The sequence below is a fragment of the Camponotus floridanus genome, unplaced genomic scaffold (assembly GCF_003227725.1).
Source record: "Camponotus floridanus strain SB8 unplaced genomic scaffold, Cflo_v7.5 scaffold76, whole genome shotgun sequence".
NCBI lineage: Eukaryota > Metazoa > Arthropoda > Insecta > Hymenoptera > Formicidae > Camponotus > Camponotus floridanus.
In genome coordinates, this window is record NW_020229845.1 from 14,043 (window position 1) to 556,637 (window position 542,595).

Consider the following 542,595-nt stretch of genomic DNA (forward strand, 5'->3'; position numbering starts at 1 on the left):
ACAAAATTGAAAAAATGCACATAATACATATCACAAAATTTACAAAATTAATATATATATCCAATAAATACTCGTTGTCTGTTAGACATTTTATTTTAAAATTATTCTAGAATTCAATAGTCTGTTTTTGATACTAAAGTTAATAAATACGAAAAATTTTTATTTCCAAATTTCGTAGTTTCAATTACCTTTTTAATTATTATAATGCGTAACATAAAAATGATTAAATAATGTATGTGATTTGATATTAAGCCAACAATGCAATATTAATTTCTCACTCGCGAAATTTAATACTTGCTCTTTCGATAATGCAAAATCGCAATTTGACAAAATTATTTAGAAGTTCGGGATTTTGTCAATTAAATATATTCGTGAATTTGCGAATTAAAATTAAATATTTGTTAAATAAATGAATAATATTTGTTAAATAAATGTATAATTAATATTACAAACATCGCGTTTTTTTCGTCTTTTTAGTTTGAGGCGCGATTGCTATCTTATTGTCTTTCGTGTAAATACTAACGCGGTTTGTGCTATCGAAAAAATGGTCTTTATTGCAGAAATATAATTTCTCGTCGGTTTTTGAACAATTAATCTACAACGAATTCAATGCCTCGTTGAAAATTAGGAGTTTCGCTGCAGAGCTGGAATTAAACCCAGGTTTTTTCGACAGTTCCTGAAAGCAATGGTTTTAACAATGAGTTAACGACAGATTTTTTTAAAGTCGATTCACGAAATTATAATTAAAATAATATACTTTGAACAAAGAATTTTTTCTTCTTTTATTAAATCTTCTTCTGTTATTATTATTCTTAATATTAATATCGGTTTAAAAATTTTTTTATTGCTTCGGAAAAGACTTATTGTTAGTAGTAAAGCATTGAGCATGGATGTAGCTATTATATAGAGATAAATATTAATTTACCAAATAGGTATATTTAAATTGTAATTTATTTGTTCGTCTCTGAACTTTTTTTAACAAAATATATGGTTACGAACGAATATGTTTTATTAATTGATTTTTAATTAACTTTACTTTTGATCTCTTTTGAGAGATCATTTCTAGGTGTTGGACATCCTACCATTTTAAGTCATTAATATTAATTTTTAAGTATAATTCGCTTGATATTTTATATAGAAAATTTGTTAGATATTTTACATGCAGGAAATATATGCGCAAAATGTGACACATTTGATAAAACTTTTCTTTTGTTAATATTATATCAATAATATTATATTAATACACACAGATATACATGAAATGTACAAGTACTAAAAAATTCGAGGCAAGTCGAATGGGTACCCTGATATCAGTAAGATATCGACATATTAATATATTATTAAATATATTATAGTAGAATTAATAATTTTTTATTTTACGTCGCGAAATATTTAAATACGAAATTATTCAAAATCTTGCTGTTATTGGGTTCGACTCGTCTCGAACAGTTGGTACCCGAAAATTATTGTACTCGTACATTTAACAAGCGATGAATGCGCATATGTTTCATGATTCTTAAACATACTCGTTTGTAACCATGCACAGTTCCATAAAAATAGTTATATTATAATAGTTTTATTATTTATTAATAAAAAGACATTTTTAAATAATGGAAGAACATTTTTTTGAGTAAATTTCGATCTTGTGAATGAAAGATGGTGATGATAATTGTCATTGATTCATTGAAATGGTAAAATCATTGCTATTGGGAGTAATCTGGAAGATCTGAGATTCGTTCCATTTTGCAGCGGAACTCTTGATATTTAACGATTCGTTTAATTTTCCTTCGCGAATCAATCTCGATAGAATTCTACATAAAACATACGTTAAAAAAAGTCGCTCTCTACATTTAATATTGTTCTTCTACCTGTCGAATATTAACTGACGATTGGGCAAAATTATTTTAATCTTTCGAATTGTTATCATCAGATTATCCGCGAGATATTTTCATCTTAATATATTTAATTGCAATTATTATTTTTTTACTTGATCGTTGGCTTATACAAAATTTTGCTTATTTTTTCACGTGGCAAACTTTCTTAAAAAATTAAAATGTATCAATATAAATACTTTTCTTTTTGTAATTAAAAGATATAATTGATGAGATATAAGATATAATTGATAAGATATAATAATTAATGAAGAAATATAATAGGTAATGTAAATGTATTGGCGATTTTTTCATCGCAACTTATTCATATTACGCAATCCTTAATAAGTTTTGTAATGAAAAATCGATAATTAATAAATATCACGAATAATTTGAATCGTCTGTTTGAAAATCATTTGATTTAATTTTGAATGAATGTTGTGTGCATTTCAGACATTTTCGTGTAATTTTATATCATAAGATATTTTGTACTAATTTATAAATATTATAATTATATTTATAAATTATATATTGTAATTATATTATATAAATATTATAAATTCTTATCATAAATATATTGTATATGTTGTAAATATTATTATATATTGTAATAATATTTTATAAACTATTTATGTTATACTTTATAGTTCAATTATTGTATATTTTATATTGAATAATTATATATTTATATAATTAATATATTATAATTATATGTAATTATATTATATAAGTATATTATCTTTTATAAAATATGTATGTTACTTTTTACAGTTCAATATTATTATTGTATATTGTATATTGTATATTTGTCTCTATTTTGTAAAATAATATTATATTTATTATATTTAAATAAAATAATTATAATAAAAATTTTACCTCTTCGATGGTATCTCCACCTTAACGAAGGCATTTGCCGGGTGAGGAGGTTTGAGTACTCTAATGATCCGGAGAGCTATGCCGGCAGTAATATAGGCCGATATTACAATCTGTTTTTATATTTAATCATCTTAAATATAATCTTAGATCGCATCTTAAAATTCTGTTCAGTCTCAATGAAATAACAAACATTTTCTAAATTTTACTTAAAACGATTTTAAATATAAGATTGTGTGAACACCGGCCTTAATTACTGGTAGGGTCACCCATGCCGGATAGGTCAAAGAGAAAGAGTTAGACTAAGAGAGATACCCCGTAATTATAATTATTATATTAATAATTATTAATTATTAATTATTAATATAATAATTATATTATAATACTTAGTTATAATATTTAATTATATTATGATACTTAGTTAATAATTATTATAGATAGAAAGTATCTTTTATTAAAGATATACAATGCGCTTTTGCAGGGAGCGTTCTCGAACCCTTTACATCTTAAACCCTCTAATTTTCCCGACCTGGCCGCTTTTGCGACCCATACATTCTAGAACCCCCTCCCTCCCCACGCACCCTTCCCCCTTCCTCCTCTTAAACAGGACCCTCCCCCCTAAATCCCTTCCTTCTCCCTCTCTGTATCTCCCTTCATTCCGTCCTGCTTCCTCTCGTTCTTTCCCCTTCCTTTCTCCTCCCTTTTGATGCTCCTTCATCCTTTCCTCCTTCCTGTCCTTCTCAGGGCCCTTCGTGCATCTTCCTCCTCCTTCCTCTACCCTCATGTGCTCTCTCCTTTACCGCTCTTTCCTGCAACATAATAGTTAATAATTATTATATATTTTGAATAAGATGGAAGAGAGTAAAAGAATGATAAAACCATAAGAAGAAAGAAACGCGAGTCCCTATGGTCTTGGGAATGCGACAGATCACAACACTGCAAAGATTTGAAGAAGATCGGATAAACATGCGTAGTAATTAAGAATAGCTTGCAATTAAATTGATTAATAGTAGTAGTACTTTATATAATTATGTTACACTTTATACTTTAGCACATTGTATTATATATACATATAAAGCATCAAGCATTAAATATTTTGCTGTTATGAAAACTATAATAAAATAATATAAAAAATTTACTATATAAAGTGCAATATTTGAAAGCATATCTGACGAAATACTGTTAAAGATCGATGATTTTACAAAATTTACCGTAATCACAAAACATTTATATATTTATGTGTGTGTGTGTGTGTGTGTGTGTGTGTGTGTGTGTGTGTGTGTGTATGTATGTATATGTGTATATATATATATATATATATATATATATATATATATACACATTTTGACAAATTCTGTTATATATAAAATGGATATCCACGCAAAAATTTAATAAATATCAATATATGTAATATATGTAATATATATATACATATATATATATGTAATATATATATAAAATATATATGTAATATATATAAATATATATATGTACACATAAGTATCCACTGGATGTTGTATGAATATTTTGTGGATAATGGCTTATACATCTTGTGGATATTTATGAAACTCGTTTGCCGAATATTTGGATATCTATAGCTATTTCTAATAACTGATTCTCATATGCTCGTGGATATCCTTAATGTGTATGAAAAATATTCAATGAATCTAATATCAATTATTTTCTGTATGGGTATACTTTCTTTCTTATAAAAATGTCCGTGTTAAGGGATCTTGGGTCGCTTCTTTGCTATCCCAATTCTTCAACTCATCTAGAATTTTTATTAGGAACGGATTGCCTCCTAAGCGATCAATCTCAGCTCTTACTTTCAACTCCAATTCTTCAAGTACGCTTCTTGTATACTTGAGAGAGCCAAATTTCTCTAACAATTTAATGCAATGACGTTTCATTTCGATATCTTTCGTTCGTTGTTTCAAAATATCTTTATCAGGCATTATTAAGGAAACATATATATATATATATATATATATATATATATATATATATATAATAAAATTATAAATAAAATTATGAAATATCTGAAAATTGTATATGTGTATGTATATGATGAGAAATGTAGGGCTGCTTACATTTCTTTAGTAAATGTGTTACTAGTGAGTTAATTAAAAAAATATAAACAAATAATATATAATAAAGGATACTCATTATTTGCGTATCATCAGGATTGGTTTTAAGCGCATGAATAACTGGAAAGCTGAATTTTCCTTCAGTCAAATCATCACAGTAACTATTTTCGGTATACTATAACAAAAAATATATTGATAATTCAATTTTTTCAGTTTATTTAAGTACGTATAATGTTGCAAATATATATATTATTACTCACATCACTGAGGCATAAATTACAATAATCGTCACGTATTTGATAGTATAAACTCAAAAGAGCTAACAGCGGCGATAAATCTTCTTCGTAAGTTGAGAACAAATTCATTAATCTTATTGGCAAGTTAAAGAGAAAACCAATCTCTGTAAAATTAATAGATATTTCATGTGTATATATATATATATATATATATATATATATATATACACCCAGTAAACACTAAGTAACAGTAATATAATTATTAGTTATAATTTCCCACTCAATAATATAATTGTTACAGTTATATAACATGTATAACTTGAAGTTTGCGTATATATACATATTATATATATATTATATATATATATATATATATATATATATATATATATAAAATTTTTTATATGTAATTTTTTTATTTCAAAGAAATATATATATGTGCACACACAAATATTAACATTTACTTTTTATTGCCATAGCCTTATAATCTTCCTCACTTGGACAAATGAAATTATCCCGCCAAAAAATATCTATTCCTTGACCTCTATGAAGTTCCAACAATTGTTCTATATATACTTTTGTTGCCTGAAAGAAAAACGTAGATAGTGCAATAATACAACACACAATTTTATCTAACATGCATTATGGAGCTTATCTTTTACAATTTTAACGACATTTAATGTGCTTTATATTAATTATGTTAAAATATCATAAAATGTTTATTTTTTTTTAACGATAAAACATTTATGTATGTTTTTCTTTTCAATCAATTCCTCGCAATAATTTTTATTTTTTCTATAACAAAATAATCTTTAATTTTTTTCGATTTATTTAAATATATAAATACCATATAATCCAAGGATAGTATTTAAATTTTGCATATTTTGATAATATTTAAACACTAATAGAAAATAAGATTTGTTACTTTCAATCTTGCTTTGTAAAGATAATGCGACTAAAATACTGTATACTTTATCTTTTTTATGTAAGTATAATGTGGCTACTTACTGCAGGATGTTGTAAATTAATAAGTCGTTCCACAGTAATAAACATTATATAAAAGGCTGCATTTAGTGAGTTAGCAACCCCAAAAACAGAATGAGTGACAGGAATACCTTTTCGTAAAATGGAATTATCTTGAATGTCATCAATTCTATAAAAAATAAAACAAATTATAATATTAAGAATGTATAGAAAATTGCACGTTTGATATATAAATTCAATTTTATCCATGTAATATAAAAAATGTAATATAAAATACACGTAGTATAGAATAATAATATAGAAATAATAATATAGAAATAAATGTAATGTAAAAATTATGTTGTGCTCGTCGATGCCATTTCTTACGAAAGACCAGTCAGAAGCCAGCATGTACTGCACGCGAATACTTCCACCGACTCTTATTTGATTAGCGAACGACACTTCAAGAGTCCTCCGAGGCAATCAGAATATTCTTACATATGTTTAGAATCTTCAGTACAATTTTTAAATCGATTCACTAAAGCGTTCACAAGTTATAAGGATTTTAATTTGCACTGAATTAGCATATGTTCTTATGGGAAACCACGTCGTATTATCACGTCGATTCAAATGATAAAAACATATGGGAATAATATTCAGAATTTGTTTAAAATTTGGAAAAGTGTAGTTTAGATACAAAGGAAATATTTGATCAAATAATATTATGCAAGTAACTGGTTAAAAACATATTAAATATAATTCAATGAAATTAGCCATGTATCTGTGACAAGGCGAAATTCTTTGCCAAAAGTTAATCATTTCGATTAACAAAATTCGGAATATTTCAGTAAAAACGCAATAAATATTAAAAAATACATCTCTGCACTGTAACTGAGATCAAATTGTAATATTCTATGCAATTTCTCATACTCAAAATACACCAAAAGCAGCAAGTCATGAAACGGCTTGTAGCCATTTTTCCATCGACTTAACAATATCAGTAAAAGATATCTATGACAAAAATATATTCAGTTTCAAGAATAGGTACTTTTAGACTTGGTGCTGTGTGAAATATTACAAAAATAATATCTTTTAATGAAAATTATATTAAACAACCATAAGAATTTAATATATATTGGAATAAAAAAACATGAAAGATTATGATGTAGCAAAATGCAAACTTACATAATGAGCGAGTTGTGAAGCATGATTACTATTTCTTCGATTGCTTTTATTCTGTCAGGCGATATTTTTAGCCAGTAATTAAAAGTCTAGATTAATTTTGCCATTATCTGCATTCCAGGAATTTGAAGATTGTATCTGATCGGTTCTAACAGTTTCTACAATAAATCATATAATTTTCTTAATCTTTTATGTCACCAAAATCTCTGTAGTCATCATAAATAAATGAAATATCTAAGAAAAAGAGAAAAATTAGAATGAAAGATAAATTCTTACATCATCTTCTTGTTTGTTGCCGCTCAGAGAATAATAAAACAAGTTGTTATTTGTATTTGTCATGTTTTCCAATTCTCAGCGATATCTTTCTCTCCCAAAACTGTAAGAATTTAAGGAGAAAAATATTTTTATATATGATCCAACGAGAAATGACTCGACAGATTAATTGATTCATTTTTTGATTAATTATCAATATAGAATGATTCGAATTCGGTTCAATATTGAATACTTCTTTCTCAATGCAGCTGTATTATTAGAGGCGAGAAAATATAAATTTTTTTCTTGTATTATACACATTAAAATAAGTTAATTTATCTACATTTCACTACTTATATGTTCAATATTGAATATTCGTAAAATATGTCGGTCTTGTAATCTTTTATTAGTAAATGTAACGGAAAAGGACTGAAAAAATATTTGTAAATATTTAATTGAAATAGATATAATCAAGAGTTAACTTATACGGTAAAATTAAAATTTGACAACTATTACATTTTTTATAAATCTAGTCTTACCAAATACTATGGAACATGAATAGTGAAATTTAGAAATATTAATTTATTTCGACATATAATGCAAAAAAAAGTTTATACTTCTCTTTTTTATTAAAATAAAAGTAAAAATTCAATTAAATATTGAAAGATATAACTATTTATTTTCCTTTGACATTTATAATATGAAAATTGTTTTAATTAACTTAAGACTAGACACATCACAGACGCAATTTTTAAAAATCACAATTAATCTTTATCAGTCAACTTAATCTTGTACGACATTTGTTTTAATTCAATCATATTTCAATTATAAACAAATAAAATTAGCGCAAAATATAAATTTTTTAACATTTTGTAAAAGATTTTTTGTAGGGACACTTAAACTCCGTTATTTATAAAACACCAATAATATAAATGATTTGCGTCGAAGAATTGTACAAGAATGCAATAATGTAAATGATTTGCATCGAAGAATTGTACAAGAATGCAATAATATAAATGATTTGCGTCGAAGAATTGTACAAGAATGCAGAGATATTCCTGTAGAAACTTTGAAAATATTCGTTCAGAATTTGAAAATCATTTATATTATTGTTTATAAAACAATAGAGGCCATTTTGAACATTTATTATAATAAATAACTAATAAATAAATTCTAATAAATAAATTCTCCAAAATTTATCTTTATATAACATAAAACGTAAAACATTTTTGGCATCTAAAGCTTCCAAGGGCGATTTCTCGAAAAATATTCACTTAAAAAAAAAGAAAGAATTGTATAAAAAATCAAAAAAGATTTTTAAAATGATCGTTATACTTGACTCTTATTGCTATTTAAGATTTTTGAAGAGATAGCTACTTTGACGAAGGGGATGACAAAATTTCATTATATTCAATGTATTTAAATGTCCCCTTCGAAAACAAAATTGACGTATTTGGCATTTTTCGCAAAAAATAGTCAATCATGAAATAAATGGGTGATAGGTTTTAAAATGGACACCCTACACACACACACACACACACACACACACACACACACACACACACACACACACTGCACGCACGTACGCACCCACGCACGCACGCACGCACGCACGCACGCACGCACGCACGCACGCACGCACGCACGCACATATATATATATATATATATATATATATATATATATATATCGATATAAAAATAGATGTTTATTCACTACAGCTGCAAAATTATTCTTATGTTCTAAAAATGCTTCCATAAATTCAATTGATCTTCTGTCTTGATAGGTAGAAATGGGAGATTTGTATTTGTGTTTTTGAGGTCTCTCTCTTTTCATTTGGAAGAAGAGACCTGTTGAATCTCCCTTGATTCATAATGATTGTAAAAACAAAAGAGAATAATGGTCCGTAAGATAACAATCAAATTTGATAAAAGAGAAAGGCTAAGGACTGTGGCATAAGTTGTTATTACGTAATTAAAATTAAAAGATATATTTAGGACAGAAAATTTATATATTCTTTAATAATTGATAATAGAAAAAAAGAGCATTATCCATCAAAAAAATAATATAAATACAAAAATATCGACAAACGTATGTTTCGATCCAATGCGGATCTTTTTCAATGTCTTAAAACGGATCGCATAAGTGAACGTGATTAGAACGTGAATATTGCGAAGGTGCGCGCAGTAAAAAATAATCAATAGGTCAAACAAACATATTAAAACGATCGACTATCTAATAAAACGCAAAGACAACAAAAAAATAATAACGGTCAAAAAATAAAAAGCGCTTATACAAAACGATAAAATAAAAATAAATAAAAAATATGTATATGCGCATCGCGATGACATATTCAAGCAAAAAGCGCAACGCTCACCTCGATATCAAAATCGTCCAAATAACACGAGGAATTAAGGAAATACTTTACCTTATTAAAACAAAGAGAAGTCCGAATTATAAAAAGTTGTCCATATTGTTGAGAGTCGTTGTAATAAGAATATGATAGTCCTAATGCGATGAAAACGTGAAAACCACTCAAACATCTAAATCTTCAAGATGCCGAAAAAAATTGATAACGAGGTGGAAGCGTAAAGAGTGCAAAGACAAGAGAAAAAGCCATGTATAAAAAGAAAATAGTATGATCTTGACCAATAATGTAATATCTCGACCTTCGTTGTGATCATACTTTTTTTTTAACGCGCCTTTGCAATGTTTGCGTTTTAATCACGTTATGCAATCCGTTTCAAGACATTGAAAAAGATCCGCATTAGATCGAAACATACGTATGTCGATATTATTTTTTCGACGGATAATATTATTTTTTTTGCTATCAATTATTAAAGAATATATAAATTTTCCATCCTAAATTTATGTTCTAATTTTAATTACGTAATAACAACCTATGCCACGGTCCTTAGCTTTTCTCTTTTATCAAATTTCATAATGATTGTATCTGTCTTTTTATTAATTTCTTCTAGTTGAACATATATATTCTTTTACATAATTTTTCTACTATCTTATCATTTTCATCAAAATATAAAAAAAATAAATATATATGTTCGCGGAGCGACTGCGGATTACCGCGACAGCGGAGAAAATTTGAGAGAGCGTTATAGAATAGGACACGACAATTTTGTTATAGCTACAGAGACTCTACACGACACGTATTTTTTTGTATTTTTTCTGATTTTTTATTTTACCACACAATTAAATAAAATTATATTTACAAAAAATGTACAAAGTTTCAGGAACTGAAATGGCGAAGATGTCGAGGTAAGTCCGCAGATGAATATAGCGGCGTAACTTTGCGACATATATTTTTACTAATAAGAACAGAAGCAGTTTTAAGAGCGGTTTTACTAAGAGCAGTTTTACTAAAAGCGATTTTACTTGCGGAAAATTCTGTGAATTTCTAAGTGCGAACTACGAAGTGCGCACGTGCGGCGTAATTTTGCGACATATATCTTTACTAATAAGAACGAGCAGTTTTAAGAGCGGTTTTACTAAGAGCAGTTTTATTAAAAGCGGTCTTACTTGCGGAAAATTCTGTGATTCTTGCTAAGTGCGAACTACGAAGTGCCCACGTGCGGTGCCTGTTTTATAGCGAGCGTGACAAGCGTTCACTCAAAAAAATGTTTCGTTAATGTAAATAGATTTCTGGATGTCGCAATCAAAATTTATCGCTATTTTTTGTATCTGATAAAATATTGTTTGTTACAGCTAGAATTTATAGCAGTAACATTCTAGCAATATCTGCTAAAAAATTTAGGATTATATATTCATTTGTTTTTGCTACTAGTATTTTTTGTGTACTACAGCCAAACTTTATAACAAGTATGGATTGATCATAACATGGATAGACGCCACAGAAAAACTTTCTTTCTAAATTTCACAAACAGTTCAGATATAAATTCTGTCTCTGTCATTTAGATTGATTACGTGCAACATATATACGATATTACAATATTTGCTAATCGTTTATCTGCCTCAGTTAATTTTTCACATCTAGAAAATTTTTGCTATAGTTGCAAGATCATTTTTTTGAGTATTTCATAAGGCCGCAGCACACACTTTGGCATAAGCGCATAACCATAAGCATAAGGAAATTGATTGGTCCCCAAGTATATGCATAAGAAAATGAATCAATCAATTTTCTTATGCTTATGGTTATGCACTTATGCAAAAGTGTGTGCTGCGACCTTTAGGCGATGAAAAAATGGGAAATAACGAAAACGGTCGAGTTTTTCTGATAGATCGAAAATTCGAGAAGATTCTCGATGCCCGTTAAATTCGAATTCTCGAATTAGCGAATATTATTTGAAAATTTATGCGTATTTTAAACCGGGATAATTTTTATGTTTTTCGAACAATATCTTTTTTTAAAATTATATATTATTCAATTTGTTTATAGAGTTTTATCACCTTTTACCACTTTTTCATATGATTTGTCGAAGAATTTTTGACTGGGGAAGTAAAAAGAATACGTTGATGAAATCTAACTTAAAAAGAAGTAGCTTGTTTGCGTAGGAGTCGTGAAATATTATAAGGAAACTTTCGTGAAATATTATAAGGAAACTTGAAACGTACTGCATAATATCTCTCAGTGGCGTAGCTATAATATTGGGGGCCTCTGGGCAAAAATTGAATGGTACCATTCGCAGAAATTTAAGGCAAGATTGGTTGTTGATTCAGTTATCTAAGTAATCGATATTTACTTATTTATTAATAAATTAATATTTCATTAATTTATTTATCAATTTATTTATTCAAGCATGTTAGTTAATTATTCAATGAGAATATAAAAAACAATTACATGATAATTTACAATTATATGATAATTTTTTCTTAATGGAAAGCTACGACACGATTTATATTATGAAAATGTCTTTCATTTTTACGTCCGAGTCATCGTTGTTGTGTAGCGTTTACATTATAAACAAATATATCTCCAATAAAATGTAAAATCATAAATATTTTACAATTAAATATTAAATCTGTATTTGATTACGATCCGGGCACGCCAAATTTTCATAACTTCCCAGTAAGCAAGAAACATTTGATCAACATTCTAAAATGTTGATTTTATATAAATTTTCTAAATATTATGATATAATGTTTTATAAATATTTTAAAAATATTTTAATAAATGTATTAATAACATTTAAAAAAATATTTTAATTTATGTTTTATAAATATTTTAAAAATATTAAGATAAAAATATTAGGAATGGGTGGCGCAGAGTAATAAATATAAAAACAAATACACAAAAAGGCAAGTAAGGCCACCGGCGTTAGAAGTTGACGCAATAAAAGGAAAATGAATGATAAACACGTGTTAAATTACAATCATGTTAATTTAAAAATATTATTTAATAACATCCTTCTCAAAATATTAATAAAATATTTTAGAAACATTAGTCAAAATGTTTCTTAAATGTTATTAATACGTTTATTAGAATATTTTAAAAATATTTTTAAAATATTCTAATAAACATATTAATAACATTTAAAAAATATTTTAATTTACGTTTTATAAATATTTTAAAAATGTTATTTAATAACATCCCTCTTAAAATATTAATAAAATATTTTAGAAACATTAGTCAAAATGTTTTTTATATGTTATTAATATGTTTATTATAAATAAAAATATAACATCCAATTACAAGTTCGTTCGCGTCGTATTATTTATTTCATACATATCTTTAGACTATTTTTTTTTCATAATATATCTTAATTTTTCTCTCGTGATGGGCATGACGACACCTAATATGTTACTGAGAAGCAACATTCGGTGAGATATGCGTATACACTCTATTGCGTATGCGTGAGAGATTTATTTTTTTGTTCTTTGACTTCGGAATTTTGACTTCGTGCCGGCTGCCAGCGTGCCATGTGCTCTTACACGATCTCGCATAATAAGTAAGTTACAGTGTTTTTGCGAGTTAGTGCTGCACGAAAAAAAAGGAAAGTGTTTCTTCCAGTGTGTTATAATATCTTGTAAGTTATTTTTAAAGATATGTCTAAATATTCGTTCTCAGATTTTTCAGTGAAAGTTCTAAAAGTCTTAAATTAATGTTAGAATTAATATTATTGTGATATTAATATTAAGTTATGTAGATGTTGATACTAATGTTATTTTATTATTGATTTAATTTTATGAGAAACATTCTCTCTCTCTATCCGATTTACACATTAAAATATTAAAATTCAACAAATTAATAAATTGATAAAGAATTCCCAGTAAGCAATTCTTTATCAATTTATTAATTTGTTGAATTTTAATATTTTAATGTGTAAATCGGATAGAGAGAGATAGTATTAATATATTTAAAATCAACACTAAATGAAGATCAGGATTCTTTTAATTTTTAAAACATTTTTTATATAATGTATATAATTAAAAAAAACGTTTTACGCAAGTTTTAAATCGTACAATCTTTAAATCGAAGTAACCCAGTAAGCAAAAAATTATTACCACAACGTTATTATAATGATATTCACTAACATAGTAATGTTGTCAAGTATGGAGTTTTTAACAATGTATGCAACATCATTATGAATAAACTTTGACACCGATTTAGAGGTTTCGGTAATGTTGAAATAACATTTTCTATGTCATTATAGTAATATTGTATTAATGTTGTTTTAACATTCTGATAATGTTTCTTATAAAATTAAATCAATAATAAAATAACATTAGTATCAACATCTACATAACTTAATATTAATATCCCAATAATATTAATTCTAACATTAATTTAAGACTTTTAGAACTTTCACTGAAAAATCTGAGAATGAATATTTAGACATATCTTTAAAAATAACTTACAAGATATTATAACACACTGGAAGAAACATTTTCCTCTTCTTTCGTGCAGCACTATACTCGCAAAAACACTGTAACTTACTTATTATGCGAGATCATGTAAGAGCACGTGGCACCCTGGCAGCCGAAGTCAAAGTTCCGAAGTCAAAGAACAAAATAATAAATCACGCATACGCAATAGAGTGTATACGCATATCTCACCGAATGTTGCTTCTCAGTAACATATTAGGTGTCATGCCCGTCACGAGAAAAAAATTAAGATATATTATGAAAAAAAAAATAGTTTAAAGATATGTATGAAATAAATAATACGACGCGAACGAACTTGTAATTGGATGTTATATTTTTATTTATAATAAAATATTAATAACATATATATAAAAAACATTTTGACTAATGTTTCTAAAATATTTTATTAATATTTTAAGAGGGATGTTATTAAATAACATTTTTAAAATATTTATAAAACATAAATTAAAATATTTTTAAATGTTATTAATATGTTTATTAGAATATTTTAAAAATATTTTTAAAATATTCTAATAAACGTATTAATAATATTTAAGAAACATTTTGACTAATATTTCTAAAATATTTTATTAATATTTTGAGAAGGATGTTATTAAATAATATTTTTAAAATATTTATAAAACATTATATCATAATATTTAGAAAATTTATATAAAATCAACATTTTAGAATGTTGATCAAATGTTTCTTGCTTACTGGGATTAATGATTAATTTGACAAATTCTATACATGTGTTAATAATTAAATTTTTAAATAATTAAAAAAATAATTGATAAATATCAGAAATCAATTTACTGTTAATTAAGAAGATTTATAGAAATACGGTTAAAAATGTTTTTATCCCATAGCAGGCATTTTGTGTTTTGTAAATAAAAAGATATAAATATGGCAATGAATATAGAAAAATATTTATTTCATCTTTAAATATTACAGTATCTTTCGCGATTGAATAATTTATTTACTATCAATTTACATACATAAGTATCTTGTTATACAGCACTGGTGCTACCGGCATTTCGTACACATAACACGGAACAAAACCAGAAATTGTGCACATTATATATTATCCTTTGAGAACATTCATGAACATTGACTTTGTAGTTCATGTCTACGTTTTCAATGTCCATAGAGGGAGTATCGCTTTCAGGGATCATCTAAAAGCAGACCATGACATCTCTCAGTCTTATCTCTGATTCTGACTGGATCATGCTGCTGGACCTTCGTCACACATTTTCCCGCGGATTTCATTACGATCGTGTGGTGCTGCTAAGTGTAGTCGAAGTTAATTTCTATCGTATAAATTGATTATTTTTTTATCAATGTTCCTTCGAAATATATTTATTTCGTTTGTGTAACAACATATTGTCCATACAACCGACTAAATTATTCGTGTTTGCTCTATGTACGTAAATATATACAATTTATTCCAGTTTTTGTTTAGGTTATGATAAAGAGACTGACAGATCTACATCTTTGTCTATAACTTTTTAAGAATATTCTAAGTGTAAATATATCGTGATGTTATGATATTAACAAGATAAATTCACAATTTAATTGCCTTTTACAAGTATGTGTGTTGTGATCATTTCCATATTTCAACATTTCTATTGAACAAGAATTTAGAACAGATTATATATGTATATATTTTTTATCTCAGATTTAAAGAAATAAAAGATGGATATTTCATTGGAGGATGATGATTGTGCAGTAGAAGCAGTTATACCTGCAAAGAAAAAGAAAATGAAACAAGGTTTCTTATACTATATTATAAATTGCAAAGTTTACATGATATGAAGAAATAGAAACCATAAAATATAAAATTTTATTATATATACAAATTTTAGTTTCTGTTTCTTTGTAATGTAATATGTATGCATAGAAAGTTACATATTATATATATATAATGGTAATATTTAGTAAATGTTTAACTAATGATTTATTCTTTCAGCACAACTGCCATTTCAAATATCAAGTTCCTCTAAATCACCAGATAGTACAAACAATATGTCTAACAAGAAGAAGAGAAAAGTAATATCGCCAATGGGATCTAAAAATTCTAAAATAATAAAACTTACAATAAAAGAAAATTCTGTCCCAAATGTTTTTGAAGATGAAAGAGAAAACATAGAAGAGAAAAAACTAAATAGTAGTGATGAGATTGAAATAATAATACCAGATGAAGAGAAAAAAAACTTGGAACAGAGTGATCAAAATGAAAAAAAAGTAGAAAGTGACACCACACCTAAAAAGAATTTAGGAATGAATAAAAAATTGAATAGATCTCAACAAAGACCTGGTGCCTTAACCAAATTTCTTAAAAAGCTAGACAAGGAAACAGAAAATGATTTACATGAATTGAAAGATAAACAAAATTGCCAAGATATCTTTGTACATAAAGATGAAAATGAAATCTGTTTGAATGAAAGTTCAATCACACAAACAAATGTTTCATTGGAAAATTCACCTCAAGAAAACAAACAATTAAAAGATGTCAAGCTTGTTAATGAAAGCACAGATTCTCTCTGTCAGAAATCAGACTGTGATGTTACTATTTTATCTTCGGATGAAGATCTAAGCGAATTAGACAAATCAACATTAAGTGGAAATGAAGTGGAAATAATAACTAGCAAATCAGTAACTCCTGTCACTCCAAAAACCAACAAAGTTGCAAACAAGAAAACTATAAAGCTAACACCAAAACAATTAGAAAAAAGAGAAGAAATTGCTAGAAGAAAAGAAGAAAAATTAAGATTAAAGAAGGTATATATGTATGATATATGATATATGATAAATGAATATGATATAGGAATATATGATATTCTATTTTTTATTTTTTAGGAAAAAGATAAGAAGCGGGAGGAAGAAAAAGAACAGAAAAAAAAAGAAAAAGAATTGAAGGAGCTTAAGAAACAAATGGAAATTGAGTACGCATATTTAATTGTATCTTAAAATTTTACTTTATTACATTTTAATTAAAATTTTATTAAAAGTATCAATTATTTCTAGACAAAAACAAAAAGAAAAGGAAGCAAAAGAAGAAGAACGGAGAAAACGAGAAGAAGCTAAGGAAGAAGAGAAAAGAAGGAAAGAAGAGGAAAAGTTGGAAGCTGAACGCAAAAAGCAAAAGGCAGCTTCAAATTTTGCTAGTTTTTTTGTTTCTAAGAAACAAGAAATTAAATTGGAGGAAGAGAGTGTTATTGAAGTAAAAAATTTTATGCCTTTTGAAATAAAGGCTGATATGAGAATTGCGCCAGTCTGTCGAAGAAAATTGACTGAAGAAGAAAAATCGTTATTAGATAGAAAGTGCAACTTAGACGTACAAAAGTCTGAACTATATCTCGAAGATATTAAAAAAGGAAGGATTATACCTTGTACTTCCTCTAAAACGTGGCCACTCGAAGCGAAGGATGAAGATATCATTATATTAGGTAAAAATTATATTTGTACATAAGTTTTTTATATGCTAATGTTTTAAATGTAATTAATTATTTATGCAGACGAAGACAATGATGGCAGCTCCAACATAATAAACAACACGCATAAATTGGAAAAGCATCGAGCGAAATTGTTGCAGTTCAGCGAAAATCGCCGTCCTCCATATTGGGGTACATGGCGAAAACGAAGTAGTGTTCTAAATTCTCGGCGACCGTTTGCAAAAGAGAAGGTAAGAATTAATTAGTACATGTTCCCTTATAAATGAATTAGTTAAGTATTGAGCTGACTTATATTTTAAAACAATTATTGAATGATTTACTTAGTAAAGCAACTAATACAAATAGCTGATTTTAATAATCACAATTGCATAGATTTGTGTTACTTTTAACAAATGGTATTTTGAAGAATATAGGATTTATATCAAAAATAAGGCACACAAATGTATTTTCATAGAATTTATTATTACTTTATGTATCGTCGATAAAAAACTTTCACAATAACTTTAACTGCCATTAATAGGACTGATTGGATTAAGTTGAACTGATCTCTCTTTGAATTTAATAACTTTTTTAGTTTATCTCTTGTTTTCGTCAAAATGATTTTAAACAGATTAAATATCTTTTATTTTTTTGAAATTGTAAAAAATATATCGAAAATCCAAGCAATATTAGCCATCGAAAAAGGCCAAAAATTATTAGTTTACATTATTTATTTGGCAAATTATTTCTACATTAGCTATTTTTAAAGAAACATTTTAAGTACTTGTCAATTTATATAGAAACTATAGCGTAGAACTTTACTTCGTCGATGACGATAAGCTTTGGCTGACTTTCTCAATTAGGAAAAAATCTAGAAAACGCAAACAATTTTAGATTAATCTGTCGATAAAACGTTCGTCTTGGCGCCGCGTAATCCCCTAGCACCATGGAACAAGGGATAGGCGTTTTTCCGATGCACTTTACGATGTTTGGCTAGATGATCGCTGCGTGCGAATCTCTTCGAGCACATTTCGCAAGGATACGGTTTAACGCCCGAGTGCGATCGTCGATGCCTCGCTAGCTCGTCCGATCGACTAAAACGCCATCCGCAACCAGTCCAGGTGCATGCAAACGGTTTCTCGCCAGTATGTCGTCGTAAATGAGCTTTCAAGTGAGAAGCTTTGGCATAGACCTGAAAAAATGTGTTAAAATGTTACAAATATATTATAAATATTATTATAAATTATTATTATATACAGGGTGTCCCATTTTAATGCCCCACCCCAAATAACTTTCTTATTTTTAATTTTAGAAAAAGATGTTTCAGACAAAAGTTGTATGGTTTCGAGGGGGACATAAGATGGTACCATTAATTTGATCTTGAAGAGTCACATGAAGGTTACGTGAAGATCATTTTCAATTTCTTAAATGGAACACCCTATATATTTTTGCATATTCTTGTAGCTTATCTCAAGAGCTTTCCAAAACACTATAAATAAACATTTTTTCATCAAGTACTTTTCGAATTATGAGGCTTGAAGTAATTTCCTAATTTTACATAAACCATAAAATATCTTGTAAAATATTCATTTTTCGATTATCTTACCTTAATATTTTTATGTACAAAATAATGAGAGGAATCAATTGGTGTAAAGAAAACATACAGTTGTTTTTAAGAAAAAATATGGAATTGTTAATTGCAAATTACATATTTTTTTCTTAAAAACAACTGTATGTTTTCTTTGCACCAATGGATTTCTCTCATTATTTTGTACATAAAAGTATTAAGGTAAGATAATCAAAAAATGAATATTTTACAAGATATTTTATGGTTTATGTAAAATTAAGAAATGATTTCAAGCCTCATTACTCGAAACGTACTTGATGAAAAAATGTTTATTTATAGTGTTTTGGAAAGCTCTCGAGATAAGCTACAAGAATATGCAAAAATATATAGGGTGTTCCATTTAAGAAATTGAAAATGATCTTCACGTAACCTTCATGTGACTCTTCAAGATCAAATTAATGGTACCATCTTATGTCCCCCTCGAAACCATACAACTTTTGTCTGAAACATCTTTTTCTAAAATTAAAAATAAGAAAGTTATTTGGGGTGGGGCATTAAAATGGGACACCCTGTATATAGGATACTCGCGCTCAAAATACTCGAGGTAATAGGGATGCATTTTTTTCATTGGAAATTAATCCTTTCTTAAGTGAAAATCATTTAAAAATTTAACTAAACCATAACTGTTGTAACCATAACTAAATCTTTTTAGACAAAAACTAATTATAAATTCTAAAAAATTTCAATTAATTCATACAGTTGAACTCTTTTTCTAAAAAGAAATACATTTTGATTACAATATATGTTAAATATTATTATATCTAAAAAATTATCTGACTATTAGGATATAATTAATTATAATTAATACTCGCGTCTATATAAAATACTCGAAGTAATAAAAATTCTTTCTTAATTGAAAGTCTTTTCTTAAATAACAATTATAATTGTGAACTATAAGGAGTTTCAATTAAGCCATAATTGCTTTTAATTAAAATTATAATTATTAATAATATTATTTAACTTAAATTATAATTTTCTAAAAAATACGGGAGTTTCACACGAGAGTTAATCTTTTATAGATAAATAATTATGAATCATAATTATGAAAAAAATTTTAATTAAACCAATTGAGCTCTTTCTAAAAAATATTTCGACTAGTATTTTAAATGTTATTATATAAGATATTCGCGCTCAAAATACTCGAGATAGTAAGGATGCATTTTTAAATGAAGAGTTACTCTTTTCTTAAAATAAAAACCATAATTGTAGACTATAAAGAGTTTTAATTAAATTGCACAATTGCTTTTAACTAAATCATAATTTTCTAAAAAAAATACTAATATTTTAAGAATTAATCTCTTTTTAGATAAAAAGAGATTAATTCTTAAATATTATGAATCATAAAAAATTTTAATTGAACTTGGATTATAATCTTTTTCTTAAAAATATCCCGACTATCATGTTGGAATTGATTTGGTGTAAGAGTCAATAAAAAATCAGTGTCATATCAAAAAGACTTACCTTTACACAGCCTTGATAAGTACATGGAAAGCATCGATCTTCAGCTGCATTTGCTAAGCTACGATTAGTATAATCGTGCGTTGCTAATGCGGCAGTAGCTGCTGATGGAATTAAAGGATCGTCGTCTAACTGATTATTATTATAATCTGCAATTGCAGGATATTAATCGATCTTTACAAACGATTATTGAAACAATGATATATTTTAAATATATGCAATATTGATCGTTAATGTCAATTACTAATTAATTATTTTTAAGAAACATGCGCGCGATATTATTCAAAAATATAATGTGGATTGCTTTCTTTTATACATTAGACAATAATATTAAAAAAATTTTCCATATTTTTAGTGACATCAATAATTTAGAATCTTTCGAAATGATTGCAATGAGGGATAATATTGTTCTAGTAATAGCGTACCTATTGTATTTGTTCCAAATTCATTCTCTAATGCTCGTAAATCGATTCCGAGCACTAGCAATGGTTCTTCGTATTGTGGTATCTGTTGCGAATTTGGTAAAGGCGGTAAATGCAGAAATCCTTCGCACCCTGCAGTACACAATGGTGTTCTTTCTGGGAGACCAAAATCCCAGCTCCTCTCTAGACACCAATCTAATTCTGAGTCCAATTCGCTCAATTCGTTTAAACAACCTACAATTATTTGATATGTATATTTTAAGAAAAATTCTATAATTTATAATTATAAAATGCAACACTCTCTCTTTTTCTATTGCTATTTAAAATTTAAAATGTTTTTAAAGGATATATTTAGGGATTATATTTTTTAAAGGATATATTAAAAGATTATATTTTTTTAAATATATCCTTTCATAAAATAATATATTGCCTATCATTATATATGTATAAATTAATAATAATAAATATAATAATAATGATAGACAATATTTCATGAAAGGATATATTTAAAAAAATATAATCTGCAATTGCAAGCATATATATATATATATATATATATATATATATATATGCTGTTATATATTTATATATAAATGAAAGAGGAGAAAATGCATACCTGATGATGTAGGTGTATTGATAGTCGACCAGTCATTCCAAGATGATTGCAAAGAGCAAGTTAAGTCAGTATAACAATCTACTGGATTTGTTGCGTTCAACTGATCACTATTGTGTATCTCAAAATCATTGTCAAACAGAGTACACGATATTTCGTAATCGCTAGGTAGATTTATCTTCACCGGTGAGAATAACTGTTTTTCGACGGTATTCATCGTCAATCCCAGAGAGGGGAATAGTAGTTCATCCGTCATCTGAAACAAATATCAACAGATGTTTTTTTTCCTTTTCTCTTAATGCGCACTTTAAGATTCTGCATTTGTATCCTCACATCTTCGTTAATGAGATAATTTCGTAAGTAATGTAGGTAAACTATAACTCTATTATTATGCGTATGATTTTTCATTCTTAAACGTGCAAGAATTATGTAAGCTTCAATTTTTGTATGATGCGATATAATGCAAAAATAGATACATGTGATGAAGTATTGATAATATATTATTATCGAATACAAAGTACATATTGCGTAGATATTAAATATTGCATTGCAATATATATTATGTTTAATATACTCACATCGAACGTCGTAGCTTCTTCAATCATATTAAAAAATTTATCGAATATAAAATTCAAAATCGATTTATGTGCTTCTTAATTGGCGACAATAAATTTTCGAAATAAGAGTTTCTCATCCGAAGTTTACATGATTGCTCTAAAGATCGGACTCAGACTCAGTGTTTTCCGATCATGATACAATTATCTATATTAATCACTACATGACGATTTGTATAAAACTAAGCAAACTTCAGTTATTCTTTGCGTTATATTTGAACGTCAAGCTAAAATTCGTTCATATTAGTTAATCATAATGTTATGTGATTTTTAGTTTTCTCGATGGAAGAAAAAAAGAAGTGTTCATAATAATATCCTGAGTGTTACATCAAAATTTGATAACATATTTCTCATTTATATTTCTCTTTTTATTATAGATGAGATTGAAAAAGAAAGAGAGAGAGGTTTCGCGATCTAAAAATTTAAATTAATGATAAAATAATCCGATTTTGTTATGACGAGACACTCTCGAAACCTCGCGTAACGATGGGGAAAGGAAAACGCACGATGAGAAACGTCGATCCGCGTGTCACGATCAGTCGGGGGTCGTGCCGAGACTGCAACTGGTGGTCGAACCCTCGAAATGAGAAGACATCGAGCGTGTGATGAGAGAGAGAGAGAAAGATTATGATTCCCTCGAGATAAGGATGCTAGCTGGTGCCACCCGGTGCCGTCACCACGTCGATCCCCAGGGAATCGCGATCGCACGCGTGCGATCCAGAACACCGAGAGAGGAGCGCCGTCACTGCCATCCTCAACGGCGACTCGTCGTCGGTTTATCTTTCCCCGGTTCGCATAATCGGTAGAGATGGGATTAAGTATTTCGCGATGATCGCAAAATTCTCAAATAATTGCCACTGCTAAAGTTTCGCCCAGACTTGACGATACGAAATATCATTCATCATTTTTGAGGATTTTCTGTCGAAACTGAGATAGGTAAGGTCGAAGGACAAAAATAACAAAATTTTAAACAGGAAAAATTTATCTAGTCCAAAAGGTTTTCTAAAAGGCAACTTAGAAGGTCTTATCTCATGACCTGAGTAGAAATTCGAGTAGTTTTGAGAACTCTTTTAGGCCTACTAGACATAGTGAGTGTAATCACTGCTGTTGTTATTTTACCAAAATCATAATACTTCTCATTTGAACATTATTTCGGTTTGATTTCTTCTATTGATTTCTGGATATTGAAATATATTAACTTGAAACTCTTCATCTATTCATTCCAAAAATATTATTTTTTATAAAGTAACTTTTAATAAAGTAACTTTTTGCGTGCGAATGATATGAAACGAAATAAAATAGTACCGAAACTAATTCGGATTCGTGATCGACACATATTGAACTTGATCCCATCCCTACTGATGGAGCAATTAACCCGCTTATTTACGGTCTCCCGGGATGCGAATTAATCGCGACGCCAGTTATCGCCGATTTTGTCGAACGAATCGTCACTCGAGTTGTCGAAAGAAAGAGAGAGACCATCCTCTCTTCGTCTTCGGGGATGTCTCGAGGATGTCGTCGCGCTGTCGTGCATGTGGCCCCAGATATATTGTCAATTTCGATTCGTGATGTAATCCGAGAAGCGGCCTGCTAGATCCACTTTGGTCGATTGTATATCTCGGAAGGATATCTCGAAATATTGTCATTCTAGATACGTTGAGGAAACTTTTAATTTTAGATGATAAGTAATTATTATAAAAATTCGCATAAATTTTAGAAGTACACATTCTATGTGCATTTTTAAGTATCCATTTTTACACTTTCCCGGAAACTTCTGGAGATTTGAATATCACAAACATTTCAAAGAGATCTCTATTTGCCAGTGTTTATTATTACAACATTACAGAAAATATAATTTTAAAAATTTTAGAATTTTTCAAATCTCTCTCTAATAGCATAAACATCCGGTAGAACATTTTTCTTATAAATTGAAACAAATCTCTTATTGTCCTGTCTGTTTGTTTTTTTATGTGAAAATTTCATTGGATTCAAGAATCATTGAAGACTTTATAATGTAATGACAATGAAAATCTTATAATGTAATGACAATGAAATTTATAGTACAGTCGTTTTTACAGTTGTTTTCCGATTGCAAAATATCAATCCGCGAGCCACTGACCCGAAACAGATTGGAATTTTTTTTCGAATTACATAGTCGAGAAGAAGAAAAAGCACATAACACATTTCGGGCGATTAATGTGTCGACGATTTTGTATGCAATGTGTTGTTTTGATGGCTTTGACCTAGAGTACGACCCGATAAAGGTGTCTCATCCGAGCCGTTGCCATTAGGAGTTTGATTGCTCGTTTATCGGTGTGAAGTTGACCTTAGATATAACGTAGCATACATGTATATACATATATATATTGTCATTTATTTAAAGATTCAAGATTTTATTCATGATTGATCAAAAATTAATAGGTGAGATTAAAATATTAATATCGAGGATATAAAATTCTTCGAAAAATTCGATAGTTTTCATTTATTTCCTCGATTTATTCTTTGATTCGATCTAAGACGTGACTTCATCGAAGTCGTTGATCATTCGATGAGAAACGGTGAAAAATATACAGAGTGTCCTATTTTAATTGGACAAATATTCCAAACAAATATCTTATAAGTGATATATTATCGTGGAAAATGTTTCAACAAAATTTATTTAGCTCGAAGAAGGTAAAAGATAAAGATATTAGTTTAATCTTGGATGTACGTTCTAAGATTATGTAAAGATCAATCTAGTTTTTAAATAAAGTTCTAATTTTTATTCATATAAATCGATTCCTTCAAATATTCGGTATAAATATTATAAGAGTAGGACTAGAAATGAAATAATTTACGAGATATTTCATACTTTAATTTGACATAATTTTACACAGACTATTTTACATGAAATATCTTATAAAATATTCATTTTTTATCTTACGTCAATACTTTTATGCACAAAATAATGAGAGACATCAGTTAGTGTAAAGGAAATACACAATTGTTTTTAAGAAAAAGTATGAATTTGCAATGAGTAGTTGCATATATTTTCTTAAAAACAACTATATGTTTTCTTTACACTAACTAAATTTTTTCATTATTATTTATAAAAGTTTATTTAGAAATTTGTTATAGTTTATGTCAAATTAGAAAATAAAAAATATTTCGTAAACAATTCAATTTTTCGTCAGCCTATAAATCTTATGACTTTTTACTGAATATTGCGAAGAATCAATTTATATAAACAAAGTAAGTTGGTTACATTTAAAAAACTAGATTAATTATATCTTAAAAAACTAAAACATGACTTTAGCATCTGCACTCAAAGTTAAATTCTAATCTCTTTTTTCTCTTTTCCAGTTAAACAAATTTTATCTAAAACATTTTCCACAATAATGTGTTATTTATAAGATATTTGCGTGAGCTAATTAAAGTGAGACATTCTGTATATATAATGGATCTTTATGCAGATAATTTGAAATGCTTTTTCAGATTTTAGTGGCAAATCTGACAAATAGGAATTTAAGAGAGATGGTGGAAAATAATCCAATTTACATCCATTATTACAAATTGCTATGGTGGGGTTACAATCATTTATGCTCCTTTTTCGAGGATATAAAGGCCATAGTTGATGAAAGTAGATGGAGCATACTTGAAATATTAAATAGTGCAAACATTTTAAGAATTAAACATCCTCGCATCGATGTATCTTTTATGTCAATTTCAAGATTATATCGAATAATGTTAATGATATTTTTTTACGAAATTTGACATTGGATTTATATATAATTGTTTTATAATTAAATTATGTGGGAAGAAGTAGAAAAATATTTATCGTTGTACGGATGATAAAAATATTAAATATTACGTGAGAGAAAGAGTATGTGTTTGTATAGAGAACATCTCAAAAATTATAAATTATAATGAAAAAATGAAGACGTCAACATTTTATACAAACTTGATAGTTAAATGATAGGCTGTGTCGCTTTTATTTTCATAAGAATTCGGAGCCTATTCAGCTCTAAATTGAGAGAAGCGGCGCTAAAAGGTATAGTTATCGTGGTGTACGATGTGTAATGAAAAACAGACCACGGCTTAGCGGTGACATCGTGATCAATCGGTGGCTCGTTTATCTGGCGGATTTATTTTATTATCTGGCGGATGCGCGAGCGATCCGATATATCATCGCGAGTGCTCTGATGCACTTGCGTGTTTTGAGAAAAAAAGGAGCAAAAAATTATTCTATTTTCTGGAAAGAAATTTTTATACATATCTATTTTAAAGTAACGTTATTATATGTTACGTGTAATTTTAAAATAGTTCGTAACAATAAAAGCGGATCAAATTATACGTAAGCCAAAGAAATGTCTACAGAATTTTCTTAAAAATTTCTTAATCATTTTGATTGATTATTAAAAACAGATATAATAAAAAATATGTAATATAATAATTAAATAATACAGTTTTTTTATACACATGACATCGAGTGTGTAAAGTATGTTATGTAAGAGTATATCTAATAAATATTTATAACAGTATATAATATACATTGAAATAGATAAAAAAAAAATACTTACTAAAAATATTATAATACTTAATCAAAATATTTATAACAGTATAATATACATTGAAATAGATAAAAAAATACTTAATTAAAAGTATTAAAGTGAAGGAAAAGATATTTTGGAGAGATGGAGATATCCGCAGTTATATACATATTGACATCTAATCCGCTGGCACGCGCGACTATCGGATTGATTTCGGATTTTATTGTGTCGAAAGAGCGATATCTCTCATTGACGTTTTCTCTCTCATTATATGCTACGTAATATTTCGCGAATACCGCGCTTTCATAACTCATATGCGTAGCTTTAACTCTTTCAATATGCGTCATATATCGGATATCAATTTTCATCGATTGCTAGCTGTATCGCGTTTACAAATTCTTGTCAGGCAGTTCTATTTATAATTCTCGCCGAAGGTTGGATGAAACTCGAAATAGCTATACTCTTTTGGTTGTCTATATTTACTTTGTTTAATATAATTTTTTTTTATTTTTTCAAATTTAATTATAAATTTGTTTTTAAGATCTTTTATTATTTTAGATATATATACACATACCTGTAGAGAGAGAGACAGAGAGAGATTTTATTTTTACGTATAAACATTATATATAATCTCTCTGAAAGGATTATATATTTATATTAAACTCCAAAAAAATAAATGCATACATTTTAAAATGACACAGTATTCTAACGTATATTTTAATTAAAGCATCAGTCGTAAATGACGATAGTCCGTTTCGTGCGAAATTTATGTGTTCGGAGATAACACACGTGTTTTATCTCATATACATTTTAAATTCTACGTCACTACGTAAAACACTGTTACGCGCGAATCATATCATGTGAAAAATTAAAAATTTAACTTGTTCGTATTAAGATAGCGGATTCTCATTTTTAATAAAAAATCTATTATTGTGCACCAGTTGGAGTTGAGATACTTTCCAACGATTGATTAAAATAGTTTCAAAAATAAATTTATGATATTCTCATATTTTTAAAGGATATGTAAATAAATATATTGATTAATTCTCAAATAATCAATACTATCTCTCTTTATATTTTTTTATCGTGCTTACATCGAGCCGCAATTTTACAAGCGTTTACTTTTGAATGCATATTTGAATATCGCAGCGGAATTGTAGGAGTTAATCACATTTTACAGTGATGACAGTTCACGAGAAGCAGCGGTCTTTGATGAGAGCGGGCTAACTCGGTAACGAAGCGCAGATCTAGCCGAATATCCGAGAAATAAATCAGTTCGATTGCCGGGCCTCCTAATCTACGGTGTACACCGATGAGAAGCACCGGTCGTAATCTTAATGGAGCATAAAACAGCCATTACAGATGGCCCGCCGGGTGACAACACGCTGTAAATAATCTACGACGCTTCAGCATCGCGCCCCCAGGCTGATAACTGCGCTTTTCTTCTTGAGCGTGTTGCATCCCTTCGATTTTATGTGTGCATGCGTGTGTGCGTGCCTTGGATACAAGAGATCTGTGTTTCGGTTTTTTCACTTTTGATCAGGTTCTGTTTCTATTTCTGTTTCTACTTTTTCACTTTTAATCAGGTTTCTACTTCTAATCAAGATAGTTGCTAAATTAATGCACTAAATTAATTCCCATAATTAAAAATAGTGCTAGTTGTAAAAATTATCTTGAAATGACGACAATTTTCGATCGATATTTTCCTCATAAAATTAGAAAATATCGATTATAAATTTAAAAACCATTGCAAAATAATAACATCTATTCTCACACAATTATTCTGATTAAAAATTCTTCACATACTTTATAATTTGTTTGCCTAACTTTGCTGAAGGCAGATCTTTACATAGAATTAAAATTTAATGTGATGTCATTCTTTTCACAGTTTTTAATTTTTAACGTTAGATATTTCCCAATAATTTCCTCGAATTTAAAATTTTCCTAAATTGGAATCAATTTTTTTTTTTTAGTTACTTGTAATTTGAAAAATTATTGATACCTTGAGATATTTTTACATAAAAAAAATACATCAACAATTTATAGTTGAAAGAAAGTACAGTTGAGATTTGGGACGTCTTGTATTCTTTGATAATAAATTACATGTTTCACGAGACGTCATACGTACCTTCGTATTGCTGCCAAAAGCTGCTTGAACGCACACTCTTCCTCCTTTTTTTTCTTTATTAGCGAAGAGTCGGCGATTGTTTTTGTGTTATTCGTGTTAGCGACGAGTGTATCAATCGCCCGCGAGATCACGTTTCTCCCGATAATAAATTAATGTCTCAAGAAGAATCTTGTAATTGATGCTCGCGTAGGGATGAAATCGACGTTGATTTATCGAACAAAGAATATCTCGCGCCGCGGCGCAAAGAGAAAAGGGGGAAAGAGAATTTATCGACTTTTCGGCGAAGAGGGAGAGGGCACACTTCCGCGATGCGTTTTATTAGTGTTGTCGAATTAATTGATTTCAATTATATGCCAAGGATTTATCGCGTTTCGTTGAAGCGTGGACCACGACTACTGTCATGCGAAAATAGTAATGCATGCGCGATAAGTATAAGTCGATACGTTCGATTCATCCCGTTTCAACTCCAAATGTCAAATCGCAAATATGTAAAAATAAAAAATATCGCAAAAATAGCTACTCGACAATGATAAGCTACTCGAGAATGTCACCATAAATGCAAAGAATAATAGCTACTTGGAACAAGCTACCAAGTTACGCATGAATAACAAAAACACGTCGAATATATGGGACTTTTGTTTAGAGAGTAAAGATATACATATCTTGAAATTATTTTGGACTTTTTAACACATGACACTTTACACTTTTTGACAATTCTTATTTTGAAAAAAAGAGCTTTATCCTTATCAGAATTTGTATTGACCTTTATCTTTATCTGATTCTTTGTATCCGATCGGTAGCTGCTGCTAAAAATAATTGAACGCGTTTATTGACACTTCATCAGTAGCATCACAGAAAGGAAAAAAAGATTCGGGAGACTTGAATACTACATTTTGATAGTGACCTACTACAGTTACTTCGTGACTAATTGTAAGAGAATCAGAAATGCAAAGTCCGGTATGTCGGAGATGCTGGTGGAAAGCCGAGATAACGCAAAAGGAAGTAGCTTATCGACGTCCTGCTTATTTGAGATTCTACGTGTTTAAAACTAAAATAAATCAGTCGTCGACAATATATAAAAAAACTACGATAGAAATGAAATCACTATTGACTCTGTCTGAATTAAAGCAAAAAAAAACGAAAACTCTTCTAAAATTATTTTCGAAAAGCGTTCATTTTAAAACATCTGATTTATAAATCTTTTGATTACCATTTGGTCGATTTACTATTTTTATATTATTATGTGGTATATATAAAATGGAAATGATTCTATATGAAAAAATAAATCGAAAAGTAGAGTAAAATATTTTTTATATGAAGTTTTATACTTGCAAGAATTAAAGATAATTTAAAATAGATTTGCCTAAATATTTGAAAAATAAACGGAAAAGATAATTCGTATATTTTATTAATGAATATACATTTTATTTTTTAGAATCTGTTTGATTATGAAATTGATTCCGACGATGAATGGGAAGAAGAAGAACCTGGCGAGTCTCTGAAAGGATCTGACGATGAGAAGGATGAAGAAAATCCGGAAGAAAACGAATACGATGTCGACAATGAGTTTATGGTGCCTCACGGGTAAGCCATACAAAATGATTTAAGTACAGAGATTATTAATTAAACATTAAATAAGATAGATTTTTAAAATGTTACTAATATTTCTTTTTCCTATGTCATAAATAATTTTAAATATATATAATTGAAATAATTTAAAAATAAAATAACAATCCTCAAATGTTTATTTATTGTCTATAAAGATATCATCTATAAAGAAATTATCTTAAAAAATTATCAAAAATGGATGTTGTAATTTTATAAAAAACATTTTTAAGAAATTAATCTATTAGAAAATTTGAATCATAGAAAGGATAATTTTATTATTTTTGAGAGCAAGTATTACTACTTTGCATTATTTTTACGAATATCTTTGCACATATTTATAAAAATTAAAAATATATTATTTTGTAATTTAGATACTTGTCCGATGGTGAAGCTCAGGCTGACGAGGAAGAAATGGAAGATATGGTAAATATATTATAATGAGATAAAACACTATTTTTTCATATATAAAAATTTTACTTTAAAATAGATATTACAGCGTAAAATGTTTGCTTTTGTTTGCAGTCGCCACAAACACAGAAGATGAAATTAAAGATATTAGGGGAACAATTCGAAGCCGAAAGAAATATAAAGACACACAAACTTAAACCGAAAATAATTGGATGCATCTGGCAAGGATCCGACAATTCTTTCCCGGAATTTGGTAAGAATATTATATATATATATATATATATATATATATATATATTTTTTTTTTTTTTTTCTTTTCTTATTTATTTTATTTAAATATATCATTTATAATCTTTATATATTTATTATCATAATTATTTTAAAATTTAAATTTGTTTTAGTCTCAGTGAAAATAAAAGAGTTTTTATTGGCACGACAAGCTTGGATCAACAATATACCGATAGTATTTCCATCATCGACATCTGAGGAAGACATCTCGGCTGGAACGGAATGCAAAACACCGACTCAACAATCTGTGAGAGGTCCAAAGAAAACAAAGTTTCCCGATGAAGCTTTGCCCGATTTAATCCGATTGTTGCACGGAAATACAAACGGCAGGCGTTTTCTCATGAAAGAATTTATGACATTCTGGAGCAAAAATGGCGGAAGTCAGCTTTCGAAAGTTAGCGTGTTATCAAAGATCAATGAAATTGCTAATAGGATTGCGTGTCCTGAAGAAGGACCGATGCATCTTAAATCTTGTTGGTATGTTTCCGAAGACATCCGGAAGCAGTATCTTCCTGATAACAAGTTGTCATTGCCGAATAGTTGGACATATATCTTAACGCCGAATCGAAAAGGCGATACGCAAGACGTTACAATCGACAAGACTGAAAAAGAGGAGAAAGAAAAGAAACATATACCACTCATTACTCAATTTACTAAGAAAATCACGCAAGAGGAAATGAAAAAACAATTGACAAAACCTGAGCAGGAAGAAATGAAAAAACAATTGTTAGTGAAACCCGACCAAATTCCAGTCTTGTCAAAATTACCTCCACTACAAAGACCACCTAAACGAGCGATTCTACTCTCTGTCGGTAGAGGAGAACAATTTCCGGAAAAATCTCGGGAGAATATGTTAGCTAAATTTATCGGTCTCAATAAAAGAAAAGAGGAGAAAGCATCGAGTAGCGAAAAAATGATTATCGACTCAGATGATGTCTTATTCGCGAAAAATATTGACACGCGCGAACAAGATGAATCGAAAGAGTGATAAAAGCGGATCTAAAAGATTTGAAGCGCATTGATGATTATCATCGATTATTGCGTAGAAAATAGATAATCGATTTGGAAAATAAAATGTAAATAACAAGGATGACAAATAATTATATAATTAGTCACAAACAAAAAATTTTGCTAATGTGAGTGATAACTTTTTCGATTAAAAGTAATGTGAAAAAAATAAAAAAGAGAACGCATCTATAGACATCTAGGCTTCTACAGACACATTTCATTTATTATTCTATTTGAAAAAAAAAAATTTATTTACTCGATCATCAATATATTAATAATATACTCAATTTATGAACTAATACTTCACATGTACAAAGCTTTAAAGAATTATTTTTTAACACAACATTATATGACTGGAGTATCACGTGATTGGAAACAGTATATGTTTTCGATATAAACTTACATATTACTTTAGAATAATTATGATGTTTTACAGATATATAAAGTTTTATTCATCTGACTATCTAGTTACTTAAATATTTTTTGACAAAATTTAGTTTTCTTCAAGAACAGTCATCAATTATGGAAAAAATCGTTCATAAAAAAGTTGTCATATTATATTTATAAGCTTTAACTGATGTTAAGAGAGAGATTTAATTTTACTACTTGTTTCTATTTAAGTTTCATGTGGTATAGCTCGTCTCCTTCTTAGAAATAATAGATTATATTAATTCGCGCGAAACTGCCAGATAATCATGTGGGTGCAACAATTTGCCCATATAAAACTTCCGTGCCTTCACTCTATGTGATATAAGATTTTTTATAATTAGATCTATTATGTTACAAAAAAAGATTGTAGTAGGAAAATATAAAAAATAGTTTTAAAAAATAAACTTATATCATTTTCTTTCTAATTTGAAATGCAACTGATTAATATATAATCTATTTTAAAGCGAATTCTGTTTATTTAAAACTTAATAATCTTTACATTCTTCTAAAATAATGCGACTGGAACATTGAAGCATGTACTTTAATTATCTAATTAAGATTAGTATTATATACTATGCAAATATTTACTGTGTACAACATATATCTGTCACTATCATACTTATAAAGTCTATCGCATTTTTGTGGCACCACACATTAACATTATTTGAATACATGACACTATAAATCTTGCCGCATAAATATTGAAATATGCAAAATTTCATCTAAGAGATAAATCGATTAAAATTATCGCAGAAATATAGATGCGCATAATAACATTCGATATTTATTATCTCTATTTCATATTTTATACTTTATATATTATCATATTTTATACTTTATATATCTATTTCATATTTTATACTTTATATATGCAATATTAAAAAAAGAAATAGATCTTTATGTTGAATTTGTTGCAGTCGAGAAAATCTTTCTCTTAATAAATTTTTCACATTATCAATCAAATCCAGATTAAGCATAAGCAGTCACAAATGAATATCAACGAACGAGCTAAACAAAGATATTATTAATTAAAAATACTTGTTATAAGGTTATTAAATAACTCTTTCTTACTGATATTTATTCTAAAATCGTAGAACTATAAATAATAATTGATAACTGAATTACTGAATAATTGATAAACCTCGCTTGATTGTACCTTACTAAAAGTTTATTAAGTTATTAGTTTATTATTGAATTTTTCATCCAATGTTATTCAGTTAAAAATTATAATGCAATCAATGATACGTGATCATAAAAATTTTCTGATTGATAATAGGATAAGATTCACTTTAATATTCTCGATCTATAACAAGATGATATTAGAATTATATATCCTTGTAAGTTGGAAACGTAGAAGTGATACATAAGCATTTATTCTTTGACGCATATCATACACAATTCTATTTTTTATCAAATCTATTGCGCGCGTGAGTTATAATATTCGCTGTAAATAAAATATATTATATTTTATATCTCAAAGGAAAGATTGTTTCCTTTTTTCAGGGACGCAAAACTGAAGTTCATCAGGTAAACTAGCGAAATTTCTGCGATCCAAAAGTTCGTTTTGCAAAAGAAAAAAGAGATTATTGTCGTAAAAACCGATCAGAAGATTTTCGAAGAAAAATCTGCGATCGTGTTTAATGCTTTATTGGAGTATCTTTTTTTTTCTCGCGAGATGAACTTCCATCGCGGAATCGGACAGGCGCCTCTCGATCGCGGACAGATTCGTTTCGGAAGCATCTCGAGGGCAGGTTTGCGATTCCGCTCGCGGCAAAAACTCGGAGAAGAAGAAAAAGTAATTTCGCCGTTCGGGAAAGCAAGTTTTACAGTCGGTAGTTCGGATCCTCGTACCTCCCGGGTGTACCGGTCCGCGGCATATGGCCGGAATAACGAAAGGGCGCTTCGCCGAGATTGCGGCAATTATCGAGTCACGTTACGAGATTCGTGCCGTTAAGACCCGCAGAAAATCTCCGAGGGAGCCCGCGAGAACCAGAGACCGAGGACTGCGTATAACGCTCGAGAAAGAGACCGAGTTTTATATGCGAATTACGCTAATTTGCCTGATTGCTTTGCGACAGGTGATTGCTTGGGCTCCTTGCGATGCAGGTATTGTGATTTGCCTAAAAAATGCGTCATCATCAAAGAGATCGTATATAAAGACTATCAAGACAATTAAGATTCGATTAGAGACACAAACGTGATCCAATAAAAACACCAATCTAATACGTATATAAAAGATGGATATAAGAGAAAAAGTGCAAAAATGTGAGCGGTGGGATGGTAGGCAACAAATTCCTACAGGAAAAAAAACAAGTCTTGTTTCTTGAAATTGAAATATGACATATATTAATGATATTATTCAAGGAAAGACTATTGCAAAAGCGTTTGATATGTATATGATAGTATATATTTATTTATTGTATATATGGCAAATTCCGTTCACTATACGCAAGTCCCGACGTATGAGAGTGCACGTATAATCTCATCAGGTTAATTAAAATTACAACTACTTCCATTCTCCACGATGTATAGGGTGAATCTGATAAAAAGTTCATCATATTTTTCTCAAAAATAGAGGTACACTCATTATCAAAATTTATTATTATTGGATAAATAAGGGAACATTTTATGGTAATTTTGAATAACTTTGAAGAACTTTTAATATGTTAATGATTTGTGATGAATATTTATTGTAATAAACAAATTTGTTTTAAATTTTCATTTTAACTTCTAATTATGTAAATATCACGACAATTTTTTGGAAAGATATTCCGACAAAAGTTATTAAGCTCATTGAATACTATTGATGAAATGGCTCCTTTCTATTTAAAAGAAAAAGAAATTTTTTAATTAATAATGTGGAAACCCAGGACACTCAAGATATTCCCCTTTGTCTTACAACTTATAATGGATATCTTCCTCTATCTTTAATTATTTTTGAGAAAAATGTGAACTTTTTAGACTCACCCTGTATATACGGAACTGCAACGTTGCCTCGCAAAAGTGCAATGCGTGCATTGTTCTCTCGCACGTGAATAACGTCTGTTAATTATTTGACAAAGTGGAAAAAATATCCATCAGTCGCGAAAAGAGAGAGAAAGAGAGACAAAGCGCACTTTACGGTGGAACCACCGAATACTTCTACATTTTTTTCTCTCTTTATGAATATTTTTTTCTCTCTTTATGAATATTTGTCTGCTTAATAACGCGCTTTTCCTTCTTCGTCTTTTTTCCTCACATTTTATTTTATTTTTTATGGAAAATCTTGAAAATTGCTGATCATATTTCATATTGTTAAGTCTCTCTGAATGTACTACTGAATGTACTGTTTTCGCCCTGTGAAAAGGGAGAGTGAAATAGAACAAAATAATATTTTATCCAAAATAATATAAAAATGTACAACAAATTCTATTATATAACAATGACAGGAATAGAGATCGAAAAATGTTAGAAAATATTTAAATGTCAAGGTATGAAAATTAGAATGAGGATTGAGAAAGAGAGAATATTTTTTTGAAAATTTCTCTTGTTCGAAATCTCATTATAATGACAAATACAGCGATAATAAAACATATGAAAATTATAGAGTAAAAATAAATATATTTACATATTGTTACGTGTATTAAGAATTTAATCTCCTCGGCGAAGCTTTAATTGTAGTTGATTTCGGAATAGCATTCGCATTAAATCGAGATTTGAATATCTTAATTATAATTATAAACAAATGTAATTACAGCATATAATAAATAAATAATATTAAATATAAGTAATATAATATATCTAACAATAAATAAGAGGGAAGAAAATTAGAAGAATGATAGTTATAATATAATTATCCGGATTTGGCAAGATTAGACTATACTGAGCCTAAACAAAATGAACAAAAAGATAATTCATTAAATTCACGATTTCTTGTGTACTCGATTATTCACAGTTTATTGCGTAAATTGATAAAAACAGAATATACAGCAAACACAGAATACACATGCAAATTTTTTAATCCGTTTGATTCGAATTTTTCCACAAATAATACATCCCGTTATGCTAGTAGAGAAAAAAAAACGCATTCCGGTCCACCTTCGACCCTCGCGATTTTGGTGCAAAAACTTTTTCTATTGCTCATGTTTTTCCGCTCCTGATATGCGATCTCGCGGATGGCGCGAGAGCAGCGAGAAGGGGAAGAGATGGGAAGCACAGAAGCAGAGAGCATGGAAGCAGGAATAAAGTGGAGTAGACCGGAATAGAGTACAAGGTGTATGCCTAGAAGGTATAGAGAGAAAATGGTAGCCAATGGCGCTGCCTCGGCGCGTCGTTGCTACAGTATTGAACGTCTCTTACGTGGGTCCAGATCTCGTCTTCTCTGTCTTCCTCTCTCTCTCTCTCTTTCTGTGTCCCTCCGTCCCTTTCTTCATCTCTCTCTCTTTTCTTCTCTCTCGCTCGTTTCTTGTTCGTCTCCTCTCTCTTTCTCTTTCTCTCTCTCTCTCTTTTCGAGTCCCGTCCTTCGTTTTCTCTTGGTCCTCGTCCTCTACTTCCTCCTCCCCCCGTCTCTCTGCCGTCTCTCTTTCCTAGCTCTCTCCTCTCTTTACCTTCCCTCTGTCTCTCATTCCGCGTCTCCTGCTGCTCCCTCTGTCCTTCTCTCGTCTTCCCTGCCTTTTACCTCCCTCGCTTATCCCTCTTTCTCTTTCTCTCTCTTTCATCCATCTTTCTCTCGTCTTCTCGTAACCCGACGATGTCCTCCCTCCACGATCTCGTTGTAGGGTGGAGACCCTCCCTGGTCCTCCCTACCTCTACCTCCTCTTCCTTCTCTGTACCAGTGCTTCTCTTCGGCCCTCATCTCACGAGGTGGCGGTGGGAGGAAGGGGTGGAGGAGGAGACCTCTCTCGGTAACCTCTCTCCATCAGAGCCGATCCGTGAGTCTGCTGCCGAGATCCGGAGTAGTGTGAGGTGGCCGCTTCTATATCCTCTCATTAATATCCGACCTTAGGAGGTCCAAGGTGGCCTGTATGGCCGTGGCGGCCCTCTCTGTCAGTTCAGATCTTCAGCGACAATCGTGCGCGATTGCTGCCGTCACGAGAAATAACGTGCCCGTTAGCACACGGAAACAATAATCGAAGCTTTCTTTCAAAGAACGTTCTATATTACTTTTGATGGTTCGTTCTCCGGAAGAGAAAGTTTTTCCGTCATCTCTTACTACTTACTACTTATAAAGTAAAATAAAATTACATGAATAAATTTAGAGATTACAGATTTATAATAAAATAAAATATCTTCTCCTAATATAAACATGTATAGTAATGATAAACTTCTATAATAATCATACACACACACACACACACAATTGTAATTTTAATAATACGTAGTCTGCGAGACTACCTGTATCTATTGATTATACACATTTCCTTTGCTTTTCATATTAAATAACGAAGATGATAATTTATTCCACAGCTGTCACTTGATAATACAAGTTTTGCGAATTTTCGCGAAATAACTTTGATCATTTCTGCGGCGGAATATCGATCAAATAGCGAATCGCGCCGCAATCGATATGATCGAGGCGCGAATCAATGCGAGTCAGAGAATGATTGCAGAAGAAGCGGAGGGAGAGGCACGCAAGCAATCGAGACAGGGGAGAGAAAAATGAAGAGAGACAGAGAGGTCAGAGGGGCAAGGTGGGATACTTAATTGAATATTCAGGGATACGCGCGATTGATGCGCGATGTCAGTAGCCATGGCGTAGAGTCATAGCATGCGGCGGTATAATCGACGTATTACGCTGAACCTTTACTGGCAATTATGTTAAGGTCGAAACGCGTATTCAAGGTGTACCTATCCGCGCCCTTTCGACCGGCACATACATTTAATGTCTATCTATCGCCGTTCATATTGCATAAGTTGCAGTAAATCCGCCCCAGTAAACATTATTATATATCAATATTAATTATTGTTGTATCAATATTATATTATTGTTGTATCAATATATATTAATTATTGTTTCACAATATTATAGAAACAATAAAACGAAATGTTACAAGTAATATACATAAGTATCGGTGGTCCGCTAATTTCGCATTTATAAGTGTAATATGTAATATAGCATATGTTATAATGTTACATTGTAGTCATACTCCATGGAATTGATTTATATGGAATATATTGATCATGTATAGTTAAATAAGTAAAATAAATTATATGTATTTAATTTATAAAATTTGGGATTTTTATATAGAAACTTCGATTTTTTGCTTCAAACAGACGATAAACTAAAAATAGACGAACTATTTCCCATTTATCTGCTTAATTTTAAATAATATTTTATTAGATTCAGAATATTTATTTAATATTCTGAATCTCTTATTAAAAGTGTATTAGATATTAAACTAACAAAGAGATATTTGGATCTTATGTTTAGTATCTTTATAAATTTTTGATAATGAAAAATTGAATATAAATTAATTAAGACTGAGCAATGTAGCGACAAGTGAAGGAACACGTTATAAGGAACAATAATATATATTATACTACAATAATATTCTGTTACATTGCTATTAAAATGCAAAATAATGTGTAAATTAGGTATAATATATTATGATTTTATATATATATATATATATATATATATATATATATATATATATATATATAGGTATATAGGTAACTTGCGTTTTATTATTTATTACTTTCATGTTATATTATTGCAATGTTTGCTGGGTGGTAATTGCATATCAATGATAAAGAAACAGAATTATTGTTATCTATAGCATTTTACTATGATTAAGTCTTGGAGGATTATCTCCTGCTCTCTCCCTTCCTTCGAATAAGAGACAAGGGGCTCTAACGCTGAGTGTCTTAATACATGTGTGCCCGATTTGATAAAGTGATTACGATACATCTCACGAGAAGAACGGAAGAACTCCTTCCAAATCGGAACTTTCAAGGATACGACGGCGGTTGTGGAAGTATGTGCGATGAGTCTTTCTTTTTTCGCGGAATAAAACTCTCGGGGGAGGAAGGAAGGGGGATATAGAGAGCGACCCGTAGAAGCGGACGGGTCCTCGCGCGCGCGGTCTGCAGCTGCTGGATCTTATGCTAATCCCACCCCCGGAGGCTAACCCCGGCGTGCGCATCCCATGAAAAAGTTGCTCGTTACACGTTCGCCCATAAATCTCCCTCCTAAGCTTAATCTGTCCGCCGCCGCCGCCGCCGCCACCAACCCCGCCAACCCGCGTCGCGGAAAACTCCTGCGAACCCGGGCGGCAGGTGTATACGTCTCGGCGCGCCCACGGATTTTCATAATTTTTTATCCTTCGGCGAGAGAATTTAAATCCCCGCCACCCCCGCTCAATGGAATGCAGCTTCTCGGACAAGAAATGATTGTGGCTGCGTAAAAATCGCGACGAAAGAAATTCCTTTCAAGGATAATGAATGGCGATTCCAAATCAAATTGTATCTCGATTTTTCCTCTAAAGAGATCTTGAAAAAGGATTTACGATGGAGAGGACAAAGATTATGGAGCTTCTGTTTATTATTATTCAATGTGATAAATATTGGTGGAAAAAACAATTGATGTACATGCCAATTTTACACTCTAATCCTCTAATGTTCTTTAATATCAGTTTTTTAAAAAAATATTTATCAAGTATACATGTGCAAAGTGTACAAGTTTCGGGAAGGTATATCAGATCCTTCGTTCAGGAATTTGCGTACGTACATATCGGCGCACACTAGGATCTCCGCTAAGGGAGGGAATACGCTCGCGATCTCCAAAGCCTTCGTGCCGTTCGCGAGTATGGAGTGGATTGGACACGCATAATGAGAGCTTCGCCCCCGAAAGGTTCGTGACGCTGTCGAGCGAGTATACCGAGATACGAGTAGGAGGGCAAAGAAAGAATTATAAGAGGTGGGCAGAATGCAACGTATAGCGTGAGAACTCCCGGTGAGCCCTCTCCTTTCTTTCTCTCTCTGTCTCTTTCTCTCCCTCTCTCCCTCTCTCCTCTCTTTCTCTCTCTGTCTCTTTCTCTCCCCCCCCCTCTCTCTCTCTCTCTCCCTATCTGCTCCCGGGTTTCCGAGATGCTCGCGTGAAATCCCAAATGTAGATATCTACTCCGTGAGAGGCGTTCGGGAAAAGGGCTCATTCGGTTCTCTCTAGGAAGAATATGTCGAACGGAGAGCGAGGAGGCAATTCTTCCAACTACCCTCTTGCTTCCCTTGCCTCACCAATCTCTTGTCAATCCCCGATTTTGCACGCCACCAAGGAATACACGTCATCGGCCCTGAAGTCGAGCATATCTTTCGAGCAATGCATCAAAAAATCCTGATCGGTTCCTTCGAGACATCTCCGTCGTATGTACACGGATTGGATGCATAGATTCTTTCGCGGGCAGTGTTTCATATTAAATTAACTTGATATTGAAAATTCAAGATAAATTAAATTTCATTAGTGCGAAGAGAAATAAAGACGCTTTGTTTTCCATTTCTGATAGACTAACTTAACGAATTAATCAATGAAATATGCGCATTAATATCAAAACAGTCATAAAAAAGTATCAAAATACAATATTATAATAAAATTGCATGTATATAACAAATTAAATCCATATGAAAGGTATCGCATTATTCATTAAAGACTGAATTATTTTCTCTCAAATAACATCATCAATTTTCTTATCCACCATAGTAAAGATTATAATGTGAAAATATATACGTATATATATTATACATAGATAAGAAGAGAGCAAGCAAGAATCTTTAGCTTGTATATTAACGTGTAATAATTAATTCGAAAATATATCGATGATCAATAATCGTAATCGTTCTATTCGCATAATCCAATAAAAAAATCTGAATTTGAGAAATTGTTGATCCATATCTCGGACATATCTCGTGACTTATTTTGATAGTATCTCGTATGATTTAAATTAAATAACTTACGTGGAGTTATTGATCAATAATCAACAATCATAGTCGTTCTCAATTCTCATAGTTCAATAAAAGATCGTTGTTTCGAGAGATTTATTATAATTTACATGACTCGTCTTACGATATATCGCTGGCATCCCGATTTTCTAAGTAACTTGAGCGGAGTCATCGAGAGAAAATAATTATATAATAATAAATATTAAATAATTATAGTCATTCGATTTTCAATCCACTAAAAAGCTTGGATTTCGAGTTGAGTCGCGAACCATCTCGCGTCTTGCTTCACTTTTTCGTCATTTCACCTTTGTAATTTTATTCAAACATCATAATTTTATTTAAAATGTAATATATACATATTATATAAAATACATACACATGTGCATGGTCGGTCATGTGGACGAGTTCGTGAATTTCCAGAACGACATATATACAATGCGGATAGAACGTGTGAGAAGTCTATGGGCGTGGGGGCCATTATGGAGATGGATCTTCCTTCGAATAAAGCTCGCAGGATGGGCACGGGGATAAGGGAGGAGAGACAGCAGGGAAGAAGGGAAGAGAGAGTAGTTTGAAGAGCCGCCACCGTGCTCGGAAGGAAAAGGGGCGGTGGGTGGTAGGAAAGAAGACGAGAGAGGAGCGCGACAGAGAGAAAGGAGAGAGGAGAAACGAAACGCGGGTAGGAAGGTGGTAGTAGTGCTAGTGGTGGCAGTCCCAGTGGGTAGTTCGTGGTAATATATCACCCTCTTGTCGTCCGTGAGACGCGAGTAAGCCTGTCGGCCAGTATCCACCCATCCCTTCCGCCCCCGGCGATGAGGCTCCTAAGGTGCGAGAGGGAATCGATATCCTAGATACGACGGACATTGCGCCGAGTGTATTCGAATGATTCTCTTGGTTTTCATCCCGTGAAAAGAAATCGGGATCGATATTCTCGAGAGTCTTGATTTTGATCCGCGGTATCGCCGGTATTTTTACCTCCTTTAAGAATTAAGTTAGTATATACTTTAAGAATTAAGTTAGTAAAAACTCTCACATAATTCCGATCTTTTCAATTATAAAGTCTCAACTATTTGTTTCTTCTTAGGCTAGTATTAAAAATATGAATTTAATATTTGGAAGATTAATAAAGATATTTTAAAACGAAATATTTTTCGATATACAATTGTGAGTTGAACTCGTTTCTAATTAAGTTTATATTCCTTTGTGAAATAATTGACAAGAAAAAAAAGATTTTATATATATATAAATTCAAATATTATATCAAAATTAGGAATTGTAGCTTTTTAAATTCCTAGCTTGTCATTGATACTCTTCTCTAATAGAGTTTTATAAATGTTATCAATTCTTTATAAAACGGTATCATATGATAATTTGCACGTGCAACAGTTAATAATCATCGATCAAATCTTTCAATAATTATTTTGTTGCTCATTGATAAGTTGTTAAAAAAAATCTCGAAAAACCACGTATCAACCCTTAGCTCTGCATCAAGCAGTGCAACCTCCGTACCCTCTTTTATCCTCCGGAACGTAACCGGAAATCCCTCGCGCCACCCGAGCGGCCTGATACTTTCACGAGCAACAACGCGGAGGCGGAGGCGGCGGCAGCGAACGCGGTTTAATCAAGGAAAGGAGACTGAGGTAGATGTAGGGGTGAGTGGATGGAGACGACGGCGGATGGAGGGACAAAGCACGAGGGGTTCCCGAAGGAGGAGCATAAGGAGAGGGTGAGGAGGGCGGTCGAGAGGTAAAGGAGGAGAAGGGAGCGAGGGAAGAGGAGGGTAGTGGCAGCAGGACCTGGGAGGGTGGCAGGATGCGGGTGGAAGGTAGAGGTTGTGGAACCGTGGATCGATGTGTCGCCCGTGTGTCCAGCGGGTCGCGAGCGCTTGCGCTTTGACGTCTTCTCTTTCTCCCTCTCTTTATCTTTCTCTCTCTCTCTCTCTCTCTCTCTCTCTCTCTCTCTCTCTCTCTCTCTCTCTATCTGTATATCTTTCTGCTCTATCCTCTCTCTTTCCTCCGTTTAGTGTCTGTTCGTGCCCCTGATTCGTCGAGAGCGCGGTGACAACTCCTCTCCGAGTTTGTCACTCGACGACCCTCGACTCCCCCGCACGTCTCTCCTATCCAAAGCCCCCATTCTTGTACCCTTCTCCGAACGCGGCCGCGCTATTGTTCCTTTCCCTCCGGCGCTGTGTCGCCAACGGGATCAAACGTTGGTCGTCGACTACGGGGACTCGCCGACGCTTCCCTCCGTAGCTTGCGACAGATTTCTCGAGCCGTTACCGCCCTTCATGGGTGGGGCTCTCGCTGAAAGCTTGTTTTTCTCTCATTTCATTAAGCTTTTTTCAGGTTGAATTTCAGAGTAGAAGAATAAAATAAAACAAAATAAAATGATAATACGAACATAGATCAAGCATAAGTCGAGTGAGATTAAATGTCAACGAGAGATTCATTTTATTGATACATTAAGGTATTTTATGTACAAATATGATATATATTTAAAATGATGAAAATATACAGTTGCTTATGCAAAAAAAATTTAATTTTTATTTAATTTTGATATTTACAATATATTCAACAATTAAAACAAAAATATTGTAAAAATAAATTATAAAATAAATTAAAATATTGTAAAAATAAGTGTATTAAAACTTATTATTTATAATATTTCATCATAATACAATCTTTTACATTTGATTAATTAATTTTCTTTGTTAAAAAAATTTATATTAGATATATTAAAATAATATTTTATATATGTAATAAGAAAGAAAAAAAGAGAAAGAAAGAGAAAATATTCAATAATTCAGTATATATTTTTCTCAACTAAATCTCTCTTTCTCTCTCTCTCTTCTCTGTCTCTCTCAAATGTATGAGATAAAAAGATAGAAACAAAACGAAAATAATTTATTTATATTAATTTTTTAATCAAATATATCGTGGCTTCTAATCGCTTTAATAATGTAATTAAAAAACATTCCATTTAATTTTTTTAATTAAAGAATTATCAAGTCCAAATCATGAAATATTTATTTCACTAAGTATGATATATACTGTGATTATATGTATGATACATACTGTGATTATATGTATAATTGTAATACATATTATTTCTCTGCGTTGCAATCATTCGATGACAGTCGTACAAAATGTCACCTGAGTTTTTAGCGAATCAGCTGACGTTCCACGTTAAGCACTTCCCCCGAATTAAGAGCGGAGACACGTGTATTGGATTTCCTCGCCATGCTGTACTTCCGTCCTTCTCGACTCGGAATGTCGTTGTCCTATGTCCCCACTACAAAGCAACACCGGCGACAGCCGGGATTGGCTGACAAGAGCGAGATTGGGGACAAGGGCGTGGTTGCTCTCCATTGCGTCTTTCGATAATTATACAACTCGAACTATTCGTACATGTTTGTTGCAGAAATAGCAAATTAAGATTTTTTTGTATTTAACATGTCATTAATTTTTAAGAAATTTATTTTCATAATTATAATTATTTTAATCAAGAATCTCATCTCTTATTTTACATTTCTCGTAATTATCGAAATATATCGATATTAATATCCAATGTACCTACAATAACTGTAGTGCGAGCGTATTTGTTTAAATTTTAGAAAAAAAACTTAATGTCGCTGACATTTGTTCCAGTACTTAAAAGTTAAATTCTTTCCATGTCGCTGTCACGATCGAGAACGTGAAATTCTTTCGATGCCAATGTTCTATTTGGAGCTGTTCCACCGTAATATAGGATAACCATTTTTCAAGAGTAAAGTAGTCGGCTTCTAACACGCCATTATGCATGCACATAAAGGAAATCGAGTTTACGACAGGATGAAACTTGAATTAGGTCGAACACGAGTACCGCCGCACGTCCTGGAGTTTACGTTATGTGAATTTAGAGATTGAAACATTCAGAGTACGCAACATTTTTTATTTTTTAAGCAGAAACGAATTAACTAATGGGTCAAATTTTTTAACTTCAATGTAAAACACACGCGTGAGGCAATTTACGCTCGAAATGTAAGATCGAGGTCGGATTGAAATTTTACGTCCTACATTTTTCGTGTTGCACGAAATTAAAGATCCTACTTTCAATAGACCCAACTTGCAGTCGTCTTGTTGTTTCCGATTTCGAAAGGGACGAGCATATTGCTCCAGACTTGCGTGCGTTAAATTGGCCATCCGTTGCTAATAGGCGTTGTTCGCCACAAACGCCTGCGTTTGCTTCTTTATTTATCATTCTACCCTTATTTAAGAGGATACTTTATTTATGTTGCAGAACTATATTAACGTGCCATCAATTTAATATATCATCTTACCTCGCAGCGAAAAGCAATATCGAATTTTCATTATTTGTTTTTACGATAAATAAACATAAAAATGATATTTGATCGCATTATAACAATTTGAAAATTTATTCGTCGAAATTTTGCTATATTACTTTTTTTAAATTTTATACAAATTACTGAAAACTTATCTTTTGATGCAGAAAATACTTAGATAATAGTAAAGATAATAATCCGTTTATACGAACACAAATGAATAATAAAAAATATAAAGAAGCATATAATTACTTTTTAAATTTTATACAAATTATTAGAAACTGTTTAGCTCTTGATATAGAAGATACTTAAAGATAATAATCCGTTTAACGAGCAGATAAATAAGAATACGAACAGATAAATAAATAATGAAAATTATAGAAGCAAACGGTTCTCACAAACTGCTGGAATTCTCGTCGATGAGAAGCTGGATCGGAATTTCGCGATTTACAGCGTGGAACCGAGAGACGTACTCGTCGTTCGTGGTCGCCTACAAGGGTCCGACTGGTACGCAAGATGAGAAGGGGAAACGAGACAGGGGGGCAGCAACGGGGGCGTGTTGAAAATGCTCTCACGGCAAGCGGGCGAGAGAACGAGCCAACGTGGGCCTTGCCGTGTCGCGGGATAATTGGGACACCGTGTATTATCGCTTGCGTGCCATATACGCGGTGCGCGGTGTGTGATTGGATAGGCGGAGATGGGTCGCGCGAGATAGCTGACCCTAACCAAGGTGGAAGACCGACTGCGGGGGTATATCTCGGAGGACCATCTTCTCCATCTGCAGCGGCGTTACCTATCTACGTCACGGTTGATGCATGGCGTAGGCGTTCCTGCGTTCGTACTCAGGGGTTCTCATTTAATTATCGACTAACCCCGTCGGCCTTTTCTCCCCCAGGCTCACACAGTGTGAAATTTGCCTCCGATCTAGGAGGACGAAAATATTCTCCATCTCGGGATCGCTATAAATATCTCGCATTTTTTCTATATTTTGAGGCCATTCGGCTCAAATGTGAAATTTGCGTTAGGATTCAGAAGGAGAAAAGTTTTAATTATTTTACGATTCTATTCTATTAATGTCACGATTATACACCGCGATTATTCGTCGATAAAAATCTCGTATTTCCGGCGCCATTTCTGTCGGCACGGGTCTCTGGAAGGTGTTAAATTGAATTTCTCGTCCAACGTTCTCTCCCTCTTCGAGCGAGATTAGACTGATCGAGTCTCTGCCGCGATATGTTAGATATATATGTCAAGTGAATTGGAATTGGAACTCGCTTGTTCTGCTTATCTATGCAGTTGCTTTGTCCGATCGATGACCAATATTGATCCAGAATAGCCGATGTCGTTGACTCGAATATCTAAAGCGAGAATATTATTTATGTATAAAATTCAGCTTTTCATTACCAAGCCATAGAATATTATTATAATTGTTCTATCTTTAATATAATTTTAATTTTGTAGATTATTTTATTTTTGGTGTCATTAATTATTATTTATTAGGTAATCAACCATAAATACTGCATCGATGATAATAATAATATTGATTCGATAACTGTATCGAATCCGGAAAGATAGGACTAAAGAAAAAGAGAAGAATTGGCCCTTGTAAAAATGTTTAGCGATTCATTTTCACAATTATTTTAATTCGCGGTTCTATTAAAAAGTATATTTTATTCACGATTATTAGCAATTTTTGAACAAGCAATTTTTATTAAAATATTATTGGAGTTATTTTGTTTATGTACACAATGTACAGCTTATAATAGGACTATCCTGATCCAGCAGCTATTAAAGAATAATTATTATTCCTACGGTTTATCTCGCCATACTTTCCTCGAGACAAGAGTTTTATTTTGGTTCGAATCCCCCTCCCGATTCTATTCATCCGCCGCTGTTGCACGCGGCCGATTATAAATCATGACGTTTGGCGGGGCCCTTTGACGACCGCGGCCGCGAGTACAATGTGGCGGTTCGTGGGCGCGTGTGAACACGCGCGTATGTGTGCGATCATCCCCCTCTGTGTCCGCAATGGTGGGTACGACGAGTCAGTCGTATACGCACGCATATACGACAGGCGGGGGTGGGCAGGGAGCGGGTGGCGAGATGAGAGTCCTCATTAACTGGTTATTAATAGCTCGGCCTGCTCATATTAATGACAGACGCATCTGCTTCTTATATATCTACCTGGCGTGTATATATACCGAGCCTCCCTTCTCTCGGCTCTCTGTTCCTCGCCTCTTCGTCAAACGGTCGACATTTTTAGCGTACTCCCTCTCTCCCTTTCTTTCTCTCTCTCGCGCGCGCGCGAGTTTTGATCGTCTATCTTGTTAAGTTGTAAGTTACAAACCGCCGGCGTGGATAATAATTATAAAGATACACCGTGTATAGTCTTCTCGGACCGATGTTCCTCGAACAAAGAAGACACAATGGCGACTTTGAAATTAAGGTGTTTTTCTGCAGGATGTAGACTGTAAATGCAGGCCAGCCTCCTCTTCCAATTCATCCTCCCATATGTAGTTCATCGCTATCGAGCGATTTAACGGTGCTAAATCACCCGTATATAACGGAATAGCAATTGCATAAGAATCTCAGATGTAGAAATATAATTAACGCAGCGAATGACGTTTATCGAGCGCTTCTCATCAGCATCGGATCGGCGCAAAATACGAATGACCCGATCTACTTTGCTCACTGATTCGAGCCTCCCAGGTCGATGTTATCAACTAGTCGTTATGTTCCTCGTTCTTCGGCAATCATCGGCCGATTAACGTCGCCGATGGGAAGATCGCAAGTGTACCTCCGTGGACCAATTTTAGTTTAATCATAATCGTTCTTTTATTTACTAAAGTTTTATTTTCTCATCTTTCTCCCTTTCTTTCTCTATCCATCTCTTTCGCCGAATCTGATTAGCTTCAGGCATTGACGAGTCACCGTCCGCTTCTGGTGGTGAACATGATAAATCGTGGTGTTCGCCAACGGGGCGATCCGGAGGCCAGTAGCCTCCCGATGTAGCTCGCGTTCCCCAATTTAAACGGTATTCAAGGCGACACAAAGAGCCCCGGTAGCTCATATGTCATCGCGCGAGAGCTCGCGACAGCTTGGCTTCGCCGCGTCTTTTGTCGGGACTTTCCAGCCACGGTCCACGGCGGATAGATCCGTGAACACCGTGGACATTTAAGCGCGCTGTGCTCGCCGTCAGACGAGGCGCAAAGGAGGCGCGAGCAAACGCTAATTGACGTTACTGACCCATCGCGTCGTGTGTGGTCGAGCTTTCTAAGTGTGTGTTGTTAACGAACACGCGTACCAAGAAAAATTTGTCGCGAGGCGATAGAAAATTCAAATTTTTATCGAGAATGCATTTTTTGGAATGTGCTTTGATAATGAGAATCTAAAATCAAGATTATATGAATTAGTGGCGGACTTTGTTCCAACTAGCAATGTTGAAAAGCCTGCCAAATGCTCGAGATTAATGACAGAAAACACACATGTATAAGAGGACTATTTGTCTCTCTTGATGTAATATATTGTTATATCCATTTCCAAGCGCGGATGGGGGCTCTAGATGACCGGTCATTTTAGCGCGACGTAACGCAACTCGGCGATATAACATTCGCTCCGGATGAGCACGATGGACGATCGCAGCTGCTGGCGAGGACGATATACAAAAGTCGGCAGCTAGTCGAATCTATGCAAGGGTTGTTATTATTTCGTACGGCCGCGCGAGTGAGGGAGGAGCGGGCCGAGAGAGCCAGAGGGATGCGCCACGTGTAATTTGACGTTTAGCGATTTAAACGTTTGTCTGTGATTACCGCGACACATCTATAATCTACACGCCCGCGGTCGGTCCCTGTCTTTGGGGGTACCCTATGCGTGTGCAACGCATGGCCAAAAGACGCAGCAGCTGCCTCATCGACCGGAGGTGAATCTCCCGGCGTGGCGGGCGGACTTTCTCTCTTTCTCCTCTCTCTCTCTCTCTCTCTCTTTCTCCATCTCTTTTTCTTCCATCCATTTTGTCGATCGCATCTTTTTTTCATCGGCAAGGCGCTCTCTACGCCTGGCAGTGTGCCGGAGCTATCGCCGATGCGAATCAGAAGTCTATTCGTAATGGGAGTAGCGTTTTGGTCGTGTTCGAGTGGTCCGCCAGACTCTCCTTCGGATAAAAATGGAAATCAAATTACTGGGCTAGATGCACAACCAAGTGAACGACCGGTTTCTCCAAGCGAATGACCACTGAATCTAAACTTATCTATCTGCGGATTTGTGTTACACATACGTGTAACACAAATCCGAATACTTGAACAATAAAGGTGATATTTTCCAAGGATTGTTCGCTTTCTTATGATTTAATGTTTAATACAATAATGTGCGATATTATGATAAATAAATATTGCAGATAATTTGTAACACTAAATAATATTGCAGATAGTCTAACACTTTGATTTGTTGTGCTCTATGCTATGAAAATTTATTAGAAAAATTCTTTTTCAGACGCGTATTAGTTATCACTTAATTAGTCTATCTAAGATTGATTTTTAAAAAAATATTTATATAAATATGAAATTTAGATTTTCTTATAATCACTGGATCATAATCACATAATCACATTCAGTTTATTTTACAGAATCATCTCTGAAAGAATGTGCGTCTAAACGTTTTCCAGTGCATTTTGTTGAAATCTCGCAAAGCTTCAAGTTCCACGAACAAGTATTAATCTTTATATTCATATCATGTCATGTCAGTAATCTTTTCCCATTCGTCGAAAAAATTAACGGGGCGTCTACAAATTTACTGCAAACCTTTCCTCATTTTACGGAAATTTTCTGGAGACGTTCGCATCTTCGAGGTAACAGCGACAAAAACACTCGGGCCCGTGAGAGACCTCGGCCGCTGTTGGTCCCGGCAGCGTCATTCCGTGCACTATGGTGCCGGATACTTGAAAGAGGAAGGAGGATGGGAGAGAGGGAGGAGGGCAGGAGACCCGGCTTTCTCGCGACCGTTGGCGTGATACCCTTTTTCGACAACGACCATTCTCGACCAGCCTCGGCTCGGTATCACACGCTTCCCTCTCCCCCTCAATACTTCTTACCTACCCACCTATCCCCCCAATCGCGCTACGCAGACCTGAGTTCGGCGTAAGTGCGAATTCTTTCTTTTTCTCTCGTTTCCTTTCGTTGGGCGGACGTGATTACTGGGAGAGGCCGAGGAGTTCTAAGCTGCTGCTCGTTTCTCCGGAGCACGGACATCTCTGCGGAGGAGGTGAAGGAAGAGAAGAAGAAGAAGAAGACGAAGAAGGAGAAGAGAAGGAGGAGGAGGAGGAGCGGGAGAAAGAAGGAAGAAATGGTTGCTGCGATGCTACAGGGAAAAGAGCGAGAAAGATGCGATCCCGAGTATGATGGAGGGATGGGGAACGGGAGAGAAGCGGCAGCGATCGGCGGAGGGTCGGGGGTGTACAAGAGCAGAGGTTACTTTTAATGTCTCGCGTCACGCAGCCCAAGGCACCGTGGAGCCTCGCCTCGCCTCGTCCTCCTTACTAATTTGGCGCCAATTTCCAGGCAACCTCCCGAGCAAAAACTAACCGAACCATATACCGCTCTCCGCTCCCTTCCTCCTCCCTCCCTCCCTTCCTCCCCCCTTCCCTCCTCTCGCGGTATACACGGTATACACGTGTACCGTGCACTTCGACGCGGGGCTCTGATTAAATGCTACTTCGCCGCGTTTCGAGTCGTTCCCTCTTCCTCTTTCCCTCTTTTCGAGCGCAGCCTCCCTCTCGCTCTCCCCTATCTCTCGAATGCGGCGCGGTTTCCCACACTGCACGGACGATGTGATACGAGACGGACGGTGGTTGCTCGTCGCGCAGCACGTGTGCGTGCCGGTTGAGGAACGACCGACGCGTATACGCGCGCGGATGATGCTCCTTTGCCTCCGTGCCGCTCTTTCCGACTCGGATCGCTATTTTTTTCCGCCGTCCTCGCGGGACGCGCGCGCCTGCCTTTCCCGGGAGTCAATGCACGAGATCGCAAGATTAAACGCGAATACCAGCGTTAAGCGATATCACGCATACGTGTAGAAATATCTTAACTATTGGGATGTGTATCTGTCTTCCGCGTAAAAGTAAAGAAAGCTGTAATATCATAAAATACCATAAAATTGCACCAATGGATGATAATTACTCTTTCAAAACTCTTTCTTTACCTCGTGTGTTCATATAAATATTCCTATTTGCTTAAAAATCTGCTTTTTTATAGAGTAATACGCTCCGGCAGGGAAAATATCCCTCATTACTTAGATATAATGAGCTTAGTAATATGTTATTGAAACGGAAATAGATAATCACAGGAAAACTACACACATAATTACTCTAAATGCAATTTTAAATTTAAAAGAATCAATAATTTTTGAAAAAAAATTGTAAAATTTATTGATAAGTATTTTTAGTCATTTTTCATTCCATAAAATTGAGTGTCATGTTTGTTCTCACTATATTTCTAAAGGTGTAATTTATAAAATATAACCAGTGACAGAACAGTGTACAAATATTTTTTCTATTCATATATATAAGAAAATACTTTTTTAAAAATACTTTAAAATTGCAGAAATGCAGAAATGCTCCATATAAGAGTAATATGAGTTCTACTTTCCTAGTTCTATTGTAGTATTTTTTTATTATTTATTTTGACTAAGTTATGGGCAAAACATATAAGAGAAAAACTACAAGGGTGCAATAGAATGAAGAGACTTTGCTAGAAGCAATGACGGAAGGCAAATCTAAGTATCTATTTTTTTGGAAAAAATAGAAAGAGATGCAATTCTTATAAATATTCAATATTTTTATTGAGATTTACTTATTTAAAATATGAACTTTATATATTTCACCGAATTTTATAATTTAAAAGAAACATTATTTTTGTTAATTACAGTTATCTAAGATGAAGTCCGAGGGAAAATGCTTTTTTCACTTAAAAAAAATTGATTTCATAATTAGAGTACTTCTATTAATCAAAAAATCAAAAGTGCAATTATTAATTATAATATTAATTATAATAATAATATCGTGCAATTATTAATTATAAAATTAATTATAATTATAATATTAATAGATCTTTGCAAATCAACTACCAATAAAATATATTCATCATAAATGTATTTTATATTGATTTAAATATAAGACATATTATACATACCGTTTTATGCTATACAAAATTGGAGAACTGTTATTTAAAATATTGCTTGAATGAAAAGTTACAGCTGATCAAAGTATCGTGCGTAAAAATGCTCAAAGGAATCGAGTGCATTTCTCTCCGTGCAAGGTGCATGATATTTCGTCACCGCTTTTCAGATTCCCACGTGAGTCGGTCTAAGCATCGGAAAGACGACGCTCGTTGTTCTTTGACATTCGTCGATAACGCCGATCGTACGCGGTCGTTGGGTTATGCAAATACAAATCTCAGCGGGCGTCACTTTAATGACGAAACGATGGCGTACGGCCAGCGCGAATGAAGCGAGTGGTCTCTTCGGTCGCGGATACGCGAGGATACGAGATCGGACAGTCTCAAGGTAGGCAGTCAGTCAGTCAGTCAGATTGCCGGTCAGAGAGGGCAGCCAGGACCAGGTCGAAGGGGAGGGAAAGAGAGAGAGCAAGGAAGGACGAAATGTTGAGGGAAAGAGAGGGAACCGAGAGTGAGCGAAGGGAGAACGCTTGGCAGGCATCCACGGGCAGTATATCACGTGGCAAGGATAAGTTTTTGATCGGGCCTCGCTATACAGGGATGACTCCCTGCTGGTTGACCTCATCACGCTACGCTATGGGGGTCTTTATAAACCACCATCGACTGCGCGTATCCTAATCACCTTTTGTCTTAAGCCTGCCAAACTCTTTCTTCGAGAGAGGGAGATCGGTGTGCTGACTCTTTTGTTGAAGAAATCAAATATCTGTCGTCGTCACCGATACACTCGAAGAAAATACCCTTCTTGGCGCACAAAAATGCAAAATTACATTCATAAATAGTAATTATAGAAATAAATATATAGCCACTTTTTATTTTTATATTATATGAAAAAATAGAATAATGTTTATAAGCTCAAAATTATTGCTTATATAACAAATTTTTGAAAAATATACATACATAAAAATCTTGTCAAGCATACGTATAAAAAATCTTTCAATCATACGATTGAAAAATATTATGCAGTAACAAATTTCATTAATTATTCCCAAGAAAGAAAATGATTCTTTCATTTTTTTGATAAACAAGTTATATTTCTAAAAAAAATTTTTTTAGATAAATATATCGACAATTTTTTTAAGTAAATTTATTTACGCTTAATTTATTCTAAAAGTGCGTATTTACGATTTCGGATCTCCGGTTCCTTCAGTAAAAAATTTTTAGTTATTTATTTCGTTTTGTTTCTCAAGCGCAGTTTTATTGAGCTGAATCGATAAAGCGATGAATACCTCGTTTCAATGGGAATAAATCCATCTTCCGTCAGAATCTTTTAAAACACAGTTAGATAATAAATATGAAGGATGTTGTCGGAGAATAGTTGTCACTAGTTGAATTGAACAAAGACAAGAGAGGCGCAACAGTTAAACAGGTAATTCTCCAAGTTGAATGCCTTCCACTTCATCGTTAGTAATATGTTGGACAAATGAATGAACGTTATGTCTTCTATCGCTTTCAAAAGATGTTACTTGCCATCAACATGTTGTATTATAGAACCATGGAAAGCACAGCTTTAATTAATTTTATGAAATTTTTTAACATATTATAACATTATATTATAGAAATTATCATTGATTTGCAATACACATTAAATTAATTACGTATTTTTAATTTAATAAGATTATTTTTAATGACGCAAAATTATTGTAAAATGCAATATTCAGTAATTAAATTTCATATCTGATACTAAAAAAATATATTTATCTGATTCGATCTTCTTTTTTATCATAAAAAAGAAAACGTTTATATAATGTAATGTTGAGCAACTGAATGTGTTGAGGTTTCGGGTTTTTATGTTGTTGCCTTCACAATAGAGAACAATGGAAACTTTTAACCCCATAGGAAATTAGTCTCGAATATTGCCGAGGGCAATAAGAAGTTTGTCGGTCGTTCAATCGCGGCAGCAGCGTTGAATAATATGCTATAAAAAATCCGAAAATATTTGTTGAGGAATTTAAAAAGTCAACACAAATTAACAACATGATTATAAGCAAGAAGTCGCATTATTTAAATTTATTAAATATCGAATATGTGATTTTGTTTTTGTGAGAAAGAGGAAGTTAAAGGAAGTAATAATCGACAATAATACATCCACCGAAATTACTTTATTATTTATAAACATATAGTGATAATTTTTTTTTAATTTTACTCTATAACAGTTACATTTATCGAGTTAGTCGACAATCATCATTACTGATTTAATTTGTTTGCGATATGTTTCTTTTTCAACTGTTGTCAACGCGATCATAAGTCCTTCTTGGTTATAATCAATTAATAATTTTTAATTATCATTTTTAATTATCATAATCGTCGCGAAAATTTCACGCAGATGAATCAAGTTGTTGGTTATTCACCCTGCTGGATACAAGGCAGTAGAATTGAAGAAATAATTTGGATCGGCAGGGACGTGCTTGCCTGGTGCACCGGTTTGTACATCGTATTTTTTCACGTCGTCGAGAAGCGGCAGACATTGCGTTGGTGCTGGAACAATGCGACCGGCGACGGTGTTCGTTGCATATCTAGTCATGTGTCCTCGCCAATTTTCGCCTTCTCTGAGAGATCGCTGAATCCGCGAATCTTTGTCCTCGCTTATCCTTCGATGACGAAGATCTGCGAATGCATTCAAGGATGCGAAAGCGGTTACTTGGAGATCGCGTTCACGTCTCGCGATCACCTCGTGTCGTTGGGCTCTTACCCGAACTTCCCGATGATCGTATGGTGCTGGAGAACAGGCGAGAAAATGGTGATTATGGATACGCCTATACGTGACGAAGTCGGTCAAATACTCAGAATAACTCCGGTAGGACGCACTATCATTGGTCAGATGGGAAAGACTTGCGGAAGATTGCTGACTTGGGAACTCGATGTTATCGGCAAGATTGTCATCCTGAAAGGCATGTGATTTTGCTTCCAGAACAATTTTCCAATCCTTTCAAGTATAATGGCACGACATATCTCGGTTGAAGATCTTAAAATATGTATATATTTCTTTGTGCAAAGATTACGAAGTCAAATTACCGGAGGAAGCTATGATCTTCGGCATCAGCTGGTGCCCCACGTCGAGTCATCCTTTACTGGCCATCACCGATGAAAATGGTCACATATATTTGAGCGACTACGACGGTACTAATGTTCGCCGCATCGTTGTTTCGCAACGCTGCGGAATTTGCATCGATACCGAGATACCGGCCGTGTGCTGGTTTCGCGAAGGGATTATCCTCAGGACGACCTTCTGTCAGATCCGCTATTTTAAGGAGGATCCGAAGATCAGCTCTTGGCGCAAGCAGTGGTACGTCAAATCGATTTACAAGCCGCATATACTGGTCGCGCATCCCTTCAGGAACGATTGGCTCTTCTATTATACTCTCGAGGGATACCTGATGCAGATAGTCCTCCCCGAGGACGAAGGCACCACGCCAACAATCTACAGATACTTATACCATGGCAGTAAATATCAATTTGTCGATTTCCTGTACCCTTGGTGTCATCATCTCGCGGTGACGGATGAACTCAAGGAGTTGACCATCCTCGAATGCTACAGTGGCAGTGAAGTCGCGAAAGTAGAGCTCGACATGGAAGGAGTTATATCCGCTCAAACGTCACATCCGAATGATCCAATGATCGCCGTTATCAGCGATCAAGGTGAAATGACGATCGTAGGTGTCACTAATCCGGAACAACCAACGATACTGACATATTTTCGTCTTCAGAGAAAATCCTTGGATCTCATAAAATTCTCTCTCTCTGGCAAGTAAGCTTAAAATATTATGAAATTAATTATTAAATCCAATTTTATAAAATTTGTAATATAAATTGTTAATATATGCTATTGTTAATAATATCAATAGATTTTAATCAAGAATTTTTTTCATTTTTATTTTATATCTTTACAAAATCTACAAGATGTATTAAATATATAATTTTAAACAAAAGCGAAATTTTAGACAAGAGCGTAATAATATTTTAATACACAAATCAAACTGAAAAACTAAAACTTTTCCCTATCTAATTTCTAATAAAAGTATGTAGATAAAAGATAAATAAAATTGCACCACGTGAGAATGTTCTTTGTGTATCAGTATCGTTCATTATATTTCACAACATGATTTTCTATTACGTAACTGTTAATTTTCCATGTTTCGTTCCCATAGGCAAAAGGGCACATATACACATACACAAACACAGCTGATAGACTCTCTTTTAAATATACCTCCGCCAAACGTATTTAGTTTCGAGCGTCGATAAACGCTCGTTATTTCAACGGATTATACACCTCTCACTGGTCGATTTATGTTGCCGGCAGATTCCTGATCGCCGCGCAAAAGGATACGGGCAATTGCTATTGCATAGACCTGCGGCGCGACAAGCCGTGGAGCGTGATCGCCCAGCTCCGGACGAGGAGGCGCCTCGTCGATCTGGTGCTGTACGACGACGAAGCACGTAGGAGCCTGAAAGTGTTCGCGCTCTACGTCAAGCATCAGCTGTGCTCCGCGGCGGGTCATCAATTTCTCGTGTACGATGTGTCGTACGACGTGTCGCAGGATCGCTTGATCGACGAAATTAGCGACATAGTAACACTACCAGCGCTCTTCTGCGAGTTGTCTCAAGCGCCCGGCAGTGGCCTATTGCTGATAGGCTCGCCTTATCTAGAACGGCAATTATGCGCGTTCAGATTGCAGCGCGACTTCACGATTGCGACTTTGACAGATGCGACATTCACGGGCCATCACGTGCGTCTCGCCCACGTGTTTACCGATCAATGTTGGATCGTCACGTGTGCCTACGACGGATTGGTCGTCGTCCGCGACAGAACGATACGTCAGATTGTCGCTGCGGTGCCGGCGCATCACAGACTCGATTCAGGTAGCCGAAGAGCGATCATCGATCACGACGGTGGCATGGTGATCGCTATTGGCCAGGATGGATCTTTAATCGCGGTGCGCATTCATCGTTTTAAAAATAAAAAGGTATGTGTTAATGCAACTGGCAATGTATGATTTTATTTTTGTTCTCTTTTAATTAATATTGCATTTAATTTAATTTCTCCCTCATGCTGGCTCTTATTTATGAAATGATGTTGACAATTTTTGTTTGTAGTATAGGAGAGCGAAGAGTTAGCTACGATTGAGACAAAAAGTACTTATCCGGTGAATCATGGATGGTACGAGGAGCAGAAGGAGAAGATACTATCCGATTACGCTTCTCTGGATCCGGCGATTCGTGCCTCGTTGACTCGTACCAGACAGGATTTCCCAGCAGCCGATGAGAGGAAATACGGATCCTGGGAGGAATGGCGAGAAGACGTGCAACTGGAGAAAGAGGCAAGATTCTACGCCACGGAGAAGGCTGCCATTATGAGGGATCTGGCAGCCTTGAAAGCCACCGTAAAACAGCTTCTCGACGCCAACGAGACTTGTCCAGAGATGGAGAGACTGCCAGTGTCCGCGTTCGATCTGAACAAGACGGATCGCGATCAGAAATTGAAGACAGCTAAGGACGAGCGTGAAGACGTTCGCATGGAGCTCGAACATCTCTGCGCTTCTACGAATCGTGTAGCCGATTGGATCAAGACGACTTTCTGGGATCCGCAAATCGTGCTCGGTCGCTCGATATTTTCCTTTCGCGGTGACACGGAAGTGACGAACTATCCGCTCGTCGAGGAAGATCCGTATTTCAAAGATCATCTACAATGGGCGCAGTTTGCCAGAGATTCGGTGCGTAGCATCGTGGACGATACTTTTCAGCCATGGCGCAATTACACGGACCATCAACTTCGCGCAGAATTGAGTAAACCCGTCAGAGTGTATCACGAAGACAAGAAACGCAGGATGGATGTGCTTCTTGAAGACGAGGAGCGCGAGACCGATCCTGAGGAGCTGGCAGAATTGCGGGCGGTCGAAGGTGAGATGATAATTTTCTTTGATGAATATCGCAACATTAAATCGATTACATTCTCGCCATTTATTAAAATCAATACTTTGTACGCCTAAACATTTTTATTAAATAATAACATTTTAATACTTTAATGATTCTCTATAATACATTTCTTTGCTTTACAGCCTCACTTTTTTAGAGGTAATAAAAAAATGTGCAAGGGGATGAAAGTAAAAAATTTAAATTGAACAGGTTAAGGATTTTGTTTTGCATGAAACTGCGAGACTTGTAATTTTCCATTTTATTCGATTAAGTCTCGCTAATCGCCTGGAACTCGTTCGCAGGCATGACGACGCATCGGTTCGTCGAGCAATCGCCTTACTATTACTCGCAGATGGAGTCTTACGGGTTCGCGCACGTGACGTTAGACGATCGTTATCTGATGCACGATTATAGCAAGCTCCGTGCCTACTTCAACGAGCTCTTCGACGACATGTACGCGGCGAAGGAGCGGGAAATGAGCGCAATACGGGAGAGGAACGAGAGGATACGTCATATAGACGCCGAGCTGAGGATAATGTTCGGTCAGAGCATGCTGCAGGTTTCTGTTGATCCGCAGTGGCATCCCAAGGTAAACACGAGATACGAACATTGCTTCTATCGGGTGTCCCAAAAGCCGCGATCTTAATTCCTGAAAGAATATAAGAGTCAATTTTCTTTTAAAGTTAGAGAAATTAAAGTGAATTCTCTCATAAGAAATTTATGTCCCTCCTCTTTCTTACAATTTGGAAAATAATGAATAAAAGTAGCAGAAGCATACTGTAATGTAAATAATTCTGTGAATAACAAAGAAATATTTCCTCGCAAAATTGCTAGTTTAAATGAATTTTTTGCAATTATAGACGTCATAATGTCTTGAAAATTATATATTAAATAAAAATATAAATATAAATTTATATTAAGTACATAAAGATTAAAATTAATCTATCTTCTGTTATAATACAATAAAAATAATTGCCCGACTATGATATTTTAACACTAATCATTTATAATACGCAAATACGATATCTATTAGGAGAAAGTAGAGAATATCATTCAAGTGCTTCCTGAAGAAGTCGAAGCAAGGCCGTATGTGTCACCATCGCAGCAGGAAATTCTGGACAGTCAGGCATTGGAAGTCGAACGAATCAGACAATTGTTGATGGCCGATGATTTTCGCGAACGCGCCCTGATGAAGATGATGGACGGCGTGCTGGAAATTCGTTGGGAGGAGATCATCAAAATAGATGTGCGTAAGCCCGCGTGCATGATGGAAAAACAGCCGCAGCAATATACACCTGACGATATTAAGGCCGTAAAGAAGTACGAAGCGGATGTAGAAGTTCTTCGACAAGAACGCGAACGTTACAAGAGGATGCTCGAGGCAGATTATGCTAAAATCAGTGGACTTCTGCAAGAAGGCATCGACAAGTTTGATGCTAAATTGAAAGATTTCTTTCAGGTCTCTTTTTCTCTCTCTCACTGATTCTGACATTTCATTGTCAATTCATCGATGACTGAATTAATTTTTTCTTTTACAATACATACTTTTATATTTATTAAATATTATTAAATATTATTATTTAATATTTTACAATACATATTTTTATATTTATTAAATATTACTTTATAGTTGAAGTTAACAATCGAAGCGGCGATGAATCAATTGAAGCTACGACATATTCGCGGACGTATGCGAAGTCTAGCGCGAGTCGAGGCTGTGCGAGAGGATGACAAGGTGAAACGAAAGATATCCGAGAAACGTCAATACGAGGTCGAGCTGAAGGAACACGTGTGGAAGTTGCATGACATTTACCAATACTTGCTCACGCAACACGACGCACTCTGCATTCGCGAGAAGGCGATGGCGAAGAAGCTACAATATGAATTCGCTGCGCTGTCAAAAGTCAACATGGAGCTTCTTGAACAACAGTACAAGCGAAGACCGAAGGTGTCCTTGAAGAACGTTGCTGCTCCTGATCTGCTCATCCTCGCGCAGCATCTTGTAGATCATACTCAGTCCGCTTATTTACCGATAGATTGCATAGATTATTCGAAGATTCTCGACAATCTCGACATGAGACCTGATGGATTACCACAATCGATCGACGCGAATCACTGGAATCACTTCACCCAATCGCGTCGCCAGAAAATTAACATAGAACTGAAGCTCAGAGCTCAGCAGCTGGAGATAGCCATGGTCGAGCAGACGATCGTGATATTCGAGCATAAGATCGATGCTTGCAAATCGAGCATGGACCTCCTCAGGACTCAATTGAAGAAGGCGAGGGACGAGCGGGTGATGCGCGAGCAAGATGCCGAGATACAACTGGTACTCAAGAGGGGTCAGGTGGAGCTAGAGCTGCAAGGTGAACGACGCGACACTGCGGATGCCATTTTAGTGCCGCGTAACGAGATCGAGCAAGTTAACGAGCACATTATCGCCGCGGGAGCACGCAAACTGAACGCTCTGAAGCGCACGATCGACTTCCGTCATGGGATATTGTCGGCCGAGTGGGAACATCGTTGCCTGAGAATGCGTTTCAAGGAATTAAAGGAAGATCTGCACTTTCTGAGGGACCTCACGGTCACTCGGGACATGCGAATGTACCTGAAGAGGAAGGCGAAGGGACTGCGCGAGGATAAAACTGCGGTGAGTCTCGAGACGGAAGTCGAGCTCGCGAAGAAATCTCTGGATAAAGCCTTGTCCAAGGAAATGGACAAGCTGGAAAATCTCCGACGGAAGATCGCTTGCGTGAAGAAAAAGAACGCCGAGCTCGACCGGACAATCGTGGAAATGAACGTGGCAAGATGGGATTTGGAGTATCAACGTGATGTCGCTGGAGAGACAAGACAATGCCAGCACATGGATCGGAAGATGCGCCTGTTTAAACAGCGATCCAATCTAATTAGGAAGCTTCAGGATAATTATGCCGAGCTGTTGGTGTTACAGATCGAGCGCGAATTATTGCAACTACGAACGTATCCAACATTGGAATGCTTCAAAATATTAGGTAATGAGGATAAAATATATTAATAATCTTTTGAGAAGACACGCTTCGAAAAAATGAAGAATTCAATTATCTAGGGTTTGCAGGGAAGAAAATAGAACTGCTTTCAAGATTCGTTTCTTTTAATATAACATATTACATATATCATTTTTCTGTTTCATCAAGATAATTATGGAAGAAGATATAAAAGAAACCTGAAACAATATTTTCCATGATACTCGCGGCCGTTCCTTAGGTATACATCGCATTATCTTAATCTTCGAGTAATTTAATTAAGTTTATAAATAATTGCGATGTGAGTCTGTGTGCGTACGCATCTCACACTCCCAGAAACTACGAAGGAGCTGACGCCACAGCCACGCCTGCATTTTTCGCGCGCATAAACTTAGCGTAATCTCGCGATCGCTAATTTCGCCATCACGAGGCGGCGGTGCCCGGGCCCTCCTAAACTTCGCTAAATCACGATCAACGTGGCCGATTTAATCGGCGACGTTTCACTTCGCCCGTCTCACAAAGGACAAGCGGCAATTTGCACCGCCGGCATAAATCACCCGGCGACCCGATCTCGATACATAATGGGTGCCGCTCTCGCGGTCTACGCTTTTTTTCATCATAAATAACAGTACTAATAGTACACCGGCGAGATGAATGATGCGGTGATCATGGCGATGGCGACGGCGACGGCGCAGGATCATCGGGTCGCCGCAAAGCGCGTACGAATCAATTTAATCTGGGAAATTCCCAGGTGGTCCCTTCGAGAGGAAAGGAAAGCTGGAGGAAAGGAGGAAGGAGAAAAAAGTGGAGACTCATTCCGCGACGATTAGATTCCGTCGTCGCCGCGGCTTTAGATCCGTCTCTTCAGGATCAGAATCGCCGCGTTAAAAGAGAGGGAACAGCCCACCGCGCGACAGTGTAAATATTTTCGACTTAATAGCGATATGATTTTTATTAATGGCGACAGTTTACACGTCCCGCGTGGTATTACGCGCCTTATTCTTCGGCGTCGTTTCCAACGCGCGCGAGAAGAGAGAACGATATCCGTGACAACTCGATCGATTAATCATCGAGTTCTGCCGGTGACGCCAACACAATACCGCCGTTGTCGTGCACGGTGCTGGAGCGCGACGCCTGTTGTAAGGCGTCCGACGAGGAATACATTGCCAGCTGATTTTGTATTCACGATAAAAATGGGAGAGTCTCGCGTTATTATATCCAAACAATTTTGCACACATTGTATTACAGTATTCATATTCAATCACGTTGTTGCTGGCAGCAATATTGCTTTGCTCCGATATATGTTTTATTATTTTTGTGTGGGTATGTATAATAATATTTGATGAAATATGTAAAACATTTACAATAAAAAACATCATGGTTCCGTGGGTAATAAAATTTAAGAGAAAAATATGTCTCACATTCGGATAATATATCGCATTGCAATATTTATATAATCGTTTATAACTTACATCTCAATATTATAGATTTCCAATATCTTATTTTATATAAAATTTAATTAATATTTTTAATTTATTCATAATATATATGAATAATTGTCATAAAATATATCATAAATTATAGGATTCCCCTTTTATAAATTAAATTTCTAGCAATGGATGTAGAACGTAAATAAGTTGATCTTATTGGACAAACTATTTTGAACAATTAATTTATGAATAGATCTCTTTGCAGGATTAATAAAAAAATTGTTTGCTCGTCTAAGATTTGTAGTGAAATTCTTTTAAAATAAATGGTAAAAACGCGCTCGCACGCGTGTTTACGCAACATCGCGCTACGCGTTACAGAATCCGGAATCCGCAACACCGCGGAAGAAAAACGGTCGTTATCGGGAGAGCCGGCCACTTCAATCAATGCAAATCAAATCGAGAGCCGCGCATTCGAAGCGCGTAGTCAAATCAACCGAATAAAAGCTTCATGAATGTAAAGGACCCTCTGAATGCGTACGCGGGCCAATCTGGTAATGCGTCTTTGCCTCCTCGCTCCTGTGTATCTCGTTCGGCGAACAAAAAAAAAAGAAAGAATATATCGACGTATTACGAAATGTCAGGTAATCCTGTATAATATCCTGTATAATCATATTGAATATTACTATACCAGGGAACACGAATGTGATAACGGATTGTACAGTATAAGTCATCTATCTTGAATATTTCTATTGCCAATTCGAGCGCAAAATTTTATTTTGTTGATTAATTTCGAAATAGAGGGTTATCTCTTTCTTTCTCTTTGAAAAACGATGCATTAAATTATATTAAACAACTGTTGTATATTTCGATATTTATTTTTATTTTTCTTATTTTCATTTATTAATTTGTTCATTTTTTATTTTGCTTTCTCATTTTTTCTTATTATTTAAGTACGTATTTTTAAATACGTATGATTAAATATTTTTCACAAGTAAAAACATGGCGCTTATCTAAAGAAATTATTATTAAAAATAACAAATTTTACGAGTCTTCTGTTTTCTGTTCCGAGCCAGGAACTTTACCTTTTTCCGGAGTTATGCCATGCAGCTCCGAGGCGTCGCGGGCAGATTTCCCGCAGGAATTCCTGGACTCAACCAGCTCGTAATAACCTTTTCGACACAGAGGTGCAATCAATTGTGTCGCAGAATGGATGGATGAATTTTCGGGTGCAATAAACACATACGTATAAGAAAAAAGTTTACTTATCAAGAAAAAAAAAGAAATGCATTGGATAGGAACTTAGAACCACTTATTTTGTTTATAAAGTAATTCACTGAGATAAACATAATATGTGCCGTTACATTTCACATACAATATTTGTGTCGTTGAATTTTTTTTACGATATATCTATAAAGAATCCTCTATAAAGAATCAATACCCTTCTCTTCTCGATACCGCAATTTTTCCCTTCTGAAAATGCTAGCTCCATCGCTGCTATAATTTCGTAAATTGTTTCGAACTCCTACTGAATAATAAAAGTTTATCAAACAGTAAATGTGTGAATCTAAATATTTAAATTTATAGGTTTCTCAACATAATAATTAAGTCTTACCATTAACAGATTTATGAAGGCTAAAACGCAACATAAAACACATCATATTTACTGGATAAAAAAGTGAATTATACCGAATATCTTTTCTTTATTCAAAATTTAAGTTTTCACATCAGTTAATTTAATTAAGGTTAATAAAAAATGGCAGAATGCGAACTAGTTCAGAGTTTCAGAGTATTATATCGATACCAAAATATTTACTTGATGTGCAATTATCATATTGAAAAAATTTTTCCAAATAGAGAAAGCTATTAAAAAATTATCAAATATATTATATCAATAATGTTACTTCGAATTTTAATATATTATTGTTTTGTAATTTTGTCATTGTATTATTTAATATTTAATTTATTGTTAATCAGGTTATATCTTATCTTTTATAAAAAGATTCTCATTCGATTTATCAGAAAATCTAAATAACTTGTCCCTGACTTTTTCTTCATATACTTTTATTATATTTTATCGGATTTGTTATCACATATACAATTATCATCATTATCCTTTGCAATCTGTCGATGCCACGGGGGATGCAACATCGATGCAATCACGAAGCATGAAGTAAACTCCCTCTCTTTCTCTCCCTTTTTCTTTTTCCTCATCGTTTCAATGCCGTATATGGCGAGGCGAACGCGAGACAGGCTCGTTGGCGCAATAAAAATTTGACACAATCGTCCACATCGCCGTGGAAGAAAAACGGTCGAACGGGCGGGCGCGGTGGTTGACGGAACGGGAGGGTTAACATCGGCTGACTTTACGACTCGCGCAGGGCGAAAGGGACGACAACGAAACTCGTTATTATCCCACCGTACTTCTTCGTGGCGTCCAAGAAGAAGACGGCCGCGGCTACGAGACGATGCCGTCTTGGGTCTCTCGGGCCCAACCGCGGCCGTTCCACGGGCCACTTTCCGATCATAAAAAGAGACAAAGATGCGTTCTTCTCTCTTGCCCCGCGCGCGAGAGGCAGTAAACTCTCATATTCGCAAAATAAAAAAGGCGCTTGGGAGCACTCGCGCCGAGGAAATTCTCTTGCTCGCTTCAAGAACCCATGCTCGATACATTGCGAATGCGGATCGATTCTATAAACGTTTCTACTCCAGTTCTACTCCAGTATCCGATCGTATACCGTATAATTGATGCTTATTATTTTTAATGTTTGTTTACTCGAATCTTGAACGATAACTAATCATGCGATAATATGAATAACACACATCTATTTTTATAACATTAATTAACATGTAAAATCTTCAAATTTATTTAATGTATTGATGTTTAACACAAATCTTAATGAAAAATATTAATTTTTAATGTAGAGTAAAACGATGTAATATACTTATGATGAAGATAAATATATTTCATTGATAATTGAAATTTACAAACAGTTACTAATATTACAGTTAATAATTTTTAATTAATGGACGCATTTTAATTATGAGAACAACTTTTTGAAAATATTAAAAAAGATGTTTTTCCCCGAAAAACTTTGGTGAAAAACACTTGCGATAATTATAATAAACAAAAAATAATTTTTTTTAATTATAAAATTCGACGAAATATAAAAATTTAATAAAATAGAAATAAATTTTAACTCAATAAGAATATCGTTCTCTATTTTTTCTTACGAAAGCATGAACTTCCTGAATTTATAGTACCTTGATCTTCATCATTGCTTCTAGCAATATCTCTTTGCTCACTTTCCGCTGTTGTAATTCTTCTTTTATATATTTTGTCCCTAGTCTGCTGGTGAAAAAAAAAATATTATAATAGGATGTAATTTTATGTGAGGCATTTTTACATTTTCAAAGAAAAATATATACATATCGAATAGAAAAAACATATATATATATATACATCTCACCAGTTATATTTTACAAGTTATATCGTCATAAATACAATGAGGAAACATATGTAAACATAATAATAATTATTTTTATAAAATTGTTAAATAATTAAAAATACTTATCAATAAGTTTTATAATTTTTTTCTTACAAAATTATTAATTTTGTAATTTTTTTAAGTGTGAAATCGCATTTAGAGCAGTTCTATGCGATTTCTTGTTGATTCTTTATTTATTGACTCCTGTTGCCGGATGTTTTACATCGATTTATTCTATATTGATAAAATAAATGTCAAAAGAAAGTTTCATCCGCTTTATTCCATTTCGAAAAAAAAAAACACGATATTCTAATGTCAAACTCATAAAATGCGGAAAGTTTTTATCGTATCGCACATTTTCTCCTAGCTTACTCTGAAGAAGCAGACGCATACTTGAGACCGAGAGAGTACTTTTGTTCCCGTCGGTCCCACGGGTGGACTCTGCCAAGACGTGACATTAATCCTCCGTAAGCTGGACGTTTCTACCGCGGCAGGATATTTGCGTATGCACCGAGTCGACGTGTGCGAAGTGGCGGCGAATCGGTTGGGACGCGTTAACATCACCCTTCGTCCGTTTTCGGCGGATTGGACTGAATACAGGTGACGTTCCATCCCGTCATGGTACCAATAGTTAACCAACAGAATTTGCGAGGCACGACCGCTTTTCGCCGACATACATTATCATTTTTAGAAACTTCGTTGTCGAATCAAACGAAAGATTGCCAATTTTATAAACGCAAATCCAAAAGGAATTTAATTGTCACTTATATGAAAATAAAAAAAGTAATATTAAAGCAATTAAAGTAATTTAAAATAATAAATTAAAATATAATTCTCTATAAATCTTTTAATATTGATAATTTTAATAACTTGTTTATAATGTTATAAATAGATTGATTTAAATCAATGAATAATGAGTTATATATCCGTTTTCCTGGACAAGCAAAATTAGGAGATGATTTCTCGAGCGTTTCTAGAAAAGTTGACTTTTTTGTTTCTTTAGTTACAATCTTTAAAACTTTTAAAAATTCTTCCTGGACAAGTTTTCTGGCATAACTTTCTGGAGGATCCGTTCGTGGGCGAGCTTTCGGCTCTTTCGGCGCCGGCCGCGGTGGAGACTTGAAATACGACCGGTGCTTATTATCATCTTTATTCTACTTTGTAGCTTGGGCGCGCGAGCGAACGAAGTAGTAGAAGGAGGCCTTGTCGGTCGGACTTTACGATTACGAGACTAATCTCGTTTTAATGACAGGGTCCCACGTGGCCGGCGAATAATGAAGTGTCAAATCGGCTGGGCGCGGTGGGCGTTGTTTTCCACTTTGGGTCCTCGGCTACATATATGCGGCGGTGGGGCCCCGGTAATGTATTCCGCGGGCAGATTTTAATTAGCAGCGGGAGGATCTCGCCCTTTACCACCAGCCCCACTATATCATTATGTTCTGAGACTCTCCCCCGTATTACCTGTTTCGGAAAACGTCCCGCCAGATGTTTCGCGGCCGTCACGCTCATCACGCCGAATTTTACGCCGGCTTTTTGGCTTTTGGAAATTCGGGAGGCGCCTTGTCTCTTTATGGCTTTCTGTGATATATATTGTTTTCGAGGTGGAAATGTTGAAGAAGCACATTATCTAGTGTCAGGAAAATTTTAGCGTATCTAATTCTAGCGGTTCTAAGAATAATTCGATTTTTATACGCGGCATTGTGTTTCCAATGACGGTTCTTGAAAATTTATTATATTGAAGATTTTTTAATTACTTAATACTTTAACAATTAATTCAATGTAATAACTAACTAATATAACTATTTGTCTAAATTATAAACAAGAGCGTGAAGAAAAATTAAAGTAAAGAAAAAAATATACAAATTAAATATACCTTTATTTTGTGTATATTCGTAAATAAAACCGTGTAATTATCAAAATCATTTTCCTGAGTGATCATCAAAATGTTTTAGCTGTCGTTTGCTGCTCGTTGTTAAAAATTTATTAACATTTAAATTATATTAGTTGTACATATAAATATTTAATTAAATACTTATATAAACGAAAGAACTTCGTTCCCCTGCATCAACATTTGGAGAAATTCTAACTTAATCCAAATCTAATTTTTATTAAAGAAACAGATAGATTTGAATTAAATTAAGATTTTAGCCGTAAAAACTCAAAAATATAAAATTGTTGTATACATTTTATTTTGGGTGAAAATAAATCGTCGTGGAGCGATAGAAAACCGCTGATTACTAGTGTAATGTAACGAAAACTTTTTTCCCACAGCGATTGATACAAAGTGGACAAACAACGAGTCCTTGCACGCCGTCCGTGCGATATTTACGATTGAGGGAGCATATCCTCGAGCGTAGTGCACAGAACAATGCGTCACGTGTAACATGCGATTGGTTGCACGCGACGAGCGCGGCGCAATTCTCCTTACTCGCTCGCGAAAATCACATGTGCACTGTCCGCCGATGCATAATGAGTTTGCATGCCAATACCGCAAGAAGCGAGCCTTGTCGATGTTGTGGCAACGCATACTCGGGCGCACGCCCGACGGATGATTCGTATGAAAATGTTCCTCTGCGCAAGGAGCCTGATTCTCTCACCCTCGCCCTCCCTCCTCCCCTCTTCCTCTCTTTGTTTCTCTCAGACCTGTCTTTTTCTCTTTCCCTGATTGGATACTAATGACCATTGCCACGTATCAGTAATTTCGTTTTTTCGCCGACGGTGATTCCGGGTCCAAATGATCCTGTTTTTGACTAATGCACGCTATTATGATGAACGAGGACGTCCACGCTGACGGGACTCGGAATGAGTGGAAAATGATGCGTTACGATCGAATGCATGTTGCACTCAAAAAAAATGATCCTACAATTACAGTAACAATTTTCCAGATGCGAAAAATTAATTGATAAATGATTAGCAAGTATTGTGATATTACGCATGTTTTGCATTTAATCAATCTAAATGACAAGAATAAAATTCATGTCTGAACTGCTAATAAAATTTAGAAAAAAAAGACTTTCTATGTCGCTTATCCATGTTAAGCCTAATCAATATTTGCTGTAAAGTGTCGGATTGAGGTATATACATAAATAGTTTCTTATAAACATCGCTAATTGTCATATCAAACTTTTGTTATTTATCTAATGCAGCTATTGATATTTGGCAATGGGATCTAAATTTGCCAAAAGATATTACTAGAATTTGCTGCTAGAAATATGTTATAAACATTATTCTATTACAAAAAAGATTGCAATAAATTTTTGTTGTAATAACTATCAATCTATCAGCAAAACATTTTTTTAAAGTATGAAATAATTAGCATAATAATTGCGAAAGCCTCGATGATACAATAATCGCATCGAATGTAATCGTGAAAACTAATTTAATAATCAACGATTTATTCTCAACGTGCATAGTTGTTATTTGAAAATCAATTCCGCCGATTTATCAACTTGTATATGTGTATAAAATTTTAAAAATCCGCATCTAAAGGTTTCGCTCGCAATAGATCCGGGCGGATACATATACAGTGTGCATAATTAAATCAAAGTCTCGTTACAAAAATGCATGAGAGTGACATGGAAAATAGGTGTGCCTAATAAAGCAGCCAATTACGCTCACGTCTATTGTTTTACCGTCGAAATTTCCATTCTCGGAGTACAGTCGCACGGACGGGGCACATTTTTTTTCAAGCAATTAGGAGCGCATCAAGCGACCGCCATAAATGCGCTAGGGACGGTCGAAACGAACACGCTCCGCGGTTTGCCCCGAACGACTTCCCATTCAATTAGCGCGAGCTTTCCAGCCACAGCCATGCTAGTGCACGCACTCATGATGACCCTTTCTGAGAGGAGACGAGTGCATATCATTGTACATTCACCTTTTAAATCGGCACAACGAGATTATTATAACCATTTCGGATAACGATATTACGATTACAATTTAACGACCAGTTAAATTGCCAGTATATTTAGCTATTAGGAATAATATTATTAATAATAATAATAGTAGTAATCTTTATTATGCAAGCAACATTGATAATTGTGAATTTAAAAAGAACGATTATTGCTCTAAATGCGCGCATGACAGCTGTCAGCTGATATAATGCCTCTAATGTATACTCTTTGAAACAGTGTATAATTATGTGAAAATGCATGTGCATGTATGAAAAGAGAGAGTGAACTGACAGTAAATATAAATATATTTATGTATATAAGCATGTAAGAGAATAATCAACGCGAAATAATCAAAAAATACCCGATATGTGAAATTAATATTGAGATAACCGATACAGTGGATAATCGAAAAATAATAAATAGGAGAGACAGATAATAATACGTATTCGTCATGTGAATTAAAATAATTCAAAGCAACTAGTACAGAGAATAAAAATTTTACAGCATTAAAGAAAAAAGCGTTGTAAAATTTTATAAAAAATGCGGACAAGTGTCTACAGTTTTGTTGCCCAAAATTTTCCCAACTCGGATGTCACATTTTTGTAAAATAAAATTAAAATAAAATTTATGATGCGTAGATTGCGAATATGCAAATTTCCAAATGGATCGAATTACCGTTTCATTTTTATCCTTAAAAAAATTATAATTTTTACTCTTATGCAAAATATTTATTTCCCCAGCCATTTTCTCTGGAACAGTAACTTATTCCATCTAAAAATTTCGTATGCATTATAAAGTTTACTTTAAGCCAAAAATGAAGTCATCTCGAGTTAAAAAAATTTGAGTTGTCCTCATTCCTTCTGTACTTTAATTACAACATTTTTAAATAAAACATACACATTGCGACTTCTTCAGTGAAAAAACATATCCCTGCCTCGTCTAATCTTTCATTAATATAAAAATATCCGTTAATAGAAAAACTCGTTCCACGTTAGATGGAAATTCGATTACGCGAGCGGACTCGTTCACCCGATATACGGTAAGGGTCGGCGAGTATACTCGTGCGTCACGATTCAAGACTGCCGATTGCCTTGAGAAAGAGAGCCGGGGAGATCGACGATCTTCCACCCCGTGGGCCCCTTTTTCCTATGTGGCCGCTTTTACCACTCTCTCTTTCTCTCTCTCTTTCACACATACACGCACACTTTCCTCTCTCTCTTTCGATCATCCCTCCTCCCTTATTCCTTAGCGCATTCGTACCGATCGTCTCGTTTCCACGCGAAATCTCGGCCGCCATTAATTCAGCGCCGGCCGACAGGTCACTCGAGTAGAACAGCCCATTACAGATATTACAAACTTGGCATAAGCTCTTTCCCTCTCTCTTTCCCATTTTCTTTCTCTCTCTTCCGTCGACTCGTATCAAATAATTATTATTGTTGTTTGCTTTGCGGCTCGTCCGCTGCCCTATTCCCCCGGCAATGCTTCAATCCCTTCCTCGCCGGATCCATCGCGCCTTTTCGCGATGGGTCGTCGAGGTGACCGGCAATTTGTTTCTAAATTTATTACCGATGACTGATATATAGGCGGGTAGCGTGCGCGAATGCCTTCTCCTCCTCCTCCCCCTTCTTTTCTTCCGTGCTGCGTCGGTGTGATATCGAATTGGAATCGGCTCTCGGGACCATTGGTCCCGGCCGCTCGCGGCTCTCGACTCTTGACGCGCGCGTTACGGAGAGCCGGCGAGAGCTCGATAAGGGTGCGAATGGGCTTCGGTACAGTCGTAATAAATATCGAAAGGGAGAAGAGAAAAGGTTTCGCGGCTGTAAGAGTCGCGGCGGATGAATCTTGTCGAGGAACAGGTCGACTCGACAAGATCCTCATCGTTGCGTTCGCAGCCGGATCTAGAAGCGTTCTTGAGCTGACCATCTTTCTTACTTTCTTAAGAATTTAAAATTCATCATAAAAATGAGATTGCAAATTGTGATATTTTTATTTGAAATGTTATAAATCCATTGAATAAAAAATATTTTGTAATTATATATAATAATTAGGGGAGACTTTAGTTGATTTCTTAGAAGGAAGATAAAAAAGAGAGATTGATAAAAAATATGCAGAAACGAGTTTTTATCTTTCAATCTTCGCATGATGACGTTTCCCTGAAAAACGATTCTCTGAAATTCTTCATATTAAAATTACCTAAATCGACGAGAAGAAAATAAGAAAAGACATCATCGCGACAGCGAAGTAATAAAAAAATGCGCGAAGAGAACTAGAACGGACGAGACCGGAAATCACCATTTTACAGTATAATCAACTAGCTGCTCGACTAGATCGAATTAGAGCGGTCTGCTACACGCATTTCACACGTGCTTCGACGAAAGCGAGGACCCACGGTTCTCACGTTTGCGTGCACCACGGAGAGGGGACGGTTTGCAAATAAGAATCGTACGAGGAGGGCGGCAGCCTGGGTCTCTCGAAACCACCTTAAATACAGGTCACGCGTGCTTCTCACCCGCTTTCTTTTTGCACCGCCGTCGTACTTACCTGCTGTCCGCATGTAAAAGTTAAAGATTCCGTGGACCGGCATTCAACCGCATGATTTGTTTCGTGTACGATAGAAATGACGTCAGTCGATCGGCGATATAGATAGGAATTTCTACATTGATCAAAATTCGAGAAGAAAAAAAAGTACATTAAAGTTGCACGAGCTAATAATTTGTTTTGTTTTGTCGAAATTCGAGACAAGATCAAAACAAAATTTTTATTCAGTAATCAAAATAATACCAAAACTAGGATCATCAAGATTGTATCAAAATCATTGGTATTTAAAATATGTATATTCATAAAAGATGATAAAAAAATCTATATTATACAAACTTAAAAAATTTTATTTTATAAATAAAAATTTTTGTATTAACAAATTTAGAAACAATTGATACAATAAATAAAAAAAATAATATAAAGTTCTATGATTGTATGTATGAGTAAGCTACGCTTGCATTTTGACATTATTATATCCAATTATTATTATAAAAATAATGAATATATAGTATCTTGGGAAGTAAACGGATGGCAAATATATTAATAATTTTCTTAAATTATTACATTATAAAAGTTATATATTAATTATATTAAATAGTTATTCAGTATTGAATAAAATCGAGACAAGACAATATATGTAAGACGAGATTTTTGTTATAAAAATTCAATCAAGACCAAGATAAAATTTAAATTTTTACAAATTTTCAATATTAATATTTTTACAAATTTTCAATATTAATACAATATTTTGTTAAACCTTGTGCAACCCTAAAATTTGATAATTTTCTGCCATTTAGAAAAAAATTTCTGAAAATTCTTTCATTTTAAATTACAAAAATTCCTTCGATTTTTTATCATATCTAAATTAACGAAAGAAACCCAAAATGAAGGATAACACGATAGATGGTATCTTTTTTTAGTAGCCTTTCGGAATGACTGTGTCATTCTCAGAATGCTTAAATTATTAAATGATACGTCTCATGAAGATCATCGGAAATAGTGCCTTGGTTTCGGTAGCTGTGTGGCAAGATGTTTGCATATACTGTATCGGTGTAACCCATCTCTTCGCATTTTTTTTTTTTTTTTTTTCGGAAAATTATGCTCGGGTTCCATGCAAATCTCGACGGTCGATGGGAATGACGGGCACGACGATGCAAATTCCTAATCACTATTTTCGCATGTTCGCCACGGTGTAGCTGAAAAATAAGAGCGCGATCGCCGGTTTCGGGCCAAGAAATGCGTGGTACCCGCCCTGAACCCGGCCAAATCACTCACGCGACCCTCGATCAACAGCAGCGTTAACGCTTCGTGCGTTTTGAGCGCACTCGCTTTTTTCCACCGTTCATTCGACGTCCATCGATCACAGCTAATTTCGGGTACACAGCGGCGCCCGTGCATGATGATGAGCCATACCTTCTGTGTTTTCATGATATACGTACGAGAAGTCGCTATCTCTTTCCTTCTCTCTCTTGCGTTTTGTATTTTTGACCGCAATTAGTGTCCCGTTGCAAAGAGAAGGTATATGTGATCTATCGTTCTCTTTTTTTTCGTATCCCGATCCTTATAAAGTAGCTTGAACGCTCAACGTCGAGGAGCGAAGTCTTTGTAATAGTCTTCGAAGACTGATAATTCAACGAATAAGAGACAAGTACAGATTTAATGCAAGAATAAGAAGCGTCACGAAAAATTGCAAATTATTCAAATATAATAATCAGGAATGTTAAAATCTTTATTTATTTCTAATCTCTGATCTGATTTGTTAATTTCGTTAAGAGCTTTCACAATATTCAACGCTATAAAGTGGATTAAATCCATAATTTATTAAGTTTGCTTACTTTAGAAACACATGGTTTTGTATCTCTAAAGTGAATTACAAATTACGGACTTTCTGCTTCGCATTTCTCGTAAGCTTGATCGATCGATATCGATGTCGCATTTACGCATCGTCCCTTCTGATCTTGGGGTTAGTTCCCGATCACGTCAGGATTCTAATTCGTCGATATCACAAAGCTAGTAAATCAGATCCATTTCTATAAATTTAATGATCTCGAAATGAAGCTTTCCTTTCAAGAAAAATACACATATTATATCACAAACATATGATCTCGAGAGCCTTCCTAATTTTTAGTGTTAACTTTGATCAATTTCCATAATATTGTTGCATTCAACGTATCATGTGTCTGTCGCAGACGTAATTGCGTTAATTTTCACTGAAGTAGGAAGCCGCTAAGATGTTGAAATGTCGATTCCTCCGAGCGATTGTATCTCACCTGTCCTTCGAAGACGAGATATGAGTCGCTTGGCATCTCGTCGAGGACGCACAAGTCTTTAAACTTCGCCGTTTGTGCTCTCGCTCGCTCGTCACTCAACCAGCGGTAAGTTTCTTCGTCAGCAGGGGCAGCAATTATATAGCAGTAAATATCGTAACGACTTTTCTCTCCGTACGTTCTGCCGCAAGGGCGGCCCAGAGTACGTTTAACGCGCAAAGACTACCACGAGACTAATTATATAATTGCCGAAGAATTACTTACCGAAGAGTCGCCTCGCGGACCATCATTCAGTGACATTCCCGTCGTTTTTACGAGGGCCTGAGTGGCAACTCGTCTCCAAGAACCGGGTTGTCTTTCTCAGTCTTCTTCCCCATCATTTGTTCTCTCCGTTTTCTGCCTTGAGTCTCTCTCTCTCTCTCGCGTGATATCTTGACGTTAGTTTCCTTTTACACTGGCACTTTTCTAATTTCGAAAATGGCGACGGTGGCAAAGCAACAAAGAGCGAGAGCGTGAGAATATCCGAGAACACTCATTTTCACCATCGAACGAAAGGGAAACGGATAAGCTATGATTCCACGATGCAGTCCGTCGCATGAAATCTCTTCGGATGAGATTCCATTTTCCTTTTCCGTACAAGGTTGTTCATTCGGCCGCGCAATTGCGGTCAGAAGCTGCGTGAAAACTACACCACGCACGATGCATTCTTCAAGCTCCACGTCAAGTTTCTTTTTGCGTTTTTGCGCGCCTTCCTTTGATCCAATCCAAGTATATACGTCAAGTGCGAACCGCTGTCTCGCAGTCTATCTTCCTGGATCTCTTCCGAGGCGATTGATTACGTTGTTACGCTTGGCTTGTTTATTGGTAGATGTAAAAGAGGAAAAAAGAGAATATAAGGAATATATCGGCAGAAATATTATTACATCAAGTAGTTATGTCTCTTGTATTGTAAAAAATCTCTTGTATATAAAAATTACAAACATCTCGTACTTATAAAATACAAAATAAACCTGATAGAATGAAATTGTGTAATACACATTTGCTTAAATCAGAACAAAATATATTTGTAATAAACAGATGTTATTGGTAGAAAAGTTTACAAAGATTTATTAAGATTATCATTATTAATCATCAATTATATTTCATAAGCTGCAGCTTCAAAAATATAGTGAAAAATATATATGAACATAATGATAGTTATTTTTATGAAATGAACAATATGATTAAAAATATTTATTAATATAAATATTTATTAATAAATTTTACAGTTTTTTTACTTAAGAATTATTATTAATTTTGTAATTTTTTAAATAATTTTTGTAATTTTAAATATAAAATTGCATTCAAAGCAATTCTGTTGCGGTTTCTCGGTTGATTGTCTTATACTATCATCTATCAACTGCGCTTCAATTGCACATATTTTTCTTGCTTATTACAGGCTATAATAATCCAGGCATATTTCTATCGACAAATTTTTTCTTACATTTTTTTCATTAGTGTTATTATTAAATTTACCATGATTTCACATCATCCGATTATAATTATTCTCTCTTCACTATAGCTCCTTCATTTTACGCGACATCGGTGTCTGATCCGGTTTCGCGCAAATTGAAAAAAAAAGAAGAGGAAATGCGATGTTCGATGCACGTAAACGGATTTAATCGTTTCTTCTATACACGCGTTTAAGATTCACCAAGACTCGCTGTCCCAAGCAAAGTCGCCACTTCTCGAAGTATCGCGTTAATCTCCATATCGCGTGCCGGAGTGTGCTTCCTTCTTGTACGCAAGAATACTATCATCTTGCGAAGGTGCGCACGAGACATCGATTTGATACGCGGAAGTACGGCGTGCCGTCACGATCGTGCCTCGAAGTACTTCGTCCTCTTCTGAAAAGAATCAGATTTCGACAAATGGATGAAGCAGAGTATTATTGGTCGCAATTTTTATCCCTTTACGCAGTGAACAACTCTGTTATATTTTAATGGAAATACCATTCTTCAGTAGAAAGCCTTTATAAATAAAAATAGAGAAAAATAATAAATTTTTTTTTATTAAAGACAAATCTCGTTTATTTGAATATTTTAGATTATTAAATCAATAATTACAATTTATATGATTATTTATCATTATGTTATATAAATTTATATTATTATTTAGTATTTATTATTTTTTATTTCTTAACAATTGATTTATGCAACTCAAAGAAATGATTCATATTATATTTCCTTTTTATGACAGTAAATAGAACTTAAAGTTTCTTTTTTTAAAGGGAATACTTTGCATATTTAGATAAGATCGAGTTTCTCTTTAAAGGACGCACCGCAATTTTACCGTCACACCCGTTGTAGCGCAGCTGATGCATTAGCACGATTATGGAACTCCAATTTGTTGCCGTTGCCGGATAGCGGCGTGTTATCGATACCGACGATCATGGTTTTGCCCGCTTTGCACGAAACTAAGATGCGGTTACGCCATTGAGATTATGATTATTGTCGTACACGATTTGTCATTCTGTCGCGATTGTCGTGATTTCTTATTCTTCTCAAAAGTCGCCACTATCAGATATTGCGATAAACTCACCACCTATTTTAGATATATGAGAGGGAATGGAAATACATACACACATCAGTTAAAAAATAATTTCTGATAATAAAAGTTTAAATTTTTCGAACGCAAATGGTTTTCAATCGCAAAATACGTATTATTTAACTTTCAAACTATTCGTTTAATTAAAAAACTTTTTCAACACGTTTTTAATATCATAATTTTAAAAATATTATCAATTAATTATTCTTTCATTATTCATATTATTCCTTAATATTACATATTATTTCTTAATATTTGTAAATGTCAATAATTTTAATTATTGTACGCGCAAAATATATTTTATTCTCAACAATTATATCAAATAATAAAAACTCTTAATTATATGTGCGCGTTTATTAAATAAATCGATTCTAATTTTTCTTTTCTTTTCCATAAAAAATTATTCTCGAATAAATAAATATGCAAACGTTCACTTTTTCTTATATGCAACCGCTGAATATTTTATCAAAATCATTTCGTCAAAACTCGATGGAATCAACAGCATCAAAGTCGATTACGCTAATGCACTTATTGTTAGCATTAGTCGCGCTACTATAAATACTAGTTCAACATTTTCATCATGCTTAAGATGTAGGCATCACGGTAAAGCCGTTTCTCAAGGTAGAATTTTTTAATAACAACATTGTGTCAGAGAGAACGATGACGCAACTTGTTTCTTGCTCTTGCTCGCTGCGCGAGAAGCCTAACGACTACATATTAATCGTAACAGTAATCTTTATCGTTATTACGGGATCGTTAACGCGCTTGCGGCCACGTATACGCAGACACGCACACACCGTGTATGCGTCATTACGCGGCCATCTGACCCGTTAACGCGCGAATGATGTAATTAATGCTAGTCAGCGGGGTTGTAACCGCGCGCGCGAGGCGCGTCTTCCGCTTTTTACGCAACTCGCGACTCGTCACGGACATGCAACTTTTTATCATCGAAGTCTCCTGCGTACATATACGTGTGCATGTAAAACCGACTGGGTAATCGTGACTGCGCGACATGATGGACGCTGGGAGAGAAACTCACATTTTCCGGGAGGAGACCGTAGTAATGAAAAAAAACTTGCTTTGAATTTTTACATCCGTATAATGCTCTTTTATGCTCGATTTATATTTTATTGAAAATTATACATGTTATGTCATTCATACTTTATCATAATTAAAAGAAAATGTTAAATATCCGAGAAGAAATTCAATCATTTTTTAGCTAGTAACTGACCAGGAATCCTAGTCACTAGCTGGTTTTTGGCCAATTTAACTAGCCAGAAACTAATAGATTTGGGCGACGCATGCTTCGTCAATAACTGGACAGTTAATCCAGTTAAGAAAATTAGTCAGTTCTTGACCAGTTTTTGAGTACAAGATTTTGACCAGTATCTAACTAGTTTCTGATAATTTTTTAATAAAAACCAATTTTTTATCGCTTTCTAATCAGTTTTTGCTTAGTTCTAATTATTTTTCTAAGTTCTAATTAATTTTCAATAATTTATATTAAAATTACAATCTTTAACTTTTTTATTTTATTTTATTTTTATTTTTATTTTGCTTTTTAGTATATAATATTTAAACACATTTTTTTACATAAGTTATACAATAGTTATATAATAGTTATCCTTGTCCCTTGCGATCTATATAATATAAAAAATATAAATATGTAATAAATATGTAATAAAATTAATATTTTGCTATCTATCGACATTATATGATCGCGTTTTTTGACATGTAACAAAAATATTAAATAAAAAATTAATTAATTAATATTTCTTATCCCTTTGAATTAAATGTTTAATATTAAATATTAAATTCAAAGAGTTAAGAAAATATTAGATACATAGACATTTTGGTTATTGGTATGATATCTTTTACAGACATTTTGTTTGTAATATGCCTGTATTTTACCTGTTTTTGCAGGTGTTTTTTCTTTTCTAAATAATACGAATGTATTTATCCGTTGAAATTTTATAATTAATATTCTTCGGCATGTAATAATGCTGAAGCATAAAATTCTATGCTTTCTTTATCACCTTCTTTATGAAGTAGTGGAATTATAATAATTTTACCATAAAAATTACGCGGATTATATAATCGCGAAATCGATATTATGGAAAAATAGCATTGGAAAATAATTGCAATTATGAATTTTTGGTGTAATACAGTTGCAGAGATATTTTTATCCAGTTTGCAGTATTCGTTCCCATTCTCAGAATCAGGTGATCGATTCGATATTCCCACATGTGCCAATGAATAGTGCTTCGTGACCAGCCTGTCCCCTTCACGAGGCGCGAATCTTTGTCGCAGAGACAGACACGAGAGAAGTGTTCCCTTCCTCCCCGACGTTCCCTTGGAGCAACAAAGGATCCTCTAGAAAGGAGTCGGAGCTCGCGGCATCGCGTGTCACCGCGCGACGATACCGCAAAGAAACTCCTCTCTTCTCCCGGGAATCTCTTACGTCGCGAGACGATCAGAGGACGCGGGGAGAACTTGTCGCGCTTGGCGACAAACAAAATCCGATATCCAGATGGTGGCCCAGTGGTTGCATCGCGTGCAGTGTCACTCCAACTGACGCATCAGGAGGAAGGTCGCACCAAGAGAAAAGTGGTTGCGGTCATCGTGTCTGGGAATCGATCTCCTTTCGTCAAATCTCGCACAGTTTTGATGTCGGAGTCTATACTGTAGATTCGAAAAGATCTAAATGTGGATCTAGCGAACACAATTAAAGCACAATGTGGAGATAACAGAGCGCGGTTAATAAAATTTCTGCTTAAAAAGAAAACTACTACAAATTGCTCAATTAATACGTCGGCAAGTTTTGACTCATTAATTCAGTTGAACCCTACATTCGATGGCATCAAAGATGGCATTTACGAAGGAATCTTGGTAATCTTGCGGAATGGCATTTGCATTCTGGTCAATGTTACTTTATCTAGATTGCAGGTACTCTCGAGATGATTATCTTGTTCACCAAGGTGTAAGTGGCATCAGACACACGAGTGCACGTCATTGTGATAAGATCATCGCTCGTGGTGTGACGCATGATTGGCTATTAAGATCGGCGACATAAGATTTCGATATCATCAACCGAGGTGCGAACATGTGACCGATGGCGCGATAAAGACCAACAATTTCGTTAACCAATTTTGAGATCGATTCTTCCTCTGTAAATACATGGTTTCACAAGAAGATAACTCGAAAATTAAGTTACAAAAATTTAAAACACATTGTAAAAGGAGAACACACTTTACATGTATTACATGGTATTATTTTTTACTCCTTTGAAAGATTAACGTACAAATATTCGCTTGGCTCTCATTTGTATTGCGATTTACATCGTCTCCACCTGATTAAATCAATAAGAAGTAACACTTTACGATCGATCCCGCGACGAGATAATTTTCCCTCTCCGTTCCAGTTGGTTGCACGAGATACCAAAATTAGTCTTGATATTGTCTTGTCTCGAATTTCAAGACAAGATCAAGATAAAATTTTTAATTATTAGTTACCAAGTCTAAGATTATTGATTTTTACAAAAAAATCATATGTATATTTGTAAATTATATATAAATCGCATTTGTATCCTGTATGTAATTGCCCTTTAAAAACGAATAAACTCACAAACACACATATGTACGCACGTGCGTACTGTTTGGAAAGTAACAGAATGATGACAAATAAAAATAGCAATTTTATCTTAAATTATATTATAAAGATTATGTTAAAATTATTTTAAACAATATTCAATTTCAGCAAAAATTAGATTTATATTTTGGATAAAGGTAGCATCGAGATAAGATAATACAGGACGAAGTTTTTGCTACAAAAATTTACACAAGATCACGAGATTTAAATTTCGAAAATTTCCAATACCAATATGCAATATATTTTCACGAATACGCCTTGTCTCGAGTCTTGTGCGATCCTAGTTCGTGGATTCGCTCGTTCTGCGCCGTAATTCCTGCTGGCCGGATCGGACTAGGACACGACATGTGCGGGACGCCAAAATTACCGTGGCGCGATCTTTATCGGCGGGACGGCCGAGAGCGAGAGATACGACGGACCGATATTCACGGTTCGGCATGGAAGCTCGCCCGTGGCGTCTGATTAAACGGCCGAGTGGCCGCGGCTCTAACGTGTGTTTAGAGCGCGCCGCGCCGCCCGGTATATACGGTATATACGGCGGTCGGAGCCGCGGTACCTGTTCGTACCATGGCGATTAGCTCGTATCGCTCTTCGATTAAGGAACGAGCGGCATCCGATATACCCCTATGCGCGTTCGATCGAACGTCGCGCCCCTCGTGCACGCGTGCCGGATGTTCGGCGTGCGATTGCCGGATTGGATGCTAGACGCACGAAATTCGCGACTCGCGCAGGTGTCCAGGACTCGGCGGAAAAAGTGCCTAAAAGTACCCTAGCCAATTCGCCCTGGCTAAGACTATACGAGCGCTGATGATACATTGGATGACTAAGAGGACTAATTTCCATGCGATGGGCAATCGCGTATATTTCCAGTGATTATGGGGAATATTGGCGTGACAATAATTGAGGCGTACACGACCGAATAACGATCTGTGTTGCATCAGGCGGGTTTTTAGAAAAAAAGAGGAGCTTGGAGAACTACAGACAGATTTCCAAACTCCTCTATTCTATAGCAAGTGTGAAAAGAGGGAGTTATACAAAAAAAATTTATTTATTAAAGTATATTTATTCCTTCACAAAATAATAAAATAATAAAATAAAAATATTTTTAATTATTAAAATGAGAAAATTATCGTTAAGCTAAAGAAAACTCTGTACAAAGTATCTATTATGCAATAATTTGTTTCTGCTTGTAGATTAAATGAAGATATGGAAAACATGATTTATATTAAATATTTAATTAAAATAGTAAGATTGTATAAGAAAGAAAACTTATAAGTATAGGGGAAGAGAAATAATCACAAGTATACAAATTGCATTGAGTGCAATTATTTTTCGGTTAATACGTTTCTCACGCGACCAAGTAAAAGTTTAATGGCTGACTAATACAGGAAAGTAGCTGGGTTTTATATACATATACATATATACTCAGCCTAAATAAATAAGCAAGTAAATTGAAATCTAACAAGAATAAAATACTTTGCTAGAGCTCTTACTTAATCAGCTGTATTAAAATTTATTATGCCGCGTTGCCCATCTGATTTCCATATTTTCATCCCTATTACAAATTTAACATAAAAAGTAAATTTAGAATTGTTTCTTTTTTTTGGAGGAAAAATTTGTAAAAATCGAAGCAGAAAAGAAATCTTGTAATGTTTTACTGATTAATGTTTTTTTTCGTGTAAAATAGACAAGTCTTAAAATCATCTGAGATCTTGTTTTATTAGATGTTTATCCGATCTGTGACAGTTTTGATATATTATAAGCGACGTAATTTATTTTATTGGGTTATCAATTTATTTTTGTTGCCTTTTAGTATATTTAGAAAAAATAATTTAGTTTAATTATATCATTGAGATATTAAAATTTTCAAAATTAAATTTTAATATAAAATAAATTAATATTAAGAAGAAAAAACAGATATTTCTTTACATGATTGTCAAGTATAAAGTCCGAAAACGCGTAATTATTAAATAATTATTATTCAATGCCAATAACTTTGTATCTTGAAAATAAAAATTAAAGTAATGATGAAAATATACATACAACTGGATCTCTATCCTATCCGTGTTTCGCAGAGATTCGCTGTCAAGAGCGTGATCAGCTGGCCCAAACGACCACGCGAGAGCAATGGTGAGGCCCTCGCAGTAGACGCAATGGATCGGGGATATACGATATGGACGGTAATGGACGGGGATACGCGGGGGAATCGATGGGCGAGTCGACGTTAACCGAGAAGAGACCCGCCTTCTCTCTCTACCGTTTTGTCCTTTTTGCCTTCCTTCTCCCTGTCTCCTCTGGCTTCCCTTCCCCCCCCCCCTCGTGACGAGCTCCCTGCGAGAGAGCGTGCACCTACCTCCACCTTCCCACCCTCGTTCTCCCACGCTGCACCTGTCGTGCGCACGAGAGCGTCGGGAGAGGTGGTAGAATAAAGCTCTAGCCGGGCGAGCGCACGTACTCGGTAAGGTCGAAGCTAAATCCATTTATCTCGCGTACATCGGTGTTACGTACACGTTTGCGAATAGGAAAAAAAAAATAGAGAAGGAGAAATATATAGTGCCAAACTCGCAGAGACACAGAAGAATTTTCTCTTGATGCTTTAAATTGTGCTTAAAAAAAAAGCTTTCCGAGAGATGAGACTTTTTTCAGACGGACAATGTTTCGTGAAATTGAATTAAAGCGCAAAGTGAATTAAACTTTACGTTACGTAAAGTAAAGGAGAAAATCAAGGACCTGTGAATTGTCTCGAATGGTTGCTGCAATAATCTGTAATGTTAATTATCATTCTCATTACTCGCCAGCTTTACGAATAATTTTATCGTAATTTTATCGCTATTACATAATTGAAACTACTACATTTTATTTTAAATATGCAACACTTTCGTAAATGAATAATTTAAAAGTGTAGATTTTTTACATTTTTTATTTTTGCATCGTGCATTATAAAAAAATATTACAAAATTACGTGAACAATAGTAAAGTTACACATTAAATCATGGAAATGTTATACATTTCTATTATTCATCGCGTAATTTTACACTTATTGTTCGTGTAATTTCATACTTTTTTTTACAATGTGATTCATGGAGATGCCGAACACCATTTGGAGTTTAGATGGGATTCGATTTCGCGTGCATCCGTTATTAATCCCCAGTTGGGGGATAGCGTAACTTGCGCGAGAATCGAAGGATCCCTAATCTAATCTGCCTGGCCGATTAAAGGCCGGGGTCCAAACGGGACGGCGATTCGAGCCCCCTTTTGCTCCGGAGGACGACAGGCCCGCTCGCTTACGTGTAATTAAGCGTTTCGTTCGGGTGGACCCGACTACGAGACACTTCTAATTACTGTGCTCTGCATTGTGTTGGTCCGTTGTTTTGCTTGTTGTTCGCGATGGTGGACTTACCGATGAGCAGTCTAAGCGGAAGATCCTTCAAATCGATCCATAAATGCATGTAACTATTTGTCAAAACTTTGCGACGCGAGTCACAACTAGCTATTTTCGTACGTGATAATTGCTTGTTCGACGATATAATTTGATAACAATTATTTTGGAAAAAGTTTTACTCTTTATAATTTGTAACATAATACTTTCTTTTCCTCCAAAGACTCCAAAGAGTATTCATTCAAAGTTGGAATGATGCCATCTTATGTTCTAAAAAAAATACAAGTTTTATTAGCAATAAAGTACACAAAAAAGTAAATTGCAATAAACGTCATGATATATATTTTTTTAAATTTTAAGTTAAAATTAAAATATTTCCGAATATCATTCCACTTTCTATAGTGTATACATAATTATTTCTCTATAATTATTTATAAATACATAATATAATATCAATTACATATATATATATATATATATATATATATGTACATATAATTAGCATCTATATCATATATTCATAATATATTCACATATAAATAAATAATTATAGAGAACCTATATTCACTTAGATCTCGAGTTCCATTACTGTAACGCGAGTGTAATTCTGCAGAGTCCAGGGTGAAAACAGGCCTTTTGTCAGAGAGATTCTCTTTTTCGTGATGCCCGCGAATTATATAGTAGGCGTGCACGTGCACGCCCGCGAGATCTTCTGATAAACGATCCGACATCGTTGGCAAAAGAAGGATCTTCTTTCCGTGAAAACGAGGTCGCCCCGCATTAGAGTGTAGACAGGGAGTGAGGTCTTTCTTTATATTTCATTTTTCCGTACGCGGATCTATCTATCTATATCGAAAGCTCGATGAAACGTTGCCCAATCTTCCATCAAGACGAAAAGAGATATGTGTATAAATCCTGACCTCGACACATTCTTTAGTCAAACATCCTCTTTTCATAAATGTTATATGCGTTTTAATCGAGGAGAAATATGTTAAATTTATACTTTTTTATAAATAAATAAAATGATTTATCAATTTATAAATAAATAAAAATATCTATAAATAAATAAAAGTCATGTATGAAATTATTAATAATAATATTTTAGTAATGAATTAATGTAATGATAATACAACTGCAGATGAATTATAAAATTGATAAGGGAAATTTTAAGGTAGATCTGTGGCTAACCAGTGCAATATAAAGAGGAAAGGAAAAACACATTCAATAAATTTAGTTTTGATAGGTATTTATTTTCATAATGATGAGTGTGTGTGTTCTTTATAATCGATCTATAATATACATCGTAGCATTCGGTTTATACATAATTACAATTGTAAATCTCGCTCGTCCTCTTAATGCGTAGTAATAGTGGATTCGTCGTGTGTCGCGGGAGAAAGGGAAACTTCGCTCGCTCTCTCGCGAAAATGTAAAACGAAGGTTCATATAGAAAAACGCGCACCACATACATACGCACGTTCCCGAAGAATAATCTCGCGCGCACCGGCACAAATTATACATTATTTATATCCGTAGATACGAAAATAATGAGTATATATGTACAACCAAAAAATTATATTAGGAGGAGCTCGCAAACTCCCGGTTCTTGACCGAATGACTCCGAGAAGAATTTTTTTTTTCCTCGACAACAGGAGCGAATCCTCGGGATTCGCCGATTGATTTTCCATGTGAAAACGACAAGGCGACTTTGCAAGTCTAGAGGAGGAAGTTTTACTCGCGGCAGTGCCCGCTACTGGCCGCTCTAGTGTGAATCAATGATTGTGTATCTGTATCTCTGTGTGTATGTGTGTGTGTGTTTATGTATGTGTCGTGTGAAGTTCCTAGGAAACAATAAATAAAATCTATCTATTCTCATTTATCTAGCGCGAAACGCCGTTGCTTTGATTTGCTGGTCGATCCACTGTACGTCCATCTATATCGAACGTCCCCTACCCTTCAGCCTTGGAGCTCTATGGAGGGTGTGCTCCCTCTCCTTAAAGTAAGATTGCATTTCTTTCTAGCTGCCGTCGTCGCGACATGATACACATCGCTTATCTCTCTTTCTCTCTCTTTCTCTCTTTTTTCTCCTCTTTATCCGATACACGCGTCCGGCTTCCTCTTTACATTTACAAAATTAATCGTTAACCATATCGCGTCGGATGCGTTGGTAGAGCTTAATCGATATAATACGCGTTTACATCGAAAGGTACTATGTTTTATATTTTATATACAGTGGTAGTAACTGATTACTGGTTAAATAGTGGCATTATTCGCTAAATGTATGTTATCACAACGATGATGAAATTAGCCCTTTGGAACCGCGCCTCCGAGTCCGCTTTACATTCTTCCCTTATTCCTTTTTTTTTGTGTCGGTTAATTCTTTTTTCTTATTTCCGATTAAATAATCTCGATAACGAGACTCGATTAAGTGACACTACCGTTGATCTCGATGAATAAGGGAAATTTAGCGGACGAGACGAAACACTTTGGCCGAACCGTTCGCCATGTTCGGTATCGCGCTCGTGAAAAAAATGACCGCCACGCACGAATATGAATATTTTCAAGATCAGGCAGTTTAATCGACCATTAAATTTTGAATTTATATGTCAGCCAGTCCCATTCTTTATGATTCTTCACAATGATACGAAGGAGATGTGGTACAAATATATTCGCGTGCTGTTTCATTGCTCGCTTTAGAATTATATCAAAAAAATCAGAAAACCCACAAAATTCTCATTCTTTTTTCTCTAAAGTTTCTAGATTTTATATTTTAATTAAATTAAAATACTTTTCTTGTAAATAGAAATATCAATTAATACTGCACAATACGATATTTGTTTTCTTAATAAAAATGAATGATTTTATATCTTTGTGTATGGCATTTTCAAATTTGTCATTAGTTTTCTTCAAAGATTTCAATTTTTTCTAAAAATTATCATGTATAAATTATCATTATTACGCATATTATTCGTCTGACTAAAAGAACTAAGATCCTCAAAAAAATGTCAATCAATGTAAAATTGTAAAATATAAAAAATTTATATATATAATTATAATTTTTATGTACATTGAACAAATAAATGTTGTGCAATATATAAATTTTGCATATTTTTTTATACAAATTTTCTATATATAGAGTATATAATATAAATAAAAATTTCATTCTATAAATAAATATCAAACTCTCTTTCTCGCTTTATAATAAACAGTAGAATATTTAAACAGCTTGTATAAAAAAATCTATGCCCTTTCAGATTAAAATCATTCAATTTTATTCAAAATGTAAGAGGAAATTTAAATATAATATAATTAAGTATTATGCAATAAAATCTGCTATAACACATTCCAGTTTAAATAAAATTCTACACAACAATTTAACGTTCTTCCTGAAAAATTGATGATTTACTGGACATGTGAGTTTTCCAAGATTTTCTTGATGCATCATTATTATTGTTGAATGTAGAATTTAAGATTGTCAAAGTATTAAAGTATTTTGTTAAGTATCAAAATATTTTGCGCAATGATTGATCAAGCGAAATTGATCGGCAGCGATTCAGCGCGCGATTTCTACCTTATCATTTCTGATAACGCGTGAAATAAAATTTCCAGTTTGACTAGATCAGGTCAATAATTATCCTGACGAATGAATCTGAGAAATTGAAAGAACTGGCAGGCAAATATTACCACGTTGGAACTGGCTCCATGGGCAGATCTTCGACCTTGATTAAAGGACTATCGTATCAGTCACGTCATGGTCGATCATCCCGTATGCACTCCGCTCGATATTGCACGTTATTATGCATGTCCGTGAACGTTTTGAATAACGTTCGTGAGGACCGCATCGTCTGCCGACCCTACGTAGAAACGAGATCATCGGTGATCGATCGATCGGATCGAATCGCCGTTAAGATTTTGGCATCACAGTAGGGAATAATAATCGTGTCCGCGACCGCAGAACGAGATCGGTCACGAGCCACTGCTGGTGGATAGGATCGGCAAATCGCGGTGGGCCTGGGGATCCCTGGAATGCGCGTCCCGCACAGCCCTGGAGCCAAAGACGCGCTCGCAGCCGGGTATAGTACATCTAGCCTCCTCTTTACGATCGTCCAAACCTGGCGAGGACATGGGCGAGGCGGACACATGCCTGTTGCCCTGTTCCTGGGTCAGTCTCGTTAGATGGTTCAAGTGCTGATGAGTGAGACCGTTCAGGCCGGCCAGGTGAGATGCGAAGGAGGAAAGACCCGGGAAGGTAGCGCCGAGGTGCGGTGGCAGCAACAGCGGATGCGGCGGTGGTATTCTAGCCGCCAAATCGATCGCGGACGGCAAACTAGGTGCTAAAGGGTATGCACCCAAGGCACCTATGCCGGCGTCGGCATAAAGTCTCGCCAGGAACTCGTTATGCAGCAACGGGTTCATCTGCGGGTCGTCGACGCGCGGTGATAGACTCGGCGGCAGACTGGACGAGAGCGGTGGACTCGACGAGGTCGACAGCAGTTTCCGGTGCAGGTTGAGATTCGCCGAATGGCGATCGCGAGATCGTTTCGAGGGGAAGGCTGCGTTACAACCGTCTACGCTGCAGCGATGCATCAGTTTGAGATGAACGTTTTGATAGTGGGTCTTGACCCCAAAGTGATTCTGAAAGACTTTGCCGCAAGCCGTACAACGGCGCGGATTCTCACGGTCGAGCGGCACCTCCTGGGTGCTGACGAAGCCGCCGTTCTCGTAGCGCGCGTACGTGATCAGGCTATTGTCCGTATCCATGGCCGCTGTGGAGGGTGAGGCGCTGGATGAACGAGAGCCATGTGAGGAGTTGTCCATGGTGGTCTCCTGGTGGATCGTGAGGCTGATAGGGCTGGTAGAGCCGCGGCCAGACCTCGAAGCCACCCGCTGCGTCTCGGCGTACGGCATCGCGCATCGACCCTGCGACAAGGACTCGAGTTGACGCAAAGTGTTGATCGAGGAGTCGTGGGAGAGGTCGTCGGCTGTCGTCGGACGGCTGTCGACCGAGCTCGGGGCACGGGGGGGATCATCGGGACGCTCACCTTCTTGATTGCGCAGCGCGTCGTCCGCATCCTCCTCCTCTTCCTCCTCATCTTCCTCGACCTCCTCCATGGGCTCATCATCGTCGTCCTCCTCGTCCTCCTGGTGCTCCACCTCGTTCACTGCTTTCTTCTCTTCCTGCGCAGACGTCTCGGCAGGTTCTTTCTTCGCGATTGACTCCTCTTTTCCCTTCGTTTCGTCGTTCTCTGCGCTCTGTTGCCGATCTTTCTGCTCGGACGATGTGGCGTCAGAATTCTTCACCGCAACTGCCGAAGTTGTCGTTGTCGTCGCTCCACTTGGCGTGCTCAACGAAGGTGCATTGTCGTTCTTTGGTTCCGGAGTGATCTGTCGTTTCGGCGATTTGATGCTACTCGCTCTCGAGCTCAAGTCTCGTGGCTCGTTTTGAAGTGGATCCTCCGCGTTGTCCTGGGAAGAGATAGTGTCGCGCCGATTATTAACGGACGCTGTCGTCTCGCGCTCTCTATTAGCGGCATCCGGCGAGCGCGAGTCCGATTCATGAAAACCGCCTCTGAGATTTCTCGGTGAGCCAGGAAGTATCTTCCGTTCTTCCGCCTCGAGCCTGGACATCGACATGTCTTCTGGTTGATTTTGAAACTCTGTCATCGGCGCCGGCGCAACGACGCTGTCCGACAGACAACGCCGTTGAATCCGCTGCTCCTCGTCGTTGGAAGAATCACCGTCCGTGGACGAGGAATGCACTTCTACCGGCACGGCACATCTCGTAGGATGCTGGGACTTTCTCTTGCGTACACCTCGGTTATGGAAGGAACTCGAGTTAAGTGAATGTTGGTTCACGGAGAAGGACTGCTGATCGACCGTGCCCATCGAGTCGTTGTCCTCATTACTATCCGGATTGCTAGCGAGATCCTCATCGGCAGTGTCGCCAAAGTAGAGTTTCGGCCGCTTCGCTAGACTGAAGTCGGCCGGCTGTTCGTCGTCGTCGACGCGAAGCGGCAATCTGGATGGCAGATTGCTAGTTTCATCCTCCGCGACCACAACGATACCGCCATCGTCGTCGTCCTCATCTTCCTCGCCTTCCGGTATCATGCCTGACGATGCCTGAGTGGACGGCGAGACTGTGCCGCCACTAGGATACGAACTTCGTGCCGGTGTCGTGGTCGTGGTGATCGCTGCGCTCGTGGACATCGCCACCGGCATGGTCGTCGAGGCCGTGGTGGTAGTCGATAGACTCGCGTTCACCGACATTCTCTGCTGCAGAGCCTCGTCATACGGTCTGCCCTGGCCCTGCGTAGACGACAGATCTAAGTGCTTGAAGTCCAACGCGCATAACGAGGCTGGGGAGCGAAGATCCGGTGGCGGCGTGAGCAACGGAAACGTGCCGAACGGCAAATGATTCAGTCCGGTGGCCGGTACGGGGAGTCCGACCTGCGGCGGCAACACCAGGGCGTGCGCCATGGAAGAGCGGCCGTCGTGCGGCGAGATCTTGCGACGTAAATGCGGCGAGTGCAGCTTCGGATTCGGATTGGCGCTGTGTCGATTGCGCGATCTGCGCGAGCTGAACATCATGCTGCAACCCTTGACGGTGCACTGATGCATCTCTCGCAGATGCACCGCGCTGAAGTGGATCTTCAGTGCGCCCTTGTCGCAGAAGGTCTTGAGGCAGACGTTGCACTGCACGCGTTTCTTGCCAGTCGTGGGATTGATGAAGGGCGTACCGAGATTCGGCGGTAAGTTCGCGGCGGTGCTCCACTGACTGCCCGGTCGTTTGCCCGGCGAATGCGGCTTCCTGCCAGGTATACCGGATGGCCTGCCCAATGGTCCGCCCTGAAGGGACAACGGCGGGTGTCGTTGATCGGAAGAAATGATGTGCTTCGACAAGGCGGAGTCTCGTCTACTCAGATTCAGCGCGCTGTCCGAATTCTCCTCGTCGTCGTCGTCCTCTTCCGAGCCGAACTCACTGCTCTTCTCACCACCGCTGTGCACGTCCGTGGGTACAGTTAATCCGATCCCTCCGGGCGATTTCCCCATCGGTGGTGGCGGGAAGTGCGTCGGGAAGCTCGGTGGTAGCGCGCCGGAAGAGACAGCGACCGAGAGCGGATGGCCGAAGGTCAACGCCGACGAGGAGACAGGCGCGACCGGCATGTGCGGCCTCTGCAGCTGCGACGCCGCGGACGAATGATGGGGCGGACTGTGAGGACTCTGCTGATTCCTCATGGACTTCCGATTTTGCAGAAGCTGCTCCGCGGACGGCGGTGGTGGCGGCAACGGCGGAAACGCCGGCAATCCGAGAGTGCCCAGTTTCCGAAAGTCGAACGGTTGCATGCTCTGCAGTCGATTCAGCGGCGATACCGTTAGATGCGAGTCCAGGGAACGCGGTGGTGAATTCGCTCTGCTGACGCCGCCGATTGGATTCGTCGAGTAGTGCTTCTGCGCCGTCGGCGACATCGAGGAGTGCGAGATCGACGACGGCGGCGGGGGTGGGGGCGGTGGTAGCGGGGGCGGCAGCCGGGAACCCGGCGGCGGTAGCCCGCAATGTAGCATATGCAACGGGGGTGGCAAGTGTGCTAGTGGCATCGTCGGCGGCGAAGGTCGTCTGCTCGGTGACATAGCATCCGTACCCGGCGTTCCGGCGGCCAGCAGCAGCTGCTGCACAAACGGACGCGTCTCGGCGAACCTGAGGAACTGCTGTAGAACCAGCGGCTCCTCCTCAGCCGAGCAGATACTCCATCGGTCCAGCACCGGGCCGTTCTGCGAGTCCTGCGAACAGAGGACGAAATGAAGTATCTCTCTTCGAACTTGAAGAGCCCTTCCGTCGACAGATTAAGTTATTCTTAATCTTATTTTCTAATCTTAATCTGTATTTTTTGAGGATAACTTCATTCAAAGTGCATATATTTTAATTAATTTTTCTTGAGTTTATCTGTTTTCATTATTGAATAAAAAGTTATATGTTTAATATATAAATTACTGAACAATAAACTTTTTATTTGAAAACAGATAAACCCAAGAAAAATTTAAAAAATATAAAGGTAATATATTTTTGACCGGTACTGTAAAATAAATTAAGATAAAATAATCAAATAAAAAAATCATTTATTTTCGAGGGAGGCATTAGATGATTGCGTTTGTGTAATGTTGGGTATGTCAAAGTCATGTCAAGGTTTCTTTCAAGAACTTTTTTCAAATAGGAACTCTAAATTTTTATCATATATTCTTGTGTAGCTGATGTCGACACGTTTTTAAAATGGTATGAATAAATTCTTTTTCTTAAAAACTTCCTGAATCATGCGAGTCTTCAAAATTACATTAGCGTTGACATTTATTCGCGGTGTAGATTGCGCGATCAGATTCATATGTTTCCATGTGTTTTTACGTGTATCGTGTACCATAGATACGTCTATAGACACTTCTATAGCGTGTACCTTTCTCTGTGTTGTACATCTTTCTAGCACCTGCTCAAACGGGATTTGCCTCGTATCGCTTTATCGTTACTTGAATTTATTTCAAGAAAACGAGCGGAGAAAGAGAGAGAGAAAATAACTATACCATATTATATAAAATAGCTCTATTATCTTATCAAAATTTAGAAAATCAAAGCTTGTAAAAAATATAAAAATTCCATTAAAAATCACTTTTGTTCTTGAAAATACTTGCATATTTATATATTTATTTTCTTGTTAATGATGAACGTTGTTGAAAAATTATAATTATTATACATTATTTTCTTTTTAAGGAAAAAATTACTGAATTGTAATTATTTTTTATATACATAAGATTTTCTAAGCAAAATCGCAACAATGTATTCTGATAATTTATCTTTTTCACGATGAAACAAAGGACAAGGGACTTTTTCGAAGCGGTTTCCTACAACGTTCATTACCTGTCTTGGTAAATTGCCGGTGTTGACGATTACACTGTTTAACCTATGCGGGAAATTGCGTAAATACGCAAATCACGCGGCAAAGAACGCGCGATATCGTCGATCGATTCGCATAATCGCCGGCGGTGGACAATGATTTATTCTTATTCGGCTGTAATTATATCATCACGAGAAAAATGCTTCTCGTATTGTCAACCGCAGAAGGTCAGGCGTCCCGTTTGCGGTCCGTTACTTTTGTGAAATGGAATGCGCAAAAACCGGCTGATAAATAAAAAGGATTGATTGATGATGCTTAATGTAGCGGGTAATTAGTTCTGCTTTGCCTGTTAGCAGCGAGATTGCATTTAAACGCGTTAAGGATTTAACCTTGCATCTCAACGGATGTATTGTATGTACATACTCGATCTGTCTTCCTCTCGTACCTGCTATTAACGATCCCCCTTTTTGCGATCGAATTTCAGCGATTTGTCATCGCGCTCTATTAAAAGACCCCATGTATTTACGGATGTTTTGTACCTATTTTCAAAATATTGAGAATTTAATGAAAATTGTACAGAATGTCCTTACATATGTTTTAGAATCTTCAGTACAATTTTTAAATCGATTCACTAAAGCGTTCACAAATTATAAGGATTTTAATTTGCATCAAATTAACATGTGTTCTTATGGGAAACGTATAACCACGTCGATTCAAATGACAAAAACACATGGAAATAATATTCAGAATTTGTTTCAGAATTTGTTCAAAATTTGCAAAAGTTTAGATACAGAAGAAATATTTGGTCAAATAATATTATACAAGTACTAACTGGTTAAAAAGATATTAAATATAATTTAATGAAGTTAGCCATGTATCTGTCACAGGCGAAATTCTCTGCCAAAAGTTAATCATTTCGATTAACAAAATTCGGAATATTTCAATAAAAACGCAATAAATATTAAAAAATACATCTCTGCGCTGTATTTAACATCAAATTGTAATATTATATATTCCAATTAGTAGTTAACATCAAATTGTAATATTATATATTCCACACAATTTCTCATACTCAAAATACACCAAAAGTGGATATTTATCAATATTGATTTTCAGCTACTTTTTGCTGGGATTGTACATACAAAACATCCTTAACAATACGAGAATAATTTGATCTCTCGACAAATTCCAATCAATCTCGAAATTCGTTTCTCTTTCGCTGGAAATAAGTTAACGGGAGTAGTCGCAAAAAAATAATACGTAATTATATATTAAAAACACGCATTACATTATAATTTTCGATTACTTTAGGAAATATTTTCAAGACCTAAGAGTCGTTTCCTTCTTGTTTAATTCTCTCTATTTCCTCCGGATGTTTCTTTGTCGTGATTTCGCTCCGCGATCATGTTACTTGACAAAAGTTAAACTTTTCGTCTTGGCCCCTCTCGGTGAGATACGTATCCTGCCGAGAGGAACGTAAATCTGGCGATACGCTTTCGACGTTTCACACGATTCCACGTCACGTATATCGCGCTCGTGTGGAGTCACGGCTTCTTATAAATTCGGGGTGGCCGCGTATATGGAGCGTGAGTCTCTCTCTCTTTCCCTCTCTTGCGCTCTCTTTTTGTGATTTGTATATTTATGCATTCCGACGAGTCTCGCGGACGTAACGCAGGACGCCCAGCGCCGCGACGCTTTTCGCGTCCCGTGTATATTTCTTCAAGCACGCGCACGCGCCACCGCGTATGCGTACATACGCACACGGCCGGAAATGTGTGCGCGAAATACACTCGCCGTGACGGCGGACACTCGTGACCGCCGCCACTCTGGATTCGATCGCGGGAACGACGTCGTTATTTCTCGCCCCGGGCTAACCGCAAAAATAAAGAATGTCAGACGAATGCTGGCGATCACGCCGCCAGATATAATAGGCGCTGCCACAAAGTTTTTGTTCTCTTTGATAGAATCGATTTCGGCGATGTCATGGTATATTCGGCAGTTCTCGGCAGATCTTACGGAGCTATTTGTGCGCCTTTTTTCATAAAATAAACAGTATACATATATGTAAAATAAGAAGAGAATGCGTCACTTGTATATAAAATATTCTATAATTTAGTACCATAGAAAGAAGATATGTAGTCCAAACTGATCGAAAAATCTTAAAAAGAGAAAGAGTAATTGTGATCATTGAGAAAGAGGATCAATTATAATTGCATAGGAAAAAAATTATAGTCCAGATTCCTATTTTTTTATATAGTTATTACTATTAGAATGTCAATAATAATAACTTTGCATAATATAATAATGATTTTTAATATAATTGCCAAAAATAATTATAATTTATCATAATTACAGCTATTTTTTTCTTCAATGATAGTATATACGTATATAACATTTATTATAGAATAGACATTTATTAAATATAAATTAACAATGCATGGGCTAAAAAATTTATTCTTTCTGTTTAATTATTATACATGCGTATTAACGAGATAATATATATTTTATGAAAATTAATTCAGTTTATCAAGACATATACGCATACGTGTTGAGTAAAAATCCGATTTTCGCAAAGATGCTAAACGACGTTTGTGGAGAAAATGGACGACATGGTATCCAAACACGAAGTTAATTGAAATCATATGGATAGAAAGACAATGAATAACGAATAACGACGTACCGTTATGTTGCAAAGTATAATTTTCCGATTTTTACTCCCGTCGATAATCAAACGTCAACGCGACAGCTGTGACGTCCCCGTATATTATTTCTCTTTTAGATCGCGCAGAGATTATCGTTTGATGATGCACGAGTAATGTCACACCGTTTCTTATGTGTCCACAAGTGCACGACGTCCTCTCTCCGGCTGCTTCCCGCGATAATGGGCTTGTCTCCGCGTACGATGCGTGCAATTTAAGGATTTTTACGCGCGTCGTGACACCAGGCACGCGGGAATTTATCATGCCTTTCTTTGCGCGCATTCATTTTCCTCCATCGATCATCGCGCGGCCAAGCTGTTGTACAAGTGCGTCGAAATCGGTATTATGTTTTATTGAAAGTTATGTAAATTACCCTCGAATAACTTTACATATAATATGAATTAAACATATATATATATATACAAGATTCGGCAAATAAATTCCAAATAATCATAATTTTTTTATTTGACGAGAGCTCCTAGTCATCCATCGAATTAAAAAAAGATACATCTTTTTGTGAGTAGTTTGACGTTTTTCTGTAATTTCTTTTGCATACCAATCGCAATAAAAATTTATAGGTACTTATCAAAATTATGCTAGGTATGATTCTTATACACCGGCAATCTTCTGTCGTGTTCTCCGTCGAGATATGATCTAAGAATTCGAAAAAAATAAAAAAAAATGTGTGTTATATTCCCGAGACTTTACACCGCGAGACGTCTATCATTTTCTACAGTAGCTGTCGATTCTCGAGAGGCAATCTCGAAGGCCGTGCGGATGCTTTTCCCATAGATACTTGACGAGAGATTCGACGGTGTGCGCGTCATCATTCACCCGCGGCCGTATTATACACACATGCGTGACGTTCAAGGGGGAGGGACGAAAAAAGGGTTCCGCGAAGCGCTTAAACGCGCTTCCCTCTCGTCCTTACGTGAAAGGGATCCAAACAGTCGTGTCTGAGAACGCAAGACTACCGTGTACCGTGGGACTCGAATTTTAATCCCGCACGCGAATGAGGCTCGTTCCGACAACGCTCGACTTCCCTCCCTCTCTCTCTCTCTCTCTTCTCCAAATTCCGCAACGTGGAATTTCACCGTTTTGTGTTGCTCCCGAGTGTCCGATGGGACGCGAGACGTGTGGGCGGTGTAAATTACGAAAAGAAGCTTTGACGCGCGCAAGGAACACTAAGAAGACGAGAAAGATTCTTATTACAGTGTACATACATCTGAAATATACATATGTGTAAATCTGACAGTTATCATAATATAATAATATATTATATAGACATAATATACTCTTTAAAATTAAGAGGATGTCTTCTCATATGTGCTATTTAACACTGAAAATTAACTTGTTTTATAGTTTTTTTTTGTTATAAAAATTATCCAGTCTACAACGGTAAAACTTTCAAAAATTACTTATATTTGTTAATTTCAATTTTGAATGTTGCTTTATCGAGTAATCGCAATTGCAGAAGTATGTTGCTTATTAATAACAATAAATATTTAAAACTTATTTTCAACATTTAGTAGGTTTAATATTTTATAGATTTTTTGATGATAAAAATTATTTAATCTACAACAGAATTTCCAAAATCCTGTTTTAAAATTTATATTTTTTTCATTTTAATCTGGATGGTGCTTACCGAGTTATCCCAATTACAAAAGTACGTTGTATTATTATTAATAATAAAAATTTAAAATCTATTTCTAATATTTAATTAATTAAAAAATTCTCATATCTCTTAACACACAATTTTTTTAAATCTTACTTTATAAAGTGACAGTAACACCGTGAGTGAATAGAATAGAATGCGTAATATACACGCATAATCAAAGTTCGCTTTGTCGTTTGGCGATGCCTTTAATTAAATTTCGGATAGATGTAATTAATTTAAATAATAGCATGTGTACACGTCTTTCAACGTTTCACATATATACGAAACGCGACGCAGGACCCTGGGAACTTTAGTGGCTGCTATCCAAGAATAAAGGAGGCGTCAAGAACAAGAAGCGTAGCATTACTGCGTTATTGCATAATGGATAATTACGAGAGCCGAAGACGTAAGATAAACCTCGTTTTACTCGCTCGCTCATTACGTTTCTCTTAATCCTCTATGTCTCGCGTATGTTTCGCATAATTCTTGCTTCGTTCACGCAATTCCCTGTATACTGTGTTTATTTTGTATCATTACTCATTAATTGATAATGGGGATCTCGCTCAGTCTAATAATTTAAAAATTTTGACAAAATTTTCAGACTAATTTACGTACATGTATAGATCGATTTCAAAAATATATTTTTTCATTTTAATTTTCAATGCTGTTTATCGAATCACCGTAATTGCAGAGAAAAGAGTTTCATGGTTTATTAATAATAAATATTAAAAATTTGTTTTCAATATTTAATTAATTCGAAAAAATTCTCAAATTGCTTAATATATAATTACATATTTTTTAAAATTTAAATTCGACTTTACACGCGATTATAACACTGAGCGAGTATAAAATGCGTAACATTCCCTAATTATACCCTTCTATCCAAAAAGTAATGACTTTGAAAAATAAATTATATACATTACCTTACTTTCGGATAAAAAATAATCAATTTGCGATTATGTTAATTTATCAAATATTAAACAAGAGTCATACGTAGGGAAAATACATGGCACGGCGCGCGTGTGACAGACCGTTCCAGTCCGTGGCGCCATCTGGCGGTGCGTGCGATTGCGGCGCGAAGTACGACGCAATTCAGTTTTCACCGCGAAAGAAGCGGCGATCGACGCGACGGAGTAAGCGGAGGTAAAGGAAGAGGAGGAGGAGGATCAGTGGCGGCGGCGGTGACGGCAGCAATGGCATCCGTGACTGGACACTGCATATGATTTCACGGTAAGTGGGCCCCTGTCTTATTCGTGGGTAGAAATCGTAAAGATCTCGCGTGGATATCCGCCGCTAAATTGGATTGCAGCTACCTGCGTCTATCCTCTGTCCTCCCGCTCTCTCGCTCGCGCTCTCTCTCTCTCCCTCTTTCTCTCTCTTTGAGTATTCTTCTCGCTCGCTTCTCCTCGCTCTTTGTCGCGGCCACCGCAACTGCGTCGTTTTATTTCGACTTTACTCACGCGCTCTCGTTAGTGTTGCGACGATCGTCCGGACGAGGAGAAACTGTCGGCGAAGTCGCCGTAAGATGCGACGAGCTCGGCCGCCGGCACGTCGTAAAATGTAATCTCGATGCAACATGAGTTTCACCGAGGTGACCGGGAAAATGGCGTCTTAAGCCCGCGACTACCTTGTACTCGCGCGCACTGGGGATTTTACTTTTGCCAGGTTTTTAGGGAAGAAAAACAGGCCTCTTTAAATGCCGCGTGAGATTTTACAGATCCTACTCGAATATACAAACATCATCAATTTATATTTATATATTTATATATTTTGTCTAAAAATAAAATGGTTTATTCCAAGCTAGGAGGTGTAAATTTCCTCTTTAATATTTTCAATATTTATCCTTGTAAATTTAATTTTCATTCTTTTTTTATTTTTACGTCATCTTTTTGTATTAGACAGATAAAGCTTGGAGGCATTTAAAATTCAGCGTAAAATATGTATAATGAGAATACATATTCTTATATTATTTCATCTTTGTCTTTTATGTATATGTACATGTGTGCGTAAACTAAAGTTAAAAAGAATTTCAAAAATACCGAGATTACGTCATATCCTGTCAAGATGATGATTTACAAGTATGATCTCGAAACTGTGCGATACGCAATACGTTGATCTATTTTCTACTTACGTCACTTTTGTTCGGAACCTCTCTCGTATATCATACACCGCATACGCAAGATTCGCGGACATATGTGATCTTCCGTTAAACAGCTGCTGAAATAAATATCTTCGCGTAGATATTAATCGTAACGCGTATATCTCTCGTATTGACAAAACTCCGAGCGAGGGATCGATCGCTAAATGTGCGTCGAAAATGAATACGTGACAAACCGAGAGACTGAGGGAGCTTCGAGAGAGAGAGAGAAAGAGGACTCGAATTCACGTTGTAAGTTATTCCGGCCGCGAGCGATGCGATGGCCGGCCGCAAACATCGAAGAATGAACTATGTGACTCTGATCGCTCGATCTTGTACATTTAACGCTGACATTATCGTCGGATAATTCGCACCGAGGCTCGCCTCCGGGCGATCGAGACATCCCGAAACGCATTCCGACGCGCGTGTGTGTGCGTATCCCCGGGTCTGAGGGACCCCGGACTCGGAGCGCCATGTGAGATTTACATTCGGAACACGTTTCCCGTCGTCACATCCCGTGGTCCATGAGAACACCTTGCTCGTTCCACTCTTATCGAGGCCCGAGACGTCGCGGCTAATCGCTGACGATTAGCAAGGGAGTAACGGTGCGCCGTTAATGTAATATTAACGCGATTGGAATTTTTTTTTGATACTTTGCACACACGCCTCGTTAATGTTACGTTTTTCAAGATTCATGCCGGCATCGGTGTCAGTTGGCTTCGGTAGGCGAGAAAGATACACGCCTATTAGGAGAGGCGCGTTTTAGAACTCGTTTTTAAAACTCATCATTTTTAAAGCGCCCGAGTCGAAATTTTGATCCTATGTTAAACCTTAAATTCTGCTATATTAATAGAAGCTAAGATAATAAAAAGAGGTCTAATCCAAACATAAAATTTATTTCTATGTTAAACATAAAAGTGTCTGAAATTTCTATTTCCAATTTAGCATTAAAACAGGTTCTTTTTAACTTAGGAAACACGGTAGATTCAAATCAAACTTCTATTGAAACTTTAATCATCATATAAGCATACGTTTCATATAAAATTATTAATAAAATAATAATAATAAATAAAAAGAAATACGTAAGATGCAAATTATCCCTAAAAATAACATCAAAATAACATCAAAACTTTGACTCGGGTGGACTAATTATAAAATACTAAAAAAGAATCTTCTTTCTTTAAATTATAGCCAGAGATATATTGCATATGTGTGACAGATGTGAGAGATGATATATAAATTTTGATTTATCGTGATTTTCCTTCTTGCACGATTTTCCTTGTTTCACACGATATTTATAATGACTGATCAACCTTTCATGCATTGCGTTCAATAATTCCGTCTTACTGTCAGAAATCAAAGTCTGCTTCGGTCTCGCACTCTGTAATTTTTTCTCGTATCTTCTTTCTTTTCCTCTTTTCCTCCTCCCTTCCCCCTTTCTCCTTGACTCTTCCTGTTTACCTTCCTCCCGTCGTCATCATCGTCATTCCACCTCGATCGTTTCGGTAGCCATGTAAATGGCATGTCGAAGTTTTAATTCGCCGATTGCGCGCGCCCGATTTTGCGTTTCCGCTCGAATGATCGATCCGCGACGGTCCCGAGCTGATCCCTCCTCCCCCTTCCCGATTCGCCTCTCTTTCTCTCTCTCTCTTTCTCAAATATTCCGAGATCGGTATCCTCGAATCGTCTCTGCTCGAGATGTTCTGTAATTTACGGTTTTGGCTCATGCTCCCATCGAGGTGGAGTAATGACAGGTCGATCGGCTCCGGGCTACCATCTTTACCGATTTCCGTTGCCCGGCCCTTGTCTGCTTTACGACGCTACTTTCGATATTACGATTCCCCGCGAATGCCTCGCGCGACGACGATCGATCCTGGGTCAGGCGATCTTGACGAGTTTCGAATTCTGGGAGACCATCCGGTGAAGGACTTGTTGCCGTCGTCCTTGACGCTTCTGCCTGAATCCAATCGACAGTCGGAGATGCTTTGAGACTGATTGTGAGATGTGTATTGCCCGGAAATATCTCCCAGCGTCTTCGTTTGTAGCAAGAATATCTAAATTTCTAATATGCAGGTGTGATATTTAGCAGCTAATTAATTTCAATCGTCGACAATTTGAAACCATCATCAATTCTTGCGTAAAAAGTTGCCAACGAGTTTTTGCTCCTTCAATAATATCGTTATCGTTATCATGTTAATTGTAAAATGCAACAGTAATTTCTCGTGTATACATTTCGAGGAGATGTCTCTAATAAATTCATGCGAAATATGCGATTTAAGAGAATTTTAACACATTTACGTTTCAACTTTAATTTTTACTAATCATAAAGTGTATCAGTTTTTACGACCCATCGTGAAAAACTTTCATTTTCTCTCAGATAATAACGCGATTTTCGTTGAACTTTCCTCGTGAAATTTCGATTAGAAATTACATTTTCGAGAAAGAGTATAGCTCTTGTCGTTGTTACTCCTCATCGAAAAAATTGTACATTTCGGGAAGATCAAAGCCTGCAGTATAAAAAATGACAAATATATTTAACATAATCATCGAAGAAATATGAATAATGGATAAATCGTCATTTGTCATCGCGTCCATCAAAAATCCCCGTCCGAAGAATCATCACCTCACATCGGCGATTCTCTCCCCGATACCGGGAGGGTCTCCCGGCCACCGGATCGGAGATCGTCCGAATCCTTTCGACTCGCTCGCCGACGCGCAACTCGGTCGTAAATCTTGCGCTGCCACGACGAGGCGCGGTCTCGCGTTCCTAAGTTGCCTCTTCCTCCATCGCGGTATCCGTCGTAAAACGGCAGAGAATCGTCGGTAGTTAGTCCCTGTAAAATCCTTGTTGATTCCGCCGGGTCGCTGCAACTGCTTCCGTTGCGTACTCGACGCGCAAAATTGGCCTCCGCCGCGCGAAACGCGCTCTCGTCGTTCGCCAACATTGTTCTCCCTCGCCGAGCTCTCTGATTTACCGTTTCCACATCCACGAAGACGATGTTCTCGATCGCGCTCCCTCGTGTAAGGTATTCCGAAGTATTCCGAGCCATAAAGTGACTTGGGGCGGCGAAAAATTTTGCTGGCGAACAGAAGATGCAAATTCGGAGCACGACTCGAGAGTTCCTGGTTACTCGTAGAAACGATACCTTTTGTCATCGATCAGGAAGTCTCATTATTTCAAGCGTACACTTCCTAGTGTCTTTTTTTTTAACGATGTCTGTTAACGCTATTGTATTATGTATCGCGCGAATAGTTTACATGCCGAGAGACAAATCTCGTGTGCTATGTACATCATGATTCAGAAATCGTACGATTCCGTGACGAGAGATATCCCGATAGTGAGCCCGCTCCCAGGAGACACTATTGCAATATAAATCATGATTCGGAAAGTCTTGCGACTCGAGTCATAAAGCAACGCTCGATCGCGAATAGCTGACATACCAAGATGCAAATCCGGAGCAGAACCGAGGTCTCGATTTCTCATAGATCGCTCTCCCAACGTGACACTTGTGCGCTATAGATCATGATTCAGGAAGTCTCGCGACTCGGGGAAGATATTCTGGTAACGAGCCGTAAAGTAGCGCTCGACCGCAACAAGTTCGCCAGATGTGAAAGAGAATGCAAATTCGAAGCGAGGCACAAAAATCTCGTTAATTTCCGGTGGATCATTTCTTCGGTGCGATCCACTTTCGAGCGTCGTAGACGGGTGATTAGGAATCATCGGCTCGGTGAAAATGCTTCCATAATGAATCATAAAGCAACGTTTGACGGCGAGAATGCTGTCAATGACTCGAGGAAATGCAAATTCTAAACGGATGCTCGTACTTTTCGACTTTCCTACCGCCTACTGCCATCATAGATGATTGGAATTTTGCTACTCGAGAATCGTGACATCTCTAATAAGCGGCCAACAGAGTTTGCAGTTGATTCATATCTCAATGGCGCTTGATATGTAAATGTTCGGTAAATATTGTCTATAGCTATTATGAAATTCCATAGAAAAATTCGCCTCTTTATTTTCCTCTTACGTGAGAAATATTAAAAGCCGAAGCACACGTTTTAATTCTTTTTATTAATAAAATATATTTCAATTATAATTATCTAGAAACTAAATATGAAATTATTTAAAGCGAATGATATACGTATGTAAACAAATATATATTTAATTTTTCGAGGAGAGAGCAAAATTTTGTTCACGTGTCAAGCGATGCTACATTAGTTTGATAGTAATTAGGAAAGTAGCCAGAAAATACTCTCTGTTAGAGCCGTGGCGTTAATCTAATCCCGAGTCAACTCTCATTCCTGAGAGTTAGAACTGTGTCATTCACGGCGCTTCAACTCCTTAAAGACGTAACGGATTACTATCGAAGCGTGTATTTCGACGTCCGTTCCGGATAATCGCGTGTCTTCGTCTCCGACTTGCTTATGGCGACGAAATACCTAAACGGCGGTACACAAACGGCCTCTCTGCGCGAGTAACACGGGAGAAGTACGCAGCTAATAGAGTTTCTCGAAGTGTATCGTCACGCGAGCTCTAACAAGCTTGAATTTCGGTTTAAATTTGTTCGTCGAAACGCGAAAGTAAACAAAACGATAGCACAACACGCGTACATGGCCCGCACGTGTCACCGGCGGCGCTTCCCCTCAATGACAATCCTCGTGTACGTTCCGAGAGGAATCTCCGAGGCTCTCTTTTTTCGCGCATCGCGTGCACGAACAGGACCAAGGTACGAGATAGTACGAGATGTCGCGCGCGTTTTTCTCTCACACCTCGCTGAAATTTATTCCGATTATAAATTCCGGCGCACGCGCTCTTCGTATTCCACGCCTTTGCGAAGCCGCTGCAACGGATAAGTGCATCGCGGTGCGTACGTACGTATATCTCTACGTATATCCGTCTCGTCCGAGAGAAACCGGTTTCCCGTACGTTTTAATTTCACGCCGACATCGGCGCAATTCAGTTTACACGGATACTCCCAGTTTCCTAACGCGTGCGTTCTCTCTCTCTTGCGAGATTAACGCACGACCGCGCGCGTTTTCGTATCCTCGCAGCGGACAAAGTATACTGCCATACGTGTCGCATGAAATCCCCGAAGATCGGGGGCTTTTACTACGGCAATCTTTTTCATACTCGACTGTCTCGACGCATCATCGATTCGCAATTATCTCCAAGCCGAGATCGAAATGTAAATAATTATCAGGTGATGTACAAATCGTGATCCCTGCCCGTTATTTCGAAATATATCGCCTTCATTTCGATGATTCATATATACCGATACACGACCTGTCACATTAATAAGGACAAAATGAATTTTTAAATAAAATATAAATAATATATTTTATTAATATATTTTATATATTGTTTCCACTTATCGAGATTAGGTAATAATCGCGAAAAAACCAAGTGCAACAAGTTATTTATTTTAAAGTATTTTGCCTTTACTTCGGTCGCGCATGTAAGGAGTCTATACGTATATAAATATATACGTGTATAATATTGTAGATCTTTTGTAAATTTAGTCTTTTTCCAAAGAGATTAAGCTTTTTATAAAAATCCGGCCAGATTCAATGCTTCGCGTGTGAATTGACTTTTTATAAAAAAGCTGATTTTATAATGAACCTCTGCGACATATACATGAGGATTATTTATTTTGATAGAATGTCAAGGTCGGTCGTTTACTATCTCGATAGAGATATATACGAGGAATTATGGCTTCGTTATTCGAAGTGTTATTCCTGTCTCTATGTTCATTCATAGATTGCGTTGCGCGAAATCGTTTATTTTATAAACAATTAAAATACCGGCAATTGTCCGTCAGATCAGACGCGGTAATGATCGTGACAGAGTATGATACGAGAAACTATTGACTTTGTCCAAGAATGTCATTTCTATTTTAATCACTCACAGATTGCGCGTTCGGAGTTACATGTCGTGATATACGAGAAAAATAAGCTTTTTATGGTATGAAAATGGTTGATAATTATATATTTTCATGTACGTCTCATCAGTGATCGGTCATTATCGCGATACATCATGTTTCCATTGATAATTTTATTCAAACTGTTCGTTTTTCTATCCATTTCCACAAATTGCATTTTAAACGTTTTTATAATTACAATTGCACGCGCGTTATCATTAACGTCACAATAATTGTTAAGAATAATTATTTAGCGTGATTTGTCAATTTGCTTAAGAATATTTTTAAACAATCGATTTTTTCGATTCTACGAAATTTTTTATTAATTTTCGCTCACAGTGACTCGAAATCAAGTGCTCGAATTATTTAAACGATAGGATTTTTAATAATGATAAGCCTCATCTCGATCGATTAATGACGTTATAATTTCACTACTTTTTTCACTCATCGACACACTATTAAAGAAGAACAGTCCATCGATATATTCTGGTTCACCACCGGTTGATCCAAGGAAGCACGATGATCCATGGTGAAATCGGCAGCAAAAGTAGATCGTATATTTGATTGCGATCAAGACACGTTATCGATGAAAAAAATTGTCGATTAAGAAATTGTCACTCGATCTGTCAAAAAGTCCAAATCTCGGATGTGACATTTGCGAAGATGCGCTACTAGTCTCAACACACATAATTAACACAATTTTTTAACGTTTATAAGAATGTCATATTAAAATATGTGTTGCCTTCAAATCATAATAATATTTTTCCATCCCAGAGCATCACTTTCGAGACACTTTGATATGTTCGATTGTATTCGATTTCTTTTTTCGATAAAGTCCTCGATATTGAAAAACTACCGCTTTGTTGACGAAGTGACGGGCTCCAAATCTGAATCATTTCTTTGATCCTCCTCGCGAGAGCAGGTCTTTTCTTTCTTCTCGACGACCTCCTTCATGCCTTCCGTCCTTTTCGATGTAGCGAATGTGTCCGACGGAGGATTATCATTGAGATTTACATGTTACTACGCAGGTACCTCACTTGACGCCGATATCTCGATCTTCCGACCTTTGACGTCGTTTGCACCACTTGCACTATCGTACGATACACTTTCGATGCACTGTTCGCCGTTTCTGCTCTCATGTTTTCGTCCTTGACGGTTTTTTGATGTCACAATATAACACGCAATTGTATATTTTATAACCGTAAGATTATTTTAAAGCATTTTAGACAGAAGCCTTTTATTTGATTAAATTGAGATTAATATCCAATTGACACTCGTATTTTATTTTATCAAGGTTTATCACCGCGTTCGCATGTATAGAGAATTTTTCATCTTTAGATATAATTGAAAATATAATCATTATATAATATATTTATAGCAGCGACAATTTAAAAGATCCATACTCGCGTTAGCTTTTGAGAAGATATTTTTCGATACGGACTTGGTCAGATTGCCGCGAACTGTCGGATGCCAAAGCATTCGGAGCATCTATTCACAGAAGATGTCATGAAAATAATGATCGTCTCTAACGGTCGCTGTCACATCTGGAGGTAATCCAAGTGTCAAAATCGCGCTTTCGTCACGGCCGTTCGTCTCGTTACGGAACGCAGCTGATCGTCGCGCGCGTAACGTCAACCGCGTGTCTCTCAGGTAAGCGTCCAAAGTACGATACGTCAAGTCCCAGTATCGTCGTCACGTGGTGCGCGATCGCGACGTATCGTAGATTCGCGTCCGATCCGACGTCTCCCCTCGACGTAGGGCTGTTTCACGCGGCTCGCGCACGCACAAACGTACGTCGAGTGTGTACATGCGTGTGTCTGTGTCTACGTCGAATAAATTCGACTGTCAACTCACCTGCAGTATGTATCCTCGCGTATAATCCTCGTGGGTCCAACCGAAGGCAGCTAGGATACGTGTCACTTGCGCGGGGGGCAACTGGTTGAACAACTGATCGAGCAAGATCTTAAGGCGTATCGGCAGTGCGCGCGAGCCGTAGAGTACGAGGGATGCGACGTCAAACGCGGCCGTCGGCTCGACAGTCTCTGAAGCCGGTGGCCTCTCCTCCTTCTCCGCGACTTCGCCACCACCACCGGCACAACCACCTCCACTAGCACCGCCGCCGTTACGGTCCCCACCAGGAGCACCGCTGCCACCACTACCACTGTCACTGCCTATCCCTCCTCCTGTGCTACCATCCGCGAGTATCGTCGTCGTCGTCGTCGTCGGCGGCGGCGTCGCCGTCGTCTCCGTCGTCGTCGTTGTCGTCGTCGTCGTCGTCGTCGTCGTCGTCGTCGTCGATGATGCCGGGTGCTTTACCCTCCCTACGACGCTTTTATCCTCCCTACCAGCGGATCGAGGGCCGGAGACGACATCCCCACCACCAGCACCGCCACCGAGCCGCTGTTGTTGCTGTTGAGCCTGCTGCTGCTGCTGCTGTTGGTGGTGAATGCTTGACAGTCGCGCCAGCGCTGAAATACAGGTAAGTGGAAAAGAGAGAGGTCAGAAAGGATTCTCTGATAGCGTGCACACGCGCGTGCGAGCGCGTGTGTCGGTGGTGAACGTGGACAAACGTCCTCTGTCCCCACTCTACCTTGTTCCCCCTCGCGCGCCCCACCAGGCTCCTAAGCTCCGGGTACTCCCACCCCCGCACACGCACAAACACACGTACACGCAAACACATCTTTCTCCGTCGCGTCTCTCCCTTTCCGGTCGACTATATCGTTCGATTTCTCTCTTTCTCTGTCGCCCGGTCGTCCCCTCGAGCGGACTCGCATGTCCCTCTTCCCCCGTTACTCTGTCCTTCTCTCTCTTTCTCTCTCTCCGATTCTGTCTCCGGCATCGTCGAGGCAACCTAGGGTCGCCGTGGCACCGAAGGTACTTACTTACCCCTACCCGTCCTCGCGACCGGACCTATCGTCCCCACTCTCGATCGACCCTACTACTAGCACTCTGCCGGCGTCATTCCTACTACTACCACTATCATCGTAATACTACTACCATTGCCGGCGCCGTCGCCGTCAGTCCGATACCACCACTAGAGCCGTGCCACTACTATGTATGCCGAGTATGTGAGGACGACTACGACGAGAGTCGCGCGGCTTATCCCCTCCATCCGGATTTTCTCATGAGACTCCGGCATCCATCAACCTGCTGCTGCCGCCGCCGTCGTAACGTCTCGACTCGTACGAGGACCATCCGCACGCTACCGTCGCAGAACGGCAAGGAGAGAACAATATTATTCGAAGGTACCCTCCTCTCGCACCGCGCAATTTCAATCGCTTAATTCCGCTGCGATCCTAGTGCGCTTCAGGATGTATATAAGGTAGTTTTCCCCCGAATTTCATAAAAAGGCGAAGAGCTGTATCGGTTACATCGGCTGATACTTTTTTCTTGTCATTAGCAAAATAATGAAGACAGAGGAAAGAATTTTTGCAGTTTTAAATCCATTTAGATGATTTGTATTTCGCGACAGAATTCCATGTCTTAGGATATATACGAAAAATATCTAATTACATGTGAAACATATTAAATGGAAGCTTGAATTTTTTCGCAAATTATTTAGTGAAATTTAGTTTCTGATACGAATATCATTGAAAGTAATACGATTTATATAGACGAGATAATAGGATTTCGTCATATAATGTTTACAGTGTATGTCTTTGTACAGATTTCAATTTTGATTCAATGTTTGACTTGTATGACAGTGAGATCAAAGCAAGGCACAACACACTTCTGAATATTATAGTATATATACAAATGTATATGTAATATAATACTACCTGTTCAAAATGTAATATAGATTACTTTGTGCAATGTTCAAATCATTCGATTCGAATTGGACTTTTGAGAAAAAAAATTAATATTATGAAGGAATTAGACAGTCATAAATGATCTTAATCTCGAATAAATTTAACTCGACTTATAAACTAATGTTATGTAACACAATTTTATCTTATTATTACTTATATCGAATAACACAGAATACGCGTATTAAATGCACAAATAAAAGAATATGCATATATTAAATGCAATTCGGGGGTTCGATTTTTTCAAAACAATAGAATATATTATCAATTCCATCGATTTCAACAAAATCATTATAACGCGATTATTTATCGGTGATCCGATTCTATTGGATCACGATTCCTTGCTGCGGTATCATTATCGAAAGAACGCGCGCGTGAGAGCAATCGTGATGTATATAGGATGCATTTTATATTAACTCTTTCTATCCCCTTTCACCCCCACCCTCTTGCCTTTAAATTAATAATCGTAGGCCACGTTACGAACGTGGCGCGAGATCGGGCGTGCGATAAATCGCGTATAATAAGTCTCGGATAAACGTATGACAAATCGACGTCGTATCGTATCGTCAGGAAATCGATAAGGTCGGAGATTTATTGTTACCTTGAGTGCGCAGCGTTCCCTAATGAAGCAAAAGCGGATCATCGCCTCCGCGTGCCCCGATATCGCGCGTTATTATAATAATCACGGTCGGGAATCGCGTTTAAAGAAAAAAAAAAAAAAAGAAAATCATCGACGCTTTCTTGGACGTCGACGAAGTTGTGTGCGCATCGCACGCTCCGTTGTGTGGATGGAAACACCCATCCACGGAGACCGCGCGGACGCTTTCCCTCTAGACCACGTCACGCTTTTCGCACCTGACGATTACTATCTCGGGACACGAAAGTTTATGGACCTCCTTACAGTCCCGCGGACTTAGCGCAGATCGTATCGCGAATCGCGTACAACGCGGTGTTTCGCACACGACGAAAATGTTAATCGTGTGTTAATACACCTTTCTTATCTATCTCCCTCCGTCGACCTGAGTCCGGCACTTGCCAATCGAAAGTGACGGTCAAGGAACTCGTCGCGAAATAAACGAACGATCGGAGATGAAGTGACGCAATTATTTTTTTCAAAGAGGATATTGCGATTGTTTGTTCTCTCTCAAGTCGGAATCGTAATGTTAACAGGTTGTATTAATGTAATAAAATCTACTTATTTTTAGGTTTGTGATTTAATTTGATCGATTAAAAAATCAATCTTTTCGTTATGAAAATTTAATAATCAACTATTTTCACGACTTATTAATTTTCAACCTTACGCTAATAATAACTCTAAATTCAAATTCTAGAAATAAAAAGATTGTCTTAAAATAAATAGAAGCTATATATACTATATTAATTTGTCTTATTACAAGTTTTATGATTCGGAAATATTCGAAGAGGAATTTGAAAGAGACAACTAAGATATTATATATAATTTCGCATTGTCGTGTTAATTGGAAAATCGGCCGGATCCATTACGTCATTGCTTTTTGTGCAACCGATAAGATTAAGGGAGCGTCGATCTTTACTCGTGAATGTCGTTATAGATGCCATATCGAGGGGAGACTCCCGACCGTCCTCGCGAGCGGTTTCAGCCCTCGCGGCAGGACTCAGCGTGGGATCAATAAAAATCACGGAGTCATCGCGATTGGGCGCCACTTGTCATTAATGACTATCCGATTTTTCGATTTAATTAAATGGCAATGACGATCTTGCCATCTAAATGTCGACCCCGTCTCGCGATTCAGGCACGCCACGACACATTTTGAATTAAAAATTGTGACATTACATAACGATAAAAAGACTGCACAAACAATCTTCTCACCGCTCCAAATATACATTGAAAATCGCTCACGTTCCGCTTTAAATAAAATCATTAATTAAAAACAGATCCGCGGTATAATCGATAATCCCTATTTTGCGCGCACAAGATACCGCAGGAACACACCGCTGCTGATTATAAACATACATAACCGCGCGGAGAAAATACGCGGCCGAGAATGTTGAATATAAAAACAAATCGCGTCAGTCGGTGGCGTACGAAATCGCATTTCCCGCGGCAGTGATAAACAAAATAGAATTATCTACGGACCGTCGCTATTTACCCGATCCTTGTTTTATTTCCCCTGACAGGCGCGCGTTGTTTTTTTGCGTAATACCCCGCGCACGCGGTCGAAGCCAGAGAAAATCAACGGGTGCATGTGTGTCTGCGTGTTTATGTGGATGCGCGGGTGTGTCAACGAATTTTTCCGCGAGCATGTCCACATATCGAGGGGACGGTAATCCGATATCCCAAACGACATCCCCGCGTGCGCTTGATTTGCGCGATATAAATGAAAATTAAACGAATCGCTCCGCGTTCGCTTTTGTTCGCGCTTAAATTAACGAGCCCGAAATATTTGCATCTTCACGATCATCGTATATCATGTCGACCCGCGTTTTATTTCGTTAATGATATGAAACAAATTTTTTTTTGAAAGCGATTTTTTTCTTTAAAAAACTCAAATGATTAAAAAGAAGTTATGTATTGTATATAACAGATATTGTTACAATAATATATTGTACAATAGATATTTTAATTATATATATATAATATATTATGTAATTTTATAATTAATGTATTTAATTATTATATATATTAAAATTAATTATATTGTTATATATATTATAATTATATATGGTATATAACACATGTTGCTATAATATACATATATTATATATAATTAGAAAACTATTAATTTTTCAATTTTTTTCTGGTTTCATTAATGTGTTTCGAAATGAGAAAGAGATTGTGTGTATTTTCTATAAATTCCTGTGTGACTCGAATGAGAATGCGTCCTTTCGATTCTGATTCAAATAATAGAGCGGAAAAAAGTGTGCGAATCAAGAAAAATGGCTCACGCAGGGTGCTTTAATCCTATCTCCGGAAGCGGTGCAAAGTCGAGGAATTATCCGTCGTTATTTACGTTTTCCGTCTCTTTTTTCCGTGCGTTATACTTTCATTTTTTCGTGGCATTCTCAGAAAATTTCAAACATTATCGATTGTAACAATTTATCAGACACTAGTTCGATTAAGAAGACGAATAACGCAATCAAATCAATTACGCTTAACGACAGAATTGTTCTTTCCGCGCGATGGATACCAATATCGTGATCGTTGAGATACGCTCGCTCTTGAGTAAAATCTCTTCTCAGACAAACACGATTACACCGTCGATATGAATGCCTGCGGTATTTTCGCTGGCTACTCGATGCTCCCGGCAGATACCCTTCGACATTTTCGCGAGCGGAAAGCCCACATTGCCGCAAGTCTATCGACAGTTTTTTGTTTTCGTTTTTTTTTTTTAACGAATGTACATCCCGCGGTGTTTGCGGGGGCGGCTTTCGACCCTTTTCGAAAACTCGAAAGCCTGACGGCCCGGTCGATCCCGAGTGCGCTCGGCCACGGAATGGAGATTCGAGAGTTTGTACGTGTATGTATGTGTGTATATATACATGTATATGTATATATATGTATATACATATGTATATAACTGCACGAGAGGACGCCCATCGTGGGATGTAATATCAATACGCCGCGGAAGCTGGATAGTCGCGTCTGATTTTCCGAGCGCATCGGCACGTGGATAATGTTTTAATGGAGTTTGCGGAGTGCGAGGAGAGCAGGAGACACAGAGAGAGACAGAGAGAGACAGAGATACTTGGCCAGGGTTGAGGCCAAGGGTGAAGTCGGCACACGGTTTACATACCATTTACTCGCGCCCTGTAACCTCGCCGAACGCTTGTTTACAGTGCTATACAAACGGCATTGCCAGATTGCGATGCCGATCCCATCACAAACTCCTATCGTCGCGAGTATTAAATAATTTTCGAGGTCTTTCCTAAAAATTCAATTATTCGAAAGAATAATTTTTCCATTTATCAAAATTAAAAATAATAACAATTATGAAATGATAACATTGGCGAGTAAGAGCTAATTGTGGTAGATGCGGCATAGGAAAGAAGAGAAAACATGTTTTTTCTTTTATTAATTGATGTTTTTTAAAATTCTTTAATTTTTCTTCCATTTACGTTATCATTTTTTTCATCTATTTTAAATAATTTTAATTAAATAATTTTTAATAGTTTTAACTTGAACCATTCGTGGAGCACTTTTAAATAAAAATCATTTATCAATAGTTTGCTTAAAGACAATGAAAGATAATTTTATTTTGATTAATTATCTTTTTGAAAATGACAAATTTGATTATAAACTGCATTAACATTTGTTACATACCAAAGCTAATATCACTTTTTTAACAAATATTTTTGCAGAGAAAATTATTTCGTCAGATATCTACGTACATAAAAGTATTTACCGCTCAATGATATATGGTAAATAAATGCTTTATCGTAAAATGTAATTGTAATTTTTAATTGCGGTCATTTTTCCTATGAAGATTAATTAGAAACGATTTCGTATGGTTCTCATTAATTAGTAGAAAGTTGTACGCGAAATTCACACCTATGATGATAAGATAATAAAACGGTACATTTTCATACATGCACTTTTAAATAAACAATTGTAACGACGCTAATGTATAATTATTTGAATATTTTTCGGAAGCCTAGAATTGATGAGATACAACAAGTGATTCGCGACTAGAAATTGCATTCAATTTAGAGACCGGCGTTCAAATCTGCGCCAACGCTATTGTGATTTATGTGTGTGTGGCCGCGTTTATAATGACACTTTCAATCCGACGCCGGTCGTCCATTGGCGGCGGGCGGTTGCGATTATACCGTCCGCGCAAAGTAAGCAAGAAGTCACTTATTACGTTGTTAGACAAATTACACGGATGGAGTTTGCGTAATCCCCGCACCGCGGACTTCCTTCGGCGACTCGAAACCTCTCCTTTGTCTTATCTACCTTCTCTCTATCCTTGCCTATACCTTTCCGAGTATCAGCAAATTCTGGGCACGCAAAGGAGAAGAATAAAAAATAGATGCAATGTTTCGAGCAATCTGATTGAAACCCTGTCTCGGTTTTTTTTTAACCATAAGAGAGGGCCTGGTGGATTATCTGTGTCAAAAATTAATAATAAATCTAATACATTTCGAGATTCATGAATTTGACATCGCACAAAATACTTTTAGCCTTCAAATATAAAATTAATTTATGAGCTGAAATAAAAATTTGCTCTACAGAATTAAAATTTTCACATTCATGAATTTTATCGTATAATTAAAATTGTGATTTATTTCATTAGTCATAAAAAAGTTAGTTCGATGTAAAATAATATTTACACACGAAATTTTGAGATTAAATTATTATATATCTACAGAGCAAATTTTTACTTTAATTCACAAAAATTATTAATTCTACAATATTCTACAATAAAAATTTGCTCTACAGAATTAAAATTATCACATATTACAGTCATTAATTCTATATTCTACAAATCTTCTATAAATTATATATTCTACAGGGCAAATTTTTACTTTAACTCACAAAAATTATTAATTTTATATTTTACAAGGCTTAAAAGGTTGAAAGTTGCACAATGTCAAATTCATGAATCACGAAATGTATTAGATTTATTTATTTATTTATTTTTAACGTAACAGATACGTCCAGTTAGAAAAATTTTGCGTATTTATTTATAAAAAAAAATTAACGCCCCAAACCTTTTTTGACGATCTGTTCGTGAAGTCTAGAATTCGAAGTCTAGATTCAACTGACCTACCTATTGAAGACGAATAATCGAATATCGAGTCTCGAATCTCGCTTACGCATCGATGGTCTCAAATTGCCTTTTCGTCCTCGCGTGAGACTTTATGTCTTCTGCCATGGCATTTCGCAATGCCACGCTGGAACAAGACGGTTATTACGTAAAAGTTGGCTCATAGTCAGCCCTGACACGATCCTCGCGCTGAGGAGATCGATCGTGCTACCCGATCGCTTTACGGAAAGTTAACCAATACCAGCATGCCGGAGGAACCCCCACGAAGGACGAATAGGCGGTCACCGTGTCCCGCGCAATCGCTCGCACGAACGTGTGTAAAAGACACCGGTGCACGACAAGAGTTGAGCGACCATTATCCTGAGACAGATAAGATCTACCAGGTGTCCGGTAAAAAGGACGTTGCTATCTTCTGCGATGTGTTTTGATCGTGATGTGATGATAAATCAATGTTGCGTGATTCCAGCCAATGTGATTGCTCTTATATCTCTTTAATTTACTTTATTCAGATTATACAAAACAAAATGCACACACACACACACACATTCTGTTATGCAAATATATTGCCTGTGTTAAATACCGAGTGTGCGACTCATGAGCGATGAAAGTAAATTAAATGGTGAATAAAGCATTGATAATTATGATTCTGATGCAACATATCTTGAAAGAATTAACGCTTCAGTATTATCACATATTTTTAAATACTATACTCGCACCTGCTGTTTCTTAACATTGTTCGAGGTATGTTGCGACAAGGCAGTCGTTGGGAAACGAAGAAAAGAAGCCGCTAATTATCAAAACTATCATTTGTTACCGAACGTAGGGCGGTCGCATTCTCGGCATGGGGTATTTGATGGGTTTTTTGACGGTCCCAATCGCGTTGTTAACTTCCTTTTTCGCGCATCTTCCTAATTGCCTTTTTACAAACTCTATTTTTCAACGTGCATGAGGGATTGTATCGATAATAGATGCATATTATTACATGCAGTTAAAAAATTATATTTGTTTCTTTTAGGCTCCTAAAATTAAACTGTTAACCTGTTAACTCTATAAAGTAATTTTTTAACAACTGGAAAAATGTTCTCGCTCTAAAGTATCATTGATTGACACCTCTGATGCGCAAGTGTCAGTCTCGGACTTTCACTTGGGAAATATTTGCTCAACAATTTCAGGAAGTTAGTGTCTCTTCAGCACGACAATGCCACAAAAATCGCAGAGAAAACCCATGATTTGCATGGTTCACGCGGTTTCGTCCCTCTTTTCACAGATGAGTCTGCGACAGGTTTCATTTCTTTAGTTATACTAGCGATACTTCACGCAATCTTTCCTTCGTGTTTCCATGGTATTCTCTTCCGCGGGGTATATTTCTCCTCGAGCGTTGAATAGCGCGGACAATGCGGTCTCGACTCTTGCTGAAAACGCGTCACGCCCTGCGAATGAAAGCCGTACGAGCGTTTCACGGACCTGATTGTCCGATCCTGAGAGATCGCCTATCGACTTGTCTGATCGCGATGCCAGTTTGATATATAGAGTATGGGCAACAATTTCGACGAAAGGATTTGATTGTTACATTCGAGCAAAATTATATTCTTAAAACAAAACGAAATATATGTTAATGATTTTATTCATTTTCTTATAAATAATTGCGTCATACAAAGAAATGAAAAATATCAATTTACGATACAACAAATAAGATTCCATGTGAATTCCCGGAAAAAAAGATGAAAAAAAAAGATTAAAAGAAAGGTGCAAGATTTTACGACTGAAGAATTATACAAAACACTGTATAATTTAACTTAATGGATTCATTTATCTTCTTTTTCTGTTTATAACATCGATAATTCGATCAAATATTCCTATGCCCATAGGATTTTCACGCCGCTGTTTTTTTCCAAACGCATATTGTTGATGCAATGAATCCGCGAAGTCCCTGTAGACCCAGCGCGATTACAATCGGTTTTTCGCACCTCATATTTTCGCACAACGTTCGACGGATAGCAGGGCGATTTCCGGCTACTCCCGAGGACGATCGTTCTGCTAGTTCGCGAAAAATTCGCCGAAAAAAAGCGATAGGAAAAGCCGCCACTGCCGGCTTTCGTTTCGAAAAGGGGAGAGTAAGGGATGGCTATTCGCGAAATCCGGAATTATTTTTGCGCGTCGACACGCGCTGCGCTACGAAGGGGTTAATTTTTTAATGGACGCGTGAGCGTGCGTAAAAAATAATTTTCGATCTTTCAAACTTTTGAGAAATATGGAATTATAGTCATTGCGACTTACCCTTAAAATAATGCATTTTGAGTTAGCTATCTCAACAAAAGATGTTTTTTTTTTACGTCTTATTTAATATAATGTAGTATTTATTTATTATTATTCGCATTATTCCGTCCGTACGTGTACACGATTATAACAATTAAGATTCCACATTTCTATGGTCAAAGCGGAGAACTTTACGGGTTTGCCGGGCTCGGTTCAATTCGACGTCAGGTGTAGGATCATCTCTTCGCAGATCACGCCTGGTTCGTTGCGCAAGGCGGTCGCAACTTGGACACGAGCTGATCATTAATTTTACAGCCGGATTGAACACGGAACATCGTCGGGATAGAGAAATAAATCGGCGATACTTTGTCCGAGCGTTCTATTGTTCTCGCCGTCCTCTCATAAACTACAAATCGGAGAAAACGATCAATTAAAGACATTAATATTACATCGACGGTAATATTAATAGCAATATAAATAATGTGATAGAAAAAAAAGAAAAAAATCATTGTTTTCTTACGCTCGCCCCATCGCAATTTCATCGGTATCCAGCTGATGCAGCTTTAACAGTAGCGCAATATTTTCTCTCCCTATCGACTTATCCATCTATCGTAAAGAAGCGGCGCTAATTTACGAATGAAGAAAAATCTACGCTCGAAAATCTCTCTGCGATTTGGAAAGCGTGCCGACGATGAATCTTTAAAATGAGAGGACGTTGCGGCGGCAGAGCGCGGGAAAGACAATGTATCGCGCCACACCGCGCCTGCCGATGCAGGTATATGGCCCCGCGGCTTTATATATCGGGCCCCTCTTTCTCATCGCCGGAAAGCCGACGATTAGGCCAGTTTTGAAACGTAATGTAGCCGCCGTCACGAGGCCATTTGTCTTGCCGCGCGTTGGTGGACGTCGCGCTGCGGGATATATATTCTGTCTCGAACTCTGGAGGAGCGAATAAGAGCGAGGAAGAGAGAGGGAGAGCGAGAGGGACCCGCAAAATAATTGTTCGCTCGATGAGATGAGGGGCCTTACACACGGGTCCTTACGAACGACCCAGAGCGACCCAATTCGATGTACTTTTGTGATCCAAATGGGATGAGTCAACGATTGATGCTTGTGCCGGCCATTGGCTCCTATCGATTTTGCCGCCTGTCGATGGCTTTTTCGTTCTTTGGCCTCCGTCCGCCTCGTCGAAATCGTCTTCCCTTGGAAGGAGTCGTCTTGGCTTTTTTATCGCGGCGGATCGTGTTCTTTCAGTGAGTCTGCAAATGGCATCTTTTTGTGGTCGCGAGCGAGGACTTGCGTTTCATGCGTCGTAGATATGTCTTTTGAAACTGTAGCGAATAAATTGGAAACCGAGTGTATCTTGTAAGGCATCTTTATCGAAATGGCATCCAAAATTTGAATCTTTTATAGGTAGATTAAAGAGTAATAATTAATAATTTCCCCAATAATTAATTTTCCTAATAAAAATCAATTATCTAGCACGAGCTGAAACATTCTCCTCTAAATGTTGTCGCGATTATCACTAATAACTTACGGATTTCGGCGAGCGCGGTTCAACAAGTGCCGTTCGTACGTGAATGCGAATGGAATTCATCGATTCATCACATATATCGACGGTTTTTGCTCCTCCGAGCTTCCGTTTTCATTTCATTCCTCCCTTCTTTCGTTTTGCTCGTTGCTCTCGCGATCGGGCGATCGGTTTTTTTACTTCGCGGCTTCGCCGTCCACTTCTTCTTCCTGCTCCTCATCCTCGGGAGAATCCCGTGAGATACGAAGGATTAAAAACCACGAATGTATACATATCACGGACTGGTTTCCCGAAAAGCGAGCCAATCACTGGCGCGGACGATTTGACTCGGTTCGAGATCCATTTAAACAACGTAAAGGTCAAATGACACGACACACGAACGACGAGACGACTAGAGATATACGATGAGATAAAAAAAAAAGAAAAAAGAGAAATATAGAGGCAAGACACAAGGTTGTCGGACAAACGCAAGATGGACGTGTCCTGTCGTGCGAGTCCTGCGTCGCGAGAAGGATCCCTCAGCTTTGATGTGACCGCCATCGGGCTTCCTCTGCCTCCCCCGACCGATGACGAGGACTCAGCCATGCGAGATGGCCGTTTGACATTTTCACTACGGGGGACGAAGTATGATAATAATAGGTTTAACTCCGTCCCCGTCAGAGCCCCGCGTGAAATTGTCTGGAAACCGGCCCCAGTATATGTCTCTGTCGTCGATTTTTCCGGATCCACGATCTCGACGTAGATGTGGACCGATCGCGGGATTAGCCAGGCGAATGTTAAACGGATTCTTCCGCCGGTGTTTCGGTGCAATCTAGCAAAAACAGAAGCCAATCTCTTGTAAGAAGACAAATCGAGTTGACTTGACAGGTAAAGCTTTGCTGGGTATGATATTCGCTGGTATTTATTGGTTCTTATTGATGCAGAAGATTTCACTTTCTGATGCACAGCATCTTTCCGGACATGTTAAAAATGTAAAAAGCCCCTAAAAATTAGGGAGATATAAAGCATAAATTTGAAATAATTTTCCTTTTCACATCAGACTCTCTTCTCTTCATTCCGAATTTTCCGAAGCTACGATAATTTGAAAGAATATTATACTGTTGATTGATGTGCAATGATCTGTGTATTAAAAAAATACAATTTTAAACCGATGTTCAAACGTTGAGAAGAATAAATGCAATTTTACAGTTGTCTTTGAGAAATTTTCGACGGCGAAACATATAAAATGCTGCCTAAGATTAATCATAACAAGACTCGCGTTCTGTCAATCGTCGAACCACGTGGCATAAAAACGATAAGTGCCGCGTTCTATCGATCGAAGCGGCTCGTGCGGCAATTAATATCTATTATAGCGGCGGAAGTGAGAGGAGCGGCGTGTGATCGCGCCGGGGAAGGACGAGAGCGCGGATGACGTGCCAATGACGTCACTGCCGGTCAACTACAAGTATTTCGCATTAGCCCTCCCCGCTCGCCGGTCGCCGGCTAATTAATTGGGTTAAAAAGACGTTAGGCGAATTGATCGGTCCATTCAAAGGCGGACGCGGCAGCATCGACGTGTGCGCGCCGAGATAAAGTTATTATTCGCTCGTATCAATTTGATACGCCTGCGCGATCGCGTGCCGACGCGCTATATCCGCCTTATCGTTTCAATTTGCTCTCTCGCGTAGATCGGGACCGTTCATGGGAAAAACAGTCGTTCGAGCCGCGGCTCTTTCCCGCAATAACTTTCGTCCCCGTGGTGTGCGTCTCGATTTTTTTATTAGACCTCTACTCGAGAAGATGGGAAAAAATACGCAGATCGCTCCCCAGTGTGTGAAACCAAACAGAGGCCACGAACTTCTCGAAAGATTTACGGGGGGGCTTAATTGACGAACCGTTTAATTTTCGCCCATCGATTAAGAGTGTCGGTAGTTGATTATATTTTATAGGAGTGACGATTGTAAAAATAGATTAGATAAGGTTTAATAAGATTAATGAGATATTAATTTAGGATTAATGAGAAATTTATTTTATTTCTATGAGCATACATTTATTTTTTTATTCTGGTCAATCAGTTTCTGAAACCAGGCAGCGAAAAGAATTATGTAAAGTATGTTTAAAATCCGGAAATAATATCTTTGGAGATAAACTTTCGGATTACAGCGCTTTTTGTAGTGTCTTCTTTGAGGTTCTCTCGCGCGAGTAACGAGCTGGCGAAATGGACAAAAGAATTAGCGAAATATTGCATCCTTGCGGAAAATCGTTTATATGCGAGGAAAAACGGCGTAGCGCAATCACGAGTTTACATGAAAGGCCCCCCACATACCCCGGACAATCGGGGTCTGTTATGAATTTTGGAAAACACTGTATCGTCCGCAAAAGGCCCCCGACAGTCTTTTGTTTGCCTGTCACCGAATACTTTGGAGATCCCTAGGGAGTCCCAGAGAAGATCAAATCTTCTTCACTTCGCGTAGCACCATCTTCGTTCTCTATCATCTTTTTGTCTCCGTGTCATCGTCGTATATTCCTGATTCAAAACCAGGAAGAATGCTCGCAATGACTCTTCTTCGTCATCAGTAGATGTTTTCGAAACGATAAGAACAAAATTTCTCGGTTTATGTTTCATTTTAGATGCCGATTGTCTTATATATGTACATTTGCTTTTGTATATAGTATTTTTTAAATCATTCATCCATTAGATTATACGAAATATCAAGATTAATCATGATATTGAGACAAGATCAAGACAAGATTTTTAATTAATTATCAAGACAATGTCAAGATTGAAATTATTTAAATTATGGTCTTGTCAAGATTATTGACCTTTGAAAAAAAAATTAAAATATGTACATTCGTAAATTAGATGAAAAAAAAATGATTATATTATATAAGAATTTAGAAAGTCGTGTGTTTAATAGATAAAAATATTTATATCAAGAAATTTAAGAATATTTAATACACAATAAACAATATAAAATTTTACACAATTATTTATCTACACAAAACTTTGAATACAATACATGGTTTCTTTGATTGTATGGATGAGCTATATTTAGCTTAATTACATTCTGGCATCCTTGTATCTGTAACTGCCTTCGTATATAAAGGTAAAGAGAATTCGTATATAAAGATAATGAATACACATATATATTATATTAGAAAGTAAATAATTAACACATAAATAGTTATCCTAAATTATAAGGCTTATGTTAAATATTACTTTAAACAATTATTTAATATCCGACTAAAATTGATAATAAAATCGAGACAAGATAAAGATAGATCTTGTTATGATTCAAGATCAAGACAGTATTTAAATTTTTGAAAATTTTTACTCAATACCAATATAATATTATTACGAAAAATGTTTTGTATCTTATGCAGTCTCGTTCGCTATAAAAGATCGACGGCGAATAATTAATCGATCGCTAGCCGGAAGAGAGTTTATTCGATGGCACCTCCGACCTCTGATTCTCACCGCCCGAGAAGGAAGAAGATTCGCAGGATGACGCGCCTCGCTCGCTCGCGAGTTCTCGAGGGACAGGAGGGACGTGGATATAGAGACCTTAAGGCACAATGCGACGCCTGTGGGTTAGCATTGACAGGAAAGGGCCGTGTCATCCCAGCCATGATACACCCCATTGTGCGCCCAAAGGACTTTCTGGAGACTGCATTATCGTTCCTACATCTTTTTATTAGACCGCTGGTCCTGATTTCTCTTCTCTCCACCCGGCCCCTGTTTCTCGCTGTACCAAGAGAATATATGCAAGAGACGATGCTGCTGGGTACACACCATACACATACGCGCGCCGCGATGCGTCAGCAAGAAATGGGAGCTGCATCTCCTCTCCCGCTCGAGACTTCCTTTCGAAACCCGGCGCAGAGCTCACCGCGTGAGCGTAATTAATTTCGTCGGCTTTGATGGCGAGAATAGGAGCCGATATCGGAGATCATCGGGAAACGACGCGATTTCAAGTTGAATACAATCGATCTTCTTTTCAACGGAATAGGATACGTGATGCTGATACATTAGAAATCGAATGAATTGATGAGGGTCACTAGGCAATATTCACTTTACACTTTACTCGCATCGCTTTGCATTCTCCTTAACGATTTAATTAGAAGACTGGTGCCTTATATTCTCAGAATTCCGCAAAGTGTGGAAACTTTAATCTATCTCTGATGCATTAGAGGAAGAATGAATTAATGAGAGTCAACGGTGATATTTTATCGTCTTCCTTAACAACAGTTTAATTAGAAACCATCGATATTCTCTTAGAACATTGAAATGTGGAAAACTTTGATCTACTATCTACTTTGTTAGGACGTGTAAATGAAACTCGTAAACCCGGCTATCAATTTCGAATTTGTTTTTCGAATATGAAATTTCATTTGCGAGCGGACGCGGTGAAAGCCGGATCGATATTCAATTTTCGCTGCAGCCGCAACAAACTTGCTTCGTGCCAATCGATCAATAATCATAATCAATACGAGGAATACCATCGATCCCATTATCGATCGATTCGCTGCAGCCGCGTGAGAATTATACGCCGTTGCAGACGAGAAATTCGCTCGCTGACATTATTCGCGCCGACAGTAACGTCGACGGGACGGCGAGGACGATCGATCGCCGAGCGACTCTTAGCCAGAGATTAGGCGCCCATCGCGAAGTTGACGATGCGGCGCGCGATCCGCAAATTACGACGAGGAGAATCCGGCAATTACCCGACCGGAGTCGAGTGCAAAGGTGACACGCTAACGTGCGGAGTGATTGATTTTGAGCGAAAACGCGAATCAGGGGGCAATTTGTCAAGCCGTCGACGTTCCATCTCTCGCAACACGGCAACGCGCAGCGTGAAGATACCGATCTCCCTACTCCTTTCCGTACGAGAGCGCGTTCGGCTTCCTTCACCATCCGATAGCCGACGTCGATACCGCACCGGCCCCGCCGGCGATGTGTGCATATCGCGCGATTTTCGAGCGAGCGCGAATGGACAATGCATTTACAAGCACGGGACGTGGCCGTCGTTCGCTCCTCGGCCGCGATTTCGCACGTGGGAACGCGCGGGAAAAGGTCGACCGGATCTCGAAGACAGAACACGGGGGTCTCTCCCTATCCGCGGATCGACAATGCGCGCGAGAGGCGAATAAAAGAAAAGAGAGATTGCGCGCCCCCGTATCGAGGCGAAGCGCGTTTTCCATAACCATCGACAGCCGCGCGTTCCTTCGACCATTATCGAGCCGTCGCTGCGAGATAGAAAGGCTGATTTAGAAACGCGAAATCGTACCTATTGGCGTATCACTTTGCACGAGCAAGGGCAACACCCTGCTTATAAACGCCGCGCGGCGAAGGGGTGTTCCTTCGAGAAAAAGAGGATCGTTCCTTTTTCCAGCGTGGGATGAGAAAGCGCGACTTGCACCGGTACGGTCCGATTGAAAGGTCGATTTGCCTACGTAAAGGCATTTTCGTATAAAACAGAAAAAGATTAAAACGAGATTTTTTTCTTATATTTCGCTGCAAATAAGGTCGGACGCGGATGGTAGCGCGTCAGTTTCAACGAAAATTAATTTTTCGATAAAAAATTCGATAAAAATAATTTGATTAATAGCATGAGATACAAATGTTCTTATATGTCTATATGCGAAGTGTGATTAAAAATACATCATTCGAGATTTTTAATAAATCTCTCTTTGATCTTCCTGAAAAATCGTAGGCGAGAAAAATATCAAAGTCATTGATGATAAACGATTCTCGCCTACACTTCTTCGAAGAAGGATAAAAATAAATTTATGAAAAATCTCGAATTTTTTTAGATTTAATCACACGCTTGATATATATGGGCTAAAAAAATTTGTGCCTCGTGCACATTAATTAGAAAAGTTAATTTTCGAAATTAAAATTTGTATTTTCACATATAATTAATCTCTCTCTTGTTTACAATTTTTTTTTACATATTTCATTTTAAATTCTACGAAAAAAGAAATTATTTTCAATGTTACATTCAAGAAGAAAAATACGAGGAATACAGTTTAATGGAAAAATATTTTGTACAAATATAAAAGTTCGAAATTATCTCATTTCAAGTTCGCGCGAGGAGAGTCCTTTCCTCTGTTTACTTCGAGCGTTCACGACGACGCTGCGCGTTATTCGAAGTAGAATAGTTGTAAATCGCTTTAATGGAATCTACGAGACCGCCGACGTATAATGAAAGCTCGCACCGTTAATCGCGCCATATAACAAACGCTCACGGGGCACGCATACGTCAGTCCGGGATCGTTATCTGGTCTCGTCGCCCCGGTGTCAAGAAGTTAGCCCTCTCGATGGGGGTTGCCGAAAGAGAAAGAAGCAGAGATAGGGGCGGTTAACTCTCGGCCAGTGTTTTCACTCCCTCCTATTCCGCGCAGGAACACCCCCCGTTGTCTCAACCGGCGCCCGTGATCCCGCTATCTTGTGTTCCGGACTTTATTAAAAGACACGCTCCGAAAGAGAGACCGATCGCTCGCCTGCGTGGGACTCTTGATTGGATTTTACGATCCCAGCAGCTGCTCCACCGGCGGTTTTCCTTCGCGGCGAGTCCTTCGCGCGACAGGAGCGAGATCGATCGTAAACGAAGCGCTTCTTCCTTTCTCTTCGGCCGGTTTTATAAGCTCGTTGCTTCATATATCGACCTGATCGACGCGGATATAGCGAGGATTAAGATGTGCGAGAAATGCTTAATTCGATGCACGATAATAAATCGTATTTTTGCGCATTCGTTTAAGTGTTACATAGAAAAAGTTCGAATTAAATTATTCATATAAATATTATACTATTTTATTATAAATTACATTATTATAATTTTAAATAGTTTAAAAAGTTCGTGGCAATCAGCATCCATCGAGCGAAATACCAACATCGCTCAGAGAGTCTATTATGGTCCTTGAAACGAGATGAAAATTATAAAAATGAGCAGATTTACTAGATTTCGATAAATGAAATTGTAGATATTCTAGTGAATTTCCTCACTTTTGTAATTTTCACTTCATATCAAGAATCGATTAAATTATATAAAAATAAAAAATTACATTACTATAATTTTAAATTGTTCAAAATTTATATTACACATTACATTTATATTACATGGATACACGTATTCAATTTCTCTTTAAAGAGTTTCGTTTTAGATCTAATAGTTCAACTTTATCCAAATATGACATTTGAATATGACATTTGAACCATTAGCGGATCAAGTTGTGAAAAGTTTAATTATCATTGCAAAAATACGTTGATTAAAACATTTGATGTGCAAGACAATGGTTTATCTCTATCTTGGCTTAGCAGAAATTTGAGAAAAGCTTAATAGCTTAATAAACTTTTCACAATTTGATCCGCTAATGGTTCAAATGTCTGGATGAAGTTGATCTATTAGATCTAAAACCAAATTCTTTTAAAACAGAGAAATTGAATATATGTATCCATGAAATATAAGCTTCGAACTATTTAAAATTATAGTAATGCAATTTTTATATAATTTATATAATCTGTATGCAGTAAAAAAATTTTAATAGTAAGGAATTCTACTTTTGACTTTTTTAAAAATATAGTTTAGAAAAATCATGTTGGCAAAGGAAAAAACGTGTCACGAGACGAAGACGACAATGTATTGTGTCCTCTCGTTCAATAAAAAATATTGTCCGGATACGAGACAATCTGAAACACACGACAAGAAGACGAGGGGAATAATCGGATGATGGAGAGGTTGATTTTTAACATGTAACACATAGTCGCGTGTGGCCCGTTAGGGGCGATAATTAATGGCATACATCGTCGCGGGCATAAATATCGCTTATTATTATAGGCTGAGATATGCGGCCCGAACCGGGCCAAAGTGGTGGTGTCACATTTGAATAACACGCCCGCGAACTAGTGCATAAATTTCTAATTACAAGAAGCAGAATATTCGTTCCCATTCACGTCGGCTTGCGACAATAGCGGACTAAGCTCTTATGATCGTATAAAACGTCGCTTTGAGAATATATAACGTTGCTGAAAAACTGATTTTCGCCAACGAGTTTGTTCGTAGCAAAATTATGTCTCTCAGAAGAAACTTTTTAAATCAAAGAGATAATACTATTGATGTTAATGTGACTAGAATTGCACGAGATATCAACAATATTAACATCTTGATGTTGTTTTCTCTTGTCTCAAAATTCAAGACAAGATTTTTAATTAGTTGGTATCAAGATTATGTGGTTTTTTCAAAATTATTGATTTAAAAGAAAAGTTAGAATATATGTAAATTGAATGAAAAAAAATTACTTATTATACGAACTTAACAAATTAAATAAGTAAAAACATTTATATTAGCAAATTTAGAAACAATTAATACAATAAATAAAATAAACAATATAAAATTTTATACAATTATTTAGTTAGACGCATTCTGATATCATTATATTCATTCAAGACAAGATTTAAATTTTTGAAAATTTTTGATACAATATTTTTACTAATATTTTCTTATCGCGAATCTTGTGCAATCTTATATCTTATATCTTTCTAAAAGGAAATTGTATAACAATGTAATAAATAATGTAAAATTGAGTATTCGTTCTCTTTCTTGTAAGATCTAATAATAGAACAATTGTACTTAACATAAGAATGTTTATTATCAAGAGCATAAGCATATTATTGAAATAACGGCGTCACATTGTAAAGAATATGCGCATCATAAGACTGGTGCTGATAGATGCGGCAGCGATAAGAATTTTCATCAAGATTAATTAAGATCGGGGCGCAGTTATTGTAATTACTTGCGATCCGATCTCTCGAGTGTATCTAATTATCGGGCTTAATCTCGGCTGATCACACACTCCGCGCAACAATACGAAGTTGAATGATGTAAACGATCTTATTAGTATTCTCGATGCTCGTCGACGAATGACGGCACACGATGCGATATAAAAACGAAGTAACGGGTATATCAATAATAATAGCGCCGGTGCATTGGTAATTATATTATCTAATGATACGTCTCCCCATAGAGTTCATGTTCTCAAGAACGCAGGAAATTGTGCCGTGAATGAATATTCGACATTTACATTTAATACTAAAAAATGTGATCGTCCGATTTTATAATAAATTACTTAACGAATTCAATCATTTAATTAAATTGAATTATTTTAAATAAAAAATGTTTAATAAACTTAGCTATATGATAGATTTTAATATGTAAATATTTAATAATTTTTCATACTTCACTTAAAATATATTTTTAGCCCGATGTACATAAATTAATATAAAGTAAGTCTTAATATTTTTGTAGAATTAATATTTACTGTTACCTGAATAAGAAAACATTTCCGCAACCGGCACTTAATTTGTTAATTAATCAACATAAATGTCTACATAACTGGATGGCAACGCAACTATTAACTCCTGCGAGGTATATCAGCATAAATAACATTGCGCGTTTTCGCTTTATTATCGCATAGTGACGGTCGTATCAAGTGGCACAGAAGGAAAAACGCGGAATTGATTTTGCAAAGTGGACAGGTAACGTTGATCGCGGAACGCGTAATCGCTTTATTTATTAATGCACGCCTTTACTTTACGAGGGCGGGTTACACAACCCCATAAATAGCGTATCTTATGGAACCTAAAAAATTCTCGGTGACACTAAAATCCGTAGTTTACACCCGTAACCAACATTTACGGTCTCTTTGATCGTGGCCGCCATTGACGTCTCTGTCATCCCAATTAGGACGTAGTAAAGTTTCCCCTTTTTTTGTGAGACGCCGTTTTAGGGTTGAATGTGACGGAGGTTTTCGTCGGTAATATCTTCCGCAAAGGGACATGGCACGAATCCGCCGTGGAAAAAAAGAGAAAAGAGAAACCGGTTGTTTCTCCGAGAAGGACAATATGGTATAATCAAACGAACCACACCGACGTAATCGTGTCTCCAGTCTCCACCGAGAGATATCGATTATACAATGTCTCTTAAGAGCATTCTTGAAAAGTGTTTTCCGAGGGTAGTTATTTATATATTTTACTGAGTTTCTCTTAATAAAAAAATCGTAAAGTCACAAAAATCTTAATTGTATTATTTAAACTGAATGAGATTCGAAAAATGTATAATTTGTTTTCGATTATATGCAAATCTTAAGGATGTTTTGTATGTATAATCCCAGCAAAAAGTAGCTGAAAATCAATACTGACAAATATATTCACTTTTGATGTATTTTGAGTATGAGAAATTGCGTGGAATATACAATTTAATCTTAGCTACAATGCAGAGATGTATTTTTTAATATTTATTGCATTTTTACGGAAATATTCCGAATTTTTGTTAATCGAAATAATTAACATTTGGCAGAGAATTTCGCCTGTGACAGATACATGGCTAACTTCATTCAATTATATTTAATATCTTTTTAATCAGTTAGTACTTGTATAATATTATTTGACCAAATATTTCCTCTGTATCTAAACTTTTGTAAATTTTAAACAAATTCTAAATATCATTTCCATGTATTTTTGTCATTTGAATCGACGTGGTTATACGTTTCCCATAAGAACACAAATTAAAATCCTTATAACTTGTGAATCGATTTAAAAATTGTACTGAAGATTCTAAACATATGTAAGGACATTCTATACAATTTTCCTTAAATTGTCAATATTTTGAAAATAGGTACAAAACATCCTTAAATTCGTTTCCGCATCTGAAAAACAGTATACAGCGTGTTTTTAGCGATGCGCTCAAACTCATTTCCGAGAAACGCGCTTCTCATGCGAAGGAAATCGTTGCGCGGCAAGCAAAAATCGAGCAACAATCGCTTGAATCGTTTCAAAACATGAGAATTTAATTGCGCACGTGCGTTGCGCGTTAGATTCAGAGATCGAATCTCGCTTCAATTCTTCGACAATTTAAGGTAGACACGCGATGGGGACTTTCACTTTCAAACGGTATGGCCTGGCGATCGTGGCACGCTGCTGTGCTAATTGTATTATTAATTACAGTAAGAGAGCCGCGAGCGTAAGGCGTAAGCGACCGATGCGCGCATAATTAAAGCTGCATTTTCGCTCGCTCGCTCTCTATCTCTCTCTCTTTCTCTCTCTTTTTCGCCACATCGTTGTTGATCGCGTTCGCATGCGCTGCGATCGTTTCCTGTCGCTTCGTCGTTGCTGTACGTGTTATACGTCGGCATAGTGCTATACGCAGTCATCGGTGATTTTCCGGAGATGGAACGGGAACGCGCAACACGGAGAACGAATCGCGTCTCACCGCGGGGGATCCTACAGAAAACAAGATCTCATCAAGATAGCTAGATGCTCGCACTCTGTTGCACCGACCTGACGTACTGGCCCCTGCAACTGCCATGCACCATTAACCGAGATCCAGCTAGAGACACCTCGTGTATATGAAGAAGAGAGAAGGAAAGACGACGAGATATAAGAAGGGACGGAGGGAGAAGATATGCGGCTAGTCACGTCGAGCAATCTTCCCTTTTTCATTTTCTCTCTCTTTCTGTTTCACGTATCATTTTCATGGCTGATTTCTATTTCTCTCTGTCTCTGGGAAAGACCGACGATCGTCGAAATAGGAAATCGTTTAGGTCTTCGAGAGAAACCGAGTTGAGTGAAATGCGCGAACTCATTACGAACACTTAATGTTTGTATGCGCTTCCCCTAAAATCTCTGACGTTTATAAGTACGCTACGTATGCGTGAAATGCTGATATTTTGATTTGAAAATTGTTATATATTTTAAAGGACATAAAACTTCCTCGCATGAGCAGTTGCCGGATCGAAAATGCGATTGATTTTTCAAGTGACAAAAATAATTTAAACACAATTATAGTTAATTATTTACACTTTCATATCCTAACAATAAAGAGAGATAATTTGATTTGACAAATAATTAAAGTAGCGTTCTCCCTGTCCTCAAAATAAATAAACACTACGCAACAATTGTCAAATCATAGCGTGCGATATCAATAATCCTCCTCCATCGGTTTTTATCGAGAAATATTTCCGCGTTTCCTCCGGACTTCTCCCTTCTCGCCAGAATCCAATCCTCGCGATACATAATAAATACCCTGTTCCCTCCTTTCCTTCCTCCTCACCTCCGAATCTGAGAGTTGGCGAGCATCGTTTCCTCATAATCGCGAATGACGGATCGCGATGTAACGAGGGTCAGTCGTATAAATTACAGTCCGACGAGATCTCGCGTGTGTTACGTAGTACGGCGGTCACACAGGTGGGAACGGACCCCCCGTCTCTCTCCCCCCTCGTGCGCATACTTCTGGCGAGAGAGCGAAGGAAAGACAGTATTTGTATATACGCCTTGGTATATCACACAGGCTGGATACATCCGCGTGCTGATTGGCTTTAATTTGAAACGGGCGTCAAAAACCGAGCCGATGATAGTACCACGGACTCGAAATGGATGGTTTTCACGGGGCCCGGCGATCGGTACCATCCAGAAGAGAACGGGCCCCCGGCCGGCCGAGAGCGGACGGCGATGTTATCTGGTCCGGTGGGAGGCATCTGCCGATATGTATACAATGCCATAGGTCCGCTGGGATTATTACAGCCTTGACAAATTGCCGCGGTGAAGGCCGACCCTGGTAATTACGGGGCGCAGAGAGACGCAGATATAAGGACCGAGTGCGCGCGCGTATACATATATATATATATATATATATATATATATATATATATATATATGTGTGTGTGTGTGTGTGTGTATGTGTGTATATATATATATATATACACATACACATACACATATATACATACGTGCATCGCGCTATACATTCGTATGCGCTGCTCGTTTTTCTGTTCGCGATCGGTGCTCTGATTGGCAGATCCGTGATGCCATTATTGGGAAAGATTTTTCGCCTTTCACGACGCATCACGGCGCTCGTTCGGTCTCTCACCGACGGCGGCCTCCGTATTTATTTTACGAGCATTACACCGAAGCAAGAGCGTTAATTAATTTTGCTTTCACTCACGGATGTCATTTTTTTCATACGGAAGAAGCGCGGGAGCCGTGACAATTCGTCGCTGCGAGAAACGGTCTCCATCAGTAAAATATAGATGATCCCGAACATGTGTTACTAAAAAAGAAATCGAAGAGACAAATTAATACAATAGAATTAATGATAATAATACTGCAATTAAAGGATATTATATTTTGCAGATATTATTATTTGCAGATATTTTTCTTTGAAATGACAGTTGGTACGATATTACATAATATTATATGTCTAATTATATTATATTATGCAGAGTGAGTCGTAAGTATGTTTTAAAACTTTGTTCCTGAATAAAAAGTAAGAACGATTGTCCTTACAAAAAATATTTCGTTTTTGAAATAATGAAAAAAAAAAAACAGTTTCAAATATTGGCTTTATGTATTGCATTTTATCATATATTAGATGAAGATCACTCAATTCTTCAAAAGAAATATGAACAATTGTTCTTACTTTTCATCCAAGAATACACTTATAAAATTTTAAAACATACTTACGACTACTCTGTATAATATAAAATTGTGCGTACGATATTATTATAGAAGAACCCAGTTTATGTTTTACTTATTAATATGCCATTGTTCGTCGATTTATTCACCATTAAATTACTATCTTATCAATGCAGTCCGATAAGTCAGACGTAACCTTGACATTGAACGATTTAATATTTGCTCGGCTTCGATTGACACATGATTGGTATTCACTCGTAAATCGCTATAAAAGAATGAAGAATAGCACCATGAGTGATCGACAAAGCGCTTCCAGGCGGCTAAGGCGGGGGTGTTGTTTGGCAGATCAACTCTTGGTACACACGAGGGGGTCCGGGGATGGAGCGGACGGAGAAGCGATACAGAATTATTGCTCACAGTGCCTTCGCAAACCTTTCTTGGCGCTCATCTCGTACTCGAGCGTGTACGTGATCTCGTAGGACGATGGCTACCAGACTTGAATCCCGGTATGGTCGTGATTACGCTGGATATATCACCGCCGATCGCTGCGGGGTTCGCGTTCGATGTTTTATTTCTATCGGACGATGTAAATATGGACGTAAAATATGTGCAAGCATGAAAGAGTCCTGGAAAAAGATTGAAATTAATGCATCGAGGTTAATGAAGGGTCAGGAAAATCATCAGTTATTAATGGAAACAGAACTGTTACGTAGACAAGGAAGCAATGTCCGGAATCTTTAGATCGAATTTTATTTTGGCACTATAATTGGATATAATATTTATCAATTTTATATATGATAGAAAATATATATGTGATAGAGAAAATAAAAATTATATCTACAATTAATGACTCGTAGATTTTTATTTTGGCAGTATAATTGGATATGATATTTATCAATTTTATATATGATAGAAAATATATATGTGATAGAGAAAATAAAAATTATATCTAAAATTAATGACTCGTAGATTTTTATTTTGGCAGTATAATTGGATATGATATTTATCAATTTTATATATGATAGAAAATATATATATGATAGAGAAAATAAAAATTATGTCTAAAATTAATGACTCGTAGATTTTTATTTTGGCAGTATAATTGGATATGATATTTATCAATTTTATATATGATAGAAAATATATATGTGATAGAGAAAATAAAAATTATATCTAAAATTAATGACTCGTAGATAAGATTGAAATTAATATATTTTATAAATTAATTATTTTGAATTAATAATTCCTATTTTATATCGCATTCAGATGAATTTAAATTAAAAATTTCTAGCATAGAAAATTACGGGGAGAAAAGCTACAAATACAGAAAAATTGAAAATTTTAAATCTGATGCACAAATAAAAAAAAATATTAATTTAGCAATATTTTTTCGTTTATCATTTATATAGAAAATATGAACTATCCTTAAATATTTTTTTCTATCTTAGTCCTTTTCACGAAAAGTTAAAAATTTAAAATTAAAATTCAATTCGCCGAAGAAAAAGCTACGGATTACAAGTTTTCCAAAGAGGTTATTGCCGCAAGTCCGCGAGTCTCTCGACGACGATTCAGTTGATGGCAGTGGCTGATTGTGAAAAAGAGAGCACGAAGGAGAGTAATTACGAGTATCCGCCCCGAAAATGCGCGGACGTCCGTAGACCAGCCAGCCAACCAGCCAGTCAGAGCCCGGGGCATTAATATTTTCCCCGGTCTTTTCTCAGACGGTATCTCCAGCGACGACCTCGGCCCATTAGCCCACCTAATTTATGCATCATCAGCGCAACCCTTTCCCCTTCCTGCATCCATCTTTTCGACTGAAAAGTTTCTAAAGATTTTGCTTCTCTCTGCCCGTCTTCTGCTTCTTTTTCTCTCTCTTTCTTGCACTCTCTTCCTTCCTATCCCCCTTCTTGTTCCTCGGCGATGCGGCTCGCGTCTTAATTGCAAGGAAAAAGGGGTTCCATGCCTTTTTAACGCGGAAAACTCCCCTTTACGCCCCCGCCGCCTCTCTTTACAGAATTATAACAAAGAGCCCAATAAACGGTAGATACCTGTCCGTTGGATTACCAGACCACAGGCACAAAGGTCGCTATAAATTCATAAACATATCGTGAAACTCTTACGGATTTTACTTTGAGGATTTCGCGAATTATGACAATAATATAATAAAACAACTGATGTACTGATTTAATTGGTTTCGAACTCTCTTATGTCATGCCTCTTATAAAACAACATGTTTCGATTTCGAAATTTATTTTTACGCTAGGCTTATTTAATATATTCTTCTCGACTAATAAAAGTAGTATCCAAGTTATCTGTAAAAATTTCTAAAAAGTAGAAATCTCTAAAAATTTCGAATTATTAATAATTCATCCCATCAGATTCACGGATAATTTAATCTGACTTTTCCTTAATAATTTTAAATTTAAAGAAAATATTCTTTTAATATTATTTTAATACATATATATGAATAACCTATCAAATTATCTCTGTTTGATATTCATACTAGACATCCTATTAATTTTCTTCTGTAGGAATTATTTAAAATCAGTAATGAGTGGGCGTCACAATCCAGTTTTCCAGGAATAGCGCATAATGGTTTATCTATTCACTCGGATGGCGCATGGAGGTTAAAGGACGTCGCAGATTGGTGGATCCTGGACAGTAGCCAGGTGCGTTCCTTGTTGTCCGTGACGTCATTAATCCACCCATCGTTTTTCAAGGGAGCGCGAGGGCATTGTGTAACGGGCGGGGGATGCTACGCAGCTGCTAACAAGGACGGGTTTGCCAACCTCCGTGCCCCGATACGTACACAGATATATATATGCACGTTTACACGCACACGTATGTATATACAAACATTCTACGAAGGATTCCATGCACGGTAGAGAGAAATGGCGGATCCGGATTCTTGATATTAAAGATTCTGCCTCCGACCATGATTCGTTCTCTCTTCCAACGAAAGCGCTCCGTGATTGTTTCCTTTGGTCGTGTCTGAGTGTTGGTCGTGTACGTGAAAAATGGTCGACATATGTCTCTTTCCGTTCCGAAGACTTCGCCTACGATTCGAAAATGAGATCGTACGATCGTACGGTTGGATAATAACAGGACAGATGCCATGTTCCAAATTAATCAGATTTTAAGGGCGTTTATATACCTGACCCTTTTATTTACAATTATTTACATAATATCGTAAAATATATATAATTGGAGACATATGCCTTGAAAATTATGAGAACAGAGAGAGAGAGTTGAAACATTTTTTATTTCTTTTTTATTTTCTCTATATTACTTGCATCAAAGAAAAATAAATAAAATTTTTAAATTTAAATTTTTAAATTTTTAAATTTTTAAAGTTAATTATGAATTATTCTATAATGCTAAATATTTGTATTTAGAAATCATAGAAAATTCCGAAAAAAACATCAATATTTCTTACACATATATAATTTCATTATATAAATTATTATGTAGTGCAATTATATATGTACAAGAAATATTAATGTTTTTTTTTTCAAAATTCTTAAATTTCTTATAATTTCTAAATATAACATTTAACGTTATAAGATGATTTATAATATAATTAGCTGGTTTTTATGCATTAATTATAATTTTATGTAATATCATATAAATCAGGGAACACCTAATATAATTTATAATACGCAGTGGACGCATCATCCTTTACAAAGCACTCTGCGATAGCTTTCGATCGGGTATACCTGCTATTCGAAAGAAATAACTGGCGTTCATTAGAGTGTTCATTAAAGCTCCAATTAACTGCGAGTAACAGATCGGGGACGTCGCGCTGCTTCAATAAACGTCGTGAAAACAATGATGGCCGTAAACGTCGAGCTGATTTATAATCGATAAATCTGCATCGATTCCTTGCCGTTCTCTCAATGAAACCTGTCCATTTTGGAATCGGGAGCCAGAGGATATTGGATGTAACGCCATCGTGACAGCATCGAGGGACGTTGCGAGAGCAATGACAGGAGGAGGAGGAGGAGGCGAGGAAGAGGGAGGAAAAGGAAGGGGGAAAAGTAGGGTAAATGAGAGAGGAGGGAACGTTGTGGACGAGGGGGTGATTTGGACGGGGTTTAGAGACGGGGCTTGCCCTAATGAAAGAGAGCTGAGCTCCCACTCAACTAGTTCTCTCATCTGTCTGGTTTCCCATGCGAAATAAAATATCGCTAATCACTCGTGCGCGGGGCGGTAAGTACCTTCCGTAGGACGTGCACGCGTGCATCTGTGTACTTAGTGCCCTTCCCAAACTTCCCCCTCCTCCCCCTCTTCTCTATCCCCCGAGTCATCTCCCTCCCTCTGTGGTTGTGCGTTCGTCCCACGATGATGGCGATTTTGGCCATTCTTCTGGCTCAACGATGACTAAAAACGAAGCAGTCCTTTGTTCGGTACCGATGAATCCCGCGCGTTATGAGCAAGATATTAAAACATGCCACAGATTCACGACTGTCCTATCAATGCAGGGATTAGGGAACAGTATTACGTTACCGTTGTTTTCCTTTTTTTTTCCTCAATATGTCGCTTCCTCTTATTATTTCATCATTTTTATCAGTTCATATAATTTTAAAAAATAACAAAAGTCTAATGTAAAATTTATATTAAATATTATATAAGAGAGAAATAAATATGTCGAGAAATAAATTCTTCTATCCGTTTATCGACATGGCGAGGAGAACATGCGCGTTCCAGAAGGAAAAGAATGCGGCTGTACACGCGTTGCGTTTGCAGAAAAAGAGCGAAGGACAGGGAATGTGGCAGCACGTATGATGGCCGCTTTCCTGTCGGTTGAATAAAAAATTCAGTTTTAAAGCGACCGCGCGGCCGGGACAACCCTTTGTCAAGGGGGACAGAAGGGCGCCCCTTCAGACGAGAGGGCACGCACAATGCGTGGGGCGTGTGTCTCTTGGTGTGCCCTATTTACACAGCGACAGCCTCGGAGAGAACTGATGTGTCGCGCTCTCTCTGCCCTTTTTATCCTCACCCTCCGATATTCTCCCTCTCGCTCGTGCATTCCTTGCCTCTTTTTCGCCCTCGTGCGCACCTCGCCCCACGAATATTGGCGTGGACAAGCCCCCGATGTATTGTGAGACCCTTCGAGTGATCCCAGCCAATCGGGGCACCGCATGACGATTTTATTATGAAAAAGCGAAACGTTAGGGTGGATCGAACCCCTTTGCAATCCGCGAGGGGTGAGGCGAAGGCGACGGGACAGGTCGGGCGTTCGCTTGCGTGTCCCGAATGTTTACCATCTTGCTGACGAAAAAAATGGAAAGGAAAGAACAAAGATGTCGAGGAAAGAGCGAAAGAGCGAAAGGGTGATCCTGCCGCCAACGTCGACGTCGTGTCGACCGTAGAACGAAACTTGAGGGATCCGCTTTAGTCGAGAGATCATTCCTCGTACTCGCGAAACGAGGGTTGGACAGTCGCCCTTGTCGAGTGAGGATGAACTTCTCGTTTTTCCCGACGTGACGGTCTCGAGAGCCCTTAATTTCCCTGTTTTCGCGTGCGACACGAGCGTTAAGCCGACTGGAAATGAAAAGCGCGACGCGGCTCGAGTCGGATCTGTGCTACGGCAACGTGACAGACAGCTAGTCTCGGCAATACTTTCGTGAATTATTCAAGGATTCGTCAGCGGGAAACATTGTACGAGATGTCGTGTCACGAATAAAAATTGCACCGGAACTTTACCGATGTATTAAATAAAATAATCGAAATTTGGTATCGTGAAACTCGCGTGATTTTTTTAAATGACTCTTGTCATAAAGATTCGTGAAAATTCAGTAGAAAGATAATTTCGAAAATTTGAAATCTAAATATTATTACCGTACTCGGTATTTCAATGTTTGAAATTCAAAGGAAAAATAAAGTTTTATTTTAAAAATATTATTTTAAAATATACACACGAAAATATTCTTTGGTCTTTCGATTTAATTGCAATTTTAGCGAAATAATTCAAATTTAACATGTACCATGCTCGTATTTTTTCCACAATTTTTTTTAACAAACTTTTCATATTCTATTAAACAATAGTAACGCAAGTGAGACACATAACTGTGTGTGTGTGTGCATTGCACAATCAATCTTTAAACGGAAGCTATCGCAGAAGCAATTATTTCCTCGTCTCGGTGTAAAAGAAGAGTTTGAAAATCTAATAGTAGTGTTATGGAATTGCCGTCGCGACGAAGAACAAGATCTTGAGGCTTCTATCTACGAGCACCTGTCAGATAGACCTGTCCGATGATAGATAACGCTTCTTACTCTCGCTCGCCGCGCTTCCGTGCCAGTCTGTCCCCGGGACCGGAAGCAATACATAGTAATAAAAGTAACGACCGAGTCGTGGCCACGTGTCATCTTTCCGGGGACGAGCAGTTTGGAGACCATTGCGCGCCGACGCGATGCGACGCAAGCCGGCTTGCACTTACAACCGGAAGCTAGCCCACGGGCTTCACGGGTGTATTAATAGGGTGGCGCGCACACCAGGAAGAACCGAATGATTATCGGTAAATGACAGAAACCGCAGATCGCCTGTCGTCGACTGCGTAACGTCAGTCGTGCGCAGGCCGCAGCGCGCCCAAGAGCCGCCATATGTCGGCTTCGTCCGAATTAAAGTTGGCGACCCGGATGAGCCATCGCTCGGGGTTCCGGCACTTTCGACAACTTTGAACTTCGTTTCACCGATTGTCATCGTCACGTCACCCGCTTCTCCTTCGATCGAGAGTCAGAGGGGAGGAAAACGAGGCTTTATCATTTCGAGGTACTTGAGATTATCTTCATTTCGAAAAATTGAAGATGATCTGAAAAAACTTTGAAAAATTACTATGATGGAGATGTACTATATGTGTGACTATTTACGTATGAATATCATGTGAAAATATTACATGTTATATTTTTTTCGTTCTAACGCACGATTAATAGAAACAGTAATGGATCCTGATTGAAATAAATGTAACAGTTACAGCGAGGCTGATTGGACAAATTTTTATCAAACGCATGATTTAATTTTCGTGTTCGATGTGCGAAGGGTAAAATAATCAGTCACTTTTTTTTCATTCGTTTAATACAACATCCTCTTGTTTGTTCCGATTAAACATTGAACGTTGCAGCGAATCGCAATCAGCTGCGGAGAGGGGACGGGGAAAGGGGCAAGGAGAATATTACGGTTATCGTCAATATTAGTAGCTGCTAAAATGCTAAAATTCGAGTAAAGTGATTTTTAAACGGGATAATGAGATTTACATACCCCGTAAAACGCATACTGCAGATACACCGAATTATGTTAATGTAGTGCGCCTCTAGAGTGAGAGTCACTATAATTTTTTTCTTCTTTTTTAATTATGCCATTATCTTTAGAGACGCGAGCGTGTATGTAAAATATAGACATTTATGGGTCGCGCGACATCTGCCTGGCTTCCGACTGGCGCGAGATCGAGAACTTCGTAGCAACCTGTCCGCTTTTTATGGAGCAAGTGGGAAAAGGACGGGGGAGAGAGAGGCAGATAATTAGGTTTGTCCGAATAATTGGTCTTAGGAGAGCCACCGGACCTATAACCCGGGTGCTCTTTTTCTTTCTCTCTCCTCGCTGCGCAACGGCTCGCCGGTAATTTGTCCGAAATGCCTTCCTCGCCTTCCTGGATCTTCCTCCTTTTTTCTGACCTCCGTCACGATACCATAATGAAAACGGCGAAGTGTGGAATTGGCGGGCAATTTTCTGGAGTGTTCCGTCCGATCTATAATTTTCAAAAACTGTCCACCTGTTCCGTGACGTTACGAAACACGGGGACACGCTTCGCGGAATAGCACACGCCTGGCCGCGTAGATCATCCATAATTTGTTAAAACATTTCCGATTTATACTAATTCCGGGTCGTTGCGTGCCGAGCGGCGTCGTTTCCGCGAAAATGGAATTTTTACAATGTCGAAAAAATATCAACATATTTTCGTAATAGACAGGAATCAATATCGTAATATTACAAATTATAAAACATTCCGTCATATTTCTGTGACAGCTCACGTTCCTTGAAAATATCTTTAATATTCTATTTTCCATCGTCGATCTTAAACAACATTAATTGATATATTTTACTAAAAAAAAAAAAAAATTCCCTCCCATAAATTCTCTCCCAAAAGATACGGAATGAAATGAGGTTATTTACAATAATATCCTCACCTGTTTACTACGCGTAGCTATCGCCACGATGCATCTTTGCCGCATAATGCGAGCGAATTCGGAGGGAGGGGAGCAATTTCAGCAAACATCGTTAATCGACATTAGACCATCGGTGACTGTCGGTAATAGCCGGTTAGGCCGATATCAATTTACGACGCGCATACAGACCGCATCATGCCGCGGGTTTAACGACCGTGGCCCGATCCGAAGACGGTTTCCGCCCACGGCGCGACGGCATAAACCGATCGCCGGGGAACCTGTCGCTTCCTAGGCGGTTAATTGTACGCGGAATTGCATTCCGCCAGCCAGGGGGACGATGCACCGATGCCATCGCGATGCGCGCGAGCTAGGGCCACGACACATCGTTAATTCGTTTACAACTTCCACCGCATACGTGCGAGCCTCGCCAACATATATCGGAACAAACGGACAGACGCTTAATGAGTTTTGTTGCGCGGGGAAGGAGGGACGCGCGTTATAAGGGGGCGAGAGGAGGGAAGGAGAGGTGGAATAGGGCCCCGGATACGCGTACGTACATATATACGTGCATAGCCGGGTTATATTCGTGATCGCTAATAGGAAACGTATCGCGGGTGAACGGAATTAACGGAAGTCTCCGCGCGCGTCGCCTCCCGGAAGACGCCGTCGACGCCGGTCACGATACAATTCGCCCGCCTCCCCCCGCCCCTCTTCGATCGATCGATTCCCGTCTCGTTTATTCTCGCGGATAAAGACGCGTACCAACAAGCGCGGTCCGAGCGCTCGGCTCGTTGGCACATATCACGCGTCAACTTGTCACCCGTTATATTCGTCGACTTTCGCGCTGAGAACGATCAACGTTCGTTATCTCGATTCGGGCGTTGAATCCAAGCAACTCTGACTGGCACGCAAATTGCCATTTTTAGATTTACGTGCACGCGCCCTCTTTTTAAATCTAAGCCTGTACTGGTGATCGGGGAAAGGATCGTGAACTTTGAAAAATTTCGTTATACCCTGGCTTCGTTTAAACGAACTTTTCCATGTCGTCTCGAGCGAAATCTCCATTAATTCGGCAGGAGTTACTAAATTTATCCACGAATGATTGTACTTGTCAAATTTTTACATTTCCAGACACGTGGCTGCTCTACAAGTTTCTATAGCTTTACGTTTTTGCGATCTCTTATACATATAATAATTCTCTTTCAGAGAAATATAAATGCAATTAATTTTATAACACTCTATAAAGAGTTCAAGTTCAATTTAATTATTTCCCTGTTTCTTTGTCTTTTAGTCTCCGTTATTCAAAAAAATGTTGAAATGGACAAGATTATATAGGATTATATATAACACAATCCACTATCCCGATCGTTTGTACGAGGGGTTCCTCGGCTTTCCTGAAAGCCGCGATGAAATGCGAGCGGGCAGACAGAAACGGGACCGAGACGAGATAATAAAATTCGCCGTGCGTCGTTCGCGATCACGGTGGTCGGCTATTCGACGTGTCACCTGCCGCTCGTGAGAGAAGCAACTTGGTCCTCCTCTGGATAAAATACCGGGAAGCAAGAGTGCGTCTTGTTCTCGCGAGGACGCCGCCCATGCGCTCCCTCAGGTGTGTCATCTCCTTCTCTTTGAACTTTCCTCTCTCTTTCTCTCTCTCTCTTTACCTGAATGAAGAAAAGTCACAACTCTAACCAGATTTTGGATTTAAGAGTTAGACGCGACCTTTGAAGTCGAATCCTATCGTGGCACAAAGGGTCATAACGATCTACCCGTGAGTCGCGTTGCGATTCTAAATTTTGGATATAGAGTAATCTGTATTATATACGATAGATTTGAGTGTGTATATATAATTTGATATGTAATCTTAAAGTTGATAGATGTCTTCTCCTTGGAAAATTTGCAACAATTTTATTATATATGATCGTTAAAAAAGACAGAGGAAAAATCGTAATTTTAATATATATATATATAATTAATTATATATAAAATTTATATATATATATATATATATATATATATATATATATACTTATAATATAATTATAAATATATTTTATATATACATATATAAATATATTTTATATATACATATATATATATATATATATTTTTTATATATATATTTATATATATATAAAATATATATATATTTTATATATATATTTTATAATAATTTCATATATTTTCATATAATTTCATATATTTTATAATTTCATATATATTATAATAATTTCATATATTCATGGATTAAGGATGTTTTGTATGTACAATCCCAGCAAAAAGTAGCGAAAAATCAATAGTGATGAATATTCACTTTTGATGTATTTTGAGTATATGAGAAATTGTACGAAATATTACAATTTGATCTTAGCTACAGCGCAGAGATGTATTTTTTAATATTTATTGCGTTTAATATTTATTGCGTTTTTACTGAAATATTCCGAATTTTGTTAATCGAAATGATTAACTTTTGGCAGAGAATTTCGCCTTGTGACAGATACATGGCCAAATTCATTGAATTATATTTAATATTTTTAATCAGTTAGTACTTGTATAATATTATTTGATCAAATATTTCCTCTGTATCTAAACTTTTGCAAATTTTAAACAAATTCTGAATATTATTTCCATGTGTTTTTGTCATTTGAATCGACGTGGTTATACGTTTCCCATAAAAATACATGTTAATTCGGTACAAATTAAAATCCTTATAACTTGTGAGAATCGATTTAAAAATTGTACTGAAGATTCTAAACATATGTAAGAACATTCTGTACAATTTTCGTTAAATTCTCAATATTTTGAAAATAGATACAAAACATCCTTAAATTTCTATCCCTTTTAATTGGACGAATTTTGCACCGTATGCTCGCATTCCACCAGGTACGACGTTCCGAAGACGCACATACGCGCACATACGCGCTCGACTATCCGCGGAGCACGTAATGTTAAACAGATGCCGAGGAATGCCTGCGGGACGGATAATAATGGTGAGAAGGAATTTAATATGCGCGCGGACGCGCGGAGTCGAGCATCAATCAGGAGATGCCACGAGGTCGTACGACGACGTGCGCGCATATCATTGTCATCGCCGGCGTTTCCCGTGGAATAAATCTACGGTGAGACGCCCATTGTCAACTCTCGCGTGCACCGCCACGGCTGCTGCGACGACGGTTCACGGATGCTGCACGGACGGTCTGTCGTTGCCAGTCTCCTCGATACCTAACATAAATCTTGCGCGCGTTCTACGTTTGTTGCGCATCTCGCTACCGTATCTCTCTGACTCGGTTCGAATATCGGCTCGAATTGAAGGGAGGTGTTACTGTTTTAATTTCCAGGTGATGCGAGTTTATAAAATGATCGAGGTAAATGTATAAAAAATATATTATTTTTACACTTATTAAGAACAGATTATTTAAAAAAGAGAATTAAAAGTTTTATAAATAATAAATTTAAATTTTAAAAAATATAGCACTTTTTAAATGTTTTGCATAAAATTACATTTAATAAGTATTAATATAAGTATCGGTTCGAATTGAAGGAAGGTGTTATTGTTTTAATTTCCAGGTGATACGAGTTTATAAAATGATCGAGGTAAATGAGAGACAGAGAGATTATCGCGCGATGACTTTAATTACGGATTCCGCATGCATTTAGATGTAACAGAAATGATCGATACCGATGTTAGGAAAGATTAAACGTGACATGCGTGAATAGCGAACATTTAATAGATCGGAATTAATGAGAAACGCTCGCAAAAACAAAGTCCCCGCCGAGAAAGGTAACGCGTGCAGCGCGGATCGATGCTCCGCGGTTTCTCGTTCACCGCGACGCACGCAAGTACGCAGGACGCACGCACGCATGTATGCACGCACGCACGCCCGCACGCACGTAGCTTCGCGAATATTGCGAAAAACCGAGCGTGGCGCGTGTGAAACCACGAGCGCGACTCGACGCGCGTATGGAAATGGCGCGCAGTTGCCATTGTATGGAAATGGATACGAGTCCGTTCATCGCGGCAGAAGCAACCACTGTGACCAGCTGGCTCTCCTCCTGCCTACCTACCGACTCGGTAATGTCGCTGTCAGGAAAGCGGCAAGCCTCGTTCCGTACATTGCAAAAGCGAACGCGTACAAGACGCGCTCGTTCTTCAAGAGACATCTGACAAATATTAATTTTAATTAATGATCGCTAAATTATAAATGATTAGTATTATTTAAAACTTAGATATGTTATTTGTTATTATTAATAGAATTATGTATTAATCGTCGTTAAAAATAGTTATATAAATGCACCTCCTTAATTATTAATTTTTAGTAATCTTTTTTTATTTTTTTTATCTTTAAAATTTTAATATATTTTAATATATTTAATATTATTTAATATATTTAATATTATTTTAATATATTTAATATATTTCATTATCATTAAATATTATATATATATAATTAATAAATATATATATGATTAATAAATTAATAATTTTATATATATTTAATAATCACTGAATAAATAATTTTTTAATATAAATATTAAAATTCATCGATATTTTATTTATATTATACTTATATTAATACTTATTAAATGTAATTTTATGCAAAATACGCGGATTGTAGTCCAAATTAGGACGATGTGTGTCGATTGAATATTTCCTTTCTTAAGATGTGACTCACAACAAATGCGAAAACCCCATAAAACTTAGATACGCGTGAGAATGCGTATCGCGCGCACTTATGACTGCGCGATCTTCAGTCGCGGCGTTTATACTTGATTTTTTCGCAGGAAGGTATACGCTTGTATTGTTCGCGGAGATTAACGAGCAATTAGCCCTGCGTTCTTTCGAAGTGCGCGGTAAACCGAATTTCGCGATACCGCGCGTGGTACATCGACAGATTATCGCGGAGATTAATTGCTTTGGCCGTGTGTTTTAGACACGCGCAGCGAGGCGTGTCGGCGTCAAATCCCGGTAGGGATTTATCAAAGTTAAGCCTCACAGGCCACAGATAATGTCCTTGTCAAGGAAACGGCGAGCCTTGAAACAAAAATGCGCTCGAGGACGATATTTAATGCTCACGGATATTTAATGCAAATATGTAAATCATAACGTATTGGTTCTCACTAACGTTGTAAACCGTCATTTTTATGAAATAACGTTACAATATGTTAGTTTTATTATATTATATCAACAAGAGTGCCTGCTCAAATCTAATAAAAAAATTCTCTGATCTTCCTGGTATCATTGTTCAAAATTTCAATTTTTTCATTAAAGAAAATAAAGATTTTTTGGCAAAACTCTCTCTGAAAATATATTTTTTTATTGTATGCGTTTTTTAATGTTTCTCACACAAAGGAAAAATAAAGTCACACAAATTTCAAATGCATGTGTAAAATGCAAATGTAAAAATTTTTATAGCTTTCATAAGATAAACACTTGCATAACATTTTCATTGTTTATTACTAAAACAATAAAGAATATACATATTACTGCATAACATTTTGTCAAAATATTGAATGTATAAATAGAAAAAAAGCATAGATGTATATTTATAATATATTTTAAACACATACAGAATTCATTTGAATTATCGAGTATTTACATTATAAGAGGAAATTTATCAAAGAGAATGTTTTTTACAATAACATCATCAAAATTACTGTATTTTAAATATAAATATATAAAACGGAAACAGCAGGTTTAAGTTGGAGAATCAGAATACTATATGAGACAAAAATTAAAGTAAATTTGACAGAAAAAATTTAAAATAAGAATAAAATATACGAATCTTTTACATTCGTACGCACATTATTATGTGTGTAATTCCCTATTTTCTAATACATATCTCAAATGTCTATAAAATAAAGAGCATAACACATCTGTAAAAAATCACTTCGCTTCCGTATGTAAACAAAAGAGTACAGAAAATGTAAATTCTATCAGGGTCTTCAACCGACAAATTATAATCAGTCGGACAACACTACATGTTACACCGGAATAGTCTGCCGCCATATCTCGCCTTCATTCCGCATAATAACTTGTGCGCGCCTCTCTTTCTCTCTCTCTCTCTTTCTTAGCGCAATCTTCTAGTGCGTCGCGCGAGATCATTTCCTCCTCGTCCGCGATTAACTGCATACGCAGTCGTCGTCGTCATCCTCAAGAAAGACGTATCAGCAGCAACCGCGGCAGTATCGCGCCTCGAACATCTGTCTTCGCTCGTCAACGCGCGAATGCTAATCTGCACCCGCTCATTATATCTAGCTAGAGACGCTCGGCCATTTTCACGGCGGCGACACTTCTCTCGTAATTTATAATCCCGAGATGCCGCGAGAGAAAGAGAGAACGAGAGGGAGGGGGAGAAAGAGAGAGAAACACGAGAGCACATCGAATAAAATTTACATTCCGAGCTGGTGCGGACCGGTGTCAGGCGAAATCGAACGAGACACCTCGTTGCGCCGAGAGGTCGGCTCTTCTCGCCGGACCTCCTGCGGACACCGGGTCCAGGATAAGCGCTCGTCGTAAAAGTCACTTTACAGGCTCGCGCGAGGGACAGGTGACCCGCGTCGTGTACCCGGTGCCAGTCGGCCGCGTCGAGAGACAGAGAAAGAGGGAGACGAAAATAAAAGGTCGTGCGCGCGTATATAACACGGGGTCCCGGGGGCGAGACGCGCCGATGTCGTCGAGGCGAACGGACGTCGACGCGGCCTCGACAGGCCTCGGCGGAGCCCGGGCCCTTTCCCTTTTCTCTCGCGGCGGCTGGCCTCTCAGATTCTCCCAGCGATTCTCGTCGGTAAATATACCATGGCGACACCGAGGCCTAAAACCGAAGCTCGCTAGTATACGATACTTTATGGCACCTACGTTTCCGATCACAAGCTTTATATCCCGTATAAAATACATGAATGGTGATCTCTCTTTCTCTCTTTTTTTTTCTTTTCAAGCATGGCTATAATCCTCACGGCAAAGTACATAAATAAAAAGGATATACGGAAGTGTTAAAGAGGACCTATAATAGTAATATAAAACTTTAAAAATGTCGAAAATTATCGAGCGCTATCAGTACTTCATTAAAAGGATCATAATCGTTATTTTGAAAACAGCACCTTATCTCGTCTAGAATCTTTCTATCTTGAAATATTATCTATGCGACTTGTTAAATTATAATTAGCGAGATGACTGAATAATAATTTAAAATTATATCGTTTCTTGATATCAGGTCGGCACGAGTTTTCTTTATTTATTATTAGCTCTTGAAAAGCCTGAGGCAAAATTTAAAGACGAAGCACAGCCAGGAATATGGTAGCGCCATTCATCGACATTCGGCGAACGCATTGTTTTTAAACCCTCAATTTCGCCTCTCTCATTTGCTATTTTTCTTTTTCCGTCGCGGAAACGAACACGGCACCGAAGCAGGTGCATGACTAGTCTAGACCCTGCTGCGGCCTTTCAGGGACAACTCCGGCGCGGAACTTCCCGCTTAGCCCTCTGGCCATCCCTTAAATGTCTCGCTCTCCATCTCCGTTCCCTCAAGCTGGCCACGGGACAGTTCCCTCGAATCTGGAATATCATAGAAGAAGAATCTGCTATATAACATCATTTCCTAAGCCGTCAGTGGAGGCCAGCGGGAGGACGGGGGAGGGAGATGAAGGGGGAGAAAGGCAGAACGAGCCACGGGCAATAATCTCGATGGCTCGCCAATTACGTTCGTCTCGTGGCCATCTGCTCCTCCGGGCCAGGAGACCCGATGACCGCTCATCCTTCAACAATCTTCCTCCTGTTCCGTCCCACCGGGCCACCTTCTCCCTCCCTCACACTCCGACTCCGAGCTCTCCTCCGCCTCCGCGTCTCGCTTGGGCCTCGAGAGTTTCGGGGCTCAAAGGCAGCGATGTAAATTGCGAAATCGATAATGCGGAACCGCGGTTTGTCGCGCGATAATCATACGACGTGCGCCCAAACTCCACGGACTGCGCGAGCGGATCCCAAATGTACGTATGCGTGTGTGTATGTGCGTGATTGGGAAGGCCAGGGATACTGTGACCGCGTCCCGAGATGCCGCCGCTCGGACAGAGAGCGTATATAATTACGCCGAAATCGTAGTTAGGCGCGCACCTATAGCACACCGCGTCGGGGCTTCGAAAATTGATCACGTACCGCGTCGGGGTCCTGGTCCTCCATCCCTTGCTCTCTCCGCCCCTCTCCCCCTTTCACCCTTCCTTTCTCTCTCTTTTTCTTCGCTACTGCCCGCTCTTCTCTGTCATTATCGGGAATAAAAGTCACCGCTACTCCATCGGCGCGCTGGAGGAATTCACTGCGGGGACAATCTCGTGTTGAAAAATTATGGCGGTTGTGTGGGTCCTCCGATGCACGGGTTTCGCGTTTATTGAGGCCCGAGAATGATGAAAGATCATCCTTTGGGGATCTTGAAGCGGCAGAATTGCCGATCGAATTGCAATTGACGTTATATTTTGTCGCAATCGAGGGAAGAGGACCCGTGTTTCCGCGGAATAGTGAGTCGGGTCGATTCTCACGTCTTGGAGGCTTCCACAGATCACAACGGTACCTTCCATGGGACACATCTTCCACGTTTAAATCAAGACTAAAAGAAATTACGAGCTGGAATTAATAACGGTAGATGAGAAGGATATGATCCGGCGCCCGGACTCATTTAAGAAATGGGAAACCTATTAGCATAGAAGGACGACGTCGAAAGAGGCGGAGGGAGACAGCGGGAGACCGTGGCGTCCATTGTGTGCCGGCGGGACGAGGGGACCCCCCTCGCTTTCGGCCGGCCGTGTCCGCCGGAATTCGTCGAGCGTATCCGTGCGATGCGGTGTGTCTCAACGAGAGAGTCGGACGCGCGCCGTGAAAGCGAGTAGAGAGGTCCCGCGCCCGTCCGATTCCTCGGCGCGGGCACGTCGTCATCCTCACCTCACCTCACCTCACCGGCGCGGCGTCATTTTCACACGCCGCCGCGCCAGGATCGGCGCCGCTCCACTGCGACTCGCTTGCGCAACGCTCGCCGAGCGTACGCGGTCACCCGCGAAGCGACCGACTCTTTCCCCGTGTTATTACGAGTATTATCGCTATCCCTATTGGACGAAATTATTCTTCGAGAATAGGGTTGCACGAGGCGTAATCTACGGTTGCAAGATGATACTCATTGGAATATCGGTATCGAAAGTTTTCGAAATTCGAGTCTTTTCTTGATCTCGAATACAAATTTTGTGAAAGATCTCACATCTTTAAATAAAATTTCAGATAATTATTCCTATTTTTTATCATTTTTATTTCAATCATGTTTAATTAAATTGATATTTAAATAAAATTTCTAGTAAGTTTATATATAATGTAATGCGTGTGATTTACTCATTTGATTTACAAATACTGTATGTACTATATTTTAGTTTTTTTTTTTTAAATAAAAAATCTTGACAATCTTAGTCTTGATATATCTTATCATTATGATATATCTTGATATATCTTGATAATTGATAAAAAAATCTTGTCTTGGTCTTTCCTCGAATTTTCAATTAATCTTGGTATCTCGTGCAATCCTATCGAAAATGAGCGAAAAAAAGAATGATATGATGGCCCCTTGTCAAAATTAAATTGAAAGACTTTCCGCAACAAACTGGATTCTACATTAAAAATCGAGAAAATTAATTTTCTTCGTTCGATTTTTGTAAGATTAATTTTTCTCGAGTTTTTATAGTTATTAATATAGGTATAATTACTATTGTAATATTATCACAAACTATTTCTTAACTCTATATTTTTTTAATATGATCTTTTGTAAACAAAATTATTCTTCGAAGAAAAAAAAGAATCTCTGCAAATATCAGAATTGATTCAATTTGAACGTTGCAAAGAAATATTCTAAAAGGAGAGTTGCAGCTCAGGATTTCTTAGTAAAAACAAATAAATAATTCTTATAAATTTATAAACATAAATAATAATTCCTACTTCTATATGTATACATTTAATTAGTATATTATTTACGTATATATTTATCATATTATTATAATTATTTATAATTATAATTAATTATAATTAATTATAAATATTTATATCCATATCATATTTATATCCATGTCGGATAAAATTTTAAATTTGACCATTAATAATGATTGTGATTGCATTTTTATTTTATTTTCCGATACGTACTCGAAAAGTGAATATAATATCACGAAAAATTTACATAACGTAACAAAATAAATCATTTACTATCCGCAAGTTTTCCATTTTGCGAATGCTTGGCGCGATCAATTTACACTTCCACGTTCGCAAAGGTTATCTTCTTCCGTTTTCTTCTCCACATCAACATATTCGCATTACCATTCCCGTTACACTCTTCCGCGATCAGACCCGGGAAAGTCCGTTCCGTCGCGCGTCCTTTACGCGCGAGCGTCACATCCGGACGTAAACGCGCGCGAATCGCCTCACGCACGTGCGATACTCACGCAATCGCGTCGTACCGCGACCGATTCGCATCATAGTAGAACGCGCATAGCACGCTTGTTAACATTGATATGATTATCCCCTCAACTTCCATTATTAGATTATACTTTTATAGACCTTAATATTGCCTATAATTTATATAAATTTAATATAAAATTACTAAAGATTGAGGGAATATTTGTTTTTTTTAAAATGCAAATTAGCTGTTGTGATTTAATGTATTTTCTTTATCATCTTTCCTTTTAAATTCAAATTTAATTTAATTTAATACATTTTAACAATCAGTGAATTTATTTTAAAGTGTCAACAATTTTTTCTCAATTTTTATATAAAGCCAGCATTAGGAAATACATATAAATAAGTTTCTAAAGATGTTGCGATACTAATTAAATAAAAGAGAGGGACATCGTCATTTTTAACAATTTCTTCAAACTTACTATCGGAGTTTTTCTCTTTCACAGGCATTCCTTTGGAAAATATTACGGTCATATTTATATTCGCATTCATCCTAATCGACCCTCGAGAATGGGTGTGTCAGTTAGACGCGCGGTAGGTCCGGGATAGAGAGCATCCCGTACATCTTTGCAACCGTGGCAGTCCACGTCGTTCCACGTGCGCGGAGCCAGGTCACCCGTTGACTCCACGCTCGGGTAAAGAAGCAGTCCAAATGGAAAGAATAATTAGGCGGATCTCTCTTAAGCGGACGAGAGGGTCCTCCTTTCCTTTTTCGTTGCATCGTGTGCTCGTGCATACGCTCGCTCGCTCGCCGATTCGTTATCTCGCGGCTCCGTGCGACGCGTGCTCGTACATGCGTGACTGCTGACTACGGGGTCCCGTCATCTCCGCCAACGGCCGTAGCCGGGCACGCTGTAATTATTTAATGACGCGTTAATCTCACGACGACTTCGTCTTATTGGTATCTCCGAGTATGCGGAGAGAGATGCGGCCGAGTGGAACGGGGGGGTGCGCAGGACGGGGGGGGGAGGCACGGATGGACCCCGCGCGACTTATCGATGCATCGCGCCGCGTGTATTAGTTTAGCTTTCATTAATCGTGCCGTTTTATTTGACTGTAACCCGCGCGATCGCCGGCCCGATACCCTCGTAATTGAGGCGTAAGTTAATAACAACTTCTATATTTCTCGGGGGAATCGATTCGTGTCGCTCGATCGAGCCGTTCGGTGCTTGATGAGCGAACGCGTTCGAGAAAATATGTATTTTCGGATTTATTTCGAAAATCTGGACGTAGTTTCTATCGATACGCGCGATGGATTAATCTGCCAATTTGCGACTAAAAGAGGATCTCGCATTCGGGCACTTTTTCCGTACGACAATCTTAAGGATCAATTTCCAAGCGTCTTCTCTGACAAAAAATTCTGCGCGCAACGGTTGATCTCGTTATCGAGCTCGAGAGGAATCTTAAATGCAACGCAATCTATCTGCAACTTTTAACTCGACCCTCTAGCACACGGCTGTGCTTCCAACTCATCAATGTTGCATATGTTGCCGGCTAGAGGCGTAAGCAAATCAAAGTTACATCGCATCGCTCGTGCTCGTACGTGCGATACGAGCGAGGTCGCGGAGACTAATCGAGATTCGAATCGCGAAATTAGTTCGTCGATCCCTGAAGAGCAGGGGAAGGAGAAGCGAGAGGAGGAGGAGGAGGAGATGGTGGTGGTGGTTTCATCCCCGCGTTCGCGTGTGGTCACCCGACTTATTAAGCAGGCCCATTCCTTATTGCGCCGGTAGAGCCGGCCCTCTCGCGATATTGCCGCTCTCTCGCGAGCTTAACATTATAAATTTATCAGTGAGAACGCGAGGCGACCAAAAGAAACGCGTTGATCGAAAGATGGAGGTACGAGCTCACCTCTGACCCGTCGAAGTATTTCGATATACGCTCTCGTGCCGCGGAGATATTTATTGGAGATAATTATAAGAGCGGTCGTAAAGTCTCGGACGGGCCCGTTTCTTAGCTGATATCTTACACTGCCCGTGGAGCGGGGGGCCCTACACGTATCCTTATACAAGGTGTCCCTCCCGAGCGCTCGTCCTTACCCCTCGCAAAGCGCTCGCATGAGCGAGAATAATCTTCTTGTGGGATTTTAGGTTTTTATTTAATAAGTATTCAAGTCAATCTCATTGCAAAGTGCATTTGTATAAATAAGATGACAATAATGGAACAATTGAAGTCATAGGAAATTGATTTATTTGAAGCTGATCTTTACCCATCATCTGCATGATATGTTTCTCCTGAGAAATCTTAAAATTAGCGACAGTAGAGCTCGTTTATTTTCGTTCGCGTGAATATTCTACATTTTCTGGCCGTCGTTTGAATGCATCGACATTTAGAAATTTTCAAATTGACCACGTTAAACTCCTTTATTTAATTAGCATTTCGAAACGATGTGTCAAACTAAATTCAGCATATACTCAGTTTGTGATATAATATCATCGACTGTTATATTCATCTTCGATCGTGTCTTACCAATCGTGTTAATAATTCTATAAACAGAATTTCGCCGAGTCCTTCCCGCGGCTACTTCTCGGGCACCCCGTAGATGCCCGAGTCGACGAAGGCGAGGTGGTTGAAGATAGCACCCGGATAGCGAGCCGCCATGCAACCCGCGGAATGAAAATCGATCAGAGAACCCGGTGCGAGGATCGAGATGATGCATCGATATCAAAAGTTGTAGAGTGGTTTCGCGCGCTCGCGCTTCTCCCTTTCTTCCTCTCTCTCTCTTTCCTGCACCCTCTCTCCTATCCATCTCTCCTCCTCTTATCGCCGTGCCCTCCCTCTCGCGATCGAATCGCTGTTTGTCGGGGAATATGTCCGTGGCAATTTGGATTTGAATTATTCGCAATTTTCTTTATCTCATTTCCAGTTATATCTCGCGCGTCCGGGTCTCGTCGAATCGCGGCCCGATGATGTGTCGGATCGAGTTTCCATCTCGGGACTTTTGAGAAATCGCGGATATCTGCCGCTTTTAAATAGACCGCACGGCGCTTGAGCAGAGAGCTTTGGGCGCGACTCGTAGATTTGATGGATTGATATCTCGATTCTCGCTCGGTCGTCGTTACATCCGGAATTCGCGCCGTGTCGAGGAATCAGTTTTTTACCCCCACACTTGGCGCGAACAAGGGGAAAATATTTTTACGATATTACAAATATAAAAAAAATGTATTTTTTTTATTAAAAATTTATAAAAATAATTATAATACGCTCGCTTTCTATATTGTCATGTAGAAATTAATTATAACAATCAATAAATAATAATGAATAGCTAGAATAAGTAGCCAGATATGTAAATGTAATTAATATCAGACTTAAGAATCTTTACAGTCAAAGAAATTGTCTTGTAGGAATTTTCTAAGGGCGATAAATAAATTAATTGAGATAAATGTTTAACAAATATTGTTATCAAATATTTTTTGCGATTAATTTATTAATCTAAATGACAGAGATAGAATTTATATCCAAATTGTTAGTAAAATTTAGAAAAAATCTTTCTATCTACCTATCTATATTAAAGCTAATCATATTTGTTACAAAATTTGACTGTGATATATAAGAAAATTGTTTTTCGTAAACATTATTCTATAAATTTTTGTAGTAACACCAAGAAATCTACATCAGCAAAACATTTTTCGAGTGTGCCAGTACGTTTATGAGCAAAGAATTACCGGTGAAGAACGGAAGTTTGTTTTATAGGATCATGCCAAGAGCTTAGGGTTAAGAAACGAGTTCGAGGAAAATGCATCGGGAAAATCATAAGCCCCGAGGCTGTTAATTAAACTCGAAAGCGCATCGTTCTCTTTCGGTTCGCTTACTCGTCGTGCGTCGTTCGCTGCTTCGTGCTCGAAGAAGATGCTCCAAAGCGTACACTAATTTCAGGGATTGTAACGGAACTGCCACATATTAAGAGAGACCGGTTTCACATTGTTGCCGTTCCAGAAAATCAATGTGCAGGAGAGGTTGGAGAAATCGTTAGCAATTTTTCCGCTATCACGCTACGCAGTGATCTCTGATGTACATCAACGACACGGCGGGAAATAATTTTACGGTTCTGCGTTTTACACGCCGATGTGGAATAAGGATTATAACTTTTTAGCACGATAAGTTAGGATAGTTAAGAATTCTTCAGACTCAAAAAGGCTATTTCTGTTAATGTGTCCGCAAAAGTGGAAACTACAGATGATGTGTTTATTAAGGATGTTTAAATAATGTTCAATCTTTTCCTGCACGTTATTTTTCTTGTCGTCTTAATGATGCATGGAAAGATCTGACTCTGCCATTTTTCTAATTGTTTCCTAATGATTTTCTAAATATAAATCATATTATGATAAAATGTAACGTGATAATGTACTTTGATAAAGACGTGAGAGTTTTGTCGTTTATCGATTACAATTATAATTAATCCAGACTTTCTTTTCATACATCTCACACGGCGATTATTAACTTTCACCGATACTGACCGGCTGTACTAAGCAATTAATTCATTTTTCCTTCTCCGCTCATATTACCAGGTAGCATTATAAGCTAGAAAAAGATAGTGAAATACGTAAAAGATCAGTTAACATACAAATTGGCCCCGGTGTTTGAAGGCTCGACAGCGCGTACTAGGTTCCTCGCGGCGAAAGGAAAGATTAAAAGCATTCGACCGGTAAGAAAACATCTCGAAACGAGATAAAGGTTCGCGGATTCCGCGATGCATACCGAGGACGATGCGACGACGCACCAGACAGCTAATTACCGTGTCCGGTAACGTTGATGCGGAGAAACGCGTAGAGAAAGATTTTACAGTCGCATCGAACGCACATACACACGCTCAAAAAATTGTCTTGCAATTACATAACACAATTTTCTAGGTGCGAAAAATTAATCGAAATAGATTAAATGATTATCAAATATCGTAATGATATCGCATATCAATTTAAAATTTAATCAATCTAAATGACAGAGACAGAATTTATATTTGAATTGTTAAAATTAAAAAAAAAAATTTTCTGCAACGTCTATATATTAAGACTAATCATACTTTGTTCTCAAATTTAACTGTGATATAAAGAAAAAATATTTTTTATAAAGATTGTTTTAGCTATATTGATATTTATATTTACTCAATGCAGTGATATTAATATCTGATAATGGTCTAAATTTGCCAGAAGATATTCTTAGAATTTGCTATAAATTCTATATAGAATTTGCTATAAATTCTATATAGAATTTGCTATAAATTCTATATGTTATACAGAATGTTCTAACAGATACAAAAAATAGCGATAAATTGTGATACCAAGGAATCTACCTACATCTGTAGAATGTTTTTTAAATGTATGTTATTTAAATGTTTACGTGTGTAATGTATGTATCATGAATGCTATGATACATATGAAACGAATTTTATTTTATTTTATTCATGAAGGGGGAAATCATCACGATACATTTGATGGGACTCGAGTAGATGCATGCATTACCGTAACGGAAACTGTGCGATAGAAAAGATATGCCAATGCGTCGTCCGAATAATAAACGCCTAATGAGAAACGTCACAATCGGCCGACAAATTGAAAAGAATCTCCCCTTAAAGATTACAAAAGATTCGTCGTCTTCATCAAGATTGGCTAACGTATCCTGTGAGAAAGCGACTCCGATTACGGATTCTTCCGTTGCCGTTAATCGTCAGGGGATCTCTATCATAATGGACGAGAAAATAATGAACTACATTTACGTAGGAATACGGGATCGTGCATGGAATTAAACGTATTTACGTACGTTGCATCATAGAAACCTCTAGCAAAGAAAAAAAACTGCCAATACTCAAGGAACATATATTGTAATGTATTATTTATTATATATATAAACGTGTTTATACGAACAAGAAACGTAATCTCGTGATAGAATTTTATCTAGTTATGAAAATAGATAGCATCTCTTCTTCTGCTTAGAAGCTATTCTGAACTTTATTAATTAATATATGTATGAGAAAGTGACAATCACAGATCCTTCCGAGCTTGATTATCTGAGATTCCCGACGTAACGAGAGAAATAATGAGCTGAAAAATTCACACCTCCGGACAAAAGTGAGATTAGCAATGTAAAGGAACTCGAGAGATCGCTGACGGAAAGAGGCGATAATATCGACAGGATACACAGTCCTTATAATCGTGTCTGGTGCGAGTGACAAAAATCATTTCTGGCCAGAACGATACCTGGAAAGATAATTTCGGGAGGGACATTACGCCCTGGCAATTAAATCGCGAGACTCACGCAGCGCCAATTACGCTCGTGGACTGATGAATCAGCCGGATGGTCCTCCGGGAGACACGCGAGGGGTCCCGACCCTGTGTTTGTGTCCCCAATCACCTCTTCACAAGTCGGATTCGTCGTCGTCGTAGAATCCGCTCGCGGTCGCGCGCGGTTCACCGGCACGAAATATGCAACACGTATTAATTAGGGGAAAAGAGATTGCCGCTGTGTCGACTACCGTCACGGCAATTAATCGGGAGAAAGGTATCCTGGACGCTTGCGCGTGCAAATGTTGCGCCAGAGTCTAGGCGATATTTCGGCAAGCTCCGTATCGCAACGAACCGCGACTGACTGGCTTATCGCGCGACGCAATGTCTTATCGAGGAGCGAAGAAGGAAAAAGGTTTGTCGAATTCTCTAATACGCGACAAATATAATTATGACGAATGGTAACATTATAGATAAGAGTAATAAATGTCACAATTTATGATATTGATATCTTGTAAAATAATACAAAAATATAATTGTGAGTGGTAGTAGCATAGATAAGAGTAATATATGCGTTATAATTTATGATATTGATATCTTGTACAGAAGCATATATTTTTACAAGTTATTCCTGAATTATTACTATCTCGTGCATATATTATATATTTGAGAAAATCTCTCGCAAGATTCTCCTCTCACTAATTTATTTAATGAATTATTCCTGTTAGATTACTCACGACACTCAAAAAAATGGTCAACAACCATTTTCTAGAGGCGATAAATTAATTGAGATAAATGATTAGCAAATATGCGATATCGTATATGTGTGTGTGTTTTGCATTTAATCTATCAATCCAAGTGACAGAATTCATATCTGAACTGTTAGTGAAATTTAGAAGGAAAGTCCTGTGGTATCTATTCATATGAAGGCTAATCATACTTGTTACAAAGTTTGACTCTGATATACAAGAAAATCATTTTTCACCAAGATCGATCTAGCTGTAGTAATGGAAACTCATATTCATCTAATGCAATGATTAATATTCGGCAATGGGATCTAAAATTGCCGGAAGATATTATTAGAATTTGTGTCATAAAGTAGATGTAAAAAAATAGCGGATAATTTTAACTATTTTAGAAATTAGTAAAATATTTTTTAAATTTTTAAAAGAGTATAACTATTTATATTGATAAATAAACAATTTAACTTGGAAAGAAAGCAAATACATGATATTTATACAAGAATATTGCATAAGTTTCTTACACATTGATCGACGAACGGAAGTTGCCGGAAAGTAGAATATCAAGGAGACGTACAGGCTTCAATATGACCATATTTTGACGTGTCGACTTGTTACGATTCACGGGTACACGTGTAGGTGCAGGTATTACACGCGAGCGGCCATATCCGCCAAGGATTTGTGATGCGCGACCAACGTTATGAAGTGACCGCTATATTAATTCGCACATTAGCACTTTACCACGTTAACTGCCGTGTAAAATCACTTCCTTCTCGCCATGGGAACACCTGTCGAACGTTTTGCGGATATCGGTGTGCGGCGTTCGGTCTCACGTACGCGGGCGAAACGCGATCGCGATCGCGATCGCGCATCGTGAATCAATTACAACCTCCGCCTTGCACGCGCGCACGCGTTTCTCAATTTACATTTTAATTTCGCGCTTCGGGAGGATCGATGGGACGAGTTATTATCTCTGTTGATTTTCGGGGTACGCACGGAGCTCCCATTAATTTGAACGAACGCGCGAACCTGACGTCAATTAAGCGAGAACGTGGTTATTAATTTATTTTCGACGACGTAAGATTGAGTTCACTTAGCGAGATCATCCTTAAGGATGGTCACTAATGTCCTCGCCATGGAATTTTTAATTGCTTGTATATATATATAAGAAATAACAGCACTAGAATTAAATAAATAATTTCCTTAAGAAGAATTGTTAATATTTATTGTTAGATTATATGGATGGAGGGATTTATAATAATTTGCCCGATTTTATTTCTTGCGTTACTTTCAATTTACTTTGCTTTTAAAATTAAAGCTAAATGATTAAAATTAGTGTTTATATTCTTTTCAAAAATTACAATCACTACAATGATTTTATTTCTATATCTTATTTTATATCTTTCACAATTGTAATCCTTTTGAAGGGACTACAAAAACGTATCACCTTTTTCATTCACCAAAGAGAAAATGCCATAAGATTAAAAACACGTTATCCATCTATCCATCTATCTCTTTGCTCGCAATCTTATAAAAATTCGCTTGCTGGGAGAGAAATTTCTACGCTCGAGCGAGTAATAAAAATTCTATTCTCTTCTTCCGTTCCTCGTTTCACGCGTCCAATTCACGGATACAAAGTAACGAGTAAGTTAACACGATATTGTACAAAACGGCGCGTTAAGCGGCGTAATAACCGGTCGCTACGAAGAAGAGGGAACGACGAGTGCGCGGGACACGCGAGGCTATGACTGAGGGCGAGTCTCATAATTCCTGGAGAGCGATCTCTCTTCGTACGACGTGCTGAGGATCGATAACGGTTTTCCCGAACGCGTATTCGCGTGATCGCCGTGTCGTCGTAATATAAAAGGGGTAGGTAGGTAGGTAAATCGCGTACACGCCCCCTTTGGGCCGCACCCCTCAATCACCCTTTGGATTAACGCGACAACACCGTGGCGAGGTAGTCTGTCACAAGGAGGGCTGTACAAACCATAGCGCTATTGTATGTGCGCGTTTTCCCCTTCCCTGGGGGAATATATAGGGGTCGTTGTAGGGGAAAGTGGGGTGAAAGCCCCGATTTCACCGTGGACGGCATAATTCGCCGCGGAACGACATATATTACACTTTCACTCATGTGTAATATTGTTATAATGATGACACTGACTCGTCACACTGTTTGTATAGCTCGTTTCCTAACCAAATATCCTCCGATAGAATTATAATTCGAGAGTAACTATTATTTTAGATATCGAGAGCTAGTAGTTAGGATATTTCAAGACTTTTAACAATTTAAGGAATGAGTAGTATTTTTAACTTTCATCCTATCTAAAATGTAACCTATGATTTATAATTATATAATATCTTGATTATCCTAAAAAATTTGTATTTTTAAATTTGTATTAATTTATTATTTACAAAAAAAAATAAATTAATGATGTTCGAAGAAAAGTATGGCTCTTTTATTATCAAAAATGTGAATTATATTATGCAAATATTTTTTTCGCGGTAATAAATCTCTCATACTAATTGATTTACCATGTTAACTTCTAGAAATGATTTTTTTCCTAAGTATAAATTATTTAAGCAAAAAAATTGAAATATTTACACGCTAAATTACTGATGCATATGATCGCGGCAGGAATGCCAGTGATATATCATATGTGACTGCGCGTTTCCTCATCGCCAATAATTGCATACTGCTTTATGTAAGCTGGTCAGAGGAATATGACAGGTATTATACGATCGGATCGCAGGATTGTCGAATACGTACTTCGGTTTGGGAGCAAGTGCGAAAGAGCAAAGCTGGCTTGGACTCGAAGATAAACTGTCATGCGGGAATATTGTTACGCGATTTATATGCGACGGATAGAGAAAATGTGAATATTGCAGCAAAAGGCTCGAGAGGAATGCATTTAACATTAAGCACACGATTAGAGATAGCAAAACTTATAGAGGCAATTGTGTGTGTACATATATTTTGATTTTATCTTTTGCGGCTTTTTTTTCTCGATTTATCATAAGACTTCAATCTTAAAAATATTGTCTTCGCCTTTCACTGTTCTCGAAGCAAGAGCAAGCTGAATCCACAATCCAATTCATTTCGAATGCGACTTTATACATCTAAAGTAAAACGGGAATGTATACACGCGTATGTGTTATCTCAATATTTGCCTAGCTGTCAATAATCCCGCGATGTAGAAAGTAAATATTCTTAAAGTAGCCACTAATTGTGCGGTTCACTCTCCGCGCACGACCCTTACAACGTCGACCTCGCTATTATTACTCCATTTTTACTCCTAGATAGCTTTAATTTTTAAACACGGATTTTATCGTCTCTCTTGCGGTAGCCGCCCACGATAGCTGTCATTGTCTCCCAATGGTAGAAATGGTCGACACGCGATGCTTGCCGGAACAAGATATTTCGGGCTCGCACGATGGACCGAAAGCGGATAGACGGGTGACTCATTATTTCGTGGCCCTTCGTTCTCATGCTCGTCTCCGCTTCCTGGGTGATACCGCGCTGTTGTTGGCCTCCGAGAGAAAGAGTGAGAGAGAGAGAGAGAGAGAGAGAGAGGCAGAGGACCAAAGCTTGTGTACGCACGCAAACACGCACGTCGATGAACACAAAACGGGAGCGTCGAGACTGGCGCTGGAATCTCGAAATGTACAGGCCCTCCGATTTCGGGGTTCGCTGCCGTATAATAATTTCAATAATCCCGGACCCCAACTACGGCGGGATTAATAGCCGGCCAGAAAGCGAGAGTACTAGAAAAGAGGAGGGAGCTTTTGGACGGACGAGAAAAGAGGACGACCGAGAGGAAGAGTGGGATGGAGAAGCAAGCGCGGTCCATGAAAGAAGAACACAAACGAAGAAGGGCGCCGATTAATTTCAGCTCGTTGGCGATCTATGCTATCAAAATACGTGCTCGTATATCCGACCGATTATTTTTCTACGAGTAGGAAGTTATGATTTTCTGGGCGAAACTGCACTGAGAAAAATCGTTTGATTGTATCAACAAGACGTACCATATATGATTGAAGGCATTTTGGTTAAATCAAACAAGAATTTCTAGTTATCGTGATAAGACTCGATTTTTTATAACTGGAACGTTTAATAGATTTTACTATAAGGATTTTATTAGTATTTTTTGGTTGGATCTATAAAATTTCTTACATTAATTTCTTACATTAATTTCTTACATTAATTTGTTACATTAATTTCTTTGCTTGCCTCTTAACTTAACTCGTATTCAATATTTGCCATGAATGGAACTAGTATTAACATTAAATTCAAAGTATATTTTTTCTTTTACGAGCAATAGTGCCAGAAAGAGGACGCTAGCTCTCTGATTGTGTGTGTTTGAGCTGCATCCTCTTCTTGCATCACTGTTTATCAGTTTAATTTCTAACAAACTGAATTTAAAATAATTTATTCAATAATCTGGATTGAATTTATCCAATGATCTTGTTGGAATTCAAAATATTAAACAGACTTTTGAGATTAGATGGAACAAATTTTAGACGACTTGATGCTGATGAGTTTAATATTATTAACCAGAAAATTTGATAAATTTAACAGGAAGAAATTAATCAGATTCATCTGGTAATTCCTAACATATTGGTTGAATCTACCAGAATTTTAATTAATGCAACCAGATTTTTTTCTCAGTGTGGAAACAGTAAACATACGGATCGATATGTCTTATTTTAAGTATATTAATTTAATTTTGTTAGAATTACTCTGGACGTAGCTTCACAAAATCATTGAAGAAACGTCAATTAGAAGCGCATCATATCAGATCGCGACGCGCGCGTTTCCGCAATTTTATGACCTGTGAGCACAGCAGGAAGGTAGTAGAAAGGTGGAGTAGGCGCGTAGGACGAAGAAAAGAACGAGTGATAGGAGGAAGGAAGAAGGAAGGGATCGCTAAGCAGATGAGCGGTGCTCTCTGCCGCGGGGGTCTCGAACAGGTTCAGGACGAGCGAAAGAGCACTCTGTTGCAATTGCTTCGCTGTCGGTGCGTGCATAGAAAGATTTCATGGAGTTGGATGAAAGCGGGAGAACGAATGCGGCAATGGCCGAGTAGTATTGCGACGACGAGGAAAAAAAAAGAGGACAAGACGAAAGGAAAGAAAAGGAAAAAACGAGAGAAGAGAAAAGAGCGGAAAAAGGAAGACCAATTCCGAGCGCGAGAACGAGCGGGATGGGCGAGGGAGCCTTTAGTGATGAGATTCGATCCCGTGGAAGGAGCGAATTTGGCTACCTAATTCGCGAAAGAGGGGCAACAGCGGGAACAAGGATGCGCGGGGATGCGCGGCGCCTGTCTCGATCCTCGTCTCTTTTTCGCCCGCAGCTTCGTTGCCTGCAAAATGGGATTACGCAGGATCCCGCACTTCAAACGGCGCTTTATTCCACCCACCTTCCCCCCGGCCGTCCCCTCCGACCCCCCTACCTTTCTCCTCCCTACGTCGTGCTGGGACGAATTGACAATTGACAGAATTGATACAGTAGCGGCGGGAGAGCCACGTGTGTGCCGGTTGGGAACGCGTGTTTCGCCCGCGGCCGTCGCCTCTATCTTCCTCGCGAAATTGCATCCGTCCCCCCCTGCCCCCTCGCTCCGACTCCCCCTCGTCGGCACCGCGCGCGAACGCTTACGTTGTTAAGCCTTTTTTCCATTACGAGATTGTTACGGCGTGAAGGAGGAAGAGGATAATGCGGCGCGACCGGGGCAATCGTCGTGTTTTTTTACGCGACCTTAAAATACCCTCCTCTCTTGTTCGATTCATGAAGATTCTTTGAATTAGAAGACGTACGCGCGTGCATTCCCAGGCGCTGCTTCTTGCCATCGATAAGATTACATCTCGCGATATTGCTCGATTCTCGCTCTTCAATCGACGTGAGTGCCGCGAGAAAAAAAAAGGCTGCTACTATCGAAGCTAAGACGCCGATAGCAGATCTTATCTTATTACGAGAAAAGCGATTTTAACAATGGGATACTCATAAATGCATATACGTACTCTTTAGGAGTGTTTCTTCGAAATAAAAAAATTACTAGGGAGGAAGGAAGAAGAGATCGTATCTGTTTCACTATTTATCACATTCATATATACCAATATTAATATGAAAACACATTTTAGTAAAAAAATAATGAGGCAAAAAGGAAAGAGAATAATAATTTCCCGCAAATTTTTAAAACATTGAAATATACGCTAATATACGTGATAATTATAGCCATACACGTATGATAATTATATGATAACATAATAAAATATTTGTAAAATAGGTTTTTTTTTGCAATTCTGATGATGAATTTTGAAAATCAAAATTGTGATGCGATTTGAAGCTAGAATTATATTTAGTATAAGAGAGATTGTAAGAGATGATTATTCTTGTGTTCATAAAAATTTATTTTTTGTTCGACTGTACAATTACTTATTATCTCAAATTTATGACCTAATTACTGTAGTCATAAGTTGTGAAAATAAAAATAACATATAACAGTACAAGGATTTTTGTAGATCTCCAATTTTTACTTGACGTCTATGTTCCGCATACTTTACCGCATTTCGTCCTCTCGTTATCCGACCTGCGTAATCGCGTGCCAATTATCGAGGAGCGTCATGCGTGTCGGTTTGCTTTATTTTTGGCAAATGCGTACGTAGAATTGGGTCTCGTTAAACCGACGGACGATAAAATCACTGGATCGCGACACCGTAAAGGTCTCCGCGTAATTACACGACATCCGGCGGAGATTCGGGGTTTGTGCTGCAATTATTGTGGCTTAATCGTTGCCGATTTTTACTGAGACAAATTATCACCGATCATTTATTAACCCCTTTCGCTTAACGATATCCTAATGTGACTATATCCATACTTTTCCAATCTCTTTTTGATTAAAGAGACATGAAACTTTACTCATCTCCAAAAGATAAACAAATATTCGTGCGCTTATATATTATACATACGTTATGTGCCATAAAAAATTATAAATATGCATGATCTATAATATTTCATTCTTTATCTTGCAATTTATACGATAATCAATGAAACATGAATTTAAATTAATACGTCGGCTAAGGCAGGTCGACGAATCGCTGTTAAAAACAAGCGAATCAACAGCTCCTGAGTGATTAATTAAAAAAAAATCCAAAAACAACAACAGGTATCGCACACAACTCGCGAGACGGTAAATAAAAGACGCGGAAAGATGAATGCCGATACTTGTTGCACGTCGTTCTTAAATAGGACGTTCGCGGACAATAGCGATGACTGAGGTCGGTATCGCAAGCGTAGCGAAGCTCGAAAGCTTTTCATTCGCCGCAGGCGAAGGGGGACCGGCGATTTTTCTTTTTCTTTCATTTTTTTTACGAGCTGCCTCTTTCGCCGGATAAGGGAGACGCCACTTAATTAAAGCGCCGAGCATCATCTCTCGAGATAGCCGGCGAGTGCCACTCGGTGGTCATCCGTTCTTTCGTGGAGTCTCCATTCAGCCGCGAAGAAAGATCGTCTTCTCTCCCGCGTATTTTGATTCTCATTCATTTTTTTAAATAAGCCACATTACAATGATATACGAATATTATTACTCTGCATGTCGCATACATATTCGGATCAGCTTGTTCGCGATTTATTAATTATATGTTTAAGAGAATCAATTAAACATGTGTTGTTTAAAATCATTATTGTTAAAAATATCACTTTTATACAAGCTCACTTAAAAATAAATCGATGGATAAAGCGATCAATTTTGGATGGAAAATATTCAAATCATTTTGGACAGTCCGTCGATTGGATTCTCGTGAATCGTGTTTCGTATAGGACGAAACAAAAGGAAAAAATGGATGGAAAAAAGAAGGCATGAAATGTCGAGCTTTGATCGTCGGTGACTCGTCGCGATGGTGAAAATCCGATTTGTCAGGCAATTTGTCTCGTGACAAAATTTAAATCGCAAAGCACATTGCGGACAGAGGGTGGACGCTACCGGGGCGCAAAGAGAGGGAAGGGAAGGAGAGAAATCGAATGTCCTTGCCGGGGGAGGATTCAAAGTGGATTCGGATAATACGTGGTAAAACGCGTTCGAGGGTGAATCCTAAATTTTCAGCGTAATCTCATTTTTCCGCCAGACGCTTCTAGTGTGGCAAGAGGTATATTTACCGTCACGCATAGTAACTTATCTCGATGGATGAAACAATGAAGTGTATTTCCAAAAAAATATGAAAATTTATATTTTAACTTGTATATAGTTCTCTCTCATTTATGTATATAATTATTTTTTATACATTAAGTAGATGTATTATTTAGACTAAAGATTATAGGATTTGCCTTGAAACATAAACTGATAAATTAATTATTATTATACAATTTTAAATTTATGAGTTATTTTTATTTTGTTCAAGTTAAACATCTACATTATTTTACAACACAATATATCGTTTTTACAAAATACGTTTTGTATATAATAATATTTGCAGGAAAGATTTACAGATTTTCGTCAATTTGATTAATGTGAATCATCTTCCGAATGAGTTCTAATTATCATCTTTGCGTTCGAGAGATTATTTCATTTTTTCGTGGTCGTTATTGTCATTTCGCTCGTTTTATTTCTTACGGTAATGCTTTAATAAAGCACCATCGAAAGAATTGTCAGATATCTTAAATTATAGCCAGGAGATGCGTCCTTTCCAGCCAAAGATCTGCCTCCATTGTACGTCGCTGGCTATAATATTGGCCCATTCGTGACACTTGTCACCTGATTTTATCACGTCGTTAAATATCCCCGATATAAATACACTCGCATCGACATCAACGACGCTCAATCTCATCGTTTATATCGCGCGCGTCCCCACTTTTACGGCAATCGTGCACTTGACTCTCTTAACATTTATTTTTCGAGACACGTGGAAGCGAGAATCGCACATAAATGGAAAACGCTAATAAATATTATGTCTAAATATTCCTGATAACAAGCGTTGTTTGATTGTAAATATTCCATAGTTAGATTTAAGAGACTTGTATTTACAGAGATGGGATGTATAATGACTAATGACAAGTAAAAAACTTGCTGAGACGCAAAGTTTTTCACTATGCGAATAAAATGTTTCCGATATTGAATACGTAATTTTCAGATTATGATTTCTCGAGATGCCTCTCGCTTGTGCTTTTATCTATTAATTATCAAAGTTATGTAAATAATGTGAATATGTGAACGATGTAAATAATGACGCGTGCATTTAAATCCTCGAGACATTCTCGATAGGAGGGGGAAAAGCGAGAAAGAATCCAATAAAAATTAGATGATGATAGATTCACTTGAGATTTTATTGGCATCGTTAAAGAGAAGGGAGTTGGATATTCCCCTTTTAAAAATCGTTTTATAATCGTAATAGACATTAACTCGAGGAACTAGAAAATGATTTTTCAATGATTCATCGCGACCTTCTCGATTTTCGGCTGCGATCTTTGACGTAAATTACAACACCACTCGTAGAGGAAAACGAAACTTAAAGATGTAAGTGGAAAATCACCGAGCTGGATCGATAGATGAATATCATGAGGCCTTTAATATTCGCACCGCGCTTTTTGACGTAATTCGACGAATGAATTTATGTACAAGTGAATTCGGATTCCTCGATCGACAATAATTCTAAAAAAACAGGAAAGATCGTAAAGCGAATCGCATAAATTATGATCCTTTCATGAGATATCGCAATTCTATACAAGTATCCGACAATGTCAAATGCGGATAGGTAACACGATGAATTATGAAACTCCATTTTTTTTTATTTAAATGCAAGATATTACCGCATATTTCCTGTAAGTTTACGATCTTCTCTGCGAATGAATTAATGAGAAATAATTCATATGAGTTATTTTAGTGACACATTCGAGTCCTCATTCATGTTGAGATGTGCTGCAGATAAAATTAAAAGTAAAAAAAATAACAATAAGAATACTGAAAATATATATAATCATTAAATAATCATGGATTAATTTTCATGATTTGTACAAATTTTTAAACTTTACTAGGCATAGAAATGGAAATCATATTCTTCCTTTTTACACTGATGTTCTACTTGCACTTCTTTAATTTATAATCCTATTTATTTTGCAATCATGTATATTATTGGAGTCTTTTCATCTTTCCTTGAAATTTTTCGATCTATTTCAAGTATCTTAATTTAATAGAAGAAATTGCAAATGGTAGCGCAAAAATTCGAGAGCGCACACAATCTTTATAAAATGTATCCATTAAATGGGTCTATTACACACACTTCACTTTTGAAGATTTCTACTCGATCTTAAACTTCACTTCCTCGACTGTAAAGTTTCGAAGGCAAGCGGAGCTGTAGCACCGTTACAATAACGTCTTCAATTAACAAGTTTAAAAGCAACGAAGAGAACGTCCTCTGACGAGTCTGACGTTTCTCATTTTGCATAGCCGCGGCCTCACGACTAAAGGAGGTCGAAGTCGAAGTGCTTCGGAAGTTCGTCAGGTTCTGTAACGAAGGCGAGTCGTGACGGCGCTTCGTTCTTCGCGAAACGGAAGCGGAGAGAGCCTTTCGATTTTCACTTCGCTTCCTTCCGCTAATCGTTCCTTAATGAGGAAAAGGAGAAAATAAGGTCGTAAAAAATAAGGTCGCTTTATTGAGTACCGAGGAGATGGACACCCTCGCAAAAGGGCTGCGAAACTCTCGTGCCCAACACGGAAGGTGGTCGACTTCCTAAAAAATATGCATCACGCGAGCATGTTATTGCAAACAGATGCATGCATTTTGGATGTACGTATACATACGTTCGTGTTAACAACTCTCAATCGCGTAAAACGAATAGCCCGAAACTGTCAGCTGTTTATCTCGCGAGATAAAGTCGAACTGGTTTGCGTAGATCGTAACGCCTCAACATGTGTCCATATCGTCGCGTATATCTGATCAGTGTAATTTTCACGATAAAATTGATACCTTGTAAGCACCATGTGACACTACAATCATGTGTCGATCTACACCTTCGGACGCCTTCTTCGTCTGTGTTGGTCTTATTCGAGTTGTGAAACTATAGATGAGCTGTAGAATAATAGCAAACTATAGATGAGCTTGAGAATAATAGCAAATCAGTTTGAACTGATCACTTTGGACTGAGAAATTATCGTGTTTTACTTTTTATAATCTATGAATCTATGAATTTTTTATATTAATCTATAGGTAAACTAAAACAAATTAAGATGAAATAATAATTAAGTAAAATAACAAAATAAATAAATTCAAAATAAACAAATTCAATGTGAAATGTCAGCAAGAGATGAATTTTTTATATAATCTATAGGTAAGCTAAAACAAATTAAGATGAAATAATAATTAAGTAAAATAACAAAATAAATAAATTCAAAATAAACAAATTCAATGTGAAATGTCAGCAAGAGATTTCAATTTAAGATAATGATTTTTCGATCAATTTTCATTAGCGTTCAAATGTCACAAAAAAATAGGTGTATTATATTAAGTATAATACTTAAGTGAATTTTATCTACGATATCTTTATCATCTACAATATCTTTATCATTTAATTCACGGTTCTCTCTCATCTGTTAAATGACAAGTTGCTCGCCTGGTGACATGTTTACAGATTCTAACGCGATACGTTTTTGCGAGCTAGAAGCGCATGTGTATCGTAACTCGTGTTAAATATGCGGCACGTGTTGTCGTCCGACATTATTGCCGATAGATTTATGCGTTAGGATAATGATATACATTGCGTATAATAATATAACTCGTCGATTATTCGCGTCGTCGGGCTGTAAACCGGCCTGCAATTTAATATGCTAAGCGCGCGCGCGCGCGCGCTGTCCAAGCACCTTCCCAGCCATGCGTGCGTATATGTACATATTTATAAGTATGTAAGTATGTACGCGTGGAATAAGCCAGGTGAGAAAAAGCAAAGGTTACGGGTGGAGACAGAGAGTCGTTCTTAAGCGGTGGCATCGAGCGAGAGAGAAAATTCTCTTCTGAATGTTGCTGCCAGGGACGATCCGTGAGTCACGACCGACGATCGACGATGACCTATGAATACTCGTACGATAGATCGTAGCCGAAGGTCTTTCCGACACGTTCGGAGCTCATTCACACGCAGATGCGCGCAGACTCGATACTCGGATATTCGATAAGCAATAATCTAACGTGTTTATCGATGCGCGCTGTGTCAAATACCACGCGATCCGACATATGCTCTTTTCCAAACATAGAGAAGAAAAGCCTATCGAGAAATACAATGTTATCTCAAAAGATATTCAGTGTTAATTTTTAAGATAAACTTGTTGTTTTTAATTTAAAATTTTAATGTAATAAATTTAATTTGACATACATTTTTTCAATGTTAATTTTAGAAATAAATGTTGTTTTAATTTAAATAATTTTTAATATATATAAAATATATAATTTATCAAAATGTAATAAATTACATTTTAATAAATTTTAATTTGAAATAAATTTTTTTAAAGCAAATAAATTATCATATCTTGTGATGTTATTGTATAAAAAAAGAGATCGAATATCAAGATCGTAAATACTTTTAATGTACTTTAAAATGTGTTTTTCTAAAATAAATTTTTTGCAAAATTAAACCATTGAATCTCTTGTCAAATTTAATTGTATTTCAATGTAAAACAAGCTAGCTCTATTCCAACTGCACAAAGAGATTAATAATTAGCGACTATGCGCGGGATTGAATAAATGCTGTCGAAGGACTTCAAGAGCGGCTTCTCTCGGACACGTCGCTCGAAGGTACAATTTGGCTCTAATTAGATTATCGCCACGACAGTGGTGGGTCGCCAAGCTCGCTTTCCGTTTTATTGTTGCCTCAAAGAGAACTACTAACTCGTATATTCTCGAGAAAGAATTCGAAGGGTGGTGTAAGGTAGACGGAGGAATAAATTCGTCCGGAATTGTGCGTACCTGTTGGTGCATCGGAAAAGGGGTCGGTCGCATCTTCGGTTCTCGCCATCATAAACTCGTTCCTATTCTTCGCCAGATGGTGGCGTAAATCCCGATGCGTGTCGTGCTTTGTGGTTTTACGGCTTTTCCAGAATTTTAAGGACCGCACTCTAAATGTCCAAGAAAATATTCGCTGATGGACGTTCGAGCTCACGCTTCCTATTCGTTTTTCGACCTCGACCTTCTGAACAATAAATAGGTTCTCTCGGAAGAAAATGATGCGGCAATAAATAAAAAGCGACAAAGTGATTGTTCAACCATCTTGCGCAAAGTAAAGAGAGATAGAGAAATACGTTGTAGTCGAAATGATCAACTGTAAGGCAACAAAAGCATCAGCAAAAAGAGATCGATATAATCAAATTTCGATAATATTTTTCTAAATATTGTGACTTTAATACTACATGAATGAAAATGTTGCAATTTAAAAATTATATTGGAAAATTAAAAAATAATAAAAATTAGTGTTGTAACCTACTTGAAATGAAATTCATCAGCAACTATCGATTATGATTTTATATAAAATTATAAAATAATCTTGTACTTTATATATTTATTTGTTCATTACTCGATCTTTTTCAAACCATGGCACTTCTCTCTTGCACGCGATATGTCTGTGAAAGAGGATCTGAATACATTCCCGTCTGAATATCATCGCTACTCTGTTCTGGAATATCCGTCGTTCATAATGGTCGAGCGATCTCCGGTTCACGCTCCGTTTCTGATAGCGAGTCTCGCGACGGCGTCCCGGCCCGTCCTCCGTTCTGAGGTTCCCTCGGTCTGTCGCCTCGTGGAACGACCGGTTGACAGTTGACACCAGTTTGACAATGCGCCGCGCTCTTGCCATTGTTGGGAACCGCGTGAGCGTGCCGGCTTGCCATTGTTGGGACGTCGCGACGCCTTCGTCCTCTCTCTCGCTCTCTCCCTTTCTCTTTTTCTCTCATTCCTATATTTGCTTTCCTGTCCGTTGCTCTCTTCGTTATGAGCACGCATTTTCATTGTCATTTATATGGTGCAAAATTTTGTTTCTCTGTTTTGTTATAATTTAAATGTACGCTCATTTATAATTTTCACTTTTATATATATGATAATTGAAGATAATTTTTTTTATCTGTTATAGATATTTTTTCTTAATGTTTCTATTTTTTATTATTTTCTTAAATATAATTTATAACTTTGTAATTATAACGACAGTATGAAAACTAATTGGCTTTGGCACAATCGATTCTAATCTTTCGAGTTACGCGGTTTTTAATTCCGCTTCTCGTTAATTTCTGTTCCCGTTGCTTCTCTCCATTTGCAGCCGTTATTTTCGCGCGTACTCTCTTCTCTTTCTCTTTTTCCGTCCCCCGCGATACACGTGTAAGTGAATAATTCAGTGACAGAGATATAGCCGTCCGGAATTCGCGTCGCACACGGACCCGCAGCGACAAGTTACACAATACTGACGTGACGCGCCCCTCGATTTTTCGCCTTTTATGCGAAACGGCGACGCGGGGGTGGCGCCGAGCTCCATTGTGGTCGAAGGGACTCCGCTCGTGGCCAGAGAGTCGCGCGTACGCAGGGGAGCGTCGCGACGCCGGTTATGCGTTCGACGCACCGTAAAAATTGAAATAGGGCTCGCGTGGAAGAGTCATGTCGAGAGAACGAATGACAGGATATCCTTTTCGCGTGCAGTAATTTACGTAAAAATAATTTACAAAAAATCCTCTACATTTGGCATCTGCGATGCCACCATCTCTTGGCGGAACTCTGATGCAAAAATTTTAATGAGAAAACGCATGATGAAATGTGCTTCGTTTTTCAAGTAAATATGCACTCAACATTAATTGAAAGCCTGCCTAGTAGATTTGTACATGCGTACTGTAATTTCTTACAATTAAAAGTGACCGGAGATTTTTTGAAAAACGGTAAAAGTATAAATACTTTTTTTTTATATAACATGACATAAATATTACATAAATAAATATAAGTGTTACATAAATAAATATAAATATAAATATAATAAGTGTGTATGAAATAAATAAATGTTAGTTTGTCAAAAATGTGATGCCTTAATTAGACACAATTGCGAATAATTTCGGGAAGAGGCAGATGTCAACGAGTTACAACTCAATCTTCGACTATCCCAATAGGCCCCCGCATTAATTAGCTAAGACTATAGAGGTTGCCCTGTAATTTCCTTTGAGTCATTCAGATTAAGTCATTTGGTCTTGATCAATCTGCAAGAAATTAACGGACTAGATTTTTATTTTTCAGGTAATGTCAGGAAGTTTAGAATCCCAGAATCTCTTTCACAATGCAATCGGCTAAACGAGATTTGTTCCGTGACTTCCGGCATAATTATAAAATCAACTACTATATGTAAATATTTAGAAAGGATTTCATCGGCAAAAAATCTAAAAAAAAAACTCATTGCGAATCAATCCTTCGGATCTCAAATAATTTTCCCAATTAAATCTGCATATTTATTTTTACCAAAGCAAAAACTATTTAACACACGAAGAATCAAATGCAATGTATCTTTTTTTCTTTCCGTGATCATATTAATAATCGATAACATTTTATAAATTCGTACGACAAATGTCAACGAATTAGTTACTGCGCTCTCGAATTGAAATAATAACGTTATACATGACATTTAAACTCTAATGGAATAACATTCTGTGAGCGCATTTTGAAAAAGAAACATCTCTCAAAACGTCAAGGAATACGTCTGCAGATACTATCTAAAATATTTCGTCATCTCGAGCCGTGTTTTTTCTCGTCAAATAAAATTGCAACGTTAAAAGCCTCGATGTTTCCGAGCCAAGCGAGAAGCGTGCAATAAAATCGAGCTCGAGACGTTGCCCTCTCTACAGAGAAATCAATTAACGCTGTCTGAGTGCTCCAATAACATTAATCGATTCGTGTCGGGGAAGAGCAACGTTCCCGCCGATGAAACCTTCCCGAGGCTGGACCCGCGTTCGAGAAAACTGGCGGAAAGGCGGTAACTGAGACGTCAACCTCGTGCGATCGCGATGTGGATGACATCCATGTGCACGTCCACACGCGCACGTGTACGACACGTTGACGGATCGTCCGCGACTAGATGCGCTCAACCAGCCAGCCAGCTAGGACGCGGATGCACCTCGCCGCGTTTGATAATGCATTAACGCCGGTGGATCAGAATATTAGCATAGCATACGCCCATCGCATTTGAATTGAGAGGCAGCGGCCCCACAGTGTATAAGCAGAAGCGAGGAGAAGGCGTCCCAGCGTCTCTTTGTCATGCTAATATTACGGCATCCATCCCGACCAGGCGGCGGCTTCGGGCGCAGAGAGAGAGAAAGAGAGAGAGAGAGAGAAGGACGATGACTCTGCATCGTTTACGCTCCTGTTGCGGCTTCAAATGTGCGTTGCTTCCAGAAACAGGGTCGTGCTTTCTCTCTCTCTCTCTCTCTCTCTCTTTCTTTCTCCGTGAATCTCTCCTACGACGATTACATTCGGAGAGTTGCGCCGCGCCTCTATCTCGAACGGGCAAATGCACCTCGTGTGCTAGATATGCGCGAAACGAAGTGAGATACATGACTGGGGATGATATGCAGAGTGATTCGAGAGGAAACCGCGAAACTTGAGGAATGCGTTCAGGAGGTCGAAATAAATAAAAAGTCCCGGTAACCAAGCTAATAATTTTCACACATTCTCCAAATCGGTTAAATTGATCATGTGTTTCTCTCATGAGCGCAATCATGAATATAACCATCGATTTTATTTCTTTTGAATTTACTCTACTTGAACAAAGTGCGATTACGCACGTCAATAAAACGAGTCTCTTAATTCGTGAAGAAACGTATATACTTATTAATGCTAATTATCAACATTTGATCAAGCATATTAATTAGGTACAATTGTAAGATAATTTTTAAGAGCGCAGATTCATGCAACAACTTGTAACAGTATTTCAAATTGTAGATGATGCAGCCTGAGCGACTTTTCATTCCTTCTCTGACATCTATCGTTATTTCAGAAGCAGAGCAATAACCTTGTGATCTGCATGAATTTCCTATAATCATTTGAAGCCCGAAGACCGTAGCCGCGTGCGCGTTCCTCGTGATCGCTGATGCCTGTTACATAGTGAAATAGATAAAGAAAATAAGCAATAGAGGCAATTCGATTTATCATGAACTACAATGTAATAAATCGTTCGTTTTTCTGATAAATTATTTCTCTCTTGTGAAATATGTATTATATTTCATTTGCGTAGATTTTCGACGAAAATCTTTTATTACGAGCAATACTAAACGTAAACGAAAATACTTTTTAAAAAAACCTGCATTAATTAAGCATTAGCAAGAAAATATTATCGATTGTCAAGCCCTGATCTTTTTAAGCATGAATTAATTCTTTTCAAATTCTTTTCGATAGCCTTAAATGGTATAAAATTTAAAAAATTGTATTTTTCTCATCTATTCGTTGCAATATTTACACTTGTTTTCAGCTTTTCATTATTTTTCAAGGCATTTTTATCATTAACAGATTGAGAGAATTAATCATACGTTATTACGTCGTTAAAATCTTTTCACGATATACAGAATTAGCATGTGCTAATTTAAAACTAATAATTCTATAGAAGAGATCGTGATTTCCATCGAGTCCAACAGTCGCCGCGTAAAGTGACGCATGGTGGTGAGAGGCGAGGACAAATCGATATATCGGCGATAGAATGTCGTATCGCCTGGCATCTTGATCGGAATGATAGTACATCTATCGTCGCGATCGCGATTAATGGCATGCCGGTATCGTGGGATAAATGTCTCTTCTACGTGTCGCCGATTGCATACCTAAGAACGGACTGCTGCGGGCTAAAATGGAATGCTTCATGGATGCTGACGCTGCGAAACGAGATGTGGTCGTTCGAGAAAACACTTTCATTACATCGATCACTATGTATCGTTAAAGAATCCAATCCATCATACGATTAATTCTACTCGCTGATGAAAGGGTTGGACGAGATATCAAGACTAGTCTTGATGTTATTTTGTCTCCTTTCGAAATTAAAACGAGATTTAAAATTTTTAATTAGTTATTAAAACAATAACAAAATTTAAATTGTAAAATTTATTGATTTTTAAAAAACTAAAGAATATATATTTGTGAATTAGATGAAAAAACATAACTATATTTTATGAACTTAAAAAATTTCATTTAATAAATAACATTTATATTAATAAAAACTTAAAAACAATTAATGCAATAATTATCCGAAATTATATATTATAAAGATTACGTTATATCTTGTTTTAAACTTGTCCAGTATTAAATAAAAATTGTTAAAAAGTCGGGAGATAAAAGCAATATAAGAGACGAAAATTTTGGGATAAAGATTTAAATTCTCTCGAAAATACCAATACAATAATTTCACGAATATTATCTTGTTTCGGGTCTTGTGTAATCCCAGTTAATGGATCACTAATGGATTAAATATCCATTCGAGAAAAATATTAGATAGTAGTAATAAATAAATATTAGATAATAGTAATAAAATATCAGATCAAGAGTAAATATTAGAAAACGAGTATGCGAGTGCTATATAATGATGACTATACACAGTACAAGGAGATGGAAAAGAAGCTTTAATAAACTATATTACATAAGCAAATATTGCGTTTTGCTGCACATCGATCCATTTGAAGCACGTAGCATAGATAAACTTTTTCGAAATATATCATCTACCAGTTGTCAGTGTCCGAATACACGATTCGATTAGAAATACTTGCCTCGCGCGAACAGGCGTCCATTTAAAAGCGCGGCGCTTTTCCCTCCATTTACATGAGTTCGCTCCTCGCGGTATATTAATTCCATCGCGCGGGATTAATTCTTCGGGATTAGTCACGGCGATAGTCGATTGATGCGATCAGATAAAACCGCCGATAAATAGCTAGGCTATTTTGCACACAAACGAATGGCGAACGAGCGTCGATCTGATGCAGTGCCGCTTTCGCCGTTCTTGTCAGTCGCGTAAACGCGGATAATAATTGCTCCATGTTAATGATAGGTCAATGTGATGTATGACGCATTAAATTCCGCGCAGCCTTCGATCTATCGGCGGGGATCTCATCGATCCTTAGGAGTGATTGTCGCGGTATAAATCACGGAAAGGAGAACGCTCGTCGAGAAAAGTAATTGATTCTTTATCGAATAAGACAGTCATGAGGGGTCGTTTGTGCAAATGACATAGATTGAGAGATAATGCTGGATATTTCGCGATTTCACACTTGCCATTCATTTCAGATTGATAATCGGCGCGACGAGATAGATAACGATAATTAATATCTGCATTCGCGAGCCTGCAATCTTTTGCGATCGATTCCGCGAACGTAAACTATGTATTATCGAGTCGAGTTCTTTGACGTTTATAATTATTATAATTTAAGACACGTGGAAATACGCGTGTTAACTTGTACTTTTTTTTTAAATACAAGGACACTCGTGTCTATGTCGATTGTTGCTTCGCTTCAACATATATCAATAGTGTCGCAAATTTGTACAAGACAATAGATCGAATCGCTCGAAGCAATGTGGGCAGCGCTAAAAATAGCGTCCGATCGAACTTGGATGGAGAAAAAAAGTTTCCGACAGTGAAATCATTGATTTCGATCGAGGAAAATGATTGGCTTCTAAATACTCGGAGCAATCCCAGATTAAATCGCTGACCTGCTTGCGGCGCGCGCTTTCGTTCCGCCCCCGAATCTAAGGAAGAAACGTGCACATCCCGTGCAAGAATACCGTTCGATTGCGAGCCAGTGCAGCGATACGTACGCAGTGAGCATGTGGAGTCATAAATAAACCGGAGGTACTGTTGCGTGGGTGTGGTCACTCCGACGAGCTCGGAGAACGACCTTATGCTTTGGTGATTGGTAAACAGGAAAGAAGACACAAGCTGAACTGAATTAATTTTATCGAATCAAACAAGAAGCATTTGCAGACTAAACACGAGAATCGCCAATTTATAATTAATATTTCCTCTACTTCGGAAGAATAAAGGCATAAATCAACGCATCGAATTATTTCGCAAACGTGTTCGCGAGGTATGTTATTATTTTCACTACCAATTCTAAGCTTGAATCTATTTAATTTAAATTAAATTTTATTTTTTTGTAGAAGGATTAATATATCGTTTGCCTATTTTTTTTGTAGAAGGATTAATGTATTATTTAATTCGATCTTTACATTTTCGATTTTCTATCGTTTAACTCTATTGCTATCTATTCTCACCCTCTCTCTCACTCTTTTTCTCTCTCTTCTCTCCGAGTTACACCACGACAGAAGTCTTTCTCTCGAGAGGCTTTTCCACTGCGTGGACATATCAGTCGTTCTTATCTCACCGAAGTGAGCCAGCCAGCGAGCTGTACAAGGGCTACCGGCTGGAATCAGATAACACGCCGAACGGAGACAAAAGGATGCATTAGCCAACACAATCCGGTGGCTAATTATCCCGCTCTTTCATTTTCGAGGATAGGCGTGACGAGTCCCGCCGCCGTGACGCGGATGCGGGTGAAAGAGCCGTAAGAAAAAGAGATAGAGAGAGAGAGAGAGAGAGATTCGGCGGGCGATCGAGCATCGACTCGATCTCGGGTCTCCGATCTTGCCGACCCGCAATGACAAATCCCGCATAAATTACGAGTGCCAAGGCCGGCCGTGATCGGTTACGCCTCCTCGCATCGGCATCGACTCGACGAATCGACTTTTGCGTTACGTAACTCTTCGACTGTGAGTAGCAGATTTAAACATCGTTCGCATCTTTTTTTTTTTATTTGCCAGAGTTCCTCTTTTTCTCCCCTCGCACCTCTGTCAGATGACAAACGACTTTGGATTCCGTTACTTTTTTAAAACCCAAATATTTAGAAACTCGAAGTTGGTTTTACTAATTTCTGACGTTAAAAATAGTGCAATGAAGAGAGTATTTGTTTTTAAATTATGTAGCGTCTTGAAAAGATTTTTACTAGGTGGACAATCGATCCCCTATTTACCAAATATAAGTCTATTAAATCTATTTCTGTTTCCGCTTGGAGACAAAAAATATTTATATACTACCACTAAATAATAAATAAAAATACTCTCCTAATTTCATAATATTTTAAAAGATTCTTTATATCAAATCTATCTTTCGCGTATTTGTTTTACACTGACCTTATAGTAATGGTAAATTAACGCTATTCGTGGCTCCACTTACCTGAAACAAAAAGCGTGCACATTAGTACGATAAATGTATAATATATGTAGAATGAATATAATTAAACGTTATCTAAGCTAATTAAATTAGTATATACAGTAAAGATATAACTTAAATTAACTTTTCAATTTCTAAAAAAGCCTTTTTAATTTTTAAAAGCTTGTTTTAGCACGACAAAGCTCGGCTAAACTTTGGCAGAGAATTTTAAGTTGAAAAAATATTTGCGCAGTGTGATTTCTCGAGACTTTTTATACAGTGCTAATTACGTGTAAATTGTCGTAAAATCCGGCGGAGTATGATCACCTCAACAGGTACGGGCATTAAACTGTGTGACGCAACGTGGGCGTGGGAGGCTCTCGGCCACGCGCCGACACGTTAATCGCGTTAACGCGACTCACGAGCGTTTGATGAAATCCATGATCGCTTTTGCGAGAGCTCGAACGACCTACGCGCGCGGTGACGAACGACTCTCGCACTTTTGCGGTTCCTTTTGTTCCCGCAGAGGACACAATGGCAGTTGTCCCCGCGCAGAAAGGCGGAGATAGGTGGGTTGTAGGTGTTTGTCTCTCTCTCTTTCCAAGATACCTGTCCGTCCGGTGACGATCGCGTGTCCGCACGCGGAAGACCCGGGGAAAGAAATCTCCGTTCTATGTCAGATGCTCCCGCGGAAATTGGCACTTGTCGCAGAGTATCACCGATCGTTTGCGGTCGACGGTCGACGACACGCAGCAAGACACGCGCCCACCATTGTCCGGGATCGGATCCGATCCCGGATCTGTCCCCGGCATTGTTCGGGCCTCGACCGAGCACGTAAGTCGACCGAAATACACAACCGAGTCGGGCGACACTCCAATGACAGTTTCCAGATCGTTGACCAAGAGGTCCCATTGTCGTCGATTTTAGCATTGTTCGAGGTATCCGGCAATACCGAGCCGGTGACATCGTCAACGATCCGTAAAAGCGTAACAGGATTATGCCGAGTCGATGGAACCCTTCGCGGAGTGAAGGACGGGGGACGAAAAGTCGTGCTCTTTGTCGAGGCGCATTGTGCGAGACCTGTCGACCTCGAGAGGACACCGTTTCTTTTTTCCAAGCAGATCACGAAGATTAGTACAAGTGTCAAGTCACTTTGTGACATTTTTGCTCGCTCGTGCGCAAGCATAGGTAGATATTAAAATCGCGATTGTGGAGATAAAGAAGCTTTTACGAAGTTCAGCGGATCTAACGAAGCGGATGATAATTATTTTAGGTACGCGAGTTTCGATTTAAGCGCATTACGAGCCCCAGGATTGAATCTCGGCAATTTTATTGGTTGGTACTTCATGAAAGGATCAGAGATGAAGAGATATAGACAGAGGAGAAGAGATATAAACAAAAATTTTTAAGTAAACCGAGATAAATTCTAGGTGTTTTTACAATGTTCGATTATTATAATAAATATATAAGATTGTTATAAAATGTGTTATACATCTGTCAAAAATCTTCTGATGCACTATAGATTATTTGTTGCATCTGTTCAAAAAAAATTTCAGCTACTGTAATATTTTCTTTAAAGATTGTCGCAGCATTTCAATAAAGAGGATTGCACATCTATTGTCTTCATGATAATAAAAGTGTTCGCTATATATCATTACATTTTCTTCGTACTGTACACATATAATACGCATTTATGATTCGCGTTTATTGAACTTTCGCATTTCGAAGAAAATGCGGTCGATGAGAACACGAGTCCTTTCGATCGAAAGGGGAGGGGGATCCGATTAACGTCACTTCTTTTTCTGTCACTTCCCACGAGCTATTCCCATGCGATGCAAAACTTGAGCGGGACGAGTCAAGGCTGAAAGATACCAGGTGCATCGGTGTCGTTCCGCTTGCAACGCGGATGAGTCTCATTCCAGGAGAGATGACGAAGCCAGTATAGAGTCAGCAAGAAGGAGTAAGCAAGAGCGCGGTGCGAGAGACGGATGAGGAGGATGGAGGAGGACGAGAAGAAACGGGCCGAAAGACGGAGCGCGATGAAATCGGCGATGACGGGATACGACGAGGTGGAAGCGAGAGAAGCCCTGGCAATTAGTTCAAACGAACCGGGAGTGGCGTGACACGTACTTTGTCGCGCACGTCTTCTGACATCAGCCATCGTGGGAGACGTCTGTGGGCTCCTTCGTCGTCTCGTCATCGTCACGATTGTCGTCGTCGTCGTCTGACAGCGCGGCCCCCGACAAAACCGACGGCTAGTGATAATTGTTTACTGGTGCGAGGATCCGCACGAAGGCTGAATCTGTGACCTAGTCGAGACGCAACGCGAAGAGTGATTTCGACCCGAAAAAAATCGATTGGATCCGCGAATCTCTTTCGTTCTCTGCAGCAAAGACTTCGTCGACAGCAGTTGCTTCGATAGCGATATATGTGATGTATGCACCGCTATGTATGAATATATGAATGACATCAGTTTATGCTGACAATAGACGTCATTTGATATTTGAAACGTTACTGATATTAGATACTTCAGCATCGTTAGATATTTTTCTGTATTTTCCCTGATTATATGGAATTAATTCGTGCGTTCTAAATAATGGAAGAGAATAAACGATACACCTATAACAATTATAAATTATTATCATAACTAAATTTGTTAAATAATTGCTCATTAACTCACACATCGCCGAGTTATTATTTCTCATTATCGTACATCATTATCTCATTAATTACCAAAATTATATTGTTCCATGACTCTTTGCGCGGGCTTTTCGCTTTCTGCCTTCGTGATTGTAGTGCGTGTTTTTGAGCGAGCGGAGTGGCGAGAAGAGAGAGACGGAGAAAAAGGGAGAGGGAGAGGGAGAAGGCGGTTGATAACTATCGAAATCAATGTACGGGCCGCAGCCTCCGTCGGCAGATCACGGCGGTCAGATAATATAGACGCGGCGGAGATTTTAGCGGAGGTCACGAGAAAGAAAGATGCGATCTATAAACCGTAGAAAATCCTCCACGGCTTTTCGTCGTCGAGCATCGAAGGGTTCCCTCGCCAGACAGCCCGAGATTCGATCGCGACCGTGGAGAAGGCGTCGCTCGTTCCTTCTTCTCTCGTGAGGACGCGATAATCAGATAATGCCGGGATTAAAAGTGTTGCCGCGGCGGCATTAAATATAGATTTCGGTAATGACAGGTCCTGCTCCAGGAGCTCCTTGCCGCCAGGAGGCCTCTCCTGGCCATGGCCTACGATCCGACATAATGCTCAGCATAACGTTGCTCGTCGCCTCTCTCCTTTGTTATCGTTAATAAATTTATTTTAATCATTGCTAGAATATCTGCGTCAGAAATTATAATAATAAAAATTTAATTTTTGGAAAACAAATATATCCGACTGATTGTATTTTCGTATCGTTTTATCATTTTTTAAGTAAATTTTCTTAATATTGAATTAATGTCTGAGGTTTCTCCCTTTAAGCTTCATTAAATTAAAATTCAATTATAGTAAAATTCTTATCGTTAATAAATTTATTTTAATCATTGATAGAATATCTGCGTCAGAAATTATAATAATAAAAATTTAATTTTTGGAAAACAAATATATCTGACTGATTGTATTTTCGTATCGTTTTATCATTTTTTAAGTAAATTTTCTTAATATTGAATTAATGTCTGAGGTTTCTCCCTTTAAGCTTCATTAAATTAAAATTCAATTATAGTAAAATTCTTATCGTTAATAAATTTATTTTAATCATTGATAGAATATCTGCGTCAGAAATTATAAAAATAAAAATTTAATTTTTGGAAAACAAATATATCCGACTGATTGTATTTTCGTATCGTTTTATCATTTTTTAAGTAAATTTTCTTAATATTGAATTAATGTCTGAGGTTTCTCCCTTTAAGCTTCATTAAATTAAAATTCAATTATAGTAAAATTCTTATCGTTAATAAATTTATTTTAATCATTGATAGAATATCTGCGTCAGAAATTATAAAAATAAAAATTTAATTTTTGGAAAACAAATATATCCGACTGATTGTATTTTCGTATCGTTTTATCATTTTTTAAGTAAATTTTCTTAATATTGAATTAATGTCTGAGATTTCTCCCTTTAAACTTAATTAAATTAAGATTCAATTATAGTAAAATTCTTATTTAATTGTAAAAAAGAGAGATAATTTACCTATGCTTATCAAGCACGTTATAAAACGATCGGAATCAATTGGGATCGAATTAAGTATACAATTGTTAATCACGCGGAGAGATATTTAGGAATCAATCGAACGGAACACCGATAGAGCGGAGATTACTTCTCCACTACTAGTCTTCGATCGTTCTATCCGTGACACGTTTCGCCGAGTTCCGAGTTTTTGCTCTTCGCGAGAGTATTTTCTACGGGGCGAGATTGACGAAGACGAGGACGAAGGCGAAGACGAAGACAACGACGATGGGAGAAACGCGCGGAATGCTGCCGCGGGGCGTCTTAATGCGTTCTAAATTGCGGCGAATGCGCTTTAATTGATTGACAAAAAGCGCCAGGCGGAAAAAGGCCGGCCGGTTTGCCTGATGGAATAACGCGCCGTGGTAGCGCAGGTAGGCCGCCGTGTCATTCGTTCGTTTCTCCGCGTGCGCGCGCTTTACGTCCCGCAACACCTCGAGGAGAGACCGACCGATCGTTTCCCTGACAAATTGACTTTTAATGCGTCTCCTTCTCTCTTCCGCGGCCCGGCCGCGGCGAGTTTATGCGCGCATTATGTCCCGCGTATTATGTGCCAGTTTCAGAATTCGAGACACGAGACGAGGACTTTGTCCAGGATGCCACCTTCGTGCCGTGTGACAAGTCGCGAGTGTGTTTCGTGTCGTGTTTTGCGCTAAACGCGACGACACCGTGCGAATTTATCCGACACGTAATTGTAATATAAGAGACGCATGCGTGCGCGAATTAAATATATTTCCATCGTAGTCAATATTTTTATCTTAATGTTAAATATAATCATCATATCTGAATTTATTTGATATGTAATATAAGTAAGAAAAACGCATATACGTACATGAATTAAATATACATATTTATCAATTTTGAAGTCGATATTTTTATAGCTTTAAACGTCATTATCTGGTGAGTTTCGTTTCTTTAGTAAAAAAAATAATATTTTGATAAAAATTAAACGAATATCTTTAGCGTTAAAAATGTCTTTCGAAAATATCTAACATTATTTATATCATATTACAACGTACTATATTATTAAAATTAGAGAAGTATTATATGTGATATAAAAAATATGTCTATCTATTCTCTAGTATTTAATAATTTCATAAAAATTTGAATAAGAAAGAAGATAACAATAATTATGTGTTGTGTATCTTTATTTTATATTATCTTTTTATAATGTGTCAATGCAATTGTTTATAAAAACAAAAATTGGTTGAAATATATCCGAAAACAAAAAAAAGAAATTTGATCAAAATTTTTCTGTTGTCCTAGCTTTTTTTTATACGACATGTTATTACGTTTGGAAGGTGATTTCTCCGGGATATATTGTCGTTAATCGTTTAACGAAATTGAAATAAGCACCGTTGCGTCCAACGGTAATCGATTATTTCGGGACGAGATTCCAAATCGAATTTCCATCCTTAATTGGCCACGGGAGATGAGAGTCGCGCAGGTAACGATTTGTAAAAAGCACACTATGTCACAGTCCCACAGTAATTTAAATCTCATTATATTGGCCCGTGGTTTGCGGTTTTGATACAGCGGCTCTCATTCCGTTCGGGCATCCACGTGTATATCAATGCATTTTTTCGTAGAGAAAAATTATTAGTCAAATTATAATTTAATTAACAAACTATATAATATTTGATACTAATTATATAATATTTGATTATCAAGCTCTAGTTATTCAACATGTCAAATAAATAATTTATAACGCAATATGAAAACAAATCTGATGCAATTTTTGAACAATTAATAAAGGAATTATATTACATTATGATGCAATAAATGCCATAACATTTATACCGCAATAAAGCATATTGCGCTATGTATAATGTATAATGTAATGTATAATAATTATATTCAATTATATATTTATAAGCTTCTGATAACACGCAATTTCTCACGCAATTTATATATTTAATCATTAATATTCTTCGAATAAAATTTAATCGTATGGGATAAGAAACAATTTTACCGATAGATTCTTCGCTTCTGAGAGGCCCTGGTTATAATGTTCTCCAGTCCAGTAATATCACCACTCTCAAGACGGGGATTCAGCATGCACGAAACGACAATATGAATCACGGTCCTTCCCGCGGTGCGCGGATCATACCGAAAATAATGCCCCCTCTGACGTGCCGAAAAAGAAATTATAAGTCGTAATCAAGCGCAAATTTCGCGCTAGCGCGGCGGATAATGTATCTCCCGAAATATCGTGCGCGCATCATTGGCTGGGGTGGGCGCGAATTTTATAAACTCGCAAAACGCGAGGGTGGTTATGTGAACGCAAAACATTCCGCGAATTGTTCGTGTCCGATAATGATATTAAAAACGTGAAATGCAACCGGCGAACGGAATTAAAAACGCTGCACCATCCTCAAAAAAATTTCGCAAGCGAAGGGACGAAACAATTTTCGCGTTATGTATTTTGTATTATGATTTCCGATACGTGTTATTAAGCGCGGTCCCTTCCACGACTTTTTCGCGTGTAATATTAATATAACATCACGCGCGATATGTATATTATGTATTATTTATACAGATATTTAAATACAGATATCTTTTGTTATATGTGTATTCAAAAAAATTTAATTAAAATTATTTAATAAAATAAAAAAAAAATTTTTCAAATATACAGCAAGATATACATATTTTGTGTACTCAAAAAATATTTTTTCGTATTATCGAATTTTGCTAATCCGGATACAATGAAATATTCCTCAAAGCCATGCTAATATTTATGGGATTTCGGGATTTTTCCGAGTTTAGCCGGAGAGGTTACAACGAAACGTCGCCGATGGGGGATGACAAAAGAATACTGAAACGAGAGAGGGTGGCTGATGTCACGGCAAGAAACGGCGGGTCGCGCGAGCAACAAGTGGTAGATGCGAAAGAGAGATCGACGGATGTCAAGTCGTGGGGAAATAAAAAAGTCGCCCTTATCCTCGCGGGGCGGGCTAATAAAGGTCCGTGACAACAAGCGACAAGAGGGTTCGTCGGGAACTCGGGAGAGAGGGAAGAACGGCAGGAAGCAGAACGAGAGGCTTAAAACACCGCCGAGCAGGTACAATGGAATTTTATCGAGGCACCTCCGGCTTTTTTTTCTCCCTCTTCCTCTCTCCTCTCGTTTCGCGGTAATTCGACCTATCGCGCGTAAGCAGATAAGGCTTCAAGCGGAAGATATAAATTTTACGGCTTTTTCGCCGAATTATCCGTGAAAATACGACAGCGAGCAAATTTTATACGCTTTAGTCTCTTCTCACGCAACATTATTAATTCAACGGAATTACGGTCTGATATAATAAAAATCTGTTATTGATTATTATTTGAAATATATATTCAATTAGATTTTTCATTCTTTCTTACATTCAAAAAGACATTATAATTCCTAATTTATATATTTCGTACTGATAATTAAGAATTAAGATTTAGTAACGCAGTTTCTCGATATAACGTTTATAATACAGATGAATAATTAATTATTACTAAAGAAACGATATTAACGATATATTCTCAATCTTGGTCTTTCGACGGGCGAGATAAAAATATCGACGACTTTTCTCGCAAAGACTTTATCTCGCTGTGAAATCGAGAACACGTCTGACGAAGGGTGAGGGTGGGAAAAATGCAGGGGGCGCAATTCCTCGATGCATCCTCAAACGATTTTCGACGCATCCGGGCGCACGTGAAACTTCTAGTTGCCAATGCGATCGGATCTATCTCTCTTTCGATGGCGGATACCGATGCGTACGCTCGAAAAAAGCAAGAAACTTCTCGTAGGAGGATCCTCTGTTTAATTAATTCCGCCGATCCGGAGGCTTTGATCCCGCCACCGGCGGCCGAATATCGCGAGTTCATCTCGACGGAAAACAAATATACGGAGTCCGGCGCGGCGCAACTCTCGGGCTGCTTAACATTACGTAAAAACCAATTACGTGGGAATGCCTCTGTTGATTGGTATCAGAGATGACCCTCGGGGGTGGCGCGGGAACGTAAGCGCGGAATCGAAAATGCCCGCCGGTCGAAATGGAAAGAGGGGGAGAAGGGGGCGAGAGGGAGAAGGGGATGCGCCGGTACCATCGAAATGTATCCGATGTCAAGAGCCGTGCGGTGCAGCGACCGATCGGCTAAAGAGACGCAACGAATCAAGGGAAGAGACGGGGGGGGAGGAGGGATATAAAACGGGCAAGGGAGGACGTGGCACGTGTCACTTTGAAGCGCGTCCGTGGGGAGAGGAGTCGCGTACCGGGCAGAAATTTTTCAGCAAACCTCGTTAAGTTTTCATTTGCCAAATGCAGACGGCGCGGCACGACTCGCCTGGCCAGGACTGTAACGCCGCCGGCAATTACCGCGCCCTTTTTTTCCACCCCTTTCCCCCCCCTCGTGCCACCCCCTTTCTCGTCCACGATATCGACCCCGCGCTCTCTCGAGCGATATACGCGAACGCGAACGTTGCGCTTGATCCAGAGAGCCGGTGACTTTTAGCGATTTCGAACGACGGGAGGTGCGTAGGTGACGCCTTTAATAAAGTCGGAGCTTGCTGGCGAGAGATTGACGGAATGATGTTGAAATTCTTGAATGTAAAATTTGCAGAACTTGAAACGAACAGAGGAATAATTTCGAAATTTAACAAATTAATGGTATATAAGATTTGAATATCAGAATTGCAGTAAACCAGACAAAGTTCAATAAAGACAGTTATACAGTGAAGCTATGCTTCACTTGTGGAGTGAACTATTAGATTTTCCTCCGGACTCCAAGTATACCTCCGCTTAAGTAAACAGGAAAGTGAAGCTAAAACTAGCCGCGAAGTACAGCCGGATCCGGATATTAAATCAATTCGAGTATGTAAATACATCGTCTCGCGTACACACGTATACGCGATACATCTCGCGATCGAAGGAGCGACGGAGAGACGCTATAGAGGAAGGGCGGCTGGAAGAGAGGAGACGGACAGGGCCATTACTGTCCACAGATACACAGAGTATGTACCCTAAACCGTAAACGGAGTTCGGACAAACCCCCGGATAACCGCCGGGAGGCGCGCCCGACGACTTCCCTGTGATCGGCGTACCGTGTAATCGCCAAGTATGCAGATGATTAAATTTGCAACATCATCGCGGCAACCCTAAAGGCCCGGCAAAGGGCTGCTAACAGCTAGGCTTGATTCGCGGGCGCAAGGAGTTTGACTTCGTCTAAGACCGAGTGAAAGACGTCTTCCAGCATTTCAAGTCCAAGATTTCGGGTACTTGGCCGGGAAGAAGCTAAATCACAAAGATTTTAAAATGCTCAAGAATCGCGATAATGCTTTGACAATAAGTTTTATCTCTGCAATTGTAATGCATGTGTATACACACGCGTATACATGCATTACAATGAAAAAAGAGAATTAAAAAATTACACACACATGAGAAATTTGAAAAATTACACATATGTATATGTAATTTTTTGAATCTCTATTTTTCTCAAACGTTAAAAGTATAAAATGAAAAAGTATACATATATATATTGACAATATAATACACTAATAGTAAGCAACGTACCAAAAAATCAGCGGTTAAGAAAGCCATCTGCCCATTTTCAATTGGCTCACTGCCAGAAAGAAACCATCGAAACTCGACATTACAGATAACAAATGTAATCTTCAGAGAAAACAGAAGCAAACGAGTATTGTACGCCGGCGTATTCCCTCCTCTCTTGCTGTTCCGCACGTCCAACTTCATCATCGTCAAAAACGTTTTGCCGAGCATCTCGAACAAGCGTGGCCATTGTGCGCGAGAACCGTATGAAATTCCAGAGACACATCGAGTAGAGAAAATATCATATTTTTGACTTCCCCCTCCATTTCTCGTCTCTCTCTCTCTCTCTCTCTCTTTTTTGCTTCGTAAAAAGAGAGAGATTCACGATCCGCCTGGTTTAACAAACGAGCGTCGCTTCCTAGACTCCATTGTCGTCACCGAGGACCCCGAGAATCGGGCCAGGTAACGTCATATTCAATGGTCGACCAATCACAATATTTTTGACGAGTTATGTCAGGGCCATAATGGGACCGACGAAAGGGAGAGGAGATTTTTCCATCGTAAACTTCGCGTCCGCCAGCAGCGAACACATGCGTCTTCCATGGCCGATCCATGGACCGAGGATGCCACAATGGACCGCACCGAAAGCGGTCCTTGAGCCTCTAAAAGTACAAAGACACACACTCCCAGCCTGCGACCTCTCTTCTCTCCCCCCTTGTCTCTCCTTTCTCTCGCTTCCTCCCCGGCGATATCCTACTCATCCTAGGACGCCGCGGTCCCTTGGGATATAGACGCCGTCGAGCGTGCGTAACGCGCTCAGCGACCCGTGAGTTATGAGGGAAACGCGCGCAATATTAATATTTTGTATCATCCTTGCGTGCCCCTGCTCGCGCGCTCGTTGCCCCTTCTTCCTGCGGGATCCTAAGGATCAGGAGCGACGACCCCTCTCTCGTCTTTTGTCGTTTGAAGCTGTCTTTCGCCGCCGCCGCCAGAAAGGAAGCGGAATTGCGAGGGCGGAAAAACGCGGGCCGCCTATTGTAATATGATTTTGAGACAAACGTGACTGCTTTTTCGGAATACGAAATGAATGATGCTGGCGCGTTAAGATGTTTCACGTCTTTTATATTTGTTAATATTAATTTATTGCACTTTCTCGTTCTACTTTTATCGCTTTCACAGTAAACTCGACGCGTCTTTCTCCCTGCTTTGCATCGAACACCTGAAATCATTCGGTGTGAGTCTTGCGCAAGAAGAGATCGTTATTGGCTCTGCGGCCGCGTCATATTCCACCGAATACCGAAAATAAACTGCGGGCCTCAGGTGGCATTGTCCGGCGGGATGTTGAAGCATCATCTAAACTAATTGTTGACAGCCGGACAATGGTGAGCCAGTAATAATAACTTACAGCTTGCTGGGAAGCGTATTGTATTCGAAAGATCGGCATCTTTACCTGGATCCTTCGAACCAGGGTGGGCAAGAAATTTACCTCTTCATCGTCTCTTCCATCATTCGGCGAGAAAAGCGCCAAGTCGTAATTTCATGTAACGATATGTTTCCTTGCATTTAAAAACGTTGAAATGATAGAATTAATAGCATAAAAGTGAACCAAGTCAAAATTCTTTCTCTTCGACATATCTCCAGAAGCAGATTAATCTGTAATTTTTTTTGCAAATCGACGTTTATATTCTATATAACTGTCAAGTATATTTTGATTAAAAAAAATAATATATATGGTTAAATAATACATGATTACAAAAATTACTGACACTCTTTAATAATCCTAAAATATTTTATTCATCACATATGAGAGAGAGAGAGATTATATAGTTTTTTCTTCTTAAGTAAAATAACTTCCAAAGAATGATTCTCTTCAATATTCATTACAATCGCGTTTTCACGCAGACACATGATTGACGGCGATATTTGGTCAAAGACGTTTCTGCCAGTGTAATGGACGAGTTTAGATTGCTCTCTTTCTGCGGACGGCTCGAATTTCCTGCGAGAGATCCCGAAGTCACGCCGGGCTCCTTTCTTCTTTCTGGAGCCCGGCGACGATGACAGGAGGGTTTCCTTATAAAAACAATGTGCGAGGATGACTTTCAGTATGTTGGATCAGTGCGGTAGGAAATCGCGTCTGTCTGTTGAAAAATGAGATCGAGGATGGCAGCCCCCGGAGAGGGTAGGCGCGAGGCGAGAAGGTGAAGAGAGAACACGAGCTGGAAGGTGTGACTGCGCTCCGCCTTCCGATGTGGTCGCGCTGCGAAGGGAAATTACGGACTAAACAATACTTTCACCGGTCTCGGTTATTTGTAGTATTTCTGACATCCCGGGTGCCATTGTTTCCGTTTCGGGATCCTTAATAATGAAGGCCACGCGGGCAAATTGGTAAAACGAGCCGATAATTGGGATCGTTGTTATTTTTCCAACGATGCTCCGACGATGATCCTCGTCCGCGAAAACGCGCCGCGTCATTGCATTCCCAATTTGTATCGATTTTTACCGTCCTCTTTTTTTCTCACCGCGCGTTTCGAGCTTCTCCGAGAGGCTACGCCAACATGGAAGATCGTCCAAGGTGTGCTTCCTTAAAATTGAAATTCAGCCGGTGATCAGGTAACAAGGTCTCTCTTTCTGCTCTCAGTAAACTTTGTGACTGCTCTCGACGACAGCAGATTCGATCACTTTAAAAAGCTGGGGGAAGTTCCCAGAGAATTATATTTTCATACGATCAGGAACACGCCGAATCCTAAATTCAATTTCTGCGAATAGTATTAGAGAGTCCCTAGTACGTGCACATGGCCCTTTTCTTCCAATTGCATTCACGTAAACGACGTCGTGTTCCAGCACTTTCGTCAACACTCATCTCTGTCTTTCTCGCTCTTCGCGGTGATCGTCGAGTGCCGTGAAAGGGAGGAGGAAGGGGAGAGGAGAAATGATCCTTTATGTTCGCCAAGATGCTGTGCAGATCCCGCGTGCGGGTATTTTTACAATTATTAGGTGCGCCCGGGACCCAAGGATACGCGGCCGCGCGATATCCTGTTTGCTCACGCACAACCGCGGAACGCGTCCTGCGGCTATTACGCGGCTGTAAGTTGGTAAGGCTAGAGTCCGGTAAGAAAAACACATATTTCGAAGTAAAACAAAATTTATTTCTCAACGTAGTCTCCCTGCAACTCGATACATTTGGTCCAACGTTTCTCCCATCCTTTTAAACCGTCAGAAAAAAATTGATTGTCTAAACCTGAAAAATACTGGTTTACAGCGTTTTCCACCTCAGCATTTGACTTATATTTTTTTCCCCCGAGATATTTTTTTAAATTAGGAAATAGGAAAAAGTCGCTGGGAGCTAGATCTGGCGAATAGGGTGGATGCGGAAGCAATTCAAACTTCAATTCATTCAATTTTGACATTGCGACCATGCACGTGTGAACCCGAGCGTTATCCTGGTGAAACAGGATTTTTTTCTTGGCCAAATGCGGACGTTTTTTTTTAATTGTGGCCTTCAATTTATCCAACAATGCAACGTAGTACTGTCCGTTGATTGTTTCACCCTTTGCAAGGTAATCGATAAGAATTATTCCACGGCTATCCCAAAAAACTGTCGCCATCACTTTTCCTGCAGAGAGAACGACCTTTGCCTTCTTCGGAGTTGGTTCCCCCACCGCAATCCATTGCATTGACTGTTGTTTGGTCTCAGGCGTATGGTGGTGTACCCAGGTTTCATCGACGGTTATCAGTCGCCGCAAAAATTCCGCTGGATTTTTTTGATACAGGCTAAGACACTCGCGCGACATGTCCGTCCGTATGCGCTTTTGGTCGATCGTCAACAAGCGCGGCACCCAGCGCGCGGATAATTTTCTCATATTCAAATCTTGATGTAAAATCTTGTGCACCCGTTCAGATGATATCCCACAAGCCTCAGCAATATCCTTAACAGTCAATCGACGATCTTCCATCACAGTTTGATGCACTAAAACGACCATTTCGTCAGTTGTAGCGGTTTTCGGGCGCCCGGAACGTTCCTCGTCTAAAATGCTCGTACGACCACGTTTGTACTCGGCAACCCAATGCTTGACCGTTGTAAATGAAGGGGAGGCTTCACCGTATACAGAGTCTAATTTACGAGGAGGGACGGCGTCCCCCGCGGTATGGGAAGAGGTGACCGGCAAGGACCGAGCATATACGGCTTAAATTGTAGAAGGAGGGACGCGGATGGGAGAGGCGAGAAACGGTCTCCATTGTGACGATTGGGGCGAGACACGATACATCTATCGATAGCGATTCCGTAACGGAGTTGCCGCCCGCTGCGGCAACGGATGTTAAGTAGTCGTTTAAGAACGATGCTGCGCCGGATGTTTAATTTTCGGAGGCGGCTTCCGCCTGTAGAGACGGACACCTGCGAGCCTCGGGGTGCGTATTCTCTCCGTCATTGCCTAAGGTAAAGAAAAATTAACGAAATCCTCTCCGCGACCTCGCATTTTTACCGCAAAATCGACCAGCTGCTGACAGAGAAAGATTAACCGCATCTGTCAATACCGCATTCGCTGAAATAATCGTGGCCGATTAACTTGTACGATGTAAAAAAATTTAGATTTCCTCTCTTTACAGAAAATTATAATATAAATAATATAATTATAAATTATTTAATATATCTTTTTGATCTTTGTGTAAATTGCTCCTCCTATTTTTTAATTTCCAACTCATATATTTTAATTCGCGATTATTATTTCAAGTGTCTTTTAATCTACTTAAATATATAACATAATATAAAAATATAATATAAATGTAATATATAAAATATAAAAATATATAACTCACTAAAATATATAATATCTATAATAATATATTAATAATATATAAAACTTATATTAGGATATACAATATATAATATTGCAGTGATACATTAACCGAAATTTATAACTATATAGTGCTTTCGGATTGAAATTATCGCGCAACTACTTTCTCCGTAATTATTTTTTATTGTCAAAAGAATAAATCGCTCGACGGACGCGTTCCGAAAGCACGGCATGTTGCTGCCGAAAACACTTTGTAGCCCGTGCGTACGGATTGCGCTCGATTATACATCGGTCTATGTCGAAATAATCTTGCGGCGAGGACGTGATCAAACGACGTAAGCGAAAAGAGGAGAGACCGCAGGTATGACGGCGGGGCGTGATCGTCGAATAGCAAGAATGCGGCTCTCTTCTCGCTCCTCGTCACCGGCCTCGGCGCGTAGTGGACTTTCCAGACGAAATTACCCTCCTCCGGGTGACACCGCGTCGCAGTAATGGCCGGTTCACATTGCATTCCTGCACGCAAGCCCGCCAGGCGACACTTTGGGTAACGATCGGTTTTGCCGAGCGATTCTCTCTCGCCGCGGAGGACGACGATGACGATGAGGACGACAAATTCGCTCTCGGACGCACGCGAGGAAGAAAACGCGTTCAGGGTCGCGGCGCGGATGCGATCTTTTAATAAATCGCGAACGCTTACCCGGGGTCACGTTCGATTCCCCGGCGCTCGAAAAATATTATGGTCTCGCGCCAGCTGCGCGACAGAGCGTCGTTTGGAGTCACGACGCGGCTTCTGGTTCGATTTCCTCTCCTTTTCTCTCTCTCTTCTTTCGTCGACTGCGAATGTCGCTGCCCACGAGGGTGCTTTCTCGCTAGCAACGCATTCTCGATTTATCCCGGCCACAACGACGTCATTGTCCGCTTCACTTAGCGTCTTTCGAAACGCATTGTGTCAGTGTAACGCATCGGCGTCATTGATTCGTCTGTGCGAACTTTGATTTCGCAACGTCGCCAACGGCTCTTCTTCGATTACTTGATGTTAAGAATTAATTTATACTTATAGATCGTTTTATATTAAATATAATTTATAGATATAATATAATTTATAGATATAATATACGTGAAAAAGAGATAAATTACTTCATCGACGTCTCATTTTATTTAAAAAAAAATGACAGATATGTATTTTCTAAGATTTTGAGACTTTTTTGAAATGCCAGGATAATAGATGTCATAAAAAAAGACATAGTGCACGTGATTAAATGTATCTTTTTTTCATTTGAAACATACATATTTTTGTTCGAAACACGTGTGAGTTATCTTACGTGTTTGCTTATCTGTCTGAATGTTGCCAAAACGATATTGTGAGCTATCAGGTGCATCGACCGCGTTTAAAAATGTTCTCCAGTCGACTTCCACTAGTGTGTTACCAAAGTGAAAAATCAAGAAAAGAAGGGGACAGTGAACTGTATTTCTAGGGCATCAGTTCACTCGGAATACTTTGCGAACGGGAAAAATGACGAATTTGCATGACGGGAGAGCAGTTGTCACTAACTGTCAGTTCGTCGATCGCAGAGTACGCGAAAATAGTTTAGATGGAATACGACGACGCGAGCGAGACGACGTCGACAGGTCCAACGCGACAGATGTTTCGCGTCTCAGCGACACTCTTGTATTTCTGTCCCACTCAGTATAAACAAGCGAGAGTGACGATCGCGAGTCCGAGAATAGACTTCTTCCTGGCGGCCCTAGGGTTCGTCGATCGCGGATCGATGTTACATTTTGAGAATTCGCTGTAATAAGTTTCCACGATTTTATTCTGTCAAAAATTGAGAGAAAAGAAATTTTGCAAAAAAATATCGAAGAAAATTTATCGAGTGCGTGTTTGCCCAAAAATATCATCTTTTTAACTGGATGAAAACTTTTTTTGCAAGGCAAGTCGAAATTCGCGAAACATTTAGCACATCAAAATCTCTGAACAAGCATCCAGCCAGCGCGTGTCGCGAGCCAAGATCTCTGGTAGCAACAAAGAGAACGTTCTTCATTGCGGTCCAGCGGAGGCGACCTCGCGTCGCAGCGAAAGACGATCGCGATGACCATTTGATGACCCGCGACGTCGCGGTTTTTTTCTGCTCCCCGAGATTCGGGAAGCTCAGCATCGGCCCGGATGGGGCCGGTCACGCCGACTGTAATTAACAAGGCAGGCTTTGTGGGTGTTTTGTCGCCGGCCGCGACACGCCGTGACGAGGGAGGAATTCTCTCCGCGTCCATCGCGCCAGACTATAAAACGCTCTTTGTGCGAGGCGCGTCCGGAGCGAGGCCCCGCCGGAGGAGACAAATGTAAACATTCTCGCCGGTCGCGGAGAAGAGTCCTCTCCAGAGAGAAAGAAAGAGACACAGAGGGAAAAGATCTCGCGGGGAGGATTACGTGTCGTGTATTATACCCCCGGTTGTACACATATGCACGACGCGGGTCGTGTGTGCGATACGTGTGGCATCCGAGACGACGGACGGAGGGAGATACATCTTTTGAGATATCGTATGTCGTAAGGGTTATAAGGCAAGAAAAGTAGATGACGCTGGACCACTCGGAGATGTCTACTTCCGAGCCGCTCCTCTCGCCTCGAGGGTCATCGTGGCTTGGTTTTTCGAGACGGCGCTCCCTCCCCTCTTCGTCTCCCCTCTTCCCCCACAATGGCCGTCGGTCATTTCAATATCAATGAAGCGGAAACGAGCGTCCGCTATCTCTCGACGCAAAGAGCGTGCGCTCGCGTCTATGCGAACGATAAGGAGCCCGAGGGTGGAGATGGTGCTCGAGGAGAGGATCTCAGACGTCAACCGAGACGCGACTCTTTCATTATCTTTTTACAACTGATTATCGATACCCCAATCTTGCATTAATGACCGACTTTTTAATCATGAAAACTGTGAAAAAAATCTGCCAATATAAGTTTAAAAAAAATCAGGAGCATCTTTCCATCTGATTACCGCTCTATTTTTTTTTCTCTTTCAAACCACCAGCCAAAATCGATGATCGGCCCTCGCACGAGCCTTCCGGATCACGTGCCGATTTTGACGTTTGCCGCTATTATTCAACTACGTTCGAAACGTGATCGTTTTAGCGCTTTTGTTCTTATTGAGGTAGCGCGATCAAGATGCCAACGAGCACTGTTCGCACTTGCAGACTTCTAATTAGCTCGCAAGCCGATGGTGTTTTGAACGATGCTCTTGCGGTCGAACTTAATGGTCGAATATAGACGCGCATTCGCGCCGTTTACGAGAGATTATCGCGGGACAGCTGAAATCTAGACGCGATGAACGGCGATGGTCCGCGCGATCTGCCGCGCCGGCTGCTTCGGAAATTTGGCTGCGGTTGCGCGCGGCTCGATCATTACATTGATTCCTTCGCGCCTCGTTTCCTTCTTTGGCGGCGAGGCATTTAGTATTTGTATCGTCAGCGAAGCGGAAACGGACACACCTCGAGGTGGCTATGTCGAGATTCAGCGAACGCATGCACTCGTACTGCATCATGTTGGGTCGCTCGTTTCAAGAGTCCATGTGCCACTCGGAAATATCCACTTACAAGAATGACCCGTGTAGGATTCTTCATTCCACGTTGCATTGTAGGGGAAAGTGAGGCACCTTCATCGTCATGGTCGTTTGTTCCTTTGTTTACATGATAAGAATGGAATATAAAAGGAAGGAACTAACGGAGAGGACCTATGATAATGAGATAAATACTATTGTAAAGGGATAGAGATAAAACTATGATAACGAGATATATAAGATTGATATTATCACGAAACAATTAAAAGATAAGCGAATATAAATATGATTAAGTTATGATAATTTAATATAAACGATACGCTGACAGATAACGCGACAATATCGATCTGGAATCCTAATAAATCCACGATACTCTCGCGTGAAATCCTTCGGCGTTGCACTCCGATCGAACTCGATCTCGTGATCTTCGCCGGAAAAAAAGAGGAGGAGACGCGCCGAAAGGAGTCAGGCGGATTCTCCGCAGTCGGGGGATACGAAAGAACGCTGTCCCACGATAAAGACCTCGTTCCTCGTGTGGTAATTATTATAGGGCCGCGGAGCCGATGGCGCCCACCCGCGGTGTCCGACACGAATCCCTGAAAAGCCGATCCGCGTCTCTCGAAAACGAGAGGTATACGAGTTTTTGGAGGAAGGGGGACGAGATCCACCGCAGGGAAGAATCACCGGTCGATCGCCGACAAGGTCGGCTTCGCTCCGACAGAGAGCAGAGACAATACGCCACCCGCGGCGACGCGGGTATATAAATTGTCTTCGAGGGCGGGAGTTTTATGCGACCGCACGTGACAACGATCGACTTGCGGTACCGCTCGGCGCGATTAATCACGGAAGCACGCGTCGCGATTCAGAAAGCGATGATCGAGAAAGTGTCCGACAATATTTATCATTTATTCACACACACGTGGAACCATCGATTTAAAAGTATTAACATTGCCATCAATAATTTAAATGAATTTAATTTAAATTTAATTTGTGCGAGGAGATCGAGAGATTTTTGCGATCGACGAATGGTATTCGAAAGTTGAAAGGGAAGGTGCGTCTCCAATTCGACCCCGATCGTTAATAAAAGATGTCACATGGAATACAGGCGAGTTCCATCAATGCGTACGGTGAAAACGAGCGAATCGAAACTCCGCGGTCGGAACAACCGTGTTTCCTCGAAGCCAGCCAGCCATTTGCCGGGCGAAGCGCGACCCTTCGCGAAGCGTATCCGCCCGGGGTTTCTCCCCCTCGGCACGACGGCGCGACGATTAAAAGACAAAAGGTACTCGCCGTCGCTCTTTTCGCCCACCTCCGCTTTCGTCCACCTTGTTGCAGCGGCAACGCGCGTTCCATTGAGTCGCAGAAAAGGTCCAGCGCGCGCGCCGGCTTCGCCGGTTTTGTGCCGCGCGAACAATAGCGAACGCTGCTCAGCTGCGGCCCGATGTTTTAACAGTGTTTCCAAACACACTCCTACGCTTTTATGCAGGGGAGGGAGACGGCGCGAGGGGCCTCGCGCTCGTTTCTGTCTCTCTCGGATACGATTAACATGCGGTATTTGCTCAGCCAGCGAGACGTCGCGCCGAGAGAGACTGCGCTTTTCTGCTGCAGACTCTCGCCGCCGAGACATTGGCCCGTATGCTCGAGATACACTTAACGCCCGATGCTTTTGTCCGAGTTCTATTTTACTGTTGTTGCCTAATGCAATTTCGTGATAGATAAGCATGAAATCGAACTCGGGCAATCAAGTTAAACATCATGCTAAATGTTACCGTCTGACATTTTCTCCTTTTTTTCTGGATATTAATTTAATATCGCGGACGATGAATTTTGTTTGAAAAATGTGGCACGATTTTCGGAGAGAGGTGCAGCATTTATTATAAAATTTTTCCACATAACAGTATTTATGATAATGCAAGAAAAATGATTTCCTCTTTTTTATAAACGTCACTCAATTAAGATTATAATTAACATCATTCAAATAAGACGTGTCAACATTAATTAATTTGATATAAACTTTTTCTCGGTAATTCGGTCTATTATCATTTCTAAGATAAATATACTGAAGTCGTGTTATTCGTTGATAAACGCGTGCGAATTATGCTTTCACGAGGCGGGCACACAACGAAGTTGCGCTTCAGAGTCCGAAGGCTCGCGGGCGAGCTATGGTAATGTGCGAGGGACACGGGCTTACACATGAGGAGGAGACTTGCACGGATACCTGGGATAAGCGTTCCAGGAGATGGTGCCTCCGGCCGCAGATCCGTGTGAGTACGGTCCGCATCAAAAGAAACCCACCGCCCATGAAAGGAAAATGGCTATGCGGTCCAGTCGCCTTTGGAATTCTCGAGGATTCCGCGTGTAATTTTTAAAACAAACTTCACGCATGCGGTTCTTAATAAGCGTTTTTGATGGCATTTTAATATCATGCAGTTTGCCAAGCATCATTGCCGACGATATAAGTTCATCGTATTGTTATGTAAAAATAAAATGTTAGACTAAACATGAGTTTTAGAGCTTTATAGAAAATATGATTCTATTATTTTACATATCATATATTTATAATTATTTATATTTTATAGATTATTTTTTGTATTCTATTTAAAAGCGACTTTCTCAAAATTATTTTATAAAACGTAAGAGTGATATCGATCTAAAGTAATATAGATTGTATCTTTTAATCTGCAGGGTGTTAATATGCATCATCGATGAAGCCTCGGGCGCACGTCTTTTTTTCGCACGTCGGAGCGAACGTCCAAGTGTCGAGTTGCCTTCGACGAAGGCGCATCTTCACCCCCATTAGCAACGATCAAAGTATGACATGCTCGATCTTCGCAATCTTTCCGGGTGCTTTCGGAAAGCAATTAATAACGATAATCACATCTCGAGCGTGCGCGTTTCTCCCATCAAGAGAGTACAGTCGCGTATCTCGTCGATGATGAGCGATAAGTGCCTGAACGAGGACCCCATTGACTCTGATCGTCGCCCGAAGTTCCAGAAGACCTTACTTTCATTCGATATTGCATTCGTCCTCTCGGAGAACCTGCCAACGTCAAGAATTTTTCGCGGCACGCACGGCACATCGGATAGACAGATAGAATCAGGACAGCATCCAAGCAACCAAAGAGCACTCTTGCGAGTGGCTGTACGTCGAGAAGAAGGTGGACAAGTTGAGTCCTGGGTCTCTGAAAGCGTGGGCGGAGCGGAGCACGCATAGCTCCCGGCCTCTTCTCTTCTTTCTTCCCTCCTCCTCGCCCCCTGTCCCTCCGCATCTCTTCCACCTTCTTTACTGACACACCACTACATCCTCCTTTTGCTCCTTCTTCGCGAGCTCAATGTTATATGTGCTCTCTCCGCTGTCCTGTCTCTCATTCCCCGCGTACCCTCTTTATTTCTCTTACGCTCGTTTTACTTCCACCTTGTATCCAGCGTTCTACTCCCGTTTTGCTCTCTTTGTGGTCCGCTAGGATCCGAGGATGACGTCGAGACTTTAATGCTTCTAGGGCATACATGTCCGCGTGTGCGTGCGCCTAGATACGTACACATGGCTCTTATATAAGGCAGATTAGATTCAGCGGATAACAGAGTCGGAAGATTTTTCTTATGCGATTCAAAAATGAGCTTGGAGCATGATAAAAAATATATCTTACAATTTCTTACGCATCAGTTGGTTTTTATTCAAAACTCTATGGCTCAGATATTTAACAAGATATTTAACAATGTATATTGAAATGTTGCATCGAGCAATAATGTAAAAAGTTGGCTAAAAATTTCTTCCAAGGCTTGGTATTCGCACTATAGTCCGCTGAAGTATCTGATTCTTATAACATCTTGTCATCAAACGCGTTGATAGCGTCGTATTAAGGAAACAAAACTCAAAATTAGCTGACCATGTACGGCGCCAAGATAAATGCCCATTTCACGGTGCTACAATCTTGCGCCGAGACACTTGCTTGTATATTTAAATATATATGTGATAGTGCTGGATGAAGCAGATTACACGTTGGAGCCCACCCGTCATCTAGTCTTCTCTTTCTCTTTCTTTCTCTCTCTCTCTCTCTCTCTCTCTCTCTCTCTCTCTCTCTCTTTTCCCCATTTCTCTGTATCTGCAAGACGATCGGCCCAAACGTCGAGGAAGCTCCGAGATACGAGAGGCGTCCGGACCCCTTCTTCTCGAGCAGCGGTTCGCGTTACCCTGGGCGATCATGCCGTCGAAGTACATCGCGCACCGCAGGCTAAGGTCGGCAATTAACTGTTACGCGCGGAGGAAGAGAGACAGAGACAGAAGGCGGAGGACGGCGGCGATCTTGAACGCCTCCCTTCTCGGTCATCTAATAAGATTCGCTTCGAGATACAATGTTACATGCGCGATACACGGGCGGTTGCGTCGATCAGCCGTAACACAGTCGGAGCTCGTCGCTTCGTGTAAAATGCAGTTAAGAAGTAGATGGTGGTTTCTCGGAAAGTATATCGAGGCCCCTCTCACTCGTTTCTCTCTCTCTCTCTCTCTCTTTCTCCCTCTGTGCGAAACGTATTATCGCGTGCACGCGGAAACGGCAGGCGTGGCAAGCGAAAAGCCTGTCGGTGTTACTTGGACGATTTATGTCCCTATGCAGATGCACATTCGAATTTTCGAATCGGAAATGTGCTACGCGAGTTCTACTTTGAGTTATATTACATTACGAATAGCATCATTATACGATACAAAATGTTCTGGCATTGCTTTTCTCACAACGTGCCAAGAAGTACTCGATAATCTCCCAGTAAATTATAAGCAATTAGTTTTGAATAATTTATATACTTGCACCTTCAATGATTTTTAAAATAAAATAAAATACGAAATTTTCGAAAAAATTGATGGGAAAAACGGGCAAAGGAATTATCGGGCACACTTACCAGGTGCTTGCCAGGTCGAGCAGGGAGCGCTTACATTTCCACGGGCGCGTCTCGGCCGCAACGGGAACGGATAACATCGCGAAGACAAGAAAGGAATGCGCGCGGTTAGAAAACAGCTGATCGCTCGATCGCGGCCGCCTCGCGTGCCGAGCACGGAGCCGCGGCACGGCGCGATTACGCAATTAACATTCGGTTTAATTGCCAGTGCCCGGAGCTTAACGGCTGGGCAACGAGACCGCCTTGCCCCGGTCAGCGAGCGCCACGGCGGCTCCTTGCGGCGGGAGCTTATATTCTCGTGTTGCACCTCGTTAGCCGGGCAACACCTGGCCCCCTTCGTAGAACTTGGTAGTCTATTTATACCCGCACAATTGCGCATGCTACGGATAACAGTGAGCGTGACGCGCCCTGACTTTCCGCGTCGCGGAACCCGCTCGCGTTTCGTTCCGCGTTCGTCTTCGATGCTGCGTGCAAGCTCTTATCTGGAAAATTCATGTCTTTTTTCTTTTACATTAAATGCGGAAGCTGTTTTTCTTGTATATAAACGGACGATGAACGAATTTAACCTTGTATTTATCTTCGAAGCTAACCGTGTAGACGCGATGTAAAATAAAAGTTTCAATAAAAACTTGCAGCGGGAAATCTTTTCATATTATACAGAATATCTATATTCAAATATAGATAGAGAATTGTAAAAAATATTGCTTGATGTTCCAGATAAAACAATTTTTTTATATAAATAAATTTTTTTAGTGCATGCATTTCCTGTCTTTCATCCATATAAAAAACAAACTCGGTCTCTTAATTTTCAAACTAGATTTGTAAATATACTGAAGAAAATTGAATATTTAATACTTTCATAAGATAAGCATTCTTGATTTGCATAAAATTTTCTTTATCACTAAAAATAAGAAATATATACTGAATATTTAATATTTTGTTAAGACGTTAAATATATAAACAAAGATAGATATATATTTACGATATATTTTAAACGCATAATTCATTTACCTTGCCTCTTCCCCGACTGTTTACAATATAAGAGTAAAATAATTATATTTATAATAATATTTATTAATATAATTTTTATATTAATATAATATTTATTAATATAATAATTATTAAAGAGAAAATTAAAAAAAAATTCCTCGAGTTCCAATAAAATTCCACGAAATTTATAAGTCAGGTAAAGAAATCCCTGAGAGATCCAGGTCTTCCACATTTTTCCAGGGAGTAGACATTATCATTTCGCACTTGAATATTCGAAAGTTACGTAACTTGTAATAACGCAAGCTCCCGAAAGTTGGGCATCGGGATAAATGGACCGCGTCCATTCTCGCGAAGGAAACGATAATAACGTCGCTGCTTAGAACCTTCGTAATATCGCGTTAATATCGCGCAAAAGAGAAGAGACGGGGTCACAGCTGCAGTCTCCCGAATCGCGGTGGATCGAAACGGTTTTGCGGTATCCCAGCCGCATGCGCGGCCAAGTAAAAATCTCAAACTACTTTCGCACCATATCTCTCTCGCCGGCTGCATTAGGGGCAATAGATACGCCGGGATAAGATGTAACCTTTAGAGCGTCGAGAGATCAACTTAATAAAGCGAGTTAGTGCGGCACGTAGCTCCAACTTGGGTAATCCGCGTGCTGCGCCGACAGAAGTTGCGCCAGTTCGGTTCGATGTTGCGGCGGGTCTCGGTCGACCTTACCTTACCGGTTGTGCTCCAATACGCCACGCCGCGGGCGCGATGGTTTCGGTAATAATTGTGAAAATCACGAGCTCACGATCTTAATTGGCGACGATGGACGGCGAGCGATCGAGGAGGCAACAAAGATTCGCGAAACGTTGGTCCTATAATTTATCTCTCGGAGCCTTCCACGTAAAAGAAAATGAAAAATGTTTTATTCCCGCAATCTTTTCGATGATTTTTAAGGATTAACTTAAGTTAAGAATATACTGTTATAATAATTTGAAACTTGTATGATTATAATATATGAATAAAAATTTTTCATTAAAATGTTACAAGGAAATGAAAAATGTTTTATTCGCGCAATCTTTTCGATGATTTTTTAGAGGACTAACTTGAGTTAAGAATACACCGTTATAATAATGTAAGACTTGTATGATTCAAATAAAAATTTTCGAATAAAATTTAAAGTTATAAGTCTTTTTCATTAAATGTTGTTTTAGTTTTCACAAAAATTGGAAAAGGTAATTATAATGAGAAAATTACTTTAAAATTGATGTCAATATTTTATTTCAAAATGATTTTCTGCAGGATGTTTACTAAAATGTTATAAAAAAATTCTCTAGTTCCTGATCCTTTTTTCAAAATTCTAGATAAAGAACATATTTTAAAGATTTCTTTAATGCAATATTAAATATATTTTTTTATATGCTTACTCATACGAAGAAAAAATAAAAAGCTTCTTAAGTTTCAAGTGCTAGATTTATAAATATAAATTGCTGAAAAAACTGAATAACTTTTATAATCTGAACATTTTTCCCTTGCATAAAATTTTCATTCTTTATCACTAAAAATTAATAAAGAATACATACTACATATTCAATATTTTGTAAATATTGACTATGCATAAACAAAGAGAGATATATATATATTTATAATAAATTTTAAACACACACATATATAATTTTTTCGGCTTGCCCACTATTTACAATGTATGAATAAAATGATTAAAGAAAGATTTTTTTTTTAATTCTTTGATGATAAATTCTTTTCAAATAAAATTCCATGAGAATTCCTTGATTTTTCTAGATATAAAATCCCTAAGAATTCCAAATTTTCCATGTTTTTCCAGGAAATAGACTTTTTTACACTCATTATGTATACCGTAATGTTTTACCTCTTGAAAACGGTATTAGTCGGTAAACTCATCCACATATCGTTCTCGCTGACGTTTTAATTCCCCTCGTCAGGCTTTCGCAATGCGAGATAATCGGGTCGCGGCCGTAACGAATCGCTCGTAAAACTAGAGACCACTGTCCTCGTGGCCGGTAATTTTCTCCTCTCTCTCCGGAGGAGAATCAACCTCGCCTCGGATGACGGAATCGCGCGCGGAGGACAAAGATCTTTTAATTGTTTACGTTAATCGAGAAGCCGCGAGAGAGACTCTCTCGAGAGATAGAGCTCCTCTCCCCTTGCCCTTCCTTTCCGCCGTACTATTTTCGCGATCCCCCCCTTCGTCCCGTCGCGACCGAGCTCCTCTGACGTAATCGAAGAACCCCGGGTAGCCAGATCACAGATTAAACAACACTCGAGTCCTTCTCCTCGATAATTACCCAGGCCAGGGTAATTGCTGCAATCCGGGAACGGCACGCAGTTACCCGCGATAATTCACCCAACGGTGATTTCGAGTCAGATTGCCCGGGCAGAAGTTACGTTATACGCGCTCGGCCATGCTCGCGCGCACCTCCACCGAAGTTGGAATTGGTTGAGGTAGAAATTGAGAGAAAGACAGAGAGAGAGAGAGAGAGAGAGAGAGGGATCCCTTGTGCCATTCTCACAGCCGCCCCCTGCCTCCCCGTCTTCGTACGCCTTTGCAGCGCGACCAGCGAATGCAATCGTCGAAATCGGCGTGGATTACGCGTTCGCACCTGCTGCGTACGCGCGATGTCGATCCGTCACGAACCTACTTACGGTGTACACATGTATGTACAGCGTATATACATTTACATACGTGTATACATGCGATCTCTACGCGCGAGGGATGATACTCGCGTGATGACGCCTGCCTAACGACTCCGCATTCGAAGATACTCGTCGGAATTTATTGTTGCGAGCGATGTGCACCCTCGAGGAATCGAGTCTTGCACGAATTAAGACCGGGAAAGAAGGAATTACTGGAATTATATTATTCAGTTTTACATCGTATTTGATAAAAAAAAACGCTTCTTATAAAATTAATCTTCGAGTATCGCGAGTTTTCGATTATAAAAATAATATTAATAATAGTAATTATAAGAATAATAATTTATATTAGTACGATGGCATTTTAACATTAATGATGGAGAAAAAAATTGAGTCCTTCCCACCGACTGAAATTACATTTTTGCTTCTCTCTCCGTGTAAAAATACTAGTACTTTTAAATAATCACCCGAGAGACTTTCGGTCGCTTTAGCGCTAAGCGTAACGAGTGGAATAAATGACGGGAGCGGTTATTGAGGATAATGAAGAGATGAGTCACGCCGAGTCCAGCCCCATAACGGAATCGGCACAATTTTCGTCGGCTCGTCGCAGAAATTGCAGACGCGCTCGCGTGAATTTCTAGCAATTTTCTCCGGCGAGAAAGAGGGATAAAATGTAAAGTAGGCGTGGAAAAAAAGGTGAAAGCGGATAAGCAGCGACGTGGATGGGACTAGAATGGCTCGGACGAGTCGGGGGAGGGGGGAGAAGGATATGACAGATATGTTGTTCGGCTTTAATTATAGGGGCCTCACGTGAGTGATGTATCTCACGCGAGACGCCGCTCTGTTCGCCTGCATCTACATCGTGGCACATTTGGAAAAAGAAAAAAAATCGGTGCCGAGGCACCGGTAAGGCACCGATCGATCCTTGCGCTAATATATTCCGGTCCCCGAAGGACACCCCACACTCCTCAAGGAAGACAATATTTTCGGGTTTGGCTTGGTCATCAGTTTGTAATTAAAAGCTCTCCCCCCACCGTTGCCATCCCCCCGATGGGACCGGGCCCCGTGTCATTATTTTGAACCGCGCGGCGCCAGGACCTAGTATCTCATCCTTTCTTCGAGATATACGGTGCGAGGATCTCCGATGTACCGGGTGTCGAGGAAAGTACCGATGATCGGGCCAGCCGCGAAGTTTGGTATGCGAGCCGGTGTCTTCAAAAATTAACAGCGCGATTAATTGGCGCCGATATTCCGCGAGTAATTGCCGCCATTACGTTACGCGATTGCGTAGTGATTACTAATTAACGCGCTGTTATGCTCTTGATTAACCGGTCGCTCGATTACGTCGATGATCGTCAATCGGGCTCGTGCGAGCAAGCATTTCATCACTGGCCAAACGAGTGTCGGTTATACGATATATTTCAATCACGAGGGCCAACGATCATTATTTTAAGGAGTTATTTTTCATTTCTAATGCTAATTTCATCAACACTAATACGTTCAGTTACGCGATATATTTTAAATCTATTATACTTAGAAAATTTAAGTTAATATTAATTATTATTTTGGCATGTGTACCTTGAGATTAAAAATTAGGCTTGTATTAAATTATTTAATATAAATTTCGTCGATCTCTCTATGTTTATCTCTCTTTCTCTTTCTTTTTCAGTGTTCGAAATGAACTCAACATCAAACGTTTTGCTTCTCGATCTGCATTATAACAAAAGTCGCAAATTTAGAATTAAAAATTATTAATCGATGCACCCTCCGAACAATACTTGTTCACTCTTGCACACTTACATCGCGGCACCCGGTATAGAAAATCACGTAGGTGCGTGTCTAGAGGCCTTTTTTAAGGCGTATATAGAGATGGGCGGAATGCCGGCCGCGTTTTATTTACGGCCACTGGGACAGTTTTTAATTTGTTCTCCCTCGGGGGAAGTGGACCAGCTAGAGAGAGGAAGCGGGAGGGGGAGAGAGACGCGGGAGAACTCTGCTGTCCGGTCTTTAAAGAGTTTTCGACCTGTTAGTCGTTAGAACCCAAGGAGGCGTTTCTACAGTCTTCTGGCATGGGGGACGCGGATAGTGAGGCGAGGGGGGGCCCGGTTCCGAAGAGGTGGCAGCGGTCGATGCTAATAAATCCTTAATTATAATTGCGCGGGCGCGTGACGGGAATAACTCTCTGATTTAATTATCGGATCGACGGCTGTTATTGGCCGGTCACAGGCACGATTAGTCCTCGAGTTTGCAGATCGGAGTCAAAGGTCGCCTTGTCGAAACGCGCTCGCGTTATTATCGTATCTTTATGTTTGTTAAATTGGTCGTAAATGATATACCTGTGAAAGCAATGCTGTTTGGGACAAAGAATCTCTCTTTCTTGTTTATTTTATTTATGTAGCGCATATCGTCTGTTTCGTAAAATGTTAACAAGTTTATGCTTCTTCGAAGATAAAAGCGCGATTTTCGAGAGAAAATTTATACACAGAAAAAAAGAAGCGTCAAATCAAAACTTATATACTTAAGCTAACGCGTTCATTGTTTCGTATATACGCAATAATTTATAATCTTCTTGGAAGAATTTAATAATTTTAAATTTCAACAATATTATAGTCTTATTTTAATATTGTAATTGTCATCTCAAGAATATATAATTATTTAATTCTACTTTAAGAAAATTATAATCTTTGATTTAAAAATGTTATTTTCTATCCAACATTGTTTCTTTCCATTCAAGAAAAATTAATCTTAAATCATAAGAATATATTTTTCTTGATTGAACTATGTGCTTCATTCAAGTAAGCAATTATTTAAACAATTATATTTTTTTTTAATTAACACAATATAATCTTATTTCAAGATTTCCATGTTAAAACTAAATATAGTTTCAAAACAAGAATGTCATTTTTTTCTGTGTATATCTTACATTCTATGGTAAAAATTAGATTTGTCTCTCTTCATTTTCTTTCAAATAATTCTGCAAAACTCTTTCGCAGCGAAAAGTATAGATTTCAAAAAGGTTCTTTTTTTCCCTCCATTTTTAAACGACACCCCTTTGCCAGACAATCAGCGATGACAACAATAGTAATTGGTTTAATTGCCCCGAGAGCGAAGAGCGCGTTTCATCGAGATTATCCTCGTCAAAGTTGAAGAGATTATATAGCTAGACGCTAGAATTGTCCTTCTCGTTGATTTCGGGTCTTGTCGTCGCTCATTGTGGATAATTTAGAATATATTCAGTCGGGTCTCTCTCCTCTCCGGCTGCACGGCATTTTTTTATCATTACTGAGAATTCGGGATCTGTCAAAATGTCCCGGCCGTGGTTGCGTTAATTACGGTCCTCGGAGGCCTCACCGGAGTTCGAAATAATTATAATAATCAGAGGGACACGCCCCTACACCGCGTTTCTCTCGTTCCTGCCGTCTCTCAGACTCTCGGTTCAAAGACACGATGTCTGGACAGATTTTTCGGTATCACACACGGTTCTCGTACAACCGAGGGCAGACACGAGTGACAGGAGACAGAGGAGGGAGGACAAGGGGCATACGAGAATGCGTTATTATTCCGCCTCGACCGTCGTTTCCTTCGCCACCTCGGGGGCACGTCGACGGGGGCCCGCCGCTCGTGTCAAGCAACGCCGATCGCGCAAGAAAAAGCTCTAATGCGCTTAATTGCGATTTATTCTCGTTCCGGCGAAATCGTGCTTGTTGTCTCTGTCGTCATCGTCGCCTTCATTGTTGATTCGCGCCCCACGGCCACGACGACGCGATAGATCGATGATCTATCCCGGAGCGATCTATCTCGTAGACGGGGTGGGAAGGAGGGAAGGGAAAAGGAAAAGAGATCTCCGGCGGGATGGACCGGGGCCTGACCTTTTCTGTCTCCGCTGATTTACGAGCGCCGGCAACAAGCAGAAATCGAACTGGAGCGACCGCGACGACGGGGCACCTTTAATTACGGACACCAGCTGGCTGAGCGTCCGAGATCGGTGAATTGTCAGAATCGCTCATCGGCCGATTTCTCGGTGTACACCGAGTGATAGCCGATCGTTACAACGCTTTTGGAAACTTTAACAAATGTAGTTTACTGCGCTTTTTTTTTAATACTTAATGTTTGGGCTATTTATATGATTGATTCTGCGTTTGTGAGATATCAATACTGCTGTAAAGTAGCACAAATATTAATAATTATTTTTTAATATAATACATATTAATAATTTACAGCGAAAATTTACAAGATTATTTAAAATATATATTTCGGTACGAAATTGCTGCGAATTAATATTTAAAAATAAATAAAAAAATTTAATTAATTATTAAATTAATAAAAATTAATTATTTTTCTATGACGAAGAAAAGTAATTTTTGTCACTATTCTATGCACACTCTACATGTGAGACCTGCATTCCTTTAAAATTGTCTCAGTAGTATCTAATCACCTGATCGCCTGTTGAACGTACATAAAAAAGTTTCGCGTAATTCGCATTCTATCCACGGACGACGACCTTAATGAAAACCACTGCGCCTCTGTCATTAAGGACCTCGTCTCACCTCAACCTGCCCCCTGCGTCCCTTGCTCTTTGTTTCATTGGCCGGTGTTGCACGAAACCCGGGTCCCTCGGGTGGAGAGGGGGAGGAAGGACCTGCGGGGGTCCGAAACCGTCTGTCATCTCCGAACGACTAATGGTCGCTTCACGCTGCTTCATTATATTTTCTAAATGTAAATTCGTACACACGGTCCCAGGCCTCTCTCCCTCTCTCGTATAACGCCCGGAGGCCGGGGGGGTCCTTATAAAACTTGGAACTCTTCTTCGCATTACGACAGACGAGGTCGACGGGGCGGGATACAGGGGGTCGGGGGAGGGTTCGAGAGTGAATCCAGCCGCGGGCTAAGTCGCGCATCGTTGATTGCAGGCGACAGTTTATGGTTCTGTCTCGTCCTGCGGACCAATTAGCCCCCTAGCTTCCAAGAAGACCCACTCCCTCTCTTTCTCTCTCTCTCTATCGCTACTCTCCTTTTATCATTTTACGAGCGGCGTTAGCGTGCGACGTCTCTCGTCATTCGCGCGGGACGCCCGGTAGACAACGGTAACTTTCACGCATGCTTTATAGTCTGAAATTGTATTGTGTCTTGGAGCCAAAGGGCCCGAGATGATCAGACTCGCTTCTCCTGCGCCAATATAATACGAAACGAAGACTTCTTCTTCTTGGTGCCACGCGCGTCATAAAGCTGAAGATAATATTGTGCGATAAAAACATATATCCAGTGTTTTAAATTATTGAATTTTTACAAACTTTTATGATTTCATCAATTGCGAAATGATTTTTCGAGTCTTGATCTTCGTTGATTCTTTTTCGTCTCGTGTTTCTTACGTAATACAATCAAATCTTGCAAAGCATATTAGCAAAAAAATTCATCAGAATCAACCAGGAATGATAAGAATATTATTTTTACATTAGGCTCATTACTTAGGATAATATTCCGTAACTTAATTTCTTCGCTTCTTTCCCGAGGCTCTCGGATATCTCTCTTTAGTTGCGATACTTTTTTGCTCGGGTCGATGATGAAGTATGTTTTGTGCGAGTCGAAGGAAGATGTATGATTTAAAATCATTCGCAAGGCAGAATTAATGCCGCGATAGTGGCAGTTACAATTACAAAGACGAAAATCATGATGTACATATAATCGGCAGTCTACAAAGAACGCATTTTGTTTTCGAACCTTCCGGTCCATCACTCGCGACGACCTTCTAAAAGTCGCCACGAGTTAATTAGCGGGATGTATTATGCAATTGATTTTATCATTATGCATCATCGCGCGAATATTGCTGAAGGCAAATTATATTGTATAGCAATAAATTTGTAATATTGCGTTAATCCTTCGAATATTCGTCAAATTACTTCTTCTCTCATAATATTGTCAATTAAGATTTAATATTTTTTCCATAACAAATTCAAAATTAGTAAGAAAATATACAACTTCCATTAAATTAAATTAAATATATACATATAAATCTTATTTAAATAAAATTATTCTTTTAGAGAAATGTGTCAAATCAGGCATTTTTTAAATTCTCTTTATTTCAAAATTTTTGTATTAATTCTTTAATTAATTAATTATTTCGATATTTTATATTTTCTTTGAGAAAGAGATCAAGCATCGATAATATCAAATAAAATCAGCAATGTGTGTTTTTGTGAGTGAAAGAAAGAGAGAGAAATATAATATAGCATGTTCATGTACATGTGCAATGTAAGTAAAATGTAATTTTTTTTTATTCCCATAAATTCGTGTAAGAGTTGCTCGACACGATTCGTGTCGTGGAATGTTTGATACACGCATTCCTCCGGAATAACCTGTTTCAGTCGTCGTCTGCGTTTCCCCGCGCGAGACACGTCGAGTAATCGACGTCGCGGGTCCCGTCGCGGTAGGAAGGAATTCGTTCGTGGGGGGAAAAAAGCAAACGAGAAGGCGCAAGGGCCCCAACGATTGCCCGGAGCGTCGTGGACGATGCGTCGCGGCTATTATGGGGCCCGGGCCTTTTTGCGAGGCGGACCGATCGGTGAGCCATTGTCTCGAGATGATTGCAACACGTTCGGGGCTGCTTATAATATAGGGACTCGGGGGGCCCCCTATCTCTGTCTCCTTCTCCGCCGACTCCGTCCCTCCGCGCGGGTCTTGTTGCGCGGTCCCCGGACCCACTCTGGAAGCTGTAGAGCAGAAGCGATCCGACCGTAGCACAGAGACACACACGGAAGGGCGGATACCCGACTGTTCCCTTACCCCCTGCCCCTCTCTGCGCTTCTCCGGTGGAGAATATGGATCCTGGTTAATGGGATCGCCACGGATCTTCGTCCGGAACCCTTTGGTCTCCCTCTCATCTCATTCTTTTTTCCTATTCTTAAATGTAAGCAGAGAGGAGAGATATACATTACTGCATTCGGGATTTTTTTTTTAAATCATCATCATAATTACTGCATATCAAATGAATCATTTCAATATTTCAAAAGTTCTATCCATGTATATCTAGTTTTCAAAAAAATTAAATTGCAGAATAAGTGTATTTATTTTGATATATTTATTTATATATATTTATCTTAGTGGAATTCGTAATATACTTTAAAAATGTATTTAGATTATTTCAAAAATTTTCGAAACAATGTAAAAATTATGCGTCCTAGGCTATTGTTTTTTTTAATAAGCATTATCTCGCGGTTATGATTTATGGATCGCGTTTAGTCGCGGGAGATCTTTTGGATATTGATGGAGAGAAGTTGATATCGCACGAGAAGACACGCGGGAAGAAACCCTCGCGTTCCGTGGGAAGAAAAAAAAACGGGGGAGGAGGAGGGGGGAGGAGGAGTTCGGTTAATGGGATCGTCTTGGATCGTCGTACCTTTTTTCTTCGTCCCGGTCCCGGCTCGTTCCCTCGCTCCCCCTCCTCGGTTCCGCTCGCCGCGACGTCCTGGGAGAGAACTCTCGGGGACTACCTCGACGACAACACCCAATGAACGACCGCAGAAAAACTCAAGCAATTTGAGTCTCCCCGTTGCTTATTACCAATCGCCTCGTCAGTCACAAATTGGCTCGGTGGGACCGGTGCGCGCCGCGGACCCCGTTCCTCCTCCGCTTCCACATTTCGGAACCGTTCGCAGCCGCACACAAATACGAGACACGCGGGCAGCTCGTACTTGCAAATGAGATTGAGTACGGCCAGGTTGACGAGAGACGTTCGCACGTTCCCCTCCGTCGCGGAGGGGAAGGGGGATCGCCGGAAGAGAGTATCCCTTTACGATGTGGATTTTTGCTCTCCCGGCGCGTCGACTCGTTACTCGAAAATTCCTGCCGAAGGATGGATTGCGGATTCCAAGGGTTACGCTTCCCCTCGAGCGAGCCGAGCGCGGACCGATCGTAAAAATTCATTACGGAGCGCGCGAGTACATCAGCTTTCATTTCAACGCTTCTCCTCCTCTTCGTTTTTTTCTAAGGCAACATTAGCGCACCGGCGATTAGTCTTCTCGACGTGGGTCTAATCTGTCGATGGAAAAAATGACGATCGCGCGCGATAGGAGAAGTATTTGCGTACACAGCTGTTTCGCCTACTGACCCAGATACGCCGCGGGGATTTGCCGTCATTCAAGTGCGGGTGTCAAGTTCGCGAGCTCGTCGGCGGCGAGAGAGCGCGGTTGTGTATCGCGGCGGCAGTTTATCACACCGGGATCGGGATTGCCGGGGACGACAAACCAACGATTGCCCAACTTATTATTGGTTATTGATCGGTTATTTATTCAAATGAATGCAGATTATCGTGGCGGGTTTTCAATGCTCCGCCAGTTAGCGGGCGCAATGAATAAATTGCTACCGGGCGCGCGCGCGCCGGTACTTAGCGTCGTGCTCCTTCAAGGTCCGCTTTCTCAATGATACCGAGAGGCCTGCACCGATCCCGAATCGTCCAATTCGCTGCCGCGCGTTCAATCGGATCCGTGAATTATTTCGCTTTTTTTCCCTTCACGCGTCCTCCGCGATTAGCGCGATCGTAATCGTATATCTTGTAATTATGTACCTGCATGATTTCAGAAAAGCGCGCGTATCATTTCTTTGGTGTACTTGTAGAAACATGCGATTATAGAAATGATTAAAGACCGATACGGACGCAATATGCTACGGAAAAGCTCATTACCAGAGGCATATTGATACTTGTAAATTACAGGGGATCCGCGTCGGCAGATGACGCGCTTAGATAAAAACTCATCTTTACAACCGCACAACACATGTTCGTTGATTTTCATGAAAAATGCGTATCCTAAATTTGTTTTCAAATTGCGGGTCATTCCTCATTGTCATTCATCGCCTGATTAAAAGAAGGCATTATTTTCCAGGCATTTAACCGGATGAAAGAAACAAACGCGGAACGCATCTCGATTATCTCGTAGGGCGACTAGAGAATCCTGAAAGATCTAGACTCGTGGATTTCGTAAATCTCCCAACGACCTCGCCTAGCTCTCGTGACAGACGCGTCCTCGCGCAAACTTCACGTTCGCATAAACATTCGTGAAACGACGAGTCGTCCCACACAGTTAGGCCGTGGCATCGGATGCCACGAGAGGTGCGAATCTTCGTGCCCTCAAAAGGCTCATTCCTCATCCACCGCCATCTCGGATCGGCGTCCCCGGCGTTTCCCCCCTTCACGGACGCCGTCTCTCCTCCACCGCGGAGGCCGCAACGAAGGTATCGTCCCGAAGAGCGCCGCCGCCGATGCGCATCCCACGCGCATGAATTAAAGGCCGCGCTCTCGGCTGGTTAGTCTTGATTTATCCCCGAGCATCGGTCTTCCCTCTTCTTTTGTTTCGTCGCTTCTCTCGAGCCCCCGACCATCCCTGTCCCTCCCGGACCTCCTCTCCGCGCTCGTCGCGCGGGGCATCTATGAGAAAGAGAGAGAAATGCCTTCTTCAATCCGCCACCCTTCCTCCCCCCCTCGCCCCGCCGTTGCCCTTTCGTAATAATCCCGCGAGAACTCGGGGCCCCGTCCTCCTAACAAATGCGCTGTTTTCAGTGTGCCGTGAGCGCGCAGTCATCCCGCAGGACCTCACGACGTGGCGGCCATTAGTTTAACCGGGAAACGTGATGGAAAGGTTGCCTGCGTGCCGGCATAACGCCGGCTAACAAACATTGTTGTGACTTCCACGGGGTGAAACCGGGTATCCGTCATCTCGCTGATCTCGCTCGGCTGCTTCTTCTTCGTCTCTTCTTCGTCCCGTGCACCATCTCCGTTCCATCTCCTCGCGCTCCGCTGGTCTCCCCGTCTCTGCTCCTCCCTCGACTTCCACAATCACCGACGCATTGTCGAGCTAAGAGATTGCCCTCTACGCCCGAGAGTTATGCGCTTGGGATGACTACGCCTCCTTGAATTCCCTCCGCAGGTCGCTTCTGGTGCCGGTAACAACGGTAACCCGTTGTTCCGAGATAATTCAAAGCGTAGCTGGCCCCGAAGACGCGTTAAAGGACTGTTTAATATGCAGGATTCATTATTTGACAAATGAAACCCTCGCTCTTCTGCTCTTGCCTTAAACAATGAATTAATCTCGTATTTCTATTGTATCTTGTCCTTTCTTTTTAATGCGATCTAAAGAGCTTCAGCTAAGCGATCATCATTAATCCTTTTTAATATGATATATATGTTTGTTACAACTATGGATATAAAAAAGATACATCGGCGCTCAATTTCATACAAAAAGTAAGCCTTTTGCGAATGTGTATATCTAAGATAACTTTTGTCGTTCGGTTGTTATGCAATCCCTTTTTATGAGGAAACACGATGATAAGATGTCATATGTAATTGATTGTATGGTTAAATCATATTTTTAAATATGAGATATACTCCTGTTTACAATGTTGTCACTCTTCTTTGCCGATTACGTTTATCTCCATCGATAAATTTTGGCACAAACGCAATATATGATCGAGAATCGAAAAAGTAAAAGAAATATCATACTCTGTGTCCATTATTAATATTATTAAATTATAATAATTAATGTTGTATCGATCATATAAAACAATATTAATTTTACTTCTTCTTAAAGTTAATAAAAATTGGAAATAAAAATAAAATTTGCATTCCCCAATTATTAAGTCTTTATATAATTTTCATTTACTTAATAAACGTTTCTAAAATTACGCGATTATAAATTGTGAATTATAAAATTAGACGTTGTTGAAAAATTTGAGATTCTTTAACTGAAGACAATATTCTGTATTACGATAAAATCATCAGATGTTTACATGTATCCGTTGTCATATCTTACAAATATGTCGACGCATTGGGATTTGCGCGCAAAAATCAGCACGCGCGAGATTTGATTGCTCAATAAAAATAATCGCGCAATTATCTCGATTGTTACCATCTTTCGGAATGGACATGTTCGCTAAGATATTCTCCAAAATACGAAACTAACATCGACATCGAAAGAACGTGTGTCTATAATAATAGAAAATTAATAATAAAGTATTCATTAATATCATATAATTGTTTTGTTGATATCTAGGATTTTATTATATTATTCTTTCCCTGTAAGTAAGAGAACAATTTCGTTTAAGGGGCACTTCAATAATCACTGAGAGTATATCCTAAACGAGAGTCCGCAAACGTAAATTCGCAGTCTTTGGATGGAGCATCATCACGGCAAGTTTTCTTCTTTTCTTCGGGGGACTCATCAAAGCAGTCTTTAATTCCGCTACGAAGAAAAAGAGGAGAAAAAAGAAACGGAGGCTAAAGAAAGAAATGGAAAATAAAGTGCGTTCGCGGATAATGGTGAGCGGCAGTTAATAAAATGAGGGAACGCTAATTAGACGACCATTAAAACGATAAACGGTTGACACACGATTGTCGCTCGTACACATATGACATGCAGTTTTAGTTTTGTCTTCTCGGGATAACCTCTGCGCGATAAACTCTGAGTCGATATTTTTGTCGCGATGTCACTCACGCTCCGCTTTCGCGAACAACGACGGTAGTGTCATTCGACCTATCTGGTTCACTGTACATAGGGTGTCTTGAAAGTTTTTTTAATTTTTACGTATAGTTTTTTAATATCTTTTTTTTTATTTAATTTTAAGCAGAGTTACTTTCGGAAAAATAAAACTCTGCCAAGATAATAATCATCTAAAATTGATTAAGGAATTATGACATTTTTATTTTATACTCAAAGTTCTATTTAATGTAAAACTCTAATTTTTAATTCTCTCCGGTCACGCTTTGACATTAAAACTATACATTTTTAAGATTTGTACGTATGATTTAAGATAATTTCTGAGAGCATCTGTAAGAGACATGTGCAGTGCTAACGCGACCCTGTGAGCTTCGACCTTGACAGCGCTCGACAGATAGTATGTTGTTGATAATTTCTTTGTTGGAAATAATGCGGGTTTTGTCATGTTTCTTGTGATCAAAATGTTTGTTCTCTCAGTCGTGATGATATCACTAATATAACTAATATAAAAAGTATATGCATTATAAATCAATCGACAAACAGTAATGTCCATGTTAATATTAAGATAATAATATTTTTGCAGCACAGTTAATTTTACTTTCTTGTTTGAAAATCTCTCTTTGTTATAATATGTGTTTGTATAATTATTTAATAATAAATTTTTAATAATTACATAAAATAAGCATTGTAATAGACTTATCCTATAATTTAAAAGTTAGAAAATAATTATATAAATATATATTGATTGTACTGATTTATTTTCACATCTCTCTTATAGATCTTTCAAAAATACACGGCACGTTTCCCAGTTATATGTTCATTCTATTTAAGTAAAGGAAAAAGATTCTCATATCTAAATAACAGGTTGCCAAATTGCCTAAAGTCGATCGCTTTCTATCTTTCGCGGTTCCATTCCGATAGAACCGAAGGGAAGCAGTGGAAGACACCGGGAATGACTGGCTCGATTATTGAAATCTTACCGAGATCATCTGTATGCATCTCGATTCGGCACCGAAGGCGCCGCAATTGTTTCGAACCGAAAGAGACCGGTCGGTCACTCATCAATATGGAGTAGTTCGATGCCCAATCCGATGTCAGCCCTCGGGCAGCCCTTTTGAAGGTTACGAGGCGGGCAGCGGACTGTCATTCCTTTGATTGGCTTTTAGAGAGGGCCACTTCCCCTCTCGACCCTTTGTTTCATCTCCATCTTTCACTCTTTCTTCTTCTTATTATCTTTTTCTCCCTCTTCTTCCTCTCCCTTCTTAGCTTTGGCTTCCATCCCGCGGTTCTTTCTTTTCTTTCGCTTTTAATCTATCAGTCAGACGAAGGACAATGCTTTTTTGCTCTTCGTCGTCGCGCGTTTGCCGAAAGCTTCAAGCGTCATCTCGATCAACAGCACGCTACCGAAAAGTCGTCACTTGGGAAGCGAGTTAATAATATATCCGATAAAGTAAAATAGATTACTTGTGTAAAAATTACATTTTAATTAATATGATTTAATTAATACAAATGCGATTTGTAATTAAAGATTAAAATCCGTGAAAAGATATCAAATAAACAGAGATCCCTATCTTTATATTTAGCGAAATCTCGATTTACAGAGTTCCCTCTTTTATTCCCTATTTCCGATAGAGGTCATATGAATTGTTTAAAAACAGGAAGTCAATTTCGAAGGAACTGAAGGTGAACCGAAAAGTAAATGGAAAGTAGAAAGCGAATAGTTTGTCGAGGAGAAAAGAGAGAGATGGAACGGACACGCCCGCAAAAAGTTCATTAATACTTTGCCTCGCACGATTAATTATCGATCGCGGGAAGTTTCCTCCGTGGAAAACGAGGATGTGGACGTGCAGGAGATTGTCGACGGTTATTTCGGGCGCGGAAAAAGTTGTTCTCGGCCGCGTTCACCGCGTGCGAGAGATATTCCAGGGGTGTATAAATAATTCTAAAATCACCGCCACCACCTGGCCGGCGCTTCGTTGTGTGTTCGATCGGCGCCATTGTAGAAACTACACACACGTTTCTTTTCTTCGACTGCGCCCCGAGATTCCCCTGTGTAATCGCTGTAGCGGGGGCGCGTGCTAACGGAAACGATAGGGATCTCCGCGACCATCTCGTTCTCTGGCACGGGCCACCTTCCCACACCCGGGGGCCCCGCCAATCTACCTGACCTATCTACCTGGTAACTATGGTAACCTTGATAACCCTTGCGAGCCCAATATTGGAGCACCGAGGAACGCCCCGCGTTCGAACACGTTCAGTCGCCCTGAATTGTAATTTCTTATCGGACACAGTAATGTACGATCGACCTTGTAACAATTTGAGATTCGATAAAATCGATGAAAGGCGATGAGTTCAATATAATGTGTCTTTACTGCAGGGAATGATAAAAGAGCAGATGAAGAGAGTGATATAAATAGATACAAATCGTTAAGTTTTTGCGTATCGGTATAATTTTATTGGGCGTTTACGATCATTTAATCGAGCGAAATCATGAGTATATAATTCGATATACTCTTGAACGTCCTCGAGCCGAGTTAAATCGGGATCCGAATTTTTCTCAGGCAATGTTTGTATCACATTTTATATAAATTTCGCAATTATTTTTTTGTTACTGGAGGTGGCGAAAATTTATAAGTGCAAACATCCCGCATTGCGGGTAACACACAAGTGCACGAGCGTATAATTACGTCGTTCCGTGCTTCTCACGTTGACTTTCACGAAGGCGCTTGATGCCGCGGTTAAACAAGCTCAATTAGCCAACAACATCGTAAATGTATATTGAATGACGTTCGTCCTTTTTTGCGCGATAATTAGCCGCAGCGAAGAAATCGCGAGATAAAAGTAGCAAGCGCACTCCGGTACGTTTGTGTATCGTTTTTATGCGTGCGCGTCTCGTCCACCGCGCGATCGAGCTTTCTGCTTTCGGGTAATTAACAGATAATTAATGCGACGTACCGATCCGACCTTATTACACATAAACTGATACGTCTATAATCATTACATACGTGTGAGCGCATCTCGATTGCCAGATGACATCTCGATTTTTTTTACGTGATCATCGCCTACGAAAACTTAAAAGAATGTTGTGCGAATGAAAGAGAAACGCTTTCCCGGAACATCACATATCTTTTTGTCGTAGTAAAACTAATGACGGAAGAAGACAGAGAGGCCATGCGACCGAGACCTCATATTTATGATTTATGATCCGTTATCATAAAACACATGCCACGCAATATTTAGATATTCAAATATGTGTTATCTTCAAGTGAAATATCGGTAGACTTTAACGAACGTTTTATCTATTGATTGTAACTTTCTATATTTTCGAAAAATCTCTTTTTATTAGAGACTTTATCTCCAGATGATTATGATTGGTTCAGACTTTACACTCACGATAAGCGTAACACATTTAAGGATCATCTTAGCATTATCTTCGAATAGAATTAATGAGAAATTTTAGTTGGTAAAATACTATAGCTATGTATACGAATTGTTAATCTCAAGAATTTTTGCGTGACACGATGGAATTTGGAACTATAATGATTTCTCCTTAATACAGGTCTTTCCAGCTCCCTGACATAATGAACGCCTGATCCATGATAAATTATCCCTCGAACACCTTTCCAAGGTGGGAAATTCTTTTCCCCTTGACGAGAGAATGCCTGTCGCTTTTCCACTGGTGGAAGCATTTTCCGCTGGTGCAACTCTTTTTATTTCCCCGCCGAGACATTTTTTTCGGTGATGTAATTTTGTTTCGCGGCGAAACGTCTCTCCGCGGTAAAACGGTTCTATTCGTTTGAAGTACGGGTTCACGTCGACAAGGAGGACTAATGACGCCGCGAGAACGATCCTGCCCCATGTGGGCCCACGGACTCATGCGCCGTCGTCGGCCCGAACAAAAAAGGCTCGCGGGTTGACTCCCCAGACCCGGCGAAGGTCCGCGCGCTCGTCGCCCCCTGGTGACATTTCCCATTCTTCTCGGCACGCTATTACCAGGTCAAAGCCGCCGCCCCCGCGGGACGCCGTGCGCCGACGATGCGGTGCTCAAAGAACCACTTTTCAGACCGCTTTTCTGAGGGGGTATCATACGTCTCGGCATCAGTTTATCGACACTCGTCGATATTTCGTGGTCGACCGATGGTCCGCCGGCTGACAGCCGGAAATTACGCGAAAACATATTAGTGTAATCGTGTAAAAAAGAACCGTGCAGACTGAGCATCGTGAGCAATGGACTTTTAATACTTTCGTCCTTTAGAGATTCAGTTTCATATTAATTAAGAAAATATTGATTTAAAAACTCATTGAAATGAATTATTTCTTTTATTCTATATATTGTGCCTTATTTATTTTATCACGTTTTGTATTTATTCTTCATGATTGTAAAAAAAGATTAAAATATATAAGTACTTTCACTTCAATCTATGCATTAATGTAATTCTTAATTAATGAATCGTTATTATATACGACATAAAAGGATATATTTTTGACTTACACAATACGGATCTATTATATAAAAGACATTAGTCCAAACGTAAATATACAGTCGACATTAAAACGCATCGACATGCTCATGTGATTGGAAACTTGCCAGTCTATGAACAAGACTTTGGCACTATATCCGTTCAAATCGAACAAAGATCGCAAATAGAGGTCGTTCTGCAATTTGAGAATTTATTTCTCGCTTTCACGATTTCGTCCGTGCTACAATTATATAATGTCAATTATCTCTTATATACGTAACATAATCAAAAAAGTCTAGAAAATTAATAAATTTAAATTAATATAAATCAAAATCTTTTAAATAAATTATTTAAAATGACTAGTGCGCGAATGATATATAATAGAATAGAGAAAAAAATTAAGCATTATTTCGAGATATCTAAATTAAAGTGCTACTTTATACGAGCGACCTTTCCTTCTTCAATCTTGAAATATGCGTTAATAGGTATCATTGAAGAATCTACGAGATTCCAAGTGCATGCGATTAATCGCAAAACAAAGCAGTCGTTTTGCATCGCAAACGATGTGGCAACGAGAATAATACAGTTGTTCGCTTTCAGTTGTTCAATTTCAAGTGACCACCTGTCGCGCCGAATTCTTTTTTCTTCTCGACTGATATTTACTATACGATATCACGGTGCGCGCATCGGTGGAGTCGATCCGCGCGAATCGTTTATGCAGGCAGCGATAATCGTCACCGTCGAAAGTGCATTCTCGGAGGGTGAAAGGGGTGGTTCCTCGTTCGCCGGCGTAATGGTACACACGGCACATAGCCGCCGGCTCGAAAAGCGAAAACCGCGAGCGAAACGCCAGCGAGAGAGGAGAGCAGTAATGCATGCGATTATGCGGATCAATGAGCTATGGCGCTATTTATGGCTCTATCAGGCTCGCTCTACCGCGCCGCTTCCGACTCCACCCGTGCCCGACTCGATTTTTTTTATCCCGGTCTTCTTTCCACGACCAAATTCACCTGCGTTAAGTCGCGTTAAATCCAACTAATCGCGACCAAATAATGGAAACGTAGAGATAAATTTAAATAAGCAAGGATTATAAGTACCTACGATTTAAGCTAATTAATTAAACGTGTTTCAATCAAGATATCCTCTAGATTTCTTTAGGATTACACCTTTTATATTCATAATATAAAATTTTAATTTTAGTTATTATTTATTTTAGTTATTCTTTATATTCTTTATTTTGATTATTCTTTATAAGCGTGTATTTGAGAATATTTCTTCTAGAATAATCATTTTTTTAATTATATAGTTTATTTAATTTTTAATTATACAGTTTTATTTTATTAAGATATTAATTAAAAGCAACGAATGTTCTCGGGGACTATATAAATTTTTTAAGTAAATAAAATATTCCAATAGTTTTATGAATTTACACTAGAATCTTTAAACTCAATTATCCAAGCAGAAAAGTTTCATGAATGTTTATGTTCTCATAAAAAATCGGCTTTTTTCCACAGCGGTCACATAGTCGACGATAAACGCTTGAATTCTTATATTATGCGCAAACGAGCCTAATATCTTAATATTCAAGAGCGCGAGGGCACTGCGCCAGGAGGGTCTAATGGTCGACTCAATTAAGACACCATTAAACCGGCAACATTTACAAGCTAACGATAATAGCGGTCATGATACATTCCCGCGGAATAATGCCGGTCGTATGTTGGCAACGCTTACGATCCGGAAGCGCAGGCGCCCGCTAGGACTATATTAATTTCTTTCGATGATGTCGTGACCTTTTCGAACGGTAATGCCTGCCATTATTCAAGGAGAGATTGTCTATAACGTTAAGTGAATCTCCAATGTTGGCTCAATAATGATTGTAATTAAAATTGATAAAGAGCGCGGACAAGTGCCCACAGGCCTATTAGCCAGAACTTTTTCGAGATTCGACTTGATTTTCGTTTTAAAATATAATCATCTAATAAAAGAAGCAATAAATAAATATACATATGTGTGTGTATCGATGCATAAAACTGCAAGAGCGATATTCCATTATCAATAACGAGTCGGTGTTGGTCGGTTTTGTTGATGCTGTCGATCGGTGTCTGCGGATCGTCATGTCAGAATGATCGTCGCGATTAAAGCTGCGCAGGACCACCCATGTCGAACAGCGACGACCTAAATCCGAGGATACTTGAAAACGACGTCTTTCGAAATCGTTTCGAAATCCTCCGGTGCAACAAAGAGAACGCCCCTTTTCTCCAACTGCGGGAGATGTTTCGATTATGCAACTCGAGGATATAAGAATGGACGAGTGTCGTGCTGAGGACTGTGCTCGTTATCATTTTCAGATCAAAGTATCGTAGATCAACGTATACCATATGATATAAGTGTGTTAACTTAAATAGAATATACAATTTATTAAATGATTGTGAACTTCTTTAATTTTAAAAGATCCTCCTTCGAGTCTAAGATCTTAATAATTCATCTATGTTATTTCCAACTTTCGCTTGCTTTATTTGATAAATAATATGACACCTCCAAGTGTTAGACCCCGAGAATGAAACAACAGGCGCGGGCGCGTTAACTGCAACACGAGCTGCACGATGCCTCACGAGTAGGACGCAAACGGCTTTATTAACACGTGCACGGCCAACGCAAACACGGGGAAATTACTGGCGGTTACCAACAATGCCCGTCGGCCGGGAGACGTTGTCTCCTGCTAATAAAGCAACGCTGCGCTAATTATGCCGTGCTAACCGAACCACGGTGGCATGTATACGTGCGTAATGTGCACCGTAATCGCGCATCGAAAAGCCGATGTTCGAGGACAGGCGCGACGAACGAACAAAGAATGTGAATTTTCCCTATTAAGGATGTTTTGTATCTATTTTCAAAATATTGACAATTTAATGAAAATTCTACAGAATGTCCTTACATATGTTTAGAATCTTCAGTACAATTTTTAAATCGATTCACTAAAGCGTTCACAAGTTATAAGGATTTTAATTTGCACCGAATTAACATGTGTTCTTATGGGAAACGTATAACGTATAACGTCGATTCAAATGGCAAAAACATATGGAAATAATATTCAGGATTTGTTTGAAATTTGCAAAAGTTTAGATACAGAGGAAATATTTGGTCAAATAATATTATACAAGTTACTAGTTAAAAAGATATTAGATATAATTTAATGAAGTTAGCCATGTATCTGTCACAAGGCGAAATTCGACTCTCTGCCAAAAGTTAATCATTTCGATTAACAAAATTCGGAATATTTCAGTAAAAACGCAATAAATATTAAAAAATACATCTCTGCGCTATAGCTAATTGTAGATTTCATACTCAAAATACACCAAAAGTGGATATTCGTCAATATTGATTTTCAGCTACTTTTTGCTGGGATTGTACATACAAAACATCCTTAATAAGCTGTGCGGCGATGTGTTATAATAACGTTTGATTGATCGCTCATGAGACGATAAATCGAAGAAAGAAATACAATTTTTCCCTTGCATTTTTAAGATCAATTCCTGTCAATTCAGTTGATTTTGAAAAAGGCTGTTAATTTTGACAGTTTCGAAAAAATTCGGAACTTCCAAGCTAAAATATCTTTGAAGCTAAATTCTTCCTTTCTTCGAATCTTCGAAATTGTCGAAAGTAGCAATCCTAATTTTAAAGAAATTGGATACATCTCGGCATCAATATCATGCCATCAAGATTAATGTACGGACGAAGGAGGCGCCACGCCGCATTAGGAAAAACCTCAGAAAAAAAAGGAAAGAAAAAGATCGAGCCCGGGAGCAATTATAACGCTTTTGCCTCGATGGTTATCGATGAATACAAATCGAGAATCGCCTATATCCGCGCACGCGGTTTTCCTCGTCAGCGCTTATGCAAAGCCGGTCTCGCGCGATGGTTGCAGCCAGTCTCCGGCTCTCTGAATAATGCATGCGATATTCGCGCGGGGCAAACGAAATGTACGCTCGCGCGTACTCGCGTATATGTATTATATATATATATGTATATGCATATATGTATGTATAATACGTATATGCGTTTTAGCGAGTCCGCAGGTGGAACCGCACGGTTATTAGGATGATTTATACGAGGTGGACTGTCGGCTTTGAAACGCCAAGCGGTTGTCCGCTCGAGTCCTACTTCGAGAGACCGACCGTGTCTGACTCGTCCACCTCGTGGCGATCCAGCCTCGTCGTCGTCTATCTCGGGATACGAAAAAGAAATCCCCGGTGTGAAAGCCGCGTTAACTGCAGTATTAATGCCTTATGCCGCTCAACGGCGCGATTTTCTCCTCGTGCTGCATCTTCGGCAATGAGTTCAGTAAGATAATATCGTGAAGTTACTCGTCCTGCGTAACGTTCCGCTACTTATCATTGCTTTTTATAGATAATTGTATAAAAAAGTCTTATGGAAATATAATAAAGTTATTTTTTTTGAGTACTTTCGGGTTTGAAATTTTTCTTTGTCCAAAATTGACAATCCAGATTAATTGGAATAATTTAATAAATTTAATAAATTTCGAAAAGCAAGTTATAGCAAACTAGATTTCATTGCAATAAATATTAAAGTTGTTTTCCGCTTAATCTCAAGATTTTCGATAAAATAAGTTTTAATGCAAGGCTCTCTCTTTTATTAAAAGTTCTCAAAATCGAAGATTAAAACTTGCAGAGATAAATGCATTTGCAAAATGTCGGCGAAAGAAAAAAAAATTACTGCTAAAGCTAATCTTATAATTATATAATAGATTAAAACACACCGACAGATTAGATACACGTTTACTGCGTGGTCGTTGCCGAAGGAGGCCGGGTTACCTTCCGCCAGATTGATGGTCGTTGGCGAAGGACTCCGCTGGAGAAGGGTCGAGGGAAGATATAACGCCACTGTCATTAGAGGCGACTGTAAAAGCGGATTCGAAATAACAGTATATGGTAATTCCAATGACGGCCACGCACGCTTACCGCGGTAATACACCTATAATAATTGCCAGTTCTGTCGCCATACATCAGACCGGCGTACAGACCACCACGAACATCGAGACGCAACGTGAGCACACCGATGCACCGCACTGTTTACGTCGACGTGAAAAGTATGCGAGTGAAAATTCGCCCGAATAGGAAGACGGTGATGTAAGATCGTTAACCCCTTCACCGCGAGGTTAAGCAGTTCGAAAGTTTCTGCGGATACGACGTTAAATTTCAGACGTTCGTTATTATTAATGCGTGCGGTCGCATATATACTGCCTCCTAAAATGTAGATTTGACATAGGTAAACCATAAGTACTTGAAAAGTAAAAAGTCAAGTCCGACCAAGCAATTGTCAATGAGTAACGTTACTTTATTTATTTAAAAAAAAGAGATATAAAAAAATCAATTTAAAAAAAGTGTAAAATCAGTAAAAATTCTCTTTCTGAGGAATGGGACGCGAGGGTGGAAAAAATTTTCAATTAAAAACTTGTTGAAAGCAGAGTTTCCCCTCGAAGTCCAATTACTATATTTCCTCTTCTAACTTTACATATTTTGATGCGAGCGAAATAATATATCGCAATGATTCTTCTCTAAAAATATTGCAAATTTTCAGCGTTAAGTGGCACAGAAGGTAACGTGCGCTAAAGAAACATGGCAACCGATGAGAATCCAACCATCAACATCTCTCACGTACAGTTTCGCTCGTGTTTAATTATTATTATCCGTTATCTTCGCTTGAGTGTCGTTCTCATCGTGGCAATTTCCACCCCCCTGCAACGCAAACTCAGAACCGGAAGTGCGAGCGACGCGAACAAGGGCGGTCGGAGTCTTTAGCCTGCCCCCTCCCCGGGTTCCTGCCCGTTCGAGAGTTTCTCTCTTCTCTTCCTCCTTAGCCCTCCCCCTCCTCGCCCCCTTAGTTCTCCCATTGTCGGGTGAGAGCTGGAAGTTCGCGGACGGTCGGCCGATCGGGAATTTCCGCGAGGGATCGTTACAAAACTTTTAACGGCTTCGAGACCCACTCGAGCACGGCGGCGGCAGCGCCGAGGCTTTTCGCAAGTTTCGCGTTACCGCCGCCGCGGCCCCCGACATGCGTTGTCGGGGGCCGCGCATGCCAACTTCCGAAGAACAAAATCAATTATGGAACGCCCGTTTTTATGCCTCGCGAAGGAGGTAGAACGAGTTGTGTGTGTGTGTGTATGTGTGAGAGAGAGAGAGAGAGAGAAGGACGAGAGGAAAAGGGGGTTGGTTAGGACGGGTAGGTGGGCCACCGCCGTGATTATCGGACGAAGTTGCGAACTAAAGTAATTCGCCCTTGGCGCCCCGAACGTATTCGGGATTACCGAAGGATTATGTGCGGCTGGTTTTATTTTTCTCCGCCGCGAAATAATGGACTGGGACCGGGCAGTCTTATCCTCCCTGTCTCACCTCCTCAGTTCTATCGTTACTCTTTCTCTCTCTCTATACACGAATTATCTCACGTCTTACCCTCGCATTTTCATTCAGACACATCGCTCCAAATATTTTTCCTTCAATTATATTTCCGAATCTCGACAGTCGAAAGAGGAAGAAATTTAAATCTAAAAAATTGGAAATCTAGTATCCCTCTCTTGTAATAAAATTAAAAAAATTCAGCGACTATCTTTTTTATTGAATTTCATGTGGGATCGAAAAAAAATGTCTCGTTTTCTCAAATTTAAGAAGAATAACGCCCGAGGAGCTCTGCTAACAGAATGAAGAAGAATTCAGAGAGACTTCCTCTGATGAACTTCGTATCACCAGCGAGAGGCACGCTGGTGATTCTCGTTAGCGCGCCTCGTCGCGCCGCAAAAAGCAAGCGAAGTAGTGAAATCACTCATGTAGTCCCGCGACGCGTTTCATTCACCGCCGGGCAGAAATGGCCGCGCGAGGCCGGGCTCATTAATAATAACTTATCCACGCGCGCGCGTTCGTGCCCGCCACGGCCCTCCTGCGTTTCATTAATTTCGCGCGGGAGACCTCGTTAGAGCGAGAGACGCGGGCGAGATAATGGATCCCGCCGACCCGGGTCACCCCCGTCGTTGTCGTTCCCGGGTCGGCGCGATCGCGGATGCTTTTTTCTCGATTCGGCCGGAGATTCGTCCGGCCGGCAAAAACCTAAGTGCGGCCGCTTATGGAGGAGAGTCTGCCCTCCCGATGCAGGACGAAAGAGGGAGACGAGCCGCGCCGACAGCGGACACGCTGGCGTGTTTTTAACGATAATTTCTCTTATCTCCCGCCAGCACATGCTGTCCGCCGTTCGCAACGGATCGCATGTATCCGGCGGTAAATTGAGCGAATCAAAGACAGTCGCACAGATTGCGGACGCGTATTAAGGCTTTCATCTCGCGCGCGATGATATTGATACACGGCGTATCGCTGAATTAGCATGATACGTTACAAATGCAACCCGATGAACGATTTCGAATCGATTTCTCCTCGGCGAAATTGTTGGGACATTGATACTCTGTCAGATATGAAAAGTATGAAAAAGTGTGACATTTTTTTATTACTACTAATGAAGTAATATTTCTATCATAATATACAGAGTAAGTCTGATAAAAAGTTCATTATACTGCTCGGAAACGGTTAGAGATAAGGGAAGACACTTGTTAAAATTGTACACAGAAAAAAAAGAAGTGTCAAATCAAAACTTATATACTTAAACTAACGCGTTCATTGTTTCGTATATACGCAATAATTTATAGTCTTCTTAGAAGAATTTAATAATTTTAAATTTCAATATTATTATAGTCTTATTTTAATATTGTCACCTTAAGAATAAATAATTATTTAATTCTACTTTAAGAAAATTATAATCTTTGATTTAAAAATGTTATTTTCTATCCAACATTGTTTCTTTCCATTCAAGAAAATTAAATCTTAAATCATAAGAATATATTTTTCTCGATTGAACTGTATAAAATGGCTTCATTCAAGTAAGCAATTCAAGCAATTATATTTTTCTTTAATTAACGCGATATAATCTCATTTCAAGATTTCCATGTTAAAACTAAATATATTCTCAAAACAAGAATGTCCTTTTTTTGTGTAGATAGTAAGAAAATCAAGAGCATTCAAAGTTATTTAAAATCATAGTTTGTCCCTATAATTGTCTTACAATTTTGATAATAGAAATATCTTTCCCTATCTCTAACTGTTAAAAAAAATATAAACTTTTTATCAAACTCACTCTCAATGACATTATTTTTCCGAAAGCAAAGTAATAGCCTTACAAATGTAAGAGTACTTGTTTTATATAAAAGCTATTATACTTCCTAATTTGCACTGAAATCATTTGACATTTATACTTATGGTATGATAGATTCGACCGGAGAACTATTATCGACCTACAAAAGCGGCCGCAATGTGTCATAAGACGGATTGCCTAAGTACGCGATATTATTGTAACGCGGTGGCAATTATTACTGACATATGCAAGACTCGGGCACACTCCGAAAGAAGCGTGGCCACTGTGTTACTAGACAGTTATTAACTACGTTCGACAATGTATGTACACCACTCAACGTTCCCCTTATGGCTGCGTTTCCTCTGAAATTATCCGCCGACATTGGTGTAGTCTCGACTTCGGTGAATGCGTGATTTATCAGGAGAATCGAGTTACATTCAAGAATATTATTGCAGAATGATTCTTGACTAATTAATTCTTTCAAAAATTTCTAAGCTGGGAAATATAAGATTTTTTATAAAAAAAGATTAAAAATTAAACAAAAAATTCAAATTTTGTCGACAATAAAACGTCTCTTTTGTCATTTATAATAATTAATATAAATATATAATTATATAAATACATAATTATTTGAATGACTCGCGCTTTAAAAACCGGCCACAATTATTAATCGTAAATATCATTCATCATTCATATTGTTTATGATGCAGCTAATCTGGAATAAAAAAGCTAAAAAATTCAAGTTAAATTGAGGAAAATTAATTGACATTATTAATTGACAGTACATTTCCTACGTCACCCAATTATCACGTCCAACAACTTTGTCAAACAGCGAAAGCATAAAGACATTTAACAGATGTTTGAAATATTAGACAGAGCCTTTCAGACGTCTCTTTGCCACATCCTTTGGACGTATATCTGAGTTGTCGGACGACAAATATGATAGCACCCTTGTCCGATATCTCGACGGACGTACGCCACTGCACGACGATAGCGCGAACACAAACGGATCTCTGTCCGTGCCTATCCGTAATACATGGTTCGAGCTACACGATCTCTTGTTTTTGTCACTGCCGCCTCGATGTGCGTAAAAAAGAGCAAGAAGATCCTTCAGTAGCGTCATCCCTTAATCCTTCAGATACGCTCCCCTTCTCCTCTTTCTCGTCTCACGCCCGTGAAAAAGCGAATTCTTTCACGGTATCCTTGTAATAGCGCAGATGTCGACGTGTCGTATATATTCCGTTACAAAAGTGGCTTTCCCATCCCTGTCTCGTTCCGCGCGACTTCGATCACTGGTCGGTAACGGGAGAACCATGTTGTGATAGCACCCCCGCAGCACCGTTCGCTCCGCTGTAAGTTACTCGGGAGTGAACACCCCTGGGGTCGGCAAACGATGCGTAACTAACCTCACGCACGCTTAACGCATTGACGTGACCGCACACTGCCTCCATTCATAACCGGTGCACATACTATCCTCGTCGTCGTCGTCATCGTCGTCGTCCGTGGCTCTTTACTTGGCATCTCGTGCGATGATGTATATCGGAATGGACAGAAATAGATAAATGCGCACACTTTCTCTATTTTAAATAGAAATTTCAGTGCGTGTAAGTGTCATAAAAAAATGTGATGATTTATTCGATAGACCAATCAAGCTTCGCTCTGATAATCGTAAAGAGAAATTTAGATAATCCGTAAATTTTATAAATATTATATTAAATAGTAATTTAAATAATTTATTAATTCATTTATTAATTTCATTCATTTATTAATCAATTCATTTATCAATTCATTTATTAATTTAATAATTTATTAATTCTTAATAAAATAAAAAATTTATTATGTAAATAATTTTGTAAATTAAACAAAAATTAAAAATTTATCGCACGATTTCATAATTACCGCTTTTATTAAAATTTACTGTATACATTTAAATAAAACAATGCCACTCAAGATTGTGACAGTTGTTGTCCATAGAGTTAGTCATGGAAAAGATCACGCAGTCCTAGGAAAATTGATCCTCCACTTTTTTCCCTCGCTTGCTTTCGTAAAAAGGGATTTACGTCGGCGAGAGTTGCGGGATTTTCGTGGTCGAGTATTTCCTGGGGGACCTGCACTCTGTCAAGGCGAGTTTATCCGCGGAGTGACGGGCCTCGCCAACGGTCTGTTTACACCGTAAAACCGGAGGCATGCGATCGAATAGCGGGTTATATTAGGTGCTACGAAGTGGGTCGGTCTCGTGCTACTCGCGGACGTCGGGACGCGAATATATACATCGCCGGGTCGAAAAGTGCTGTCTTCTTTTCGCGATACGTTAAAATATTTGGGGGGAAACAAATAGAACTGCGAATCAACATCTCGCGGAAAGATGAGTTCTTTCGAAACTTTCTCGACGTTGAAAATAATCATTAATATGGATAAAACGTACACTTCAAGTATGCATATGTTTAACGATAATATTATCATCATGTCTTAATCTTTGATATTTTCTTCATGGCCTCAGATATAGTGAACAATTGTCAAGTGCAACATGAAAAAGAAACACTGTATTTTTCACGTAATTTTTCACGAGATTTGAATTGATTCTTTTAAAATTCTAACATTAGCCGCTAATACTTGAAGTTAGTGCTGCTCTTGGACAGAAAAAAGTTTCATATCAATCGTTACATGCGTTCGCTGCAAGTGCGTCGCAAGATGACACAGATACCGTTATCTGTCACGAACGTTGATTTCTTTTAGTTTTCGTAACACGAGAGATGACAGCCGGCAACCGAGATGAATGTGACGGCGGGATTATCGTGGTTATCGCGACAAACACGGACATAATGTTTTCTTCGCGGACTTTGAGAAGTGTCGAAGAGGCAATAATAATTAATGTTAAAGCGATATGAGGTTTACATCGAGTGACACAGACCGATCGATGTCATAGGCCGGTTGTCTTTGCTCGATAACCCCTTCTCGTGACATCGCGTTATCATTTCCACGAACGCCCGTTGCATGTACCGAATTCTTTTCCCCGGATCGGGATGGACTTTCTACGAGCGAGAAGATACGCGTCCGATTCTCTTTATCCCTCACGTGTACGTCACACAAATTCCGCCGACGTTCATTATCGAGTTCTTTAACGATCAAGCTCACTCGCGACTTATATTTTATGCGCACATCTGTTCTTCGTAAGATGTCAGCGTCAACTCTTCCTCGAAAGCGTTTTCGCTTCGTTAGAAGTCGATATCTGCGGGAAATTATAAGAACCTAGAATAGCATAGACGAGACAATGACGACACGAATTGATAACAATTATATCTTTTGCAATAAAAATATTTGTATTTGGAGTGATATAAATATAACTAGCTTTCTTCATTTTTACATAGTTTACTCCCTTCTTTTCATAAATATTACTACATATCGTATTCTTTAGATAACTTTCTATTAATCGAATAATTTATGCTATTCTGGTTTCGGCTTAAATGGATTAGTCATATATATGTAGGATTGCCAGATTTGAAAATCCCGAATGGAGGACACAATTTTAAAATCCCCCCCAAAAAAAGGAAATCGAATAGGCAGAATTAAAATAAATAAGTATTGCAGCCGTAATTATTATATTTAATATATTTAATATATTTCAATATATTTGTCGAAATTGGAGGACAAATAGCGTCCTCCGGAGAACAGAAAAAATTTTACTAAATTGGAGGACTGTCCTCCCCATTGGAGGACGTCTGGCAACCCTATATATATGTTACAGTGGAATGTGTTTATGTTCCACGACCGTTGGCATCTTATTATTTGGCATCTTCGAAGCGAGGGGAGAGACGCGTCTGGATCTTAATTCACTGCGGTACATATTCCGCGGTCCTCGTTATTGGATTCCTCCTGATAATTCTACCCTAAATCATCTCGGCGCTGGAGGACGCCGGATTGGAAAGGGGCCTCTAATTTCGCGCTGGGTCTCTACGGGGTCGTGGATTATGCAGGGACCGGCAAAGGGTTGATCCTCGAGGGACGCGTGCGTCGACGTGACACTACTTGGCCTCTCTGCTAATAGAATACCGCCTTTAGGTAAACGGCTGTTTGAAACATTCCAGAATAACCGGCCAACCAATTATCAGTTTCCGAGACTGATCGCGTATTTTGGATTGCATAGATTTTTCCTACATGAAAATGTCTTATTTTCTTATGATATACATTTAAATATATACCTTAAAATTGTATTTATACATATTTCTCATTTTCTATATAATTTTATTTATTTTTATTTGCCTCTAACCGCATATATTTCAAATATTATTTATATACTTATTTATTTCTATATACATTTATTTATTTACTTGTTATTTTTCTATATAATTTTATTTACTTTTAGCTTTTAATCGTATATATTTCAAAATTTTACTTATTTATTTATATTTCCTATATAAGATAAATTATAAATGAACTATAATACACATACATATACACATATATACATACACATATATACATATATACATATTTTCTGTTCATAATTTGCCATGTTCAATCAAGTCGTAAAGTAAGTTCGACGGTTAAAAGCAAATCCAAGTCGGAATAAGATTCGAACACGCTGTGGCAAGATCGAGAGTTAATAATCCCGAGGTCTCTCCGATCATCGGAGAGTTCCCCGGTGCGCCTTGATACGAAGAGGCAGTCACTTTTATCCACGGACCTTTCCATCTTCCAACGTGGACATCTCGCGAGTAGTACCAACGCCGAAGTTGTTATGACAGTCAGCAGCGGACCATCCATCACCGAGATTCGGTCTCGGCGGGCCGACCGCGGACCAACTTATCCAATATTTAACGTTTTGTCCCTCGCGGGGCCAGCTGATATATCACTCGCATTAATATATATTTGCGGGGGAGATAACTCCGGTTAGAGAGCTCGTCGTGGCCGAGAGAAACGAAGGCGAGGGCGGGAGGAATAAGACATATAAATGTCGGCGGAGATTCTCGCAGTCACCTCCAGTGAAATAGATATGACTATTTATCGCGAAATATTGTCAGAGCGAAAGACACCCCATATGGCGAGAAGGAGAAAGAGAGAGAGAGAGAGAGAGAAAAAATGGGAAGGAACGAACGCTTCGTCTTCGTTCGAGGCGATCGATATCGCGCTCCTCGCGCTCGGGAATTAGGAGAGTTCGAGCGTCCTCGCGGAAAATGTCAGATCCGAGCGCGATAAAAGCCGCAATAGCTTTTTCAGTGCTTAAGGAGTCGTTGCTGATAACGCGGCTGTTTCGCAGAATTACGCTCGGCCCGCTAATACAAAGTTTCTTATGCACGGTACGCTCGCGGGGGCCGCGGCCCGAAAAGCTTGATGTCAATCTGCAAGAGCCGCGTACTTCCAAACGTGTAATTACGGCGTCCCGCTTTATTTCTCGCAGCACTTCGTTTCGCGCTTATCTGCTGCGCGAAATCTCCTCGCTAGAGTTACGAATGGATACGACTGCGACCTGCGCTGATCGATTGCACGGTCGACTTGCACGATTCTGCCTAAAAATCGCGCAAGATAAATCCGCCCGCGGTTCAAAGTAAGCGCGTGTAAATTTGTACTTGTTTAATCACCCCAGTAGCACCTTCCTTCGGTCTCTTATCTCAGAAGCGCATGCGATATCTCTTTTCTATCTTTAATATATTCAGTTATATTACATTACAAAGTGATGTGTATTTTGTACAGTTTACTATTTTGTTTTATTATGACATTATCAATGTGTCTTATTTATCTCACTTATTATTTATTATTTTATTTGATTAATGCCTTATTTATATATCTAATGATTTATTATTGAGACATTTTCTTTTACTTTATTGCTAAAAATTTATCTCCTACAACACCCGTTTTTTGAGCGATTCAATTAATCTCCCTGTGCCTTTCTGAAATAATACTTCGAAATGTCCCGGGAGAAATATGCGCTTCGCAATCCATCGCGACTGGTGAAATGATACAATGATGATAAATAATTCTGCTCGAAATAAGAGAGCGTCGAAATACAATAAACGTGAACTTGATCGAAGGAACTTTGAACGAACTCGGGGGCCACTCCAAGTTCTTGCTAATTACAACCACGTTACCGAGTGCGGCACAAGCCGACACGACGTCCTCATCCATCTTAGTAAATTCCTAGCTGCGACCGTCGTGGACTCCAATCTGGCGTCAAGGATACCGTCTGTGTGTGATTTTCGCGAGACTTAATATAATTATGAATGCCGCAATATCGGATCGTTTTAACGTGAAATTCTAAGCAACGAAGAAAATCCAATCACGACTTTTAGTAAATTTCAAAATTCAATTAATCAATTAATCATTATTATTGTTAAAAAATTATCAATTAATTATTACGTTAAGTACATAAATCATAAAAATATGTAAATAAAATATGCATTATTAAATTGTTATTTTGATAAATAAAGTGATCAATTAATCTCACTTAATATTTTACGGAAATTATTATATACAAATTAATGTTTCATTTTTTAAATATGCATATATAGTAAATTTTTTCTGAAAGTATACAGATTTTTAGATTTTTTATTTTTGATTAATCGAGAATTATAAAGAAATATGTTATCTTAAACATTTCAAGATTTGAATCGACGTTTTAAACCCATTTCAACAATACTGTCCTATTTGGTTTTAAATCATTACGGGAATAATGCCTGCTACAATTGACTGGATAAACAAATTAAGGATAACTGTCCTCTGTCCAATTACTTTGTTCATGAAACGTTGAAACGCTCGTGACTCGGCATTTCCGCGTAGGCCCTTCCGTCCTTTCCTGCGCTTCTCTGCGCAGAGAAGTGCAATCTCATCAGAAACAGGAAGGACCGAAGCGGGTAGATTCGCGACTCGTTGTAGGCAACTAACACCGGCTCGAAGCCCTCGGAGAGATCAGAACGTCACTTTTGCATCGCTCGATCGATCGCCGACATTCCGGAGTCGATTTCCCGCAGATGCTCCGGGATTGTCGACGTATCCTCGTTAAGGTCGAGGTCGAAAATAGCGCTCTGGACGCTAACGTTAATGCGGCGCATACAAACGGGCGCTAATGACGCGGATAGCTTTTGTTGTTTTTAATTAACCCTTTCTTTTAAGACGGCCGGGGGGAACGGTAAAACCGCTCGAAAGGGGAACCGCCTCGTCGCCTTCTCTCGTCCCTAACGCTACCGCTCCCGGGCTCTTCTCTCCTGCCTTATATCCCTTTCGCGTCCCGCGGGGGATGTAAATATGCGGGGAATTGCACCTCGGAGACAGGCGAGCTTTTCTCGTTTACGAGCTACGACGAGGCAGTGCCTGCAATTAAACCTTCATCTAATTACCCCCGCGACCGCCCGGCTAATTGCCGACAGACCCGCGGGATCGAATGGAAAGCGATGCTACCTGTTTGCAAAACTTTTCTTCCGTTGATGAGAAGATCCTTGGATACGGCTTTAATCGCGATGGCGCTTTGTATTTTCCCGGCGTAATTTAAATACAACGTCGGTGTCGAGAAATACGCACGCATTTATCTTACTCTACGTATTAAAGAGCGCGGCAAAAATATAATTTTGTGTATTTATGATTATGTACCTATTTGGATGGACTTTTTAGGAAAAAAGTCCATTCGCGAAAAATAATGAAGCGCAGACATAATCATCGTAAAGATAATATATATGAAAGCTGTTAAAAAAACAAAGTAAACTTTCAATAAGGCACGACCGAGTTGCGGCCGAGTAATCTTGCACCTCTGCGACGCGACGTTCGTCGAGGAAGTCGCCGTGTTGCAAACTGAGGGGACAAAGTGGCGCGACGGCAAGGGTTAAGAAGGGAGGCGGAGGGAGGGTCGGCGCTTTGTCGCGGTCACGGCGCTGTCAATCATCGGTGATAGGAGGCGACACATTAATCTCACGGGGACCCCGTTGACCGCACATCCTCCTCTCCTCCCTTGCGGTCAAATAGTCGCCACAATCCTGTCTGCCGCTTGGCAACCGCACAATCGGTCTTTTTCGTTCTCTCCTACGCCTCCACTAACAACGCACTTTGTCATTTAAAAAAATATGAAGCTACTAAAAATTATGCCGATAACGAGCTTGAAGCGATGATGAGATGAAGAAGCGTTTATGATAGTTTTAGCCTTTAATAGAGAATATCTCCTAAATAAATCGCGTATTTCTAAGTATTTCGATTTGAAATTTTTTGAGATTTGAGAATTTTTTAATTCGAAAAATTTTTAACTAGATGTCCTCATCCTTTATACCAGGTTTTGGATTCCCGTGAAATTATTATCACAAACATTTACCGGAAAAAAATGAACACCCACACAAAATTGATAAAAAAAGAAGATTATACTTTGTAAAATTTTCATGTAAAATGATTGCTAATTTTTCTCTGTTTCTCTAAATAATTATGACTCAACTTTTTCGTTTAAAAGAGTACTTTCTTGACTTTTCTTCGAAAAGGAAATTTACTCGACAGGCTGATCACGAACAGCGACGCTTGCGAAAACTGACCGCGGCTGACAAATGCGTAAGAAGGAGCAGTCGGACGGTCTTTACGGATGAAAAACGGAGGTCGGGGTTATCCGCGTTATTAAGTGGAACGTTTCTCGGAAGAATGACGCCATTTGTTTGCTCCGATATCACGGAGACTAATCCGTGTTTCGCTAGACTGAGCCAGATGCGAGAAAGGTGTTGTGTCTATCCATTTTCCAAACTTGTGATAACAAATATACATATGTGCAATTCATATAGTTTAGTATACGATATTACATACTATTAACAAATACATTTCTTATTCAAAGGAATTGAAAAAAAAACATGACATCAATATTTTATAAATCAAGACTGTTTTTTTTTTTAACATTTCTTTGCATACTTTCCAAGTTATATAATATTACTGATGCGATGAATTGTGAAAATCATAAATCTCACGATTTCATCAACGCTTAATTTAGTTTCAGTTCACTTGCTCCCTTGTCGCTTGCCGATTTTAATTGCAGAGAAAGAGTTAATCGATTTAAGCTAAGGATAAAGTTAACTGACAACGGACAAAGTTGGCGAAACCGGTGATTAGGCAAATGGGATTCCAAGTCACATTTGGCATCAAACGTGACGTCTAGGTAAGAATAAGGGCCTGCCCGAGTACTCGCGACAAGGAGACGGAAAGCACTCTCCGATGCTCGTCTTCGTTCAACGGCGTATTATCTCGCGCACTCGAATTTCAGGGCAGGCCGCCAGCCAAGGCGGGAGTGAACCCGAAGAGAGAGATTTATCGGTCTCGCGTCGGAGACGCGTCGTCCTCCGTGAGTCGATATTTCGGGGCCACCCAGCCGATCCATCGCGATAAACGCGATTATTTAATTACCGTGAGTAATTACCGATTATTACACGGCGCGGGCTGTCCCGGCGCCATTAATTACAATGAACGATCAGGGCCAAAATATTCGTTACGCAGCACTCTTTAATCGGCCCGGCTCTTTTTTTCGTCGCGGCGCTTCCTCTCTCTTATTTGTTAATCGATCACGATCGTTTATGCGCGAACAGTATTATCGAGATATCATTATGTTTGAAAAAAAAGGAGATTTACGTAGATTAACAGGTTTTTCTGAGATCGATCTGAGTATTATCAAAGATGCTTTACGTTCGTTCCAAGCCATCAAAATTTTATAATTTTATTATGAGAAGAAATATAAAAAATAAATATATAAAACAAATCTAACATTGGAAGAATTATTTTATCTTTTATATGTGTCTTTGGTTTTTTCGTCATGACGAATCTTCCATCTCGAGGAACATCCGGGAAGCATCTTCGAACACGTTTTGCTCTTCGAGATAATTCGACGTTATCGCGAGAGTAAATAAGCTCGCATCTATCCGAGGCACGCTAATAGATTCCCCCAGGACGTTGTATCTCGGGATAAATGCCTCCCCCAGCGACACCGTTCATCATAACCGAAGTAGGATAGGATGAGAGGACGGTTAGGGGGACGAGGTAAGAACGGGAGCTTGGCACGATAAAGAGAGAAACGGAGCAGATAAGAGGACCCGACAATCCGTGCCGCGTCCGAGGTGGTAATCAGAGATCCCTCTTCGTCTTTCGTCATGGAAGCTGGGCTAGAATCGACCGGGGTGTAAGAGGGAGTTCGCGTTTCTCCTGACGGAGAACCAGAGACAAATAACGCTCGCTTGGTTAGATCGAGGAGATCGAGATGCCCGGTGAATGTACATTAATCTGTATCAGCCGGCGCCATCAATATTTAATCCTAATCTCGAGAATTGCCGCGCGCGCAGATCTACGATACATGGGACACGGTGCCCTTTCACATCGCGTCGAACACGAGGTACATGACTGTCCCTTCGAATTTGATCCTGGTTTAGCGCACCGAGAGTTCGAACTTCTTCGTCTCGTCAATCGAAATTACTGGACCATGATATTAAGATAAATGCATGTTTTATAAATCGATTTTATGTGTCTCCGTTGATATTATCTGAGAAATTAAATATAGAAGATTACAAATAATCGATATATGTTACACAAATGTTATCATTATCTATCAAGTGTATAAATAAGTTTGTCACTATTTTTTATGAAATTTAATGTTTGTTAACATGTTATATATATGTACAATTTAATGAAAATAATCATTCTCAGCACTTTTCTGATTTTTGCTTGGGATGAATTCATCAAGCCATTTTCTCATTTTTTCAACATTTTTAAATTTTTTGTATTATATCAATGGGACCAAATAATCTAAAGACGTTACATCCGGTGGATAGATCAAGTAGAGCAAAACAACCTAGCCAAGTTTCTTAATTAATTTCACAAAAAGCTGAGCAAGATAGTCAGGTATGATTTACTATGAACTACTCAAACTCGATGAAATAACAATTGTAGATCGATATCATCAATTGCACCAGAGGAGTTGGAAAAAACGACCTTTTACAGGAAAGGTCGTCATCCAATTAAATTTTTGCATGACAAAGCTTGGCCTCATGTAGCGAAATTGACTAAAGGCATATTATTGGAACATGATTGGGTTGTTTTGCCTAGCATATTCATCGGACATAGTGTCTTATACTATTTATTCCCATCGATGCAGCAAGCTTTGTCTGACAGAAAATTTAGAAATGTTAAAGAGAGAAATAAGAAAATGATTCGACGAATTTATCGCAAGACTGAACCTTCTATCTTTTCAGAATCTACAACTTATTTAAAAGATGAAAGGAAGGGCTCTGAAAAATGCCGAGGATGCTGGAACAGTATATAATTTCTTAATAAACATTGAATTTCATAAAAAAAAAATAATAAATAATAAATAATAAAAAAAAATAAAAAAAAAATAATAATAATAAATGTCTCCTTATATAGAAAATATTTGTTCGAAAGCGAGATTCGAAACGCGAGATTTTCGTCTCGCGTTCGCAAACGTGTTTGCAATTTCCGACGACGTTTCGTCGGCCTGACGTCGCGCGTGTCGTCGTTACGCGGCCGGCGGTGTGAAAATGGCCTGCGTGCCAGAAAGTCGCGGCCGTAAGTTAAACAGCGGCCGAGGTAGCGAGGCGTCGTAAAGCGTCGCGGCGCCTCCGTGTTTACGCGGCGACGTCGAGGCCCACCAACCGCGTCCGGTCCCCGCGCCTCCCTTCATCCCCCTCGCGCCCTGGCGTCGCGGTTCATCGGTGCCTCGCGCCCCCGCGCCCGCCCCCACCCCTTCCTGCCCTTCGACACCCGCGATCCGCGAGCTCTCTCGCTCGTTCCGCGTCTATTTTCGCGCGCGTGACAAATCTGTACGCCCGCCGGATTTATCGAGCGACATTCTGGTCCGCGCGCCCATCGCGCCCATATGGCAGACCCCGGCGGCTATTTCCGTCGTCCGTTGCACTTTGCGCTCGCCTTCGACAAGTGTTCCCACCTATCGACGAGATAATCGACGGACGAGAATCTGGATTAACCGCTAAACTATTAACGCGCGACTTATAAATAGCGCTCGTGCGTGGAGAAACTCATTGTATCGTTAGAGTTATTTCCTTCCTAGTTGTCATTTTAATATATCGATGGAATTTTATAAAATCTAGGAAAACAGAAAAACACTTGATAGGATTTGAATACTCGTCCTCGTTCGGATATTGATCCATCAAAAAAATTACTATAAAAAAGAATCATAAAAAATAAATCTTCTTGCTAGATATAATTATCTGTAATTTTTCTTTAATGAAAAAAAATATTTTATCTCTCATATTTACTTAATACCTACAATCTAAAAATTTTTTAATATATTTAGAATGCCGGAAGTTATTTAATATATACAAAAATTCGCTGTTTAACAAAAAAAAATATGAATATTTATTAACATAAAATATATAAATTCTAAGAAAACACTTTCAAAGGATGATATTTCGTCTGTTTCTCAAGTGCAAAATATATCGGCGAACATTCCACGTGCAAAATAGCAAGCTATCTCCGGCACTCGGAGCGTTAATGGATCTGCGTAGCGATTCCTTAGGTGGAGGAGCGAGTTTTCGCGCGCGTAGAACACGGCGATGATGAGACAATGATGCGGCGCAGCAGGACCGACGCGTCACCCCCGAAAGGAATTTTAAAGAGTTCCAGGAGGACGATCTCGTCATCCTTCTTTCGGCCGCCAAAACCGGACCATGATTTACGAGCGTGTATTCCGTCGCGGGAATTTGTCAGTCCGTATCTCGGCGCTGCTTATACGTGTTCTCTCGCCCGTTCGATATCGATCTTCTTTTTACGGACATATATGTGTGTGTGCGATTGTATATACATCGATAAATTGAAGCCCCGGCGAGAGACGAGCGAGAGTTAGCGTGAATGGCCGCGATCTTTCGTTCCCTTCGCGCTGAGAAAAAGTAAGTCTTAATAAAGTCGGGACGAGATAAATTGGTACATTAGCATCTCGTGATTCATGGTGACGTTTTCTAGGTGGCAGAGAAGGAAGGGTGGAAGGGAAACGGCTATGATATATCGCCATTAGCATCGGTTTCATATTAGAACAAATAGGCCCGTGTTTTAAGCTCTAAAGGGCGCGACGCGTCTCGACGTTCTTAATGGGACGTAATGCACCCCCACGACAAAATATTCCAGGCTTTATCCCCGCTTAAAGTACGCGACGGAATCATATAACCATTAATGAAATGTATCCGCATTATGTTTAAGACAATGGTAATATAAATCTGACTTGTTAATTAAGGTATATTAGAACAAAATTTTTTTACTTAAAAGAGTTAGAGACAAAGACTAGAAGCCCATAAATATGGAATATTAAACTTTGCGTTCAAAGTTACAGACCGAATATTAATAACTGTTTTCGTTTTAAAATGATAATATTATATTAATATTATATTATTAAATAATAATTAAAATTTAAAATTATAATTGCGATATAGAATATTATATTATACGGAAAAAAATTTTGTAACCAAATTTATTAGTTATATATTAAATATAAAAATCGCTATTTTCAGCTAATCATAATAATGACATTGTCCACATTTTAAAATCAAACTGCCTTTTTGCTCGGGCAATTTTTAAAATCTACTTTTCGTGATAAAGATACACATCATTAAAAGATTCATTCAGTCTTGTTACACGTTATAAACAGAATCTGAATCATTATAATAAGCATTCGGATAAATAATTGCAAGTGCGTGTTTCACGGAACGGGGAGTAAATCATCCCCCGTCGCCCGAGTACAGAGCTCGGTCGCAGGCTGATGCGAAACAAAGACTGCGACGGGGGGCGAGTATAACCCCCGCTCGTTCATGGTCGCCGTAATTCACAGATAGGGAGAGAAAGAGAGAGAGAGAGAGAGAGAAAGAAAGAGAGTGTTTGGTGGCGCGTTTATTAACGGCGGCGCGCGTCACTCCGGGCTACGCCTTTTTAATGATTTATCGTGCACGCGCCGAGACGCGCGTATATCCCTTTTGCGGGCCAAAGTTCGACGTCTTCCTCTGAGGGCCCTACGGGGCCCTTTCCTTCACCTTCCGCCAGCTGCCGATCGTGAGAGGTGCAGATGGAGGCGCAGATGTTGCGTTTCAACCCTGTCACCGTTCTTAACTGCATAGTTCCTCCTCTCGTTGTCGAGAGACCTTGCCGATCTTCTCGAGGACTTCCTCCTTTCGGCAGTGAAATTTTGTATAGCGATAATTTTATCCATCAGCTTTCGGCTGGACCCATAAAATTCTCCTACGATATAAGACGCGAACAAATCTTGCAGGAACACATGACAAGCAAGATTAAATAAATCGCGAGCAATTGATAATCATACATACGATCGAGTTTAATTTTCCGACGATTATTCTTATAAATATTTTATAATTTAAAACAAAACAAATTATTTTTGTTGATTATAGTTATCGAAGACGTTTTTCATCGAAGATCGAGAGAAAACCCCCTTTTTCAGTGTTTTCAAAAAGTTTATCTTATCTTAGAATACTTCAATTAAATAAAAAAATATTAATATTAGTAAACTTTTCAATTACCAGTACAATCTGTTTATAAGTGTATTTTATATTAATTTAAACAAATATGTGGCGTATTACACCCCGTTTAACCCTATAATAATATATTACAATTTATTATCATAACTACCGACTGCAATCGACGGCTTTATGATTCCGATTTCACCATAGATATCCGCTACGTGCAAACTAAAAAGACATACGATGAAGTGCAGTGAAATATGTCTAATTGGGCTAAATTGTGGATGATCGGAATGGCGAGCGTAGATGATCGGTTCGCGCAGGCACGTAAAGTATTAGAGGCGGACTTAAAAAAATTCTGCCTCACCGAGACGCTATAAATTGCTCTCCCGTATATTATCAGGAAGGGCGCGTATGGGATTTAGAGTACGCGCGTATCCTCTTATCGTCGAGGTTACGCTGCAGCGGAAAGAAGGTCTCTATATACGTATTCAACATCGATGCTTTAATCGCGTAACTGTACCTCGCCCGTTTTAACCCTTCATTATCCACGCATCTACTTTCCGTAATTTTTACGAAGAAACCAGCCATCCGTTCTCGCATCGTCGTGGATATATATCGCAATGTAAAACGCGCGGCTTAGATTAATCCGCGTGTAATGGTCTCGCAAGGTTACTCTTCGATCGTTTCCGATGATTTCATCGGAGTTAAGTTGAAAAAAAAATAGATTTTTCACGATAAAAATAATTTGTGTGCCAAACAATCTTTTTAGATGTTAAATAATATATTTCTCTTACCAATAAAGAGAGACGCGATTATTCAAATTTATTGAGTGTATATTCTAAGCGAAGATTCATAGCACTTTTTATATATATAAATATTTCATTTGAACGGTCCTTACATCTCTTGAGCGTGACGAACTTTGATTCCGAGAGGTTTACGTATATATGATACATATCTGGCGAATACTGGCGGTCCAGGAAGCTATCTTGTCGAACTCCGGGGATTTCCGGGCAAGGACGAAAGGATCATTAGCGTCGGGCTCGGGTTCATCGCTCATACGCGAGTTTCTGATGAAAACTGCATGGAGAGACGTGCGCGAGCGCGCGGCCCTCAAAAAGACAGACACGTCCTGTCGATATAAATAAAGTATCGAAGGGATAGACACACTTCGGTTCCATCCGACACAACGACGAGCCAAATGAAAAATGCCGAGACGGCCGATCAATGTAAATATATTCATGACATGGGGTGGCCGAGAGCGGCCACAGGGATGTCGGGATATGTACGCGTGTATGGCGGAGTTTTATAGGATGGGGTTCGCCGAGGACTCGATGGCACTTGGACGGCACATAATTCACTCTTTGGCAGCTCATTACAATTTAAAAAGGCCTTTGTCAGCGCACTACTCGTGATTTCGTTTCACGGCGCGCGTTCAACGATGCCTCGTACAAAGCATCTACGGTGGCATTACTAACAATGCTCTACCTAGTTTGACATGTGTTAGGTACTTAAGCGAAATCAAATACGTAAGTTAAATCCGGTCACGTAAATAAAAAGTGTACTGCTAAGATAAGTGTAATTAAGTTGAATGAAATGCCCTAAAATAAATAATGTAAAATATTTATAAACACTCCATTTTTCAAACTGAAGATTTTTGATGAAAACTGTATTTAAAAAAATATTAGTTTTATTTGATATTAGTTTCTGCGTGGATTATTTAAAACATAATGTTCATTGATTTTAACAATAATTCTGTTATTGCACGTGATTAATCTTTTACCGCTTATATAATGCATAAATATAAGTTATCCTAATTACTTACGGATCGATAATGACGAATCTTTTTTGTACCGTTTTCTCTCCGCGAAACCGGTTCAAAATAAAGAGTAACGAGGACTGTGTTTTAATTGTTTATTTTTAATTTAAGTTGTTGATATTATATCGAAAGAAAAACAATTATATTCGTGTTTTTAAAAATGTTTTACAATTATTACGATAATCATCTTTCAATATCTTATTATTAGTCTTTTGTAATTTTAACATATAAGAATGTATATTGATTTATGATACACGAAGTGAAAATATAAGATACTGATAAGTTAATCAGCTGATTTTTCTTAATGATGGAGTGTCATGCATTATGCGTATTAATGATTATTTTCAATTGCGCTCGACATTCGTTAAAAGATACTGCAATAAGTTTACAAAAATTTCTATGAGTACTTTAAAATATCAATAGTTTTCTTAATATGTCCGAAACAAATATAAATAGCAATAGAAACATAATCTTCATGTTTCTCCGATACTTTTATTTCCGAGATAGAAATAATAGAGCTTTTAAATATGCTGATTAAGAATTGCGCATTTAATTCGTAAAAATATTCCAAACATAAGCTCCATTTTGCAAACAACCGCGATGAATACTCAAATATCTCCATAATTATGCACTTTGCTTCTAGTCTAATACACTAATAACAGTATTATGTTAATAATTCTAATTCAATCCCTTCGACGAGCGGAAATCTGCGAGAATAACTGTCATTGTCACGCGTCTTTTTAGCAACGATACACGAAAGATCGCGACACCTCTCGCTCCAGCGTAATACAATGGGCAGAGGGTGCGAGAGAAGGGAGGAGAGAGAAAAAGAGAGAGAATGCAACCGCGTTCCCGCGGGACCGGGCGGAAGGAAGCCCGAAATTGATATGTATTCCATGCCGCGCCGCGTCCAATCTATCGCGGGTCAAGCAGGCGGAATTTTAAGCGCGGTTTGACGTATGCGCGTGTGTATGTATGTGCGCGCATACGTACGGGAATGTGTATTCGCCGGGTGTCGTGGAACTTTGCGAGAAACGGAGATCGTCCCTCCCCCTCTTTTTCTCTCGATTCTCCTCCGTACATTCGGAAACTTACGAGGGCATAAAGTATTTCGGCGTCTTATATATTGTCGTATTCGATAACCCGCGCGCGCGCTACGGTCTTCTACAAAGGGGTGGCGCGCGATGCCCAACGAGGGATGGGCGGTGGTCATCGTTGGAAAATTGAATTTCGTCCCTGAGGGCCCGTCGGATGAAGTATGCTGACAGTTGGAAAATTTGCGTTTAACCGCGCGCGCACGCGACACCAAGCGTCGGAATATCCCCGGGAAAATCTTTTCTCTCGTTTTTTTTGTCTCTCCTTTATTTATCGGAAATACTGGTTACCAATAACGCGATACGCGCCATGATTAATTTCGTTCGAATGAGAGGCGATTGGACTTACCGTGAGGCACCCAGCCGTGATGACAGTTCTCGCAGTAACGCAGGTGACGTTTACCCGGTGTGAAGGACTCGCAGGAGCAGCCGTTCACCGTGCAACGGATGGACTGCAAAGCAAAGACAGTGCGTTAATAAAAGATGAATGAAACTATCGAGTGACAGGGAAGGTATTATGTGATATTTAGGCGGAATTGTTACCTTCTATTTAGCAAGGGAACTTTCGTCTATTTTTCGTATCTCACTAAACTATTCCCATGTAATCCTGGAATAGTTTAGCGCGGATTAAGAAACGATCGCCATGGGCGAGCAGAGAATGGACGGTACGAGGGGCCTTTTGGGGTATTTTGAGTGACCGTTTGGCGTAACGCCACCCCAGAGGAAGGTCGTAAGAGACAGGCTCGTCGGATTTTAAGGAACCGTGAATATTTTCCACCCTTCGGCACAAAATTAACCCCCTGGGAGCCGCCATCCAATACCGCCTCCGGGACGAGAGGAACCGACCTCACGTATCGGTATTATTTTATATATACGAGCATGCGGCAGAAAACTTTATTTTCCGCGTTGCTCCAAGTTACCTGTAGATAATACGTACACCTAGATCGATATATCGACGTATCTCCTCGAGAAGAGAAGAAGCCGGTGTTCCACCTCTCTTGTGTCTATTACGGATTTGAAAGTTTGCCCGCGAGCAACACGAATTTGCACTAGGAAACTTCTCGCCACAATTATCGCGCTAACATGCGTTAGGGGGACCATTCGAGATTTTATTCTATTCTTCCAAGTCGCTCTTATCATTATCATATCCTACGATTTTATTTATTCTTTCAATATTATATTGATAATTAAGTTTATTTTTATGATTCTCAGGATTTGTTAAATAACATTTCACTATTATTGCTACTTTCAAGAATGACATGAAGATTAACAGTCATTATTTTCTTCGTCTTTAAATTTCACCGATGCATTTTCGATTAAGAATTCTTGAGAAGTTTTAATTTTAGATAATATATCATATATTCCCTTAATATAAATAAATATACATTTCTCTTAAATTTCTCTTTTCTTAACAATCATCGCGCACCTTTCATAAGGAAAACTTAATTTGCCGAAAAACGTCATCTCCGTAGACGTTGCGAGTAATAATTTGGAATCAGAGGCAGTTCCGGCTGTCAGAGAGTCCCTCGTAAAACGACGGTGCGTTTATAAGGAGGCGAGAAAAAGGGCCAATGCGGGGAAATGCAGAGGGTGAAAAAGTTGTTTCGCGGCGATGTAGGCACACTGTTGTGTGTCGTCATAACGCTATTATGGCGTTACACAGCGACGTTAATATAAAGACAAATGAAGCGACGCGGTGCACGCTGTGCCGCCTTCTGCCCTACTCGGGCTATGTGTCTTTATATAGACAGTATCCCGTGCCATCGTGAGAGAAACGCATCCGCCGGGAATCTTCTGTCGCGTAAGAGGGCGACGCGCGAGGGCGACGCGACCGACAAAATTTCGCAGGCGTCGAATTTTATTAGCCGCCCCGCGGGTTATTTATTCCGAAACGGCGACAGATTATACGGCAATATTAGCGACGTAAAAAAAGAGGGAGCGTTATTATATCGGAATAAGAAACGCGCGCTGTCTTCTTGCAGGCAACTTTCAATTCTTTCGAGATAATAACGTAGATTCGCTAACATATTTAGATCCTTCATTTCGAATTCTCATCATTTAAGGATGTTTTGTATCTATTTTCAAAATATTGAGAATTTAATGAAAATTGTACAGAATGTCCTTACATATGTTTAGAATCTTCAGTACAATTTTTAAATCGATTCACAAGTTATAAGGATTTTAATTTGCACCGAATTAACATGTGTTCTTATGGGAAACGTATAACCACGTCGATTCAAATGACAAAAACACATGGAAATAATATTCAGAATTTGTTTAAAATTTGCAAAAGTTTAGATACAGAGGAAATATTTGATCAAATAATATTATACAAGTACTAACTGGTTAAAAAGATATTAAATATAATTTAATGAAGTTAGCCATGTATCCGTCACAAGGCAAAATTCTCTGCCAAAAGTAGCCTTAATCATTTAGATTAACAAAATTCGGAATATTTCAGTAAAAACGCAATAAATATTAAAAAATACATCTCTGCAGCTAAGATCAAATTGTAATATGACACACAATTTCTCATATTCAAAATACACCAAAAATGGATATTCATCAATATTGATTTTCAGCTACTTTTTGCTGAAATTGTACAAAACATCCTTAATCTCTCCAATTTTTTTTTATTAGCACACGCATGCCTTTTAATTTTAATTAGACCGTACATATTTCTCTTGTCATCTTTGATCTATTCATAAATCGCGCTGAAAGCTTTATCGTAAATATTAATTTAATTATTCCTTATGTTTAGATCAATTATTCCTGTCTTAGAATCAATTATTTCGATGTAAAAATTTAACCGAGAATGAATATCGCGGTCTATATAGCGCTCTAACGTTATAATATCACGCGTAACACTTCCTGGATCTTTCACTTCCGTCTGGCATTGTCATTCTATCTGTCTTGCAAGCGTGATAATAGACCGGTCTCGCAATGACGAATGCTATTTCTCGAGTTACATGCAAAGGAGGTGTGTCGTTCGTTCGTTTCACCTCTTTCCCCCATGATATTCCATGCCTTCTTTAACGCAAGCCCGAGTACAACTTATCTACCGCCAAGTCGGATCAACGCGTTGCATTGTATGCATTACAGTTTTATACCGGAATCGGGATAACGCAATCGAAAGACGGGCGATTCCTAGACACAAAATAAACCCATTTGCACACAAGTTCTATTTTCCATTTATTCAGAGTACAACGTTGTTGTGTGTGCGCACATAATAAATGTAAATATAATCTCAGGTGTGACTTTCTCAGCCTGCATATTTTAATTAAAATCTAAAGAGTCAAATGAAAAGTATATATTCAAAAGCTACGACATAGATTACTCAAGCTTCAATAAGTAATTTAAGAATAAGGTGAGTTAAAAGGAGCATAGAATTTTAAATTTTGCATGTTATAAAATAACCGTATGTAAAACTGACGTAAAGAATGGTTTCTATTCTTGATAATGACTTGTTACATCACCATTTCACGGCTTGTACGCAGTCTGTCGATACTTGACTGTATACAGCGAATTGGCCAGGCTCTGACTCGAGTGTCTCTATCACCTCAACGTCCCCCTTTGCTTTCGCGCGCCGTCTTCTGGTATCGCGCCGCACAGAAGGCAATAACATTTTTACGAGCTACGAAACATTTATTGCCGGCTGTAGGCCACGGGGTTTTATCATCTCGCTCCTCCTTTAATACTCGCTGCTTAAGGATGCACGGGCGCCTCGCGCGTATGTACATACGCATATTTCTTTGCGGTTGTATGTTTCTCGATTAGGGCGATAACGGCTGTGGCAACGTCTTTTTAAAGGCGTCTTCCATTTCTCGTGATTAATACTCCGGAAGAGAATCTCTCCAACAACGACTTTGCCTCGTCGTTTATGTTTGTTGTTACAATTTTTATCGAAACGCTTCGCTGCAGCTACAAGTGGATAATATGCTGCTCCTCGAAGCTTTTAATATCATTCTATCATTCTTTCGAATTAAATTTAGAATTATTTGTAAATATATACATCACACATAGAATGTGCTAGTCATGAATAAGTATTTGAATAATGAATTCTGCAAATTAAAAATCAAATCGAAAAATCCTTTGCATTTTTTTATTCAAGCTATCGCGATATGACAAGTTAAAAATACGAAGAAAAAAATATATTGCATTTGTGATCCTGGAATCTGTGGTTAAATTTTCATCAGAATACAAAATTTGAAGTCATATGTGAAATGTCGTTTCTTTTTAATGATTTTTACATAATTTTATATGTATTGTACATTATACATATATTTCTTCTCTTTAACATTTTTAATTCGTCAATAGTGTAGCTCGAATAAAAAAATAATAAGGGACTTTTCGATTCAGTTTGATCGGCAGAATTCACTGTTTTAAATATTTTCCCACGTGACTATAACCCTATATACATATACATATATAGAATTACATATTCGAAAAGTGAGTAAAAAGAAATCGTAATATTACGTAATAATTCGAAAACTGTACAAAAAATTGAAAAAATAAAGCGAGAAATATTACGCTATTATTACTACAATAATTTTCGCGTAAAATTCCCCGCAAACTATTTCTGTTTCCTCCCAAAATGTCGGATATTGACGTCCGATATCCAAGAATACTCGCTGCGTGGATCCGTGTGTACGAGAGATCCGCGTTATACAATTCTCCTGTGCACGTCGAAAGTTGCATTACGCGCTCGCGCTCGCGCAAAAAGCGATTACGCTGCCAACGCGTAATTAACGGGCCGATGCAAGGTGCGCGGTATTCAGGACGCGCGCTGCAGCTCTCGGACGTGCGCGTGGCGTTGCGCTGCGCTGCGCTGCGTTGCGCGCTTTCCGTTGTATCACGGCGCCTAAAAAGCCTCGCGGCGCGCGTGCCGAAATTAGCGTTTGCGGCAGCTGGCCTTTTTGTCGAGTGAGGTGAGGGTGAGGAGAGGAAGAGAAAGGGAGAAAGAGAGAAAGAGAGAGAGAGAGAGAGAGAGAGCGTGTCCGCAGTCGCCGTATCCGCTCACCTCCGAGAGGCGCCTACCGAACAATCGATCGACCTGTCGTACAGATCATGATCGATCGCACCCTCGCGGCCAAATTTTCGTTCGGTCAAGGTTTTTCAAACGCCGATATTCCGCAAAAGAATAATTTTGTCGATGGTGCGTGAATGTGAAATTTTAATCGTAGATTTATTAATCAATTATTTACCAGAGACAGTTGACAACGCATATCTGACGCATCTGATGCACTGTAATTAAATTTATTTCTCCAGTTTTTATTATTATTATTATTATTATTATTATTATTATTATTATTATTATTATTATTATTATTATTGTTGACACTTTTTATTACGGTAATGTCCATTCATAATTTGAAAAATGAAATTACAGTATTATTCATTTTCAATTAAAAAAAAAAAAAAATCATCATTACATATTTTTAACTATAGCAATTTCGAAAAAAAGATACAGAGAGATCATTATTCTGCCACAAAATTGTCATTATGATGATACAATCATGTGGAATGTGCATTAAATGATGAAGGAAATATGCCGAAATCAGTTGGAAAGTGCGCGTACGCGCAACGCGATGATGCGTGTATAATATATGACGTGACGTTAACGCGCGTACATCCAACACGCGCAATCAGCCCAACCGCGCGTGTATGCTCAAGGGACGGACGGAATAATATCGCGACTTATCGCGGTACGATAATTAATTGCGCGCGGATACGGATTACACGAGTTACGCAAAATTTCCATTCAATAACGCCCGCTATCGTGCCAATAATTATTATCAACGTCGTACAGTTATTAACAGCTTCACAGTGCGCCATTGTATTCGCGCGCGTCTCCTCCGAGAAATATCGTCCAACAACAAATCAGATCTCTTGACATTACGCTAATTATCATTACTTGGAAACACTGTGTAGACGTTCATCTTGCGTCACTTGTGGCCGATAATGATTATTATTCGACTTTTTGCGAGAGAGAAAATGACGACCGATCGATGTTGTCGAGCATCTTTTTATTTAATCGACAGCTTTTCGTTTCTTAATTATGCCCATTAAATAAATGTTTAAAATTCAATTCAATATTAAATTCGCAAATTCAATTTTAAATGATAGATTTTTTTTCGATAGCGCATTTTTGTAACTCCGATGCAAATTGAGGCTTCATTACAAGTTTATTAACATTCCTGCATGCAACACTCCTGAGATTAATGCGAATAGCATCCTGAGATTAACGCGGATAACATTGTTCGATGCCGACCGCAATTGATCGATTCAGTAGTTTGATTACAGGAAACGTAGAGGCGTAACGCGAAAGTGCCGAAAACTCGACGGCTCTCGGCGACGATGATGTCGATGATGTCGGTTTGAGGTCGTTGCGCCGCGCAAATTCGAGCCGGCCGTCGAATTCGCGCACGCCCACGCGTGTTTAATGAACGGAGCTAATCTGGACCGATTCGAAACGCAGCGCGAACAGCATACGCACCCACCGACTCGTTTATCGCAAATTAATTTGGCCGGCACGAATTAAACCTCAAGTATAAAGCTTGGCGTATACACGCGCGCGTCGCCCGTGGACTGCGCGAGCTCATTAATGAGTTCGAGGATTTAGGCTCTCTCCTGTGCGTTGCGCTGATCGGATCTCCCACCCTTTCGCGAATAATGAATGCGTGGAGGGGCATGATCCTATGGGGAAACTTCGCACGATCTTGCGTGCCGCATTAACGAAAAATCGGAGAATGCTCGGCTAAATCGAATCTCTTAATAAGAGGCCGTAGGAATTCAATTGGAATCTCGCGACCCGCAAAAGCGGAGAATTTTCATGTATCGGTAACGTTCGCTTTTACTTAAAGATCGCGAATTAAAATAGAAAATATAAAACAATACATCAACTATCGCATGAAATAGTTTCTGATTTCGAAAGGATGATTATGTGGATGAAACAGCTGAAAATGATTCAATTTAGTCACCCTGACGCAAGCAGGAATACGCGTTAGAAAGATGTTCTCGCCCAATGTAAAGAGAAAAAAGAATTGCCGCAGCGAGGCAATTTTTTGTCTGCCCATGAACACGCATATATCCTCCATCCTAAATAGCGTGCGCCGGAATAACGAAATGCTAACGGCCATCTATAACGTGCCGCGCGTTTAGCATATTGTCGCGACCACAATGGCAATTTGTATGATATATTTGCCCGTTTCGCTGAGACGCGTTCAAATGTAGCGGAATTAACTGGTTGGGTACTCGAGCGCCAACAAAAGCGAGGAGAGATGCGCGTATCATCGCGTTTGTACGAATACGAAACTTGGCGCACGCATTGTGCTTTTATTTATGGCTAAAATTTACGAGAAAAAATATCACATTATATAATATTTATATAATATACATATGTGTAATATTGATAACAACAACGTGATTAATGCGATTAATCAATCTTCCAATTAATATATAATTTTTTATAAATATTGAGAAAATATGTTTGCAATTATATGTGCTACACTCTTCTTCGAAATTATAAACAATATATTTAGGCAAAATATGAGGCTTGTGACGTCACCGGTCAGTCCTGCGTGGACGATAAATATCGCTCCGGCGACAAAATATCGTGGAATAAGAAAGGTCCTTTACGAGGGCTGACGGACGGCACCCCTAGGACCACTAAGTCACGAGCTATGCTAACTTTGGTCCCGACCGCCTCTTTGGAAGACCACCCTCCGCTATTTCCGACCGATGAAATAATACCACCCCGATTGCCGGTCCTGATACATGTAGCGTGAAAAACGCGACAACGATACATGGAATATATAGTAATACGCGGTAGATTTCTTCTCTCCCTCTCACCCAATATATGTATTACATATTTTCCGTTTTCAAATTTATACAAAGAAGTCGAGTATTATTGATTATGTTAATTCGATATTGCAATCATTAATATTTAATGATACATTTTAAATTAAATACTAAATATTAAAAATATACACAATTGTGCAAATTAAATGACTACTTTAATGACAGTCGTTTAAGTTAATTTTAATCGTTCACAACTGAAAAAGATCGTTGAGTTCGCATTATTTAAAACATTGGTAGAATTATAGTTACGACTAATTTACCTATTACACTAACGAATACCTAAGTCCAAAGTTATTTGACATAAAGGGACGTCTCAATCCTCCATATGACAGGTAGAAGGAAACTTCAGTCAGAGGTTAAATCTCAATTATTTAGAGAAATTACTGTGGAAAAAACCACAAAGCCCGGCTCTTCCGCACCTGCGGGAAATGACCCGGGTCCTTTCCACCACTGAGTAGAAAATTGCTTGTCTCCTTTTTTCCATGCCTTTTCCGTTTGCCGCGCACGTGGACAGGTAGGCGAACGTTGGACGGGCAAGTGTGTGTGCGTTTTCTAAATCTCGTTATTACAGCTCGCGGCAAATGCGAAAAATAACCGAGGGCTTGTACCTTGTACACCGAGCCACGTAGCTATCCCGGCGAAAGAGGTGGTAGGAGAACGTAATCCTCCATCGGTTTAACCGTAAAACGGTGATCGCTGTGCGGATATACGCGCGCACGCATCCGCATATATGTGTGTGTGCGTGCTCGGAGAGATTTGTTGCGAATTGGTTGCGAATAAATGTCGGGGAAAATGTTTCATTCAACCCTCCTAGAGACCCGAGTCTTTATCTATTAATTTCTTGAGAGGCGGCTACAGTTTTTCTCGAGGAAAATTATCCATTAGCATCAGCAGCGATTCGATCGACACAGGAGAATCACAAGTCGAAGCACGAGTCGCGCCTAAAAAGTGACTAGACATTTTAATAGAGCGGCGTTTCTTCTATCGTCCCGATCCATCGGCAATTTCCGATTGAGTCGCCTTTTCGTCGAAAAAGGGAGAGAAGGGTGTATCATCGGTCACCATTGTCTAGCAACTACGTTTCGCTGCACCTTGACTTTTCATCGTGACGGCCACACCTTTCGCCATCGTCGACCGTTAAACGAAAATGAACCGTAATAGCATAATAGACGATGCATCGCCATTGCAGTTTTCATCGACGGTCGAGAGGCAACGCGAGATTCGGCTTCAAAGCCGTGAGATATCAGAAGATGAGCTCCGACCGCGAAGAGATTTGCTCAAATTGAAAAAAAAAATAACAGCGATCGTACATGATTTGTTGCAGTAAGATAGTTTTACACACGCAGCAGCTATCTCCCCTATAATTCTGCTGACGTGATTTGCAACGATACAAATGATAATGTCAATTTTACAAAGATTCTCTCTCACCCTCCTTGCGAATAGATTTATAACTGTGCAATGAACTCTAGATAATATTTTTCGATATTTCTTATGTATTGGAAAAGAACTACAACCAAATCAAATGATATCTATGTAAAACGATATATGATCATGCAGAATGTTTCAAATTTTGTAAAAAAAATTCTTTAAAGATTCCCTGATCTTCAGATTTTTTGGAGATGTAATTTTATAAATTAAGTTTTTTTATTGTCTGTGTTTCCTAATGTTTTTCACTTATGCAAAGAAAAAATAAAGAGCCGCTTAGATTTTTAGTGTTAAATTTGAAAATATATATATTGAAAAAAGAATTAAATAAGCTTTATAAATAAAATTTTTTCTCACTTATGTACTATTATTAATTTTGTATCATTAAAAATTACTCTAAAAATATAAATTGTATACTATATATTCTGTTAAGATGTTAAATATATATAAACAGAGATGCATATATATATTTATAATATTTTATAAACACATAATTTAGTTGGCTTGCCGCGTGATATTGGTTAAGATAAAAATAAAATTTCAAAGAAGAGAGAAGTGTTTCAAATTTCCAAATTTTTGGGTCCCAAAAAAATTCCATGAAAATTTCTTAATTTTTCTAAATATAAAAAAAATATCTAAAACTTCTAAAAATTAATAAATCTGCACAAAGTCCTTCTCCAGGGAGTAGACACTCTGTAATAGATAAATCAATACGATGCAATTGATAATACATAACGATATATTTTATATAACGTTATTATTATAATATTCCGTTAAATATTTCCGCATCACAAGGGATAACAAGACTGTTATCGATTTTCCGTAAACGTCAGCACCGTTTAAAATGTCTTGGAACGTCCTTGCTCATCCCTCTACATCGCGGTCCCTTCCAAGACACTAAAATCGCATGTTGGGCTATCATTACAGAAATGACGTTCGTCAATAACGCTTAAACTTCGGTGGCAGGGGGTGTACGTACGAGCGATCCAGACACGTAATCGCGTAATGGCCTCGTGGACCGGGAGGGGCACCCTATTGTCTCACCGCGTTGACTACTCGTAACGACCTGAAACTTTCGATGCCGTGACACACTCCGCGGCCACACTTCTGCAAATGAAATGACACACGCGATTTCGACGGGACTCACGTACACGGGGACCGACGATTTACATTTCGTCGAGTTTGGCTAGTCGGCCGGTCGGCTGGCTGGCTGGCTGATGGCCTTCTGGCACGGGATTTTGTTTCCAGGCAAATGTCTGTTTCGCGAAAACGCGTCGTATACTTTAACGTAATATTCTTACTCATAAAATAGAAATCGCGAGACTTTATATCATTTAGACATGCGTAACTATGTTAAATTATAACACGAATTAAGTATTTTATTAAGAGCATTGAAAAAAAATCTCTTGGATATCTCGTGTTTTTATACAAATTAAAAAATTAAACCAGCAAACATTGAAGCAAAATAAATTACTTCAAAATAAACATTATATTTATATATTAATAATATTTTTCTCTACGGCATTTTGTTTTAATGCTGTATAGTATAAAATAGAAATTTCATGGCTTCAATAATAAACAAACATATGAAAAGATTATTATTATAAAAAATTATATTTTAAGCTTGAACAAAAAAAAAAGTGATCAAAAGTGATTCACTCTTTTTACATAAAATAAATGCACAGAAATTTCTACATTAATTCAATATAAAGATGACGTCATCGAAATATTGATTGCCTCTGTATTGTTCGTCCATAACAATTAAATATTTTATAAATAAGATGCATGTCAGTCAATTCTATTCAAGTGTATCCATAATGATAAATGAATCACATGCAACTTATCAAGATGCTGTAGACTTCTACTCTTAATTAAAAGTTTGAATATAACAGAAGATTAAAACGAAATGTCATAAAGAAAAATATTATTAATATAAATAATGTTTCAAATCCTTCATTTCCCTTCATACTTTGTTAGTATGTTCTTCAAGTATGCGAATTAAAAATCGCGAATTTCTATTATTCTTACATCAAAGCAATCTGCAATTCATTCTTTTGATATTATCTAACTTTGGATACATGTATATATTATATCTATGTATATATTAACATCTAATGTTGTTAAAAAAGCCCGTAAGAGAAATCGCCCTAAAAATAAAATTGCATTGTGTTTTAGCAAGTCGAAAAATTTCGTACAATTTTATACCATCCTGCGTGCTGCAGAATTCTCGCGGATGAGGCCCGAATGAAACGAAAGGTCGGCCACGGCGACTCGATACATTATATACAGTGATGGCCATTTCTCGTGCCTTAAGGTCATGAGCTCAAGAAGGCGTGTTTCGAGAGGAAGAACGTGGTGTGCAGTTCGCAGGAAATCGATAATCGGACCGTTTGACCGAGCAACGTCGTTCCCAAAGATGATATTAAGCAATCCCATCACGCACGTCGCGGGCCATTATTCCACGAGATGAGTGATTACAGTCTAGTCGGCCGCTCTTCCCGGAATACGACAAGCTCATAGACACGCTCACAAACTCTTCCAAAACGGGATCGTGTAGCGATACGTCGAGCCGTTTCTCTCCGGATTCACACGTTTGCTCCAAGTTTGATTCTTGACATATAACAAATCACTGTTTCTAGCGGGATATATAATATGCATAAAATCTCAAGTTGAGTTCTCTAATCACTCTTTCTCTTAGCAATCATTTTTTTTTTCTTGACTTTAGAATGGATGTCTAATTTCTTTCCTTCTTTCGGTCCCCTTTATAAATGTAATAGATTTCTCTAAGCACTTTTTTCTAAATATTCTATCAAATATATTAGTTTGATTTCTTCCCAAATAAAGATAGTCTTCTCGTCTTTAAAAAATAATATATATAAAACCACGTTAGTTATTTCATTTAAAAGCAATCGTGATCAAATTTGATAAAATTACATAGAAGCAAATTTTTTCTCTTTATCGAACAAGCATAGAAAATTATTCATAATAATAGATTATCCCTAACGATACACATATATTTGCGATATGAAATGAAGTCTCGCGTCCTTAAAAAATGCGAATTCAACATGCTCAGAGGTAACTTGCACGACGTGCATATCTGCGATGGAAGAGACGGGGCCCGGCCCTTTTCGGTCCGGGCCCCGAATATAACGCCAACCCCGCCGGGGCCCAGTCGATCTGTGATATATCGGCTCGTAAAAATCCGCGGGAATAAAATATCTCCGGAGGATCTCAGAGGCCGAAAGGTCATCGTCGCCGAAAGGGGGCCCCTCGCCGGGGTACAACGCATTTATGGGTGACCAGGTACACGATGGTCCAGAACGCACGCGCGTGTAGGTGCGAACATTGTTAACAAGTCTCGTATTTTATACACTGCTTCAGAAACAACGAGACGAAGATACAGAGGGGGCTTCGGAATCCTGAAAGGGGAGGGAGAAAGGGGTCGGAGGCCAGAGGTGCTCCGCTTTGGTATTTGGCCATCTTCCGGAAGACACGCGGAGAGGAGACGTGCAATTAAGTTATCGTAAAAAGCGTATAATCGAGGCGTATTTGATGCCGCGAGTCTGCGCTGCGTGTTTGCGAAAAAATATAAAGACGTTATGAGCGCAACGTGTAATTAAAGTAGTTCGGCGACCTCCCCGAGATCTGGGCGTTGCTTGACATTTTAAAAAGCGTCCGCGCAACAACGTGGAAATAATAATTTGAAGGGTCGTAAATAAGGGTTGCCGTGCTGTCGAGTCGCTTGATCGAACCGAGCTTTCGCGGAAATTTGGATGGTTATATGACGTGAAATGATGTAAAACGAAATTGTTACGAGATGCTGTGTACAAAATGTTATTATATTCAATATAAAAATGTAGCATGTGCTTTTAAATATTTTAAAGGATGAAAGCGATCGCTTTTGTAGATTATTATAAATTGATTGGACCTTAAAATCGTACTTCTCAGACGATATTTTGTCGTGATTGTGATGAATGCGAGCGCAATATTGGAAATCGACGTCCTATCGATCGACGATCTCTTCAGCTTTGTATGTCAAGACATTGTACAGCTTACGTAATTCTTGATCGATTGGATATCAATTCCAACTATTAGAGGATGATACGAACATTTGCATATAGATGGACCTGTCAATGTAAATAATTGCGGCAATAATGCGCGTATCAATCCACACTGCTGCCGATATTTTTAAGAGTGGCGCCGTAAACGTTCGGCCGATCGTGCTGCATCCGCAATTGAGAGGATTGAGAACCCTCTTCGGCGGCGATATTTCCAAAGGCTGTTACCCGAGCGGCCATAATTTTAAGCATAAACACTGATTTGGCACGAGCACCGTGTCTGACGCGCCGCGGCTCTCCTGCTCTTTTTTAACTGCCGCGTTATGGAACAATGAAGTCTGTTTACCTTGATTAACTCTTGCGCGAACGAGAGCGAAAAGGGAAAGACGGGAGAATCGATTTGCACTTCGGAAAGTGGCAAGATTAAAAAAGAAGCTGCGACGGAATAAATCGAACAAATGAAGCATCGTGCGAAAACCGCCAATGTATATCAAAAAGGCGTGATTATCGAAAAAAAAAAAAATACTTCGTAAGTTTATTCCAGGAAACACGTATAATGTACTTCAAAAACGTATGATTCTGGACAAATTGAAAATTGCCTTCAAGAAAACCGCTCATAGAATTATCAACTCTTAATTACGATAATTATTTAGCATTGAAAATTAAAGATAAATTAAAATTAAAATTAAATTAAATTAAAATTAAATTTTGTAAGATATATATCCCCTGAAAAATCTTACAACGGAGACAGCGACAATCAAACTTTAACATTCACAGACTCGTATCATTGTTTCATATTATAGCTAGCATTTTGAAAGTGCAGACCGTATATTCGCGCACCCGCTCGCCTTTTCCTGATAATTTATCGGAAACTCGTGAGGTCTCAAATGACCATTATATCGAGCGGGCGTATAATTGCGTATCGGGCGTCACTCCGAAATATCGACAGAGAGTACGGAACTCCTTTACTTTCGCCTCTATCCTGGGAAACCGATCCGGGAAGAGGGAGAAGAGAGGACGAGACAACCGGCGATCTTGCTCGATTCGCCAAACTTCTGACCGCGAAAGGAGGAAAGGATCCGCGGCACTTACCCGGTCGGTTCTCTTTATTTTGCCCAAGTGCTTCCGGATATTCCCCGCACGTGGGGAGCTCGGTCAGGAGGTTAGATTAAGGAGCGGCAGAAACCTCTCTCGCGCGCGCAACCCTCTCCCCGTCTCCTTCCCACCCTTCCTAACCATCCGCTTCTATTTCGTTCCACCCTTCGATGGTGGGTGGAGAGCAAAAGGGTTTCGCCCGGCAGACGAAGCAAACGAGTTCGGTTCTGCCCGGTGTACTCTGGTTCGGAGCAAAGGGGTCGGTAGGTGGAAAGTAGGAGGAGGTGGAGGAAGAGACGCGCGGAACGGGGGAGGGGAGGAGGCAGGGGGTCGAAAGGGGATCGCTGCCTCCTGCACACTGCCCCCGGGGGCGGCGTATTGATCCGGAGGCGGCGGCGGTCATCCGGCCGCTAATTAAATGCCAATCGCCAACCCATCCCCTACCCCTCTCGCCACCCTTCGTGCTCACGTTTCACTGCCCCTCCCTCCCACCCCTTTCCGTCCACCGTCTCTCGTCCTCCACCGCCTCCTGCCGCCGCCGACGTCCCTTCTACGCTCAATTCGCCCTCTACTTGCTGGTGCGCACCCGGGTCTCCGGCGAACCGCCCCCTTTGAATCACCACGCTCGCGACCGCCATACACACCGTGATATCGTCATATCCTGTGTGAACTACCGCTCTCCCCCTTTCTCCCGCTTCCGTCTCCCCGTCCCCTTCTCGCTGATCCCCCCGCGGCCACCACGCGCGCGTTGTTTCATCGCTGGTGATCGTGGTATGCGACGCGGGTAACCTTTATTATGCCGCGCCGTCAGTGCGCATCGCTTTACACGCGCGAGTCGATTCCACGCGATTACACGCGGGGGAAAATGCACGAGGAAGAGAGAACGGTCTTTCCTGTTTATAAAATATTTCACGAGGTTCCTATCAAAATTCTTCGAGTCTATCGTGCAATCTTCCAGTTTTTCGTTGCAACAAATTTTTCATCTGACTTTTATTCGGGAAAATTTTAAACTTATTCTATTTTATATCGAATAAAGTAAGATTACGGGTATAAGCTTTTTTTTTTAAATATGCTGCTACAAGTTTTTATGATTTATAACTTTACCTAATGACACGCAAGGCAACATACATGATTATAGATCAATCTTTTTGTAATTAATTTATAATCTCATCGCCATAATTCCTGAAGTTACTTTCTAAAAGACAGTTTAAGGATGAGAGAATTGACATTTATAAATGACTATTTTTGTGTGTAAGATCTTATAGACTCAATATATCTCTCGAACAAAAGAATATCGATTGTGTCTATAAAGTGTGTTTCAGCATCGGGTCTAGAAGAAGTCACCCCCTTCACGACAGGCGAAGAAAGGTCGGTTGATTGACTTCCCACGAGACTCCACTTTTGGAAGACTACAGCTGATCCCTCTCGGCTATCTCGACTTACTCACTCATCTGCCATTTTTTTTTCTTTCTTTCTGTCTCGAGCTTTCCCTTATCCTATGGAATCCACCGAACTATTCCCGCACGTGACCAGCTTACTTTGTTACCAACTTCTCAAAGCGTTCGGTTAAGCACAAGCGGAATCTTGACTCAAGTATGCCCGATCTCGCGATTACGCCATCTTAACTACGTATACGAGATTCTAAGTGTGTATATATGTACATTTCTAATCAATTATCATTTTTATGGATCTTGAGAATTATATATTGCGTACATATGTATATCATATACACATGTAAAATAATATTTTGTGTATATTATCCTATTATTTTCTACACTAAACGTCATATGTATTCTATACATGTATAATAATATGAGTAAACGATATAAATCGCGAATAAAATCTTATTGTTATTGCATATTTATGCGCAATTAATTTCTAAATCATATATAAATGAAAGTCATTATACCTAATGATTGCTCAATTAATGTTTGATTCAAAAATAAAGACGATTATAGCGAGCAAAACGAAACCGAATCAACGGGAACGAGGGGTTCAAACTCCGGGAATGTGTGTCGATTTCGCAAAAATGGCATAGGGCACTCGTGCACTTTACATTAAATCGCCAGCAACCGACTTTTTCAGAACCACGCTCCCATTGGTGGTGGAGTAGCCGTTCTTTATTCGAAGCGGTGTTAATTGGCGCGGAAGTAATTAAGAGATGGCCACCCTTCTCCCCTCCTCCCTCTCGCTCTGTCCCGCTTCTTCTCCTTCTTCTCCTTTTCCTCGCCCCTCATCGCGAACCGCGCCGTCCCACCTCCATTCTGGCTAACGAGCGAACGTTGCTCTGGGAGATGGCAGCGTCGTGATTAATAACAAGGTCCTCTCCAAACCTTGGCGTGCAGCCTCGACGTCGAAAGGTTGTAGGTGAAATTCCTGTCGGCGCAAGCGAGCGAGAAAGCGACCGATGGCGCGTATATCGGCGAGTACGAGAAAGGCCGCGATTTTTTTCCTCTCTCCCTCTAGCTCGTGCTCTTTCCCTCTCGCTCGTTCTTGCTGGCGCGCGAAACGCGCTTGTTCCCAACATCCGTTGCCGTATGGACCGCCAAGTAATCTGCTCATCGATCACCCTCCAGTTAACGTGTCCGCACATAACCCCGGGACGCGCGTGTTGTTCATGCGAGACCAAACGATCGCGCCGCTTTGTTTCTACCGTTCTCATTGCGATTTTAGCTGTCGCGTGTAAAAAAAGCAGCTTCGGAGAGATTAAGGCTATATAATAGTAGCGATTTTCTTATTTTTTTAACACTCCCGCTAATGTAAGATAATAATTCAAACATATGTTGGTGATGAGTCAGTTTCTATTCTTCATGTATATTTTTGAATCTATTTAATTTAGCTTAAAAGAGAGAATCAGAGGCTGAGAAATAGATTCGCTCGAAGAGAAATGTTTCGAATGTCTTTACCATCGGTTTAACTATCGTCGAGTATACACGTACATTCATACCCCATCGATCATCTTCAAATTAGCATAGTTAGGCGAGTCATGATGAAGGAACAAAAATGTCGACGTGTGTCGCGCTTACAAATACCACTTCTGCAATCGTAAACTTGCTAGTAATCCATAGCGAGTGATGATTTATCAGCAGGCAGAACACATTTCTCATGTGAGAGCGTTTGGAAAACGACTTCCGTAGGAATATAAGGAAACAATTAGTGCGACATATATAAATACGGAATATTAAATTTCGAGTAAAAATCAATTCTCGACCGTAGTTATTTTCCAAAAATTTGATAAACTATTTTTTCGAAATGTACAAGTAATAAATTAATAACCGCGTATTCGATTATGAATTCAAATGACGTAAAAAATATAATAAAAAAGATAATAACATTTGATGTTGTAAAAAATCAAATTAATTCGAAGGAGATTTACTGGCATATATTAATCAAAATTTCATTTTAATACTAAGAGAAACTATTTTCATAAGGTACCTCAATAGCTAACCAAATTATCTGGTAAGACCAGGATCGTGTTAATCACGTTACGGTCTCGAAATCCTGAAAAAAATCGGTGCGTTTGTACGAAAGAGATGAAGAGAAGAGAAGAGAAGAAGAAGGGGAGGACGATAGCTTTCCGGACTATCAGTCTGTTCTTCAACAAGGCATATCAATCTCCGCGACGATATATCCGAGTCGGCATCGTCCGTAAGGATTATCGTGGCTCGTCATTAGAGATCCGTGGAGGTCACACCTGGCGCCCCCAGCTACGACCCTGACGTAGATAAGGTGGAGGTAAGGCTAATGGCCCGGCAGATGCGAATCATCGTCCATTCTTCCCGAATCTTCATAAATATCCGATCGATATACGATATTTGTAACTGTGTGTATGTGTATGCGCGAACGTATCGGAATTTGTGTATGTGCGTGCCCACGCCCTAAACGTTCGCGATGCAGACCCGTCCAGACAAAGTTAACCCGTCCTGAGATCTTATTCTCGATGTTGATACTCAAACCGGCCCGCAGGAATTCCCCGTTTACATCGAATAGAGCAGGCTCCGTTTTTCGGAGATATCATAGACCGCGTAAATCGCGCTCTTTGTGTAGCGAAGTCGTTATTCCCTCGGGTCAGTGTTCAGAAAGATGCGCAAATATTGGAATTTAATGCTAATTTTTGAAATTATCAATCAAAATCGTCAATAAAAAATTTAAAAAAAAATAAAACATGAATAAATTTATTACATGTCATCATTGATATTATTGCAGCATAAGTTGAAGAATAATTCTCACTAATTTTTGGAGAAATTCCTTATTTAAAAAAAAATTTTAAACTACAAAACAACTTTTATGAAAAGAAGTAAAAATATATAAATATTAATAGATGGAAATTTTTATGTTTATTCCCATTTCCTGAAAAGAACTGTATGATTAGGCAATCAGCAAACAGCGACGTTAAAATCGGGACCACATACCTTTTCGCGACTCACATGCTTTTTCAATTTCTCGCATTGCTCGGTTAACTAGGTCAGGTGGCAACGGATTACAGCGAAAATATGGCGGAACTTGGGAACGAGACGATTAGCCCCGGCGCAGTAAAAAGACTTGTTGAGGTAACGGCGTAATTCGGTGCGGCTTATCGACGCGGGGCTTACAAAATGGCTCTGTGTTGTGTTGTAGAGGCAAGTAGGTAGGTAGGTAGGTAGGTGGATAGACGTAAGACGTTTCTCCCTGAGGCGATTCTCCACGATCGAAGTCACTTGCACGCAACAGGCGAGAAAGGAAGCGGCCAGTCCAAGAGGAAGTAGAGCTCGCCTGGCTCGCCGGCGTTGCCGAGTGAAAACAAGAAGCGTAGAGAAAAGTTCGGGTCCGGATAGAATGTGCCATTATCAGCCGCTGCTGATCGTGCATTATCATCGGTTAACCGTAATTGATCATTTAGCTGTCGGCTTAATTGACGCCGCCACGTATACAGGGATCCAAGCCCATGGAGGCGCGCGCTCGTGTTCCTCTTCTTTCGGCCCCCGACTCTTCCTGATTAATAAAGCGACGTCAAAGTACGTAAATCGATTTATGGACGCGGCGAAACAAAACGAGCGGGATAAACGCATCTATCGATTATCGCGAATTTGCTTCGAGGGCGAGCGAGCGATGTGTACATTACGAATAATTATCGTGTTAAATGCCGCATTAAAGCCCGCACACGCGTCCCTCGAGAACTATAAAGCGCTCTACACGAGGTCTATTAAAGCGAGATATTGCCGCGATGATTTAAGTTCGCGGCGGTGATGATCAGGAATTCTTCGGAAAGTCGCGTATCGAGCGCGATTTTCTCGCGTGTGTTTTATTTCCGATCCTCTCCAGCTGCGAGGGGGAATTAATTACTCTCTACAAAGCGTATATTAAGCAAGAGTAGAGACTTTTTAACGCTTACTTTACTTAACACGAAGGCATTTCCCACCTAGTTGTATTGCGTACAAGGTGTATTAATAATACAAGCTCCTCGATTTACGTTGCTTTAACCGCTGTTCATAAAAACGTCGCCGATCGATCGAAAAGCTCTCTTTCGCGCAATTACCCGTCTCTTCGTCCTCAACGGCGCGTCATTGAATATGTATATCGGGAAGTGCATTGGCCTTGGAGCGCCGCCAATAGATTAATAGCCGCGGAATGATGCTCGAGATTTCGCCGGTATATATCGCATTACGGGAAATGACGCGACGAAAATCGTCGAATGACTTCGCGAACGGTAGAACGCATTCGAAGGGACGAACGAACCGGAGGAAGGGTCGGGGAGGAAGGCAGAAACGAAGGGAGCTACGAGGAAGATTCGAACGGTATCGTATAATCACCCTTGCCTTCTTTCTTTTTCGTCCATCCTCTTCTCTCTCTCTCTCTCTCTCTCTCTCTTTTTCTCTCTCCGATTCTCGATATCTCTCTGGACCTCACGTGTTTCTTTATCTAACGATTGTGGGACAACAATCAACATCTTCAGGGAGGAATGATTGACGTAGTTATGATTGAACATAAGATGAGTACGTCTATAGCCTTTAGTTTCTTCAATTATTCTGTTTGATTTGAATTTTGTGTGGTCTTCATGTCATTGGATTTCATTGTTCATGTGATTCTTATTTCAACTTTAATGCAAATAATTTGTTATTTATAGTACAATAATATTGGCTTTATGTATTAGCTCGTCAAAGCAATGAATATTCTTAGAGTCAATTCATGAAATTGACGTTGATCTCTCGTTTCTATTTTTTCCTCCATTCCTTTCCCCTTGCGTGACCACTTCTTCTCACATACTACGTTTTTTCGTGGCAATGAGGAACAAAGCGGTTCCTTATTGAACAGATTGTATTTCACACAAACGAAGTAACTACACTCCTATTTTTTCCATCGAATAGTCATAACAAATCTCATAATCCCGCCGCTTCACGGTGACATCATCGCTAGTACAAGCATACTAAAAATATGTACGTCTTTCGTTAATGATGATCTTGTCCATGATGACTAGTCATTATTCGTATACGTCAAAAACCTGTCACACAATCGTTTACTAGAAATCCGAACGTTATACCTGCGATATAAAGGCTATATTATGGGTGATATCAGCGAATGGACAAAGCCTGAGATCGGCTCTCATCGTACAAGCGAGGGAAAGAGAGAGAGAATCCAGAGGGAGGAGGGGAGACAGGACAGGCGAATCCTCTTCTTCCTTCCTTCCTTTCTTCCTTCCGCTCTTGATCGTCGCCGATTCACCCTTACAGCGGATGCTTACGAAGCAGACGTCAAAACATTCGTGAAATATGAGGGTACAGCACGCGGAAGATCGATTCGTCGGCACCCTCGTGGATGAAGAGACGAGCGCTCGCCGCGCCGCGGTGAGGCTCGCATTGTTAAAAGCCCGTAATAGATTATGCATTAAACGCGGCGTAGAATAGGAGAGATAGCGTAACAATGGATCAACCACTTCTCGTTCCCTCGGGGACGCCGCCACCGCCGCCGCACGTCATCCTTCGATCCCGTGAAATCATTATTATCCTGGGAGAGCGCGACGCGCAACTTCGCGATCGGAGGACGAGCGTCACGCTCGACGTCTAAAGCCCAGTACATACCCACGTACAACGTCGAAAGACAACAAAGGGCCGGATTGTGCGCGGATAATGTTATTCGTTTACACTTATACTTGTGTATATTCAATATTAAGACGTTGGCTCGAGACATTTCTTTCTACAAATAAAGTGGTTTTATAAAAAAAGCTCTGTGCGAGACTCGTTACATTTTTTGACTCTTGTAGAATACGTTTCGATCCAGAGACTTTGGTTTGGTATTCTACATTTTGAGCGAAAGCAGATAGACATTGTCCGGATAGAATATTTATTCGTTAAGTATACAACTCAAATATATCCCGTATGGGAAATATAGGTGTGCACTAAGCTTAAAAGGTCGATTATAATACCAAAGGAGGGCATCCTTAGTTGATTCGCAACGCGCCCTCGTAATTCTGGCGATATATTTTGACGTTTAAGATATTCATTCATGTAAATTCAATTTCGCAAGGTAAATTGTCGCTTGGAAAGGTACATCATGCATTACACCGAATGTGATGACTATATGTAACATATTACATGAGGTATATTATGTATCTGCTATACTACGTATGTAAAAATATTACATAATATTATAAAAGATTTTACAACTCAATAAAAAAATACAAGGTGGAAATAGTAAGTATATTGTATCAAAATCGATAAGAATATCTGAAAATAAATGATCATGAAATAATAAAATATTTATAAATATTTAGTTTAAAAGTTATATGTTTCGAAAATTTAAAAAAGAGGCAGAGAATTGATATATTGCATAAAAAATATATAATTTTATAACAGAACTTTTTATTCCACTCTTTCAATTTTTTCGTTCAATATTTTCAAATTATCGCTTCGTTCTTCTATAAAGCCCATATCATTATCTGTTTCTCTCTCTCTCTCTCTTTCTCTCTTTCCAAGCAACAATCAAGACATTCCTGCATGCAAAATATTTCGCGAGGTTACGCTTCCAGAGTCTCCATCCCGCGAGCGATCATTCCGCTAGTAAGTGCGATGCAAAAACTTTATTGCCGCGAAACAAGAAAAGCCACGGCGGTCAATGACCGATCTTGTAACAGCGGTCGACGCGTCCATCGTCCAGGCGTTTACGGAAACGATGTGCGTACCACAGTTCAGCTTCTCTATATAATTTGGCTGCGCAATCTTATGAGATCCAAAATAGAACCAAATTTTTATATATCGCACGTCACATAGAAAAGAGATACAAAATTTAGCTATTTCAAATTAATCATGGAAGTGCATAAGATTCGATTCAATCAAATGGAAAAAATGACATATTCATAATTCAAATCTTTATCACGTGAAAAAATATTTTGTATCGATTATCATGGCAACAAAAATGTAAAACTCTTTTGATAAAAAATTTCTATGGAATAATATACATATAACTACCTTCAAAGTGTTAAAATTATTTTTTTAACTAATAATCTTTGCATTTAGTTAGAATTAAGTATGCAATTTTTTTTGTATTTCTGTTTTTCTGGAACATTGTTTAAATTTTGTTTTTTATATGATGTACAATATATTTTACAATAAAAAAAAAGAAACAGAAAATAAAGAAACCAAGTTAAAAAGCTATAATTTTCAAAAATTAAAAATTTTTCTGAAATCCCTGTTTCTCTAAAAAGCAATAAATTTCACAATAATCAGAGATGGTAACTTTTCAAAAATCCTCAATGTTATATTAGGGATCAGTGGTGTGCAGAGAGCGTTCGTTTATGAATTTCTACCAAACCTCGATGCGAGAAATCTCATTTCTCCGGTCCAGACACGGCCAGAGTCAAATGTCGGATGAATTACCGGCCATTTCGTCGTCGAGCGGATCGAGCGCAAAAATAATGCATGTAATCTGCTCCATAAACCCGTTTGACCTCTCGTCCCCGGGTATAATGTCTAACCCTAGCATTACCAAAATCTTCTCGGCGAAACCGTAGGTAGACGCGGAGGATAGGGGACGAGATACGGTGATACGCAGACGAAGGAAACAAGAGAAAGAGAGAGGAAGAGTAAGCTCAAGCAAGACGGGAAGAATAAAGATGGATTAGGGGCAGGAGGGAGAGGAAGGGAAGAAGAGAGGAAGAACGGAGACGAACTGCCGCGCGATTACGAGGATTACGGCAAGGCGACGTGACTCCATATGTGAGACATTACGCGAACGTGTAATTTCACTATTACGGCTAATCTGTTGACATTAGAGAACAGTCCGCCAAATTGTTGGGTCCCCGAATCGGGGCGCTCGCTCGCGCGCGCAGATTCGCCGCTCGTCTCTCGCCAGGCATTATGTTAAACAGTTTAAACTATTCTAAACGTGGCTGGGAAACGACCACCGACGTTAGTCGCGACGACGATTATTCTAATCGTGTCTCTCTCGCGAGCCGCTTCTAGTAATCTGGTGTCTTTAAGGGGCGGCGATTCGCCGCAATTCGAGAGACTCCTAATCGCTTCGGGCGTTTTTCGTCGCGACGATCGATTCGCGAGCGAAACCGATCTTTAAGATTCGCACGCTCGTTCGCAAAATTCAACGAAACGACGTTAATATCGCTAGCTTAAAAATTGATAGAAAAATTCAGAGAAATTAAAAATATATGTTTATCCGACTCTCGTTCTTCAATTAATTTTATTCGCAATGACTGCCTTTCTGTGAAGCATAATGCGAACCATATTTCCACGTCGTTAAGAAACACTTGATTAATCGTCGCTTAATGCAATTGCAAAAGGCAATTAATCGATTTCTTTTCGCAAAATATGTGCGCGATTCGCGATCGATAACAGAGCTCGGATACGTCCGCGATAAGTGTTTCTCTTCTCCTGAGAGCAGAGAAAGCCGCTTTCCCCAGGCGAGAAAAACATCTAGTCCTTAGCATTTTCGCGGGCTTGAGCGGTCATCAATCAACGACGAGTCGACGCGATTTTTGACAATCTCCGGCGCGTCAACGGCTCGTTTTGTTCCCCCGCTTCCACGCACATAATCGCATGTATACATGCACGATGGATTAACTCAGGTGCGGCTCTCGTCTACGGGGAAGCCAGTTACATTAAGAGCGTATTCATCGCAGATCCGGGAATATATAGGGTGTCCCTGATTAATCAGACCTCTCGATATCAGTTGGCTAAATAAATGAAATAATTTTCAGTTATTTATTGTGGCTCTCTGTAAAAATTACGTAGCAATTATTTAAAATACTAATTAACTTTTTTACGCGGTGATCAATAATTATTAAAGCGAAACGTTCCATATGAAATATTGCAATGTTTTTTTATGAATATATTCATACTATTTTATTATTCGCGAAACACTATCTTCTTAATTTCTAAATATATGAAATCTGATCAAATTGCACTCCAAGTTGTAATATCCTTGTTTATGCATCATTTCGCCTGTAAAAAACTATAATTTAACATATGATCCAGAGTCAAGAGCACGTTTGTATGAAAATATATCGCGATCGCTGAAGTATTCAATGTCGAAAATTGAAAACCGATGGCTTCGTGTCAGATCTTCGACAAGGAATAATCGATCAACACACGTTCAAGGATCTATGCGCCTCGAGGGGAACGCGATTGGTCAGGGACACCCTGTATTGTCAACCGGGCGACCGTTTTCATCCAGTCCCGTTGAAACTTTTCAAGGGGTTTTAATTGCGCGAAGGTCGTGCTCTTCAATCGTATCCGATGACTGTCGACAATCGGCGCGACAGCTCGAGCGTCGATAGCGATGGCGGAACGACAAGGATGACGTAATGAGTCGACAACGGATCCACGAGGACGTGATCGTCAGCTTGAGTATTGTCCGATTCGTCGATGATCCACGACATGGTCGTTTCGAAATGTCAAACCGCTGATGGCTCCTTTGCCTTAAGATCTGTTTACACAACGCGATTTTTAGACATTCTATAAGTCCGTATCGTAGTCTACGTACGGATTATTTATTCGAGGGAAGAAGATAATTGTGAACGAATAAACAAATACGAAAAAAGAAATAAAATTAACTTCGAAACAATCTTTCATGTTTTGTATCTATTTTCAAAATATTGAGAATTTAATGAAAATTGTACAGAATGTCCTTACATATGTTTAGAATTTTCAGTACAATTTTTAAATCGATTCACTAAAGTGTTCACAAGTTATAAGGATTTTAATTTGCACCGAATTAACATGTGTTCTTATGAGAAACGTATACCACGTCGATTCAAATGACAAAAACACATGGAAATAATATTCAGAATTTGTTTAAAATTTGCAAAAGTTTAAATACAGAGGAAATATTTGATCAAATAATATTATACAAGTACTAACTGGTTAAAAAGATATTAAATATAATTCAATGAATTTGGCTATGTATCTGTCACAAGGCGAAATTCTCTGCCAAAAGTTAGTCATTTCGATTAACAAAATTCGGAATATTTCAGTAAAAACGCAATAAATATTAAAAAATACATCTCTGTACTGTAGCTAAGATCAAATTGTATATTCCACGCAATTTCTCATACTCAAAATACATCAAAAGTGGATATATTCGTCAATATTGATTTTCAGCTACTTTTTGCTGGGATTATACATACAAAACATCCTTAAACGAATTGCGATATATTCCTTTAGATAGAAATTAATACACTTTTAATCTACTGCTACAGCGTAAAAGATAAATTTGTTAAATAAATTATTCAATAAATTTGGCCAATAAATTATAATTATTTATAAATTTGTTCAATAAATTACGGTAAGTAATTAACTTTTTGCATTGTTCCTGCTTCCTGTAATTGCCCGGGCTTTCAATCTAAATCATTTTTCTCTGGCTCGATTTTACGTTACATTCACGTAACGCTTATCGCGTTTACTTCATCCTGTTACAAGCAGCCTTCGATTTGCGCACCCCTCATGTGGCCAAGTATAAAAAATTCTGTTAACTTCCTGGCAATTTGCAACCGATGATTAAAAATGAGTAACGGCCGTCGCGCGCTGCAATTTTTACGCACCTTCCACAAGCGCAGGCCATAATTCCTCGCGATTACGCGCGCATTCGGAAACACGACTGGCGGTGAAACGCGCCGCGATCGGCCGATCATCGATTAGTAGATGCGCGCGACAAACGCACGCTACTCTCTCGCATAATGAAGCGTAGTTCCGTCTTTCTCCCTCCTGAAAATTCCAAATTACCACGTTTTACCCGCTTGACACCACCACCTCGTAAATTATACCCGATTATACGCGAGCGAGCATGATTATCGATAGCCGGGACTCGTGTGCCCTCTCTTAACTTTATACGACGTACGTTTTCCACTCTCGCACGCATACGCAATACGATCGGTGTTCCGCCTCACCGCGCCGGTAGCGAGACGTGTCATTAGCGGATGAGCCGCATCGCGCAACTGCTATGATGATCGATGATCGCGCGGATAAAGGGACACCGGCGACACCGGGGGAGAACCCGCGGCGATTTTCCGCTCGCGGAAGCTCGCGGCGGAAAGCAACTCCGTCGTTCGTTTACGCCGCCGCCGCCGCCGGCGATCTCTCTCGTTCGGGTTATCGGTTATCAATTATCCGATCGTTAGGCTAAGTGCTCGCCGTTACCGGCAACACCGGTGTGTCCTCGATGATTCTGTCGTTAAGTCGAGTGACTCGGGCGAGTGTATAACGGTGATATCTCGGCATCTCGTAACCATCGGTCTCGCGAGCGCGCGCGAAAGGGAACAGGTTTGCGCGTCATTAATCCGACGATCGATGAGACGTATCCTTTGCAAATGCGCTCTCGCGAGTCGAGTGCCTCGGAGAAGAGGTGCCGCGCGCGCGAGTAACGTCTTCTCGAGAGAAGACGTTACTCGCGCACTCGGCATTACGATTGATTGCTATCGCGATTGAGAATCCTTCGGTTAAGTGGACGCGACGGCTACTTCTCGATCTCTCGCGCGTTTAATCGGTTGCCGATGAAGAGTCTGTATGTCACGCGACTGTTTGCTCATGATGTTGCGTTTGGCGAGACGGAAACGGAGAGTAACATTCCTGATTAATTAATTTTAAGTCGGTCGATACGCGATCGATATATACGCGTGTAGGATCATACGTACGTGCGATTCAGGAGAACGAGATGAAGTAACAAGACCGTCAATGTCGACGGATATACAAATTACAGGCGATTTCTGCTACGCCATCTCATACGAAATCGTCGTCCTCGAAGGTGACAAGCCGACTCCCGATCGTTTCCTCTCTTTTTTTTTTTTTCGTCCTACATACACGACAACCAATGGCGTCCATTGGCATATACTTTTGACCCACCCAAAATATTTCAAATTTTCGTTATTACTCACATACACATCAGCTGATAAAATACACACCCGGCAATTTCAATTTTGATTACTCAATTCCCTCTCGCAACGAGATTATTTAAATACATTTTATATTTCATACATTTTTTTGCACATGAACAATTTTGGAAATTTTATTTTCCGCGATAACGCAATCGCGAATCGGATCATTTCTATCTCGTTCAGATTCGACGCTGCGAAAGTTAATTGCGGCCGTCGCCTCTGTGTGGTCAACGTTTTACATCGGCGATGGAGCGGCAGCTTTTTATTCCGGTTAGTTTCGCGACGATCGCAAAACAAGGTTCTCGCCAGCCGAAAATAACCCCCCCACGTTCTACGCCGTTGCGAGCAAGGTGCGGAGAATAGACAGTGCGAGGAGAGTGTGAAGTGTGAAGACGGTTAGGGACTCGTTAGCTCGAATGATAAGTCGGAGCAATTTCACAGCTTGAAGCGCCGACAAAGCGAGGACGAACAGATGCCACAGGAGAGCTTCAAAGAGAGAAAGAGAGAGCGAGAGAGAAGGGGAGGGGGAGGGGGAGAAAGGTTTCTCTCCGGAACCTTATTCTGCGTCATCGTTCGAATGAAAACACTATCAAACCACGATTATGTGCGAGGAAGTTATCGCCAACTCATAATCGTAATTTCTTATTAGCTCTCAAGTCTAATTGCATCACACTTGTGTCGCTTGATAATGTAACTTCCGTGATATTTCCCTTTTCCATATGATTGTAAGATGGAAGATGTTGTATGGGGGATTCGTGTAATGATACATGGATATAATGATACATGATAGTGAATAGTCCCGATGCCAAATTTCGATCACAAAGTTAATGATGCAATAATACATGAATTAAATCAAGCTCTTTAATTAAAACTTAATTTTCATGCAAACTATAATCAGGACACATGCAATTAAATCGTATGTATAGAATTATTTAATCCGAGCTGATAACCCAATTCGCAACTCGATGCACGCATTAATATAGCTTGTGATAAGAAAGACGTAAATAAAACAATTTCGCGATATTTATTGGATTAAAAATATTATAATATTTGTTGAGCCACGAAAGAGTATTGCAACTAAAAGTTCTCATAGATTAAATGAGGAGGAATTACAATGTTTCTCTTGCGCTTCTTGTAATAAAAAAAAAAAAAACCGGAAATGGATATTTGTGCAGCTATTTCCATCGCAAAGCTCGTTGATGTGGACTGGACTAAAATCAGTCGAAAAAATACGCATTTAATATCCGTATAATTTAAATATTGGATATCTCGCGCACGATTCATATTTCATGCGGAAACATTGAGGCATAAATTTTATATTTCGCCGCGAACATTGGAAACATTTTTGCGATTATCGGACGCAAGAAAAATGAAGTATGTAACCCGTCCGAAAAAACTCACAATTTTTAATTATAAGGTAAAAATATATAGTTACTCGAAAAAAATTATTAATTATAAATAAATATTAGTAAAACGATGTATAATCCGCACAATAAAGTATGCTAGGTCGCAGAATGGTCATTGAGATTATTGATTTAAATTATCAAATAAATTATTCGTACAATATAAATTGCGAAATGCAAATGTTGACACATTTCTCGATTGACTAAAATTTAGCTCAATTTTCATTATTAAAACTATACCATTAATATAATTCTGCGAAGCGGAAATATGTCACGAGTGACTCGTTACCATGTGCAAAACGGATTAAAAGTTGTAATACGAACGTGGCGTCGCGAACGAGAGAGATGGCCGATTAAATTCCGATCTACCAAGGGATTTAATCTCATACGCGGGAATACATGAGAACGCCTTCTAACATCCCGAGGCATGAAGACCCGTTAAAATGATCCTAGAAAAACTGGAAGTGACTCCGAGACCTCCTCGTAATTTCAATGGACGCGTCTTCCGGGAGTTAAAGAGAGATAAAGCTGGCATGAGAGATGGAGAAAGCTACGTGATACGACGGTGCAATGAAAAGAGAAAGAGAAAATCAGGAAAGAGAGAAAAAGAGAGAGAGAAAGAGAGGGACAGAGAAAGAGATCGAGAGAGGACGGAGTAAAGTGCAGATCGTACTCAGCCTCCGGTTGCCAAGCAACGCGCTAATTAGCCCACCCAGCTCTTTGGAGTGGATACTCGACAGTACTCGGTAACCTCTCTGTCTCCCTCTCTCTCCCTCCCACTCATTCTCCGATTGTCCTTGTCCCTGCAACCGTGTCTCGTCTCGGTCTTTGTCACTCTGCTCTCTCGACAATAGTGACATCGTATCGGTACGATCATTAATATCGCGATGATCAAGTGTCCTGAAATTGATGTCGGAAACAAGCGAAATTTACTTCGTTAGCTTTCAGATAAAAGTTCATTGCTCCTTCTCGTTTTGTACATTCCTGAAAAAAAAAAAAACTAATCAAAGTTAGACTAATAAAATTATTTACTTCGCGAAATCGAATTTTCGAAATCGTTGAGCAAAAACGTTGGGTAACAATTTTCCAATGATAAAAGATAAACAATTTTTAACATCATTAAAATAATGAGACTACGATATTATGGTACTCTAATAATAATACTCTTAATAATAATATTTTGCAAATATTACGAGATAAAAAATACGAATTTACGAGTATTTTAAACCATACAATTTTCCGTTAAATTAAACCAGCTTTAAAAAGAGATCTGCATAAGATATATATCGAGATACGTTATTCATATAATTATTTTTTTCACAGTTTTTCAAACTTTCTCGACGACATCCGCATAAAAGTCTTGACAAGCTCTCATTGCATAATATGCGTCCGTGAGTGCATGCGTGTCACGGTTCTTTCTGTAATTTCACACATCGCATTTCATCACGCATCACGATTGACAGGATGAATATAGCGTAAGCGTATTTTCACATGGCAATTATGCCACCAAATGGAGACAACTACGCCTTATAGCGAAAAAAATATTGCGCAAAGAAAACTGTGTGCAAAACATTTTTTATAATAAGAATTTTTTCGCAAATTGCACAAGTTTTTTTTCATATCTCGATTGAAGTTGATGTTTCTCCGAATAAAGACAGAATCAAGTATTGTTGCTTTAATGCAAAAGATTCCGCAAGAAAATATCCGATGAAAACTCTTTCTAAAAATACATTCTTGGCAAATGAAACTATCTTGACGTAATGCATATTGATACGTTTCCTTATGATTATTTTATAGCGATTAATTGAAAAAAAACTAGTGTAATTTATTGCAAAAATTATAACGTGCAAATTTTATCCTTGCTTAATTATATAAATGATATGCTATTTAATATTGAATATTTGTTAATTTCGATAATGATGAAATATTGAGGATACTGAAATTTCAAAGATATAATCATAAGATTATTTCTATAACAGCACCGTAATAACCACCATTCCCGAAATACATAATTATAAAACAAATAGATTATTAGCAATGGAAATCAATGTAAAGATTGTTCCCGAAGAATTGACGCCATGACTGGCGGCAAGAAGGGGATGAGAGGAGAATTCGAGTCGTGGCAATAAAGGACGCTGCAGAAACGCGAGGAAAGGAGCGTCGGCTAAACCAGGTTAAAGCATCGCCCGAAGACGTACGCGCCCGTCCCGCACCCTTCGTCTTCGGGTACAGGTGCGCCCGCGAGAAGTTAGCTCGTAAAGATGCAAATACTCTCAGGATGGACTCGTCAGCGACTGTCAAAATGCGATTGCGAAAGGGAGCGGCGGCCCTTCGGTCACGGCGGCCCCCTCGCAGCCTTTCGCGAAAGAATATTGTGTTGCGGTCGGAAGATAAACAATGGACGCGCGGAGCCCTTCGCCGAGCAGGATGGGAAGCGTCGCTCGTCCTTTTCCTCCCTCTTCTCGCCCCCTCCTGCTGCTGTTGCTGCTGCTGACTTTCCTCGCTCCGCCGACGCCTCGCTCGCATTTTCTGTTTGTTCGACAAATAAACCCTCCTCCTCGAAGAAACCCGCCATCCCTCATCGGAACGTCGCGGTGTGCTCGCGCCTTCCTTTTCCTTCTCCTCTTTTCTTCTCGTCTGATCTCTGCATTCTCTCTCTCTCTCTTTCTCTCTTTCTCTCTCTCTCTCTCTCGTATTCTGATTGTCGATAGAGGCACCCTTTGACCGGTTTCTCGAGACGAAAACGTCCATCAAGATCTCGAAGGAAGTGTCTTTCACTGTTGTCACGGCGCTCGTTGATACTGCTTCCATAGTCTTAATATGCTGTTTCCAGAGTCGACCGTCTTGGGTGAGCTTTATTTAGGGTTTGCAGGATAAATATAACACCTCCGTAGGACCCTGTGTGGCTTCTTCTACATCATGGATAAATAAATAAATCGACGATTTCTCGAGCTAGGCCGCGCTCTGTCCCGGTCGTACTTGAAGAAATGACGACGGGGGACGATCCAAGGACCGGGCTTCTCTCCTTCGCTACCTCGCTCGGTAATCTGCCGGGTCAACGACGATTGTTGTTCTAAGGGCGTAAAACATGACAGGTGCACAATGAACCGTGGTGATGCTGCAGGTGACGGCGGAGGGGCTAACGATGGCATCGTGAAAGTCAGGAATCCTCATCGACGTCGCAGCCCGCCGCCTCTCGACGATGGCCCCACGATGCGTGAAACGCGAGACAATTTGTGGATCGTCGCGGGAACAAAGATTTTGGAGAACCGCCAATTCATCGCCCGCGCATTGTTATTCTCCAGCATCTCGTCGCTGATTCCGACGTGATTGTGATATAATGTGATTCTGATGCGTGTCTCGTCATTCCTACAGGAAGCCTTTCTCACGTGATCCACTCGTAAGTTTATTCTTCCCCCCTTTGTGTCGCTTTACGTGCAGCAGCGAAACGATTTTGCATCCCTTTCCAAGTCAGCCTTCTCTTCTACATGATTTTACCTTATTATTCGTCAGAAATTTTTGCAATAATGATTTGAATTTTGAAATTTTTCATCAATCGATCTTATGCAAATACTTGCACAGTATTATATTTAAATTCTCTTTTAGCGAATAGAAAATTTCATTTTATTACGATCGTGACTTCAAACTCGACTATCTGCGAAGCGGAAGGTGGGTGACGTTGTAAAAGCGACGCGAACCGCCGATGTACGAATGGCTCGCGAACTCCAGGACGCCTTATACGGTACAATGTCGGGCACACGTACGCGACGTATCGCGAATGGCAATGAACGAATGGCAATGATAATTAATCAACTTCAACGCCGCTGTTGTGGCGCCCTTAGCGCGCAGCCGGCGAGCGTAATAACTGCGCGCGGGCTGTGTGTGGTCCATTGCTCGTTCCTTTCGTCCTCTCGTGTCCCGACTGCGATACGAATCCTTTGAACACGAGCATTGCACGCTGTCGCGCACGGTCGTTGCCGTTCGTGACGCACACACCTGGTTACGCCAACAATATCGCACGTGGTTTTCGTGAGAAAGTGTTGGGCATCAGGGATCATTTGTTGCACCGCAGACCATATCTTTCACTCATTTATTTTCCTGGCTTGAAAAGATACGGCCGTGCAGGTGTTTCATTACTGCGACATCACGACAACGAAACCTTAAAGAGCGTTCTTACATTTGCCGTTACGTAAAGAGATTCTTTCTCGAGACAGCGTGCAGCTTTAATCTTAACCATTAACTATCCTTCAGAATGTATAAAGACTTCCGTTTTCGTGTTAATGTTTCTCTCATCCGTTGCATAATTTACATTGTGGTCACTAGTAATAAAGTATTTCTCACAAAATTGGATTTTATCCTCCCCTTTTTTTCTATCCTTTTATAACAAATTCAAGTTACGTCGCTCCTTGCGAAAGTCTTCAGAAAAATTGCGCCGACGGTTAATCCGTTAATTACGCATCGCTTGGTCGTTCAACCTGAAAACGGCCACTCGGTGGCCTGCTCGTAAATGAGATACTCCGCGCTTTTACGAGCGCGTCGATCGCGGGAGAAAAAAGCAAAGGGGGGAAAAAAAATATTCGCCGCGGCAAGAATATTGCCTCTCGCGCGAGTCGCGCAAGCCTAATTTTCAACGCTACCGTCATGCTAATGCGCGCCCGATCGCTCGGGAAGCGAAGTATCGTCGACCCGACGACCTCGGCCGGTTTATTACGTTAAAAATGATACCGCGTCCAGCCGGCATTTACGGCTTTTATCGAACTTTAATCCAGGATAATCGCATAATTGCCCTCGGTCATACACCGAATCCGGAAGCGGCTTCTGTCGAATGCCGAGCCATAATCGCGGCGGGTAATGGGGCAAGTTTTTGTCACCGTCGCCGTTCGTCCCGATGGTGTGTATCATAAGTCTATTTTAAGCTGCAAAGAGAATCTCCAGCATATTCGACGCTCTCGCGGCAAAAAGGATGAGTGATGTGGACTGTCAGGACGAAGGCGGATCGTCACTCGACGATATTAGACCGAGATGAGCAAATGAGCTATTCGTACACAAAGGCGTAAATGCACTTGCATCGCATTAAACGTAAAATATTGAAATAAAAACTGAGGAACGAGCGAATTTATTGTCTATAAAAGTAAAGATGTAGTACTTGAATCTGGATTTATAGAGAGCAACATTGTTCAGATTAAAATTGAATAAAAGAAAAAACGCGATTTAAAAGCAGAAGCGATAATTCAGGGTTGTACGCTTTAAAAAGGAAAAGTTATAAAGAAACTGTCACTAAAAAGGTATAGGCTGTTTTAAATAAAAATATTAGACAAGAAAAATTGGAGAAATTATTGACATAATAGGATATTCTCTAACTAAAAAAGATATTAGTTCTTATAATCGCAAAATTGTATATGTATTTTATGATTGAACGAAGAAAATTCTTGTACAAGTCACAAAAATATTGTCGAGTAATTGCAATCGAGCTATATCACCTATCGCTGAAGCGCCTGTAATCTGTATTAATCCCCATACTTGGAACATAACGACGACGATACTAAGGATAATAAATACCATGACGTTATTTCCGCGGCATCGTAATTGGCGCCACCCCATAAAATATGTAATTACAAACGATATACGTAGGACCATCAAGAGCAAAACGGCGAGGCTCGGTTCCTCATCGACAATATCAGATCGAGAAGAGTGGATGCACTGTCCGAGCGTATAATTGGGTCAACGATGTCCGCGGACGCGCATCTTCGATCGCCGCGTCGCATTAATTCTCCATAAAAAGAAAGAAAATTGAAATAAAAAGCAGATATATGAAACGTGGGATGAGAACGGTCCGCGGTAATTTCTACCTGTCCTTTAAGTCCCGTGACTTTGACAGAGAAAGAACCTGATATTACTATAAACATTGTCACACAAAAAAGCAATCTCCGTTCCGTCTCTTTTCTCGTATAAAACGCATTTCCCTCCGCCAGATGAGAAAAAGGAACAGCCCGGATCGTCGAACGTGATTTCGCAACTTATCATCCGCGATCTCCCCATTATTTGTCATTCTACAATTTCATTCTAAGGAGAAATGCCTTAGGTTGATATAAAAATTGCAGCAGAAAGAAAAACGTGCGTGTCGCGCTTGTAAACTCCGCCTCCTCAGCTTCTTCTCGTAAAACGCGTTCTCTCACGTGCGGCGGAAATAAGAAGCACGGCGAATCTTCGTGCTCTCTGGAGGAGGAAAGGGAAAGGGAGAAGAAAGTAATTGCTATTAAACGATCGACGAGTAATCGAACCGCCGCGCCAGCCGATAAACAGGCCGTCTTTACGACAGGAACAATGACGCTGCACCAGCAGCAATCGCGGTGACGCCATCGAAGACACGAGATTCCAAACCAAAGTGGTCGGCAAATTCAATTTACGACGAGGCACGCGGAATGAAAGATAGAGTACCGTTTCCAAGATGGGCGTCACCACAGACGAGAAATAAGTAAAGGGCGAAAGACGAGAGGGAAAAAAGGAGGAAAAGGACGCAAGTAGACAAAATTTTTCCAGCTCAAGAATGAACAATCGCGAACATTTCGCGCGACTAATAACTGGCGTATCGTGAAACGAAATTGTCGGCGGGATAAACGATTGCACGCGTCTCGGTAAGCTTTAATGAAGCGCGAAGAGATTCGCCCAGTCGGATTCCCTTCTCGTCCTCGTCCTTTCCGTGAGTACTGACGACCGACGAAGCTTGTTCAAAGTTATTGACACGTAAAGAAGCGCTCGTCTAAAGCTCGGGACATGTGCCAATCGATTAACTCAATGCACAATCATCAGCGATGAATAATCGTCGAGCATTGTGTCGTTATTTGCGAATACGGCATGAACACTGGACGTACAATTGCGACTACAATTCTCATCGATGATTGAATTTAAAGTAAACGCTATCAATCGATTATAACGTCTACGTATTGCATAAGAAAATAAAAAGGCGATATATAAGAGTAACGGAGACACGGGATGAAAAATACACAAGAGAGAAAGAAGACGCAAAAGAAAGACAAGAGATCCGAGAATCACGAGGCATACGTCGCGTCATTTTTAAGAAGCGCCTTCGCATAACGAAGATTCAAAAGCGTAGAACAGATCAAAGGACGAAATAGTGGTAATAAGGAGCGGCACGGTCGACGAATGGGATGCCATTAATAAAGAAGAAGACCGGTGGTCACCCTCGATGGACGGATAACATTCCGCTCCGCGGCCAATCACCGTCCGCACAATACGGTCTTGATTTTTCAATAGGTCTAGCGTGCACACGCATACGCGCGTCCATCCTTCCGCAGGGTCCTCGCGATACGCGAACACCCGCGTCGCGCGATACCGTTTTCAAAGGCGGCGGGCCCGCCGCGAGAGAGTCCGCGTCAACGGGCCCTGACGTCGCCCCTAACGTCGGGCCCAATGGCGGAATTTACATGGGTGCAAACGCTTCTCCTTTCACGCCTCGTACGCCGGAATGACAGGCTCGCAATCTGCGCGTCCTCCCACACTACCGCAGGCCTACTCCGACAATCCTTCCACCCTTTCTCCCCCCTTCCTGCCCCACCCCTCTCTCATCCGAGACCCTTTTCGCTCGCATCTTCCTTCCTCCTGTCATTTATCCCGGTATGCATCATCGTACGCCGTTTTGCCCGACGGCCACGAGACGCGCCGAAGTAGACAACGATTCTGAAACAATGCACATCTAACGTATAATTTGGTATCTGAATCCTTAAATTTGTGCCTCGCATTCAGCATCGCCGACGTCAAAGGATGACAGCAAGGATGGAGTATTTTCTAATCGGCATGTTTTACATTTTTCATTCGCGTATACAAGATGACTCGGAAATATTTGTACAAACCTTGGGAGCTCAAGAAAAAAATGTCACTTACAAAATGTAATTTTTTCTAGAGCCATAGAATAATTAATTAAATCAACAAGTTGTTGGATTACACCTCCAAACTCAAGGGTTAAATATAATCTTTCAATTATAATTTATAAACCAGGCATTTCCAGACATGTATACATGACATTCTTTTCTTGTTTAGATGGAGGACCACCCCCAAAAATTGAGGTATTTTAATCTGTATATTTTATCCTCTCTACCATAGATTATGCTCGCGATCTCCGGATTCGTACGTATTCGAGTGACGGGTCCGAAGGAAAATCTTTCAGGGAGGGACGTCGTCGTGTGTACCCCCAAATAGCAACCACACTCGTCCTTATCGGTAACGTGACCGGGCGTAATGCACACATCGCGAATGCAGGTGGTGTGTACGCGGGATCGTATTATCTGAAATGCACAGCTGCCGCTCTCCCACACGGGTCCTCCCGGCGGGCAAAAACAAAACTCCGAAGCGCGATACTACTCGTTCGCTCGCTCGCTCGCTCGCTCGCTCGTCGCGTGAGCACACGTGTGGCATGTTAATACACAATAAGAAATTAAGAACGGTCCGCGCGCGTTTAATGCAGCCCGAAAACGCAGGCCGCTGCTGACGCCCGGCCACCGGATGCAATCGCGCGCGCGGCGAGGGAGGGCTGCCGCGAAACTGTTAAAACTTGCCTGAGAATGGCGCGCCGTTGTTTGCTCGATAAAAAATTGACGCGAAATAATAACGCCCGCAATTTAGATCATTCGCCCGATCCGCGCAACTCGCACGGTGAATTATTGGCTCTCGACATTTTGCCCTCTGTTTACGATTCGTAAGGATTCGGTTCGTCAGAGATCCTTCCTTCGGTTACGAGCTACATCATTTCTCGGAGGAGATATGCAATAAAAATTGGATACTATAAAATTTTGGAGCGTACACGTTTTTCGTTTACCTAGAAATCTTCAGCCTCAAACGAGAAAGGGTCTTTCCTTGTACATCGAGTGGTCGATTGCTTCCGCAAACATCGCGGAATGGTTAACTACGGACGTCTAGTATGGTAATGGATTAGAGAATGACACCGAAAGATGCCGAGATGTAAAACGACGGCGATGCCGTCAAGGAAATTGTCTCTCTTGAAAGGAGAAAGAAACGGGCGTAGCGAAGGAAAAATCGACGTCGACTCGATAAACAGAAGTTCGTTTAGTGGGTCGAGAGCTACCGATCTGGTCAAACAACCGAGCGGTCGCAACAATAAAGGGGTCCATGGTCGTTTCCGCGGTGCCGGTTTTGGGCAGGAATTTCCGAACGAAAAGCAAAAAAGTGAAAGACGAGAGAGAAAAGAAGAGACGGTGAAAAGGCAAAGCCCGGGAGCCCGAGACACGTTAACGACCGGCCAGGTGTTAATTGGGATGGCGGCCTCGTCGTTTCTGGAGACGACTCTGGACACAAGTATGTTAAAGACTTTCGCAAACACTCGCGTTGGTACCGACGAAAGGAAAAGGTAATACTTTCGATGCGAACATCGATTGAAGATTCGATGATGAAAAAAATCGAATTTTAATTAATAGCGTAATTAATTTTTCAATTTCCACGATTTGATTAAAATTATAAAGTATAAGTTGCTCAGGATAGAAAAAGAATAACAGATGTTTCATAAGCGCGAAAAATTTTTTCAGCAAGCATTTGTTGAGAAAGGTTGTCAAAATTTGAAATTGTTAATTTAATAAGCGTTTCCTTGAATCTAAAAAAATCGTCAAGAATGTTCCTACAATTTTGCTCGCTACATTTTTGTAAAGTCCACTTTGGACGCTCTTTCAAAAGAATTTTTTTACGAGCAATGGTACATTTTCCATAATTTGGCTCTCGTTTTCTAAGTGCAAAGAAGAGGAAGAAGCGAGCGAGGTTGCAACGACAAAAGGAATCATTCGCCACCGACATGAATATTCAAGATGAGTTTTGCATTTATTAAAACAACACGAGGAGACCCTTTATTCCTTGCGTTCGCATAATTACAACGTCTATCCGTATCTCTGTTTTTACGGGCAAATGCATTCTCGTGTTTTCAGAGTAATTTCCCCAAACTTTTTTAACATACTAAGAACATGAAAAATTCTGTGTTGACAGTTCCTTACAAAAAAAAATAATTCATCAAAAAATATATATATACATACATACATACATACATACATATATATATATATATATATATATATATATATATATATGCATATACATTATTGATAAATTTATCTAAATATAAATTAGAAAGATCAAAAAGAAAATGTTGCGCGAAGTTGTTAACCGTCAAAGTTAAAGCGGATATAATGTAATAGTCCAATAAATAAACGAAACGACTGTTGAATAAAATAAGAGCGTAGACGTAGATTTTCGCGAGAGGAGAAATTACCCTTTGCCGTTTTACGACGAAGCAACAGCGGGACTTGGGAAATAATCGCGTTATGGCTCTCTTGCGCTGCCGCGGTTTTAATCTCCGGCAGGACACACCTACATGCAATCGGGCACGAATGCTCGTTCGCTTATGGCACTATGACTCAGAGATCATCGATGCGATTCTAATCTCGATGTTTGTTTTGCCTCTCCGCGCAGCAGGTTTACAGAAATAAATGTTGCACATACACGCGCGCGCGCTACGCAATATCCACGTGAAGTTACATGGAAACATAAAAATTCGTACCACAACTTCGTTTCGTTCGTCACACTTGCGTAAAACTCGCAAACATCGCGCACTGCAATGTCTGTTACGCCTGAGAAACCGCAGCCGCAATTAATCTATAGCATTGCAATATTTATTAATTCGCAAAATATCAAGACTCGAAGGAAAAAATTCTGCGAATAAATTACGCCGAGATTATGATTGAAAATTGTATCTCAGGAGTCGCGATTCTTCGATGAATAGATATCCGTGCGATTCATAATAATGAATAAAAAAAAGTCAGCTGTCAAAATCAGCTGATAATTGAAGAAGACTTTAAAAAATAAGAGATTAAATGTTTTTCTAATGAATTGTCATCAATCTCGCGGAATCTGACTCCTCCGATTAATCTATAGTACAATATTTATTTGAAAAATGTCAATAAAATACTGAGAATAAAGTACATCGGGATTGAGAGTCGTATCTCAGAAATCGTTGCGGTTCCTCGACGACTATAAATATTTGTTTCCTGCGAATAATAATGAATAAAAAACTGTCAAAATCAGCAGATAATTAAAGAAGACTTTAAAAAAATTAATTAGAAGATTAATTTTTTACAAAGCCAACATCGCACAATCTCGTGGAATCTAACACAACCAATTAATATATGCAATATTTAAAATTAATTTGTGAAAGAAATCCTGGGAATAAATGACGTCGGGATTGATTAGGAAATATCTCAGAATTCATTTCGATTCATAATAATGCAAAAAATAAGCTTATCATTTGTGATAATTAGAGAAGACTTTAGAAAATAAAGGCACAAATATTTATTTTTGCTTTTACGAAGGTGATGCCAATCTCGTGGAACCGGGCACACCCATCGTGCGCTCGTGCAACGATCCGAGTACATCGCATCCAAGGATTAATAAAGTACGCTCGGGTTTATTGCGCGATTCACTTCGATTCCGCGGTCGTGTTGACGACTGCGTGTTCCGTGAGAACACGTCCGCGTCGATCGGGCCGCGGGGACGACGATATCACCGGAGGCTCCCGCGAAACGCCCATAGAACGCGCAACACGCACACGAACGTGACGCGCAAAGGTGCGCGTTGCAGGTAGCCGTGCCGGAGGATCGGGTAAGGAACGTATATGACGGCCGATGCCGATGCGGTAATTATCCTCCGTAGGAGTCGTGCGAGCCTGGCCTCGGCTCGAAAGCCGGCCTGCCCAGGTGCGCGAGTGCACCTAATTACGAGCAAGAACACTAAACTGCAATTAACAAGCCTGCCTGGCCGCGCCATTTTGTCTTATTGCCGAGCAACGGCGGGGCTATGATTTTTTATTATTTTCTTTCTTTTTTTTAGTAGTAGGTCCCACGCGGACGTGCCTGCAGCAGCCTCCGTCTCTCGTGGCGCGCATCGACTGACCCCTGTCCCCCGCCTCCCGGATCGGTGGCGCAAGGATGGATCGGCAGGAAATCAAGTGGCCGTCGATGCGTAGGAAACTTCACGGCCGGATCCGTACGTGACGAGAATTTATGGCCGCGAGTTACTTTGTACATACTCGGGCGACTCGTTCCCGGATTATCTCGACGAGAGGGAGGGAGGAGGGGGACGAAATAAGCGCTCGTTAATTCGTAATCGCCGAGGTTTACGTTATTGCCGCGCTAGCTTTTTTTCTGGATCTTTGATTACAGATAACGTTAATTCGCGATCTCGATGGAGGAGATAATTACGCATTATATCGGTTCGGTCGATCAAACGAGTTCGGCGGGATAAAATGATTTAAAGGACAGATAATGAGGCGATCCGGCTTTTTTAAATGTTGCGCGGAATGCCTGACGCGAAGGCGTATCTAACAATAAGATGTATGTACTAATGCTTTATACGCGTTAAATATTTTACTTCATTTCAATTTAGTTTGTACATGAAATCATATCTCACGATTTGCTGGAGCCGAAGATCTGATTTCTCACGAATGTGTATACATATTCGCGCCCATTTCTACGGTAAAAGGCAAATCACGATTACGGCTATTGTTCGGGCGTAAATTTAAAAACGCGAATACGAGATACAGAGTCGACTCTCGTCGTGCCTGTGATGCAGGTGCGAAACTCCTAAACATCTTACTCTATCGTAGCGATCGAATAGTATGAGACCACATCAATTTCCACCCACGAAACTAAAAGGTGATTCGAGATCGCGCGAATAAAGTGCTCATTAAAATCGTTTCTACGCTTATTATTCGACAATCGCATTGTATTCTCGATCCATTCGCTCTTTTTTCCTTCTAGCGTACTCAAGTCATGATTCGATTAGCCAATAAAAGCCTTTTCCGCGGATATAAAATGCTATCTTTTCTCCAATATCATTTCTTTACATAAGTTAAGAGAGATTAAATTAGTAATTTCAAAAAAATATTTTTATTTTAAATGTTTCTCTTCAATTTTATTTGCCTCTTAAATACAATGAATATTGTCTCAAATTTCTTATTTTTATTTTAAACATTTTTTATATTTAATTTGCCTCTAAATACAGTGAACACTGTTTTTCTTTTCCGATAAATATACTTATTATATGTTGATAGATTTCGGTGGTGAAAACAAAACGGGGGAATCATTGATCTTTTTATTTGTTCCTTTTCTACGATTACGTTTCCAGATGGAAACTCGGACACGTGATAAGGAAAAGAGATATACATTCCACGATGAAGCATCAGCCATACTAATTACCGGACGTTGTGCCACTTATATCAAGGCTCGAAATCGTAATAATCTTTCTCTTTCTCTTTCTTTTTCTATGATGGCACACTCTCGTACGACCGAGGTCGTTAAACGATAATCGCGGTAGCCAGATACCTACGCGTGTCTTCGAATAGCTGCCGCGGCTCACCTGAATGAACCGTGAAACGATTATGGGAGACTCGCGACAATACAACGAATGACCAACCGGCATAATCTACTGTCTCAGAAACGGGAGTCGGAAGTCTCAACTCTCAAAGCGCTAGCTGATGTCGAGGTTTTATGATGAAATCACTTATGACTAGTCGGATGAGGTAAGTTGTTAAACCAAATAGATGGACTCTACAGACTCGGAATGTTTCTTCGCGCTTTGTTTCTTGACAAAGGAGCAACATTTGATCTTTCTTTTTTTATGGAAAAAAAGACTTATGTTATATACATTAGAGACAATGTAACACTTTTTTGAATCTCAAAATCTCGGAAGAATATTTCATTTAAAGTGAAAAGAGTTCTAAAAATACATATATATTTAGTCCCAAATACTTGATTTTCAATTGTATCAAATTTAATAAACTCGAGATGTCAAAAGTAAATTTTCATTAGACGTTAAATTGAATTTCGCTTGATCCATCTATTCGATACTCGTTGTAGAAACGAAACTGTCGTTGGTACGAGATGTTCGTCGTATTTAGTATGCTTGCGTTCGACGTCCGACCGGACGATCGACTGCGGTCCACGACCGGCAATTTAGCTCGCCGTCATTATTCTTCGCGCGTCCCTTCGGCAAACGGGACAGAGTCTAATTGCGTCGAGCTGTAGAAAAAAATTTGACGTCGCTCGTTAAGCGTCTCCGGGGCCCGAGGCCCCTCGGATCTCTCAGTCGAGCTTGATCGTTCGTAGTACATCTTCGACGGGGTTGAAAATACGCGTTTCCCACGTGTCTCGATAAATCGTTCCTACAATTATCCCTTTTTTCGTCCCCTAACATGTAGAAAGGTGTCGGCGAATAAAATTGTTTCGACTTGTGGCTCGACATAGGTAGAAATTTATACGCTAAGAATTACGGATTGATTCAGCTCTATCTACTCGATAGATAGGAAATGGATTTCGTACTCGAATAAAAAGAGCTAACTACATAGCTGCCGGTATCTTACACGGATTTAACATGATATAGTATGTCCGTTGCTTTCAAACAATTGCCGCAGGAATATTTGTTGAACAGTAGCTAATTACGGCCTGTAACGCGTATGTTCTCTATTAGCATATACGCCCATTCACGCACACGCGTGTACGCGCCACGTACCCGTCTCTTTCTCTTTGCAAATCCACTAAACCGTACATGCATATGGTTGCTAGTAATTTATTCTAATACGCGAACTGTCTCACAAGAATGTCTACACGTTGATTAACTTGTTGAGATGATTGATAAGGCCTCTCGTTAATAATCAAAAAATTCCATTACAAGAAACGGAAAATGTCAACAGCATGCGCAAGAACGTACAGTGTATATTGTTCTAAATGGCAACGTGGAAACTAGAAATTCGCGATATATTCTGTTCGCGTATTGACCCCATCAGAATCCCATGACTTCGAAGCCTCATGGCCGCGTACATTGTACATAATACATAGCGAAAGGTAGCAAGTTGTGCGTGTCTTTTTCGACGAATCTGTCCGCGGTAACAAATAGAAGAGCCACGTTTTACGGTGATCAGAAAGATACACCTGCGAAATATCCCGCGAGATCCGTTTGTGACGCGCGAAATGCATCTCGCTCGATTTCATTCGAACACGTCGAATATGTATAAAATATCGCAATTTTTGTGTCGTCGTTTGTTATTTGCTAATGTTACGCACATATTAAATCGAAATTAAAAAGTAATACACAATATTAAGTCAAAGTTTAAAGCCTTCGTAAAATAAGAATTAAAAATTCGTCAACCCATTCAGACCCTATGTGCACAATTATGCACAAAAACTTTAAAATTATGTGAAATAGTTATTTTTTAGAATTAGTTTCCCTGCGATCTCTCGGTGGAAAAAAATACATATCTCGAAAAAAAAAAATAAATAAATAAATAAATAAAAAAAAAAATATATATATATATATATATATATATATATATATCTCGTCGTTTTAAACCCTTAGCATCAATAAAAATTAATTCAATAATTTTTTACATTACAGAAAAAATTCAAGTCTGAATAGGTTAAAATCTGATTATATATATGTATGTAAAACAATAAAATGATCAAAATACAAATAGAGAGACAACAAAAAACTAAGAAATCTTAAGATCTCGCAATTTCTACGAAAGATAATTACTATATTAAAATTATTATTAGTTATTACTAGTTATTAGTAAAAATTATTATTATAGCGTATGTCTATAATAAAAAGCCATTATTATATTTCATAGAATATATTGCGGTAAGAAAAATATTTATTAACAGTCAGAAAACTTTCAATCAATCCGATATTCTTTTCCTTACATATATATATAAGTGATCACTCACGCATTCGTATAAAAAAAATGCAATACTATATATTATATAATAATAATAATGTAAAATGAATTATTTTGATACACGAATAATCACTTATACAAATAACAAATAAATAAATTATATTAGATGTAGTTTACCTTTCTCTCTCTAATTGCTTCGCCACTACTGGATGTACCTTCTCTTCTTTTTTTGTTAATTCCTTGTAGCACTTCCTTTGCACATGACACTCATATAACACTCACGAATACACATCAATTACGATTGTGCTCTTACTATTATTAAAATACAAGAAACGTACAACACTTTGTATGACACTCGCGATTAGACACGAAATGCGTACTTTATTATAATATATGAAAGATTTGTTGACACTTGAAAATTGCACAGCAGAATTTACTCGTCAATCAATGCTATCTCTGTTATTAATAAAGTATATATCCAAATATATAATATAAGTGAATAAATATAGAAAAACTAAAATTAAGAAAATTCATTAAAAAATATTCATAAAATTAAACATCGAAAAATATATCGTTTTTTTGTCGATTCTATTATATAATAGATTTTGGAAATAAATCCTAAGTAAAAGAATTTATACACGCACAAACGCTACATTTTTAGTGAGCAACGAATAAATATCAAAATGTATTAAAATATTTACAATATTGTATTTAGCATTTACCAATACGTAGCAATATTGCTCGATTCGCAATCAATCGATTCTACAGATTTGCGATTTTGCTGCGAAATGATAACTTTATCGTGATACTACGTAGCGAATTGATAAGAAATGAAATATATTTGAACATATTTTTAATAACAACGACAGCATATATTATACAAGCAGATATAATTGTTGTTTTTATCGCTCCTTTCGACTCTGATTTTAAATGTATATATCGTATACGAATCATATATTTTGGTCAATATTATCGCAGCGATATGTTCATGTGTCATTTATCACGGAAATCAATCAATCGTACGAGTTGATAATCGCTAATCGTAATAATTATAGCGAATGATCTCTCGGTACCTTTCACGATCGCGTTTCGATAGATACTGCGACGACACACAGCTCGCGTTTAAGCCACGTCGCACGAATGATACGAAAGTGACCTCGTGTGAACAACAGTATTATACGTCACAGAGTCTCAGCGCCGAATGATGGCAACTATTTCGTTGTTGTTCTCTCTCTTTCTCTCTCTATAAAATATATTATAAAATAATCTAATATATAATATGTATAATATGATGCTTGATCTAATATAATATACTCACGATAGCTATTGATCATATATGTAAATTTCAAATAAGCATCGGAAAGAGCGACAGAGACAATTATTAGGTCTTTGTTATTAAAAATATGTTACAGAATCGATTGACTGCGAATAGAGCAGTATTGCTACGCATTTGATTAGTAAATACATATCCAGAAACATATATTGATAGTTTTGTTAACTGTACAAAAGACGATATATTTTCCGATATTTAATTTTTAACAAACATTTATCTTTATTTCTTCTATATTTATTTATTTATGTTATAACGCAAACGTATACTTCGTTAATAATAGAGAGAGTAGCCGAGTAGTAAGTGAATTCTGCCACGCAATTTCGCATGTCGAACAAATCGTAGTTTTGCAAACATAGAGTCTCTTTTTATTATATCTTTTATATTGTAATATAATGAAGCGTTTATCATGTCGGATCTTGGGAGAATCGTACAAAGTATCGTGCGATTCTCGTATTTTAATAATTAATAAGCGCACAATCGCAAATGACATATTTTCGCAAGTGTCTTGTGAATGCAATAAAGAATTGAAAAAAGGAAGAGAAGGAAGAGTAACTAAGTAAACTATATCTAATATTTGATTACTTGTTATTTGTAAAAGTGATTGTATTTATATATATATTACACAACACACACGCGCGCGCGCACACGCACACAGATCAACGTTTTATACTCGGCAATGTGCATCGGTAATAAAGTGTATCAGTTTAAATTTATTTTAATTTTAATTGCGAGGTAATAGACATATGTGAATATTATATCAAGAGAATATCATATGAAATAAAAGAATTGAAGTCTTTTTAACGTTTATCAATATGTAAAGATTTCAATGTACAAATTAGTACTTTTTATTATAATTTAATTGTTCTATATACATTTATATATGTTATATGCATATTAGTGAATTTTACTATTTTTAATTTTTAATACTTTAATATTTTTAATTAATTTTAATATTTAATATATTTAATATATTTAATATTTTATTATATACATTTATATGTCATAGGAATATGCTTATTAATGAATTTGTATTTCATAAATATTTAAAACTTCAATAAAATTTAATAAGATCATATTTGAGCGAAGTTCAAGTTATATTTTATTTATATTTTGTGTATGGAAATTATTATTTTACAATGTTCAAGTAATATTTGAATTTATCAATATTACGATGATAAAAATAAAAATAAAAAATTTTATTTAAAAATACAACTTATTCCACCATTTTCAACGACCGAATTGTCAGCAATTTACTCTGGAGAGAGGCTGGACGGTATCTCCCGTTAGGATCACTGCGAATCGAAGCTTATCGATATACCGGTATATCGGCGGTGAATTAAGAAATTAATGCTGGTTAGGTAGAAAAGTCGCTAAGTCCATAAGGAAAACTAAGTCATTAGCCGGCTCTATCATCGACCCCGTTAGAACTCGAATACGCCCAGATCTTTCCTAGCGGCCGCCAGTGCTTTATTATGCTAAATACCATCGATTCAAGAAATGCGAGAGGCAGACGCACTTGATTAAATTCTCGATATAATTCTCAGGTATTGAATCGGTAACGATACGCGCCGACACGAAGTAGGTTATCATCCACCTATATTTATCCTACGAATGTATATTTATTTATCCACAGATCAGCAACGGCAATCGTTCGCTCGCTCCGCGGATTAAATTGTCCATAATTTTTCAAGCGAGGCGGAAATATCGAGCAGAAATCCCATCGCTAATTAGCGTTGCTCGTACAGTGTTACCGGGTTTCGCAGAAAGTATCGGTAATCCATGCGACTACGTCAAGCGGCGACTGCTTCTTATCTGATAATTGATATTTAAGCTATTACTCTCGGAAGAGTAACAGGGAGATACGTAATGAGCTTAACTGTACTTAGCAATGAGCGTAACTTTGAAATTATATGACAGATAGTAGGAAAAGCCTAGGCGGCTGCTAGTAACTTCCATATGTCCGTGAGAAAATTATTCGTCGTGATTTTTTGAAGCTAAACACGTAGAGCACAACGGAAGATTGCGACAAATTTAACTTTGCACTGGAGTGACAAGGATGAATTATTATTTGATATTTAAGAAAATCAGTGTGCACGATTCTGTTGAACGTAGGAATCGCAAGCACGTTGACATCGAAAATTTATAACCAGTGCCTTCCTTCGAGGAAATCTCACGAAGCGGTGGGAAGCAGGAGGAACCGGTCCCTCGTCTGTTTTTTAAGTCGTTGCCGCCCTCTTTCTTATGACAGGCGGCGTCAAGTGGTGTGTCCCGAAAGCGCAAACGTTTCGATAGCCCAATAAAAGTTTACAAACTCCCGTCCGCGCTCTCCTCGAGCACCATCGATATTCGATGGAATCGACTCGAGGGAGGGAGCTCTCCTCCGAAGAGAAGAGTGCCGGGCATATAAAGAAGCGATAGAGACTTAGAGACCCTCGTTCGCAAAGAAGAGCATACGTGGGACAAATATAAATCGAGACTAGAATTCTAGAAATCGTGAATCGACGGTCGCGGTTTCATTCGCGCAATTGCCAATTATGTTAATGCGCGGCAGCAACGCGTGTCCTATCGCTATGAACAAGGCTGTAATTTACGTTAGCAAGTTTTTCCTCTTTCCAACGACTATAGGGTGTCGCAAGTTCACAGTGCAACTTTTTGGATAGAAACTCATTGACTCGTTTTTCAAATTTTTTTGCCATTTAATATCATTTAATTTATTGTTTATAATTTATTTGACGTTCAATAATCAGCTCTAGATATTTCTACAATGATTAAATTAAAATTTTGTTAAAGTAAAACTCTGAAAATTAGTAGATAGGATTTTATTATTTTTATTCAATTGATTGATGATTATCTTTTTTTAAAAAAAAAAGAGAAATCTACTTCAAATTTGTCAAAGGAATCTGCGACACTTTGTACATGTAATATTTAAAGAAGAAGAATGAAGCGAATATCATGTGATCTTCCCGCCTCGCGAACTCTTTCCTGCTCGCGTGTAATTATTATCATCTGGCGAAACGAGTAGATCGAAGGACTTTGTTCGAATAGACGTAATGACATCTCGACTTTGCGGCCTTCATCATCTTTTTTCTGCCAATTACGTGCATACAATTACATTGAAGACTCTTGGCTTGATTTAATCGCGCTTACGAGAAAAACCGTGATACCAGGTGATTTGCGACTTCCGGGAGTCTCCGTAAACTACCTTTTTTCATCCAATTAAAATATCATTCTCTCAGATTGCATAATTTTTATTCTTTAGATAATGTTGAGAGATTTATTTTGAAATCTATGCGCAATGTTTTTTAATAAATTCTTATTATATTTTCTCGGATCTTTTGTCTCTTTCCTTGCTCTGATTTTCAGTATTGTTCTATTAACATATTTGTATATATGCATAATATTTTCTCGTGTATAAAATATATCTGTACGCAACAGTAAATGAAATCAGTCTCAGTGCGTCTCTTGTTTTCTCTCTCGAGTTCCTTCCCATCGACGACGCGATATAAACGTCGGGACGTCAATACCGGCATTACCGTATCCGCCGATTTGTGCACGCAGTTTCTCCCGTAAAAGGACCAAAAGGGATGAAACGGGGGAAGCATAAAACGAGCCGTCCTCCGCCGGACCGTAGGGCCGACGCGAAACAATGAACTCTGTAATTTTCTCGAGCGACGACGTTTCAAGCGAGACCCTTTTCACGCGCCACCATAGCCCTGGGCTTCCAGTTTTCTGCCCAGATGAGGGCTTCCACGTCGATCACGACGGGAATTGAGCGATCAAATCGCGATCCTGTGCAACGATCGATTAGACGAAACATATCCGAGGGATCATGAACGGAGAGAGATATTCCATGAGATTATTCTTTCGTTGACTATGCTTTGTGCCATGTTATTTATTCAAAAATACGTTTATTAAATGATAATGAGAGAATAATAACGATTAAATATTTAATGTGTTCTTATAATGATCAAAAATTAAATTTTTGTTTTTTCCAAGAATAATATAAATATGATACACTATTCATTGCTATGAAAATATGTAGCATAATATGTACATTCTCAATATACTGGTCAAAGTTGCCTCTCTAAAAAAAGAAAAAAAATTTTTATTTCCTACAGACTAGAGTATATTTCAAATATTATCCTTTCGCTAATCGATATGTCGATCGGCGAACGAACACCCGTATAGAACGTCCTATAAAAGCTCCCGGCGTCGTATAATGAATTGCATTCGTCCGCGATGTGTGCCGTTGCTATTACGTCAATAAATCTATTCGAAAAATCCACCTCTTTTTTTATTCGTTAAAATCGTTTACGAATCGCGTTCGCGTCGATCGTTCGCCCGTTATTGAATCCTCCCTTTCGTCGACCTTTGTATAATTGATTCTTTTCAGAGCCGCGTTCGAGAATGCGTGAATGAATCTAGCTGGTTATGCACAAATAACCATATACTCAAATTGCACGAGAAAGACGTTTTATTACGTAATATCAGAGAATTTTATCTCGACATCTCTCTTTTTTTCTGAAATTTCTCCGATGAAAGCTGATAAGAAAAGCTTCTAAATGCAAAACATCTACGATAAATAGAAAAAGACTAATGCATGCATTAATTCATATTAATTCGATTGATACCGAATTCTGACAGTGATTCTTGCTATTTAATCCGCTAGCACTCTAAGCGACACGCTCTTATTATATAATGTACGCTTCTGTTAAATTAATTTTACGGGACCCTAACCGTCGTCACTAAATCGCGCTTGCCCAATTATTTAATAAATTTATGAAGATGCGTGTTCCCGAAAAACAAGCCCCCTTTCACCGATGCCGATCCCGACGAGAACCGCGCTTCCTCTGCTCGCGCGCGAATCGAGTTTCCGCAAATTCATGTCGCGCGCTCTGCAATTACAGTCTATATCATAAGCATGAATATTTACCATGAATATTTACCATGCATATTGTGCGCAGCAAATTAATTGCATCCGCCCGCTGCGCGTTATCTCGTCGGCGGATCGATCCTAATTTATAAAAACTGTTTCCCGCGACGACCCGCGTTTCCCGTTTGACGCTTCTCGTTCTTCTTCGCCTCGTCCTGCCTCTCCCATCGTCGGATATTTCCGCGAATCGATCCGCACGGCCTCGGAGCGATTCCGGTCGCGGCGACGATCAATCGCGCGTTGGTTAATCAGCGGTTAACGACGTCGCGTTATCGCTTTTAAGTACACGTTTGTCGCGGCGGCGCGGCATTTTATGTAAATGCCGTGTAATCGGGGACACGAACCGGCAATAACTTCATTATCCTATGGACTAATTATGGGAAGTTAGCGCGAGCCTAATTGCGCCCCGACTCCCGATCGAGATTTAATCGAGGCGTATCGAAATGCCGCTTGCGTGGCGAAGATAAAAGAAATTAAGAGCGGAACATTTCGAAAGGGAAGGAAAGGAAAGGGGTCCGGCATTTTCGACATGACATTATTACGAAGTCTGCGAGCGGCGATTGAAGGTTTAGTTTCGAGGGATTTAAAGGGTGTTTGGTAAAATTAGCAGGCACCTTGCACCTTTTCTCGTGAAACACCGTAGATCGTCCCGATAACGTTGAGGATTCACGATGGATGTATCGGGATTAATTTATCGCCTCTCGTCGATCGCGAATTAAAACACCAGCTGACAGCGCATCGTGCGGTCATTTGAATTAATTTGGTTGCATGTCAGGGGTACACATTTCTCTTACGACAAACCACCACACTCTAAAGATCATCTTAATACATCTTAATATTAAACTGTTGCATGCGTCACAAGAGCTTTTTGCTCCGCTTCGAAAACAGATTTTATCACGATATCGAACATGCTACAAATGATTACATGGTTTCGTAATACATTATAAATAATATTGCAAAAATTAAATTAAAAAGCGACATTCGTTCTCTCTCCTTCGTGAAAATTTATTTAGACATTACTGTTAAAAAGATATAATAACTTATATAAAATTAATCTAAGGAATATCTAGAAGAAATGATCAAGAATAAATTCAATTAAACAGATTGAAAAATAGCGCACAAATCGATCGAGAGATGACATTTTCAAATGTATGATGAAGCATAAAAGGCTACTTTTGATCCATACAATGTTCTTTATTCTCGAAAGTATCGATACATTGCGTCCCGACATAGTAATGAAACAACCTGAGGAAGGGAAAAGTGCATAGCGGTATATGCACGGCTGTGCGCATCTCGGATACACGAACGCGAGTCGTGTTGCACCAACGCGAAGTCACGACCTACTAATGAATGATTATGCTACAATTTGCCCCGGGACGGCAGCTATCGCAATTTATTAAATTACAGTGATCCGTGCACCGGCCGGGATCCGGTAGTCGCGCGCGCGCGTCGCGTTTCGCGAGGATCATTTCCACCCGTCGATTTTCGATTTCGATTACACGAGACCGCGAGATCGTGCGCGGCCCGGCAGGATGCGTGGCGCGAGCGGTATAATAATGGCATTTGCGACGAATACCAACTGAGACTCTTTGCAATTTGCGATTATCCCGCCCGTTCGAGATAACAAATCCACTCGTTCGTTTATCGAGAGATCCGCAGGAATTTTCTTTGTCCCATCTTCACGAGAACGATTATAAAAATATTTTATTATTCAATTTTTATTATTAAACAATTAATCCCGTTCACATCGTTATCGCGCTGTCTTAATGCGATATTAATTTTTTTCCTCCGATGATGAACCTTCATTAGAATGTCTATTTTGAGCTACAAGTATCTTTTGAAATATCCTCGATGATGTTGAGAGAGTTATCGTAATTTTTCAATAATGATATGCTTGAGCATTATTGAATTAACACGAATTCAATAACAGTCCAGTAACCACTAATTTTGTGTACAAATGTTAAGTATAATGAGGAACCTATAAAGATTAATATTGAGAGAAGACAGATATTAATAGAAGTCTCCAGCGTCATTAGTAAAACCGATTCTTCTCGAGCGACTAATTATATCGTGAACTGCTAAGTGCTCAACATCTGGATAATAATATACATTTATTTTATTGATCTCGAACGCGGGATTGCCTAGTAGGCCTCAAAGTAGCGTGCAAATGTAAGTTAAAACCCAGAATCCTTATTTACATAATTTATCGCTTGAACATTTGAAATTATTTTTCTCGCAAAAAATTCTTTGCCTCATTATATATTACTGCATAATATGAAAAAATGTAAATTCTGCAATGTTGCAAAATCTACTCGAAGACATCATAAATATTTAAAAAAAATTGTTTCACATATCGTCGTCTATAGGAACACTTACGTATGTTTGCAATTCCTTTTTTTAGGATCAATCAAGTACAAAAAGATATGTTTTTACATGTGTTAAAATGCAATTTAACATATCTGTCAATAATCGTTCAAAAGAATCAAATATTATCTCAAGATTAACGCAAGATTTTGCACGGATTATTATTAATTCAGAGAAATCGATATTATTAATATAATAGTCGATCAAAAAGGACGGAGTAACTACCAAAGAGCAAGCGGGGAGAGAGAAAAAAGAACAGAATCATCGTCTGACGAGTTTTCTGGCAAGAAAGGAAGACAAAGAGTGAGAGAAGAAAGAGGACGGAACAGGATAATGAGACGGGAAAGGAGAAAGAATAGATGAGAGGCAGCGCGGGCGAATCGCATTATCGGGGGGTATTTACGGGAATTCGCGACGGAATCGTTGCGTGTCCGGTGCCGACGCAGTCATAAACAACGGAGCCATTAATTTAGCCGCGAAGGATGCCCAATATCCTTCGGGAAGCCTCGACGGCGATGCACCGATAGGCAGCTAACGCGCGGATAAAATAAGCTTAGAGGCGTGAAATTGGCAGTAATTTTACAAGCCATAACGATCTACTAAATCTGTAAAATAATTAAGGGCGCAGATGTTTCTCCAGGACTACCATCGCATCCCTCCCGTTCTCCCTAAACTCATCGACCTCTTCTAACCCGCTGCTACCACTACAGATCTTCTTTCTTGTTAAGATTCTTTCAGAAACTCCGTTTATCACATTTCGTAAAGATGTAAATAATGAAATGACAGTTCTATAAAAATAGCGAGCAATGAATATATCTTTTTATTGCCAAAAAAGAAGCAAAAAAAAAAGATAAACCGTAATCAGTAAAAAATGCGTAATTTTTTCGCGTAAAAACCTGTGCGAATTCAGTGGAATGAAAATTGCAAGCGCGGAATTAAACCTCCGATAAAATATGAACACGTAACGCGCGACCTATTTAATTCGATAAAAATTTCTTACGCTTACCGTGGCAATTTATGCGTATTACATTTTAAACGGTGCGCGCGCACTCGCGTTTTAAATTTCGAGGCGAAAGCGCGGGATGTAAGTATAAGGAGCGCCGTGCTCTCAGCTGAAACGAGCAACCATACATTAATTCCGGCTTTATTAAATTTATTGCGACGTCGTAATTCGAGGGGGCCCCGACGCCCCTGTCCCCGAGAGGCGGCCCGCCCGTCTCTTATCAGCGCGCGAGGAGCGCTCCCCTTTTTGCGAAATCTTTACATCAGGCCTTGGGTTACTGTCCATGATGAGACGGTATGTACACTGTTCGGCATACGTGACACCATTAATGATACGGCCGAAAGCGCGAAGTTACGCTCGATCGGCGTGAGCTGGAAGCCGCCAGAGAGACCACCTCGAGTGCCGGAAAGATCGGTGTTCCCAATATATTACCATACGTTCCCATTATCTCGCGTACGTCGTTTGAGACGTAAAATTTATGTGCAATTAAATTTTTATCAGAAATAAAATTTTTATGAGCAATAATTGAAAAGTTAATTATTTCGAAATAAATTAGAAAAGAAAAATACCGGGCAAAAATAAAATAAAAATGTATTTATTTTTACAGAAGCCAGATTTAAACCGCGCAAAAAATGAAATTATTCAATGACAGTCTTCCAGGCGTTGACACGAAGGAGGAGAATGGATGCAGAAGAAGGATAAATACGGACAGTCGCTAACGATCACCGAGCGATTCTACGTTCGCGTGCGTAAAAACGCGAAAAGCCGTTCCACTTTGCGATTAAACTCGGTCTCTCCCGCTCACGCAGGTGAGAGCCTCTTGGCTCGATGTATCTAGCTCGGACTGACGTACACACGCGCGGTATACAAGTGTGATCCGTTTATTGCCTTCCCGGCATCGGTTCCATTTCGCCGAGACTTCGACATCGTTAAACCCGTCCACTCGGGAAATAAAGATCTTTTATGCACGGAAATGCTGCGCGCGCATTCTCCGCAGATTAATTTTGCCATTTCGAGCTGAAACGTCGCTCGTAAAGAAATAGCGCGCGCACTTTCGAGGATTTAAAAGCATTATATGTCAAGTGCGATGTGGCTGATGATAACGAAAATAATACTCTCGCGTATTATTTGCCTAATAATAACGTAATAATCTAGTTTAAAGCCTATAATAATATAAAGTAGTTACATATCGTAATATTTTTGACAAGAAAAAAGGAGAAAAATAGCGTAGCACATGGAGGGAAAGAAGGAGCGAGATATAGAAAATCCGGAGCGCCACGGCGCCGTGCAACGCATCGCGTATCGCTTCTCGGAAATAATTAACCGTCCGCGATAAAATGTCTTAGGTTAATGAAACATCCTTTTGTGCACGCTATGAAGGGACGCCTTCATAAGCGGGCGGCGACATCCAACGCAGCACGGCAAATGACTTATTAGCAAAGTGACTTCGGAGCCGAGCCGAGCCGAGCCGCAACGCTCTCCGGCCGCGAAAGAGGACGAACAAAAATCGGTTATTAACCGTCGGGTTGTCCGTCTGCGGACGACGACGCGATGACGACTACCGACGCGTCCGTTCTCTTACCGATTCGTGCCTGGCATCTGGTAGCTTGTATACACGAGGAGAACATACACTATATGTCCAGGGACGGCGAGCCGCTCGTGCACGCTCGATTAGAAATGAAGTCGAAAGCGCGAGTACTTATTAATAGGATTTAGATATTAGCGGAATATGCGACGAAGGATTCCTGATCCATGAGACCAGATCCATGCTTCAAGATTGATTTGAAAAAAATGAAAAATATCTAAATATGTTTTAAAAATATTTCAATGCGATAAATTAACGTAACCGTGATTCGATGGGAAGATTTCTCTTTTCGCGTGTGTCTAATTTTTTCATAATATATTTTAAATTATGCCTCGAAAATTTATGGTGAAGAAACACACGAGGAAAATTTGCAATTCTCGTTTTGATCTATAATTAATAAATATTTAAAAAAATAGTCTTTAAAGTCTTTTATGATATTAAACTTATCCTGTCTTGAATCAACGTTATTTTTTACAATAAAAAATCATAATCGAAAACTCGCGGCGAACTTGTCGAAGAAAGGAGAACCGGCCCTGTGATCGAAGCCGGTCAGTACCGGTCCGGAACCTATTCAGGTCGTGGATGGCGGTTTACGGTAAGGTCCACGGGAAGATTGCTTATTAGGGAAGGCGCGGAGAGCTACGGAATAGAAAGGCCAGTGACAATTTGATAGATTGAGCTTTTTGTCGTCACGGCTCCGTCGTCGTTAGGGCCGGCACCGATGAAATTATTGCGTTTTTTGTCCGTCACCGGTCGAATGCCTAATAATGAGACGCATGCCATCTTATTTTGCGACCGATGGAACGCGCTGTGTTGTGTTCTCATTCGTCTCCCGAAGGCTCAATATAAAAATGTTCTTAAGTGTTCCCTCTCTCCCTCTTGTAATTTCTAAAAAATATTTTCTTATTAGAAAAAGGAATTCTACATAATTAAATCAAAAGCATCATTTTTTATGAAAATACTTGTGGTTTCAAACAAATGAATTATTTTTCTAAAAAGATGAAATATTATATAAAAGTTATTCTTTCCGAATGTGTATTTAATTTTTATGACTTTTAAAATCTATGTTCAATTCGTACTCTTACACAATTTATAAAACAAATTGAGTTTTTTCCCGTAAAATATATAAAAAATAAAATGGAAAAAAGAAAGAAAAAAATACCGAAAGAAAATCGATTTATTGCTTTGCAGTGCAGAATCGAAAGAAGATGCGGATGTTTTCTCGTTTAACGATAGGTATTGTACGACATTCAATAAGCATCTCGTAAAACGCGCTCAACAAATCTTATGGGCATTTTATTGCCACGTAAATTAAGGCATACTGGAAAGAAGCTTCATAACATGCGGGAGCTTTGAACATCAAATCTGCATGTCTCTGAATTCCAATATACAATTTGAAACATACGTACATGATAAATTCGTAGGGTGCCATTATGCAAAATGTGCGTGTTAATGCGGATAAAAATGCACAGATTAAATGCATACTATAATGCCTTCTTTTAATGGCATTCTTATTAACAAACAATTCATCAGTATTATCACTTTTTTATTATGAATTAAATATTTATAAAGTAAAGTACTATATTTATAGAAATGATTGCTTTTAAAATATTCGTGATATTCATAGCAGCAATATCTTAATTTTGAACTTTAATAATATTCAGTTTTTCATCATTCATGTATAATAAAAAATGGGAGTTTTAATTCCTCGTTTTAAAGCCGAAATACAAATGTGAAAACGGGCATTGATTTTCCACATAAAAAATATGTGCAATCCTTAATTTTCTCACATACACATGCCTATTGTAGCTATCTATAGCTATTTCCTGAGAAAAAAAATGATGAAACATGAAAAATCTGGAATTGCCAGAGATTTTTTTTATACTTGGAAAAATCAGAAAATTTGTATGGACTTTTATTAAGATTCACAAGATTTTTTAAAACTCCTCTTTAGTTTTGCTCTTATACTGTAAACACAGTTGACAAATCAAATTATGTGTTTAAAATATGTTATGAATATATATCTATATTTTTTTTTATTTATATTAAATATTTTAACAAAATATTGAATATAAAGTGCGCATTCTTTATTATAGTTTTACGCAAATAAAAAATTGCTTATGAAAATTATTCAGTCTTCTTAATTCACGTACAAGTCTAACACTTGAAATTTAAGGACTATATTTTCCTTTTTTGTGCCAAAAAATTTTTAATACATTTTCTTTATCTTAAAATAAATAAAAAAGGAAAAATCAGAGAAAATCAGGGAATTTCGAGGGAATCTTTTTTACAAGATTTGAATATGCAAACATCTTCTAAAAGAGTCTCTAATTTCGAGTACACTCATCGTATTCAAGTGACGAAACGTTTAGGAGAACAGAATCAAAGACACCTAGCGATAAAATGAAATCCATCCTAGAACGGTCCGAAGCGGATCCAAGCGGTTCCAAGGCACTAGTTTACGTCGCACGGCAGAGGAAAAAAAACCGTGTGAGGTAATCGATGCGTGCTATGTATACCGACACGTGCGTGTGCAGCCACCGCGCTCAATTGACGCTCGCGCTAATTTTAGAGCGCACCGCGGCGCCGCGCGCGAGCGAGATTAATCCCGTAGACGCGGTGAATTAAGGCCGATCCGTATCTTAAGGGCAGACACCGAGTTCGGTATGAAGGGCACGACGAGACTGCGCGCGCGCGGGAAAGCCAACGATCTAATTAAGCGGCTGTGCAATTAGATTTTGCCCCGCGGATGTCCCAGTTTAACACATCGCTATCGTACGTACTATGCGATACGACGAGCAGCGAGGAAGAAGTTGCGAAACCTACATTGTACTTCGTACTTTGAAATTTTCCCATCAATCGTGACTGGGTATCGTTAATTGCTAATTTCGAACAGGTTCTTCTGTTATCAATCAACCGTCGTCCGATTTGACATTCTCATTATTTAGTACCGACTATGTTATTTAGTTTTGATTAAATTTTCATTTGCCGAATAACTGATGTTTGGAGAAGAGAATGAAATATACCAAGCTGATCCCAGCTTTGATTCGGAAATTTTTATTTTTCTCTTTTATTTAACGTCGTATTTTCGTTTCTTTATTTTTATCCATTATTAAGAAAATCCACTATTAAGAAAATGTTCGTATTAATCGCGGAAACATCAATCGCGAACCGGTTTCGTATGATCGGTATTTAATTAGCACATTCTCGTTATTTATTTACTAGCTAACCGGTTGTCTCCAATCAGGTTGTAACTAATCATCGGGAAAGAATCTATGTATGATAATTCTGGATTTAACTTTAAGAGTTTCGTTTATCTCGACTACTAATTACTCAATTAAATAAAATGCATTAATGGTAATTAGAAGTATCGAACTGGTTTCTCAATACATGGTAAATAATTAAATCGACATTCTCATTAATTCCATTTATCAGCTACAGTTTTTAGTTTTGCATATGTTATGTAATTATTTCCAATAAAATAATTTGCACGATATATGTTTTTACACTCAACCATCTTTAAAATTTTTTATTGGCCAATTAAACAATTAAAAATATTTCAATATGAAATCCTCTCAGACCTATAAAAATTATAGCATATTCAGACATATGTTGACTACGAAAATCCTGAAATATATGAAAGAAGTAGTGAGTGGTAGCTCTATTCTTGCGATTTAACTGCATCGATATCTCCCTAAAAATATCATGGTCGGAACTGAGCTCGTAACCAGGCCGCGCAATAAAAATTCGTTAGATCTCTCATATAAGATACATTTTTATGCCACTTTCGGGCATGCGTGCGTAGATATAAAATGTTTCCGCGGAGCGCGTAATATCTTATATCGGTTGCACTTAGATGCTCGATTTAACTGAAGTGCAAGCACGCATAATAAAGAGTAACTCGCTCTCTCTTTCCGCATCCAAGCGAATATTATATAAATCACGCTGATAAAGGCGGGAAAAGTAAACACGCTCTCGTAATAACGCGATAATTAGATTTATTTGGAGAAGTCGAGACGTCCTTGCATAAAGTGGAATAATGGAAAATAGAAAATAGAGTCGGGGCAACAACAGAGAATCGCGATACTACGTGAAATACTGCGCCATTTCTATCGAGATCGGAACTGATTCTTCCTCTACCGTGGATAGTTATATTACCCAAATCGAACGCGGGGTGGTCGAGAGTTAAGGTTCGCCGCGTGCCTCGAATTTCAACGAGCAGCCCCCGCGAGTATCTCTCTCTCTCTCGATCCTCCGAAATAAAATCACTGCGCGTTACCGCCGTTAACGATCCAGATAGAATATCGAGGATCGCGTAACCACGCGCCGGTTATGTACCTCGGCACGGTCGCAATTTGTAGTAACTGTTTCTCTCGGAGCGGAATAATTTTTTTTTCCTTTCGCAGATGCACATTTATTAGCGCGACCGTGCGCGTCGATGTGGACGCGCGGAAAATATATAGCAACGTCCGCAAATAATACCATATGCCGCGTCTTATAATTCTGCGCGGACGAACGATTACAATGAGAATGAACGGGACGGATAATTCATGAGAGAAATAAAAATAGACGATCCTAGAGATCATATATACAGTTTCCGCGCGTTGCTCGTAAAGCTACGAACCAAGAGAAATAAACTTTCAAATGACATCGTTCATCCTTCTTGGTGCGCATTTGGAGCAAGTATCCACGTGTCAGTTTCATAATCTATGAATTTTTGAAAATAACGCCAATAAAAATTTATAAAAAATATTAATATAATACCAAGATATATTATTGATTTTTATATAGGTTAAAGTTTGAACTTCCTATATAATATAGATGCTTTTATTATTAAATAAATATTAAATAAATAAAATATTAAATAAAAAATATATTATTAAATATGTTATTAAATATAATGTTTTATATAGGAATATGTGTGGTTGTTTTATCATCTAATTTATAAATATACATATTTTAGCATTTTTTTAAAAATTAATAATCTTGACCAAATAATTTTGACAATCTTACTATTTCGATAACTAATTAAAGACTAGTTTGGCACCTCGTGCACCGCTCTAGGCAGCTGCATTTCTAAACAGTTATCTCGCTTTCGATCGCACGTTCGAATGAGAGCTAAATAATCCCGGACGAAATTACTTCTGATATGTACGTCCGAAGCCATCGGTCGCTTATACACGCCGTGGGCCGATACAAATTGCCTCCTCCGCCCACTCGGGTACCGTCCTTAATCGCGGCAACCAGATCAATCATTCGGCGCGATCTCGCGCGATAATTAATATCCAGGCGTCGCGATTTACGCGACGTAACAATCGCGGCTGCGACGGAGGGGGAGGTCGAAGACGGACCCCCTGGCGCAGCGAGGGCATCACATCCGCGAGATCCGGTCGCGTGGCTCTATTAAAAGCATCGCGTTTAAGTGACGCCGGTAACGGAGAGCGAGGCGGCGAGCATCGTCGGCGCTAACGAGCGCGCTCTAACAAGGTACTCGCCGCCCACGCGGTTTTCAGGCTTTCAGGCCTCGTCGCCCGACTCCCACGGTGCAGCATCGACGTGGCGCCACGCCACGCTCTTTTTTACGAAGCACGATTGTTGTGACAAAACTGTAAATTGAATATCGATCGCGTGTGCCCGTAACTTACATGTTCGGTACGTTTCTGTGCCATGTCACCGGTCGTTAAGCCTGCGCGTCTAGAAAATGAGTTCCCGTGACTAGGTAATGCGGGACGATTTGGTGTCAATCGTGCAAGATAGTGATACGAGACAATAAAGGGGAAGTTTTGACATAAAGAAATTTGGGGCATTTTGGGGAAATCGAAAATTTGTGCTGCTGCATCTCTCTTTCTCTCTCTCTCTCTCACACTCATATCTTACCTTAATTAATTTTGTTTTCAAAGATCACCTGCATATAATCACTAAACTCACACGTTCACATAAAAAAAAAGAAAACGAAAAATAGCGTGTACGCTATTCTTCCTATGATTTCGACAATTTTTTTATGACACCAAGACTCCACTTGATTACGCAAAAAACGGATTTGAAAAATGGCACGCCAAAAGATACGAGGAGAATTATTGTTGACTTGGTAGGGCTTCGACGACGAAGGAGACAAAATCGCGGCGTATAAGTAGAGAAGCTGATTGTTTTCGTGCTAGGCGCGTATTTCAGGCCGCTGTCACCTGCAGACACGCTATCGCGACGAAATACTAGGTTCGCGGAGCAAATTATGCTCCGCACTGGCGACGGAACAGGATAGGATCGATATACGAATGACGATTGACCTCGATCGAAGGCTATAAAACTCACCGCCACCGTTCGCGCGCGTGATACAAACATACCCATAATTTTAAACGAAATTGCTGCTCATTACGCGTTATTACCAGTCCCGGGGAACAGTCATACTTTTCAATTAACCGACATCGTTTTTTGTCGCGCGGCAAAACTTCGACCTACATAACTGTTCGTCATCCCGCGTTCGCGAGATGCGCAAAACATCGAATTGATCGCTCATTTTTAATAACGCGCACACTGAGTGACGACGAGCGCGCAAAAGTATCGTTACACGCGCGTCAAATGATTTTACGTATAGCTCGCGGTTTGTAACAGCATAAAGTTGCGGTCAAATAAGTTAACAACAATCATAGTCGAGAATAATCGACGCCATTAACGATATTATGCATTAATTAAAATCGCCAACGAACAAATGAGTATCATTTACCGTGCGTATTATCAGCATTTAATTATTATTAAATGATTTAATAATCGATTGTATTTTAAATACTGTTACTAATTTGCAGCGAAATCAGTCTATCGAAATGTTGCAATATATATTCGCTTTCTTACACATGCAATTAAAAAAAAATTTTCCATTCTTTCATCCATTCTTTCTTCTACATAATATTATACGTATGTATCTCTTCTATCGAAATATCTTTTTTTATGATCGTTATTACGTCGTTTCATTATTAATTCTTAATATCTATTCGTCATTACTATTTTTTTATTTTTGAGATTAATTCAATACTATACTTTTTAAAAAATTTTTTTTCTATAAATACGCAGCAATATTTTTGATTCAGTAAAAATATCAATATATATATATAGTTTTGACTTGGTCACTTGTAAGATCTATATATTAGCAAGACCACAACCACACAATTATTACGGTCTAGTTGGCAGGATCAAATCACAAATGATCAAACGTGTCACTCACTGTGCATATCGTTGGCGTCTGTCCATGGACTTTGTTGCTATTGGAAGGAAGCTCCGGCCCTTTCGGAACGTCCAGATGTGTCCGAGATAGTAGAGACGACGAAGTAGAAACGTTACTCGAATTTGGAACGTGAGTCGTCGGTAGTGGCGTGCCAAGCGGAAGATCCGGACGGAAAAACCACGTAGGCCACTGTAAAAAAAGAGGAAGCCATTTTTATATTTAAACTATTTGGTTTTCTTGCATATTCATTATTTATTTGTGATGACGTAAATATGCATTTTCTATAAACGTCTTCATTTTGTGATTATAAATATTTTTCTTCTCTTTTTTTCTAAATTTAAAATATATTTTCCATTAACAAGAAATGTGTATGAGACATTAATTTTTATAAATCTCAATTTTATAACAAAATATTTTTATTACTTAAGAGAATTAATAATAATCATTACTAATTAATTTATTAATTAATTTAATTATATATATGTATTTTTATCGCGTCAAAGTAAAGCTTTTCTAACAGATTACAATATAAATTTTTTTCCGCATAATATATTTAAGAATTAATTTATGGCAATTTTCTTTGTTGATATACAATTAAATATGAGTTTACTTAAATATGTAATCTGATGGACTATACCAAGGCATTAACTTTTATTTGCCTGATGACGATCTATAATTAGATAATAAACTAAATTATACGTTAGATGTAGACAGAGAAATTTATTTGCGAAGAATGAGAAAGATATTTTTAACGATTTACGACTCGGAAACAGTTATTGCAAAGAAATGAAATTATAAAAAAGATTTCTTTATATTCAAATTATCCACAAAAAAGACAATTCGAGTAACTCCTTAAAAATTTAATTCTACGACACAGGAAAAATGTTATCCTATTCTGCTTGTGAATAACCGCTCGTCATAAATATCTAAACCGAGATCTCGAGCACAATAGAGAGGTTAATAAGCGAGCTCATCCGTTTCATCGTTTATTACTTCGCGATGCAACCTAAGGGCCCTACCGTCCTTTCGGCGGATAAACGTCCCGCTCTAAGCGGAGCATTTGAGTGTCGCCGCGACTGAATATGAGCAGCTTCCTAAGATAGATGACATAAGTCTCTGACCCTATAAGAAGCGCACTCGCCGAGCGCGAGGTCGTCGCGCGTGTGGTCCGTTGAAAGTGTTCTTGCGGAGGAGCCGGCTCCGCTGGGAAAGAGAGAAAAGGAGGCTCTCTCGCGCCGCTACTCGCGGCGCGTCCCGTTCACCGCGATACATAAGGACTTTTTGATCGCCCTCGTCGGGGCCGCGACACGAATTCCACGCGATTAATCGCGGCCGCGTGCGCGATTCGTTCCGCCTGTGTACGTCCTGTAAAAACAGCCTCGCTACCAGACTTATCACTCGTCGTAACGCCGTTCTGTCGCCAATTTTTGCGAACGTTCTTTTCTCTCATCTTCACCTTGCCGCGCTGCACCTCGAAGATAAACGAGTAATCTCCGTTAAAACATAAAGGATATTAATAATCTTGCGGTCAAAATTCAATTGTTCATCAATCGTGATTATGTATGTAACGTATTCCTCGTTGGATCTCTGTGTATACCGTAGAAAATCTTACATCACGCCCGTGTGTTTTAGTTATTTTCGTGCCAGAAGGTTTGGCATCAGCACCATCAGCCGCTATTGGTCACGACGCAGTGTGGAAAGTTGGTAACAGGCGGGGTGGGACACGGGAGGTAGAAGGAAATGATTTCAGGGTGGTCTGGCGAATGTCTCTTGTCGTTGGCTCGCGGGAGTTAACGCCAAAACCGAAATAACAAACTCCTAAAGTCCGTGAGTTAACGCGCTACTTCGCGCCCAACTTTTCACGCACGTGATATTTTCTGTTTATCGCAACGGTAGCCCGCAACCATGGAAATAATTCGACATCGATCAACTCGATATCAGCGTGGATTTTATCTTAAATTCTCTCAAATCCAAGTATCGATCCTCAAATTTCTAAAATAACTTATGACGTGTTTGGCAAAACACTAAATTACGGTCTGTCTTCTCCTGCATGTCTTTCCGCCATTATTGTTAACACATATTTTTCAAAAAATTAAAATACTAATTTAATTTAATATTAAAATATATTAAAAATAATAATTAAAATATTAATTAAATATTAAAATATTAATTTTAAAAAACGTTTCGATTAAAATTAAGCGAGACAAACTTTTTTAAGATTCAATTGTCAAAATATCTAATATGCACAATTATTTTAATAACTATGAAAAGTAATTACACATTTTTTGTTTATTTATCGAGAATTTTTGAAAAGAAAAACCCAACTGTAAATATATCGTAAAAGCTGTGGTTAAAAGTATTCAATGACTCTGGAAACATAAGTATTAGAGAGTCGAGATGTATTTTATCTCGCCGGCGTATACGATGCGAAGTATTATCACCATTTTTTTCGCGCTAGCATGAGAGTAGCAATGGTATTCACGCGAGCAAGCCGCGTGTAATATCGGGCGGACTATTTTTATACGAGGCATGGGGATGTGCTCTCGAAAAACGCGGCGCGGTATTCTCCAAATTCCACGCTGGCGAATCATCGTTCGGACTGGCCATGCGCTATAATATCCGCCCGAATATTCCATTTTTAGACGAGAATATCAGAAAAAAATTTCGTCATCGCGGAAGAAGCTATTCTACATTAATGCGATTAAATTAGATATTTTCGAGAAAATATAATGCGTCCAATTTTCTGTCGATCATTCTATAAATTTATAAATTTTATATAATTTTTAAATAGAGAGAGCTGTAGAAGATCCTACAGAAATGAATATTTTTATTTGAAAATATCACGTAAGTTTATGTTTCCCATATAGGATACTTATTACTACAAGTATTACGACATTATTTTATGTGTGAAAAGTTGAAGCTATCTATGAGACACATGATAAGTGCAATTGATCAATCTGCTTAATCGCGCGAGACTGAAGACGGTGTGTACTTTTTATACGGTGAACGAAAAAGTTCCCACAATCACGAAATGTCACACGTTCGATTCGTGACATGGAACATGACTCTCTCTTTCTCTCTCTAATCATCAGGAATTTCTTGCAACTGGAAGAAGCAAGAAGCGAGAAACCGGGACTCCTTCAATCGGCTGTTGAAAAAAATGTCTTGTTACACCGTACAAAAAATTACATTAATTTGAGCTTACGTCATATAGTTTCACTATACACACGTGTTTCGAAAAAAAGATGCCAAAGCAGATTGAGTAACTATTGTAATAGTTACGACTGACAATCACGTGTAATATGATGCAATGTTTGCGGATGAATTTGTGACTCGAAACGCCGCAAACTTGTTTCTAATTTCTAATTCAGTTCATTCCGCAATATAATAAACGGCAGTGACGCGAAACTTTTTGCGGTCGTCGCGCGAAATGATTTCCGAATGTCTTTGTCGTGTATCTCGCGCTCAAATGAAATAAACATCGTACACCTGTGCGTTTTCTCTCGCAGTCTAGATCACGAAATACCACGAATAGTAAACTCCACGACAAAAAATACATCAACTAAGTAATGTATTTTTCGAGAGTATTTTTCGGTTATGCTGTCACGCAAAGATTAATATTCATTTAATCTTGATATCTGAATTTTCTCTACAAAAAAAAATACTTCCACTAGAAATATGTAGATTAATCATTTGTTAAGAAAATGAAATATCTACTAAAAATTAATTAATCATTAAATTAGAATATTTATTTAATGATATAAAAATTCACGAAATAATAAATTTCACGACAAAAACATATTAATCATCGTAATCATGTTTTGAAAATGTCTCGGTTACATTGTTACGTAAAGTTAATATTCAATTTTATCCTTAACGTTCGAATCTTTCCCACAAAAACAAATGCCTCCACCGGAGGCAAATCAATTATTTGTTGAAAAAATGGATCTATATCTATCAAAAATAAATGAATCATTGTAGAGAATCTTTATTAACGATAAAAATTCGCGAATGTAACTTTAAGCGTATCGAGAGGCCTTGCGCGGCAATTTATCAGAATTTCACGCGAGCCGCGCGCCGCGAGAGGATCGCTTTGCGATTTTCCACGGTTACTCGGGAAGTGACATTATTCGCGCTGTGCGTCGAGCGGCCGGGGCCGCGAAGATGAACGGCTCGAAATTTCCAGACCCCGAAGGCCGCTACTCGCGTAATGACGAAGTGAGGTCGGTCCAGCGAGGTAAACACGAGTCGAACCGCTTCATTAACGAGCGGCCCGGAAGAAAGCTCGTCGACCGACTGCGTGTATTTATACGTTTAACGCGCGCGTGTAATATATACAAGCATATTGCGCATATATTACGTTACGAGTGGCGTAATATACGAACGCAATCTCTCCGTGGACAATGACGACGACGATGGTCGTGCGGATAATGACCGCCATCGTTAAAACGTCGTACTGCAAAAATGACGAATTTATACCTTCCTGAAATTCTCGTACCCGCCGACATTGGCCTCTCGAGGACATGACGCTGATTCGTGTCTAAATTATAGAGAATTAACGATCCCCGAAGTAGCGGAGCTTATTTAAAGCGTTTATTTTTAATAGAATTTCGATGATGTTTCTCGGAAAATTACGAAATATGCTCCACAGAGGCGATTTAAAGATAGATATCTCAAGTATTTCAAGTATTTTATAGACAATTTTAAGGAAAATCAGCAACTCTCGCACAAAGCGCACATATCCTCCTTTCTTTTACCTCACGGAGTATAGTCAATCTCATGTTTCCGGGATGCGCAACGTGACATATCGTGCGGTTCGAAGGAAATCTCAACGTCATACTCGATACTTTGAAGTAGAGTTGCACAAGACTCAAGACAAAACAATATTCGTAAAAATATTGTGTTGGTATTGAACAATTTTGTTTTGGTTTTGAGTGAATCTTTGTAAAATTTTGTTTTGAATTTATTAACAATTTTTATTTAATATTGAACAATTATTTAACGTAATCTTTATAATTTAAGATAATTATTTTTTTATGTTGCTCATTTACTTCCCAAACACGATATATATGGTATATATGCACAGTTTTATGTAGCTAAATAATTGAAATTTTATTGTTTATTACAATAATTGCTTTTAAATTTAATATACATCTCTAATAGTTTCTAAATTTAATATAAATATTTTTATTTATTAAATAAAAAATATATCATTAAATATGTTATTAAATAAAATTGTTGAATTCGTATATATAGTGTATGATTTTTTCTCATCTAATTAACAAATATATATATTTTAGCTTTTTTAAAATCAGTCATCATGTAAGCCAAATTATTTTGACACTCTTGATAATTAATTAAAAATCTTGCTTCTATTTTGAATTTCGAGATAAGACAATATCAAGACTGATATCTCGTGCAACTTTGAAGCGATTCATGCCGGGGATAAGTGAAAATTATGGTAGTCCCCTCGAGGGGGTGTTATCCGGCGTATACGACTTGGTAGACGAACGGCATGCCGTTATGACAATGTCGGCTATTTCGGAGGCACCGCGGCGTGGCCTAATCACGCGTTTCGCCGAACATTACACTTACGTCAGCGCGATATCTCGCGACGAGTATCAATTTCGTGGGCGACACGCTACCGCGCGCGCGAGCGCGCCGCGGGATAACCCGTGCCGTAAAAGCGCCGAGGAGTTCAGGCTCGTGTTCGACCTATGCAAATCCGACGGCCGTATGTATTTATGCGCGCTCATCCTCAACCTCCGGCGCGCGCGAGACGAGCCTCCGAAAGCGACCGATCGATCCTTCCGGGCGTTGATAACGCGGTCGGCCGTAAAAGGAACGTCATTATCTTTAATTTACAACGGAATTATACGACAAACTTGAGACAAGTACCTAATAAAATAAACTAATAATAATAAATCAATTCAATTTTTTCAACTTGAAAACATCACAATCTGTTCTTACAAACTGTAACACATTTCACTTCCCTATAAATTTGTAATTATTATTCACGTTATTATCTTTAATTCAATAAAATTTATTATATATTTATTATATTAATAAAATTTATTATTATCTTTAATTTATGCACGAATGTTTCTATGCATCTCGATCCGTTTTAATCACGTTCTTGCGAAACTGTAACACCATTCGCGCTGCCCATATGTTCGCGAGAAGACCCGCGACGAGAGCGTTTTCCAAAAAGTCCAGAGAGTCTATAATTAGAGCGCGCGTGCCGCAACGCAACGCAACGCAACGCAACGCTCGCTCGCGCGTTTAACGAGCTCAAGTTTAACTCTACATTCCGCGCCGACGTACGCTCATTAAATCAAGACAGCGCCTTATTGTCGCTTAACCGCGCCGGTTTCCGCGGCGCGGGAAGAAGCGAGCGTCGCTAAACGGCCGGCTAACCGCGCTCTAATCTGATGGGGGCCCCGACGACGGTGCTCAGACGGTGTGACATCGGCGTGTCATGTCACAGTCTCGTGACTTCGCTCGGGCGACATCCGCCCGAGGGGAGGAGGGGAGGGGACGGGGGATCGCGCGCAATCCGCGCATCAAAGCCACGGCGCGTGCGACACGCTATGTGCCGCCCACTTCGTGTCCCGTAATTGCCAGCGACAAAACGATCGGCGCGGCGCGCGCGCGCGCCATAACGTGACGACAAAACGCGTTCCGTCATGCCACCGGCAGAGATAAATAGAGAGGGTGCGAGAGGGGGAGGCGGGGGGACGGGGACGCGTCACGCCGACGAATTAAACCGCGGAGCCTTGGTCGCGGAATTCCGCGCGTCATGTCTCATTACGCTCTCTCGCCCAAGTCTGGGGACAATTTACGCCCGGTAAAAAAAAACCGCGCGCTTCTCTCTCTCTCTCTCTCTCTCTCTCTCTCTGTCGCGTCCGCTCCTGTCCGTCAGAGATGCATCGCGGAGATGTCTGCCGCTTATTGCACTTTGCGCACCCCCGTTATCATCTCTCGCCACATGTTCCCGGATCGCGTTTCTCAAAGATTCGGTTTCGTTCACGTCGCGTCGTGTGAGTCGCAGGTAGATGGTAATGTGAACGGAAAGAGGAAACGCATACACGCACGCAATATATGTATAGGCTAATGAGAGGCGAAAGCGTAGATATTAGGACGCAATTAACATCTTCATACTTTATTTCCTTAATTAATCATTAAGTTTCTCTTCTTTTGTTTGAATCGTCTTCACACTGTTGACTGAAAAGAAGATACATTATATAAACTGACAAAATGAGAGATATGAATAAATATTAAAAATTTACACCAATTATAAAATTCAAATATGCATTTATATATTTTTTTGTCACCGGTACTGATGAAGATAAAATAACTTCAGTAAAATAACCGAAATGTTTGGTTAATTAAGGAAATAAAATATGAAAATGTTAATTGCATCTTGATATCTACGTTTTCAAGTCTAATGATCCTATTTCCCTTCTTGCTCTATTATATTTCATATTATTATATATGAGGACTTTTTCAATTTTACTATTTGAACATGTAATATTCTCGAAAACAAATTTGTTTCATGTGGTTTTATTATTATCTTTTAATATCTTTCCTATCTCTAGAAAATCGAGTTTCAATCTTATAATAGCTATGTAGATTAATAATTTAATTTCAATGCAAAAGCCAATTAATATATTGAAAATATAGAGATTGCGTTTTTTTTTTAGAAATCTGTCTAAAAGATGCACATATGTTGAAAATTATATACCGAGCGAATACAATTTCTGACAAATACTTATTATCGCGTTTAATTGACTCTTTACTCTAATCATATATGTAATTAAATATAGTTGATTTACATTTTATACGTATGTGAATACGGGTCGTCCATTCTGGTTATATATCGTGTACCGATCGTGATAACCGCGTCGTGACATTCAGCGTGTTAAGACACCGATTAATGTGCTGTTACTCGACGATGAATTCCGCTCGATAAATGCCGCGACATACACCGTTGCTGCATAGAACGTCCTTTCTCATACACCCAAGTCGGATCAACGCGCAAAGGGAGAAAAAAAAAAGTTGCGCCAACGTCACACCGCGGATACGCGTTTAGATACGCAATCGCTCGCGGGAAAAACGCTGGAAAATAGACAGGTTGACGCGTCTCGCCGTGGAACATTGTAATTACTTTCAGTGATTTGCAGGCGTATGAGAAAATTCTTAGCGCCAACGCCGACGAGCCCGAGCTTCGCCTCGTCATCTGCGCGAACGCAATCTCGAGGGGAGGTACTCGCATACATCTACGCGCAATGAATCACGCTTCGTGCACTGCGTAGAAAAATTCTCGCTTCGTCAAAAGGTACCGATTTCGCGATACACACGAGTAGCGGGAATTAGACTTCGCGTTGAAATATTATTAACGGGACTTCTGCAACGCTGATTAGTACACCTATACAACTCTCTTGTACTGGTTATTAATTGTCATAACGCGTAGAGTTTCTACGTTTCTTCTCCTCCAGCCATATATATTTACGATTTATTATTATTTTATACATATATTATATATTATTTTTTTATATATTATTTATATATATATATGTTAGATATTATTTATATTAAATGTGTATTATGTGTAAATGTGTATGTAATTTATATACATATATAAGATATATTATAGCTCCAGAACACAGTTGACTCACAATATTCTTCCTTGAATATAATTTCCCTAATTTTATGTTTCTTCCCCTTTTTTTACATCTTCTTAGAAAATTCTTTTTTATTCTAGAATACAATCGACTATTGTCTATACTTATTTCTTTTTTTTTTTTATTAATTTCCTTTCTCTGTATTTCATGAAATCTTAAATTTACCACAGGACTGATAAATTTTTCTCGACGATTGATTATACCTATTCGGTATCAAACCGAGAAAATGCGTCGTGTTCCGGAGCGACCGCCCCGCAAGCGTAATTGCAGCTCGCCATTTTTCCGAGGAAAGGAGGGACCGCGAGGACTGACTTCTGTCGACGACCTATCGACTACAGGTGCGTTATACCGTCTCATCCCCTCGGTCGTCGCGTAGCGCGATGTCTTAAATAAGAAATACGTTAATGTCGTGGTAAGCAAGGAAGCGCTGATGATAACAATTCGTGGGGGAAAATCGTTGGCATTTCTCCCTCGCGTATACGCATCTTTATATTTGCTTTTTCATAAATAGTACATTCTGCATGCATGTGTTGTATTACGCATGTCGCACAGGCGGTTCTTTAAAATCATTTAAAGGAAATTGCGAACGTTTATGTCGGAGAAAATGGCGATGAAGAAACTATCAGTTTGATTCTGTTTGAAATTAAATTTAATTTAAAAAAATACATGATTTTAAAAATAATGAGTAATTTAGAAAAAAAATAATTCAAAAAAGATGATTTTAAAAGAAAATAATGAATAATTTAAAGCAAAAAATGTGAATAATAAATCCAAAGAAACCCTCAAGGGCGCCAGAAATACGAGTTTAAAAGGCATTTCATTCTTCTTGAAACGTATACTTGGTAACTAATTGCAAGTGCATATCCGGGTGGGCGTGTACGTATATCCGGGATGCGCATGCATCTCGTGTAACGAATACCGAGGACGATCCTTTGCGACGTCGCTCCCGCCGTTTTTAAAGATGCCGCCGGTTCTTCGGTCTCAATTAATTGCGCACACGAATTATGCGCGCGGACAATGCTATCGGGAATCTCGCGAAACCCCTGTGGGGCACGACGCGACCACACGCAGCACGCATTAATTCCTCTATTACGGGCATTGTAGGCCTGCGTATCTACCCGACGTACGCGCCGTTGTTGCGTATACACCGTGTATACGCCCACATACATGGCGCATTGGATATCCGAATTCGCGATCTCGTTGTAATTTTGTTGTTAACGAATTATCTCCTCATCATTGTTAACTACAACGTTACTACAACGTAAACAATGTAATAACGAAAAAAAAGTTCAAGTTAAAAAAATAACATTTATCTATTCGTCAAAAATTTAGAAAAATAATTTTTTTTTGTAGATACACGTTCCGATCGTGTCTCTGTAAAAGAAAACAAATAACGATGCGATTAAAATGTCGGAGCATGTTATCGGGCTGCAGTGACCGATGCGTTGCAATTCGGCTGTTGTTGTGAGAGTCATTTTACGACACAATGGTGGAAAATCCGCCCGCAACTCATGCTAATGGCGATATCACGAGCGCCATGGTCCATCATGAATAACACCGCGCAACGATGTTGTCGAGTATCGAACCGATGCGACGTCATTGTAACCCCGCCGCTAATGAGCCGGCCTCATTGTTATCTCATCGAGTTTTCCGATAACCACGTGATCTCAATAGGCGCGCACTACCCTCAAAACTCCGTTGATGCCACAGCTGATCACGCTATCGATATGTATTAATGAACGGGATTCCCAGCACGAAATGTGTGTGTGTATCGAGAACAAAATACATTTTTATTCATGTGAATATCGATAATATAATATACGTCATTCGACGTATATTATTTTATTATTAATATTCACATGCCAAATATTTATATATTTGATATGTGAAAATCTTTCAAGATAGGTTTTTCAATTCACTCACGTATTCATTATGTTTAAATATAATAAATTTTTTTAATTTCAACTTTTGCGCACGCTTTAATAATTTCCAACTTTCAATGCAGTAATTCGGTCAAGCGCTGCGAGTTACTCCTCGCGAGACCGGTCTTCGCGAGATGTAAACGATGCAAATGCTGACTACCTGTTGAGAGACGACCGCGAGCGGGAAGAATCGCGAATGCGGAGGGAACGGGAGAAGAGAACCCAATTAAAGCGCCGAACGCGTCCTAATTAACTCCTCAATTACACGGTTCCCCTCTGATTTCGGGCAAACAAAGAAGGTAAGCCCGGGTCACCCGCCGAAGAGTGTATTCCCCGTTTCTCCCCTCCGCCACCCCCTCGACAAACCTCTCCCCCTCCCTCCTCTCCCGGCTTGAATCTCCCGGCTTGTGCCGTGTTCTACCCTACACTGGTACCTTTCCGTACATCGCTCCCCTCAACCTCCTTTCCCTGAGGGTTCTAGGTACACATTATAATTGCGCATATTAAAATGGCGTCACGACTGCGCCAGCCATCCATCTAGCCAGCCAGCCGGCAAGCCAGCCATCTTTAATCAATAATGGAGCATCAGGGACCATGACAACAGATACCCTTTCCCGGGGTTTCCGTCTCGTGGACTCTCTCTTCCCCCCCCCCTTCCTCCCCCTTCTACCCCTAGGCAAGGGTTGGCAATCTTCCTTCTCGAGCTTGGGATACATTCGTGTCGTGTTACGTCCCTCGACCATCCCTTGCCCCTTTCCGTCTATCGACCCTAAAAGTCCGTGTAACTTGACGAAATGATCTCGTCTTGAATGTCCTCGCGGGGAGAGCCTCGCGATTCGACACGCTACTAAAATTCGCAGAGCTTGTTCCGAAATTGATTTCCAAACGTACGAGAACGCGATTCGTTTTCTTCTTTTTTTTTCTTCTTTTCTCTGAGAACACACATGGACGCAACCTTGTCCCATACTCCTCGATTCTCCTATGGAAAAGCGAAACAATGACTTATCCGCCTACTTTTCTAAGCTCCCCTACAGACTTTCCCATATGAAGAGCGCGTTGGATTATTTACCAGCCGATAAGGCACCGGGCAAATTAACTTTGCGGCAAATCATCGCAAAAAAGAAGCAAGGGAAAACTCGTCGGTCTCGCGTGCGCGAAACAAACGCCAAGCAACACTTTCGCGTATGAAATATTGAGCCGGTAACAGTTGATTCTGCCGCATTACCGTAATACGGCAATGTAAATACACGAGGAGGGACACGGATATGTGCGGGCCGAGAAGCGAGGAGGCCCCGGACGGTGGAGAAGAGAAGCCTCTCCAAGCGGAACGATACATGGCGAGCACGTGCGAAACATACACGCGTTTCCTCGCACGCATCGTCGTATCGCCGGACTCTATGTACATATGTACGTAGCTGCGTGTGTGTATGTATATACACATACACGCGTGTCGCGTGCTATGGCTATGCTCTTGCGTGTACGTTCACGGCCATCGATCGGCCGTCAAGCCGTACGCACCTGTCAACGTGCCATTATACGTCCGGTACTTCTGTTTTGTGCACCGTGACACTCCGTGAAAATGACGGTCTCGGCTGACGCACAAGGATATATTACACGGCCTATTCACGCGATGCTAATAATGACCGAGATTGTAATAGAGAGCCGTGCATTTCGTCGGATTCAATCTGTTGTTGCATCATTTAAGGCTATTGTATTTGTGACGTTCGCTCTCATGATAGCTAATCTCGTGACTAACAATAAGAAAAAAACTCAAAATGTACGTGATGTGTTATGGACCATGATCCCATTTTAGGAGCATCGGTGGACCTTTTGTATCATGCACGACAATATATATTTCGCTTCTTTATTTCAATTATTTTACTTTCTCCCTTGACAAATAATATATCTAATTTTTTTATTAAAAATATATATATAGTATATATATTTACTACTGTTATTTTATTATTATTAATTTCTATGTTTAAATGATTTTGTTTACTTATCTAACACACAAATATAAATTAGCAGATCCATATATCGAATAATAAAATAATCATCATGCTACAAAAAACGTTGCGATTAATACCTTCAACAATCAATACCTTCGAAGAAAACAAAACGTCCGACTTTCGTACGTACGTTTCCCGTTACCTTAAATCGCAGATCGATCGACGACGCATCGATTCCGTTCTCGTAGCGAATTATCGAAAATAATACGCTCGGTATCCAGCGGCGATGCGGTCGAACGAGTCAATCGGATGAATCCAGGCGGCGAGGCTCGCGCGCCAAGCGGGGGATACGAAATTAATAGTGTCTATACGCGGGAACAAGACGAGAGCGAGGGCATTATCGTCCCTCGTTTGGGCATTGGGAGCGTGTAAAGGCATGATGCAGAGCCGAAGCGGCCGCGGTCCGGCTCAAAGCGACGATCCACCATTGCCGGACACGCCAGGGGCGCAACAGCTTGATACATCGTTACACGCTGTTCCTTCCATATGCCCTTCTGCAACATTCTCCCTGTTCCCCTTTCTCTCCCTACTGTCTCTGTGTACGCTCACACCACCGTGTTGCCTCCAACATCCCGTTGTCTCGGTGTTCCCGCTGTATCGGTGCGCACTCTTGTTCCCCCCGACACCCCCTGCTCCAGCTAAATCCAAAGCCGAACGCCGACGCGGCGCTCTAATACGATATCACGATCAACGGCACCGTGCAAGCCGTAAAGCTCGGCAACGAGGGAAGAGGCAGCCGCCTACGCGACCGGGCCGGTCTTTAAATCGCGCCGCGCCGGTGTAAAAGCGCGCTCGTGTTTTGCATTTTGCGTCGAGATGAGGGAACCAGAAGATTCATGTTAATTCCTTCCGCACAATTTTTCATTTTTCAACAATTACCTCTCTATCTAAACGAAAAAATTTATACAAGCCGAAAAAGAAAAAATAAATTATTTTATATTACTATAAAATAAAATATTGTGCGTAAGGTGTTGCAGAGTTTTTATCTCTCAATCGAGTAAGAATGAAGTAGAATTCTCGTAACACCGAAATGATGTGCGATCATACGTAGACGAATCTTTTCGTATAGCGAAGAATGCCGTGCACGTAGAACTGGTTGCCGAAGAACGCGAATCCCCATCGGACGGTAGTCGCGAGACGCGAGAAATTACGAGAGAAAAGAGAAAAGGAAAGAGGAAACATGCGAGCGAAACGGTGACACGGGCACGTATCCAGGAAATATACGAGACAGGGAACGACTGCTGTGAAGTTAAAGGCGATCACACACGGAATCGTCCGCGAGTTTCTCTCGCGTCTGTTCTCATGCGAATCGAAGTGAGAACTGAGAAAATCAGGAAGTTACATATGGGTAAAATGAATTTTTTTTTCATCCTTTATAGTATTAAATTGTGTATCTCAGATACAGGCACAAGCCAAGTTTCTTTCTCTTGTCAATTTTAATTTGAATGTGTATAGATAAATTTTATTTATTTTATTTCTAGGTGACTGAATAAATTAAAATAAAACAAATTAAGACAAGATAAAAGGTATTTACGAGCAATCACAACATGTTGGGTGTGAGAATGTAAATTTAATATATATTTGAGTGAACGTTTCGATTCTTTCTTTGAACCATCTTCAACACATTCTACAATTTAAAAATTCTAGAAGAAAATTCTATTCTTAGAATTTTTAAATTGTAGAATGCGAAACGTTCACTCAAATATATATTAAATTTACATTCTCACACCCAACATGTGTGATTGCTCGTAAATGCCTTTTATCTTGTCTTAATTTGTTTTAGTTTTCGACGAGCTGAAATAAACTTATAAATTAAAATAAATTAAAATAAATTAAAATAAATTGTCCAAGATAAAGAAATCTTAAATCTATATCGTATATAATTTTACATTGATTATTAATCTTGGTGATTTAAAAAACGCGGACTGTGGACAAGAGATTACGAATCCACTATGGAAACAACAGAGGTACAGCCGATACGATACATTGGCAAGCTCGGGGTCAAGATGGAGCACACGCGCGGAGTTATGTGAACACGACTTAAAGCATCTAGAGTCTACGCAGAGACATCGAAGACGTGCCGCTGTTCGCTGCTTTATGGAGGCATCAATTACTTTAATATTCGCGGCTGTAACATCTCAGTGCAAACGCGTACACGTGCCGCATAAGCGCGTCATTGCGGGTCGCGGTAGGTGTCAGCGATCGTAAAGTCAGCGCGCGGCCAAATGACGCTTTCGAGCATCTTTGGTGTCCTCGTAACATGATCGGCGCGATCGTGAAACACCGATCAAATTATGATGACATTTGCCATGAAAGAGAGAGCAAGTACACGCGTTTAACGACGCCGTAAAGAATCACACGCTCGTATGGAGCAGTATTTAATCTCTGTAGAATTATCAGACTATCGATATAATTGATATATAGAGTTGTAGCTCTTCCCTCGGAAAAGAGCTGTAGAGTTCTAGACATATTTAAAAAAAAATAATTGAATTAGATCGACCGATGATTAAGTGCAAGAAAATAGAAATTTGAACTTTACGGTATCATTGGATGTTGTCCAAAATCACGAAAAAATTGAGGGAAAATTTTATATTTTAAAATTTTAAAAATTTCCATATAAGAAACATCGTAACAGAAAAGATCCGTATCCTGCTCTCGCGGGATAGACACGTGTTTCGGTGTCGACACGAAACCGATCATAGTCGGGCGAACCGATTATCGATTCGCGGCGATCATCCACGTAATTGCAACGTTCGATTTCGGCTAAAGCGAAACGATGATGAATGGGTGGTGTCGTTGAATGGCGGAAGAGAAAAGAGATCGCGCTCTCGGAATTACGAAAGGCGGGGAATGGCGCTCTAATGCAAATTGCGACTCGCGGAGGCGGAGGCGGCGGCGGCATTTAATCGATCGTTGGAGCGTGTACGGTGCTGAGGTCGAGACTGGACGCTCGTTGAAGCGACGTCGAGTGGTGTCGCCGGGGTCGGTCAATAAGAAGCGTATCTATCTCCTGCGAGCGGCGTCAATTACTTTAATGGCAGCGATCATAATGCCAACGATAGCTGAGCGCTCGTGAGCCAATGTCAGCGCACGTAAAGCGTAGTGGCGGCCAATAAACGAACGTTCCTGTGTCTCTTTGTAACGTAATCACGAGGTTGGGTAACGTGTCGTCGCGATTACATTAAAATTGGCCGCGTTTAAACTCGTACGTGTATCCGTTCAAACGAACTCGTAAAAACACGAGGAACAGCGCCTCGGTGTATAATTTTATTTATTTGCAATCACACAGATACATGCACACACATAATTTAATTTATGCTTGCAATCAATTTTTTTATGGATATATACTTATCATAATCTTCTACTCATCATTTTGCATTTTTATGATATTGATCTTTCTGTAATATTTCAATTAAAATCTCTACTCTTCTCGAATTATACCTCGTAATGTTTACAGCGACTTCACTGTAAATACGTATCCATGTTTACGTCACTAAAAGTAATTATTAATGATAAGTGATGCTAATCAAACCAATCAAAACGTCGAGCACATCACTGAGATGCGCGAGTAGAAGATAAGCGCACAATAGCAAATGTCAAAGAAATTTCACAAGAGACACATATTCACGCATACAAATCGCTGTTTATTTTATAACATTGCTTTACTTTTATCCAGATTTTGATTATTTTATTATTTGATATTTTTGATAGTGACTACAAAATATCTATCTCATGATCCTTACATTCTACTAACTGATGATAAAAAAAGTAGCACGTATATTCTTATTTCGCTTCCATGCAACTTGATCGAGAACGTCAAAATTACAAAATAAGAATAGTTAGATCATAGATTATTATAGACGATAGTGATTATAAACTGTACAAATTTTGCTGCAAAACAGCGACAATTTATAGATGTATTTAAAGGTCAAAATACACATACGCAAAAGTTAAAATTTAATTAAATTGTAAAAAAATATTCTCTCAGCTATCACATTTTATTACATATCCCGGCCATTAAATTAGGAGACATTTTGCGATTGTCAACGCGATGGAGGACAATTCAAAGCGAGTCACAAGAGAGGCTATTTTCAACCCTCTATTATCGGTATCGACGAATGCAACGTCGCTAGAGTGCCCCTCTCGATATAGTCATATGGTTTGCATTTTAAATATTCACAACATAATATGCGTGTGTACGCGCGTGCGTTCCCACGAATCTTCTATGCAGATCTCCGCTTGGAAATGCGCAAACGCACTCAATATCAATATCTTATTAATCACAGAGAAAAAAAATTGCGCGATGCATTCCCCGCCCGATTCTCCTCGGCGCTTATGACATTTACGGGATCTCACCATGATCGACGGTATTGCGGCTCAAGAGAATAACGATATTATATAACCGGGAAAAGATTTCTCTGTGTGTGTGTGTGTGTGCCGCCGCTACACATATACACAATAAAGAATTCAGCGTATCGTTCTCTGTTAGTTTATGTCGACAGTTGAAAATACGCGGTTCTCTCTCTCAGTCGGTCGCGGCACGCGAGCAGAACTTAATTAAGCCGCGCGGCTTTTAGGTCGCGCGCGAGAGCGAGAGATTATGGGAGCGCGATTACGAAGAAACGCGATATCGCGTTACGGTCGACCGGTTAAAAATTATTGGCCTTTTTCTATGTGAGTATTTTATGCAAGAAAAAAAAAATCTCTCGAAGAAGTAATCTCGTCGACACGATTGCGCGTTCAATTCAAATTAATGCGCAATGATACGTAGGAAAAAGTGGATCATCGTGCGACTATGTATAAAAGTTACCATATCGAGAGAAAATTATTTATATCAATATCAAAAAATGTCGATGTTTTATCTCATATCGGATAAACATATCGGGGAGAGCGTACAAATATTAAAAAATAATTAAAATAATATAAAAATTATACATATATTTTTTCCAGGCACACGCAAGAGTTGCTTTATTTCGAGAGAATAAAAACGCAATTAATTATTCAATCATTTTTATGGTTAATTAGAAAAGTTGCAAATTTCTCAGCGATTAATTAATTTCTCGTCATATTTGATAAGGACATTAATGATTAAAATTGAAATAAGTGGGGAATATTAGAACTTTCTTTCGACGAAATATTGGCTGTGTCGTTCCCGTATATTTGCTAAAAGACGAAACGTTAGTCGTCGACAGCCGCATGATAGGGCGCGTGCGCGCCGAAACCGCAGGCCTGCAGCCGCTCGCTAATTATTTATTCTTCGTTATGCCCTGCTTCCAACATGGGGTGACGATACCCTCCTTTTAGTCATGGTATGCGACTCGTCTAATCCCCACGATTGTTTAGGAACGTTGTTATACCTTTCCACAAGCGTGGTTGAGATTGATTACATTTCTCTTCACTTTCGTCTGCCTCGTCAACATGATATATAATGTTGTTCGATGCTTTACCAGGCAATATTATTGGCTTCCAATCTAATCCTCTTCCAAGGAGAAGTGTGGAAATGCAATAAACAGTTTATACATATCCGTACATATATCGGAGCTCCGTAATAGGTATTATATTTTACGTTGAAATTAATTAATTTCGCGCATTCAATTAACATTACAAGTTCGGAGAAAAATGAAAAGAAACACGATGAGAAACCATCGCTAAAGATGAAACGGGACGCGCCCGTTAAGCGTCGAAGGGGGAACATGAGGAATTAAATGCTCGCCATTAATTATTCATGCGTTGCAAAGTGACATGCACCAACACACGCGCGATCAGTCGCACGTGGAGTGATCGGGGACGTACAGACTGGACCAAAGTAACGAGTGTGTCGTATCCCGTGTCATTGAGATGCCGCGTGTTTTGCGCCGGTAAATAGAATCGCGCCTTTTATTACGCGTCAACCATCGTTAAATAAGCACGTATACGCAGACAGAGAAATACACATTCGCACGCATACGTATATATACCAGTGATTCCCAAAGTAATTTTCTAATCTCTTTTAGAGCAAATATTTCATCAGCGATCTCTACAAAGATAATCGAAAATAAGACAAAAAATTATTAATGAAATTATTTTCTTAAAAATAATATAAAAATATAATTGCATAAAAGTATCAAGTATGTAAGCATTAATTAATTAATTAAGGGGTTACAATACATACAAATATATTTTCCCCTCACGAATCAGAGCAGATACCTGATTTTTTTCCTTGTTTTAAAAGTAAATCTCTGACATGTTTGGAATATGCAAAACATGTTTCGTGAAAATTGAAATTTTTTATAAATTAAAATTCCAATTAGTCGATTTATTAAATAAACAAAATATGTAAACTTTTATAAAAATTATTTTTTCACATTCCACATGTGTATCAAAAATAAATTTTTAAAATAAAACAAATGTCCTATCTGGTTCCTGACAAGAAGGTCAGAAGGAATGTCACAAAATTCATGATTTTTAGACAATAGATTTTTGCGTTAAAAATATTCGAATTTTAAATAGTTCTATTATAAATACAGCAATCGTTTTATTACCGCTTCCTTGTCGTTCTCCATTGAGTCTTCTAGCGCCTACTTTGGGAGAATCACTGGTATACATATACATATCAAAGTCACACCGCGACTTTATACAGGCACTACTTAAACGGCTTTATGATCCGGAAAACTCGAGCAAGGCTCAAGGGCAACATTCCGAGGAGATACCCCGCGGGTCGCCGTTATAAAACGCGAAGATCCATGACGCGTTGCGATACGGGAGGGAGGAGGGAGGGGGCCGATGATGAACAACAAACGCCATTGTCTAGCGTGTTTGCCGACGATGAAAAGCGTGGCGATCAAACGGCCGACGACAGCTCGTTTCCCCGACGACACGAGACGAATCGCGGGTACCCGGACCCGAGCCCGGGCGTCGCCGCCGCCGCAGCCGCAGCGCCATGTGTTGCGCTCAATTGGACGCCCTTCAGGTAGAAAAATGCATCGGCGTGTCCGGCTCGCGCACGCATCTGGCGAGCGGAACCGCTTCGGGGCATCGCGGGCCCCTCCGACATTGGAGGCGTGCAAACGTATTCCTTTCTTTACCTCGTGGTCCCGCTGGATCAGCTCTCTCGCTGGCCCTCCTCTATCACCCTTTTTATTTCCATTTACGTCCGTCCGCAACGTGGTCGCGCGACGACGTTATTCGCAAATTGACGCGGTTTCGCGTTTAAATTGATGTATAGACGTGTCGGCAGGATTATATACCAAATGATCGATGAACGACAAAACGCAAAAACGTCGTCGCTTAAACTGCGCACGATCTGCATTCGTGCCACGCGACGGAATAAATTTGCTTGCGAGAAAACGATCCAGCTTCACGAGCGAGTTTTTGTGTCCATGCTCGAGATACTTTTTTTTTATGTAACAAACGTCTTTCCAAGTACATTTGTAGAGAGAATATATATAATATGCATAAATTTTCATATTATTCACGTATAGTTATATTAAGAAATTATTGTACGAATACTTGTTATTTAAAAAAAAAATATTTTCGCCAAAATTATTTATGGCAAATTTACGATGAAAAATTACCGTATAACTTTCTATTCTCAATTGTTTAAGCTATAATATAATGTTCAAATAATATCACGATTATATTATTTTCCAATAATTTTAATATAAACAAGAAAAATTATAATATTATTAATAAAAGATATGTGATCTAAAATTTGTGAACAATATTATTTAATCTTCTCTCTGTATTTTTTGTATATTTTTATATTATCTATAAATAAATAGTGCATATTACGTGATCGTAGATTACACGCTTACGCATATGTTTGCCGTTGACAATGTCATCATATGTAGTGGCAGATAGAACAAGTGCAGGTTTTTATTGGTAATATAATGGGAAATAACTCGAATAAAAATTACTCGATGATACATTATCGAGACCAGTTATTAAACTATTTTTTCCAAACTAGTTTTTCTTTGTGTGACTACGAATGCGAAATGATCTACGATTATATTCCAATATAATCAAGGAAGTACTTATCTTTAAAACGATCGAGAAATAATTGTCGCGATTAGCATTGATGACCATTTTTATGTACGATATTGCTGATATATGGCCAATATATCGAGAGAGACAGAGAGAGAGAAGCAATAAAATATAACTTAATGTTAAATTGAAAAAACTAATACCGCAATTCTTTTATATTATATATGCATACGCACGTGTTTCGAGAGCGGTAATTTTCTTCGAAAAATTTCAAAAGAAATATCGCGGAGCTAAATCCCACTCTCAGAAACGAATCGGCGTCGCAACCCGCGACAAACAGCAAGGAAAATAAGGAATGTCCCACGCTATCGCGACACCGATCACTTCGCCTGGTTGCTACGTAGTGCGCAGGTGCGCGAGCAAGTTCCCGGTCGCGAAATTTATAGACTGATTCGCGCCTTCGGGTTTGCGAGCCGACGCGACTCCAGAAGTAAGATCGGGAGAGAAACGGAGCCGAAGGGATCGGCGTCGATTCAATGCCCTTATTCGTTGCGATCGTACGTTACTGAGCGTTATCTCGATACAGGTGCGTACCCGCGGAAGATGAACGCGGTCGTTAAGCTCGGAACGAAACGGTATGCTGATGAGGGAGCGAGTTGCAGCGGTGGACTTATTGCGGAGCACTTTCCTGGGCCCGGATAATCGGCTTTAAATGCGACGATAGCTCTCGTGCCTAGTTCGGTCGCCCCGTTTTGGAGCGATATCGCAAGCGTCTGAACACGCGTTTCTGGAGCACCGCTCCTGGAGAATCGTCTTGTTACGAATCTCGTTTACATTCGAGTAGAATTGACTAAAGAGCTCTATATAGGTATTAATATAATAACAATAATAACTCTCCGTCCGCGAGATTATTTTTACTGGCGATCAGCAATCTATTTTTCAGCGAAGAAAAATATTAAAGATATATTATTAATTAATCCAACGTATATAATTAATAACATTAATCAAACATATATATTTAAATATATATTTAAATATATATAAAATATAGAAACTGCTTTCTAATTATTTAAATTTCCGTTAAACACAATTATAATTAAAGATATATAATTTAGTCAATCTTATATATATATATATATATATATATATATATATATAAATAAGATTGACTAAATTATATATCTATATATAATTTATGAATATATATCGCAATCTCTCTTACGATGAAAAAAGTAAATGATGACGATAAATGCGTACTAAACTTGAAAATAAACGCAATCGCGGTATCGACGCAAATTAAGATCGTCAAACAGGTATTTCTCGCGGAACGTTTCACCGCATGATACCCAAAGCTAATGCATTTCTCATACTTTCCGCGAGCGAGCAAGCGATAGATCTCCCGTGAAGAGTGAGTCACGCCTAGCCGATCGACGCCGATCCTTACGATCAGCTGATAAGGCCGTTCGTGCGAAACTCTTTATAAGCGTTAAATCCCTCTACAAATACATCGATTCGCGCAACAAACACAACCGAAAGCCGCCGTCGAATCGGCTGTTACCGGCCCGAAATCTATCGTTTCACGAAAAGCCACCAGTTGAATCCGTTCTCGCGTCATAAATTTGGAAACGCGACGAAAGTGCCATAAAGCGAAAGAAGCGGATCGGGACGGCGCGCGCCCGCTAATCCGACCCTCGTCGAAAACTGCGAGGCTAAATCGGCAAGTTCGCCGAGCTAATCGTCGCCTCGTAAATTAATGCGGCCGCTTAACTGAAATTTCGAACGATATTTATCGCTACCGCTTTTGCTCACTCGCTCGCTCGCTCTCCCGGTCGGTGATAAATTATAAGAAACGGCGGATTACGTCATAATGGACGCCGAGCACGCACTGTCTGTTTTACGAGCGCGATGTTACGCTAATCGTCGGACGAGCCGACTTATCCCCGGCCGCGTTTTCCGCTTACAAATTGGTCGAACTCTCAATGAGTCCTGTATCACTCCACGAGTCGGGAAAAAGAAAGAGAAGATAGGTGGAAAGGCAGGAGGGGGAGAAGGAGAGAGGGGTTTCATTTCGAGGGACGGCGAAAGGGTGCGCGCAGAGTCCTTCCCCGAGGGGCAGAACCACAGCCGCGATGCGTGTAATCACTGTAATTTCGGCCAGAGCGCAATTTTTGGCCGGCGATCGCGACGTCTCGTCCGATTTCATTAAACCTTCATTCCGACCCGGCAATTTCAATTGCAGTCCCGTACACAATGTCTTACGGAAGCAAAAAATCGTGGGAAGCGAGAGAGGGGGGGGGAGAGAAAGAGAGAGAGAGCTGCGGTATATAAGATATCACCTTTAATTTTTCTTTAAGTCTCTCGTTTTATTGAGGTAATAAAATTATGTCGAAGCATAGGATAAATAAGTTTACTGACGTTCCGTTATTACTCTTACATACACATATATGTTATTTTACGACTAATATAAAAGTAAAATTATTTATTTGATATTAAAAATACGAAAATACTTTGGAAGCCTACTTTAATGTTATTCTTTTAATGTTAAGAAATCAGCGATTTTGTTAACATGCTAATAAAATTATTTTCATTTATACTTGATTCGTATTTATAAAAAAATGTATCGATATAAATATATGATAATGATTAATAATGAGAAGATTAATATTAGTACGATAAATAAATTTTTACTGTGCAACAATTTAATTGTAGCAGATTTTATAGAATTTTTTTATCTTCCACATGTACTTTTTTTGCTCATAGCCCTCTTTCATGTATTATATGTCATGATCTATTTTAGCAACTCAATTTTTAATCGAGAAAAATATCGCTGTTCGAAAAATTAGATTTTCAAACTTAAAAAATAAACGAGAAGCATATATAATTATTTTCTCAACTGTATAAAAGCTATAATAGTTATATGAAACGATTACTTGAGTCACGAAAAAAGAGAAAGTAAAATACAATAATATATAGTTGATTTTAATATAGATGTATACAGATTCTAGCGATATGCTAATCATTTTTCATCATTTGTATATTTTAAATTCTGCCGAAATCAACGAAGAAAAATCGTGCAACGTTTCGGGAAACCCGGATTATTAATTTTTATCTGTTCCATCCATATGGGATGCATTTGTGCAACGTTGCACACGCTTCGACGTGTTGCACGGAAGATTAAGAAATTTCGACGATTTACGATCGCGCGGATCCAAGTAATGCGTCGCTCGCACGAAACAGAGGATGCAACGGAGGTGCCGGTTGCGTGCTCGGAAATCTTACCCTCCTCTCTCGGCGATGATTCGTACGCGCCGGAGGGCGAAAAATGAAATTTCTGCCGCCGCCTACGTCGTCATCGTCGTCGTCGTCGATACTATCTCCATTCTCCGATTACCGATCTTATCGAATAAGATCGCGCGATCACGGCGATCGAACGCCGATATTCCCGCTTTCGTCACAGGGCTATTGTTCCCTTAATAAGTGCCACACCGTTCCGAATAACCGCATAATCCAACACGAGGTAACATAACTAATGCATCGCGCGATCGAGGCAATTTCTCTCTTTTCGCAATCTCGAGAAAAATGCGCGACGCAATTTCAATGATTCATTATATCCAGTTTCTGCCAAACCTGAAAAAGCCTTGGAACGATGAAAGGCTGCGAATTATCAGATGTGGGAACCGCTCCAACAATCTCTTTAACATTCATGACTTTAAGATACAAGAATAGACAACCTCCTTTACGACTGCTGTTGATTACCATAGAGATTAAATTGTGGATTCCAAAGTACTATCATTATATGATAGGAAACGATAATAAGAGAGAATGCACGCACGAGTTGTATTATTTAGGTAATACATAACATCTCTCCCCCTCCCCCTCTCTCTCTCGCCATGTGATTTCTATTTTCGAATATTTGTAACTTGACAACTAGCGTCAATTTTACACGTCCAGCAAAAATAATAATTAAAAGTATTTGATTTGCCTTCGCAAAAATTGCAGCGAATTTTCTGTCAAATATTTAAGAATGAGATAAATCGCGAGTGACATTTACAAAACATCTCTCCCCCTCCCCCTCTCTCGCCATGTGATTTCTATTTTCGAATATTTGTAATTTAACAACTAGCGTCAATTTTACACGTCCAGTAAAAATAATAATTAAAAGTATTCGATTTGCCTTCGCAAAAATTGCAGCAAATTTTCTGTCAAATATTTAAGAATGAGATAAATCGCGAATGACATTTACAAAACATCTCTCCCCCTCCCCCTCTCTCGCCATGTGATTTCTATTTTCGAATATTTGTAATTTAACAACTAGCGTCAATTTTACACGTCCAGCAAAAATAATAATTAAAAGTATTCGATTTGCCTTCGCAAAAATTACAGCGAATTTTCTGTCAAATATTTAAGAATGAGATAAATCGCGAATGACATTTACAAAACATCTCTCCCCCTCCCCTCTCTCGCCATGTGATTTCTATTTTCGAATATTTATAACTTAACAACTAGCGTCAATTTTACACGTCCAGCAAAAATAATAATTAAAAGTATTCGATTTGCCTTCGCAAAAATTGCAGCAAATTTTCTGTCAAATATTTAAGAATGAGATAAATCGCGAATGACACTTACAATGACACGTTAAATGAGAGAAAAAACTTACGGGCATCGGCGGGTGTAGGCCGCGGAACGCAGCGCTGCTCCACTTGCGCTGCCTGGCCGGATGATAGTGGCCTCTGTTGTAGGCGCTGTTGTTCTGATGCGGAGGATGCTGGTGATGATGATGATGGTGATGATGATTGCCGTACGACGTGCGCAGGGTGGGCCGGAAGCCCGGGTACGGCACTCCGGCGTTGACGTGTTGAAAGTCGCCGGGGTCGAAGCGCTGATGGTGCTCCTGCAGGAAGCCGTCGTTGGGGATCGGCGGCATCCTGCCGTAGGCGGCGTGCCGATCGACGTGCGACACGCTCTGCTCGTGTCCGTCGGCGATCTTACCGATCGGCCCATCCGGGGAGGGACGTCCGGCCGAGAAGGACGACGACGACGTCGCCGGCATCATGGGCGCCGGATGGTGTTGCCCGTAGAAGGGAGGGAAGCCGAAAGAGTTGGGCAATCCCACGGGACGGTATCCCGGTTGACACTGGCCGAGAATGTCCGGGACGTATCCCGGCTTCTTGTCGTTGAAGCGATAATTATCGTTGCTCGGCTGCCGCTGATAATCCTCTCGGGGCTCGCCTTTAACCTCGACGCCGGCCTCCGTGGGCTCGGGCATCTCGATCTTGATCCTCACGTCGTTCCTGTCGGCGACGGGCTCGCTCTTGATCGCGAAGCCGGCCGGCGATCTCGCCGGAGGACTCGTCGCGGCGGAGCCCTCGTCGCAGCCACCCACGCTGGCTTGCTGCATCCTCGGGGGATTCACGCGTCGATGCCACGGTGACGTTCCTCGGTCAGCCACGACGGCGTCATCGCCTTGCGAGTCGATGGGACGATCGTCGATTACGGGTATTGTCGTCGGTAATTGTCGTCGATCGTCGCCGGATGTCGATTAATTACGGAGTTGCGACAGAAGGACACTATCGTGCGCGCATTAGTTGGACGCGAGAGTCGCGTGGATCCTGGAGGCCCGGCTCCAGTCTTGAATTTTTGCGACTCGGAGGAGAATCGAGGCACTCGAAGTCTGCTGCGAGAATCGCGTGACGTAACCTCGCGTAGGCGCGAGGGTTCTGTCAACGTCGAGTGCATCCGCAGCGCGCTGTAAGAACATAGCTAACGTAGGCATTCGTCTTATTCCCTTATACCGCGGGAGCACGATCCTCCTGGAAAAATGTCCGCGTGGAAGCGTCACGCACGACGCGCACGCACACGCGTGCGAGTCGTCTCCCGGGACGGGGCGTCGTCCGCGGACGCGTGGATTTCGGCCGCGTGGAGGGGAGGGCAAGGGCGGCGTGACAAGTTTCCGTGTCACGTGTCCAGCGACCTTAAGCCCCGCCTACGACTCCGATTTCCTCTCGGATCGTTACCTGGTCACCGCCGCTGGCGACGATCTTCCTTCTTGTTGTTTCGAGAAACGAGAGTCTACGATCCCCCTTTCGACGAGAGGAGCGAAAAAAGAGGACGCGCGACAGTCCTCTCCCCCTCGCTTGTCCACCGCCGCCTTCTCCTCCTCCGTTCCGCTTCCCCCTCGTCCTCTCCGTCTCCCTCTCCTCTTCTGCGACAAACCGCCGAGCGTGAAGCACCACGCGAACACCGGACGCGCGATTGGCGCGTTTTCTTGCCGGCGCGAGAACTCTTTACGGTACACTGCCTCGGAAACGCATCGCGAATCTCCCGCGCGGAACCGCGTTAAGTACCGGACTGAGACGGTTTCGCGCCCTTGCGCCTGTATCAGTGCGCGCTGTCCGCCGACTCGCACGAGGACACCGTGGATAAACGCGGCACTACTCGTCTCGGCCGTCGTCTTCGTCCGCGAACAACCGGCGAGGAGAAACAACAGCGTCGTCCGCGGCGCGAAACACGCAACGGGGCCCGATACGCAAAGGAAGGCCGGCGGCCTCGGTCGAGCTGATCGCGTACGTACGAGTTTCGTTTCACGCAGCGTGGAACTCTCGGCGGAGGTGCGCGGCGCGCGGCGCGCGGCGGCCACCACCAGTCGGCGGAAACGCGCGAAGTCGCCCGAGGTCGGCCGAGCGTCGACGCGTCTCTCTCTCTCCCTCCCACTCCCGCGCGCTCTCTCTCTGCCTATCTATCCGCAGACTACTTCAGCCGCCTCCCGCCTTTCGCGAGCGACTACATCGATGCCGCCTCCGCCACCGCCGACCGACAGCTCCACGAAGTAGAGTTCATCTTTTGTGAGATCGTCGGCTCTATGCCGAGAACGTCGTCTCGTTATGGTAAAGAATCATATTTTCGTACTTTGTCGAGTATGTGTGTGTGTGCGTACATAAGCTTTTCCGGAAGGACGAAAAGACAATCGAGATATCTTGGAAGGTTGTTAGAAAGGATAAAAATAGATCTCGCCTGTGGCTTTTAAGGTCGCCCGTAATAATACATTTATTTGAATCATTTAGGGTTAACATTTTTTGTTTATGTACACACACATAAATGTACACGATGTTTGTATTTGTCACTGTTGACGGGTGCGTTCTAGTATCGAATCGATCGCCATTATTATATAGAAATATGAAAATTGAATATATAATATTTTGACGTTATGTTACGATATATAATATTAATATTTCATAAAGAATGGAAAATAGATTAAAAACCTGGACAGCGTCATCGATCTTGGAAATATATTTTATTTAATTTTAAATACAGGACTAAACCTCCCGAAATTGCATTAATAGGTTAGGCTAGGGTATAGGATTCACCGTCGAGTTCGAAACGAATCAATGCAAAATTGCACTGCAAATTCGGTAATCTATGAATCTCATGTTTCGATGCGTACGTTCATTATAACGATAAAAGCGATGCTCGCGATATAATTCGCGTTAATGCGTACGTTCTAATTTATCGATAATTCTACTGTCGTCGAATTTAAATTCCACGTTTTTTCTGCGCGCGCGTGTGTATGCGTATGTCATGTCAATCCTTTTTTCCCGTCGCTACTTTACGTCGCTTGCACCGGTAGTTTCAATGAGAACCGCCGGGCGCGGGTCTGCCTGTATCGCCGCCACACGATATATCAGGTTACATATCCGTTGCGTCATGTAAATTGATACCTGTACACGCTCGTACACCGATCGGGCATTTATTTAAGCCATAAATTATCGTAACGTCGATTGGACATGCACCTAGGTACGATTTTACTAACCAGACCGACGACGTTGTACACACACGAAACCGTAATATACACGGAGAGACGATAAAACACGTCGACGCAGCCTCAAGGATTGTCGTCGCTAAATAATTCGCACGGATTTCTAAGCTAAACGGATAATCCACGCGGATTCGATAGCAAATAATCGTAATATTTTTGTCAAAAATTCAAATTTCCTCGATATATATCGTGTCTTATTAGCGTTTTCATTTTTATGCATTATTTTTATCGCATTCCCTCCTTCTCGCGATGTCTTATTTTTAATCCGTCCCTTAAAAAGGTATATTCGAGCGAACATCGTTCGGCTTCCTCGAACTCGGTGCGCACGTAAAAAACTAAAACAAAATATACCGATACTTTTTTCACACTTTCAGCCGTTTAGGTGTTGCTCGTCACGCCGAAAGTGTGAAATAACATGTTTATTTACATATCCACCTGTCATTGACTCTCTTATCGCGCACAAGTGTGATTCATCTCGTCTCAATTTACTTCCTACGTAAATTTTACTTCATATATTTTACACATACACACGTAATTATAATGTCGGTATAATATTTTTCTTGGAAATAAATTTATTGAAAGAACGCTTAATATATTATTGATAATGCGATTAAAGTAATCAATGACATTTACATAAAAAATAAATTTGTGAACATTATTGGTAGTCTTTTAATTCTTAGCTCTCTATAAAGTAATATAATTAATATATATTAATATTAATCCACTGAAATATGATTTCTATTCATTTAAAATATATTTAAAACATCTTCTAACCACTTTCCAAAAAAAAAAATATTAAAGATTTTAAAGATATATTCATATCTGTATAAATAAATCGCAAATAATGTTTTTATATTAATAACATATTTTAATAACATTTTTGAGATACAATTTTAAATATGTGCTTTTATAAACGCGTCTTAATATTAAAATCATAATGAGGATATTAATTTGTGATATATTGTAAAAATAAATGCATGCATTAGTACGCATTTTCTTATATATAAAATTACGATTCATTAACATCCTTAATTATTATCATACACATTATTGTTATGTTTACGACTTGAATGATTTTATATTATCAAGTTTATATTGAAATTGTGTCTACAAAATGTCACACGTATAATATGCTCAGCTAAAAGTAAAATCATTATGCTTGCAATCACTTTATTGTTTAATATTATTCAATAATATTATCATTTAAAATTTAAAATTTAATACATATATATCCGAGAATTTTAATTAGAGTTTTCAGTATCCATCTCTCCTTATATATTTGTCATGCAACGCATATAAAAAGCGAATTAAAAATTAATCGTCGCGAATGATCGCGAGGCAAATTCTCTATCATAGGACACATTACAGATCGAATATTAAGATATTAACTATCGCAAAATATTCCGCGAGATTATCTTAATCCGTTTTTATCAATATACATGTGCGTATTTCCTATCGTCGATGTATTTCTTGGCTCATAACTGAATAGAATTTTTTCGGAACGGAGGCTTTGTAGGCTCTCTCCTTGTTTTATTTCGCGTGGCAGGTAAAACGACGACGTCGTCGGTGCCGCAGGTACGTAGAGCGGCCGTTGCGAGAGCTTCGCCCTTTCGAAGTAGCCTATACGTGCACCCAACCGTATTGCGTTGCCGAGACAAAAGGAGCAGGAAGGACGGAACCGTGAGCTCTCTCTCTCTCTCTCCCCCTTTCTCTCTCTTTCCCTCGATGAGCAGCCCGTCGATACTCGGCTTATACGACTCGCGGGGCGAATCGATGCGTGTGTGCATGCACTCTCTTCGCAGCGGGATGACTGGTGAGAGAATTCAATTTCCGTCGTCGTTATCGTGCCTCCATCTTCAGCTCGGGCCGCGTTCAGATCATCCTCGCTGACTCCTCGTTCTCCTCTCTCGCTGCCGACGTAACGAGACAAAGCCGTCGTTGCCTTCGCTTCGCCTGCGCGCTCGTCTCGCGACCTTTCTGCCGGATGAACTGTCAAGAGCGCGCGTGTTATCGAGGCAACGCTCGATAAGAATCGGCTTCAACGACTACTCCGAGAGCGCGTGTTTAATTATACCAAGTGAATCGGACTAGATTTCGCGTCCTGGCGCTCGCTATCATATCAAGGATCGATTCTGAATTTATAATATGAAAAAATGATCATGAAAGTTCCTCGATTCTTTTATCGAAACATGACAGTTAAATAACAGTACTTGTAGATTTCAAAATATGTTTCGTAAAAGTTATTAAAAGTAAATAAATTAACAGTAAAGTAAAATAGTGCCGATAGAAAAGCAAAATATCTATCTAAATAATTTTTTTTTTAAATTGAGAAAACCAACAGTTGATATTCCAGGAGCAAACAATAATGATACATATGTGCGATAGATCAAATTGATAAATTCGATAAACCGATTCTATATACAAGAATGTAGAGACGGGGACTTGTTTTGACGTTTCTAACGCAAGAAATGGCTGTTATGCTCGGATGCTAGACACGCCATGCTGTATCATCGTTCACAGAGTTCACGGTTTAGCGATCTCAATGGACATATCGGGATCTAAAAATCACTCACGACATTCGCGACTTGTGAGTTATCAATTTCTAAGATAATGCGCGCCTTCTCTGTACAGTTCGGAGCATAGCGATTACGTTTTACGACCAAGCGAATATAGTCCCCGGTTACGTAATCGGGCCGCTTCCCAGCTGTCTGATCAGCAGTTTAGGCAGAGGCAGCCTGTTCTGGACAGTACAAAGAAAAACAAGCGCATAGGTGGATTGCGTATTTATATCGATCCTAATAATCGTTATTTTTCTCATGTTCTTATTTTCATCATTTTGATGGTAATTATATTCTGAATTAGTTGAAAAATATTGGATTTTCTCATCCAATATTTTTATGACAAGCAGAATTAATTAATCGAAAAGCTCTCATTTAATTAGAAAATCTTGCATTCTTAATGCTCGATTAATTATATTAAGACGAACAAATACCTGAACATCTAGACAATATGTTTCATAATTTGCGTCCCGTAACTGCAAAACGCTATTCCTGAATCAAAAGTATATAATAATATATTGTACGTACATGTATTATTTGCAATTCGAATATCAGAATATTCGGATATTTTTCGATTTTCATCTTTAATATCCGGATCTTGGGTAAAATATCCAACTCTAACAACACACATGTCCAAAAGAGACAAGTGTCTACAAGTTATCCAGAGGATATTTTATGTCCTCTAGATAACCTTTGGACATGTGTGCTGTTAGAGAAGAGTCTGGGTATTTGAATAATACTCGCGGGTTTGGGTGGATTGGTATCCAAGTACTCTGGATATAAAAATAATTCGATTTATATCGATAGCAGTGCGAACGATGACTACAAATCTCGTACGAGGGATGCTGGTCATTGATTTTTTCCAGGTTCAAAGATGTAACATTCCGGTGTGCGCTGAACAAAATTGCGCGGATGTGTAGAATCGAGATGTATTCTCACCAGGGCACGGATCTATATTTCCGTCGCATCGGCGATAGAACGCGTACACGCCCAGTCCCGTGGCAGCTGATCAATCCTCGAACGGACGCACCTAAGGACATCCTCGCGCGACCGCTCTCTGCTGTTCCTCGTAGCAGGAGAACCAGCGGCGATCTCCTGCACCGCAGCTGATTCCTGGAGAACGACGGGGAGAGGCGTGTGTCACCAGAACTCTGGGGACAGATCGAGCCAATGGGAGGAAATGGAAGGCGTGGATCACGGCAACCCAGAGGACAGCGTGCGCGGACGACACGGCAAAGTAGGGGACTCTCGAAGCGACACGAGAACGGTTCCACCGTCCGTTTTCCCTTCTCTTGTCCCACCGTCGCCGCATCCGTTCGTGTGGGATCTCACGGTCGCGGAGTCGCCCCTGGTCCACCTGGTGGGAAAAGCGACGGAGGGGTCGTAGGAGAAGAGACTCGGCTGGTGGGGACGCCAATACACGCCCATTCTGTCGTGGAGGGGTGAGAAAGAGAGAGAGACGGTATCGCAACCCCCCTCGTCCTGCTTCACGACCCTGCCGGCGGCGCATGTGGCATCTGGTGAAACAGATACGACATCGCACGGCTGACGCGGAGATTGCCGCCACACACATACAAACGCCGCGCTCGCGCGCGCGCGCGCGCACACGCACACACGTGTGTGCACACTAGAGCGCGAACGACTCACGGGGAAACTGCTCTCACCGATTTCGACGAGCGCGTGTTGTATACTCGTGAAATTTAAAGTAAGAGACAAAGGAAAAGTGTATTCTGTTGTATATCTTTTCGAATTATTATTTCAGAATTGAACATTTTCCTGATAAAGGCTTGGGCATATTTGGTTCGTATGCATATGTGTATACAAGGAAAATTTTTTTCAATAGATACATCATTAAATTTATCAGTTTAAATATGCCAGTTTTTACCGGATAAATAGTTCTTTAAATTATGATAAAATTAGAATGGAATTTGTCAGTTTACTGACAATTGACAGTTGAAATAGAATATATTTTATATATATATATTTATTATCAATGATTGATTACACTCGATAGAGAAGAATTTAAATGCACTCGAATTTTGAAATAATTACCAGTAAGTTTTAATCTAATCTCTAATATTTATCAGTATCTAATACTAGAAGTACTATACTAATCTAATATACTTTAGATACTAGAATAGATACTAGTGTAGATACTAGTATGAGATACTAGTATCTAAAGAAATTCCGGACCAGTTTGAGATGTCATGTGTAACGAAGATAGAAAAGCGGCGGAGCATGTGTCACGAGCGATTGACGCCTCTTAATTGTGTATTTTCTCTTATCTACTGTCACCCTTCTTTTCTCCTGGGAAACACTAAGCCAACGGATTAGTCACTCTATCACCAAGGATCCACGTCGAGCGGCTATCTTTCCCTCTTCGATAACCACTCATTCTGAGAGCTTATTGCTTCTGTCGGTAGCTTGGTACATTCCAGCAGAGGAATTCTCGACGTGATCGACAAATATCGCTATCGATAACTGCGCAATCCAATAGTCGAAATATCTGTCATTCTGCAGGTATAATTCCTTTCCCTAAAATATTTTGTTGATTATGCGATAATTCAATGTTTCATTTTACAATGTTTCTTATCTCTACTTGCATATATCGATAATATGTTATTGCGAAATATTCGAAAGTTTGATTTTAACGGGTCATAAAGCGGTAACAATGTAATAAAAGAACTTATGTGAATCGATATACACTGATCCGATATAACGTATATTAGAATGTTCATCGTGGAAAAGTACTGACATATAAAACAAATTTATTGTTAAACAAAAAAAGGAATATTATTATTAATCTTTTTATATTTTCGAAATACATACACACATTGTATGCTGAATGTATGTACCATAATAACTATTAGTCCTGTAAAATTTAAAGTAGCCTTATATTGCAAACATTAATTTTAATTTTAATGAAGATAATCTAAATAATAAACACAGGCGGAATGAACATGCGTTAATAATCGTTACCGGCTAATCAACTACTCATTCGATTCATCATGCTAAAGAGCCGCGCACTCACGGACGCGACGTCCGTGCGTGCTGCCACTGTCAAGAACATTCACGAGATTGCGATTAATCTAACGAGAAGCGCATATCCGCTTCCGATGTAGACGCGAATAGAGGCGAGGGCAATTGGATCGAGCCCGCGAGTCTCTCGTGTCGCGGCGTCGACGGTGCTCGACTTGAACGGAAATCCACTTGAGCGAACAAGAGCGACGTATATATCCGTCCGTCTCGCGGTCCAGCCTTATATAGGCCTCGCGAGAGACGCCGATATAGCTGGCGTTTTCTTTCGACACACTTGACATTAAAAGTCACGGTATTCCGTGCAGCCACGTCCCCGTCACGTCAGGTTGACGGATCGGCGCGCGCACTCAGGAAATTAGGCAATTTCCGGGCCGCGCTCGCGCGCTCGTGTCTGCATTTAATAGCACTACCAGTTATTTACCAGTTCGGCGGAGACGGGACACGACGAGCGGTATCGTTATACGAGCGGGGGCCCTCGTGTATAACGTACTTACTCTTCTTCCGCGCCAGACGGACGTCCCCATGTCGGATCGATCGCGGACTCTCTTCCTACGAGCTCGTTTATGAGACGCGCCGCGCGAGCTCTTCGCAATTCGCGGCGTGTCGAGCTGCGCTTTTTGCGAGTCACCGACGACCAGATAGAAATATGCACCGACTTTTTTTCGTTCCCGCAAAAAAAATCGATCGCAACACGATGGTGTCTTCATTTTCGCAGCATCGATCGGCTTAACTCATTCTCTCTCATGCTCACTGATATTGTCAATTTTAGGCGCGAGTTGCTTTGATCTTATTGAGAATTCTTATTGTCATTTTGCATTATCTTTATCTCCAATTTATTGTTTTTTTTATTATTAATAATAATATATATATTATACAATTAGTTGTTACACACGCAATGACTTTGATTTTTTATCTATTTTTAGGTAAAAATAAATAAATTTGTCTTATGTAATACAAGAAATTGAATCATTTTTAAATGACATCAAAGTTTATTTATTTTTAAATAATTAATTAAAAATATGTAAACAACTATAATTATGTGTTGAATTATGCATAACGTAAAAAAATTGCGTACTCACTTTTAAATTATTCAGAAAATCATCGATTGTAATTAGACGAAGAATACTCTCGTCAATTTGCACGAATAAAAAAATGATCGAAAACGAATAATCCAAATGATTCGTTGATTTGAAGAAAGGCTCAATTTCACGGAATGCGATTCACGTCGACGAGGCAGAAGCGCGTCGAATCAACGCGATACATACCTCGCAAAGTGAGCAACGACGCGGCGGCTCGCGACAATGTTTCGCGCACGGGGCGAGTATCGTTAGGAGCGCATAATGGAGCTCCTCTCTGTCGGTGGTGCACGGTGGTCGGTGTTGATAGCCCGGTATGGTGAGAGCGAATCCCGGGGTCACCCCCGGGGTCACTAATGACATACGCAGGCTCTCTCGTGTACGTGCGCGCGCGTACGCACACACAGATGCAGCGGCGATCGCCATCCTGGCGGACGATCCAACGCACGAGCTACGCGAATTGCACGCGTGTACGTGTGTATTCGCTCGCGCGCGCGCACGCATCTCCCACATGAAACGCAAAAGCGAGACGCGAATTGGCCTCATCAAAGCGAGCAAACAATGCCGGATGCCGCCGATGGCTCAACAAACGTGTGGTTAGCCAAATCACCGTACGGCACGTAGCGCGCATCGACGCGATGCCACATGGAGAGAAATGCCGAACAATGCAACGCGCATCGGTCGAGCGCGCGGCCCTGAAATGCGCAACAACCATCGTATATCGGCGTTGCATTGCAACGATACTTACCGGCTCGGCTCGCCCGGATGATGCGCCCTACGTGCGGCACGATAGCCCTTGTTTGTTTTGTTGCGCGAGACGCGCTCATGTCGGAAAATAACACGGTTGCTCTCGCTCTAGGTGCGAAGACGATGTTTAAGGAGTAATATCGCGGTGGGGGCGAGATCGCGCAGCGCGAGAACGATTATTTCCCCGACGGAATTTCCTGCGAGAAGATCGAACGCGAGTAACGCACGATTCGACCAATGTTCCGCCATTAATACCCCCTTTTCCATCCTTGAAAGGAAATAAAAGTGTCTACGTAATACATTAGAGTTCCGGCGAGGGAGGAAATTATTTGTATTTATGAATTTTCCCGGACAAAGGAGGTCGATTCCGCGTTAACGGTAGACGAATGGAAGATTAGGAATATGCAAATGAGACTCATCTGGTTTTCTCTCTTTCCCTCTGTTTTCATACAGATGTTATAGCAAAGTCAAAATTCATTTTGCAGATGGCAGAAGGCTGTTCCGCATTGCCGAGAGGTATCGATGAGGTTCTGGCAGGTACACATGTGGAGCAGAGCAGAGGATCGGCTTGAAGAACCGTCTAATAAAAATGTTAATTGCACGGCTCGTTAGAAGACCCCCCGCAACGTCTGCTAGAAGTTCAGCTCGGGGTCGCCTCGCGGGGAGTCTGTGAGTATTTGCCTTTAAACTTTCGTTCTTTTTCTCGCTTTTCTCTGCCTCTCTTTTTTTTCCACCATTTCGTTCGATTATTTATCGCCCGATGGCTCGTATACGCGCCAGCACGGAATCTGGATTATACTCTCTCGCGCGCTTCCTAGATCGAAGAGAGCTAACCACGTCGTAATGAGACCGGTTTGATAGCGTAATCTAGTTATACTCTCGCGCGAAATCTCCTTCGATCTTAGATCGGCAAATCTATAAAAGGCCAAGCCGAGAGAGAACGAATCTCGAGGCGAAATTGATCTTGCTCCGGAATTTATATTTCTGCCTTCGTGACGATATGTATTCACGATAGAACGATTTCGCTAGGAATCGCATTTTTAGCGAGAAAGTTTGCGAAATAACCACATGGTAATCTTATTAAGTGTTCACCTATAAAGAACACGTACATTTAATTCGAATATCAGAAATTATCGGCAATTTGTCTGAGATTATTCAACTTGTTATTTTTAAGGTGGGAGAAGTGAATCTTTACATCTTTGAACATAGGAAATTTTTTTATTGCAAAAATAATTTGACTATATTTTATAATCTAAATTGCATGATTTTTTAACAAATTATATATTTTGTAGAAAAAACAATATATTTTTTTGCGGACTGCACAATTATATAATTTACACAAGTAAAATTAAATTAAAATTATTTGCTGTATAAAGTCGAGTAAATTTAATTACACATTAGTCAAAAGAAATATAATGATCCTTGTCCCTGTTATTCTAAAGCATAAAACTATCATATTTGCCGTTGGTTGTGTAGTAATAAAAAAATTAAAAAAAAACAAATACCAACCACGCTTGGCATTTTTCGTAAACGAATTGTTCTTTCGACTCCGCGATCAATTCGCGCCAGGCAATTAAATGCAAAACACATATTTGATATATAAATATCGCGGCGTGTACATTTCTCGCGCTACAGTTTTCGCTGCGCCATATTAAAAACGAATATTTTTGTAATAAATTGCGCATTCCCCGGCCGGGTGTATCTCAATTTCATTCAGCTTGATCTCCATTTCATCAATTTACATAACCCTCCCCGCTGTAATACAATGAAATCAGTTTGAGAGGTAAATTCGATAGCTGCGGCAACTTTGCCTACGCTTCTACGCTCCGAAAGAATTTTGTTTGGTAATTCAATCGTGTAACCAATGAGCTCTCGCCGCGTATTAACCGACAATTTGGTTTATTGCCTAACATGGAATTATCGATTTTCCTTCATTTAACGATTGTGCGGGTGCAGTCACTTTTTTATCTCAATCTGTACTTTATAATTTTTTAATTACGAAACTACGACAGTATCATATGGGAGATTATAACATGTAATTATTCTTGGTAAAATCGCTATCATAAACGTATATACGTGCATATATATGTATATCTATATCCCTTTTTTTATTATTAATTTTTTTTAGAAATCACACCTTTCACACCAGATATATCGTATCGTATACTTTCAACCATAATGTTGCTTCATTTACCGTGATCGATTTTTTGTTTATTTTTTGTAAAAGTTTATTCCAATCTCCACCATCATCCACATTTCGCTCTTTCGCGAAAACGCTTGTTTTGCCTTTCCAAAGAGACTTGTACACATGTTTTGTGCAAAAAGCGAGATTCCTCCCAGTGGTTATTTTGATGCTGGGAGAACGAGACTTTGTTCTTTTTTTTTCCAACGGCAAAGAGTCAACGGCAGTTGGCAAAAGCGATCGTCGCTTCGGGGCGCGGTCGCTCGGCTGATCTTTCACGTGAATTAACGCGCGGGCGGAAGCCACTCTCTGCTCTTTGCCGATGCAGTGGCGCATTTTGTGTTTTTGGGCATTCAGACGTACACACGGTGTAAGAGTAGTTTAACACGTTTGTGACTTAGACACCCAACACACATACGAATAGGTCGAGTTGCGTTCGCGAATACAAGGCTGAACGTAGGATAAGAGCAGAGAGAAAAAGAGAGAGAGAGAGAGAGAGAGGAAAGGTCCATTCAGACATTGAGGCAGTTGAACCCTCCGGCAGACACGGCGTGTTCGAGCAAGCCCTTCCTTCCTTTTATATACATGCTATACTCCCGGGGTTTTAGTCACAGAAAACTAAAAAGCTAATTTACTTTAAAAGTATCCGAGCGAGAGAGACAGAGAAGGAGGATGGTCCATCAAACGTGGACTTTTGAAAAGCCAATCCCCCGGGCTAATGCAACCAGCGACAGATTGGCGGTGGCCAATTCTCTGTGTTCTTTTCGCTCTTTCTCTCTTCATCTTTCTTTCTTCTCTCTTCATCTCTCCTTCTCTCTCTTTCTCTTTTCGCGTATATAGCGAATGCGTTTGTTTATTCGCTTCGACGATATCGTGGCGAATGGCCATTTCGTTGATAGCTCAAACGGATTGCGAAAATGTCCAAATGTGCCCTCATAAAGACGCGCTGTGACGATTCAGGAGAGAGAAAGAGAAGAGAAAGCTTTGGGAATGGGAGATTACTCCCGACTAATTTCAGATTTTAAATTAAAGTCCCGGTCGAAGGATCAGTGCACTTTGGTAATTTGGATCTGTAGAGTCCGCGCCAGGCAGAATTCAAAGCATCGTTTACGCGCATTATCGTTATTATATAAAACCCTGAGAACGAATGTGAGCCACTAGTCACAGAGAGGAAGCTTTACAAGAGTGATGAGAAGAAATCTGAAGAAAAAAATACAATGGCTCGAATAAATATTATTCGTGGAAGAACCGGCCGATTCGAAAGTATAATTACTTTTATCGTTGTGGAAACTGTTGCAATAATTCTGAATTACTTCAAAGGAGATAATAAATGGTTTTTTTTCCTCGATATAACACTCGTGCATAATTTTATTTCCGATGCGCTTCTGACACACCACTGCGGTCGAGACAATTCATTCTCGCATAATTATACTGCTTTGCAATTCTAAGGTCAGTTGCGCTCATCCGACAATCGTTTCGTCACAGTTCCGTGGAGGAAACTCAAAGACGCGGCGTCGCCTCGCATGCGACGAGGAGAGGGGGATTATTTTTTTCGCTCGCACACACAAGTCGTGCACAAGTTGTGTCTGCAGGACGACACAGTCGGTCTCAGGGCCGTCACGTAAGTCGCCGCATTAAACGTGCCATTATACTTGTAAATCTCGAACAATTAGCCGTAATCAAGTACAGGAAACCACCAGGTGAGCGCGCGAGCGGGTACGCAATTATTTTTAAATAGGATTCCGCGCCGGACCGCGCGTCTCTCGTAGGACTACGACGGAGCCATGATTATTAATCCGAGCTCGCGGGGAAGAGAGATCGTTAGGTAGATTGTGCAACAAGTGCATAAAGAGCGCAGTGCCGCGCGGTGCGAGCGCGCACCGGAAGTCGTGCGCGTCGGCACCTGCCTCGACTTTGACATCGTGATTGTCGATGGTCTTCGTTCCGTTTCGCGAGTTAACGAGCCTCGAGCTTATACGCCGAATAATTCATGCGCTCGCTACTAAGAGAGGCGTCGAATAATTGCATCCTACGGAAACGTGCGCTCGCGCGCGCACCGTGGCTCGTAGCATCCGCCAATCGGGAATATTAACGCTAATTATGTAATATTGCGTGGCCGATCAAATATCGATACGGCCACTTTCGGCAGTTACGGCGCGATCTTATTAGCCGATCGAACCGCCGTTTCGGAAATTTCATGAAAGCGTAATTTGTACTTTGCTCCCTTTGACCGTGCATCTCAATACGGCTGTTACCTCTGCCAAATCAAGAGAGCCAGGAAGGCTAATTAATATTTATTAGCCTTAAACAATTTTATATAATGAATAGGTTTTTATTATCTGCACAAGCTTCATCTGATCTCTGCTTCACTGTCCAGACATCTCTTTTTCCTTTTCTCGAGAATTCAATTTACGATATACTTTTTCGTGCATTGTATTAATATTACATTGGTCAAGATCTTTAAAGGTGGAAAAAAACGAGGAGTAATAAATTTAGATTTTAAAAGACAATCCTCTCTTTTTCCACCTCCTGAGAGAGAAGGAGAGATATCAAACATCGATCATTATCATTAAGTCGACAAGTATCGAAACATATTTTCTCAGCGTCAATTTTGCGTGTCTGATAAACGGCTTGGTCGATGTAACTCGATTGATCTCGCAAAAGTCACGTCGGAAGGAAAGAGTGATCGAAGGGCGGGAAGAGAGGGAGAAGAAGGGTAAGCTGCTTTGGCGGTCAATTCCACTAACAGCTTAGCACCGAGTCGCGAGAAAAAGCGAGTCGGGGCAAAAAGCCGCCAGCGGAACTCTGTCACTCTTGTTTGCCGAGGCGGCCAATGATCCGTCCAAGGCGGCTTACAAAAGTTTTAATCGACGTTCGTCGCGTCCCTTCACCGCCGGTCTTTATTCCGGATGGCCGAGCACGCGCTCGGCTGCTCGCTTTTTTCTCCCCGACGATCAATCTTGGTCCGCGTCGGAGAGAGAGAGAGATTCGTTACTTGGTAATAGAATTAGGCGGGGATTGCTTTTCGCGCGGCGGGCTCTCCGAATGCGTCCAGTTGTACGCTGATATCGCGAGATGCCGACGTACTTGCAATGTATAAGTCTCGCAACGGAGGCGTCTTCTCCTCTTTAATGCCGACGAGCCCCATGGACCAAAATATCGATCCCGCGCAGAGCGTACCCTACCGTTCGGAATTACCCCTATGTAGGAAAACCGACTGACGTCATAGCATATATCCCCTTTAGTAGGTCAGTATGTCAATTTTCGAAACATAGTTGAAACAGCAGGTCCTTATCGATCGATTATTCTGGCGAAAGATAAGAAATGATTGCAAAAGTATTGCTGATAATATTAAGTGTGTATCGAGGGATTTAAAAAATTGTAGCTTTTACGTTTTGCGCCGCGCTTGATCTAAATTTTTTATTGAGACAGGATATGATCGGAATATTTAAATAAAAAATAATAACAAAAAAGAATAATAATATAAAAGAATTTGTAATTATACTGAGAGAGAGAATAGTGAAAATGTGATCATTAAAGATAGAAATAAGAATTCGACCTTTGAATATGTCCTTCATAAGTACACATTTTCTTGTTTCAAAGAAACTCACAGCAGTCGATGTCGAATTATCGCAGAAGACACGATATCCGTCAGTTGCCAAAGCACGTTCGCACACTCCATTGAAACTTTCCTCGATTCTTTAGCACCTTCATACAACTTCTATCCAAAGGTAAGCATATTCGATTTGCAATCTAATCGACGTGCTTCTACTAGAGTCGACCTTGAACTCTCTGCACGATATATCGAGCGGTATGGTAGGCTTTTGAAATCGCCGAGGATTGCAATAAGATCCTCTTTACCGTTGCTTCGATGAAGATGATTTCTTATGATTGAGCATAATTTTCTCCTTATTTTCGCAGTTTAAGAGATTCTCGATATCTTCAAACATAGTATTGTATTTCAAATATAGATAACTATTTTTAGTTAACTACTTTTCACGATTCATCTTGCGATTAATTTGAGAAATAACGCGCCTCTAATATTTTATAATAAAAAAGTTATGTTTACCTTAAGAAATTTCAAATACATATATATCATAAATACATATAAATACATATATACTTTTATATTTTCAAATACATATATATTTCAAATACATATATATCATAAATACATATAAATACATATATACTTTTATATTTTTTCAAGAACTTTATACACAAATTTAAAAAATGTGTAAAAAGTGCATAAAGAATGAAAATATTTCAAACATTATCTTTAGAAAATTTACATTAATACTTAACAAATTAATGAGATTTCGATTCAACGCGATGGAACGATTTATCGATTCTAGCCAAGTCATTCAAACAAGAGATTCGATTACACAGGTTGTATGATTAAGTCTATCAAAAAGCCGCCCGAGGCAGGTCAATTGACGCGAGAGCCGACAAAAGGAAGGCGAAATCTGGTCGGATTACGCGACACATCGAATAGGTAAATAGCGGCTAAAGTTAAATGAAAAAAAAATCTCGCGTGCGTCTACGTAAATTAGATCGGTCGATTTCACGGAATCGATTCCCTACGACGATGGACACATCGCCGCGTGTCCTTGTAGCGTGTGCTCGAGTTATTCGTGGGACTAAAGTTTCTAGAGCTTCTCGGAACGTCAAACCACACGTCTCTTGAACGGTCGAGGCATCTTGATTGGAGTCGATGACTTGTCGGGTAAGATCTGAAAAACCGCCAAAGTCCTCTGCGATTAAATCAACTCTCTAATACAATGCAAACGGTTTAAAGTATTCATATAAATAATCACAATTATATAATGTTAACAAATTGTGTATCACCTCAACTTACATTATAATATTGAAACAAAGTAAAGAAAAAATTAATTTAAAATTAAAATTAGTTATTGTGTCATAAAATATTTCTATCACACAAAAGATTAAATGCACTTTTCTTGCGTAAAGAAATACAAACGATTGATGGAATCTAAATAAATGCATATTAAAATAAATAAAATATATAATTGTCAATGTATAAATCGATTTAGTTTATCGGTTTATACATTGATTGTAATTTTTTGTTCTAAAGATGAAAAGGACTGAAATGTATTATACTGCAATAAATAATTTGAATTTTCACTCGAAGATATTGATTACTTGCGCTTTTATTTGCTCATTTTATTTATTTTAATTTATGCATTTATTTAGATTCAATCAATTTTTTATTCTCTTTCACGCAAGATAATTTGTTTTTACATTAAAGAGTGTTTTACCTCAATAGTTGAATACACATATATGTTGCGCTTTTTCCTACGAAAATATTAAACAATTTCCAACGTATGTTCGCGGAATAAAAAGAATTGTTTTCTTAGAAGTTTATTTCTCTCAATTTAAGGGGGTACAAATATTCTGTGTAACATCTCTAATATCTTTAGCCGGTTAAAAAGGATACAATTTTAACAATTCGAATCAACCGCGATACGTCACCTTTGTTACAATCGTATCGGAAAATAATTGCGATCGATAGTGGTGTGAGACTTCCTAGTGCGAGCGGGCATTTCTTATCCCGGATATCGATTGCCCGCTTCCAGGCGGGAACCCTCCGGCGACGGTACTAAGAACAGCTCTGGCCGAAGGGCGAGAAGAAGGGTGTTCTTAGCAAGGGCGGTGTGTATCGCCGGGCATTACTTTTATTCCGTGTCATTTGAGCCCACACTCGCCCTCTCGACGCGCGGCTGCCTCGACCCACGGATGCAATAGATTTCCCTCAAAGTGGTTTCGTGGCCTCTCTCCGAAACCGCGCACGACGACGACGACGACGACGACATAGTAAGTCTTTTGTCTCCCCGTCTCGCACGATTGTTCCGCCCTTCTTCCTTTCCTCCTCTCGCCGATACCGTAAATTCGAGATGGCTTGTCGAATAAGATGTGTCGAGATCGCAAACTTCTATATGTTATATGACTGTTAACAGCGATCTTACAGGTGAAGGGCAGACATTTATAATTGGGCGGAATATGATTACCGTATTAATGAACAGAATATCAATCAATACTTGTCTGTATATGAAAAGTAGTTTATATTTTAATAGCGCCAGCAAGTATTGAAATGCAATACAGAATATGTAATAATTCGACTTATATATTCTGTCCAATTATAAATGGTTGGCCTTTGATGTTAACACTCTAGATATAATATATGCAAGTTTGCGACCGATACGTGATAATCGACGCCCAACAAGAAATTACAATTAATGGCGTGAAACGTTTTGATGCAAGACAATCTTGCATTCGTTTTGGTTTTTAAAATCCGGGAGGGAAAGCATCTCAATTGAGAGTAAATTTCCAAACTCGCGCGGAGAAACTACGATTTGTTCGACCGTCCTGCATCTTCGCGTGGGCGTCGTAAACGCGGCAGATAATCGGTAGATTCGCGAATGATATAGCGAGAGTCAGGCCCTCGCATCAGACGTCGCTCATAAAAATGCATCGTGAATACGCAAGGAACCCGACGAGGAGCGTCCGGGCAACAGCAGCAGATAGTGGATGCGGGGGAAGAGAAGAGGCAGCCGCGAATCGGCGGTCCCACCGGTGGCAAATCTCGTAACGAGGGCTCGTATCTCGGCGGATCTTTATCGCCGGCAATTACGCCCGGTTCCGGCGCGGCCCGGAAAAGGTGGGTAGATGGGTAGTGGCACGGCCGTGCGGTACATACCCTACCTACCTACCTACTTGCCATGGCTCGACTCGGCGCGGCATGACCGTGGAATTATATAAAGATGAAAAGTTAATGCCGCCGCCGCGCGCGCGAGGAACCGCCGGCATATCGGCTTCTGCCCTAACCCTCAATCACTGGGAGGCTCTTATGACCGCCCGCCACGATCCACCGGGGAAAATTCTGGGCGATCATGGAGCGGGCGACATCAAATATGCAGCGCGGGTCGAATCTACGGTTATGTCGCGAAAGGGGGATCGCCGCTCCGGAGAACGCGCCTGTTTATGGCGCACGGTTTGTCAAGTGGATCTCTCTCTCTTTCGCTGCTTCTCTCTCCGCGTACTGAATATATATCGCCATCCTGGCGAGAAGAAACCTGTATATAATTCTCGAGATTGCCGAATATAATCTTCTCGATGTTATTGGAAATTGCGCGGTAATTCATTTCGTCATTGTATGTCACAAAGACAAATGATGGGGTGTTTCTGCAAAGAAATTATTTATTTAGGTCTATTAAGCAAAGTCATAAGTCGACTTGTCATTTAATTAGCTAGTCATAAGTCGACTTGTCATTTAATTAGCTAGTTTATATAATTTATTATGTCTTAATATTTATTTTAATTTTTTACTTCTTAATTATATCATTTGATGTGACTGGAAATTAGAGTATGTACGATTTGAAATTAAATTACGTCCATCTGATTTATTTCTCTGCGGTCAATTAATCTTGAAGGACGTGTCCAATAGAAGACTGACAACGATGTAAACAGTTGGATTTTGATTTTTCGTATGTGTTTTTTTATTTGACAGCTTAAAATTTTATTTAGAATTTTGGATACTGACTTCAATTTTTTATTAAATAATTTTATTTAGAATGATAGCTTGACTAAAATTATATATTTATTGTTATCTATTATTACTAATACGCTGTGAAGATGGTCCAAAGAAAGAGGAGGTTCGCAGTTGTACTTTGATGAATTTCACATTGCTTTTATTTTTTCATTTCAATTCAGAGACGTTTTCTAAATTATTTCTATTAAGTAAAATTTAAATAATATATTTGATACGTGAAAAAAATTTGATATGTAATTTCCTAGAAATGCAATTTTAAATTATAACTTGAGATATGGCAAGATTAATCTTCACTTCTCGAGAGTCTGTATAAGGAAAGTTGAAAACCATAATTTCGCGTGTCGTTCGAACATTTTTCTTTTCGTTCTTTTTTTTTTATCGATCGCATTCACATCGAGTCGTCGTTCTCTTCCTCGCGGCGATATCGTCTTCAAAAGCCGCCGACGTGAGTACTCGCGCCTACAATGTCTGCCTCATCATCTTCGGAACTTGATTTCCGCGCCGACGAAGATGCATCGCGTGCGGCGATGCGGTCGATGGATCAATCGACGGTGCAAATGAGCATTTAACGACGATAAAATTCGTGTCGCGAGCGACGCGTTAATCCTCGCCCGAGGCCGCCGGACGTTTTCTCGGCAAGTGGAACGGGTCGCGCGCGCGACGTCAATTTGCACGGAGCGTTTTAATGCGACGCGTGATACGTCCGGCCCGAACGCGATTTCCAAGTACCACGACGTATAACCTATCGGGGTCGTGAATAATAAATGCGCGGGACACAGGCCGGTCACGCTACCTAGGAACACCGGCTTGTCACTCGAAATGTCAGACGAGAGACGTCCATGGCTGTGCAGACTACGGAGGCTATTAATTAATGAAACGCCCGCGCCATTATTGCCGGTAGTAAACATCTGGTCCGGTATACACGGCCGATGGGTCGTCCTTTCCGGCGACGTGCCACCTCGAACCGACTGTTCCGCCATCGGACAGACATTGTGAAATTGCAATTCTTGAGGAAATGTTAATTTTATGAGTTTTATTTTCAACGAGATTTATTACGTATCCCGTTGTTATTTTCTCAATCTTGAACGTTTTCACGTTTCTTTCTCTCTCTAAGAATAATTTTAAAAAATAGAAAGATTTATATAAATTTATTTTTGTCAATATTTATTATTTTATATACATTTTAAAGAAATTTCTTCAAATTGTGTAAATTTATTTTAAAAAAGAATTATTTTTTCATGGAAATAATTGCATTTCGAGAATCTTGCCATCGTTTGAATCATTGCGACTGTTGTACACTTAACATTTCCAACATCACACCTATACAAAAAATACATCTATTTTAAGTAACCGCATCGCCATCGTTCTCATGTTTGGGGACACACTCGGATTTAATGCAAAGTTTTTCCGAAGGAAACACAACGTTTCTCTCCATCGTAGGCAAACGACACCGGAAACCGGATGGCTCCGAGCAATTCCGGCGACGGCCGCGCGGATAAACGCGCGGCGGAGTCGATTCTCGAGGCGGCGGCGTATTCAATGAGACCTTGGGACCGTCATGCGTCCCGAGTCAGCTTCCGTGAGAAACGCCGTGAGGACAAAGTATAATCCTGTGTACGCCGACACCACCGGGAGCGAGGAGGAAAGAGAGATCGCGGGTGAGAAGAAGGCATAGCGGGAGAAAGCGTGAGAGAGAAAGAGAGAGGCAAGCCCCTCGCGGGTGAGGCGAGGGGGAGAGGAGGCGCGCGAGCGCGTATAATGTATGCAGATTGCAATGGTGCCATTATGTCTCTTTCGCGCGTGTACGTTCATCCACAACATCGTCGTTCTCGCTCCGTCTCCACGGTCGATCTTCGTCCTTTCCCGCTCCTCTTCCTCCTCGTTCCGCCTCGCTCTTCCTCCGCCGCGAGAAGCCTAGTGGAAGACCTAGTGTACACAACGCGATTCATTCCTGCGGAAAGCGTACCGCGATGCTACGATAATTAGCGTTGATTACGCAATAATCGCCCGACCCGGTGGCGGCCATCTTATGCATCTCTCACGTTCGCGACGGAGACTCCCCATGCTGACCCCGAAGGGTTACTTCTTCCTCCACCGAGAACACTTAGAATCGCATGGATCACACATCTGACCGCGCGTTTTCCCATCCGCGTTAGCCGTAGACGTAACGTTCCTCCACATTTCCGCCCCGACTCCAGACACGGAAGACACTAGGCGTCCATCCTCGAAGGATTCCTCGAAGGGAGTTTCTTCGCCATTCGCGATGACCTCACGGTAGTCTGCAAATATTACATGTAATCCGTACGTGAGTACTTTGATCGTTCTTAAGTAACGTTAATGTTTCTCTATTCTAGGTTTATATATCGCAATATGCAATAGTGGACTGTGAGAACAAGTATCTGCTGTGATAAAAATAAAAGTAAACTAAATTTTTTGGCATACTGTTATATGAACCAAGAGACGTCGAGAGGCGATCGGTCTTTCTCGCGCTCCTTTTGCCAAGTTTGAAAAATATGAAATTACCGTTAACGCGGTGCCAGCTTGCTTGATTCGTCATATTTACGTGTCGGGTTTAATAGAGACCCGTTCGACTGCGAAAGCATCGAAAAGGCCACGATCCTCCAAACCTTCGCACGAACAGTTGTGCACATTTGTTGGAAAAAAAAGGAGTTACCAGCGGGACTGAGATTCGAAGCAAAGTAACCTCCGCGTGCCGAGGTACCAATTAAGTAGAATTACGTTGTTCGGTGTGTATCCGCGTTTCTGCTACAGGAGGAGAAGGAGGAAATGTATCTTTCCGACTCGTCTCGGATTTATGCTTTCGTGTCTGTCGGGCACTTATCGTAATGGAGCTCATTCGGGTTCTCTGCGGACTTTCGTAGTCACTTTTCTACATTCTACGGGAGAGAGGGAGAGAGAGAGAGACCCACGATTCGCGAGGTGGATTCTGCGAATGCGAAATTTGCGACGACCCGCGGCGACCTCGCGATCGCCTAGCCTCGGCCACAGGAGAAGAATCGTCGCTTCATGGTGAATAATTTCCGCTGAAGAGATGTAACTGGACGCGGAGAAAATTAATTTCTAGATCGACTAATCGACATGGCTATGGGTTCCTTATAAGTATCATCTTTCGCTGCGTGAAACTACAGCTCGTATAATAAGACTGGCGTTGTTACTTTTAATTTCTTACTCAACTATTAATAGAACGTTTTTACATTTAAGATTGATCCTTTCATGTTGTTTGTAACATCAAAAAAGTTTTTCGAATTTTTAACGAGTATTCCATCATTGTTGCAAAATTCGTGACCAATTTCAACAGCCAATCTAAACACAATATTTGCAAAGTACGTATTAATAATCTCGTCGTTAAAAAATGAGCTAAAATAAAGAAAAACGTCGTTTCCAAGAAAATTATAATAAGCTAAAAAAATCATAATTAAACTGCGATTTCAGTTCTACATCCAAGAAACTAGGTCTGATATCTATGGCACCGCGGGTGAATAATTACTTGTCGTCCTCAAGGTCCAAGAGCGAGTGTAGTGTTTCGCGTTTGTCAGAGGAGGCCTCGGCTATCTCGCCGTAGGCTAGCCCGAGAAGTCGTAGACCGCAAGAGGAGAGTCGCGGGGGCGAGTCGTGAGGACAGAGACGGGAGTCTGGTCCCGCCGCAGATTACTTAGGTAATTGGTAAATACGAGGGTTACCATCCCAGTTTTCACCGAGGGTTGAGTCGGCTGGCTGCCGGCGGATACCTCGCGGCGTTTCGTCTCTCGTTTCCTCTCCCTCGTCCTCTCCTCCTCCTCCTCGGCTCTTTCCCGCTTCCGTTTTTCCCTCTCGCTCCGATCTCATCCGACGGAGGATATTCGCTTTAAGGGGGGAAATGAGCCTTAAAATTGTTTAAAGCGGTCGGAAGAAGGGTCGTCGGATCCCCTCAGCCTTACGCAGGATGTAACCCAAAGCCTTAGGGAAACCACGACACTTTGCACGACAAGAAGCTTCCCGATCGCCGATAAGGAAGCCAATCTTTCCGATTGATTATCCTCGCAAGGGAACGCGAATACATATTAAATACGAATTAAAATTTTAATTACACTCGACTTTAGGATGCTAATGTCTGGGCAAGTTTATATAATGTCAATGCGATTATCCGATAGTTTTAAATCGAGATTATTTTTCCTTCGCGTTCCGCATTCATATTCCTCGTGTGACTGTAATCTTTTCCACGATGTTGAACGATAACGCAGCGATTTCGATTATGGTAATTGTTTCTCCTCGCGATGCGCACTACGGCGATTACCGGCGGCGACGTCACGACCCCATCATCTTCCTGGAACGGGAAAAGATTCACGAGGAAGACACGCGGCGAGTAATTTCGTTTTCCCCGTCGGTGCTTCCGGCTCGCCTTTCTAATGAATAGTGATTAATTGCCGGTGCTCTGAGACCGACTCGCAGCCATTAAGCCCGTCAGAGCCGATTCCGTCGAAATAATTACTCGGCACTCGGCGCACGCACGCACGCACTATTCTCTCCTGCTCGCGAGTGCGTGGTTGATTTTTTAATTGCGACGCCTGTGTGAACGAGCCGATGAGAGACCACCCATTTGATCGCACCCTGTATGCTAATTACAGTATCAGAACAGTTCGCACTTGTTGAGCGTATCTTTTATTAGATATTTTGAAGCGACGCTATAATTTTCATTTCTTTCCATTTTTTTCAATGAACACAAATTTATTTTCCTCTTGTTAGAAAATAGAGACTGACATAAACATATGTCTAGTGGATATTCGCAAATTTAGCGATTGATCTGATGACGGAAAATAATTGTCTCACTCCGGAATGAAGCATTTTAATTTGCGAATGCAATCTATGATTCGAATCGGACCATATGCGAAGCGCGCTTATTATGAAATCCGAGTGAAACAGAAGCGTAACCCATAGGATCAGGCCGGAAAAGACTTCCGCGTGCTTTGGTCCGCGTGCTACGTAAATCATGGACGAGATGCAACGGCGTTGCGGCGCGGTCCGGCGCATTTAAAGCGCACGCATTACGATAATTACGGTACTTTCTCCGCGGTGCGCGCCGATTTGCCCGAGCGCGACGTGACGTTTGATTATTTAACTGGTTCTCATCAGGCGCGCGGTGCAGGGAGGTAACGACAGCCATTAAATACGGATGTTAATGCGCGGCAATTAATGAGAACCCGCGCGGGATAATAGCGGGAAACTAGAAGGGCTGGTATGTTTGAAAGAAAAGTTCGACATTTGGTAGGGATAACAATCGAGTGCGTTAACGGTATTTATCGGAACAGAAGACTCGCTTGTGTTTCTGGTTGAATGGGAGCGACACTTTCCGACGCGAAAGCATCGTGTGATTTGAATAATAAGAATAATCCGAGCAATTATCATAATAAGATACGCGAGGTAATTACAGTTACTGGAATATTAGATGAGTCCAAATTGCTCGAGAATTAATAATATAATTAATTTTTTTAATATAATTAATTATATTTAATTATATTTAATATAATTAATTATATGTGAAATTTTATTAAAAAATTGTTCATTCCAAAATTACGAGACAAAAAAACGTAATCAGCAATCTTTATAGATTATCATAAATTTTAATAATTAACAAGGCTAATTACATATGTGAATATTATATCATTCTTGACATATATACCAGCGAGATGTATATTCTCGGCTACTAATTGCTATGACGATGCCACTCGAGTCGGACCCTCTTAAGAGCGACCCAGATTGATTCACCGACAATCCGAAAGCGTGCGGATATCTCGAGAGGATGAAACCGGAAGTGTGAGACCGGGAGCGTATTTTCGTCCGCGTGGCACATGGCGTGTCCACGCATACAGAAGTATAGAAGAAGCAAATATAACGAGTTCTCAGTCGAGCTGCAAGACGACTTTACGAGATACGTCCAATCCTCGTCAGTTGCAACATTTGCGATAATGGCAGTTTCGCAGGCGAGCGAGTATTCGCTAATTGCACGGTGGCAGACGCGATAGCAACGAACGAGATCCATCCCGCGTCTCATTCTCGCCTACTTTCCCACCGTCCAGGAGTACCGACGATCATCGACACGCCCCGTAATCTGCATCCAGAGCACGTATCGCATCTACGCTCTGGTTCGATTCTCGATAACGAGATTCTAGAGTCCCGAGCGGCTTGAATACTCGGAAAGAAAAAGAGAGAGAGTCCATAGCCTTTTTTCTATTATGCACTACTGGCTAGTAGCAAAGTAGAAGCTGCCATCGTCCAACATCGTCATCTCGCAACGACTCGTTCATCGATCGATACATTCCGCATTCCGTCGACATTACGCGTGTATACCTCTCTTTCGCTTATATAACGGTACCTAAACCGATCTTTTCAGAATTCTAACAGAGTGATAAGATTTCTGTTCTGTTTCGCGTACATTCATATAGCGTGTTCAGAATTTCTTTTTTATTTTTAGAAAAAAACTTAGAGGAAAGACACATGTATCAAATATTTTTTTAAGTATTGTTTAAAATTTTTAATATTACAAATTATAAGCTTGAAATTAAAATTAAATTACAAACAATTTTTTAAAAATTCAAACTTTATATATAATATTTAATCTATATTTTATTCGCGAAATTACTCTCGTTGTACAAAAAGGAATTAATTAAATAAAAATAATAATAAATTAATTAATTAAAAATTTACGAAGATATTGAACTTTGGTTTCGAAAATTACCTGACAAGAAGAAGAAAACTTTCGAATTGAATGTATTACTCTTTCAGAATGAAAGCAGTAACTTTGCAATTCAATACACGAGGATTTCATTTGGCGGAATTTCCAAAAGCCGCTGGCATCCGGGGCAGTAAAAAAAATACGTGTGTCGTTAGGACGGACTTCTAGGCGGGTCGCTCGTAGCCGTAAATCGTCGATAGCGACGGCAGGGACGGGCGCACGATCGAATGCTACTTTATTTACGAGATGCATCGCGCCGAGCGATGATGCACCGCTCGCGTACGGGTCGATTTCCACTCGGGCAATCGCTCGTACTCGCGCGCACTCCTAAGGATCGCGGTCTCTAAATAACGCGCGCGAGCACGGTAATAAAAGGATAATGACCAAAGCAAAAGAAAGGAAGAAAAAGAAAGAGAGAGGGAGGGAGAAAGAGAGAGAACGAGCGCGGGATAGGCTGAAACTCGCGAGCACGATCGTGCGCGGCGAGATCGCGGCCGCGCGTTCCGATCGCAGCACGCCCGACAAATTTATATTGCCACGACGGGGCTCTCCGTGGCTTTCGGTAAAACTGCGCGATATTTTATGGCCCGATCCGCGGGACTCGTTACTTTCGTAGACGTGGAATTATCCCTGACATCGTCACGAATCGTTCGCAACGAAAGATGCCCGAGTCTTCTCGATGATCGGTTGAAAGCCGCGCGTCCATAAAACAAGGAAAATTTTTAATATAATTTACTGGAAACATTCGCACATAAACCACGTAAATCAATTTTAATCAATTCGCTTAATTAAAGTTGATACAAAACAAGATTTATTTATTTATTTTTTTTTTTTGTATTATGAAAGCAGAATCACAATAATGAAAATCAGAGGAGAATATCGTGAAATTATGTATTGCAATTTTTTTTTGCAAAACATTATTATTGTGTTTATAGCAAATTGCAAAAGAATAAAAATACACAATAATAGTGATTAATAATTTATATATATAATAGAGAAAGAAAGCAATTTTTAATTTGTTCTTAAAAAGAGAATTTTATTTTCATACCTTACAGTATATTTTGAAGATAAAATTGTCTTTATAAAAACAAAAGTGACTATACGAGGAGAATACGAAAAAAATAAAAACTAAATAATAAATAAAAATAAAAATAAAATATAACATTATATTAATTATAAATTCGTATAGCAAAAAAGAAGAGAAAGAAAAATAATAATATATTTCAGTGTTAATTAGTACATTACATGATTTCGATAAATCAATACTTGCGCGAACGAATACTCATATAATGAAAAGATTTGCATTAACGTGTCACGTTGTATCACGCCATTAATACCTAGTCTATGACCTCCAACCGAATTTTTTCGGCTGTACGTTATTGCTTCCGAAGCAATTACAAGTACGGTAGCTCCGGACAGAATTGCACACCTCGTCCCGCCTGGCTCTATAATTGTTTCGACGATTCCTCCACCTCGCGAACGGCAATTGCACCTGCTTCGATTTTGCTCGCTTTTTGTAGGAGGGGCAAATCGCCTTATTCCCATCCATCTCCGTGACCTCAAGCACGCAACCTCGAGATCCGATTGATACACGACCCCACCACCATCGAATCGTTTCATCATCGACCCTGAATCTTCCACGTCAGTTTTTTCTACGCTTCGACATTCTCGTAGATGTCAATGGCAAGCGTAGTCGTCATCGAGCTACTCGACCGTCAATGTAATTATATTTCCAATCTCTCTCTTTCTCTCTCTCTCTCTCGTTAAAAATATAGAAAAACATATTTACGTACCAAGATGTCTTTAATGTACATGATCGCTACATAGACTTTATATTTGCGTATCGATTTAAAAAGAAGATTTAAAGCCGGCAGCATTAGCACCTCCGGCATCTAAGTTCATTAATTATTCATGTACGCCCACAAAAATATTTTTCATACATGCGAGACGAGAATCTTCTTTGCCATACTTTTCCTAATATCATCTGCCAATATTCGCACGATTATGTGTCCGGTTTGTACGACGCTCGCGGGTGCATATTTATCCGTCCGAGGGTCCTCGGAAACTACGCAGTAATATCCGGAATGGGGAGGAGGAGAGGAGGGACAGGAGGCAGAGGACACGGCGGGCAAAGCGGACGTCGTGACGACGCTTCTCCGAAACCCGTGTCCCGGGAGCAGCAACGGCGTGCGGCCGGGACCGATCGTGTGTGACGTGCGAAAAAATCGCCGTCCGGTCGGTCGGCCGCGCTACCGATCTGAAAATCGCTCGGTAATCGCAGGTTACGGAGAGAACGAACATACACCGGCGGCGGCCCGGAGAGTGCGTGCTCCTCGAAGCACAAGCGACAATCGCCGGTTCCCAGCGGCTCCGCGGACGACCTCTCGGCCTCTCGAGCGAGAGCGGCCGCGCCCACAGCGCGAAGGAAACGCACCGCTTCGTCGTACGTGTGTACGCGCGTCCATGTGTGAACGTATATACACGTACGTACGTGTGTGCTGGACGTGGCAGCACCGACACGAAGAGACTTCGAGACCCGATCGTCGACGCGCTCACACATTCGCGCTGGCATCCACGCTCACGTTCACCGAGCTTACACCGGGTAGCCGCGGGTGTATCGGCTCGGGGCATACCGGGCGATCGCGCGCGAGCGCAACGGCACGACGACGACGAGGACAACGAACGACTTCGTGCCGCCTCTTCGTGCTGCAATTTTCAGCGTCCTCGGCGAGCCACCTCTCTCTTTCCCTCTTTCTCTTCCACAGCGAGAAATGCCTACCGTGCGCTATCGACGCTCATCGTCCTTGTCGGCTTACGTGTGTATGCCGACTTGGAAATTATCCCTCTCGTGCCGCCGGCCTTCGGAGCAATTGCGGCCGTTAAGGGCTGGAGTTTTCCCCTTTAAATTCCGCGAGGGGAGAGAGCTTCTCTATATGCGATGTAGAATCGCGCGGCTAAGAACGGGTGGCTGATTGATCCGTTTAACTTCTCTCTTTCTCTCCCGCCCGATGATTGTATCCTTTCGTATGCATTTTTTTCACACCGCTTCCGAAAGTAGAATTGCACGGGCGAAAGTACGGGTTTCGAGTACTCTTTTTCCCGTTGAGTTATGTAACGACTGTAGCGTAGGTGGCAATTGGGGCGTCATTTATTTCGCTCATCGCCTAGTGTTAATTTTAACATCCTTCATGTAACGTCATCGGGTGTCATTGACGAATGATTGGCACGCTACGTCCGGGACTCTAACAATGGATTCTTAGACGGCAATATGCAATAATAAATAATCGTCGACGACTTGCGCCTCCCACGTTATCTTCGAAAACTCGAAGATCACGAAGTCACGATTATAATTTAACAGAACTGTCAGAATTAAGATGTCAGAGATCAAGAGTTTCTCAGTTACACAATTGAAAGATGTATCTTTGTAAATTCACATTCTACTTGACGAAGTTATAGGATAATTATATTCACGTTAATGATTTACGCGGTATGTTTATATGACTTTTAGCAAAAAATATTTCAAATAAATCTTCAGGTAATAGCTAGAATCTGCGCGTCATGGATTTTTTGATAGCTTCGTTATTCCGTGTATTTAATGTCGTAGAATGAATCTGCAAAATCGATCCTCGTTCGCTCAAATTGATCGATATGCAATCCTGGATTTATACGGTACCTTTTTTTATCGCGTAATTTTATTTCCATGGTTAAAAAACAAATCTCTCGGATAGATGCTAGACTGAATTGAAAGATCGTTCCTCATAAATTCTTTTTTTTAACTTAGCCATTCTGCGGCCAGTGCAATTTGTAGCTTGCGAAGAGATCTTCGACGTTGGAGTGCACTGTTCGAAGGCACCCAAAGGAGTATATTCCGAAGCAGATCGCAAGATCGCGCGAACGAGACAATCGTGATAGTCCGCGATAAGTTTCGCGGCTCAGACGTTGCACGTTCACGAGATCTTTCCCGCGCCAGAATCGCGTCGGGATATCCGAGAATTACGCGCTACCTGGTAAGCGAGGCCGCGCAAATGGCCACGATTCGTTTGAGAAATTGATATCGTGCGGAAACTCGCGGAATTCGCACGTAATAAACCCGTGGCACGGACTCTTTTCCTCGGCGAGGTGGGAGAGCGGATGGAAGCGACGAGCTCGATGCAGGGACCGAGGTGAAAGCACATATGCAATATGGGCGCAAATTGGCACGTTCCGTAAAGCCAAGTGTGGCTATTTGACAGGATTTCTCTCGGCCGCTGAAGAAGCGATCGATTTTTATGTGCACCTTGCCATAGAAAAAAAAATTTTCGCACAGGCTTTCGGTCGATCCGCAAAGAGATATATTAATTGATCATTTGTGAATAATTTGATTTATCACGGATTATTAAGAGCAAGACGCGGGATGATAGTGAGCGTTAGAGAAAAATTTATCTTTTGTGATTCTTAATAGCGAAAATTCAAATTTATGTTTTCACATATATAGAACCTTAGTAAGAATATCTCTTGAATGAATTTATTTTTATTTTTGCTCGAGTATATATATTATACGAATTAAATATATGTTTTTATATATTATATGAAATCAATATATTTTTTTCTGATTTAAAAAACATATTCGTGTAATTATTCGACTAGAAAATCTCTGTAATGTTATTATTTCTTTCTAAGTTTTAATTTATATAAATACTATTTTATATATACATGTCATATGCACATAATATTTTTTATAAATAACATTTTAATACAAATAATTAAAAAATTATTTTAATGTAAAATAGCTTTTTTCTTTTGATATTTTATTTTTAATACTACACTATTTCATCAAAATATCTAAAAGATAAGAAAAATCTTTTACTGTATTTCCAATTACAAATTATGCACTACTTTTTAGGGTGAAGAAGCTTTACTGAAAGCGATATCGTAAAATTTGAAATAATAATGAAATAATAATAAAAAAAAAATAAAATCAGATTACGACTCCGAAGAGTATCGATCTTTTCTTATAGTTACAAGATTCGTTGCGGTTAATAATGGACGGTTGATCATTTCGAGTTTATTGCAAGGGCGTTCTCAGGGATAGAGACGGCGGTACTAATGCATCGTCAAGTGCTAATTACAAGCTACGTTGTGCCTTTTCTCCGGTAATAGCGGGAAATTTTATGGAGTTCGCGGTGCGTATCGCTTCGACATCCTAGAACCCGACGTTTCCCCCAGGCATCGATCTTCGACACGTTCGGGTTACTCCGGCCCATCAACCACTCGGCGATTACACACACGAGGACATTTATTCCTTGGCGGGAACAAATAATTCACCATGTACAAAGAATCGCGCTTCTGACTCCCTCGCTATAGGATCGATCATGGCAAGTTACAATTACAGAAGCGTTGTAATTTTATAGTTCTAGAGAAAAAAATACACTACAGTTATAAAGAACAGACTGTGTGCATATATAATAAAATAATAAGTCGAGCGACGATTAAAATTACAAGCAAAATTTAAATTTAAATTTAAATTTAAATTTATTGCAATAAATAGCGAAATGATGGCGCACCGATTTCGATGATGTTGTGACTGTTTTATCTCTATTTTATCGCACAAAAAATAACGTGAACATGAACAGTCCTGCGAATTAATCGGACGAATTTTGCAAAATAAATTTCGCAACGACTTATTCAATAAGACCGCGTTGTAAAATTTAATTGCCATTTACTCGCAATTATGCTCATCGTCTAATTGCGTCTTCGTTACGCCGCCTGTTATGGCTGCCACTGTCGGAAGGTCGCACGATTCGACACGTGCATCACGCTCGCTCAGGATGGGAACGCATCGCTCGACATCACGATCATAAATCACTCGGTCATAAACGCGCGCGAAATCTTTTGATCAAAAGACCAGAGGGTTTGGAAATATCGCGAGCCGCGAAGTAAGATCGTATCGGTAACTTCGTAGCCGCGTATGAAAGACGATTGAAAAAAATTTCGTTTCGTAAACGGCGCAAATCTATTTCTGAAAAATCCTATTAGCGTCGATTAATATCAAGTCGGAAGGACGAGCGAGAAGGATGCTTTTTCATATATCACTTTCGAATCGCGCGTCAAAGATATCTCTTATTTCTCGCTCCAGAGTATCGAAACCTAAATCCTAAAACCCTTTTCTTCAGCGTGGAGCAAAATTACCGATGTGTGAGTCTCGCCTCGTCTACCGTAGTGACGTGCGCGAGAGGCGCGACGTAAATCCGAGTCGACATCGTCCGGAGGGGAATGAGCTCTAGGAGATGCCCCGGCATTCGGCAGAGGGGCCGAACCGTACTGACCGTACTTCATTACCCGGGAGTTCCCCCGGCCCCTCACGGGTCATCCGTTATCATTTTTACAACTGCCGCCATTCAACAATGTCGAATAAACTCCGTTAGGTATTGCGGCCCGGTCCGCACGGGGATCCTTCGGCGAAGGCGTGCGCTTTTAAAGGTATCGATCCGCGCGTCCCGCGCGCGCGAATCCTCTCCTTCTACGTCGGCCTTAATAATTTATCGCCTCTCGCATGCACGCCGCGCGCCTTCACGACGACGACGACCAAGTCCGCTGTCCTTCGAACCCGGACGCGGAGTGCATCGCGCCGATGAGACTAGCAATTTTGTGTAACGACTCGATTTATACAAGACCGTCGCGCTGATGCGACCTGGCAAAAAGTTCTCGGATACGACCCAACGATCGGTATAATTGTGTGTATGATATATGCATGTGTAGGTAATTTTTCCTAACAAGTTTCTAGGTATTGAAGAATACGTAGGTTTATGATGATTAATTCTTGTTTATGGAATATGACTAGGGTTGCATAAAACAAGAAAATACAATTGTTTTTTGGAGGAAGTAAAAGTAAATATTATTATTTTATACAATTATTATCATGAAATTTTTGCTAGAAAAATTTACGCAAGATCAAAACAAGATTTAAATTTTCAATATCAACACAATATTTGTTTTTTTAATTTTTTTAAATTTTATATATATAAGTTAAAGAATTTTACTTAATAAATAAAATCATTTGTAATAATGTGTATATAATTATGTAAAATTTTATATTGTTTATTTTGTTTATTGTATTAATTGTTTTTGAATTTATTAATACAAATGATTTTATTTTTGAAGTTCGTATATGATATAGTGTATGTGATTTTTTTCTCATTTAATTTACAAATATATGTTATTTTTTTAAATCAATGATTTTACAAAATCAATATTTTTGACAATTTAATCTTAATATTGTCTTGATCTTGTTTCGAAATTCAAGACAAGGAATACAATATCAAGTATAGGTATCTCTTGGTATTTCATCCCTAAATGTGACTAAGTTTTTAATATATTTCAAAACATTTGAAAAATTGATATGTTTCAAAATATATTAAATTGCAATTTAAAATATTGATTGTTCCTTTGTGAAATTTAAATGAAACAGTCATCAATTACATTTATAATCGTTATAATTTATTATTCATATTTATTAGAGTTTTTCTTTGAAGAAATCGAAATTTCTTTTTCGAAACTCGAATATCTCGTTCTATCAGAAATGCAAGCAAAGGATTAAGCCCGGCAGAGACAAGATGTAACAAATGCCTGAGCTCTGTCTGCGGAGTGCTTCATATTTCCACAGAGTCATTTCATGATATCGAGGGCTTGCACCGCATTCCTTTAATTCCGGCATCGACAATGAATCGTCCTTACGCTTCCATTTCACACCGTCGCCGCACAGGTGCACACGCTAGGCGGATATCGAGGTTTAATTCCCGCAGAAACGATCCTGGAAGAGAGGAGAAGCGAAAGGGTGACGGAGGATGGGCGAAAAGGGGAAGGCGGGAGGGGAAGGGGGAAACCGTAGTCGCTTAACAAGGTGAACTCATTACCATTCGTCAATTTGAGGTACGTTCAGTCGGAGTGACCAATGGCTCTCTATCCCATGTAATGGGATACGGTCCGACATCCGTCACCGCGGCACCCGTGCCAGGGCCGTTATAACTGGAGCACTACCTTCCCTTCTTCCCCCCTGGTTCCCGCTCTCTGTACTGCAACGCCGGCAACGTTTCTCGAACGACACGGGGAAGCGTGTTTGCTCGAAGAGGATCGTACCCAACAACGTGGAAGGACCGCGCTGTTATCGATGCGGGGGAGCAAAGGAGAAAGATAGATGCGGAAAGGCGATGGGAGGGAGGGGGAGAGAATGGAAAAGGGGGACGAGGGAGAGAGAGAAAGAGATATGGAGAGGCGGTCAGCGCTCGTGGTACGGAACGTGGCCCCGGGGTTAAACGAGTTCCACTAACGAGTTGACAAATCGAGTCTCGGGGGGGTCGTGCCGAAGTAGACCTATAAAGCGAAGGTCGTGGGCCCCGCGTCGTACGTATCACCCGTTACTGCACTCCGACACGTTTATTGCTCTTGTTCGCGGCCTCGTAACGAATGACTCCACGGCAGTCTCTCAGAGCGATGGGGGTGCGCGGGAACGGGGGTGGTAGACGGGAGGGAAGCTGTACTCTGCTCCGGCGAGACGGATGGGAGAGGAGAGAGAGAGAGAAAGAGAGAGAAAGTTCATTGTTCCCGTTAGTGGCACGCATATAGGGAAGAACCCATCCACGTTTCTCGCAAAATTCTTCTGTCAGACGAAGAACACTGTCGCAAATTGCGAAAGGCTAATGATCACGAAGAGCATAGCGTCACTTATCGCGCGAGACGATGATTGACGCCGTCATCCTTTTTCTTTCATCGCAACTTTCCACCTCTGAATGTTATCGACAGAATGACAAGCCTGATGATTTCGTTCGTCGATAGCTGACTGTTATTATCTAGTAGGCGTGAGAGAATGATTAATAAGGAAGGAGTTTGTTGCTTGGAAGCTGAAATAATGAAGAAGTAGCTGGATATGACGAATCTGAATTATATAGAATATTATACATATGTACGATATATGTATATGGAGGAAAGGTAGAAGTGTGTAGACAAAGCAAGCGTGCACACGTTACGTATATTCAAATAAGTTGGCTGGTTTTGTTGGCGTTAACAAAAGAATCAGCTCCGTCAGAGTCCGCCGTAGGACTCATCGCCGTCATCGACCGGCGACTTTTGATCGCCAGATGCTCCGACAGGATCGCCCGCTTCACGACAATTAGTGACGATGACAAGGATCGCGAGTCGCGCTTCTATCCTCACCGGAATAATACTAATGGACGTCGATCATCGTACGACCACGTTAATCTACGATTGCTTTTTGTTCCTCTGTAAAGTGCTGTTCGCGCGTCGCCTAAATTAGCACAGTCAGAAAACGAAGCACACACGTGCGCGGAATCGCGGAAAGAGCTACGAGTAAAACGACGAAAAATTGTTGAAAAATCAGTCTCATCGCGGATGCTTTTTCAACGCGGCCGAAGACGTTAGACAAAATTGACATCTGCCAATCAGGCAGCGCGCCATCAGTGACGATGACACAGGGATACTCGTTGATAACTGATGACTACCTGTCAATTGTTAACCACGGGTGTCTTCGTTCCCGGTAGCTTCAACCATTTTTCCCGCGCTCTAATCTCGCGTGACATCTGCCTCGCGTAATCACCCTCTCGACTATAGAATCAGAAATCAAAAAATTCTTTGTTGCTGCCTCACAATGTAACAAAGAGCCGCGCCGCCGTCATTATTAGTAATCCGAAAGTCCCCTACTTGCCTCCGCTCGTGTGACCTTCCACATCCCCGACTTCTCTCAACACATAAAGAAACAACTCTACCTCTTCTTCGGCATCATCGCTACGCACGAGCGTGCTGTTTTCGACGGTCAACCGAAAGAGAGCGTATTCTAACTCGACTAAGAATTAAGAACGATTGGCACGCATCTTGGATCAGCGCTGTTCTTCGAAGTTGTCGACGCCATATATAGAATGGACTCGGGTCCGCTCTTTTACCGATCTCCATCGCTCTCTCTCTCGCTCTATCCCAGCGTTCTGCCTCCTCCGTCTCTTTCTTCCTATGGGCATATAAGAGTACATACCTGCCTACGTACGAAGACCGGTACGGTGCGCCGGGATCGACGGTGCACGTCGTTCCAATCGGCGTCTCTACGCCACCCTGTTATTTTCTGAAGGGTAAATTATCTCTCCCGGAGCCGCGGCGGCGGCGGCGGTGGCGGCAGCGCCGGCGATGTGCTCTCGATGCACACTCGCCGTGTGCAGTGGCCGAGCATTACCTCTCGGCTCGGCCGGATACTTACACGGAAGAAGTAGCATCTTCGCGCACGTATCTCGAGCCACCACGGCGCATCAAAGCACGTCCTACTGGATTGCGGCTCCAACGATCTTTGCCGTTGCTGCTACCTGCTCTACGTGGACGCCGCTCTGCGCTGCGCTCTCCTCCTTCACGGGGACCGGGAGCTATCGCCCTCCTCGCTCTTCTCCGCGATAGATGCTCCCGGCATCCGTATCTTCTTCTCGCTTTCTGGGTCCTGGGTATGTAGGTAAATAGAGGCTGCCGGCACGCCCGACTCCGTGCTACGCCTACTCGAGATGAATCTGCTGTCGTCGATTGAAGGGCAGCGTACAAGGTAGGTGATCGATAATCAACGTGCTTCCTTCTCGCGGTTTCGATATCACCTTCATCAAAGTTCGTGTCGCGTATAATCCCATCATTGATGTAGATTCACGAAGAGCAATTTTCATACTTTTATTATTTTTGGATTGATGTCACTTTGAATTAAATATTGCATATTTAAATCCACTCAATTTCAAGAATACTTTGATATCAAGAATATGATTACGAACTGAAAAAATATTAATCGTAATTATCCATCTTTATTTATTGCATTTGACTTCTTTCGTTTCTTTTTCTAATATAATATTTAGATTGTTTTTGATTAAAAAATAGATAAATAGATATGACGCTCTCAAACTTACAATAAATCGTAAAATAAGCGAATATTAAATCTAAATCTATCTGATCGTTCCATTATTTTATTTCGTGAATTTTATTGTCTTACTCGAGCGCGAACAATATTTGTATCCATCATCGACAAGAGATTCCCCTGAAGGGTTACGATTACGATCGGAATTGTACCTCGTACAGGATCATCGATTTGCTGCTACTAATTTCGCGAATGCCGCATCACGCTACGCTTGCCTCTTCTTGCGTCCGCCTTGCGAATGCGCCGATTCGAAAGTACGTAAATACGGACCGCGATCTGAGCTCATGCTTGTTCGCGATAGATCGTTCTATGTTTATCAGAAATAAACTAACATCGCGAAATATTGCTAGAAGGGCATAATTGCCGGATTGCTCTATTCGACGAATTCCTGAACGAGATGCAATTTACCATACTGATTGAGGAGCTTGCAGGCATACATGAGAATGAACATTTCCGCCTGGACTTTCTCTAAATTCGCATCAATACGCGTTAATACATCTGCGTCTTCATTATATGAAACAATAATATTATACTGAACTATTAATAAATATATTACATAAAACAATACGATAAAACACGTTAGAAAATCGTTGATTGCCTCTCGAGTAATTTTATTCGATGATGTATCAATGCAAAAAGCGAGGTGGATGTCGCCCTATTAAAAATCAGCAGTTGTAATTCATTAAGACTTGGTAATTTCTTGCCGCGATTTTTTACATATTGTAAAGTTAATTATAATGTTATAAATATAGAGAAAGGAAGCTAATTACGAGTGTATAATCGATGTTAATAAACCCCGCTTGGAGCGACATGCTTGCGATGGATACGAATGGGCTGGACATTTTCGCAAACTGGATTCCCGTTTCCGCGCGCGAAACCCGCGCGTAATAATATCCTTGCCGTGAAAGCCGGCTGATCAGCAGACTTTGTGAAGGTATCCGCTTCTCGTCTTCGTCGGCGCGAGAAGTGGCCGATAATTTCGCGAGATCAGCGGTCGAGTCGCAACCTAACCGTCTATCTATGGTCGTAGGATATTTCTGGTCGGCCTACGAGGAGGGAAAGAGAGGGAAGACGAGAGGAGAGCCACAACGGATACGCGTTATCGCCAACATACGGTCGCAAGCCCCCGACGCGTGTCTGCAACTTCTTCTTCAGGGCCGTGTACGCTAATTTTTCAGTCTTCCCCTCTTTCTCTTTGTTTTATCTTTTTTTTTTCGCGCGTGGAATCTTGCAATAAACAAATCGTAAAGCGACTCTCGACGGTTGGGATAGACCACATCGCTCCCTACGTCTTTTAAATTAAAGGCACTCTTGGTAACTGCGCAACGCAATCCAATAAATAAACCAGAACGACTGTTGCTCGTGTCAGAGCATTTACTCTGTGATGCGCGAGCAACGTTTGGCGTATAACATGTTGCGTAGCTGACGGTCGATTTAAAGACCGAAGCTGCTCGACAGGCAGATAATTTGTGTATGTGTGTAATTACATTTATTCTAGCATAATTCATACGTCTAAATTCTCGATGTGGTATAGCAGACCGTATCCGATCTTATGGAACTGTGAAAAATCACGTCCGATGTTATCACCTCATCGAGAAATCATATCTCCACCGTTATCGCGCTACGATACAAACAATTTGAAATGCCACAGCCGACACGCTCTTTTCTCGTCAGAGAAGGGTCAGCTCGCGACGACCTCGGCACGCGAATAAAATTCCTCGTATAATCACGCGAACGAGACGCCCTCGAACGCGGATCGCACGCTCCTGCACGGCTCTCGTTGACGTCAAGAGACGTCCAGCAGTCGTTTCGAGAGAGAAGCGACGTTCCATTTAATCCCCCGCTCGAGCGGCGCTTCTCGTACCGTCACTCGAGATTGACGGCTCTCGAGAAGACACCGCTCGCATGGATCGAACGAGAACGACGGAGAGACACGTTACTAAGGAGGAAGGGGATGGGAGGAAGAGCGGAGAACGGACACGCGAGGAGGTCAGATAGCGGGGTATTAGGGTGGCTTAAGTCCCGCGCCACAAGAGCCGCCGTTTCTGATAGTAGCCAGAAGCCGGGTGCACTCGGAAGCGCTTTATCATCTCGTCTTAATTCGGGACTTTAAAATATTTATACCGTCGCCGCGCGGAATGACGGTCCCTCTCTCGAGTCCCGCGAACCTATTTTTTCCACCGACGCCTCCTCCATCGCGCGCCCGCTCGAATGATTTATGCCGCGCCGCTTTTTAAAAACGTTCCGAGACACTGTTGAGATGTCTAAACGGCAATGTGCTTGCTCGACTTTTTTCTCAGTTATCGAGACGTATAGTTTCTCATTTTCAAGCAATCGATAATGAACAAGCTGTTGAAGTGGAATTAAATAATAAATTTTTATTATTCATTTAAAGTTAATTTGTTATTTATTCGCCAAAGAATTTATTTAAAATATGATTTTTAATTTAACAAAGTTTATAACTTAATAATTTAATAATATTTAATTGCTAAAGACAAATTTTAAGATTACTAATGTGTTGAATATTATTATAAGAAAGTGTAAAAATATTGATTTTTAAAGATTCAAAAATATATCTTTGTTATATCGATTATATCGATTATATAGTAAAAATGTTACATTACAATAGCTTGTTTATTCAAGACTAAAATAGCAACTTGTAGGAAACAAGCGAAGAAAGGCGAGGAATCGACGTGCGAGTCGCGTTTTTCTGTTTGCAATAGGGTTCGTGAACGAGCCAAGATCACCCTCGCAATCCTGTGGAGTCCGTAGGCTTCTCAGAAATAATAGCCGCGTCCGTGGTCGCCCCTTAAATCCTTATGTCGCTCAAACCCCTTCTCGATTCCCGGAGGGTCGTGAACGTGCGATGAAATCAACAAGAACAACAACTGCCATTGTATGGCAGCGAAGGCACTTGCTGCCCCGAATGACATTTCGTGAAAGGGTTGCTAGGCTTTTCTCCGCGTCCGCTCTCTCTTTCTCCTCCTTGTCGATCGACTTTTTCGGATCTTTTTCCAGCCCGACACATGCCGAGAGGGCTCCTAACTACCCTGGACGGACGTCGTCTGATTGCCCGGCTGTTATTGCCTGTCAATTGTTCGCGTTCGACGTTATTAAATTAATATTAGGAGCAAACTTAGGTTCGCGTCAACGGTCCAAGGGTCAGTTGTTGTCCGGTTTTCCTTTATTTGCCAAGAATTTCCCATAGGGATTTGTGCACTATGAAAACCCTTCCGAATCAAATACCATTCGTGATACTCGGCCATGAATCGTCTTACGGAAAACACGATGACTGACGGCAAACAGCCATTTACAATTTATATTATATGTGTTCTTCAAATATTATGTATATCAACCAGTCAATATACACATTAGTCAAGCGAATAAAGAGATTTAATCTAGTCATAGCGAATAAGAAGATTTAATCTACAATGTACTATTTTATCATAATTTTACCTAATTTAACGTAATAATTATACAGTTTTTTATATTATTGTATAATCTCATAAATTAATGTATAACACATACATTTTTACAAATTTTTAATATCTTAAAATTAATAATAATTTAATAATTTCAATTTAATAATTTAATAACTTTAATAATAATAATACATATATAACATATCAACGAGCGTTAAGTGAATATTGAAAATACCTTGCAATTAGAATATTGATAATAAAATTAAAGCGGATTTCCTTGTGCAAACGTTGTCACGATTATCTTGTCGCGTTGGTCTTAGAATGTATGCCTCAAGGCTGAAACAAGCGACAAGGGGAGACACGAGCATCCGTTGTCAAACGCATTTAGCTGCTACAAACGCGAACTTGAGAACTTGCCCTCCGGCTGTGTCGTCGAATCTTGTAGAGTTTAATTACCGAGATAATAACGAGACATAGTCAGCCGCCGATTGAACGAATCTTAAATTACATCGAGTGTGATTTTTTTATCTTAATTATCAAGTGTTCGATCATTTATATCACAAATCGTAGTATTTCTATTTAATTTGTTGTATATAATTATAAAATTTATATATTATATATATAATTTATTAATATATTGTGTCTTTTTCGATAATTAATGTGCAATAAAATGTTTTAAATTGATTACAAATACACAATATATATATTTAAATTTATATCAATTTATGTAAATATCTAAAGCAAAATTCTTTTACCGGCTCTGGTTTATACGAAAATCATAGAGCTATCAAGTTAACTTCGAGTTTCGTGTTTTCTGCTGGCGTGGTCCTTAATTAAAGATGCGTGCAGCTTTAGAAATATTTACCGGCCGGTTAACTACCTATTCGTGGCCGGCATAATTGGCGGCAGTTCAAATCTCCTTGGTGATACGTAATTGGATCTAATTGCGAAGAAAATTTTCCCCGGGGTGGCGTTCCTTACTGATTTCCGTGGGACTCAACACGAAAACAATCCTCAACGTTTCGTCGGAGGCATTTGGCAAGGCCGATCGTTATGACGATCGTACAAAGGTAGAAGAAAAGTGGCGCTGTGGTATCTCGAAAAAAAGAGTTACTAATGTCGGTCACGAACGCGGCACGAAATCTCCTCCAGCTGCTGTCTGTCTTTTAGGGACGTATCCACTCGTCCGTGAAATCTTCGGTCTTGAAATTAATAGCGGCCACATTTCTCGGATAAAAGCTCGGAGAATCGTCATATCTAAATCCGACATTTGGAACGATACCTGGAACTTTAGCCTAATACTCTATTTATCTTAACATTCTGTTTCGGGGGCGCAAAAGAATTATCTAGATAACGATTGTAGTACAATAAATGCAATTATACATCTTACTGAATATAAATAATAAGAATAGTTTAAAGATTAATAGTTATATTATAAAAGTGGACATCGAAATAAAAACAAATTAGAAAATAAAAATGGTTCGTATCATAATTCACTTAGGAAACAAAACAGAAGGAGAAAGAGCGGGAGATATTAGGACAATATTCTTCTCAGTATTCTCATCGTTATTTCTAGTTTTGGCAGTTGAAAGCCAACACGCTTAATTAGAAACGAAGCGAAATGAGCGAGGGAGCGATGGTGGGGGAATTTGTCGAAAGTTAGAGTGCAGAGACATCCGACAGAAGGAATTTACGGGAATTGCGCCCACGCAATTGTAATAAAATATATCGGCAATTAGCTCCCTAAATATTCTCACACCGAACGTCGTGATCTATGGACTTGTGCACGATTCTACCTAAAATTACTTTAAATCGCCCTTTTTCAAGAGGGTTGCTGCTGTGGTTACAAATTATCAAAGGATCGGTCACTATTCATTGAAATATATTTTCTTCGCATCAAGAATATATTAAATATCCAAATCGTTTCCTATTTTCAAACAATTAAAGAACTCGACATTTGGAAACATTTATTTCTGTTATAATGTTCTACAAATACTTAGTTACTTTTATATATTATATTATATTATATTTTATATATTATATATTATCTTGGTAAATATTTATTTATATTATTTTTATATACATTGCATAAAATATATTACAATCATTTAATTACGATTAACGTATTACAACATTTTAACAATGACTAACATCGCTTGTAATTAAAATTTCAGTCGAATATCACGAGATATCAACCTCTCGAGATATCTCGGAACGAGCTTCGAGAGTTGTGCGGAGGTACAACTTTCCGCACAACTCTGCTTGCGAGTTCAGCTGGATTTCTGTCTACGCTACATAGTCGAGCTTCGTTAACTAACGCGTTTCGAGCGCTAACTCATTTTTCTAATTAGGCGACCGCTACTGTCGCGGAGCTACAGAGAGGAAAGAAACTTTCTCTGATAAACTTAGACGCCGGACCGAGCGAGAGCGAACTTGGACTGGGGGTGTGGGGCGCTCGTGTGCGTGTCGTGGATGAAGGGAATGAAGGATAGATCGGGGATGGGTACGGGTAGTCGAGGGATAGACCCTTTGGTAGATCAAAGCGCCCCCAAAGATCAATACGCTCCTGAGATGCAGGGGCTGCCGTTGCGAACAAGAAGAGAAGATAGATAGAAAGAGAGAGATAGAGAGAGAGAGAGAGAAGGAAGAGATAGAGAAACGATACGCGTGAGAGAGACGAGAAAGAGTACGGGAGAGTGCGATAGGTTGATTGAGGGCACAGGGCATTAGTGGTGCCCCGATCTCCTTGTCCCGCTTCGTCGCGTGTTCTCCTCCCGTTCTATCTCTTTATAAACATGTCACGTACTTCTTTTCGACGGAACGGAAGCAAAGGGGCATAAATAGGCGCAATTAAGGGAGCCGGCTAAGAGCTGTGACTTTCCACGGAATTCCATAGTCCGGATAGAGCGAAGAGGGACGCGCGAGTGTCGACTGCCAAGAGATTCTCTCGACGGTCGAACTTGTCTGCTGCGGAGAATCCCAGAAATCTCCCACAGAAATTCTCCGGCCGATTGTGATACGCGAAAGTGTACCTCTTTGCTGCGCTATACTTATGCGGATGTGTACTTTTCACGACACGCAGGTCATTACGTAATTCAGAACATGAAACGTTTTAAATCCCGGAGGCCCCTTATATGCGGCTAATGGCTAAATTATAGCGGGTCACTCGAAGGTACGCGAACGGGACACGATCGCGATCTACATAATTCGTTGATGAAATGGAAATCATAATTTCAGGTAAAGTCCGCTTGTACAAATTAAGTAAATCGCATAGCGGCGCTATAACAGCCCCACCGTCTTCGTGACCGCACTGCCGTGGGTCATGCAAGATAGCGGCCAGATATTTGGTTAAATATTAATGACGTCGTTAAAACAACGCATTTGCGGTTCGTTAAACCGGAGGGACGCGTATAACGGCCGCCCGTTAAGGGCCCCGTAATACGAGCTATTCGGTTAAAGCACCTACACGATATTAAGGGGGCCGAATGGCTACTGGGATCCACCGTTTCTTGTACAGGACACATCGCGCACATGCAACGACGTAATAGAAAAATTAATTAAATGTGCGAAACCTAATCCACGCCGACTATCTCTTGCATTAATTTAAATTTGTCGGCGGATTAATTAATCTCTCACTATTAGAAATTTCAATCTTTAATATTCGCTTTTTTTCTAAATAAAAGAAGCAATATAGAATTTTAATGAAAAATACATGAACTTTAAAAAAGTATTTTAAAAATGTATTATTAAAAGTAATCGTACATACGAGTTTCCTACATTTAGCATATAAATGTATAATAAAAAATATTTAATAAAACTTTATTTTATATCAAAGGGATTTGTGGGACATGGAATAATACAATTCATTATATTTATGTATTTCTAATATGTTTCTATTTATTAAATATATTTTTTATATAAATACATTTTAGTTAGTATTACATGAATTAATTTCACAACTATCTGTTATCTTTTATTACATATTTTATATATATTTATTATATATTTTTGTTTTTATTATTAGTTTTTATTTTTTTTATATAATTTTTCCTTATGACTTGTAAATATACTAATATCTGCCTAAAAAATTTTTATCTCTGTTCTAGAATTCTTCGGTAAAGTTATTCGCTTGTCGATTCAGGATTATCGATTTATTGATTTGGTGATTCGAGGGACGCACGGCACTGTCGACGATGTCTTCCGATTTGCATTTCCTCCTGTGCCCCTGGATGATCATAAATCCATCGGAAACCCCGCTTCCTAAGCCACTATTCGCACGTGCATATCGTCTAAAAGCTAATCTTAAAGCAGGAATCGCTAACAGAGTTCGGACGGTTTGAGAATAACCTCCAGATTAGTTTTATATTGGAAATACATAAAAAAACATCGATAGCTAGATCACGAATTGATCGTAAAATATATGCTTTTACGATATTTTTTTGTATATTTATCAAAATAGTTATTGAGATTTAATAAGTTAGGTAAGTATTCAAAATATGTAAAAATGTGTTAATTAATATTTTTAATTTTAATTAGATTAAAAAATCTAATTAAAAGATAAAAGAATCTTATATCGATTTTCTTTATTGTGTGCTCACCAAAGCGATTGGTCTGAAATGTCATATCAGAAAGGAAAAAAGTGGATAGGATTATAATAAAATAAAATATTGAATTACAATATTTAATATAATAATATTCTAAGTTATAGTATTGTTACAATATTTATGATATTTTATAAGAAAATTATAATAGTAATTTTTCATCGTCCACACAAATCAATAACAGCAATGAATAATTATTAAATAAACGCCCATTATTCTCATTCTGGCTCTTCCGCATATTTCGATATCTCATCTATCGCGACTAAAACTCGCTAGATATGGATATGCAAATCTTCTTTTACGTGCCGATTGCAAATCGCCCGATCTGAAACAAGAGAAGAAAAAAAAGCATGAGAATGGCAAGTCGCAAACACGATAAAAGCGGATACGAAGTGGATAGGTGATATTTTAAGGGTGTCTCGGCCCCAGTCTGACCCTGCCGCAAGTTCCTTAGGTCTGTAGGTAAGTAAGTGGGTGGACTAGTTAGAACGGCAGCAGGGGGACGACGAATATAAATTCTCCGAGCGCGAGACGAGGGATGACCGCGATACACGCGAGGTCCCACGATCCTCTCGTCGCTCCCTTGTACGTGCTATCTATCGTTTTTCATCGGTTCTTATCCCCTTTCGGCGCTCTTGACGCACGTGGATCAAGATCAAACGAAGAAGCGGTGACTGCGAATTTTATGTCTCGCTGAAAGAGTGTCTATCTTTACGCGATCGGGGAGATTGATCGCCAAGTCTCGTATAAATAGCGCGCGCTCGCCCATAATTTTCATGCTAAACGAGAGCGAACACGGCAATGTTTATTGCATTGATTTATTAGCGCGCTCGTCAATTAGAATTGATATATTCCGCGAGTTATTGTCTGTTACGGCGGATGTGAAAGGTCTCACGCGCGCGATAAGAGGACGCGAAAGCGGCCGCGTGATTGTATTTGTTTGTCTGAGCAGCGCGTATTGTTTCCGTTCGCACAATTCATTCGTTCAAGATGGAGATCGATAAGAATGATCCTGTATTTTACTCATTCTTCATTTACCTTTTTTCACTTTTGTAAATGTGTAAACACGCGAGACGTTTAGCACGAACGAAAAAGCAGTCTATGACACGTGTATTGCGCGTAACAAGTTTACCAACCGGAAGTCGAGCGGTTGAATTCGGCTGAACGGGATGCAATTCCTGCTTCAGTCGAGCGAGCTATGATCGGGCATCCGTCCTCCGAATCTTCGGCTCGGGAAACTCTCGCGGACGGTGGAATGTCCCGAAGGGATACTTCGGCACGCGGGGCCCGACGGAGTGACAGGGCGTTAAAACGTCACCCGGTGGACATTCTCGACACATACCAATCGAGTCGGAGATGCCGAGCGAGGGAGTTTGCCCGTTCTTGATGCGTGTTTCCGTCAGACATATTCCGGATTCCAAGACATCCTCGCGTCCCCTTCGGCTCTCCCGTCACGGATTTTTCTCAGCCGCGTATCACGAGCGATGGTCACGCGAGAACGTTTATTATCTATTTAATAATTATTAGTTATATATAATTGCGCATACTTGGAATTGATTTTTATTTCTTTCGATTAGAGGGAGTATACATATAATAAATATTAAATCTCTTAATGTAACGCGCCTCTTGAAGATTATTGAATTTATGTTTCTTATAAATATTAAAAAAATAATTATAATTGCTTTTTAATATCTATACGAGACATAAATTCAATAATCTTCAATATTTATAAGACATAAATTCAATAATCTTTAATATTTATAAGTTTTTATGTTGTATTTTTTGAGAATGCGTACTTGGAAAATTAAGTTCTAATCTGAAATCAATAATTTCTATCTTGTAATTTATTACGAGTTCTTTTTGAAAACATTTCATTTTCTGCTTTATCATATGCTTTTTAATTCCAGCATCTTTTATACTTATCTCTTCTGACAAATTTGTACTTTAATATTTTAGTTTCTTCCGTGCGCAGTCGTCTAATGAAAAATTAATCCATAACTCTCGCAAAAGAGGAAGAAAAACAAGAAAATGACAAGAAGAAGTATAGTTCACAATTTGCTGACATTTAATAACTCGTGCTCGTTTTCGGCGAAATTATGTACTTCCCTCTGCGAGAAGACAGGCTGATTGTTTGACGGAAGAATCGTGGAACGCTGCGAAACGACGCCGTAAACGCGAAGACGGCGGTGTTGATCGATGGGCATACCCGTCAGTTGGCACCACTTTTAATTAAACCGCCCTCAAGATTAGCTCCCCTCTTCTTCTTGCCGCGGCTTCTTGTAATTGTTTTAAATCTCACCCTACGCCGGGACGGACGACGCTCCCTCGGCAGTTTAGCCCGAGAAAAAAAAACCGCAAGCCGTCAGGGTGACAGATTCGGCGGCTCCACTGACATTTATAAGGTCGTACGAAAGGGTTGTGTTGCAAGGATTTCTTTGTTTATCTTTTTAATGACGGACTCACTTAAGCATTTGCCGGAAACACCTTCATTATTGTCATCTTGCAACAAAGATTCCAACATTTTCTCTTTTATATTCATCGAAAGTTATGTTTCTGCATATTTGAGGAACAGAAAGAGCGCTGAAAATTTTTCATTACAATGCAGGATATTTAAAATGTGCCGTTTTCTATCCATAAATTTTCTTTCAAAGTGAAAAGATGTAAAATTTATGAAAATTTTCACAATGACTTGAAAAGATAGAAAGAAAATTCACTGATAGTTACGTGACTGAGTATCTAAATCCAGGTCAGATAGTAAGCCTGATAGATAATGTTCTACTGGTGGCAAAAGACTTAAACGTCAGACCGACGATTATCGATCGTAGGAAGCAAATACGATCACGACTGTTTCCAGCGCGATTAAAATCACCAGTTCCAATAGTCATGATTCATCGAGCAAACATGCAATTAAATCAGTTAAAAATTAAAAATTTGCATTAAAAATCTGGCATTTTTTTTACAGGACATCTGGTATTTGTGAGGAATCACCTTACAACTTGGCAACTATTTATCTAAATAACAATCTACGTTGCTTCTTTCAATTATTTCTCGAAATAATAAATATTCAAGGTTCCTTGGTCAAAATGCTATAAAGATAACATTTAAAAAATGATATTTCATATACAATAGCAGCGTACAATATAAAAAATATATAAAATTATCTAAGCATCAAATAATTTATTTATGGGATGAGATTCAAGACAATCTAGATAAATTTATTACGCGATTAATATGACACTTTAGGAAGAAATTTTCCAGTAGGTTGTATCGTCGAATCCGACAGCTCCGTTTCCGGTTTTGTTGGATACTTGGCCGCGTATTCTGACAATATTCACCGCGCCCGTTCGCCTCGTTCAGTTTCAATTTGACCGTACAGATGTTTCCCGAGACGCCGCTCGGTCTCGCAAGTTGGGATATCCATCCATAGCTCTCGTCCGGGCGCTGTAACGGCGTCGGGAGTTACGGCCACGGAGATGTATGGTAATTGTACGCGGCTAACTTACAGACTCGGAGTGGCCCGGGGGCTCTCCAAGTGCCTTCTGGTAGTATCACTGACTCAACATCCACCTGCAGATACCAGAAGGGAACTCGCAAGAAAACCCACCGAGTTAACAGCATCCCTTCCTCTTCGCCGACCCCTTGGATGCAGCCGACATCGAGAGACGTCGAGGAAAGTTTGATCGTCTGCCTTCGAGACATTTTGGCATTACCGTATGCGTGTATTCCTCGAAAGAGGTAGTTCTTCCAATGATGCATTATGTTAATGTGATATTGGAAAATTTTAGAATACAATTCCTGATAAAATGCATTTATGTGTATTTTGAAATGTTGTTATAGTAGCACTACTTGAAATGTTAAATTCGTATACGGGTTAACTATAAATAATTCGTTGCTTTGCGGAAAATACGGTTACGACACTATCGATATCTCCGGCGAACGCAGAAATAGACATTGATTAAGACTTGGAAGAATTTATCTGAAGGATAACGCGACCACCTTTGATCGAGACAGAGCAAAAGAGCGACGGCAAGAGAGATCTCGGGGTCGACAGAGAGATCAAAGAAGTGGCAGATAACGAGGTTTTTCGGACCGAGGGTTGAGTACTGTTTATCGATACGGGAACCGCGATGTTGCCCACATGGCTAGCCGTCTATTTTCGATGGCGTGTAATACTCGCGCGTCTCGAGGCGTCTACCTGTGTGTCCCGGTTTCTTCCGCCACAGTGCGCGCCACAGGTCGGTGAACGTTCAGAGTTCGTCCAGGATTCGAGGAGAGAACTCGTCCTCCCCGCAGCAATTCGGTTGATTCGTCTCGCGGGATCGCGCGGCTGCATGTGCAATGACTGCGCGAGACTCCCAAGACAGCACTTGTAAGACTCCGTCCGGTGCCTTCGTACTACGAATTGCTCGTGGTTTATGCACGTCAAACTGAAACCTTCGATACAACTGCGGCGACTAGGTAACTTTACCTTGCAACATATTAATCGAATGCTTGATGTGAAATGAAGAAGAGAAATACGCAAAAAAGGTGCATATATTTAAGAATTGATTTAATTCATCTAATTCTAAATTTTAGATTTTGCGTGGTTTGATTAGTTAGATTGAAATTTGCATTCTCAAATACAGAGCGCAATTATTTACGCACACGATCGAACAGTCAAATATAATTATACACTTATTTTATATTAGCTTATATTTGTATATAATTTGCAAATATAAGTTATTTAAGGATGTTTTGTACCTATTCAAAATATTGACAATTTAATGAAAATTGTATAGAATGTCCTTACATATCTTTAGAATCTTCAGTATAATTTTTAAATCGATTCACTAAAGCGTTCACAAGTTATAAAGATTTTAATTTGCACCGAATTAATATGTGTTCTTATGGGAAACGTACCCACGTCGCTTCAAATGATAAAAACACATGAAAATAATATTCAGAATTTTAAAATTTGCAAAAGTTTACATACAGAGGAAATATTTGGTCAAATAATATTATGCAAATACTAACTGATTAAAAAGATATTAAATATAATTCAATTAAGTTAGCCATCTCATGTATCTGTCACAAGGCGAAATTCTCTGCCAAAAGTTAATCATTTCGATTAACAAAATTCGGAATATTTCAGTAAAAACGCAATAAATATTAAAAAATACGTCTCTGCACTGTAGCTAAGATCAAATTGTAATATTCTACACAATTTCTCATACTCAAAATACACCAAAAGTGGATATATTCATCAATATTGATTTTCAGCTACTTTTTGAGATTGTACATAGAAAACATCCTTAAACATCCTTTCATCTTTTCTAAATAATATTTATTATTATTTTCGTTATACAATTGTTAACAAACTGTCGATAAATGAGCTTGGTTTTTGGAATGTGCGATGCAACTTTGGCAGTGCCGCGTTCATCGAACTCACGAAATTATACGTGCATAATCAAGCATACTTTATTGCGATGAAAATTATTACTATCATCGTAAATGCATGCGATTATTTCTTCATAAATTCGCCTTGAGGACGGCAATTTGATTCGATCCCGCGTCCGATATAAATTACGGTCGCGAAAAAAATGCGTAACGCAGGGAAACGAGTCGCCGACGACGAGAGGTGCGATCGCGCTGGTGATAAGAAATAATTCCGCGGGCTCGGTAAGGTCGGTCCGAGGACCGAGATTATACCGGGGCCGACGTCGCGATGTTATCGGGGCTTTATGCAAAAATTGCTAATTACTGAATCCCGCGATGAAAGCGTGCGACAACGCGTCACGCTCGGGCGGGGCCGCTCGCAGTCATCTCTCATAGCTTTGTACGGGGAACGCGGCTAATTGCTGATCCTACGATCGGTCTGCGAACGTGCGGGGTGGACGGGGGAGGAAGAGGGGGGTCGAGAACGCTGTTATATTTCGCGATCGTACGCGGCAGATAGCATTATGTATCGAAACAATTTCGCTCGTCTCTTTATCTCGAGCTTCTATCCGGATTCGACTATCGTCGTTATTGTAGTCCTCGTCCTCGTCGTCGTCCTCGTCGTCGCGAGGTACATAATTCGTGGCGCACGCGCCCGGAAATATTAACTCGGGCCGTTTTACTTTGTCATCTCCGGTTCATCCCGACTGTCAACGGGACTGTATTATGAATGCGGGCCAATTTAAAATTCATTACAAGGTGCAGGGGATGACTCCTCCCGTTACAGGGCACCCCCTTGCCTGTCACTTGTACAAGGCTTTCGCGCCGCGTCTTCTCGTGGGAGGGATAATTGTGCGTCACTGTAACATTTTGAGAACGCGCTCGAACGTGCAAGAACGACGAGGGGAGAGAGGATGGATTCCGGTGAGAGAGGAAACGAGAGAAAGTAGAGGGGGAGAAACTGAGAGGAGCGCATTTATTATGGAGAAAGAAAGAGAAGACGGGATAGACGGTTGTACAAGAGCGGCAGCCAATCTCCCCCGCCGCTTCTCTTGTTTATTTAAATAATGCACGGGAGGGGAGAGACAGGGTTCTCAAGCCTGGAAATGGATGAACTACAAAGCCTCCGAAATCCGCCACGAGAAAAGTGGCACGCTCGCACGAGCCGTTCTTGTGACAACAGAGGGAATCCACCTGCCACGTGCCACGGAACACTGACTGCCGTTTTTCAGGAATATCCTCTCTCTGTTTTCGCTTTCTCGGAGCTCAGGAAAAGGGTGAAGCATTGTCCCTACATACCCATGTTTACCGGGAAGTTTAACTTTAGGCTTGTCCTTCTTAGCCGCTTATCTCACGCTTTCTGTTTCTAAAATAAGACAAGCGCATATTTGGTTTTCTACATCATCATAGAGACTTTTCACTAATCGTCTATAATTATATATGGCTTTTTATTTTATTTTATTTAAAATATCATGTGTCTTTATTTTATTTAAAGTTACATCGATTGAAGGTTTACAATATTCTACTTCAGTATTTCAACATCCGAGCCAATAACGCAGACTTTTCGGTGTCGAAATAAAAACAATGCAGGGATCGTGGTGAGAAAATTCGTGGCTGGAGTGGGAAATAAATCAATCGGGCCTCCTGTCTCGAGGTAGCCTCTTCTTTATAAATGAGCGGGGCAAAGGGGCGAGTTCGGAGGCTGCAGTTCAGATATTCACCGGTTGATTACCGTCCCGACGGGGCCGGAATACGCCTCCGGTAGGGAAATCCCCTAGGGAGGACGCTAACTCGACAACTGACAAATTAGCCCGGCGCACCGACGACACTTGCAAAATAGGTCGACAAGAAGATGCCTGTTTCGGTTTGAATTCGAACGCCCGCCAGATGAGATTCGCAGCCAGTCGTCGAACTCAATTTTACTCGTCGACAGAGTGAACAATGCGCCAGCGGACACCGGTTATCGGTCACACAAGATTAACTCCAAAGCCCAAACGCAATAATTAATCGGCGAATTATTTCGGCGAAAAACCAGGATCGGTTGAGTAACAATCGGGATTTTTTTCCACAGATGTTATCTTCTTTCATGTTATACGCGTATCCAAATATATAACATACATATAATGCAATCTCTTAAAAGTTTTTTCTTACTGCGAAGAGAGCACTTATTTAAAATATTCAAACCCAACCGTGCTACTAGAAAATCGATGGAAATCAAAATTGACGTTTCTCCAGGGGCGGGGACACGTTTGCGATTCCGTTCCTGCGACGTGCGGACCCGAGGTTTTTCAAGTTTCAGGAAATTCCTCGTTGGAGGTTAAGTGAATTGGAAATAAAAAAAATAAGTGCCGGGCCGGATAAATAACGTCCGACGACGACGTTCGCGTGGGATGACGTCGCGCCGGCAATACTTTTCACATCGCCCTGCAAGAAAGGTAGGGGGATTGTTATTCGTGCGGCGTAGTGCCTCGGTGTCGCTTTCACTAGAGTCGGTTACTGATAAACGAGCGGTTTCAACCCCACGCGTCGCCCCCTGAATGTAAACTCACTCTGCCTGCCCGACGCGCTTTAAGCTCTTAGCGCGGGTAAACGCTCGGTGTAAATCGTTTCTGAACGTAAACGATTGTCGACGACAGACCCGAAATTAATCGTCCTGATTCTGGTCGCCGAACGAGATGATTCTGCGAACGCGCTTGGGACAGAAATAAATCCGCAGGTGTTATAATGCAATCGAACAGAGGGCGTAAAAAATAGAACAAATTATTTATCTAATCATTATTCTTTAAAATAAATTTTCTAGATATTTATTAATTCGCTAATGACTAACAAATTGAGTTAAAACTTGGATATATAACTGTACAATTATAATTTTACATTGTCAATGTAGGATATTTCTAGGATTAAATTCTACTAAAAAATTCAATTAATATTAATTTTTCAAGATATTACATGGGATAAATTAATGTTATTTTCTGACGCAGAGAGGAAAACTTCTATGAAGATGTTATATAAAAGATGTGCATCATCCTGTCCCATTGTCCGAGCCATTCTCCGACAATCGGCAACAACATTCATCTTCAGTGGAGTCGGGATTTACGAGCGACGTTGTGTACGCGACGAATCGCACGACAAAACCCGACGGCGTGCCCCGCGTACGTGAGTGGCCGAAGGTGGAACGTCACGTTCGCGTGCGAATCCTCCGGGGAACGATGTCTCAAACGATCACGCGGGACCCGAAACACACCTGCAGCAAAATTCCTACGCCGGGAAAAGTGCTGTCCCGTCGCCGATACCTCCGGCCCGAATGAAATCTTGCCGTTCACGCACGTATATATACAACACGCGTACCGGCAAGGAAAAGCGTAAGTTTGTCATAGGCAATTTATACAATTGGGATGGCGGTGCGACACTCGCTATTTGACACTGGGGACCCACGAATTTATGGCTAATGTACCGCTATGCTTCAGTCACGTCCCCTTTTCCGCTTTAATTTCGTTTTTTTACCCTTAAAGAAAAATAGATATTAATTCGCGAGATGACAACTCGTGTATTTGCAACGATAAGTTCAGAATTTATTAAGATTATTTCAATTAATAAATTAATTTAATAAGACAATTGCTCTTTCGTTGATCGAAATCACGTCAAAATCGAAATGTATTTGTTGCTTGCAAAAACAATACATCAAGCGTTCAGACTTTATTCCTATAGTTTACTGCCCTTACTTTGCTTATATTGTGACAGACGATTGGTATTCAACCCTATGGATCCCTTGGATTCATGTAACAGCATCGGGGACATGTGTCAGCCAGGACGATTGGTAGTAAGGGTCGGAAATGGCTGTTTAAAATTGCATCGAGGGCCTACCGTTAAGGGCACGTGTGCTTTTTAATGTCCCGACGAATGCTTACGATAATGTCCTTTAAGCTTTTATTAACGGTTATCAAAGTACGTGGCCCGAATAGCCATGGCTATTCTCACGCGACAACGCGAACCAAGCCTCGATCCCTTACCTACAGTAACTGTCCGTAAGAGAAAGAATCCTTATCTCATTCTTTTTGATAAAAATTTTTCGCACGCGAAATGTTTAGAAAGAAGTATAAATATTTTTATATTTTTCTCTTTTATCGATTTGAATTATAATGAAATGCATTGTATGTTTAATATAAAATTAACCGTAAAAATAGACTTTTTCTTCATACCATGCGACACCAAAATGTACAACGCGTGCGATCTTCCTGCTGATCTCTAGTCCATTATAACATTAGCGGTGCTGGAGGGTCTCGAATCTCATGGGGAGAAAAGTTTTGCCAATGATTAACCGAAGTCTAGTTCGTGACTTTGATGAGTCGACTCGCTGCCATAGATTTGTTAGAAATAATTAGGATTCATCGTCAAACATTACAAGTTTATTCTTTTTATTACAAGTTATAGTGCATCATGAATCATGCAAGTCAATTCCAATTAGAAACGACGTAAAAAATAAAAATATTAAAAAAGAGAAAAAAATATGTTTTATAAATTTATAAATTTATTAGTTATAGAATTCTTGTAATTAATTACATGTGTTAGTTTAATTTATATACAACAGAATATTAATTTTATCATTTAAATTATATATATGTCAACTGCTTTTATTTATATTAGTAGCAGATAATAATAATAATTAATTAGTCGCCTTCTTTACTAGCTTTATGTAAACTCGACATCAGCGATCAAGGCAAATCATATCCACTCGCTTTTCATTTATAACAAACGAAGTCGTATACGACAAATCAGACGAGGTGACAGACAAATGGTCTCGGTAAAAGACAGTCTGGCGAGTTGGTCGATAAGATCTTGCAGCAATCAAAGATCAGGCAATCCAGAAAAATCTATCGTCAAAATTTTGCCAAATTTTAGTATAATCTACGAAATATGTGCGCGTTTTCTTCGAATTCGAGGGGTGCGATGCGACAATGCGATCCGGCCAATGTTGTACGGGGGTTATTTGACCCCAATTCCCGAAGGAATTTATCTGCCGGTCAGTTGCCCTAAATATCAGACACGACCGTGCAATCACGCGTTCATTGTTATAAATATACAGCGCGTCATAAGATCGCGCACTCGACGATTTTGAGAATGACATTTCTTAACGCGACATTTGTTCTTTACGCAGCATCCGTTTTGCGTATCAATGAGAAGACTGTGGGCGGGCGAGAGAGGTTCCTCACTTGGCTGAAGGACATATTTAATAAATCCATAGGTGAGCCGCACATCGTTATATTTGGGATATAGAGGTTATTTTTTGCATCGTTACGTAATCTATCTTATATAATATATAAAGATTAAATTCTATTTGCTTTTTTACTAGCAAATTAAGATAAAAATTGCATCATTTATAATAGATGATGCGCATGATGCGATGTTTTTACGATGATATTATTATTAAATACCGCGTTTTATTTACATTATAATACATTTAATAAACACGTAGACGTTTTATATTTTTAATTAAAAAGTAATGACACGTATTCGCAATTAAAATTATAATTCTCAAGTAGAATATTAGAAAAGAAGATGCACATTTAATAAGAAACTACGAATATCTTAACTTTCTGGTTGCCACGCTATATTACATGACGTAAGTTATCGAATAAGTTGCAGAGGATAGAAGCCACGAAGCTGACACATCGATCGTGACCATCGATCGCGCAACAACAACGCTCGATCATCCAGAAATAACGGTTCCGAAGCCGCCAGCGGACTCTTCGGGCAAGGTCGGCGTCATTAATCAAAAACTGACCAATTTCAACGCGATACAATCGATGACGAAGTTCGTGGATGGGAATTTCCGCACCGAGAAATATCACGCGGAAAACGACAAAAAATGTGCGAACGCGATTCAACAGTCGACGACTTACATCTCGTCGCAGTCGAGTGAACTTGGAAAAATTTTACAACGCGAAACGGACTCTAACTTTGCGTGGTTCGATCCCGGCGAGGTACATCGATCGGAGAGAATCACGATGAAATTTGCGACAAGAGATTCCGATGCGGCCGCGCATTATCATCGTTACACGAGTCCGAGACACTGTTATCGCCTGCCACCGCGAATAAAACGACCGTTTCTAGAATCGTGCGCTTTAAATAGAAATATCGGCGTGTCGACGCGCGCGATCGCAGATTTCGCTCCTAGGAACTCGAAGCCGCCCGTCAGGGAGCCAAACATGCCCAAAAAAGAGAAGGACGAGAAGAAGGACAAGAAGGAGAAGAAGAAGCCGGTAATACGTACGGACGGCGAATCCGCCGATAGTAGCGAGAACCGAGCGAAGATGATAGCGAACGATAACCCGAAGAGCGACCTCGACACGGGGTTTCACGAATGGGGCGTGAAACTCGTCGAGGAGCCGGCCGCCGAAGCGAGCGATAACGATAACTTGGCCGAAAAGAGCCGGCAATACGTCACGAAACAGTTTTGGGGAGTGAACCTGAAACGGGCGAAGCCGGATGTCGAGGATGTTCCCTCGCCTGCGTCCGAGGGTCCCAGGAGAGCCGCGAAAGAGCATCGAAACACCTCTCCGATCTCAGAGAGTAGCGATACTATCGTCGATGAGACGAGGAGCAACGCTTCCTCGTCGCTAAACGCTTCAACGAAAGTGCCGTCGAACTTGAAAGGGACGACCGCGGAATATCTGTCGACTCCGTCGTATCAGGCAAACCTAATTTCGCCGAGTAGTGATTCAATTATGCCGCAGCAAGGAAAGACTGACGCGGACTCGTCTTTGAATTCTGAAGCCCTTCAAAGAATCATAAAGGCATCGCCAGACGTGTTAAAGGAGCCGATAACGATTGAAGAATATAATGTTCCGGAAGGAGCGACCTTGAATACCGAGATCACTGCTTGGAAGATTCTTGCGATGAGATCGAATACAGTAGCTCAGGAAGACCATATGTCGCCTGATAACGTGGAAAATATGGAAATGCTATCGATTCGTCCTGAAGCGCCGCAGCCAAAGTTAGACGTGCGAGTTGTCAAGTCTGCCGAAGACGCCTTGGAAGATGACCACGAGATCGATCAGATCAGTTCTGGATATAAAGCTGTGAAACCTACGGAGATCAAACATTTTGGATCGCCGCAGAAACCAGACGGTTACGTGTCCAGCAAGAGACTGCATACTGCAAGCATGCAGATTCGTTATACACATCGATATATAAGTAGATATATCGCGACACTTTCAATCAACTCTGTTCTCATCGATAAAACCACGCGGATGAGATGTTCAAGATTTACGTCAGCCTTCTCTACAAATCCAGAGAATTCTAAAGAGATTATTAAGATATTAAATCAACAGGGCAAAGAAAAGCTAGATTCAAAGAGCTGGAAGAAGGAAGAAAGATCTAACGATTCTAATAATTCATTAAGCATTAAACGGCCTCATTTAGCCTCTTTAGAATCTCGAACGTTTTCAAATAGCAGTAAGAAGCCATCGGATACCGACAATCTTGCCGAGACATTGAATGTTATCGCGAACAAAGAGATGGAAATTTCTTTAAAGGAGTCGCAAACAACCGATCATCGCAAGAAAATTGCACGTCTATCTTCTGAACCTGCACAAAAGGATGAATCTCGCTTTAAAGACGAGGACGTTCAGGACGAAATAGAACGCTACGAGAATTCCACCGCCAGTTACATAGACTCGCGTAAAGACGCTACGTACATCGATTTCGAAACTCCATCAGCTGATCCAATCAAATCGCCGAATGCAAAATTAAATGAAGAGGACTCTAACATAGAAAGCGACAAGAATGCAACTTTGAATCCGAATGTGGAAGATGTAAAGGACGAGTACATCGTCGACGGCGATTATGTGCGATTTCCGGGCGATCCTTATCCCTACAATAAAGAGAACCTGGATAAATGGCGCGCGTCGCGCTTTATCCACAGGCCGGCGAAGCCGGTCAAGCCGGAGACCAAATTCGACTCTGTCTCTGTCACACAATCAAGGAACACTAATGGCAACGTATATGCAAACGTCCCGCGTGATTCTCACGCCGGTGCGGCGATGAAGACTTCAGGAAGCGGCGACGGCGCGGGAGCAAAAAACGCGGGACACTCGGGGAGCGGATTCCGCCGAGTGTCCCCTCGGAGTCAGCGGGCGGTATCTGATTGCCTGCGCGGCGATGCCGCGGATGTGCTGGGATTGCGAGGATGGACGGAGGCCTTCTCGCGGCTCGACGTCGGCGGCGAGATGGACGGGGCGGCGGTGCGAAGAGGCGGCGGCGGCGACGACGCGTCTTCTCGCGTCTATCATCAGTAGACTCGCCGCGAGAATTTGCGCCGTAACTTCCGGTGAGCGTGCACCCCGCGGCACCTTTGCATAATTCAGCTCTCTCGGTTAATTAGAACGGGCTCGTTGCCCGCGACGTAACGAGCGAGGGTTCCGCGAACTTTAATCCTAGATTGCGTTTACCGTTTCCGTCCGCTCGCTGACGCTTAAGTGCATCCAGTATGAACGCAATAAATATAACACGGATATATATACGCGCGGATATAATAGTTTGTACCGTAGTCTTTCGTCAGTTTTTGATACAAATTTTTGAAGAATATGATACATATACAGATTTTATATTCTGTTTCTTGTATGATATATGAATAAAAAATAATGTGCAAGCACAATTTCGTCATACGTGAAAGTTATCAATTTTCTCGAGTCTAAAAATGAGAAATTTGAAAAGATGCATATATGAAATATATATATGAAACCAATTTAAGAATAATTTTAAATTGCTGAATATGATAACGTAATAATAAAGATACCATGTCTTTTTTATAGATAAATCTTATTGGCAATAAAAAATAAAAACAGCTATGGAAATTTATGTCAACAATATATGTAATTTTTTCAAAATTGCAGAATTTATTAAAAAATTCAATTAAATGAATTCAGCTTCTGCTGCGAAAATGAAGGATAAACTAAACGATTATGTTCTTGCAATACTTTCATCAATACAATTATTAATGCAATATAAACGTATAGTATTGTTGAGATTCCGATTTATTCAAGCCCGGTTCAGCTTCTGTTAATTCATCCGGTTCGGTTTCCTCGGACGGACGCGTCCTCCGCCTCCTGAAATTATTCTCCATTCCCATAAACACGTTCTCCTCCTCGCACTTACGATTAAAAGCGGATAGGAAATCAAGATGCGCGGGACTCATATCCACGAAATTACCGTATACGGGCGCGCAGTTAGCTCGCCTTAAGAGCGTTTTTGATCCACGGGACGATCGAGGCATTAATCGCCGGCCGACGCACCTGTCGAGAAGCAGCGGGATGAGGAGGAGGAGGATGAGGTTGGAGAACGACCGGCTAGGTCGTTCAATCAGACACGTGTACTTACGAATACACCGGCATCTCCCGCATGGGCTTCGGGCTCTTCTTCTTGGGCCGAACGAGCGAACTATCGACCCGCCGCGCCGGGATATGCGTGCCTACCGGTCACGAACGCGGTCGCTCTCTTCTGCCCGGAGGCTGTTATTTGCGCCATCAGCGAGATCTCCGAATCGTCGACCCCCTATCTAATCATTCAAATCGCAGGCGTCCTGCCGGTCTAATCGGTAGTGTGTACGCACGCAGTGTCCGCCGCCGCATCGCGTTTAATGTTCCTCCGTCGAGGGTGCCGGACTCACCTCTGCGAATCGCAGGAGAGAAGGAGAGAGAATGAGAAGACTCGAGTCCCCGGCTATCATCATACCGCGATAGCGAAGCTGCACAGCTACCATACTGCGCTACTATCGCCGATAATGCCCATCGGTAATTGCAGACCTCGTAGCCCTGATTACCTTCGCGTTGGCAGAAGACACGCGGATTTAGTTCCAGCCTCGATTACGGCAGCTGGTCGTGCCGTGCCACTTTCCCGGCCGATCGATCGCTCACCCGACCGATCCCGCTGTCATTTGCTCACGCGGACATTCCGCGTGCTCCGCTGCTGTTCACGTCTAACGGAATACGAATAATGAGCGTTCGATGATGCTGCTCGAGTTGGAATCCAGCGCGTATCCGGCCTTCTCGTCGAGTATATGTGCGACCGGAGACTCGTCGGAAGTCTATGGTAATCGGTAGTCTTGTAGACAAACATCTCGAATACAATCGATCGTATTTTAAATTTCATTCTTAATTCTGGACATGCAAGGACACATTTTTTAGGTCGCGAATGACTCTTGTTCTTTCTTTTCATTTAGAAAGAAGGGGAGGAACAAGCGACAAACAGCGACGTTCGCAACTTATTTCTAACTGATCGGATTTTTCCCTATCAGTTCGCTTCGAGAACTTCCGTTTGAAAGATGCAACAGCGCAGCACGACGACAAGGCAAACAGGATTGGTAGCAGACATGCTTTTATTTACGACTAGAATCTGCTGACTGCTCCGAGTTCGCTCCTCCTTGACCCTCTCTTCTCGTTCCCGCCGAGGTTAGAACGATCCTATCTCCGCAAGACGTAGTCGCGGATCATTCCCTTCGGGGTCTTCCGCACTATAAAAGATCGCCCTATCCTTGTATATTACTCACGCCACCGTGTTTTCACTTGGCGCGGCGATCGGCGCCGATATCATAACTCCTTGTCGTACCGCCGTTCAACCAGCAAATCTGCCCGGCGACGAGGCCTCCTCCTGGTAGCGATAGCAATTCCGATATAACCGGCAGCCGTTGTAAGACGAGGACGAATATCACTGGCGGATAAAACAAAACTTTCGTCGACCTTATCGCATCTAAATGCGACGAATTTTCTGCGTTACATAGGACTAGCTCGATGAATCTCAGCCTTTCAATTGTTAATTTTACATTATTAATTAATTAAAACATATTTTATACTTCCATGATAATTTATTAGTTTTGCTATTTTTCGCATATTACAATTTTCGAGAGGAAAAATGAATAATATCAGACACGTAAAAAATAAACGTGTATGTATAATATAAAATCGGATTAAATTGTATCGATTCCATTTTCATAAATGCACTTCTCGCGCAACCACTCCGATCGCTTGAAAGATTTGTACTTGGCATTTCAGTAATGAAACACGTCGTAAATGTGTCGCGATGTTTCCGGCAACGAAAGGTCATCGAGGAAGTGACTGAAAATTCCACAATGTTAGCGCCGCGTCACGCATGGAGCCATAATCCGGGACGTTGCGACCATCCGCGGCACCCGAGACACCGAAATAGATGGTTTACAGCCTCCCTTAAATACGTCAACGTTTATGTGTGGATTCCCGAAAGTAAATCGACGAGGAATGTTTTCGTACGACGGCGGCCCCGTCACGAACCGAAGCCAACTTAAACGCCGAGAAACCGGGGAGCTTTCCTCCCCTGTCTCCTCCGCCGACGCGAGATCACCGGTTATTATTAATAATGCGAAGAGCGTCTTTGTTTACGATGTCACGGACTTTAACACGTGCGCGAGTTTATGACACACCCCGATGCAGGATAATCTTGTTCATTTTGGCTAGCAATATCGCTTTGCTAACAGAATGTATCATTAAAACAATTATTACTCCGACATGAAAAATATTAAAATAACATATAAATCATTTTAGAAACTTTATTCAAAAATATCAGCTAAAAATATAATGGATATTTAACTGTTTTTTTTATTAATAGTATAATAATAGCAAAATATTTTAATATCAAAAAGAGGATCTTACGATGTTAAATTATTGATGACGAAAAGAGGAAAAAATGAACAAGAAATGATCGCAGCGAAGTTTCTAAATAAACTTTATTCGACCATTTACAAGGTGGCAATTTTATTTAGCGAATAAATTATAGATGCACAAATAATCCGATCACGAACATGACATGACAGTTATAGTATTTCGTAGCTTGTCAAACATATATTCGTAGTTTTTCAGCAATGCAAATGCGCGAGATGATTGTTTCCAAATTTTGATCCTAGCAGAAACTGCTTTTAGGCAGGTAAATCGAGGACTATATGTAACGAGCGTTTCCTACATGTACAGTGCACACTCAGTATCCCACAATGAGATGACGTGATTCCGCTCGAGTGGTCGCGCCTCGGGCGCAAGTCACCCCGCGATCGTTGGCCGCAGATCGCGGACCCCGTAGTGACATCACAAAAAATCACGGCGCCGCTTTCCGGCCGGATATCTTTCAATTACCCGTTAATATGATAGGCGGCGGCGGGCGTAGTTGCAAGTCACCGCCGCGTCGTTGCCGGCAACGTGCGGACACACACACAATCGCACACATCGAACGAGTGCACACGATCAAATACACGCCCGATAGTCTGCGTGCGTGCGTGTGTGTGTGTGTGTGTGTATGTTACGCGTGTACGTATGTGATTAATCGACGTCAACCGCAGACCACGGCGCGAACCTTGTCGAGGGAATCGCCGGCGATTCGTTGACACGTCGATTCGCGGTTTACGCGCGCCGAAATACCCGCTGCGAAACGAAATTTATGCCTCGCACGCACGCGAAGATCGCCGGCGTTGGCGGATGTTGGCGGACGTGTTTGCGTTGCGAGAGGTTAAACGTGGTTACAATATTACTGGAGCACGTTGTAGCCTAATCGCGCGGCCTGGTAGGCGGCCAAGTCGGAGTGTTTTCCGATCGTGATATCATAGGGTTGCGCACAAAGTGAGATCTAAGCGCGTGATCTTGGCAGTCGTGAGTGTCGACTTAATTTTATGGCGACCGCATAAACCGGCCAAGAAAACTAACAGCTTTCGGGAGGAGAGAGAAACTGGTTTCGTATCCTCATTGTACCGCGAACGGTTAGAAATAGAAGATGAAAAGAAGAGGGAAAACAAGGAGAGATTAACGACATGTTACAATTTCACATTTCGAATAAGTGCGTAATTATTTTGCGATATTACACAAGGATCCGATATTGCGAACAGTAATTTGCAGAAAGGCGCACGCGGCGGAAAGTATTATGGGATTCTCGTGGATGAATTCGCCGGTTGTCCTTTCCCATAGAAAATGGAAAATGTCTCTCGCGTATGAAAGAGTCGTCGCACAACCGACGAACATCTGTCGCTCGTTATTCTCATTCGGAAGTTAGTAATTAAGCGGCGCGGGATTCCAGGCATCGCGGAAAATAAATTGCCCATTGTCAAGTTTTACTTCTTGACTCGGGCTCGGCATAAATTTTCCGCAACTTGCTTTCCGGTTGAGTTGATGAATTTTTATGAAACGGAAACATTTGCTTCTTCTGATGAATCAAATGATAGATGCGTTCTTAATCTTGACAATTCGAAACATTTTCAAGAGAGCAAAAATGCTAAGGTTGAATATAATTGAAATTCTTGGCTCTCTTTAGTCGAGTCACAAGTGGAAGAGATACATATTACTTTTGCGTCTCAATAGTTACATTTAGTTAATTAATCAAGGTAATTAATTAGCGTGCATTGAACTTGTCGGATTTAATTAATTGAGCTCTATTTAATTATCCTCAGCCATTTCCCCATCTGTCAATGATTTTTCCCAATATGGCTATGTGAACTGTGACTCATTTTTCGAGGCGTAACGATCGATAAAACGGTCTCGCACCACGACAAACGTCATCGTCGTAGTTTGTTCGACGCCGATATCATTTCCTCGTTAACGGAAAAGGAAATGCAATAAGCCCTCGAGAATCCCGACGCCTGTGGTACCCTACGGATATTAATTGCCGCTCGTGACGAACGTTTGATTGTCCACGAATCGAATCCCCGATGATGAACGTTTCAGCGATCACCACTACTTTCATTAAACGAGCAACGGTAAATTTATCTGCGTGATACAACGCTGACAATTTCCCAAGATACGAGGCGGCAAATATCGATTTTTCTCCCAACGGTATCGTTTCCGTTGCACCGCGGACTGTCATTTCTTCTAATTGCTGCATCTACCTCCGGTGATCATTAAGTCGATTACTGACCGCAAATCGACCGATTCATTCTCTCTCTCTCTCTCTCCTATTATTATTCCCGCGAAAAAATGACGCAATGAAAATGTTAATAAACATGTACGCGAAATGCGCGCGTAACGATAGAATGTTGAAGATATTAACACCGAGAGGCTGTCAACATTAATATCCCGCGGCAAGGATGATTAACCCGACTGGAATTTAATACAGATGAGTATCTGTCATATCCTGTTATCTATTTATCGCCATCTATATCTTGTTTCGCGTTAGAGATTCGAGAAGAGTAAATATCGGCCGAAGCTCGGTCGTCAATCTTATTAAACCTGTTATCGTCGCGTCGTTAAATCTCACAACGGCGGCCATTAAAATTAGATCACCTGTGCGCGCACGCCGTTGTCTCTGATTTATAGGTAAACGTTGGACAATCGTTATAAAAGCGCGTGTATTCACGCTAAATGCGCGACAGTCGCTGAATGTTCAATTTGTTATGCGTGACTTGCTTGACATTAAGTACACGAACGGAAGCGCAGTGCCAAGAGGCAGAGGCAAACAGACATGTAGCTAATGTGTAATGGCGTAATTTGCCAAGGGGCTTAATCGCATCATTGTTACTTGGCCGTTCATCGGAGTGGAATAAGCTGATCGCGTCTCAAACATCCTGAGCGCAACGACTCAGCTTCCCGGCGCTCGGCCGCGCGGAGAACCAAATTGCATTATGTCGTAAAATTATTAGCAGCTGGCGATAATTATTAGAAGGTAATAATTACTTCTCTAACAATTACTCGGAGTCAAGTATATTTCATTTGATACTTTATCGTTTGATTTTCTAATGGTCTAAATGTAATTTGTCATTCGGATTGAGATCGCTTAATAAAACACAAATGCAAAATCGATTAAAATAAAATTAGTCATATTAAGGTAATTAAAAGTAATAATATATATAAATCATTTAATTAAAAATTAATTCAAAATTCGAGAAACAGAATATTTCGCAAGAATTTATTGCGTTATAATAATGTATCAATTTACTTACTTTTAATGTGTTATTGTTTATCAGATTTATTTTTGATCGAAATCTACCGTATACACAATTGAAAAATCTTTAATTATATTCTTATATAAATATTGTAATACGCGAAAATTTTTTTATGTTTAATTTAAATTTAAATTTATATATAATCAGTTAAACAAAATTCTGTCAAAATGAGATATAGGTGTATAACTTCTCAATTATAAAATCAATTATAAATTATATTATATTACACATAAAATTATATAATAGATCCCCCCTTATAAAGAACATATTTTTACCGTTGGTGGAAGAGCTCAGTACCTGGAAGATTTATCCTGAGAGGAAAGCTAAATACTTAAATAACTTGTGTACAGTACTTTTACAGTATTGTCACAAGTCGCAAATGGCTTATATATAACAAGCACATTGGATATATTAGAACACATTAACGCGTCGATTTTCAATATGTTGCGGATAATTCGTCACATTTTTAAAAGTATTTGTTCTTGAAACGAGATATTGCTTGGCAATCGCAAAATTCCGGAGTGCTGTACAAAATATAGCGCATTTAAAAATTATAGATTCTTTATATAACATACATTATTATATTAAATATATTTTTGTTTTTTTCAGAAATATAAAGATATAAAATTTGATACTTATATAATAATAATATTTTTTTAAATATTAATGATTTTATAGAATATATATTTAATATCATCAACTCCATTATTGCTCATAGGTCGATGAGTGACAAATTTTTATTTCATAATAAAAAATACTAACAAGTATAATATATACATTATAATGTTTTTTAAATTTGTTTAAATTTCTAATTGTTTAAACTTTTATTTATTGCATACAAGTTTGTGTAGCTTTTCAAATTAATATTAATATTATTACATTCGCTCATATTTGCAAGAACAAGAAAATTAAAGCAAATGCACTTTATACCTAATTTAGTATCACTAGAGAAAGATGTATATGTATGTTTTAAACCAAAGTATCTTCAGTAAATTGTAATAAATTAAACGTTAAATTTACTTTAAATTTGAAACCTATTCATCATATATATCAGGGATTTGAAAACTATTTGTGGAGGAGAGCTAATATTCTATGATTATACATCGAAATTACGTGAAAGGAGATACTAACTTCACATATGTAACTTTCGGACATACGCGTTTGGTGGTAAGGAAGTGTCAAACACAAACGGAAAATTCGGTCATTTAAATTTAGTCGCGTCGCATAAACATTTCGCTTCGGCGCGTTCGCCAAACGTGATCCATTCAACGACAACGGCTCTGGACCTTTCGTTTATTCCGCTTGATGCATCCCCGTAAACAAATTGTTCTACAAAGTCTCGCGCAAAGGCGCCTTCCCCGAAGAGCCGTTTGCGCAGCGACCAAGATTCGGAGAGCGGTGAACGGTGGTGGTGTCGTCACCCATAAACAAGTCGCCGTTAATTTCGAAATAACTTGGCAGCCTGGGCCAGCTGTTGGCAACGAGCCCCTGTTGATATAACTTTGACAAAGTCGTTGACAAAGTCTCGGCTACAGCTTTTTATGAGCGCCGGGCCATTAAAAGCTGATAAATCTCTCCGCTCGCTCCTTCTCTCGAAGCTTGCGATCTCCCGCACTATTTCTATCCGATGTGACGCGTCGCGTCGCGATGCCTGTCTAGCAGCTTGTGAAAATATCAAATGTCCCCTGGTTAAGCTTCTCCCCTTCGTTATCCGTCAGATATATTCTCCTCGTTGCACGGTCGTGTTTGTCAAACCGGTGGCCACCGCGGCCAAACAAACATTTCGTGCCACCCGTTAGTGACATACGACTGTCGCAGTAGCACGCGCCATTCGGGATTATTAATAGCAGCGAACTCTTTTCCTCCGGTTCCGGAATGGAACTTGCGCTTTGAAGCTGAAATGTCAATATACAGCATAAAATGTCATTAATTTGTAAAGACTTGGTTGGAAAAAATTTGATAAAAAATACGTAATAATAATTTAAAATCAATTTCTTTATATCTATCAAATTATTATTATTTTGTATCGTTTAGATATAAATTTAATATGAAACCTATATAAAATAGGTACAAGCTTTAAAGAGAGAATTAAATAATGAAATTTATATTTCTAATTCTCTTGTATATTTATAAAAATTTCTTTGTTTTTTCTTATTCGCGCATCTTTTTGCTACATTTTGACGATTGCATTATATATTAAATATATATATATATATATATATATATATATATATATATATATAATTTGCAATATTCACAAGATAATATAATTTTATGTAAATTTTTTTTTTCGTATAAATTTCAACCCCCAATACGATCGATATAATTACGAATCTTCACGGATATTAGGTAGCATATGTTTTGTCCATTCGAGAATTTATTCCATCCACGAGCGATACCCTAGGAAAACGTAAAAAAAAATGAAACGTCATTGGTTTCGCGAGCCCGTAACCGAGACTCCATATGTCTGGCGCCTGTGGCATAAGTATATTACTATTAAAAAAGAAATTTGATCGTACATTACGCAAAAGCGAGCGCAGTTTCGTTGAAAAAAATCTTAGAATAAACGCCCAAGATTTTATTCTAATTAGTCAGATTTTAACTAGCTAGATAATAGATCTAGTAATGTATATATTGCGACAAAATATACATAGACATAAAACGCTGTGTTATTTTTAAAGCATTGGAAATAGATACATTGGAACAAGATAATCTTCAAACGGTTCAAATAGTTTGAAAACCTTGCTCGCAACCGTCAAAACCCCGATTGAACGATCGGGCGCTAGGTAAAAGGGTCAAAAGCTCGAGAAACGTTGACCATTCTCACAGCCTGAGGGCATTCGTTGATTACCGGACGAGGAGGGCCGAGAGATTTTAATTAGCGGCGTTTGCGCTTCGCAAACACTGGCCGATATGTCCCGGTCGTACCGAGTCTGGGCTTCGGGTCGGACTTGGATGTAAAAATCTTCATCGTAATCGCGAAATCAATATTTCTGCGCGTGATTGAAGAGAGATTTGGAGCCAGCCGTAGACTCGTCTAATTTAATTTGATACTTTTCTATGCGACTACAGTATCGTTGATGCAACTATTTCATCGATATTTGAATAATTACACTAATAACAAGGCATACCTTTATCAAGCGAGAAATTTGCGAAATTTTAAATTGTTCGAAACGAAGAGCTGCCCTAATTTCCGCGCCACCCCCTTTAAGTCCGAGGCCACCGATCGCGTTTCTATCCTTCCGCCACGAAAATAAGAATCATTTGACACGTAGCTCTCATTACGACCGGATTCCGTCCAGATGCGTCGGCGACGGGCGACAAAAAAAGTGTGTCCATCGCCGGTATTTCTGGCGCGTAGACACACGGCACACCGTGTCGCTCGTACCTCGCGCGTCACTCGCGTGACAAATGAGACGTTGTCGTACGTTTGTTCAAATTACTCCCAGCACATTCCGCGCGCTCGCTCGCCTGCCGTTCTCAACGCGCTTTGAAATATTAGAGATCCTCTTCGCTTCCTACCATCCTCACGCACGACAGACGCCCGTTAGTGTCGAAAATTTTGGAAAATGCTCGAGGAGAGACCTTCGCGTTGCTTCTCGAGATGAACGGGAAAATCGGACAATAATTTCAAGTTAGATCACAAATCATACGATCTGTTTTTCTCTATAAAAAATCTGTAAAAAATCGACAGAACTCTATCACGATATTATTTATTATTATCGATAAACTAAGATTGATCCAAAAGATGAGCTGAATAATATTCGACAATAAACATTCTGTCAAGCGGAGAGTGTATATTACGCCGTGATGTCAAGAGTCATCTTGTGACGGTTGTTTCGCTCCTTGTCTGCGACAAGTAATCCGGAATCAATTACGGGCGTGCGGCCCCAAGGAACTCACCGATGCGCGCATCGAGCGAAAAAGAGATAGAGAGCGGGGAGCTTTTTAGACAGCGACGACCATTAATCACCCGCTTTTTAGCCGAAAATTCCCTCGCGCCTAGTTTACAAAACGAGGGTCGTCGAAATGCCCCGTCACCCGAGACAAGGGTGCTGCTTTTTGTACTTTCGACGTCGATCTGCCTAACTCGCCGACTCGATTTCTCGTTTCCGTACAAAATAGATCGGTTCCATCTTTGTCCTATCGCATCTTTCAGGTGATTTCGAGGATCGTCGCGAATCGCTCATCGAATCGACGCGCGATGTGATTGGTATTCACTATAAAATTCTATCTTCATATGGATTTACAAAAAATGGTTCTATCAATTTAGACAAGAAATTTGTGTATTTTTCTTATATATATCTGTCTTATAACATTATTTTTTCGCAAATCCATTTACAATGCGTTGTATTTATTTTAAATAGATTTTTTCGTACATAAATCAATTATTTTTATTATTCTGAACATAAAAGCACTAATATAGAATTATAAAAAAATTAATAAAATTTAAAAATATAATAATAATTTAATAATAATTTAATATAAAAATTTAATAATAAATTTTATAATTTATTTTCATTTATAATGTAAAGTATATGTAATATGTATATATATATATATATATATATATATATATATATATATTATAAATTATAATATTAAATCACAGAAAGTATGTACTTATTTATTCACATATATTAATCGAACAAATAAAAATTAAATTCCATTATAAAATACTCCTAATTCGTAAACTACTAATATTTTTGTCAGCACAATTCCAGATTTTAGTATTCATTTTATAATTGTCATCCTTGATCTAACAGTGTGCTCGACATAACTAATGTAATTAACATCTCTCTCTCTCTCTCTCTCTCTCTCTCTCTCTCTCTCTCTCTCTCTCTCGTGCTAAAAGCTTATATCATTAAAACCTGCTCATTAAGATTCAATCCTCTTTTGTCACATTATTTTTTCAAAATTCTCAGTATCGATCCTGGTCGCGAGCGATGAAACGACTTCGGTCGACGAGCGAGTCGTCGAGATGGATCGGTTTCGTGGCATGTCGCTGCGAAGGGGACTATCCCGGGATCGGTTTACACGAATCGAAAAGTCGCCTCCGCGACTGTCGGTGGTCTAGCTGTCACGGATAAGGACTGAAATAACAGAGACGCATTAGCGACGCGAGGATCAAAGTGCGTGCGCTTGCGAGTTGCGAGGAGAGACGAGAAAATAATAAAAGGAGAGTGGCGCGGGGAAGCCACCCAGGCTGTCGCGCCGTGAGTTTAACGCGTACGTTAATGCCTGTCGGCCAACCTGGACCTCGTCCTCTATAATTAGCCTGTATTGTGTTACTCACGAGCGGATTATTGCGCCCATAAACCGTTCATAAAGTTTTTCGCTGCGCGTTACCGCGGCCCAACAGTCTCCGACGTTGCTGTTTAACTGCCGTGGCGACGGTCTAGTTTGACATCCGGGATTACGACGTCAATCTTTAAACACCGTATATTCGAAAAAATCAGAGTCGAGAGAAAAATATGTCAGAATTAAGTTGGCAGATTTTTGATATTTAAATTGAGAGAATTTTTGAATTTATTATTTATAAAAGTAATTTATGAAGAAATAATTTATTATTTAAATTTCGTCTTTTTGTATTTTTTATTTAAATTTATTTTATTGTTTTAAAATGTGAATATTTAAATCAAAGCAATCTTAACATGAACAATTTTATTTTTCTCTTTCACTCGATACTTCGACATAAATAAAGTTTGCTTAGGTGCTACATAAGCATAAGTTGTTTCAATCATTCGTACAGCTTAATCTAATGATCAATATTTCTATTCATCATAGATGTTTAAATAAAAAATAGGCATTTTACGGCTACACTATTGAAGCAAGGACATTATATTTCGATTCCGAATCAAAAACTTCTTTTTTTTTTCAAAATCATCAACTCTTAGATGAAATATCTCGTTTTTCACGTGGCACGCGAATCAGAGTCAGCCACTCTCGCATTTAACGTTATTCCACGCATTTTTATACCACCGAATAATTATGATGATAAGTTCTATTTAATCTCTCGTAAGTTGAATTCGTGCTTTACGGTCGCGCGCGCTTTCCGCTTGCACGCTCCGGGCGTTTCGAAGGGGGTTAACCGTTATGTCATCGTGCTACGTCGAGGAAAAGAGCCTTGAGAAGTATCGCGATCGGCATGAATGCTTCATTACTGAGGAGACGCTACGACGCGCTGGGCCAGACGCCACGGGCGAAAGACGCACATAAATGTATGCATGTCTTGCATGCGGCTAACGATGCACCGATGAGTCAAGCCCGACGACGATAAGGACGACAAGGACATCGAGGATGTCGCGACTTTCCCGCGCGTTTATGTCGCACGTCCAATTCCGATCGCACTCGTATATCAATCGGACACGTGAGTTTTATGAGTATAAATTATATATCGCGGCGAGCGAAGGTTGTAAAGTATCTGTGATTCCTTTTGATTAATGATTCCTTTTAAAATTCATTTGATTGTAAAAATTGATAATAATGGTAAAATTCTTTGAGTGTGGAAAGAGTTCTCTCGAAAAAAAATTCCAAATTAAATATTTAATTAAATATCCAAATTATTTAAATAAATATTTAATTAAACATCCAATTACAGTATATATATATGTACAATGTATTATTAATTGGACAGAAAAAAATTGCATTACGTTTAACTGTAACGTCACATACGAGTTATTTTGAGGGCTGAATTTCTAAGATAAAGTATAAAATATATATATAAGAGCAACGCGCGCGCGGATCTTCTCAAGATTTATAAGCCATTTTATGCGTACGATAAGATAAAACTACTATTAAGATAAAATAAAGCGGAAAAAGAAGAGAATTGAATGCCCCGTACGTATAGTCAACTAATAAAGTCCTATCTTCCCAATTAAAAATCATCATGAGATAGAGCATAATCGCCATTCCGCCAATTAACGGCCTTCTGTTTTCGCTTATATCGTTTATACCCGTTTCGAAATCCAAGCAACAACGGTGTTCTGCGTCCGTCGCGTTCCCGTGATGCTGCGGTAGCAGTTAAGCCATCGCGCGCAGTAAAAGGCTCGCTAGCCGCTAAGCTCGTTAAGGTCCTGGCGCCGTACACGAACGAGTCCCACACTTGGGACTTGAGGAAGCGTGTGTGTTCGCGGGGTAATAAAGTCGCTCGGGGTACGTCCGCCGGCGCGAAAGTGGGTTTTGTCCTGCACCGATAATGGCGGGCACTTCATCAAGGATCCTCGCTCTTGAGAGATCCCGTCCCCTGTTTCCTGCGGGACGCTCGTGTCTCTCCTTCGGCTCCTTCCGGCAGCATCCTTACGTTCGGGACGACGAAGAGGCAGAGGAGGCCATCTGTTTCGTCATTACCGGCGAGCAGTAAACCACCTCTGACCGTTCACCCCCGTCCGCCCATCCACCCGGCTCGCCCCCTTGTCGTCGTCCCACGGGTGATACATCGTGTTTCCTTATTTGTCGGACGTGCTGCGGGAAAATCGTCCGAGAAAATCGAGTGATTTGTCCAGGAGGTGTTAATGGTGCTGCCGCTCGTACACCCACGGACGACGTATTCTCTTCTTTTTCCCTTTTTTTTCCCGGCGTCCCTAAGTCCGGCGGAAAAAGTTATATCGTGAGACGTTGACTATCGCGAAGGGGACGTAAGATTCTTGGGAGATTCTTGTAGAATAAATTATCTTCTCCAACGCAGATCGAGATTTATGCGAGCTAAAATTTCGGAGCGGTCGTTTCGACTAATCGTTAACGCGTATCCTACATACGCGTAATATTTTTTTTTTATTTTTAGAAAGCACTTTTTCACACGATATCGTCGCTTTAATCGCGTGTAACATTCGAGCTAGATGGTTTAAGCGGCTCGTGCTGTTAGTCGATCTATTTCAGGCACCGACGACAAGTTAACTTCGGAGCAAACCGGCCTCCGGGAGGGCCAGCGTGCGAGGAGAGGGCCATGCGAGAGAAGACGTGCCATGGATAATGCGGCGAGGGAATATCTTCGGGAGCCGTGAACCTGTCAATAAGGTGGATTCCTACGGCGGCTTCTTCACGAGGAGAGCGAGGGCGGCGTGAAAGAGATGCCGCTTACACAACGACGAGGAGAAAGAAAACGTGAAACACGCTTCCACGAAGAGGAGAGAATCCCCGCGGAGGAGAAAAGGGGGGAGAAGAGGTTCGGATGAGGTACGTTAGTGTGTGAGTATATATACGGTTTGTGCATCCGCGCCGCGAGATGCTCGGAAGCTCGTCTCGCCCTGGCTCGTCGTGACTTGCAGCTCGATTTCTGGTCCAGCCGAACCGGCCGAGATGCAGGCAGAGTCGCGACGTTGCTTTTCTTCGAATGCCGTATCGGACCGCGGGATGAGAGAAAGAAGGAGAGAAAGAGAGAGAGGAAACGAGACGCTCCGGATGCCAGTCATTAGGCCGTATCGTGTGAGAGATCGTTAAAGGGGAAGCGCTCTCTCGAAAAGGAGCGCATCGATATCGCGCGCGAGCGCGCTCCGTCACGTCCGAACTTCGCTTAGTTTCTACGCCACGACGGCGTTATGTAATTATTGCGCGCGGCAGAGTTTTTGCGCTCGTCGTCTCGATGATACACCGCTCTCTCAGTCGTGTCTCGCTTTCCGATCTTGGGGAAAGCGCGCCGCATCGGATGTTCGGCTGGATAAGGCGACTGCTGGCTCGCTATAATGAATTGTTCAAAGTGGCATGTCGAACAATATAGCTGTGCAATTAGATAGCAGACATTTCAAGATACAGCAAACGTGACCAATAAACGTTGGAGAAAAAGTCTTTCCTCGTAAATAAAATTTTTTGTTTAAATTGTATGCTTCAATTAAGCTCTTCTTGCTCGATTGTTTCGATGATTTGTAATTTTTTATATTTGATGATCAATCGTTTTGCTATTATAGGATATTTATTATGGAAGATGAGAAATTTGGAATTCTCGGGGATTTTTTTTGGAAAAGTGAGAGAATTTTTATGGAATTTTATTAAAATTCAGGGAATTTTTTAAAAATTATCTCATTTATATTTTTCCTCTCATATAATCAATCGACAAGTCAAGTGAATATTATGCTTGTTTAAAATATATTATAAATACATATCTGATTTTATGCTTATATATTCAATATCTCTTAACAAAATATTGAATATACAATAATATTCTTTAATTTTTAATGTAATTTTTAATGATAGACAAATAAGAATGTTACATTAGTGAAAAATATTTATCTTATAAAAGCTACATTCAATTTTATTCGATACATTTGTGAAACTATATATATTTAAAATTTAAATGGCTCTATTTTTTCCATCATATAAGTGAGAAACATTAGACACAATAAAAAAACTCGTTGGAAAAAATTACATTAAAAGATCTTTAAAATATTTTCTTCGTCTGAAATGTTGAAAACGTTTGTAAAAATCAAGGAAATTTCAGGGAAGTTTTTTACAAAATTTAAATATATTATATATAGATATATGTATATTATTAATGAACGATGTGCAGAAAAGATATGCAAGGCACAAATAAGCATAGGTATAAATGACATTTTTTTATTTGCGATAAAAAATTGGATATTTATCGAATGCACCGAAAAAAAGAGTTTTTAAAAATCACATTTCTTTGTTTGTCGAACACGGCGACTGCCATCGAATATACAATATTTCTACAGACGTTAGCGTATCATCATCGGGTTGTGAGACCGTAAATCAGTGGTCGCCGTGAATCGACTAATCTCCCGATTCACACGACGCAAGGACGTGGAACGGCCTCTTGAAAGGTGCGACGGCTACTTCACCAGAGAGAGAGAAAGAAAAAGAGACAGAACCCCGCGTCTTTTCTCGTCGTCCACCGCATTTACAATCGTTAGCCATACCACGTTGCCCTCCTCGGAAATCGTTTAGCGTAATTACGGCTCTTGTCACTAGCATCTCCCTCGTACCCTTCAACAAATGTAGTTTGTGCATTTTATTTATTTTTTTTTTTTGGCGCGCGGGCCAAAGAGAAGAAGAACTCAACACCTGGTATCAAGCTGACGAATACGCTCGATGGACGAACCCTAGGCATTCCATTCGACGACATTAAGCTCGCCGGCGGGATATATCGTGACGACTCGATGAATTCTATCGTTCCGTCTCTCGTCTCGAGGTATTTTGCACTCTCATCCGGATAGAATGTGGATCGTGTAACTCGACGCATTAACTCTCTCGCCCGCGCGCGACGTCGCATCGGATAGCTTCGTGACTGTTATAAATGACAGGTGTAAATGCGCGCGGAAAAGAGGGATGAATAAGAGAAAACACGAGTTTCATACTGCGTCGTAATAGGAAGATATAAATCTCCACTAGATGCGTTTATTCTTTTGGAATAAAATTTCTTTCAACAATCGAAAAAAAACGAAGACCTGAAATTGCAAAGGAAATTACTATTCATGTAATATAATATGTAATTAATCGAGAATCAGAGGGATAGAAGAATATCGGCCTCGATTCGAAAAATGACATCGGCCGCGCCGATTTTCTTGCGGTTGCGAACGAATCTCGCTGTGATTGCAACGGATAACAGAAATGTAATTTAAACTCGCTGGTTCACTTTGTATCGAACTCCTCGCAATAAGTATAGTTGCGATTTGCGGGTTCCAACCACGGGTCTTTTCTCTCGACCACATGTCCGAGCATAAGCGCGAGTATTGATCGCGAACAGATCTCGTGTCCGCAACGATCCTATTTAAGTGCGCAATCGGAAAGTGCGCGCGCGCGCGATTCGATTGAATTTCGATTGAATCCTTGCGCGAATCAAGCTCGCGTTTCGCGAGACTCATGTCAGCGCGACGTCAAACATTACGCCCGGCATAATTAATATCGAAAGAGACAGGACGAAGGATCGAATCGCGATCTACAAACTTATTAATATGCGACCAGGAAGAGATAGGAGGAGGGAGAATTTCTTTCGATTTAAGATACGGGACTTTCGCGCGACTACCGGCACATTCTCCTGGAAACTTCATTAGCCAGTTTTAATTACACCGACGACTGAGATCGTTGTCGCGAAACGCCAGATAGCGACGATGATAGCGTGAATGGACTTTGCTCTAAAGTGATCGTCGCCCTGATCGCGCGGACAGTCATTTATCAACCCGATAGCAATTATCGTAATTAATATCTTCGCCAACATGGTGTTCGTATCAGCGAATGTCGCGGCGTTGATTTTTGTCTCAGCGTCAATCTTAGGGTTCATTCCTGGTGACGTTAATCGTCGGATCTAGCGTATTACAAGGATTAATGATGGTGACAAGAAAAAAACGCATAACAATGAAAACTTACGTAAGATCTGAATCTTTCCGAAAGATTTTTGAAAACGTTCATATATATTACTCGATTTGATATTATAAATGTTTACGATATGAAGGCGTACAATACTTCAATTCAGATAGATTTTTTTAATTAGCGCGACATTTGCTTGAGTAAAATTTCAATAAATCCATATGTAACGCAATCTTTCTTTCTCAATCTTCAGGATTAAGCACGATAAATCGTCCGCTTCGTTGACAAAAGGTGGACAGGAAGGTGGTTCGAGGAGACTAGGCAGAGCAATAACATTAATCCAGAACAGAATGGCGTGGCGAGAGAGCTCGTCTGCTCGCGGTCGCCACGAGTCCGTGCAAACCTCGAAGAGTAATCCCTAGCGGTCGAGTCTCCGGATGCTCGCATAAAGCAGCCTCGTGGAATAGACTCGTGGAGAACTTATTCCTCTCTCTCTACCATCCCTCCGTCCGTTTTGGTCACGAGCTGTCTCGGCTCTGTCGCGGTCTGTCCCTCGACGAGATGCGGTCTGGACCCGGGCCATTCCACCAGGTCGTTTGTAATTTTAATAAGCCGTATTACGAGGTCGTATACTTATGGAGACTACATTCACGCTTGGATAAATCAGCTGCATAAAGAGTTAATCCTTTCTGCGTGAGCCTTTGAATACAAAGAAGATGATAAATAATGAATTAATTTAAATATTCTCATCTATGTTAACAAATATTTGATCGTAGCTTTAGCAAGGATGCGCTTTAACAAACGAAACTTATATGAAGCGTTAATGTTTATCGATTCAGTAACGATTGGATGACAACCAAGTACTCGCTTTGGAGATATAAGAAATAATTTCGCGAGGCTGCGATGCAATTTAATTAGCGGATTTGTTATATCGCATCATTACGATGTAAGGGGGTGCGCCGGGAAGAAACGCGATATCGCTTTAATGAATTTCCAGCGGGACGTCAGGAGGTGCCATCCCCACCGCAGAAGGCGGTTATCCGGGGATTAAGTGGGGCAATCTGTGGCATTTTTTTTCTTTTAAACGACCAAGATTTTTATGCCTAATTAATCGCCATAAATCCGGGGGAACGACGAAGGATTACGGCGAAATTTGCGCGAAAGCGTCTTTCAACCGGGGTGATTAAATGATTTGTGGATACAGGCGGAAGATGCTTCACGCCTCGTAATTGCGTTTAGGCGCGCGTCGCCGTATATCATTGACTTTTCAGGCACGAGGGGCTCCTCCAGATAAGTACAACTTTGGCAAATCAGATGAGTTATAAATTACCTATAATGTTTCACCGTCTCTGTAATTTTACTCAAATATTAGAAGTTGCGAGCCTACATTATTATTATTTCGATCGCTTTCAAAGTCGAAAAGTAAAAAGACACGCAACGGTAGAAACAAAATTACGATCTTAATAAAAGCTATCATAAATGCGTTTAGTTCGTGATTTAAAATTCGATTCGAGCGCGAAAAATTCAAGGATACAAGACGGCAAGAAAATACTTCTTACGGGTCCCTTGTATATCGCTCCTCGCGTTGGCTTTCGTCCGCATTTATCAATTAGACGAGCCCGAGAGCGCGAGATACGCTCCCGGAAAGTCCTGGCAAGAAACTGCAGGAGCCCAAAGTTATCCGCGAAGTTTCGAGTGCAGAGCCAGTTGATTTATCGGGCTCATTACTGCCAGGAAAGAGGGAGGGCTACAGCAACAGCCACCCCCCAACGGCGTGTTTTACAAGACGGCATTAATTGCTCGAATTAAATATGCACCTCTCTCCGCGCCGTAATTTATTTCGGTTTCCTGAAGCGCCTTAAGTCGCCGGGGAAGCCGGCGCTCCACGGCATCGCCGTCGCTTTCCACGGACGTTAATAATGGGCCCGCGAGATATTAATTGACGTGGCTGCCGTGGAAGGTCCTCTCGATGTTTTAATCTCGGCGGCTATTTCTTTTTTTTTTTTCGTTTACACGCGTCGGCCCGGCTGCGCAGCGTGTCGTCCTCTTGTAAATCGACGATCCGCTGTTATCCTTTTAAACGTTTATTACGGTAATATTGTCTCGTTTAATTGACGTATCACATATTTCAATACTAATATTTCCAATCTGAATTTTATTTTAATTTATATACGCTTTAAATTAATTATAAACTAATTGTATGGAAAATGTTTTGCTTGTTTCCTCAAATCATTTCAAGCAATTATAACACTCGCCATCGATAGTCTTAAAATTTCACAAGTTTACGAGGAATTTCGAAGAGGAGCGTTGAGACAATCGAACAAGAGATGAATCTCTTTGGACAACCAACGTGAATAAAAGGCGCGAAACGCGGATCGGCGAGAAGATGTTGATCAAAACGCCTGTTGGAGCTTACGTTACTGAAGAATCGAGTAATCCGATTGGGACGAGCGATAAGAAATAAGGAAGTTTAAGACGAAGATGTGCACAACGGATGAAACGTCGAGCGATCCAATCAGAAATATGGGGAATGGAGCACGTGTAATCCGCTGCGCTAATCAGTGAAAATGTATTTTTCAGGTGAGATCTCACAGCCTTGCATAGGTAAAAAAAAGTGACTGCATTGCGTGAAAAGTTTCATAAGTCGCAGACGAAGATAAGATGCGAATAGATTACGAAAGAAATAATAATATTATATAAATTAAGGATGTTTTGTATGTACAATCCCAGCAAAAAGTAGCTGAAAATCAATATTGACGAATATTGTCACTTTTGGTGTATTTTGAGTATGAGAAATTGTGTAGAATATTACAATTTGATCTTAGTTACAGTGCAGAGACGTATTTTTTAATATTTATTGCGTTTTTACTGAAATATTCCGAATTTTGTTAATCGAAATGATTAACTTTTGGCAGAGAATTTCGCCTTGTGACAGATACATGGCTAACTTAATTGAATTATATTTAATATCTTTTTAATCAGTTAGTACTTGCATAATATTATTTAACCAAATATTTCCTCTGTATGTAAACTTTTGCAAATTTTAAACAAATTCTGAATATTATTTTCATGTGTTTTTATCATTTGAATCTACGTGGGTACGTTTTCCATAAGAACACATGTTAATTCGGTGCAAATTAAAATCCTTATAACTTGTGAACGCTTTAGTGAATCGATTTAAAAATTGTACTGAAGATTCTAAACATATATGTAAAGACATTCTGTACAATTTTTATTAAATTCTCAATATTTTGAAAATAGGTACAAAACATCCTTAATGTATATATTTGCGTTATATACAATATTGCGCTATTTATTAAAAGAGCATCAATTTTCTAAACCTTATAGATATAAATCTCTATATGAATTTAAGTCAAATAAATCTGTAGAAAGTAAAATGATGGGTATTGTTTTAATAAAATATTCGAAAACTGATTTACGCCAACGATTTTCAAGCTATAAAACGACGGTGGAAAAACGTGGGAAACAGCACAGGGGAAGCAAGACATGGAGACGAAAATCACACGGAATTCGTTCCTGTCAATTGATCAAATCTCCGCGGCAATGGGCGATTCCCTTTCTTAACTCCGCGATGTAACTCGACTGCAACAATCTTTGCGCGCGACCGCATGTAATCGCTTTTTACATTTACGCGGTGGTTATGTCGGGTCCATTATCCGGCGATACCGCATCCTAGGTAGAATCACTCACTTATCCGACACGTTACCAACGTTAACCGAGGATAATCGGCCCCCGTACGAGGGTACGGACCTTCCGGTAGAGTTTCTCGCCGAGTCCCGTCGGTGGGGGGTTCATCGTCCTCGATCGTCCCGACGCGATCGCTTATCCCGGTAAGGTACCTCGGCTAAGGGCCCCGGAGATCGAGACCGTAGGCACGTAGCGGCCGATTTTTCCGTCGCGCACGGCCGATCCGTGAACACGCACGGTCCACGGACATGAAAATGCATGTAATTAGCTGAAATTGATGTTGAACGCGAGCGCGGCCGCGTTCAATTTTAATCGGCTGTCGTATGATAATTACGCGTGGCCGGGCGCCCCCCGACCCGCGCCGGATAAATCATCTCGGCCGCTCGCGCAACGATATTCCCAGGTATTCATTTACTTCGTATTAATCAATGCGCGAAATTGATTACGGCTAGTCGCTCTCGCCGGTAACGAGGGACGCGGGGGCCCGAGGATGAAGACCGAAGGGGCGGGGGAGGGGGAGAGGGAGGGTGGCAGAAGGGAGCATCGAGACGCGGGGGGTTGTTGCGCGGCAGCCGGAACGATCGTCACGCAGTCCTCTCTCGCTTTCGCTCGGTCAACCGTGTAATTTTCGACCTTTGCTCTCTTCCTCTCTGCCAGAGGCCACCTTCCGATCCTTACCGAGAGCCTCCGCTCTTTGTCCTTTGTACGCAGGTATTGTACGAGGGTATTTATCGATTTCTGTGCGTGTATAAATATCTTTGGATGTCTTTTTCTGCACATCTACATGTATCTTTATTTAGTTTCCGACTCTTGCTCTTGGATATGTTTGTCTTTATTTTCTCTCTTTATTTTCCTCGCATGTTGAAGCTCAATTTGCGAAACTCGGTTACGTATATTTACGGAATATTCTGTATATCTGTATCAATTGCATGCAGAGCAATTTTGCGTAATATTCGTTGCGGATCGATTGGCGAAAACGAAGGTGAAATAAAGGATCGTGAGATGATGATGGTTGGACTGCTAAACGACAATTGGTGTTGCACAAGAGCGCGACGCGAAATATCTGCGAGACATTTATTTTTTTTTACTTTAGTTTCGACCCGTATACACAGGTATACAGTCTCGCGTACAGTGTCGCAAGAATGAATCGAAGAGCTAAATCCGAGATCCGAGACTCGTCACGACTCAGCAGAAACGAAACACAGAGAGAAAAAGAAAGATCCGCGTCGGACGCGCGCTGATTTGCGAAATTGTTCAGCGAGGGATGACGAAATCGTGCCGGCCCGGACACGTCGTGACAGCCGACAGGCAGTAACAGCGATGACCTATGGCCTTGAGTATCTTATATTGTAGACGAATACTGACGACTCTATCTTTCCAAAGAGGATATACAATCGATGCTCGGAATTCGATGAAATGAAGACGATGACGATATGAAATCGAGGGTTGGGCACTTACTTGCAAACTATAATAGTCTATATCTACGCGTAAATAATGCAAATTATGTAACATGTCTTCTCAAACTGTATAATATATCTTTTGTGTCAACAATTAGTTCATAGAATATAGTTTGCTGAAGATTTTTTTTATTTTTTATGTTGCATGCGCTTTTTAAACATACCTAATTTTATTTTTCCACGAAAAATCAATATAAGATTTAATAAACTAAATCTTATTTAATTTCTCAATTTTTAACATTATAAATATCTTTTTAATTGATACTAAAATCATACATATTTAGAGAGACATTAATCATTTTATAATAAATCATTCTTTTTTGCATTTTGACATCTAATAAGACTTACATAATTTACATTGAAATATGAAAAAAATCCATGTAAATATATTATATAAACAATTTATATAGAATTTTGAAATCTATGACGCAACCATCAGAGAATCAGGCGCGATGCATCGCACATATGTGATATATAAAAACTGCGAATGTCGATGATCCTTATTTCACGAGAGTTATCGTTTTCTTTTTCCTCAGCTCGCCATTGTATATTTCTGAAGTTTTCAAATTTTCGCCCAAATTAAATTATGTATTTCGATAATGTATTTTCCGATAAAATTTATTATCTATATCGAACACAACACGGGCCATTACTCGCAGACAGTAACATGTCCAGCGATCCGACAAGTCCCCGATGATAGACCGTAACAGGAAGTCGACCTCTGACCTCTTCTCTTACGGAGAACTCGATTCGATCGATCCCAGAATAAATTCCTCGACGGACAAATCGCCGGCCGGCGTAGTCGATGCATTTGGTGCGCGTTCGGAGAACGGCGGGGAAATACCGGTGTATTACAGGTCCCGGACGGCCTTGGCTAGAAAATCGACGCTAATGGAATCAATTAGGCGTGAATTAATATTGACAGATTTATTGACTCGCCTTTTGTAAGCGTCGCGGCCCGTTACGCGCTCGCCGATTTATAATTGAAAGGCAACGTTCCACCTCTTTCTCTCTCTCTCTCTCTTTCTCTCTTCCTCTCTCTTTCTCGTAACGCGTGCGTTAACGTGTAAATGCTATCACGTGCGTGACAAGTGCGTCCGCCGCGAATTTCCATGCGATTATTAATTACGACTGTGCATTAAAGTCGCCTACATTCGAATTCAAATCCATTTTCATTCCTATTTCTGCAAGAAGGAATTGAGCAATAAGTAATTATTGTTCGTGTAAAACGACCCGCGCGACGGGGCGTGCTCGACCGACAGAAACTTTTACAACTAAAGTGGCTGTAAATTCTCTCTCCTCTTTTTTACCTTTCTCTCTCCCTCGTCTCTGCTGCGTTTAAAAGCGAGACGCGATTATCCTGATGTCGGATATCATTTAAGTAGACGCCATCCCGCGCGTCCTCGATATTAAGCACGACGAAAATGCCCGGGGACACGTCGGCGGCACCGATCCCCGTATACAGGTCAATCATTTATGGTCGATTATGCGTGAGGTCTTCGCGACGCTTAATCGAACGGTAAAAATTTTTAATGCAAATGCACGACAATCACGTTTACGTATCGTTACTTGCATACGCCTCACCTTTCCTTCGCCGAAAGAGAGACGAGCAAGATGTTCGTGCAGCGCAATAGCCGCGCAAGTGTGACGGCGCCTTTACCTTAGTCGCGGCAATTTCACGCATTAATTCGATAGCGCGTCGTTAAAGCGTGCCTTAAATACGGCTCATCGCGAAATTTTGATGGGCGTCCCGCTCGAGTTTCGTTCGTCGTTACTTATAATTCTCCCCCCCCTCGTCGGCAACGCATTATGAAAATGTATACGTCGAGGCCCCGACCGTTACACGCCGAGACGCAACCGTTTGCGTAATTTGTAATTGCGTACGCGAGCTACATACGGGATTAACAAGCGGGCCCATTAAATTTAACGACCGTTGACTTGGCGTCCGCGAAGACTGCGGAAGACAGCAGCTTTCGATCCTGTTAGCCGCGAAAAGAGAGGAAGCTCCGCCGCTTCTCTATCTCAACGTCGTATTTACGCGGTTCACTACGCCCGATGATTACGCTCGGCTGAATCATCCGAGGAAAGAAAAAGAAAGTGAATCCTGTAAACAATGTTCCCAGGGAAATAATCGTTAAGCTTTGAAAAAAGTAAAACTACTTCCCACCTTCCCATGTTCGCTTAAGTATATTCGATAATTCATCAAAATAAATTCAAGCTATCACTTGAGTAAGGGTTCGTTTAAAACAAAAGAACCCGTTAATTAGAAATAAATGATAAGTATGCAATAGCCAAACAAAAAATTATTTGCGTGCAAGGATTATACAATAATAGGAATTATTATACATTTATTTATTTATTAAAAACAAGAAAAAAATCTTTTTAATACAATAAATGGATAATTATATGATTAGTGCTTTAACAAGAATAATTATAAAAAAAGTACAAAGAAGAAAAGTAGAAAGCTATTGCAAACAAGACATTTTAATAATAAAAAAGAAAAAAGTGAAATATATAGCAAAAACAGGTTTACTTTAGTAAAGCACAGAGCTATATGTATATATTATTATGATGTACATACACATTTAAATCGATTAAATGATGTATCGGCTATCATTGATCAATTGCATCCATTTATCGAATCTATCGCACTGAAAGAATTTATGCTGATCTTCTCTCCCGCAGGCAATCCTTCTTTTTTATGCGGTGAATTCATCACGTCCAATTAGCTGGGTCTCGGTGACACCCGAGGCAGGCAAAGACATGAGAGAGACAGTGTCGAGTGACAAACCTAATGGAGCTGCCGTATCGTATACGAGACACGAACGAGTAACGATGCACCTTAAATCGCAAAAACTATTGATCTACCAATTAAAATTCCAAATGCTAATTGAATCGCATTAAATCACTTTTCGGTACCATTAAAGGGATTTAATTCGTGTTCGATTATATGTATATTTATATTTATATATATTTGCGGCCAGAATTTTCCTTAAATAAACAGTATATTTAAGTAAAAATCATAACAAGACATGCATATTTTAAATATAATTTCTTTTTATTTATTTGCATTTTCTATTTTTGTTATCACTTTTTCGCATTTTGATGTAACAAAGATCAAGAGATTCATTCTTCTGTCTTGTAAGTTTAATTGTACAATTCTAGAGATGCAATAACCGTGGAAGCAACACATATAAATACGCACGCGTGACATTTTAATTGCGCGTGGGAAGTATTTAAGTCTGAAATGAAACGAAGTTGACATTTATGCTTCAAAGTTATGTGAAAGTTTACTTAAGATGCTGAAGATTGCCCGATCTAAACAGAGTTTATGGCGAGTTTAGCATAAGTTTCCTATCTTTGAATATTGCAAATTATTATAAAATGCATAATTCATATATAATGCTATTAAACAATATTTATTTTGAAAAAAATTTTCAGAATAATACCGTTAAAGATCTTTTTCACATCAAAGTCATCAATTATCGGGTTCATGTATTTTGTATAAGATGCCTTAGCTCCAACTTGATCCATTTTCATACCGCGTTATCGTCATCATATCATTAACGGCCAACCATGAGGAGTTAATAACATTCCGGTTTCTGCCTAACGAGCGTTAAATGGCCACCGGTAAAGCCGATATGCGAAAGAGAAGACAGTTACTTGGATCGCGCAGATTAGCGATCTTTCGGACATTCGACAAAGGAAATGATCGAGGATCGGTAGCTTTTACCACATTGACGCCGGCAGAAATTTTTTTAGCAAGAAAATACTGATAAGAAATTTCACATAGTTCCATTAATTGTGAGTTTTTAGAGTTATGTTATAGAATTATACATTATTTATTATTTTTTAAATAAACATCTTTTATATTTTACGCATACACATAATTTTTCACACATATATGCGCCGCCGTATATTCTATTTATATTAATAGTCATCTCGTAAAGACACACACGTTTCTTTTAAAAAATTATTTTAATAATTTATACAAATAATTATCATAATTATTTGTAAAATAATCTTGAATGTAAGACGTAAAATCTGTTAAATGTGAAGGCAAATTTCCTCGCCAATGCGAATTGGTATTCATGCGAGGGATTCGTCCGACATCGGTACGAGCGATTTGCATAGCTACCCCATCGAAGATGTTGCCGAAACGCGCGTCTTGCGTTCTTGGCATGTGCAGCAGCCTCGCGTTCTGAATTCGCATCATTCATCGATCGAACGCGGCTGTCGAGGCACTTGGCGCGGCGTTCCTCGCGTCTTCTTCTTTCTCCCCTTAATCCCCGATCGGCCAGTTAACGAGATCGACGCCGCCGGCGCTGGACAAGTAAATTACGCCGAGCTTCTCCCCCCAGGATCTCCTCAAGGTCCGCTAACGGTCGACCGTTAGCAATGGGAATCGGGCGACGCGAATGAAGGACGAGAGGCCTCGAAGGACACGCCATCTCTTTAGCCTCTATCGATCAGATATGCCAACAATCGGGCGACAAATGCAAATAATGCATCTTACGCAATATATGTGTAGGTTGCATGCGCAAGATATTAAAGGGATAGATTCTTGATTTAATGAGATATTTTGTCTCTTTGTACAGGTATCTTCTACATCTCTCCCTTCTCGGTTTAATTTGTAATATTTATGGTGCAAAGAAATTACTACATACTTCTCTGAATCTGTATTGCGCTGTTCACATCCTTACGACGATATCCTTAGACAGGGTTAAATGCCAACGTCGACCTTCTATGGTGTTTTCATTCGTGCGCTCGAGGCAGCGGCGTCTCCTTGCGTTTTAAATTACCGCGATCCAGGAAGAGAAGGTGCGCTGTCACCCGAGGTACCCCCGGGTTCTCTCGAGAAAGATTCGCGCGGTAGCAGCCAGCAACTCGGGGGAACGCGGGTGGAAATCGACGGTAGGGAAGCGTAGCGGTAACCCAAGACCTAACACAAGACGAAGACGTCCCGCAGAGACGACAACTAGCCGGAGAACTAATCACGGTAGTGCCTGACGTCCTTAGTTCATCACGAGACCCGGGAGTAATATATACCGGGCCGGCCACGATCTCGAACTAATCTAATATACCGAGACCTCTCCGGACAACAAGGACTTGCTCTCTTCACCCCAGAGTGTACCTCGCGCACGATGGCACCACTTTCTCGTATGTACAGTCGACGAAATCAGTCTATTTGCGCCGGTATTATAGTCAAGATGCCAATTTCATATCGAGTCACCCCATTGCTGAAAAAATTCCTATTTCTTGATCATTTCTTGTGAATATTTTTCCAATGTTAATTATTTCATATCATCCATTTATTTATTTATATACGTGAAAAAAATCTGTAAAAATAGAGAATTTTAATTTGAATTTTAAATTTAAATTTAAATTTTATAGAGAAATATTATTTATATTAATTACATGTATGTTATTATCAAAATATTCAAGTTGAGAAAAGAGCGATTCTCTAATATTGATTCGCCAAATTCGGAAAGTATTGATGGGCCTGGCGATTCTCTCTCACGTGTGTTTCACGCAGGGAGTAAGAATTAATTAAGATCGACGCGTTCGCGTCAGATAGAGGCCGGAAGAGCCGTGCTCTAACAGGGAAAACGTATTATGATGGTTAACCGAGAGGCGATCCGTCCGAGAGGAGACCGACGAACTAGTTCTATCTCGACTGTACGCGGCGGAGCCAGGGATATCAACTTAAACGCCCAAGGACAATGGCCGAGCTACCTTCGCAGTGAAACGCTATACACGATCATTTCGAGCGATATATCGCCCCCGTGAGCCTGGCTGCTGGCAAGACGGTAAGAGGACCTTTCGTAAGATCGAGATAGAGCTTTATTGTCCCGGAACGATGGCCGGCAGGTGTGTACGCTTAACAAATCGACCGACGAAGATGGAGGGGACATTGCCCTACTCCAGCTGCCTCCACCCTTTTTCTCACTTGCGATACTTACATTGTTACGTCGCACATTGCACGACGCTCGTTAATTATTCCCAGTTAGAGAGGCGTGTACCTAATTTACTTCAAGTAAATGAAGTATAAGCCCTCGATAAAATCTAAATAAATTTAATTATATATAAATTAAACTTTTTAAATTATGATTCATTGAATTGAGTAATTTTGCGAATATATCCGAATTTGAATTTTTTATCGTCTCAATCTGATTTTAATCTCCTAAATATGTTTTAAGCTGACGAGAATTAATAATGCATTGACGATGATATTACTGGCAAAATTTTGACACATTTATTATAAGTTTCGTGAAGTTCATTATTTATCGATTTCAAATTGTCCGTGCGTATGGATGTTATGATTATCGGCGAGTCGTTTCTCGATCGATCGTATGAATCAGGATCGTGTTATGACAGAGAAAAATGGCTCGGTCGGATATGCCAAACGTGTCAACGGCAACGAGTGATCCATATTGCGATCGATCCCAAACGACTCCTCTGCTTTCACGATAACGAGCCACCGTCTATAAATCATGCTTCCACGAGCATCGTTTCCGCATAGAAGCCGGCAGCACGTTTCGAAATTATCTCTCATATCCTAATGGCTCGTCGGTTTCTTCGTCAGTTGGTCAGTCGTATTGAATGAAGGGTTGACTAAGAAAGAGATGACTAGAAAGGATTGATCATTAGATTTCAAATATTCCGATCAAATCTCGGTAGCAACGACAGATAAATATTGGAAAAGGTGGTCAAAAATGATTTTGCAATTATTTTCTAGGTGCGAAATATTATCTGAGGTAGATAAATGATTAGCAAATATGTGATGTCATATATATTTTGCATTTAATCTAAATGATAGAGACAGGATTTATATCTAAACTGTTAGTTAAATTAAAAAAAAAAATCTTTCCGTAGTGCCTATCTAAAACTAATTATACTTGTCATAATATTTCACTGTGGTACACAAAAAATGTTATTTTTCATAAAGATCGTTCTAACTGTAGCTCATATTTATCCGATGCAGTAATTAATATTCGCAATGAAATTAAATTTGCCAGAAAATGCTGCTAAAATTTGCTGCTATAAATTCTACATATTACGAGGAACACTGTAGCAAATGTAAAAACTGACGATAAATTATTGTTGCGACACCTGAAGATCTACTTATTCAAGAAAATATTTTTCCAAGTGATAAATATTTTGGTGAAAAATTAAAAAAATTTAATTAAGATCTTTAAGGATGTTTTGTATGTGTCCTGAGCAAAAAATCCCAGCAAAAAGTAGCTGAAAATCAATATTGATGAATATCCACTCTTGATGTATTTTGAGTATGAGAAATTGCGTGGAATATTACAATTTGATCTTAACTACACTGCAGAGATGTATTTTTTAATATTTATTGCATTTTTACTGAAATATTCCGAATTTTGTTAATTGAAATGATTAATTTTTGGCAGAGAATTTCGCCTTGTGATACATAGCTGACTTCATTGAATTATATTTAATATCTTTTTAACCAGTTAGTACTTGTATAATATTATTTGACCAAATATTTTCTCTGTATCTAAACTTTTGCAAATTTTAAACAAATTCTGAATATTATTTTCATGTGTTTTTATCATTTGAATCAACGTGGGTACGTTTCCCATAAGAACACATGTTAATTCGGTGCAAATTTAAATCCTTATAACTTGTGAACACTTTAGTGAATCGATTTAAAAATTGTACTGAAGATTCTAAACATATATAAGGATATTCTGTGCAATTTTCATTAAATTCTCAATATTTTGAAAATAAGTACAAAACATCCTTAAATGAAATTTTGTTCAAGTTTAAAATATTTCAAAAATTAAAAAAGAGCAATTTTGATTTACATCAGTCTCGACGCCAGGGGACACATCAGGTGAGAAACATCCGACTCGTCTAACGAGAAACGCGCGTGAAAGGCGATCGTCCAGCTGCGCTCGCGCAACTCCGCTTCGGATAACGCGCGCGCGAGAAAGTTACAGTTCACCGTCGTGGCAATTTGCGAACGACCACAAACGGCGCGCGTTTCGCCACAACGCGCGCGTATGTACAACCATCCTGTGTCACGCCACCGCCTCTCTCGCGAGAAAGAAAACGTGAGCGGAGGAGACTCGCGCCTCGCTGGAGAAATCGTGGAAAAGCATAAACGCCTTTCTGTACGGATAGAACGTACTCCCGTTGCCGCTAATGACTCGAATCGGCTTCGACTAACGTAACAAATTAAAATCCGGAAAAATAAGACTCTCTTGCTTATTTTTTTTACTAATATAGTATATGTGAAAAGTTTATTTATTTTCATCTATTATTTTTATTTATGTATTTATTTTATTATATTATTTCAAACTTTATTTTTCCAAATGTCATCGATTTTTATAAATATTGAAACAATGGAGAAAACTCGTTCTATATTGGAAGTATTAAGCAGAGCAATTAATGCATGAATTCTTTAGAATCGCGACAGGGACAGGAAAAGTGAATCGGTCATACTTGTGAAATCTGTTAGAAATTGTGTCTATGGTAAAGTCGATATATAAGGATATTGACATTTGATTCACATGGTGAAATAAATCACACAATTACGCAGGTGCGTATATCTTATGCAGACGCGTGCACAGCTAATAAATATTTATGGTACAGAACTCGAAACTGACGGAAAATGATTAGATAGGACGGTGTGAAATATTAAGCAAGGTGTCGGCGAGGTGATCATTAATATTACAAGTTTGCAATCATTTGGCCATTCAATTCGGAACAATAAAAACATTCGCTAGATTAGAAATCTAAGGATAAGCGTGTCTCTCCGCTATATATGTGTGGATAACACGAATTACAGGGTATAAAAAGCTCGTTTAGAGAAGGTAAGAAGTCTGCCCAAACTCGTACGTGCGATCAAATATCAGCGACCATCGATTTCTCGGATATGCATCCGACGAGATGCATAATCGCGATGATTCGAGCGGACAGGTCCGGACCGATTCGTTCCTTTTGCGGAAGCACATTGTGAGAGCACATGCACAGACTGAGCGACTTATCATGCGGCCAGTGAACCAGCGAGGAACGAGGGATGACTTGTGCATAGTGCTCGCACTAGAAACAAATCGATGCTGTTGACGAAGGCAGCAGTGAAAACTTATCGGCTCGCGACGCGACTCCAATCGCGATCGATAAAACCAGGATGAGTTCGTGTGCTTATTCAAAAACGCTAAGTTGAAGAAACCATTCGCAAAGGAATTAGAAAAAAATATTAAGTTGATTTATTCTTGGACAGCAATCGTATAATATTGCAAGAAGTATAGAGAATTATTTTATCGTATCGCGAATTTCTAAGATTATTTTTTTAGATTCTTACTTATTAAAGTGTCTTCCTCAGGACTCTTTTTATCGCATACCGATTAATCTCACCACTAGAGTCAGAGTTTTTAGACTTGCCGACTGCAATTGCGAGATTGTAAAACGCGTGCGAGACATCGTTCTTAATAATGCGCCTTAATCTTTCAATGAGGCAACCCCGTTGAGCCTTTATGACCGTAAAGGAGATGGCCTTCGTCACGTAGAAGTAGATCGGCGTCGCGTTTGAGTAGATTTAATTTGCGATTTGCCCGTTAATGATGCGCGCGGCAGATGAGAGAACAAAATCAAGCACGGCAAATATGACTCGACAATTTTCTCGTCCCGATTTTATTGTCAATGTTTCCGGGAAACCTGAATCGAGGCACATATGCAGGATAATTTTATTCCGTCTGCATTAATCCTTCCCGTATATAATAAAGTAGCTTGTGTACATGATCAATTTGTGCAGTTATGTCGACAATGTACGGATTAGATTGAGGTTGTTGTAGTTGCAGAATCCAACGTGTTAGATAAATTTTATGTAACAGCAGAATTTACACGAATAGCTCGTGTATATGAGCCACTTGGGGTTCCATAAAGCCTTCCTTGTCACATTGTGTATTCATATCATCAACGAGCGTTTATTGTCGACAATCGTGTACCGTTAGCCAGTACTGGCGTAGCCAGTTTCGATTACGTTATAAAGCGAACGGTAAAATATATTATTTCACAAACGAGGCTGGCAACATCGATACTCGAATGGCACATACACCTAACGAGCCGATTATTCACGCGCGCGGAGATCGCATAGATCGGCGTACGGTGATGTAGCTGGCGCATAGATCAGCGTACAATATATGACACGGATTCGAGTTCGAATGTCAAAGGACGCGAGGTTGTGAAAAAGTCTATCGAGAGCGAGATTATGACGCCTATTAATAAAAATTCACATTCGTACATCGGCTTTCGAAAGTATAAAATATGTAGAGATAAATCAAGAATATGAAAATCGACAAAGCAGTTAATAATCGCCAGATATCTCTTCAACAAAAAGATAATTATTCACTACATTGTTTGAAAATATTGCAACATTACATATGTGTATGTTCGAAAAAGTTGTTCAATTAATTGCGCGAGATCAGAGTTTTGAAATTAAATTTAAGCCTCTCTAGGCTCTGGTGTGTTGTATTAAAATCCGACATTAAAACAACTGACACTTCTCGCCTTCGGGTAATATCTTGAAACATCCGGTGGTTTTGCAGCCTGGTGATGTTTAAGGCGCTGAACAAGCGAGCGTTTCTCTCTCGCGGCAAAAGGAGAACTCCGTAATTAGATTCATGCAAATCGGTAAAACGCGACACCACCGGACCCCCCGACGGGGAGAATTCGTCCTGGCGCGGATACGTCGCGTCGCGGTCGCTCTCGTCGTCCTTAAAAGGCGTGTCGCTCCTTGACCCGCGTTGGCGCTCATCCGTCACGGCTGTCAGCCTTCGAGATACGCGCGTCCCGTGTCGCCCCGATGCCGACGATGTACGATAAACTTCCTCGCCGAGAGAGTGCACGCCTCGGATATATTTATGAATCCGCGAATGAAAGTCTACGAACGCGCGCGGCGATACATAAATAAGAGCTCTGGCGAGAAGGCACAGTTACTTAACCCACACATGCTCACGACTGGTAACTATACTTGAAACCTATAAGCAAATTTGATGAAAGCAATAGTGTGTCTCTGCGTCTCGAGAAGTGTGGGAAGTATGTTTCTTAAATCTCTTCTAGAGGAAAAGACTTACGTATTAATACTTGTATTAAAGGAGAGTAAGAGTTGAATAAATTTTTATTTATTTATCATTACATAGAATAATCGTTGAATCTAGACTTAGTAGTTTATTACTCGTCAATTTGATGGATATTTAAAAAAATACTTTATTTGTTATTATTTTTAATGGCTTTCAATTACAAGATTTTTAATATATTTTACATACTTATTTTATTTTATTTAAGAAAATAAAACACTATTCTGGATATTTATATATTAGAATATATTATTTTGAATTTAGCGTTCACGGAATTTTTATCTAAATATTTTAATAATATTTTTAATTGCCGTTATATTCTAGAAATTGTTTTATCCACTCCAATTGTTTTAAAATAAAATTCAAATTAGATATTAAATCAATAAAATTATATTTCGCGCTAAAGAATATACGAATATAAGAATCAATATATCTTTCACACTAATACAATAGCTCATCACATGAATTTTAGCGAACTGACGGAAAATACAATTTGTTAAACAATTTGTTAAATTATCGAAGTAACTCCAATCGATGCCGCAAGCGAGAAGCATGACATGATATCAATTTAATTTATTTATAAAAAATATATATATATATATATATATATATATATATATATATAATATGGTATTTGGTTGAAAAATTCTGCTCTGTATTTTACAAAAAATAATTTTTGTCTTATCATATTTCGATGTCGCAAGCGAGAAGCATGACATGATATCAATTTAATTTATTTATAAAAAATATATATATATATAATATGGTATTTGGTTGAAAAATTCTGCTCTGTATTTTACAAAAAATAATTTTTGTCTTGTCATATTTCGTTTTATTCATACTAATGATCGAATGCTATCACATTTCCAAATAAATTGTAATGAAATTGAATGAATTTTGACGAATTTTGGTATATTTAGGTATGTAACTGAACTGCGAAATTAAAGTGATTGATAAAAAATAAATTGGCGTATACATAATCATTTTGTCATCTCGACACAAAAGCATTTTGATCATTCCATTTAACTATTTAAAATAAAAAATCCATCATTTGGCAAGTTTGATTGTTTTCTGAATGTTAATAAACCAATTATAAGATTTTTATCAATTTGCAAATATCCATCACAATGATAAGTCTAAGCGACAATAATGCATATGAACAAATATTCGAGATCTTCCCCAACTCTTGGAAAGCCGTAAGAGGAGCATTTCGATTAAAGTTTCCGTTTGAATGTTGGCACGGCGTTAACAGTACATCAATTAAGGCTCTTCTTTTTTCTCATTCTGACAATATAATTTATTCGCCGCGCTGAAAAGCACCAATGCGACTTGGTGTCGTGCCGCGAGCGGTCGTAAGCAACATTATTACTATCGCCTTTACGGAGTAAGTAAATTGCGTCTCTCTGCATCGTATCTTCCTGGCAGACGCGCCAGGCGTGTAACGGGAAGAGAGAGAGAAAGAGAGAGAGAGGTACGCGCCACCCGTCTCGGATAATTCCCCGCGCGTTTGCAAACGCAGATGCCCGTTATGGTGACAGGTACGCAATGTTTCATTACGCGCCATCACGGTCGATTATGAGGCCGGGCCGAGTAATTGATTCGGCGCGTTTAATTTAACGAGAATTGCGCTGGGGATGGACACTTCGGCGGTGATCGCGCCCCGCGAAGGCAAGTACCCGTAATGGTTGTAATTTACTAAAACCGGACCGGCGAACCGGCCGAATAAACCACCTGAGAACACGCTTCATTAGTCACCGATCCCTTAGCGTACCCGTTCCATTCGAGTCTTCCTTCGTGCGTCTCGTCTTGGCGTGCCGTATCATCCTTGGCCGCGACTCTCTCGGTACTTTCCCCTCGGGAGACGGGAGAATAACGCGAGAGTCACGTAAACGTACATTAGCTCATTAATATCCGCGATTAGTTCCGAGCATCAAGCATCTCTCGCTGCGAGTGTCGAGGAAATTAACAGCGTTTCCAAGTCACCTGCTCTAGTCATCTGCTTATCCCCCTTTTTCCCTCGAAACTCTGCGCTTTCCGTATAAATTGTTGAGCAAGTATACACGCGAAATCTATTATAGTTGCGAGCACACAACGTTGTAGTTAACCGCATACGTTCCCTTTATCTCGCGGCCATATCCAAGTTTGCAAACGTAATAATCTTGTTGCAGCACGCCTCTATGCACTGATAGAAGAGATGTTCGACGCATGCCGAGAAGATTACGCCACTGTCTTCGAGCGAGTCGATGACCGATCGCCGATCGCTTGTACTTCGTGATTGAACCAGCTTTATAGGTACACGCTCGCGCGTCCACCCTCTGTCACGATACATACGTGTATATATACATATATATATGTGTGTATGTGTGTGTATACCAAGAGTCCGCAGCTCGTCGTTTTGTATCTGTCGGTGTCAAGCGGTTATCTTGATTCAATAACTGTTAATGTCATCCGGCGATTGTCCGCCTCGGCACTTGTTCGTCGATGGAAAACCGTGCCTCTCGTTCAAGGCGCCGTACACATCTAATTATAATAAGAATAACAGCAACATTGTCTCGCCGCGTATGACGAGGTACGTTCGAGCGATCTCTGTGTCGATAATTCTCAAATGTACATATACTTGCGAATGTATGATTCTCGAAACTCTTCGCACAATGATTTCCTGTACGTAAAATCTAGTGGATTCTTTTTTATTTGCAGATAACAGATAATTATCGAGACAACTGAAATTAAAAATTAGGAAAATGAAATCTACTAAACTATTAAACTATTAAATTACTTGAAACTATTAAAAATTGACTCTTTAAATTTATATTAGCTTTATACTAGATATATTGAGCATCTGAAATTTAATTATCCATTATATTAATCATGACGAGTCTTTCAATTTGAGTTACAAAATTATTTAATGATTTATTTGTTTTATATCGGAAACTAAACGTATAAGATGATCGGAAAAAATAAAATTATAAATTCTCTAAATTTTCTAACGAGATATTGATAAAATCGAATGTTATGTCGTGTGAAAGGCTACAATTTTGTTTGCGACGGTCGAATGCTTCCCGAATGTTTCGGCCGCCAGCCAAGTTTGTAGGAAATCATGCGAAAGATTCTCCTACCGTCGCCGAAACTTCTTCTTTTCTCCTTTCTTGTCCCATGTCACCGGACGTACGGACATCGAGCGGACTTAGTGCGATTTGGCGTTTATCGAAGAGCAACGCGAAATCGGCCAACCGTGATCGGAACCACACAAGTCGAACTGACTCCCTTTTTTCGTCCCTCCTCTCTACTAAAGTCGGCTCCGATAATCGTACTGAAAATATATTTCATCCATCTGCAGAGTATATTTTAGGAATATTCAAATACGAAATTCTCAATTTTTTATATAAAAAATAAAGCTCAGTAAAATAAAAAATTATAAAATTAGCATATATTTAGTCTCTTTAAATTATTTAAATATATGTGAATTTTTTTAATGTAAATTCTCTGTATAATTATTTCACGCGAGTAGAGAATAATAAATTAAAATTGTAAATTATCTCATTCACCCTCGCACCAACTGCGCGTATCACTGTTGGTGCCGTCCGAAATGTCTGGAAATTCTGTAGCAAAATTGATATCGTCGCTTATTCAATGACGCGACACCAGCAAATTCTCCGTCGAGAAGGCTTCTGCTAAAAATCCGACGTAACATCGAGAAAGGCCAGGGACACACCATACCGGTTCGCGCGCAAAACACACTCCGTGTCTCGCTCTCCGCGTGCACAACTCGCGTTATCGACGCGAGGCGCTATCGCCCGCGCGTATCTTCCGCGGAGAGCGTCGCTCGTTCGGGTGGTACCAATTTGTCGTACCTTTATCGGGCGTAATCTGATGGCGACCCGACACTCCGCGTCGCTCCGGCTGAATGGCGAACCTGGCTACTTCGAAGTGACACCCGGCTACAATGGGAACAAAGCGGCGTTCGCGTCCTCGGTCGGGGTTTTGTTTCATTCCGCTGGTGGACAAGCCGCGTTATTTGTCATGCATTTTGACCCTCGCCGATTTCATCTCGGACATTTTTCTCTGCCTCGCGTCGCATCGCGCGACAGTCGCGTATTATAAAGAAAGGGGGAAAGGGGAGGAATTCAGAAGGCGACGGTTTTCGCGTCGAAGAACAAAAGCTGTGCATGCACCGACAATGTTCGCCTGAAACGAACATCGTACCTTGTCTCGCAAACAAATTTGAATCCATCATATTTTGGAACGAAATTTTATTATATATATAGCGTAATTTAGGGTAATTTGAGGGGTGAACAGGAGAGTACAGTGCCAAGATTCGTAATTTTTAAGTTCTTCGATAAAGAGTATCTATCTCATTAATCTTATCTGATCGTATTTAATACAGATAACAAAATGATAGTCGTTTCTTTATAAGATAGTTTTAAATTAATCAAAATAAGTTAAAAAAATATTACATAAATCTTATTTTATAGTACTCTAAAATATAAAATATTTTTATCGGGGCAAAATGACAGTTCTAACATCTTATCCCAGCATTTAAATATCGACATTAAATTACTTTTTATAAAATCTAATCGTAAAAAGTATAAAAAGTTAGTATTATTACATAACTTAATATGGATAAATTATATTAATTATTCCATAAGGAGTATTTTATTCCAAATCTTATACCAGAAAATAAAACAAATCAAAAGTATTATATTTATCTGATTAATTAAAAATCTGATCCTACAATTAAGATGTCATTTTTATAAAATGTCACTTTTCTTTTTGTTGTTACAATTAAAATGAAAAAGAATTAGATTTCTTTAATTATAATCAGATATAAATAACTTTCGATTTATTTTATTTTTGCTCATAATTAATAATTACAAAGACGATATTGTCTTCCAAGGTTCGAAATATGGCATCTTTCCTCAAATTATCCTACATATATATAATCATATTCACAACAGAAATGAGAAAGATAATAATCTGGCGATCTTGTAATCATTGCGTTTAGTTTTAGATGGAATCTACAAATACATATATTAGTAAAACAATTTTTTAACGTTGCTCATTTAAAATTTTTTAAATTTTATCAACTTTATTATTCCCACAAGCTTGGTCTTTTTAACTTTTTGCACCGAAATACTGGAAATGAATTCCAAGATATCCAATTAAAATAGTTCAATCTGTCGTTCGGTTCCCTCGAAGTAAGAGGCGTTTCGATGAAGTGTGTCGAAGGATCTTGGGAGGGAATGTTATACTAACGATTCGAAATCAGTAGGTAGCCGTCGGTCGTTTCCAACGTGGGCAATACAAGGATTAACATTCCGGGAGCGAAGGCGCGCGGCGTTCTTGCATTCTCGGCCCCGAGATGCTGCTTAATTGGCATATCAATCCCGGACGAACCGGGAGATAAGTGCGCGAACGTTAGACGAGGAGAAACGCGGCCGTACAAGGTCTCGCGGGTTAATAAAGTTGCATCCACGCAAGTTGCGATCAAGCGTCCCGCTTCATATCAAGCGTCGCTTCCGGTCGAAGATGAAGAATCGAAAGATAGTACCGTACGAATATAGATTTTTTTCACGCTTGAAAGGACACGGGAATAGAGTTTAAAGTCGCACGAATGTGTGAAAAATCGCTAACTTTAATTCGAGTGACAGAATAGATTGTTACCGATTAATTCAATTGACAGAATAGATTGTTACCGATTTCTAGAGTAAATATTTTATTTCTAAGAATTTATATAACATTTTATATATCATTTTAATCAATTAGAATTTACATAACATTTTTTCGTTTTACGACTTTTACGTGCCGCGTTTTAACTTTCGAAAAAAAATCGTAATCAAAAGAAACAAGACTATTAAGATGATCACAATTCTGTAGCAGTAGATAATCGAAGGATTTATGCAACACTGGAGATTTCCCAGTATGTTTTGCGGCGCACGATCGTCTTGTCGGCAATCACATCGGGCAAGATAGACCCCATTAGGTGGGATAATAACGAAACGATTAATTTGCATCGTTCAGCGGCGCAGTCGGAATCGCGATTACACGCGATTCGAGTCATAAACGTTCTCCATAGTAGATCTCACTACTCGCGTATTATCTGCTCGGCAGATCGATATCTCGGGGAAGCGGTTACCGGTGTCCATAACATCGATATCGCCCGCGCGTATCGTGTCGTAACGACTTTATAATGGATACCACGATATCGGAATCGCATGAAACTCGTCGCGCCACTTTGTAATTTTTATCGTTTTTTCTTTTATGTATATGTCATGATGCGATTAAGCATCGGCGACAAATACAAATCGTCGAGAGTTTTTCGCACGAGGATTATTTACGATCGGCGCGTGTGGTCCTATCTCGTTTCTTTTTCATTTTCTCCCTCGATTTATCGCGACAAGATGACGTTAAATTTAACTGGCCGCGAAAACGACTTGGAAGATATATTTTTCTCTCTCGAAAGATGATAGAAGAAATTATGACTTATCAAAGTATCTACAAAAATGTTATAAGAAAATTTTCTCTAATCATTTTCGTGCCAAAATTTCAGGTAAGGAGCATATTTTAGAGGATTTCTTAATGCAACTTTCTAAGATAAGTTTTTCTATTGTTTCCCAATGGTGTCTCATATACGCAAAAGCATACATATAAAGAAAAATTATCAAGAAAGAATTAAAAAAAAATTCTCTGAATTTCAATAAAATTCCTTAATTTTTCTAGAGAGAATGGACCTGTTTATATAAATAGTTTGTGCTCTCTCGATTTCTCTTTCTTTATTATACCGCGGGTCGCATATTGGGCAATCGTCGCGTCATTCGGGGGATGGTTATTACAGAAATAACTAGAAACTAATTCCCCGGCAGAGAATTTCCCCGTTGCGTTGCACGGACTCAATTTCGTTGTATACGCCGCTCAGGTCTATATCATTGTCGGTGCTTCGTATATATCTCACTCGCGAGAGGATAATTGACCTTCGCCCCCTCCTTCGCCGCGTAATGAACCTTCCGCGAGCGATTATACTTGGCCGGGACATGCCGCGCGTCGAAAAGTCCCGACACCTCTAAGCCGGGGCTGTTTAGCGTGGCAAGTGGGTGAAACCGAGGGACGTTTACGCGCACGATAGGCACGTAATGACCGATCGGCAAGGCGTTTTGTTGGTCGAGCTAAAGCGAGAACACCAGGCCGGGCGTGTATTTTTGAGTAATTACCGCTATCACGCGACGCCAAAGGTGTTACTCGGTTGCAAAGCTACGATCAAAGCCTATGATCCTGCTCCCCTCTCGCCGCGCCGCTCACGGAATCAGCGGAACCGGCTGGTTCCTTTCCTCTCTTCGAGGTCTATCGCTACCGTACCTTCCCCGCATCCCCAATTTCCTTACCGCTACCCTCCCTCCGTCCGGGCGATCTCTCACCCTTGCCGTGCCTTGTTGCTGTACAGGCGGCAGTTAGGCGAAACTTGGAAACTGGTAGTTCGACGGTCGCATGACTCCGATAAGCGATTACGCCTTAACCGGCTACCACCGGAGAGGCTCTAACGACCGGTTGCTTCATTGGCTTCTCACGACATTGGCCGTTTTTCACCAACGAGACCGTGGACTTGGGACACGAAGAGCTCAGCGACGATCGAGAAAAAGTGATTACGAGCGATTAAAAGTATCACGGATCAAGCTCTACTCCTTTTTCATTAGATTGTCGCGATAAGATCTGCCATTGTAATAATTTTGATTAAGGGATATTGCTATGGGAGTTAGTCTCTGTCTTCACCTGTGTAACTTTTAAATTATCGTTACGTCTAATCCTGCGCTTGATTCTATCGAGATACCCAGAGAGAAAGATTGCGGCTCGTGTAGCAACGAAAGAATCCCTTCAGGAATCTACCGATCGCGCTCTACCTCTATATCGATGATTTAGGATGATAAAAACGCGTAATGAAGTCGGGATTCAATTCTCGGTGCAAATCGAAAGAAGGCGATCGTAACGGAGCCCGGGGCGGCCCGTCTCTGCGGTCTTCCTCGGTGCTTCACGCACCGTCAGCCACGCCGCAAATCCAACCGCGCCGCGATATCGGCGTATCAGCATATTTGCGTAAATTGATTGCACCGGCATCGGAGACAACAGCTCCTCTCGCGTTTAAGGATGAGCGTACAGTCGTTTGAATCTTGATTCACAATGATTGCAACACTATGATTTACGATCAGATGATATCTGAAGATTAGACATTTTGCTCGAAATTGATATTTGAAATACAAAATTATATGTTTAAATTTAGTCAAAAATAATACATACTTATGTATGCGTATGTATGTATTATATACATGTTTTATAATTTTTTATAATTTCATAATTTCTATGATTATTATCATTGTTTATTTTTATTTATTTATTAAACGAGGGAAATCTTTTATATAACATAAGAATTTATTGCAAATTATTTATATAAAAAAAGACTCAGAAAAATTATTATAATTATGTTATTATAATTGAAATAATAATAATAGAAATTATAAAATGTATATAATACATAATACTATTATAAAAAAAATATTATAATTATTAAAAATATATATAATATTATTATATATTATTTAAAATATAATTTTTAATAGTTTCTGTAGAAATTAAATATCGAAATGTGTACTTCGAAAAGAATTTTGTTCTACATTCACTATGCTTTTGAGGAATGTGTCGACGCGCCGTTATTATCTCACCGACATCTGGCAAGCAGTGTAATAATAATTGGCTAGAATTTTGGATGAGAGACTTTGGTCTCTACGATATACGCGTGTACGGATCCAAGCACGTGCGCCTGCTTAGCGTTCCCCATCGCTTTCATCGATCCTGGCCGCAGGACGATCTTGGCGCGGTCGAGCGGACACGCACGATCGCTTCTGGAGAAGCGGCTGGGAACGATCCGTCGTCGTCTAAGTGTGCCTTCCGCGCATTAATTTGGCGAGAGACCCAAAACGAACGAGGAGAAGTGTCGTCGAATGACTCGATCCTCGAATATCGATGAGAAGTCCTGATTCGAATCTGGATTTTTTCGCCTCTACCTATCCTACTCTCGAGGACTCCGATCCTTCGCCAGCTTGCTGCCTCCTTTCTTCTTCCTCGTCTCTTATCCGATTCTTTCGATACCTGTTCATCGGCGGACGTTACGCTCGGTTGCTTCGACGACGGCACCTTTTATGCCGTCGTGCGTCATAATGACACTGAATAAAAACTGTCAATGCCGCGTACGCGGCGTATCGGCTTCCACGCATACATTAGGCGTGTTCGAAGTTTATAACGCGCTATTAAATACTTTCCTGTACGCACCTTGGCACTTGAATCCGATTATGGTAATATTACGCCACGCGATTAGACAATCTCCGTGTATTTAATAGAGAAAAGATAAGAAAAATCGCGCCCTGACTGTGCACTTGTTTAAAAAATTGTTGCATAAAAAGTGTTGCTTCAATGTATATTTTATTGTTTGAACCTGGTTTTTTTCATAAAAGTCATATCAATTAATTGCGTCAAGTAATGAAAATTAATATTTTATGTATATAAAATTGTATTCATTAAATTAACTTAATTCTTTCATTTTCTCTTATTTTAATATTAAAATTGTTATGTTTGTAAAACACAATGTATGAATATTTATGTATATGTATATGTATTTGATTGTAATTTGTGGAGAAAAAATCTATATATTTTTCGAAAAAAATGATATGTCTCAATAAAAATAAAGTAAAATAAAAATTAGTCGAAAAGACTCAACACAGATCTATACTAAATTTGCAATCAATTTTCCCTTTGTAAGTGAGAGATGAGTATATTGCGTTCGCAGAATAGAATTAATTGCATTTTCACTTATTATAATTAGATTTATAAATAGAAGTAAAATCAATATACAATTTATAAAAATTTTTATAAATTGCAAAATAATAAGATACTATTAATATTTTTTTTAAGTATACCTTTTTCTTGTTGCACTGTCACCTGAATGGTGAAATTTTTTAAACAATAATCACGTAGTACTTTATCCCGGCATGGTATTCGTTGCGTGACCGCATCGATTAGATAGGCACTTTTACTATAATTCAGACGACACGTTCTAAGTCGATTTAATAGAAAGCAATAGTGATTTCCAGCGTGCCTAGTGGTTGGCGAAGCGAGGCTTCTCAAGACCGGTCCTCGTACAAAGAGGATAGCGGTGCACTGCCGTTGCCTTCAATAATCAGAGGCGATTACTGTCGCCCTTCCTATGTTTTTCAGTATCCCCTTTCATCCGTTCGCTTGTCGCCGCGCGTCATCCGATTCTCTCCGCCGCGTGATGAGAAAGTGAGCACAAGGGGAAATGAGGGTCTATCGTAAAAAGAAGATAAATCCAAGACGCCGAGTCTCGGTGAGTTGCGTGCTAAATTATTATGTCGAGGGAGATTAAGTTGTTTTTACCTTGTAATTATGATTAAAAGATTAGTGAAATTTGTTATAAATGAGTAATTACAAATGGTCATCAATGCTTGTCTCGCACATCATTTCAAGTACGTAACGTTGTTCTCCTTTTTATTATTTTATATAACCTGAGAGAACAATTTTATCCACAATTCCAACTATCGAGATTTTTTACTGTATAAAATAATATACAATAATAAATAAAACATTCTAACATTTAATATTTAATGCTTAAATATTAAATCTAATTCAAGAAGTGCGAGTTTAATTTTAATTTTAATTGTGAGATTTGGTTTCTTGATTTTGATTGTAATTTTAATTTTAAGAAACAATGAGTCACAACAAAGTTATCTAGATTTTGTTTTTAACTTTAATTTTTTTAGGTATATGTGATGTGTATGTGTTATTTTTTATTTTTATTTATTTAGTTATTTATCTAAACTCTCTCTCTTTTATTATGCTATGTGATTTATACTTATATGTTAATTGTAATTTTAGAAATTTTAAATAAGCTTAAATTCAATAACTGTGATTCTATTCTTTATTTTACCATAATCTCTATCTTTATTTTAAGTACTCTTAGATACTGTAATCTTCACTTTATACATATAGATGTTTAAGAAATATATTTACATGACATTATATACATGCAAAAATTACAAAATAACAAATGTAAAACAGGAAATCATCCAAAGCCGGAAGGCACGAATTAATAAGTAATAATAAAAAAAATCAAACATTCTAATAATAGAATAATAACAGAAATAAATAATGTAGACATTTAAGAAAACTTTTGAAGCAAAGGTGATAATAAAATTTGAAATAAATGCTAATTTCCCTCATGCCACTCTTGGCTACTGCCGAGAATGAAACCATTCATCGTAAGACTTTTAGTTTCGAAATTTATGACGTGGAATATTGCGGAACTGCTCGATTCAAGACGTGACAGCTTCGAGACGCACGCGGGCAATCAAGACCCCCTCGAATTGCTCGTTCGGAAGCGCCATATTGTTAGTCGGAGGACATTTACGAGTGGTTTCGTCAACGCGGCGAACGAGCTACGAGGTCCACGATAACGATAGCACTCGGCACGCAGTCGGAGAAACCATTTATTTATCAAACTGAATTATGAGAAGCATGACGTGCGTCGGAGGGAAGAGAGGGAGAAACACGATTCTCCATAAATTATTCCGTGTCTTCGCCTGGTTTCGGTCAAATACGTGATACGCTCTCAGAATCGTTAACCGTTGCGAAATAACTTACAATTAAATATCAACACGCATCGAACGCAATGCATTTGCTTTCATCTATTTCATCTTACGGAGGATATATTAGAAATCATAGTACGATAAAAATAAAGATGCAAAAATATAAAATAAATTTGTATTATATTATGCATATATGTATAAACAAAAAAATATAATATGTATATAATTTACTAATATTTTATATTAATAAATGTTTTTCTTTCAATATTATTCTAGTTTTAATATATTTATTAATATATTAAAATGAAATAATATTTCTCATTTTAATATTATTTTTTATATTAATAAATTTTCTTTATTTGAAGCTTTCTTTTTCGAGAAGATTAATTTTGAAAATTAGAAAATTAATAACTTATTTTTTTGGCTTTTTAAGCTTGCACCTTACATGTATCATTATAATTGAAAATAAATTAAATATAAATAATTGAATATATCTTTCAAAAAAGAATTATATACCATGTTTATTCCGAATTTTACACATTTGATTGAAATTTGTCTAACATTCGTCGAGTCAAATTCTGTGTTCTCGTTGCATTCTATATTCGACAATGATTCCTTTATCTGTGCGTCGAGCAGCGCATCAGCATGACACCAAGTCACCTAGTGGTAGAATGTCAGGGATTTTGACAATCAGACTCTGGTCTCGTGATGAATGAAGGTCTCGCGAGGTAATCGACGTTATCCTAAATCTTTTGGGCTCATTGTGAACGACTCGCTTGTCGTCCATATATACTACGTAGTCAGCGAGTAGTTGCTGACTTGTGAGCTCGGATCTCTATCGCTATCGAAATCGATTCTTATTCTCGAAACTTTTGTGTAATTTGAGAAATTTCACCAAAACAATTGAAATGTCATTATATGATTCTTTGATTATCAGTCTTGAATCGACTAATAGTATTCATCGCATTTGATTAATTCGCACACTTAATACACGCAGAACTGATAGTATCTTAACAGTATCGTCATTAGATGACGTGTTTGATGAGATTAAGAATCGATATTGATCTGGAAATTTTAATTTGAGGAGCTTCACCGAAACATTAAAATGTCATTTTATATGATTCTTTGATTGTTAGTTTCGAATCGACTAATCGTATTCTCTTCCCCCCACCGCATTTAATTAATTCGTGCACTTAATACACCGAGTATCGATAGTATCTGTTAGATTCTGTACGGATTTATCGCCATTAGATGACGTGTTTGATGAGATTAAGAACCGATATCGATCTCGAAAACGGTAGAGAGTTTCCTCGATATCGGATCAGGGTATATGATTCCTGCCCGAGGCTTTCCATACTTCAGATTATTACTTCTATTTCCGGAACGCGAATGTTAGATGGTTATCGTCGACAAGGAACGAGCAGACACCAAGGTTAGGCGCGATCGAGCTTAGCTCTCTCTCTCTCTCTCCCTTCTTCCTCTCTCTCTCTCTTTTCTCGCCCCGTCTGCATATCGATTTGAAACACCCGCAGAGCACCTTACCGTAATTCATGGCAAAATCGCGTTACGGCGTCCGTTCCTCGCAGATCATCTCTCGCCCGTCCACCCGCCCGCCGCTCGTTCCGGGACGCTGATATTAACGACACCCGGTAGATCGTAACTTTGTCACCCAACCAGAGGGAACGGGGTAGCGCTCGCCCACCCGAGTAAGAAGAAGCGGCTTTAAAGGGCGCTTTAGCCAGCGCGCCGCCAGCTAATTGCATGCATTTTTAACGCCGAGACGTCTTAATCGGCGAGTTGTATGATGGAAACGCGTGCATAAAGCTTTATGCCCCGGGCACCCTGGGGGAAAACGATACGGAAGGGTCGGGCATATAACGGCGAACCGAGTGTCGTCTAAGGGGTGAAACGTTGCGGCGATAACGTTTTAGTATCGTCGTTATGCAACGTAAGGTATGTGCAATACTTTTAAACGTGCACATTTTTTCTAAGATTCTACAATATTTCATGAATAATTCAAACATATTTTTCTGTTATTTAATATTTATTTTTTTAAATTCGATTAATAAATAATTTTTAATAAATATTCATATTTATATTTATATCTTTTTATTAAACATCCATATTTTCTTTGATACAGAGATGTTAATTATCATGTGTTTGATATATTTAATAAAAGTAGAAATTATTCATGTCCACTGGGGCTGGGGAAGAAGAGGCAAATGCGAAAAGCGTTAAAAATATTAATCTGCATCGAATGCGAGTGCAAACTCTTCTCGCAACGTCCGAACCGACCGGTTTGCGCGCAAAAGAGTTTGGCGACCTATATAAATCGTATTTTCCCCGCGCAAACGTCTGAGGAAGACGGACGTTGATGTATCGACGAGTCTCGCGCCTCCATTGCTACTCGACGACGATCCGCGTGACATGATTAACGCCGTCTCGATTGTGCGAGAGCGAGAGAAGGAGAGAGATAAACAGGCTAAGGATATAAGTTTAGCAATGGCAATCTCATGGCTCTCCGATATCGCCGTATGTAAACGTGAACGCGATAGTCGCACGTCGTTTCTAGAGACGTCACGTCGAGACCCTTTTACCTTCGACCACTCGTGTCCGTCGTCACCGTTTTATCGACCTTATTACGTCTCAGCTTGACGCGGGTTACATGGCTGATCGTCGCGTTAAAGCCCTTGAAACCTAAGGTCTGTTTTCTGTACCTCGATCTTTAATCGTGAATAGGACGCAATGAAAATGATTGAAATCATATTATTTTTTTCATCTATCTAAATAGGAAATTTTATTATTTTTTAATACTAATTATGAATATTTAATTCATAGCGATATATATGATATTTACCGATTACTGAAGGCGCAAATATGTTAATTTTTATCACGCGTAATCCTTTGTAACGTTGATGAAGCATCTGCATGCTTGCATAAATTGAGAAGTTATTAATCTTACTACAGAGTCTACGATTACAGCTTTTATTCTGGACACCCGATAACGACGAAATTCGGCGACATCTCCTTCGCAAGGAGACGAAGCTGCGTGCATCGCGAAAAACAACGGGCATCACGCACAAAACGCCTGACGAGGCACGCTCGCCGGCAGCCTCGTTGGCGCTCATTACTCTTTGGCGGTCGCGTCATTTGTCTCCCGAGAATAATCGACGAGTCGGGGCGGAACGCACGTCCGAAGGAAAGAGAAGAGAGGAAACGCGAGAAGAAGCGAGACAGGACGACGGACGCGGATGTGGCTCGTAATGGGGCCCGGGCGTTCGAGAGCGAACGAGAGCGGACAGCCCGAGGAGAGCCCCGCAATTATGTAATCGCTGTGTCATTGCGTTAAAGTAATTCCATTAGCTGACGAAGGACCGGCCGACGTGCGCCTCCGCGCATCGACCTGGGTACTGTCGCGGCTTTGCGTACGTCCGTCATGAACGCGAGGTCACATTCTCACCTTCTCCTCCCGATCCATCGTAGCCTCTCTCACGCCGCTGGAGTAAATTGTATCGGTGATTTTAATGCGCCGCAATCGTCGAGTCACCACGCGAACTGGATTCACGCGACCGATCGCGCCGATTGATCATGTGGATCGATCGCCGAAAATAATTTATATCATGTATATTATTGTGTATTACAACAATTATGTATCGGAATATTGTTGTAATATAATATTGTATGTAATATAATATTGTATGTAATATAATATTGTATGTAATATAATATTATTATATATATGTATTCCTTTGCTTGTATCATTATACACGACGAAATCAGATTTAATTCATATTCAATTTTTTATAAAGTGAATGTAGTGCCTAGAATATAAGCCTACAAAGAACGAGTATTACAATAATATAAAATCCAAAATATATCCCTTTTTTGTCAATTTAATTTCCAAAAAGATTCAGAACGTTAAACAGATTATTTGAAATTGGTCGCGTAAATAAAAAATAGTCCATTTATTAAAAATCTGAAGCAAAAATCGAATCTGTATATAAATTAAGTTTTAAATTTTGTAAATTATATGCATATAATTTTTATTTAATTTATTAATTATCATTTCTATCTATGACTAATTCTATGTATAAAGTATAACAAATGATGAAACACTACGATGTAAAAAAGATATAACTTATATAATGTAACATGTACATTTATGAAAGGAAAATTACAATTGATCAATCATTTGCCGATATTTATGTAAATTACTGTAACATTCTGTTTTATTGCTTTTATAATACAAAAAACAGTGTTTACTGGATATGATTGAAAGCACTATGAATTCATGTTAAAATAAATAAGTCAATTTAAATAAAAAGCAATCTCATAATATATCTCTTAAAATAAAGAGAGACTGTTTGAACAAATATTAAGGAATTGTTCAAGAATTATTATTTTATATATAAGTCAATAAAATTAATTTGTTTAAATACATTTCAATCTATTTTTATGCAACGGAATATACTATGAATTAATAAATCGATCGAATGTATACCGACGAAATATTTTTTTATGTACATCACGTCACGATTTTTAAAGAGCCCATGCACTCGGCGCGTCTTTTTTTTACCTTGAATTGTAATATACAAGGTCGATCGGTTTCTTTATACCATCTCAGCATGACCTCACCTGGCAAGCCACCAGTGATAGGATTAAACTTACATGCGAGAGGTATACGTAGCGATCGGCGAACGCGCAATCGTCGCAGAATCAGCTTCGAAAATCGGCCGTCTCGAGCCCCAGGCCTTTCGCGCACCATGGCGTCCCCGCGATTAAATCTCGCCGTCCAGCGAGTGTCACCTCCGCTTGCGCGCGATATGCGACGAAGGAATCCTTGACAGGAGGTCGCCGGATCCTCGTGCCCCCCCGGTGGCGCATGAATCACCGGCAAAGTCGACGCGTCTTGTCGGGGCCGCGTGGAAGGTGACAGCTGTCAAGTGGCGCAGCTATACGGCGTGTGTAGGTGGTACGTAGGGGTCCCCACGTATGGAATCTCGTACGCGTCGTACACGTCCGCCTGTCGCGACACGGACACGACACGAACGTGCCGCTCGCAATGGCGCGCACGTTAACGTTATCGCTCGATAGGATTGGAAAGATCGAACGAAGGACCGATGAAAGCCCAGTCGAATGTCTACCGTGCCGGATGGTACAGATAAAAAGGCCTGATTGTCTACGGTCAATTATGTCATCCTTCAGAGGCTCCGAAGAATGCGGGTAGCTTGCTTGACGTAACTGTCGAGTAGGTAATTAAGAAAGATACGATGAATTTCTGATATATGTACAGGAGTCTCAAAATCATTAGATTAAATCCCTGAAGATTTCCTCGTCTTTTCTTTTGATTGATGAAACTTGAAATTCTTTTCTTTTATTTAAATAAAATAATTACATATTTTTCTCAGTGTCAAAATTATTTTAGCAAAAAATTTATACTGCACTTGATGTATAGCACAGTGATGTATATTATATATTATAAACATTCTCGCGTTTATATTAATTTATATTCTTTTGAATAAGTGTAACAGTAACAGTAACAGTGTATCAATAATTGGCAAGTCTTACAAGCTAATGTATTATTTCTGTTCATATATATGTTCAAATTATTTTTCTAATAAATAATTAATAGCATATAATAACAAAGCATTTTTAATATATTACGATACGATAGCTTTAAAAAAATTCTATAACATACTTGATATAATTTTAAATAGGTAAATCGTCAATTTAATACATTTTTAAAGGGTTTACTATTTTATCAAAATCGAACTTATAATAGATTTATCAATTTTATATTGTGTTGCTTGATAAAATTTTTAAATATTCGATTCGAGGATTTTATACTTTCTCTTACAGAGGGAAGTTTCCTTTTAATATATATGTGCAATATCTTCCTTCCCCATAAGACATTACCCATTTTATCAGACAAAAATTCACTAAATACAGATACATATATGTATATAATATTCCCCATAGTTTTTGAGAGACGGTGGCGAGGAAATTCGAGGATCATTATCCTGTCCACCTGTTCTGACGCCATTGCACGCACATGCACGCATCCACGCACGCCCGGCTTGCCTTGACCCGCGGGGCGTGCGAGGTGCCTCGGGGGGATGCTCGTCGATCGCGATGTTGTAGCTGGGAATTAAGGTACCGGGTGACCGCGGCGAGCATTCGCCGCTTAATAATACGGCTTCGTATGCCGGCATGTCACGCTTATTTTTAAATCGTCGGCAATCGGCCGCGGGCCTCGTTAGCATAAGTTGGGCCCCATAGACGACGCGACGCCGACAGGGAACGCGATCCGACTGTGACGTAACGCGAGCCCGGCTCGCGATTGTGCCCTACGGCTATAACACGGCGCGGATTATGCACTTACGAGCCGATTCGATGTACCGGTCTGCGGAGACCATTATTGGCCGCTCAAGGAGTATCCGCCGTTTGTCGCCGAATGATTGATAGGCGGTTCATTCGAAAGGAATACACACGAGTGCATCGCTTAATCCTTTTGTCCCTGGCCTCGCGTGATGCAAACGTGGAGTGAGTTTGTAAATGAGATTGGACTTAACGTTGAAATCAAAACAAGTAATTATTGATTATTTAAAAAAAATATATCGGATGGAAAGCTCTCTTTAAAAGCTAATTTAGATCAGCTATAAATCGCGACAAAATTCAAAACAGATATCTTATTCATAATTTTATGCGCCGCATATTCTGATTTGTATCCTGATATGCATTTTATATCGATGTAGAAATTTTTTCATATTCTTTTTGCTGCGGAAAATTAACTTCGCAGTGAGATTTCTGTAATAAATTCTTTCTCCGGCTTACTTTTTTTTGCCATGTATCTTTATGTTCTTAATTAAGAGTGTCATTTATAACACTAATCATCTAAAAACGTCATTACATCCACCGTTACATCCTATTTTTGAAAGTTGACGCCTCCAGGCGATGTTTCTAAAGCGCACGACATTGAATGATTGTAATAATTTTCGACATGAAAGCAGGAAACGCGCTATTTTTCTTCTTCTCGTTGTTAAACGAATTCTTTATTATGTATATAAGTACGTATGAACGTTAAAATCGTCATTGGAAAGAAAATAAAAATGACAAAGAGTGGCAAAGCTATTTAGCATATATATTAACGTGTAATAATTAATCCGCGCGAACACAAATCGATGATAATCATGGTCGTTTTATGTGCATAATCCAATAAACAATCGGAATATGAGAGACTTGATGATCTATGTACTCGCGATTTATTGTGATAGCGTCTCGTATTATTTGAATTAAATCACGTTGAGTCATTGATAGTCGATAATCATAATCGTTCGATTTTTATTTCGTTTAAAAAAAACCATCATTAAAGGAACTTTTATTTTGCGACAGGTATACGTAGTTATTTTTTCAATTAAAGGGAAATTGAATTCTAATTCATAGAAATGTTATGATAATAAATAATAAAGAAAGATGCCTATAACATAGCAAATTTATTACATAAGATGATTAACAGAAAAAAATAACTTTTGATAATAGAAATAATATTTAATGAATTAGAATTCAACTTTCCTTTAATTGAAGAAAATAACTATCGCAACCTGTTGCAAAATTAAAGCTCCTCTAATGATGATTTTTAAAATAAAAGTAGTCAAAAAGAGTTGAAGAAGCATAAACTCTGACACGACAAGTCATCGTGCAATTTATTTATTATTGTTAAATTAATCTCATCATTCATAATCTCGCTCATCGCATATCCTTTGAATTCAGCCATAGTAGTCGAGGATAAAATCTCTCCATCTTCGATAAAAATTTCGAGGGCAACGTGGACATTAGCGTATCGCCTGCATAGGCGTAAATTATACTTATCTCGGAGCAAGTAACGCGAGCCCCGTTCAAAGTGGAAAGCCAATTGCTAGATTAGGAGAACGCGCGAGAGGCGAAGAACGCGCGATAAGCGCGCACGAGATCTAGAAGCGTTCGCTGGCCAGGGATCTCGATGCACGATCCCTAACGCGCGCGATGCACGGTACTCGATCTCGCGAAATCGTTGCGATCCGAAGCAAACTTGCTGCACTTTGCGGCCACGCTGGATAACGCGTCACAATAGCGTGGCCCCGGCATGACTGGCGTTTAGGTGTTGGCGCGTCTATCACGGTCGCGTACACGGTGCCACCCGGTAATTTAGTGCCGAGTCCGCAGTCGATTTCTCGAGGCGATAAAACCACACGAGAGACAGCGGGACGGAGAGAGAGAGAGAGAGAGAGAGAGAGAAAGAGAGAGTATTTGCGGCGAATAATTCCGGACTGAATCTATTTCGCATGATGGAGAGAGAAAGAGAGAGAGCGAGAGAGAAAGAGAGGAAGAGACGAATGAAGAGGAGGATGAGGCAGAAGAGAGGAGAGAGAAGCAGGCAGAAGGAGGTGAAGCAAGACGGATGGCGGATGGCTCTTGTATCTCGACGTTTGAATCGAACGACGCAAGACGGACATGTCGGGCGCCATCGTTTCATTTGCCGCGATTCAACAATAATGATAGAACCGTAACTAGGGAGGCGTCTCTCTTGGTCGTGTCCTCTTTCCGTTATTTCAACGCGTGTTCCATCGCGCCAATCTATCGGGAGATGCGGTGAGATAATTGACCCATTAAGGTGCACTGATATAAGATCATCATGTGATAAAATAATTTTTTCCCGACATAATTCGACAATTTCGAAATTTAAAGATATATATATATATATATATATATATATATATATATATATATATATTACAAATGTGTCAAGTTTTTATGCTATAAAATTTAAAGTTAATGACATATCAGGAAAATTTCACATAAAAAAAAAGTAAATCTTAGTGCTGTTATAATATGTTACATAATATAATATTATACATAATATTATATCTATTTTCAGTCATCATTTTTTCATTAAATCATTATATTTAAACTTTTTGTACACTTTTTCAATTATCTGTTGATTTTCACCCAACAAGTCGGAATATAGATTAAAAAAAAAACAGAATTTAATTAAAATTTATACAGCATTAGATACAGTTTCTGTATTGGCTGTTCAATCCTCATGAACATATCGAAATCCATTTAAATTGATTTAAGACATCGTATTAAATCATTCTGACTCTATCCAGAGTACCTAAAAAATTTAACGTGTTGTGTAGATAAAAGTCATGTAATTGACGTCGACTAATCACGGATGATTATGCGCAGTTTCACGATTCACGAAGAATATGACAACTATGAAGTTTAATATTGATGATTAATTGAACGATGATTAGCGCCGACGATTAATTTACAAGTGAAACTTCTATATTTTTCTTCGTAATCGATAAAAGATTTATCTATTAAATTTTTAAAATATAAAATTTCTCCCCTCACGCGGAAACAATATTTGCAATAAACGCAATTAAAAATAGCATTTTTATTTTCATTACTATTTTTATATCTTTTACATTTATTTGAAAATATTACAAAGCATATTTGAAAACGAAATATTGTTATATTTACCATTTATTGCCAAATTATTAAAATATAAAAATTATTTAATTCCTATAAAATTAGCTTTTTATTTAAAATATATGTTATAAAAATTTTATTTCAAATATATGTTATAGAAATTAGGCGACACGTTGTTTTCTTTTATTACTCCAATACTACTTTCCTTTCTTGTGAGCATACCGGAAAAGACGTTCGCATTACTATACGCGACTGTATCCGTGTATCCATTTTTCACTGTCAATCAGCATCTCCGCCGAACATGGCGAAACAATGGGAGTTCGTGCGACGATCGTTAACGTTTCGCGACTACCGTGTACCTGCTCCGAGATGATACTCCGCGCTACACCTTGTAGAAAGTGTCTGTGACACCGAATCACGAAAGCCCCTGCCATTTCTATCTATTTCATGCGACCGTTGTAAGAACTTCGTCTTTCGTTCACGTAATTTCGTGACGTTCTCCCGATCTCTCCATTGTCAAATGCCGATGAGGTGTAACGACATTATACACGAATGACATAGATCGGTGAACCGATCCAAACTATTTTCTATCTTATTATACTTTTACAATCGGTTTAAATGAAAGGAATGTATTTTTTTTTATATAAAAGATTGATTTCTTTAGCAACATGGCAAACTTAATGATTTCTTAATTCGACAATCTCGAATATATATATTTTATTCTATATATTATATGAAGTTTTTAATATTTCAAAACTATTTTAAATATTTAAAAAATATTTTAATATTAAACATTAATTCTTAAATATTTAAAAATTATTTTTTAATATTTAAAAGATATGAAAAGTTAATCGGAGACGGAGATCTTGTTGTGCGGAAGGCGCGACAATCGCCGATCGCGACTGGAATCCATCGCGCTCGCCGAAGAGGAGCGGAGAAAGTATCCTTTCAGCGAGTGGAAGTCGTGCGACTCCTTTTTTTTCTCTCTCTCGTATCCACGGTACATGCAGAACCCAATAGTCCAGAACGCGAGCGCGGTCTTTACGACGCGCGGTCGCGTTTACGGTTGTTTCTTTTTCACGGACGTCATAAACGCGGCCGGCGATCCGCGGACCGAATGTAAAACGCGGGATCGACGATCGTGTCCGGTGACACGATCTCTCCCTCGGATTCAGCGAGCGAACGAGTCCGTGAGAACGCGACGCACTCCAGCGGGATTCGACGCTCTTACGCGAGATCTCTCGGGACCTCCCGTGAGAAATCATATGACATATCGGATGATTTAACACTAGAATAATAAAACCTGTTAAAACAATTGATTTTAGATTTTTTATTTTTAGTCCTAGAAATTATTGAGGTGCTTTTGTTGACATTTGTCGAGATAAAATAATAATATATGCCAATTTATTTTGCGGGATTGCGGTAAACATTAGTTGGTATTTCGATAATTTAGGAAATTGCATTTCCATTATCAACCCATTAAAACTTATGCGCCTATTGTGAAATATATTTATTCCTAGATATACTTTTTAGTGCAAAATAATTTTGCTGATTTAATATTTAATTGAATTTTATTTCGAAATGAAACGGAGAAAAAAAAATTTATATATTCCTTGACATTTTTGTAGAAAATAATAAAAGTAAGAAAATGAATTTTAATTATATATATATTTTTATTTACTAAAACCTTCGCGCACGGGATATTCTATATTCTTATTAAAATATTAATAGAGTCAAAATGATTCATGTAACCTTTAAAATCTCGTATAAAACATATATAATTACGGTACATCTCAGACATCTATAAAACATCGTTAGTCATCACAAACGCGAGTACTTTTATAAAAAGAAGAATCGATATGAAATCAAGTAAAACATAACGTTGCAGGGAAGAATTTAGTTTATACTTTACATTCTTTGCGCGCGATACTCCCTATGTACATATAATCTGCTGTCTATCATTAGTGATACTTCAGATGGCTATTGAGATTACAGCTGATTATACTTGCTCAAGAATAAACGCTAAAGTCATAGTGGTTTCCTATTGACGGTACAGCGATACCGATATTCATAAGTAAAGAGATCAGCGTTCGTGGCCCTGTACCTATTGGCTGCGCCCTCGGCGACCGTGACCATCAGCGCGACATTCACTATGCACGTTTTCCAAGCTGCCTTTTCGATCGCCGCTCTCGCCTATGCGGCGGCTCCCGCTTCATCAGCTTTATCCGCGAATCTGTATAATACGGAAACTATTATGGAGCCTCGACCGTGGAATATCTCGATCGCACGACGACCGATCACGTGGAGCGACTCGCTCGTCCGAGTCGATGTTAAACGGTGGGAAAGAGAGTGAAAACGTTGCGCCGAGAGATTTGACGGAACGTCGATACGCTCGCATGGATCGTCGAATCTGAAAACGATGACGGCAACGGTATCCCAATATTAGCGATTCGAGCTACACCAAGCAAATCGAATTATAATAAATAACGAGATGAAGAAACAAGATATTTATGTATAAACAACATAAGGAAAGACTGGAATGATAATTAACAAAAATTCATAATTATAATATTTATAAAATAAGATACGTAAAACATGAGATGTTGAAAATATTTAAATGAAGACTTTAAATTGGCGAAGAAACGTATACAAATGTAAGTGAATTATGTGAACAATCATTGATGGCTGTAATCAATGATTAGATTTGTAAATTTGTTACGCGGTTTTTTATCGAACGACAATAAGATGCAGTGAGCTTTGGATTTGGTTTGCTTAATAAAACTATACGGTTTTTTTAGCGATATCTCTATGCGAGTGAAAGATCAATTTCGATGGACCATGTCGTCTCGAGCCGGTCGATATGCGAACGCCGATCGTCACTTAGCGGTGCATCAGAAGCAGCTAATCTTAATTCGTTTATCGGATTATTCGGCCGCTGCAGCGATGGAGATGTTCACGTCCAGAAGATAATCCTCCTGGTATGATAATTACCGAAACGATAAGTCATTTCGTCAACATTTCGTCGCGTCAGCGTCCTTAGATCAACTGTGAAAACTTTGCGTATAAATATTCATAATCTCGATATCTTTTCAATGCGTATTAATGAGATATCTTATAAAAAAAAGACTTACTAATTGCACAATGAATTATATTGTTACATAATACGCGTCGAATAATATTTTAAATAAATTTAAACAAAATTTATTTAAAATATTTATTATTTAATTTATTATTTAATTTATATTATTTAATTTATTATTTAATGTATAATTCTGATAGTTTCTGAAATTATACATTTTTTATTTTTGATATTAAGGATGTAACTTTGAAAATTATGCATCAATTTCGCAAAAATTTCGTTTAATTTAATGCATTTCTTAATGCATCATCTTAATGCATTTGTTTGCAAATATTTACCGAGAAATTCCGAAAAAGAGAGGGCTCGTTTTTAATGCCAAGCGCATTAAAATCTTGAATATTGACATTAGGGGGACATCGTGAGAAAAGACATTAAATAAGCTGTCGATTGTCCTCGTCATCGTCATCACACGCACGACTGTCTTCTTAGAGTGAGGTACCGTTCGTGTCGAGCCTCGCGTCGTCGAGAAGAAATCGCCTATGGTCGCCATTGTCGCTAGAAGTCGGCGACACTTCGCTATCCCCCTGTTATGCTGTTCGAAGTCGAACGGTACCGTCCCGGCTGCATTATTATAAAGCGGGATAAAGACCGAAGCCGAGGTAAGGAGGTTGTTGACCATAGCGGAAGACGCGCGTTTGATAGCGCGTATAACTCGAGGAGCGATCTCTCCTCTCTCTTTCTCTTGCGCGCCTTTACGGAATCTGCCTTCGCCTTCTCTTCCTCGTCAGTACATGTAACTCTCGTTGTAGCATCTCGCGAGGTCACCGGAATTTTGATATCAAAGAGATTAGCACAGGTAGTTTATTGCTTCATTAATATAATTCTTCATTTAATATTTTTTCGTTAAATATTATTCTTTCTTTAATTTTAACTGAACGAAATCAATGACTAGCTGAAGCTGGAAGTACTGATTTAATATCACGTTTTAATATCCCTATCTAATTTTTATGTAAAATTACGTAATTTCTCTTAATGAGACTCGTGGTGAGACTGAGAGACCGGGTCGAAAAACGGCGATTCTAGCCAACAATTTTGTAGAGGCTTTAAGAGCCGACCAGAGAAGTGGACCACGACCTAGGATAATCCCGGCTCACACGGCAGCATCGCGATCCGGACAATTACGTTGCCCGGAGGCAGCCTCCACGCGCGATGATCGCAGCCTGAATCATCGGCAGATTTTCCCGGGTCGCGGCTTTAACGGCCGATATTAATTCCACCCTGGGGGAGGGAGCTAACGAGACAAGAGAATTCCTTGGCGCCTCCCCCCGTTCATTTAAGCCGGGCTTAATTGACCGCGGATAATTGGACCAGTGGCTGCGGCGACGATTGAAGAAGAGTCGGAGCAACCCGATGTCGCTTAACGGATCCCGGAGCGCTGCGCTCGGGAATGAATGCGCTCGCTTCCGAGTCGGTGCGCATCGTCCGCTGATTGTATCGCATTTTCCGACACGAGTCGCCGAGCACCGAGGGAATCTGGTCCGATTCCGCGGCGACCTTTCCCCTCTCCGTTAAACGGATGAAATATTCTCCTCATGGAAAAATAGATCATATCTGATTATATATTTATCGCACGTATTGTTTTTTTTTATATTCGCGTGCGCGGCCAGTTATATGTAACTAAATTCCACCGCTTCTCTCTGAAGCAATGGGCTCTCTTTCTCTGTCTATCTCGGCTTTCGCGATCCTCTTCTCACGCTCCGCTCGATCGCCGGTGACACACACCTGGCCGGCATAACCGTATCCTGCCCTCGAAGAGACTTACGCATGCATGAGCACGCAAAATGCCGATCGATCGTCGCCTGCAATCGCGGAGGATCGTTAGCGACGCGGAGATTGGCCGTGTGCGCTCGTCGAGTCGATAAACATATTGTGCATACTCGAAGCTGCGCTCTTATCTGACGCGATTTAAATCATCGCCTAGGCGATCGTTTCTCGATGATATTTTGCCGCCGAGACCGAGATATTCGATATACGATGACGATATATAAATAAAAAAAAAGGAGCAATTCCACAAAGCAATCAGAAGCAATAATAATGTTGTCTCGTTTCCAACCGAGAAAGAGATTCCATTTGTTGGTACGATCAGCGTAATTTTATAGCGCTGAATTTCTCTCTGAGCAACTAGAAATTTAACACACATGTACATGTGCATCGCGCTTATACGAGATATACAATCGAAAGAATAGAGCGGAACCGTCTAATCCTTCCACCACGCCTACGTCAAGACATTCGCGTATCTCACCGTGATAAGCCCTTGGGCGTAAAGAGAAATGATACGGCGAGAAACAAGGCATAACCCATTGATTCGTAGTAACGATTCCGTTTCCGTGAATAATTTCTTTGTACTACTCAGATAACAGTGTATAACAGTACAATAATTCATACAGAATGTCTCACAATCTCGGTACTTTGAATAGTTTATATTCTTTGGAAGTAAAATAAAGTGTCAGAAATCCTAATACAAATTTTAAAACTGCAATAGTTTTTCAGTTATAAAGCGATCAAAATTTGCTAATGATTGAGATATCTATCATCCGTTATTGATTTTGATTGCACAGCTGATTTTATCGTTTCTTATATCTGTGAATATGGCGATCAGCTGATATTAAATTACAAATATTGTAAAATATTTAATTCCTTCTTAAATAACAATTTATAATTAATAATAAACTCCATAAATTAATAATAAACTCCATAAATTAATAATAAACTCCAATTTATAATTAATAATAAACTCCATCTCTTATAAATGAAAATATTAGATTTATATTTTCATTTATAAGAGATGGAGTTTATTTTTGTTTTAATCGGAAAAGTATTTGTGGAAATCAATTAATTTATTACCTGTTTTGTAAAAGTCAAAACAGATCAGTACATGTATAAGTGTAATTACTTTGATCACTCAAAAACTTTTGCAACTTTGATATTTTCGTATTAAAATTATTTTAATCTATTTTACTTTTCTGCGCTATTAATATATTGTACAAAGACATCACAACACTGTTACGTTATTATACATATATTAATATTATAAATATAATTTTAAGTATAAATGATTCATGCGTCATTTTTATAGTTAACTCTTGCTGAAAGCAATTAAAATATTTTCAATTCGCATTACTAATTCGTAATTAAAATATTTACTTGGACGTTCGCGCGTTATGCATCGTGCGAATAATCTCCCGTGTATTTCTTAAGATAATAATAAGGATTAGCCGTGATTATTACAACGGGACGACAGCATCTCGAGCTAATTGTGCTCGCGAAAGAGTACACGTAATGGGAGGTCTCCCGCCTGTGTCGTATAATAAATCCTGCTATGCAGAGTCTAACGCGACTCGGCCCCGATGATGACGACGGCGAAGACGACGAGGATGCTCGCGGCGGCCGCGTCTTAGAGCTCTCGAAACGCGTTACGCAATCTTACGCGACTGTCCGACCAAGGCAAACGCACGCTGGCCCCTTGAGCGAGCCGCGATAAATTTTCATACCACGTTGACCACTCCTTCCACGCGGAAACTCAGCCGAGTATTAATTTTCTAATACAGTTCTACGGCGTTTCACGTGTATACAGGGTGTTGCTAAGATGCTTGAACAAACCTCAGCAGCGATTTCTTCTCCTCTGAACAAAGAGAAGAACCCGGATCAACGCATATTCGATAATGAGCAGTTTTGAATAATTTATTGTAATAATTTATTGTAATAATAGCGCTGTTATATTCAACGATAAAAACAATATGCATGTGCAAAATATACATGTGTCATAGTTATTTTTTTAAAACTGATGTAATAAATTTACGAAAGGCTCTCACAATATAACGGCTACTAACGGTTATCGGATTGCAATTCGATAAAAGCTTAAAATTTAATTCGATATATAAATGAATTTGTTTAAAAAAATGGCGTATCATTTTATAGATTCTAGGATGGCATACAATTTCACGAGAAAAACTAATTACCAACCGATATGCATCGGGAACCGCTTGTTAAATAGTGCAGTAATATAAATTATTATGATTATCTATATAAATTTCATTATACATTAATTTAATTTTATGCAAAGGCAAATACACGTGGCCTATTCACGGACAACTAAGCGCTTACGGGCAACTATTAGTGTAAACATTTCTCGTCGCTCGGCAAATTTACTGCTGAAATTTGCTCGATCGTTTCAGTAACGTCCTGTATCGCGTATCAACGCGGAAACGAGCGGCTGGGCGAGCGGCGTTACGTTAATTGCGCTGAGATCATACTCTCGGGAAGGTTAGATCCTGGTCCGGACTGTCGTCATTACTACTTTGTGTCATACTGTGTCGGTGCTGTTGCGCGGCGTCGTGTCGTTAAGTTAATCGCTAATAAATACGAGGCGAAACTCGTTAGGGAACACGTCATACCTGCACCATTACACCTGTGCGAGGCGCATATCGCTTTTAATGCCGTCCATACCGCGTGCGGATAATTTTCTTTTAATGGATATATCGCTTAGGCGATCAAGCCGCGTATCGAGGGAAAGGAGAAGCGGGTCTTACGAACATCCGTAAAACAATTCGGCGATTTATTAAACGCCCGCTCGCTCATCCCTCTCGTACATATGTGTGTGTGAAAGAAATTGCGAAGAAAATGGCTTAATTTCGCGCGATCCTTACAAGGCAATCGCGGGGCGATTTTCGCGTATCGCATGCAAGGTTTCACATTCCACGCGTTGGAATTTTGCGGAGGTCACAATCAAACGAGACGCGGAATAGTAATCTTGAATCATCTCCCCGTAAAAGATGCTCAAATCGCTTCGTGAAGTCTGTCTTTCTTGCATGTCTCTCTCCTTCTCTCTTCATTTCGCTGCCATTCTTGCTTTCTCTCTCGCGCGAAATCCCTTTGTAGCCTTTCTTTCACGGGAGCAGCCACGTAACAAATGAGCCTGAGCGCTTTCGAGCGCGCATCATTACGTATTGGTCACGGTGAATTACGTACGGAAATACCGAGTTACGGTGTCACCGATCGTGAATGGTCGCGCATAACCCGGGGGCGAGTTTCTTCTTGGGAGGCGAGGAAGCTGTAGCGTGATAAAACTGCCTGTTCTTATCGAGGTCCCGCCGCTCGCGTTGCTGATAGTCGAGAACCGGGGCCTATCTGCTTTTACCTGAATCGTTCTTAACGCTTACTTAAGTGCGACCCTACCGCGATGCTCGAGAAGACGCGAGTAATAGACGATGAATTAATTGATTGAATATCTCCAAGTGCGACGAGTTATTTATATTCGAATCTAATTCAATTTTCTAATTTTTCATACAATAAATATTCCTAGAATTATTAAATATAGTATATTTAATATGGTATATTTTTAAATATATTTAAATATAGTATATTTTTAAATTTAATATTGTATTAATATATAAAATTTATGAAATAAAATATAATATGTAGATATCAATTTTTACTTTTGACATTTATAATTGTTTAATTTATACTTTCCTAAAAATGAATTTAATTTTATTAAGTTTTATTTCATTTCTAGTTTTTCTAGCAATGCCAGACAATGCATTATCCTATCGAAAAGTATGATCGTAGATAATCATAAATGTGAAAGAAGATAATGATATGTTTAAAAAACCATTAAGCTTAGCTTGCCCTTCAGGATAATTTCACTAAACTCTCCCACCAACGTCAAGAGTTTCGATGGCAAAAAGTTGACGCAGCATATGTATGCTGCAAAACATTAAATATGCATAATATTATACGAGCCGTCTCGGAAGCTGGATGCTCTTGCAAAGGATATGCCAGAAAAGCTTCCCGGTAAGATCTCGCAATTAATCACCCGCCAAACGTATCTTTATTGCTCGCGAGATACATCATACGCCGCGTCGCGAGTCGTATTGTTCGAAGAGATAAGACGCGGATTTACCGCGATTGCGACAACATCGGGTGCAAAGCACCCGGGGAGAAAAGGTTACGATCGAAAATAAGTGACAAGCCAAGTGGATCGAGTTAACAATAATGTGAACGGCCGCCAGACCTTTCTTTCTCCTTTTCGCGTTCCACACCTTCCCCTATTCGCGTCTATCTCTCGGTTTCTTTCTCTCTCTCTTTCTCTCTCTTGCTCCTTCTCATTCTCTCTCTTCCTTCAGCTGCTTGATGTCGCAGCACCGGCGGGCAAAGCGTGAAAACGCCGGATTAACCTTTGTAATTGTAGAATTATGTGGCGATTAATAACTCGACAAGGCGTGCGTGGGACTGCCGTGCTTTGTGGCTCAAACCGAGCGTGGAGATAATCATCGGTCGTGCCTGGAGCACGGATGATACGTTAATACGTGGTGTCTCGAACTCATACGTTAAAAGTCAAACTGAGAAGTCTGACAGTATCTTCGTCTAATGCTGATATTCGCAAGTTTCTAATTTGTAAAATATTTTTGTCTAGAAATGAAAAACGAAATTCGAAAATAATTAAGCTTGCATGTAAATAAAAGAAGTAAATCTTTAACTGAACTTCACTGAGATATTTAATTGACAGAAGATTAAAGTAGAGTGTGAAAAAGTAAATAAAAAGTTTATAATAATAGTTTTCTTTAAATAAATAGATTCTCAGTTTATAAAAGAATTTACACAATTCCCGGAAACAATCAGGATAGAGCCGAGACACCGTATATGTGGCCACGAACTGTACGTACACCTGACACGAGCACACGTGTACGCGTTCGCTCTTGCCGAGGACATGGAAGACTAGGATGAATCAATGTCTCTCGACATCGAGGCGAGCGTGTTCCAGCTGGGAAACAAGACCATCGTGGTACAAAGGAACGACGATTCGCAGTCAGGTAGCGACAGCATCGATATTCTCGCGCGAGAATATCGAATATTCGATGTCGCATCCATCTTTCGCAGATATCTATCATGTAATAACCAGCGGCGATCAAGATAATTGTAACGATTCTTGATTAAGAAATTCTGAAAGATCTGAGCTGGATGTGTTTCGAGTGACCGTTCGATTTGTTTGAGCATCAAACGAGCGTTGGTTCGCGGGACATCGCTACAAGAAGCGAGGAAAGACGCGAGAGGAAGAGCTGGTGATACCCGGTCGCGACACGACGGTGACGACGTTGCGCTTCCGGGTAGATATTCCGGCTTCTGCCACCGTGACACGGGCACCACGTGCATGCGACTTCCGCCACGAAAGTTAGACGATCTCGAGTTAATCTCGCGTGGAATCCCGGACGACAACGTGACGACGCTCAGGTATGCCCTTAGGTATCTAACGTTAGCGATAACTTCTGGAAACTCACACAATGAAAGCATACAAGTCCTGAATGTAAATAAGACGTTGTACAAAATCGGGAGCATTAACGCCGATACTCAATAATCAAATTTCTCTATAATATTTAGAAATAATTTATAAGAGACATGTCTCTTTCTTCGCTTCGAGGTGTAACTTAATTTTAATTTGTATAAGAAACAATGGATAATATCATAAAATTTCTTTATAATTGCGAACGCATCGGATAACATTAATATATAATATTTCTAATTAATATAAAAACGATCTACAATAGATGCAAAGATCTTGAAGCTGTGTCGTAGACGCGAAAGCTACGAGCTGTACGGCAGCAATCTACTTTTCTGAGAATCGTCCGCAGCGCGAGGGACTCGTTAATTTCGCACGCGTTAATTAATCGCCGTGACTTCAGAAATTAATTGGCCCGGCCGTTCGCTTTCAGCGATTTACGGGGAGGTTCCGCAGTCGACGAGAGATTTCGCCGGCTTTTCCAAGTCGCGGCTGGGTCCTCCGGTCATAAGACCCAGCTCGGACAGAGGGGGAGGGGCCTCTCGACTGAAACATCGACGACATCGGCCAAGGGTTCGATCGATATCGAAGCTCTTTTATTCCTGCTCCGGTTTCTCTACATCGTCCCCCGGTGCGCTATCAATCGTCGGGATTCCGCGGACGTTCACCCACGCCGAGGGCCTCATTAGAGGTGGTTCGACACGGAAGAAAAGGACGGAATCCCCGCATCTTTCCTGCGAGAGTAAGTTCCGCAATCCCGAAGAAGCCGCCGCGAATCCGCGGGGCCTGAGAGCACCTCTCTCCTCCGGTCTCTCGAGGCATATTGAGTTACCCGCGGCGGTGATTTCAAACGAACGGGCGAATTTACGTTCGCAGGAGGTACTCTTTATTTTCTCCCTCCAAGGATTCTTCGTGTAGCGAACGCTGCCGCTGTTTACCCCGCTCTCGGTAATCGAAATCGGTTCACAGGACGCGGGTGACAGAACAGTAGGTGGAAAATGGTGCGACCACTTGCTGCGAGAACAAGCCCCGAGATCAGATTCCGAGTTTGCGATAAACGGCGAGGAAGTTTTAAGGGATGCAATGCTGGGGTTAATGAACCTCGCAAGAAATGCACATCTCATTTCGATCGTTATCTCATCTAAGGAAGCAAAATGCTTGCTGGCGGTTTGTTTATAGGATGTTTCAGATGCTCCGAATTTTACTTTAACTAGACATTTCTTGATAATAAATTGAAAAGATTTAGGCATTTCTTGATAATGTCTCGAAATAATTTTTTTGTTATCTAAAGTATGAATTGTTCGATAATTCTTAAAGAATAAGCTTCCTTTTAGCGATGAGTATTTATGGAAACGCATTATTATTAACATTCGTGTTTGTTCCTCAAGTTTTGGTAGCGATTAATAAGTGTCGCAGTGCGCAAGAGAATGATACGAAGCGACGTGATTATAATTTTCGCGATACAGTAGATGCAGACAGTTGGTGCACAGCCCTGTATGTGAAAATCAGTTTTAACAGAGTGCACCCGAGCGGATCGTTCTCTGCCTCTCTTTCTCGAGAGATGTTTTCTCACAGCGGATACATATTGAAATAAGTGCTCGTCGAACCACGGAAAATGTTTGGTCAAGATAGAAAATAGCGTTCATTCCTATGTATCATTCCCAAGCAAAGTTGGAGCGAAAATAGTCTTCCACGAATAGTTATATAAGTATAATAATCATAGGTCTAATATATAAAATTAAAACGGGATAAAGATAAGCAATTGTAGCAACAAGTAAGTAAGTTTTACAAGTTATATTTATTATTATTATCAGAACGATGCTTACACCGTGAATATCTTATCCTATCCGTTTTCTATCGATGTATATTAAGCTTCGTTTTTATAAATTATTATATTTCATCATCGTAATTATTATATTACAAAATCTTCGTTTATTTTATTTTACAATATTCGAAAATATTCCAATTTAATGTCTTAGTAATAAATAAATAAATTTTACAAGTTATATTTGTCATTATTATCAGTACGATATTACGCACCATAAATATTCTTATCCTATCTGTTTTCTAATTACCACCTATGTTGGTCCTCACTTTTATAGCTTATCTTTCGTTATTAAAATTATTATCATATTTTATTTTATTTTATTTTATTTTATAATACTCGAAGCTGTTTGGGATCAATGCCTCGGTAATAATAATAATAAATAACTTTTACAAATTATATTTGTCATCATTCAATACGATGTTAACACGGTATTTGTACGTGAATATATTTTTACCCGTTTTCAGCAATTTATTAATTTTCATTTTTATCCTCAGATTATATTTCACTATTGCAATTATTATTATATTGCAATCCGTGTATGTTATTCTACAATTTTTAATTTTATTTTACAATCCTCGAAAGTATTCGCATTTAATGCCTCGGCGTATGCTAATGATCTCGTTAAACGCCATCCGCGTCGTATTGCGACGCCGAGGAGGCGGATTGCGTAAAAGGCGCAATGTGTCGTGCGAGAAAATCCAATTGGAATTGCGCGCGGATGCATAAATTCAATCGGTTGACAAAAATCGCGTGACATCTCCGCAAATATCAATGGTCATGTCGGCTCTCCCACGGTCGGCGGAGTAACGTTGTTGCGTGTGTATAAAGGCAGCGCGAGCAACAACGTGAGCAAAGCGAGAGAGTTTCTATGCCGCGATTTCTTGCGCGCGCGCCACAGACACATCATTTACATCCTGTGTGTCACGTTATCTTTTCCTATCTCACTTCACCTCGTGTAAAAGCTGAAGTTTGCAAAGTGCACGCGGTCAGACACATCCCCGACGCTGGAAGTTCCCCCATTGGAAATGTCATGACAGACTCCGCGAAGAGGTTGGCGCGAATCAAGAAAGAAGGAACGACGGCGTCTCGTCCTCTCGTCTCGGGATAAAAAGACGGAAGTTTACGTTACGTATTTTCGGCGCACGTGCGAATATTTCACGTCTCCTTTTCGCGAGAAAGAGAGAGAGAGCGATAGGCACGCGCTTCAATATTAAAATCATTTCCTGAAAGATTTCTCGCTCTCTTCCCTTCTCTCTCTTTCTTCTTTCGTCTCACTATCGCTCTATTGCACAGAACTGACTCATACGCGCGAGAACGTTACACAATACATCGATCCTCGCGCGATGCAATTAAATACTCGTAATATGCAACAATTTATATTAACCTACCGTTGCACAGCCGATCGCAACAAATCGAACGGAATTTCACGGTTCCGTGGAGTCGCGGCGCAATATTGCCAGACAAGTAGAAATACTTTCACGAGATCTCGCACGCGCGCATAAGGGACTTTTTTCTCTTTCTCTCGCGTTTTATTAATTAGACCCGATCGGCTAATTTTTCGCCGTCTTTTGCGTAACTTGCCCGGACGTGAATTTCATCGTTTCGCCTCGCCCAAAGTCCCGTTAATCGCCGAGGAATTGTCGCGATCCTTCCCGTCCATTAAATACGATCGAGCAAACATGCACGTGTTTGCGAAATAGAGCCTGTTTAACGAAGCGTTTTATCAAGTGAACAGAGTAAAGTATTTAATTTGAATTTTATCAATGCATCGCATAAATAATGGAATCACTAAATCAAGATTTCTCTTCCCGTGATTTTAAAAAAATTCATTAGCAATTAGGATATTTGTGCAGAAAGAAAGCGAGGGAGGAAACTCGATTTCTCGTTACTCTGAGAAAAATCTCGTGAGATTATAAAGAGAAGTACAAATAGCTATCATAAAGATCATAAGAGGATAAGACAAGAGTACATTAATAAGCAAAAAGTTCTAAGAGAGTAGAAAAAGTCAGAAGTAATTCGACTTAAATAAGCTATTAAGTATCTCACTGGATTAAAAAATTCTCGACAAAGTTTCAGCTTTGAACTATGATGAATGAAGAAGATCTTAAAATTTCGCAGTATATCCAACGAAATATTCATTTAAATGTTTAATTTTACAAGTTATTTTTAATTTTTTACAATATCCATTAGAATGAAAATCACATAGACTCTACTCTAAATTATAATTCGACGTTTGACGTTTCCTTTCATAATGACAAGGTGTTCGCGCTGGAAATGACACGTGAAGCAAACTCGATCAGTTTTTTCGAGCGAAAGTGCTTCAAGATTCGTTGCACTTTCTCGAAGCTAGAAGACGCGGAAAATAGTCGATAAAATGCGTACCCGACTCGAGCAAGGAGTTGTACTCGCCGGCGAGACGTCTTCATCTCGCGTGTCACGTGTGCGTAGAGAGCCGCGATGTAGGAATTAGAGAAGCCTCCATCTTCCTCTCCCTTTCTCCCTTTTCGTTTCATTTTACGCATGTCCACCTCGTGGCTCTTGTTAACATATTTTTGCTCCCCGTGAGGAGGAACGACTCGCTCTATACGCGGTGCATCGCATGCGAACGAGCACGCACGGTCACGTACGGTCACGCACGGTCTCTCACGCACTCACGCCGGCCGATACACATACCATACATCAAGGAGTGCATCCCGCACTCTGGAGAACATGTAGATGAGAAGGGAAGAGAGAGAGGAGGGCTCTTCTCTTCCCTCGAGAGGCTAATTTCGTTTCGGCGAGACGAAAGTTTGCACGCGCGACGACGCCTACGGCGCTGACGGTTCGATGACAAATCGCGCAATTTAGTGACACTAACGCGCGGCGAGTAATTCGAACGAAGAGATGCGACCAGGAGACACTGGACTGAGAAGGAGAGAGAGACGGAGGAACAGAGACACCGTGCGCTTTCGAGAAATATTGCATCGGCCGGCCCGCGGCGATATATCACGCGCTCTCGAGATTAAAGTTTGCATGGTATTGCTTTTAACGTTATGTTCATAAATTGCTTCGATTTTTAACGAGCCCCCGTGGCCGGGGCCGAGCGGGGCTATCGGTGCGCGCGTAGCGAGATTCTTTACGGGGAATTAAAAAACGCGCCGGTAATTTAATTGCGCGAATATGCGAGGCTCGTTTTCTCCTTCTCTCTCGTATATCGCGGGCGAATTTTTCACGTCGCATATTTTCGGCGAAAAATTTCGACGCTTTCTTCCCAGTCAGGTGTTTCGGTCGCGCGTTCATTCCGCACCGGTTTATGCGAGATCGGTAAAAAACAAGTCAGGTAATAAATTACCTTCTTCAGATAACGGAAATGATAAGTAAGAGAGACAACTTATCGCTTTACTTGTCCTACTTTCATCATGTGCATCTGCAGCATCATAAAGCCTGTTGTTTTATGTGCTAATAGTTAGAGTGAATTTCAAATAAACAATTAAATTGAGTAGAAAGAAAATTGAATATGCCAATATCTACTCGTCCATTAGTTACTCAACTCGGCTCTATTAATCCCGTGTATCACCGGAAAATTAAAAAAAGCTATCTTTAGTCATTAACGCTTTCGATCAATTTGTAAGAAAATTTCATCGATCGATTATATATCGTTTAGCAACGCGGAGAATAACAATTACAATTTTTTCAGTATTATACTTTCTCGAGCGGCAGGAAAGGTCGTGATTTAGAAAAGAAGAGCAAATAATACTAAATGTAATACAAAGAGAGAGAAAATTTCCTTAATTACAGTTTAGTTATAATTGCAGTTAATTACAGTGTCAACAACGTCAAATACATCGGTGAAACCGGCCATTAAGGCACTCGGAGATTCTTTCTTCTCCTGCCGTCGACGGTGCGGGTTCGCCGAGGTCACCGGACCGACTTTCTCCATGGCGTCTGACCATCGATAGAGCGGCCACGAGATCGATAATAATCAGGCCGATGCTTAATTGTCCGCCGAACGGTCGTAACCGGGGCACTTAAGTGTTTGGCGATGCACGGTTGTTAAAAGCGCCGCGTGAACTTTGAGGGGGAATGAGAGACGAATAAAGCATCGATGTAAGAGCAGTCTTTTTTCAGTTGCGAAAGCCGTTCGCGCTTCATTAACGATAACAATGGACGAGAGGTCTCGTCGAGCGATTAAGTGACGCAACGCGTGTCGGGGAGTAATGGCTAATTGACGCCGCGCGTATCGACGGCGTCGTTAAACCCGACGAAAATCCATTGTCGACTTTTAATTGCGAAGCGTGTGACGTAACCGGAGACGTGGAAAAATTCAATCTGCATAGACCGGTTCTCGTTTCCTCGCCTGGCGCGAAACTACCACGCGCGTAATCTCTACCAACCGCGATGATTGCGGGGCGATTCCAATTTTATTTATACGCGCGCGATCGAAATCAGAATCCGCTGCGGATTCTGATAAATACCGTTGTTCGAGATATCGGCGCTTTATTTTCCACGACGGAAGCGAGAAGGGATTGTTCTCGCTTCCCGCGACTTCAGGCCGGCTCGCTTTGTGATTCATGGCGACCGATTAAAAGTCGGTAGCGGTTAATTAATTCGTAAATCAATGGCTATCGAAGCCAGGTAAAATTCCAGCGAGCTCTCTCGGTTAACGCCTCGACCGGGCCACACCTGCGCAGGAGAAACGAGAAGCGTTTCCTCGTTCGGACACACGTGCCTACTTTATTCAAGTGTGTGCGGGCGACGTCGTCCCGGAGTATCCTTTATCTCGCGCGAACTCTACGTGGCACTATCCTTTTACGGAGTCGGCGGAATATCGCGGGGAATAGCGCGTGGTAGGCGTGTGTAGGAACGACGTCTTACGACCACCGCGAATGCATCTTTACGAGCAATATACGATCGGGTGACTCTCTTAGGTAATTTATGTAACGTAACGCAATATAACGCGCGCAAAAGCGGCATGCATTCCTTTCTGCGGTATAATCGCTCCGATAGAAAAAGCCGACGTTGCGTTTTCCCCGCGAATGTCATACTCGACAACCAATCATTTACTTCTAATTAGAAACACGGACACATATCAGATTAAATCGCGTTTCTTACATTTTGTTTTTTAATTGAACCAATAGCTTGAAAAAGGAGGGAATTTTCTGCCAAGTGGATAACTGCTATGCTCTACATGCATGTGCTACTTAAACGCACAATTTTTTTTTTTTTTTTTAGAATCAGATATATTCGACAAGATTTAATGTTTTAAAACTAACATATTTCTTATACCATTGCACTTATAAAAGTGTTGTGTAAATAATTTAATACGTCGGATTGCGAACGTTTCTAGATTTACGTAATAAAAATGGAACGTACATGACTCACTTCTCAATTTCTATTCAACTAATTCGATAGTCACCTATAGCTTTCTTCTTCCAAGGTGAAAATCTGAATCGGACGACGAGCTGTCTAACAGATACATGCGGCAAAATTCCGTTAGAGACCGAGGGTATCTCACGAGCTCTATTAATATGTATGATTGGCCGGCCACAATCATGTAGGACGATAGATTTCCGCGGGGCATTTGCGGAATACGTTGCAGAGCAGGGGCAGATGTTGCCCGGTCCGTGTCACCGCATAAATCGCAAAACGCCGCCAATTAGTCGAGCCCACCATTACACGACGTGAAATTAGAAACCGCCAATGCCAATGTCGATGCTTGTACTGCCGTTGATCTATCGCGGATCCTATTATGCTCCCGTCAAACGTACGCCGCGGTGTCCGTGAATGATATATTTTTTCAAGCAGCATGTGGGACCCAACGAACGGGAAACCATTGTGAGAACGCGTATTGAAAACTCGTATATATGTAATAATGATAACGTGAATATAACGTGTAATTCTCTTTTATCTTCCATTTGCAGCAGGTATTGTTTTTGAGATAAAAGGTATCAACAATGCAGATGAAATATCTGGCAAAGAATATCGACATAAATCAGTTTCTACTTTATTCTTTTTAATTTAATTGCAATTTAAACAAAATACATTATATGTGTGTTATAATAATCCATAATAATATCGTTCTCGTATCATTGATATAAAAAGCGAGAGAGGGTTCCTAAGAAAAAAATATAAAAAAGTCGAATAATATAGATATAAAATAATATGTAAAATAATATAAAATAATATAATATAAAAAAATAAAATAATATAATATCGTTCTCGTATCATTGATATAAAAAGCGAGAGAGAAGATTCCTAAGAAAAAAATACAAAAAAATAAATAATACAGATATAAAATAATATGTTTACGTGAAAAGTTCCTCCTTTGTCTTTTAGAGAAATACTAGGCGATTAAAAAAGATTTTCTGATACAATTCCATGTTGGAAAAAGTTTCTGGAAATATTTTGGATCCAAGCATATTATTATTTCCGGATAATAATAAGATTGTTGAGATTTATTCTGTTATTATTATCCATACGACTTATGCTTTACGGGATGTGACGCGCGACTGTTACCGCCCTTCTTAATACGATAACCGTCTCCGCAAAATTCCATCGTCCTGTAGCGCCCACCCAGCTTGCGGTACCGACATTCCCCGGCGCCCATTGATGCGACGTCGAATAGAGTGACGCTATCACGCCGCGAGGTAAACCGTACGTTGCACGCGGAAGAACGGGTGACGTGTCAGTCGATATGATCGCGAATGGCAGGGATTGTGGGAGGAAATGGAGAAAGAGGAGTAGAACAAGAAAGAACGAGGACGTGCGAGGAAAAGCGAGAATTGGACAAAGCTGAAATGAAAGGAGAGGAAATAAAGGAGGAGAAAGGAGAGCGCGAAAGAGCAAGAAGGAGGGAGATAGACAGAGAAAGCGTGGAACCTTCGCGAGATGTGGTGGCAGGCAGGTGAGCGGGCGTGCGCGTTTCACGTTGGCATACGCTAATGGCGATATCTTACGGAGAAAGGGGGAGGAGAGAGAAAGAGAGCGATTCCTTGGAGCTGAGCGAACGAGAGAAAGGACGAGACAGGACGAGGAAGGACTCGCCCCGAAGAAAAGAGTCACCGGGTACGTTATACCGGCAACAGCCCTCTTATTCTTAGCGCCAGAGGCTCGGGCGAGATACCCGGGCCGAGACGAGAGAGGATATACGGAGGAGCGCAGGACGAGCACACCCACCTACGATGGGCCGAGCAACGATATATTACTCGCGCGCCTCGTGACACCTCACCTGCCGGCTCTCTGCCTCTCTCTTCCGTTTCTCCTTCTGCCGGCTTGTCGACCTCCCCGTTTCTCCTTCTCTCTCTTACCGCGTTGTCTCGGTTCGCGTTTCCTCGTGGGTGGATCGCAGCCCGCGGCTACGTCCGCAGCCGCGGAACAAAGTGCGTCCGCAGAGCTAACAGTTCACCACTGTAGCGATCATAAAACGCCGCTTATTCCGATCGATTTTGGTTCCCGGAAATCGGCGACGTGTGCATAATTGGATTATATGACCCGTACGTCTTCAGCTGCCGTTGAAGTCTATTAATTTATTGAAATCAAAATTATATGTATATGTGTATGTATATGAATGACAATCGAGTCTAATCGTAGGACAAATATTAATTAATTAATTTGGAAAATTTAAAGGAATCTTTGGAGTCAGTTCCCGATTCATCTTACGTATCTTGGCATAAAGATCTACGTACGATGATCCGCGTAATGATTGATGACGAATGGTTGATATTTTATCAACTGGAGAAAAATAAAATGAAAGCGTACAATGTTCGCAACGAGCTCGTAAACAGATTCAATCACTCCTCATATATATCCTGTAATATATATTATAATATAATATATATTATATGCCATATATCTTATATATATAATACTCTTGTGCACGCGCTGCGGTGTTTTTGAGGTCGTAGTCTTATTTACAGATGACCAAATGCAGATGAAGAAAATAGAAACAGAATTCCATAACTCTTGCTATTAATAATTTCCGCAAAATTTTGGACGACGTGATTGAAGGATACTCGCCTCGCGAATTGGGTCGACGCTTTTAGTTCTGTTGGAATATCGGAGAGAAACTTGACGCGAATGGATACTCTTTACCTTCCGCAGTCACTAATATCCTTACAGTATTGCAGTCTCATCGAGGAGGCTAACGTTGCGCAATGTTTTTCGCCGAACACCTACTTTCTCGGAGTGATAAAACGGATGAATTATTAATGACGTTAATGACCGCACGCGACGTCTGTCACCATTTGATAAGGCAAGTCTCTGAGAGTCCCTTCGTTTTTCTCCACCGATCCATAGTAAAGTATTTTCACGAGGATATGAAAGAGGGAAATTGAATAATAAAATCTTCGTATAATAGCTTCTTAACAATAATATCTTACAGAAATTCCTGCCAGTTCCAAAAATTATTTCGACAGAAATCAGCGACTAAAAAATAGCAAAGATATATAAAAATTTTTCCACGAAAGATTGGACACTCTCAAAGAAATATTGATAATTGCATACTATTAAAGTTGTGGTAAATATCTTATATAACTTTATATAACTATTATAACTCGGGGCTCTCAAGCGCAATGTTTATAACGCGGTTTCCTCTTTCTTCTCCCATAGCCGCAATTTTATCGTCCACGACGTAATGTCACCTTCGCCGCATTCCGTCGCGCAAAGTCGAAATTCCGCGGCTGCGAAGGAAGAGGCGGGGTATGAGAAGCCGGCGACATTTAACTCGGCAATCGGTAGGACACCTGTGACATTTCATTGAGTGCCGCTCGGCCGCGCTCGGCAAGGGAGAAAGCAACGCGAATACGACGGGAATAAATAAAAAGGAGAGGGATGTCGCCAGAGAGAGCGAAGCGTCCAGCAAGAGAAGCTGATGGAAGTGGAAGAAAAAATCCCGGGTCTCTCTCTCTCTCTTGAGAGAGGCAGGAAGAGAGAAAGAAAGAGAGAGAGAGAAACACGCCGGCGCTCACACGGCGCAAAGTGGATTCATTATGCGGTGGTCCGCGGAATCCCGCATTTGCATCGCGGTAGCAGTCGCGGCTGTATACGAGAAGGACATGGACATTAGTCCGCGTCCTCGGATGCCGCGGCGCGCATTTAACATCGGTAACGGTCCGCGAATCGCCGCGTTCGCCGCTGACTGCGAGAACGCTCGACCCAAGTTTCCGGATGACGCGAATACGAACGATCAATGCTCAGTCTGCAATCCGATGAACAATTATTGACAATGAAAATAATTAATCCTTTTTTATTCCGTATAATATCTTTGACCGATGTTCTCATCAAGCGATGCATTTTGTGCTTAATATATTTGCAATAAAAATTTTACGTCAAATTATTTCGCAAATTTATTATTCTAGCATTTATTTATAAAGATCAAAGAGGCGTATGGATTTTTTTGTTTTTTTTCAACATTTTTATCCTTTGAAAAATACAAAAATAAGTCTCTTATACACTTTGAAGGTACCAAAAATAACAATACATTGTAAGGACTGTTACAAGAAAAATAGTTTGCGCATAAATAAATACAAATGAATTTTTAAACATTTAAATAGCGACGTTTTACTCTTATTGAATCATCTGTAGCAAAATCCAACTTTATCGGATATGATCGAAAATTGCATGATTGAAAATATCCCTTATGTAAATAATAAATAAATGAGACCGTTGAAGCGCGATTCACGTTTCCAAAATGTTAATTAAATTTGTGGGCAAATTTGATCCAGTTTAACGCAATTAAAATTTTTCAAGCGCATTACGTTACGTATTAAATGTAATATATTTGTATTCAATTTTGTGCGGGCCGCGGGTGTGTTTAATACATCGCTTCGTGAATTTTAAATCGCGTCGCTGCATATTTTAAGTCAGATTTGGTTAACCGTAATTGACTTTCTGCGCGGTATTAGTTTCAGCAATAATTTCGTGCTATTAATTTAATGGCATGTTCAACAATGGCCGATTTCACACGGCTCAAGCGTAAACACCCACCTTCGTCCGGCCGTGCATAACGAGTATGTATGCATACTTCCGACACGCACACGTGAATCGCATAAAAGTATCGGATCTCCGCGGATTACGCGTTAATTTAATCGATCCCCCATAAACTCGTATTAATACTTAAATATCGCGATCTCAATCAATCACCACTCTATTATCAATTACGCTAACTATGCCGTAACACGTTAATGATGCAAGAAATCGATACCGCGTGTAAAATGATATCGTATTATTTCCAAAAACGTTTACATATACTTAAATTCCTGTTTGTACGTTTAGCATTTTAAGCTCGGCGATAAGTACGACTGACTCATCATGACTTAACATCGCGCGCGGTTTAATATGCAAAATATACACTTATTGTACCTAATTCGCGAATTCTTATAATCACGGGAATAGAAAGCGAAATAATGAAGATAGCGTAAAGAAAATATATAAAGCAAATAAATAAAAAGATATATACGTTAATAATTAACTGCACGATAAGTTTAATTGTGCAACGTATTGTTAGATACGGACACTACATCCTCCACATATGCAGCATAATTCTTAATTGCTTACAATAGAACATGATATTTCATATCTCGAAAAATGTAAATATATGATGCATTTAATAAAGGGAGACTAACTTTTTATGTTTCTTTTATCATTAATAAATTTATAATCATTAATAAATGTATAATCATAAAGCGTAATTTTGCGTGGCTCCCATAATATTGAGACATTGAATGAATGTTATTACAATCAATATTTAATTTATATAATAATTTTTAATTAATTTAATTATACAGATTTTAACTATTAATAATATTAAATCAAATAATAATCAAATAATTATTTACTTCATGTATCCATTGTAGAAATTTTTCATACTTCTCCCCGCTTGTATACCCTGACCGTTTACAATTTTATCTCTTTTGACTTTCCTCCGCTTTTTTTTTTTAAAGTTTCCCAGACTTGTGCGGCAAAACTCTGCTGTTGCACGCAATTAAGAATCAGCCTGTGTAAAGCAGTGAACTCGAATGGCCGAATTGTAATTGCCATTATTAAGTTTCCGGGAAGCTCGCGGTGCAGCTTTATCGAGGGGCAACTTAGCGCAGACTGCACGGCTTGCACGCTGTCATTGGCCGAGACGTTGGCCGGGCCCCTCCTCGGCGCGAGGTGCCGGTAATTAAAGATATTATCAACGGTGCGTGTCGCCCCGATGCACGTGAGAGACGACTCATACACACGTGTGCGCCACGTACCATGCCACGTACGTGGTACGTGCCGAACGACGACGACGACGACGACGACGACGACGATGACGGTAGAAACTCATGAACGAGTGCAACGTCAGTTTGGCCTTATTGCAAAATCCGCGAACGATCGCGAGTCAACGATTTTCTTTAATCCTATTCTTGAAATGAGTTGCCAAGAATTCGTAATCTTTCGTAATCGTTAAATTATTTTAGAATAAAATAATTTATATTAATTAATTATATATGAATTTAATTATATTAAATATAATTCATATATTCATATATTATCAAATAATTAATACATTTTTTATTTGACCTTTAGTGCATTTAACGTGCGCGTACGCAAATACAAATTAAGAATTTATAATATGGATGTAACAAAGTTCAGAAACAAATAACGTTGGTTCAATTTTTAAAAATATCCGGAATTCTGATGGTGTACGGGAAATGTATCATGGGCTGAATTTTTCGCGAAAAATACACTTTGACGTAAAAGTCAAAGATGTTGAAAAGTTAATGAGTGAAATATTTAATGAAGAAATTATTAGATTGAAATGAAAAAGCTCTAGGCTAGAGGAATGATAGATGAAAATAAATGGAGTGCCCAGGTCGAAAGTAGAAGAAGACGGTTCGTTGCGGACAATCTCGCGTATGCGTGCAACCTGCCGCACAGTCGCGCTCGAATACAATGCACGAATGTAATAGATTATTTGACATGCACATCTATACGGGGATCGCACATACGCTGGCACCGCGCAAAGCACCGGCAGGATATTGAGCCATCATTGCAGATCCGGGAATTGTGCGGGGCGGTCCATAAAACGCGGCTCTGCGTTAGGCTTCCACCGGGGTAATTTACAACGCTGGACATCGCTGCCGGTTTATTACCAGGTTGTTTATTTTACTGTTGTACGCTTATGTATGTGTGTGTGTGTGTGTGTCTCGCGCGCGCGGTCTCTCTTTCTCTTTCGTCTGTGTCTCCCTTCGACGTCTCTGGCACGATCTGCGATGCACGTCTTCTTCATCTTTCTCCCTCTTTGTCCTTTTCTCCTTCCTGCTATGCACCTACCGGAACATACCGGACGACGTTCCTTTTGCCGTGCTCTCAATGACCCGCAACAGCTACTCTTCTCCCCCTCGTGTTCCCCTCCATCCCGCACCCCTCTCGCTCTAATCGAATATTGGATGCTTTCTCATCTTTGCTTCGTGCGGCTCTACTTGTACCTACGTGACTACGCGGAACGTACTATGCATATAGTTGCAAATTGCGTTCTAGCGACCGCCGGGAATACGGTGGGACGACCGGGGGGATTATCTCCGAACATTGTTTAGGTGAGCATCCAGCTGTCCACGCCTGAATTGCCTGAGAAGAAAATAAAGCATGCCGAGTTTCTGCGAGCGGAAATCGATAAAAGTGCGGAAAAGCTATAACCGTCGAACGTAATAATCGGATTTGATGAAACTCATCATTTTGCATGATTGTCGAATCATCGTCAGATCTGTCATCACGATTATCGAGTCTCGGATCGCAATGAGGCTCGGATCAAAGGTAATTCTCCAAAGCGTACTTGCACCTGTCATTTCATGAGGTTCATTTATGAAAGAACTACTTACATCTATCTAGATGTAGTATCTCAGATATTTAAGAAACAGTTTTTTTTTCTCGAACGTTAATTCCCTTGAAATTACTTCCGAACATCATTTATAGGCTTAGGAAGGGTAGAAAGGACGGCTTATTATTACGCGGTAGAAATTTGTAAAACTGAACGGTCGAATAAAATCTTGTAACACTGTCAGGGAAGTCGTCTTACATAACACATAAAAAGATGTTACGCGAGAAAACTACTTGTCTCTATGACCGCTGCAGTCACGAGTTCAGAAACGGCGGGAACGAAAAGATTAAATTATCTCCGGGCATCAATCTCCCTAAGATTATCTCCACGTATTGTTACCGCGATGAAACTCTTCGAAACGAGGATAAAACATTTTATCCTAGAGAGAGAAAGTCGATGAAAATAAAATAGTATAAAAATAAAAAATAATAATCTGACAAATTATTATATCAAAATTAAACGATAGGCAATAAAATTGAATAAAAAGTCTATCTCGTTCAAAAAATGTCTATCCTCAAAGGTACAATCTAAGTCGCTTCGCAGAATGATCCGTAGAATGATTTTCGCGCATGCTGATGCCTGCGGATCGAGCTCCCGAAGGGCGGACGTGCACTTGCTAGTCGCGTTGCGCGAGGTCATCCGGAGGATAGAGAGGGAAAACTACCTGCCGGTGCAGTCACGAGTCTCCAGGAGCGGGCCAGGAAAGGGGGAAAACAAGGCAGAGATCGACCGACCGTTCCTGTCTCCGGCTGAGAGAGCCGCGAGAGTGCAACCGCGGTGGAGAGCGACTTACTATCACTGCTTAGGCGCGGTGGGTGTCGGTGCCGGGGCGTGTGAACGCTGTGACATATGCGGCGTGTCGCTTTCTTTAATTGCCTCTGGCCGCGAGCTCCTACACGTACATACTTGCATATATATCCAGTTGTCCCGGCTTACCTCGTTCCTCCGTACTTTACAGCGAACGTGTCCACCACGAGATGCTTTTGTCTGATGGATGTAGGCTTCCCTACTGACGTAAAAGGAAATAACTGCTTCCATATCGCAGAAGAGAGAGAAAAGAGAGAGAGAGAGAAAATTAATATATACAATTAGAAAAAGAGAGAATTCTCTCTGAAAATTTGTATAAAGAGAGCAGTCAATGAATATTATAAATGCCTGATATTATCTTTAATTTTTAATAGTCTATTTGAGGAAGAAAAATGTGAGTTTGGCAAGTGCAATTTGATTATTTGTTGATTAATATTTACAGAAAAATAAAGTACAGTGTCAATGTATTGATAATATGTGTAAACAATTATTTATATATATATTTATATATAAATTATTGACGATTATTTATCAATATTTAGTTGAATTGCTAAACATTTAAAAAGTCGCGATGACATTCTGCTGAATACATATCTCGGATAGTCTTACGATCACAAGATAGTTCTATTAATTCGATTAACTATCACGTTGACATTAACTTTTTCGATGTCTCTATCGTGAGGAGATTGAAGAATGACAGTTCTTATATAACGCAAAATTCTCTCATAACGTAATTTCGTCGTCCATCGGAAGATTTGCCCTCTACCTCTTTTTCTTTCGCTTTCAATATCCAGTCACGGATTATTAACACAATAAATTCAATGCTTAGCTAGATGGGCGTGTAAAACGCGCTAAAGGAAATAGAAGAAAACGAGTGGAGAGTAATAGAAAGAGAAAGACGATCGATTATACGCGTCAGCAGCGTTGAAATTTCTTATTTCCACGATTGTCAATTTTTCTAATTAATTAACATACATGCGATTGGCAGTTGATATATTTGATTTATCTATCACATTCTATATACACCTATTACCCAAGATTGAGCAATTATTGGTAGATTATACAATAATCTTTCTTTTTTTACTTTTTCAAAATATTTTATTTTATAATTATTTTACTAATTATTTCTGACCAGATATAATATAAAGATGTTCACGTATAATTTATGTTTTACAAGTATAAGCAATATAGATGTTAACTACTGCGATCTTTCTTCTTGTAATTCTTCTCTTTATTTCCGAGTTCCTTGCTAGCATAGTGTTATACTTAATAAATTTGAGAAATAGCTTGGCATTATTTCTCTAGTGTTCATCATAATTATTTTTGTCCTTTTTATCTCTATTCTATGTTTTGTTTTTTGTCAAATTTTCTCGTTTTTCTGCGCCTTTAAAGACAACATTGTTGCCTTTTAATGTTTTTTTTACAAAAATATAAAGCAATAGTAAATATTTAATTTTCAGAGATTCATTTCCCTCTCCTTGATTTTTATAATAGTATCGTTAATATATGTACATAAAAAGGATATATAAAACCAGCAGAATTTAGCAAAAATATACATGAATCACTTTGCGTCAAAATCATTATAGAAATTTTTAATAAAGAATTATTTAACAATCAATAAATAGAAGTGTAAATTAAATTAATTAATTAAAAATATAGATGCAGAAATACATTAAAATATTTCTACGAGATAAGTAAAGTAATCATATCATGTAGATTATCTGTTTGTCACCTGCTCTATTCCTCAAAGCCTGTTTCCGCTAAGCCGGAAGAAGAATCTCGCACTTCCGACTTGAGCGAGCCGAGTACGAGTCGTGGCCGGCGCGAGGCGACCGTAAATAGCGGTCCGGCGCGAATTTACGGCCGGTCGGAGTACATTTTTCTCTCCGGAGTGTATCGGCCGCGTCAGCGAAAATAATCAAGGAGTTCGTTAAACGTATGGGAAGCGGCATGGCGTGGCGGTGAGTGAATTACACCTCCACCCGAGGCCCGAAACACACACACACACACACCCCCGAGGAGCGAGATATCGACACGCCGAAAGTCGGGGGCTCACAAGGGGGAACGGGAGGCAGGGGGGAGGCAGGGAGTTACCATACATACGCGGGTGTAGGATGCCACCCCGCTCGCGCACACTTGTCAAGCGAGAAGGCTCAATTTCCCCGGGCCGGTAATAGCCGGCGCATATTATGTCAACCGTCGCCCGGACAACCGTTTATTACGGGGTTGCGCATGCGATAAAAAACGCATTTTGCATAATGCAAGATAATCAAGCGAGACAGGTTTGGGACAGGTGTGGTGCCGGCGCACGGTGCCCCATCTCGTCCCGTCGCGAGAGTAGGCAGCTCTCTACCATCATCCTTCCACGCGAGAGTCGACGTGTAAATTAATAATCTATTAGGGCAGTTCGCCTCTCCTCCCTCCTACCCTCTTCCCTCTTCTCACTTCGCTTCTTTTACTCACCTTTCTCTCTTTCTCTCTCTTTTTCTTCGCGTCCTCTTTCCTGATGGCTCGTTCCGTCCTTCGTGTCCATCGCCTGTTCTTCTCAATCTCCTTCCTTATCTCGCCCATCCTATGTTTTTCTTCTTGTCTCTCTCTCTCTCTTTTTCTCTCTATCTTTCTGATTCCTTTTCTCTATTGCTCCGACGAACCGCTCTTCATGGTGCTTCCGCACATGGCGAACGATGCCTCTGGCGACGTATTAACCGGCACGAACTCGACAGGTTATCGTACGCGCATACCTCTGCGGTCCCTCGTATGTAGTATTACATCAAGGTTGAACAATGAAAAAATTCGCCGCGCGAAAAGCCGAGTTTCCTTCCGCGATCGCGATGGATCGTGTCGTTCAGCTGAGAGAGTGGGCGTCATTAATTTCGATGTCTCCAAGCTGACTGAGGTCCTCTGGAAAACATAAAAGTACGAATATATACAATGATGATTATGACTAATCAAGGAATGTAATCAGCCATATATTAGTCACATTGCATTACGCAAGTGTATCTACTTATGTGCGATATTATCCATGGCAACACTCACGATTAACGAGAATGTAACCAACCGGTATTAAAGTCAGTACTATGCTGAAGTACAACTTATTGCGTCAAATATGCCTACTTCAATTTACGACTTATAAGTAGTAATATTTCACATAAGTTTTATTTCAATTAATGTCAATTGTAAATAAAATGTCAAGCTGTGCAGAATAAAAATGGCAAGAGAAGTATAGTTATCTTCTCTTATATTTTCACATTTCTTACTTGTAAACTTTCGTTACAATGATTACTAGAAATAACAAAGTTAAAAAATTAAAAAGGATAAAAAATATGAAAATAAATATATCAATATTATATGTTTAAAATGCATATCTTATATATTTCTCGTCTACTTTCGAATATACTTTTGTCACTTGTGGAGATAAATTAAAGCAGCGTTATAATAGCGTGGGAGGGTGAATATCGATAACGTTAAATCTCTTCGAAACGGATTGCCGCGGAGACTCGCAGTGCTTTGTTACGAAGGGAGTACGTGCCTTCTAAATCCTTCATTCGCTTCGGTTAAGCATCATGACTCGCTCGCTGAAAAAGTATGACGCGGGCGGCACGCGAGAGAAATCGTGTAAGATCGTTTCACGGTGCCCTTGAATACGACGCCGCGAGGTTATTCGATTTAACCCCCGACGATTGAATGCAGATCCCTGCGAGTGGCACACCGGACATTGGCCGACAATATCACTTACATGACGCTTTGCGATCGCGATTTCGAGAGATGCGGCGATATGCTCGCGCATAATCATCTTCATGCGAATTCTAATCGAACTGTCTATTTTATTCTACGTCTTTATCAGAAGACAAATTGTTTATTTGTATCAAATTTTGCTGAGAATTGTATACATATATAGGTAATTTAGACTCTAATACTTCGTACATATAATTTTTTTTAATACGAAATAAGTATTAAAAATACATAAAGATAAGAATTAACATTACAATAGCCAAGTTTATTAAATTAAAATTTTTAATATTTTATATATTATTAATTTTCTATTTTCTATTTTATATATTATTAATTTTATATATTATAAATTTTATTATTAATTTTCATTCTTAATTTTTGAATAAATTTTTAATTTTCAGTATTATTTTATAAGAAATTTTATTGGAAATTAAAACAATTGTTCTGCATAACATTTTTTTTAAATATATGCAACAGTTGTTTTGAAATTAAAATAATACTGTTTTGTACAAATTAAACTAACACTATTTGATAAAACAATTTTTTATAATAATACATATAGTTTTTCACAACTGACATCTTTTTTATCTTCTTTTATTTCATTTTTCACTTCTTATTTATTAATATTATTTATTTATATCAAGTTTTGCTAAGAAATAGATAAAAGAAATAGAATTTTTTAACCTCGTATTATATTATGTACATATTTTCCAATATAAAATATATTTCTTTCAGAATCTATGTAATTTTAATATTCTTATACGAATCATAATATCTTGCTTGAATTTTCATTTCTTCAATTAAGGATCTGTTTAAGAAGTATGAGGATATACCAATGCCCATATCGTCATAAAACATAAAAATTCCTTGAGGGCAGACGATTAAAATGCATACTTCGTGCTCCATCGTATCGCGATCTACATCATTACACAGCGCTTATCATGCGTCATCGCCGTAAACACGATTATTCAAAAAAGCTTAAGTGAATACGCGGACGCGTATAATTATCGACTGTTAGCGATCGGACTTTCGGAATTTATTGCGGGTACGAGATCGTATCACGGAGTCTACATATCTCGCGTGCTTGAAACGATTCGCTCGGACACGGAACGAGCGATTCGATCTATCAGAGCTGGGCTTTAATCGACGAGCGACGTTCGGCTCTTAATGAACGTCCAATGAAATGTCACCAATGCCGGTGAAAGCGTGTCGATCTCGAACTGTCATTGCAACATTTCGTTTATGTGTCATCGATCAAGGAACACTACACGTTCCGCGATGTTAGAAGCATATTTTAATTATCATATTTTATTTATTTTATTTATCTAAATGCCTGACCTCAAACAGTTTATTTTACAAGTACATAGATTTTCTTACTTGTAAAATATAACTTATAATATAAGAAAAGAATAAAAATAATAAATCAAGATTATAATTGAGTATAATTACATATGTCAAAGAGGATAATATTTTTAAACAATAGATTTGATGTTTTTAAAGTAATATTGTTCACGGGCATGATATTCTTACATAATTTGCGCAATTTAATTAAATATACAATTGTATATTTCCTGTTTATCAAAAATATATGCTTAACTTGTGCAAATGATTCAGACATGCTTAAATTTATAGGCTGTCAAATAGGCTGTTTCGCATGAATCTATAATTTTTTATGAATTTTAAATTGCGATAATAATATCGGAAAACTCAATTAATAAAGAGCCAGGAATCTCTCGGCAATGATAAGTGTGTATCAGCAATTGGCAAATCGTTCAATAAGAGAAGACACATCGAAATCTTCTTATGGATTTATCAAATGAATCTGTTTCTTTTTTTAATTACCATGAACAATATCGATACTGATGACTTGATGTCAACATAAAGAATGATTTTTATTTCATATACAATGCACGTATACGTTATCGAGCGACAGAGGATACTGACAATCGAATTTAAGCATCATCTCGCATCCCAGAGTCAGAGTACCTACGTGGTTTTACGACTTTGCGCCAGGAAGATCGATGCCGCGGCGGCAATTAGCCGATAGGCCGCGGAACGTCCGACGGAAAGGCGGCGGATGATCAATGATAATGATCGCGCCGAACGTGATCGACATGCGGGATGTATGAGCCACGTGTGCGCCGCGCGAACGTTCCGCGTGGAACACTCGAGGTCCTGGACCCTTCGTCTTCACGCGGTCTGTTTCTTACCTGTCCATCTGGCCACGGTTTAACTTTCGTGCTTGATAATACGAATTCCGGCGTCCACAGATTTGCATAGCGATTAAACGTCAAACTTTAGACATCGTTAAAGATGACTATGGAACACGTATGAATTTTCTTTCCCTTTCCTTCTTGTCGTCCTTTCCTTCTTGTTGTCCTTTTTCTCAAATCGGGGGCATTATGAATCTTCCTTTCGCTGCCTTTCTGGCCGCTCTTTATATTATATATTTTTTTAGATTTATTTTTCTCGTATTTATCTTAAAGAAATTAATTTAGTTTATCTTTTCATCTTCTTATGATGTATTAAAAATTAGAAAAATTAATGTTAACTGTTTTAAATAATGCGCGTGCTATTTAATTTAAATAATTTTATTTTATTTAAATAAATAAATAGATAAATAAAATAATAAAAATAATACTGTATAATTCTCATATTTCACTTTGTGTTTCTCGATTAGAATTTTCAGAGTCAAATTCTTATGGGCGAGAGTCGATAAAGTATACAAGTCTATTGTCGCACGATGATCGGAGCAACTTTCACGTGGCGAGGAAATTTCATATATTCCCAACGGCGGGCAGGTAAATCGCAAGTAAATAATCGAGTAATCGAAAGTTTACTGTTTCAATGCACTATTGTGTTGCGGAGTTAATGATACGCTTAAAAATGCGGACACCGTGCCGTTATATAGAATCATGGCTATTAACTAGCCGACGAAATTGAACGAGATTCGATCTCGAGTTAACTCCCACGCGGGATATGTTCACAGAAGACCGACGCACGAGAGTATTGTCTTTAACGAGCCGTTACGTTGCGATGAAATCCGCGGTCAAGCCGTGAGTTCTCACGCCAGATCGTTGCGCGCTTTATCGCGCTTACGTCACTTTATCGAAAGTCGCAATCAATATGTATAAACGGTCCGACATCGTGTCCCTCGGTCACAAAAATGAAATGTACATGTAATAGATGTACGTCTGAAATGTGGGATCCAGAACAAAGCTGATTGCACATTAAGCATGCATAAAAATTTTACGGAGAACAATGCTCGACACAAATACAATGAGATTTCTAACCGAAATAAAATAGTATCATGTACGAAGAAAAATAGAAAATTTCAACAAAAAGACGAGAAATTATGAATGTCTTTTAAAAACGGAAAGACATCCTGTATAAACGATAAAATTATAAATTAATTGCAACGGGAAATGTTTCGGGCAGAGATTAAGATTCAAGTTTGTGAGATTAGATGATTTCGCGCAAACTACTTGCGCGTTGCGCACTCGATGCATGTCGCACCGAACCGGTATTCCGATCGCGTGCATACACTTGCACGTAAAAGCACCTTGCGCAAGCATCGTTCGGACGTTCAACGCGCCCGACAACCTTTTCTATCCGAGAGTGGTCGCGGAAACCCGCGACAAGTGTTCGCGTTGCTCTTGCCGCGAGTGAGTCACCTCTCGCTATATGTATAGTAGATAAACGCGAATGAATCGTATATCAAAGAACTAATAAGATTAAAACAAGCATCGAATGGTACATTTATGTAAGATGAAAGCAACGAGAGGGAAAGAACGAGAGAGAGATTAAAAATAAACGATGCTATTCGAAACAATAGAATCGAAGAACTCAATTATATCTCATTTCTTTTTTTTGCAAATTTGAATTATGCATTATATTTCTCATATTGAGAAACAATTTATAATTATTTTTGAAAATTAGGATCTTGCATTCAGATGCAATTCTTTAAACGGAGATATTCATCAGAATTGCACGAGATACCAAGATTAGTCTTAATATTATTTTGTCTTGTTTCGAAATTCAAGAAAAAATTTTTAATTAATTTATCAAGGCAATACTAAAACTAAAATGGTTAAGATTATTGATTTAAAAAAAGCTTAAATGTGCATATTTGTAAATTAAATAAAAAAAATCACACTATATTGATGTTGAAATAATGTTGAATTGAATGACACGAATAATAATAATTATATTTCTTAAATTATCTTGCAAAGATTATGTTAAACATATTATTTTAAACAATTATCCAGTATTAGATAAAAATTATTAATAAACTGGCAGAATAACACAAGACGAGATTTCTGCTACAAAGATTCACTCAGGACATTGAATCTTCAAAATTTTCAATATTAATACAATATATTTACGAATATTGTCTTGTCTAGAGTCTTGTGCAACTCTGGAAATATTCAATTATATTTCTTAAATTATCTTGCAAAGATTATGTTAAACATATTATTTTAAACAATTATCCAGTATTAGATAAAAATTATTAATAAACTCGAGGCAGAATAACACAAGACGAGATTTCTGCTACAAAGATTCACTCAGGACATTGAATCTTCAAAATTTTCAATATTAATACAATATATTTACGAATATTGTCTTGTCTAGAGTCTTGTGCAACTCTGGAAATATTCATGAAAAGACGGGAACTCGCTACTAAGCAAAGTAACAAGGAGAATCGCGGAGGGAGTCGGGAACCCGCTGCGTAAGCGGTCGCAGGTAGATAGGTGATACATTGACAGGGGCGACAGTGCAATGCGATGCAGCAGCGTGAATGCTCTACACAGACCTACAGAGAGTATATCCGATGCAAAATCGGATGCGCCAACGAGCGAGCAGTCAGACAGTTAGCCAGCCATCCAGCCAGCTAGCCAGCCAGCCAGCCAGCCAGCCAGCTAGCCAGCTAGTCAGGCAAGCAGGCAGGCAGGCAGGCGTGCCCGATGGTTACGGCAATCACCGCACATGCTTCCAGGCTCCCGAGACCACGAAGAGAGCACGAACAAACCTCGCGTTAGACCACCGTCCATTTATTGTATTCGCCGAGGAAGCCTCCCACGGATCCGCTCTCGGCTCGGCTGCTGATATCGCGGAATGAGCAATCGTTAATTGTCTCGGCGCCGAGAGATGCCCGCCTTCCGCTCGTTCCTCCGTCTTTTGTACTTCCGATGGCCAGCGTTATATCGAGAAGCAGACGCGAGCTAACTGGATCGCGTTTGCATTGTACTTGATTCCGTTGCCTACAGGCTGTTTGTGAGATGTTGCGCCATTAATCTGTCGTAGGATCTTCTTGCCTGATTATACGAATAGATACACATGTAGTTAGAAAGTAGTTTGTTCGAGTTAACAAAAAAAACGTTCAAAGAGCCTCTTATCGAAAAAAAAAAAAAAAAAAAAAAAAAAAAAAAAAAAAACAATAAAATGATATTAGTCTGTTTCGAATAACAATCTTATATCGCAAGAGATACAAAGTATCAGATACAATTGACAGGATAATTGACTCAATTGTTCTGCCTTGTCCGTATTACAGATAAAAATAATAACGAGGCTCACGAAAGCGCGAAAAATGAAATTGATCCTATGTGGAGGATTTGTTAGTCGATGGATAAATTTTTGACATCAATTTTCCTGTGTCCGGTTCTCTCACGCCAAGTATTGTACGTCAAGCATCGAATCGCCGCGAGGTCTGTCCGAAGAGATTCGATTTACGAGAAGAACAATAGTATGATGTCGTTGCTTTCATCGATGATACGAGGGAAACAACGTGTCTTTAGTAAAACGCTAGTTTCCTAAATCTTATCGCTTTACACTAGCGAATGAAAGCTCGCATCAGGTAGAAATGACCAGTCGCGTTTCGTGACTCGACATTTCAAAACACTTATAAATCAGATAATTATTATCAGATCAAATTATCAATCTTATTGATTCGAAGTTCTCGAGTTGAATTAATGCGAACGTTGAATCATATTTTTTTTTATATTGTTATAAATAAAATACAATAATATATCGGAACTAGTAAGATTTTTAAAAGTAGCTTTGAGATAGAGATAAAGCGGACAAACTATTGCTTCTTGTCAAACATTATTTGCTCGAAAATAGGTGGGATCAAACGAAGCATCAACATGCGTATTAAATTAGAAACACCTCCGCGAACTGTCAAAATAATCGTGGCATTATCAAAATTAAATGAAACGTTTCGTTCGAACGAACGGCCATTTAAACGCAGCGCGTGCTCGTCGAAAGTTTTCAAGCGTCGTCAGTATTAACATTCGGGAAGCTCGCACGCGGCATATTCTATACCGGGAGCGTTAATCATCCGCAGACCTCATAATACAAAATCAAAACATCTCGCGTTCGCGTGTAACGAGAACGACGGAAAAGCGGATCATTACAATGATGCGGCCGGCGAGCAGCACTCGCGCGCAAATCGTAACGCACTCTACGCGTGTGTGTGTGTGTGTGAATACGTGCGTGCGTGAGTGCGTGCAATCGCGGTGTTATCGCCGCGAGGTAACCATCCACCTGCCCGAGCGAAAGCCGCGCGCGCCCACGCAGCCCACTCTCGACACACGGCGTGGCCGCACTACCTGCGCGCACGGAGAAGGGGGGGACGGGGGGCGGGAGGGAGAAAGAGGGGGAGACACGGAAAACGCGAGTGCAACGGCGCGCATTCTGACGAGAGTGGCCCGCGGGCCTAACTCCGTTACAATGAGAGCTGCTCGTGGCATTCCGCGAAACACACTGAACACGTCATCATCACAGAAGACCAACGATACGACGAGACCTACCCGAGCCCTACCGTACGCCCACACACAATCGTATACGCGTGTAATACATACACATACGTATACATTGACTCTCTCTCTCTCTCTCTCTCTCTCTCTCTCTCTCTCTCTCTCTCTCTCTCTCTCTCTCTCTCTCGACTCCCTAATACTCTAGTCTCAATCCTAGCCTTCCTCTCTCTCTCTCTCTCTCCCTCTTTCTCTCGCCGCCCTCGTCAAAGTGCATAAAGCGCGGCCGTGAAAGCGAGATGGAATCGTGGCATTCGATTTGGCGGCTCGACGGAAACGTCCCGGATGAATCGAATGGCGAATGCAACAACGAGGCGCATCCGATGCGCGAATCTCGACGATGCCGGCAATCCGTAATATCGGCGGCTCTCTTGTATTTACACAGAGCGCAAAGCGGGTTACAACGGCGGTCGATATGCAAAGGACGTGGAGCAAGAGAGACAGAGAGAGAGAGAGAGAGAGAGAGAGAGAGAGAGAGAGAGAGAGAGAGAGAGAGGGAACGTACGGCGCGAATCGCGCTGGAATTCGCGCGATCGCGGAAACTGATGCTTCCGCCCTCGAGCTTTCCAAAGATGTGCCAAATTATGCGAGCGGATATCCTTTCTCTTAAGATTCCGTTTTCCTTCGGTTGAATATCCTGTCCGAGTCTCTTGATCGTCGGATTTATCGTCTCTCTGTTCGATTTCATGAATTTTGCAAATTACAGCTGATCTGTCATTTTTATTTCGTATGAACCGCGTTCTTCATATAACGGTATTATATAATATAATCGCGGAAATTAGGATTCGGCCACATACTTTAAAAAGAGATTAGAGCCGCATTGTTTTAATACCGTGTTTGTCTTTCCATTAATTCCCGATGCGAGCTGTACGCACAATACTTTGAGAAATTAACGTTTCGCGAACAACTGTGTTTCTCGTAATACATCGGCGTGCAATGTTATCGCGTTTTCGATATCACCTCAAGGGACAGACAGTTTCTATGCGCTCCCGGCAATTCGACGAATGCGCGCGGCCGCGCACGGATCATCTGCAGAAGTAGCCCCGATATGACGTCGTCTGATCTCCGTGTCAGGACTAATTGCGTTTATACCACGGTTCGATGCACGCGTAACAGAGGCTCGGTTGCCATGTTCTGCGCGGTTTGCTACTCCGAAAGCAATCGCTTCTCTGTAATTTCGGAACAAAAAAAGTGGAATTTAGGACTTCATTCTTTCCTTATCTCTCTCTCTCTTTCTTTTTCTCCCTGTCTCTCTTTTTCTCTGCTTTAAACTACAAAATGTAAAAACTCAATTCAAAAAAAGTAGATATTTTAAGCCTCTTTTTGTTTTATTTATAGAATAAAAGTGATTACACTAATAATCGAGAGACGCACTTGTCAATTTTGTGAATCACTTTCACTGGATACTTTAAATTTGTCACAACTTATATTCATTCAAAAAAATTCAACCTCTCACGAACATTTGATTTTGTTCATTCACGATATAATTCTGTTATAAAATAAAATTGTAATAGAAAAAAATATAATACAATTAATAAAATAAGAAAATATTTTATTTTATTATTAATTAAAATAAAATTTCTCTCTTTATATAGCACATTCTATAAGCTATTCTTAAGAGAATAAACATCTCAATCCTTGATCGATTAATTATACAGAGCATCTTTTTACATCACTTTTCTTCCTTTTATGCTTACAATATAAATTAATATAAATTTTGATAATTAATATAAATCATATCGATATAAATCAATTTTTCGAGGCTGCTCCGATTTCACCAAACAGCATTAAAGTATTAATACACAGTTATCTGTCCGAAGTATGGCGATTCGTTGCCCCGGGGTCGCGTAGTTCGCGTGCGGAAATCTCGAGGGTGGTCGCTCGGGCACCGGCAGATATTCCGTGATTACAAACTCGAGAGGGCCGGCGAAATCCACCGTTTATTCCCTATTAATCTCGCGTACGGGCGATACAGCGTGGCGATACGAGCCGATTGGCGGATACGTAGCTTACGTTTCGTTCGGGTCATCGCGGATTCGCGCCCGTCGTTATCGTTTCCAGCGAGTCTTATTACTGTTCATGACCCTCCACGGTCGGGGATACTTACGATGCCTCTACTTACGATAGCGTTCAAGTGTCGATATTGCGCTTCCGATACTGAACGCTCGTAGCGTATATAATGGAAGATAAGGAGTAGAAAAGACGATATAAATTAAAATATTGACCGATAGTTTTCATAATAAATCGTATAAATAATTTTATTTAACAGCATCAAGTATCCGGAAGTAAAATTGCTCGAGAAAGCTTGACGCGAGCGACGCATTTTTCCGGAAAGCATCTCGATCAACGAGACAACGGTAAACGCGAGATTCTCGAGAGATAAACCCGGTTCAGCCGCTTCGGGACCGCCATCGTAATCGCGACGATTACGAAATATCGCGAAACGATGGGACCGAGACTCCCGATGCACGAATACCCGATACACGCCATGTCGACGTTATATGACAGGCGGCAATTATACCTCGGCTCGCGAAAGCTACTGTATTTATAGTCGGCTGCCGCTACACATTTTCGCCTGCTAATTGACGCGCGGCAACAATATCGTCCTTATTATGACAATTACGAACTGCCATTGATTTCGAAATCGCGCCGCCGTGTAATTGGTCGGCCATGTAACGTCGCGATGCGTGATCGAAGGATCAGGAGTTCGAACCAGTCGCATCCTTTTAAGCCGCGTCATCGATCGTGCGAAAGGACTCTAAAATTATAGACCGATCTTTCGCAGCGTTGTATTCTGCGCGATTTCTCCTGAGGTTTCACGTTACTCTAGCAGGACTTTGTGTAATACCATCTTTTCTCCCTTATTATGACACATATAATATTATATAAGGATAAAGATTATACCAACGCTGAGCGAGTAAAGCGCAATAAAATGGACAGAAAAATCTTCTACCATTTTGCAATTTTTGCTCCTGACTTTTTCATTCGCTAATAAAACCTTTATGAGACACCTTGAATATTCAAATAATATTTTACACACGTTCTATTATAATATATATCTACATTTTATATTAATATCATATTATATATCATACATTTATAATTATATAATAATTTATATTAATTTATTATTCATTATTAATTTAATATAATAATTAATATGATATAATAATTAATATAATATATTATAAATTAATATATTTTTTATTGATATTATATTGTAGGGAGAATGCTGAATGAAAGAATGGCGGACGAATAGATGCCTATAATAATGTCAACGAGTTAAGACGTTTTCTAGCCTAAACTAGGCACACAACAGCAATCGAAATAAAAAGAGTCACCATCTACGAAATTATTCTCGCTTGCATCGCGAACGAGGCAATTTCAACGTTCCGCCGTGCGCTCGTCGATGGATAAATATGGCCCTCATGGGGCACCATTCATCGTGGTGGGCCCTGAAGTCGTTAGGTTGTTTCACGGCGCGTATTCTGTCTGGCGATTTTTAAGCCATTTCTTGCGCGCTTCGACCTCGTCGATTATTCTTATAAAGTTATTACACGTCCGATAGACACACGGTGCATTACCTGTATTTTTATGCAATTCCTAGCATCTCGGCACATCCTTAGCGTATTATTTTTATCATAGAACGTTAAGAAGTATGCTTCTACTTGCAGTATTAATGCTTCAATATTTAAGCGCAGAATTTTCATTTTAATGTTGTAAGATTGATAAAATTTATATTATAAGAAACATACACATAATAGGGGAACTATAGCTTTCTAGCTTTCTTCTTTTTCCGCGTTGCATGCTTAAAGATTTAATCATTTTCGTGATAAAAATTAATGCTGGTATCTCCAGCATTGCTTCTTTTATCGAGCCGAATCGCATCTGATAATTACACGAGATAATTTCGCGTGTTCGATTAAGCAGATGGGCGATATCAATTTTGAGGTAATTTCATATATCCGTGAATTATTATGTATATCACAATTTTATACAAACCTAATTATTTTACATTTATTTTCTTCTAGAATTCTTTAGGTAAGCATAAAATGCAATCGCCAATTCAACTTCACTATGATCATAAATCGAAAAACACAATAAAAACGTGATAGAGGAACGTGCTGGTTTTTCAAATCGAATCTTGCGGGCTGAAAGCTGAGTTTATTCGAGACACCTATGTTAGAAATACAGTTATGATCTCGGAGACACGCATATCGTGTAATTTATAACTCCGCAGATCGCCGCGGAGTTCCGGCAATAACATGGAATCATCGTGACTCGATTTATCCTACCTTCGCGAAACCTGTCCCGGATGATCGCGACGCGACGTCCTCATAGATTTAGGATCATCGTCATCGAGATCCTGATGATTCGCGGAAGCGGCGAGTCGTTCTCTTTAATCGTAAACATCGGAGATCTAGCGAGCCGACGCTGGTGCCGATGAAGAAGAGCTACTCGAGGGTGACACGTTCGGAAAAAGAAGAAGAAAAAATAAAGATGCGCGCTAAGAGAAAATTAATTATACACTGCGCAAATTATTTCCGCTCCTCTCTCGCCGAGATCCGGCTGATGAGTCTGCTCTCTCCCTGTCGATCGCGCAACACATCTCGGTTGCGCTTTTATCGGGTGAATAACCGTTCACGTTCGTGAGCAAAAGTGCTAATGGCATCGCGCGTCGCCGGTGACGGTATCTCCCTCGCGCCCACGGCTAATCGTTCCCTCCTCCTTCCCCCGAGTCATCGTCATCGGCCGCCGTTTGATGTCGTGGAAGCGGTTTCCGGGTCGCCGATCGACGTTAATCAACACGATACCGTAAGGCCGGGTTACTTTATCCAAGTGCCGAGATTGAAAGATGAAATTCTGAAAGAATTGCGATTTAGAGCTTGACATGAAGAAAGAGTCTTTATGAAATTAAAGACGTGATGATGTGCAAAAGATGCATTTTTTTCGTATCTACAATTTGTATCGGATTAATCGAGATTTATTTACTTTCAATCTCTATTCAGAACTATAGTCTATTATTTAATATAAAGCATAAATGGCATCTCTCTCTTCAAAATGATTGATAAATATTTATTTTGAAGAGAGAGAGAGAGAGAGAGAGAGAGAAAATTGTATCTGTTTCTGTTAAAAAAAATTATTTATTTAATATAATTTAATGTAAAGCATAAATGGCGTTTTTCTCTTCAAAGTTGATAAGTCTTTATTTTGTACACAATAGAAAAAGAGAAAATTGCACATATTCGCTTTTATATATATAAAAAAACAATTTATCTAACATATTAATAAATTTAATGTAAAGCGAAATGGCATTTCTCTTCAAGTTGATAAATTTTTACTTTGAACAATGGAAGAATGATAAAAAATTGTATGTATTTGTTTTGTTAGAAAGAAGAAATAATTAATTTATACGGGAATTATATACATAAAAGCGCAAATTACAACGTATGAGCGTATCGATTGTTATTTCAGTTTCGTCGCACCATTTAATTCGTAGCGTTTTCTCTTTCCTTTTTCTTTCTTTCTTTGGCGACGTCGTCGAAGTAACAGTTGACTCGTAAATGCACCCGTCCTAACGAGTGCGCGTGTTCTTAATGGCACGTTGCGAAATGACGATTCGCGAAAGATGGACGTTTGGGAATACATATAAATATCCGGTGAGAGAGAGAAAGAGAGCGCGCTTGATCGATGCGTCACATGATCGTTGTATCTCACGCACGTGTGTGTGCGCGCGTGCACGCTTTGCTTACCCGAAGCGAGAACCCGCTATTAATAAGCTACTTATGGTATCCCGACTTACGTGGGCGAACCAATGAATTATAAGAGACAGCTTGCTTTAATACACGCTTTAACGATAATTAACGCGAAAGAAAAGGGGTCAAAATTTAATATTTCACATAGAAATCTGCTTTGATAGTTGGAATAATTTATATGTGAAAATTTCTTGCGCAAGATAATCTTGGTGAAAAATAAAATTGCGATTTATTTTTCATCTGTCATCAATGTATATTTATCTCAAGAATCCAATTGAGCAAGTATAGTTATACGTTGCATAAAATTGATAGTAGTTGAGGGTTAAATATAAGATAGTATGAATCATATTCCCGCTGCAATATATAGTTGAAATTTGAGTCGGTTCGCGACTCAAATTAACGATAATAATAAAACGATAATGCAGCGTTGTAATTCGCTTTGATATTTGACGTGAGCGATAAAGCGGCGTGATAAGGTAGACATTACGCGAGACGTTGCAATAATAATCGAGCGTGTGCTTAATGTCATTAATTATACGACTTTTCTCAAAGGTAGCAAAACGAATTATAACGTGATCGAGAAGCGGTTAGCGCAGTTTACGTAGGTCGCCGCACGAAGGAATCCGTGGGAACCTATCATTTCGCAGCAATTTTGCACCAGGTCGTTGGCGACTTGCGTGAACGGCTGGATAAATAAAATGTCTATCTTACATGCACCAGATTAGATGGACTAATTAATCGCAAATGCTCTGTTGGAATCAACGCGTTAGCAAGCGCGCGAAAAATGACGTCTGCTTTTTTGTAAATTGCACATTTCTCTTATTTATATCTATATTATTTTTCTCTAAATTTATATCATTATATATATCTTTATGTACATCTATTTTATATAATTTATTTTTTTTAATATAATACATAATTTACGAATATATATAAACTGTGTATATTTTTGTTATTTTTAATTAATTTCTTTTTTAACTATACAGAATACTTTTTATTTAATTAATTTCTTGTTTAACTATACAGAATACTTTTTTGATATTAATAATGATGTGTATAACTTAGAAAAAAATATTAATATGTAAAAATAGAATTTATAAAATAATTTTGAATAAATAAGAATTTATAAAAATAAATAAAAAAATATTCATTATATCTCTTTTTTTACCAGACATTTTATAAACGTTCCTTCTGTGTTTTTTTTAAATAGATCTTTCATAGTCTTGTATCGTTGCGAAAATTGCGAGTCATCCATGTGACTTTCCTAATCGCGGATGTCTGGATACGGTGAACGCGACGCACAACGCGCTCCGCGAACTAGGTCGGCGGGTGTCCTCAGGATCGGACGAGAGAGAAAGTGCCGTGCTTCTGAAACGCGTCTCGGCGAAGTGCACCGGCTTCTCTCACATCGCCTCTCGTTCGCCTCTCGTTGAATGTTTGCCGTACAGCTGATGCAGAGCAGCCGTGCAAAATGACGCCCACTCACGCCGCGGGTGGTCAGATTTTCCAGCGCTAACTTTTCCGCGTACTCGCGTGACTCGATCATCGGCGCGGAGGGCTTTAATATCTCCCCCTCCTGTGTCGCGTTTGCGAAATCACGGTGAGATGCGATCGTTGCGAAAGGCCGACGAGCGATCGCGAGGTGCACGAATTCGCATAGCATTGAATTCGCTCCGATCTCTGGAACAAAATCAGCCTAATTTTTTATTTAATTTTTCGAGTTCACACTTTCCTAGAGTTCATCGAGGATTAAAATAATCTTAAGTAATTTTTGGACGGATAGATAATTTTTTCATCGATAAACGTACTTAAAGAAGACGGTTTAAATTTTACAACTAAATACTTGCAATTAAAAAAAGAATTTATAAATGTATCTAAAAAAATTCGTAAAGTCGAAACACAAAAATGTGCATTATCTTGTAAATAAATTTAAAGAATTTTTAATTTTCAATATTAAACCGTGAACAGTAGATTTTTATGAATGACATATAATTTAAGGAAAAAAATAAGGAAATGGGAAAACAAATAAATTAAATAAAAAAGAAATAATTTAAATTGTTCCTAATTTTTATTCAAACGATTGCCTGGCGAGAGATTAAAAATAGAGGCTAAACGTTTAGAGGAAAGATCAATCTACAGAATCATACAGCCTGAACGAAGCTTCTGCTTTTAAAATATTATCAATAGAAAATAATGGATCACAATAACCCTCTGTTAAAGAGTTAAACTTGTCGATTTATTTTCTAATATTTTCTCGGTCGTTCTCTAACGAAGAAGATTACGAGCTACTACTCTTCTGGAAGCTCGCGCATCCAACTTGCCATCTCTGTCGTCTTAATGTCTATGACGCGGCAGGATCCGGACGACGCAGGATCGAGTCGAAGGATCGGCATGACTCGCCCGATACGCGGAGGAACGCGCGACGGAGCCGCGTTCGTTACAGGTGTTCGATCGCGTTCCGCGGCTAATCGGCATCCGCGATCTTATCGGGGAAAGATTCACCGTCGCTGCTGGCGAGAGACTTAACGAGAGTCACTTCTCGTGACATCACCGGGCGTTCTCGCATACCGCGAACGCAACCAACCGCGAGATAGGCAAGGGAGAGGACATCGGGTTACGCGTTAATATCAAGCGGCGCATCTCGCAGCGCGCTTCTGTTTAATAATTGAATGATGCGATTGATAACCGCGATTAAACGCGCCATTTTTTTCCTGATAAGGAGCATCCTCGCGATTGCCGCGCGGCTTCGAAGCCGATAGCGAGGGAGAAGAAAATAGAGAGAAGGAGCCTGGAACGCGGATTCCTCTCCAGGGGCATTCGGATGACTTATAATTTTCTACTTTGTAAGAGATACCACTGCGTCGCGTAGAAGTTTCGCCTTGACGTCGATTTATCGTAGCGGTCGCAGTCGCGCTAACTTATCAGTGGATGCAAGATGTTACGCGAGTTTTCTTCTCTGCGCACGTTCTGATATAAAAATCCAGGTACATTCGCTCGCACCGGAATCTGTGCGCTCGAGAGAGCAACGATAATCCTGGGACATCTCGTTATTTCTATATGCCGCACATAGCTTTAAAGATCACTAACGCTGATAACCTCAGAGAGTTAACGATTCGCCATTTTTCTCTCTCGTCAGGGTCTAATTATATGAATAAAGGAAACATATTTATACGTGTAATAATTTTATAAAGGAATACAAGAAAAAAAAGATGAAACATGGAGACTAGCATATCTCAATCTCTGTAGAATATGCTATTTTAAGTGTAACTAAATCCTTTGTGTCATAAATTTATTTATTGGTTACAAATTTATTGATTATGAATTATTGATTATCAGAAGTAAATATTGATTTATTTAAGAAAAAAATTGACTGTTCCAAGATTATTAATTTTTATAATAAAAAAACAAGATAGCGAAAAAATTTGACAAAATTAGGGAAAATATTTTAAGGTATCCTAAATTAGTATCTAAATTGCCGTTTTGACAAATAGTTTAATAGAAAACGATTTGTCTTTAATAAAAGGAACAAATTTTGACTATTTATTTATTTATAATAATTATGCAAATAAAAATTTACGATTGTCTAATTTTTTTCTATACTTGTTTATGTACTGGGGACTTTACGAAAACAGAAAGATCAATAGTTAATGTCAAGAAATTTGTTCAAATAATTAAAAACTGAGCAGAAAAAGATGGATCGTTGAGCGATCCATCAAAGCATTTTTTATCAAAAGGAAATTTTATTTTCAAAGACTAATTATATGATCGCATTAATTTTCCTTCTTAATCTCTAAAAGCGCATCTCATATATTTTTATATATGATATTTTCCTTTGCAAACATCATGTGAAATCGTCCGTGTAATTATTACTATATCCACGTTACACCGCGATATATCAATTGTACAGGTATAGCGATAACGCGGTGCATGAAAAACACGTTGATAAATCGCGCGTGTTAGAAGTCTCGATTATTTGGACAGCGCGCAACACGCTGTTTTCGCGCTATAATGTTTTGCGCGAAGAAGAATGACCGCGTTCGCGATAGAGGCGAATTTACGCGGAAGAGAGACGTCGGAAATAATAGGTCGGTTCGTCGCATACATCGGGGTGATTTGCGGTGAAGTCACCGCGTCACACCCAACCGGCCGTGCAATTTCCATTCGATCGGGAGAGGAAAAAAATGGAAGGAGAGAGGAAAAGAAAGGGGGCGGTTGGTTACCGCGAGAGGTATGCGCGAAATGCCGTGCGTGGCTGCACGCATGCGAGACCGGAATGTCAGTGGACGGGATTCCTGTACCCGACGATTTTCCCTGGCGGGAAATGAGGATGCTCGCCAAGATCAGACGTCCCGCGCGAAGACGTATGCGTGCGAACGCACGGCAATTTCTCAGCCGGACGAAACACTAAGGGGCAGATGCATTAAGCATTCATAGCTGTAAACTCTTTTATAAATCTTATAATAATATGATTTATAAATAATAGAATTTATAGAGAAAAATAATATATGATCTTTAAAAAATAATAATAATATGTTGTATAAATAATAGGATTTACAAAATAAATTGATTGAAAAAAAGAATTTATAAAAAAGAAAGAGAGTACACATATATAAAGTCATCAATCAGGCTTTGAGAAAAGTATACTCGATTTTTTGCTTGAATTTACATTTTGCGCGTGGGATTTGACAGCGCGACATGTCATTAATTAATTAAAAGTTGCGCTTCTTACTACCGGATGCTCGAAATACGAAATGCGCGATGAAAAAGAAGGACGTTGACCGGATTAGTTGCGGTCAATTCGACATCGCGCGGTGTCGTCATCAGTGTAACCGGTAATGACTGACATCGCGCTCGATGCCGGACGATCGGATCGCGCGATTGATAGTTTGCGGCTGAAAACGGCCGTGTTCTTCTGCTCCCGGTCGTCACGGGGTACGGGATAGCCGCGAAGCATCACTCTCTCACGGCCCCGAGACCAGCGCGACACTTCAGCGTGTGTATCGTGTAATAGACCGAGCGAATGCTCGGTAATTTTCTGTTAATAACTCGCTAGCCTTTGGCCTCGCGCATGGACCACCGGGTATAAAATTGTCGATGAGCTCGTCGTATATGCGTCTGCTTTTACTCCGACTAGCATCCAATCGCGGAAATTGTATTCGAGCAGCGTAAATTCCACGTGTTTCGTACATAAGGATTAATTAATTCGGTCTTTTCTTTTTTATTCATGTTACGTTAAGAGATCGGCAAAATTTTTTCTTGCTTAGCTAAGTTCGGGAAGTTTTTTTATCAGGAATAAAAAATCTACGTAATGTTAGAATGATTTTGCATTTTTCGTTCTTGATGTTTACTTTACAAAAATAAATTGTGCGAAAAATACCGATGCGAATCAACTTCAGATAGGATTGTCAGATATTAGTCATGATATTATCTTGTTTCATCTTGAAATTCAAGACAAGCCTAAGACGAGGTTTTTAATTTTTAATTTTAGTTATTAGCATTATACCAAGACTAAGATTGTGAAGATTATTAATTTAAAAAAAAAGTCAAAATATGTTATATATATGAATTAAATGGAAAAATACCACTATATATTATACTTGAAAAATTGCTTGAAAAATTTTATTTAATAAATAAAAATATTTATATTAACATTTATATTAACAAATTTAGAAGCAACTAATGTAATAAACAATATAAAATTTTGCACAATTATTTAGCTACACAAAACTTTGCGTACAACACATGTACGCGGTGTTCTAATTATGTGTAAGTAAACCGTATTTGCATCCTGGTATCAATGTATGCAACAGCTTTTAAAGCTAATAAACATATATTGTATTTTGATAAATAAATAAATGATAAATAATAATTATCTTAAATCTTAAATTATATTATAAAGATTAATGTGAAATATATTATTTTAAATAGTCTTCAGTATTAGACAAAAATTGTTAATAAAAACGAGATAATACAATCAAGATAATACAAGTTGAGATTTTTACTACAAAGATTCATTCAAAACAAGATGAGATTCAAGAGAAGATTTATAAATTTTCAAAAAATTTCAATATTAATACAATGTTTTCATAAATTTATTGTCTTGTCTTGAATCTTATGCTATCCTACTTGTTGAGAGTGGAAGAAGCAATGAAAACCATAACCACGATGTTGTGTGATCGACGACATTGCTTATCGAGATTGAATAACGAACATAGAAAAAGGCTTGTATGGGAAATGATCCGATCGTTAAATGTATGACGAACGAGAAAAATGGGAGAACACGTAAGCATTCCGTTTCTAAGGTGAGACCACAAAAGTATCTAATCAGCAGGTTCGACGCTTAAATCGTCGTCTTGCTCCATTAGCTCGCACAATATCCGATCTTACATTCTCTGGAATCGGTCGAAGCGCATCGGGACGCGATACACCTCGAGTTGAATCCGAAGATTCGCCCAGGATCCCTTGGTTGCACTACAACAAGATATCGCGCGCTTCTTTGTGTTATCGTGGATCGATATTTACCGTTGTCGAGGTTGATCGCGCGCACAAACCGATCCCGGTCGCGAAGCGGTTTTACTGGCTATCAGTGCCGTTTCCGAGATAATCTCCTTGCCCGGTGGTCCAGAATATGCGAACGGCTCGCCCATAAAGGTTCCTGCGAATCATTGATGAAAGAGAAAGAGAGAGGGGGGAGGGAGAGAGAAAGAGAGAGAGCAATTGTAATAAAGAATAATAAAATTGAGGATCGGAGACAACTCGTTAGCCTTGTCGTGTAGATAACATCGCAACTTATAAAGGAATTGTATATGTTGCAGGAAGATCGAAAACATACATAATTAGAGGAGAAACTTATTCCTTTGTTATACAAATATGTAATGAAAATATGTATAAAAGATTATATCAGGAAAATTTAGAAAAGAAAATAATTATGAAAAGTTTGTCTAAAAAATTTAATAACATATCATTTTTAATACAATCTAAGGCAGATATTTAAGATATAACTTATTACAAATAAAACTTTAATTGTAATAAAAATGTAAGTCACAAACGCAGAATCTGTCGATTAAGTAGAAATTTAAAATCTGAAATTTATTCACTTATACGTAATAAATAAAAGCAACAACTTTTTATAAAAAGTAAACTAAAAATTACAAGTTGTTAAGATTGTAATTTAAAATTGTTTACTTATTATTTTATTAGTGAAATAGATGTTTGAATATTAAATTTTAAATATATATGTATATGTATATATATATATATATATATATATATATTTATATATATATATATTTTTTTATACATATGTCTAATTATAAACGAGAATTTATATAGCTAACGTATTCAAATGAATTATATTACCATATAAGATATTCCAATAAATTGTATTTTAAAACTATTCCAATAGTTCGAAACACAAAATTCAAACTTTAAATTTAAACTTTTAATCGAATTGTTATGAATCTATTTTCAAGAAAAGACTCTTCGAGTGAATCTATAGTATCAATTGCAGAAAATAAACAATTTTTATTTATTGCTTACTCACAATACACCGTTTATCTTCATATTATTTAAAGCTAATCAATTTTAAATTAGCTTTTTCTCTAAAAATATTATATATAATTTTAATTCCTATTAATTTATTATCTATTACAATTATAAAATACTCTATAAACAAATTGAAAAATAAAAAGTGTATTATTCAAATGATATAAAATTTTTTTCTAGTTCACATTTATATCATTCTATATCAATTTTAATATTGCAGATTAAAATTATATTAAAAATTATTTGCACGATTTGCAACAGTAATGTTATTCACAAATTGTAGGTTTAATAAGATTATGCTTGTGCCCGCTGAAAAAAATAGATTATTAATAGTTGATATATCTCTAATTAATTGTTTAATTAAAATATTTGAATTCATGATTAATATTGACTTTGATCAGGTATACCCTCTTTAAATCAAAATTTTTTTCTTATTGCATATTTTATTTATTTGAGACAATTCACGTATTGTGAGGTTACGGTAGAGCATCTTACCTACAAATTGATATCTAATAAGTATTTGATATAATCTATTTCATTATCAGATCTATACCGATATAGTTAAGTATAATTTAAGCATAATTTAGTTTGTATCGATTTTTTTTGTTCAAACAGAAATATCATATTTTAAGTCATTACCGAAATCTAATCAAATTAAATATTTACAATTAGTTTCTTAAATCATTTTAATCGAATCAGATTTTCTATTTAATTTCTTATACTATTACATCTAGTTATTCGAGTTTTCATAAAAGTCAATTATTTATGTTTAAAATTATTTTATGAAAACAAAATTTTTTAAAATCATTTTATTCTACATTTTATTCTACGTTTTTTATTTATTTTTGCACAAAATCATATTTATTACACGAAATCATACTTATTTGATTGTGTTATGATTTATTTATAAAATTTACATTTACATATATAAATACTTATATTTATCAATACTAAAAGCAATTTTATCTAAATATAATTAATAATAATAAATTTTTTATTATTTATTTTCTACTTTAGTTATTAAAATTTTTACAATTATTATTAACTTTTTATAGTAAACTAAATATTTGATAAATTTTTTTTCGTAAAATAATTATGCAATAAAAATTCAATTATTTTACTTCTGACAGTTCTTTTCACTTTTAGCATATAATTCAATTGAACAAATTGGTTTTAATTCCATGTTACAAGCTTGTAATGTTATATATGTTAAAAAATTTTAACTTACGTCAAAACTATAAGCATAATAATTCCATAAACATTCCATAAAAATCTCGATAATAATAATATTCGATAAACATCTTGATAAAGTAATATATCTGGCAAAATAATACAAGTATGATAAAAAAAAATAAGAATTTTGTTGTATTTCTCAGGTCATTGGTGTTTTCCTCAGAGAATTTTATGTCAAGATCTTCAGAAATATCCTCAAATTTCCAAATTTTCGAATATTTAGAAATATTTTCCAAAGTGCTATTCTCATGTTCTGAAATGTTATTCTCACGTTCCGAAATCATCTTATGTTCTACTGCATCTATATATATGTTGTTTATAAATATATTCAGTTGTTTATATATATATGTTGTATTAAAATCTTCATCATATCCTGTTGATAATGATGTCACATTTTTTGTTATAGTTCCTAGAAGTACATATATTATTAATAATTAAATATATTAAATTAATTTTATTAATTAGTTTTCTTTTATAACATTCTATTATAAAAAAATGTTTAAATAAATATATAATTATTTACATATAAATAAATTTTTCATAAATTAAGTTAAATTTAAATCGATTTTTATAGCAAAAAAGTTTTGTTAATTAATAAATTGGTGCATTTTATACATTTATTTATACATTTATTATATATTTAGTGCATTTTATACATTTATCTATTTAACAAAGAGTTGTATGTCGAATATATTTTAATAAATATTACTTTTTATATTTCAAATATATGATTAAGAAAATAAACAATAGATTGAGCATATAAAACTCATCGAAACAATAAACGATTAATCTTACCAAAAATTACAATGAAAAAGATAGGCCATAGCGATTGCATCTTAATGTGTGTCATATTGTTTATTTTTTTCTTTCAATAACTTTATCTAAATAAGATTGTAATTTTCTTAATTTCTTCAATGCGTTACTGTGTATCAATATCGTAATATTATTTCAAGCCCTGAAATTAGTGACATGTTCATTTTTAAAGTGTCATATTAAATATACTGACAGTTTTAGTTTTATATGAAATAAAAAAATAGAACATAAGAAACATAGAATAAGAATCAGATTTAGAAAAATTTGCAGGATGAAAAATCATAATAAAATACAATAAAATATGTTTAAAAAAATAATGCTAGAATTAAAATTTTATAGTTTGGTTTAGATGAGGTGCTAATGAATTGGCTTTCATCATGTATTCATACAGCAAATTTTCATTCAAAGCCTGGAAACGTTTGTCACAATTAAGAGAATAATGCAAATTTGATTTAAAAATGTAGAATTATTAATAATACGATTGTAATACAAAACGGAAAAACAATACTGATGTATTTTGTTTTCTACGTTCTTATAATATACTTTCTAACATAACATAAAAATAAATAAATCTAATTTCAAAGATAAAATTTTTTTAAAAAATTCGATATTCTTTTATGATATATATATATATATATATATATATATATATATATTTATAATATATATAAATTTGAATATAACAGTTAAACTTTTTCATTAGTTATCGACTCTCGTCAATAGTGCTGACACAAATACGAAAACAAAAGATGAAATAAGCTGAGTATTAAGAAGCAATGAACTTTTGTTTATATGAGAAAATCCGAATGTATACATATCTGTTATTTCTGATAAAGTCATAAAAATTAAAAGAATTTTAAACCTTGCACGTATTTAATCTTTTGTACGTGTCTTATTGTGAATTTTTCGCAAGTAAATTATAATTAATATTAATATGAGAGAAATTAGATCTTGTATAAGCTATTGTTAAGTCATTTTTTACTATATTACATTATATATTGTGAAATGAGAATTATATTAAAATAATAGTTTCTATTCCTTATCATTTTTTTCAGATATAATAGAACAAAATTAAACGCGAATAAGATATCGCGAAATTAAAAAAAATATATTATAGTTAATACACAAATAATGATTAAATTTTTTTCAATGTGCTTTGAAAAATATATACTCTATGGTATTTCAGGAACAATATCTATGTGTATTAGCAGTTTTATTACAAATTATAATTATAAATACTGTCCAAGACTCAAAAAGACATGATAAGTTAAAGAAAAGTTAGGCATGATTGAATTGTTATATTGAAAAGCTATTTATCCAACAGATTGTGAATATAAAAATTTATCACACACACAATAACGTTTCTCAATACCTATATCCTACAAAATTGGAATCCAGCAATTTTTGTATGTCTTCTGTTCATGCACGACAACAGACTAATGTCGGGTGTTCGACAGAATGTACAAATGTAGTTCTTAGCATTGATCCACTCGCAAACATTTTCAATACAACATTGTCAATAACGTTCGATATTGTTTATCTTCTGAATTCTAATAACGAACTTTCTTGTAAAAAAATAATCAACAGTGAAAAGAATAAGAGAAAAGAAACCATATCGAAGATTTCTATCCTGTAAACACGTTTCGTACAATATTGCTAGAAATTTTGTTTATTATAATTAAGCATAATCTTTCTGTTTTCATAAAATATAAAAAAACTTTTTCAATGAATAGCTTGTATGAATTTGAAAAATATTTATATATAAAGATCGGCATGCATCTTCCATGGCATGCATCGGATGCACTCATAACCAACCACAATAATCCTCTGTCTCGAGATACGACCGAGACATTTATATTCCATTAAATTTCTCGCTCGCATCGGCAACGCTCGGTATCGCGATGCGCGAATCGCTTCGAAGACTTTATTTATCTCGTCTTGTTATAATCCCGTAGTCGTAACCGCAGTCCTACCTCATTACCGATTAATTAACGGAGTAGAGTCTCCCCTCGTTCGCTGTCGACTCGGACAGCGCGACGAATATAACAGTATCGAGATTGTAACTACGTGACGTCGTCGATTCCGTTCGAACTAGACTCTCAGCTATCCTTGGTGCAAAAAGAAGGAAAAATGATGATCGCGAACATGTTCGTTCGCCGCTATCATTTATCCAAGATGCACCAGCGGAGACACTCTTCGAAGAAACACCGAGTGAGCATAACTATAGTTCCAAGAAATATAGTGTATATATTATACTCATAAAATACTTGTAAAATTGCAGTTGTAATATTGAATTATGATCAATATCTGAATTTAATTAGAAATTTTTCTTTTATATGTACATATATAAATTTATTATAAATTATTAGAAATTTAAATTTCTTTCAAATTAAGCATATTAGAAATTTAATTAGAAATTTCTCTTCTATATGTATTATTTATATATAATATGGCATTAAAAATAAGTTATTTATATATATATGTATAAGACAATTTTGAAAAATTAAGAAACTTAATAAAAATTAAGTCATATATATATGAAATTTCAAAAATTAATAAAATTACATATATGTACATATAAATACATATAAGATTATGTACGTAATATAATTCTGTTCTGTGTCTTTATCATCGAAATTACTGCGAAATATGATGTCCGATGCATCGAGGCGCGCTTTTATATATCAGCATTACGATATTATATCTTGAAGGGAAATTGGTTACGCGCTCTTCTGTTAATTTTACGACCCGATCAACGTCGATAGCGCGTTACTGCGAACAACGGGTGGAAAGTACAAGCTATTATTCGCGCGGCAACCGGTGTGGGAGGTATCGTTACACGCAGATGTCGTACTTTAAATTGGTACCATTACATAGATACGATATTACGTTGATAAGCCTGTTGGAACGCGCTATGGCAAATCGATAGTTCGTCAGTTAAGAAAAGCTTGTGGTGGAAAAGTTTATCGATACTCCGCGCGTGGTCGTCATATTTATGATTCCTGTCCGCGACACGGGTCATAATTGTCAGTTTGTTTGTTAAAACAAGTGGTTGGCTTTCGCACATTGTGTGTCGCGATTCATGTTATTAATACATAATGAAATATTATTATATTTTGTACCGAGAGAGAATCAGTGACTTGAAAATATATTATTTTTTATAGAATATATTTATATTTATTTTGTGGTAATTTTATGGGCGATAATTTTGTAATAAATCAAAATGTTTCAGTCAACTTTCTTAGAAACTTACATCGGATATCAAATGTATTAATCAAAGACAGTATAACTACTTATCATACCAGTTTTTTCTTAAGGGTTAAGGACTTTTTGATGCACCTGCGAACATGACAGATACTGCAGTTCTATTTTCTTATCTATTTCATCACATAAACATAGATTTTTATATATTTAAATTTAATATTAAAATATGTTTAAATTCATAATTATTTTTGTCAAGAATTATTAAGAAAGCTCGTCATTGATAGCAACTTTTTATTAAATGTAATCCTTCTGTCAGAGATAATTAGATTTGTTTACTATGTGTTAAAAATTCTACTCAAAATTAAATTTAAAAATATAGAATTTATTTACACTCTTATAATTTATAATCTGTGAGATGCTTCTTATTCAGCTTTGCTTTATGAATCTGGGCTCGGTGTTTGTCGTTCGCACTGCAGCTTTATTACGCTCGTTAATTATGCAGTTACGCATTTATGCGCAATGCACGCGATCCGGTGAAGCGACGAAGGTGACTCGTAAACGAAGAGAGAGCGAGAGAGCGTGGGTGAAGCAAAGTATCATCGCCGTTATGTTTCCACGTGGACTTATCGCGGCCGCGGGAGTCGTAAACTCGCAGATATTCACGCTCGTGTGGCACGTCGCATTCTTTTAATTACATGCGCGCCGATAGGGCATTTTGCGCGCGCGACACACGAGTGCTTAGGAACGGCCGACCTTTCTAAACGCGACGTGGTCATAAAGGAAAAGGAGACCGAGCGAGGGAAGACGCAGTTAAGAGGACAAAGGATTCCCGATTCGTCCTCGCAATCTTCCTCCTCGTTGTCGCCCGAGAGAACCTCAATCGTTCCTCACCGCGACCGGATGTTGTAAATGCATTCATTGGTTCCCCCACCTGCAATCTCGGATGTTCATCTGGCAACATGCAGTTACAGTTAGCGTATCGTAAGGAATAAGGCGTTGCCTTCGACTGCGTCGAGTGTCTTTCAGATCCCAAACTTCAGCTTGCATAAAAATTATTTTTTACTCTTAATAAAATGGAAGGCCTATTTTTAAACTTCAAATTATTTGTGTTAAAATGAATTATAAGTGTTCAGTTTCAATCATAAGTATCAGAATTTTGATTTGATGGTTGACAGCTATTAATGTTACTCTTATAAATTAGAATACATAGTTTTGAGATTTTAAATGTACAAATCTGTAATATGAGTATTCAAATTTGACAGCTGTAAAAATGTCCTTCTTATAAATTTGTTTGCACTTTTTATCTCTGAATCTTAAAATTCATTTCTATAGCGAGATTTTGCGAGCCTTTTCATTTTTCTCATTCGAAATTAAATATAAATAATGTTTTTAAACTTATAATTATTAATGTTTTATGCATTTTTTTCCATTTTTGTTATATCGGATGGGGAATCTATTTTTAAGCTCCATGGGAGTTACTTATTTTTTTAATATAACACTAATACATGTATGAAAATTATAAATACAAATCAAAATAAAATCATGAAAGAAATCCGTTTAAATGTCAAAGAAAAACTGTTTTAAACATGGAAAGAGAAATGTACTTGAAGGAATATCGAAAAAATTAGAATAATATGTTCTAAAAAAGAAGATAAAGAGAAAAAAAATTTTCTATTTATTATTTATTAATTATTTTTATAATTATTTTACTATTAGAATATTTTAATATATAGACAATATTTCATTTTTTTATCTTACTTAAGAAGGAAGAATTATTTCAGGATATTGATAATTGTTTGAGTCACAAAACAATCTCTATTCTGTATCTCTAACATCTTCATTAGAAAATGTAAACAGCGATGCTTGATACGAGATATTGTTGATAGATACATAAACTGTTAGAATTAATTAGAAAAGTGGAAAGAGGCGCAATAAAGATATCGATCAATGTTCGCGGTTCTTTTGATCAGAATCAAATCGTGGTTAATGGATTGATTAATTAAAGCTTTGATCGTGAGGCTATGCTCGTAAAAATGCGGCACGCTCGCGATCTGGGTCACACAGTACGCCATAAATTACAGGTGCATTCACTCGTGATCCGTGCGATTCCAAAAAAAAAAGCATGAAAATTTCATGCCGAAAGTTGTCTTGGAAAACGCAGGTGTGATGTCTGTCAAAAACCGAACGCATTCGCTTTCATTTTAATTTGACGGAAAAAAATTACAAGCGAATATTTCACTTCCTGCATGCGCACATATTTATATCAATGCATAACATTTGTTTATCTTCAATTTTTTAACGTTTGTCGAGAAATCACGAGCGACCGATCTTTCTTTTTTAAAGAAATCGCGACAAAATGAAAATTTATAACTATTAATATTCGCTCAAGGAATTTCCGATTTTATCGTTGAGGAAATCGGGGATATTCTGTCTCTCGATGATTAACGATGAAAAAGACCACAGGAATCGGGTTCCTCGATGTTATGTTGCGCGTTTCCCTCTGTTGTGTTCACGCCACGTGTGAACGGGGACTTATAGCGGCGAGAGAGAGAGAGAAGAAGAGCGATGGTCCCACCGAGATGGTCGTTTCATGAATATGCATGGCTTTTCCGTGCGTTGCTCCCAATTTGTCACACACCGTGGCATTATCCCATTTCGTTAATAAAGTAATGTTGCGCGCGCGCATACACTGGATTCTTTTGATTTCTCTCTCTCTCTCTTTCTTTTTTCTTTTTCTTTGCTACCGCACATTGCAATTATGTAATTCCGTAATTGCACGGCGCCTTGCACTCCCACTTCCCTGCGGTTCTTCTCCATCGTCATCTAACAAGACGCGACTTTATTGTCGAGTTTCTTACGCCCGTTGAATATAACAGAAGAAAAAAGGCTTGTCTTGCAAAGAGAGAAGAGGAGAAAGAAAGGAAACAGTCAATTTTGATTAATTAATTTGATTTAATAGAAACTTGTAGTTGTGAAGAAACGTATTGCACGTTTCGCTTTATTCTAGGATCATTCACGGATCGATTCACGGATCATGAGAAACGTGGGAATATACTTAACGAGACGCGAGGAAAAATTTCCAATGGCTGTAATGCCGCGTATAATTAAAACGTCGATTGAAAATCCCATGCGAAGCGAGAAAGAAGCAATTTCGTCTTCGTAGAAATCTTATTAACTTTTTGTTTTAATATTAGTAATTCAAAAAAAGTGTTTTTTTTCTAATAATACATATTAATGTTTTATAAATTATAGTCTCCTCTAATTAATTATAATTTTTTCGAATTAATTTTCTTGTTAATACAACAATTAATGTTACAATTACAAAATAAAGATATTGGATATTTGCTAAGTTTTTAAAATATTTCAAAGTATTTTAACTATGTAAAAATATATTTTAATCATTTAATTCTTAATAAAATAAATTAAGAGATTTTTTTATCTTTCTCATAATAATCTGTTCTGCTTTTCTCAACGCGATAGTTTTCAAGCCTTCACCTGCAATACTGTTCTCACTGTACAATAATATCGAAACAACTGGAGAGCTGTCACTGCAGTTACCTTACTAACTAATCTCGGACGTGACGTATGGTAATAGAAATTCGTAATTCGTGTATATATAATAATATCACCGAAAAAGAGAAGCGTGACGTTTGATAGTCATACATACATACTTGATCGCGGCAAAATAAACGAGCACCGTCCGTAAATTAACGATCGCTTGCCTACAATGTCTGCTAAAACTCTAACGGAGGAGATTATCGATTCTACCGGTCGGGGAAATTATCGAAAGTCGCGCACAGACGATGGTGAAGTTTCTCGAGTAACGCGGATGCAATTAAACTTTTTCTCGGCTTGATCACGTCAAAGACGGCGGCGATCGTCCGATCGTTCGCAGAGACGCGTCTTCGAACCGGTACGCCGGTGGAATCTCGAAGGAGAGAAGACAGGGAAAGAGAGAGAGAGAGAGAGAAAAAAACGGCCGCGACAGCGTCGAGAGTGCGTGTCGCGTGATTCCGAGGACACCGATTTCACGAGAGATACATTAATGCCGTGAGCAAGCGAGTCGTGTACGTTCTATAAGTAGGCGAATAAATTTTCCATCGCTTGCTGCTTCCCTCTCACCCCTTCCTGGCTTCTTCCCTACGATAATTTAACGAACTTTCCTAGAATTACAAGAGCGCGGTTTAGTTTCATTCGCGACGACTGTTACAAGAACAAGGATTTCTCATAGATTGTAACAAAATTAGCATGCATATATATGTAGTACATGTATTTTTTTAACGCTTCGTTCTGAGAATTTTAAGCACTTTATAGAGGTATAAATTGAATGACAGGATGTGAATAGTCTTTTCTTATCCTCCTGCTTACATATGATTTATGTATTAAAATTATTGTTCAGTAATAAATTTATAAAAATAAAATACAGCAATTTTTTCGATTTTGTAAAAAATTGAAAAATCAATAATTATATGCATAATTCACATTCAAAGAATCATTCTTTGAATAAACACTATTTACGTAATCTAAACTAGTTACATATGAAGTTACAGAAGTTGCATAAATTGTCGCGATCGATTGTTCGGATCTACGCAAACGACACGCGGTGATGAATCGCGGTGGCGAGAGAAGTCGAAGTGGAAATAAAAGACTCTCGGCCGTATTTTAATCTTATCGTGCCCGCGCTTTCGTCGGTCTCCTAATACTTTTGTGAAGTTCTTCTTATCGGGCGGTCGTAAGAGACTCTCGCCCCTCACTCTTTTTCCTTTTCGCTCGTATCGCCCTATCGACTCGTTTCCACTTTTGTCGTGTCAGTGGAGAGAGCGTGCACCCTTGTATGTAAGGCGCAGATACGTTATTCGGAACAATATGACCATTCGAACTTCCTGTCGCCGCCTTTTCCCAATAAGATCTCCTCCTGGAGAAAACACGGTAGAAATAAATCTTCCTCTTAACAATCAAGAAAACTTTTTTTCCCGTATAAAATAATTAATTTTTTCCAAAGCATCTTTATTATTTATCACTTTATTAATCATATTTTTCTCTTTTTTCTCTCTTTTATCACTTTTAATATTATAAATTTATTATTTTAGTATATAATATGTATTATAAATTTATATACCGATATCTCATAATTATTATTGATTGCACGTTTTATTGATATCTGTGATAAAGAGAGGAGACTAAGGACAACTTTTGCAGATCAAAATTTTTCCACGTCACAAATTTTCCTCCTCTTGCATCTTTTTATGTGAGTCTATGTATGATGTGATTGCATCAATCAAGGTGATATCGTCATCGAGCACCAGCGTGAACACGACTTTAGCTTTTTCGCGTCGGGGGACACGAGAACCCGAGAGATGCGTGTCCCGACACGGCTTGCCCATTAAATGGATCCGCAGTAATGCGCCATCAGATTAGATGCCCTTTCGTCCCGTCCTGTTCGCTGGAACAATGCACGAACATCGGCGATGCATCGTCTGCGACGCGCTTCCTGAATCTACGGAGGAATCAAGTATCGAAGATATTTCCAGCACGAGAGAGAGAGAAAGAACCCGGATGGAAAAATAAAGCATCGAGTGACATTAACATGCGTTAAATTGTTAAATTTCTTCAAATTATAGAGGAACATAATAGAGATGCACTGTAATTAAAATATGCTGATATCTATCGAACATCTGATAAGAGTAATAATAAATAATTTATATGAAAATTTAAGTTTCACGATATATAAAATAATGATAATCCATTTAAGATTCCTAAGATTAATTATTCTCGCTAACGGAAAAATCCTTGCATATCAAGCACACACGTGTGCGTTTTTTTAATAAAGTTTTCTCAATAAATCTAATCAGGTCTACGTGTCATACTTGATCGAGGCGAATTTACGAAAGTCAAATTTTAGAGGTTGAATCTATTGCGCTCCTTTGTTTCAAACGCAACGTGATCTCGCAGAGGAGCCGAGTAAGGGAGGGTATGGCCGTATCTTCTTATTTATTAGCGACCGCGTGTGAGGACAGACTTTATCCCTCACGCCGCTGGCCTTTCGCGTTCGCATTAACCTTTTGCAGCGGCATCTGCGAGTCGGATCAGCGCCAAATTAGTGACGCGATCGAGGACACCGAGTGCCGGGATGGTGTGAATCTCGTATACGACGGTGGTCTTCGGGGAGAAGTTACTGTACGGTTTAGATGCGCGCTTGTTGGAGCACGCGATGATTCTCCCGTTGTGGAGCCGCACGTCAGCGTTATCTCTTCTCCACTTTCTCCTCATCTTTGCATGTTTGCGAATTGCCTTGTGTGCAGCATCGGGGGAGTCTCTCGATCCGCGTCTTTCGGGTGTATATCGACACGTGCGACAATCTCTGTCACGTCAGCCAATTACAAGGCTACGGACAACGAATGGCGAGATTCGCCATTTGGATTATCCTTCTCGTATCCTTCTCTTCTCCTTTAATGCATGAGCAAGAGTGCAGTACAGCTTACCTAAGTCTAAAAAATTTACTTCGTACAAGCTTGCACTTCATTTTTATCTCAGTTTTCATCATATAACGAGATTTTATTTCAGTATAAACATATTATGATATATAAAGCAACACAAAACCGGTTGAGAAAGATAAGATTGAGGTGCTGAAATAATTTTTCTTCTAATAAATTTATTTTTATGAATAATTATATTAATCAATCTATAGGTCTATACAGGATATTCCGAATTTAAATGTCAAAAATTTGAGAGCGTATGTGGGATAAGATCGATAAATTAGGAAGAAAAATCTTTTAGAGATTTACTTGTTTTTACTTTGTTTACTTCGAGAAAATGTTCGCAAAAATATGTTTCTTTCATTTACTTATTCATATTGTTATTTCCTTAATAAAGGTATTGTTCAAAAATGTTGGCCTTTTGCAACAATGCAAGCATTGCATCTAGCACTGACTCGTACTATTATATATTTAGACACTATTGTGATGATATTTGATACACTACAGCCGCGATTCAATCTCTCAACTGCTAATTAGCTATCAATTTTCGATAAGTTTAATAATGTTGGTGTTGTTTTCTGTTTTTCGAAAACTTTTTTGTTTGCTTTCTACATTTTCCTCCAAAACAAAATAAAAAATTAGCAAACTTTTAAAGAATTATATTTTCATGTTGTTAGTTTATCGATTACACGCTCTTGAAATTTTGACATTTAAATTCGGAACACTCTCTTTGTATATATCTGTATATTGATAATATAAAACTTTTCATATATTGCGTACAAAAACAAAGTAAATATGGATTCGTTCCACGTCACTAATTATATTCGCGCGTTAAATACCTGCCGCAAAATCATCTGACCGGATAAAAAAAAAAGATCCTTATTATAAATGCAATAAACGAAAGCTTTACCTAATTATAATCGCTAGAAATCCGTGGCAGCGCACAGAGTCGCTGGAATAACCATAATCGCAGAGTGCTAACGATGCGTTCGGGCCAATAATCCGCGCGCGCGCGCGCGGTGGTCCCGCGAATTAATGCGTTTCGCAACGTGATTTTCCTTTTACGCGGTGCCGCACTCTCTCGCGCGGTAATTGATTACATTAAGATCGCAACAAAGTCGCGGCTTAATCGTAATTACCGCCTGCACTGTGTGGCATCCTAACGGCTAATTGTCAAAGTAATGTGCGTACACTACATAAGCGCGCGCGTTACCCGGCAGCGATACATCCGAGAGCGGCGTTTTCCCGGCTGACTCGCGAAATCACGAGCCGCTAACGAAATACGCTCCGAGCCGCTAACGAACCACGGTCTAATTAGGAAAAAAATACGAAGGAAGCGCGTGCATTTCTGTAGCTCGCCGCGGCAAGGAAAACGCTGTCTGCAACGTATGCACATGCAACGAAACCGCTCAACTGTTCTCTGTCGGAATCGTTGACCGAACAAAAGTCTTAACGATTCTTATCTCATTTGGCACGATTCGTCAATTTCGAATGTTGAATATCAACAATTAACATTTGAATGAAATTTCGATACAATTAAATCCATTTTCTTAGGTGATTTAATCGAAATTCGATAGCGTTAATAACGTTACATCTTTCTGACGCATACATTATCAAAGATCTATTTTTCCATCGTACTGTCTGATGTCACGCAAAAAATGAAGCTATAAAAAATAGATAAAGAAACAAAGAAAAGCAAATTCGAGCACATAAATATGTATATCATCGAGAATTACGTATTAAGATTCAAACAAATGCAGAAACTCAGGATTCAGCAAGGCTCATCGTGTTGGAGTATTGAAGTGATAAGCAAATATTTAATTGTACGTTTAAAAATTAAATGCGAGGAATTAATGAACAATTACCCAAGAATCATACGTTCGAGGAAGAAGATAAGTGTTATCGGACGAGATCAAGTTTCTAAATGGGAAAGAATTAAAATTAACACGAATCATTTTCCCGTTATTCTCTATGGTGTCAGCTTCTCTGTCTTTGCCTCTCTCTTTTCTGAAATCAAGAAGAAAAAAGAAAGAAAGTTCCATCGGATCTCACGTGCATTCGGACGCGTCGAGAGACGGGAATCATGTTCCGCGGCCGTAACCATTATCACGTTGCCCCTCTTCGATAGGGTCGGTACGAGGTCGCTGAAATAGCGACACGAAAGGGTCCCCGGCTCCCGATTTATGTGTGTGTATGTGCGCGCCACGGCAGAGAGAAAGGATCTCTACTCTTTCCAGGACTTCTGGCAGAAGCGTCGGGTTTACGTACGTGCGGAAACTCATAATACGTGCGGCGGAGAGTGCGCGAATGTGGGTGGACAAGCGGAGCAAACGAGAGGGTAGAAACCGACAGAGGGAAAACATGACTAAAAAAGAGAGAGGCGATACAGGATGTTGCAGACCTGTCATTTTCATTACAAAATTTCTAATCAATTTAAAAGTAAAGGACTCTAGTGTCTTACTCTAGATAAATATAGAGAATAATATTTTTGATTAATTTCGGATATACTTTAATAAATTTATAATTTGAAGATTTAAAAGAAAATTAATCCTTTTGTATCTTTTTTGCAAACTGTAACATATTTTCAGTTACTGCCAATTTATTTTGCGTTCTTAAATGACAGTAGGATATATAATATACATAACAATATAGTATTGTACGTAAATAATATTTTTATCGTCGAATAAAAAATTAAAATTTAATTAGATGCAAACAAATTTAAAGAGCATGTTAGATGGTACAAAAAGATACCAGATATCCATACATTTTAAGATAACATTTAAGATAGAAAGGAAGATAGAAGAAATGGGATTCTATTCTTTACTCTAGAACACCCTGTATATGCAGGGTGAGAGAGACAGAAGTCAGCCAGAGTCGGCAGATCCACGTAGTTAGATCCTATCAGAGGGTTGTCTCTGCTGCTATCGCCTGTGCTCGATGTGCTTACCGCTCTCGCACAGCTACTCCGTCTAGCTCGGAGGTATTTGATATTGACTTCCCGAGGCTCGACTTTGAACTCCTGAAGCGGAGAGAGAGAGAAAGAGACAGAACGAGAGAACAAGAAAGAGAGAGACAGAGGCGCAAGCTGCATCACCCCCTCACGTTACGTTTAATTAAAAAGCTTCGTGCACGCGCGCGCGCGCGCACGCCCTTCCACATATATATACGCACACCGCGATATGTGTGTCGATAGTCGACGATACACAGTAAACTCGCCGTGCAACTCCAAAGAGCATTTGCGAGCTCTACGATCAGGGTGCGTTAGAGAGAAAATAAAATCACTTAACCGTCGCGGAAGTTGTCGGCTCAAAGTGACGGATCTGTGTGTGTTTGCCGTTGAGCTTTTGCCCCTCGTTCGTGTACGTGCCGCCACGAATAATGGTCGGCATTATTCGAGATATTTATAATCGAATAATAATTGACGGTAAATTTTCGTTTAATCAAGCTACTTACAACGAACTGACAGAGAACCCTGAAGTAAGAAAGTTACTAAAGTTCGTTCACACGAAACTGTCGAGTAACAACAAGGAAGGAGCACATTTTGGTGCATTCTGTAACGTGATAGCGCGGTGCATGTATGTGTGCACTGTAATACGATATTAATTTTTCTTTTCTTCAGGCCGCGCGCAAAATTCCGGAAGAGCGAAAGAAGAGAGAGAGAGAGAGACGGAAAGGAGAGGAAGCGTTGTGCCGCTTTATTTTCCCGGCATCGCGCTTCGTCGTGGAAAACGCGAGGCTGGCAACAACATTTTCCAACGATAACAATTATCCACGAGAGACTTCATTACCCATTCGCCGCGAGCGGCTTCTATTCTTTATTTATGGACAAGCTCATTATTTCTGTGCAAGTAAGCATATGAAAAATTCTCCCCTCGCGCGTTCCAGTCCTCTCTTTCCCTCCCTTTGTCTCCTCTCCTCTCTCCCCCGCCATTTGCTCGCTGCGGCTACCGACCCGTGCAACGACCGAGAGTCACGGTTTTATTAAATTAGTTGCCACGATGCGAGGACTCGTCTCTCTCTCTCTCTTTCTTTCTCTTTCCCTTTCTTCTTTTTCCTCTTTTACCGCGTAATTTTGCTTCTCGCCCGAACCATTCGCATGCCATTCGTCGATCCGTCGTAGCGCCATCGGGATTATTGCCGGGCGACTCGACACGACAATTCTGCATCGATCATTCGTCGGCGATACATATCGGTCCGTAGCGTGGGAACATGCGAACATGTATATATACATATAACATATGCATCTTGAATATAATAAATCAACGGCGGATCAACAATAATTAAATTGCAAATTTTCTTATTTTTAAATATAATAATATATATTTATTATTCAAAAATAATATTACGGGTCAATGAGCCGGAATCGCGTATCATGTGGCGACAAACTAAAAGATAGCACCTATACGTTATTTTGGCAAGGATGGACAATATAGTAGAAATAACGTATGAATTAAGTGCAAATTTATTAACATAATATCAAACGTTTCTGCCCATATCGGGCTCTCTTCAGTGAAAAAATTATATAAATAAATAGTAGTAAACGATAAAGTCGAGCAGAATTAAAATTAAAGACATTTACTACTATTTAATTTACAGAATTAAAATTAAAGACGTTTACTACTATATAATTTAATTAAAATTAAAGACGTTCATACGTTATTTCTACTATGTATATTGTCCATCCTTGCCAAAATAACGTATAGGTGCTATCTTTTAGTTTGTCGCCACATGATACGCGATTTCGGCTCATTAACCCGTAATATTATTTTTGAATTTTATTTATTATACATTGAGCCCTAAACTACAATTTTATTAATTTGTTAATTTTTTATATTTATTATATATTTGTTTTTCTTTGTATAACGCGAAAATATATCTTTATAAGTGCATTCTTGAAGAGAAGCGATCACGTATGTGTTTAACGTTTATACGACTTGCGTTTCTTAAATATAAGATATAAAGATGATGCACGCATATTTTGTTTGTTAAGCGCATTATTGATTCAGCGACCAAACAACGCGATTGCAGGGAATGATTCAGATTGTATAAACGACCGGTAAATATTCATATCGAGGCTACGTCTGTCGGTTATCATCTTTCTATCTACCATAAAATCGTCGCGACACGCGCAAATGTCCTTGCCCCGAAGAATACGCGAGGATTCGTAATCTCTTGAGCTTTAGAGATCGTGAAAATGCGAAACCGCCTATGAATAGATATTATGATGGTGATAAGATGCGTACTCAGTATAATTTTGCCGTATTTTTGTAACGCTCCCCATTTGGCCTACATTTCCTGGAAGAAAATGAATAGGCTACCCTTTCTTTAGTAAGTGATGCTAGATGCAACGTTATATGAAATAGAAGGATGCGATGAATATAAATATTTAATAATCAAGGAACGGACGACATAAAAACCGGAGCAAGACAGAGAAAAAGAGGAAGATCGAAAAAAGTGAAAAGATTAGAAAGGTAACGAGTACAAGAAACCTAAGTGAACATGACTGAGAAGAGATGAAAGATCGAACAACGAAAGATGCTATTGATACGATTATATTAATGTAAAATTAATCTTAACGATACAAGGGTAAAAATTAAATTGCGACTCTAATTAACTAATTTTGATCGGTGCGATTAATATTTTCAAATAATAGCATTGATGTCCTTGCATCCGGTGGTTTCGCTTTGCCCTACTTTGGCCCTCGCAAATCATACTTCAGATTTCGTCGACGACGATGACGTAGGTGTTCGCCCAGATAAAGTTACGTCGGTGCAGGTGCGCGCGAAGGTATCCGACGAGATCTTTGGGTGTGGCGATGCGGGGAGGGGGAGCGGATCGCTAGGGAAAGGATCGCTTAATTTTGCAGGAGCTGGAATCTGGTTGATGCTCGCGAGAGAGAGACAGAGACCTTTTCGCCTCTCTCCGCCCGGCTCTCATTCCGCGCTCTGGTCTCACCGCCTTTCTCGAGACTGTTCATAATCCGTGCAAACAAAGTGAGCCAACAGGCCGGAGGGCTGGAACGTAAAGGGATGGTAGCTTAGAAGAGAGGGAGAGTGCGCGAGCGGGGCGACAGGTTTAAACAAGATTATCAAACGATTAAAAGAATTTCCACATTCCCCGACGTGCTTGGGATATCCTTTCCCCTCACTCTTTGTGCCGAGTATCCTCACGGCAATTTCTGGTGAGAAAGAGAGAGAGTGAGAGAAAGAGAGAGAGAGAGAGAAAGAGAGAGGGACTGGGATGAGGAGGATTTTGCGCCAGTGGGGAAGGGAGGGTGCAGAGAGTCCCGCGCGTGCGGGTGGAAGGCAGAGAGATGGAGATTAGCCCCGGGAGGCTCCTTTGTGCGGCAATGAAAACAGCTTGTCTCAAAGAACCGCGACGGATACATTTTTAATTACCTCAAATATCATTCGCCGCGCAGGGCTCGCCCAAGTTTCTTAATTAAATGTCATATTACGCCTCGAGGGTGCCTGCAAAGACTATCTGTCAGCCTTTAACATCTCCTCTATCTGATACGATGCTCTTATTACGTACCATCCCCGAACATATGCTTTTTTAAGAAGACAATAACAATATTTATTTACAACAAATTCATCAAATATGCAGATAATACTTGGATGATATTGAAATAATTTAATATATTTTTAATTTTAAAAAAATTTTTTAAAGTCATATTTATAACTCATGTATGTATCAAAATTTTTATTAAATAATCAAAGAGAGAAAATTAAGATAATTATCGGTTCTACTAAATTATTACTTTATAATCAATATATGAATGCAGATATTTCACCAATATTAGTGATCCTGTAAAACAAATTTGAAGTATATTGTCTTAAATCTGAATCATCTGTTATGTGAAATTCTTCTTAATTTAATTTAATCAAATTATATTTTTATTTTTGTCAAATCATCAGATTCCGATAATACACCTTTTTCTCTCATGTTTTATGCGCATTTCTATCTACTGCATTATTCAATAACTGGAATGCATTTCATATAATATTCGCGTTCAAGTACATCTCTTTGGTTGTAAAATCATAGAAATGGGACTATTCAAGCAATTTTTCTTGCGCTATCGCGATGGAACAGTTGCGCGTTGCTGAGAATTCTCAGGAATAATGCGTATTGGCGACCGTGGGATTATACGGTAATAGAATCGCAAAATACACAGAATAATTCACAGCTGTCCATTCACTGTCCATTTTAATTGTCTCAAAAATATTACAGGAGATATTACACAAATTATATTTGTCTGAAAATGCCGAAAGATCAAGGTTAGTTCTTCTATTTATCTATGAAAATTATTAAAATTATACAAAGGATTATTAAAATAATTCTATTGTCCGTGACACATTCTTGAGTCAATTCTAAGACGATTTTTCCGTTGGCAAAATTTCGTCGCTTAGTTTTTGAATTATTAAAGTAATATAAAGAATAATATAAAGTAATATAAATAATAATATAAAGTAATATAAAGAATTTATATTTTTAGTTGCAGAAAAGAAATATACTCGACAAAGTGCCCGTTTACAACAAAAGAGATCGCCGTTCGAAGAGCAAACAAAGTAAGAAAATCTAAAGACAAAATTAAACATCTATTTTTACTGGTAATTATTCAGTTGAGGGGCACAGCCCCTCCCCCCCCCCCCCGTGTGTGTGTGTGTGTGTGTGTGTGTGAGTGCTAATGCCATCGGTGTGACGGATTTTCTAATCTGAATAGTCCTCAACTTTAAGCATTAATATTTCGCTTCGCGGAGCAGAGCGACACTTTTTCCTGCCAGATTCGGTTATTTCGTGCAAAAACGCGTCGTTTGAGTCCAATTTTATCGAGGCCCCTAAACTGAATAATTACCTTTTTACTTCATTTATTTATTAAAATATTATTAAAATTATTTTTCTAGCAAACTAGAAGTGCAGAATTTGGGGGGTGCAATAAAAAAAAAATAACAAAAGTAAAACAATCAGTTGCAAGTACAGAGAGAATAAAGAAAACCAGATAGAGAATAAAGAAAACTAACCAGAATGTAATTTGAGGAAAGTCCCTTAAACTCAATAATTACCTTTTTATTTTATTTATTTAAGGGACTCACCTCAAATTACATTTCACCTGGTTTTCTTTATTCTCTATCTGGTTTTCTTTATTCTCTGTACTTGCTTTATTATAATTTAATATTATTAAAATTTTTTTCCAGCAAACAAGAAGAGCAGAAATTGGGTTGAATAATTACATAAATTGATAAAGATGGTGTATATACCAAGATATAGATTCTCATTTTTGAGAATTCTATAAAACCCTCCTTACCTCTCCTGAAGAGATGTAGACAAGAAAAATATCGGGGCGAAGTCGCTGATTCGGGAATCGAACCCGAGTCTTTCGCTTGCCGGGCGACTGCTCTTACCACTGAACTATTCAGCCCCACACCGATACTTCTCTCGTCTATTAATCTATGGAAATAATGAGAACGCGATCTTTCAGCTATGCGTGAATTAAATAAATTGATAAAGAATTCGGCTCTATATAATTAATAACACGATACTTAAGAAACGAGCGAATAAGAGCCAAACGCGGATAGTAGTGCGTAAATTTCTTAAACATTAATTGTTCGCGAAATATAAAATAATTAAAGTAGTATATATGTGTATATATATATATATATATATATATATATAATATTCTATATGATACAAGAAAAATTCTTTTTCATTCAATCAAAGCAAAAAGAATAATTTTAAGACGCGATGCAAGAACCTTCTATTTTTTTATATTTTATATCACGTAAGTTTTGAAATACGGCAAATAAAAATACATGACTTTTAAGTGCAAATATAATTTCTAGTACAAATAATTGGGACGACTTCACAGAATGACAAAGCTCTGCGTTTACATGCCTTGTCCTTTACATAGGAGATCGCGCTCGCATTCAAGGATTCAGATATGGCAAGTCGACGTCGAACATCCCGTCTCTTTCCGTACAAATCCGAGAATAACGCCACGGCAAATCCCGTCTTCAAACAAGAGGCCGTTGTTTGCAACTAGCCGCATACCTGGTCGAATCCGCGCTACTTTGAAATGCTAGAAACGATCCATGTGTGTAAACCAGCGCAAACTAGCTGCAGCTAATTCGCTGCAACATCAAATATGAAAGCCCGCAATTATATGAAGCTAAGAGAAGACCAACAGAAAGAGAGAAAGAGAGAGAGAGGGGGGGGGGAGAAACGAGGCAGGAGGACTTCTCGTTTGTTGGAGAGAGAAATGCAATGCAAAACGCAAATAATGTATGCAAATCCCATGTTTTCCGCAGCTAAGCAGCTTCGAAAGTTCATCGATTTCTAAATACACGCCTAATATGAGTATAAACGGAGAGACTAACTGCCGAGCTCGTTGAACTGGAGTGATAAATTAATCCTTTTCCCGATATCTATGCGCGAATATGTTATTCTGCAGAATATTCCATTATTCTTGAAGACCATATCATGTGCTTGAAATAAACGAAATAAAAAATTACCCATTTCTTGATTAATTTCCTAAAATTTAAGATACATAATGGAAGTGTCGTAAGGAAATATATAACGAAAAATTTTTGTTAAGTTTACAAATATAAAAATAAGTTTCCTTATATCTATATATTTGTAATTTATCTGTTATACAGATAAATATGATAAAGATGCATGCATCTCTGAGCTTTTGTTTATTTACGTAATAGATAGATAATTATTATACATAATTATCGTACACAATAATCATACATAAAATTTATTTTATTTTATTATTATTATTTCTATTTTATTTTCTTCTATTTTATTATTATTATTACCATTATATTTCATCATTATATTTTATTTATAATTATAGATAATATTTATAAGTTATAATTACAGATCATTATATTTTTTATTTATAACTGATTTATAAATGAAAGTGTTTGCATATATGTTTAAAAAAAATCGCCGTATCTTGACTCAACATCTCTACAACATTTGAAGATTGCGAAAGAAGAGAGCGCGAATGCTCTTGTATGAAGTATAGGACAAGGTATATAAATCGCGCGAGCACCATCGTTATGCCGTAATAATCAATACAGTCTCGCGATTGACGACCATGCAACACGCACGTTTTACATGCGGGACGCATTCGAGAACGTGGCGTAACGCACTTCGTCACAAATATATTATCCGTGGACATCAAGATTAACGGTCCAATATCTCTCTTTAAGGAACGACACAATCTGGCAGGGAAAGTCTTGAGAACCAGGCAATCGCGCAATCGTACTAACACGTGGGCCTCTCCGAGATGAAACGCGATCATTCTTTGTCAGTACGACGTGTCGCAGTCACACTGTGAACTACGTTTGATCGATGCGATTCCGCCTTTGGGCGAGAGGGCCACGAGTGGGGAGATAATGAAAACGATCCGTTATATCGCGTACATCGTGCACATATCCGGGGCGCGACGGTGCTTCCTGTTGATTTTAATAACTGCAAATCTGAGCGATTCCGGTTTTCTACGGAAGCAAATGTCAATCGAAACACAAATACTTTTTCAAACACGCATGTTTATAATATTCGAAAATTATAATATGTTCAATTTGTTTCGTTTTTCTCTACATAATAGATTCAAAAATAATCTTTTTTTAATCTTTTGCCATTTTTCTCATTGATCTTCCTTCTAACACAAAACAAAAATTGATTAAGTATAAATAGAAACAATTATTTCACATTTTTTTAAATTTTATATATCGCATCGTCGAAAGATTTCGAGCGCAACAACAAGTAGATTAAAAACACACAACAGAGAGGTAGAATATAAAGCGAATTGCATAAATGTAACACGCAAGAAATCGTAATTCGCACGCGCGACAAAAGTCTTTCCATAAAAAGAAAAGTTGAAATGTAATAATAGTTTCCACATATTTTCGTGCGTGCGATGCGTGCGTTTCGCGAAACCTCTTTATGGTGAAATTCTTTTGTGCAATTCTTTGCTGGTGACGACACAATGTTGCGGTGTAACTGCAACAACAACGATTGCATGCTCTTTATGCGATGCATTATGACAGATCTATCGTAATCGGGGCGATAAATAATGCGAATCTGCGTGTGCAGCTTTTATGAGGGACATCAGGACCGATTAATTTTTATGTAACATAGAAGTTACGTGCGTTCGATCTAGTTTTGCGCCGAAAATAAATCACACTTATCGGCATCGTTACATTGCGATATAAACTCGCGTTCGTGCTCGCTATAAGACTTTCGCTATACAGTAATTAGTTAAATTTCACTCATTTTTTTAGAGGAAATTGCGTTAAATGTAAAAGAAAATAACTTTGAATATATTTTTATATTATATGTGTATTATATTATATATATTTTTTATTAAGATCAATAACTATAATTTTTTATTAGTCACTTAACAAAATCTCTCTTTCTTTCTTTCTCTATTTTACAGAGATGTTGTATTCTTTTTTATTTTATTTTTATGTAAAATAAAATATCGTTATAAAAGCGATAAATAATTTCGAAATAAATTTTCACTTGACTCCTTTTACCACCGTGTCATTTAAGGAATGATGAACGAAAACATTCGCACAACGCGGCGGCCGTTCTATTCAACGAGCATTGTCAAAATGGTCGAAATTACAATACATTAAATGGAATTCCGTGCGCATCGAAACGCGGAAGGACAGACGGAAATACGGTGGTTCAAAGCGACCGCGAACGCCCGAGTATTTGAAAGGCACACATTCTTAGCTGCCGCAATTCAAATATGTCAAATATCTCGTGGCAATGTACGCGAAAGTAAAAATTAAGGGGGGAAAAAGTCGTCGAGTGTTTCTCCGAGAAGGGACGACGCGAACTCTGGGGAAGTTTGATTAAAATATGTCGTGCGGTTTCTCATTTCGCGTTACATCGCGTTTGTTGTTTCATAAAGCGATCTTTTCTTATGATAAAATTATATGGATATTTAATCCGGAAGATTTTCGCAATAATATATTATAAATTGAACATAGAAATGCCATCTTCGGTAAACTTTTTTTAGATGAGCTATAATTTGCAATAAAATTTGAAATAGAATTCTATTTATAATTTTATGTATCATATAATATAAAGAAAATACATATATTTGAAGAAAATAATAAAATGCTTACATATATTCAACATGTCAGAATACATATATATATATTAGAGTGTATGATACATAAAATTATAGATTTTGAATTTGTGAAATTAATAAATTGTCTATAAAATACATATTAAAAAGAAATTATTCTCTTATTTTGATAAAATCTCCAATAATATACATAAAATATATTTAATGGATAAATAAATACTCACGAATAGGAAATTTAAAATATCGTACAATTAGTTTCATCGTTCTAATTCATATATCACCGATCGAAAATACACCGCGAATTGTTGTTAGGCCTCGACCTATGCCGCAACATGCAGCCGATGTTGCGCTGGACCGATGCGATGTTACAAGCAATCACGCGTATAATTACAGATCGCGGTGAACTAAATTAATCGCAACGCAAACAATGCCGTAGCGCTGTTATCCCCCGCCTGTCAGGGTGAACGGCAGCGCGGGATGATGATCAGCGAGAGAAAGAGGGAGACGGATAAAGAGAGGGAGGAAGGGAGAGAGCGTACGATCGTTAATTTTCACAATAATATTTGGTGAATCAGGGAATTGTCGACGCTGCGCCGCGGCCGATCAATCCTCCGATTACCGGCGCGGCAAGATGTAATTAGTCCTGCGCGAGCCTCAGAATTAGGGCCGTGCAACGTACATAACGTATATGAATTTCGGTGGCTGTTAATTTGACCTCCAGGAGAGACAGATCGAACCGATCCCCTCCCGACCCCGGAATGACACTCCGCGCCGGATTATAAATTATTTAATCAAATCGGGGGCGCGGGGCGGTAAACGGAAAGAAAATATTTGCTCCATTACGCCGACGGAGGAACCGGGGAAAAAGCAGTAGTAAGAACGACGGGACGGCTAGGGGACGGCTAGGTCAGGGCGAGGCGAGGCGAGGTTTTGGCTCGAGGCGGTAATAAGAACGACGGCATAGTTTTAACTTCTCTTTTATGAGCGAGCTTTGTGCGAATGAAGGTACAAATTGCGGAGGCGCGCCTTCGGGGAGACATTGAGACACGCGGCTCTTCCTTCCGCCGGGTGTATCTCCGTCAGGCCACCCTTCCCATCCCGACAACCGTTCCTCGCGCGAGCAACAGCTTTGGCGCTATGTGTCTTGAATTTTCTTAGGAGTCGTTTCCCTCCTCGAGTGAGTCGTGTTCCCGAAATTCTACCGGTTGCAACAACACTTCTGTCTCGCGATGTAATAATTATTCTCCTAACGCGCCTTGTCCGCCCGTAAAAATGCAAAGCTCGCAATGCGATATTACACGCTCGCTCTTCCCTCGCTGTGAGTCTGTCTACATCAGCGTCTTGCCTCGTTAAGTCGTTCCTTGATTCTCGAATGTGAATTTATTATTTAAGTAAAGATATGCAAATTCATTAACAAAATCTCGAAAATACTGATATTATTTAAATTCTTTTCTTGAAACTTGACATTATTAGCTAACACACAAATAGAATCATAAAGACGATATATACAGTGGTTTGTTCGCGCTGTCACGTTTTCTCACATGCTGATCGTATTCGGGACGAGACCTTGTTGCGACAGGGAGAAAAAGAGACAGCGCGACAAAAAGAGACACGGCGAGAAAAAAGGAAGGAGCAAGAGCAGAATGTCACGAGAGGATGGAAAAGGGCCAAGAGTCACAGCGCGAGCTGGATTCTTGAAGTGATACGTATGTTATACGTATGTATATACGTTTGTATGTGTATGGAACGGTTCCGAGATGCGTTATCGAATGTTTTATTCATAAGCGTAGAACAAAGCCTGCCTGTTTATCCTGAGGACATCTCGCTGGTCGCGCTGTGTACGCAACGCTACAGCGCTTCCCAGAGCTGCACTTAAAGCTAAGTCGGCTAAGTCGCAGAACACGCCGACTGTTGCACGCATAAGTATGCACTTATCATCGACTTTCCGCATTTTTTTACATGAAGCACGCTAACGTGACTAGAACGACGTTCGCGAAAGAAACATGACGTTTCTAAATATAATTATCTGTGTAATTATACAAAACTACAGTTAATAAATTCTATAAAATTATAGTTAAGAGACTCAATTATGCTATCGATAAAACGAAGAATTTTTTAACCATTTTTTTAAAGAGATATACCTAACGAAAGTTATTTTTTCAACGACAGAATCCCCTCGAAAACCATTTAAGAGTTTTGCATGACAAAAATCGGCGAGATCCGTTGACTCGCTAGCAAAAAGTTGGAAAAATAAGACGCGAGCGAGGGAGATCGACCTACTGTGGCGACCACTTGTGGGTTACCGTGAATTGCCCTAATAAAAACGTTACGCCGCCTCCGCTTTTTTTCGCGTGGGAGTCCCAGAATTGGAGTCGGAATCGCTTCCCTTCCGAAAAGAGACGCCTGCCATATCCGCCGTCCTATCCGCCGACGATCGCACTCGTAGATAAGCGCGGGGACCCGGTAGCCCGGGATATCATCGTCATTTGTATCTTCACGGGTGCATCCCGAGTGCACCGGACGACAATGAATGAAACGGACGACGTCACTTCGATGCCGAAAGAAGGGACCACGGACCTATTCGCGAAAGAAGATAAGACAAATCCTGGTCCTTCCTGGAAAATTGTGAAACACCAGATTCAAGATCCAGATCGGAATAAGAAATTTTTTGAAAATACGTTTTATCGATTATCTTTGAAAAATATAAAGAAATTTTATCAAGGACAAATTTGTATAATTATATTTATTATTGTAATATTAACGGAATAATCACTTGATTTGATTATTAATACTCGTATATTCCTAAGAGTGCAAATTACATTATTGTAACGATGACAAGATCAATTGGAGATCTGTTTGTATCACTTTAAAATATTTGAATCTATATCAGTTTGGAAAAATGTCTTAAATGTTAAAATTAAAGATCTCGAAAGGAAAGAAGATTGCGTGAGTATTCTGTTTTCTTGAAGGAACCTCGGTCCTCTCGGTCGCGGGCGCGCAGCAGTTCCGTAGGCAAACGTTCCGTTCCCCCTTTGACCTCGTTAATTGTCATATCGCATCTCTCCGAGTCGGAGCTTGGGAGCGGGCAGAGCACGGTACGGGCGTGGGTGGATCGCGATGATTTACGAGGACCGAGGTTCCGGGGCTCAAGCCGGACTCTAGAGACGCCTCGCTGATAGCGTCAGAGCCACATAAGTCATCGAGACTATACCTAGGGCTCTCCCCCTCCCTCCGCCGATTCCCCCGCCGTCCCCCTTCGTTCTTTTCTTCATTCTTTTTCCCGTTCCGGCGAACCCCGCCCGTCTCCCATCCGCGTCCTTGCTCCTCTCTCCTTCGCCTCGTCCTCCCACACCCCATTCAACTCCCGGCGTTCTATTCTTAATCTTCTTTGGACCTCCATTATCGGGACCCGCGCTCCAATTATAACGCCGACGATACAGAGGGAATTATAATTGCTTTTCCCCTCTCGCCGTGTGTCGCCGCACAAAAACGCCTTGCCCTGTCTATGTCGTCGACATCTCGCCACCGATAGTTGCTCCTTTGTACGGGATGGTTTCGTTCTTAATCATTCGTTAATTGATAGAATCTCTAATACAGATTTGGAGCAAAATTTTTCTCAGTCACAGCCTATAAGACGTTTGCCATTATTAATCTCAATTTTTCTATTGTTTATTTATTCCCAAACACACTTAATTATTAAGTCTAAAACGTAGAAATGGTACACCGTGTATACCGATTTTCTATGCTAGTAATTGACAAACACTAATGTCCCGTCTAGGATGATTCCGTGAGAAATTGCGAGATGCGCTGGAACGCATGGGATAAACGTCGGCCGACGTTAACGCCGTTCTTAACATAAACGATGAGCGGCGTTCACGAAATTATGTAATACCGTAGATGTTATTTATCGCAAAATAATCCAAAAGAGGAATTAAATGTGTAAAATATATACTAAGAAAGTTATTGTGTAAATTCTAATTTGTATCATACTTTTTTAATTAATATCCTTTCTCTTCCTTTCTCTCTTTTGCTTTTCTTTCTAAATAAAATTAAATTTAAAAATACATAAAATTAAATTTAAAATTATACACATTATATAAAATTAAATTAAAAAATATACACATATTTATCTGTTTTATATATGTGCACTTATAATGTATTCTAAATTTGTTTAATATCTTACGATCATTATTTCTATTATTCTGGAGCCGCTATTAACGGTTATTTTCTCAAGAAAAGTCCAGTCTAGCGAATAAGTCAAGTGCACGTATCCTCGCACGGTTTGAATTAAGCGTCGTCATTTCCAGTATGTCCCAATTAAGACTGATTTTCTCCGTTTCCTTTCCGGTATTAGTGTCACGGTGAGCGCGCAATCTCGGAATCTACGGTATTGTGCGCCGGTCGTTCGTCCACTTACGATCCACGGCATGAATATTACATGGCTTCTTACCCACCGGAAAGATAATTGTCAAGAGCTCTAAATACGGCTCGTGAAACGGCGAGTGGACAGAAAATGCATAATACATAATGCGACCAAGAAGGCGAAAATTTACGATGCGCACAGCCAGGAACGCGCTAATCTCTCTACCACGTTGCCGGATATACAAGCGAATTAATTTGTCATGACAACCCGATATAGCAATTTGATTCCATCTTACTTTACTTTCCCAACGAAGTTAGACGGCGAGTTGACGTTTGTCAACCGAAGAGAGTCGGTCCGATATGACGTCTTCGCGATATTCTTGCCTCATTTCCTTCATAACTTCAAGCTCGCTGCTTTAATTTCCAAGTTTAGGAATAAGGGCGCATTAAAGTCAGCCCGAGTCCGCGGAAACGATACGATCTTGACGGCGCGTCGCGCCAGATACGGCTATCCGGCTTTTACGGGGTTTTACACATCCTACCGTGTATACGCACGTATATGTTAAACCCTATGACGGGGTATACGCCACGGTGATTTATAAACAGTTTAGGGACGCCTGTCCATCCCCCTCTGCCTGTTTGCCAGCCGCAACGACGGGCCGCGCGTATCCTCTTTCCGCTGCCACTGTCCTTAATACAGGCGTGCGGGTCCGTTTTCTGCAGAAACCGAAATGGGTCTAGCCTCGGAGGCACGACTTATTTCCCGGACATAAATCACGAACGGACGTCTTGGCCCGTGCGTTGTTACGGCTTTGCTGAAGATGGGCATTATCGACGAGACACGTAATTAAGCCCGGATACCACGGATGGATCGCCCGGTGATTCTTGATGAGAATCCGAAATTTAGTTCGATTCACATTCGCACGCAGCTGAAATTTTCGTTAAACCTTCACCATGTGTGTCCCGAAAAATAATCGAAACGGCTCCTATTATTCCATTTTAGATAACGAAGATAATTAAATGCTTAAATCTTTCGGTTAAATTAAATAAGACAACTTTACGAGTCATTTTTATTTTTTAATTTTGATACGTTTATAATTTTCAAATTTCTGAAAATATATATAATAATTTCTGAAAATATATATAATAATTTCTGAAAAATATATATAATAATTTCTGAAAATATATATAATAATTTCTGAAATAATTTAAACAATATTAAAATTTAAGAAACGTTGTTTCAGATATTCTTCAGATTTTCGACGGATTTTAGACAGACTAAAAGATTAAGATGGATATACTCGAAGAAGAAGATTCATTATACGTACGAGCAGGTGCAAGTAGAATGCAAGCGGATTTATTCTATTCATCGGCACTAACGAGATTTCTAAACAAACACATTCGAAGTCAAATATATTTATTTCTCGCCGATTATTCCTTGCTACCGGATATATTTATTATCCTTTATTGCTATCTTCTCTTTTATAGTCTTCGTCTTCTCTCATTGTTATCACACGCAGCAAATAATATAAAGTGACAAACTTGAGTTTTATATTTAATTAAAAATCACGTTTTATGCGTTATTGTTTGCAATCTGACTATGATGTTGCGTGAATTGTTTTTTTCTTACTATCATTTTTCTCTGCCGCAATTCAATATCTCGGGGAACCTTTGTGGAACATCAATAAACTGCGTTTCTCTTTCTTCCCTTTATTTATGTCACTCGCGACAAGGTCTTTGCGTGGGAAGAGAAAGAAGAAAAAAAAAAGAGAGGAAGTGTACATCGCAAAGCGCCGCATGTAAATTCTCCGAACCGGAGGAGATTTTTCAATCCGACGAGAGCCCTCGTCGACTGACGAATTGCGAACGCCCTCGCTGTGACAGATGGATCTCAGGGTTACCTGGCCGTCCGCCCCGTCCATCGCGAACTCTCGCCCAACCGCCAATTTTCTCGGACAGCCGCAAAACCGCAGAAATAATAACCACCCCGTTCAACTGGCGCATTAAAATGCGCCAATAACAATCCTTAACGGCCGACCCTGTGATTACCACGCGGATAAATCTCGCCGCGGTAGCCGGGACGATCTAAGCCTATCTCTAGGACCAATTAAGCACGACGGTCATCATCATCGCATTCTCGTCATACATTTTTAATGAATCGATGTTGGTAATGCGAGTGTTGTTAACAGCTTTCTGTCGGATCTTCCGCCGCTTCTTGTTCCGGAATCGTCTCTCTGATAGATATATAATAAATTTCTGTAAACCTTTAATTTCACTTTAATTTTCACGTCGGAGTCTATACAGATTTAGAATTGTATTCTAATGGCATTCCACGAAGAGTGCTACGAGATGATTAATTAATAGAAATAAATATCATGACAATATCGTTTAACAATTTCAATGGAAAGGAAATTTCAAGATAAATTTATTAATATTATCGCGTATGATACGCAGATAGATGTCAAATTTATATGAATTTAATAATTCTTCGTATTGTATTATCGCGCTGTCGGTCCGGAAAAATCGAGTATTAATGATCGCGCGAAGTAAGCAACATTTTTCGCCCGCCCAGCCCCACTTTTCGAACATTACGTATCAATTTTGGACAGGCGCTTTTAGACGATGACCGCGTATGTTACGTATAGCTTCGTCTGGAAAATCGCCGCGTCAGAACGATGGTGGAGAATCGATATTTCGTAATATTAAAACTTGACGGCCCTAAGGAAAGTGGGTTATGCTCTTTTGGCGCCCCTCGACGCCATCGGCCGTCCCTGCTTTATGTCCCAGTGAGGCGTAAGACAAGCGAGTTATGAGGGTCGGCGGACATTAAATGCTTTTAAAATTTAACTTTCGCGTGGGGTTATTGGCGCACCGTGGAGCGAGAGATCCGTGGAAATCTACTTTTTCGTTCGCGGAACAGATACGGATTCTCCCCGGGAGAAATTTACCCTCGTCAAGGATCACCCACACTTCCTCTCGCTCCCGGAATCCTTCGTAAACTCTCCTTGCTTTAAATTATCGCTTTTTTACACGAGTATATTTGTAGCGCGAGATTACAAACTGCTTTAGATTTGCGATCACCTAATTTACGATAATAAAATTAAACAATTTGCATATACGTATAAAATATAAAATAGAAATTACGATACTCTTCATAGAATCGTTATCTCATATTTATATTTTATATATTGTATATTTGCGTGTATATGTGTGTATATAATATTATAAATTATTAATTTTTTATCATTAATTTGGAATTAATTTATTGTAAATTATTAAGATATTTTATAAAATGAGCTAACAATATTTTAAAATCAATTGAGAAATGCCTTGTAATTTACAATGATTTTATATTGTACATATATATGTTTCTTTTATTTTATCTTCAACTCCAGATAAAAAAACGTGAATTAAGAATTTTTTAATCTGCATTATTGCCTTTTATCGCGTTTCTTTCAGCACGTATTAAATTTCTTTTCAATCTTTTAATACATTTAAATATATATCGTTAAAAAATATTGACAGAGAAAAATAAGGACGTCATAAGTTCAAAAAATAGCCCAGCGCTGCATTGATAAAACTACAATCATTTCTAGAATCGTTTCTAGCGTGAAATCAAAGTGGTGGAGATTCTGAATGCATCGCAGCGATGCCGATGCTGCGATCTAATAAAATGCATCAGGCTCCTTTTTGAGGCAACGTTAAATTATAGCTCGGTCGCGCGAACGCCGGCGTGTTGTTATTCTTTCACGCGAGCACAGCTGGACGTCTGTATATCTCTCGCGTTTCAATATATCTCAATTATATCGTAAATAAAATATGACTGCCTAGTTGTGCGTGCGCTTGGTAAATTGGCAGCTGAGGTGTCCGTTAGCGCGAACCTGTTCTTCCTTCCCCTCTTCCTCCTTCCTCTTTTTCGCTTCCCGTCATGTCCCTTTTTCTCGTACGTATATTTTAGGTACCGAGAGTTTGTTTAAGCATCAGAATAGCATATTTCAGTGGGAAGCGATATTTATCTCTTTGCAAATTCTAGAAATGGTATTATGGGTTCTATTTAACTATTTAATTTAAATTCGAATAATGTAATTTAATTAGGAGAAAAAATATATTTTTGACGACGAATGAATCTGATTTCGAACCTCAATATGTGTCAGCTTGTCATTCTTTTTATTTATTTACTAACGCTAATTTTCCTATGTTTCCTACAAAATAAAATTGTTAATATTTGTCTAGTTTTTATTTTGCATTCAGAATGACGTGTAATAAAAAGATTCAACGGCAACGCATGTAATTCGTTTTGTACAAATCTTCCAATCTTACAAACGTTATGGTGTTACGGAACACAGTTGCGATCCGATGAACATCCGATAAAAATCGGGGGAGAACGACGTGAGGGTCAGGCGAGTCCACGGACACCTGGCGCGTAATAGCTGCATAAATTTCGCGTAATAGACGACGACGCCGAGAGCGCTCGTTGCTTATGCAATCCTCCGAAAAAGAATCGCCGGCTAATCGCCACCGCAGCGAGTCAGTTCGTCACGTAGGTCTCGTGGGGGCTTTCTACAATTTCCCATTGCATCCTGACGCTTTTATCCCAGTAATTGGATCTGAACTGCGGTCCTCATTGCGATGCAATACGTAGTAACCGTGAGAAGTGCAATTTTAGCGAAGGAAAAAGATTGACGTCCAACTGATTAGATATTGTAAAGGACCCGGCTTTATACTATCTGTTTACGAAAATTAAAGTGAAAATGAAAATGCCACCGATAGTAGAAACAGAAATCTAAAATAATAAATTATACTTTCGATGTAATCGATTTTTACAAGCAGAAATTATTCTTCATCAATTCTTTAATAAATATTATTTAATTAATCTATATAATCTAAAACGCTCCTATACACTTTAATATTCCGTATATATTAAATTCGTATATATTAAAGTACGTAAAATATTTCGGCAATGAATGGACAATGACATGTTAGGCCTTGGCGGCGTATGACGCGCTGTGTTTGTCTCGGTCTTGATATCGCATGGCAACATTCAGGAATAAGGTGCGAAATATTTCATATATTGTCAAATTTTCTCTCTAACAATAAAACGCAATTGCAACTAGTATTGAATCATAATTTGCTATGATAATTATAATTACTACTTGCTAAACTTTTTTGTAATTATTATGTGATCGGGAGTGTCATGCAAAGTGTCTTACGATCATTGCGTATATATAACTAATCTTAATTAATCTTGTTTTCGGGAGTGCAACGAATAAATAGCGAAGAAGAGGAAAAGCAAGTCTGAAAAAGCATTGGGCAACGTACGGAGCAATAATAAATAGCGGTAAATAATTTATAAATTATTTATCATTTATATTTATCATTTATATATTGCTTGTCCTTTTTTCATTTTCTCGATAATGATTCTCTCGCTCTCGCTTTCTCATTCTAAATTATCTAAATTATTAAATTATATTAGTATAACATAAATTTCATTAATATATTGCTTACTATATTGCTGTAAAAAATTTATCACATATATAACATTATAATATATATAAGATACATTATAAAATATTGAATAAAACAATCATTACAACTGATTGATTCCTTCAACAAGATTTCACTGATACACAGTATTATAATTGAGGTCATCAGCGATTATTCCCTTTTCAACGATAATCCTGTTTAAAAGAATAAAATTTTCGCTCGCGTATTGTGCCGGTGCACTGCAGAATGCAGTCGACGCTCGCGAAACGATTAATTTACGAGTAATACACCTCTCCCTTATACGTATATCCTCGCCCGGGCATACTTTCACGGGATATCGCGAGGCGCATTATGTAGTCTCGGCGTTTCAATATAAGGGCGCAGCCCATTCGCCGGAGTAAGACGAAAGTTCCGCTTCATTTTGTCCTAAAGCGACAAGCTTTAATATTCTCGGCTCGTCGTCGGTTTCGGTCGTCGACGGTGTTGCTTCCATCCCCGGTGCGCCCCCGGAGCTCAACTTTTCCTCCTTCCCTCTCCCTCCCTCCCTCCTCTCGTCCCGGTTTTGCTCTTTCTTCTTGCCTCTTCTCATCTCGCTCCCGCGAGGTGAAACTTTAATACAATTTCATTTGCCTCTCGCTGACAAACTCTCCCACCCCTGTCGTAACTTCCCTCTCCGTCGTTTTCTTTACTGCCTCCCGAAGGCGGACTATTTATAACCGTAACCCTCCATCGCGTCCCCCTCCCATTCCCCTCGTCCATGCGCGAAACGTTTTGTTCTCTCGCCCGGCGAGAAGAGCGAGGCGCGAGAAGAAACCCGTATCGTCTTTAGCACATTAATAACTTGGCGCGTCGGCTAAAATATGTGAGACTTCCTAAACACGATCGAATCTGCTCTCGTGAAATATTAACGAGCGAGCGTCTGCAGTACGCTACGCGATATCACACCCGAAAATCGTGTTAGCATTTGTAAAAAAATCACATTTTACCCGTTAGATTCTTTATACAATACCAATCGTACTGATTTTATGTAGATTAAAGAGCGAGATTTTTTTGTTAGAAATTCTCCGAATAATTATAAAAGGAAAGAGAGCCGATAATTTAATTAAATTTAGACGGCATGGGGAACGAAGAGACAATTCGTCGGTCGTGTGAATAATGCAAGCGCGTAGGCGGACAGGGAGAGAAGAAGAGAGGAGAGAAGTAGTTGCAGCGGCGAGAGCGACATTACTCGCGCTGTTTCCCGAAGGAAATTAGGAAACGCGAAGTAAACACAGGAGCCGCGCGTGTATCCCCCTATCTCCTACCTGCCGGTGCTACACCCGCGCCAAGTCACAAATGTAATATTCACGGAATAATATGGCCGACGCCGACGCTTTAACGCTTCATTTTTCCGCGCACCCCTTCGCCCTTCACTCCCTACCCATCCCGTCCTCTCTCGACGCGCTAAAATAAAATTCGCGGGCCTGAGATAGCGCGACTCGGAACTGGAGTCCATGGATGGAAATCCGGATTGCGTGCGCGAACGCGACCCTCGTTTCGGATTCTCCGCTCCCCTTTCCCTCCACCATCTTTTTCTCATGCAAATCGCGCCGTCCCGTGTCCTCAAAACAATGGCCTTGAGGAAGATGCGCGTCGCGCCGACCGATTTGTCGCTCCTCGCGCGATGCATATCTGCGTATCTGCTCACGCACTCACATGCTCGGGCATAACGCGGGGGTCGTTAATGTGGATATGCGGGGGTCTGATTACGCATAAACCCGCCTGGGTCCTATCTCCCCGCATCGCGCAGTATAAAACCTGATACGACCGCGCGGCAGTTATGTATATCCGTCAAGAAGTTCACAAAGACGCGAACCGACGTCTCGATTCTTTTTAACGGTAGATAAGATTGTCCCGGGACGACCCGCGACCACCTTCCTCCTCCTGGAACCGCTTCTGGAAGTCGATCCACTTGAAAAAAAAAGAAGAAAAAGAAACGCTATACACACGCGAATACGTGAGAACGTTCGCAAATGTATGCACGACGTGCGTTACGCGAGTAATATGTTCTAGCTTATGTAAATTTTTACGTCAGAGCGCGATGCTATCTCATTTCCTAAAATTTATCCATGCGATTTCTGAAAGTAGCACGTATATGTAACAACATGTTTATATATATATATATATATATCTGTTTTTAAAATACATATAGCGGCGCATCTCTAGCAAAAATATTGCAATCTAATAGATTTATTTCTGATAGAATATCTATATTTTTTTCCCAACTTTGAGTTGCCTTCTTAATATAGATATAAAGGGAGCACTACTCCGTGTCCGTTCAATTTATATAATAATAATTTATATAATAGTAGTTCATTTCTAGATCTCTATTTTTATATACAGTGTCACTTTCGATAATTCGGAAACGCGGACATCACGGCTGGATTCTAATAGGAAGCACAAAAAAGATCGGCTGGCGTTGCGCGAATACAATATACAATATACAGAGTTCCGTCATCGGGGGATTCTTCGGCAATTTATTTTTTGCTCGCAAATCATTTTGCCCATTAGCCCGCGTAGGACGATATATCGGGCGCGACCGGTGGGAGGAGATCGTGGTAGGGCAAAACGAGCGAAAAAGAGACAAGGAGAAAGAAATAAAGGGCAAGAGAGAGAGAGAGAGAGAGGGACGAGATGGCGGGAGGAGGTAGGTGATGGTAGGAGGAAGGGTAATCCTTTTGCTGATGTGTGTTACGAGGTCCACCCGCCCGCGCACTCATCATCACCGAGATAATGGAGTGGGCGGTTCGCGGAGGAGAGATGCTGGATAGTTCGGGGTCCAGTCCACCGAGGCTCGCAACAAAAACCGCCACTCAACGACCCTGCCCGGAGTTGCACGACCATAAAATCATCCTAGTTCTCTCTGCCACCCCGCCTGGTCCTTCCTCACCCCCGCGCCATCACTCTCTCTCTCTCTCTCTCGTGGCTGCTCCACCCGCGAGCTCGTAACGAACGACGCGAACGAGCGCGACGTAACAACGATTACCAACCTGCCGTGCGTTCCGAAAGCAAAGCTCGCAAATCTACCACGACGTCCTACAAACGACTCCGGCAAATGATGGTCGGAGTAATCGACCGGCCGGACTCTGCGACTGCCTCTCTAATGCTCTTCTTGCGCGTCGCTGAGAAATAATGCGCACGATCGAGTAAGGCTCTCGGAGAATTGACGATACAATCAGAATACGGAGAATCCGAGTTCCTGATAATTCATCCATTGATATTTTTGCCGATATTCTCTTTCAAATTCTCTTTTACAGAACATGAGAATCAACCCGTCCTCAATAAATGGATAAGAATACGAATTTTTGAATAATTTTTTTTACAGAATTCTGGAATTTATGATCTGGAATTTTTTTAATCATTTTAATATGATATAAAAGGGAAATATACTTTATAAATCCTATAATAATAATAGCAGAAATTATACATATTAAGAGATCTTATTATAACTTGGACAATAGCTGAAAAATTATAGGAACTGTCAAGCGAGATTATTTAAGGCATTACTATAGATGAGCTTCGTCTGTGCATCAAGATCGCAATGTTAAAAATGTGATATGAAAAGCTAAAATGCACACCAGTGATAAAGTTGAATTAATGCAATGTAGATCTATCAACACGATGTGAAACTCCTTATCATTTTTCTTTTTACATCAATCTCAAGGTGTGGACAAAGTTCATCCACCTTCACGGAGGTAAAGCCGTCTATATTTATCGGCGACAAGCGACTTCTGGCACATCCCCATCTCGCCAATCGGGGATGTTCATTGGCTCGAAAATTTTAATAACCCGAGCGACGATAGGCCAGAGGAGTACGCATGTCCAGGCGTGTGTCACCCTCGCGACACGCACTCGTGGTGACACATTCGCCCTCCCGCAGACGCCCTCTCTCCCTCAGCCCGATATTCGTGTCTCTTGATAGGGAGGACCCGACTCAACCCTGTCGCGCGTGCGCCGGTTGCTTCAAGAAGGTCAAAGGGTAGCAAGGGTGCACTCTGGAGAACGTCCAAGATGATTGAATTAACTTTCATCAACGATTTCTGCTAATGTTGGAAGCGATGATTTGCGTTAGGCACACGATTGAAACACCGTAGTTGTTCACATGACGATGAGACAAAAGCATTGTAAGTCTTGTATATAACGATTAAAAATTAAAAATTGTTTGTAGTATCTTGTACACGAAATGATAATTTAAAATATTAATTCTCTTATGCAATCTATATTTCACAAAACAGTTAAAATTATTATTATCTATACATATAAATAATATGCAATATTATAGTAAGTATAAGAGAGCTAATCAAACTAAAATAGGCACATCTCTTATCTCTTGTATTTTTTAGATCTTCGTCAATCTACTATATATTTGATATTCTTATCATTATGTATCAAATTAAATATATAAGAGAGACAAATAAGTCACATTCAAGACGCAAAGAGACGGCGGAGGAAAGGCGGAAAGAAACGGGAGGAGGAGAGGCCGGGCGATAAATCGCACGGACAAAAGGAAAATACGGCGCGGCCCGGCGGTCCGAGTCTGAAAAACGAGGAAGACGAAGGATCCTCGCCGAGGACGGATGAGGTGACCCGGGCGAAGAGAGAGGCACTCCACAGGAGAGAGTCCAACGTGGTAGTCTCTCTTGGATCGATACGAACGGCGCGCGGCTGTGTCCCCGTCTGCCATTGGTCATAGCAAAACCTAGACGTGCCCGGTTTTCTCCTATCCTCCCGCCCGCCACCCCCTCGCCACTCTCCTCGTTCCACCCTCGTCTCACCCGCCGTCCTCCGTCCGCCTTGTCCTCTCTTCGCTCTCTTCCGTCCGTCCACCCCCTCTGGATTCCTCTCTGTCTGTATCCACCCGGCCGGCTAGCTCTGGCTTGGCTCCCCGAGACTCTCTCACCCTGCCTCTTTTAACTGCCGCCTCGCATCCCCCGCTTCCCCCCCCTCGCCTCTCTGCCCTCCTCCTCCGCCGTTACTTCCTTTTTCCTCGCTTTTTGCGCAACACGTCTCCACGCCGCCACCGCTGCGCGCTATCACTATCGCGAGTATCGACTGCCCGCTCCTTCAATTTTAGACACCGCTAGACGCTAGAGCCTCGCGTCCGCGCGAATCCGATCGCCATCGCCGAGCATCGGCCTGAGCTGAATTTTGATCCGCAGTAAGGCTCCCTGTCCCTTTCCCGCCTTGCTATTTTAAACGCTTCTCGCGCAAGTTTGAATTTTTCACGTGTTTTTTACCTTTATACCACAAACATTGGACTCGCGTTGTAAATTATTTCGCATAATTTACAAGCATTCGCGAAATTATACTTTTACCTAGACGTACCGTTTTTTTGTAATATATTATCTTACAATCTTTCATTTATCGAAGTATATGTACTTTTTAATGTTCATATATCTAAAGAGTGTTATTCATTTCGAAGGATAAAACGAGGAACTAAATCTATCGTGACTCAGGCGTTATTCATATACTTGATCGTCTACTCGACTACTAACGACAGAGTACCCGCTAGTCCACCGCGCGATGATCCTCATTACGATCTCATTATTATCACCGCGATAATTATACGGAATAGCAAAGACTTCCTACGCGGCGGCTCGGCTCCTCGATGCAAATTCTAATGATGCTTCGTAGGCGAATACATACGAGGATGTGGAGGAAAAGAGAAAGGGATAAAAAGAGGAAGAGAGAGAGAGAGAGAGAGACGAAGAAAAGTAGAATATACGCGTGGAGAGACCGTGGAGAACGCGAATTACGTTATTGCGTCCTCGATATCTCTCTCGTGACGATGGTGAACGGAATAATCCCACGGTGACTGTCAACATGCGACACTGAAGGCAGCGAACACGTCGTATATGTATGTGGCCGCGTCTCTAGTCTCTCATATATAACCCCGGTCGGAAATGGTTGCTGAATATGGATGAGTCGAGCGGAGAGCGGACACACTCTCATGCTCACGACTCGGGGACATAATTGCCTTAATTAACGCTAATATGTTAAATCGCGACGGTTTCCTCTGTCCATCGCCGCGCTAAGCACGCAGACTCGCGCCTCGATTAATCGCGAAAGAGCGCTGCGCTTTCGTATATGTACGAGTACAATGTCACTATACCGGGTAAACAAGCGCGTATCCGACACGAAGGTTGCTTTTCATTTTAATTTATGTCTAACTGCATGTTAAACAATCACGGATGCCGCGCGATGCACGGCAGCGTGTGTTCCGTGATCGTATAATTAATTCCCCTCAATTATGGACTTGATTTTCTTATTGTTAGAGGGCTCGTTTTATAACGCGTACGAAGCTAAGCGTTCTAATATAAAATGACTCTCCTAAACATTATGTAATGCAGAAACAAAGTAATTAAATTATCTTTGTTAGCAAGGGATCTTATGAGAAACCATGCAATCTTACCAGATGCATTCTTAATTGAGAAATGTCTTTTTTGAGTGATAAAATTAAATGATACAAGCTACAATATAATAAAACAAATGCAATGTTTTTACTTTAATATTACTTTTTATCAGAGTATCAAATTACTCTAATATCTATAATATCTATAATAATAATATATCTATAAATATCTATAATTTATAATATAATAATATAATAATATATATTATATAATATATAATATAATATATATATAATATATATATAATATAATATATATAATATATATAATATAATATATATAATATATATAATATAATATATATATAATATATATATAATATAATATATATAATATAATAATATATATTATTATATTATACAGAAAGCGAAAGGAAGAGAGAGATTATTATTATATATATAAATTATGCATCTTATATATCAAATTCCTGAAATATTAAATAAATTTGATTTCTCGTAATTAGATGTATATTAATAATTGCGTGATTAGAAAATCTCGCAATTTTATGTAAAATTGCAATAAGTTTTTCCACGTTTATGTGCAAGCGGCAGGAATTGATGAATACGAAATAAACAAGCGGATGGGAGCGGAGAGTTGATCATGAACTTTTTTTGTCGCGGATGCATCGACCTTAGATGCGCTATTCTTTTACGAGGCATTATACAAATTTCGCATTACACGCAATTTCAATGTATCGTGCAAATGATGGAAGACGACAGATAACGACACGATTCAGATAGGAGACTAT

The 542,595-nt window shown here is 39.1% G+C and overlaps 6 protein-coding genes and 2 long non-coding RNA genes across 12 annotated transcripts; 5 read left to right on the plus strand and 3 right to left on the minus strand.

Moving 5' to 3' along the window:
- Positions 1 to 3,197: 3,197 nt before the first annotated feature.
- Positions 3,198 to 15,428, minus strand: LOC112639581 (geranylgeranyl pyrophosphate synthase-like). Its single transcript, XM_025414083.1, has 8 exons — positions 15,318 to 15,428; positions 10,999 to 11,033; positions 6,076 to 6,220; positions 5,532 to 5,652; positions 5,092 to 5,231; positions 4,907 to 5,006; positions 4,447 to 4,686; positions 3,198 to 3,553 (listed from the first exon to the last, which is right to left on the minus strand). Exons 1-7 carry the CDS (start codon positions 15,426 to 15,428, stop codon positions 4,451 to 4,453), a joined length of 888 nt encoding a protein of 295 aa, XP_025269868.1. The 3' UTR covers positions 3,198 to 3,553; positions 4,447 to 4,450.
- Positions 15,429 to 15,538: 110 nt separating this feature from the next.
- LOC105252296 (chromatin assembly factor 1 subunit A-B) lies at positions 15,539 to 33,219 on the plus strand. Its single transcript, XM_011259603.3, has 10 exons — positions 15,539 to 15,724; positions 15,980 to 16,072; positions 16,271 to 17,082; positions 17,161 to 17,246; positions 17,329 to 17,750; positions 17,820 to 17,986; positions 30,562 to 30,710; positions 31,106 to 31,157; positions 31,257 to 31,395; positions 31,544 to 33,219. The coding sequence occupies exons 2-10, from the start codon at positions 15,997 to 15,999 to the stop codon at positions 32,416 to 32,418; spliced, it is 2,778 nt and encodes a 925-aa protein (XP_011257905.2). The 5' UTR covers positions 15,539 to 15,724; positions 15,980 to 15,996; the 3' UTR covers positions 32,419 to 33,219.
- LOC105252295 (zinc finger protein 835) lies at positions 18,378 to 30,033 on the minus strand. 2 transcript variants are annotated; one of them, XM_011259602.3, is made up of 5 exons: positions 29,127 to 30,033; positions 21,859 to 22,111; positions 21,246 to 21,476; positions 20,824 to 20,969; positions 18,378 to 18,927 (listed from the first exon to the last, which is right to left on the minus strand). In XM_011259602.3, the coding sequence occupies exons 2-5, from the start codon at positions 22,109 to 22,111 to the stop codon at positions 18,631 to 18,633; spliced, it is 927 nt and encodes a 308-aa protein (XP_011257904.2). In that variant the 5' UTR covers positions 29,127 to 30,033; the 3' UTR covers positions 18,378 to 18,630. The 2 variants fall into 2 exon arrangements, with proteins under 2 accessions (XP_011257904.2, XP_011257903.2); XM_011259601.3 differs by lacking the exon at positions 29,127 to 30,033 and adding an exon at positions 22,434 to 23,073.
- A 22,431-nt stretch (positions 33,220 to 55,650) lies between the features above and the next one.
- Positions 55,651 to 62,271, plus strand: LOC105252299 (cilia- and flagella-associated protein 43). The gene is made up of 7 exons (XM_025414088.1): positions 55,651 to 56,215; positions 56,322 to 57,072; positions 57,625 to 58,288; positions 58,424 to 59,222; positions 59,540 to 59,826; positions 60,271 to 60,696; positions 60,868 to 62,271. The coding sequence occupies exons 1-7, from the start codon at positions 55,651 to 55,653 to the stop codon at positions 62,269 to 62,271; spliced, it is 4,896 nt and encodes a 1,631-aa protein (XP_025269873.1).
- A 26,540-nt stretch (positions 62,272 to 88,811) lies between these two features.
- LOC105252294 lies at positions 88,812 to 338,883 on the minus strand. 3 transcript variants are annotated; one of them, XM_025414082.1, is made up of 7 exons: positions 336,985 to 338,883; positions 311,751 to 311,939; positions 248,729 to 248,831; positions 133,070 to 133,174; positions 108,607 to 109,220; positions 90,505 to 93,241; positions 90,023 to 90,382 (listed from the first exon to the last, which is right to left on the minus strand). In XM_025414082.1, exons 1-7 carry the CDS (start codon positions 337,723 to 337,725, stop codon positions 90,207 to 90,209), a joined length of 4,665 nt encoding a protein of 1,554 aa, XP_025269867.1. In that variant the 5' UTR covers positions 337,726 to 338,883; the 3' UTR covers positions 90,023 to 90,206. The 3 variants fall into 3 exon arrangements, with proteins under 3 accessions (XP_025269865.1, XP_025269866.1, XP_025269867.1); XM_025414080.1 differs by having other exon boundaries at positions 88,812 to 93,241; XM_025414081.1 differs by lacking the exon at positions 133,070 to 133,174 and having other exon boundaries at positions 88,812 to 93,241.
- On the plus strand, positions 143,014 to 145,896 carry LOC112639580. Its single transcript, XR_003123581.1, has 3 exons — positions 143,014 to 143,311; positions 144,586 to 145,067; positions 145,270 to 145,896. It is a non-coding gene; the product is annotated as an uncharacterized LOC112639580 (long non-coding RNA).
- A 20-nt stretch (positions 338,884 to 338,903) lies between the features above and the next one.
- Positions 338,904 to 382,786, plus strand: LOC105252292. Its single transcript, XR_889282.3, has 3 exons — positions 338,904 to 339,211; positions 348,046 to 348,229; positions 382,495 to 382,786. It is a non-coding gene; the product is annotated as an uncharacterized LOC105252292 (long non-coding RNA).
- An 8,679-nt stretch (positions 382,787 to 391,465) lies between these two features.
- Positions 391,466 to 397,049, plus strand: LOC112639582. 2 transcript variants are annotated; one of them, XM_025414090.1, is made up of 3 exons: positions 391,466 to 391,766; positions 393,560 to 393,646; positions 394,042 to 397,049. In XM_025414090.1, the coding sequence occupies exons 1-3, from the start codon at positions 391,709 to 391,711 to the stop codon at positions 396,699 to 396,701; spliced, it is 2,805 nt and encodes a 934-aa protein (XP_025269875.1). In that variant the 5' UTR covers positions 391,466 to 391,708; the 3' UTR covers positions 396,702 to 397,049. The 2 variants fall into 2 exon arrangements, with proteins under 2 accessions (XP_025269875.1, XP_025269876.1); XM_025414091.1 differs by having other exon boundaries at positions 394,048 to 397,049.
- The last annotated feature ends 145,546 nt before the right edge of the window (positions 397,050 to 542,595 follow it).

Excerpts from the sequence above, each read along its gene's own strand:
- LOC112639582 (XM_025414090.1), top strand. The coding sequence starts at position 391,709 with ATGAAATCTTGCCGTTCACGCACGTATATATACAACACGCGTACCGGC. Across the intron at positions 391,767-393,559 it reads GCGTACCGGCAAGGAAAAGC|CATCCGTTTTGCGTATCAAT; the intron begins GTAAGTTTGTCA and ends TTCTTTACGCAG. Across the intron at positions 393,647-394,041 it reads CATATTTAATAAATCCATAG|TTGCAGAGGATAGAAGCCAC; the intron begins GTGAGCCGCACA and ends TTATCGAATAAG.
- LOC105252295 (XM_011259601.3), bottom strand. The coding sequence starts at position 22,460 with ATGATTGAAGAAGCTACGACGTTCGAT. Across the intron at positions 22,112-22,433 it reads AAGAAGCTACGACGTTCGAT|ATGACGGATGAACTACTATT; the intron begins GTGAGTATATTA and ends TATTTGTTTCAG. Across the intron at positions 20,970-21,245 it reads ATTTGGAACAAATACAATAG|ATTATAATAATAATCAGTTA; the intron begins GTACGCTATTAC and ends CTGCAATTGCAG.
- LOC112639581 (XM_025414083.1), bottom strand. The coding sequence starts at position 15,428 with ATGAACTACAAAGTCAATGTTCATGAATGTTCTCAAAGGATAATATAT. Across the intron at positions 11,034-15,317 it reads ATGCCGGTAGCACCAGTGCT|TTCGCACTTAGCAAGAATCA; the intron begins GTATAACAAGAT and ends GGCACTTCGTAG. Across the intron at positions 5,232-5,531 it reads TAAGGCTATGGCAATAAAAA|AGATTGGTTTTCTCTTTAAC; the intron begins GTAAATGTTAAT and ends TTAATTTTACAG.
- LOC105252296 (XM_011259603.3), top strand. The coding sequence starts at position 15,997 with ATGGATATTTCATTGGAGGATGATGATTGTGCAGTAGAAGCAGTTATA. Across the intron at positions 16,073-16,270 it reads GAAAAAGAAAATGAAACAAG|CACAACTGCCATTTCAAATA; the intron begins GTTTCTTATACT and ends TTATTCTTTCAG. Across the intron at positions 31,396-31,543 it reads CAATTCTTTCCCGGAATTTG|TCTCAGTGAAAATAAAAGAG; the intron begins GTAAGAATATTA and ends AATTTGTTTTAG.
- LOC105252299 (XM_025414088.1), top strand. The coding sequence starts at position 55,651 with ATGAATCAAGTTGTTGGTTATTCACCCTGCTGGATACAAGGCAGTAGA. Across the intron at positions 56,216-56,321 it reads CAAGATTGTCATCCTGAAAG|ATTACGAAGTCAAATTACCG; the intron begins GCATGTGATTTT and ends CTTTGTGCAAAG. Across the intron at positions 59,223-59,539 it reads AGAATTGCGGGCGGTCGAAG|GCATGACGACGCATCGGTTC; the intron begins GTGAGATGATAA and ends ACTCGTTCGCAG.
- LOC105252294 (XM_025414080.1), bottom strand. The coding sequence starts at position 337,725 with ATGCAGCAAGCCAGCGTGGGTGGCTGCGACGAGGGCTCCGCCGCGACG. Across the intron at positions 248,832-311,750 it reads AGACGCCAACGATATGCACA|TCCATCCGTTGCACGGTGAA; the intron begins GTGAGTGACACG and ends TTTGCTTTGCAG. Across the intron at positions 133,175-248,728 it reads TCACGGCTGGGTGCCTCACG|TAACACATGTTCGGGATCAT; the intron begins GTAAGTCCAATC and ends TTTCTTTTTTAG.